At 55.9% G+C, this 541,161-nt stretch overlaps 14 protein-coding genes across 16 annotated transcripts; 3 read left to right on the top strand and 11 right to left on the bottom strand.

Annotated features, from left to right (window-relative positions):
- Window positions 1–136,251: 136,251 nt before the first annotated feature.
- On the bottom strand, window positions 136,252–394,862 carry PIK3R6 (phosphoinositide-3-kinase regulatory subunit 6). Its single transcript, XM_054278961.1, has 20 exons — window positions 394,690–394,862; window positions 392,753–392,836; window positions 392,336–392,427; window positions 391,951–392,019; window positions 391,396–391,528; window positions 390,499–390,568; window positions 389,945–390,128; window positions 389,122–389,263; window positions 388,758–388,844; window positions 387,788–388,208; window positions 387,052–387,184; window positions 386,775–386,891; window positions 386,027–386,128; window positions 384,628–384,718; window positions 383,891–383,961; window positions 383,340–383,430; window positions 382,851–382,921; window positions 382,335–382,447; window positions 380,827–381,752; window positions 136,252–136,262 (listed from the first exon to the last, which is right to left on the bottom strand). The coding sequence occupies exons 1-19, from the start codon at window positions 394,700–394,702 to the stop codon at window positions 381,596–381,598; spliced, it is 2,241 nt and encodes a 746-aa protein (XP_054134936.1). The 5' UTR covers window positions 394,703–394,862; the 3' UTR covers window positions 136,252–136,262; window positions 380,827–381,595.
- Window positions 203,633–218,618, bottom strand: PMP22 (peripheral myelin protein 22). The gene is made up of 5 exons (XM_054278960.1): window positions 218,584–218,618; window positions 217,577–217,676; window positions 216,385–216,475; window positions 207,606–207,746; window positions 203,633–203,859 (listed from the first exon to the last, which is right to left on the bottom strand). Exons 2-5 carry the CDS (start codon window positions 217,652–217,654, stop codon window positions 203,693–203,695), a joined length of 477 nt encoding a protein of 158 aa, XP_054134935.1. The 5' UTR covers window positions 217,655–217,676; window positions 218,584–218,618; the 3' UTR covers window positions 203,633–203,692.
- Window positions 225,771–232,295, bottom strand: TEKT3 (tektin 3). Its single transcript, XM_054278955.1, has 7 exons — window positions 231,720–232,295; window positions 231,129–231,212; window positions 229,837–229,907; window positions 229,493–229,636; window positions 227,943–228,165; window positions 227,284–227,438; window positions 225,771–226,002 (listed from the first exon to the last, which is right to left on the bottom strand). The coding sequence occupies exons 1-7, from the start codon at window positions 232,293–232,295 to the stop codon at window positions 225,771–225,773; spliced, it is 1,485 nt and encodes a 494-aa protein (XP_054134930.1).
- On the bottom strand, window positions 277,919–282,105 carry TVP23C (trans-golgi network vesicle protein 23 homolog C). Its single transcript, XM_054278956.1, has 7 exons — window positions 282,074–282,105; window positions 281,181–281,263; window positions 280,870–281,014; window positions 280,354–280,443; window positions 279,660–279,791; window positions 279,452–279,580; window positions 277,919–278,772 (listed from the first exon to the last, which is right to left on the bottom strand). The coding sequence occupies exons 1-7, from the start codon at window positions 282,074–282,076 to the stop codon at window positions 278,740–278,742; spliced, it is 615 nt and encodes a 204-aa protein (XP_054134931.1). The 5' UTR covers window positions 282,077–282,105; the 3' UTR covers window positions 277,919–278,739.
- Window positions 283,989–291,792, bottom strand: LOC128938379 (F-box/WD repeat-containing protein 10-like). The gene is made up of 10 exons (XM_054278562.1): window positions 291,481–291,792; window positions 290,492–290,620; window positions 289,927–290,039; window positions 289,364–289,561; window positions 289,018–289,139; window positions 288,248–288,396; window positions 287,767–287,909; window positions 286,811–286,969; window positions 285,735–285,943; window positions 283,989–284,836 (listed from the first exon to the last, which is right to left on the bottom strand). The coding sequence occupies exons 1-10, from the start codon at window positions 291,790–291,792 to the stop codon at window positions 283,989–283,991; spliced, it is 2,382 nt and encodes a 793-aa protein (XP_054134537.1).
- On the bottom strand, window positions 294,772–301,280 carry LOC128938378 (cytochrome P450 2C5-like). Its single transcript, XM_054278561.1, has 10 exons — window positions 301,186–301,280; window positions 299,179–299,368; window positions 298,417–298,579; window positions 297,937–298,086; window positions 297,134–297,294; window positions 296,832–297,008; window positions 296,605–296,746; window positions 296,014–296,201; window positions 295,211–295,352; window positions 294,772–294,965 (listed from the first exon to the last, which is right to left on the bottom strand). Exons 1-10 carry the CDS (start codon window positions 301,278–301,280, stop codon window positions 294,772–294,774), a joined length of 1,602 nt encoding a protein of 533 aa, XP_054134536.1.
- Window positions 304,948–325,901, top strand: ARHGAP44 (Rho GTPase activating protein 44). Its single transcript, XM_054278952.1, has 21 exons — window positions 304,948–305,073; window positions 312,958–312,997; window positions 313,166–313,270; window positions 313,388–313,464; window positions 313,546–313,657; window positions 313,934–314,010; window positions 314,677–314,794; window positions 315,379–315,447; window positions 315,522–315,603; window positions 316,280–316,407; window positions 316,852–316,963; window positions 317,432–317,513; window positions 317,827–317,907; window positions 317,990–318,103; window positions 318,934–319,025; window positions 319,228–319,408; window positions 320,091–320,108; window positions 320,409–320,630; window positions 322,462–322,529; window positions 322,621–322,908; window positions 324,541–325,901. Exons 1-21 carry the CDS (start codon window positions 305,021–305,023, stop codon window positions 324,690–324,692), a joined length of 2,271 nt encoding a protein of 756 aa, XP_054134927.1. The 5' UTR covers window positions 304,948–305,020; the 3' UTR covers window positions 324,693–325,901.
- USP43 (ubiquitin specific peptidase 43) lies at window positions 326,344–336,015 on the bottom strand. Its single transcript, XM_054278559.1, has 16 exons — window positions 335,913–336,015; window positions 334,961–335,349; window positions 333,811–333,951; window positions 332,075–332,175; window positions 330,662–330,754; window positions 330,357–330,492; window positions 329,797–329,920; window positions 329,193–329,355; window positions 328,964–329,075; window positions 328,708–328,811; window positions 328,327–328,404; window positions 328,122–328,251; window positions 327,650–327,998; window positions 327,174–327,377; window positions 326,864–327,115; window positions 326,344–326,792 (listed from the first exon to the last, which is right to left on the bottom strand). The coding sequence occupies exons 1-16, from the start codon at window positions 336,013–336,015 to the stop codon at window positions 326,344–326,346; spliced, it is 2,928 nt and encodes a 975-aa protein (XP_054134534.1).
- LOC128938632 (TBC1 domain family member 24-like) lies at window positions 346,765–353,023 on the bottom strand. The gene is made up of 7 exons (XM_054278954.1): window positions 352,921–353,023; window positions 350,698–351,733; window positions 349,918–350,076; window positions 348,453–348,516; window positions 348,027–348,122; window positions 347,620–347,890; window positions 346,765–346,910 (listed from the first exon to the last, which is right to left on the bottom strand). The coding sequence occupies exons 1-7, from the start codon at window positions 353,021–353,023 to the stop codon at window positions 346,765–346,767; spliced, it is 1,875 nt and encodes a 624-aa protein (XP_054134929.1).
- On the top strand, window positions 358,240–361,905 carry CCDC42 (coiled-coil domain containing 42). The gene is made up of 6 exons (XM_054278558.1): window positions 358,240–358,356; window positions 358,461–358,565; window positions 359,196–359,393; window positions 359,684–359,905; window positions 360,460–360,618; window positions 361,837–361,905. The coding sequence occupies exons 1-6, from the start codon at window positions 358,240–358,242 to the stop codon at window positions 361,903–361,905; spliced, it is 870 nt and encodes a 289-aa protein (XP_054134533.1).
- LOC128938635 (bMERB domain-containing protein 1-like) lies at window positions 363,014–375,075 on the bottom strand. 3 transcript variants are annotated; one of them, XM_054278958.1, is made up of 6 exons: window positions 375,039–375,075; window positions 368,587–368,707; window positions 366,673–366,746; window positions 364,764–364,878; window positions 364,558–364,631; window positions 363,014–363,860 (listed from the first exon to the last, which is right to left on the bottom strand). In XM_054278958.1, exons 2-6 carry the CDS (start codon window positions 368,688–368,690, stop codon window positions 363,742–363,744), a joined length of 486 nt encoding a protein of 161 aa, XP_054134933.1. In that variant the 5' UTR covers window positions 368,691–368,707; window positions 375,039–375,075; the 3' UTR covers window positions 363,014–363,741. The 3 variants fall into 3 exon arrangements, with proteins under 3 accessions (XP_054134933.1, XP_054134934.1, XP_054134932.1); XM_054278959.1 differs by lacking the exon at window positions 375,039–375,075 and adding an exon at window positions 373,795–373,820; XM_054278957.1 differs by lacking the exon at window positions 375,039–375,075 and adding an exon at window positions 373,620–373,761.
- MFSD6L (major facilitator superfamily domain containing 6 like) lies at window positions 378,042–380,030 on the bottom strand. The gene has a single exon (XM_054278557.1). It carries the CDS (start codon window positions 380,028–380,030, stop codon window positions 378,042–378,044), a length of 1,989 nt encoding a protein of 662 aa, XP_054134532.1.
- Window positions 394,863–407,127: 12,265 nt separating the features above from the next.
- Window positions 407,128–446,670, bottom strand: PIK3R5 (phosphoinositide-3-kinase regulatory subunit 5). The gene is made up of 19 exons (XM_054278824.1): window positions 446,614–446,670; window positions 426,108–426,217; window positions 421,348–421,448; window positions 420,760–420,828; window positions 419,956–420,094; window positions 417,684–417,753; window positions 416,847–417,021; window positions 416,141–416,294; window positions 415,496–415,579; window positions 414,213–414,945; window positions 413,924–414,098; window positions 413,718–413,843; window positions 413,247–413,372; window positions 412,286–412,379; window positions 410,950–411,026; window positions 410,250–410,343; window positions 408,554–408,636; window positions 408,266–408,375; window positions 407,128–408,008 (listed from the first exon to the last, which is right to left on the bottom strand). Exons 2-19 carry the CDS (start codon window positions 426,202–426,204, stop codon window positions 407,867–407,869), a joined length of 2,649 nt encoding a protein of 882 aa, XP_054134799.1. The 5' UTR covers window positions 426,205–426,217; window positions 446,614–446,670; the 3' UTR covers window positions 407,128–407,866.
- A 13,185-nt stretch (window positions 446,671–459,855) lies between these two features.
- NTN1 (netrin 1) lies at window positions 459,856–535,364 on the top strand. Its single transcript, XM_054278834.1, has 6 exons — window positions 459,856–460,879; window positions 503,361–503,549; window positions 516,366–516,515; window positions 518,664–518,717; window positions 528,894–528,968; window positions 534,970–535,364. Exons 1-6 carry the CDS (start codon window positions 459,856–459,858, stop codon window positions 535,296–535,298), a joined length of 1,821 nt encoding a protein of 606 aa, XP_054134809.1. The 3' UTR covers window positions 535,299–535,364.
- The last annotated feature ends 5,797 nt before the right edge of the window (window positions 535,365–541,161 follow it).

The following is a 541,161-nucleotide window of genomic DNA, read 5'->3' as shown; positions in this document are numbered from 1 at the left end:
AGCTGTGCTCAGCTGTGGTGGGGCCCATTCAGTGTTGTTTCCCAAATGTTTGTTTTACTTTTGCAGCCTCCTCACTCTAGCCTGCCCCTTCCGTCTCTCTGCTGTGGCTGTTGGGTGATGAAAATGTTCCTTAGAGCCTGGGCTGCTCTGTCTGGGTCTCGAGCTAGTCCTGCTCCAGCAGACAGAGCAAAGAGCAGGCTTGGCTCTGGGTCAGCTGCAGGTGCCAGGGAGCTGCCCTTCAGAGTTCTGTATAAACCTGAGGGCTTCTGGCCTGCTCAGCAGTGTCACACCTCCAGAGGGATTTAGGAGCTCGCACCACCATGTGTGGGTTCACCCCTGAGGTGGAGTGCATGTGGGTGACCTCAAGGAAAGGGAGATTTTAAGCATAACAGCATCAGGCTGAGATGCCTACAAAGCTGCTGTGAGCAGGATCCAAATCCCTCCCTGGGGTTTGCCTCCAAACACATCTTCCCACAAACAGGGAAGTTCTCCTTGTCCTGAGCCATTTCTAGTGCAGAAATGACACTTTGGGCCAATGCAGTCTGACTTCAGAGGGTTCAGGTGGGATGAGGGACCTGCTGGGCTCCGTAGGCTGACAGCCCCTGCTTTCCCTCTGTCCTGCAAAATCCAGCTGCAGGCCTGAGCAGCTGGGCAGATCTATGCACTTTTGAGGGGTTTGGCTTCAGCTCCAGCCAGGTCCCTGGCTCTGTTTCCTGCTGCTGGACAGGTGATGAGTGCAGGAGTGTGTCTGCTTTATCCCAGACCCTGCCACTGTTGGGTGACCAAGGGGAAGGAGCTGCAGGCACTAAGAAAATGCTTCCTGGTGGAAAAACAAGTGATTTTTGGTTCTCAAAACCTCAGTCTTCCTTCTAGCAGCTTATGCAATGCATGGAAAGAAGCTTGACCTCTCCACCTGGCCCTTGGTGAGCTCCCACCTCCCTGTGTTTCACTGGTGGAGCCTCCAGGACCTGTGTGCTGGCATGGGCTCCTTTCCAGGCGCTTCCCTCCGGAGTCTCTGCCGGCTGCTCAGTGCCTGAAGAGTTCTGCATCCCCCTGCAAGTCTTCCTTGCTTGTCTGCAAACAAGTTTTTAATATCCCAATGCCTTCCTCAGCTGTACAGCAGAGTGTGGGCTTAATTTGTATAATCAAGCCCTGCTGCGAAGAACTCTTGTGGAGCAAACTTGTTGGAGAGTGGAAATACAGAGAGTGAGGAATAACACTTCTAACCATAAGCAAATTGTCTCAATATCCTTCATAATGAAGTCTGCAGTAGACTTTTAATGTAAAAAAGCCTTACCTAACAAATATGACAATGAAGGTGAATTCTCTGTGGTGTTTATCTGGTTGCTAATTTGGAATCCGTGCATTTTTTTAAAATACCCCCCTTATTTCTTTTAAATTAAGCTTGGAGGTGTGATTAGAAGTTTGATTGGTTGGTTATTTTTTTCACATTGTAACTTTAATTTATGGCTGAGTTTCATTCAGTCCTTTATTCTGAAGTGCAGTATAGCTATCAGTGATGTGTTGCCTGTAACATGGTTCTATAGTCCAGTAGCCAATTTGTAAAAAAAAAAAAAAAAAGTACAAAATAGAAAAGAAAATAAACAAAAAAAGCCACAAAAAAGAAAATATAAAAAAATAGGTTATGGAGTATTTTGTGGTATGTACAACACAAATTAATTTTACACAGAGAAAGATGTTTCTAGGAAAATGAAATTCTGATAATTCATACTATTTGTATGAACAAATAAAAGCTCTATTTTCCGAAGCGACAGGCACGGCTGTGTTCATTCGGGAGGGTTGGATGTGCTGTCCCTGCCAGGACTGTCCGTGCAGCTGGGCTGGCCCAGGGGCCGTGAAGAGCCTGGGGAGGGGGACACGGTGCTGGGCCAGGGCTCCCTGGAGCTGCTCTGGAGCCAGGGGCTGTCCTGGGGCACACAGAGGTGTCCCAGTGCTGCCCAGGCAGGGCTCTGGGGCTGCCCTGCCCTGATGCACACAGCTGCACCCAGTGCCAGCCCAAGTGCTGCCCAGGCAGGGCTCTGGGGCTGTCCTGACCTGGCCCTGCTGGATACACCCATCTGGGCATCCCCTGCTGCACCCAGCGCCAGCTCAGGGTTTCAGGGACTGCCCCTAGCCCCGCTGCGAGCACTGCATGAGCTCAGGGATGCTCCAGGACAAACTCAGTCCTTCACAGCTGCAATGGGGAACCTCTCCAGTGCCAAGTTCCTTTTCCAAAGCTTTACTCTCACTGTAGTGATGCTGATCCAGCCTCTGGGGTCAGTGGTTGCTGCTGCTCCCTCAGCATTTTTTGGCATAAAACTTCATTACCACAAAATTCAGAAGGTCCCAGGCCAGTGCTATACCATGCAGCACCTGAAGAATTAGATTTATATAATGTACCAAATGCCACTAAAAATAAATTTCAATAATTTCATTTTTCTTCGCAAGCCTTGCATCTGGTGCAGAGTAATTGATGATACTCTTTCAGATTGTCCATTTTTCAGAGACCTTCTAGAGAAGGAGTCAGAACAGAGCACAAGATTTAATTTAGCCATTTAGGAAGAATTTAACCTGGAAACCTCCAGCTGGTCCAGGGATGTAATTAGTTGTTCCCAATCTCTGGCAATGCTTAAACTCTATAGGTGTCTCATTTTTAAAATATGTAGATTTTACTTTAACATTCCCATGTAACTCTCAAGCAGCACAGCTGGATGACCTCAGCTTGATGGAGTTGAGCTGTTCCTTACCTCATTCTCACCTCCCCTTGATTTCATTCCAAACCAGGTGTGAATGCCCCAGCAGATGTCAGTCCAGGAGGCAGCCTGGATCTGAGTTCACCCTGATTTTACAGCAGCTCATGGAGCCCTGTCCCTCATTTCTGCATTTTATGCGAGCTGCTCCATTCTGGGTTGGAAAGCATGTGGGTGCCGTTCCTTCACAGGTAGGTTGGTGCTGCAGAGGAAAGGGAAGGGGATTCCTAGAGTCCTTGTGGGGTTCAGCATCTGCCCTGTCCTCTGTATATCCCTGAAAACTGTTCCCAGCTGTACCTGGGCTTGTGGATATTGTGGATTCATTCCCCAGTTTGGTTTGGGGACCATTCTCAGGTGCTGTTTGGCAAGAGCATCCAGAAGACAAGGATAAGGATGTCTGTGGCTCATGGGAGCCTGGATACAGAGAAGGGTTTGCTCTGAAGAAGATGGGCTGAAGGGTCTCCTTGTAGATCTGGAACCTCAGCTGAAGGAGGAAGTTCCTGAAGGCAAATGGATTGATGAAGAGGTAGGTGAGACTGCTGTGACATTGCTGCTAACCATGGTTATAGCCAAAGTGGATTTACTTTTTCTCTTGGCTGATACAAGAAAGGTGAGAAACAATTTCTTTAACATAGAAATCAAACAAGTCTCCAGGTTGTGCAAGTGAACGTGGCATTTCTAGGGGAGATGCTTGGGCTGATGGCAGCATCCCAGAGAAGCATCATCACCTTGCAGGGATGAGAATAGACAGAGCAGAGAGGAATCCACCTGAAAGGGTGCAGGCTGCTGCCAGGAACATCTCTGTGCAGCACTCAGGGAGTGTTGAGACCTCCCTGAGGAAGGTGAGGGAAGGGGGAAATGACAAAGGATAATCTGGAGAGCATGTAAGCAGTAGGGAAAGATCTGGGGAGGATCTGTGAGGGCAACAAGTGCTGGTAAATGTTGGAGTTGAGTCCATGCTAATAAAGACATTGAAAAAGTTGGTAGATTTCATAGGTAGAATCATATTTATTGAGCTTTGGGCCAAAATTATTCATTTTAAAGCACCTTGAAGCTTGAGGTTTTCAGTGGGGGCCATTTTCAGCAAGATATCTTTATTGTATATGTGTATTCTCCTTGTGCCAGTGTTCAAATGTCTGGGAGTTTGTGCTGCTGGCAGTCCCAGATCCCCAACCACCAGGGCATTGCAGTTTTTGTTATTTTTTTCTCCCCTTCAAAAATGTTACCTAGCCACTAAATCTGTCTGTAAATTGCTTTATTTGAAGCTAAACTATTATCCTCCAATTTCTCTCTGTGGTTAAGAATCATGGCGTTAAAACTTTTCCTAATGCATATATTTAGAAAGGTAGTGGCTAGTTGGTTATAAATCATTCAAACATTTCTGTGCAAGGCAATTGTTCAGCACCTTGTTAAATGGCTTTTTTTATTAGAGAGAGGAATATCTGTGTCAAATGTTAGGGCTGGTACCTTCAGCTGGGGTAATAGCATATGACCATTGCAAGTCCTCAGACCTTCCTGTAAATCAGGATATCCCCACCCCTTTGTTTACAGGGGTTAATTAATTAAAATTAATTTATTTAAGACACCTGATTGTTGCAGGGTCCTGCAGCCTAATTCACTGTGAGAGCAGGTAGTCCCAAACACTCAGTAGGTTGGCTGGTATCATTGTCTCTGAGCTCTTCTCACCAAGCTTTTTACTCTCTTTTCCTCCTGCTGCTTTCCCTGATTCTCCAGCAGACCACGATTCAGTCCTGCAGGAATTTTAGATCTTGACTTCTGCTTCTGCAGTTTACTCTTTCCCCCTGAGAAGGGTCTTACAAATAGGATTGCAAGATTCAGCCACTCTCACTGGAGCAATTTGCTTAAGAACTGGAGAGCATCATCCTCCAGGAATGCTATTTGCAACTATTTATACAGTCAGCTTTAAATGTGAGGTTTAATTCATGCTCATTAAGTCCTCTGAGATGCTTGATGAGCAGCACTGCAGCAGTGCTAAGGGTTCCTGGCTATTTGAGCTGCTCACAGCAGCGAAAGCATCACCGTTTTTCTTGCCTTGATCTTTTCCCCATCCCACCAGGGACTGGTAGGGAGAATATTGGTAGCAGCTACCTCAGGAAAAATCTGGATATTGGTCTTTTGCCAGAAATTACAGGCCATATGCTGGTAGCCACCAAAATCCTGAACAAAAGGATGAATTTTCAAAATAAAATGCTCCAAAAATGGCTTGGCAGAGAAGATCCAACTGGCTGCTTTGACATTGAGGTTATTTAGCTAGGAATTGATGTGTCAAAACCTTAAAAGCTACACCAAAGAAAATTTAAGAAAGCGCCATGATTCCAGCTAATTAAGTAATGTCAGCCAAATACAATTTATTTCTCACCATCACTCATGTCTACAACAGAATTATCTCATTTTTGATTTCTAATGACTTACTCTCTGTCATTAATCTGGCCATAAATTATTTTTATATAACTTTTTGGCATTGAAACAAAGAATTTTTTTTCTTTTTAATAAAGAAAGAATCCCTAGATAATTCTGCATCACCCTTGAAAGGGGGCAGGGAGTGTAGCTTAGGTTTCATGGCACAACTCCAGCCTCCCTTCCCAGAAACTCTGGTAGGCTCTAACCCAGGTCTTACCCAGGACTTCAGCTTATCCTTGCTCCCTGTGAAATTCCTTCTAGTATCACGCTGCATATTCAGGCTCTGGTTTGGGCTTTTAGTCTACCAAAAAAGAGGTCTTTTCCTGCACTTCTCAGCTCAGGGAATTTTTTTGAGTGCTTTTCACTGAGCATTACCGGCTTTTCAGTTTCTCCCAGGATCCCTGGCTCTTCTCATAGGTACAGGGGGTTGCTGAGTTTTAAAATTTGGGTCCTTCACTTGGATCATGCACAATTCTGTCCCAGGCATGTGTGTCTTGGTTATTGGAAGTGTTTGTATTCCTGCTTTACTGCTTTGGTTTGCATGTTTGTGTTTCCCAATGGTTTGTTTCTTCAAGTTCAGCTCGTCTCCAAGTCCCTGGAGCAAGCCCCAAGGATGCTCCCAATCAGGACTGGTTTTTTCATCCAGAACCCCACCTCTGATCCCAGATAGCTCCAAGGGCACGGAGATGAACCTTTGTTTCCTGCTGCTCATGGGTGAAGAGGCTGAATCTGAAATGTGGAGGTTTGTGCTTTGCTGGGGTTTCTGTTGCAGTGAAGCCCTTGAGCATAACCTAAAGGCAGTAGCAAATACCCTTCGTGTGAAAGGGCCAGTCCCAGCTACAGAGCAAAGAAACTCAGGTGGTTTAGAAGGGCAAGAAGGTGTTGGATGCTTTACATACATTGGCCTGACCTCCAGAAAAACCCCAATGTTTCCAAGCACTTGCGAAGCAGAGCCTGCTCCCCTCAGCCACCAAGAGCTCTGCATCTCCTGCGGGAGGAGCTGCCTCCTCCAGCCAGCCCGGACTGCTGCGAGGGAACCTGGCGGGCAGGGGACCCAGCAGAGAGCCAGGGAGAGCAGCAGGAACCTGGCGGGCAGGGGACCCAGCAGAGAGCCAGGGAGAGCAGCAGCAGCACGGCCAGGAGTGCCGGGCAGGCAGAGTCCCAGCTGGCAGGGATCTGCTGCCTGCAAAGGGCGAGCTGGGAGGGAGCTGCAGGCAGCGAGCAGACGGCTGGAGGGCAGTGAGGAGGGTGGCAAAGGGAGCACTGCACAGGGACAAACGCGGCTTTGCTGTGTCCGCTGCGTGGGATGGGGCTGCAGCCTGGGCTCACAGCCATGTGGGCAAGGGCGGAATGGCTTCAAAGTGAAGGAGGGCACATTTACACTAAGCATTAGGAAGAAATTCTTCCCCGTGAGAGTGGTGAGGCCCTGGCACACGGTGCCCAGAGAAGCTGTGGCTGCCCCATCCCTGGAAATGTCCAAAGCCAGGCTGGATGGGGCTCTGCACAAGCTGGTCTGGTGGAAAGTGTCTCTGCCCATGGCAGGGAATTTGAAACTAGGTGATCTTGAGGTCCCTTCCAATCCAAACCATTTCATGACTCTACATCCTGCGTCTCCATCTGCAGCATGGGCTGTGGTCAGCTCAGGCGATCCTCAGACAGGGACATGGAACAATACTGTATTATTTTTCAAGCCTTTGTATCAAATTCCAATGTGGAGGGTCCAATCTTCAGTTTGGCATAAATCAGCCCCATTTCACATGCTGTAGCTGAAGTTGCCTGAGTAATTTCAGTGGTTCCTGTGGGGTTTATGGCATCTGGTGGGACCTGCATTTATGGAGCTTCTAAGCTCAAAACACAGCAGCAAAAAATACCTTATCCTGAATTAATTCTGAAGCAGCACTAGGATACTACAGATGGATCCATGTGTATCTTTTTTTGCTGTTCACCACTTTCACTCTCCTGTTTTTAAGTTTAAATAATTATGTAACCTGGGAATAAACAGTAAATTCAGGAACAGCTTACAGTTTAGCAAAGATTGAGTAATTCTTGTCAAGAGCAAGCTGGCATAGCTGTGTTGACTTCAAGGGAGCAGAATTGATTGATGTTAACAATGTGCCTGGCCCTGTTTCTCCAGATGTTCTGGTGAATGCCTGCAGATAATGAATCCTGTCTGGAAATCTGCTGAAATTTATGAATATTTGTGGGATAAAGATGTTGTTACATGGATTACTGTGACCTGCTCCAGGCATGGCTCAGTGCAGGGCAAGAAGCAGCCCTGCTTGCTGAGGCATAAATGCTGCCAGAGACCCCAATTCAGCTGTGGAGGACAAAGCTGTGAAAGTGGATTTATCAAGTGAGTGATCGCAGCTCGCTCTGTGTGTGTGTGTGTGTGTGTGTTTGTGTGACATAAACATCTATTACCTTCATTTGTAAAACTTCTCCTTGGCTTACCTCAGGGCAGATACTTCTGAGAGCTCAATTACAGGCAGTTATAGCTGCTTGACAACACTTCTGGCACAGTGCAGGGCTGTGTCCCTGTCAGGGGCAGATCTCTGTTTATTAATGTGCTGACATCAAGCAGTGCCTGAAGTCAGCTGGGAAACTACTGAGCCTCCCACAGGGATGGAAAGAGACGAAGCCTGGAGTGTGAGGTCCTTGTGGCTGTGCAGGAATTTCCAAGAGGTCTTTGGTCACCTTGAATCCCACTGGGATGGAAGGACAGCTTCCCCGTGGAATGGTCAGTCTCCAAAGGCATTGCCATTCAGGCAGGAGCAATCCCATCCCTGCACCACAAGTGCAAAGGGATTTGCCCAAGCACGGGCAGGGAGCCTGGGGCAGTGCTTGCAGTCAAAGGTGGATTCCTGGCTCTCAGCCCACAGCTCTTTAAAGCATTTAAGCAGATACAAATCCCATCTGAGGATTGGAGCCCTGCTCTTGGACGGATTAGGGAGCAGAAACTGTCCTGGTGTCAGAGCCTCCCACTGAATTGTCCCTGTGGAGCTTGAGGGGGTGATCCCTGTCCTTCACCAGTGTCTCCCCACCTGGAGGGACTCAAAGGTGAGGAAGGATCTCTGGAGGCTTACAGCACCCAAATGATGCCGTTTGAAAGAGCTGTTTAGCAGCCTCCTGCTCTGCTAGCTGGCACAATGAGGGCAGGAAGGGGCTAGGAGTCTCCTGAGAGTGGCCTGGGATCTTTTAAAGGCTTATTTTTAAAAATACGTTCATTCTCCTTCTAAAAGCTGGTGGAAGGGGCTTGCATGGTCAAATGACAGCTCCAGTGATCAATCAGGTCTTTCTAATGACCAATATCCTGCAGCAGTGAAGGTTCACAAGCAACCACAACCTATTATTACATGATCATCATCCATCATTACATGATGAAATTGTAATTATAGGAGGGAAACATGGCATAACACTTCCACATCAGACAACCCAGAGCTTCACACTTTGCTGGCAACTCTGACAAATTCACTGAAGTATTTAATGAAGATGCTTCCTTCCCCTCTTCCCTCCCTGCCAGCCCCCCTGTCCTGACTCAACACAAGTAGCAACTCAGGAGGAAACTAGGAGAGGGAAAAATGTGGGAAGAGTTCATTGCACCAAAACTCCTCAGAGCAAATCCCTTGTGTCCTTACTGCTCCTGTGCACCTTCAAAACATCAATGACAGAGCCAGGTGTAAATGTCTACAGCTGGAGACAGTGGAGTCTCAAACCCACCCGTAGGCTCCCTCAGCAGTCAGCACAACACTGGGAATATCCCAGACTGTGGCTGGGGTGAGCTGTCTGTGGGAGCAGAGCCCTGACACATTCAGGCCAGAGTTAATTATCTCAAAAACAGTAATTCTGTTGGGTGTGATTTACTGTTTCACTTGCATTTGCACGTTGTCTGAGATGATTTGTCAACAATCCTCTGTAATTTGATCTTGATTTAGGCTAATCAGGATATGTCTAACTCAAAGTGTGTATTTAAACCCCATTGAACGCAATAGGGCATAAGTGCATGCTGAGGAAATATTAAATATTTTCACAAAAAGACTGAACTGAAATACTCAGCCATTTGTTGTTTCAATCATTCTTTCCACACGCAAGAAAAAAAAAATCCATTATTCTAATATCATGAGCTGTCTCCAATTATTTTGCCAAGCTGGGAAATTTGTGAAAATTCCACTCTGGAAACTTGAAAGCAAAACACACCAGTACATTAAAGTGTTTTAAAGCCACTGCTGAAAAAGTGGTGACATAGTGGCTTTGTTCCAATTTTCTATCTGTTTTTTGTTTTTCCTTTTGTCCCTACAGAAATTTCAGGACTGAGTCAATTTTGTAAAAGTCACTTGGATTCCACGAGGACTGCATTTGCAGCCTTGCTAATGTAATTAATGTCTATTAAGCGAGCACGTGCCCCAAGCAGCTTAATAGGAAAATCTAATAATGTTTCCTATTGGAATGTTCCCTGTTAAATTGTCAAAGTGCTTTAGTGTATGTTTTCTGTAGGCAGCACTGTATAATGGAAATGTTACACAAATTAGTATTAGGCCCTTGGTGAAATGGGATCTTTTATTTAATTTGATTTTACAGCCAGGATGCAGAGTGATTGCTGCTTTGGCCTCACCAGCACGTGGCCAGGCACAATCAGGCTTTGCAGGGACCACCTTTGGAACGACTCCTGCACAGCCCTTGCCTGAGGAGTGGCTGGGCTTGTTTTTGACCTGATCTCTAAATGGCATCAGTAATGTCCTTGTGGAGCAATAGCATGGCAGGATGGGCTCCATAAAAACAGGAATCCAGCACTGCCTGACCGGTGTTTATTTTTTTTTAGGTGGGTAACAGAAGAAAATGGAGAGCTCGTGCCTTTGTTTCTGTTTGGTGGCAGAGCTGCAGTGTCTGAATGAAGCCCCCTTGTCCCGCAGGGGCTGCTGCCCCGTTTGCTGGAGCCCCACTGGGTTCCCTCAGGGGCTCAGGGGTGGTTAATGGAGCAGGGACGGGCAGAGCCTCGTCCAAGGTCTGTCCCTGGCTCCCCCATGTGCTGGCGTGGCAGAGACCAGCTGGGTCTGCCGCTGGGAAGGGACAGAGGGAGCAGGGGCACTGCTCTGCTCGTGCGGTGCCAGCCACGAGTGCTGGGCACGGGCTCTGAGCTCCCTGTCCTGCTCCTGGGAGAGCTGAGTCGTGAGGAGGGCAGGGCTCCATCCCCTTGAACCTGGGAAACCGTGAAATCCCAAAGGAGCTGCTTCTGTTCTCAGCACCTACACAGTAACCTTGGTCAGTCAGCAGTAAATGCCCACATTAAACTCTTCCCTCCAAAATCAGAGTGGCAAACGTTCCTGCTGCATGAGGGAGATGCTGGGTTGGCTCAGTCTGGGCTGGTGCAGCTCTGAGAATAGAGTCTCAGCAAAATATTAACTGAAAATTAACTGAGATTTGTTCCTCTTTTAGTTGTTTCTGTTCTGGAGAGGGGAAGGGATGAACATCCCCCTGGATTTTAGGGTAACAAAGAGAGCAATTTGTTGAGGAAACTCTCTGAGATGGGCAGTGCATCTGCTGTTAATATGTAAGGGGAAAGGTTTGCCTCTCTCTTCAGGCTGCTGCTTTAACTCACCCCAGGAGGAAACCACCAGGCCAGGGGTTCTTTAATTTTTCATCAGGCAAAGCTGTTTCCTTCCCTAGAATGGAGAATTTCTTCTTCAGAGCAGACCGATTAATTCTGTCGTGTGCACCATCTTGTACTTGGGGCTTGCAGCAGAGCTCCTGCAGCCCCTTCTGCAGCACCAGGCACTTCTCAGACCCCTCTGAAGCCAGGATCTCCTCCAGGAGCAGCTCTGGGCGGAAGCTGGGCTGACTCTGCTTCAGGAATAGCAAATTATGGAAGACTTTGCTGAGCAGCCCCCTTGAGCTCTGCCTCCCTTGGAGCCCCTGGGCTGCCCAGCCAGTGTCCAAGTGTCTCTGAGCCTGAAACAGCCAGCTTTGGTTTGGATTTAATGGCAATTTCCCTCAAAACACCACCCAGCAATTCACACATAAATTTTAGCAACCTGGTCTAGTGGAAGGTGTCCCTGCCCGTGGCAGAGAGTTGGAATGAGATGGTTGTTAAGGTTCCTTCCAACCCAAGCCATGCTGGGATTCTGTGTCTGAGGTTCACTGGGTCTCCCTGTCTTCCAGAAAAGCACCATGATCATGGCAGAAGATTCCCTGGATACAAATCCTGTCCCAGGGGATGAACTGAGAGCTCAGGAGCAGCCCCAGGTTTCCTGGTTTGGCGCACTGTGAGCTGCTGTCCTCATCCAAAAGAAAAGAAAACTGGAATTTCCAAAACCATTGACAGACATCATTCTCACAGACAGAATTTTCCTGCTGTCCTTCAATGGCATTTAAGCAAAGCTAGAGCTGAACTGATAGTGCTGGTGTACAAGGGCTGGGGAGCAGGGAAGGGGGATAGAGAGGGGAAATTGTTTGGGCAGTTCTCAATGGAAAATGATTTTAACAACAACAAACCCATTCTGTCTGCTTGAAAAACAATGAACTTAAAATCCTTGTCCGCTAAGTGAAAAGTCCCTAGGCAGGGACAACTTTGACCAAAATCATTAAACAGGGAAAGTACACTTCTTGTGTGTTCCCATTACCAGCTGCAAGAGCCTGTGAGTGTCTTTATAGATTTCTGCTGTTGCAAAGGAAAAAAAGAGTTCTTGGTTCCTCATACTGATGAGTCTGTAAAACCTTTGCTTGGCTTTTTTGGCTTAGTTTTCTTTTTTGTTTGGGGGAGAGTTTAATGTTGTTGGGGTTTTCTTTTATTTCCTCATGCAAGCAGTTCTCTGAAGTTGGCTGGGTTCACTTTAACTTATATAATTAGAGAAACTGAGGCAAAAATGGGGCTGTACCTTGCCCAAAATCATAAAATGACAACATTTGGGGTAGAACCCTGATTTTTCCTGGTTCCAGCTGGCTGTGCAGAGATGCAAGAGGGCTTCCCTGGAAGCAGGTCAGAACTATTTCCCTCACCTGTGAGCCAGACTCTCTCCTAGCAGCAGAGACATACACCCCATTTTGTACCATTTAGTACTGATTTTTGTCATCACTGGAACGCCTTAGACACAGGCAGAGCTGGCACTAATGGTACTTGACAAAATCCTTCCATTTTCTTGGTTTGGTAACTGCTGTCAGGAGCTCCATGCCTGCATGATGCATCAGCATGAACCATGTGGAAATGATTGATGAGATGTTTGGTCCATGGCAGAAGGAGCAAAAGCTGCCTTTCTCTTGAAGCATTTGGCTTTTATTAGCTACCTGTAAATGCAAACAGTGATATTGGCACTTCCTTGGCCAGGAACCACTTGGTTTAGGTACAGAATAGAGAGAGACCTTTTTTGTGCCTGTGGTGTTGCTGTCTTGGGTCCCCATCCGTTATGATTTTCTTAGTTTAATATTGCTGCTCAGCTAAATTTTAATTAATTTCTATCTTATGGGGCACTGTATTCCCTGAGAGAAAGTTTGCTGGGCGCTGGGTGAAACAGGGATGTGGGTCCAGGGGGAGGGCTGTGGCAGGGTGTGTGTGTGTGTCCTCACTGGGGCCACCTGGGCCCACTTGTCCTGGCCTCACCTCTCCTGAAGGCAAGAGATGGCTACAGAAACATGACCTCTATGAGACCTTGGAGTCTATTCCGTGCATTTGAGAGAAAAACATTGCTGTTCAGAAGGAAAAGTAACAGCAGCTGCTGTCCGGGCTGGTGGGACACAGTGTCCCAGCAGATCCTGGCCGTGGCACATGTTGTGGCCGTGGCTCTCCAGGGAGGTGCTGGTGGGTTTTGTGCTTTAGAGCTGGCAGCTGAACTTCCTGAAGCTTTGGAAGCTTCCATGGTTTGAGTCTTCCTGTGGACAGGGGCAGTGAAACTGAATGTCGTGGAGTGAAAAAGGGAGGTGAAAGGTGGAAAAGGAGAGACAAAGTGGAATGTTGTGCTAGGTTTGTCTGCAGCCAACCCCCAGTCTGTTTGTGCTGTTTGACTTTGTCAGATGTTCTTGTCACAAAGACCATTTTCTGCAGGGACAGTGTCTGGGTGATGCTGATATGAGCAGGAATCTGGGATTTGTGATGGACTATCTGGTTTGAATCAAATAAAGAATGACTCTGAATCCCTGCCCAAAGCACAAATGAAGCCTGCAGCATGTTAACAAGATGACAAAGTCTGGCCAACTCACTTAATCTATTCCAGGCTCCTCTTGGCTTCCAGGTGTTCGTCCTGGATCACAAGCCAAAACATCCTGGGAGAGGCTCTTGCTGTCATATTTCCAGCCCATCTGATAAGGCTCTTGCCTTCAAGCCGGCATGCTGCTGCAGGATTCCCACTCTGCCCTAGCCAGGGATGTCAGCTTAGGGCTTTCAGGCCACATCCAAACTGTAAACAGAAAAATAGAGGATTTATTGTCCAAATGCCTCACCAGCTGCATGCCTTTGACCTCAGAGCTCCCCTCTGGGACATGTGCTTATTTTCTTGTCCAGTGTCCTGTCAAATCCTCATGGCACTTTTCTCTGTTTTAAAGGGTGTGCAAGGGACTGGGCAATGATGGTTGATCTAAAGGAGGTCTAAGCTCACTTCTGTCCCCAGACAAATCTGCTTTGTTGACAGGACATGCTGGCTGTGCCTAGGCTTCCAGATGGGCCAAAGGGAGCAGGGAGAGCCCCGTGCTGATGTGGGAATGGGTTCGGGGCTGGTGATGGTCATGCACTTCATACACATTCACAGTTCACGGCTCTAGACTGGGACTGCCTTGCTCTTCCTTGGCTCCCTGGGCTCTCACTTGCTTTGCAAAGGGCAGGGAAGGTTTTGACAGGACTCAGGGTCCCATGGTGAAGGACAAAGCCCCTGAGCTGTGCCCATGGCCAGCCTCCTCTGAGGAACCTGCTGAGTGCAGGGGGAGCAGGGGAGGAAACAAAGAAAGGGGAAAGACTCATCCCTGATGATTTTCCCAAGCACTTGGTGGGGGTTGGACAAGGCTAAAACTCAACCCAAGGACTTTGCCACAGACCCCTGGCTTTTCCATAGTTATATGAACGATGCTTCAGACTGACTTTTCGGTGTTTCTCTGAATTATCTGTGTATTCTCCTACCAAACATTACAAGTACTTGCAATTTTTTTTCCCCCAAAGAGCTGAATCTAGTCACTTTTTTCCTCTAGGCTTCAGAGGAAATGGAAAGGTACTTAACTTATGTTTTATTCATTGCAGTCACTATCTCTTGTTAATTTACTTACATTATTTACAGAATTTTAAAGTATTTTGTGTGTCAGGCAGCATCCCAGGTCCTATAAAATGCTAATTTGCAAACTGTATCAGAGGCAAACATCTTTCCTGGGCCTCTAGGTAGACAAAGGGTCATCCCCATTCCTAATTTATTTTTTATGATTCTATATTTAAATGCAATAAAGCCTGCTTGAATGGCAGATCTCAGGCAACCCACTTCTCTGTGTGGTTAAATTTTATGAAGATCCATTGTGGTTGTGCTACTGGTACAATAAATTTAATTTTTGATCTAGTGCCCTTAATTAGTAAGGATGACTGAACCTGGTTTAAGTACAGGAATAACTATCTTGGATCTTTGCCCTCAACGAGAATGAACATAAGGTTCCGAAAGTTCAAGCAACTTTCTGAAAAGAAACTAAGTTTTATTTCCACACTTGCTTCTTTGCACTTCCTGATTCCAATGAGAGAGGAAGTGGGGGAAAACTCAAACCCCAGAAGGGCCTTAATGTTTTAGGTTTTAATCTCATGTCTGTGAGCTCTCAGCAAATTGGTCCAGTTCCCAGCCTTGGGGTGTTGGAGTCTTCTGAAGTGCTGGAGCAGTTGACACCATAAAATTGGGCAGCACGTGAAGATTTAGGGACATTTCAAGGTAGTCTAAATCACTGTGACATGCCTGAACTGTGTGTTTCCTGCTGCTCAGCTGCCTCTCAAGGTTTCAGTCCTGAGGAAGTTTTAGGTGTAACTGGTAAAGTTCTCATGAGGCTGGTTGTTGCCCCAATGCAGGTTTTTGGAGGGAGCAGCTGTGGTGTTTCCAGCTGTTATGAGATCTCTTTTGGAAAAATGACAGATACATTTTTTTGGAAATGACTGGTAAACCTTGGAGCTTTTCTGCTGCTGGGAGCCAGGGTCTTGTGTGGCTGTTACACTCTTCCAGTGCTCACTATGAAAAGAAACAACTAAAGAAACACTGTCCATTAGACACTGTGGTCCTGGCCACCCACCCCAAGGGAGCACAAAATCCTTTAGCAGCGTGTGTTCATGATGGACACTCACAGGACAAGCTGTTCCATCCTGCTGGACTCTGAGGGGAGCTGGGTGAAATGCAAGGCTGTGCAAGGCTGAGGAATCTGCTAACCACAGCTAGCTCAGGTTTTGGGTTGTGTCCTTGATGATAGACTTTGTTTTGGGGGAAGTTACTTTCTAAGTCAGCAGCCTGTACACACGGCATTATGCTGCTCAGAATTTCCCTGTGTGTGCACTGTAGCCAGAAGGAATATGCTTAACATACAAAAGCTGTCACTCTACTGAGAGGAAAAAAAAAATCCCATTTACAAGCTTGTTTGAAAGATTTCCTCCCCCCTTCATCTTAACCAAGAAAGTGGCATGTTGATAAATGCAAGCCCCAGGAATCTGAATGCTGCTCAGACACTGTGCACTGTGATGCTCAGCCAGCCCAGCAGCACTCCCTGCCCAGAGCTGGTTCTGCCACCTCCAGTCAAGGCAGGGACACAGCCCTGCCTTGGGGTGTGCTAGATTTATGTGCAAAGCACAGCTGATAGTGTATGAACTTTGATAGGAATTAAGAATATGATAATTTTGCAAGTCATTCTTTATGATGTCCTTATGAAGTGGGGAAAGGCATCAAAAGTTGCCCACTGTAAATTACTGGCAGCTAAATTTAAATATGTTCCTCTTCCATTCACAATCTTGCCCCCAGCTTGCTGCTGTGCTCCAGTGGGCCCATGGGTCTAGATGACCTTCTTTCCACCATGAACAAGACCACAAATTCCTCCAAGCATTCTCTTCAAGTTGACTCGAATATGCATTTCTAAATATTCTTCCTTTTTCCAGACCTTGGTTAGTCTCACTATGAGGTGAGAAATTCCTTCCTGATAGTTTCATAAGTACATATGAGGTGTCATTTACCATCATTGGTTAAATCTAAATAAATCCATTTGTTCCCCAAAAAAACCCATTTCTTCTGTGATGTCAAAGCCTGGCCTTGGTGACATCATTATTCATCACAGGAATTGCTGTGAAGCCCCAGGAAATTACTGGCCACAGCAGTCAGGAGCCAGTTACTGAATGCAGGAAGAAAAATACTCTCTTCAGATAAGAGCATAGGAAAAGAAAGAATGGAAATTTAGGACAGGTTAAGGGATCTTTTGATGTGCAGAATGTAATCTTCCCTTCTGTGTGGCAGAGATTAATTCTTTTTTTGCAAGGTAAAGAACCTCTAAGGAAATACATTCTAAATAGGCTGATGTATCCAGATACAACAGGAAGAGAATGCTACAATTCTAAATCTGTGTACCTGGAGATAAATGAGAAGGGGCCGTTCTTCCTCTGAGGGCTACACCGGAATGCTTCCTGATCTCAGGAGCCTCCTGCATGCACATGACAGCTAAGATATTCCAAGCTGGATCTTCCACTGATAATTTCCAGTGCATTTGCTGCAGTGCATCATACATCCAGGATGTAGTTTGCTTTACTGAAATTGTCGTTTTTAGTCCTAAATAGCTGATGACCAGAGGGCTAAAGACAACTCTCCAGAAGTGACCTTGAAGATCACACACCATTACTGACTCCTTGTTTAAATTGCAGAGAAATGCTGAGGCTGCATAATAAGATGTTGATTGTCAGGCTGAGCAAGCAAACTGAGGGGAAGATTATGTTGGGAAGAACTGCTGCTTTACATCTCTGCCTGCACTGTTCAAAATGCTTTTCTTGATTCTCTGTTCATCCACTATCTTCCTTCAGCAAACTTCCTGGAGATAAGTTTCTGCTCTTCTTGGACAAATATTTTTCAGAATAAACAGGGAGGCAGAGGGAAAGTGTTTGTTTTATACCTTGGTGAAGTGATAAAAAAAAAATCTCCATGTTCTGCAGCCCTTGAACCATTGTTCCTTTGTGCTTTTGGCAGAAATGTTTGGGCTGTATTGATTTCTTGTGAAATGAAATGTTAGCAAATGTGTACAACAATGGAAGTTGTTTCCTTCTCTTTCTTGTGAATTTTCTGAGCCTGGAGGATTTTTTGACCTTTATTCCCTAAGCTCCTGGTTGGAAATTGAATGAGGTTCACGGGAAAACAGTATAACAATTAGTGGTGTGTTCAGCTGGCTTTCTCCCTGTACTGTCTGTGTCACATGAACCTGCCTGAGATGTCAAAAATAACAACAGTTAAATATCTATGAGACACTGGACATGAGGCAGCATACAAGTAATGTTGCTAACTTTTTAAAATTATTATTTCAAAATTTAATAATATTCTCTTGGAGGGGGAAGCTCCTTGTCAAGTAAATCTCATTCCTGGCTTGGCCCGGGGTTTTCTCCAATGCTATGAGCCCATACAAGCTTTTCAGTGCCCTACAAGCTGAGGCAGCTGCTGACAACAGCCTGGCAGCAAAGCTGGTCCCACACCAGCTCCAGAGGTGCCAGGAGCTGTGGGGGAGAAAACCTGAACCTCACTGTACTATTTTCCATCTCTTAGCAGGAAAAAAAAAAAAGGCTACCAAGGGGAAATTAATGGGGATCAGCTCCTCCTGGAACTCCCACTGTACAGTTGGTTTTAAGCCGCAGATCTTATCTAAATCTCGTCAAGGCACATCCAAGCCCTGGGCTTTGTGTAGTAGCACCCTGAGCTGCCGTCCTGCACTGCTGGATGTTCCTGCTCTGATGAATCAATCCCATAACATCCCACTCCTCTGTGTGTGACCTCCCTGCTCTGCAGGGCTGTTTGCAGGGTTATCCAGGTGCACTGCTCCCAGTACAAGCTCCCAACACTCTCTCTCTCCTGTAGTTTATAGCTCTCACTGTTCTGGCAGGGAACAAAAGGATCTGACCTTCCTGAGGGCAAGCAGGGAAGTTACTAAATAACAGAGCTCTCCTTTCCCCAAAAGGCTGTAAATTGTGCTGAAATAGTGGTTTCACGATATGCCAGATGAGGAGCTGCTGTCGGCCACCAAGTGATTTTTAATTGAACATGAAGCAGAGGAAATGCTTTACCCTGGAAAACTCCCACCTTCTCTCCCCTGCAGAGCACACGTGTGCTGCCTGCCCTTGTCTCAACCTGATGGAAGCACTGGCAGCATCCCGTGGGTCAGGGGAGATTCTGGTCTGCCCCCAGAAAGGACACGGAGGTACCACCAGCTCTCAAACCGCTGCTGCTGTCCCCTTGGAGTGCTCAGGGACAGCTCACGGCCTTTGGACTTGCTGAAGGTTTGGACACGTGCTTGTTGTCAGGCAGGGCAGTGCTGGAAAGCCCAGAGCCCTTTGTGGGTTTGGGTTGCTTTGCTTTGGGGACAGCCTGGAAGGGGCATTGAGCAGCCTGGTCTAGTGGGAGGCATCCCCAGCCAAGACAGGGAGATGGAACGAGGTGCTCCTGCAGGCCCCTTCAAACTCAGACTTTTCTGGGATCGTGTGGCAGGTCCACTGTGCCAGAGGGATGAGAAAAAAATAGTGGAAATGGCTCTGCTCTGTTGAGAAAACTTTCATTAATGGTGGAAAACAAGGTCCCAAAACCAGAAGGTGAATGAACTGGATTTGTGCCACCTGTCCTCCAGCTGCAACTTACATTTCTGAAGAAGGCAAGACAACAAGTGCCATAAGACACTTCTTTTTTTACCTGTGCAACTTCTATTGAACACCCCAAAATTATTCCCTTTTTAGAATTTAATCCTTAAAAAATGGCTCTTACACACTTTTTCTCCTCCTCTTGGTTATTTTCTTTCATGCTCTGATGTTATTATTTGAGGGACATTACTGAGCCCCAAAGTGTGGAAGAAATGGTTCAGAGCCAAAAAGTTCTACTGGAAAAAAAAATTAAAAAGTGTTTCCATGGCTCCTCTAAATGCAGCCAACTTGGTTTTCAGTGGCTCCAGTTTTATAGGAGAGATTTCTGAAGTTCTACCCTGAGGTCACCAACTTGTGGGAAAGTACTTGTGATTTCTCCCTCCCCAGCCAATAAGTATCAGTGCTACTTTTCACACTATTGCAGAATGACCCTAATTAGGCTTATTAAAGTTAGTTCTGTGCTAATGTTGTGGCCACGATCCTGCAAACACCTCTGCATATGTACAAACATTATTGATGTTGAGTTCCTGCTAAAGGCAGTGAGGCTGGATCCGTGCTGAAAACTGCATGTCAGGGATGGTGAGAACAAAAGCTGTGGCCAGATACTCACTGTGTTTTGTTCTAAGAGAAGACTTTCTGATCACTGCTGAAATGTTTAAGATAAGTTGTCTACAGATGGAAGCAAGAGTTTTACATAAAATAAGATCTGAACCAATCATTTCCTCAAATTAAAGCAGAATCCTGAGGGTTGGGGTTTTTTCCTGTCAAGGAAAAGATGAGTTTAACATTTTCATGGCATGTTATTGTGACTGAGCACTATACTGGCGTTGTCCTTCCTCCCCACCCGGTGTTGCTGCTGCTGCACCCGTTGCAGTTTCCTCATGAGCATCTTCCTCTCCAGAGCAGGGGCAGCACTGCTCCCAGGGAGCCCCCAAGCCCTGGGAGGGCTGGCTCGTGCCTCATGCAGCGTTACCACCCAGAAATGCTGTTCCTGCCCACCCTGGTACCCCCAAAGTGAGCAGCAGCTGCAGGAGGTGACCAGGGGCTTGAAGCTGTGCCAAGCCTGGGTGCATCCAGCTGACCTGTAATTAATGCTGGCCTTGCACCCTCCAGGGCTGGGTCTCTGTCTTGGCTTGGGGTCACTGTCCCCAGGAATGACAGTAGCCCAGGGATGACAGCAGCCTGTCTCTCACTCATGCTCCAGTAAGACAGAGCACTTTTTTCTCATGCAATTTTGAGCCTTCTCCTTATCAGGTCTCTGCTGCTGGGTTGTGACTTCCAGGAAAGGCCTCCTGGTGTCTGCCTTTGTTTGTTGGGTAATTGATGCCTCAGGAAGGAGATGTACATGGTGGACACGAGCGTGCCCAGGTCTGATTTGTTGCAGCAGGTCCTATTGAGAAGTTCTCAAGCTTCACCACCGCTGTAACTCATTGTGTGTTTTCTCCTCTGGGCTTTGGCTCATTAAGTAATGAAGCAAACTTACTGTGCCTTGGACAGAGGCTACATGAGAACTTCCCATTGAGTTTCTTAAGAATTCTTGGTTTTGGTGATTCTGAGGTATTCAGAAGCCTAGTGTTGAATGTGTTAGAATAGATGGAAAGAGTTCAATTAATTTTGGGGGAAGTTTGCTTTAGCCCATTCACAAAGAAGAAAGGACACCACCTAAAGATGTTCCCTCAAAGTATTTCTTCCTTTCCACCAATTTCCCAAGAGCTGAGGAAGTGGGCAGTCAATTATGCAGAAGAGCTACCGTGGGTCAAGGGAAGCCCTCAGCCCTTGCCCAGACCCAGTGGGCAGCTGCATATGAACAGTGGCTGCTCTCACAAATCCATCGCTACCCTTTGCTGTGGAGATCCCTAATTAGACAGGAGCGCTGGAACCTTTCCAACACGTCTCCCCTGCTGGCTGCCCTCCCATTTGGTCATGCTAAACGAGTAGGTAAATAGGCCTTTCATGAAATCTAACACCCGCCCTACCTAATCCCCCCTGCCTTCAAACTGTGGGCCTAATCAGTTGTTTTGACATAACCGGGATCCAAATTCTATAAGGAATATTGCCAAGAAAAGTTCAAATCCAAGACCAAGATTAATGAGAACTTCAAAGAAATTTGCCACCAAATGTTACTAATTTAGTACACCCTCTGTTTGAAACCAATGACCTAATTGGAAACTATATTCTTTCAAAGCCTTTATGTTCCAGCTCTTTAGTATTCAGGAGGTGACTTCTGAGATCAGAGTGGGTTTATGTCATTTGGTGGGACAGGACTGTTGATTTCCACTCCCACCTCCCTAAAACTGGGATAAAATATCCAGCATTAGGTGATTGCGCTCTTAATGCACAATAAATAACAGGTTTGTAATCAGACAAACAATTTCCTCCTGTTCTCCAATAACTGAGCATAATGTTACAAATCCCTTAAAGCTGGTTAGAGAAATGAAAGGTCTGACTGACTTTGCTCCTTCACATGTTCCCAAAAAATCAGCACATCAAAAAAAATTATACTTAGCGTAATAATGTGCGTTGTTTCACAGAGCTGTTGGTACTACCTCTGCCTTCCCAGAGTTTCACCAGGGTCTAAATGGCTATATACTCTGCACTTGGCTATGGATTTGGGAAGAAAACCTGAGGAGAACATCAGGTCATTGATGCCTTTAGCAAAGATCAATCAACCTGCTGTGGAGATAATGCTGTCATTAGCTCAGGTCTCCTCTGTGTCTTGTGCTCTTCCTAGAGCTCCACAGAGCTGCACGCTCTCCTGACAGGGTCCTGCTGTCACCCGTGATGGGGCTGTTTGTCCTGCATCTGGCTCTGCCGATCCTCACCCCTGGGGCCAGACAGACGCAAACTCATCCTGGAGACCCTGCAGGGTTCTCCCAGCAAATGAACTTCAACAGAATGAGGTCAAGGTGGGACTTGTAGTGCCTGCTGCTGCAGGTGAACGTTTTGTGTAGATGTACATTCTAAATCGCTGCTTTCTGTATATTAGGAGGAGGAAAATTTCTCCAGTTCAGGCCTCTACTTTAGTGTGAAATGCACCATCCTCTGGCACTGGCTGTTTCTCTGCTCTGATGGCAGGGAGACTGCATGACAGCGCAGGGTTGTATCTTCATGTCCTGAGCATCAGTGAATCACAGAATCCCAGATGGTTTGGGTTGGAAGGGACCTCAAAGCCCCTCCAGTGCCACCCTTGCCATGGCAGGGACGCCTCTCACTGTCCCAGGGACGCCTCTCACTATCCCAGGGACACCTTCCCCTGTCCCAGGTGCTCCCAGCCCCAGCCTGGCCTTGGGCACTGCCAGGGATCCAGGGGCAGCCACAGCTGCTCTGGGCACCCTGCCAGGGCCTGCCCACCCTCACAGGGAAAAATGTCTTTCCAAAACCCCATCTAATCCTACTCTCTGTCAGTGTGAAGCCATCCCCCCTGTCCTGGCACTCCTCATAAACAGAATCTCTCCATCTTTCCTGTGGGTTCCCTTCAGGCGCTGGAAGGCCACAATGAGCTCACCCCAAAGCCTTCTCTTCTGCAGGCTGAACAATCCCAATCCTCTCGGCTTTTCCTCCCAGCAGAGCTGCTCCAACCCTCTGTGACAGGAAGCAGCCATAAAGCAAAGCCTCCTTTAAAAAATCCTCATTGGTTTCTGGGCAGAACAACAGCTCTGGAAGGATCTATAGAGAAGATTTCCACACGGCTGAATAACCTGTAAGTGAATTATTTGGGACGTACTGCAGCTCATTTCAGACGCTAGAGGAGCTGGGATACCTAATTTGCCATCACTGCCATCTCCCATGGAGTCTGTACACAGCTTCCATGTGCTGAGGTGACAAACACACTGCAGAGGTAAGGCCATATTTTGACATAAAACCAGGCTTGAGCTTCTTACCTGCCACTGCACAGTGGGGTGAGAACCTTCTCTGGATCCAGGGGACACAGCATTCAGACCTGACACACTCTGAGAATTTTCTAGTAATTTGGACATAAAAGTCATTTTTTAATGAAGGTTACATGATCTCTCAGGCTGAGAGCTGGTGTTTTCCATTCCTAAATCACAGTGGAATTCCCCTTTTCTGCATAAATTAAAATGCAGAGAGTAGTTACCAGTTCAAAAATGAATAGAGGAATAGCGAAAAAGAAAGGGCTGGAGCACTTTGGCTACATTCAACCTTTAAGAAAGATTCCTTGTTTTCACATCAGTGATATTTTGCCAGTAACAGCTTAGTGAACATCAAGGAAGGTTTTTCTTGGGTTGTTTTCAGAAAACAGTTTTAAAAAAAATTAAAAAGCCTAAACCGAATGGGGTCCTTTGCTGGCTGAGGAGCTGATTCCCTCAGGGTGTGTGTTACCTGCTGCAGGCTGGACACTCAGCCTGCTGGTCATGGGTGAGCTGTGAGCAAGGGCAGCTCAGTGATTCTCCCCCACCAGAGGTGTTTCTGTGCATGTCCAGCGCTCCCAAACTAATTTATTGGGTATTTATCAGTTTCTGCTCATGAGGATCCCTCCCACGGCAGTGAGGGCAGCGCTCAGGGCTGTGCTAGCAATCCTGCATCTGCTGAGGGGAGCTGGAAATTGCAGTGATTTCCTCTCCAGCCCTTACAGGCCTTGCGGGGTTCGTGCCACCTCAGGAGTCTGGGCAGAGTTTGAAAGGCTTGAGTGCGGGACAGACCAAATTTCCCAGAAAAGGGAAATTTGTGTTTTATAAACCCCGCAGTACCCATTCTGCTCACATCCATTTTATGATTATAATTACTTAGATCACTTTTTAGATTAAGAAAAACAATAATGAAAGAGTAACTAAATAAAAAAGCTCAGAAAAAAAAGAAGGAAAACACTGTGGTTTCTGTTCAGAAATTTTAACCCTTCAGCAAGCAGGAAGGCTGGATTTTTAGAGGTGAGGGAAAAGGCTGGCTTGTAGCTACATATATTCCACTATTTCAACCGGCTCTTTTCTTTATTCCTGCCCTTAAAGAAAGGTGAATCTCCCATGCTTTTTCTGTGCTTAAATGAGTTGTGACTCTCCAGATGTCTGCAACAAAATTTGGCATTATAAATACATATACATATAATAAATATTAGATATGTGCACACACATGATAAATACAGATGTATAATGCAGTTCAAGTGAGTTTAGAGGGCAGGTCCAAGCTCCAGAAAATCCTTTGTACCTTTACCTTTGTGTTTACCCTTGGGCTCTGTCCCTGTGGCTGCTCCATCCCTGGTGCACATGGTGCTGCTGGGAATGAGCCCCAGGATTTCCTGCCATGGAGGTGAGATTGCCAGAGGAATTGCAGAGACACCCCCTGCGTCCATCCCTGCTGGGTGCACGGAGAGGAGCGCTGAGCTCAGCCCAGGGGAAGGGGCTGGGAAGGGGATGGGGCTGCAGCACGTCAGCTCTGTGGGGTGACAGAGCACTAATGGACCACGCCAGGAGGTGGAGCAGCTGTGTCCACCCCTTGTCTGCATTTCTGCAGGGCTCACTGACCAATGTTCTGTGTGTGGGGCAGCACCAAATATCTGTGACCCCCTGCCAGAGCTCCCTGCTGGGCTCTGGGTCTCAATGAGGCTTTTCAGCCTCAAACAAGTGATTTTATGTGAACTAGGTAAATAATTAAGATAATAATCAGTCTGTTGGTGTTTCAGGCCCCATTTCAGATTCCAGCAGGGAGATTATAATCCTGTAAGTGCTTTGGAGTGTGATGATTTCCAAAATAAGTGAAATTTCAAACCAGGGACTGATGATTGCTGGAGACCCTGTGTCCTCATAAAGACCTCTCATCCCTTTTCCTGTTCTCTCTGGTGGAAGCTGCTCTTCCTTCTTGTGTAATTCCTAAAACCCCACAACATATAGGGAGCTTGTTCTTTCCAGGGGCTTCCACTGCCCTGGGCTGTGCCTGTTTGAGATGCCCAGAGGTCAGAACACCACAGGCATTGCCTGAGTCAGGTTTGCTGAATTTTATTGATTTTTTTCTGGGTGTTTAACCCAAAAAAAGGACGCAGCATCCTTTTCTGGATCATGAGCCCTGGGAAGCAGATGCCATGAACCTTTACACCCACTACAAAGTGCATGGCAGGCTGCAAGGAAAGCAAGCACACGTATTGGTTTCTCTGCAGTGGCAATCAGGAAGGGAATTAAAATTATGACATGTTGCCATGGTAATGAAGTCCCAGGATTTGGCTAGGAGGAAAAGTGAGGTTGTAGTTAGTTGCTCATGAATTCCTCAGTAGGCTTTTCAATACTCTGTTTCCTTTAAATGAAATTGGAGAAAGACTTGCAGTTCATAGTGGGGATAAAAATTTTATGAAGCTAAATCTAGGCAGTGTTTTAGTGTCAGTCAGCATTAACCCACAGCATGAACACATAAATAATTGAAATTTCAAATACCCCTGGATTAGAGCACCGGCAGCACTCGAGGGCCAGCGTTCCATGGGTATCCCAGAACCTCTCCAGCCTCCTCCTCAGCATCCTGGGATGAAGGCACCGCTCCTGCCTCCTGCCCTGCCCCATGTCCTAGCACAGACCCCTGTGCTTGCTCACTCTGCCTGCAATCAATGGTCTGCAGATGCTCAGGGATGCAAAAGGGGGCAAGGGTGCTCAGTTAAAACAGCTTTTCTTTTTACTGCTATGTTTGAATGACTTCTAGAGCTGGTGGGAAACAGAAAATCACTGTGAGGTGATCTGTGATGAGAATCTCCTGTGTAAATCTTTATCTTCTGTAAACCTCCAAATTTGGCTTGTTTTATTTAAATTTAAAAATCATAAATGCCCCCATGAACCTGCTTTCTTTTTTTTTTCCCATTGTTTTTAAATAACATTTCTCAATAACAGCTTAGATACAGTTTCCATTTTCAATACAAACTTGAATATCAGAATAAATTTGAACAGTACAAAGAGAATAAGTTGTGACAGGCAAATTTACAAGGTGCTGATCCTGGACAGAGATGTTTGAAAACTCTTTCATTTGAAAGGTTTGTCATTCAAATGTTGCTAAGCCAAAGCTGACAGTCATAAATCTCTAGAAGCATGTTCAAGAAACGTGTGTTAATAAATCTGAGGTTGGGATTGCCTCCAATTTCCTGCCAGCAACCATGCTGCAGAAACTAAATAAAATAAACAGGGAGAAGTTAAATCTGAGCAGGACTATAGTGTTATTTAAGAGCAATTTTTACTTAGGCATAAGTCTTCCAAAACTTTTAATGGCCTTTTGTGATAAAAGCTCCCATTTAGGTAAGTTTCTCTCAAAGGTTTCTTCAAAACAGTAAAATTACACTGTTAAAACCCCAGAGGTAACAACGTGCCACTTCAGCCAAAACAACTAAAGCTTCCAGCTTAAAAACAAACTGTATTTTACAGGGAGAATGAAAACTTCCAAAGGAAATATGAACAGCTTCTTCAGGAAAAGTGGGAAATGGGAAGACCCCCCACTTACTGAATGTCTTCTTCCAGCAAAAGCACTCTAAAACAAATTCCCATTTCCCACAAGAAATGTGCACATCTCCTATCAGCTGAAAACCATTGTGTTTTGGCATTAAAAGTAGTTGCTAAAGGATCTTAACCAGGAACAGGAGGGGGATTGCATCAAGGGGAGCCTCCATGGGATGTGTGTGGTTTTCCACTTGCTGGAGTGTCCAGAAGGGTCTGGCTGGGGCTGCAGGGCTGCAGTGCTGGGATTGACGAGGAAAGCTGCGACACAAACACAGGTCTCTCATGGCAAGCCTGCAAGTGTCAAATCTTATTACACTGATCTCAGGGGTGCTCATTTCAATCAGAGCCTGGATGGTCAGATTAGGTCTGTTCGCTCTCTTTTGTGGAATCTCTGCAATTCAACATTAGTGCAGGTCTAATTTTAGTGTTATTGTTACAGAAGGTAATACAAGCCCCAGAGTACTGGCAAGGAAATAAACTTTTGAGGTCCATGCCAGTGGTCAGTTTTCTGAACGAGTTGACTTACTAACTGGTAAATGAGATCAAACACAACTTTGACTTTCAGCTCAAACAGAGCCATCACCCATTTCCATGAAGTCTTCCCCAATGCTTCTTAATTATACTTCTGTTCTTCACAGTTCTCTGGCAAGAGAACTTCACTGAAGGGGAAGGACCACAGCTCCTTGTGGGACCATCAGTGCTGATTAGACCTGGGAAGCAACAGAAACTTCAAAATGCCCCATCTCCTACCAGAGGGCTGTAAGGACCTTGAGCCCAGAGCCTTTTTTGACTGTGCTCATTGGAGCTCTCTTTGCTTGTCTTCTGGCAGCCACATTTCCATGGAATCATAGAAAGGCCTGGCTTGGAAAGGACCTTAAAGCACATCTCATTCCAGCCCTGCCATGGCAGGGACACCTTCCATTGCCCCGTGTTCTCCAGGCCCCAAACAACCTGGCCTTGAACCAGGACTGGGACAGCCACCGCTCCTCTGGGGAGCCTGTGCCGAGTCCTTACATCCCTCCTGCCCCAAAATCGTGTGGGATGTGGGCACAGGTCACTGTCCCACTGCTGCTGTCTCCTGCCAAGGCGTCTTTGTCCTGGCTACCCCTGATCCACGTCTGGCTGCACCTGGAGATGGGTGAGCTCTTCCTCAGTTGCGTCTCCATCTTCCCAGGGGCCCTGCCACAGAGTGAATAGGAGGAAAACCTTTCTGCAGCGGGCCCTGCAAAGGTGTCCTGGGGATGGCTGAGCTGGTCCAGGTGAAGGTGGGACTCAGGCTGAGTGCACATCAGGATGGGTGGTGGTAAGTCCTGGGGCTAATGGTGGTGGTTGCCAGCAGAAAGTCCCAACTCCCTTTCTCTTGTGGGGAGTCTGCATTGAAATAGAACAGACATGGCCAATGGTTCTTGAAAATTTTCTTCATGCTGTGCTTACATCTCTTTATTTCTTCTCCAAGTCTGTCCTTATTTTGAGAGGAGGTACCAAGGTGAATCCAGGCATAACACCCTGGGCATCCTGTTTCTCCAGAGCCCACTGTGTGTTTGACTTGGCTAATGTTTCTTTCTCCAGATCGATGAATGCCCATCCTGTTTGCCTTTCTCTGAAGAAAAAACAGATAAAATAACCTCCCTCCCAGTCCTCCTGGGATTAGATTCCAGATCTGGGCAGCCCAGCTGTGACAAAGGACAGGTGTGGGTCTGCAGGCAGGACAGGGCACTGGGGTGTCCCTGCAAGTGCTGCTCTTGCAAGATGAGCTGTCTTCCTGACCATTCCAATTAGGAAGGACCTCTGCTCCCTGTCCTGATCAGCAGGCTCTGTTTGTGGAGAAAAGTTAGAAGAGGGATTGAAAGGCATTACTGTTTGGGGGAAGTGTGGAGGGGAGAGTAATAGATGTGAGGAAGGAGGGGAAAAAGACAAGGAAACATTCCAGGAGTTGCATTAGGAATGGACAAACTGATAGTGTGCAGTGTGAGGCAGGCAGGGTTTCTCATTTTGGTGCTGTGCTTATTTCTCTAAACCCCCTGAGTTCTCTTGCTTGTGTTCAGTCCTGTGCCTGTTGGGAAGAGCCTGGGAAGCAGAGGATGCCCGAGGCTCTGCAGTGTCCCTGGGAAGCTGAGCACAGCTCACTGGGGCTGAGAAAGTGGCAGAGTTACTTACACCCAAGGAGCAGCCATGGGCCAACAGTACAGCCTGACCCTGACCTGGGCTTACCCCTTCACTCATGCAGGCTGAGACAAAGCCCAGCACTGCTTGTTGTAGCCAGGGAAAAATCCAGAGCTGAGCTGGGACCAGCTCTTCTTGCAGCTGTGTGGAGCAGGATGGTCTCCTGCACTCTAATGCCAAAACGAATCTCTGTTCCCGGTGCCAGCACAGAGTCTTGCAACAAGGCTGAGCACAAACCCTACACTGAAAGATTTTGGTGCAGCAGATGTGACTTGTCTTTTCCTGCACTGCTGCTTAGTTTATGTGCCATTATAGATGTCCCTGCTGAGTTCTAACACCAACAACGCTGTGAAGACAAAAAAAAACCCCCCAAAAATGCAAATTCCCTTGACCAGTTATGTTTGGAGGAAGGCAGAGAAAGCAGATAGAAACTGCAGAACTTAACCTAGGTTAACTAAACAGACTCTTAAACTCTGTTTCAACATAAGGCTTCTAACATTACCTGCTTGGCATGTCACAGACAGGAATAAGAGCCACCACCCTGTGCACAGCTAATCACAGAGCCAGCTGCCCCCAGATTCTCAGGGACATGAAGCTGTGAGGCAGAAAGGGGGGAGCTCTTTCTCTGACATCATGACACATGGAGAAAAATGAATAAAGGATGGGAAATCTCACATGACAAGGCAGGCACCAGTCACTGAATGGAGTTGAAGTGCAAATCCTTCTACAAAATGTCTTGTGCCATAAAGTCTGATGGGGATTTTTCCCCCTTTGGTTTTTTTTCTCTGACTTTGTATAGCAGTGTAAAGGGTAGCCATGAACTTGGTTCTTCACTTCTTTCAATTCTGCACAAAATAGGTCCCACTGTCTTTTTAATGTGTCAGTCTTTATTGGGAATGTGGAACTAAACCAGGTGTATCCTGGTGCTACCACTGGCACACCAAAGGCAGATCAATTTTAACTCTTGCATCATCTCATCCTGCCCTACATTTTTCTTGCTTTTATTTCTTGGAGAGTGATGTCTTGACCACCAGTTCCCATTTTTTTCTGTTAATATGGGCACTGAGGAGCAGCTCTGGGGCTGCTTTTCTCGACTGGTGTGTTCTGAGTAGTGGAGTCCAGACTTGCCAGATTGGGTCTCTGCTTTGGGACTCACTTTGGTGAAACTTCCGCTGTTTCTGCCATATCCCTTTCAGAAGTTCCTCTTGGAAACCAAGCCTCTCTGAATGTCTGCACTGATTCCTTACAGCCTCCTTTGCTGGGCATCCCTGCAGGGACCTAAATGAAACGCTGGAGGAAATACAGGCTTTTTTTGGACAGCTTCATGGTTAAAGACACTTGACAGAGACTTGAGAGTGTTTTCTCCCCAGCTCTGTGTCACTGACCTCCAGCAAACCATTTTATCTCCCCATTTCCTATCTGTGACGATGATAGAAATGTTCCCTTTCTTTCTCCCTTTGTCTGTCTTATCTATTTATATTTTAAGGTCTTTGGGGCAAGGACTGTCTCTTGACTGTACAAAGGCTGACAGACAAAGGCATTGACCTTGCTTGGGATCTCTAAGTGTTAATGTGATAACAGTACCAGAGCAATGGATGAATGCTAAATAGCAGCACAGACTATTTTAGAAAAGAAAGCAAAGTATTTTCGCTTCCTTCTAATAGCTTTTCTAATAGCAATAATTAAGGCATCAAATAGAAAGTACATAGGGCTACATGAAAAACTGCACGTTCTTCAAAACACTCTGAATGAAACAGTTTTGTCAACATTGAGGTTATCTTCTTCAGTTTTCTAGGGAGTTTGATTGTTTGTTTGATTTGTTTTGTTTTTTAAAGCAAAATCCACTCTCTGAGAAGGGGAACACTTGTAGCTTGCTGAAGCTTTTAGGTCACTTTGGGCATTGCAGACTCTGAGACAGCAGCTTTGTCACTGAAGGAAGCTTTTGGGAGCCCACAACCCCCTCACTGAGCAGGTGAAGTGTCGTGGCTGTTTGCTGGCACTGCAGAAATGGTTCACACCATTTTCAATCATGTAAACATGTTTTGGAATTTACTCATAGAGGAGGTTTTTCTTCTGTTGCAATGCTGAGAAAAAACTGCCAAATCTTTCTAGAAAATTGAGTTCTTCCCCTAGAGAAGGAAAATGTCTTCTCATCTCCACAGGTAACCTGTATTTTCGTGCCACCAGGAGAAAAGTGTTAATGCACTGCTCATTAGGAATCTAAAATTTCTGCTATCCTCTCCTGCATCCTAATCTAAACACATTTCATCTCTTTCTTAAACAGAGATCCAAACAAAAATTAAAATGTTGGTGTTAAAAATAAACTCAGCAGGAAATCCAGTTTCTCTCTTCAGCTGTAGATGTGGTTTTGACCTCCTAAAATGTGACTTTTTGTGTTAATTTAATACTAAATTCCCATCAGATTAAGCACAATCTGAAGACACAACAGGAGAATGGCAGAGGAGGGGAAGCCAAGCACCACTTAATGTCATCTTTACTTGTGTTTCCTGCTGAAAGATCAGATCAGGTAGTGAATTATTAATGCTGCAGTCTGGCACAATCCTGGGCATGCAGCCTGCCAAAATGTAAAAAGTCCATTGCAAAGGCAGGATATTGGATCCCATCGGTGCAAACAGGCATGCTTCCATGTTTGAAAGTTCACAGTGGGAGAATTCAAATCAAGCTCTGAGGCTGGCTGCAGATTAAACTCCTCTATTTTTAATTAGATGCCATGCAAAGGACCTCAAGTCAGGAAAAAAGTAACACTAAACCCATGGACATATCCATAATAATTGTCCTACAGACTCAGTCATTGTCAGTGGGGTGAAACATTAACATCCTTTTATCGTGCTTAAGCATTTGCTTGGTTTGGGTTTGACTTTTTTCTGCAGTCCAACAACTTTAAAGCCTAATGAGTTAAGAATTGCCCAGGATGATAATGGGGCTGCTCAGAGACTTTAATAATTGGCATGGCTCAGGAAGGGGAGAAACAAAACTGCAGGAGGCTCCCTGGGGAAGGGGGTGAGGCCACAAAGGGTTGAGTGGGCAACGTGGAGAAAAGGGCTATTGCTTTCACACTGCTTGGTGCTTAAAGCAGGACAAACCCTGGCCACAGCTGACTAATTTTAGCTAATTGGAACCTGCCTAGAGGCCTTGCTCCTGTTGGGTCAGGGCAGCATCCATCCCTGGGCTCTCCACAGCCTGTGACAGCAGTCATGAGATGGCAAATGGGTGGAAAATTATTCCTTGAGGAAGATCCTGTTCCACCCATTTGTCTTTGCTTTCCCATCGCTGAGATGGACCAAACTCGTGGGCTGTCCTGGCTTTTACAGGGCCATGCAGTGACAGGATGAGGGGAATGGACTCACACCTGAACTGAGAGCAGGTTTAGATTGGATATTATGGAAAATTCTTCCCTGTGACCATGGGCAGGCACGGGGTGCCCAGAGCAGCTGTGGCTGCCCTGGATCCCTGGCAGTGCCCAAGGGCTGCCTGGATGGGGCTTGGGGCAGCCTGGGGCAGTGAAGGAGTCCCTGCCATGGCAGTGGGTAGAACAAGATGCTGCTAAGGTGCCTTCCAGAGCCATTCAACGATTCCTCCTGCTCAGGGCCAGCAGGTCACTGTGGAGCCTTCCTTCTCTGAGGATTAATCAGTTGCCACTCACCCACTGCTCCTCTGCTGCTGAAATCCTCATTGAAAGCTTTCAGGTGATGCTGGTGGGTTTTGGTCCTTGGCAGGGGTTGCTCCAGCGCAGGGCTTCATCTTGGGAGTGGAGCTGAGTGACTCAATTTGCCTGTTTGCATTTTTGCTTTCAAACTGTGAGTAAAAGAGTAAAAGAGCCTTTCTTATGTAAAAACACTTCCATAAATATGGACTGCCCCTACAAAAGGGTGGAGGCTTGTGTGGGGTCAGCAATGGGGAGAGCTGGGTGCTGGGCATGGGCCTGCTCGCTCCTGCAGTGCGAGGACTGGCCTGGTGTGGGGCAGTGATTTCTGCTCAAATACATTAATCCCAAAATATCTCAGGGGAAAATATAATTTTGATGATATCTCTGCTCAGTCACCTTTTCACTGCCAAAAAATTATCACACTGTGCACTCATATGGTAGAATTCATGTTTCTGGTAAACACAGTGAATTTCTTGGACACCTTAAAGCCTGTTATGTGTTATAATTAATAATAACGTTTTCACTGAGGTGCAAGACAGAGGAGGAAGGATTGTTCAGGTATTTCCAATACAAATTTCATGGTGACCTGAGAATTATGGCTAACAAAGAGCTTCCCTCTGTCTTTTTTTAATGCTACTGAAGTGTTAGTTTAGGGGGATTTTGTCATTGTTAGTAGGGGTTTTGTACTTGTTTTGGTTTTTTAAAGGAAATACCAGATGGACCTGTGAATCTTTCTAACAAACTTTAAATCAAATCCACTTCTGTGCTCCATTTTTTGTATAACTCAAGACAGGGGGGAGGCTGTCAGATAGTCTGGGGTGTCAAAAGAGTAGAGTTTTGAAAAGCCTCTATGTTAATGTTTCCACCAGCCATTTGCTGGCATTCAGTACTTCAAGGGATTGGGCAGTGATACTAAATCAGAGCTTTTCTTCAAAGTAACCTTGAATATGAAGTAAAGCGAGAAGAATTTGGATGGGGGATGTAGAACCATTTCAGATGTTATTGGTCCCTGCTGTTTCCCTTTTCAGCACTCGGTCTCTGCTACAGTGTTGTTGCCCTTTGACATTTGCTCGAACCAGCAAGTGGAGGAAATGGCACTGTGGTATTCATTAACCTGCAGATGCTGAGCAGAGGAGGTTTCCCTGTGAGCAGGATGGAGCTGCCCTGTGAGAAACAGCCCTTTGGAGCTTACCTGGATGGCAAATACAACAGAACAGCCTGGTTATGAACACGGTGCTGGGCTGCACTGGAGCTGTGTTTGCAGCACATTGCAGCAGCTGTCCCTGAGCCCAGCACTGAGGATGTGCCAGCACAGTCCCTGCGTCCCCTGGGCAGCACACGTGGCCAAATTGTACTTTGAACACTCATCTTCTAAAATAGTTCCACAACGAGGCAAAATTAATCCTGTGAGGACCACAGTGTACCTGGAGAAGGTGCTGTAGTAAAATGGGGATGGAAAACTCGCCTTCCATGGCTATGAGCTCAGTTTGGAGAGGAGAATGCTGAAATGCAGTGTGGGAGAGGCCTGCAAGGTGATGAAGGTGGCAAATCAGCAGATTCAGAGGGGCATTTTTAGAAGTCATGCAGGAGTGGTCAGGCTCATTTCTCTGATGAGCATTTCCTGCTGCCACTGTTGGACCAGTGATTGTCCAGGGCAAGGGAGTTTGAGCCAGTACAGCATTTTTTATGTGATATAAAGCAGCTTTAGGAATTGTGGAGTAGTGAAACAAATCTGTGTTTAGGACCTATGCTAAAGGCAAAGATTTGCTGGCAAATCTAGTTTAGCTCAGCCCAAACCCCTTTGCTACAGAGCAGCTCAGAGATGGCAAGTAGATCTCTTTTCCATATGGAAAGCTGGAGGGAAAGGGCAGATGTCAGGCTGGTGTCAAGTGTTTTATACATTTGGAAACATTCAGGTTTTATATTGAATCCCAACTTTAATTGGCTGGGTTTTAATCACACTGAACACTTGGAAAGAAATGCCTTTTTATTAGATTGGCTTTTGTAATTTCTCAGCCCTACTTGAAGCAGGGAAACCTGCAACATTGCTTTAGTCTCTCAAATCCACCAGCTCTCCTTACACAGCCAGAAAATCTGTGCTGTGTATTCACTGATTCAGGAGCTGAAGTAGCTAAAAGAGGAAAGAGTGAAGCAGAACCTTGAGGTTTGTCATTTATCTGAGGAGATGCACATTTCTCTGCTCTCTAGAAGTAGCAGTATTTTAAAAGACTCTAAGCATGAAATGATTAATCAAACAGAAAGAAAAGGGTGTTTCAGAGAATTTTGGCAAGGCATACTTGAGAAACTATTTTCCATCCATTGAAATGTAAATACTCAGAAGCACAGTCCCTTTAAAAGCCCAGCTTTTTTTCCTGGGGATCCTTGTTATGTGATTATTACCCATTTTCTGTGATCACAAGCTAGGTAGGGAGTGTTTCTGTCTAAGCATGGCACAAGAGAATTAAATTAATGTCACACCACCAGGGACACTATGGCTCAATTTAAAAATTATTTGGCTCCTTATCATGAAGGTTTGCATGTTATGTCTCTTTTTGCAGACCCAGCCTTCTGACACCAAAGTGGCAAAATCCATTTCAGATGTGACAGCTGTAAACAGCCCGGAGTCAAAATGATTTCATTTTGCAGACACATTTGGAGAAGCAGAAAGCCTCGGACTGTGCTGTGAGCGTTCACTGCCCAGCCTGGAGCATCCCAGTGCATGGAAAGGCTGGCCCAGGATGCTCTGCAGGCTGGGCCTTGGCAGGAGCCAGAGCGGCTCCAGGGCAGCCCAGGGCCTCTGCAGGGCTGGCACTGCTGCTCTGGGGGTGGGAAAGCGGGAGGGGAGATCAACACCAGCACTGACGGGCCAGCAAGGCTTGTGGAATGAATGCCACCCCCTGTGCAGGCTTTGTGCAAGTTAGCTCAGGGTGAAATCCTGGGACCCCAAAACTTCAAATGTGTTGTGGACCACACGGTTCCAGGGAGAATGGAACCATTCATTCCAATTATTTCTCTCCTATTGCGCCATTGTCTGTGACCCCAGTCTGGGTTCTGGTTTTAGTGGGACTTGCTAAAGCTTAATTGGGTTGGTGTGAACTTTTTTGGGTATGGAAAGAGGGAAATTATTGCAATGAGTTTGATTTTTTCTTTTTCATTTGACCATCTGATTATGAGTAACCCAGTAAATATTCTGCTGGGTTTAAGTTTTCCATTCTTTCAAATTCTTTCTATAAATAAAGATTGTTCTCACTTCAAAAGCAGAGGCACCATTTCAAAAGAAAACTGAAGTATTTTGCTTTACAAACACCAATAATTTTATTTTATGGAATTTTTTTTCCTCAAGCAAGATATATTCCAAATATAAACAATTTGAGTTTGCAGAAAAGTGGGCTTTTTTGATGGATAATACATTCATTGGGAATGCTTGCCCAGCTCCAGATGGCAAATAACACCTCGGGGAGGTAGCAGGGATGATGTACCTTGAAATCCCCCTCAGCTGGCACGGCGGAGTGGGGCACTCAGGGCTGGGCTGCCCAGCCTGGTAACCAGCACTGAGGGCTGACATATGGCCAGGGGCCAGGGGGGCCAGATGTGGGCACACGTGATTTACTGCCTTGCCCGGGGAGATGGGCCCAGCCGGGCTGTGCCTCTGCAGCAGGGGCCACATTAAAATCTTTTGTCATGAGGACTCCGAGTTTGCTGCCAGGCACCAGCAGATCCCCATTTTTGCCTCTGACTCTGAGCTGCTTTTTCCCCCCCCACTGCTGAATTTTGGAGCCTTTCTACATGTGGGCAGGCTTTAGTCCCAAACAAGCCTTTATTTCTCTGGGTAAAAGGCCAAAATTAATACAGGTTTGTAATAATTTACGGTGGCCCAGGGAGGTCCATCATGCCAAAGGCAACATTCACCCAGTAAGCAACCTCAAGTGAGACCCTGGTCCCACTGCTGGGAGTGGCTGTGGTCCTGCAGCTTTATGGGGTCGTGTGTTCACCCTGCTGCTCCATGAATGAAACTGGGGATCAGCAAAGGAGCTCATTCTGGGATTAGCAGTTAGACTTCTGGGTGCTCCTCCCTGTACTGTTTAGGAAGCTTTGATTTGTAAGTTTCTCAATGACTGTTCTTAGCACAAACACAAACTTTGTGTTTTATTGCCAGTTGAAATGGTAGTTGGCCCCTTTATTCTTCCTTTTTTCCCCCCTTTTTTTACTTTTTCTTTCTTCTTAGAAAAAAATGCAACCGTGTAAATTCTGCTTGCTTAGAAATCTTCCTGCAAGCAAAACCCTGAGATGGACTATAGGGTTTTGATCAAGAATAGACAGCATATAAAAAGGCTGGTAATCCAAAGATCTGGGTGACAATGCTAACTCTCTTGTAGGATTTCTGTGAGATATTAGGTAAAGCACTGAAGGACTGTCTCCCTCTCTTTCCACAGCTAAGAAACCGTGATGGATAATGCTCAGCCCGTCCACACAAGGGATCTGAGGCTGGGCTGTACAATGTTCACACGGCTCCTGGGAATCCTTGGGTGTGGGCTGGTCCGTGGGTGCTCCTGTAGCAGAGAGCTGGGCCAGAGCTGTCTCTGGGATGTTCACACTGAGTGCTGCAGGGAGGAGGAGGAGATGGAGGCCAGGGCTTCTCTGGCAGCACGGGGCTGTGAAATTGCAATTTGAGGACTTGTTTCAATGGACTCGTGTTCAGCTTTGTCTGGAGGGGCTTCTGCCTCTTGTCCTGCCCAGCAGCAGCAGGTGCTGCCTTTCCCTGGAGGGAAATGCTTGGAGACGTGACCCTGGCAAATTCTGTGCCCGGTCCTGCTGCGCAGGCACAGAGCTCATGTCCATAGTCTCACTTTCACATCAATGCTGGGTCCTTGCAAACAGAGCTGGGGATGCATTAACAGCAAAACATGCTCCTTTAACCTCCTCAGCACCAGCGTGTGAAATAATACCCCAGACAGGTACCCTGAATGCTTTTATAATTTATTCATTCAACAATTTCTTTTGATGTAGTTAATGTTGTATTTCCCTGGCCAGGGCTGGCACGTGAAGCGTGAGAAATCCTTATGGACAGATTGCTTTGCCTTTCAGAACACAAACTCGTGTTATCTGCCGAGTGGCCTAAATGAGCCCATTCCTCTGGGATGGGCTGCCGGGCCAGGGGAGGCACGGGAGTGCTCAGGCTCACCTTGAGCCAGGGAAGGGGCAAAAGAGACCAGCTTCAGGGAATCCTGATGCGTTTTATCCACTCTGGTCAGCACCTGAGCTGTTTCTTCTCTCCTCCAGAATTTAAAATTTATGTAAATGCCAATAAATGGGAAAAAAGCATAGTCGATGTCCCCAGTGCACCAGCTTCTATCCATGAAAACCTTCCTTTTCTCCCATTTCTTTTCCTCACTAAGAGACTTCCTTGTACAAAACTGCACCTTTATCCTTGTTTTATCCTTCTGTCATGTTTTGTGCTGCCTTGGTCCTCCTGCAGCAGTGAGTGGTTTACTCCACTTGAATCTGAGGAAGTAGATTTCCATGGACTAATCTTTAAAATGCCAAGTCAGAGAAACTAAAGAAGATGAATGTATGTCAATGGTTTTCTTTTAAAGGGAGATTTATTTTTTTTACTTTTCACAGTCTGTCCATCCTAGTCCACTGAATAAACTAGAGGTATTTTTAAACAGAGGGGTCCCTGAAGCTGTATTTTACCCTCAGAGCGAGAACTCCAAGGCTGAGTGTTAATCTCAATCTGATTTCATGTGCAAAACAGCTGCTTGTATCTCTTGCCCTGCATCTGTCTCAGATGAGGCTGGTTTCAACCACTACGGTTAGTGCAGCCAGAAAGTTAATTTAGTGCATATTGGGAAATTCCTCAAACACCAGGAGACTTAACACCATTTTTTCCATCAAACCCTTGAAGTTTGTGTTGATATTTAGAGGTGTGAGGCTGCAGGGCTGGGGAGTGGAATGTTTCACTAATTTATTGGAGGGAGCTGATCTGGGGTGTTATCTCCACAGACCAAGCTGTTATTGTTTCACTTACAGGCTAAGTGCAATATAACTCAAAGTCACAAAGTGTTCCCTGTAACGCAAGCCCTGTAACTCTCCTGTGGCTGACACCTGAGGTAAAGAATGTGTCTGCCAGCCTCTTTGAATAGCTTGCCAGTGTATCCTAATTGGGTTTACACGAGGCCCAAGTTTATTTATAGATGTGCTTTCGAGCGCATTATCCAGTGGTGAGGGTGCTGCTTTGGGAATCGTGAGATGGGAGCCCGTGGGCTGGCTCTGTTCCTGCCTCTGCTGTGGTTTAGGGTGGCTGTTTGGTGGCAGATGTGTCTGTGGGTCCTTCCTGGGTCTCACAGCCAGAGCAGCTGAGCATGACCCAGCGCAGTGCCCAGTGCAGGCAGTGGGAAACGCCAGGAACACAATCAGAGTTACAGAAATGTCCGTGCTCCTTCAAGGGAGAGGCCTGAGAAGGCTGCTCGTGAGAGAAGCACTCTCTTCAGCAAACAAGAGGAAACAAGGGTCAGGAAGCACAGGGCTGCTGCTTTGGAGTTCCCAGGGCTCTGTGCAGGGGAGGTTTCCAGGAGCTTGGCAGAAGGGAGAGGGGACCCATCTGGCTCTGTGTGTGAAAACAAGGCTTGTTTGGAGAGCCTGATAACAGCTCAGTGCAGCACTAGAGCAGAAGCTGGGTCATTTGGTCCCCAACCAGCTCTTCACGGAGGCAGAATTCAAGCTCAGGTCGCTTGTGGCAGTGCCAGGGCTCCCCATGCCAGTCAGTTCCAGGCACTGGCTGGCTCTGTGTGAGGAAGGGCTGCAGAGAACGCGCAGCAGTCCAGGGAGGGGTGGAGGGCACCAGGGCTGGTGGCACATTGGTGTCTCTGCTATGGCTAATCCCCAAACACCATGGTTATTACAGAGAGGAAGGGCATGGCAGGAGGTGGCCTGCAGGAGACAGCAGATGGGAAAGCAGCAGGAGAAGGAGCAGCTGTGCCCCACGAGGGGCTGCTGGACAGGGCAGGCTCTGCTACTGCAGCAGTGCAGGGTGCTCTGCAGTGGGTTCACAGTGATTGGGAAATGTTCCTGTGACAAACAGGCACATCAGGGGTGTGCTTGGGGCATGGCAGAGGGCAGGGATGGCCTGGGAGGTTGTGTACACCTTCCCACCCTGCTGCTGGCCCAGTCAGCAGCTGCACAGTGCCTCATTGTCACCCGGATATCAAACCCATCCAACCACCGTGGGCTGGGGGAAGCCCTGACCTCAGGGTTGTTAGCGAGGATATCTTGTGCCAGCAGCATGACTGCATGTACACATGTGTTGTTATTTGCTCCTTCCCTCTCCACTTCCCTCTCTTCAGGGCAGTTCTGCTTTTGTTTGGAGAAAACCCAAAACCAACCCTGACTTGTTTTCCCATTTTCCAGGCAGCATGGAGCAGGTTTAACACACCCAAAGATGGGTGGGCTTGGGTGTTTCAGGGGCACTTTTACTCCTGCCTGTACAGCACAATCTCAGCTCCCTTTGTCTTGGGACCCAAAAGCTGTTTTGGAGCTCAGTCCTACCAAAACCCTGCTCTGAGGATAGCTGATAGGCTGAGAACAAGCAAGCTGTGGAGACACAAAACGGAGCCTCAGGATCCTGACTTTCATAGTTTATATGCAGGGTTTTTTTAAAAAAAGAAGAAAAAAGCTCAATCCCACTCACAGCTTTTTATGGGGATGGAGGAGGTTATTCAGTAACCCGCATGTTCACAAAGGCACTTTTGTTCCTAATAGGGCCTGAAATGTTACGACCTAATGTGTAACTTCCCCATGTACTCGTGTAGCAGCACCGGGGTTACTCTGTAGGGACACGGAATAGCTGCTCCTGAGGACACTGCAGAGCAGCACTGCCTCGGGACGGGGCTGTGCCACCCTGGGCATGCCAGCAGCAGCTGCCCCAAGCTGGGCAGGCACAGCCATGGCCACCATCATCCTCCTCATCCTCCTCAACGGGGCTGGCTGCTCAAAAACCGGCTCTGAGCACGGGCTGGGGCAGAGGAGCTCAGCACCCAAACAGCTGGGATGGGATGGGAAGCCGCCTGGCCACGCCGGGGAGTTGTGATAAATGGGAACTGGCTCTCCCTGCAGCCAGAGGTGGTGGCTTGCTCAGGAAAATGCTAGATCCTTACACTTCCAAGGTGCTTTAGATTTTTCAGCAGTTGGCTTTAAGGAAAGGTTAGGCATCCCCATTAGAGACAGGAGAAAAGAGCCCAGGATAACTAAAGTGGTCCATTGGAGAAGTGAGTGCAAAACTAATGCTTTATCTCCTTCCCCAGCCCATGCCTGAGCCCTCCTTATTACCTGAAGTTGTGACTGTCACTGAAACAGAGATATTGTTTGCTTTTCTAATCCCAGCAGGGGATTAGTTTGAATCACAGGGACCAGGAGCCTTCATAATATGAGACCTAGGCAGCGAAACTGCAGCTGATGCTGTTATTCAACTCAGTAACTGGGTCTTTGAGGAATTATTCTGCATTATTTGCTTCTCTTGTATCGCATGGCAGGAAGCGCCACAGGATAATTACTCACATTAGAAATGCTTCCTTTGGTCTGTTTTGAGCACTTCATGTCTCATCTTCCCGGGTCCCTGTGTCAGAGAAGGGTTCCAGGGGCTGCAGGGCTCTCCTGGGGTTTCCATGGAGGGGCTGCTGCTCTATTGCTGGATTTTGCACTTGCTTGTATTTTACTGATAATGTCTCATAATAGACACAGCTTTTCACACCTTTATGGGGGAAAATTACTTTGTTAAAGAAAGTGAACTGTGGCAGGAGGGCACAAAACTGCAGAAAAATTAATTTTGGGGGCTTTGTTTTCTGTCTTTTCCTGGGCATACTTTCAGTGGCTTTTATCAGGATGCCTCATCCCTGGAAGTGTCCAAGGCCAGGCTGGATGGGTGTTGGAGTAGCCTGGCCTAGTGGAAGGTGCCCTTGACCACAGCAAGAGGTGGAACTGGATGAGTTTTAAATCCCTTCCTCTAACCCTTCTATGATTCTATCATTTTATTTTATCAAATCCAAGTTTAGAGGAAAAGCAAATTTTCTTAGGTAATTTGTACTGCCCAAGGGCCTGTCAAGGACCTCTGGGGCACCATCTGCAGTGTGTGGTCCCTTCTGTGGCCCTGAGTGTCTGGAGATGTGTCATCAAGTCCACAAAGCCTGCTCATCCCTAAGGCAAATTCCTGAATAGCTGCAAGCATCAACTTGCCCCCAAGTGCAAACTGCAGCCAGTGGGAGAGGTGAACATCCCCTCCTGGCAGCGGTTTCCAGTCCCACATCCATGGATTTGCTTCATACAGACACTCTGACCTTGTTTACTCTTTCTTTATCTGCCTGGCCTTTCTACAAATATTATTGCATTCGTTGGAATAGACCAATTAAGTGGCCAGAGCCCTTAATGAAAACCTTGACTTTTCTTTAACCTTCCTGAGGAATTGCTCATTAGTGGGAAATGTTGCTGCTGGTTTGTACACATGGGCAGAGAACTCTCCAAACCCTTCTCCAGGTGGGATGGTGCCAGCTCCCAGCAGTGGGAATCCCAGTTGTCCCATTCCTATGGATGCTGATAGCTTAGAAAAGGCAAAAATAGACCTTTGGTGCACTGCCAAAGATGTGCACCTGCGAGATCTATGAAAGAAACAGCTGAAATAAGTGCTTTGCAGAATGATGGCATCTCTGGTTTCAGGTCTTTAGCCAAAAATGGTTCCCACTGATGCACAGGGAGGGGAAAAACTATTCTGCTTCTCCCTGTTCTTCCTCCTTTGCACCTCAGAGAGAAAATGGGTCATTTTGTCCTGTGCCAAAAGCAAAATGATAAGAAAAGCTTTTATTTTTTTTTTTATTCTGCCCTAATTTTAGACTCTTGAGTGCTTTGAAATGTTGGACTCCTAACAGAGAGCACAAGTTTCCTTTGCTCACTGTCTCCAGCTGCTCTGATTTCTCATGCAAGCAAAGGACTCCTGCTCTCTACCCCCTCCCCAAACAAAGAATTAGACCCCTGTATGCATATTTCACCAGAGTCCAAGCACCTGTGTGAAGATCCTGAAAAACTTCTGACAGAGAGCTGTTCATAGTAGTAAATTTTTAAAATGAAGCTTCTTTTTTTAAAAAAAATCATTAATCCTTGAGAAAATATTTCTCATCTTCCAACTTGTTGTGATATCACTTGGAATCAACTAGTTTAGCAAGGCTATTAGAGACAGATCTTGGAATAATTAGAATCAGTGCAACTGAAGCACAGTTTCTCAAGGCTGATGTTTTTCTCCTCCTTTCTCTCCTTATGTTCCACACAGGAATTGTTCCAGTGGGAAACAGGTGGAAAGGAAATTGAGGTTTCATTGCATTCATTTCTAATTATTGCTTTTTATCTCTAATGGGAGTGGAATGCTTAATCTTTGAACTACAATGTCAAAATATATTTGCTAGCGAGATCAAATTAAAAGAATCCCTCACCTTATTTCTTCCAGCATGGTAATTGCTCTGTTTTATTTATATGCCATGGACAGATTAACATTTAATCCCTCTTGTTGTATTCATATCCCAAATGACCATGCCCTGGCTAGGAGAGGGGGAAGCGGAGCAGGTGTGCAACAGTTCTGGGATGGGTGATGTTCTCCTGTACCTGCCATGGTGACTGAGTGACACCAGGCCAGGTTACTGTGAGGAGGTGTCAGAATCACAGAATGGATTTGGGTTTGGGTTGGGAGGGTCCCAAAGATCATCTCCTCCCTATCCCCTGCCATGGCAGGGACACCTTCCCATGTCCCAGGGACACCTCCCACTGTCCCAGGTGCTCCCAGCCCCAATGTCCAGCCTGGCCTTGGGCACTGCAGGGATCCAGGGGCAGCCACAGCTGCTCTGGGCACCTGTGCCAGGGCCTGCCCACCCTTATCCCATCTAACCCTACTCTCTGTCAGTGTGAAGCCAACCCCCCTGTCCTGGCACTCCTTATAAACAGTCTCTCTCCATCTTTCCTGTGGGTTCCCTTCACGTGCTGGAAGGCCACAATGAGCTCACCCCAAAGCCTTCCCTTTTGCAGGCTGAACAATCCCAATCCTCTCAGCCTTTCCTCCCAGCAGAGCTGCTCCATCCCTCTGCTCATCCTGGTGCCTTTTCTGGGCTCCCTCCAGCAGCTCCAGCTCCTCCCGTGCTGGAGCCCGTAGATGGAGTGTCCTGAGATCAAGACATTCTCTTGTACTGAGGGATGGAACCAAAACCAGTATGTGGTAACCTCTGAGCCAATTTTATTTGTATATATATCTGGGATCTTGGTTCAAATTTATGGTAATAAACCAAAGTCAAACCTAAATGTGGTCTTGAGCTGGGCCTTGGTTAGACCAAAGTTAGAGAAAAGTGTCTGGATGGGCAACCTGGTCACCCCAGAAGGTGTCCCTGCCAGGGACAGGGCTTTGGGATGAGATGAGCTCCAAGGTCCCTTTGAACCCGAGCCATCCTCTGAGGGCACAGGGCTAAAATGTGGCTCTAGTGAAGGCTGGAGGTTGGAGAGGTTTGTCTGTAGGACAGACACAGTCCTGACCACATGCCCTTCCCAAGAGCCCCGTGGCCAAGGCAGGGCACAGCTGTGGAAATCAAACTATTTATCCATGCAAGATGAGGTCTCTGTTGAGGGATAGTAGATCTCCTTTGACCTTTATTTTCTATCTATAGAGGTGAAGAGCGCCTTTTCCAATTCTGCTTCCTGGAATTTTTTGGGTTTTTGTTTCTACGTCCCCTGGAGGGGGATTGAGGCTGAATTTGGGAAGTCTCCTAGCTGTTTCTCTGAAATTGTTTCTTTTGTTTCCTGATCTAGCCCAAGAGGAAGCATTTGGTCAGTGCACCCAAGCAGTGTCCATCCTTTGTTACTTCTGCCCTCCAAGGCCCCTCAGCAACCACTGCCAGAGAAAGTTGGCCCCCAAGGCTTGAATTACAGTGAAGCCATGGATAGAAAATACACCATGAAATTTTATGGCTCCTGCAAAGGGGCTGCCATCTGCTTTTTCTTCCCCCCCGCCTTTCTTTTTTTATAGCCATTCCACAGTCTATTAAACCATTACTGTCTGCTCCCCCACTTCCCGCCAAGATCTGTGTCCATTTCAAAATACAACACTTTCAAAGTAGCCCTTGGGAATTCCCCAGGTCATTCACACGGAACAGACCTTTACTGATCCTTTATTTAAATTGGAATCTATTTGCTCACATGCATAGGTATATATTGCTCTGAGCCCCTCGCCCCTCCACCTTCTCCTTCTTCACACAAACCAGAAAAAATCTTGCTATGATGAGCCTGAGCAAGAATTGTTGTATCTGGTTTTGCTTTACTGGTTCTGCATGGAGGTGTACTCTGAATTTCCAGCCTGAATGATGCTTGTTAGGCTCCTCCTGTGATGGGAGACAAAGGCTACAGGTATGGGGCTGCTTTGCAAAATTATCTGTAGTCCTACAAGCTGCAGGGCTATGAGTACTTTCTGCCTAAAGACGTATCTGTCTCCAAGCATCAAGCATGATCCCAGGAGCTCTGTCTCCTCTTGTTTTCCTGTGCTGCTCCTATTCCATCCCTTTCCTCACTGTTGTTTTATGAAGAGGGAACTGGATTCCACTTGTTTCTGAAAATCACTTTTGCACGTGGTGAGCTTTGCTATTTCTTGTGATGGGAGGGTTTTCCTTTCCTATAAACAGTTGGGTAGGTTTCATGTCTCCTTCCCCTGAGTTTTTCATTCTGGAAGGTGGAACAAAACGTCTTCAGCTGTGGCAGGTGGGCCTGGAGGGAGCACCCAGACTCTGCAGGGCCCTGGGGAGGTTGGACACTTGTGCAAGGCACTCCTGCCGCTCCCTCCTCAAACTGACTCAGCTCTGCACCAAACCACATTTCCACAGCAAATGTGCCTTCGCAACTTATGCATCTGTTGGAAGGGGATTGCAGGTGCCAGGGGTGTGACATGCCAAATTGCTCCCTTGTGGTCCCTGTGTAAAAAGCACAGGTTTTCCTGAAGGTGATTTTCCACCCCATCCTTGTCTCCTTTCCTGGCTGGTCCTGCACAAGCAGCCCCAGGGACCTGGGCAGCCTGGAACCCCAGGGCAGAGCTGCTGCTGAGGCACAGCCCAGCAATGCCCTGACTCCTCTGTAGAGCACATGGCTCAGATGTGTCAGTGGTTTGTGCTCCACAGCCATGCTGTGGGATGGTTTAGGGCCACCTGCAGCATCCTGGCCAGGAGGAGAATCTCGGTGTTTCCCCAGCCACATGGATACGTTTTCTTTATCTCCAAGCTGTGCAAACAGGGCTCTGGACAGGCAGCTTGGTGCAAACTCTGCTTCCCCTGTGGCTCCTGCTCTCCAGGACGATGCTGCTGCCCAGGCACAGCTGCCTGTGTGCAGCTCAGAGCCCGGCGGGCCCCGGGCAGCTGGGGACCACTAGAGGGAGATGGGAATGACTCCCGATATCTCCAATTCTCATGTTCTCTCTCATAATTAACAATTAACCTTTGCAGCTCCAGTTGCTCTCCAGGACCTTCTGTACCTGGAAGGAGGAGCTCAGCCAGGTCTGCCAGGTCCTTGTTTTGGGAAACGTTTTTGGTTTTCTCCTTAATATAAATCACACAGCCTCACTCTGCGCTTGAGTTCTGAACCCAAAACTTGGTTGGATGCTTCCATTTATGCCAAGTAGGAGTTATTCATGTTCTCTGAGAAGTTTTATGTGGGGCTAATTTGCTCTTCTTCAGTTTTTTTACCTGGGATAAAAAGTGTTTGGGGGCATCTGTAGCTGCAAGCAGAGTACAAGGGTGTGCCTGCATTTCCCCATCCCCGATTTAACTCAGAATACAGGGTTTGTTTTTAAAGCTAAGGTTAGTCCATGCTGCCAGAAGTTCACCAGCAATTTGAAAAAATGAAACTAGAACGTTAAATACTTTCCATCCCAACATGTGGATCTCTCTTGATAATACTTGGAAGCACACAAAAACATTGGATTGAAGTAAGTTCATATGACTAAAATGAAGAAAATAATTGTTTTCAGTGTGTTTCTCTCAAATATGGATTTTCATTTCTTCCCTCTTTTTCATCTTTATACTGTGACTAAAAAAAATTTAAAGAGACAGGAAAAAAACTAAAAGCATCATTGTGTGAGTGTGTGAGAGAGAAAGATCGTTGAAAACTGAGACACAGTTTCTTGGTTTGAAACAATGTGAGAATTTTCATTACTTGCATTTGGAAAAAAACGCAACCAAACCCTGAGCAAACTGAAACCTCATGTGCAAACTGTCAGATTCTTTCAGAAGCTATTTTTCACTTGAAAGCACTTGCTCATAGAAAGCATCTTGCCCAGCCTTATTATGGACACAAAAGCTGCACCTAATTGGTTCATATGTTGACAGGCATCTTATTAGGGAGAATAACAGTGCATGTGCTCCCCCTCGCCACGCGGGATCACGGCTGGACCCCGTCATCCTCCAGCCTGGGGTTTGCTGCTGCAGGGGGAGGCAGCACTTCGGGGCCTTCATTTCTCCCTTTTCCATCCCAAATCAGCTCTGCAAATGTAACCTGGGTGCTGGCAATTGCATGTGTCTGCTGGCTGGTGTGTGGTGTCTGCACCATCAGGGTCCATTGTGCCCCAGCTGGGACACCAGTGTCCTCCTGGGACATCAGATGTTCTTCTGGGACATCAGGTGTTCTTCTGGGATGTCAGTGTCCTCCTGGGACATCAGTGTCCTCCTCAGATGTCAGGTGTCCTGCTGGAACATCAGTGTCCTCCTGGGACATCAGATGTTCTTCTGGGACATCAGGTGTTCTTCTGGGACACCAGTGTCCTCCTGGGACATCAGTGTCCTCCTCAGATGTCAGGTGTCCTGCTGGAACATCAGTGTCCTCCTGGGACATCAGGTGTCCTGAGGGGACATCGGGTGTCCTGCTGGACTCTGGAACTGTTCCATAGGGGAGCTTTGGGGCTGAACTGACCCAGACTGACCCAAACATCAGGTGTCGTGCTGGGACATGTGTCCTCCTGGGACGTCAGTGTCCTGCTGGAACATCAGTGTCCTCCTGGGACGTCAGTGTCCTCCTGGGAGATCGGGTGTCCTGCTGGACTCTGGAACTGTTCCATGGGGGAGCTTTGGGGCTGAACTGGCCCAGACTGGTCCCTGCTCTGTGAATCCATCCCGGAGCTGTGGTGCTGGACCCAGCAGAGCCCAGAGGCACCACACTCTGCCCTGGTTTCCCATCTCTTTATGTGGTCAGAGTTCACAGCTTGGATACTACAATGCTGCAACATAACCCTAAATACAGACAACATGTAATTGTGTTGATTTGCTCTTCAGCTTCTCCACCTGGGGTAAAAAGCAATGGGTGCTTGTCTAGCCACAAGCAGAGTACAAGGCTGTCTTCATTTCCCCGTTTCCCCACCCTGATTTAAGCTGAAATTCAGAGCTTATCTCTCAGGTAAAGGCTAGTCTGTGCTGCCAGTGGCAAACCAGCAATCTGAAATCTGAAATTAGGATGGTAAATACTTCCGAATGACATTGTTATGGCTCCCTGTTTGCTGAGCACTGGCATGTAGTTCACACACTAATTACACACTATGTGGGATTTTCAGAAGTGCCTGCACCAGGAAGGTAGCTGAGACCACAACAGCCTTGGTGTTTTCAAAAGCATCTTTGCCTCTCCAAATTCTTGTTCTCTGCTGGGGACTGGCAACCCCTACCTGGTGGCAACCTGATGGCCCAAAACAACCTCCAGCTCAGAGTAAATTAGAAGCTGTAGTGTAAGCCATGTAACAGGTTAAACTCATCTCCAAGTGGTGCAAAGAGAAGTTCAGAGACTCTTCATTAGCTATAGAGCTAAACAAAAACCACAGGTTACAGTGTTCATTACCTCTCAGGCACCATGGTGAGAATCTTAGGGGTCATGTGCAGTGCCAGGAGCTGGACTCAATGGTCCTTTTGGGGCCTTCCAACTCAGGATACTCTGGGATTCCAGGAATTGGGTGCTTTTAATTCAAATCTACTGCCTGATGTGAGACAAAGTCTTTGCATGGTTGGAGGGGTCGGTGCCTGGCACGGATGGTCAGTGAGGGTGAGTTGGTGACTAGCTGTGCCAGTGCTGCCCACGGGGACAGCCACAAACCCCATGGCTGGGACAGAGCCAGCTGCCAAACACGGGTGAGTTTCTGCACCTCCGTGAAGACTGACACTGCCCCAGGGGCCAAAACCCACCCAGGGACTTGTGAGCCTTCAGCCGCTTTGACTGTCTGCAGCAGAGACTCTGTGCAGAAATCATGTCTTTGCTGTAAAATGGGTGTATTTGCGGGCATATGCTCGACTGCACAATGAAGATGTGCTGTGCTACTTCTGTCTCTCTTCCTTTGAGCCCCTGGGCATGTCCACTGCCATCCCTGAGCAGAGCACATTGAATAAACAATGGATTTCACCCCAGGCTCACAGGCCCTTGCCAGCCTTTCCCCAGGGCTGGAGAACGGGCGCTGCTGGGAATGCCATGTGCTGTTCCCAAGGCTGGGGCATCTTTCAAAATCAGTCAAATGTGGACTTGATATAGCAGCAGCGAAGCTCGCCAAGGATTTGCTGCTGGATGGTTTCAGCATGCCTTCCACAAAACTAGAACTTTGATTAAAAACCAAATTCCCATCAGGAAAAACGTGCCAGTGTCTTCCACTCAGGGTTTGCTGAAATGTTTCATTTCTCAAATGGAATGGAAAAATTTCAGTTCAAGAGTAATTCATGTTTACTGCCTGCAAGCCACCTCCTGACCTGGAATATGTCCCTGAGGACATGTCTGGGCTTTGCTGCTGTGAGAGCAGCTGGCCCATAGCCTGGGCAGGACAACTGACTCCAAGAGGACACGGGCAGGAGGCATCCTTATCTGGGTGCAATTTGGGGCAGAACTGACCAAAACAGGCATTGAAACACAAATTCTAATTTTTGAGCAGACTTGGGTACTGGTAAAGCCACAAACACATTTACAGAATAGTCAGAATTTCAACCTCCCAGGCAGTGAAACTGGGGTTTAAATGTAATTATTTGCTTACAGAGATAGGGGGGAGTGGCATGAGTTTACAGTGAGAAATCCTCAACACAAGGACCTCATGTCTGTGGTAGGATTTCTCATCTAATGCCAGCCTCAGCACTGAAACCAGAGGATGTTTTCCTTCGGGCTGCTAAGGGAAATGCTACCCTGGAAAATTTTTAATTTTAAGTGTTGAAATTCAGCTATTTCCTGTGCTATACATTTATGTGACACATACATGACATAATTGAAATTTCTGGAAACTCTTAGAAAATTAACCCCCTGTCTCGACATCATATAAACTGGAAAGCTGTTTGGAAAGTTGAAATAGTGTGTGGGATGTGAAATTAATGCATGTGTGCAGAAAATCCTCGTTGGTGAAGGGGAAGGGTTTGGTTTTCCTCAGCCTGGCTATTTCTTGTGGTGGCCAAACTCTGCTTTAGGCCGAGGCTCTGTACATGGGGCTGAGATCTTGTGTGGAATTCAGCCATAAAACACTGGTGCAAACAACAATTCTTCTTTGCTCACTCCACTGATAAAATATTCTTGCCTGAGTACATGCCTAACCATGCTCTCCAATTAGCCTGCTAATTAGACCCTCAGTATCTGTTTAGCTTATTAATGGAGCTGAAAGACTTTTTAAAGCAACATTAGATGTAGCTGGGGAGATTGCTGCGGGCGGTGCAGATCCTGCAGTGTGGGTCCTGCTTTTTCTGCTTTGTTGTGCTGAGTCTGGGGGATGTTTTTTCAAACACTGTGGGGTGAAGGGGCTCCCCAAGCCCATGGTACTGATGCTGCTGGGAAGGGTTTTTGATGGGAGGAGTAGTTTCTAAAGGGATCACTCCCGGATTGAAAATAGGTGCATGTGGAAGAAGGAACTTTCCACTATGTTTTTAGAGTGCCATTTTAAAATAGAATATTTCAAGGAACTCCAACAAAATGAAATATCCCTTCTTGGCTTAAGCTTGTCCAAAAGGAAATTTTTCATTTTGATTTGCCCAATGAAATATTAGTTCGGGGGAAAATAAAAAAAAAAAAAAGATTGTTTCTCATGACATAGTTTTACTTTGTAATAATGCAATTTTCTATGAGAAAAAAACAATTCCAGTAGAAAATTCCCTGCTGACTCCTGGTGCAACCTGTCCTGGCTGCTGGAGAGGAACTGGGGCTGACTTTGACAGCCTTCAAGGCTGACCCTTTCCCTTTGATCAGCGCTGATTCACTTCCCAGCAGTGGGTGCTCTGCTGCCCGGAACACTCCATTCTCATTGCTGCTCTTTGTTTGGGAAAGTTGCTATAAGCTTTTAGCATCCCAGTGGGCATGGAGAAAGGACCTTTATACAAGTTCCCACTCGGCCTGAAACAAGCCCAGCTCTTCTTTTACACGGGCTCACCCCAAAGGAAAAGCAGCTTTTTGTGACCTGCTGCCCCAGAGCTACCTTTGTTTGCAGCACAGAGTGTTTTTATCAGTTCTGGCACGCTGGGCCACCTTGCTGGGGCAGCAGGAGGCACGGCCCGTGCTGAGCAAGGACAAGCTGCCCGTTCATCACCAGCACAGAAAGGACCTTGCAGCCCCAGAGACCCCACAGCCAGGCAGGGCTGGGACGTGGCTCCATCCTGGCACAGCTGCCTCGGGGCTGGCGCCTCCTGGGGCTGCCCTGGGGTCAGAGAAAAACAGAATCACGGGAGGATTTGGGTTGGAAGGGACTTTAGAGTCCATCTAACCCCAGCAGGGACACCTCCCACTGTCCCAGGGACACCTCCCACTGTCCCAGGTGCTCCAGTCCCAGTGTCCAGCCTGGCCTTGGGCACTGCCGGGATCCAGGGGCAGCCACAGCTGCTCTGGCCACCTGTGCCAGGGCCTGCCCACCCTCACAGGGGAGAATTTTTCCCCCACATCTAATTTAAACCTACTCTCTGTCAGTTTGGAGCCATTCCCCCTTGTCCTGACACTCCAGTTCCTGGTGAGGAATCCAGCTTCATCCTCTTTGTAATCCCTTCAGGCACTGGAAAGGGCTGTGAGGTCTCCAGGTGGGTTTGGGTGGTGGACACCACGTTCAGAAGCAGAAGAAGAAAGGGGGTGAACATCAGTAGAAATTGTTGGAAAGCTTGACATTTGCTCCTCCCTTGTCTTGTTCTTGTCTCTTGAGCTCGATATGGAGGAGAGCAGCTCTGCCTCAAACCCTGTGGATGCAAAGTTAGCCACATCATCAGGTCTATTGTCCATTTGCACATAAATTATTATAATGTTTTAAATAAATGTACATATTTAGGCACAGGCTGTAAATAGACATATTTAAGGTCTGTAGGGTACATGGGATGGGAATAATGGGGGGAGAGACTCGGGCACAGCTCTGGGCCACCCTTGGCAAACAATCTGTGGCTTTTCAGTGGAGGGTTCCAAACTGTGTGGATGCCATCTGAAGTTTAGCAGCAGAGGAAAATGCAAAATAGACTGGAAAGTTTCAATCCAACCTTGTCGGTTTATTACAGAAAAAACCCCCAAAAATCCCTCAAATCTTATCAATGTGCTGCACATTTTCTTCCCAAACTTACATTTTTTATCTACAGTGATGAGGTTCTGTTAAAACAGAAAGAATCCATTTTTGGTTTGAGGCAATGAAGAACTGGGATTTTTGGGGTTTTCTTTCTTTCTTTGCTTAAAATTGGAATATTCTAGGGCCTTGCTACAAAGCAAGACCCAAATAGCACCAGATACTGACAAGGTTTGGAGAGCTCCAATATGCCTGAGGGAGCACAAAATATTCCAGTGTTCAGATCTGAAGACAATTCCTGCCTTTCCTCCTCAGCCTTTACTTTTATTAGGTCAGTCTTTTTTGTGCTTATAATGAAGAAAAATTGAGCAGGTTTTGAGGTAGGGAGGGGCTGAAGATATTAACAGAAATATGGGTTTGGTGTGGCACAATGTGCTGGAGTCTACTGGCATATTGTGAGCTGTCTTAGGACCTAATAAGAAATAAATTGGTTTTGGGGCTCTGCAGAGGACTCACAGGCAGTCTGGCTGTTTGGGAGATCGATGGCACTGTCCCAAGGGCAGCTTTCATCACCAAGGGGAGGCTGTTACAGCAAACACTGGGCTTCTTGTCAGTCCAGAGTGCACCTCTCTTGCACAAAATGAGGAGTACAAATTGTCCTGGTCATGCATTGAAGGACACTGACCTGGGAGTGGCGTTTGCCGTACCCAGCATCTCCCCAAGGTCTCCCTGATAGGGACGTGGGTCTCCTTCTGTTTGTGACCCACAGGCTTCCTCCTCTCTGAGCCTTTATTGGGGTCCAGCAGTTCACCCTGAAGTCTTCCCTTTGCCTTCATTTTCTCCATTCAGAAATTCATCCCTCTGAGCCTGTTTTATCAGACATGATTTTTCCTCTGTTGTTTGGGTTGGGCAAGAACTGCACAACTCAGCTCTGCATCAGCATGACAGCCAAAACACTGATTTAGAGCCACATGTTTCCAAAACACCCTTTTTGTTTATCTCACTACTGTGTTTGCCTGCGTTGCTCTGCTGTGCACAACTGGAAGGGTTCCTGCCAAAATACCTCGAGCAACTTCTTTACAAAATGTTGCCTTTCAGAAGCCTTTCTTCAGTGATTTGCTGCCTAGCCCTGCCCGATCTCAGGAAATGTTTAGGTTTTACTCTAAGTAGCATGAATAACATCTTGTAATAATAATCATTAATAAATAGCATCTTTGCTATAAATAACATGATTTTAAATTGAAATCAGTTTTGGTAGAAGGTTATTAGCAGCAAATTGAAGGAGATCAAGTTGAGTTTGAAAGAATCTCTGCAGCTGTGTTTGGCAGTGTCTAATCAAACCTGCACTTTGTCCCAGCGCTGCCAGGGCAGCCTGTGGATGGACTTCAACCTGCAAAGAACATCCCATGGGCATCACTGCAAGTTCCTATTTCTTAAACTTGAAAAATAGGAATTCAATTTGCAGAGAACCTGCCAACATTCCAACATTTTCTTCACTTGAAGGTGTGAAAGGTGTTGCTTTTGTCAGCCTTTGGGAGAGTCCAGGCAGTGAATTGCAGTTTCAGTTGATCTCACAGAATCGCAGAGTGATTTAGGTTGGAAGGGACCTTGAAGATCATCTCCTTCCATCCCTCTGCCATGGGCAGGGACACCTCCCACTGTCCCAGGCTGCTCCAAGCCCTGTCCAGCCTGGCCTTGGGCACTGCCAGGGATCCAGGGGCAGCCACAGCTGCTCTGGGCACCCTGTGCCAGGGCCTGCCCACCCTCTGAGTAAATCTATATCTCTTCTCTTTTCATTTAAAGTCATGCTCCCTTGTCCTATCACCATATTCCTATGTAAAAAGTAATTTCTTTGACTCGCCCATGGCTGTGGTGTGATGTGCCACCTTCTCAGGATTGTGTCCCCAGGGCCCCATGTGGAGCAGGAGGGAGCTGTGGCTGATTCCCCAGGCTGAGGCACTGCCCAGGTGCTGGTGCTCACTGCTGCACAGGAGCCTCAGAAGAAGCCAGGGGTGCTGGGGAGAGCTGCCCTCTGTGAGCCGTGAGCACATCAGGCAGCCCTGGAGGTGCCACATAAACCAGCCATGGTTTATCTGGGATCTCCTGGCATCACTGGGCAGGGGACCTGCTCTGAGCTGCCATTCCCATGATGGACAGAGTGTTTGCAACCCTTGGTGGCCATGATCCGATGGAGACCTGGTGGAAAAGTGCAGGCTGCTGTGGTGAGGGCAGTTTGTTTACTGCGAGGCTGAACTCAGCCCTCAGCTGCTTGTTCCTCCTGCTGAACAGGATTGCAAAGCTCTCCCCAAACACTGTACCTGGGTCAGCCTGAGGAGAGGGCTTTGTTCAGCCCTCCAGATGTCTATCTGTCTATTTTTGTTCCCTTGCTGTTTTTAGGTTTTCCAAAGCAGAATCCTTTATTTAAGCTCTCCCCTGAAACCGGGCGAAAACAAAGACCTGGAAGTTTTATAAACCTTTGTCTTTTGCCTAAACACCTTTCAGCCACAAGTATAAAAAGATCACCTCAGTGATTAGGCAGAGGTGTTTCTTTTCAGCATTGCCTTGAGCACAGACACTCCCCAGGTGCTGTGGGTGAGCAGCCTGTACTCCCATACGAGGGGACTGGCATGAGAAACAATTTCTTGCAAGTCGCCATAGATGCAAATGTTCCCTTTGGACGGTTCTTGGGCTCTGAATTTGAGGATGGTCCCCCCATTCCAGCTCTTGTGCCTTCCCTGGAGCTATGCCCAGCTGCTGCCTGGTGAGTGCAAAGGAAATAATTGGAGTGTAGGGACAGAACCACAGTTCAAAACCTGGCTTTGAATACATCTCTAAATGTAACTTCTCTGCCTATTCCCAAATCCCAAGTGCCTCTGGCTGCATGTTCTACCAGTGGGAAAATCCTAAATCCCAGAGAAAGGGCTGACATAGGTGGATGTCAGGGATGGGAACTGGGTGGTGGTGGAGGATGAACAAGGTTGTTATGAAGCATATTCTCAGAGTGTAATCGGGGCAGTGAGAGGGAGAATGAATCAATGTCACCTTGAGTAAGCATGGAGATCAGCCTGGCCACATTCCTGAGATAGCTGTGTGAGATCTGACACTGGTATTCATGTGAGACTTAAAACAGAGGCCAGAACTAAGGGTGTAACCTAACCTTGGGAGCAGTGGGAACATGGAGAAGATCAAGGTAATCTCAGGAGGTTGCAAAAGAGAAGGTCAGATGTGGTTCAGCAAGGGCAGAGGGGCTCAGGTTCAATTCCTCTGTAATATCCATGGCTGTGGAAGGAGCTGCCATGCTCAGCCCTGGCAGCACAGCCCGAACTGCAGAGCAGTGTCCCGTTTTCCCCAGGGATCATCACTGGAAGATGGGCATGAGACAAGCAGGGCCTGCTGCAGTGACTCTGGGAAAAGGGAAGTCTCTCTGTGCTCTTTGCAGAGTGCCAAGTCCTTCCTTTGCACCCAAACCTTCATGGAGCTGTTTTAGAGAGCATTTTGTGCTTTAGTAAAGGGGACAGGGAGCAAAGGTTGGTACCTTCCAGTGCCTTTTGGGAGCTGTGTATTAGACAGCTTTGAGCTGGAGCTCTCATGGCTCTAAAAGGATCAGGATTCACCTCATCCCTAAGAGGCGTCTAGGGAAGCACCAGCTGAATGGCCATGGGGACTGACCACTCTGCAGTTTCCCAAATTTTTAATCTTTCTGCCAGGATGTGGCTGGAGGGAGCTCCCTAAGCAGGGTCCTGGAGCTTCCCTGGAGCTCACAAGAGCTTTGGTCCTGCTTAAGACAGGAAGACTTGGGCAGGAACCTCCTTATGGGTCCCTCACACCACCTCCCATGAGGACAATCAGTTAAAGCTCCTGGCTGAGCTCCAGTTTACCTTTAGTTCTGCTAATACAGCACAATCCTCCCAGCCCTACTGAAGGCTTCCAGGCTCCTTCACTGCTTGTGGGGGCTGGGGGAAATCCATCCCATTTCTAATTGTCACGTTCGAGTCCTGTGCAGGCAGATTCATTCCATATGGCAAAAAGGGATCTGAGCGGCTCAGCTTGGCACAACCAGGCACTTGATGGGAAAATGATACATTTAATTGCATGGACGTCACAGGACTGGGGTTGTTTGCCTAATCCTGGAGCTGGAAATAAATACAGAAATTACTGAATATATCGTTGGCTGGGGATGATTGAGAGCATTCCAGCTTTCCTCATAGTGAGGATTTGGAGGGCATCATGTGAAGGAGATTCCCATTTTCAAGCTGCACAGGACATATCTGAGCTGTTTGTAAGTTTGCTGGGTTTGGCTTGTGGACATTTCAGCCAGCTGTAAATGTGGCCCCATGCTCTGAAATGAGTCAGATGAGAGGCTCTTCTGATTTTCAAGGAAGCAGTTTTTGATGTGTTGAATTGGACTATAAAACCCAAGTGAGGGAGAGCTGCCCTGGACCCAGAGCTGGTCCCTTCTGCTCATGGTCAACATAATGTCCTAAATTTTCCCTGAAAATCCAATGTGTAGATCAGCTCCTCTGCCTGCTGGAAAAAGCCACATAAGAGCCAAAATCTCCCTGTTTTACAATCTTCTCCTCCTGTATATCTGCATTTTCTCTTCTCCCTTTCATTATTTGCTGGTGGTGACAATTCCTGGGGGCAGAGAATGGTAGGGCAAGCTCTCCATGGAGCATCCCAATCTACAGGTGGAAACCAAAGTCCCCACGGTAGGACAGGAATTTCTGTACCATGAAGCAACACTTTGTGAGACCACGGAGAGGGGTTCAGGCATGGGAACAGAGGTGTCAAACCTGGTGTTTTCCCTCTGGCTGCCAGTACCCAGCACTGCTGCTCCTTTGCTGAGGGTTTCTCAGGCAGGTGTGAGCTGTGGGGCTCCTGTCCAGCCCCTCTGCCGGCGGACAGGCACTTGTGGTGAGGCCAGCATTCACCAGAAGTGTGGGATCTACCACATGACACAGCATTTGTGTCTTGCTGGTCATCAGCCTGGCTGGGAACACAGCACATCTGCTCTGACCAGGACACTTGGAAAAGGAGAAACACAGGAGTATCTCTCCCCTCCCTGCTAGAAAATCTCAGAAGGAATATCCAGGAAAACCTGAAAAAAATAAACTTGCTGAAACTGCTGCTTCTGCCAGGCAAAGCTACAGAACGCCTGGAGAAGACAGAACGTGGTTATCAGTGACCCAGAGCAAATTTGCCTTGGTTTCTAATAGCCATTAGTTTGAGCTCTGGAGTGTGAGGTTTAGCTTCACTTCCAAACTGTTTATTCCACTGAATACTCCCGATAGCCATATCAACATCCTACTTGGGCTGCCTTATTCTTGACACAATTAGCAGGCCCAGCTCTTGCCAGCAGAGATAAGGGAAATGGCTTGTTCTGACCTAGGGCTGGTCACTCTCAGGTCACTCCAAAGCATCCTCTCCATCAGGAGTGGATCAGGGTCTCCTGGAGGGATGGGAAGGGAGGCTGAACACACTTCTCAGCCTGTGCTGTTATCGCCATGAGTTGCACTCTTCATTATTCATTTCCAGCTGCAGATCTTGTAGCTCAGGAGGTGCTCTGCTGTGCTCTGCTGTGCCTCCATGAAATTTGGGCTGAATTTGTCTCAGGGAGCAGGGCAGTCACTGCTGGGAGGGATTTATCTCCTCAGTTTGTGAGGGGTCAGGGCTGCTGACAATAATATCAGTGACCCACCTTCGCTTCTGCTCCCAAGCACTTCATATTCATCCACCTGGATTCATTCTGCTCCAGATCCTTGGGGCTGTTTCCTGGGAATAGTGAATGACATGGTTCTCATTCCTTCCCTTCCAGTCCTTCCATTTGGTACCAGCTCTAGTTAATATTTCATTTTGCATTTTCATAGCTAGGCACTTATAGACATAAATTATTTAATGGCCACATTTCTTGTATTAAATGTATAGATCAAGGCAGCTGCTGGTGTTTTCTAAAGAGGGTGTTCACTAATCGGGATATGCTGCTCTTCCAACTTTCAAATAAAAATCTCAAAGGTCCCTTTTTTTGTTCAGCATTTTCAAAGCCTCACTTTCTTGTTCAGTGCTGATGGCACCTTCAAAAGCACTCAGTGTTGTTCTCACCACAGTCCCTAAGAAAACAGGGCTGAGCCATTTCAGAACCCTCTCCTCTCCCCCACCAAATCCAGCACTGTAGCAACATTCCCAAGTTTTTATCTGCAGTTACATCAGGAGTAAGCAAGCAGGAAAGGCTGGCTTTTTAGCCTCATTTCTGCTCTTTGGAGCAATTCCATAGCCTCAGAGGTGTTGCTCTGGAGGCACAAAATGTGTGAGGGCAAGGTGGGATTTTTCCATCTAACTAAAGGTTTTTCTCCCCTGTCCCATCAGCTGGCCAGGGTCAGGTTTGGATGGCTGAGGAGGGAGAGGGTGGTGGGACAAGCCATGAAGGTGTGTGAGGGTCTGGTTTTCTTGTAGATGGAAGATAAGGGAATGGAGGAGATTAACCAGTGGGATGGGAATTCTCAGCATGCCAACATCAAAAGGCAGCTGATCTGAATATTGCTCTCCAACATGAATTCCCCACTCACAGTTTGTGACTGTGTGATGCCTCTGTCTTGGGAGCTCAGTGACATTCGAGGCTCTGTATTGTCCAAGCAGGTGGGCCCTGCATCTCTCACAGTGGGAGCTGCCTGGGTGGGCACAGCACACGGTCTGGCACAGCCCCACAGCCCCAGCTGAGCTGGAAATGCTGAATTTAAACTGTTCTTCTTTGGAGAAGAGAGATTTGCTTCCTCTTGATGACTGATTTGCTCAGAACTTTGTGACTGAGAGGAAGTAAGTGAACCCACTCCTCTCCAACTCAGCCTCCTCCTGCTGATGTTCCTTCTTGGTTCTCCATCCAGCCCCACTGGATTTTGGCTTTGGAACTGTGGAGACCAAGAATGTGCATCTTTTGAGGCAGTAATCCAGTCAGGTCTGGGTAGGGGAGACATCTCCAAAGCCTTCCTGGAATGCCAAGCTCACCATGAGCAGTCAGCCTCCCTTCATTAGTCCCAACATGATGGAGCAGGGTGGATTTGCTCATGGGTGGAGCTGGAAGAGAGTAATAAGCTGCTCTTAATGAAGGCAGCACTCTGGTTTGCCGTGTCTGGCAGGCTGTTTCATCCTCTGCACTTCTGGCAGTTGGCATCAAGGCAGGATGGAGGGCCTGGGCTTTGGGAGGGGTTAGGCATGCATCCGATCTGCTGCCTTCCCCTGGCACGGCATCAAGGCTGGAATTTTCATTACACTTGCTCTGCCTGCCAGAAAGAAGCACTTTGATTTAATTCTGATGGCTTCTTGCTCAGTGCCAAGCCTGGAATGTGATGCTCTGATGTCTTCCAGCTTCTTAAAGCAACCACAATGTCCCACCAAGGAAATTTATATTTATATAACGGAGGAACTGCATTGGAGTGTGGAATCACTTTATTAAGAGTGAGCCATATTAGAGGTGGATCCCATGGTTTGGAATATGAGACTGGCTCCATTTGTAATCCTGTGCACCAGGCTCTGATATGATCAGAGATTCCTGATTGCCCAGTAACTATTCTTGGAAAGCTCATCTTGTTAAAAAGCAGCCGCCGTGTCGCTCTCCCTGGGAGAGGATGAGGGATGTTACAGGGCTGGTGGAATATTTTCTGGCATCAATGTCCTTTGAGAAGGGAAACTGTGCTTTTGACAAGATGACATTTTTCAACACAAAGCATCTGCTCACCTCAAAATGTAGCTTTCATGCCAGAAGAATACCTCAAAACTCAATTGTATTATTTTCTCAACAAAAATTCAAAAGCTTTGGGGTTTTGGCAACAGATTTCAAGGATTCAAATGAAGAAAAAAGTATTTGGTTTTGGAAAACCAAGAGGCCAAAATTTTTTTTCTTTTTAGTTCTATTTAAAAATTTAGGAAAAATGTGAACACATTTTCCATGTGACGGAAGGGATCCTCTTTCAAACCCGCTCTAGATCTTCAAACAAAGTAAGTGTTAGTGGGTACTTCACTACAGCCAAATTCTGTCACAAATCATGACATGGGAGGATGTGTGGGAATCAGTACAACCTGTAAGGTTTTTATTCCTTGTGGCTCTCTCTGAGGTTGTTTAAACTGATCCAAAGTGGGAAGAACAGATGAAATAAGAGGCAGAAACAAATCGTGAAAATGTCTGAGGCCATGAGAAATTTCAGTTTCGTTTGGACTCGCACATTTGGTTGGTGCACTGTTATTTCCATTCATTTTGCATTGACTGTTACATTATCCCACAATATTAATGTATTAATATATTAATAGAATGTCAACATTTATATGTAATACAATTAGTGTTTTAATATAAAACTCAAAATGAAATGAATCAACATGACATTTGAAACAAAATCTTTTAAAATTTCATCTATTGAAATAAAATGGAAAGAATATAGTACCCTGCACCCTATGGTACAGATTCCTACTTCAGAATTTCAGCAGCTGTGAAATCCCATGCCCCAGGCAACCCTTTAGCCCTGCCATGTCTTTCCTTTCTTTTATTTTCTACCCTACTTGGACCATGACCTGAAGTTTGTATTAATTTGTTCTGGTTAATACAAAATTGCATGCAATCCAAACATGATGTTATTTTCAAATGCTACTTTCTGGGAAAAGCAAAACAGGAAAAGATAAAGACATTTATTTATTTTTCTTTCCACCAAGAAGCCAGTATGGGATCTGTTAAAATCTAGTCATGCTGGATTCCCATTCAGCTAGGGAAACAGGCAAGGAATTAAAGAACACTGTTTCACAGCAAATTAATAACACTCAGTTATTGACATATTTATATACGTAAGTTTATGTGTATTTATGAAGAACCCAACTCTCTTTTCATTTGCACTGGCTTTGTTTCACCCCAAGAGCCTGTGGAAGGAATCTAGAGCTACCATGGTGTACAGGAGAAACCCCTGGCACTTATTTATGCTGTCCATCCCATAATTTCAACCATTCTTCAGCTTTCCCTTCACTTATTTAGGGGTCTGGGAGCTGCAGCCCTGTTTGGGGCATGTCACAGTAGGTTTGGGGTTATTACATTTCCACCTGACAGCAAAGAGAACCCACTGTCCCTACAGAGCTGGCAGCTAGGAGAGCCCGTGAGAGCCAGAGCATTGCTCTCACCATTGCTCTCACCCCTGCTCTCACCATTGCCCTCACCCCTGCTCTCACCATTGCTCTCACCATTGCCCTCAGCCCTGTTCTCACCATTGCCCTCACCCCTGCTCTCACCATTGCTCTCACCATTGCCCTCAGCCCTGTTCTCACTATTGCCCTCACCATTGCTCTCACCATTGCTCTCACCCCTGCTCTCACCATTGCTCTCACCACTGCCCTCACCATTGCCCTCACCCTTGATCTCACCACTGCTCTCTTGGTCCCTGTTTGCTTTATTTCCACCAAACCCAGCTCAGCTGGGCCCACACCTCACTGCGCCCTGGCACAGATGGGCAGAGCCTTTCCCATGGAGTGTGAGGGGCAGCCACAGCGCTCCTGGGCGGGCATGGAGCTGTGCCCACCCTGCCAGGCAGCTCTGATGCCAGGCTGGCAATGCAGGGCTGCACCAGCCTCAGCGAGCCCCGGGATTTGGGAGCTGCACCCAACAGTGCCTGACACCTGGCAGGAAACTCTGTGTGTGTGTGTGTGTGTGTGAGAGTGTGAGTGTGTGTATGTGCGCGCGCGTGTGTGTGTGAGAGTGTGTGTATGTATGTGTGTGTGTGTGTGTGCGTGTGTGTGTGTGAGAGTGTGAGTGTGTGTATGTGTGTATGTGTGTGTCTGTGTATGTGTGTATGTGTATGTGTGTGCAAGGATTCCTGCGAGCAGGAAACAATTTACTCCTCATTTCTTGATGGAGAGTTCACTGCCTTCAGCCAGGTTTCCTGCACAGGCCTTTTCTCTGTGTCTGGGAGCACCAGACCTTGGCTTGTGAGGCTCCTGAGCAAAACAGCCACACAGCAGGAGCACCCAGAGCACCCCAGAATGGCTGGGGCTGGGTGGAACCTTACAGCCCATTTCATTCCAACCTGCTGCCGTGGCAGGGACACCTTCCCGTGTCCCAGGTGCTCCCAGCCTGGCCTTGGGCACTGCCAGGGATCCAGGGGCAGCCACAGCTGCTCTGGGCACCCTGTGCCAGGGAAGGATTTCTCCCCAGTTCCCCATCTAATCCTACTCTCTGTCAGTGTGAAGCCTTTCCCCCTTGTCCTGGCAGTCCAGGCCCCTGTAAATTGTCTCTCTCAGTGTTTTTTTGGGGGCTTCTCCCAGTACTGAAATGCCTCAATCAGGTCACCCCAAAGCTTCTCCTTTCCAGACTGAGCAGTGCTGAAGCTCTCCCAGCAGAGCTGCCCCATGCCTCTGCCGATCCCGGAGCCTCCTCTGGGCTCCTGCACCATCCCAAGGTCCCTCCCGAGCCGGGCCCCATCGCGGGGAGGAGCAGCCGGGCTGGGCAGGCCCGGGGCTGCGGCCCTCACTGCCTGCGAGCTGGTGCAGCAGGGCTGGGCTGGGCAGGCCCGGGGCTGCGGCCCTCACTGCCTGCCCGGGGCTGCGGCCCTCACTGCCTGCCAGCTGCAGGTGCGAGCACAGGCATTTCCAGCGGGGGAATCCCAGATAACGCCGAGATAAAAGGGTTTGTCAGCAGCCCTTCTCTGCCCTGCACCGCGAGCAAATCTCCCCTGGCATGGGCAGCTCTCACTGACCTGCCATGTGTGTTTGTTACAGGAGCACAATTTATTTTAAATCAAAGGTAAATGAGTTAGTCCCCAAATTCCTACTGTTCCCCCCACCAAGTGATTATAATTACATTTGCATATATGATATACAGATATAAAGAGATTTAATCAAAATGTAGCTGCCAAGGGGAGACCCAGTGAGTATACATTCATCAGAAAATCAATATTAAAGGCTTTCCAGGTTGGCAAACTTCAGTTCAAAATTAAAAGTGTTTTGTTTTTTTTTCATTCCCCCTTTGAATATTTTCAGTTATTTCAAATGCAAGAGCCAAAAAAAATAAATCAGTGCCATCTTGCAGAAATATGAGTTGATAGAATGGTTATTATTATTATTTATTGGATTGCAGAGAAGCATTTTGGGGGGGATTTCTTGATGGGGGAGTTAGAGGAGTATCAGCTCTGTAATGGGAGGTGCAGGGAAAGGCATTTACATTCATGACACTGCTTTGCTTTGCCCATATCAGATTTAATTTCTGTAGCAGAAATAAGGAAAAAGCCTGAATAGAACTTTGAAATTGCAGCTGTTAACACAGAATTTTGGTTCAAATCACTGGAGGAAGGATGTGAGGAGGAGAAGACAGGCACCTCGACATAATTGTAAAGAGAAAAAGTTTCTTGTGTGTGTTTCTTGCGCCTTCATTTGGTTCAGCTATCTGTAAAACCTGTGACAGTATTTCATGTCCTCACAGCTGGGGACATTTAGGGCAGAGGAGATGTGGTGGTATGGGAGACCTTTGGTGAGACTTAATCAAGACAAATAAAGTTTATGGTTCTACCTAAACCCTTGTCTGCCAAATCCTTCTCACCAGGGCAACACTCAGAGAGAGATGGGAAAGAATCCAGCAAAATGAGTGCAGGTCCCCATGAAGAGGGAGGCAAAGGAGCGAGGTTTGTACGGACTCTGACGTGGGTAAATCCATTTGTTAGAGCTCACTGTGCAGGGCTGAGGCCACAGTGGGGACAGGACAGGTGGACAGCTGCATGGACAGACATTTGTGCCTACCTGAACGTGTTAATGACACAAACTGCACCCACAAACATGGGAGTGGAATTCAGCCATGGGAATGTTTAAACATAACAAATATTATTTCCCAGATGAGATAGGGATGGAGTCTGGAACGGGAGGTTGTTGATCCCCTTTGCAGAAGATAATGAAGGTCACAAGCACAGGAACAGCAGTATAAACAACAAATGTGTACATTTGGCTCCAAATGAGGTTGAGATAAAACTTTTTTCGTACAACAGACCTCACACAACAACCTGAAATGTCTGAGCAGCAAATATCTCTCCCCAGCAGTGGTAAATCTTGCAGCACCAGATATTATGGATATAAGAGGTCCATTCCAAGTAGCTCAGAAAATACCTTTCTGTAGGAAACATTTCAGTGGCACCTTTTATTAAGTGAGATCCAGGAGGAGTTGGACAGGAACAATAGATAGTTGCCCTTCATTAAGAAGTTGTGTGAGCCAAAAGCCATGAAGCTCCTGATTCTCAGTGCCGGGGGCTCTGGAGGGGCTGCTTCACTCTGCTTCTCCCACTGCTTTCCAATTTTCCCATTCCTTTACAATCCTTCCAGGGCCCTGCCTGGCCAACCTGAGACTATCTTGCTTTACTGATCTTAACAGTTGATCTTTAATTAAGGCATGGCCTGTTTTGGTCATTAATTTAATGTATCAGGCAGGGAATTAAACCTCATAAAAACTCCATCCTAGCTCTGATAGATCACACAGAACCTCAGGGGAACCCCAGGGAAAGGGGTGCTCCATGGGAACGCCCATGGGAACAAAATTCCTCTGGAGCCTGACCCACTGCCACGCTGTGGGTTTCCCACATCTCTCCTCAGGGAAGGTTTTCCTAGAGCTGGAGACGGTCAATTTGTGATTATTGGAGGTTTGTTGGGCACGGGCCAAAAGCTGATTGAATAAGAACTGCCTCAGAGGGTTGTGGGGCAGACCCAAAGCTGAATGTAATTATCAGCTTAATTCTAAATTAACATTTTGTTAGGGAGTGGGATAGACTTTGCTTTCCCCCACCCTCCCTCACAGCACACACCACTGATCTGGGTTTGTTGAGCCTTGCAGGGTGCTCCAGGTTATACTGCCTGTGTCTGACATTGTTAAAGCCTGTGAGGGTTGGGACCATTTAAAATCAGAGCAAAAAGAAGGGAGGAAAATAGCTGGGAATGGATGAATGTCATATAAATAGCAGTAAAACTGTTAAATCTATTTGCATTTCACACCCAATAATTTTCAACTCCACCTCGAGAGCGCTGCTTGAAAGTCAGCACTTTTAATTGTCCAGTAAATTTCCTTTCAGGCAGCTGCTGCACAGACTGCCTCTGCCTGCAGTGAGGAAAAGCAGAGAACTGATTTATCTGAGCATGGAGACAAACAGGGCCATGCGTGTGCCATGAGTTCCCCCTCTGTTTCACTTAACCCCGTGCCTGAGTTGTGGCTCTGCCATTTGTCCCCAGGCACCAGCAGCACCAGCCTGCGCCTCTGGGATGTCACCTCAGCCTGGAGCAGCCCCTGAAGGTGCCCAGCCCACCCTGCCCACCCATGCCCCAGAGCTCACTGTGTCCTGCTGCACCAGTGAATCACCCTCTGCCAGGCAGGGAATATCAGGGATTTGAGCAAGCAGCTGCAAAGTCATGGCTTATAATTCAATTAGGGCTCAGGATAATCAGCTGAATTGTGTCACATCTATTTAGTTTGACATTGGTTTCTTGGAGGTCCAAGAACATGGCCACAGGGGAATTGAGCTCCTTATTTTGTTTGGGTGTTTGTTGGCTGGGATTTTGGTGGGGTTTTTTTTTTTGTTTTGTTTTGTTTTGTTTTGGTTGGGGCTTTTTTTTTTTTTTTGAACACTCTTTTTTGTTTAAAAAGAAAAAACTGAAATTCTGACCATACCTTTATATGGGATTATTTCAACAGTTGTGGAATTGTTCAATGTTCTTGGAAACAGGCTCAGAAAGGACCAGACTTGTTTGATTTGTCAAACAGTTTCAAAGAAAGCTTTTGCCCCTGGTATTTCTATGTCCCATCTGGGAGCCTTTATCTGTATCTCTTCATATTTGAAAAGTTAATTTCTGCCTCTTTCACTTCCCCTTCCTTTCCCATTGTCCTGCCCGTCTCTGCCCTTGCTGCCTTTCCTCTGTCCCTGCTGGGGCAGACACTGCCCTGCCAAGCAGCCCAAGGACAGGGGTTTGCCCAGCTTCTCCAGAGCCACTCAGTGATGAGCACTGACAACTGGATAGTCCAGCAGGGTAAAATCAGATCTGGTCAGTAAAGGGAACTGTGATCACACATGGAAAACAACTTTTCAGCTATTTCAGTGGTAGGGGTTCCTTCTGAAATCCATGAATCTCAGGAAGCTCCCTATCTCCAGAATCTAGGGCTGTGTTTAGGCTTCTATGTAATTTTCTCAAACTTTGAAGAAATCCAAACGAACGAACGGAGCAGTAACTTTATATCAGCTGTGGGATATGTTTCCTTGGTGCCAAGCCTTTACTCACCAAATTGGATGGGAAAGGAGGCAGCAGGGGCTGAGGACCCTGCTTGTGCCCCCATCCAGCTGCTCCACCCTCATCTCTTCTCACCCAGCTCCCAACCCAACCACAGCTGCTGGGTTTATTCCAAGCTGTTGTACCTTTGGGTGAGTGTGGGTGAAGGGTAAACCAGGCACAGCAGATGTTTGTACACAGCTGTGAGATGGGGGAATGAGGGAGAGTCAAAGCCAGCATCAGTGGCCTCCAGCACCACTGAGAGTGAGAAGGTGAAGCAACAAAAACCAGTGGGACTGGGAGGCCAAAGGCTGGGGAGGAGATCCTGCAAACATCACAGTGAAGAGAAACTGGCTGGAGAAGGTGGGGAGAGGCCAAAGTGTCCCCGACCAGGTGAGAAAAACACGATTTAGGGATCCTTTCACTACCATGGATGTGCTCAAGGCATTTTGTTGCTTTTTCTTCATTCACTGCAGGTGGGGCAAAAATATACATTAAAGAGAGGAAACCTTTATAGAGCATGATCATCCTGCTTCATCTCAGAGGCTGGTTGGGTGGGAAATCAGTTAAAAAGAAAAAAAGAGTAGAGAAAAAATATCTTGCATGGTCTCCTCTGGCACCTTTCCCTGCTGCTGAAGATAAGACCTTGCTCCCATGTGCACACACATACCTGCACACACCTGGGAGAGGCCAGGGGCTCTGAGCAGGTTTGGAGGCAGCTTGTTTGCAATCTGAGCATCTGACCCACCTCTGCCCTGCAGTCACAGCTGCAACAGCAAAATATGTGTGTGTGCACAGGGTGGTAATGCTGGCAAGCAATTCTTTCTTATATATCTGCTTAATAATTACTGCTTCCTTATTCCTCTTAAAAGGTCCTGTGTGATCACAAATAGATTCAGTTACGAGTTATTGTTTAGAAAGGTACAGTAAAGTAACCACCAGCCTCATCTATTGATGCCTGTGCTTTATCATGCATTTAATGGTCTTATTTCTCCATAATGAATGAGTTGTCCAGTGGGAAATAAATTGAGATGCCAGTCTGGGGATCAGTGAGTGCACACACACAGCCTCTGTAATGGGATGCTCACGATCTGTAGTGAAGGTATTTTTCTGGAATGTCCTAGCTGCTCATGGCAGGGGGGTGGAACTTTGAGGTCCCTCCCAGCCCAAACCATTCTGTAATTTTTTGATCAACAGACCAGAGAGAAATCCAGTGTGACTTCGGATGCTTCTGCCTTCTGTGGGGCAGGGACTTGTCCTTGGAGTAGGTTCATCTCATGGAACTAATATGAGCTTTCCTGGGCTTCCTCTGGAGTCAATCAAGGCAGATGGACAAAAGGAGAGGGCAATTAATCTCCCCATATTACCCTAAATCCCTTCCACTGCCATGGGGGAGCTGCCAGCCCTCATCCAGTACTGTCCTTGCAGCTGGTGAGGAGCAGGGAAGTGTCGGCTGTGCATGTGATCTTAATACAGGGAGGGAAAGAACATGTTAAAAGTTAATTTGCCATAAAATATGTCCACGTCCTTTTTAGCTTTTACAAGGGGTTTTTAAGTGGGTAGGTTGAAGTGGCTTGCAGCAATAGCAGGTCTGTCCTAGGGGTGATAGATTTCATTCACTGATGGGAAAACGATGTGAATCAGCCTTGTCTGGCAGTGCCATCTCCTCGTTCAGGGGAGAGTTCAGCAGGGCCACGGCTGATCAGGAGTCTGGGGCTGATTCCTCTCCTGGCTTTGTCAGTCAGCTCGCAGGGCTGAGGGGAGATGTCAGGGGCTGTGGGAGGAAAGGAGCCGCCCCAGCATGGGCAAGTTGCCCTGCAGGGCTGAGGGAGCGCCCTTGGACAGTGCCTGGGGAAGGGAGGGCAGCACGAGGATGGATGGATGGATGGATGGATGGATGGATGGATGGATGGATGGATGGGCGGGCAGAGCTCTTCCTGCAGCTGCAGTGTTATTGATCTGCTCATTAACAATGGGATGAACCTTAAGTGAATTTCAGGTGTCAGTGCCAAGGCAGGTTATTTCTGTCATAAATGGCATGTCAGGCAATCTGAGAACTCAGCTGTTCAGAGGGATGGAGAGGAGAAGGGGACAAGGACATGCTGCTTCTCGGGAGCCTGTGCTTTGCAGGTGCAGGAGAGCTGCTTTCATCTTGGGCCAGGGGGCCAGGGGAAGTTCAGTGCTTCTCCAAACTGGAGAACTCTCAGTGAAACACCCTAAAAATTCACAAGTGGCCTCATTTTCCCACAAGTAACTGCAGCCTCTCCCAAGGCTGTGCATCTGCCTCTCCCTCCCTTGGACCCAGGCCCTGCCTCATGCAGCCTTCCTCACTCTTTCCATTGTCAATATTTCTCATTTTTAGTGTCATTTTCCTTGACTCCGGGGAGTTCTTTTCAAATACTACAAAATTATGATGTTTTTATTTTTGTCTGAAAAAAATTCAGGCTTCCTCCTCTCTTCAAAAAGAGCTGAACATTTCTTTTAAAAGCAGTACTTTTTGCCAGCATACTTCTCTGTGTCGTAGACTGCTCTGGTCTCACAGTCCTAGATTGCATTTCTGCAGCCAGGAGCCTGAAGGTTCCCTTAAAAAATGGCGACTTCTAAATGGAGATGAGATCTCTGCCTAGGAGGTCTTCAGGTCCTCCAGGTTCTCATGCCTCTTTGGGTCACCAGGTAATGGTGAGTATCTCAGAGTATCCTGGAATAGAGTCAAACTTAGGGCTGTCCAGTGAAAGCCTTAAAGATCTGCTCTCCCTGTGCCTACAAAACACAAATTATCTTTCACTATGTTTCAAATTCCTGTTTTTCAGCTCTTTAATTTTAGGCTTTATTGGTGGAAGGGTGGAAGGTGTGAGAAGTGGACAATGCAATGTGTTATTGTGTCTAACTGCTGTGCTGCAAAATATTTTTGCTGATTTTGGGTGTCTTAAAACAAATTTGTGTAATTCGCAGCCAGTACCCAGCTGGGGATGTGACCTCAGGCTGTGGGATCTTTTCTGCATCTCCCACTAAATTCTCACCAGCCTCCTCAGCATCCTGTTAGAATATTTATTGCCCTTCCCCTGGAAATGGAGCCCTGTTGGTCAGAAGATAAGGAGCTGGGGTGAGCAGCTGGGCAGGTCCAGCACCCCCGAGGATTTGGGCTCTCGGGATCCGCAGGGCAGCGCTGCTTGCTGGAGGCCACCGAAGCCTCTCATGGCATTTTCCTGCTCACTGGAAAACACGTGCAGGTCACTGGCATTCCAGATCTTATGTTTGATCTCTTTTCCCATTGCAATCCTTCCTAAAGACCTTTGCTGTGAAGCGTTTTGTCCTTCTTAAGGTTCTTGGAAGACACGAGAGACCTCTAATATTTCCGATGCCTTAAAAACATGCACTGGACCCTGCAGATTTTAGCCTTAAAATTTCCTTCCTGGAGCAAATTTCTTCTCTTTTAGCATTCAATGAATACTGAGGTTGCTTTTCTGGGGACTCAGGGAAATGCAGATATGTGCTCCAGATTAGATGCTGATACAATGCAAACACACTTCAGAGGAAATCCTGGCAGGGTCAGGTTCCCTCCTCAGATCCTATCTTTGCAGTGGCTTACTCAGTGCAGTAACTCAATCTTATTTAAGAGTCCCCTTCAAACCAGGGTAATGCTGTTTCCCAAAGCATTAAAAAGCTGAAGCCAATTACATCTTTATTTCATTAAATATCCTGAACATTGCCCATATATTTCAGGGAATGGAACCTGATTTACAAACATATCGCCGCATGTGCAGTGTCCATGAAGGCAAATTTATAAACATTCCTTTCTTCTTTCCAGCTTTCTGCCCATTTCCAGTGGGGTTTGGTGGAAAGATCCTTGGTGGAATGAACCTTGGGGTTTCTTTCCTCCAGGAAAGCCAAGCAGTCCTGGACATTCCTCTCCTGGATAATGGGTCACTTTATTAATATATAATGGAGATAATGGAGAGCTTTGAGACCAGCAACCCAGGAGAGGCTGGAGAATGTCTGCCAGCGAGGGGGAATGATCCAGAAAGGAATCATTCCACAGCCAGATGTTGTCCTGTGGGATATGGACAGAGGAGCTGCAGCAATCCCCATGTTATTGTTGGGCAGGAGTAATGTGGAGGTGTGGGAAGAGGTGAGAGCAGGGAGCTCCTCAAAATGAATCTGGTATTCTTGGGCCATCCTGGATAGTGAGAGGGATTTACACTGTGATTTTGGGACTGAAGGTTTTTGAAAAAAAACAAAAAAAAACCCCATCCAATATTACTAGAGTGAGAAAAGTCTGAGCTCATGCAAGTGTAGCAATTTTGCTGTTTTCCTCCAGTCTCCAGCTCCTGGAGTTTTGCCTTTAGGTGAAAGCGCTGATTTTCATGGTTGTACTGAATGTGTTTTTATCACAATGGTGGGGACAAAGAGGATGTTCAGGGTGGGCCAGCTGGTACCACCATCCATGCTAAAGCCTGTTGTCACCACAATCCATCCTGAGCCTGAAGCAAGTTAAACAAGCCAATAACTTATATACTTGCTCAAACTCCCTGCTTAGGAGTTTTTACAGCCTCTTTCACGGGCAGAGTCTGATCACTTTGTGCTCTCAGTCTTGGTCCTACTGCCCTAAACTCTGTGAGTTTCAGATTTGGTGCTGGTGCCCTGGTGGGACCCGGGCAGACACCCGTCACAGCCCTTGCCTTGCCATGGGACAGGGTGCTGGTGAGGTGCATCTGTCTTCTTTCTCCTCATGGCAAGGATCCAGGTGCAGGGAGCTGGGATTGCTCCAAAGTTTCCCTCAGTGTTGCAGTCATTAGCAGTAAAATCTACCCCCCACCAGAAGCAAAACCAAATAAACATTATTCCGCTTCTCCCTCCCAAGCATTTTCTTACAAAAAAGTCATACCCTTTAAAAAAGAAATTAAAAAATCAAATCAGCTGCCTTCTCCAAACAAAGCTGAGTATGACAAAACCGTTCCCTTTTTAATCTGCAAGAAACACGCCCTTGCCCAGCCCACCAGCTCAGCCTCCCACCCATGACAGCCCTTTCCTCTCCCAAACAGGCAACAGATTTCAATTTAGCTTTGAGCAAGGGAAGCTCAATTGGGTTATTAAATTTCACACACTAATTGACACGCCTGCCGTAAAATATAACTTGCACAAACACAATTTATACTAATGACACAGGGAGGGGAAGCTCTCTGCTTCCAGTGCCCCTCTCCTTCCCTCTCCCCTGCTCCCATGGGAATCTGCCTTAATTGCCCCTCCAGCGCAGGGAGGTGAGCAGGGCTGGGAGGTTAAAGAGAAATAAATACTGAAATGCTGATGGGATGTTTCCTGTTTCAGCAGTGCAGGTTTCAGAGCTCACTCCCCTTCCCAAGGCCTCCCCCAGGCTTTGACTTCTTCATCTGTGATGGCAGCAGAACAACCTCAGCCCAAAGCCCTGAAATAATTCGCCAAGGATGTGTCACAGGAGGCTGCTGCAGGCTGCTGAGACCTTCATTCCCCAGGACAGCCAGGCTGGCAGCTCCTGCCATCCACACCCTGTGGCTGCTCGTCCTGCAGCTCCTGCTGCTGCCAGGGAAAACCCTGCAGCAAGCAATTCCCACCCGGGGCTCTTTGTTGCTCCACTGCAGAGCTTTGGACACAAAGCTCACAGCAGGCTTTTGGCCACTCTCCCTCCTGGTCAGCAGCCTGGACAGAGGTAAAGTGACAAAGTACTGGTGTGCTCTGTTCAGGTGGGTGACGACCCCAAAGGATGGGGCAGATGCTGACCAAACTCCCAGGAACGTCTCAGCTGCTTCCTCAAAAATTATTTTCCAAAAAAAGTTAAAGCATAGCCACTTTTCTTCTGGAAGATGTTTCTAAATAGTTGATGACAAAATCTTAGCAGTGCCTGGTAGTTTAGCCAATTCTGTTAGTTAATTGTTACTTTCCCCTGAAATTTAAAATAGGTCCTCTTTGTTAAGAAATAGAGAAATCATTTTTCAATTTCATTTTTTCCAAACATGCACATGTTGTTGCATTTAAAATTCCACTCCCCAAGCCTAGGGTTCTGCGGGACAACAAGGAATGGAGTTGGCATCCTTAGGAAGGGGATATCACCATAGTAAGGGCATTTTCCAGCAAGGCATGGGGCTGCACAGCTGGTGCTGGAGAGCTGTTGGAGATGCATCTTTTGCTGTACCATGAGAGCTTTGCCTAAGTCACAGAATCCTCCTGAAGCAAAAATCAAGTGACTTGCAGAGCCATGATCTAATTTTAGCTGTGTCTGAGTCACAATGCCAGAATTTAAAATTGGTTACAGAGGCAGTGACTAGGGAAAAAAATTGAGTCTGTTTAGCATCTTTCTCCTGCAGGTTTTATTCATGCGAAGATTTTTCTCAGTAGCATGCAGCCATGGAATCCCAGAGAGGTGTGGGCTGCAAGGGACCTCAGAGCCCCTCCAGTGCCCATCCAGGTGTGCCATGGCAGGGACACCTCCCACTGTCCCAGGCTGCTCCAGCCCCAGTGTCCAGCCTGGCCTTGGGCACTGCCAGGGATCCAGGGGCAGCCCCAGCTGCTCTGGGCACCTGTGCCAGGGAACAATTCCTTCTACATACCTAACCTAAATGTCCCCTCTCTCAGAATGAGCCCTTTTCTCCTTTTCCTGTCACTACATCCCTGTCCAACCTCCTGGTGGGTCCCTTCAAATCCTGGAAGGTGCTCTGAGGTCTCTACACAGCTCATATCTACCAGGGAAGGTACAGGCATAACTCTAAACCCTTCATGCCTCCTGGTGTTCAAAGAAAAGGAGCAGGAATTCATGGGGCATAACAAACCCAAAACTCTGGTGGCCACGGAGCGCCCAGCCTGGGTATGGCCCCATTTTCTGAGGGAATGAAGAATTCTTCTAGACTTCACCCCTTTTGCCCACTCTGGCAGAAGGGAAGGCTCAGCCTCTGCTGCCTCGACCCCTCATTAATGCAGAGCATGGATTTCATTACACTGATTGTCCAGTTCTGTTATTAACAAGACATAAATCTCTGCACTGGTCACTCTCAGCCTTCGGGTCACAACCCCTGGGAGAGGTCAGCAGTGCTACCCAGCCCAGGTCATGGCCCTCAGCCCATTGCCTGTCCCATTAGCTGGGGCTGCACTGTGGGCTGGGGGCAAGTACTGGGGCTGGCTGCCCCCTTTATTCCCATTTCCAGCTTTCCCCTGGGCATTACTCTGCTGGAGCCTTTTAGATTTTCCCAGTCATGACTGGGATCTGGGAGTCTGCCATTGCAGACCTGAGCAGAGTCTGAGGGATGACTGCACAGAAATCAGTCTGTCCACCTTCACCAAAACCATGCCTCCCACCCTCATGGCCGTGTCCCAGAAAAAATGGGAATTCATATAAACACAGAGACACCTGCCACCAGCCTCTTTCTTCCTCCTGCTTTTCCTACCATCTTCCTTCCTCCCTGTTGCTAAAAAGCAACTTTCTTCTGCTCTGAACCCAGCCTTGGAGCAAGTTATTTGAGGTTCCCTACAGATTTTGTCATCAGAGCGATCAGCAAGCAGCTACTGAACTTCATGCACTGCTCATATCCCCCCTCCAGCCAGAGGCTGAATGTCCCAGCTCCCTGCACAGCCCATGTCACCTGCAGCCCCCATCCCCTCATGCCCTGCTCGTTCCCTGCATCGGTGTGTGCTTCCCAACCCATGCCCAGGTGGGTGATGCACTGCAGACCTTGGGAGGGGAAGCATTCAGGGCTGGAAGAGATGTCTGTGCTGCTGGAAGAGATGTCTGTGCTGCTGCATTGGCTGGGCATGTCTCTCAGGAGGTAGAGCCAGGTGTGCTGTGCCACTGGCCATGCCCTCAGCTGTCCCAGAGTGCAGGCAGGACAGGGACAGGGACAGGGCAGGGACAGGGACAGGGACAGGGACAGGGACAGGACAGGGACAGGGACAGGGATGGGGACAGGGACAGGGACAGGGACAGGGACAGGGAGAGGGACAGGGAGAGGGAGAGGGACAGGGACAGGGACAAGACAGGGACAGGGACATGGGGAGGGATGGGACAGGGGCTGGGGCAGGGACAGGGACAGGGGCTGGAGCAGAGACAGGGACAGGGACAGAGCCGTGGGGTTGTGGGTCACTGTGAGATCAGAGTCCCCCTCAGCACGGCTGTTTCCACTCGGCACAAAGTCCCACCCTGCAACAATTCTGCTTTGACTTGGCACGTTTTTTGTCACCCAGTGGGGGAGGAAGGGCCGGGGGACCAGGTGGCATCCATCCAAAATGGGCAAGCATTTCATTTTTGTCTTTATGGGCACTTTGTCAGACAGAACTGCAGGCGGTAACTCCACAAACAGTAATTAACCACAAGCTGTGGGCAGTGTTAAAGTGCTTGCCCCCTAAGTTGCTGGTACACAGGAAATCTGAGATGCTGCTAATAGGTTTTCAGCAGCTGAGTCCATTTCTGGCCCAAACCTATTTGATATGGCATTCAGATAACACTGTTGATTATTCTCCTGAACACTCACTGGACCCTTCCTGTGTGAGTCTCGACTGCAAATGCAAACAAACAGAGGTGGCAGGGAGCTGGGCAAACCCACAGCCCAGCCCGTCGGCTGGTGTTAACCACAAATGCAGCTATGCAGCAGCAGCATTAATTCCCTAAAATGCAAGGCAAGCTGACAGCCCTAATTAAGATGGGGACTGACAGTCTGGGGATCCCTGGACTGCCCAGTCCGTTTTCTCAGGGCTTGTGAAATGTGGAGAGATCATCCCTCCTGCCCTCCAGGCGGCCAGATGGGAGAGGACAGCGCTCCCGGGATCAACAGCTCATCCCAGCCATGCCCTGCAGCTGCTCCAGGGAGGCAGAGGAAGGAGAGGCAGGCCTTGGTGGCCACAGCAATAACACCCTCCCTTCCTGCTCCATCCACAGGGAACTTTCCTCCTTCCTCCCCAGGGGCGAACCTTTGCTTCCAAAGCAAGAGCATCCAGCACCAAAGGGGCTGTTGAATGATCCCTCTCCAGCTCTGGCTGCTCCAGTTACTCCTCTGAAGGACCATATGATTTGTTCCACAGTGGTTTGGTCATGCCTTGCAGCAGGGAGCACCACAGGGAAATTATTTCCTGGGGAAATGTTTGACTAACAGTTCACTCTCCAAATTTGGACTCCTGATCCTCTCAGTGCTGGGATGAGCTCTGGAGGGTCACCCCAGGGTGTGGAACACCTTGGCCAGCTGCCCCCCTGTCCGCAGGCAGAGTCTGCTGGTGCCAAAGGGGGATCTGAGCTGGTGCCCTGCCCTTGCCCAAGCCTCTTGTGTCTCACCCTCCTGCCTGATTCTGCCCCACTAACACTGCCCAGAGCGTCCTGCCAGGAGCTCACAGCTGACTCCTCTGGGCACAGGACAATCCCCAGAGGGGCATGCTTGGTGTTCCTTCTGACACTCAGATATGTTGTCTGTGCTGGTCCCGTCTGATGCCTTCCTTTCAAATCCTATTGTTAAGGTGGTGTTTTAGGGGATTACCCTGAGGAGCTGACACACAGACAGGTCTGTCAGTCTGTCTGCTTAGCATGTGAGCCAAGGATTAAATGCACAGAAAGAAACAATTCACTGTGACTTGGCCCGCAAAGTCTTTTGAAAGTGAAGCTCTGGCTGTTAAATGTTAACACCATATAATGCCTGTCTTTATGGTATCTTTGCAATAAAGTGATGACATGGCTCCATTATGAGCCACTCACACAGGAGCTCCCAAGCCTACAGTGTTGAGATGGCATTTAATCTCCTGAGGTTCTCCACAGGCTTTGTGCTCAGCGTTCCTCTGGGCTCACTGACACCACGGCAGAGACATTTTACAGAGAAAGGATGAACTCTGCAGCCACCCCCAGCTGGACAAGGCCTGGGAAACCCCACACTTCCCCTGGACAGCACTGCCTGTCCTCCTCCCAGCCCCAAGGACACTGCAAAGTTGCTTATCAGCCTGTAAATCAGCCGTGGCAATAAAGCCTGGCATCCAGAGCAATGGCTTTTGTACTAATGTACTTCTCTGCAATTGCTGTGCAAATCCAACATATTAACGACACAAATTCATTACAATAAATGAAGACACCACTGGCCGGGGGCCAGAGGTTACTGAAGACCAAAAAAGAAAAAGAAAAAAAAAGTTGGTTTTGCTCCTGGCAGTTGGCAAGTTGGTGTTGTGAAATTGGATGTGTTGGATATGGAGTGCTTTTGGTGATGGGAAGAAGTGGCTGTTACATAAAATAACAACAATAACAATAACACTAACGATAACGATAATAATAATAATAATAATAATAATAATAATAATAATAATAATGGTGTCAGGGATTTGGGGAGTGCAAAGGGAGAGTGCTTCCCATGTGATCAGTGAGAGGAGGTGATTTCCTGGGGAAATGAAAGAGGCAAATGTCTTCATTGCTGGAGTGATGGATTATGTGAACCAGCTCACAATTTTCAGGTAAGAAAAGGTGTTCACTAATGTGAAGGACTCATTGCAGCCTGGAGAGGAGAACTTTGCCAATTAATTGATTTATCTATTGCTCCTCTCATCTTTCTGCTTTTAGATCAATCTCGCTCCATCACAGATCCAGCTATAACCCCATGTGCTGCCTTTTCTATTGGTGGTCTATTGATCTATGTATTGACAGTGGATACAGAAATCATTGGAAATCTCAGATCCTTTATTGTGAGAGATTTGAAAATCTTTATGTTTAGTTTAGCAGAGGAGATGTGGTGCAGTACGTACCACATCAAAGACAAGAGGGCTGTTTAATTTAGTACCAAGAGCAAATGCCTTCTTAATTAAAATTAGAGCTATTCAAAAGAGGAATAAGGCATAAATGTTTAAGGATGAGGAAAATTAGCTATTGGAACAAGTGATCAAGTGAACTGATGTATTCTGTTGTGTGCAAACAAAATCTTCATAATTCTGGAAGTGAAATTATAATCAGCTACATATTACTAGGCTAAAATTTGAAATAATATTATATTTATGACCCTTGTTCTACCAGAGTCTTACCAGCTGATAAAGCTCTTTGGATGTGAGCTCTGCAGTCACGAGCATGGACTGGTGATCCAGGCTGAGAATCCTTCTATCATCAGCATCAGTCCCAGTCATTTATTGGAAACTGAGCAACAGTGCAGGAGAGACTGGTCTGGAAATTACTGTCTGCAGGTAAAACCTGCCCTCCAGAACCTGCTGTGACATCAGCCAAGGGCACTGCAGGATGATGGAAGCACAAAAAAGAATTTGTTAGTAAAGACTGCAGGCAGCCCTGCCAAACTCCATGGCTGTTTTTGCTAGGAAACACCTTTTTTTACCATCCCCTGATTGCAGATTATTTTTTTTTTCCTCCCAGGGTACACAAGTAACACGTTCCAACCAGGGCAGATGCTGTTGAGCTGTTTCCTGACCCAGCTCTGCTGGGGCTCCTCCAGCAGCTCCCAAGCCCCCATTCATTGCAGCAGACAGAAAGTTTCTGTTCAGAGCAGCGAGGCACTGGAAGGCTTTCCCCACATGAAATGCCAGCGTGCATTGGTGCTCCAGAGGATCTCCAGGTTTGCTACAAACACAGAGGCAAATTCAGCCCCAACGCCGCTGATGAAAGCTCCCCGATAGAGACTCGTTCAGCTGCAGAGCGTGTGCTCCAGGAGTGCTGCACAGATTTCCAAAGGCTGGAGAGCCCAGCCAGAGCTGCCAGGGCAGCTGCTGTGCCAAGTGGAGCAGCGCAATGATATCAGTAACAGGAATTGTACCCCAGGGAAGCAAACGCTCAGCCCATACAACTGCAAATCTGCTCCAGCCCCGCGCCGCCGTGCCCCTCTGCCTGTGCCTCCAAAGGGGGCTTGGCTGCGGCTGAATGTACAAGTGGAGGCTTTCTTAGGCTCCTGTGTTTGAGTTTACCCCTCCCTCCTCCCCTGCCCCTCAGTTATTTACAGGAGGGTTTCCTGGTCGTGGTGTGAATGTCTCATTCTGCTGCAGGCAGCGAGGAGCTGCCACGCTGGAGCTGAGCGTCTGCCCACGCTGGGTGTTTGGGAATTAAAGTGCTCCTGTCCATGGGGATGTGAGCCTTGGGATGTGAGCTCTGGAATGTGAGCCCTGGGATGTGATCTCTGGGATGTGAGCTCTGGGATGCTGTTCCTGGGATGTGAGCCCTGGGATGCTGTTCCTGGGGTGTGAGCTCTGGGATGCTGTTCCTGGGATGTGAGCCCTGGGATGCTGTTCCTGGGATGTGAGCCCTGGGATGCTGTTCCTGGGATGCTGTCCCTGGGATGCTGTTCCTGGGGTGTGAGCTCTGGGATGCTGTTCCTGGGATGTGAGCCCTGGGATGCTGTTCCTGGGATGCTGTTCCTGGGATGCTGTTCCTGGGCAGGGGACAGGGCTGGGAGCCTCCTCTGCTCTGCTGAGGCTGCTCTGACCTGGGATCAGGCTCGTGCCAAGTGCTGGGTTAATTAATGAGGGAACAGCCTTTGCTGTGCCCACCACTGTGGGGCTCCTCAGCAAACATTACACAGATCTGGGAGGATGCTGAGGTGCCAGCCAGCACCCAGACCTGCAAGGTGGGCTCAGGCCAAGGTTTCTTGCAGGAGTGAGGTCTGTGCTGGCATTTCAGCTACATCGTGAGGATCTCAGCAAGCAGCAGGTGACTCAGCTTTGTTTGCAGCTCAGGAGGTGTTTTGGCTCCATCTACAACCCAATTTACAGGTATTTTTGAATGGTTTCTGCTGTGAGGTGCCCAGCATCACTTGCACTGTTAGGGCGGTGCCCTCCTAGACCAGCAGCACTCCAACAGCCTCTGTGTGTGCCACAGCTCAGGCTCTGGCTCCCAAATGCTGGGACAAAGAGAGGCCAGCCTGGCTGCTGGCAGCACCCTCCCCCAACAGACCCCAAACACACCCATGGAGCACAGGCAGCCATCCCAAAGGAAGAACTGCCCTGGCACTGTGGGATTAGGGTGGAGCAAGCGTGTTAGGCACCATGTCATTACCTACAATTTCCAGGCCATCACAAATAGCACTTGGGGTCAGTTGTCCCCTATTATTGCGGAGGGGGATGGAGGGGGCTCAGCAGAGCTCAGAGAAGGGCTGACTCTATTAGCACACAAATTGCAGGCTTTCACAAGCTGCCTTCTGAAGGGCTCCTAAATACACTCAACTCTAACTAGGAAGTTAAGAATGTTAATCTAATTGTCACCCAGACATGTTTGTATTATGTGAGTTTGTCTGCTCCTCCAGTCCCTTATTAGCCTAAAACATGAGCACAAGAGTCAGTTTTGACATTGTGTGTTGAGATGAGTGCTGCTATTTCATTTCTCTCCTGTCCCCTACCTCTCCCTCCAAGCCTGACTGATGAGGCCTTTAATGCCCTGCCTGATGCACTGGGATATAAATGTCACTAAAATAAAAAACAGATAAAGATTTTGGTTATAGGAAAATTACATAAATATCAGTACCTGTTAAGATAATTTGTTCCATTAGGTAATTTGCCTCATTCATGGCCCATTATTTTAAGAACAGTGCTTGATGTAAGGGCAAAGTATCCTTTATCTGTGCTACTAAGGTGATGTATTATAAAAATACCTGGGATGAAGCAATGGAGTGAGAACTCAGTGATTTGGGTGTGCAGGGATCAAGTCCGATGCTGAAAGTTTGTCTTTTTTCCCCACAAGGAACTGCGTAGTTTCAGAGCTGAAATTTGTATTTTTTGTAGTGTATTAAAGCTTTCCTGGAGAGTTTCAGCTCCCTTCCTTGGCTCTAGGAGCCTGGCAGAGCTAGCTAAAATTAAACAAAGTATTTTTTTGAGAGCTTCTCTGTTCAAGAAGGGGGCTGCAGTACAGACTGTGAGGAGCTCACAGGGGAAAAGGGAAAGGAGTGCCAGGTGAGCAGAACTTCATTTTCAGCAGTCATTTAATCCAGTTACTGCTGAGCACAAACTTACAGTGTGAATAGGAGATCTTTAATTTGGAAGAGGGGAAAGCCCAGAAAGGGGCAGGAGAGCTGCTGCTATCAACAGAGCCCTGGTTGACTGAACCTCACTAATGACTGGTTTTTCCTTTCCAGAGGTTATTGGAGGCTCCTCAGTGAGGATTCTGTGCTTCCATTGGGCCCAGAGCAAAGGGAGCCTTCCCCTCCTGTAGCGAGTGTTTACCCGGAGATGCTGATACTGCCAGAGTCTGTCACTGCAGGATCAAAACCAGGACTGCACAGGCCCTGATAAAGGGCCAGATGTGCCACTGTAATTAATGCAATTTGCTAAACACTGCAACAATTTAGTGCAAGGCGATAGCACAGCAATCGCTGGGGCCAGGAGGCGCCGTCCCCAGGGCATCCCCAGCTGCTCCAGCTCCCTGCTCCACTCTGCCCTTTCCACTCATTGAGAAACTTAAAGGGTTTGCAGGGGAGCCAGGACATCAAGAAAAGAAGGGAATAGAGGCATGTGGGCAAATATAAATGAGGGTGAGGGACGTGCAGCCATGGGTGGGTTGGCTGGGGACAGTGAGAGCAGGAGACAGCACACACACACATACCCTGTATAAACACAGCCCCAGGAGCACCAGGAGACACAAACAGAGGAGCTGGGACCCCCAGATCCCCCAGGCAGAGCAAACACGTGCCCAGGGTGCTGCACAAACAACATAAACCTAACCTTAAACCATCTAACCCTGCCCCTATACCTAACCTAACCCTAAACCTAACCCTAAACCTAAACCTAACCCAAACCATAACCATAACCCTGACCCTAACCCAAGCCCTAACCCTATCCCAAGCCCTACCCCTACCCCAGGAGGGCACCAGTGCCAGGCTGGGCCCTTGATCCTCCCCTCCCAGACAGGGGCTCGTCCCTCAGGCTCTGCTTCTGGCACTCCCTGTGAGTTCATGCAACACAAGAACTCCAAAGTTTCTGGTTTAGACACTTAATCCTCTGGGATTTTTCTACTTAAGAACTGGAGGAAGCCAAAAAGAAACAATAATGCGGGAAAAATTAAGAAATTTCTCTAAAAGCCCACACATTTTAGGGGAAATGATGGGAAATTAGAAGCCTGTGATAGATGGGCTAATTTCCCTAACTGACAACCCAGACAGCTCCCTGCAAAAAAGCCCCAGTGTTTGGGTTTGATTTGTAAATTTGTGCCGCTTACTTAGAAAAGTACCTACACTTCTTGCTTGTTTCTTTATTTTCTTCATCTTTTTTTTTTTTTTAATCAGCATTTTTAAACATAGGACAATTAAAAGGCAGAGGACAATTAAAGAGTGAAGATGAGCAGGAACATTGCCCTCTCCAATCTCCTCAGAATGGGGAATGCTCTTGCTAACTTAAATAAGTTTGACAACCTTTAAATATAAACAGCTGATGAGAACTGCTGAGAAATCTTTAAAAGAAGAAAATGAGGAAAAAAAATCAGTTTCCGAGAAGCTGAGTGAAGGAATATCAACCCTGTCACCCCTTTCAGCACTGGACAAATGGGGAGGATGAAGGGACATAATCAGGTATTGGGAATAGCGTGGGCATGCAGGGGAGGAAGAGCCAGAGCAGCATCAAGGTAGAACATTTCATGCAACAATCACATAAAAGTGCAAATGTGTCTGGCTGAGCCTCGCCTGCAGCTGCTGCCCGCCTGGGCGTGGGACGAGGGTGGTGCTGGGGTGAGTTTGCTGTGCCAGGCCCTGCCGTGCCCATGAGGACCTGTCACAGCTCCAGGGGTGGCAGCAGCACCTGGGGACTGGTGTGGGGCACAGCTGGCATCACCCTGTGGGCAGACAGGGAATGGTGAAGGTTGTCTTTCACTGGGGAACTGCTGGGCACCAAAGGGCTGGGATGGGTTTCAGCATGGAAATTCCTCTGAGGCACCTCAAGCCTCCTTTGGATGGCTTGAAGCATCTTTGCAAACAGGAGGGAAACTCCTGGACCACTTGCTTACATTTAAAGGCCCTTTTTGGGCCATAATGCTTGTTTTTGTTGCCAGAAATGATGCTGGTGAAGGCAGGACTCTGTGTGTGTGTTTTGCTGCATAACACAGAGTCCAGCCTCCAAGCTATAAAACTTTGAAAGCCCAAATCCACAAATCCTTTCCTACACCGCCACACTGGTTTCAGGAAAATGCTACCTTTCAAGTGGGGATAGGAAATTAAAGGAAATTAATATGTTACTCAACAAGATTAATTAATTAGCTAATGTGAATACATTACTTAGGATCAGTAAAACCCCAGATAACTTTTTATGGCTGGGGAAATATGGCCTAAAGTGGTTTGATTCCAGCCCAGTAAAACCAGCATTCATGAGGGAAGCTGATCCTGAGGGAGGGTGCAGAGGGGCTGGATGCCAGCAGCTACCTGGCAGCCACAGGATGGAACAGGAGGAAGGACTTGAGGTTACAAGATCATAAAACACAGGAGTCCATAAAGTTCCCGAGCTCAGAAGGCAGCCCTTAAAGTTAATATCATGCAGTATCCGAGCCATAACAACAAGTCACCTAGAGCCATTTATTATTCCTTGAGAGTCACCCACACTACACATATTCCCAAAGTCCTTTAATGCCTCAGGAACATTCCTCTTATCTAAAGATTTATGGCAATATTATTGCATCTTAAGGAAATACCAATCAATTACTTTAAGGCTAATTTCTGCCATTTTAATAACTCTCCCAAGGCACAGGCTGACCATATTTGACAGGGTAGCTGTTAAGCTGCAGGAGATGCGGATTCCCCTGGGTAATTGGACATTGTGCCAGTCCTGCTGTCGATAAGGGCTGCATTATACAACCATAGTTATGTGTTAAATTGCCATGTAGTTCATATTATAGCCCTGTGTTATCCTCTAAACATCCTCTGGAAAACTTTTTACACGTTGTTCTGTGCAGAGGAATGGTTTGACACCAAATTCATCGTGTTTGCATCTTAACTAAAGGGAATTAGGTGCTGACATTCCCCTGAAGTACAATAGAAGCCGGGTGCTTCAAAGCATTCAGCTCTCTGAAAAATTACTCTCCTCTTCAGAATGGATATGTAGCCCTCAATGCTTTTAAGGTACAGTTGACTGTTAGCTTGTCTAAAATGGATGGGTTTCATTTTTTTTTTTCCAAGCAAACCAATACATTATATTAAAAACCCTGAAGAAATTACCTTTAGGTGACTTTGAAAATCCAAGCCCAAATACATCACGGTGATTCTTTAGGGGGCACCTTATGTCTGTGAGTTACACTTCACCATTTGAGGCTGAACAGCATCCATCTATCTCTGCATTTCCCTCATGCATCAATGGAACAGCTCTTTCCTTAACGACCCTTCTGCACGCTGCTCCCTCCAGCACCCTCTGCAGCAGGGCCTTTGCTTGTCATTCATTAGCAAATTAATCCTCTTCTCCTGGACTGCTGGATCTCACTGCTGGCACCACTGACCAGATGGAGAGTGACAAGCGGAGTGAATGGTGGCACCTCTCCTTCTCCTAATGCATTAGGTGCCCTTCAGTGAAAATGCTCTTTAGAGCAATGAGCAGCTCCCTGCCCGTGCTGTGGCACTGATCAATGTGGAGCAGGGCACTCAGAGCTCTGTGTGCAGCAATCCCAGGCTGGGACACGGCAGGTGCCAGCCTCAAAAGGAGGAGGGGGCTCACTGATGTGAGAGCCCACCCGGATGATCTCTCTGCCCTCCTTCTCTGGTCCATGCTCCGCTCCCTTCCTGCTTATCCTGGCGCTCTAACCTTGATCCTGGCTGAAATTCAAGGACAGGGCTTTTCCCTTCCACGGCCAGAGCGTTTGAGGACTTGCTACATCTTTTCCGTTATTTTGACACTGCTCTTTCTTGTCCTGCATTAATAACTGCAGACCCTTCTTGCAGCTGAGGATTTCTGGGCTCCTAATTGCATTTCCCTGTTACCTTGAACTGTAATTCTTCCCCCATACCTTAGGTTTGAAATGAAGTCCCCCAAATTGGAGACACCCTGAATAACATGGAAAATAACCTGGAGGAGAGAGGTTGTGTGGAGAATTCAGAGCAGCCTCCCAGAATCTGAAGGGACCTAAAAGGAAGCCAGAGAGGGACTTTTGACTAAATGTGGGGAATGGCTTCACACTGACAGAAATAGATTTTAGGGAGAAATTATTCCCTGTGAGGGTGGGCAGGCCCTGGCACAGGTGCCCAGAGCAGCTGGGGCTGCCCCTGGATCCCTGGCAGTGCCCAAGGCCAGGCTGGACATTGGGAGCACCTGGGACAGTGGGAGGTGTCCCTGGGAGAGGGGAAGGTGTCCCTGCCATGGCCAGAAATAAATAGCGTTTAGTTTCCCTTCCAGCCCAAACCATTCTGTGATTCCATAATTGAGCAGATTGGATGCAGGTACTGACTCTGTCTGTAAGGGATACAGCAGCTGGAATGGATGGGAACTCAGCACGACTCAGAGCTAGCAAACAGCATACAAACCTTTTCTGGTCCTTACCCATGGGATGGAGGGGGTTTATTTCCAGGTCAAGCTTTGCAAACCAGGAGAAATGCCATCAAAACACAGTGTAAAACCTCCCTCACTCTGTGCAGCTGACAGCATTTCACTGATACATTAAATGATTGCAGGAAATGAACCAACAGCTGCTTGCACTATTGTAGATAAGGTGTCACTGCCTCCCTTGGAAAGCAAAAGGTTCTTTTCCTGTGAGTTGTATCTGGGGAATCAAATTGTGTGAACAACCACAAAGAGAGAGAGACACCTGCCTTGGGAAGCTGCAGCTCTCTGGGCTGGCTGCTCTGGGCTGCACAAAGTTCTGCCGCTTCATTAACAACAAAGGAGCAGAGTGGAGTACCTGGTTGGGCTTTGTCCTGGAGCATCCTCAGCGAGCAGGAGCTGCAGGCAGGGATGGGCAGTTTGCTTTCCTGGCTGGGATTTTGCTTTCCTGGCTGGGATTTTTCTTTCCCGGCTGGGATTTTGTTTTCCCAGCTGGGATTTTGCTTTCCCAGCTGAGGTTTCGCAGTCCTTTCAGTCTGAGAGGAATCAAAGATGAACACCAAGGTCTTTCAAGTAAAAGCTGTCTGAGCACAGGTCTGGCAGGGCTTCCCTGTTGCAGCCAGCTTTCCAAGCGTTTTCCTATCTGCACAGCCTTGCACCAACAGCAAAGCCAGGAAGATGCTTCTTCTCTTCAAAGGGCCTTTTTTCTCCTTGATTCAGGACTTTAAAGATGGTGGTTATAGTATATCTCTATAGGCACTTTTTGCAAAATGAGAATTTAATATTCAAAGCAGAAAGGATGCTGCCTCTGTCATCTTAATGCTGGAGAAGGCACTGGTCTTGCAAAACAGAGAAGGTGGAGGAAGGACAAACAGTTTTTGGAAATGCCTCCCTGCTTGCTTTTCTATTCACCCATTCTATATTTTGAAGCTAAAAAATAATAAAATCAGAAGAAAATAATAAAGGATCACTATTCTGGGCAGTGGAGGAGAGGTGTAATATTTACTATCAAAATTTGGACTTTCAAAATTCTGATGTGGTGTAAAATATGTGAGATACCTTCAACCAATTCCTCAAATGGAACAGTAACATTCCTTCTAGAAAATATGCACATTGTGTCTAACAGCTACAGGGACTGTTCTTATTAGTGCCAAAGATTATTGGGATAAGAAGCTTTTCTTAATTTTTCTGGACATAGACTTTTATCACTAGAATCCCAGTTCAAATCATGAACATCCTAAGATGACAAACCAAATGTCCTGAAGAAATAAGAACTGAATTTTGCTTCTGCCTGTCCCCAAGTCTCCATTAAAATGAGCATATCAACTGAAATATCAAACCATCCAGAACCTGCCAAACCAGTGGAAATGTTGCCACTTCCCTCATTTTCAGTGAATTTAGTTATCCTCAGATTTCAGGAAAGCAGGGGACACATCCAAGGCCTTTCAGCTTTATTGTGAAATTTGATCTACCTCTGAAACAATTCCTCTTGTGCCCTGCAAATTGCAATTTGATATCAGGTACTTCCATGTACCTCTCTGTTTATTCCTGGAAAACTGGCAAAGTTCATGGTGTTCTGAAAAGGCATTAAACTGCTGGAATGTTGCCAGGTGGGAGAGGTTCTTCTGGAGTGGGGCGATTCTGCAATGTCCACAGTGAAACTGATGAACAGGCAGATTGACTCTGGGCAAACATTTTTTATTTTCCTTTCACTGTTCCTGGATTTGGAGCCTTTTTTTTTCTTGGTTGGAGTTAGTGCATTGCAGCAAAGCTGTAACTCGGACTAATTACATTTCCATGTGAAGGATGCCCGTCCTTGGAGCCCGTGCTGCTGCTCGGGGAGGGCACAGAGCTGGCAGCACCAAAGCCCTGCCCGCGCTGGCAGAACCAAGGTGCTGCAGCCAGCTGACATTGCAGCCCCTGGGATGCTGATTCACGAGTGTGGGATGTTATTGACTCACCCCAAAGCCTGCAGATCCTCTGGGGAGCTGGGCACAGATCTGGCTTTGGTGAACCAGCACAGCTGGACTGTCAGTGCAGCAGCTTAAACAGGCCCACAGCCCTGTGAATACTGGGAAGGGCCTTGGCCATTTAAAATGCAGATACTGCCTGTAAGCAGCCACATCTCTGCTTTATTTGAAGCATTTTTGCCCCTGTTAGCTCCAAGCTGGCCTTGATTGCCATCAGTGGATTGATCCCATCCTTTCAGGTTCCTGGATGAATGGGGGCAGATATCCTGGAGCAGACACTGGAAAAAGGGGACCCTGCGTGGCCTAACTCTCTTTTTGGCACAGGATGTCCTGTACAGCCCATGAGCCTGGCCTCAGCTGGGCCAGCTGCAGTGCTGGTGTAACTGGGAGCAGAGTGTGGCCAGAGCCAGCAGGGCCAAGGGCATCCTCAGCAGTGACTCTGCTCAGGGAGGCAGCCACAGGTAAGCACCGGCAATGAATCTCCTGATGCTTTAATCAAATTAGTGACAAACAAATTGGGTTTTGGGGGCCCCTCCCAAGGTTTGCTAACCCCCCTCACCTCTGCCCCTGTTTAATACATCAAGGGCAGAAATAGGAGACCCGAAGAACATAACATTTTAACTGCTTGCCCCTTCCCTCACTTTTTCTCTCTTCCCCCAAGGACAGTGTGTGGGACACCCTCCTCCCCAGTGCTGTTTCACCTTCCCCTTTGGCCGTGGGAGGACAGATGCCCTTGGGAAGAATAAACAGGAAGGGCCAGGAAGGGCCAGGCTGCCTCTGCTGGTAGAGCTCTGCCGTTCCCTGGGTTAACACTCACAGATCCTGCCCTGGCTCTGCTCAAGAGCCTTCCAGCCTAAAGCTGGAACACCCTCTGACCAGCCTGGCTGCAGACCAGCAGGAAATACAAGGGGTTTTGCTCTCAGAATGTTTTTCAGCTTTCCTGGGACCATGGGAAAAGGCCATCTCCCTCAGGCCAAACATGGGTGCCTTCTAGAGCCAGGGACCATGAGAATTCATTATTCAGCCTCAGCCTTCACTTTTCCATGATCCAAAACCCAACAAGACAAGAAATGGGCTTCCTTCCCTCTGCCCAAATGCCAAGCGCAGTTCAGGTGAAGAGCACTGAGCAGTGAGACCACGCAGCAGCCAGCCAGGAGAAGGGACCATCCTCTACAGCCAGGATGAGAATTTCACTTTACAGCCTGGCAGCAGTGAGACCTGGGCCCAGAGGTACCAGCTGCTGAGGTCTCTTGTGTAGACACCAGTGTTATGTCAGAAAATTGTTCTGCTTTGCAGTTAGGAATGTTTTCCGATGGATCTAGGGTAGATTGAGGGTTCTGGTGTGAATTGATGTCTCTGAGCCATTTTGAGCAGCAGCTATTTTGGATTTTCCTCCTTGCAGCTCAGCTGGAGGTGTTGGTTGAGCCCTGCTGCACCAGGTGCCATCAAACAAACAGGAAGAGCTGTCTCTTTTTGATATGTGTGATCTGAGCTGAGCAGATCCTGGCTTGAGAGGATTCTGTGACTCACCAGCAGCCCCGGGGGCATGAGACATGTCTTACACCATTCCATGTCCATGTCCACCCACATGGAGCAGCCCTTCCCAGGCTTCTGACAGCTGATCAAACCCCGAGGCCCTTGCAAACACAGGCAGAGCAGCTGCAGAGGCTGAAGCTGGTGTGTGCTCGCCCTGCTGTGAGCTCCAATGACAGCACAGAGACAGCACACCCTCCTGGGGTGTGCCCCAGCTCAGGGAACCAGCTGAGATCAGACCTGTCCGGGCTGAGGGCTGCCCAGCTCTGTTGGGGTTGGACCCCAGTGTCCTGGACACGGTGAGCAGGGGTGGGCAGCAGGGCTGTGGGCAGCAGGGCTGTGAGCAGCAGGGCTGTGGGCAGCAGGGCTGTGGGCAGCAGGGCTGTGGGCAGCAGGGCTGTGAGCAGGGCCCCAAACCTGCGAGGGCTCAGGCTGGGTCTGGGGCTCTCTGCTCTCTCTCACTGCTCCAGCCCGCAGTGAAAGTTACCAGGGCTGTGCCTGCTATTAACATTTAGAGGGTAATCTCCCCTAACACCATCAATGCTAACTGTTCTGGCATGCCCTTGACAGCTGTAATTGTCTGTAGCCCTGTAAAACATAACAACCATCTGGCAGAAAGTGCTGCTGCTGGGGCAGGAAGAGGGGGACAGGCACCAGCAGGAGCCCAAAGCAAATCCCCCAGAACAGGTTACCTCGGGGCTCTCTGATGCCTGACAATCTGCCCTGACCCCCTTTGCAGCTGCTTTCAGTGTCATGGCAGGAGCATCTTCCTGTTTCAGCCTTACAGGCAGCACAAGAGCAATTGGAATTTATGACAGACTAGCAAGCAGAAATACTCCTGCTTCACTGGGACTGACAAACTGATAAAAGGAGCTGGCCTGGTGGAGATCAAATCCATGGGCTACATAAGAAACCTCGCTCAATGTATGAGAGAAATGTATTGCCCTGATAATAGTGTGTTGTAGATCACCTGCACTGGCAAGGAATGACCTGCCTGTTCCTCAGCACCTCTGCCTCTCCTCATCATTACAGCCCTTGGAAAAAATGGCATATTAAGTGCAAAGATCAACAATCCTGGAAAGGAAACAACCTCTATTATTCACAGAGCCAGAGCACCACAGGCAACACTCCAGCAGCATCTCTTGGCTTTAACCTCATCCACAGAGCTCCTTCCTGGGGCAAAGAGACAATCCAGCTCAGGCTGGCTGTTCATTCACTGCCCTTTCTGATAAGGCTGCTGAAAAAGCCTGTGGAAAATGTGGGAGCCAGGAAAGCAGGATCATTTTCCAGCAGGATCATTTTCCAGCAGGGTCCATCCACAGCCTCACCTCTGGCCAGCCTCAGGAGCCCCCCTTAGGGCAGAGCCCTTACCTAGGGATGTGTCCAAGGTGCACTGATCTCCTTCTGCGAGTAAAGTCACACTGGCAGCAGCAAAAATGGAGTTTTCATCCCTTCCTGTCCTTCCAGGGCCCCCACTTGCAGCCCTTGATTTCTTGCAGAAGCTGGTGGCCCATACAGTAATTCCTGGAATGAAAGCACCCAGCCTTTGTGCTCCCCATCACAGCCACTTTCCAAAGTATCTCTCTGCCAGCAAAAGAAACCCTTTAACGTTTGCAATGTGAAGGAACTGCGTATTCTGGTGCTGGGTTTCTCTGGGCTGAGACAGCTCTGGCAGCAGGGAACTGGGGGCTCCATTGTGCCCCTTGCTGGTGTTGCCCACCCCTGGCTGCCCCTGCACCCATGCCACACTCAGGGTCTGGGGGCATGGGCAGAGGGCACAGCCATGAACATTCCCAGGGTCTGGGGGCATGGAACAGCCCCCCACCTACTCTGGGCTGGGCATCACCCACCAGCAGCTGCTTTGGGGACAGCTGTGCATGGACAGGGGCTGAGTGCGTGTCTGTGCGGGGAAGGTAGGGCAGAGGGGAGGAAGGAGGGAAACAAGAGTAAACATGAGTTGGGAGGGTTTTCAAAGCCGGCAGAGGGCCTGGAAAAGGATAGGCTTTGAATCCTGCATGTTCTTTTAACTTGGCCTCTGATTTGAAGAGGCCCCTGAAAGCCTGGTAAGCCTCATTGAACTTGAAAAGCTACAAGCTTCCTTTCTTCCCCATTTGCTTTGTCTTTCTTATCTCATTCATGTGAGACATTGCTCCCACCCTGGCCCTTGCTGGAGAGAGGAGCTGGAGCCCAGTCCCCAGCGCTGCTGAGCAGCAACGTCACATGGAACATCAACAATGTGACATGGAATATCAGCAATGTCCTATGGAGCAGCAGCAGTGTCACATGGAATATCAGCAACGTCACATGGAACATCAGCAATGTCACATGGAACAGCAGCAATGTCCCATGGAATATCACCAATGTCACATGGAATATCACAATGTCACATAGAAAATCAGCAGTGTCCTATGGAGCAGCAGTGTTCTATGGAGCATCAGCAATGTCACATGGAATATGAGCAGTGTCCCATGGAGCAGCAGCAGTGTCCCATCACCCCCAGAGAGCCCCCAGGAAGGGCAGGAGTCATTGCTGAGGTGCTGCAGGCTTTGGATCTGGGCTCATGGGGGCCCAGGGCTCTCCTGCCCCGCCTGGGCACTGGACCTGCTGCCAGGGGCTGCCAAAGCCAGGCTGGGACCCTCCCTGAGCCCCTGTGCAGGGTCAGGCTCTGGGCTTGGCCCCGCAGGGCACAGACACTGCTCCAGGTGCTGAGCCTGGGGCTGCCCCCTCAGTGGGAGCTCCAAAGGCTCCTGGAGGGCAGGGAAAGCCTCACTGGAGCTCCTCCAGCACCGGGGCAGGCTCCAGAGGGCACAGCCATGAACATTGCCAGGGAACAGGCCCAGCTGCCGGGGAATTGCACAGTCACATCCTCTCTGTGCCTCTCCTGTGGGGTTTTGCATAACTTTGCCAGGATATCAAACCCCTGTTCCCACCCTGCTCAAGGCAGCTCCCTGGGCTCTGAGGAGCTCCCTGCAGGCTGTGCCCTGTGCTGAACCACACCAACCCAGGATCCAGGAATGACTGCACTGTATGTCCCTAAATCCTTTAAGGGATTTATCAAGACCAGATCTGATTGTCCTTTTCAGTGAGGAAAAAGGCACACCCACCATTTCACACTGCTTATCTCACTGGGAAGGGGAGATAAACCCCCAAGTGTCCCACCACACCACAGGGAGAACATGACACCACCATTTATAAAGAATCACCCTTGTCCATGCCTGTTCCTCAGCGCCGATTGCTCACAGCAGGTATTTGCAGCCAGATCTTCTCTGCAAGCTGCAAATAACGCTGAGAACTTTCAGCCAGGTGGGCCTTTTCTGGTGAGTATGGAGCTAAAAGGCAGCTGCCTGCAGCACTTCTCCCACTGTGAGTGGGGAGAGCGTTTGGAGACTCTTGATAAACAAGTGAAAGCTCAGATATCATGACAAAGCCTTTTGTGACATAAGGACCTCTGCATGTCGAGTAAATTCATTATACACCAGCCTGACTGGCAATCTCTGAGTGCTGCAATTACTCTGAGATGGGGATTGTACATCTTTGCTTCCCTGCTCACAACACAGAGCCAAAGTCACGAAAAGGGGGTGACAAGAAGCTGAGCCCTTTCACTGGGCAAGGCAGAGCCCGGTAGAGGTGAAGGGTTCATGAACACTTTGATTTGAGAGTTCACAGGGCTCTCAGTGTAGGGAGAGTGCACAAGCTTCTCCTCAGAGCCCTAAACCCATGGGGATTTCTCCTGTCTGCTGTCCCTCCCCTTCCACAGGGATCTATGAAATACACAGAAGGGGACTGCAAAACCCACTCTAACCACAGAAATCAGGGACAACTCTGTAAACTCAGAGTATTTGCCCCAATCAATCAAGCCCAGTGTGTTTTTCCACTTGAGCCTCAGTGCAGGGGACTTTCCTGCTCCCCTCCCATGGCATCACTGCCTGAACATGTGGGACAATCACAAGAGTGGGATAACCACGAGAGTGGGATAAACCACGAGAGTGGGATAACCATGAGAGTGGGATAAACACGCAGGGGATGGTAAATTGCCAAAGCCTGGAGAGAGCAGAGACCCAGGGAAACCCTATAACACACACATATAAATAGCACCCCACAGTATTCTGCGCATATAGGCTCAATTAAAGCAACTCTTCCTTCCTCCAATGGCTGGAAAATGAGTGACAAACTCCCATCCCTGCCCATATCCCAGTGCTGTGGTGCATCTCCACTCCTGGCTGGGCTGGGAGATGGCTGTGAACACCAGCTCAGCCCCAATCCCACCCCAGTTATGGTCTGGGACACCTGGGTCCCACAGCAGCCACCCCAGCTCCTTTTCCAGCCAAGGGAGGGATGGTCCAGACATTACTGCCCACCTTGATGTGAGGATTCCTACCTGTCCAGGCCCTGCAGAGGTCAGTCACCTTTCCTTGCTTCTCTTCCACGTGAGGATTGCCTGTTCCCAGGGTTTGCTTTACACCTGTGCAGTCACACCTGCTCACCAGAGCCAACACCGCAGCCCAGGGCTGGGACATGTGCTCTGCACTCCAGCTTAAACCTTTCCCTTAAACTTTTAGTTTAAGCCTTTTCCAAAGTGACCTGAGATAACCTGAAAGTTATTTTCTGGGAGGAAAGCAACAGCTTCTGCACAGAATTTTAAACTCTCCTTCCCAGGTGAGACAAGGCCTGGGACCTGCACGTGCCTCCCTCTACAGCCCCCAGCCCTGGGCACCAAACGAGGCCTTGCAAGGGAAACTGCACAGGAAAAGACATTTCTGCATGTACAAGTGATCCTCTGTAACAATACCAAGCAGCAGGGTGAAAAGATTGAATCCAAATTGCCTTTTCAGAGTTCCCTGTTAGGACGTTTCACACTAGTAGTGAATGCCTGAAGAGAGGTACATACTGGCATTAAATTTTCCATTATTTTGAATTTTCATTGATTAACTTGGAAAAAGTAGCACCATGTTTTCTATTTACACCCAGCTATTTCTGCTGTATATTAGATTAGATGATAACCTGCTTCTACTGAAGTTATGGCAATAATTTAGAGCTTGTCCAACTCAACAGGAAATTCCAAATGAAAAAAGAAATTTCGTTTTGACTGTGGATGAATAAATTGTGTTTGGCTCTGAAGGATTGACTGTCTTCATTATTTTAGTTTTGGCTGGATTAGATTAAATTAGATTAGACTGAGGGATGGGAATGGAAGGACAATATATTCCCTTTTTAAGAGTAATATGCAAAAAGGCTGGAGCCAGAGGAATTTCACAGGAATATAAGTCAGAATAAACTTAGATAACTGCTGTGGACTCTAACCCTGAAATAGTTAGAGATTTATTGTAAGACATCTGTAATTACTTCTCCACACCATGTACTCCTTTACAATATTTCTATAGCACAAAATAATTTCTAATGAAAGATGTCTCAATGGATCTCTTCCTGAAAAGTTCAAAGATTTTCCAAACAGCAGCATTTGGCAGCAAAACCCTCCTTGGCTCAGGAGATATCACTGCTTCACAGACTTTTTCTTTGCTATGCCTAAATTTCAAATTATTTTTTGCTAACTCAGAAACACATCTGTCTGCTCCTGCACAGAAGGGAAAAGGATTCTCTGCAGTGAGACAGCACCTAGAAGGCAATTCCGAGCTCCACCAAGTGCTTTTCCAGCTCCTCAGAACACAGAGCTTGACTTGGCTGGGAAACCCAGCCAAATAAAATCTCAGAATTCCATTCAGTTGACTACAATTGGGAGTTTATGAAAGAAAATCCATTCCTCTACCAAAACTGAGCAGTTTAGAAGCAGGAAACACCAGCTGGGATTTCAAAGCTTTGATATTTATTTCCTTTTTTTTTTCACTGTGCACACTAGAAAGATCTCCCTCTGTCCACACTCATCTGAAAAACTGTCTGCAATTCAAAAGGTGCTGAAAATTTAGTCCAAACCTGAATTATCAGCACAGGCTCAGCTTCACGATCCTTTTATCTGACATTTAATCATGTCTGAGCACCAAGAGATGCATGCTACTGAAAGAGGAATGGTGTAACTAGTCCCAAGGCAGCCTTGCCTGGGGTTTTTGCCAGGCAGGTATTGTTCAGCAAATGCTGAGCTATTTTCTGTCCCAGTTCAGCTGTTTCCTTTGTTAGTCACCTCTTTGGGTAGATGTAGCCATGGCCTCTCTGCTGTGAGCCAGCAATTCCATAAATCAATTAGAGCTGGGTTTTCTTACCCACCACCCTCCAAATACTTAATACAATACAATACCTAATCTTTCCTTCATTGAATCCTATCTGAAGCCAGAAGATGAGATGGCATAAAACTCTATTCATTGGCTCTGAAGGGGGTTAGATTTTATTTTTAAAGATTATTTAAAAAGCATTTTCTCTAGAAGTGAGTAAACCCAGTTGCAATTGACTTGCAGTGGCTGTGAATGGGTGCCTGGGCACAACTGGGAGCTCAGGAAGCCTTGAGGCCACGGCCAGAGCAAACACAGCCAGGGCAGGGCTGGGAATGGGCAGGGGATGGACTGGGATGGACTGGAATGGGCAGGGATGGGCAGGGGATGGACTGGGATGGACTGGGGTGGGCAGGGGATGGACTGGGAATGGGCTGGGATCGGGCAGGGGATGGACTGCTGGACTGTTGTCTGAACAACATTTCCTTAATCTGAGTTGTATTGGGCAAGGACTCGTCAGAAGTTCATTTTTTGGCAGGACCCTCTGTTTGACAGAGGAAAATCCTGCAGGATTCATGGGAATTTCTGCCGAGCAGATGGAGGGAAATGCAGTGTGGATGGTCCTTAATTAAGATATTTTGTCTACTGTGAGTCAGGCTATCCACAGAAGTGCCCGGGGAGCAGATGTGTGATCTTATCGCACTTGGTTCTGCCACAGCCTTGTTTAAGGCTAATGAATACAAAGATCGATTTCTTGGGATGAAATGAGGGAAGGAGGGATGACTTGAGGGGAAATACTGAGGATTATGACTCAAATACTGAGTTGTATGTGGAGTCATACAACTTGTCACACTACAGAAATAAAATCCATACTTCTTATTTTAATGGGATTTCTGAGACTTTCACACTATTTGGTAGTCATGGAGAAAAAATGAGTTTCAGTGGATAAAGCACCAGCTAGGGTTTGTTTTCTCAGTGCTCAAAACTATGTCTTTAGTGTGATATAATTACATTAAAAAAATCATCCCTGCCCCTGGGAGCTGCATTATCTGGGAAAACCACCAGCACAATTCAGCTGAGTCCTTTTCCATGCCTGGAATCACAGAATCACTGGGGCTGGAAAGCACCTCCAGGATCATCAGTTCCAACCTCTGACCCATCCCCACCTTGTCAACCAGAGCAGAGCACAGCAAACCCATCCAGTGGTTCCTGGGACTCCAACTGCAGCTTCAGGGCGCAGCTGAAGCTCTCATGAGCTCCCTCCTGTGTCCTTGGCACCAAGGAGATGCCACATCTCTGTCCCTTCTCCTGCCCAGCTGAAATGACCTCGGAGGAACCACACTGTTCCACTCTGTGCCTCTCCTGTTCTCGGATCCAATTTTGCACCCTGGCTCAAGAACCCCCTTTAAGCATGCAGGGAACTAAAAAACAAAGCATCTCCTTCTTTTGAAGGAAATTAATTCTGCCGACCTTGCTCTGCTGCTCTCGCTCTGCTTATTAGAATGGCTAAAAAGCTGGAGAAGATTTGGCAAGCAGGAGAGAAGCTCTCAGAGCCCTGTCACGTAGTGAAGCAGGAGGAGAGCATCACAGAGCTGAGCAGTTCACAAACACAGGGGGAGCATGGGGAGAAGGGAGAGAGCCTCTCTCTGGTATTCCATAAGCCTCAGCACCCACAGGAGCATTGGCTTTGCTTTTTCAGCCTTGCAAATTTTATTCTTCAGAGCACAAGACTGTCTGAAGAGGGAGATTTGATTTTTAATCGAATTATTTATCTTCCATGTTTTATTTTTTGGGGTCCAAAGCAGGGAAACCAAACATTAAAACATCTCTGTTCTGCCAGCCCGGTTCTCTGGAGACCCCAAAAAGCTGTGGCTGATGTGTCCACCTTACCAGCAGTTATTTCTGGAAGCCCAGCACGTACATAAAGTGTTGCAGTGTGTATCAGTTAAAGCCGATCATGCAGCCCAAGCCCAATGTGAAACCACACAGGAAATGAAAAGTTAAGCTCCCTAACAGCTCCCACCCGCTCTCCTTTGCTCCGAGCCCCTGGAGCCACAGCTAAAGCAGCCACCACATGCTCCAGAGAGGCTGCCGCAGCTTTATCCCCGATTGTGGAGAGCCTTCAGCACCTCCCACCTCCCCAGAGCTGTGTGGTCTGGAGCCAAAGGGTCTGGGAGTTGTGGGGCTGGGCTTGGAGGTGAGGGGGAGATGGCAAACAGCACCCGTGGGGGTGATTTGCTCTATTGTTTTCATATAAAATCGTTCTGGTTTTGTTTAAAAAGGTGAAATCAAATCTATATGTTTTGGTAGACACACAAACACCCATGTGGATGAAGAGATGGAAAACGTGAAGGGCAACATCTTCAGACCGGAGGAATTTGAAGTAGAAGCTGATGCTGCCAAAGCAGGAAAGGAAATTGGTTCATCCCATGCACCCAGTGCACACACACACCCCTGTTTGCAACAGCCAGGTATGGTAACTGAGGGTTTGGCATCATCTCTCCATCACAGGACACCTGTCACTGTATTTTCCTTCAGGACAAACCCTCCTGTCACAGGTACATGGAGCCAGGCCACGCGTGCCCAACTGTGGAGGGGACCAGAGCTCCCAGCTGTGCCTTCTCCCCCAAGGAGAGACCCTGGCTCCTCCAAAGGGCAGCGAGCGCTGCTCCTCACTGACACCTCCTCGACATCCATGCCCAGCAGGGAAATCCTGGCTTTGCCCTCTGGGCTGGGATCAGCCCCTGCCCAACCCTCCTCAATAAAAACTGAGGTGCAGCTTGTCTGAAATCACCTATGGCTGCCACACAGCCAGCCAAACCTTGGGGAGATGAATTCTTGACTACATTCCAGGGGACTGAAATTGGAAGGCAAGAGGCTGGATCATAGTTTTTCCCCCAGGATTTTCTCTAACACACCCTGCTCTCACTCCATGCCAGGCAGGTCTGCATCCTGCAGCATCATGGGGACAGGGACTGGCTCCTCTTGGCTTTTTACCCACCAAAAATCCCTTTTCTCATCTGGAGTCAGTGGGAAGAGCTGAGGCTCTGATAGGGAACAGTGAAATCCTCTGCTCTGGGAGGTTAAAGAGCCAATTTAGCCTTCAGAGAGTTGCCCATTTCTTCCTGAAATCAGGCAGAGATTTATCAAAATCTCATCAAGATAAAAACCAAACCAAAGTAAACGTCAGGTGCTGAGCAATCCATTTCCTATGAGGGAAACAACTGTTTTTACAGGTATAAGTGAGGCCAGATTTTCTACAGATGAGGGGAAATTCTTCATTTTGTGAGTTGGAATTGGTTCTTTCTTTTCAAGCAGGGAAGGGGGGAGTGAAGGAGGCAGGAAATGTAAAAGATTTTGGAAACATGAAATGAATAGGTCAAGACACATCATTTTGCTGAACCAAAGCAGGAGGCAACAGCTTGAAATTGAAATTAAATAGACCACCTGCAAGAAAAGGAGAGGAAGGAGAGATGGGGAAGAGGGAGGGAGGGTCAGCGCTGGCATGAATATAAACCACACATTTTTAAAAAGCATCTGTCAGTGAATTATTAAAGATGCTTGTTTCAGGTTTGGACATCTTGGCAGTTGTGATGGGAAACATGCCAAGGCACATGAGCAGGGCTTGAATACTTATTTTTGAATTCCTGGCAGGCACCTTTCCTCTACTCTACAACACCAACTCCAGTGAGTGGTTGGAGGAAAAGCTCTCACTCTAGGAGCGGAAAAGAGCTCTGCTCCACCCCCAAGCCTGCAGTGAAGGGCAGGACGTGACAGGGGTGTTTATGCAGAGGGACAGGCGTGGATTTGAAGTGTTATAGACTTTTCTCCCCATTCTCCAGTTTAGCCTGTCCAAATTATCCATTGAAAATTCCCCTTCTTCCCAGAGACACTCCTGCCTCTTGGCTCTCTGAGCTCCCACCATCCACCTCTCCTGACCCACATCTCACCAACCCTTTCTCCTTTGGGCTTCCTCAGCAGCCCTGTCTCCCAGGAGCATCCCCCTGGGAGCGAGCTCCTCCTTCAGCACATCTTGCTGGAGCAGCCCCGTGGTAATTCCTGTCCTCCCTGGGCAGACAGGATAAATCCTGGGGCTCTGAGATAGGCTCAGAGCTGCTGCTGCAAAGCTGTGGCACGTTCCTGGTGGCCTTGGCACTCCTGCCTATCTGTCTGGACCATTGAAGCCCAGGCCTAAGGCTCCACACGCTGCTGTAAATCCCATTTGAGCAAATACCCCTCTCTCATTCCCCCTCCCAATTTGATCAGCGTTTTGCAGTGGGGAATGAAGGAAAGCAGAGCTTGGTGGAGGGTAAATTTGATCCCTCCCTATGACAAAGCAAGGGAAACCACAGACTCTGGCCTGAGAACAGTGTGGAGCAGACAGGAGAAAGTTACAAGCGTGTGGGATAGAACGAATCCAAGAAATTGCCAGAATATTTGTAAATAAAATAATAACCAGTGAAGTGAAATAAGCTGACACGCGAAATGTGCATGTTGATTAAAACAGCCCTGGAGACCATTAAATGACAAAGTCTCTGTTAATGCCAACAAAACCCCAACCTGATGCATATTCATAACATGGGAACAGCTAACGAGGCTGGGCTTGGGAACAGCTCACATGGAGCCACGGGGAGACTGCTCGGTGCCTGACAAATTTGGGAAGCCTACAAGCCTTGAAATCTCTCTTTGTTACTTAACAAACATGGAAGTTGGGGAATGCCATACCTCTTGTTATGGAAATGGCACACAGTGCTGAGGATATATGATAAGTCTAGGGGAGAATTACAAACATTCAGGGCTGATCCCTTTGAAATCTCTGGGAGTTTTGCCATTTATTTCAATGGGGCTTTACCGAGCCCTTACAATGGACGCAGCCATTTATCTGCAGGCATTGATGCAGCTCCCTTGGCCTTGGCAGCCCTGCTCCTCACGGATACCTGGAAAGGGGGTTCATGTCCTGGGGGGTACACACGGAGTGTCACCATCCCCTGAGCAAAGGGCAGTGCAGAGGTGGGTCACAGGGACAGGTGCAGGGAGGGCATCACACCAGCCCCTCCTGCTCTGCCCAGCCAGCCCTTGCCACCTTGGGCAGCTCCTCATGCTCTGCCCTTTCCACCTTGGGCAGCCCCTTCTGCTCAGCCCTTTCCACCTTGGGCAGCTCCCTGGCCTTGCAGCCAGAGCATCCCAGGGCCAGCACAGCCCCCAGGCAGGTGCTGGGTGTCTCCTCCAAAGGGCTCCAGGGCCTGGGTGAATTTCATCCCAAACTAAGCAAAGAGCAGGCAATGGGTTTGAGATCCAGCAGGTTGTGTAAGGGCGGGGGGGTGAGGGTTGAAGAGCTGCAAACAGAGAAGATTCCTGAAGTTGTCCTCTGTATGGACACTTGGTCAGGGCCCCTGTGAGGGCAGGGGGCTGTTGTTGCGGTGTGTCTTGGATTCATACTCCAATAGGCTGTGATCCTTCAGCCCTGGGTTTCTGTTGCAGCTGGCTGAAAATTAAGAAAATTTCTCCCTGCACAGCCTGTGCCAAGGTCCTGGTGCCTCCTATCTGACAGCAAAACCCCAAATGGAGGAAAGTCAGGCTTCGCTCCATGTACTGAGATGTGAAAAGTCAAAAGCTCAACCAGAGCAGCTCTGCTGCCCAGAGCCTTGTCCTCACAACTGCCTTCTCTCAAGGAATGACACCACTGGCCTGTTTTCAGGGGTAACTTCTGGGTCCTCCACAACAACATAACAACCTCACCCAACAACACTGCTGTTTGTCCCCTTGCAAAGCTCAGTCCCTGCTATTTCATTGCCAAATGTGTTATATGACTTCCCTCCAAAGCCCTCATTGCAATGCTTAAATCAAATCTACCTCTGGGATTGCTTGGCTTATTTAAGGTGCCCAGTTATTTACTGAAAACAAAGGGAACCAGTAAATTACAGAATTGTACTGGATATTAAAGGAACTTGTCCTAAAAAACTTGCTCTGTTGTTCAGGTTAAGGTTGGTATCTCCAGCTGTGGAGAAAGGCAGTAGAAGGTTTCTTGGGTATTAATTGCAATTACTACCTCTGACCAACCTGACTATTACCAGGTGATTTGTTCAGCCACATGCTTCTATTTCCCTTTATGACTGATTGAAAGACACCCAGGAAGAGGAAAGAATAAATCATTGGGGATGGAGGGAACAAAAAATATCCATAAATCTGCCCTGTCACTTTAACAAGGAGCAAGTGGGCTGAGAGCATTTAGGGAGTGGATTTATTCTGCCTGTATTTTCCACCTCGGGAAGTCAGAGCTCCCAGTGGGGCAGGCAAGAAGATGGAGAAAAAAGAGCTGAGGACTCACAGCAGAAGCTGCTGATGTGAATGACAGCGTACTGGTGGGAATAAAATGTTTCTTGTTTGTTCCAAGACGGAGATAACAGAGTCAAGGGGTCAAGTGGTGTGGGAATGCAAAAGCCCTGTGGGTAATGTAGCATGATAAAAAATGAGGGATCCAGGCACTGGACGTCACTGCCACAATAGACCAACTGGCAATTCAGAAAGAGCTCAGATCTTGTCTGTATTTAAATATTGACTGATAATCTCACTCCATTACCTCGCTGTCCAAAAGGCATGCAGATACCCCCAGCCCACTGTGGTACCCTGAGGGGCACGTCCTGTGTTTGATGAAGCACTAATTGGGGTGGGGGAGGACTTGTTCTTCCTCATCCATCAATCTTGCAGTCACATGCACAATTAATGGAGCTATTTGGCTGCCCAGGAGTGACCAGCACACAGGAACTGACCCAAAACCTGCAGAGGCAGCAAGGGGAGAGACAGGACAGGGGGAGGGGTGCTCAGGGCTCTCCTGGCGTGGCCTGAGGCTGTGGACATGGGAACCCATGGAGAATCTGTGCCCGTGATGCGGGAACCCATGGAGAATCCATGCCCATGACACGGGAACCCACGGAGAATCCACATCCATAACATGGGAACCCATGGGGAATCCGTGCCCATGACACAGGAACCCACAGAGAATCCATGCTCATGACATCTCTCCCTCCCCTGCTTTTGGGCACGGGGCTCACTTCAGATGCACTGACAGAAAGTGGAGCCAAGCTGGAGCCCAGTCAGAGTGGAGGACGGGGGGAGGAGGGTGAAACCAGCCAGGAGCTGTGGGAACCCATGGCAAGCAGAAAGTTATATAAAAAAATAAATGTTCTTTACTTCCATTGCTCCCTTTTCGCCTGACTCAGTTTGCTTAGCAGGGCTCCACCAAAACTGCCTCCTCCTCCTCCCCATGCCTTTCCAAACACAGGAAATTTCCAGCTCTGGATTATTGCTCTGGCATGGCATGGAGAAGCCCACGAGTCCCAGGCACCCACCAGGAGCAGAAGTGTCTCAGTATAAACTCAACATCTCAGAGCTCCCACACGCCTCTGCTTTAATGTCCTGCAAAGTGCTGCAGCTGCTGGTCAGTATTAATCACCTCAGGTGTCTGGGATGATCTGAATTGCAGCCACAGGATCACTTGATGTGTCTGGGATGATCTGAATTGCAGCCACAGGCTGGCACTGACACTGCATTGAGCCAGCAGGGCAGAGAGAGGCACAGAGAGCTGGGTCCTCCAGGGAGGTGTTAGTGAGTACCATGTCCTTTTCCATGGGACAGCAAGAAGCACCCCTCAGGGAAAGGAGGAGAAAATCTCTTTATGTGGCTGTAGCACAGTGGTGAGGAGGGTGAGCAGCACCTTCACCTGCATGGCTTCCTTCTCATGACATGCTGGATCTGCAGGAGATCACTGCATTTCACAGCAGGGAAACTGAGGCACAGAAGTGTTAAACTGCTGAAGTCCAAGGGCAAATCAGAGGGGAAAACTCAGGAGCTGAGCCTGCCTTCCCTCCTCTTTCTTTTCCAGCTTACATCCCCCATGGCTGTGGATTCATTTGCACTGCTGTCATGGGTCTCAAACTGTGCAGGTTTACTTCATGAGGAAACCAGTTCTCCTGAATGCAGGCACAAAGTCACCTGGAGATGCTCTCAGAAAAGCCACTAGACCCACGCCAATATTTTTCCAGGTGGCTGGCAGTGCTCCCATCACAATGTGTCAGCAATAGAGTGATCAGCTGCCCCATGTAGTTTTTAGTGCTTGCTGTGTTCACCAGAATGGAAAACATGAGGCTGATGCCAAGCCTGGTATTTAAATAAGGTGTCTCCTGCCATCAGACATCTGCCCAGCTGTGGCTGTGCTCTCTGTAAAGTGAAGCAGCTTCCCTGACTTACTGAGGCCAGATTACGAGCATGGGAATGTTACCTGTTTAATTCTCAGTGTATGGAACCAGGAGGGAGTGTGGATCAGGCTAACAAAGGAAACTTGCTCCACAAACCCTGCTCCAACAGCACCTTTTTACTAAAAGAAGTGAGAAGCGCCCTCAGGTGCCTTCCCTGGCCTTTCTCAATAGGAACTACTGGGTAGGAGAGGAAAACCTGCCCAGCCCAGGTGGGCTGAGCTCAGAGCCTCTGGTGATGCACTCCGGTCACTGATGCAGAGCTGCATGTCCTGTAGCAGCCAGAGTGACAACATTACCATGAAATATCTGACCAGCAGAAGTAAACAAACCAAAACCCCCATTATTAACAGAGAACAGCAGGGCTGCGCTTCAATAATTGATGACCAAAAGCATATAAAAGAACCTCCAATGATACATTATTAAAACCAGCTATTTGTAAGGTGCTGTGAAAACAAATGTAGAGAGGGGAGCTGAGAGGGAGCCTGAGGAAAGCGATGGTGAGGCAGAAAGGGAAGGCAAAGCAGCAGAGATGGTGCAGTCTGTCCCACACCCAGCCTGGGCTCTCACCTGAAGGACACCAAACCCACAACCAGGGAATGGGGATGGGCCCTCAACAGGGCACAAACAAAAGCTCTGTCTTGATTCAGCCAAATAAATTTAACCTTCCCACATATTCAGGAAAGGGGGGGGTGATTTCTCCCTCCCCACTGACTGAGGAGGGTACCTGAGGGTTATTTCGCCTTTTACTTTACTTCCTAATTTAAGGGGGGCTGAATTCAGGCTTCTGATCCAGCTTTTGATGAGATTATTTGGTAAGCCCCCAAATTAACACACACCCTTCATAAAGCCACCAAGACCACGAGGGTGTGACACTGGGGACAGCTGGAGGACACACATGGCAAGGCCTGGAGAGAGTCAGGAACATCTGAGGTGCTTCTGGGATTTTCCATTGAAGGATCTCTCTGTCAAAATGCAGATTCATTTATGTCAAAACAATTTGTGGAAAATAGCTGGTTTTGACAAATTTCTTCTTCTCAAGCTTCTTTCAAAGGAAATTTTGCAGTCGTCTTTCTGACATGCACAGGTTAAAACACCTGGCTCTTCAGTGCCAAACCAAGTTTTCCACTCTAACAGAGTTTCCTTTGGACAAGTGATGTCATATGAACCCAGCCACAAAGACCTCGTTCAGGGAACTTTCTGGGCCCGGACAGAGTAATGGGGATAAGGGCACAGAGGGATATTTTGTGTTGACAAAATAAGCACTTTCTTCCTTGAAAGTTGGCTGCATCATTTATTTAAGCATAGTCAATATTTAATGGAGTGCTAACATGCACATTAAATGTATTGTGAGCACTCTTGGCCTGAGCTGCACAGCAGCAGGGGCAGCTCTGGAGTAACCCACGGCAGCAGTTACATCAACTCCGTGCTGCTGCCCTTGGGAAGGCTCTGAGGACCATCCTGAAACACTTGTTATCTGAGAACAGACACTTGGGGCTGGGCAGCAGTGGAGGTGCCAGCAGGGCTGCTGTGCCCAGCGGGCTGAGCCCATGGATGGGGTCCTGTGGGTCAGGATCACCTCGTGCTTCCAGAGCAGCACCTGCTGAGGAGACCTGCCCTGGGCACTCACCTCTGCACCTGGGCACTCCCCTCTGCACCTGGGCACTCCCCTCTGCACCTCTGCACAGCCCTGGGCACCGCCATGGGCTCCCCAGAGCAGGGCTGCTCTGCTGAGAGCATGCTGTGTCAGGTGGGGATGGGTGGGCAGGGGGTTTTGTGAACCCTTGCTTTGACTCCCTGTAACCTCACCTATGGGCAGTCAAGGAGGATCAGGCTAAACCACACCATGGGCTGATCACCAGGAGCTCAACTCCTCGCAGAGCCCTCCTGCCTGCACAGCTCTGTCCTCCCTGCTGTTTCCCAGCACTGCTGGGCTCCCCTGCACTGGCACTCTGTGACAAGGAGCTGGTTTCTTCTCCAGCTGCTTCCTGCTGTGCCAAGGCTGATGCACATCCCTGCTCCGCCTTTGCTGGAACGTTTTTCCTCCTGTCCCTCTTGGAAAGGCTTGTTTTGTTGGCTGAGCAGGAAGCACAGCACTCAGCCTTATGGCTGCCTGCAGGGATGCTCAGGCATCACTATGAGTGATGGGAGTGCTGAGAACTGCTGAGAGTCCAGGAGGGATTTTGGGGATCTTGTGCCACCTATTTCACTCCAAATGCACAGACACGTGCTATGTGCAGCCACCTCCTTTGTGCTTTGTATAAACCCAGCAACAGGACACCACGTTAACACTCAGCCAGCAGGTTTGGAAATATCAGCCAGCAGGTTTGGAAATGTTTGGCCCTTCAGCCGCACTTTGGGCACCTCTCCTTTGAGCAGAGCTGACATCACCCCCTTTATCCCACTCCACCCCAGGAGCCAGCACCTTGCTGCCCTGCAGATGTTTGGATGTCACGGGTATGCCCACAGCTGGGCACTCCCAGGGAGCAGTGTGCTGGGTGCCAGCCTGCAGAAGTCCTGGGGAAGCCAGGGAATCCACCACAGGGATCAGTGAGCCTCAGAGAACATCCCGGCTGCTGCTGGGAACTCCTCTCTCCTCTCATGGCTCAGATCAGTGGAAGGGTCAAGCTCTGCTGACTTCCCTGTGGCCATCCAGCCAGTGACACCTAAATATTTTCCTCCTCCAGGAGACAAAAGGAAGGAGGGCGGCCTGGTTCTTGTCAAGAGTGGGGCTGACAGCTTTACAGCCTCGCTGGGGAGAGGAGCTGAAAGAAAGAGCGTTAGATTTAATCTGTGCTGACAGGGGTGGGTGATGGGTATTTTTATAGTGGAGGAAATGTATCGAACAGGGGAAATTAGACCAGAAGATGATAAGGATCTGAGCCTGACACAGCCAATTAATAGATGTTTACAAATGATTAAAGCCGATAGATCAAAGCAAATGCATTCCTTTTTGCCTCATGCCTCCAGATTGTTTGGAAGTGCCCCAACTGGTGGTGACTGTCCTGTCCCCAAAGCCAGGGACCCCTGCAGCCCATGGCCAGCCTGGAGCAGCTGGGCAGTGCAGGTTTCTGCTGCAGCCAAATGCTTCCAATAACTGCACTGCCTCAGCACAGCATTTTGGGAGGGAAAAATCTGCATGGAAAAATTCTCCATCTCCAAAGGCAGGTCAGGGAGTGGAGCGGGCACAGCACCATGCCCTGCACCTGGGCCCTGCCACGCTCCTCTGCTGTGCTTCCTCCTCTGCCTCTCACACATCCAGCAGGGCCCCAAAAGGCTGGCTGGAGCTCAACAGCTGGAGGGATGTTTGGGATAAAGCCATTTACACAAACTGGCATGGAGGCACCATGGCTCAGCAGCTTCCAGACACAGAGTCCAACACTGAGTTCACTGAGGTGAAGGGAGGAGACTTTGAGGTCATTTTAGGAGACATTATGGTCATTTTAAGGTACTGTCCTGCCAGGGCCACACACTTGGCTCCAGTGTGGCCAAACCCTTTAGCACGTGGCTGCACGAGCACTCGAGGTGTCACCAGTCTCACCCTGGAATTCAGCTCATTCCTCTCTGCCACCTCCTCCTCTGGGTGCAGCCTAGAACCTGCATTGCACTGGGCTGGACATGGACCTTGGGAAAAGTGTGCTCTGAATCCATAGTCTGAGCTTAGCAATACAGCTGGGCTAGTTGGCTTTACAGTGCTAAATTCACTGGAAACTCTATTTCCCATAAGCCCAGGTTGTATTTTCCAGGATGCTCAGTGACTTAACAACTTACATCTCATACGCTAACATTGAAATTTGGGCTTCAGCACCCAAAACCAGCCAGGAACATGTGTGCAGTACTAGTCTGAGCTCCTGACTCCCAGCTAGGACCTGAAGCTTATGGCTGGATCAGGGCTGCAGCATCTAAGTTACTTAGGAAAGTCAGATTTTGGCTCCTAAGTCACCTTGAGGCTTTATTTATATTTAACCCTGACCAGGTCAATGGCCTGCCCATGTAAGAATCCTCAGCAGCACCAACATTTATTTTTTCAATCCAATCACTGGACAAGGCACAAACCCAGAATCCTGAACACTACAAATATTAAGTTCTGCTAACACTTTCCACGGAGGAGAGGTGCTAACCCCAGGATGCTGGTTGGGTTCCAACTCAAGCAATTGCATTCAGCCTCCAACACTTCAAACTCCCTCTCCAGTTTCTCTTTCATTGTATTTTGTCCCTCTTTGCTCTGCCTAAGCCCTATGATTTTATTAAATCTCTCCTATTCATTTACAAACTTGTTCCAGCTCCACCAGTGGCAGAAGCAGCAGGACTTGTGTTGTTCTTCCCCCAGAAAAATCAATACAAAAATATAGTTTTTTCCTGTTCATGTAATCGTTTGATTGGCTCAGGTTTTACTTTTTCATTCAAGGTAGAGTTGATATTAAAATATTATGCAAAAAAATACCAGTTCAGTGGAAGAGATCAGCAAAAAAAAAAGTTTGATGCTTGTGAACCAGTCAAAATCATCAGCAAGAGGAGTTCATGATTTCAGACTCTGCTATGAGCTGTCCACCAAGGCACCAGGAGAATTCTCACTTTATTCTTGCGTGATAATTAATAATAATTGATAATTATAAGAAAAAATGAAATATTCCTGTAAGTAACCCTTTTCTTTTTAAAAGGGGCTTTTTGCCCCTTTGTCTCTGCAGCCGTCTGTCCCTGCAGGACAGAGGACACAGAAATCTGTCCCTGCAGCACAGGACACACAGCCACCCCTCCCCACAGCACACCCCCTGATCTGTCCCTGCTCTCTGCAGGGCACTGACTCTGCTGCCATGCCTGGTGGCTGCTGGTGATGAAGGCTTTGAAGTGAGGTACTTGAGCAGTGTATTTTGACTTCCCCGGGTGACTCATGCTCAGCTCCGTATCTGAGATGCCTTTTCAGCTTCCTTTGACTGCTTTCCAGCGGTTCCCTGTTTGCTCAGCCTGCCCAGAGACTGTAACTTTTCTGTTCAACATCGGCCCTTCTTCCTGAGGGTGCATGAACAGCTTCCTAACTCCAAAGGGGTTCAATGGCTCAGGCAGTGTTTTTCAAGAATAGCGGTGCCTAAAGGCATTTTCCCATCAATGGGGCAGACCCTAACCCTCGGTGAGCCCATGCAGTGCTCAGGGAGGTGGCCTGGAAAGCTCAATGAGAGGCACTTGGCCGTGACCCTGCAGCTGATCACATGGCAGAAAATCATGGCATTTACTCAGAAAATCGGCAGCACGAGGGAGGTCTCTACACTGCTGTTGTGACACTCACCATGAGGATATAATGAGGTGTCAGAAATAACTTACAAAGAACAGCAGAGAAGAGGATTTGTAGGAGTGATTCTAGACTTGTGTCTTTCACCCAAACACCTGAAACACCCCCACAGATGCTCTATTTTTATAGACTCACTCGTTTGAATCTAATCCCATGTGGCTCTGCAGCCTGTCAGGATCCACCCACGGTGCCCCATCCTACAGGAGCAGGGTCTTGACTCTGCCCCAGAGGCATCAGTTGAGGTCCCAAGGTCCAAGCCAAGGAGAAACACACACACATTCACAGATACTTTAATCTGGGTGGTTTCTGCTGCCATCCACACACAGCCCACACGAGACAATCTTCAAGGTCCCTCCAAACAAAACCATCCCACAATTCTGAGATCCCAATGCCTCCTCTCACACCTTATGCTGTGTTTAACTGCTCACAGTGGTTGTTCTGACAGGAGTTATACACCCTTTACACTGTGAAAAACATTCACAGTTCATCATTCAGAGGCATCTCCTCTCTGCTGATGTTACGAGCAAGGAGGAATAGAGGGGATTTTGGTCAGCCTCATGCTCAGAGACAGCCTCAAAGAAAGGTCTCCTCTCCAGGACACCCCAGAAGACTGGCTATGATTCCTGCCCCCATTATCGCAAAGGATCCCCTGGGGCCCTTGTGATGTCCCATCAGATTGTTGCTGTAGCTGTACCCCCAAATCTTCCCTCTCTCTGGCAGCTTGGACATGACATTTCACACAACTGCATGCTGCAGTGATGGTACAGAGCTTTTCCCAGGACAGGCTGATGGCAGAAATTAAATAATCAAACTTATTATAGTGAGATTGGGACATGGGAAAGAAAGGAGCCAGGTATGATTAATGACCTTTATCATAGAGGCCTTAGAAGGAACTCCAGCACTGCCAAACTCATGGCCGAAGTGTTCATCACTTCGTCCATCCACAGCCTGGAGACATCCCAGATGGGCCATTCCCCAAAGCTCTGCAGGCCACACGAAAGCCTCACCCACAGGCTTAGCTTTGGAGGCACATGGCAGCTCTGGGAAGGGAAAGGCGTCATCCCCATGTGCCCAGGGACTCACCAAGCCCTCCCAAAGAGATCCCTCCAGCTCCAGAGCTTCAATCCAGGGCTCACCTTGGCATCCCTCTCTCTTACCCCCTGATCTCCCACTCATCTGCTCCAGGCTTAGCAAGAGGAACATGCACCTCACAAGCAGGAGGCACAGGAAGGAAGGATCCAACCTCAATGGCATTTCTGCATTTCCACATTTCCACATTTTGGGCTCTACATCGAGAGGGTGAACCCTCCTCCCCACCCTGCTCCTGTCCGTGTCCCTTTGGTGCAGGGTGGATTTGTTGCAGGATAATTCTCAGCAACCATCTCCCCCCAACAAAGCTGCCCCCTTTGGATGTGGGCAGATGATACAGAAAATGGGTGGTTCAGGCCGATTTCATGAGGCCTAATAAATCTTCAGTAAATTAAAACTCATCCCCCTTTCCTCCCCTCTCTGGGCCTTTGTCTTGCTAATACACATTAAGCCCTGCCTGGCTACACACTTTGAGGCATTTCGGAGGTGAGGTCTGTACAAAGCTGCAGATGTGGGAGCTTTAAAGGACCTTTGGCCTCGGTGTTACCCATTAACATCAGCCATGCCAACACAAGAATCTCACCATGGTTCTCTCCCCTCAAAAGGGCTCCCAAGGAACAGCCTCGCCTTTTGAGGGGGGGACAGAAATAAAAGAACAGAAGGAATGAGCAAGAAAGAATGAGAGAGGGACCTTCCAAAAGAGGTGTTCCCTGTAAGGCTAATTTTGTCCCTAAATCATTGTCTGGAGCTGGTTGCTATTTAGAAATTGCTTAAGAAATGGGTGCACCTCTTTCAAGGCAGGCAATGCTGACACTCACAGCACTCACTGATATTTGATTCATTTCTCTCGTCTCCACTGACCGTTTCCACTCTGACCTTCCTACTTTCAGACCTTGAAATAAAGAGCACTAATGCAGTCCCATATTCAAAGAGACACTTTTGTCCCATATTCAGGTTTTTATTCCTGTTCAGATTTTCTCTATGCTTTCTGCCTCTCTTTAGAAATCAAAATCAAGCTGCCCCCAGAGCTGGACACAAAGTGGCAGGCCAAAAATGTCTCTGTGAATGCAATGGCCCTTCTGGAGTGTCCCCCTTGCCCTGGTGTCTTCCGTGGTCCTTTCCCTTGGAGCAGGCTGGTGCCCCATGCACTCACATTCCCTACCCCAAACAAGGGAAAACTGCCAGGAAAGGCATGCAGTTAATGAACCTGCCCATTTCCAGTGGGCAAGGATTTGAATAAAAGCTTCAAGGATGTGAACAATCCCCTTCTGTTCGGTGCCCTCACTGAGGTGCATTCAGGTGTGATTTAAACAAGAAGTAACAGCTCCTCTCCCCGGCTTTGCCTTCCATCCCTTCAAGCACTTTGGCTAAAATGTAAAGAGAAACTTTGTGGCCCTATGTGGGTGCTTTAGAAGTTGTAAGGTGTGATGAATGAGCTCTAAAAAACACAGATCAAGAGGAAGATAGCGGGGATGAAAGGACAGGCAGTTAGATCAGACTAGACATCCTGGGATGAAAGGAAAGGCGAATGGGTAGCTAGATTAGACAGTTACCTAAGTGGAAGGCAGGAAATCCAAACTTGTAGGTGTTTATCCTAAACTCCTGATCTGCACCTGTAAAGGCTGCTCCCTCACTTCATTTTCATTCAGCCCTTTCATAAACAAATTTCTCTGCTTAATCAGGGGCCATGGGCATCAAAGAGGGCATGGGCATCAAAGAGGAATGAAACAAACTGACCAACCAACCTCAGTTACAGCTTTTTTTTATTTTAATCTCAAAGGAGAGCTTAGATCTCCGCTCCTTTTACATTTTGGAGCCAAGGCACGGCTCAGTTCTCATTCTATCAGGCTGGCTTTGTGCATCCCAGCGAGAAGGGATGGTGCACTTTGAACAAGTGTCAGGCTGGAGGATTAGGATGGGGTTTATCTCTGGAGTGTGGAGCTTGTTAGCTCTGGCCTGTGGCTGAGGCAGGGCTGGGAGCCCTCCCTGGCAATCCATAACCACCATCACCCCTCACTCAGCTCCTGGGAGTGTCAAACCTGGCAGGGTCACCCTGGATAAAGGAGCATTCCCTCCAAATCCAACCCCAGCACACCCAAACCACTTCAGATGTTTATCTGGCGCTGCTTATCCACCCCAAAAGTGCAATGAGACTGATCATGTTTCTCTGCTCTCCTGGTGAAACTGTTGTACAACAAAGCACTTGTCCCGTGGGGATCACAGCACTGTTTCCATATCCATTTCTCAGTGTTTCCCATCAGCAGCTGCCAGCCCCTCACACAGGCAGCCCTCAGCCAATTCAGGTTGGGAAGCAGCGTGGGGCTCAGAAATCAGGAGAGGAGGCCCTGGGTATTTGCTGCTTCCCTTTGCAGAACAAAACTTCAGGGCAGCAGAGACGTGGATCAGCAGTGATGTAAAATCCACTCACTCGGTGGAATTTCACACCAACAGCTTCAATGGTGTCGTGGTTTTGTGGTGGACCTGACAGTGCTGGGTTAATTGTTGGACTCAATCATCTTAGAAATTTTTTCTAACCTTAATGATTCTGTGATTCCTGGGTAAATTTGTGCATTGTTTTCAATGTTAAACCTTGAATAACAGCTGAAGTTTTGTTTCCTCCTACATGAGGGACGCAGGAAAATCAGCAGAACAGCAGTTTTTTTGCATGAAGACCTTAGTAAAAGTATTTTTCAATAGGTACCTGAAGCATAACAAAAAACGTAATGTTCCGTTTTTTGCCAGTAATTGGGTTGTGTGTCATCCCCCTATGGCTCCATCTACACATCAAAGATTCCTGCATTTATTTCTATGACATCGATTAGTTTTATTCCAAAATCACTACAAAGCCCAAAGTTGCTCAATACGGCTGTTAAGGCATAATAAAAAGTCATAATGAGAAGCAAAGCTGCTTTCCTCTGAAGCTTAATCATTTTAGCCTTGATCAATTAAGGTTTCTGCACAGTGAAAGAAAAGATCCTCCTGAAGTCTAAACACCTCCTGGAAGTACTTCTGCTTGTCACCATAAAGGGGGTGAAAACCAATCAGATTTTGTTCATACTTCAGTTATGTGCCAGGTTTAGGTACAGAAAATCACCTTTAGGCTGTCTAGAATCAGTTACTGCCCTGACAGTGAGCAAACTCTTTTCAGAATTTGGCTCCTCATCTTTGACCTAAAGAGGAAAAATCGTCTTGTTGCCAGTCAATAGTGGTTTTCACTCCATTAAACCAAACCAGGAAAGCATGATCCAGATTATATTTTAAGGGCATACATAAAACCTCTGAGAGTAAAAAAACTGAAAGAGGGGAAAGATGTGTTTCACTGCAAATATTGTAAATCTTGAGGTGTCTACAGAGCAGTGCCTCTTCTCTGAAGGAGGTGCTGAATTTGCTCTGAAAACAGGTGAACTCCATCCCTGACATCCACCTGGCCTGTCCAAAGAGACCCAGGGCCTCATCCTGCTGGAATCTCCCCCTGGTTTGGAGCAGGACACACTTCCTTGGCATGGAAAGCAAACAGCCTTTGAACACCCTGGCACAGCCCTTGGCTGCGGGACGTGCTCCAACCTGCTCCACAAAACTATTACTGACTTCAAAGGCTCTGGGACTCAGCCCCGGGGTGGAAATTAGCTTCAACATTAATTGAATTAAAAGAGGGGGATTCCCTTCAAAGACCTGGCACTTCCTGGGCCATGGGACGAGATCTGTATTGAGCACAGTTCCAACCAGGCCAAACACTGGGAGCAGGTGCTGAATGCAGTGCAGGACACCCCAAGGGGCAGAGCAGGAGAAGGAGCATGTCCAAGAGCTCAGGGCAGAGCTGGGTTTGCCTGGACCAGCACTGCTGTAGGACAGAACCGGGCAGGGACTCCTGGAAAGCTCCACAGCTCCTGGGCTGGGAGTGGAGGCAGGACTTCAGCCCCAGAAGGAAAAGGACATGTGTGGTGGGCTCATTTCTGAGCCTCCAGCGTGGACAGAGAAGGGGAAAAGGGAAAATAAACATCAACTCAGTACAACTGACAGAAACAGCTGGCAAACCACAGCCCCCAGGGCTGGAAATGCCGCTGGACTCAAGGCTTGAAATGCCCCTTTATGAGGTGTCCAAGAGCCCAAAAACCTGAGTTCTGCCTTGTCTGCGTGTGCTTGCCAGCTCCAGGAATGTGTTGGGGCAGGCAGATTTTGAGTAGGACATATTCTGTATTGAACCTTGCCCCTCCAGGATTACAGAGTCCCTGGTATCTCTGAGACATCTCTGCATGTTTGGATGTGAACTCCAGATCTTTGTCACTTTAATCCCCCATCCACACATACCAGCACCTGTGGGTTGGAACATCCTTTCCCATCCCTGAAAAAGCAGAAAATGGATTTGCTTCGACTTCACTCAAAAAATACATAAGAAAAAATTGTTCAAATCAAAAAACTGGAATAATTCCAGCACCAAATGAGCCCCCAAATTCTCAGCACCCTCTGGCCTCAGGAAGGATGGAATTCCTGCAAGAACAATTCCCTTAAAACTAGCAGTAGCCTCCCCTTCTGACTTACAAAAAAAAAAAAGAAAAGAAAAGAAAAGATTGCATTTATGATGAATAATCCCCCTGTCTGAGCAGAGTTCTGCCATTTGCTTCCTCCTGCAGCACATCAGGTGCCTACAGAGACAGCCTGACCTGCTGAAAGCATGGTTCTCCTGTCTCACTGAAACCTCTGTTTCCTCCCCTCCTGGAGAGAAAAAGGGTCAGAAACTGTGATTTGTGGCTCAGGGCAATGCTCAGTGCTGCCTTTCCCAGGCATTTCAGTAGTCCAGGAGGTGAAGGTGTCAGCATCAGATAAAGAGGAATTCACCCAGCTAGCATATCTGATCTCAGCTTAGGTTACCTGCTAAGCCAAGACCAGCAAGATGCCCCAGAGCAGCCAAACCCTGGAAAAGGTGAAGTTTGATGTGGTAAAATGTGTTCTTTGTTAGGTCAGAAAGGGAAGTGGCAAAGGCTTCAGAGAGCTGGGCAAAGCCTCTCCAGACCACAGGCCAGCCTGCTCTGGGGGAGGAGAGCAACCCCAGGGAGCAGCAAACGGGGCCACAGAATTCCAGACGCCTGCTTGTGATACTGGTCTGCTTTAATTTGTGCAGAGAATGGAGCCAAAGAGGGGAAGGGAGTTTCATTCCCAGGAGGATTTGTTGTGTCTCACTGCTGTGTCCCCTTCAGGCCAAGGGCTGGCAGGCCTTGCCCTTATCGTGGTGGCATCTGGGTCCGTTCTCCTTCTGCCTCACACCTTGGATACTCACAGCACTGAGCAAACGCTCTTTAACTGTTGTACAGCTCTTTTCACAGCAGGTGCCTCACAGCCCTGCCCAAAGAGCAAGGTCCCTGCTGCCCTATCCACGTTCCTCATGCAAAGCAGGCGCACCTCACTGGGGCCTTCACCAGGCCAGGGGCAGGAGGAAGCAGCTCCTCCAGGTTTCTGTCACTGCTTTTACAGCACACTTCTGCCAGCCTTCCCTCACAGTGAAGTGAAACAAGTGCTTTTCTGTGATAGAAAGAGTGCTGCATGTGAATGGCCATCAGTCCAAAAGGATGTGCTGTAAGGATGGGCCAGATGTCCAGCTTGGAGAAGAAGGGCAGCAAAGGGCAGGACCCCTGAGCCCCACCAGTGCCTTTGCTACCAGTGCCTTCCCCTCTGACACCCCCTGTGCCCTTTCTCTGGGCTCTTTCCACAGCCAGGGCTGCCAAATCCACAGCAGCTCCTGGGGAAAGGCCACGACTTCAGCTGAGCCACCCTGGCCTGCAGACAGGATCTAAGGCCAAGAGCCTCTGGAGCAGCAGCTCTGGGCCTTTCTGGTTCTGGCTGGGTACCAGAGGTGAATTTTGCCATGTGAAGGAGGCCATGCACTCAGGATCTGCATGGCTGCCCCTGCACGAGGAGCCTGGGTGCTGGTGCTGTGACACCTGAGTGTCCCTAGAGCCCAGTGTCAGGAGCTGCCCTGACCATTTCCATCTCCTCCCCTGCCCTGAGCCCTGCCAGGTCTCTGTTTGTGACACAAGGCAGTGTTCTGGCTGTCTCCTCTGGGTTCCCCATCCTTGTTCCCAGCCTCCCCTGGGTACCTCTGCCCCAGCAGTGAGGAGCATCCCACCCACTCTGAGGCTGACCTCAGAGACTTCTACCAGACAGGATTTCTGTGCTTTCCCAGGAGAACAGAGCCAGGCAGAGGCAAAACTTCAGATATACCCCATGGCTTAAGAATGAGTGAAAGACAAGCTCTGTTATTTCCATCACTCATCCCGCAGCTGTTACCCAACCAGCAGTAGCAGAGCTTCAGGCATCATAAAGAACAAGCACCCAGGTGAATGAACCAACACAGAAGCTCCCTGAGCCAACGTGAGGGAAAAAATCAGGCTTTAAAATTGACACAGACAGAGACAACTTCTGCTCATTTGCTGCTGTGCTCCTGTGTCCCACTCATGTACATCCAGATGTGCAGTGTTCCAGCTCTCCCTCAGCAGCAGCCCAGCTTCCTGCGTGCCTAACTGAGCTCACACTGACCCAAACTGTTCAGCCAACTCCCAGAAGTGTGACAAAAGTTCACCTTTTTCCAGGTATGGGATCATTTAGGAGCACACAGCCCACACTCCATCCCCTGCATCATTCCCAGCATGCTGAGAGATGAAAAGTGAGAAGGGTGCCCATGGATCCACTGGCCCTAATCCCCTCTCGGGATGGTCTTTTAGACAGGAGAGGTTATAAATGTATAAAGCAAAAAGGATCTCCAACCATCACCCACGAACTGGCTCCTTCCCCTTTCCTTTCCCCAGCTCCTGCCCTCCCCTTTCCCAGCCATCCTCTGCATCACTGAGCGGGACCAGAAGGCAGCAAACTTCCACCTCCCCGCTCATGCGGAAAGAAATCACCTTCCAGAGAGGCATGGCTGCCTTTCTTCCAGCCCTGCACATTGTTCTGCCTGGGGAGCAGGGGGAGGAGGCAGGGATGGGGCATTGTTTGCAATTCAAATGGCTGGACCTCAGGAAAAACCAATAAATTTAAGTCACTTGAGAATTTCAACAAGCAGACCCACTTTCTCAAACAGGAAGCCTCCTCCCTCGGTGGGGGCTGTTGAGGAGCCACTAGACAAGAGAATAACTAAGCACTCATGGGGCTGAGGGCTTTTCACGCAATGAACTCCAAACCAAACAAATTCCCCCTTCAGGAGACGCCTTTATCCAAACACTCTGAGCACACAGGGAAAGGCGCTTGGTGTCTCTGGCTCTCCATGCCTGCTAATTCTCTGTGCCTGCTAAGCCAGGCCTGTTTCTCTGTGTTTGTCTGCTAAGCCAGGCCTGTTTCCCTCTCCCCATTCCCTGCCCAAGGCAGGTGTGGGCTGGGGGCTGCAGGAGGTTTGGAAGTGCCCCCTTGGCACGCCGCAGTTTGGAAGCCCCACGGGTGATGCTGGTGGGAAGGGGATGTGAAAATTCACTGGCCATAAATCCCCATCCATGCACCAAGTGTGGTGCAGGAAAAAATTTCAGCAGGACTGGATTTACAGGTGAGGTGGCTTGTACCAGCTTAGTGTTTAATTTTCAGCTCAGGTTTGCTTGCTCTTTCTCAGGAGGACTTGGGGATTCCCATAACTCATTCCAGCTGGTGCCCAATGGTGCAATCCTGTGCCTCCCCTCCCTCACAGAGTTCCCTGGAGCTGGGGCAGATCTCCATGGCATGAGGAAGAGGAAGGTTCCTGCTGCAGAAGGGAATCTGACACATCCTCCGGCACATTATCTAGAGCTGCTCAAGAAATCACTCATGTCCAGCCAGGAGTGCTCTTTGTCCCACACCACGGTTCACACAAGTGGGGCACAGATAAAATCTGTGAACCAAAAGACCTTTGACACCACTCCAGTGCTGGTGCTGAAGCATCTGATAAGCCAGGCAAGGGTGGGAGAGGCTATCAATGGCCTGACTGGGGCAGAGCATTGCTGACACTATGGAGAAGGAAACAAAGAGGCTGTGCTCCTCCCTGTGCCACCATCCCATTTTGGAGATCTCTAATTTGGTGCTGACTGTGAGAGCTGACATGACCAGCCTGAGCCAGGAAAGGGACCCCAAAGCCCCTTCATTTCCCCTAATTCAGGCTCCATCCTAAGCTAGTTGGAGCTACATATTGAGACCCCTGTTTTCCAGCCCTGCCTCATTACTCTTTTTCTTCCTCCTTACTTACTACACAATTTCCTTTTCCCTCTATTTCCACCTCTCAAGAAACTGGTTTTTGTAGCCAAGGCTGCAGGTTCTGCAATGTTGCTGTGAGCAGCCAAAACATGCAACTGCTCCATCCTGCTGCAAGTGAAAGAACCCAAGGCTTGGACACAGCCTGGAGCAGCCCAGTCTGGTGGAACTGTCCCTGCCCATGGCTGGGAGCTGCAATGAGAGGATCTTGAGGTCCCTTCCAACCCAAAGCATTCTGTGATCCTGTGCAGTTCCCTGCTCCCTTAGAGCTGCTCTTCCATCGGACATTTCTTACAGATGCCATATTTTCTCTTTAATTTCTCCTCTGCATTCCTTTGTGCTAACATGCTCTGTGGCATCTTCAAGGAAACCGGACCAAATGTGACCTACCAACAAGCATAGCAAATATTTTTGGCCCTTTTTCAACTCTCTTACACTGACAGAACAATTCTCATCAGCAAGTGAGGAGCTCTCAGAGAGCACAGAGAGCTCTAAGAGTGACCTGCAGAATGTGGTGGATGAAGGCACACAACATCCAGGTTGTTTTCACACCTTTCTCGTGCCCACAATCCCACATCAGGTCATGGGAAGAGCTGTGGAAATCTCCTAGGATGAGCCCTTGCATTGCCTGGCAGGGCTAGCCAGGAGCTCCAGAGCCAGAAATGCAGCTGCAGTGATGCAGCTCCACAAGTGCAGCCAAACCCAGCAGCACCCCGGGGGTTTCATGGCCACTGACAGGAGGAAATGGCCTGAGGGTGAGCTGGGGAGGTTCAGGGTGGATATCAGGAAAGGTTCTTCCCCAGAGGTGCTGGCACTGCCCAGGCTCCCCAGGGAATGGGAACAGCCCCAGAGCTCCAGGAGCCTTTGGACACCCAGGGATGGCCAGGCTGGGGTTGTTGGGGGTCTGGGCAGGGCCAGGGGCTGCCCTGGGTGATCCTGGGGGTCCCTGGCTGTGGTTTCCAGTCTTTGGACACCCAGGGATGCCCAGGGTGAGATTGTTGGGGTCTGGGCAGGGCCAGGGGCTGCACTGGGTGATCCTGGGGGTCCCTGGCTGTGGTTTCCAGTCTTTGGACACCCAGGGATGCCCAGGGTGAGATTGTTGGGGGTCTGGGCAGGGCCAGGGGCTGCACTGGGTGATCCTGGGGGTCCTTTCCAACCAGCACATCCATGTCTTGCACCTCTGCTCCCGTTGTGCCCTCATCAATGTTTCCTGCCCTGGCAGTGCCTCAGGTCCAATTCAGATGCTCTTTTCTACCTGTTCCTCTGGTATCTCCATTCGTGGCAGACGATGAAAAGCTGCCAGGGACTTTACAGTCGGTAATAAAATAGATTTATAGGAGGAATTCGATCTATAGTCATGGAGATGTGTGGTATGCAGCAACCACTTAACACCAAATGCTTAATTCCCCAAGGGTTTATGTATAGAGACAAAAGTTTGTCTGAATTAACTACAGAAGAACATTTAAGGCAAAGATGGTAAACTGAAATCAACTCCTGAGCAGATGCTTTTGTCTGGAAGTTAAATCAATATTATGGCTATAAGTTAATATAGTTTATTCCACATTGGAAACAATCAACCCTGAATAAAAAGCACCTTAGTGATCCTGAAAAAATCCATGAAATAGATCTATATTACATAAAATATGTATGTTATATGAAATATAATACAGGTGTGTATATATATATAATCTGGTTTTCATCCTAACATTTTTATGTGACTGGGGTACTCTGAGGTCCAAAGAGAAAGGCTCTCTCTGAGCAACACTGCCTTTAGCACCAGGCAAGCTGGGCTTATCACCCACCAGCCTTCTCAGGGCTATTCTGCTTCTGTTTCCTTCATTTTGCTGTTCCTGGACCTTATTAATGTAGGTGTGAGGGGGTGGGGGACGACAACTCAGCCCCCATTGTTTATGTCTTGCTGCTAGGATGGGGGACTGAGAAAAAGAAAAGCCAACAATAAAGCAAAGCGTTAGCCCAAAGAATACTTTTATTGCCACCAGGAGTAATTCAAACCTCTTGTGGTGGTTTGGAGACAAACTTTATGGTGGTCAAGTCATACACTGCTGTTTGGATTTAAAAACCAGGCAGGATATTTTATGGCCATTAATAAATGTTTGCAGCCTGCCTACGAACACGGGAGAGGGACTCACACCTCTGGGGCTGATCACCTGCAGTGGTCAGGGAAGGGAATTCCACTCGCAGCTCCTCCCCACAGGAATTCCTGCTGAAGGCATTAAGGAAAGAGCTGCTTTTACTCTTTTTACCCCTTTTCTGAAGGACCTGTGTTTGCTGGTTCAACACATGAGATGCCAGGCTCAGGTGGGCCAGTTTAGGCCAGTCTGGAATCTTGCAGAGCTGCTCAGAATTGCTCTGGCTCCAACCTGCCCTCGCCCTGAGACTCCAGATAGGATGTGCTTAAATGCATGGAAATTACCTTGTCACCCAGTTAAGGCCCCTCACCACATCGCTATAAAATGGGGGCACTGACTCCTAAAGAATTGCACTTATTCATAGATTTTAGGGCCTTTGTGATGCTTTAACTTGACCTGCTCACAGCCCAGGTCAGGGGACCACCCCACGTTGATTCCTGCCTCAAAAGCAAGAGCTGTGGCAGAGGGAGAGCAGAGTAAAACCTCCTGTCCTGAGTCAACAATTCACCGCAATGAGGAAATAAATAATATATCTAGAGGATATATCATTAATATACATCTCCTGATGTACCTCCCAGTGTTGAGGCAGCAGTTCTCCAGAACTGCCACCTCTACCAAAACCAGAATTCTCATTCCCCACTCTTCCCAGGGATTGTTCATGCTTCTGCTGTGTTTGCAGTGGTGAGGTTTGCACCATTCATGTCCCAGAGCATGAATACCCCATCTGATTTTTCCCAAATACAAGACACACATACTGGCTGGATTCCCCTGGTTTCTGTGTATCACCACCCCAAATATAAAGATGTCAAAACCACTGGTAATTTCATATTTTTTTGTTTAAATACTGATGGAAATCACTCCCTTTTTGACACCACCAGCTATGAATTTACTCTGCTATCCTTTTGCTCCCTTCATCAATTTTCCTGTGATTTTCAGTTTCTAATTTATCCAGATTGATAAATGCCTCCCACTCCCTCTCCTCCATATTTCACTCCCTGGGAATGGCCTGCACTCTTCATTCCCCCATCTCCAGCTTTCACCACGGCAAGCACATTGATTTTAATGGGATTTAATGCTCTCACAAAGCACTCCTGACTGCTCCACGCTCCTGCCTGACGTCTCCAGAAACCCCTCTGTCCTTTTCCAGGTCATTGAAGGAAATATTGGCCAGCACCAGCCCAGATCCCTTGGGATGGCAGCAGAGACACTCAGGGCTGGTGACAAACCTCCAGCCTGGTGTCTGTCAGTGCCTAATCAGTCAAATGCCATAGGGAGAATGCCAGGGGGAGAGCCACCCTCTGATTTCAGCTCTGGGAAGGTGGGCTTTGGTCTGACACCCACACCTCAGCAGCAGCAGCAGCAGGAGATTTTCCCCACCACAAAGGAGGTTAAACCTGGAGGAGCTGGAGCTCTGTTCCCTGGCAGGAAAGTGAAGGACGAACACCTGAGCCAGAGGGGGCTGCACTGAGGAGCTCCAGGTCCAGCACACACCTGCCCAGCCTCTGCCAGCCAGCTTGGGAGAGAATGGTGAGGAAAAAGGATCACAGATTCCTTCATCCCTAAGGACCAGGGCCAGGTGAGCACCTGGCAGGGCAAAACAGCCATTCCACAGAGAGACTGGATGGGCTGCTCTTATCACTTCTCCTTTCCTTTCTGAGGGCTGCTGTCCACGTTCCAGACAGATCTCAGGTCAATGGCATCTCCTAGGCCCTCATTAACCCATCAATTGGGTCACTTCCTTAGAGCTGCCAGTGTCTAAAGAACAGACACTGCTATTCCCAGCCCATCTCTATTGCCCACTTTCTATTTCTAAAACAAATAATAATGTGTGATTTTAGCACCTGGGCCTTGTAATTCTCCCCATGACATGTTGGTGTTTCTAAGAAAATTCTGTTTCCCCCATCCTCTTTTCCAGACCCCTGACACTGGGTTAGGAACAAATCAATAGTGCCTCTTCTTCAATACTTAGTGCTGTGATTAATAACAGTGCTGTTGTTGTAGCTGTGCTGGTTTAAGGATGTATTCATTAATTAACCTTGTCTCCTGATTAACTTTGTTCTTGACATCTTGATTTTGTGCTAAATTAATTCTCGTTTATTTCCCCCTTCCACCCTCCCCTTTCATAGATTGTGCTCCTCACTTCTAATCAGGCTCCCCTTAAATTATCTCCCCCTCCAGAGGAGCAGAAATCCCCCAGGCTGCGCAGCCCCTGCATCCCCTCAGGGATGGATTTATGCTCCACAACATCCCCTGCCCACTCCCATCTCCTTTCACCTGGAGCACAGAGGACCCTCAGAACAGATCCCATGGATCTCCCTGGGCTCAGGGATCTTCCCTCCAGCACAGACCAGGACCTTTTGTGTCTTCTCCTTCCACACTGCACACACTGCCTGCCTGGAAACAGGGCCACCCCTCTTCACAAGGTCCCCAGATGCCACCACAGGGCCGCCACCAGCCCTGTCAGCCTGGACTGGGCAATAGAGGCTGAGCCAAAGCCACATCACTTGGAGTCAGGAGCCACGAGCCAAATTCCTGAGGTTTAGCACAGCCAGGTCCCTCTCCAGTGAGCTGCTCCAGCTGAGGGACACTGAGGGCAGTGGCACTTTCCCAGGCAAGCACAGGAGAGCTGTGATGGGGTTTCTGAGTGAGATGTGGGATTTGGGATGCACTCACACAGGAGGCGCTTGCTTTCACCAAAGCTTCCAAACCCTTTCCATCAGCGGCTCTCCTCCTGCCCTGCCCCCAGACAAAACCAGTTAATCGGATGGGGTTTGCTGCTTGGAGGCTGAAGGAGTGGAAATGTATCCCCTGGTCCTGAAAACGAGTGGAAATAGCCTGGTGTAAACTTAATTCTTATGTGTTGCGAATAGCAACACATCCCGGTTATTATAATCACTGTCCATCAGTTCACCATCCACCAAATGCAATGGTTGGTGAATTCCATTTTATGATGCAAATGCAGCCAACCAATACAGGGATTTTGTTTGATCAGAGGCTCTTTTTCCTTTTTTTTCTTGAGAAAAACCCCCTTATTTTGCATGTCCAGCCCCTCAGCTGGAATAGATCCCTATAACTCCACCCATACCAGTGGGCTTTGCTCATTTACACTAGGTGAAAGACTAGCTAAAATAAAAAAGGGAGATATAACTCCCTGTGCAGAAAGAGCAGGACACTCTGTCCAAGTCAAATGGCTAAAGGAGAACTGGGCATAAACCCTGTGGGAAGACAGCAAGAAATCTGGGGTTTGTACATGGTTGGGAATGAGACAGAAAAGTCTATACATTTTTAACCACAAAAGATTTCACTGGACAACATGGTCTAGCAGGAGCTTTAAAGGGGAAAAGCAGTTCACAGACTCTTCTGAATGCATCTCCAGTAGCCGGGTTGTTAAGACATTCAGGGCTGTTAATGTGCACTGTCAGCCCATTGTAACCAAACCTTTAATCCTGGGCCTGTCAGACTTGAAGGAAAACTAAGGGCTGACAGTGCTGCAGCAAATGGATTTTCCTTCTCTGCTCTCATCGCCTCCCCCTCCTCCCATTTAAAGTTAGAATAACACGGAGTCTATTCCTTTCAGGCTTGCAAAGCAACCAGGAAAGAAAGGGGGGGAAGTGCAGGGATGGAGGGATTTGTCCCAGCCTACATGGACAACCCTCCAAATCCCAGTCTCCAAACTGGGAACTCAGCACAGCCTGATCAGAGCCAGGTGTCCGAGACCTTTCCTTCCTTGGCCCTGGTTCTGAAGTTTTCACGTGGATCTGGTGGGTGTTCTCTAGAGCTGGGGTTAATCAGAGACCCCAGGGATTTCAGGGCAGTGTTTAACAGGGGGTGAACAGAAACAGGTGACAGTTTCCTCAGGTGTGGAGCCCTCGGTGAGGAGGGCTGCAAGGGAGGAGTGACTCCATCTCCCCTCTGCTCTCCTGCCCTGCACATGAACCAGCTGAGGCCTAACGGGAGGGAGGGAGCATTTCTGCATGTGTCCAGGTGTGCTGGCATCTCTGGAGTGGCACCGTGATGTCACTGGGTCAGTGAAGGGCTGGTTCCTGCCCTCCTCACACCGAGCGGGGGGCAGCAGTGCCCAGGGGCTCCTGCCTGGTACCTGCCCTGCAGGTGAGCCTGGGACTCATCCCTGGCTGGGAATGGATCCAAGGGGGTGAGACGTAACACTGAGAATATTGTTAAATGGAAATGAGCAAAAGCAGCAAAGTCAATTTGAGAAGATAGTTCACGTTCCAAGGGGAAGAAACACTTCCAGAATAGGGTTAAGCAAAGCCCAACTGAGCCACTTATTGATTTCTTAATGAGCCTGGGGGGAGAAAAGGAAAAGAATAGAGGACAGGGGGGAAAAAGAGATAAAAGAGCAGATTCCAGACAGAAATAGTCATGCAGTTTCCTTGTGGATGTAAAGAACAAGTCAGCAAGACTCCAGAGAGCAGAGCAGCTTCAGAATCCTGTCTGCACAGCAGTGTGGCATCAGAGAGGGGCTCAGGGTCTGGGGAGGGCACAGGGGGGGAAAAGGCCCAGGAGAAGGAGGAGGTTTCACAGAGCAGCACCTTGGGAAGGTGCTCCAAAGGAGCTCAGGTTGGGCACCTTCCCCAGGGGCTGGTTTGTGTGTGCAGGCACCACCAGGGCTGCACTGCTGGCTGCCAACCCTCCTGTGCAGGATGTGCAGACAGGAACCCCCTGGTCTCCTCAGCTCAGGTGAGTTACTCCCGCTGCTGTGGCTGTGTGTAAGGGCAGCTCCAGCTCCAGACAAGGCTCTGGTCAGCACTGGGGCATTGTCACACGGACAAAAGCCTCCAGCATGGTGCTGACCTCGGCCAGAGCCTTTGGCAGCCGCAGGGATGGTCCCACCTCCAGCCTCCAGCAGAGTGCAGGCTATAGGTCAGGGCCAAAGGGAAGGGGTGCCACAGGTGAGAATAGCTCCTCACCTCCCCTGAGCTCTGCAGAGACCAGCAGAGACCCCGGAGAGCAGCCAAGCCCTGCTGGGAGCAGGCACAGCCCTTACAGGCTGCTTAGAGACAGTGTGATGCTCAGGGGCTGCCACTTCAGAGGGGACAGAGGGCTGAAAGGGGACTGCCTGACCCCGCTGCCCAGGGCAGAGTCAGGCACAGGGAATAAAAGGGCTTTATACATGCACAGGGAAAGCAAAATATGAGGCAGCCCCACCACATATTTAACGAAATCCACATGAGGCACTGCAACTGTGCAGCTTTTCCAGGAAAAATAGGGGAAAAGAGAGAAATCTGGCTGCACTGTAAATAGCTGAGGTGGTAAAACATCTCTAGGTTAAGTGACAGGTCAGAGGGGATCAAACAGTGAGACTGGATTCCACCAGAGCTAGGAGAGGGGCTGAGACCCTGGGGCAAGGAGTCAGGAATCCTCTCCCACAGGGCCATTGTCCAGCAGGCACAGAGGGTCCCACAGGCACTTCAATGGTACGGTCAGATACAGTCAGAGGGGAAACAGCAGGGCCTGACTGGCACACCAACACCTTACATCATGGAACAACCTGGAATTCTGCTAAAGCTGCTAAAGCTCTGACATAGCCCAAGTTTGGGATAAGAAAAGAGAGGAGTGGGGAGCACATCTCCAACTCCAGGGGGAAAACTACACTTTTTCAGTGGCCAGGCATTTTTCCAACCAGAACTAACACTTTAGAAAGGAAGTTCAATAGAAATTCACCTTGCATCACACCTAACAAGAGCTGGCCCCCAAAGCAGCTCTTTCCTGAGGGCCTGGAATGCAGCAGTGCCACCCTTGCTGCTCCCCACATGGAATCACAGCGAATCAGCACCAATATCTCTGTGTGCCTGCAAAGCACTGAGTGTAAGGAAATGGCTGAGGGTGTTTGTCCTGTCCAGCTGTCCGTCCCTGACACAGCCAGCAGTGCTCTCCAGAGAGGAGCCATGGCAAGCACAAACGGGAGCAGGTCCCCAGTGCTCCCTGCCTCCAAACCCCACAGAACTGGGCATGGGGGAAGGGACAGAGAGCATCTGTTTCCTTACTGAGTTGTGCTCTTTCTCTTCTCCTAATCCCTGGTAAAATCTGGAGGCAGAGGAGGGCAGAGGGAGCCTTTCCTCGCAGCAGGGGATGTGCCTGCTGCCCGCTGGGATGCTGCGAGTCCCGAGCTTCTCAGGGGGACTCGAACAAGGGCACTCAAACCAGCTGCGGCAAGGCAGGGACACCCGAGGAGCATCTCGAGGTTTAAAATGCAAATTCCTGCACTTTATTTTAGGTGGAGGGGTCAAGGTCTGCCCATTTCTTCCCCCTTCTCCAGTAAGTTTTGTTCAGGAAGGGGCTGTGGATGGGACGGGCTCTTTGTGCTGGCCATTCAGCCCAGTGAAAGGACTGGGCAGCCCCAGCGCAGGGAACAAACTTTGGGGGGTCAGCGCGGTCAGCCCCGATAAATGCGGGGCTTTGTCTGCATTAAGGGCACGATCGCAGCGGGGCGCCCGCAGCCACCGCACAGCCCGGGACTATTGATGCAGCACTGCAGCAGCAGGGCACAGAATGCTGTCCCAGGGAAAGGGAACCGCCGCTGCAAACGCGCCTGCCTGCCCCTTCCTGCAGTGAGACCCGCTGCAGCGGGCAGATAAAGCTCGTTTTATAATGTGCATCATAAATAAGCATGGGTGGCAAGTGAGCTGGGCAAAAACCAATCCTAGTTAGAGGGCAGTGGCAGCGCAGCCAAGTGCCTTGTTATTGTTGCTTCTCTCCAAGAGATGGACAGTTCAGGTCATTAAAGGCCCAAGACAGAGACAGTTTCTCTGCACGCTGTTTGAAAACAGGCTTTGTTTCCACGGAAGTGCCCCAGCCCTTTCTGGGATTGCTGCCTCCACCGCTGAAGTGGCCCTCGGCCTCGGGGTGGAGCTGCTGGGGCGAGGGGAGCCCCCAACAAACCCGTGTGAAATCCAGCTGGAAAAGCAGCACAAGGGGCTGGGGAGAGGCTCCAGAGCCTGCAGGGCCCCTGGGAGGGCTCCACTGCAAGGAGGGGAGCACATCCTCCCAAATGCTCCAAACCCAAAACCCTCATGAAGGGACTTCAGAGCTGCCCCTGGCTGTTAAACGATCCCCCCTCCATCTTCTTCAGTGTTTGCTACAGAGGAGCATGTGTTCCCCCAGAAAATGTCTTTCCTCCCTCCTGATCTCACTCCCTTGTTCACATACAGGAAGGGGGAGTGTGGTTGGGGTGTTCATCCAGACATTGCAAACCAGGGTTTCATTAAATTGAAGGATTTACCCAGAGGAACAGAACCCCTGTGGGTCAATCTCCAGCAAACATGGTTCTATCATGGCCAGCCCACCACAGTGCATGTGGTCCAGGAAGATCAGATACCTAGAGATCCCAAAAAGAAGCAGGTTAATTTAACATATCCATGTGAACTCCAGTGTCCATCACAAATGGCAGCTCCAGCCCAACCTCACTGGCAAAATAAAGGGCAAATAAAAATGAGATTGTGAGAGTGGTGAGGTTTCTGTCACAGGCTGGAGAAGGACGTGGAGAGACAGCACAAGGGATAATAGCCTGGGGACGAATGAGGGTAGATTTAGATTGGATATTGGGAAGCAATTCTTCCATGTGAGGGTGGGCAGGCCCTGGCACAGGGTGCCTAGGAAAGCTGGGGCTGCCCTGGATCCCTGGCAGTGCCCAAGGCCAGGCTGGATGGGGCTGGGAGCACCCTGGGACAGTGGGAGGTGTCCCTGGGACAGTGAGAGGTGTTCCTGCCATGGCAGGGGTGGAGTGGGACTAACTTTAAGGTCTCTCCCAACACAAAGCACTCCATGGTTCTCTGATGAGAAGAAAGGAAAGGTTTTAATCCTGCCAGGAGACCAGCAGAGAAGTGAGAGCCCAGCTGTTTGGGCATGTAAGGTTTGATGCTGAATCTTCCAGGACTCAGCTGACCCGCAGACAGCCACAGCTTCCCGGTGGGGTCCTGTCTAGAGCTGGGGACTCTTCTCTGCCCGTGTAAACCTGATCTCCAAAAAAACGTAATCGTACCTTTAAAAACACAAGCAGCACCACTGAGTGAAAATCTGAAATTGAGACCGGCTCAAACATCCATTTTCACAGAGCCTGCGGAGAATCTCTGCTCGTGGGCCCGGCCCAGCTCTCCTGGCAGTCCCAACGTGGGACACCTTGGCTTCCACCCCATTGTGCCGCTTTTCCTCTCTGTGTCCCCCGCGCTGCCTTTTGTGCCCAAGTGACACAGACTGATGGGGATTATTTCCAGGCTTCCTCGGGGACAGGGGGGTTCCTGCTGCCCTTGTTCGGGGACAATAGACCCATTAAGCGTCTCCCCAAGGCGAGGGGAGCGGGGCATACCTGGCCCCAGAAGTGGGGACGGCCACTGCCCCTGACTGCCATTAGCATCTGAATGAGAGCGGTGCCTGCAGAACAACAGGCAATTATCCCGCTGAAAAGCTTTTAAGTGGCATTAATTGCCGGCCACAGACTCGGGGCTCTCTCAGAGTAAACCGTGTTGACAAACAGGATGAAGTATATTGGATTTCCTGCAGGGGAAGAATTTGTCGGATTGTGCCCGGCTGAGGGCAGGCTGCGCTTTGATGCTGGGCTGTCTCACAGCACCGCGCACCTGCGGGCAGCAGCACGGCCTGGGCTGCCCTGGTTCGGCTCGGGCGGCCGTGCAGAGCCCGTCCGGCTCCGCAGAAGGCTGCCAGGGCCAGGGGCAGCCCCTGCTCGGAGCTCGGAGTGTCCCAGGTGTCTCTCCAAGCCCAGGTGAACCTTTGTGCACTCTTGCTCAGAGATGCAAAGCGGTGGCACAGCCCTGAAACACAATCTCCTGTCAGAAACAGGCGCTGGCTTTATGTCCCACTGCCCTTTGATCGGGATAAATACCCTGCACAGCCCAGGAATGGGGAGATGTGGGAACCTTTCACAGCTGAGAGGGGAAAAGTATTTTGTTAATACATGTTAATCTTTAAAAATCAACAGTGCTGCTAATAAATGCTGTCCTGTCCATTAGGTACTTGCAAGAAGGTCAGAGCTAACACCTAACCGATTCCCTGGAAAATCACGCTCAAATGATCTTCAACTTGTAACGGTAACAAATGAAATTATTTCAAAGCTGATTTTGCCCACGTGCAAGACATTTCTTTCTACAGCTTCTTCCTGCAAACTGCAAGGCCTTAAAAAAGTACTGCAGCACTATTCTTTCCCCAGGAGCATCATCTCCTCTTCACCACCACCGGGATTGTCCTGAGCTGCCCATGGGCACCCAGACACTGATGGCACCGGGCAGAACCACAGGATCATGGAGTGCTTTGTGTTGGAAGGGACTCAAAAGTTAATCTTATTCCACCTTCCTGCCATGGCAGGGACACGTCCCACTGTCCCAGGTGCTCCCAGCCCCAGTGTCCAGCCCGGCCTTGGGCACTGCCAGGGATCCAGGGGCAGCCACAGCTGCTCTGAGCACCCTGTGTCAGGGCTGCCCACCCTTGCAGGGAAGAAATTTTTCCTGATATCCAATCTAACCCTCCCTTCTGATGGTTTGAAGCCATTCCCTCTTGTTCTGGCACTCCATGCCCTTGTAAATTGTCCCTCTCCATTTTCTTGCAGGCTCTGGAAGGCTGCAGTTAGGAACCCCAAAGGCTCCTCCTTTCCCAGCTTTCCCAATCCAGTGTGCTCAGGAATCCCCTTGGGTCTTCAACTATGAACAGCCCCTCTAACTAGAGAAAGGAGAGAGAAAAAAAATGCTCTTCCTGAAGCATTAATTTATACTTATTTCTGATTCTGAAAGCTTTGACAATTGAACCATCACTCATTCACTTCATCCAAGTGAAGATGAGACTTTGCCTGGCACTCCTTTGCATCACAAACCTGGCCATGCTCCCTCTGCAGTGGGGCTCGAGCTCTTTTAGGGGATTTCCAGTAAATATGGGTCATTTTATGGCTCAGAGTGAAAACCATGGGAAAAACTCTGGGTTTTGCTAATTCAGACCTCCAGCTCAGCACACACATGTGGGTGGCCTTTTGAAGTTTGAGCAGCAGATCTTCTGCTCGAGCAGAATGGCTTCGTTCCCCGCAGTCAGTGGCGCAAGGCCAGCCTGCACCATCTGAGGACAAGCCCTCTCACATTTATCCAGCACAAAACTCCGACAGGAACTCAGGAATCATTCAGGCATCTGTGGAGAAAGCTTTGAAAGAGCCTGTGTAAAGTCCAGTCAACTGAGACTGCAGAGCTTTGCCTCCAGTGTGTGGCGTAGAATAGACTGCACAGTCAGAAAGCCAAAATATTAATGCAACCCCCCACAACATGTCTGTCCAAGAGAGACAGTGCTAAAAAAACCCAGCGTGGGCCCCAGCAAACAAAAGACGGACCTCATGTGCTGCTAATAATGCCCAATCATCAGGACCAGGCTAATTTCCTCTCACAGTGCCAGATTCAGACCACAAATAATTAACTTAAGTGCAGAAAAGATGCACTCTTTGTGTAGGTTTGGTTGTTGCTGCTGTTGTTTCAATGAAAGGAAAGAACCCAGCTCCACAGGGCTGGACTCTAGTGGAGAGTCAAGGCCGGTCTCAGTTGTTCCTGCTCAGCATTTGGTCCTCGGTATGTGCTGATATTGGCAGGATGATGACAGGTAAGAAATGCCATGTGTTACATTATGGAAAAGCAAACAACTGAAGGAAAACCTGGGAAATTGAAATGCTGTTGGAGGAAGAAGCATGAAGCAGGTCTGTGTGAAGCAGCATTTCATGAACCACCTGGTGCACACTGATTCTGGGGAATCAGTACCAGGCCCTTGTCCCACCCCTGATCATTTCTCCACTGAGCAGTTGAGTCATAATTCAAACCAGTGTGGATTTGGCACCTGAAACAGCTCAATAAAATTTTACTGTTTCCCAATGCAGCCCCAAGAGCTCGTGTCCAGCTGCTGAGTGCATGATGGGGTGACCCCAACACCTTCACGAGGAGCAGCCCCTCTGGTCCTTGCCCTGCTGGGAAAGCCGAGGGAGCAGCACCTGGACAAAGGCTGGAAAGAGAAATCCTGGCAGGAGCAGTGTCCGAAGGTGCACAAGCACACACAGCTCCATACATAGGTGTGTTCACAAAGCACAGGCCCTTGCAAACCCCACACATCACACCTCTGGGCAGGTCACACGAATATCCCCTGGGATGGAGGGAGAGTTTGCAGCATTGGTTTGGGTACCTGCCTAGGAACTGCCCAGGGCCCCTCCCATGCTGGGCTCCTGCCCAAGGAGGGCCTGAGGATCTGCCCCAGTCCAGGCCATGAACCCCTGCCCATGGCTGTGATTCACAAGCAGAGGAACCCCAGGGATGGGGGCACCCCCAGGTGCACAGACCCAGTTTATAGAGGGGTGAGGGTGGAAGCTAGAGCTGGATGAGGCTGTGCAGGGTGGGCACACATCCCCTGGGAGGCTCCTGCTGGGCACCAGCAGCTGGCAGGTGCTGGTCCCTCTAACAAGCTTTGACAAGCCCCTGGTGTGACCCTTTCAGAGGGGCTTTGGTGTGAACCACAGCCCTGGGGCCCTGGCTCTGCCCCCAGGTGGGTGAATTCTCAGTCTCCTGGGGGAGATGGCACAGGGGCACGGGCAGAGCCCTCAGCCTGGGGAACAGACCCTTTGGGGGGGTTCAGCACACAAAGCTCACAGCTGCCAAACCTCCTGATCCTGCCAGCTGCTCTTGCTTAACGGGGCAACAGGGACTTGCAAGCGGCAGGAAGAGCAAGGGGAAGTAGTGAAGTTGGAATTAATTTGTCACTCCATATTTAACTGACCTCAAAACTATTAAACAAATCTAATAGGAAATATCCCCCAGATTCCAAATTCCTCTGTGCTGCCTGCTGGGGAGCAGCCCCTGTGCACCCAGCAGACTGCTGCAGGTAAGGGGGCTTCCCTCCTCCCACCCCAAAGGCATGGTTCAATTCCTGCAGGACAGTGGATGAAGGGGACACAGAGACGATCCAGCATCCCAGGCTAAGGTGCTGGGGAAGCTGAGGGATCCTGATGCAGGTACGTGGCTGTGGGCTCTCCTGGCTCCTGCTGGGAGGGAGCACAGAGGATGCTCAGCAGTTAGGAGCAGGGTCTGGCTGCTCAGGAGTCGTCAGGGAGTTTTCCATCTCTCAAGCAGAAAAAAAAAAAAAATCCCAACTCCTCGCACATTAGTTGCAATTATTCCCCTCTCTGCATCTGGAATGAGGAGGGACTTGGGAGATTTAAGGCTGCAGACAGAGTGGAACTGGATTTTACTGCCAAAAATTCACAGACTCAGCAGCTATACTGTGGAGAGAAGCTAAGGGCAGAGAGCTGGCATAAAAACAAACAAAAAGCAGCTTTTTCTAACAAATAGGTGAATCCAGGCCAACCCTCCCTCATGGCTTAAAACACTCGGTGGCAGCACATTTCTGGCCGTGGTGTGCTGTCCGTTCTTGCCCCAGGTCTGTGCTCGGCTGCACAGGATGGCACAGCGGGGCTGTCCGCGGCTGAAGTGAGCCAGGAGGGAGCAAAATGACCCAGGAGGGATCCGGGCAGTGCCGGGCTGAGCATGGCGGGGCGACGGGCAGGGCTGCGGGCTGTCCCCGGGGCTGGCCGCGCTCCGAGTGCCCTCTGCCGGCCCGGGAGCGGCTCCGGCCCCGGCACCGATCCGGGGACAGCCGGGACCGCTCCGGGCTGTGCAGGGACCGCTCCGGGGTCAGCAGGGACCGCTCCGGGGACAGCGGGGACCGCTCCGGGCTGTGCAGGGACCGCTCCGGGGACAGCAGGGACCGCTCCGGGCTCGGGGCCGTTCCGGGCTCCGCAGAATCGAATCTAAGTTTACTCTTAATTCTTCTCAAAGGAAAACCCTTGAACCCTAATGAAGCGAATTAAGGGCTATTTAAAGGGGGTACAGCTCCTTTGAAAAAGAATACAATTTCTACGAGCGGATAAATATTGACTTCTCAATTATACTGTGGGCCCTCTGCAGGGTCCCCTCCCGGCACGGTCCCCTCCCGGCTCTGCACCCCCGGCTCCGGGCTCTCCAGGGTCCCTTCCCGGCTATGCAGAGTCCCCTCCCGGCTCTGCAGGGTCCCCTCCCGGCACGGGCTGCTCGCAGAACCCACGGCCGGGCCGGAGCGCCCCTGGGAGCGCCGCCCCGCTCAGGTATCCGGGATGTGTCCGCTGGAATTCCCCGGTGAGGAACCTCCACACCCTCTCTGGACAATCTGTTCAGGGCTCAGCCAATGCCCAGGGAAGAAGTTCTTCCTCCTGTGCAGGGGGAATTGCCGGGGTGAGTCCCTGCCCGGTGCCCTTGTGCTGTTGCTGGGCCCCATGAGCAGCGCCTGGGCTCTGACACCCCCTCCCAGCTGTGTCTGTGCTTTGAGAAGGTCCCCTCCCAGCTGTCTGCTCTCGAGGCTCGCAGCCCCAGCTCTGCAGCCTTTGCTGGGCACGGAGGAGCTCCAGGCCCTTCCCAGCTCCCTTTGCTGGGCACAGAGGAGCTCCAGGCCCTTCCCAGCTCTGCAGCCCCAGGACCCTCCTGCCCCGAGGAGCCCGGAGCTGGACACTGCCCTGCAGGCAGGGGAGGGAGCGCCAGGGCTGCCGGAGCACAGGACAGCTCCGTCCTGCCCCTGCAGCCACGATCCCGCTGCTGTTCGTGCCCCAGGACCCTCGGCTGGCCAGGACAGCTCCCTGTCCCCCAGGAGCCCAGTCCTTGCGCACAGAGCTGCTCCTGCAGGTCACCCCCAGCCCGGGCTGTGCCTGGGCTGATCCTGCCCGGGTGCAGGACCCTGCGTGTGCCTCTGTGGGATTTCAGAGTGTTCCAATCTGCTCATCTGCAGCCTGTTGAGACCCCTCAGAATGGCTGCACAGCACCTGGAGGTTTGGCTTGCATTGCTTCCCAGCTAAACTCAGGTTTGCATGGCTTTTGGAGGCTTCTCCTTGTGGGCTTGGTCAGCAGCACCACAGTGAGTGGGGGGCTGGACTGAACCCAGCAGCCAAATGCCCTTGTACTGACTCTGCCTCCCTTCAAGTGTGTCATTTGACAGAAAATGAATTTAAAACCAGGAAAAGAGGGCAAAGCAGTAATGCTGACATTCCAGAGAGCATTTCCTGCTTGAGAGCTGATCTCGACCATCAGTGCCCTGCCCTGGGGGAGGATGAACATGCTGTTCCCACCCGGGGGAGATCGCAGAGATGAGATGTCTCGATCAAGGTCACTCCTAAAGCACTGGGAAAACAACCCCAGAGCTTTGGCGCACACGGCTTCCTGGGTCAGAAACCCTGCAAAGCCCACGTTCATTTTCTTCCCCAGAAACCCAGAGAGATCCTTTGCACTGAAGGACACTGTCACATCTACGTTTTGAGGAATATGTTTTAAACAAAAGCCTAAATACATTTGAGTTATTCAAACTAAAATTTCACTAATATCATAGGGGGCTTTTGTCCTTTATTTTGTAGGTAGCAAGAATTTATGGAAGTCTCTCCAGATATCCTAAAGAACCCCATGAAGAAGACTGTAGTTACAAGGGAAGTTTGAGAAGAGAGGGCAGATATTCAGTCCAAGAGTTGCAAACCCAGCGTTGGTAATTCCCCTGTACCCAGTAAACAGGTCAGAGCAGAGATGTTTTTGTAAGAGATTCATCCATTGTTGGGAGGTGCTGGGTCTGGGCCAGCTCCCAGTGATGTGAGCAGGCAGATCCCTGCTCTCCATAGCCTGGGATCAGCTCCCAGTGATGTGTGCAGGCAGACTCCCTGCTCTCCATGGCCTGGGATCAGCTCCCAGTGATGTGAGCAGGCAGATCCCTGCTCTCTATGGCCCAGGATCAGCTCCCAGTGATGTGAGCAGGCAGATCCCTGCTCTCCATGGCCTGGGATCAGCTCCCAGTGATGTGAGCAGGCAGATCCCTGCTCTCTATGGCCCAGGATCAGCTCCCAGTGATGTGAGCAGGCAGATCCCTGCTCTCTATGGCCCAGGATCAGCTCTCAGTGATGTGTGCAGGCAGACTCCCTGCTCTCCATGGCCTGGGATCAGCTCCCAGTCCTGCAGGCAGCGCTCTGGCAGGCAGCCAGCCTTCCCCCTGGACAGCAGAGATGCTGCCTCTGCTCTGAGCAGGCAGGTTTGGGCAGGTTTCAAGGTGGGAAAGAAGCTTTCATGTTTCCTTCTTTTTTCTTTAACTGTTAAAAGACACAAGGCCACCGTAGATCTGTCCACACACAGCACTGGAAAGCCAGAGGTGGCTGTTGTTTGAAGGTGACACTGATGCAGAAAGGCCCAGGAGGAAGGGGAACCTCAGTGCAGGAATCCTCATTTAACCTTTCCCAGCTGCCACATGTCAGTCCCTTCCACAGCCACCCCCAGGAATCCCAGACACTCCTGACATCACAAAATGCACATCCTGTCTGCCTCTGTGTCCTGGGACAGTGTGTGTCCATCCCTGTCACCCTGGGGCTGGCATTCAGCAGGAGACACCCACAGCTGCTGGAAACCCTGCTTGTGCCCCGAGAGAGGAGATCAGGTGTGAGTGCCCACGAGGCTGGGGTACAGATTGGATGGAGAAAGCCTCCATTTCATCCTTTTCCTGCACACGCCTCCTGAAGATCACATCTCACCCCTTTCCTCTCCCAGGGCAGAGCTGCAGGCCAGGGCCATTCCAGGCCAGGGCCAAGAGGAATTCAGGAGCTGAGGTCTGGCCAAGCCAGCTCCAGGCTTTTCCCAGCAGGCAGAGGTGAAGGTCAAGGAGTGATGGCCATGAACCAGAACATATTTAATTCCACCTCAACATGAAGAACTTCTTCCCATGGAGGGTGGCAGAGCCCCGGCACAGCTGCCCAGCGAGGGCGTAGAGTCTCCCTGTTTGGAGCCATTCCAGTGCCACCTGGATGTGTTTCTGTGTCCCCTGCTCTGGTGACCCTGCCTGGGCAGGGCTTTGGGCTGGGTGAGGTCCCTGCCAGTGCCAGCTACCAGGGACACACTGACAAGATGGCTTTACACCACGGGATGCTTTGATTTAAGCATCAAGAGGATAAAATACACTTTATATTCACAACTCTTCTACCCCAGGGCTCCCTCACCATCCTGCAGGGCTGGACCAGCTTTAGCATCTCCAAACAGAACCACCCCACAGGAATCACCCTGGGACAGGGCTTGGCACAAACCCTTTTTTACCCAGCCAAAATTCTTTTGTTTTCTCACTTCTTAAGGTTAGTTTGTGGTTTGGTTTTGCCTTTCTTTAGTGTCACAGAAAAATAGGAAATAAAAGAAGGAAAGAGTTTACTAGGGCTTCACATTCTGTGCCAGTGTCTCTGTCCTAATCCTCCAGGAACCCTTGAGAGTTTGGTGTCAAGTGTTTTATCCAGAGCCACAGTCTTTACTTTCATGTCTCTTTTCCAGTTGAGTAGCTCCATATATTCATATAGGGAACACGACAGAAACACACACGCACTCCAGAGATTGCATGGCAGCACCACATTCAGTGTAGACTGATTCCAGCTCAGGATTTGCAGGGAGCCAGGCTGACAGTCTGCTCCAAGGATGTGCTGGTACATTTTTCAGAGGAGAAATTCCTGAGCTCCCCAAGGGCAGAAAGACCCTTTGTGAATATAGGATTTTTCTGAGCTCTTCTCTGAGGATAAACCTCTTCATTGAGCTATTGTCAGATAAGGAATAGCTGGAAGAGGTTTAGAAATGCTTTCCCAAAATCTGGGATTTAACCTGGAGCATGATTTCAGTTAAACAATGCAGGAATTGCCATTGGAGGGAAGAAGACAAATCCATTTCCCTGCAGTCATTTCCCAGAGTAATCCGCAGGAGCTGCCTCGGGACACAGAGCCTGCACGGCAGGACTGGTGCAGGAGCACCCGAGCATCAGCAGCTCCCAGTCAAGCTGTCTCTCATCAATTCACCCTTTCCTTTTTCCTCTTCTTTTTGGCTTTGTCCCCCACAACATCCAGCAGCTGGGACTTCCACAGTTTGATAGCACAGGGAAGAAAAAATTGTTTCTTTATGATCTCAACCTGCTGAGGGATGGTTTCCCCATGCTGAGCTGTAGCAGAAGCTCGGCTGCCTTTGCGGCACATTCAGCCCTGTCCCTTGCCATGGACAGCCCCAAAGTGCCTGTGCTTCCTTCCCTCTGTGTTCTGCACCTTTCCTAAGCCCCCTCCCAGCACAGGGAGCTCTGCCAGGGCTGCCAGGGGCAATATTGAGATGCTGGCAGTACCAGGCACCCCATCCTCACCTGCTGCAGCCCCAGCCCACACCTGGGCCCAGGCCCAGAAGGTGCAGAAAGCCCAAGAAAGCCTTGGAGCGTCTCTGTGTTCCTGTGGGAGTTGGGAAAACGCAGAATAAACAATAAAAACAATTATTCCAGCTGGAAAATATTTTTTCTCCTGGTTTGTTTTCTGCCTGAAAGCTGGTTGGAATTACACAAAGTATGGGTGATTGAGGAAAACAGCTTTTCAACAGGAAAATAACTTCTCTGCAAATGTTTTGAAGTTACTGTTATTGCTTAACACCTAAAATTAAACATTTTCTCTATTTTCTTTTAACTGAATTCCCCATTCCTTTGGTTCTCTGTATTAAAAGAGAAGACTCTCAAAAGAATAATTTGTGTTTCCCTGGCTGGTTCATATCCTTTACAGCAGAAATAAAGAACCCAATGACTACACTGACCTGATGGCTCCAGAGGCTGGAGTTTACTGGGAAAAAGCAGAATTTGGCCCAAGCCACTTGACCTGTCCAGCTCAGGAAACTCAAAGCTGATCTCGCTTCCACTCCACATTTCATGGTGTATTTTCTCCTGGTTTCAAAGAGAAGCAGGGCTTGTGCTGCCTCATAAAGGAAAACAGTTTTGGGATCTAAAAAGGCTCTAAGCTCCTTAGGAAAAGAGGATTAAGGCATCTGCTGGGTGCGGTGGGTACCTGTGCTGGTTTGCTCTGTGGCAGCTGGTGCAGATTACAACAGACTGGGCTTGAACCCAGGCTGGGCTTCAGAGCCCCCAGAGCTCCTGTGCCCTGCTCCCCCAAACCCTAACCCAAACCCTAACCCTAACCCTAACCCTAACCCTAACCCTAACCCTAACCCTAACCCTAACCCTAACCCTCCTGTGCCCTGCTCCCCCAAACCCTAACCCTAACCCTAACCCTACCCCTAATGCTAACCCTAACCCTAACCCAAACCCTAACCCTAACCCAAACCCTAACCCAAACCCTAACCCTAACCCTAACCCAAACCCTAACCCTAACCCTAACCCTAACCCTAACCCTAACCCATCCATTCCCTGCCCCCAGAGCTCCCTGTGCCCTGCTCCCCCAAACCCTCACCCATCCATTCCCTGCCAGGGACCTCCTCCCACCCTAAGAGCCCACAGGTGAAGGTCCAGGCACAGCCCTGGAAGGTTCCCCAGGAATCCCTTCCCAGCTCACGGCTCTGGACGTGCAGGGAGGGGACCAGGGCTGCTCCTGTGTCAGTCCTGGCAGGCTGGGCACTGGCAGATGCCCAGTGCAGCAGCTCTGTCCTGCCTGTGGCTCCCCAGCCCTGTCTGACTGATGGCAGTGGGGCTGCAAGGCCCAGCCCTGCCCACACTCCCACCATGGGGCTCTGATCCATCACCCAGAGCTGGGCAGCGCTGCCTTTCAGGAACAGACACAGACTGGGGGCTTCTAATGGCACAGCAGAGAGAGAGAAAAAGGATTTGTCCATCAAAGCTTGCCCCAGGCAGCACATTTACTGCTGCTCTCCAGAGAGCCTGGCAGATACTAAAGGCACAAACAGGCAAACAGAACAAATGAAAAGATCTTCTGCTCTCTGGGAAACACAAGGGCTTGGCAGACAAGTATTTCATAGCAGGCCCTCCCCTTCCTTTCTGCCTCCCCCTCTGCCCTGTGCTCAGCAGGGATGGGAAGGGCAAGGGAACACACTCCAGCTGTGGCCCCCAGCCCCAGCACTGAGGCCCAGGGCAGCCAGGAACGGGGTGCTGGGGCTCAAAGCCAGCTGGGGACCTGAGGGATGTGAGATAATTTCCAAAAAGGCTTTGGGACAGCTCTGCACCTCTGCCTTGCAGACCTGCATGAGTTCCATGGGCTTTGCCTCCAGGCCATGGATGTGCATTGTGTCTGTTCTTCCCCAGTCCCTGCAGGGAGCCTGGCAGGCAGCTGTGGGAAACCTGCCTGGCAGAGGGGGCTGCAGCTTTGCAGAAGGGGCTTCAGCCTTGCAGAGGGGGCTGCAGCCTGGCAGAGGTGGTTTCAGCATGGCACAGGGGGTTTCAGCCTTGCAGGATGGTTTCAGCCTCGCAGAGGGGTTTCAGCCTGGCACAGGGGATTTCAGCCTGGCAGGGGTGGCTGCCCCCATAGCCAAGCCCCCCAGACATCTCCGTGCACTGGAGAGCAAACCCGAGAAGCCTGAGCTGTTTGGAACAGACCTGGGGCACATGTCCCAAATAAAGAGGAAAAATGCCAGTTTTTGACAAAAGAAATGATTCATGGAAGTGGTGCTTTCAGCTTCATTCTGGGGGCAGGAAAAATGAAGTAACTTGGCGGCAGCTGGGAGGGCTGTGCTTCAGTGGAGCAGGAAGGAAACATCTGACTTTTGGAGGGACTTTCTGCAGTGAAAAGGTTTTGAAGCACTGACCAAGCAGGCTTTCCCCAGGGCCCAGAGGAACATCCCCAGCCCCGGTACATGGCAATGCCTGACACGTGAATGCTGCTGCGGAGGTTTGTGGAGTTTTGGTCTGTTTCCAAGTGCTGCAGAAGGATGCAGCCATGCAGGCACAGAAAGGCCCAGTGCAGCTGTGCTGGCTGCATCCCCAGCCCAGAGAGAAGGAGCATTTCTGCATGGTGGCCATCTGTTCCTCCCGCTGTGCATGGGGATGGAGGGGGCAATTCCAGCAGCCTTGGGGTCTGTCACCCACACCAGCCTGGGGTCACCCCCTGGCCAAAGGCATGGGGAAACTCTGCAGCAGCACAGAGACACGGGGGGACAGGGTAAAGGCTGAACCTGGGGTACCCATGAGGGCCACCAGCGTTCTGGTGAGCCCTGTCCCTCACTGAGAGGAAATCCAGAACTGGAGCTCCTCTCCCAAAGCTCAGGAGTCCCTCTCACCATGCCCAAGACACAGAGAAACCTCCATGGCCCCCAAGTGTGGAGGAAACTCATGCTCTAGGAAAAAGAAAGCAATTTAAAAAATCAAAATAGGCTGAAGCTACAAATCCAGCTCTTCTCTCAGTTAATATTTAATGTTGCAATTGGGTGCTTTTCAGAGGGGGGAAAGCACTGGGACTTCTTTGCTGCAGATTGACCTTGTGAAACTCAGTGTGTCAAGAAAAAATAAAAAAACAAAAGAGAAAAGGAATTTTGGTGAATATTTCAACATCTGGAGCCACTTAGTGGCAGAAAAAAGCAACTTCTTGAGAAGCACTTTTGATCTAAAACAGTGGTTTTAAACCTTTTCCTATTTGCAGACCCATAAAATTTGTCTCTGCATAGTAAATCCACTTCTACTGACACTCCCTTCTGGCATGCCGGTCAATTCTGGAGGTTCCTTAGATGTTCAGGATCAGGAGAGACAAAGCTGTGCTTCCCCAGGCCTGCCCAAGAGTCTCCTGCACCACTTCAGTTCCCAGCATGGGCTGCTGATCACTTCATTCACAGAAAACCTGCAGAAACGTGACCTTGCCTCTCTTGGTGTGGTGTGGTCCTTTCCTAGACCTGAGGCTGATTTTATCTGTGGAACTGGCACCACCAGCTCTGTGTCACCCTGGCAAATCTGCTCACCTCTGCCCACAGAAAATCAGAGTATTTCTGCATGTAAAGGTCTCTTGGAGCTGCTCCACAGCAGAATTAATTCAGGCTGTGTTGCCACCATCTCTCCTGCTTCCAGAGCCTGCTGTGCCTGGATCTCGGGTGCCTTGGGCTCGGGGCAGGTCCTGGGCGCCCATCACCAATCTGCTGCTGGAGCTCCTGCAGCCCAGAGGAGGCAGGGACAGTCCATGGGGACAAGGCTGTGCCTACTGCATTGGGAGCAGAGGATCTGGGCACCATCCTCCACCCTGGGGAGTTTTTCTCATGCTGTGATGTTTGGACATCATCTCTGCCTCCTCACAGCTCAGGTTTTGTGCTACACAAGTCAATTTGACTCGTTTAACTCGTCTGTCCCAAGGTCCATGCACTGCCAAGGAGGAGATGAGTCTGTCCCTGCATGGCACTTCCAAGTGACAGCAGAGGGTGAAAACGCTTTAAGTTATCCCAGGGCAACATTTTTACTCATCCAGCCACAAATCTGCCTTATCCAGCCGCAACCCTGCCTTCACTGGTCAAGGATGTGTTAGCACATCACTGGCAAGTCTGCTGAAAGGACTGCAGGAAATCACATGAAAAACAACTACTGTGCCCAACAAAGAGTTGCATGGATCGGGTCTTTGTTCCCATTGTATTTCTCCTCAGCACATTTGATTAGTTTGGTTAATTGAACATGTAACACACTCCATTATCATGCACCAGCAAAAGAGGGTTTATGACTCAAACAAATATTGCCATTATTAGCTGCTTCTGACATAACAAACAGCACTATTAGCTGTGGAGAGGCAGTGTTTTATGGATGGCTTTTTGCTAAATGGGCTGCTTCATCACTTTTTTTCCTGTAAAACCACTCCTTGGTGCTGCTCCCAGCACTGGGTGCAGGACTGAGAGGGGACACGAGTCACAGCACTGTTACAAGGTCTGTGTGATGCATTTTCCCTCATTTTCTCACACAAGGAGATAAACCTTGTTTGTCCAAGACAAATCCATCACAAATCACTCGAAGCACCTCTGGCAAACATTCACTCTTCATAACACCAGAGACCAGCTCAAACCAGGCCTAGGCTCATTCAGCAAGGGATGAATGAAAACTCATCTTCATCTCAACATGCAAACATGTACAAATAAAATACATCCATACAAATATGGACAAATAAATTGCATCCATACAAATAAAATACATCCATACAAACATGGACAAATAAAATGCATCCATACAAATATCTGCAGGGTGTGTCAGAGGAGGTGCCAGACTCTTCTCTGTGACAGGACAGGGAGCAGTAGCCATGAACCAGAACATATTTAATTCCACCTCAACATGAAGAACTTCTTCCCATGGAGGGTGGCAGAGCCCCGGCACAGCTGCCCAGGGAGGGCGTGGAGTCTCCCTGTTTGGAGCCATTCCAGTGCCACCTGGATGTGTTTCTGTGTCCCCTGCTCCGGGTGACCCTGCCTGGGCAGGGGGCATCCAGAGGTCCCTTCCAACACAAAGGTTCTGGAGTCTGGGATTGGATCCCAATGTGCTCAGGGAGCAGAATCAAACCCAGCCAGCCCCTGCACACACCCCTCTGTCTGTCCTGGCAGCTTTTGGTGCCGTCGCCCCTCGCCTGTGGCCCTGGAACTGCTCTGCTTGTGAGGAGCTGTTTGTAAAAATCCTGTGGGTTCTGCAGTGCCAGGATGGGAACTCTGTGCTGGAATGTTCCCAGCCCTGGGGGACAATGGGGAGCACTGGCTCCACATCCTCTGAGCCCCTCTCAGCTCTCCTGTCCCCATCCCAGCCTGGGTGGAGATCAGGGGAGCCAGGAAAGACCTGCTGGTTTCCTCCAGGAACATCAGCTCTGCTGCTGGCGTGGCACCGACCACCCTGGGGGAGAGAAAATCCTGCCCCAGGCACAGAACAGAGGGTTTGTCACAGCCCTGCCAGCTACAGGGAGAGCAGGAGGCAAAACCTCCACATATTCACCATGGAAGGCACTTCAGAAATAATTACAGTTAATATATATATTTAAGTAGACATAATTTCTTCCTTTTTTCCCCCTCTTTGCTTCAGTCCAAGTGAGAGATGTCAGCCAGAAACCTAAAAAGCTGAAAGTCTCTTTATTTCCTTAAACACAGCAAACCTGTAGTACTTACACATTTGTTTCAAATCACATTTCTCTGGAATCTTCCTGCTTGGCCTTGGGTGTGTGACATATGCAAGTGTTGACCTTGTTTGCCACTAGTTTGTTTTGTTGGTTTGTTTGTTTTTTTATTTGGAAAATGGGGTCAAGAAATTGAACTTTTCATAGGAAATTATGCATTTCACCACCTTTCTTGCTAAATGAGGCTTTGGCCTTTTGAAACAGAAATTCATTTTCAACTCACATTTTCAGTTACAATAGTTCAAAGAATTGAGTGTGAAAACATTTTGTAATAAAATAAAAGTCAAGTACTTGTTTTCAGATGTCTTGCATTGAGATTTCAAACTTCCCATCCAGTTTCAGAATATTGTTTTTGTTTGGTACCAAATATTCATGTAAGAGGACAGGTCACCTCTCTCCAGTCTGTTCATACCAAGGTACCTGAGGAAAATACAGTGGCTGAGGCATCACAAGCGGGATGTAAATGCTTCTCATGGTTTTAGATTCTATGGGTTTGACAATGACTGTGAATCTGCACTACCTAAGAGTGGGCAATACTCCATTACACCATTCATGTGCATGTCAATGGGAAAATGTTTAATTGTTTAATGACCTCCTGTGCTGAGGTCCCTCTGAAATTTAGAGCTGGTGGAGTAATAAACCCTGAAGGAATATCTGCATCTTCAGAGCCCTCCTGAGCTCCACGAGTCATCTCAGAGAGATCCAGAGGAGGCTGATTGTGGATTAAAATGCAATTTACTACAGAGCACCGGGACAATTCTCTGCTCCCCAGCTGTAAAGGGGTTTGATGTTTTCACACTCCTGACTACAGTCACTCCAGTCCAGATTTCTAGTTTTGCTTCTTAAGCAGCTAAAACTGTTTCACAGTATTTTCTAGGCAGAGGAAGATTTTCCACTCAGAGAGATCTCCTGGCAGCTTTTCAATTTTTTACAAAACCTTTCCTTTTCCACATTTGGCCCACAACCAGCATTACCCATGGAGAATAAACTCACTAAGAAATAACAACTTCCATCCTTATTTGCTAAGATTTTGATCAATTCATACCATCCTGTTATGCCAGGTTACCTGATCTCAGACCTTTCAGCTGAGGATGTGTAAAACCTGGGGACAGCTCAATAACAATGTGAGCATCTGATGAAAATGCTGAAATGCAGGGCAAGAAGTGCCTGCCACCCTCATAACATAACTGGGTGATCCCCAAAACATTAAAAATCCCCTGTGGATGCTGGTAACATTTGTGGATGTGACTCCTTATGCTCTCAAGTAAAGGGATCTTGGTGTGAGTAGCTCAAAGTCAGACAAAATACAGGAAAGAGATCATGGAGGTTGGGGTCAGCTGCTATTTCTTGAGAAAATGATGGATCCAGTGGAAGCACAATTTGCAGAGGTACCTGAGAACCAGGGGAATTAGCCAAGCCTGGCATGGAAGCCAGCTGTATCAGCTCTGAGAAAGAATTATTAAAATTGGAGCTGAGGAACCAACTCACTCTGGGGCCATTTTCCTGTCAATGGAGAGAGGAGCCTTCAGAGAGCAATTCAGAGCCAGGAGGGACAGGAATTTGGGGGGACCAGCCCCTGTCCCCTGCAGAAAGACAGCCAGGCAGTCCTGGTCCGAATGGGGAGGTGCCTGTTTCCCTGCACACAGCAGGAACACACCTGAGTGCTGGAGTTACCCCAGCCAGGGGCACAAAGCAGCACAAGCTCTGCAGGACTGAAGGGACCTGCGCTGAGGCCATGTGTACAAAGCACCATGTGAGATTCCAGATGCTTTGAACCATCTTAAAAGGACCCTTTAAAATGTAATGAAACAAACTGACTGAAATTTGTGCAAAGGTTTCGTGAGGAGGTGCCAGGTCATGTTTGTCACCAGAGGAGGTCCCAGGCTGGCACTGCCATTGCTGAGCTGCCCCTGCTCAGCAGTGGGAGGGGGTTTGGCCTCCGTCAGGGGCTCAGGAGCCAGAGGCTGGGAACCTCGAAAGGCAGAGACTTCTCCTGCTCTCACTGTGCTTCTCCACTACTGCACTGAATGTCTTGAACTCCAAAATGAGAGCGAGCCCTGCTGCCCCTCACACCTTCACCCATCACTGCAGGAAGCAGCTGCTGTTTGCTCAGCATTGCTGCTGAGGGGCTCACCAGTGCAGGGTCTGCTCTCTCTGGGTCACACAACACTCCCCCCATCACCAGCCCTTGCACAAACCCCTGACAGACAGAAAACACAGTTATCATAATAAGAACAGAACATCTTCTGCCTGATTCTCTGCCCAGGATCCTCTCTGCTCTGCAGCACAACCCAGCCCAAAGGTTTCACGTATGCCTCAAACTACACACCCTGCCTGCCAAAAAATTAATGCAAGCAATTAGTGCAGCAAAGCACTTCAACAAATAGTTCCATTCATTGCAGTGGTGTCCCACAGTGGAGCTGGCAGTGACCCACACTTCCCGTCTCCTGCACTCGCACTCCCCTGTGCAGACACTCAGTCCTTACTCAGTGGAAATATTGAGCTCACAAATCCCCACTCTGAGCTGTTGGGGAGAGACTTCCAGACTTGCCTAAATGTATTTTCTTCCTTTTTTCTTTTTTTCAATTCAGTGCTTCAGCACTAGTGAGAATTGCCAGCCAGAGACTCTTAAAGCTGAAAGCCTCTATATTTCCTTAAACATAGCAAACCTGTGTTCCACATCCCTGAGCAACACCAGGATCTGGACCCCTGGGTTCCTCCTCCCTCTTGGCTCGATGGAATCACCCCTAAGGACCACAGGGCCAACTCCTGCAGCCCCTCCCACACCCCAGGCTCTCTGCTGACATCTGTGCACCGCAGGGACCCAGGGAGACAGAGCCCCGAACCCTTCCTGACCCCCAAACCCTCCCAGAACCCCGAATCCTTCCTGAGCCCCAAACCCTTCCTGAGCCCCAAACCCTTCCAGAATCCCAAACCCTTCCTGAGCCCTGAACCTTTCCTGAGCCCTGAGCCCTTCCTGAGCCCCTGAACCCTTCCTGAGCCCCAAACCCTTCCTGAGCCCCAAACCCTCCCAGAACCCCGAATCCTTCCTGAGCCCCGAACCCTTCCTGAGCCCCAAACCCTTCCTGAGCCCCAAACCCTTCCAGAACCCTAAACCCTTCCTGAGCCCTGAACCTTTCCTGAGCCCTGAGCCTTTCCTGAGCCCCTGAACCCTTCCTGAGCCCCAAACCCTTCCTGAGCCCCAAACCCTTCCAGAGCCCCGAACCCCTCCAGAGCCCCAAATCCTTCCTAAGCCCCGAACCCTTCCTGAGCCCCAAACCCTTCCAGAGCCCCAAACCTTTCCAGAGCCCCGAACCCCTCCAGAGCCTCGAACCCTTCCTGAGCCCTGAGCCCTCCCAGAGCCCCGAACCCTTCCTGAACCCCGAAGCCTTCCTGAACCCCTAATCCTTCCTGAGCCCCGAACCCCTCCAGAGCCCCGAACCCCTCCTGAGCCCCGAACCTTTTCAGAGCCCCGAACCCTCCCAGAGCCCCGAGCCCTTCCCGAGACCCGAACCCTTCCCGAGCCCTCGGCAGCGACTCTCGGGAACCGCCCCGGCCCCGGCAGCGGCCCCGCGGGCGGCTTCAGCACCACGGACAGAGCGCGGAGCGGTTTACACAGGGTTTGCACGCGTTTTGCACGCTGTCTACGCGCGGTGTACACCCGGTTTGCACGCTCTTTACACGAGGTTTGCACGCAGCTTATAGGCAGTTTACAGGCAGTGTACACGCAGCTTATGCACAGTGTACACATGGTTTACACGTGGTTTACACCTGGTTTGCACGCTGTTTACATGCAGTGTACCCACGGTTTGCACGCTGTTTAGACCCGGCTAGCACACAGTTTACACTCGGTGTACACGTGCTTTGCACACGGGTGACACACTGTTTACATGCTGTGTACACACGGTGTATGTACCCTGAGTGCCAGCACAGAAGTAATCTCTGTAGCTGCCTGGCTAACAGTAAAAAGGAGGACTTGCTTGTCTTAAACAAAACACAATAAAAAATATCCTTGGAAGTATTTTATAACCTGCTTCACCCCCAAAAATATACAGCCCAGAAATGATGGGGTTGGATTAGAAGTGAACAAGTCCCAGCACAGTAAAACAGGGCCCAATAAATGCAAGGTCCTGATGGAGGTCAGAGCCGTGTGAGTGGAGACTTGTTTGGATAAGGGCTGGCCTGAGGATGGGCTGCTGGACAGGCTCTGTAAATTATCTGGAGCCCCCTGTTCTGCCCAGAGGGGCCAGCGAGGTGGCAGGGCTGGGCTCCTCCCTGCCTTGATGCATTTCAGACAATGGGTGGCAGTAACTGGGCTGACTCCACCGGGCAGGGGAAAGGTAAAATAATTCCACAAGATGATAATCCAATTCCTTTGCACAAGAAATAAATCTCCATTACTGCTCCACACCTCTCCTGCAGTTTCCAATCGGCCTCTGTGTCAGAGGAACTGTTTTTATGATGGATCTGGGGCATTTATTATGACAGCAAAAGGCATAAACACTGCCCAGCATCAAACAGCTTGAGAGCTCTGATTTCAAGCTAAATGCAATAAGAGAAGAGAACTTTCCTACACCAGGGAAATGAAGACTGTTTGAGTAGATTATGGTGGGAGCATAATGTTTTCACTACAGAGAATTTCATTCCCCCATCTAGCCCAGGGTTCATGAGGAATACTGTTCCTATTTCAATTACTCTGAGCCTCAATCCCTCTCCCAGAAAACACACGTGTCCTGTCTGTGAAGGAAACACCAGAACACAAAGGCAATAATCTCCCTTTTACAGCACCAGGCTCATCTTTCATGGGAGCAGATTTCAAATGCAAGTAGTGCTGGGTCCTGCTTCCAGAATCCCCAGGTGCTGAGGAGAATGATGCAGATGTGCCAGGACACACACAGGTGGTTACCAGTTTGGCTGGTGCCAGTCAGAGACCATTCCTGGAGCTCCACAGCTCACCCATGGTGGTGCCCAGCCCACCCCTCCTGTTCCAGCAGTGCTGCCAGGCAGAAAAGATGCAAACTCCTCCAGTTTCTGAGTGATCCTGTAAGCAGGGCTCTCCAGCCAGGAGAATTTGCATGGCAGGGTCATGAGTCAGTGTTCTTCCTCAAAACTAACTCTGCCAAATGGGGCCAGGACAAGGTCCTTCTCCTGTTTGCTGTGGTAGAGGATTTTCTTTGCTGTCTCCTTCTTTTCCATGTAAGACTTATTTTCAGCTGGAAAATTTCCCACCAGAAAACCAGCCCAGTCTGAGGCTGAGAGACTCCTGCATCTTCCAAAGGCATTGTGGTCATTTGTTCTTCTCAGCTTAAAAATGAAACTCTGCCTGGAAATGCCCTGAACAACTAATCCAGACCCAGGAATTGTGTGTCCAAGGGCAGGGCTCCCCTGTGCACACCTGCCTTGGAAAAGAAACCCCAGCCACCATTGGGCTCTGCTGTGCAGAGATCTTTTCTCACCAGGCAGGCTGCACAAGTATCTCAGGGATAAAGTCCCTCTGGCAGAGGAATGGGTAATTTGGGGATCCTGGCCCAGTTTTTGGTCATGGCTGCCTTCAGCTGCCTGGCTCCTTCCCACAGGAGTTTTGTGCACGGGCAGGAGCACCTTGGAAACATAATAAAAACCCTGGTTCCTCTAGAGTTTCAGAACCCATGAGGTTGGACTCCACCTAAAAGGGGTTTTCAGGATGGCACTCTTCAATTTAGGAGCCTGAACTCCACCTACTCCTCTTCACACCCAGCCCTCAGCAATAAAATCCAACTACCTAAGGCTGGAGAAAGCGTTTTCACTGGAGCACCATGACCTGCACAGCACAGTCCCCTCCCGGTGACTCCAGGGCACCTCAGCTGCTCCTAAATCACCTGGGGCCAGTGATTTTCTAACCAGGCTGAACCCTGGGTGCTGAACCCTCAGCTGCACACAGTCCTGCTGCTGGCAGTCCCTCAGCCCCCCGTCCCTGGGAACGAGCTGCTCCATCTGAGCGCTAATCGCACTCTGCTGCTCGGGGCACTCCTGAGGTCAGCACGGAGCTTTGGGGCAGGATATCATCACAGCCAGGCTCTGTGCTCCCCCTCCCATGACAAATCGTATTTTTCCTCCTTTTCCTCCTGCAAAAGAAGGTGGAAGATTAAATGTAAGAGATGAGAGAGAAATTGAAAATTGCTAATCTCTAATTTCAGCTTGATAATTTGCTTTGGCCTCTGGGGTATTAAAATTATAACACTTTTAGACTGTATTAAAAAAAGGCATCAACTCTATGATTGACAACTTTCTTAAAGACATTTTTCTTTTCAGAAGGCATTACACTGAGTTAATCTTTAAATATAGTCAATTACCACTTCTATCTATAGGATCAAATGCTCTCTTAATCACACAGGGGAGAAAGAGACACCACTCCTGTGTGCTTTGTGTGGGGGTTTGGGAACCACTGATGTAAACTAGTGAGGAATATGTCACACCTCATCTCGAGGGGATGGGATCAAGCTCCTGGAGTGACCTTTCCTTGAACACCAAACCCCATCCTTCCGATGGGTTTCTCTAATGAAAGACTCCACAAACACAGAACAACCAGCTGTGTTTGTCTCACAAAGTTCCCATTAAATGCCCAGGGGCACAGCCAGGCTGCACTGCCCGACCTGTCTGAAAGGGTTTTCCTGCTGTTGGAGCTGCAGCAAAGCAGGAGAATGGGACACCCCAGTGCTCTGCACAGGTTCTGCCTGCTTTCCATGCAGGACAGGGATTTGTACCAGGGCTGTTGAAGGACTTGCCGAGAGATTATTTTTTCTTCTAAGAAAAGGCTGATTAATGAAATTAGGCCACTTGGCAAGAGTGTAAATTCACTTTGCTTTTTGATGGGAAATCACCAAAACATTTTGTTTTGATAAGCTCAAAATACTTTGCATGGATTTTGATATCACTGTAAGAATTAATTTTTTTTAGAGTAGATCAAAACGAAATGGTTTGGCTGCACTGAAATGAATCCTAGAATCATAGAATCTGCTGAGTTGGAAGAGACCCATCAGGATCATGTCACAGACTCAGCACAGGATGGCATGAGCTGGAAGAAAACTCAGAGCTCCTCTCATTCCACCTTGCTGCCATGGGCAGGGACACCTTCCACTGTCCCAGGTGGCTCAGAGCCCCATCCAGACCACCCTGCACACTTCCAGGGATGGGGCATATCAAAATAATGTCAAAACTCAGTAGCAGAGGAAAATGCTGCCTATTAAAAAAACAAACAAACAAACAGCCCAATTGAGCAAAATCCAGCTTTTTCCCTCTGTTTTGGCCTCAGTAAAATCCTGCTGTCCCCCAGGGAGCTGCCTTGCCGATGCAGAGGTGTCCTGAGGGCTCTGAGCATCAGCAGTGTGGGAAGGGAAGGCAGCAAACTCAATCCTCGGTCCCTGGCTGAGGGCTGGGACCATCAGGGATTTCCAGCCAGGGCCCCTTCCCCAGGCAGCTGAGGGGGCTGAATCCCTGCACCCTGCTGCCGGCAGCTCTGGGTGCTGGGACAGCTTCTCCTGAGAGCTTCCCCAACACACGCTGCTCTAGGGTGGGGTTTGTGCTGCAGGCAGGAGAACCAAACCCCATCTCCTGCCCCCAGAGCTGTGCCACAGCATGGGCACCAGGCCACAGCAAAGTCTTGACCTGCAGCAGCCTCTCCTTTCCCACCCTTCCACCCTTCTCAGCTGCCTCCACACAGGGGCTGGGGCTACCCCTCCCCAGCAGAGCCCAGAGAGCCCAGAGAGCCCAGAGAGCCCAGCAGAGCCCAGAGAGCCCAGAGAGCCCAGCAGGGCCCAGCAGGGCCCAGAGAGCCCAGCAGGGCCCAGCAGAGCCCAGAGAGCCCAGCAGAGCCCAGCAGAGCCCAGAGAGCCCAGCACAGCCCAGCAGAGCCCAGAGAGTCCAGCAGAGCCCAGAGAGCCCAGCAGGGCCCAGCAGAGCCCAGAGAGCCCAGCAGAGCCCAGAGAGTCCAGCAGAGCCCAGCAGGGCCCAGCAGAGCCCAGCAGAGCCCAGCACAGCCCAGCAGAGCCCAGAGAGCCCAGCAGAGCCCAGCAGAGCCCAGAGAGTCCAGCAGAGCCCAGAGAGCCCAGCAGAGCCCAGCAGAGCCCAGAGAGCCCAGCACAGCCCAGCAGAGCCCAGAGAGCCCAGCAGAGCCCAGCAGAGCCCAGAGAGCCCAGCACAGCCCAGCAGAGCCCAGAGAGTCCAGCAGAGCCCAGAGAGCCCAGCAGGGCCCAGCAGAGCCCAGAGAGCCCAGCAGAGCCCAGAGAGCCCAGCAGGGCCCAGCAGAGCCCAGAGAGCCCAGCAGAGCCCAGAGAGTCCAGCAGAGCCCAGCAGGGCCCAGCAGAGCCCAGCAGAGCCCAGCACAGCCCAGCAGAGCCCAGAGAGCCCAGCAGAGCCCAGCAGAGCCCAGAGAGTCCAGCAGAGCCCAGAGAGCCCAGCAGAGCCCAGCAGAGCCCAGCAGAGCCCAGCACAGCCCAGCAGAGCCCAGAGAGTCCAGCAGAGCCCAGAGAGTCCAGCAGAGCCCAGCAGAGCCCAGAGAGCCCAGAGAGTCCAGCAGAACCCAGAGAGCTCAACAGGGCCCAACAGAGCCCAGAGAGCCCAGAGAGTCCAGCAGAGCCCAGAGAGCCCAGAGAGCCCAGAGAGTCCAGCACAGCCCAGCAGAGCCCAGAGAGCCCAGAGAGTCCAGCAGAGCCCAGAGAGTCCAGCAGAGCCCAGAGAGCTCAACAGGGCCCAACAGAGCCCAGAGAGCCCAGCAGAGCCCAGAGAGCCCAGAGAGCCCAGAGAGTCCAGCACAGCCCAGCAGAGCCCAGAGAACCCAGCAGAGCCCAGCAGAGCCCAACAGAGCGCAACAGAGCCCAGCACCATCCAGTGCCCATGTGTCAGTGCCCATGCCATGCAGGGAGGGTCCTGCAGCCAGATCAGTTTGCAGTCAGGGCTCGGGGCAGCCCTCCCCAGGCTTTGCTTGGCTCCCAGTAAGGGAATCTGACTGGTAGCAGGCAGGGCAGCTCCAGCATTAGGGGGCCCATCTGGGCAGCTCCTCCTGCCCCGCTGTCCCAGGGGTTGGAGCAGGTGCCTCTCTCTGCATTCCCAGGGGCTCCTGCCTGGCCCCAGCCAGTCTGAGCTCAGTCCCAGCAGCTGTCCAGGCTGAAGGGAGGGCTGGACATTTGAGTGTGGGGCTATGTGTCACCAGGAAGGACAAACGGCACCACTGCCCTCCTCTAATCTGGGATAATTCCCTCTTAGAAATATGATCAGGTTTACAGACCCCCAGCACCCAGATCCTAGCTAAACCCAGGTGGGGAAGGGCACTTCTTCTCCTGGCTTTGTTAAACTATGATGGGTGGTGAATGTTTTCTTCTCAGCACCACGCTGGTGAGAAAACAGAGGACAGAAGTCCATGAAACACTTCAGCCCATTCTGGTTTCCCAGCACTCCCCTTGGAGAAGCCTGACAGCATCTGAGCAGCTGGGGTGGCACTGGTGTGGTGAAAGGCTGAGCACTGAGCAGAGACCTGGACATGAGAGATGAAACAAAGCCTTTAAGGGCAACTTCTTCAGTTCCACACATGGGGCTTATGTCTGTGGACACTATTTGGAATTTTGCAGCTGATGAGAAGGGACAGGAGAAAACAATCAGATACAAAGTAAAACTATAACCTCTGAAGCTGTCAGAAGCTGATGGGAAAGCATTTAGTGGATGAGAGGTGCAATGTTTTCACACTCAGGGCCTGTGGTGAGAGCAAGTTCTGTCACTGCTGCCCAAGAGCCTTGGGAAGGATTTCACCCTCTCAGACTGCAGTGCTGTTAATAGATGATGTGTGAAATACCTCCTTCATCTAACCACAATCAGGGCCTGATGCAGGAATCAATAGCAAAGATCCTGCTCTGTTAGGAAGAAGGTCAAATTAAACAACCTCAGTGGACTCTTCAGCTTTAAGTTCTATTAGAGCAGGGAAGAGGGAGAACAGTAGCAGCCATCAGAGAGAGCATTTGCCCTACTTTTGCCTCTGCAAATGTGAAGATTTAAAAGTAAATAAAGTCCAGTAGTGCAGTACACCAACCTTTGTGCTACCACGGGAACATTGTTCCCTTTAGGAGACAAACCATCTGTGGTTATACAATTCATCTCAGGTCAAAAGCACATCCTGAGTGAGGACCTGAATCCATCAAAGCTTTTACAGCTGCTCTCCTCTGATGGGGCTGGGAAGAGAGTGCAGGTTAACAACTTAAGGCGGAGGAAACCCAAATTCTGTTTCATTTGGGAAATCCAGGACAAAACAACATCACAAAGGGAGCCTTCAGAACAATTCCAAGCATTACATTAGTTTGGCAGACTCAACAGTTTCTACTTCATCATTTGCAGATCATGTCTGGCCAACAATTTTAAAATAAGAAACACCAAAAGGCAAAGACAGCTGCTTTTCATCTAAGAAACTTCCGTATCTGCTGGCTTCTGTTGTTTGATGGCAGGGGAGGAGGAGGAAATCGTGGAGCTGAGAGCTGTCCCTGAGAAGTTCTCTGCTGAGATGTGCTGAGGATGCTCAATCCAGAAAGAAAGGGGAGGCAGCATCCCTTGTGCACTGCTTCCCTCTGACCCCAAAGGCCATGGAAATCTCTCATTGCTGGTCCAGCCTCCCTCCTCAGAGCAAAACCAAAGCCAGCAGCTCAGCCCAGCCTCATGCAGCCAAAGCTGAGCTCAAACAGGGCTCCAAGGGTGAGCACCCACCCCACCCAGCCTGCAGTCCCCTGGATTTTGGGGTGATTGGATTTTCTCTGAATATCCCTGCACAGCTTCTTTCCCACATCAAGCAGCCTGGGTGCATTATTTAATTTTGCAAGAGCAAAGGAGGGGTTGTGCTGCATGGTGTGGAGCCTGAAAGGCAGCAGTAAAAGAGAAAAAATCAGGATACCATAAAGTTAGTAACATCAACAAAGTGAAGAGTGAAAAACCAGGAGCAATTTCCAGCCTCCTCCAGTGGAATTCATTATGTATTCACTGCACAGAAAATTTCAAAAACTTTCTTTCAAATGGACCTGTTTAAATGTATAAAATGTGTAGCAGATTAGGTGATTCTGTAACCAGGCTCCCAATGGGGCTGACTTAAGTGGAAACAGCTCTTTAGAGGAACATCCTGAAATTTGTTTTGACTTATCTCCTGAGCTGTCTAGAGATTTAAATCGTCACTCAGATGTGGTCTCCTAACTCTGCCTGCAGCTTAAAATAGTGCAGGAAATGGGTTTCTAAAAGGCTGTTAAATAACACAAATGCTGGAAAAGAAAAAATTAAAAGTTAATTTTTCTATTCCTCTCCAAAGAGGGGAAAATGTTATTGACCTGCTCAAGCTCCAAAGAAATTTTCTCCCAAGTTTAAAGAACTTGTTGTTTGAGCAGATTGCATTACCCAAATTGCCTCCTGTGGGAGACTTGATCACTTGCTGCCTTCTCTAAGAGCTGTTCCTTTTCCAGTACATGCTCATGGCACCCTCTTTGAAATGGCAATGGAATAATTAAACCCATTCCAAAAAACTTCTGTTTCCCAGAAAAGTGGGCAAGCTGGGCCAGGGCAGGCTCAGGGTGGGCACAGCAGGAATTTCCCCATGGAAAGGGGGCTCAGGGCAGCTCAGGGTGGGCACAGCAGGAATTTCCCCATGGAAAGGGGGCTCAGGGAATTGCCCAGGGAGGGTTGGAGTGCCCATCCCTGGGGTGCCCAGGGAATCCCTGGAGGTGGCACTGAGAGCTCTGGGCTGGGACAAGGTGGGGACGGAGAGCAGCTGGAGCTCACCTGGAGGCAAACTGGGGATTTGCTTCAGAATTACAACTGTCCTATGAACCCAAACTCACGGGCAATTCACCCATGCACAGGCAAAACCCCAGAGGTCTCACCCAAGGCAGCTGCCAAGGTGCCATTTGGAGTCCCTGGGAAAGACCGCTCAGAGGGTGACATGAAGAAAGCTCACCCTTTAAAAGGGTACTTCAATGCCTCAGCAAAGCTGCCTGCAAGTTTTTTGAAGATTTGATTAGAAAACCCCAATTAATCTGTTTCATCAAAAACAACTTTTCCTGGGAAAGCATCTGTTTTGATGTTGAGGCTTCTTTTCTCTCTCTTTTTTTTTTTAATTTAGAAAAAAAGAGAGACAGAAGTTGTAAGCAAAGAAAGAATCCTGTTTTCTGGTTAAAAATGACTTTGAAATTTAAGCTAATTGCAGTAAAATAAATCTTTTAAAAATAAGAAACATTCAAAACCAAAATGGAGCATGACCTTTCTGGGGATTTGCATCTTCAGAAGGAAGAGTGCACTTTTGGAGATGTCATCCATTTTGTGGGTAAAAGAAAAAAAGGAGCTGTATATATATGTATATATATATGTGTGTATATATATGTGTATATATATATGTATATATGTATTTTAAGCTGTTCTTAGTTAAATCTCAGTAACAATCCACAGACTCCATTTGATGGCACTTTGGCATCTCCAGGCCCCTCTAGGGCAGTGAGGAACCGCCTGGGGCTCTGTTATCTCAGAGGGCCAGGGGATGCCCACACTCACCCTGAACCTGGTGCAGACCCCAACTCCCCAAGTTCCCAGGAGCATCCCAGAGTGCCTCTGCTCGGGTTCAGACACCCAAATAAACAAACAGATAAATAAACAGGGAACGGCCCCACCTCGTGCTGCCTCCCCTTCCCTCAGCCCTCCCAACGCTGCTCCACAGAGATAAGCCCCTGGCATTTTCCCTCCCAGCCTCCAATCAGCCATTATCATAAAAAAGTGCAAAGCATCTATCAGCCGTGCAGCTCAGTGATTTATGTTCAAAGTTAGGATTATCTATTCTGCTCAAATCCCTTCAAACAGCAAACTGGATAAAAGAGAGCCGCGCTCCGCAGATAAAATTGGAATATGGGTTCGTGCAGGAGAATGACAGGCAGGTTTTTATCTCCCACCGCTCCCACCACCTCATTTTGTCAGGAATTGTTCATTATCCGCAGCTGGGGCGCGCAGAGTGACCTCAGTGACATTCCTGCACCTTCTCCTGCTGCTCTGGGCAGGGGCAGGGCTGGAGCAGCTCTGCCCAGGGCTGGGCAATAACCTGGTAATACCCCAGTGGGGCTGGGCAATAACCTGGCAATAACCCAGTGGGGCTGGGCAATAACCTGGTAATACCCCAGTGGGGCTGGGCAATAACCTGGTGATAACCCAGTGGGGCTGGGCAATAACCTAGCATTAACACCAGGCTAAGGCTGAAACCAGCCCTGGGCACAGGACAGGGCAGTGCCAGGGCACCTCTGCACAGAGGGCACCTCTGCCCCTGAGGATGAGCAGCTGATCTCAGCTCTGTCCTGATGCCTCAGTTCACTAAAAGGAGTGAAAAAAATATAAATCTGTTGAGGCAATGCACAGATAAACACTAGCGTGGGCTGAAACAAACACCAACCTGGGCTGAAACAAACAAACATCAACCTGGGCTGAAACAAACACCTACACAAGCTGAAATAAACACCAACATGGGCTGAAACAAACATCAACCCAAGCTGAAATAAACACCAACCCAAGCTGGTCAATTTATCAAACAGAAAAGCAAGTTTCCAGTGTTGGCTCCTTCTGGCTGCACCTCTTCCAGCATCCAGGACTCGGGAGTCAGTAATTTGTTACCTCCCCCTGACAAATAACTTCTCTATCCTGTAACCATCACGCTTCATCTCTCTTTATTCTGCTTAATTAGCCGCTATGATTGCTGGCCTGGTAAGGAGCCCAGAGGAGCAGCAGGGGCCAGGGCAGAGTGCAGAATGCTCTCTGTGTGCAGGGCAGCCCCTCGGTGCCCCCCAGTGCCCCCCAGTGCTCCTCAGGGCTGGGACACACCTGTCTGCAGCTGGGACTGCTTTCATTTACTCCAGGATGAGGAGCCCACCAGCATGAAAGAAGGAAAGGGCCACAAAGACCTTTCCTTACCTTTCCTCATTTACTCAGAGGCTTCACCTAAAGATCCAGAAAGGGCAGGAGATTAATTGTACCAGCTGCCACCTCTGGTGTGTGCAACCACAGACTCAGGACCTTCCTGCTCTTTCTGTCTGGGGCCTGACAGAGCTTTCGACCCAGGCTGGGGGAAAATGTCCTCCTAACACACCTAATCAATGCTTTCATTACAGTAATTTCATTTTTTCTGCTTTACTGGGACATCACAGAAAGCAGAGCCAAAAGGTAGAGTTCAAACCCAGGATCAAATCAGCCCAAACCACTCAAAAAAGGTGATTTGATCTAAAAAAGTTGATTTGATAGATCTGATCTGAAAAATCACAGTTATGCAGATTCTTCTGCCTCCCCCTGTCCCAGCAACCCATCCCACTGACCAAAGTATAAAGAGAAATTTGTGCAGTGGTTTAAAGCCCTTGGGATAAATCCTGCCACATGCAGAAGCAGCCCAGGGAGCAGCAGGAGCAGCATCCCAGCCCTCTGGGGCTCCAGCACCCCGGAATCCCCAAGAGTGGCTCTGCCTTTTCCACATCCCTGTTCGTGGTGTGAGCCCAGAGCACTCAGGGACAGGGTGGGCACAGGCAGCAGGTCCCAAGGTGTGCTGACACAGCTCCACATTTCTGACAGACCCACAGCATTCCTATCCTGCTGTGGCACTACAAAATGGGCTCTAGGGAGCAGCACGTGGGACCGTCCTGAGCCTGCCCTGCACTTTAAGAGAGATTGAGGAGGAAAATTGAAGCCCAGAGCATCCAAAGACATTTTTTGTCCCAAAGGTGGGAAAAATCCTCTTGGTAACAGGGAGCTGCCTCTCCTTGGTACATTTAGGGCTTTAGCTGTTGAGGCTTGGTCCCAGCAGCTGTGGGGAGGCAGGAGGCCAAGGCCCCTGAGCTCTTGTTCTTCACATGGAATGGGGCTTTGGAGCTGCAGGAATTGTTCCTTCTGGGCTCTCTGCTGGGATGTGAACTGTTCCAGTGGGGCAAAGCAGGGCTGCTCAAGAAACACAAACTTCAAAGCCCTTCTCTGCAATGGGCTGAGGTGCTGATTTGAAAATATTTCCCAAACATGTTTTGCATCTGGAGCAGCCCAGCATTAGAGAGAGAAGCTGGAGAGCGCTCCCATGCAGAGGAACATTTGCACATGTGCTAGCAGAGTCCTGGAATCATGGAATTACAGAATATCCTGAGCTGGGAGGGGCCCCCAGGATCACCCAGTGCAGTCCCTGTCCCTGCACAGACCCCCAACAACCCCACCCTGGGTATCCAAAGCTGGAAACCACAGCCAGGGACCCCCAGGACCACCCAGTCCAGATCCTGCCCTGCCCAGACCCCCAACAACCCCATCCTGGGCATCCCTGGCAGCTCCTGGGGCTCTGGCAGCCTCGGGGCCGTGCCCATTCCCTGGGCAGCCTGGGCAGTGCCAGCGCCTCTGGGGCAGGACCTTTCTCTGATCTCAGCCCTTCCCTGCGTGCTGTCTCTGTCACATAGAGAGAACAGATCAGTGCTCCCACTCTCACCGCTTGGTCAGACTTCTTTGGAGACACGAGATTGGAAAAATCCACTGATCTCAATTCTTCAAAAGCCATTTTCAGTAAGGGACAGAAAGGAAATAAAACCCATTTCCCTTCTGCAACATCAAACAGAATTTTGCTGTTACACTTCTTCCCATATTCCAGCCCCTCTTCCTATGGTCTTTTTTCTGTTTATTTGGTTGGTTTTCCCCAGTAAAAAATTATTCATCAATCCCTGAACCCTTATATTTGCCCTTCCAGAGGCAGCAAGGAGCTAGGAAGGCTTTTACAGGTTTTTTGGTCAGAGTCCCTGAAACATTTAGACCACATTTCAGCTCATCCACATCTTCCCCCTGACGTACAGTCCCCAGTATATTTAGAAGCAGTTAATCAAATATCTGAAATGAGAAAGCAGCATTTTACATTTATTGCCACTCTCAGGTGCTGTACAGTTTTTATCCCCTTGGCTATTACCTGATGCATTTGATCTTTCTGTTTAATGCCCACTTCCCCCATTAACTTCTTAACTTCCGCAGGCTCCTGTGCTCCACAGAACAGGGAGCAGCTTTGATAAAAGCTCACATCAGTCAAATTCCCTTCCTTGGAGCTTTCACTTGAAAGGGACACGGCCAAGGTGTTTGCCATAATGTTTAAAGTGCGCTCCCCACCCCATCAATCTGTGTTTGCAAGAAGCCTTTGAAAGCTCCCAACCGGGATCGCTTCCCCCCAGCAAAAACTTCTGCCCCAGCCTGCAGGAGAGAGGCTGGAGCAGGAAACAGCAGGGCCACTGTTCTGCTTTGCATTTGCAGCTCTGCCACACATTGTGCTGAGCCAGCCCTCTCCATCCTCAGCCTCAGCCCCTACCCAGGGCTATCTGATACCCCTGCAGAACCCTCAGGAAGCAGGAATAATTAATAGTTGCAGGATGTTCTGCCAGTCTTGAAAGGCAGAAAAGCAGAATATCTGTCTTCTTGTGGCTAATTCAGTATGACTACCCAGTTTCTTGCAAATGTGTTGGTATTTATTTAATCAGATGGGATAAGATGGGGGAAACCACGGGGGGATATATGCTGTTATTTGCTGTTATTCAGAAATCCCACAGGCTGAAGCAGAAGCCACCAGGAGAGAGCCCACACACCGTAGGCTTACGCTGGGTTAGCCCTGAGCTGGGAGCCCACACGGTGCCCATGGGGGGTTTTGCGTTTTTGTGTCCTCAGCAGCCCCCGATCTCACAGGGCAGCCCCAGAGCCCCCCAGGCTCACTGGGATGGGTGCAGAGGGTGGGAACAGCACCCCAAGGGCACCAGGAGCGACCCTGGGGCTCAGGAGCTCCCTCTGTCCCCTCACAGACCCCTCTGCCCGCTGGGGCCGTGCACTGGGCTGTTAGACACTCTCCAACGGAGATGAGCCCTTGGATTCAGCCATCCCAACCTCCCAGGGGCTGCTGCCCCATCAGTGCCTGCAGCCCACCCTGCAGCCCTGCTCTGTTGTTCCATCCCTCCAGGGCAGGGCGTTCTGGCTGAAAGTGTCTCCTGTATCAGCAACAGCCCCTGTCCTGCCCCAGGGCCTGAGGGACCAGGCTGGGCCCACTGAACTCTCTGCAGCTGCCCAAGCCCCAGTGCTGCAGAGGGGGCAGATCCAGGTACCCCTGGGCAGGCCCCAGCCCACTCCTCCCAGCTCCATCCCCTGCTCAGAGACACCAGCAGTAGCATATTTATTTTTCCCTATAACATGCTATAAGTTCTGCTTTGGAAAGGGGAAACCAAGGCATAAGACACATTTAGCTAATCAAGAAACCTCCTGTATAATAAGGAGAAATTGAGTCTCCCCATCCCAATGGAATCACATTCCATTTATTCCTTTGATGCTTTCTTATGAGTTTGCTTTTGCCCTCCTCTCTCTCTTTCTCCCTTCTCCTTTTTAAGACATTCCTCTAATATTTTCCTGGCTGCTTGAAATTTATGGAGCCTCTCAATGTTGTAAAACCTCTGAGGAGTGGGCTGGGAACTGTTCCATGCATGTTCCCAGACAATACAAGGAAAAGCAAGGTATTTATCCAGTCTGGCCATAATATTCCACCTTGAAAATACCATTTCCCCAGTAAAACTGGGCCCGGGCTCCTACTGCTGCCAGATGATATGGAGGGGAGGTTGTGTTGAGTTATTGGTGTTTATTAAAGGGAGGAAAGTTTTGCATTGGTGCTGGTTAAGATTCATCTGGAAGCAGCAGAAGAGCCTGATGGAGATAAGTCTGTCCATCACCCCAAGTCAGCAACAGAATTTATTAAGACTTCACACCCCCGCATTACACTCAAACTCTGGATCTCGTTGTTATTTTCCTTCTGACCTCCTGTAAATGGGACTAGGTAATAAATTCTTGTGTCATATAAGCTTTTCCTATCTCATCTGGGCACAGCTCCCCCTTCCTCGGTGATTCTGCATCGGATCTGAGCCCCCAAACCTCATTTGGGAACGGGGCAGGCAACAGGAGCAGCATGCCTGACAGGTAATTATTCCCAGCACCGAGATCTTCCAGGGATAACATCACCTGGAGATGGGCTGGGGATCCCTCACTGCTGCAGGGCAGCAGAGCAGGGCTTTCCCAGGAGGGCAGAGATAGTCCTGTTATTAAAACCCCTGAGAAATTGCTGCATTAATGACAAGAGACATCAGCCCATGACCTTGGAGTTCTGCTCCTTCCTCTGCCCCACGAAGCTGATGACAAAAATCCTCCTCTGAAGGATGGCACAAAAATCCCCTCTGAAGGATGGCACAAAAATCCCCCTCTGAAGGATGGCACAAAAATGCCCTCTGAAAGATGGCACAAAAATCCCCCCTGAAGGATGGCACAAAAATCTCCCTCTGAAGGATGCTCTGGACATTTGGGCACTCAAGTGACCCCAGACTGAACGGGAATTACCACAAGGTGTTTGGCACCTGCAGCATCACCACTTCCCAGGGTATTTCTGACAGGAGATGCCCAAGCCAAACTCCAGGTTGCAGGACAGACCCTGCCCCACTTCCCAGGGTATTTCTGGCAGGAGATGCCCAGGCCAGCCCAAACTCCAGGCTGCAGGACAGACCCTGCCCGTGCTGTGTGAAGCACAGGCTGGGCTGGACGTGGGCTCTGCTTCCAGGGTGGTTTTTTTCACAAGCTGCAGCGAGTGAATGAGAGAACCCCAGGTGAGGGCTGGGAGCACCAGGGCTGCTCCCAGGGGCACTGCAGGAACAGCTGCTCTGACCACAGCACATCTCCAAAACCCCACCCTGAACAAAGCCTTCCCTGGGCAGCAGCATCGTGGGGAGAAGAACCTGCTCCCAGCCAGAAGGGCCATTAATTTCAAACAAGATCATCAGGATAAGGATTTTTCATTACAAAAATGTCACAATATTTTGTGAAAGGGAGAGGAGGGATTCAGTGACCCATTTCCAGTGACAGAGGTGCTCAGGGGATCTCTGCAGCCCATTCATGGCCAACCATTGGGTCCTCCCAGTGCCATGGCAGGAAAAACCTCCAAGGGACTCAGCAGAGCCCTGAGGGCACCACGAGCAGGAGCTGATGCTGGGAGGGCACCCGGGATGCTCCTGGGTGAGATCACAACTCCAGCTGAGGGATTTGTGCAGCCTCTGTGCTCGGAGGGCTTTGGGAAGATGCTGACTTCAGGCTGTGGGGGCGAGAGGGGATTGTGGTTGGCATCTCTCCATCTCCTCGTAATTGCTTTTTATAAAATTCTGCACCTGCAGGACGAGGTGATTGATTAACGTGCTTCATAAATCTCAGGCAGTTCAGCAGCTACGACACGGCTACAATTTTCTTCATAAAGTTCTAGCCATGAAAAATAAAAGGGGTTTCCAAGGGAACCCAGGAGTTTCCACAAACGTAGTTGATTTGGTTGAATTCTTTTTCTAATGAAAACTTTTAAAATGAAGGAAAATGATAAATGTTCATTTTGAAAGGTGTCATTTTGGGGTTGGTCTCCAAATCTGGAAGGATTCTGGCTTTTCATTCCTTTCTTCCTCCCTTCTTATTCTTCCTCTTTAAAGTTATCTCTCTTTCAAAGACTGGAAAAATACCCACAGAACAGTTTCCTCTTTTTTCCTTCTTAACTTCCCTCATTCTTGCAAGTGGAATATAAAATGAGAAACAAATTGAAAGGAGTCTAAACACAACTTTAAATAACAACAAAACCTGTCTTCCACGGGATAATTAAACTCATCATCTTCTTTTAAGTATTTCATAAAATAAGCAGCATTTCCCAAGGAGATTTACTTTCTGTGTTTATTCATTATCTGACACTGGATCTCAAAGGGGATTTGGGGGATGGACGTGGCTGTGTTCCTTTCAAAAGGGGCACCATGAATGCACAGAGCTGTGAAATTCTGGTGAGTGGGGATTCCCCATTGCACATCCAGGGGGGAGATCCAAGGTAGACCTGAGCACAAGCACAGGATTCCTGGTGATCTGAGCTGGATCAGCACATCCTGGGGCCCTGGACACAAACACCCCCTGCAGCATCTGAGTCCCACCCTGACTGACCAGAGCTCAGGGAGAAGGCAGGAGCATTAAACAACACAGAGTTAATGTGAGGTTAATGCTGCAAAAGCAAATCAAACCAGCTCCACCAAGAATTTGGGCAGTAGGTGTTACCGCACCAAACAGTCCAAATGGAGAGACAGCCCAGGGCAGTCTCCACACCGTCTCCCTGCTCCTGAAACCCTTGTCCAGCAGGACTTTTGGCTCTGCCCATGTTTGTCTATGGGATTTATTTTAAACATGAAAAATCTGTGCTACAAGAAAAAAAAAATAAACAAAATAATCCTTTCCCCCCCCTTCTTTGGAAGTGTCTCCCTGAAGACATTTTTATTTTAGTTACTCACATTTAAGGGTCCCAAAGAAGCTGCAGTTTAACAATAAATAATACAGTTTATACCTCAATATTAGCTCAATCCTTGCAGAAGGCTTTCAGCAGTGCAAAGGGCTGCCCCAGTGCAGCACTGAGCTGGCACACCTGGGAGGCAGAGGATGCTGCAGGCTGACCCAGCCCTTCCCAGCCCTCAGCAGTGCCTCTCCTCTCTCCACCACTCTGCCCCTTTTGCTGCATCTCCCTCCCAAAACCCCTCTGATCCTCATGGCCCTGCAGGGATGCAGCAGGAAATCCCAGCTGCCAGATGCCACCCAATATTTCTGAGCAGCTGAGTGGATGCAGCTTGGCAGAGAAGTCCCCAGTTTGATCCAATTGGCCCCATCTGTCTGTCCCTTATGGGAACTACAAAGCTGACACTGAAATATTCTCTGTGCACTCGACGATTTTCCCTCTCTCTCCATTTTCATGGGTGCAATTGTGCAATCTCTGCTATTTTTATGTTGCTCTACAAAGGTTTCATGGCCACATCAGAGCCCTAACACTTCATTCCTGGTGCTCACATTCTCCCAGAGCTCTGTGTGAAAGGAAGATCTCGGGGCAGACGATAATTCCAAGCAGCAGGAGCTAAAAGGGAGTTATTAGAGGATTGCACAAGCACATGGTCATGGAGACAGGAAGGGTAAGGTGAAGGCTTTAAAAAAGAGAGAACAATATTATTTTTCCCTTTGCACTGGGGGGAAACATTGATTTCATTCCCTCCTCTGGAACACCTCTTGCTTTTTCCTTCTGCACATAAATTGGATGCGAATTCTTAGCTGAAATGGAAACATCATTCAGGGAGCAATTTCTTCTTCATTATTATTATTATTTGAGGCCAACTCCATGGGCTGTGCAGGACTGCTCATTTCAGAGGGGCAAAGCTCCTTTCTGCAGCGTCTGAGGCTGCAACCTTTCCCTGACCTCTGCTCGGAGGGTTAACGTGAGGTTAACGCTGCCAAAGCAAATCAAAGCCCAACGACGGCAGTTCCCTGTTCCGGTTTGTGTTGCTTTATGGCTCCGGGGACCCCATGGCTGAGCGCCTGCCGTCCCCGGGGGCTCCCCGGGAATAATGGCTCTTTATTTCCTGCCTGGGAGCAGCCCCTGCCCTCAAAAACAACCAAACAAATGTCTCTCTTGCAAGCTTTCATTGTGAGCAGGGCCAATGCAAGTGGAGATGATGATAACCTAATCACTGGGCTCTTTTAGTACCGGGAATTTCCTCTGAAGTAACGGGGTTGAGCATCTGCCAAGCACCAGAGCTCCCACCATGCCCACCAGGCAGCCAGCCAATGCCAGGAAAGCAAATGGAGGAGCTGCTCTGGGTTTGGATATTGTATGAGCTGGTCCCTGAACAGGAGGGTCAGGTTCTCACCCCGTGCTCTCCTGGAAATGGGGTGCTGAGCTTTGGTTTGGATGCTGCATGAGCTGATCCCTGAACAGGAGAGTCAGGCTCTCAACCCGTGCTCTCCTGGAAATGGGGTGCAACTCTCCCAAGGTGCTGAGCCTTGGCTTGGGACAGTGAGATGGGGTTAAAGCCAGGAGCAGGCCAGGGAAAGGAGGAAGATCTGCTGAGGTCATTGTGATGTGCAGCAGGGACATTTCCTCGTGGATGCTGTTTCTGGAGGGGTTATGGGGATGTGCCCAAGGCTGCAGAAGGAATCTGGGCAGAGGAGGGGTTGCTCAGGACCCCTTGAATGCCAGCACTGCCTCTGGCAGCCAGGCACCAGATCGGGTTCCAAACACAAACTGGAGTGCCCTGCTCGGAGCACATTTGATGATCTGGTATAGAATCCCAAAAGAAGAATAATAGGAACCATAGGAAGCTGCTTTCCCGTGCAGCCAAGTCCTTGATCCATTTGCTTTCATCTCAAGCAGAGGAATTTTTCATCTCCTGCTTTATGATGTCTTTTCTCAATAGGTTGGGGCTGGGCAGAGGGGTTGTGTGTTCTCCTTGTAATGAGAACAATCAGAGCTGAGCAGTTATTAATCACCCAGTCATATGATCCATTACAACAAATTCTTATTAACCACAAGACATATGTTTTTCTCCTGAACTCCAGAGATAATGCCTGGAAGCAGATGGAAGAGCTGCTCTCACAAATTAAATTTGATGGAGCTTTTAAAAATAAATTAAGGCTGACAGGCTTGTCCCCGTTTAATTAAGCTGCAATGTAACTTTGAGAACGTACTTGTTGTTTGCTACAGGTGCTGATGAGGGCCTGGGTTCTACCTGATCCTTCCCTGCTGGCTGCTCCAGGGACCAGGGGCTCAATGCAGGGCTGGCGAGCAGCAGGACAGGGCAGCAGGGACAGCCTGGTGAGGCAGGGCAGCTGATCTGACTTCCAGCCAAACATCCCAGAGTTTGATTGGAGCCTGCAGCCTCCAGCAGGATGGATTTCTGCACCCAAGTGTCCCCATGGTTCTCCAGCGAGGGGCTCAGGGTGGCTGCTGTGCAGGGGTGCCAGGCTGGGGAGCATCTCCCTGGCCACACCATCCCAAACAACTGACTTAACAACAAATGCCTCATTTTTGGTAGCTGAAAACTCCGGTGAATGAATTACTTTGCCTGTGTATTGCTCCCTAGATGAGCACAGGAGGGACTCAAACTAGTGTAAAATGTTTCTACAAAGATTCAAATCAATATTCTCTGGTTGGATTGTTTTTTTTTTTTTAATACAGCATTTTCCCCATTTATTCCAAGCTTAACTCAGGAGGAAAGTGTATTTTCATATGGAAAGGCAAGGTAAAGTAATTTTGAAGAGTGTGAATTTAGGAGGTAGATTCACTCACATGCTACAGGGAAACTTAAAGTCAAGACAAGGAGAAGAAAATGCCTCAGGAACAGTGAGTGATATATCAAAGGATTTCTGCACTACCTTTATATCCTCTTTTCATCCCCAGCCCTCGCTAATCGCCATGATTTCCATTACCTAAGAAACCTTCTCTGCCTTTGGAGAGTAGAACATGAATTGCTCAAGTATTTGGGAGGGCTATTTATAGAACATACTAAAATTAGTCAGGCAGGTTTAAATCCAAGGAATCTACCCCTCCTTTAACCCTCGCAGAGCCCCCTGTGCAGAGTGAACCTCGGGTAATGGCATGTTTAATCAGGGGAGTTATTTGAACAGGTTTGTTCAATATGCCTGGAAGTATTTAAGGTGTGTACACAGGCATTTCTCAGGGGTGCTAAACCAGAGCTGGAACAGACACTTACTGCAGTGGAAAGCCCTTGCTTTTTCCCTTGCTCCCAGAAGCTCTGGAGATATCCCCTCTGTCAGCCCAGACAGGAACTACACATTAAAACCTGACTGAGAACCCTTCCCCTGTGATTGTCCATTGTGAGTATCATCTTTATTATGTGGATCTGGGAGGTTTCCTCAGTGGAATGGCACATTGTGAGGAGAGGCACTGGCTCCTGACTGGGCACTGGCTCCTGGCTCTCCCTGGGGCTGACTGGGGATTAAGGACCTGAGTCCCAGCCCTGTGCATGGGGACAGGATGGCAGGAGGTCCCACAGAAAAACAGAGCATTTCCATCCCTACCAGTCAGCATCAAACCTTCCACCAAGCATTTGTGGACACAAAGATAGAGCAGATTTATTAGAAGCTCCCCAACTTTGTAAAGATCCTCTTAATTTCAATCTGAAGCTTTCAGTGGTTTGAGACTAACTGGAGCAGATGACCTGGTGAAAACACTTCACCACTCCACAAAACAAAGAATTCCACCAAACTGTTCCCCAAAGCCCTGCCCAGTGGCAGCTGGCCTGGAGGCAGAGCAGCACAGAAAAGCCAGGAGAAAGCTCAGCAGCCTGCAGGAATGTGCCCAGGCCACACTCTGTGAGCCCCTCTCCTCCCAGAGGGTGCTGCAGCAGCAGGGACCCATCAGGTCACCAAAACAGCACAAATGGCCCCAAATGGATATTGTCATTCCCAGCAGAGACTTCATTTATCACTGAAGAACCACTTTAGGATCAAACCAGAAAGGCACTAATCACTCTCCAAGTACTTTATGCCTGTTTAATAAGCAACCTTCTTGCCCTTCTTTATGGCAGTGCTTGCATTCAGAATGTAATAGAAAGTTTGTATAATAAAACAGGAATTTCCCCAGCTGTGAGGGACAGCACAGCTCCTGAGGCCCCTCGGGGGGCACTGCCTGGCTGGCTGTGTTTGTGTGGTGCCATCCTGCATCTCCTGCACGCTGCAGAGCACTGCAGCAATCCCTGCAGCAATCCCTGCAGCTCTGCCTCCCACCAGCCTTGCTGGGACTCAATAAATGAAATTCATGCTGGTTTTATGAGCTGGGATGACCTTGTCACAAACCAGTCCAAACAAACAACAAAATCCATGAGATTCAGCCCAGACCCTCTCTAAACTTATCCCATGTCTGATATTTACATCCATGAGCAGGGGCTGCAGTGAATGCAAGGCCAAGGTAAACCTGCCCAGGCACAGGTCCTGCTGCCAAGCCAGCAGCAGGCCAGGCTCTGCAGAGGTTTGATTAACACCATACAAAGTGCCAGGCCAGCCTAGTGCCACTGCAATCCAAATGGAGCACTCACACTCACACTGAGCAGGCCTTGGGGGTCTGGCTTGAATGTGCACACCCCGAGCTCTCTGTCAGGAATGCTCTGAACTCTGCCAGGGGTCCTGGCTGGGCTCACAGGGATTTCTGCTCCTGCCTCTGCTGCCTCTTGCTTTCCTGCTGCCTTTGGGGCCTCCTGTCCCTGACAGCCCCCAGGAGCCTCCCATGGCACATTGTGGCACACCCAACAGATAAACCCACTGCAGCAAGAGCAGCAGGAAACTCCTTTGTGGTCACCTGAAGCATTTCCAGTGAGGAGTCATAGCTGCTGCTGGTGTAATGCCAGGGGACACACACACGTGCTGCAATGCCAGGGGACACACACAGGCTGCAATGCCAGGGGACACACACACACAGGCTGCAGTGCCCAGGGACACACACACACTGCAGTGCCAGGGGACACACACAGGCTGAAACGCCAGGGGACACACACACACTGCAATGCCAGGGGACACACACACACACACTGCAGTGCCACGCACTGCAATGCCAGGGGACACACACACAGAGGCTGCAGTGCCAGGGGACACACACACACTGCAATGCCAGGGGACACACACACACTGCAGTGCCAGGGGACACACACACACACACTGCAGTGCCAGGGGACGCACACAGGCTGAAATGCCAGGGGACACACACACACTGCAATGCCAGGACACACACACTGCAGTGCCAGGGGACACACACACACTGCAGTGCCAGGGGACACGCACAGGCTGCAATGCCAGGGGACACACACAGGCTGAAATGCCAGGGGACACACACAGGCTGCAATGCCAGGACACACACACACACACTGCAGTGCCAGGGGACACACACACACACACTGCAATGCCAGGGGACACACACACACACACTGCAATGCCAGGGGACACACACACAGGCTGCAATGCCAGGACACATGCTGCAATGTCACCTGCTCACGCTCCAGGAGCGCCTGCAGCAGCAGAGCCCTGGCACATCCATCCTGTGCCATGCCCCACACACAGCCTGGAGCAGGCTCTGTCCCTGCAGCCATTCCTGGAGCCATCTCCCCTCTCCCAGCCTGCAGGAGCTGCCCCAGCCCAGCTCAGAGAGGCCTGGGGGGTTCCTCACACAGGATCCTGAGGCCAGACTGAGCACTGTGCTCTGCCACCCCCCAGACCCCAGCTGGAAAGCAGCTCCTGCCCTAGCGCTATTTCCACCACAGGAGCCAAAGGGCTGAGCTGCCAGCCAGGCTGAGAAAGCGAGATTAGCAAAGAAATGCACTGTGCAGGAATGTTTTCCCTCTGATTTCACAGCAGACCCAGGGGCAGGCTCCTGCTCCCTGCCAGGGCAGGCAGGACCAGCCCCAGGGGAGCTCCCAGCCCTGGCAGCGCTGCACTGCAGCTCCCAGGAGGAGGAGGAGAACGTGGCAGCTCAGCTCCCAGCCTGCTCCTGAAGCCTCCCTCATTTGTAGCACTTAGCCCCATTGCTGCCTTTGGGAACATCAGAGCTCTTTTTAAATCCATCCTCACATCTTTGTCTATGGCTTCTTTCAAGTTTCCAGCTGGTGGGACCTGCCCTGCTCTTTGTTCAGATTACAATAATTTGTCGTTTGTGTGCAGACGGTTCCTTAACTGCTCCTGTGTTGGAAATAACCTTTGAAGGAATATTGGCTCTTTTATCTCCAGGGCCCTGCAAAGCACAGAGCTATTGAATGCTGAGGCATTAAGGATGCAAAGGAAGCCCCACAAGGCAGCACATTAAACATGAGCTCTCTTCCCTGGAAATGCAAGGGTTGCACAGCACAATTGCTCCAGCCCAGTCTGGGTAAGGAATAAAGCCCTGCTTGAAAAGTTCATGGCACCACTGCTGTTTCATCATCTGCAGCCTTAATTCTGGAGGCTGCAAAAGCACAAGAACAGTTTTATTTTAATGACAATCCAGACACATTCACTCATTGCTCTGCATTTCCTTCCTTCCAGCACAGTCATTCCCAGAGCTGAGCAAGGCAGGAGCAGAGCTGGGCTGGCCTGAGGTGCTGTGGGACAGAGGGGAGGGACAGGGACACCCCAAAGCCACCTCAGACGCACTGTGCAGTCACTCCCATGAGCCCCCACAGAGCTGCTGGGAGCTCTGGGCCTGGGATTTTTATGTGTAACTTATCAAGACTACAGATCCTGAGGGATGAGGTTTGGAGCAGAGGATTAAAACAAAAGGGGGGAACAAAAACCCCAAAGCTGCTACAGATTTCTACTGTCTCCACCAGCATTTCACAAGTTAGGGCTCCTCAGCATTCCTCATTATCACAGCCTGGCTTACAAATAATGGCTTGAGATCACTCCATTACCCTGCCCCCACTTAATGCAGTGTTTAATCCACAGACTCTGTTTTTCCTTTTTACAGTATTTGCCACAACAGCATTCCTATCAACAAATGCAATCTGACACCTCACTTCTGTTCCAATTCAAGCTGAAGATTGACTTAAGTTTTAAAATAAAACTTGCTGATGTTTCAGGACAGTTTGATTGCCTACCCAGTCACTGGGGCAATATGAACCAGCTTTCTCCAGCAAGCAGGAGCTCATAAATGGAATTACAATCACAGGGAAGGAGGAAATTTAAAATGTGGTGGTACAGATTTTCCTTTCAGCCACAGAAACCTTTGCACACAGCATGAACCAAACCTGTACAGCTTTACAGCACGTTTCCCTATGAGCAGCTCTCACTCAGCCAGGTGTTCAATGAGAGCAAAGGAGCACCTGGGGACGCCTCCACCACCTCAAACTCCCCCAGCACTCATGCAAGGAAAAGACTTCAGAGTGAAATAACTGCCAGGAAAGCCCTCATGGATTTCCACGCCTTCCCAGGCAAATCTCCCACATCCACCCCCTCCATGCTCACCCTGCTGCAGGAGCCCCCATGGCTCTTCCCAGCAGCTTTATCCCAGTGCTGCCATAACCCACCTCCCTCCATCCCCAATCCCAGCTGGGGCTGCTCCACCCCATCTCCCCCCAGCACCTCCCAGCTGGAGCCCAGCAGCCAAACTGGTCCCCCCAAAGGGGCTGCAGCCCCTCTTCCATGGCCCGGGGTGGCCAAGGGATGTTCCATGTTGGGACAAGCCAGGTGCCAGCTCCAGAAGCACCCAGACCCCTCCTGCCCGTTCCCCTGGGCCAGTAGTGCTGCTTCAGGCACTGTTAGAGCCTCTCCCCACACACACTCCATCCTCTTCTCCTGTTTTCCTCTTGCTCTATTCACTACCCAGAGGTTTAGCAACCTACATGCAGCTTGGAATGTCTTTCTCCCTCTTGAAGTAAAGGTTGATTTTATTTTTATGCCTGTCATCTGGCTCTTGAGCCCTAAAACCTTCCAGCTGTGCCCCAGGGTGGCTGCTGAACCATCCACAGGAGGTGAGGCTGCTCTGCTCTGCCCTGCTGGGAACAGGCCCAGCACCAGAACCAGCTTCAGCTGCACGGCAGAGATCCAAAGCCTGGGCACAGAGAAACCCCAGGGATTTCCATCCTCAGGTTCATTTCAGGCCACCTCTAGCCCGGAATGTTCCCTGGATCAGTCCCTGCAGGAACAAAATGTGCGAGTGCAGTTCCATAATGAGCATCCCCTGCAGCCCAGAGCAGCCAGAACGCTCCAGTGCTGCTGTTCCCTCCCTGCAGAGCTGAGAGGGCAGGGCTGCAGCTCCTGAGCCCTCTGGGTCTGCTCTGCAGGGCTTTCTGCAGGCTCTACACTCGGCAGAGCAGCATCACAGCCCAAATGAAGTAATCCTTTGATAAAGTGCACTCATTTATTTGAAAAGTGTAGTCTCGCCATTAAAATGCAAATGAAATGAGTGCTAATACATTAAGTGGGGATGGGAGCTGGAATGGCTTATGACATGTGTGCTTTCATGTGGAATAGAGCTGAGTGATAACAGTGTGAGTGAGAGAAGTCATGTTCAGATGTACATGTTTGTTTATTGAAGATATTAATGAAGGGCATTGCCTAAAGAGTGTTATTATTTCCTCATCTTGTCTTTCTTTTGTGCCTGCCTGGTTCAAGTTTCCTGCTGAGGGGACCCTCCCGAGGGGACTCTGATCAAAAGTCACCTTTGATGGATGATCTGAGTCCACGCTAGAGCCAACACAAAAGCTGAAATGTATTTAAAGCTCTGCTTTGAAGAGGAGCAGCAGGTCCCCCCGGTGCAAACCCCATGGGCTGCAGCTGCTGTGACAGCTGATTCAGAAAATACCAGAAAATACCTGCAAAACCAGGCTCCATTCCCTCTCAGGGATAACCCTTGGGAACACAGTTGTGTCAGGGTGGCTCTGGGAAAAGGGAAAAGCCAGACCTGGGATGCAGGGAGAGCCCCAGGGCTGGGGCAGCAGGGCCTTGAGAGGGCAGGGAGCCCATTTGGGGTCTGTCACCTACAGGGGGGTCTGTGGGTGCACAGAGGAGCCCCAAGCAATGCCAGGCTCTGCTCGGGCACTTGTGCTGCTGCAGGAAGGAAAGGGCAAACAGGGAAGTTTCTGCAGTGCTGGTTTTCTTTGCCCGGTGCTGTTCACACTCCCCAGAACTGGCTCTGAAAGGACAGGGTGTTTGGTTCTGTGGCTGTGGGTGACATCAGCCCCTGGCATGGTGTGACATCTCAGCACGTCTGTGCCAGGGCTGCAGCTCCCTCAGGTGCCCAGGCCTGGCAGGAACAGCCTAAACCCAGGTGTTCCATACAGAGAGCACTGCAGGGCCATGGCCAGGGAAGGGCAGAGTTTGGGGCCCTCATTGTCCTGCAGGGACACCAGGCATGCCCTGGCTTCACTGCTACAGCCCCGACAGCTCTCCAAACACTTGGCTTTGTGGCTTTTGCCTTCATCTCACCCTCCTGACCTCCTTGGCCCTTTCCAGAGGCAGAATGAGTAGGGAAAATGCTCCCTGTCTCTCCTTTGTGTGACACAGGCTGTGGGCAGAGAGCTGCAGACTTTGCCTTTCCCCCTGTCACCAGGGCAGGTGTGCCAGCATCTGAAACAACTGTGTGGCACTTTGAAATGAAATCCTGCTGCTGCTCCCCATCCCCTGTGTTTGTGCACACACAGGTTTGTTTTTGTAGGGTTGCTCATAAGCGCTCTGGCTTTGTCTCCATTACACAAAAGGTTTTTCCCATCAAAACAACTAATTGAAGTTCATTCTCTTGTTGTGAGATCATTGTCTAGACAAAGAATTATAGATTTTGCCCAGATATACCTAGGGAAGGAAAAGTCAGCCAGTCCCTTTTAGGTAACACTATCTTATCACGGTTTGCAATGTACACCGAGGTGGATATCTGCAGTAATTATCTGTGTAAAAACACCTCTCCTTTCACAGTGAAGACATAACAAGAGATACACATGCTTGATCTGCCTGCATTTTGTTGTTTTTATAAAGTTGTCATCGCCTCCACGTATGTTCTGTTGGTACTGTACTGCTGTGAGCCAGGACGAGGCTGCCAAAATTATTTGAAGTTCTCAATTTGCATAAAGAAAAGCAAACTTATTCCAGCAGCCCTGGAATCAGCCATCCATGGGGAGGAAATGCTGTCTGCAAGGACATTTTTGGAAATGAGAGTCACACCAGGACGGGGTACTTTGGGAGGTTTCTCCAAACCTGAGCGGGAGCTGGGAGCAGGGAGAGCCTCAGCCTAAAGGAGGGGAGGGAAATCCACAAAAAGCTGCTCCCAGTGACCCTAGCCATCCCCAGCCACAGTGCTGGTTTAACTGGGGATGAGTCTCTGTGCTTCAGGCAGACTGGGGGTCCCAGCCTGGCCAGGCTGCAGTGCTGTTCCACCCCCATCCTTCCCCAAACCTTGGGGATTCGCTGTTCCACCCCCGTCCTTCCTCAAACCAGCTCCAGACCTTGGGGGAGTCACTGTTTCCCTGTCCTTTCCCAAACCTTGGGGGATTCACTGTTTTCCCCTGTCCTTCCCCAAACCAGCCCCAAACCTTGGGGGATTTGCTGTTTTGCCCCCGTCCTTCCCTCCAGCACCTGGGCAGCTCCGCCCGGGCCACTCTGGGGCAGCCCCGCCAGCTGTTCCAGCCATGCCACACACTTGGTAACCTTAGAAATGAGAGAAAATAAACCCAGAGTCCCACAGAGCGGCCTCCAGGGCTCCCATTCATCCCTGAGCAATCACAGAACAGGCTTTACAAAGCTCAGCCCAGCCTGGTCCCTCTGCCCAAGCCGAGCCTTTGGGGGCAATGCTGCCCGGCTGGGCTGTGGCTCTTCTGGGCACTGCCAGGACCGGGCCCTGGCAAAGCTGGCACTTTACAAAGCTCAGCCCAGCTTGGTCCCTGTGCCCAAGCTGAGCCTTTGGGGGCAGCGCTGCTCAGCCGGGCCCTGCCAAAGCTGGCACTTTACAAAGTTCAGTCCCAGTCCCTGCGTCCTGTGCCTTTGGGGCAGTGCTGTTAGGCTGGGCTCTGGCTCCTCTGGGCACTGCCAGGACCAGGCCCTGGCAAAACTGGCACTTTACAAAGCTCAGTTCTGCCCAAGCCGAGCCTTTGGAGGCAGCGCTGCCCAGCCAGGCCCCGGCTCCTGTGGGCGCTGCCAGGACCAGGCCCTGGCAAAGCTGGCACTTTACAAAGCTCAGTTCTGCCCAAGCCGAGCCTTTGGAGGCAGCGCTGCCCAGCCAGGCCCTGGCTCCTGTGGGCGCTGCCAGGACCAGGCCCTGGCAAAGCTGGCACCGGGGACACAAAGGGCAATTGTTCCCCGACACCCGAGGGAGGGAGGGAGCCCCGAGGTCCCGCCGAGCCCCTTGATTTATGGCTTGCAATAATATGTGCTGGAGCCCCGCAACCCAGAGTGCTGTGCGGGTGACCTGGAAAAATAAGTCTATTAACCCTAATCAATCTCCCATTATCCAGCCTGGGCCACGACTGAGCCAGCGAAGGAGTCACCAAGGCCCCTCAAGTGGGCTCGAACTAATCCCATTGTCTTTCCTAATCAGGGGCCATGGGCGAAGAGCGGCTTCTCCAGCACAGAATTATCGCTCCGCGTTCGAGGGGAGAGAACCGGAGGGACCGAGGCTCTTCTCTTTCATCTTTTAATGAGAAAGTGCGGGATTGTTTTCCTTCTGAATCGCTGGGGTCCGAGCAGCCCCGGGCCCGGTGGGTGTCAGTTCCCAGGGTCTGCAGGGCACAGCAGCAGCAGAGCGGCTCTGCCAAAACTGCAGCGCAGTCAGCAAAGCCATGGCTACACATTAGTGCGTCATTAGGGCAGCTAATTGTGGAGTTCATCAGGGCTGGGGTGCGGCTTGGCTCAGCTGTGGCACCCCGTGGAAAGGACAGAGGGGACAAAGGGACCTGGCGTGTCACTTGGGTGGACTTCGGGTAATGGATTCAAAATGTCACTTGAATCTGGACCAGGAAAACCAGGAATACAAAGCCTCTTTCTGACTGAGCCCTTTTCTTTCCTTCCCATCCCTTCCCCCCCCCCAGCCTTTAAAAATATTAAAAAAATAAAATAAAACTGGAAGTCCTATCAACTCGGCAATGCCCAAAATAGCAGTAAATCAGGGAACCCTGCCATGATCCCTGTCAGCATCCTGCAGCAGGGTAGGACTCAGCAATCAAAGGATGCTCCGTGGTGAAACATCCACCAAATTAGTCCAGCAGCAAGCTAATTTTCCTTAGCCCTTTTATGTTAATCAAAAAGAAAAAGAGAAAGCGGGGACATTATCCTGCTAGAAATGAAAACAATCCTTGCAAAATTTCCCCCCTTCGGCATGAATTAGAGCAGAAACAAACACACCACAGGGCTCCAGCAGATCTTCCAGGATTAATTATTATATTCACAGCAGCTCAGCATTTTCTTAGGAAATTAAATTTTTCAAAGCCCTCTCATGTGCACACAAGCCCGTTACCACCTCGCAGTGCTCCTATGCAGCTGAAGAATGAAAATTCCCGTGTTTTTGGGGTGCTTCTCTTTCGAGGGCACATAAAACACCTCGAGTGGCCTTGGAGCAGGGAAGAGAACTTCCCAAATGCCCCAAGTGCCAGCTGAAGGCATCTGCAAGCAGCTGAGCAGCTGGAGTGAGGGCAGAGCCACCCCTGCAGGGACAGGGGACATCAGGGCAGCTGTGGGGACCCAGGACAGGGACAGGGGACATCAGGGCAGGACAGGGGGATGCCCAGCCCCAGGACAGGGACAGGCTCCCAGCCAACATCAGGAGCTGCTAACAGAGCTCTGCAGGCAGGGCTCTCCTGGAGGGACAGAAAATAGCAGGTCTGGCCCACATCTGCCCTGGCCCACTCCCCAGAGCCAAGGAGTGCTTCAGGTGCCTGCACAGACACAGTTTTCTGTCTGTAGGTGTGGATAAATCCACCTGTGCCTGTGCCACACACACCTCAGAGAGAGGGAAAAAGCACTGACAGCCTCGTTAGAAGGAGACTGGAATATCCTGGGTGTTATGGATTGGGCGAGGCATCAGATTTATTTAATGAATTAGGGTCCTGACGTGTTATTTACAGGATGCCTTTGGAGATAGAGCTGTAACTCATGGATTCCATGGGAAATTCTCCACTGAGGCCTTGAGGAGAAAGCATTCACTTTTTTATGGTGTCCATTGGGGAGGGAAATTAATGCTAAGCAGGCAGTGATAATTTGCTGCTTTATAGGATTGAATTATCACCCTGTCAGCACAGAGATGAAAACCCTGAGCCATGAACAAATACACCTTTGCACCTGAAGCTGCCTGGAGCAGCCACCGTGAGCTGCCAGGGCGGCTCTGCTGTTCCAGTAATTAATTCTGAATTTCACCTCGTCCCTTCGATTGCTGGCCGTGCCTTCATTTGGCACTGCAGCACTCCGTGCTCCTTCGCCAGGCTCATAAATCACACACAAACCCTTCCTGAAAGCAGAAAGGGGATCTGTTCTGCTCTCCATGCACAGGCACAACTTCCCAGAGTTAATGCAAGTTTGGCACGTGCGCGGGAGAGGTGGCGGAGCCCCGCGGACCGAGAAGTCACTGGCATGGAAAAATAATTGCAGGAGAAACAGCTGCCTGAAAAGCAGCAATACCATGACTTGGATCACATACACTGTGCTGTATTTTGAAATAGCTTTATTTAGCACTATCTGCTCTGCATTTGCTGGAGGGCAAATCTAGGCCTGTGATCAACCTCTCCTTGCTCCATTTCCTACTGTCCCTACTCCCCACTGCAGCTACTGACACGGGGAGAGGCTGGGTTGTCTCTAATTTTTCCCAGATGTTGAAGAAAGGTCTTTTGTCCTGTATCCAGCCTGGGGCAGAGGAATGTGGAATGAGAGATGAGGTGCTGTGGGCCTCAGTTTCCCCTTCCTCAGCCTGGACAGTCCCTGCTGATGGAGCTGAGGTTGCCAGAGCACTTCTGAGTTCTGCTCCAGATTCCCAGCAGGAGAGGTGTGGATTTATCCCAGGTCCAAAGGACATCCCTCTTTGCTCCAGGAAAAGCCTTGTGTCCAGGTGCAATCCTGCCAGCACCTGGGGTTTTCCAGCTGTGTGCATTGGCCTGAGGCTGTTCCCAGGTAAATTCCAAGGCCAGCAATCAGCCAATCACCCCCTCAACAGCAAAACATTCCCTGCCTTCTACTTACAGCAGCTCTGCTTGTTTTCCAGGGCACAGGGAGCTGTCCCTGTCTCTTCAGCACCCTGTGCAGTCAGCCTGGCCAACAGAGCTGCCAGAACTCATCAGGCACTTTGTGGTGACCTGGGCTGCACCTTTTTCTCATCCCCAAAACACTCACTCATTCCAAGTGCAGGTTTTACTAAACTGCCACAAGCAGACAGTGCTGGATTTTCAAACCGCAGGTACTTCACTCAGCTCAATTTGGGCTCAGACAGCTCTGGCATTTCTACAGCAAAAAAAAACCCAAAAAAGTAGCCTTAAAAATGTCATTAAAATTGAGTTATTTTTCATGTCTCAAGGTCTGAATTATATGTGCCCATTTGGAATTGGAGACTCTCAAGCTCCTGGAAATCCTTGTGTGTGTGGGGAAAAGCCATCTCCCACCAAGCCTAGCAGCATTCCAAACTGGTGGAAGGGCTGCTGGGGATCGGGGAACAACCACCCTTTATTCCTCAGCATTTGCACACCCCCAGCACCCCTGGATGGGTCCTGGGTGAGGGTTTGCACACAAGGAGCCAGTTCAGCCCTGCAGTCACTGAGCTTGGCTGGGAGGTGCTGGGAGGGAGTGTGAAAGCTGATTATCCATCCTGGGCTCCCCTGAGCCCTTCCCATCACTCCCATTTGGCTTTTATCCATTCTGCAGGAGCCTGGCTGTAAATCAGGACCAGCCTGACATGGCTCAGCCGTTTATCCGTGGGGCTGGTGCCCCTGATATCCCGTGCCATGCACAATCATGTTCTCCTTGCACAGGCTCTTGCTTTAGTGGGATTACTGTAAGAATAGGCATCCCATGGCAAAAGCCCATCTCCAGCCCCAGGCAGGGCCCTGGACGCAGGGGACAATCCCCAGATCAGGGCTAATCCACCCTGGCCCCATCCCCATGGAAATCCAGACAGCCAAGAGAGCAGGCACAATGCAGTGCTGCAAACATGAGTGCCCAGCACAGCATCCCCACTTCTGCCTGCAGGTTTTAGTCTCACACAGCAGCAATTGCTGCACCCAGAGCCAGCCAGGGAGGCATTCCTGTAACATCTTGGCCTCAATGCAGTCACTGGTGGGCTTTCTGAGAGTTTCTACAGGGACAGTATTTATCATTATCCCCATTTCACCACAGCACAAAGGAGCCATGGTGCTTGCACAGCTGCATCTGCGAGGCTGAAGGAAAACCCAGCTGGGTCTCAGAGATGCAAGAAAAGCTGGATAAAGCCATGCCACCCCTCCAGCTTGGCTTTTCTGCCCATTATTTATTCCACACACAGATCTCGCTGCACCACAAGACCAAGGGGTTCCTCTGTGTCCCAGCAGAAACTCCAAGGAAAATGGAAAAGCAGTTGCTGCTGCATCCTCGTGTTCCACTCATCTCTCTCTGCCTGGCACAGCAATGCTCATGTTCTCTGTTATATCACCTCTCACTCTGGAGAAAATGCAGCAACGAGGAGGGCAAGGAAACGGTGCTTGGAGGGAGTTCCCAGGGCAGGTAAATTCCAAGGCAGGAATCAGCCAACCACACTTTCAGCACCCAGGGCCACAGCAGGGCCACAGCAGTGTGACAGCCAGGGCCACTCTCCTGCACCTGTGGCACGGTGGCCAAGGCTGGAATCAAGAGTTTCCTTCTCCAGGGTGCAGTGAACCCATTCCTGAGCCAAAACCCCGTTCATGCCCCAAGCCCCAGGCTGGGCCAGCCTTCAGCTGTGTGGAGCAGTGTGTGCAGGGCAGCACCACCTGCCTGTGTGCTCACTTGGATTTACAGGGTGCATTTCAGCACAGAAATGAAAGGCATTTACCATTGGGTCTTCCTGGCTTCTGAGTCCATCAACATTGTCATGCATACATTGATTTTAGGCAGGGATAAGTAGGCCAAAACTTCTCTGCCAGATGCCTGATTGGCATTATTCCTCTATTAAATAATTACATGTTTTAGGATGGGACCCTCTTTATTTACAGTGATTACCACGTGCAGACCCCTCGGGAGGTCAGCACTCAGTGAAGATTCAATTAGAGCACCTCTGTGGGGCTGGGGATTCTCCTGCTGATCTGCCCCACACCACTCTAGTTGTGCCAAAACCTGCACCAGTTCTGCTCATGAGCACAATTAGCACAGCGACTGCACCTCCCACCTTGCTGGGGGGGACAGGGGGCACAGAGACCTCCCAGCCCATTGCACGCACCCTGGAGTGTTGGAGTTGGGCAGTTCTGGGCTGCCACAGCAGCTCCTGACCAAAGCACACGGAGGAAAATGAGAATTCTTCTGGAGATGCCCAGGAGTGACAGCAGCCCCAGAGCAGCCTGGGTGTGCAGGAGCTGCCTGGGGCTCACAGCTGGCAGGGCTCAGCTTGGCCCTGCCTTCTCCTGCACCCTGAGACTCCTTCCTTCCCAAAGCAAACTCCCATTGACAGAACATCCAGGGGCTCTCGAGCTTACCAACAGTCACAAAGCCCAGGACACCTGCACAGACCCCTCAGCACCTGCAATAGCATCCGTATTTTTCAGGAGTGCTGGCACCATCAAAGCTAAAAGAGCAATATTGTTCCTGCTATAAAAGCAACTAAAGGGAAGATTTATGGAGAAAAACCCGAATTAATTGCAATCTAATGATAATAAAGAATTGATTTTCCACATTTCCCTGTGCCATCCATGTGCAGAGCTCTCATGCATGTGTCCCACTGGACAGCACTGCTGCTGAGACCTCGCAGGAGCACACACAGCCTTTGGAATGAAGAGATCTGACCTATCACAAAGGATTTGTTTTCTGTTTTGACAGTCGAAAATGAGAAAAAACATTGCCCCAAATTTACTGGAAACTAGGTCAAAAAAACGTTTCAGGCAAATGCTTGTTTTGCTTATTAGCGTTCTACATCCAGTTATCATTTACAATAGGGGAAAAAAAAGGGAAAAAAGCCAAAGCCTAAATCCCACTCAGTTTCAAAAAAAAAAAAAAAAAAAGAAAATAAAAGTTACTTAATCAGAACTCTCCACCATAAAGTTTCATGCACTTAACAACCCTTAACAACCAACCAGCACTGGAATCACTGGAATCAGGGATAACCTCTCAGATCACCCTAACAGCTTCCACAAACATTCCTGATTTGTGACATTCCCAGTTCCAAGTCCCAGCTCCAAGCCCAGCCTCTCCCCCAGGGCAGCCCCAGCCTGGCACCACCAGCCCAGGGACTGCCAGGGCTCCCCTCTGACGGCTGAAACACAGGGGAGGAGGGGAAGGCTGGGAAGAGGCTGAAAGAATAATTTATAATATGGTGGAGATTGGGGAAAAAAAATACAATTGGTTTAAAACCAGATGAGCTGGGAAGGGGAAATATTAACTGGTTAAAATAGAATATGTGAGGGCTGGAAGTGAGGGGAAGATGTCCCTGCCCAATATTGGAGCTGATTGAAATGAAACAAGAAGGCAGCAGAGGCAGGGAGAGAAAAGCTTCTCTCTGAGCTGGGCCCTTTAAAACCAGCTGCAATTGAAGTGGAAGAATAAAGCACAGCAGCTGAGGGCTGGGATAAGATTGATTTAAGACAAGATACAATTTAAAGGCAAGGCAGAGGTGGAAGCTGAGGCTGCAATGAAATCAATTTACACCAAGATGCGATTTAAACTGATGAACTCGGTTGGGAAAACAGGAGCTGGGGAGGGACAGGGGGATGGGGAGCAGCAGGGTCAGCAGAGATGTGCCCTGAACGTGCTGTGATGGGAGGTGATGGGTTTGGGACAAAGGGCTGGTCCTGGGAACCTGCACAGAGCCAACATTTGATGTGCAGGGGACAAGGAGAGAGCCTGCCCAGGCTGTGTGCCCCGTGAGCTTGGGCACACACCAAGGACGGGGTTTCACTGATCCCAGCCAGCTGGGGATGTCTGCAGTGCTCCTTACCCTGAGCTGTGGCTGTCACTGGAGTTTTCCTTTCTAGTGGCCAAACGGGTTTGGTTTTGGTTATTTTTTTTTGGTTTTGGTTGTTATTTTTGGTTTTGGCTGGGTCTGTGCCAGCTCCAGGGTGGCACAGGGGGAGCTCTGCAGGGCAGAGCAGCCCCAGGGCTCCCCAAGGTCCCTCGGTGCAGCCTGGGTGCAGAGCAGGGAGCACTGAGGGTGTGAGATGTGCAGGAGATGCCCTACAAATAAACCTGGCACTGCCTGGAGGAGGAGCAGCCAACAACAAAGGCAGTGCAGAACACAGAACGCGATGTGTGAAACCTGAAACGCTGCGGGGAAGGGGCTGCATGGGAAGGAAAGCAAAGATAAAGAAAGCTTCATTCCCTTGGGAGGGGAGCTGTTTACACTGCTAAGACATTTATGGGAAGAGAAAACTTTATTTTAAGTCAAGGCAGGAATAATTGCTGGTCCATCCAGTGCTGCCTGGGCGCTCTGGCTGCAGCTCAGGACCAGCAGCGGATGCCGAGTGTTTTTCTTGTCAAGGTACAAATTTATTCCTTTGCACACATTCCAGCCAACAGCGCTGGGTTAAAGGGAGGGTTGGTGGCACTGGGGGACACAGTGGCCTTTCCACAGGGATAACAGGCATTGGTTCAGAGCTTGGCCTCTCCAGGGGCCATGGAAAGGACTCCCAGAGAGCTTCTCCCACGCCTGCCCAGGAGCTGAGACAGAGATCTCTAAAAGGTGCTGCGCCTGGGGCTCCCAAACCATCCCAGGGAGCCCTGCAGGTGAGCCAGGAGGCTGCCCAGGGCTCAGCAGCCAGGCCTGGAGCTCACAGCCATAAATACCCATGGCCAGCCCCAGTAAATCTCTCAGCAGCCCCTGAAGTCGCCGCTCAGTCTAAGAGCCGAGACTAAACAGAAAAACCCGGAGGAGCTCAGCCCAAAGTGCTCCCAAAAGGATCCATTTTCTGCCTCTGCAGGGGCTGGGCTGAGCCGGGGCTGGGCTGAGCTGGGGCTGGAGCTGAGCCAGGGCTGAGCCAGGGCTGGGCTGAGCCAGGGCTGGGCTGAGCTGGGGCTGGGCTGAGCCGGGGCTGGGCTGAGCTGGGGCTGGGCTGAGCCGGGGCTGGGCTGAGCCGGGGCTGGGCTGAGCCAGGGCTGGGCTGAGGCTGGGCTGAGCCGGGGCTGGGCTGAGCCGGGGCTGGGCTGAGCCAGGGCTGGGCTGAGGCTGGGCTGGGCTGAGCCAGGGCTGGGCTGAGCCAGGGCTGGGCTGAGGCTGGGCTGGGCCAGGGCTGAGCCAGGGCTGGGCTGGGGCTGGGCTGGGCTGAGCCGGGGCTGGGCTGAGCTGGGGCTGAGCCAGGGCTGGGCTGAGCCAGGGCTGAGCCAGGGCTGGGCTGAGCCAGGGCTGGGCTGGGGCTGGGCTGGGCTGAGCTGGGGCTGAGCCAGGGCTGGGCTGAGCCAGGGCTGAGCCAGGGCTGAGCCAGGGCTGGGCTGAGCCAGGGCTGGGCTGGGGCTGGGCTGAGCCAGGGCTGGGCTGAGCCAGGGCTGAGCCAGGGCTGGGCTGGGCTGAGCCAGGGCTGAGCCGGCTCTGCAGTGTGGGTTGAACTGGGCTCAGCAAAGCCCTGACAGGAGACAGAGGTCATCCCCCAGCTCTGGGGACATCCCTGTGCCCCGAGGTCTGCACAGGGGACCAGAGTAGGGGTGAACACCCAGCCATGACCTGCAGCTGCTCCCCAGCCCCACGCAGGTGTTTGTTTCCACCTGGAGTCCTGATGAGGAGGTGCCCGCTGTCTGCAGGGAATGTTGGCAGCTGGCAGGGGAATTGAGGTGTTCCCCTTCTGCCCTGGCAATCAGCAGATCAAACATTTAATCCCAGCCTAGAGAGGGAACAATCCCCCAGAACACCTGGGAGAGGGGAGCTCCAGCTGTGGCTCTGTGTGCAGAGGGCACCTGTCTGCTCTGGGGACACTGACCACACCTGGGGTTACTCTGCTCCCTCCAGCACATCCCCTTCTCTTTCAGGACCTGCCTCAAGCTTCAATTCAGCTTTCAAGGCATTTTAACCCACCCTAAACTGAGCACTGCTGTGGAGACCAGTCACAAAACACAGGTCTGATGTGGGAATTAAGCCCCTCTGTCCCCCCCAGGGACCCAATACAGTGGCTCAAGGATTCCTGTCCCCAAAAAAATGTGCATCAGAAATGTGTGAAGGACTCCCTGTGCCTCGTGTCCCCTCTCTCAGCCCATGAATGCAAAGCACTTGCCTTGTCCTTTGCAATTAGCTTGATTTTGAACAGGCTGAGTATGAAAGAAAACCAGACATTTCCAGTACTTTTAAGCCCCATTTGGTCTGATTAAAGAAGTCTTTAAAAAACGAGAAAGGAGGGAGAAAGCAATAACTTTTTAAAACTTGTCCTGAATGCAAAGGAAAATGGAGTGCAGTGTATGAGTAATTCAGGATTAATTGTGGAATTACGTTATGCATGCAATGCTAGTTGAGGGAAAGAACAAGCCCTTCTGAAGTCATTAAAGGAAATCCCAGTAAAATATGACTTAGCTGCTGTGTGCAGGGTCCTGGAGGGAATGTGTGCAGCAGAAATGTCCAATTTATAGCTCTGAGCTGGGGGAACACAGAGACCACAGCCCCCTCTCTTTGTAGGTGCAGGAGGGGGAAATGTTTATCTGTAAGATATTGTGGCTGACCTAAGACAGGAAAACACGGCTGCTCAGGAAAGTATGGGGCACGTCATTAATTCAGAGCCATTGGGACTGAACCCAGGCTTCAGACCACAAGCAGTTCCTTTCTTCTGCAGGGATGGTTTATGTGCCTGCCTGATGTGTGAGTTCAGGCCCAGCTCTTTACACAACAGTGATGTAAAGGTGTCTGGGTGTCAGAGTGAGCTCAGAGTGAGAGCAGCATCCCTGCACTGCCACAGCTCCCTGCTGCACCTTCTGCCTGTGAGAGCTGAGGGCTTTCCTCAGCCAGCTCACACCTCCCAGGGTGGGGAAGGGGGCTCTGACCTGAGGGAAACTGGGAAACCTTTGGCTGTGCCCAGAGTGGGTTTCAGCACAGGCAGGAAGAGCCTGGGCAGGGGGATGCAGGGATGGAGGGAGGCAGATACTCCTGGTGGGATCAGAGAGGGCAGAGCTGGGCTCAGGGGTCAGCAGCTGGGAGATGTGGGGCACGTGGGAAACTTCTGGTGCTTCCCAGTGGGGAACAGCCCATGCCCAGCTTCCATGGGGACTGGCTCCTGCAGGCAGTGTAACAAACGTGGGCATTTCTGCCCGGGCACAGACACAGATGTGAGAGCATCCAGAGAGGGAGCACAGGAACCTGTGCCCAGCAGAGATGGGTACAGGGATGGGCAGAGCTGTCCTGGGTTTGGAGATGGAGACTGGAGCACCAGGCACAGAACTGAGCAGGGTTTTAGGAGTGGGAGTGCTGCCTCCAGGCCTGCAGGGTGCTGAGTGGTTTCATCACCTGCTAAGCCCTTCCCAAAGCCCGTCCCGAGTATTTTAAGGAGCGTTCCAGTTGTGGTGCAGAATCCTCTGTAGAGCACTGGCAGCTGCCCAGGAAGGGAGTGCCTGGAACCCCCTGGCTGTGGGATAATCACTGGGATCATCACCTGCATCATCGCCTGGATATCTCACCTGCATCATCACCTGGATATCTCACCTGGATCATCACCTGGATATCTCCCCTGGATCATCACCTGCATCATCACCTGCATCATCACCTGGATATCTCACCTGCATCCCTCACCTGGATCATCACCTGGATCATCACCTGCATCATCACCTGGATATCTCACCTGCATCCCTCACCTGGATCATCACCTGGATCATCACCTGCATCATCACCTGGATATCTCACCTGCATCACTCACCTGGATCATCACCTGGATCATCACCTGCATCATCACCTGGATATCTCACCTGCATCACTCACCTGGATCATCACCTGGATATCTCACCGGCATCATCACCTGGATATCTCACCTGGATCATCACCTGGATCATCACCTGGATATCTCACCTGGATCATCACCTGGATATCTCACCTGGATCACTCACCTGGATCATCACCTGCATCACTCACCTGGATCACTCACCTGGATCATCACCTGGATCTTCACCTGCATCATCACCTGGGTCACTCACCTGGATCTTCACCTGGATCACTCACCTGCATTCACTCACCTGGATCTTCACCTGCATCATCACCTGGATCACTCACCTGGATCTTCACTTGCATCATCACCTGCATCACTCTCCTGGACACCTCTGACTGCTCCACCGGTGTCATTCAAGGACAATTCACTCATTCACTCCCAGCAAACTCCATTAACTTCCCACAGGAGCCAAGAGGGTTCTGGAGCTCACGGATGCCCCATGAGCCTCTCCATGACACCAGCTAATTATCTCCTCATTAACAACAACATTAGCATTCCATTTGACATATACAAGATAATTTGTTAATTGCACTTTAATTACAAAGTTATTAAGAGCTCAGAGGCATTCAACAGAATACTGCAATTACCACAAGCTGCAAAATCGCTCCCAGCAATTTGGAGATGTTATCAGAAACCGATTCCCTGAGTTCAGCTGAAGATGGAGAGGAGACAGGAGATTTATGGGCTGACAGCACAAATTCCTTCTGCTGCCCCTGAAGATGCCTTCAGTTGTGCCCTGGGAGCAGCAGGAAGGAGCTGCCATGCTGGGGCACTGCAGACATCTCTGATTTCTGGGGTTCCTGCTCCCCAGGCTCCAGCCCCGATGCAGGAGGGAGGGATGGGGGCACGGAGGGGACACCCGGGGCTGAGCGGGCTCAGGAGCTCCCAGGAAGGCTTCGGATATTGGGGAGGAATTGTGCCCTGGCAGGGTGGGCAGGCCTGGCACAGGTGCCCAGAGCAGCCCCTGGGTCCCTGCCCCAGGCTGGGGATGCCCCAGGGCCCCAGACCTGTAAGGGGCACGGGATGGGCTCAGGTGTGTGCCAGGGCACGGGATGGGCTCAGGTGTGTGCCAGGGCACAGGCTGAGCTCAGGTGTGTGCCAGGGCACAGGATGGGCTCAGGTGTGTGCCAGGGCACAGGATGAGCAGGGAGCAGCCCAGGCCCAGCTGATCCTGGGGCTGGAGGAGCTCTGGAGGAACTCGGGGAGCCAAGGACCTGTCAGGCTCTGTCCCAGGGCAGGTTTGCCTGCCCATGGAGCTCCATGAACACCTCCTTGTCTCTCAGTGTGGCTGAGCACACCCCCCTTGCTGGGGATGTGAGGGGCAATCTCCCTTCTGCCCAGGGCTGGCAGCCCCTGGCCTTTCTCAAACAATAACAGACTAAATGGAAAAAGACAGAAGCCCTTATTGGGCTCTGTAACCAGTGCCAAGGAAAATGAATAATTAAGAGCATATTACTTGCAATAAATTCCGACAGATGCTTTTAAGTTAGGACCCACTGAGATAATTTTTGAAATTCATCATTTCCCCTTCATCTTTTGTACAGAGTTTATACTCCAGCCTAATATGTTAGAGCAGCTACTGTTTATATCTGATTTTAAAAGAAGGCAGGCCTTTGGTTTCTGTTGGGAGCCAGAGAAGAGCCTGGGTTAGAGGAATGAGGCAGTTGTTGTGTTCTGTCTGTGCTTTACCTGCCTGCAGCAGCCCAGAGGCACTGGGGATCTCCAGTGCCAGAAGTGTGAGCTAGGCGGGAAAGGCTGGGAACTCCCCTGGGGAAGTTCCTTACCCTGACAGTGCTCTGCCATGTGAAAGAGAGCAGCAGCCAGACTCCCCTGCAGCCTGCACTGCACTGAGCATCTTTGCTCTTCCCACCCCACAAACACCCGGGCATTGTGTGCCCAGGGGGGATGAGCACACCGGCACAGAAAGCCGAGCTCAGCAGGCAGAGTTAACCCTCTCCTCCCCAGAGACAGTGCATCCGTGGATCCTGTCCCTCCCAGGCCAGCAGGGATCCAGGGAGCACAAACCCTTCCCTGCTCAGAGCCCCAAACCTGAGCACAGCTGGGGTTAAACCACCCTGCTCAACCCAACTGCTGCAGATGTCTGTGCCTTCCTTTCCACCCCAAAGCAGCTTCATAATGAGGTTTTAAAGAGAAAAGCTCAGCAGAGGCAGGAGTTTCCAGGGGCACAGGGAGCAGCTCCAGGGCTCCATCCCAGAGGCGTCAGGCACACGCCCTGCACCAGGGCAATTTCACATTTCTGTTTGAATATCCCTGCAAGTGCCACTCCTGAGCTGATTTAACACCGGGGCTGTGGTGTCTAACAGCTCTCCAGTGATTAATAACAGCCATTTGTTCAAAGCTAACAGCCCCAGTGTGACAGTAACAGATAAATTAGCAACATTAAAAATATGCTAAAGAAAACATTTATGTACTGGCTGAGTGTAGTGTGGGATGGGAGCACACATCAGTTGTGCCAATAACAAGCTCTTAATGAGGAGGGCTGGGTGTCTGAGCCATTCTTGCCCTGTTCTCCCATAATCATCCTGACATGGTTCATATTTAGCCTGATGAGCTGGGCCAGTTCCTGTGGACACGAATGTTTTCATGTGCTCGGGCAGGAATATTGCAAGCAGATGGTGGGAGGAGCGAGGGGAAGGTGGAACATTGTTCCCCTCAGCTCCCTTTGTCACGGAGCAGCCAATGTGCCAAGTAATATCTGGGCATCAATTTCAGGGCTGTTTCCCAAATTACATCCCCAGCTCGGATGTCATGCAAAACATTTTAATAATGCCAATTAAAATTCTTCTGCTCAACAGGTCCTGGGATGCTCGTCCTGCCCCCCAGGAGCCTCAGCAGCAGTTCCTGTGCCCAGGAGGGGAGCTGAGCCCTGCCCTGGGTCCCATCCCTGCCCCAGCACAGAGGGAAGCTGCTGGACTGGTGCTTTGGGGGAAGCTGGAGCTGAGTCACATCCCCAGAGCAATCGGACGCATCTCCCCTTGTCCCATGTGGGAATCATCCCAGGGCATCACTGCGCCTCTGACAGAAAACTGCAAACCCAAGTGCAGTCCTTTGTCACAGCCAAACCTCAGGCTGTGGAGTTCTGTTCAGCTGTTGGGGTGGGAAGGTTCTTCTGCTGAAATTCCATGTTGCAGTGCCAAGCCCCCCCGAAACCTGCCTGTTCCTATGGATTGGCTTCTATTCCTTTGTTCTCAGCCCTGATATTCGGGAGCAGGCCGTGGGGCAGGGCCATGAACACCTCCATTGTACAAATGAGCCCCAGCAGGTGAGAGATGCTGGGCCTGCTGCAAGCAGGAATCCTGCAACGCTCTCAGCAAATCCTGCAAGGCAAGCGGAAAACTCCAAATTCAGGACTCGGCAGTGGAAACACTTGAACAGAGTCCAGCCCCTGTTCCCAGCTCTGCACAAACAGCCCCGGGCACTGCTGGGGGAGGCTGAGGGAAAATCCCTGGGCTGAGCTGCTGGGGGGCTCTGGAGAGGGGCTGGGGGGGTCTGGGGGGGTCTGGAGGGGCTCGGGGCGGCTCTGGAGGCTCTGCAGAGTGGCTCTGGGGGCTCTGGAGAGGGGCTGGGGTTGCTCTGGGGGCTCTGGGGATGGGCTGGGGGGCTCTGGGGGCTCTGGAGAGGGGCTGGGGTTGCTCTGGGGGCTCTGCAGAGGGGCTCTGGGGCAGACCCGGCTGTCAGCCCAGCCCAGCCCGTGCAGATGGGAGGGCAGCCCCTGCTGACAGATTCGGAGCTCCCTGAGCTCAGGCTCCCCTGACAGGGATGCTCAGCAGCTCCTCATCTCTCCTGTCAGGAGTAATGGACCAGCGTGATTAGAGCTGTTTCATCGGCCCTAAACGCCACTTCCAAGTTGTGTCTTGCTCTGAGGTGTTTGTTTAAACACTCCCGTGTTCCATTTGGAAATGTTCTTTGAAAAAAACCCAAATGGTTTTCAGCCATAAGCTTCCCATTTTGCTGATAATTACTACCTTAGTTAAAAAAAATAAAAAGTACTACTTTAGGGGGAAATTTCCCCCTCCCCTTTCCCTGGGTGTTGTCCTCCCTGGGTCTCTGGTGGTTTTCAAGGGGGGGGGCTCAGAGCCACCTGCTCCCTCCCCTTCCCTGGGTGAGCTCATGGGCCAGGCATCCCCCAGCATGAGCTCACAGCTCAACACCCCTGGCTCCAGCCTGTGGGAAAATGTGAGCCTTTCCCTCTGCTCCTCTGCTCCTGGCTCCAAAAGCCACAGCTCTGTCCTGCCCAGGAGCCAAAACCACCATGGGACTGGTCCAGGGAGCAGTGAGGGCTGGTGGGCAGGGGATGAAGGCTCTCACCTGCTGTGCTGGGTTTGCTCTCACCTGCTGTGCTGGGTTTGCTCTCACCTGCCCGTGCTGGGTTTGCTCTCACTGCCATTGCTGGGTTTGCTCTCACCTGCTGTGCTGGGTGAAATAAACAGGGCCAGGAGACTTCTTCTCCTTTTTAATGCTTTTATTAAAAGTGATCAGCTCAGGATTGGGCAGCTCGACAGATCTGCAGCACCCATCGTCTCTCCCAGCGCGACCCGGAGGAAAAGGATATGAACAGCTCTGTCTACAAGGGGCAGAGCTGGGGATCACGTCCTCCTGGGAGCCTTTAGGGCCTGCTGATCCCGTCAGATGGTACTTTTGCCGGCTCAGTCGGCCTGGTCTCACCGCCGGGGTCGACTCCCTTGGTCAGGGCGAGAGGCTCCTAAGGTGTTCCGCATCTCTGCAGGCTCAGCACTCGGCTCCTCACGTCCAGACATCACTCCAGTCTCTCAACTCTTATTTGGCTCGTTGTTTTAGGGGTTTCTCCGTGGGTTTGGAGTCGGGGGTCCCACAAAGCATTCTGGTCCTTGGAGTCACTTTGCATAACCCCCCCCTCACCTTCTCAGGTGTCTTCTCCTCACGGTTCGGGAAGGTTCCCACCCTCCACTGTGTCAGAGAAAGGCCATTACCTCGCCCTAGCCAGGGCTTTTACTAATACAAAAACAACCATTAACGACAACGACCCGTAATTACCATAACACAGGCAGCAGCCCAGCAGTAGTGGTCTCACAGAAAAAAATCAACTGAATTTTGGTTCATAACACTGGGTTTGCTGTCACCTGGCTCTGCTGGGGTTACAGGGACCCCCCTAACCCAGCCCTCATTCCTGTCTCTGCAGAGGTTTCATCGCCCAGACCTTGCAGCCTTGCCCTGCATTACACCCGAGGTGTGAGTGGTTGTCAGGCCCTGACAGGGGTGTGACACGGGATTTGTCACCTGAGCCCAGTGCTGAGCTCCTGCTGCCCCACAGCACCAGCCCTGGGCAGCAGTGCCAGGGAGGGGGGCACTGCCCACAGCCCTTCTGGACACCCACACAGGCAGGAAGGTCAGGGATTAAAGGCTCTGATGTGAGGCAGGAAAAGGCCAGGACATGTAATTCCCTGAGGAGAGAGGGCAGTAATGTAATTCCATGAGGAGAGAGGACAGGAGCAGTGACCCCAGCCCGAGTGCCTGAGCTGTGGGGCTGAGCAGCACCAGCCCGAGCACAGCTGGGCAGTTTTCCTTCCTGGTTACAGGATCCCATTCTCTCTGAAGCCAGGGTTCTGAGCCTGCTTTCCACCTGAGGCTGCTGCCCAGCACAGCCCTGCGGCGTGCCAGGCTTTGCCATCCTCCATCATCCCTGCCCCTGTGGTGTGCCAGAGTGATTCAGCAGCTCTGCCCTCTGCTCCCACATTTCCCCCCAGCCCTTTGCCTGCAGGAGAAATGTGTGAAGGGTTTTGGTTGAAGGAGAAATGTGTGAAGGGTTTTGGTTGAAAGCTCTCCCTGGCAGCACAGCCCTGCAGCCTGAAGCTGCTCTGACCCAGCTCCCCAAAACCTTCCACAGATTAACCAGGCACCCAGTGTGGGATGAGGCTGTTTGTGTGCCCTGCAGATTCCTGGGAAGGGCAGCTGTGATCAGAGGGATTTGCAGGGGATGCAGCAGACAGAGAACCCTCTCCAGGCTGGGTGGGCAGCAGGAGCTGTGCTGAGCTTGGCGGCCTGGCTCTGTTTGGAGGCAGGAGCTGTGCTTGCTGCCACACAGGCAGGGCAGATGCAGCTCTGGATGCAGATGATGCATCAATAACCCACTGCTGCTGCTGGCCAGTGTTGGGAAGGAGCCCTGGGAGCCACCACGGTGCAGGTGGGACAGGCAGGGCTCAGGTGAGCACCAAACCTGGCTCTCCTGCCTGGTCCTGCTCTGCCTTTGTTTTGTCTCTGCCCAGAAGCTGGGACTGGCTGTGCTGCTGCTCAGAAGAGAATTCCAGATTTCATTCCTTCAAGCCAAATCTCAACCTGGCCAAGAGAGCAGGAGCAAAGCAGACCAGACCCATCAATGGCTTGGGTTGGCTTTGACATTTCCTACAGGCAGCAAAGCCTTAATAAATATCAACTGCAGGAGCTTCCTGGCATTTCTGGAGAAGCTTTCCAGGTTTCTGGAGGAGCAGAAGTTAACTGGATCCCAGTGCAGATGCTGGAGGAATGGAGAGGGCCACGGGGACCTGAGCCACAGCCAAGTGAGCACAAACCACCCAGAGACTTGGGGTGTGCAGGAGGGAGACCAAAAGGAAGAACTAAAAAGGCTGGAAAAAGCAGCCCAGGGAATTGCTTGGTGGCATTGGAGGACAATAAACCCCAAACTGTGCTGTTCAGACCCAAATTAACTCCTCATTGCAAATGAGATGGAGACAAAATTCCCCTGCCTGTCCTGGAACCCAGAGCCCATCAGAGTAAGTCCCTGTGCACAGCCCATTCCAGCCCCTCTGGAACCCGAGCTCAGGCTCACAGCACATCCCCGTGCATGGGGTTAGGCTGGGCTTAGGCCAGACAGCTCAGGCTGAGGCACATTGGCCAAGACACAAGGGACCTGCGAGGGCTTGCAGAGCCAAGGACACACCTGGACAAAGCTGTGTCCCCAGAGCTGGGCTGGAGGAGCTCTGCTGCAGCATTCCCCCTCTCCTGCTCCTGCAGGAGCTCTGCTGCAGCTCTGCCCCTGCCCCTGCTGCAGCTCTGCCCCTGCCCCTGTCCCTGCTGCAGCTCTGCCCCTGCCCCTGCTGCAGCTCTGCCCTGTCCCTGCTGCAGCTCTGCCCCTGCCCCTGCCCCTGTCCCTGCTGCAGCTCTGCCCTGTCCCTGCTGCAGCTCTGCTCTGCCCCTGCTGCAGCTCTGCCCTGTCCCTGCTGCAGCTCTGCCCCTGTCCCTGCTGCAGCTCTGCTCTGCCCCTGCTGCAGCTCTGCCCCTCTCCTGCTCCTCTCCACAGGCAGGGGTTGGACACGGCTGAGCAGCAAGTGCCCAGGTATTTCCTGGAGCATTTCTAGCAGGAAATCTGCCTCTCAGAGCAGGGCTGCTCATGTTGCAGACCTTTGCCCCCACGGTGTGAGCGCTGCTGTTCCCCTTTCCCCAGCTCCAGCCCCGTGTTCGAGGTGCTTATTCTGGCTTCTTTCAGACCACGACTCATTTGCAAGAGCCCAACTGTCATCACATTTATTTTTCTTCCTCCTGCTTCCCCTGGCCTGGGCAGGGCTGGTATTGGGGCCCCTGGGGGCCCAGATGTGCCTTGGGATGATGTAGCAGCATCAATATTTTCCCTTGGAAGGGATTTGTGTTTGTGCCATGGCCAGCTCCTCGCAGTCCAGGGTGTTCAGGGGCTTGGGGAGAAGGAGAGCCCTGATGGGAGCACAGGAGGGAAGGAATGCTTGGCTGCAGTGGCCAGGGGGAGATGGGTTTGGCAGGGCTGACAGGGATGCAGAAATGGAGCTGGTGGGAACTGGCTGCCCTGGATTGCTGCTGATAAATCTCTGGGAACAGCTCAGGAGCAGATCCAGCCCAGGCACATTCCCTGAGCCACTGCACAGGCACTGCTCCCACAGCCCTGCAGGGATGGGGCTGACCCTGCCCACTCAGGGCCCTGCTGGGCTGGGAGCCCCTCACTGTCACTGCAGGACACCAAACAACACGAGCACACACCGCTGCTCTCAAGGTGAAAAAGGGAAGTTTATTGTCTGACTCCAACATTTATAGCTCTCCAAAAGTGACAGTGGATTGGAGGGTGACAATGCCACCTCTCCAATGACGCGCGACAAACCAACAGTCCATCAAATTTCTCCTCCTCCAGAAAAGATTGTAAAACAATGAGTTATTTACAGAAAGTGTGCGAGAAAGTTCATTACAAGAATGTCAACATCAGAAGGCTTAGAAAATCTTAAAAAATCAGGGTGGCACCTGACCAACCCACAGGCTCTCAGGTCTGAGGCAGAGGGGACACCTTGGAGGGAGGCTTGGGGGAGCTTTGGAATGCAGGCAGCCCAGTAACCACAAGCTTTACAAAGAAGGTGATTGCCTGTGCCAGGATTGGTGGATTGGCCAGAAAAAGGCAGAGAAATCCAGGCCTGGGGAGCCCTCGGGATCACAGGCACAGCACTGCCTGGTTTGAGGTGGCAGCAGCTGGAGCAGCCTGGCACAGCTGTGTGCTCCTGTGAGGGCACACCAGCACCCATCCTGCCATCCAGAGAGAGTCACAGGATCCTGGAATGGGCTGGGAGGGACCCTAAAGATCACCTCATCCAAACCCCAGGCTGCCCAGAGGCACTCTTGCCTCATTTCCCCTTTGGAAAGTGGGAGCAGCAATGCCCTGTACTGGTTTCCAGCAGGTCCCACCATCACATGGGTGATGTTCCTGTGTTTTTGTGCTTGGTGCAGTGTTGGCATCTGCTGGTCCCAGCTGCAGGAAAGCAGCTTTGCTGTGATTATTAAATTTGAGCTCTGAGATCAGGAGCAGCTTTGCTAGGGCTGTGTAACATGTGTGCTCTGGAGAAAGGAATTATACACGTCTGTAAGTTGTGTGTGCTCTGGAGAAAGAAATTACACATGTCTGTAAGATGTGTGTGCTCTGGAGAAAGAAATTACACATGTCTGTAAGTTGTGTGTACTCTGGAGAAAGGAATTACATCTGTAAGTTGTGTGTTCTCGGGAGAGAGGAGTTGGTGTCCGTGTAACCCAGCCCTGCTGGGGCTGCAAGAGGAGCTCCCCTCATTCCCAGCGCTGTCCCAACACCCCAGCTCACCCACAGGAACACATAATACAAGATTTTGATCAACAATGTATTTTTTTCTCTGCCACATCATTTTGCTTAAGTCTAGCTTAACCTTCTGGACCAAAGAAATGGCAATGGGAAAACCAGAGTTTCCCCTTTGAGTGACTCATGCCTGATTCAACAAAAATGTATTGAAATCCAGGAATTTTCATCATGAAACTGCAAGGAGGGAAGTGGGAAGGACTTGGGGCTGCAGCTCCTCAAGCATTTTAACCCAAAACTTCATCTCAGTTCCATGAGAATAAAGTAAACTAGCGACCATTGGAGACTCCCCTTTATAATCAATTCAGAGCTGGGCTTTGAATATTCATTTGTTGGTTCTGCTGCGCACATTTCTGTGCCGGAGTGGAAATGCACAGAGAGGATTTCTGTGCTGGTTGGCAAACCTTCCCCAGGCACCTCCTGGAGCCCTTCAGACAGGAGGCAGCCTGTGACTGTGTTCACAGGGGTCTGAGGATGAGGGAAGAGACCTAGGTCTGACTCCATGTTACAGAAGGCTTGATTTTTTATTTTATGATATATATTACATTAAAACTACACTAAAAGAATAGAAGAGAAAGTTCTTAGAAGGTTAGCTAAGCTAAGAATAGAAAAGAAAGAATGATAACAAAGGCAGCTGTCTTGGACTCTGTCTGAGCCAGCTGAGTGTGATTGGTCATTGATTAGAAACAATCACATGAGACCAATCCCAGATGCACCTGTTGCATTCCACAGCAGCAGATAACCATTGTTTGCATTTTGTTCCTGAGGCCTCTCAGCTTCTCAGGAGGAAAAATCCTGAGGAAAGATTTTTAATGAAAAGATGTCTGTGACAGCAGCCCTGGATGGACAATCCCTGCCCCGGGCTGCTCCCCCTGTCCCAGCCCAGGACTGACCCGGTACAGCCCATTCCTGACCAAGGAGAATAAACCCCCTAGTGCAGAGGCTTTGATCCCAGCTGCTCCTCCAAACACCTCCTTCCACAGGCTGGAACACATCCCAGCAGTTTCTTTTTTGTGTGGCAAGGAAAAAACATCAATTTTTAACTCATGCAAATGAGGAACAAGATCCTTGTATAAAACAAACAGACAACCCATTTTTCACCTGTAATTGTTTCTTTGCCACATTAATAAAAATATGGTGTGTATTATGGTTAATGAATATGTAAATGAGATATGATTAATAACTCATTTGGAGAGAAATGGGAAGATTCATTGGCCTTCTGTAATTTCTCTGTGCCTCCCATCTTCTGTTGGATGCCTGTAAGGTGAGAGGTGCCCAGAGGGGCTGGGGCTCTCCTGGGCCATCTTTGCACCTTCTCACCCTCACAGACATCCCCTCATTGCTGGGGGAGCCCAGACAGGCAGAAACTCAGCGGCAGAGCTGGCTGTGCACTCCCCATCCAAATGGAAATTTGGCTGCAGACGTGTCACTGGAAATTACAATTTTTGCAGGGAAAAAAAAAAACCCAACAAAACTATGATCAATCATTTGTTCCAATTTTCATTAAAAGCAAGAATTTTCATTAAAGTAAATGTTGGTTACAGAAAAGCAGCTGTTTGTTTTGTTTTCTGTAACCAAAACCAGAAGGTTGCTCTTTAAAACGTTTTTGAAAAGCATCTGCTTCGGTCAGCAAAGCAAAAACAAAGGGAAACTGTCGCAACGACTAAAATAAATGTTTTCCTCAGAACTTCCAAGAACATAAAGGGAAGACATGACTCGATTGTGCTGCCCTGGCTCTGCTGCAGATGCTGAGTGTTTGCAGCCCTTTCCTGCTCTGGGAGCGCCCAGCAGGATGGACAGCAGCCCTGCAGGAGCAGAACCCTGCCCGTGGTTATCCCAGAGCAAACCCTGTCTGTGGCTCTCCAGGATCAAGCCCACACCAGGACAGTGCCTGGACAGGGCAGGGATCCATCTGGAGGTGCTTCCCAACCCTCCCTGGAACTGCTGCTGGGCAGGGGGAGCCGTGGGCACAGCCAGGGCAGATCCTGGCCCTGGAGCAGGGCTCTCATCTCCCCTCCCAGCACAGCTCTGCCGGCCCCAGCGTCCATCCAAGGCTGGGGGCTTGGTCAGGTCACCCTGAGAGACGCCTGGCTGTGGCTTGCTGGGAGCATTTCAGGCACTAAGAAAAGGAAAGGGCAAAGAGGAAAGAGGAATAGGGATGGGAGAAAGGCAAAGGAAAAAAATGGAAAGGAGGAAAATGGAAAAATGGAAAAAAAATGGAAAAAGGAGGAGAGGAGAGGAGAGGAGAGGAGAGGAGAGGAGAGGAGAGGAGAGGAGAGGAGAGGAGAGGAGAGGAGAGGAGAGGAGAGGATCGAGATGTCTCTGTGGTTCTCAGGTTATTCATTGATTTTTCAATTTGGACAAACAAAGTGTCATTCAAAACCCAAACTCTTCCTCCTTAATGCGCCTTCACTGAATCAAGTTCTACAGCACTCAATTAACACATCAATAATTAAAACACTTCCAATGAAAAGTTCTGTCCACAAGAAGACCTCAGTGTGTGAAGTGCAGGGCATTAATTCATACCCAGCTTTCTTAATGGAGCTCGACCTTCGGCCTCGTGTCTGGCACAATGAAGTGGGAATTAATCCAGTGTATTTCATGGGCTGTCAACTCATCGCAGCCCCGTGGAGCACAGCCCCCCAGAGGTCACCTGCATCTGTGGGGACAGCAGCTGTGTGTGGTGTCAGCTTTGGGAAGGGCTGGACTCCACTGCATGGGGTGCCCCAAGGCTCCAGGGGCACCAGGCTGAGCCTGGGACCACCTTCCCTGCAGCTGGGGCTTCACCAGCTCGGCTTTGGGCACAGCTTTGGGTTTGGGATGCCCTTGCAGGGGAAGGCTGCAGGGGAAGGTTTCCAGCAGCCTCCCAGTGCTGAGGCAGGAGCTGCCATGGGGTGCAGCCATGGGGTGCAGCCAGGCCAGCCCCAGCCACACCCCATAGGGCTGGGAGGGCAGCAGGGACCCCTCTGCTCTCCACCCAGGCCCTGGGTCTGTGGCCAGGCAGGAGCAGAGCCCCTGAGCCTTCAGCCCCTCATCCCCAGTGTGCAGTACCCCGGGGCTGTGCTCCTCTCCGGGCAGCAGCTCCACCCAGCACAGGCAAAATGCAAATTCTATCACCCATCCCTCAAGGCCTGCTCCATCAAAAATCAGATTTGGGCTTGGAACATGTCTGTGCTCCTGCACTTTGAGATGAGCTTTAATTAAGAGGTAAAATTATTAAAGCTGCAAGTTATTATAGCCCGAGGACCCCGGCCCAGTGATATGAAGCAGATGGTCCCGGGGCAAGCAAAAGCCCTTTAATAAAGAAGCGTTTGCAATTCATGAGCATTAATTATGTCCACTTCTCTCATTTTAAAATGTTCTGCTTGTCAGCCCAGGTATTGTGTGCGGAGCAAGCAGGATGAATTAGGCAAACCCCTTCTGGTTCAAGACATATTCTTTGTGTGGCGAAAATTAAAAGTATTATCTCCCAGAAGATGGGGTGATTGGGATATTTAAGCACTTGGGGACCCCCAGCCCTGCTCCCCAGTGCCCCAGCTCCCTGGGCAGGTGTGGCGGGCACTGCTGGGCTGCAGCCAGGGGAAGCATCACTGCAGCCCTTATGGGGGGATGCAGCAGGCAGAGGGGTCCTGCTGCCCTGGGGCTGCTGCTCTGCCTGAATTCTGCCTGGATGCACCCGGGCGCTGGTCCCTGTTGGACTGGGAGGGCTCAGCCTGCCTGGTGGGATGAGAGGGCTTGGGCAGAGCAGCAGGGTGCTCCACGAGGGCACTGCCCACCCTGCGAAGCTCAAAGCCAAGGCATAAGTGGCTGGAGACCCTGGCACACCAGGAAATCCTGCAAACCCCTGGGAAGGTGCCAGCCACGTTTATTCTTGTCGTTTGCTTCCTCTCCTTGTGTCTCTTTGCTCTGAGCACTTGAAGAATTCGCTTCAAACCACCAATAATTCCTCCCACCACCCCCAGCAAGGGGAAATTCCTTTTGCTGCTCTGATTCACAGCTGAAAGGTTTCTCCTTTCATTCCCTAGGTACAAATCCATGTTTTCCCTGCAGGGGAGTCTCAGACCATGCCTGATGATCCAAGATACCCCCGTGTGACCTGGAGCCAGAGTCACCTGCCCAAAATCCCTTCACCCCCTACACACCTTGGCTGGGGACACCCTTTGCTTTCACAGAGATTTCTTGGCTCTTCCATCTGCCCTGGATTAAACCCCACCATGCACTGCTGCATTAACCCCACCATGGATCCTTCAGAGGAGTCCAGGACAGATGAAATCAGTGCAAGCTCCCCACACAGTCCCAGCAAGGGCTGAGCACCAGGCTCTGGCAGGGCACGAATCCACTGTAAATGAACCAGGTCACCCCAAAAACCAACCCCCCAGGCTGTGCTGGCCAGGCTGAGCACAGGCTGGGCTGCTCTGGGTTGAAGAGAATCCTCAGCCACAAAACTGCTGCTATAAAGTAAAAATGCTCCTGCCTGGGGATCCTTACATGGGCTAAGCAAAACCAAACACCCGGGTTTGGCTTTATTCATCCAGCCCGGGGAAGAAAGGAGGAGGATGCTCTGGGTGCTGGGTCAGTGCAGGGATGACTGGGTTTCTGGCTGTCCCAGAGCCTGGCTCTGCTGTTTCCTGTGTCCGGTCAGGACTGCGGGGCCATCCCGGGCTCTGGGCTCCATCCCGGGCTCTGAGCGGCTCCCGGAGCTCCAGCTCGGCTCTGCGGGTCCCTACCGCCCCCTCTCGCCCAGCTCCGGGCTCGGGGCTGGCTCTGCTCCCCTCTCCGTCCGTGCTGCACGATTTCCTTTGGCCCTGATCGATTTATTTGCAGGCACGCTGACGAAACGTGCAGCCCTTGTGCAGGCTGTGCTCACACCAGCGCCTGCGGGGCGGAAATCGCTGCCTCGGGAGAGCGCCAGGGGACCCTGCCAGGCTGCCCTGGCACTGGGGACACCCTGCCCTGACCAGGGCCCTGCCAGGCTGCCCTGGCACTGGGGACACCCTGCCCTGACCAGGACCCTGCCAGGCTGCTCTGGCACTGGGGACACCCTGCCCTGACCAGGACCCTGCCAGGCTGCCCTGGCACTGGGGACACCCTGCCCTGACCAGGGCCCTGCCAGGCTGCTCTGCGGTGTTACCAGCAGTGTTACTCCTGCAGTGTCACCAGAGAATTTCATGCTCCCGTTCCCATCCCTGCCCTGCCCAGCCCAGCCGTGCTGGTCCCTCGGTGCCACAGCTGAGCCCAGAGCCCTCTGCACACTCTGCCACCGCATGAAGATGTTCCAGCACCGTGACAGCTGTCCCAGGGGTCCCCAGGGTTTGCTCTGAGACCCCTCAGGAAGAGGAGCAGGCGACCCTGCTGTGGCTTGGTGAACCCCAAATGTTGGTGGCGGCTCAGGGGATCCAGGCAGGCCCTCGGGACGGGGCAGGGAAGCATAAATCATTTCTTTCACAGGTGTAATTTGCATATGCAAATATCCCTGGGCTTCCCTTGAGCCTGCCCAACCTGCAAGGGCACCATGTGCTGCTTTCCCAGCCCCACAGGGCCAGAGGACCGTCAGATTCCCCTGGCACACCCCAAATCCCCACCACGAGCTGCCCTGACCAAATAAACCCAGCGCAGCTCAGCCCCGTGGATGCCAAAGGCAGCCTGGCCCTGCAGTGCTGGATGGGGACGCCAGGGGCTGGGAGAGCCTTTGGGGACCTGGGAGAGCCTTTGGGAACCCCCCAGGAGCTGCCACAGTGTCGGGGGCCGGGAACCCACATGAGGAATTGTCACAGTGCCACAGGGCTGGGAGAGCCTTTGGGAACCCCACCCGAGGAGCTGCCCACCTTACAGGGCTGTCACAGCCCGGGGACATCAGGAAAGGCCCCCCGGGTCTGTCACAGGCTGGGGCAGGGCTGGGATGTCCCAAGGCTCTGGGACAGGGCTGGGATGGCTCAGGGGTCTCTCATTAAGGGGGAATAAGAGAGAAGCAGCAGCAGAATGGGACACTGAGCACAAGGAAGGGGAGGTGGGAGGTAATTCATTATCCCGGCCCATTAACCCCCCATCCCCTCGGAGCGGGGATCCTGCCCGGGGCAGATGGGATCCCCCAGGCCACCCCCAGGTGTTTCACGGACAATTAGGGGGGGGAGCAGGGACAGGGGTTAAAGATTGCACCGAGGGCCAGGCCAGGGACACAGCGGGGCTCCGCTGCCCATCCATATCATAGACACTAATTTGGTTTAATTCACTTCAAAGGCGTTCCCGGGGCTGTGGCACACGCCGGGCTGGGATCTGTTCCTCCCCAAAGAGGTTTGAAAGGGGGCAGGGGCCTTTCTCTTGAAAGCAGCCCAGGGACAGAGCTTTGAGGTTTGATTTTCCTTTTTAAAAATTTCTTTTACAAGGGCTGCCTCCGAAGGCAGATAAGAGGGAGCCCTGGGAAATGAAAGCTGAAAAAGTGGATATGAAAGGAGACAGGACTGACAAAGGCTGTAACGAAGCAGTTAAAGGAGTTTAAAATAAAGCCTCTCCCCAGCCAGTGCCTGCAGAGGAGCAATAAAACCATCCTGCAAAGTGCCAGCCAAAGATTCCCCCAGGAAAACCCACCCTTGGGGAAAGCAAAATGTGTTGAATTATCCCCCAGGAAGCAAATAAACCAGGGACAACACGGAGCTTTTATCCTTTCATCAGCCTGGGGGAGTGCCTTGTTAATGCTGGGAGCTCAGGGAGGCTGGAGAGGCAGGAGCAGCCTCGGATCTGTGGGGAGGGAGCAGGGGATGGATCCAGAGCTCAGCCCGGATCTGTGTCTGGGAGCAGGGGATGGATCCCAGAGCTCAGCCCGGATCTGTGGGGTGGGAGCAGGGGATGGATCCAGAGCTCAGCCTGGATCAATGGGGGGAGCAGGGGATGGATCCCAGAGCTCAGCCCGGATCTGTGGGGTGGGAGCAGGGGATGGATCCCAGAGCTCAGCCCGGATCTGTGTCTGGGAGCAGAGGATGGATCCCAGGGCTGGATCGCAGGGCTGGAGCCGCTCTGCCGCTGGGGTCTCACCTGAGGGAGGCTTGGCTGCTGCAGCCCGCACTGAGGCTGAGCCGTGTCCTGCCCCATATCCCGGGTCCCGTGTCCCGTATCGCATGTCCCGGGTCTCTCGGGGCAGGGCTCGGTCCCGCTCGGCTCTGCTCGGCCCGGCCCGGCCCAGTCCGGCCCCGCCGCTGCCCCGCGCTCCCGCAGCGCTCCCGTTCCCGGTCCGGGGCCGCCCCCGTCCGGCCGGAGCGGGGCTGGAGCCGCAGCCGTGCCCGGGCTCCCCCGGCTTCCATTCCCACCGTAATTTTTCAATTTACAAGGCAGTAAATGGAAGACGGAGATGAGATCTGCTGAGCGCATTTTCCAGGAGTATTTACTGCTGAGAACGCCGCAAAAGCCATTTGAACAATTGCTTTTATGGCACAACACACATTAAAGAAACTTCCCGAATTTTTTTTTTCGCCCCTCTGCCGTTCCGTGCCGCGCTGCTGCTGTTGTGCTCCGCTCGCTGCTTTATGGGCTGCTCGGATTTTAATTGGGCTGGAGCCCCAGGGAGCTGAAATTCGGCTCGTTTAGCTCAGGGAGTGCTCTCAGCTGATCGGGCAGCGAGGCTGGTCCTGCCCCAACCCCGCTGTCCCTCCGGCAGCTGCTCTAGCCCTGGGGAGTTGATGGGGATGAGGGGATGAGCCCAGTCCAGTCCCAGCTGGGGTGCCCCATCCCTGGGCGGGTGCTGTGCCCAGCGCAGGCAGCGAGGGCAGGTGAGGCCGGGGGTGTTTGGGAAAGGCTTTTTCCCTCCAGGGGAGCGCTGGGGACTCTCCACACCTGGAGGTCTTCAAGGCTGGTGAAACAAAGCCCAGCCCAGCCTGGAGCTGGTGTTTGTCCCCAAGGCGGGTTCTGTTTGTCCCCAAGCCTGGCCCTGTTTGTCCCCAAGCCTGGCCCTGTTTGTCCCCAGTCCCGGCTCTGTTTGTCCCCAAGCCCGGTTCTGTTTGTCCCCAAGCCTGGCCCTGTTTGTCCCCAGTCCCGGCTCTGTTTGTCCCCAGCCCGATCCTGTTTGTCCCCAGCCCGGCTGTTTTTGTCCCCAAGCCCGGCGGGCCTCGGGGGTCCCACGGCCGCCGCTCCGCCCGCAGCCACCGGAGGGCGCCCGCGCTCCGCGCTCGGCCGGGACCGACGGGAACGGGCTGGGAAATGAATAACGGGGGAATAACGGGATCAATAACGGGGGGAATAACTGGATCAATAACGGGGGGAATAATGGGGAGGATAACGGGGGGATAACGGGGGAATAATGTGGAGAATAATGGGGGATAACAGGGAGAATAACGGGGGAAATAATGGGGATAACTGGGGAATGATGGGGGGAATAATGGAGGGGATAACGGGGGAATAACGGAGGGGATAACGGGGAAATAATGGGGGAATTAGAGGGGGAATTACGGGGGAATAACGGGGAATAACGGGGGAAATAATGGGGGAACAACGGGGGGAATAACAGGAAATAATGGGGGATAACGGGGCGGGGTAACAGGGGAAATGGGCAAAGGAGGTGCAGAAGCACCATGGTGCAGGGGTCACCCAGCAGCTCCCATCCCCACCGAGCTGTGCTGTGTGTTTGCAGCCCCAGAGGAGAGCCAGGGAAACAGGATGGACTTCGGGGTCCCTTCCGACACAAATCACTCTGCGATTCCATGATGCCATGGGATGGCTGTGGGTGACTTGTGTTGCCAAGCAGGCCAGTGGAGCAGAGTCCAGCTCCAACCTCCCAAAACCCCAACAAGCAGAAGCACCTGAGTTATTCTGACTTTTATTTCATTGCTTCTTAGTCCACACAGTCGGTATAAAATCAGAAAAGCAAAGCAAAAAAAAAAAAAAAAAATATAACCCCAAAAAACCCCAAGATTAACCAAAAAAAGCAACAGTGTCTGGAGTCCTCAGAGGCAGCCTGGGGTCTGTGCTGGTGCCTGTTCCATTCATGGCCAGACTCGTTGCTGACAGACAGAGGAATCACATCTCGCTCTGCTGCCGGAGCCCCATGGGCTCCAGCCAGAGCTGCTTCTGTTCCTCTGCACCACGGAGGGGAAAAAGGAATCTTGGTTATAAATGCTTTATTAAAAATAATAGTAAGAGCAAATCTAAGTACAAAAGCAGTTATAGCTCATTTATATTACACAGAATTATTTCTCATTTCTAGCTTGGTTGTTTACCTCAAGGTCGTTAACTGAATTTCCAGTGACTAAGGTTAAATGGCATAGCAGGTAAGGAATGGTAAATAGATAGCACCATTTCATACATCTGGTATTGGATTTCAGGGGACAGGCTGGGCTGGCTGCCTTCTCAGGGCAGCTCAGCTCCATGGCACGGGCTGGGAGCAGCAGTTCCCAGCACAGCTCAGCTCCATGGCAGGGGCAGAGCACGTTCCAGGCTGGGAACAGCAGTTCCCAGCACAGCTCAGCTCCATGGCAGGGGCTGGGAGCAGCAGTTCCCAGCTCAGCTCAGCTCCATGGCAGGGGCAGAGCACGTTCCAGGCTGGGAACAGCAGTTCCCAGCGCTTGGCACAGCCCAGCTCCAGCAGCTAAGCAAAGGAGAAGGGCCCAGGCTGGGCTGCAGGTCGGCCTAAGTGATTTAAAAGCCCCAATTCCCAGCGGGTGTGGTGGCAAGGCAGTGGGACTTAGGCACATAAGTCATTTAGGCACTTGGGGCAATCAAAGCCTTTGCTCCGAAATCCTTCAAACCTTTTGGAAGCGTCTCCCGTCAGATCTGGACGTGCCCTGTGGATCACAGCATGTGGCAGGAGCAGGGCCCAGCCCTGGCTGTGGAACCAGGCGTGGCTGATCCACGCCAGCCTAAAACCAGAGCTGGGGGCTCTGACGGGCCGGGACAGGGCAGGAGAGGTCAGCTCAAAGAGGATTTTGCATGAGAGAGAAATCACTGCGCTCTGTTACACTGTTAGGAGTGAGAGTTCCTTAGGCACTTGCTTTAGGCTTTAAAACAGCGCATGGTCAACAGAAGCAAACAAGACTATGTACATATATGTAAAAAGTGTTATAAATAGGTTTTTAAACCATAGATACTATATACATCTTTAATTAACAAGGAACCCTTTGAGTGTTTCCTCTGGGGGGTCGGTCGGGTTTGGTTTGGATGGGAGGGTTGATTCCTTTTTTGGTTTGGTTTTTTTTTTTTTTTTTTGGTTTTTTGGTTAATTTTCTTTTCCATTTTCTCGTCTATTCTGCCCCGTCCCTGGTGAGGAGGTCACGGTGCCGCAGCCACGTCCCGCGGCGTCACTCGCGCTTCCGCAGGATGACGTAGACGATGCCGCTGGCCAGGGCCAGGGGGAAGGCCAGCCACGCCAGGATGTAGGCGAAGCCGTAGGAGGTGCTTTCCAAGGCTTGGTGCCAGTCCGTGTGCCTCACGGTGTAGATGGCAGCGCCGCTCATCACGCACAGCCCTGCGGGGCAGCACGGGACAGTCAGTGAGGGCACAGAGGGACAGTCCCTGCTGGGACCCGAGCCACACAGGGACAGTCAGTGATGGCACAGAGGGACAGTCCCTGCTGGGACCCGAGCCACACAGGGACAGTCAGTGAGGGCACAGAGGGACAGTCCCTGCTGGGAGCCCCAGTCACACAGGGACAGTCAGTGATGGCACAGAGGGACAGTCCCTGCTGGGAGCCCCAGTCACACAGGGACAGTCAGTGATGGCACAGAGGGACAGTCCCTGCTGGGAGCCCAGTCACACAGGACAGCAGCCAGGGGCAGCATAGGGGCAATCAGTGACAGCATGGGACAGTCCCTGCTGGGAGCCCCAGTCACACAGGGACAGTCAGTGATGGCACAGAGGGACAGTCCCTGCTGGGAGCCCCAGTCACACAGGGACAGTCAGTGATGGCACAGAGGGACAGTCCCTGCTGGGAGCCCAGTCACACAGGACAGCAGCCAGGGGCAGCATGGGGGCAATCAGTGACAGCATGGGACAGTCCCTGCTGGGAGCCCCAGTCACACAGAGACAGTCAGTGACACACGGGACAGTCCCTGCTGGGAGCCCAGTCACACAGGACACCAGCCTGCACCACCACAGGAGCTGGCTCTGCTCTGCCCCCTTGGGTCCTGTCCCCTGGGAGGTTTGGGAGGGGATGCTGCAGGCTCTGGCCTGGCTGGAGGTGAGTAGGGACGTCTCTGCCATGCTTAGCAAGCAAAGCCAGAGGCTCTGGAGCTGACCCATCCCTCAGGCAGACCAGGGATGCTGCTCCAGACCAGTCCCACTCCCCTGGTGCCCCGTGTAAAGCCTGGCCTGCGCCACCTCCCTGCAGTGCTGCAGGAGGGCAGACAGAGCTGGGCATTCAAAGCAAGGCATCTGTGTCACCTCTCTAGGTGATAAAAACTACAACAAACCCAGCTGGGCCTCAGGATGCTCTGGCTGTGATCCCCCATCCTTCACAGCTGTACCAGAAGCTCAACTACAAACCTCATTCCCAGCAAACACTGTTCCTTGAAAACCCTGCTCTTTGAAAACTCTGTTCCCTGAAAACCCTGCTCCTCATAAACCCTGTTCCTTGAAAACCCTACTCCCCACAAACCCCATTCCCAGCAAACCCTGTTCCCTGAAACCCCAGCTCCTTGCAGACCCCTCCATGCCCAGGGCTCATCCCTCATGGCCCCGCTGCCCAACCAGGCCCGTGGGGGTCCCAGGGGTGCCCAGCCCTGGTGGGCAGTGTTTAAGGGTTTGTTGTTGCAAACCCTCCCATCAGGGGTGGGCACCGCCCGGAGCTCACACAAAGCCACCTCTATTCCTGCCCCAAACAAGCTCTTTGAGTCCATCCCAGCAGTTCTATTATCCAGCCGTGGGGCTGTTGTTGGAGCCGAGTCCCACATCCCCTGCCCGGCCCTCAGGACCACCTACATTTCAGCACGGTGATATTTGAGCTGCAATTCCACTCAACACTGCTCCTTTTGTTCAGGGAAAGTGCACAAGTGGGAATTCACTTCATTAAGGAGCAGTTTCCATTCTCTGAGCACGGGAGCCAACTCCCACTGCCTGGCCCAGGCACAGAGAGCACAGCCATTGTCTGGGGACAGGGGACGGGCGTGTGGCCACCAGTCACCTCCAGAGGCCAGATACAGCAGCGATTGTCCTCAGCAGGAGCCTGGCCATGGCTGCAGGGCACTGCCGGGGCACCTGCCCTGCTCTGGGCCCAGCTGCAGCCAGCTGCAAGCAATAATGCACCCAGCATCCCTGCAGAGCCTGGCTTTGGGAGCATGCTGCTCTGGCAGGTCAGGAGGGCAAACGCTTCCCAACATTTGTTCCCAGGGTTTGTTCCTGCCAGAGCAGCCCCGGCCTGCACAGGAACCAGGGCAGTCTCCAGGGCAGGTGTTTGCAAACAGCTGTGGGATGAGGGCAGGCACAGCCCTGCAGGCTGAGCCCCCCTCTGCAGGGCAGCAGCTCTGGGCTGAGAGGGGTGGGAGGGAAGAGATGGAAAGGATGATGAGAAGGATGCAGGACTTGGGTCAGACCCCGAGGGGCCCAAACCCACATCTGTGCCATGCACAAAGATCTACCCATGGATGTGCTGGACCCACCAAGGATGCAGGGGAGCCTTTGAGGGCCTTTTGAAGCCCTTGAGCCCATCAGGACAAATCCAGCCAGGCTTTGGGGGTGATTCCAAGCTGTGTGAAGGTGTTGGGGATGATCCTGCCTGGCTGCTGCACCACAGACCAAAGTGGCCTCACCCTTCTCTTTCTGCCCTATCCTCCCCTCACTGGTGGGTACCAGCCCCTGCCCTCCTCTCTGGTGTCCCTGCAGTGGGTACCAGCCCCTGCCCTGCCCTCCCTGGTGCCCCTGCAGTGGGTACCAGCCCCTGCCCTCCCTGGTGCCCCTGCAGTGGGTACCAGCCCCTGCCCTGCCCTCCCTGGTGCCCCTGCAGTGGGTACCAGCCCCTGCCCTCCCTGGTGCCCCTGCAGTGGGTACCAGCCCCTCTCTCCTCCCTGGCTCCCAGGGCAGCTCTGCCCAGCTCTGGCATCCAGCAGAGCCCAGTGCTCCTGCCCTGGCTCCCTCAGCAGCAGGGAGACCAGAGCTCAGGAGAGAAGCCTTCTGCTCCCAGGTCTACTAGAGAAGCTCTAACAGAGGTAATTGCCGGTGATTGCATTATTAATGCCCATTTCCCCTCCTTGGCTCCAAGGGGTTTCCATACAGGTCTTTTTCCAGAGATGGTGAACTGATCTGAACTCCACCTGCACTATGGCCAAGCAGATCCACTCATCATGGAATTCATGCCAATAAAGCTTAGCTCTGGATTTCACCGGGGTTTGGGAAGGCCAGTTGCTTAGAGGATACCCAGAAAGTTTAAAGTCTAAGCTCAGTGAATGAGTTTTTCCACTGATAAAATAGCAGGGCCTTGGGTGGCTTCTAGTCTAACATCTAAAGCTCGTGGAAAGAATCAATCTCCTCCCCAGACACTCTGTCCTAATGCAGCCAGGACCTCAAAGCACAATTACATTTTTTAGTCTGAACGCTTGAAAATCCTTTCCACTGGTTTCAAGCATGGAAACATAAACAGAGCCAGTGGCTTTACAGCATCAGTACTTGGGGAGCTGCAGCCTAGGATGTGAGGACATGAGCTGTGGCTCCTTTCCAGCACTGAGTTCTCAAAGAGTTAAAAAGAGCAGCTGACAGTCCAAGTCAGAGCTCACCCTGTAGCTCCAGGGCTCTGTGCTCATGGGGAAAGCACCAGGCCCCCTCATGGCAAGGTCATAAATAATCACCCAGCCCTCTTTTGCCAAAACAGGATTGTCACGTCTTTCTCCACCCCGCCAGCAGCTGTGGAAGCCTCACCCAGCCTGGTGAAGGGTCCCAGAGCCAGCACAGCCACCCTGGGCACCCAACATCCCACCCTGGGGCACAGACAGAGCTCTCCTTCCAGCATCCCTGTCATCTACTGCCCCCAGCTCTGCCCCAGTGCTCTGGCACCCTGTCCCTCCAGAGCCTCCCTGGCTGGGGCAGAAACCCTCTGGCACCTTCCCTGTGCAAGGGCAGAAGAGCCTGGATGCACAACGGCCCAAGAGCTGGATCCCATCCCAGGATCCCATCCTCAATACCCCCAAATCATTCATTCCCTTCCCCTTCCCTTTCCCTTCCCTTCCCGTGGCAGTGGCACCAGGAGCCCGTGGCAGTGGCAGTGCCACCCTCAGCCCCGCTCACCTGCCAGGATCTGGAAGACTCCGGTGATGTAGAAGCGGCCGCCCTTGGTGAGTGTGAAGAGCTGGCAGAAGAACAGGAACAACGACAGCACACTGAAGATGACAGAGAGGATCATCATGGCTTGGACAGCCTGCAGCCATTCTGGGGACAGACAGACACACGGGCACCTCAGCATGGGCACATGGAGCCCCTGCTGTGCCCAGGGCCATGCCACCAGCCCAGCCTGGCTCCCGTGGGTTTGGGAGCACCTGGGGGCTGTGCCCAGCCCGGGCACAGTGCTGCAGCATTTCGGGTGCCAGGGGATGCCATGAATCAGCTGCTGGAACACAACAGATCACAGGCCTGGCACTGCCTCGGGAGTGTTTGCCACAAAACAGAGTAGAGACAAAACCCTGACACCAGGCTCTGTTCAGCTGTGCTGCAAACATCAAACCATGGGCACTGAGCTTTGTTCAGCTGCAAACACCAAACCATGGGCACTGAGCTCTACTCAGCTGTGCCTCAAACACCAAACCATGGGCACTGAGCTCTGCTGTGCCTCAAACACCAAACCATGGGCACTGAGCTCTGCTCAGCTGTACTGCAAACACCAAAGCCATGAGTTCTGATACACCACGCTGGCCGAGCTCTGAGGGTAAGTAAACACACAGGAGGGAAAACACCCTGTGCCCCTGTGGAGCTGGACCTTTTGGAAGTCCTCCCCAGCTGCCAAACGCAGCTGTGTCCCAGAGCAGGCCAGCTAAACCAGCCTGTGTGAGTCACTGCTCAGCTATTTCCAGCCTTAGTGGGTGTGTAAACCCCACGTAAAAAATATATAAATAAACAAGCAAAATGCAGCTCCATGCCGAGGGCTGCTGCAGCTTGACAGAAAGAGGCAGTGCTCCCTCTGCCTTCCCCTTCCCTTCTAAGGTTTGAAATCAAAATGCAGGACTCAGTGCAGGTAAACTGAGGCACAAACCACCCAGTGAAAGGCAGAAAAATCCTGCTTGGGGCTGGATCCTTCATGAGGCAGCCCTGAAGCCTCAGACTCAGCCCCATGTCCCTGCCTAAATCCTTGCTCAGATCAGACCTCCAAGTGCTTGGAGGATGTGCAGTGTTGAACTGCATCTGCCTCCATTCCTCAGCACAGACAGGGCTCCCATCCCAGCTCAGAGGGGAAGCTGAGCTCTCCTCTCAGCCCTTCCAGGCACAGACAGCGCTCCCATCCCAGCTCAGAGGGGAAGCTGAGCTCTCCTCTCAGCCCTTCCAGGCACAGACAGCGCTCCCATCCCAGCTCAGAGGGGAAGCTGAGCTCTCCTCTCACCCTCTCCCGGCTCTGGGCACCGGCTGAGCCGCAGCCAAGCCCTGCAGCTCCCTCCAGGACCAGAAAGCCGAGTCCTTTGTGATGCAAAGGCCACGGGATCCGGCCCAGAGGAGCCTTTCTGCTCGAGGTGGATGCTCCCACTGCTGGTTATTTTAGGAGAGGGCTGTCTAGACAGAAAGCCGAGCTGAGCTGAGCTGCCCTTTAATTGCATCCGCCTCCCCTGCCCGGTTTTTGCTTCTGAATGCAAATGATTTACGGGAGCTTTGCAGAATCCCATTGTAATAAAGAGCCCTGTCAGAGGCACAGAAAGGCAGCGTGAGGGGGGAGCCCACCGTGGCCAGAGGGTTTGGGCAGCCAGGCTGGGAGCAGGGAAAGCAGGAGATGATCCCACAGCCCGGAGCTCTGAGCTCACATCCAGCCCTTTGCTGACTTGTGCTGGCCTCCTCTGTGAAAACAAAGGGCAGGATCCCAGCCCAGGGCTGAGACCCACGAGCTCCAGAGCTGCATTAGCTCCAGCTGCCCACAGACTCCAGCTGGATTAGGACAGCTAATTGCCTTTAATACGTTTATAACCACCCCTATAACTGCAGGTGGGGTTTCTGTGGGCTCAGCCCCACGTGCCTTTAACCCTTTGCTGTCGGTGCCGTGTCCAGCCCCAGGATCTCAAACACAGCAAGTTTCCCAGAGCTGCAGCTGGGCTGTCAGCACTGTTTACTCCCAGGCTGTTATTTGTGGTTTCCCCTGGGCAGCGAGCTGGTTATCCCATTTTTCCCCTGCATCTCTTCAGCTCCGTGTTTATATCTGTGTCCTTCAGGAGGAAGGAGGAAAGGAAGCAGCGTGGAAAGGACAGATAACACCCTGCACCCGCTTCCGGAGCAGAGCCAGCAGGAGGGGGCACAGCCCTGTCACAAAGGCAGCCAGACACAAGGCAAGGAGTTCTTACAGGGCAAATTCGAATTTTCCTTTAGGTTCTGCAGGCCCTGATGTGCTCACAGCACTGCTTACAGCAGCAGGGAGAAGACTTCAGCCCTGGGAAGATAAAGACCGTGTTTCACTGCCCTAAAATCCAGCAGGAAAGAAAGAAACCCAGAGCAGCAATTGGAGCCCAGAGCAGGAGTTGCAGCTGAACCTCCCAGAGAGACAGCAGCCAGCCCAGCCCCGGGGAAGCAGAGCCCCAGACCTGCCTGCAGGGAGCTTTTATGCCCTGACACGACTGACAGGGCAGTGAAAACGTGTCCTTGGCCAGAAGCAGAGGCCTTGAAGGACAGGCATCGCCTGCCCAGGGCTTCATTCACACCCCTCACACCCTCTTTGGCCCTGGCCAAGGAGGAAAACCAAAGTGCTCACTGAAGACACTCATTAGAGCTCAGCTTATCCTCTGCTGTAAGAGCTCCCTAAATGAGTGCTGGGCATTAAAACCCCTCCGTGCTGGGATCTGCAGCTGATGGGAACGTTCTGCAGATGGAGTTTTCCCTCTGCCAAGTGTGTACACTGTGCATTTAAAAAGCAACCACTTCTGAGGAAGAAAACATCCATTAAGGAGGCAACTGCAGCACATAACACAGCCAAAGCTGGAGGGAAGGAGGGCAATTCATGCCCCAGCTGAAAAAGTTGCTGCTTCCATGCTGCAAGTTGAGTCTCAGCAGGGTCAGGAACAGCGTGGGTACAAAGGCACCAGCCCAGGCTGCCAGGAAAAGCCAGGGTTTCTGAGCAGAGTTTTTCCAGAGCAACTCTCAGGTGTCACGGCAGGACCAAGATCCTGAGCCCAGCTCACATCCTCCCCTCTGAAGTGGCAGGTTGCAGCAAAAGGCTGGGACTTGCAGTGGTTTTGGTACTCAAACATCCCCAAGAGGCTGGGAAGGGGTCAAATGGAGGTGCAGAAGCACCAGCTCAGCTGCAGCTCTCTGGGCTGCCCTTCATACAGAGCCCCTCAGGACCCCCAGGGCCAGAGAAACTCCAGTGCCTGTGGGGCTGCAGGGAGGCAGAGACTGAACACAGAGCTCCGAGTCCTCCAGGGCCTCCTGCTCCTCTCCTGAGCTCCTGCAGATGGACATGAACCCCTCAAACCTCTGTCTTCTCCTCTCCTCCTCTCTTTCCTTCTCCTTGAAGCTCCATCCAAGCAGCCCACGAGGGCAGGAGATCCAGAGTTCTCCAGAGCTGCCACATCCCACGGAGCTCACATCCTGCAGAGGCACTCCTGATGCAGCTGAGGCAGCAGAAAGCTGCTGGCACCATGAAAACTCCTTCCAGCAGCTCCACAAAGCCCAAGGCAGCTCCTCTCCCTCGTGGTGGTGGTTCTGACCTCCTGCTGGCCTGTGCTGAGGTGGCAGATCCATCACTCCATGCCCAGATCCTCCCAGGGCTCCAGGGATGGCCAGTCCAGCAGCAGAGTGGGCAGCACTGGTGCCTTGTCCCAGGGACCTCGGGCAGGGTCACTCAGCCTGAGCCCATAGGGACATCCAGGGGGCTCACCAAGGCCATTGAAAAGCAGTTGAAGGTTTTTCCAGCACCACACTCTGCAGGGGACACCCCCACCCCTTCTGGCTTGGCAGTCATCCTTTGGCCACATGCTGCCCTCTTCCTCCTGTTCCTCTGTGGGTCACAGCACAAATATAGCAGGGAAGGCTGTCTGAGCCCTCCTCTCACAGAAGAAATGGGAGCCAAAGACATCTGGGGCAGCTGGGAAAAAGCCAGCACCAGCTCCCAACCTCTCCTTAGCAGATGCTCTTCGTAAGAAAAACAAGCAACAATAAAAATTTGGCTTTAAGCAGAGGAAATCCCTTTCCTTCTGAAGGCAAGAAAGTTATAGGACAAACTGACCCGAAATAGAAAATATTCTCTTGGAATGGATGATTTTTAGATTTTAGGAGTAAATTCTTTACTGAGAGGGAGGTGAGGCCCTTCACGGAGTGCCAGAGCAGCTGTGGCTGCCCCTGGATCCCTGGCAGTGCCCAAGGCCAGGGTGGACACTGGGGCTGGGAGCACCTGGGACAGGGGAAGGTGTCCCTGGGATAGTGAGAGGTGTCTCTGGGACAGTGGGAGGTTTCCCTGCCATGGCAGGGGTGGCACTGGATGGGCTTTGAGGTCCCTTCCAACCCAAACCATCTGGGATCCTGTGAGTGCCCCTCAGGTGATTTCAGAACACCAAGGGATGAGTTTCAGTTCCCCGGGGCTGGAGAAGGCTCAGCCCTGCCCGAGTTGAGCTGGTGTCACCCATTATTAACAACATTAATAAAATCTGCTCTGGGAAAGCACCTGGGCTTTGCTTGTGGCCACCACATCAGCAAAGCAGCGTGGGCATCACAGGGCCCCAGCACCCAGTGATCGAGCACTTCCCAAGGTTTAGGGGCTCCTTTTCCCTTTAACACAGCCCCAAACCCCCAGCCTGCCTGTGGACAGGTCAGCCACAGGAGAAGCTGCCTCGGAATATGACCTGAAACAACAAAGCTGCCCCCTACACCCAACTAAAGCATTTACTAGTGCCAGTGTAGGCAATAGAAAAGACACCATTGGCATGACAGAGACTACATACCGTAAGGGAAAATGAAACCATAATGAATAAACTAAGCTATAAACAGCAAAGATCAACCCTTGTACCTTTTGCATCATGGTCTAGCGAGAAAAACCAAGCAAAATGAATTTAAGTTTTGATAAAGTGAATTCAAGGGGGAAGACAACAGGAAGGAGAAACATCTCCTGGCTCTGCAGGAGGGTGGGGGATCCCATGGACGGCCCCATGGCCTCCCCACTTCTACACTCCTGCCACAACCAGAGAGAACACAGCAGAAAAGAGATCTCCCTTCCTGCACAGAGCATCCAGCTGAGGAAAGCAAAGACCATTTTTGGAGGAGAGACCATGGCAGCCTGGGGCTCTGGGCTGGAATCTCCTGGAGAGCCCTGCCGGGCCGGGCTGGCACGGGGCCCTGCGGCCCACAGGCCGTGCTCCGCTGGATTCCTCAGATAAGGCTCCTCCAGGAATGTCTGACGGCGCAAACCAAGCTAAGATTGCTACATTTTTTCCATAGTTCTCGGCCTCTTGAAGAAAAAAAAGCATTATCTAACAGCAGATGCAGAAATCAAAGCGACAAGGAGGCGTTGTATGAGGAGAGGGAGTGGGAATGTGCCCGGGGCTCCTGCGGGGATGGATCAGCCCTCACACACCGAGGGCCACGGGGAAGTGGGGAGGTGAGAGCACTACTCCATCCTCACAGGAGGGTCTGCATGGTGAGGAGCACAGCCCAGAGCCTGCCCAGGGCTGCTGAAGTGCTAGTGCTCACCTGGGCAATGCTGTGCCCAGCCCTGACACTGCTCCATCCACACAGGAGGGTCTGCAGGGTGGGGAGCACAGCTCAGCCTGTGCCCAGGGGGAAACCAGAGCAAATCCTGCTGGCACCTGGATTTAAAAGTTCTGCTTCTCATTGGGCATCCACACCAAGGCCACTACGGAAAGGGTCCCTGTGTGACAGGACAGGGGAGGAGGCTCAGCTGAGACCAAGGGGGCACTACAGCATCACCAGCCCCCAAAATCCCCATCCATGATGAGCACAGGTGACCCAGCACCATCTAATTCCCAGATTCCACTTGCTGAGTCCCACTGCCTTCTGAAAAGGGAAGAACAAATAACCATACCCCAGAGGCCACCGTGATGGCCACAGCAAAACCTGTCCTGTGTGAAGACTGAAATTCTGCCAGAATTCCCAACCAGGATTCCTTGCTGCTCCCCAAAGCACCTTGGCACTGCAGGACTAACCATTCAGTGCCATCCCAGGCACAGGGAAATGAATTCTTATCACTCTCTGGAGCCCAGCACTCACAGCCTGTGTTCTGAGAGCTGTGACCAAGGATGGTTTGTGGTATTTGTATGGGATTGTTCCTGATTGTGAAAATAAGCATATTGCTAGGAAGAGGGTGAGGATGAGCCAGGAGACAAGCCTGAGCCTCGGAGGTGGCTCTGCCACAGTGTCCTTGCCCTGTGACCCCAGTGCTGCTCCAAAGAGTGGCTGACAGCAGCTCCTGCAGCGGTGACAGGGGAGGGAGGACCTGCTGGAAAGGAAACCATGTGGCATTTTTGTTGTTTTTACAAACAGACCTGAAAACTCCTCCATAAACCCAGGAAATACCCTTTGATTTTATGCTCCTACAGCAGGGTGGGCTCTGGACCTGCATCCAGGGTCCCACGAGATGAAGGCAAGTGCTCAGCAGCACTGGTCTCACTCCCTGGCTGCAGGATGAATGGGGCACAAGCTTTTGTCCAAGCAAAACCCCCTTGTCCTGATGCCAGAGTCTTTGGATGAGTGAGAGCTGCCTGAGAGCACAGTGAGCTCCTGCTCACAGGGCAGCTCACGGGGGCACTTTATCCTGGAATCCCAGACTGGTTTGGGTTGGAAGGGACGTTAGAGATGGGCTCATTCCACCCCACCTGCCATGGACCTGCCACTGCATCAGGGCTGTCACCCCAACTCAGCTGCTCGGCTGCATTTCCAACACGATCATCGTGGCCATTGTCCCTTTAACGATGAAACATCAGCGCTGGAAAGGCTCCAGAGGCTCTGGGAACGGGCAGAGGACACTCCCAGCCCGGCAGGACCGCGGGGTGTGCGGAAACCACCCAAGCACAGCTGGGACAGGGCTCTCTCAGCACTGACAGCCCGTCCTGTAAACATCCAGAAAGAGCGGGGCGGGCGTGAAAAGCCAAAAGGATCTGGGGAGGCTTTAGAGCTCCGGGGCTCTAAAGGGGCAGGCGCTGCCTTTCAGCACAATCATCAGGGGCTCAGCACAAGCCGGGGCTCAGCACAACCCAGGGCTCAGCACAAGCCGGGGCTCAGCACTTTCGCAGCCCGCATGACTGCCCTGCAGCGGGGCTGCCGACGCTGCAATAGCCGGCCCGGCCGGCTGCTGATGCGGGCCCGGCTCCAGCGGCTCGGGATGCGATCCAGCCGCTCCCGGCTGGCCCGGACACCAGCAGGCGTCAGCAGAGACCAGTGCGGGGCCGGGACTGCCAAAGGAACCAGAGCGGGGACAGCCTGGACAGCGTGGGGACAGCGTGGGGACAGCAGGGCATCGCCTCCCTGCGAGCGGTGGGTGCGCTCCCGAAGGATGGGGGTTCTGATGGGAACCTCCAAAAACCCTCGCACAGCCTCCCATCACTGAGAGACCCTCCAGGAGCATGGAATGCTCCCCGTGTGACTGTGACCCTCGCCAGGGCCACATGGCATCGCTGTGCCCGTGTCCCAGTGATGGTGCTGACATTCTGGCACTGGGGCTTGCCCTGGGACAATCTATCCTCCCAAGAAAGCACAACCAGGCTAACAAAACAAATGGTGGCCCCAGCACCACTGGCATTAGCTCTGTCTTCCAGGGAAACTGGGGCACGGGCTCACCCAACTCTCTGATGCAGGTTTTGTGTTCCCGGTGCCACGGGTCACCCTGGGAAGTGCGTGTCACGGTGTGTCAGCACACTGTCCTCCCCTGCTGACCTCAGCAAACAGCTCAGGGGTGATGTCACCCGGTGTGACACCCACGTTCACCAGCAGGGTCCCGAGGCAGCCCCCAGCTGCGCAGGTGCAGGGAATGAAGGGTCGGGGTGCTCAGCTCAGCTCGCACAGCAAACCCCGGGGTCAGGGCTGTGCCCAAAGCTCAGCCCGCGCCAGCACAAAACCAGGACAGATCCCCAGGTAGGGGACAGGTGTCCTCTGGATCAGGTGTCCTCAGGGCCCGCGTGCATCCCTCAAACCCCTCACAAGCAGAGCAAGAGGGAGCTGTGCCAAAAGGAGCCCCACAGCCTCCAGCAGAGCGGGCAGGGCCCAGTGGCCTGGCGCACCAAGGAGCACCTCGTGTTTGTGCCATCAAGAACAAAGATGTGCTAATTACAGGAGACCCCCCAACAGGGCTCCAGCCGTCACCACCAGTGCAGCTGAGCGTGTCACCCTGCCCTGGTGCTGCCAGGAGCTGCCCCTCGGCCCGAGGGCAGCCGGGCAGAGCCAGGGCCAGCGGGTCCAGTCCTCGTCCTAGGCCCCATCACAGCTTCAGGGACTGGGAGGGGATGGGGAGCGATCCCCCGCTGCCGGGCCAGCCCCGTGTCCCCACACCGGGACACAGCAGAGCCAGCAGGGGACAGAGCAGGGCAGGCAACGGGATGGGGAAGGGAAAATCCAAGGAGGAATCCCAAACAACCCATATGGGAAATTCCTTGTGAGTCCATAGGCACCGGGGGGAGTAGAACAAACACGGCGGGAGGGAACAGCCCTGATCCCGGAGGGCAGCCGTGATCTATAGGTGCACAGTCCCGATCCATGGGGGCACAGCCGGGATCCATAGGGGCACAGCCCCGATCCATGGGGGCACAGCCCCGATCCATGGGGGGCACAGCCCCGATCCATGGGGGGCACAGCCCCGATCCCAAGGGGACACAGCCCCGATCCCAAGGGGACACAGCCCTGATTCATGGGGGCACAGCCCCGGTCCCGGGGCACTCACCGTTGGAGGAGGATGCCATGCACTGGAAGGGGTCGCCGGTGGTGCAGTTCTGCCACAGGTCTGCCGCGCGCTCGCCGTTCACCAGCCATTGCTGCGGGACAGACACAGCCCGTGAGCGTGTCCCGCACCCCCGGCCGTGTCCCCCCAGCGCCACCGCGTCCCCCCGGCACCGAGCAGCCGCAGCCCCGGGTGCCTGCCCCTCCCAGGGCCGCGCTTTTCCGACCAGAGGGGTTTGGAAAGGCAGCCCCGGTATTTGCTTTTAACCGCTTCGGCCCCGCGGCGCGGGAACAGAAGCTCTTTATGCTCCTTAGCACGGAGCGAGTCCCGTGGGGCCGCGCTTCCCTCCCCGGGCCGGCCTCGCCCGCTGCCTGGCCGGGATATTTGAATGCTTCCACGTGATTCCTAACGGCTCGGAAGATTTTTGTAACGTTTTCCGTGACTGTTACCACAAAAAGAAAAAAAAAAAATCCGGGAAAGAAGCCCCTGGTGAAGCAAGCTTGGAAGCCACCAGCTCCTCAGAGCAGCTGCCTCGAAGCCAACTCCAGCCTCTCCCAGCAGCTGACGTGTTCACTGGGCTGCAGCCCCGGGACAGTGCTGGGAAGCCTCAGGGCTGCATCCAGCCCTCGCTCCTGCCGCTGCTCACAGAGTCAGCCTTGGAAGCTGGGCTAGGAGAAGAGGCTGGGCCTTATTCCCAGCCCCGAGGAGGAGAGCTGGGCAGCAGGACGGCTGTGCTGAGGAGTCAGTGGCCAGCCAGCCCCGTCCAGGGGCTCTGCTCGGCCTGGCTGTTCTGGTCCTGTGCCTGGAGCTCAATAGCAGGTGGAGCTCCCTTATGAAAGGGGAGAGCAGCATCACCCCAAATGAGGGGATTTGGGGGCTCCGAGGCTGCTCCTCGATGTGAACCAGCCTGGGGAGGATGAGGAGATGCTTTCCAACAGCCCTTGTGTCTCTGTACCAACGTGGATGGCCTGAACACCACCACAGAGCACAGACAAGCGTCCCAGCAGCTTCCCCTGGCTGCACAAACTCCCAGGCCCCCAAATGCCATCGTTACTGAGACCAGCACCCAGCCCGTACAGGCTCCCTGCTGACAGCCAGGCTGTAAAAGCAGCCATAAACAAAAATAACCCCTCCTGCCCTTGCCCCGCCACAGCCGTGCCCGGCGTTAGCCCGGGACAGGGAAATCCCAACTCACACTGACGATGGTGGAGACGAAGAGCAGCACCAGCACGGTGACGTGCAGCACGATGATCCCCAGCAGCAGCAGCAGCATCTTGGCGGTGCTGGAGGCAGAGCTGCGGCGGGACAGGGATGATGCTGAGTGCGTGTGTCTGTCTGTCTGTCTGTCTGTCCGTCCCGGGGGCAGCGGGAACGCTCCGCTCTGCCCTGCCCGGCGCGGGGGATGCTGCTGGGGCAGTGCCCGGCGCTCGGGCTCCCTCCGCGGGCCCCACGGACGGAGAGGGGTCCGAGCCCTCTGCCTGCTCCCCGATATCCCCTGGGGCCCCCGAAACCTTCCCCCGAGCCTGCTCTCCCCGTCCCGCCGAGGGCTCCTCCCAGTCCCCTCCCCGGGGACCTTCATAGCGCGGATGTCCCCAAGGGTTCTCCCAGCCCCTCTCCCCGAGAGGGGTCCGGTCCCCCTCTCCTCCCAAGGGAATGTTCGCTCCCCGGCCCGCCGGGCGGGAGATCTCGGGCCCAGCTCATCGTCCCCGAGGGGCTGCCCGGGATCGGGCAGCGGGGAAAGGGGGCCGGGGGGTGCCTCGCCTCGGTGTGGGTAATTCCGCCGGCCCCACCCCTGGGGGAATTTTACCGGGCTCATCTGCCCTGGCGACCCCCGAGGACAGGGCAGGGGCGGGGAGCAGGGGGCGTCAGCCCCGGCCCCTGCCAGCCCCCCGGGCTGCCTCGGCCCCTCTTCTCCTGGGGTGCTCTCAGCCCATCTCCCCTCGGCTCCCCCGGCAGAGCCTCTCCGGGACCCTGTCCCGAGCTGGGGGGGACCTTCCCCAGCCCGCCTGCCCTCGGTGAACAGGGGAGGGGGCTGCCCTGACTGCTCTCCTTGGAGAGCTCCAGAGAGGAGGTGCTGCTGGGGGTGCTGCTGCCCTCCCTCTCGGCTGCGGGCCCCCGGCTGCTCTCCCCAGCCCTGTTCCCGCTGTGCCCGTTCCCCAGCCCTGTTCCCGTTCCCAGCTGGGACGGGCGCTCCGTACTCACATCGCGGCGGAGCGGAGCGCGCTGGCGGCGGCGGAGCGGGCGCGGAGCGGAGCGGGCGGCGGCGCTGTCAAGTTTCTCCTTTAACCGGGGCCGCCGCCCCGCTTGCGTCTGCGGCACGGGGAGGGCTCAGCCGCCGCCCGCCGCCCTCCTATAAACGGGACAGGGCCCGGCCCCGCCGCCTCCCCCCGGGAACCGCACCCGGAGCCCTCGCCTTCCCCGACACGGCTCCCGAGCCGCTCCCACCCCGCAGCGAGGAGATCTGGGGGGACAAGAGACGAGCAGCCCGCTGTCCTGAGCCCCCCTGCCCGGGCAGCCGTGGAGGAAGGCGGGGGCGCGGTGGCCGTGCCCCGGTCTCCGAGCAGCCCCGAGGGTGCGGCTGTCCCGCAGTGGGGGCAGCCCCGGGCAGTGTCAGCAGCCCCTGGCAGTGTGAGCAGCCCCGAGGGTGCGGCTGTCCCTGTCCCGCGGCAGCCCCGCTCTCCAAGCAGCCCCGAGGGTGCGGCTGGCCCGCAGCGGGGGCAGCCCCGGGCTGTGTGAGCAGGACCGGCCGTGCCGGGGAGGACAGAGCTCGGGTTATGCAGCCCCAGACGGGATCCGTGGCACAGGATTTGGGGATCGAGCGTCTGGCTGAGCTGAAGGGATTCTAGCTCTTGGAGTCGATCTTTCTTAGCACTCGAGAGGCAAATTAAGTAGAACTGAGCAACTTTTCACTAAACAGAGGGTGCGATTTTCCGCAGCTCTGGAGAACACTCAGAGTTAGGGCTGTTCTGCCTGGAGAAGGCTCTGGGGAGAGCTCAGAGCCCTTCCAGTACCTAAAGGGGCTCCAGGAGAGCTGGAGGGGGACCTGGGACAAGGGCTGGAGGGACAGGACACTGTCCTGTGGCTTCCCACTGCCAGAGGGCAGGGATAGATAGGATATTGGGAATTAGGAATTGTCCCCTGTGAGGGTGGGCAGGCCCTGACACAGGGTGTCCAGGGCAGCTGTGGCTGCCCCTGGATCCCTGGCAGTGCCCAAAGCCAGGTTGGACAGGGCTTGGAGCAACCTGGGACAGTGGGAGGTGTCCCTGCCATGGCAGGGGTGGCACTGGATGGGCTTTGAGGTCCCTTCCAGCCCAAACCTCTCTGGGATTCCATGACGCCGGCGCTCGGGAGGGAAGGGGTGGCTGTGCTGCCGCCCTCGCTCATTCCTCGAGCACAGCCAATGTGTTCAAACAAACCCCCCCCCAGACACAGAGTTCACCCCCAGCTCCCAGACAATCCCGCCAGGATCCTGCGCTCTCCTGAGCATTCCCACCGACCCCCATCGCTCCCCTCTCCTGCACCAGCTCCAGACTCGTCCCGCATTGTTGCACAAACGAGGGGTTCGGCATCCAGCCACCGGGACTGTAAATGCTGGGAGAAGGGAGCTGGGGAAGCGTGCTTGGCTCCTCTCTCCTGGCAAGCAGAGGCGTGTTCCCCAGCACGGGCTCCTCGCTCACGGAAGGGGTCCCGGCCAGACAGCGGGAGCGGAGCTCCGAGCGGCTGAAACGAGATTCCAAAGGATGCAATTCCCTTCCCGTCCAAAAAATCCCGCCGATTCCTCTGCTGCTGCCGTCCCTGTGCACCCTGTGACGCCTGTCAGTGCCATGCAGAGGGCTGGAACCTCTGCGCTACCATCAGAATATTCCTGGCTAACGACACTGATGGGGGCTGTCCTGCCCCTCTGGGCCGGGTGCCTGGAGGAGCCCCCGCGCTCGGGGCTGAGAGAAAGGTCTCAGAAAGGTCTTGGAAAGGTCTTGTCCGCAGGGCTGCCATCCAGGCTCTGGTACAGACCATTCTCTGACCTGGGTTTGTGGCTCTGAAGGCACAGGGAGTCTGGGGGTCACAGACAGCTCCCGAGCCCCTCCGTAAGCCTGGCACAGCAAACCAGCCCTGCTCTTCTTCTGAAAAAGGTGCCAAAGCAGCTTCTTAGGTGTGAGGAGAAATATCTGACAGTCAGACCAGGGAAAAGAGCAGTCTGTGGGTAACAAAGCCAGTTTTGGGTGAGAGCCGCGGGTTGGAAACGGTGGAGAAAGCCCTGAGAGAAGAGCACAGCACTCCCCTGCTCCTTGGACACTTCTTTTGGGAAGGTGAACTGTTCAAACCGAGCAGGGCTTTGGACAAACATCAGCTGCTGCTGGGAGTGCTGTGACAGAGCTCTGAGGCTGGGGCAGAGCTCCTCTCTACACCTGCCATCAGCCCGAGGTGCTGGAGGGAGCCTGTCCAGGGAGAGGAGGAGAGGAGGGAGTGAGGATGGTCAGTGGAGCCCTCGGGGCAGTGAGGATGGTCCCAGAGCAGTGAGGATGGTCACAGGGCAGTGAGGGGCACTGAGGATGGTCCCAGAGCAGTGAGGGGCAGTGAGGGTGGTCACGGGGAAGTGAGGAAAATTGAATTGGAAAAATATTTTGTGTACAGCCAGGATTCACCACTGGTTGTGCTGGGAATACTGGAAGATTGACAAGTTGTATAAACTCCGGGTTAAACTTGTGGATTTCTCACTTGGAATCTCTTCCATGGGACTGCTTTCATTGTGATGCTTCAACTTGAAATTCCAGGATAAAACTATGAGAACCCAGGAGGAAAAGTGGGGTTTCTGTCCCTTTATGGGGCTCAGATGCTGATCTGACCAGGCAAGGATGGGCCGAAAGGGATCTAATGCTCATGTAGCTGTGACATCCACCGACCCAGCACTTCAGGGCTCTGCTCATCCTTTTCCTCGGGCCAGGTGAAGGAAACCCCTCTTAAGACAAACTGAAACCCCTCTTAAGACAAACCGTTTCCAGCTACACAAAAAGGCAACATTTCCTCTGCATGTCCTTGTGAGGATGAACTCGTTTAACCCCACATTTTGCTCTCTCATCACAATTTTAGGGACTCGCTTCCTGTTCCCTACCCTGGTGGTTATGACCATTCCCGAGGAGGGTTTGAAATGCAAAGGGCAGGGGCCAAATCTGCGCTGCCATCAGCAATCCCCTCCTGGGGGCTGGGGAGGGAACGGGGCGGGGAAAATCCTGTTTTCAAACGACTGTGCCACCAGGAAAAGGAGGAGAGCAAGACTTGGTTTGGCTGCACTTTGGGCAAGATCTATGGTGCTCCCTCAAAGAACACACATGCAGATGTGTATATGTATATATATATACACACACACACATATATATATGTGTATAATATACATATATTGTGTATAATATATAAATAATGTATATATAAACATATATAAATATATGTATATGTACATATGTATATATGTAAATATAAATACATTTACACAGGTGGAATGGGTATTGGCAAAAAATATTTCAACCAGAAAATAAATATAAAGGTAGACTTTATATTCAGCAAACTTCAATTACAAAGGGTGTCTAATGTATCTTGGAGGCACTGACTTATTTTTCCCGATTTTTTTTCTACCAATTCAAGAAGAATTTATAAAATACTTTAGTCACATCTGCATTCATGCCCCCAAACCAACTTCATCCAACTTTTTGCTTTCCACTCCAAGCCAGTGTCAGCACTGATAGAGCCAGGCTGAAATCACAGGAGAAAATCTCACTGACTCCAAGGATACCAACATTTACCCACTGACCCCAAAATCCTCAAAAAATCACCTGAGCTCCCCAGCTGGGACTGGGAACATCCTGAGGTACTTTCTGAGCTACTGCCTCGTGCTCCTCTCCTGCATATTTATAAAATATAAAGTATTTTATAAACAGCACAGAGCAGACCCTACAGAGGGCCCAGGTCTAACCCAGCTTCGAGCCTCACCTTTTCCCAGAGCGCTGCGTTTCACACCTTTGGCCCCAGCAGTGTCAGGGGTGGCCCCTTCTCTGTGCCCTGCAGGGTCCCCAGAGGGCCACGGCTGCCCTGGGCATCCCTGCTGAGGGACACAGCGGAAGCTGCACGAGCTCCCAGAGAACTGGACCAGAGCATGTGAAACGAATCCATGGGGGGATATTAAACCCAAGGACAGCCCTGGCGGCTCAGGAAGTCCTTGGGATTGCTGGAAGCTGGGAAAGTGGGCTGGGAGAATCTCACAGAGCTCTTGCTGCCTTCTGCTGCTTTTATCTCAGCATCTCCTGTTGGCTCTGGCAGGGGCTGCAGCAGAGACTGCGCTGTGCTCTGAGCCAGCACAAGCATTTCTGTGATCCTACACTGCCCAAATTTTCCTTTAGCATTTGGCCAAAGTTTTCGCCCTTTTTTTCCATAATAGCAATGAGTTTAGGGTTGGTTTTTTTTTCTGACTGCTGATGCTGTTTGGGGAATTCTCTCTCCCTTGAGCTCAATAATCTGCACTAGTTATGCAATACATTGTTAACATGGTTTTTGGCAAGCTTTGATTTCATCCAAATTCATATCAGACCCTTCCAGGACATTCAGTGATTTTTGTTTTCTTAAACAACAAAATCTCCTTTCTGAGAAGTTTCTTGCTAGCCCTGCCTGGAGTGTTCACCTGAATCCTAGACTGACACAAAGCAACGGTGTCCTGGGTTTATTAATTTATTGTCTCTCCTCCAGTCAGTAAGCAATTAATTTACACACCCAGCTCTGCAGCAGTGATGCAAATGGAATGATGCAGAAGGGTGGGAATATGGCTGTAAGATGCAAAGGAATTTCCACAGAGTAACTTTCTCAGCACTTGGCTGATAGAGGCAGCAATAAACCAGCAATAAATAGCAATAAAAGCAGACACGTCGTTCTGGTGGAGAAAGGAGCCATCCCCTCAGTACAGAAAGGCAGATGATGGGCCTGGGCCGTGATTTAGAAATGATCTCTGAAAGGAAATCATTTAATGGCACGGCAGCAAAGGCAGCTCAGCCATCAGCAGGAGGAGGCAGGGCTGTTGTTTCATCTCCCCAGCACATCAAAGGCTGCTCAAATCCCAAAGCCAGCCCTGCAGGGATTACATGGAGCAGCTTCCCTCAGCAGCAGCTCTGTCATGGAAAGCAAATCCTCCCTGTGCAGGAGAGCCTGGTGTTCACTGGAACTGCACCCAGACCCGTCCCTGGAGACCCCTCTGGCAGGGCTGTGTGCCAGGGCAGGCTCCCTCGGGGCAACGAGGGGATTCACACTGAAACTCACACTGAAGCACACGTAGAATGCTCTGACCAACGTGTCAGGGGGGCTGGGGGATATCAGCTGCCAGAAGAAGTAACATCAGTTCTGTCAACTTATGGAAAACTGGCGTGGAGAGAACACAACCCCAGAGGGACCTGGGAATTCTCTAACGTCTGGGAAACTGCTGAAGGAAAGTGGAAAGTATTTGTGAAAGAAATTAGACGAGCTGAAGCTGAAATTCCTCTGGTCATGGCTCGAACAGAGGAAAGAAACTCTTTGGCAGTTCTGTGGAAAGGAGCATCGAGAGGCCAGGACAGCAAGAGAAAATGGAGTTGGGTAATTGCAGCACCACATAATTGCTGGCAGTTAGAAGAAAGCTCTAAAGGAGCTGGCCATGGGAAAGATCAGTGTTTGGGGAGCTCTGAGAGCAAACTTGGGGAAAAGTGGAGACTGATCCTGGTGTGCCCTCACCATAACACAGAGCCCAGATATTTCTGACATGACTCAAACCAGAGGTGGAAGTGAAGTGAAGGCAAAGCTGTTGCTGGTGCCAGGACTTGGCTCCAGGTGCTCCAAGGCTGGAGCCTTCCAGGAAAGTGCTGTGGGTGCCTCTGCTGCCCCACACTCAGCTGGGACACAGTCCTGGGGCCCAAAGCCTGGCAGCTCTGCCTGAGAACATCTGGAGTGGGTCTGCAGACGAGGGGAGCAACCAAGGTCAGCGGGGCTGGGGACAGGAGCACAGGCAGGGAACAGCACGGGGCAGCCTGAGGCCAGTGACTGTGCTGACAAAACTGGAGCTCAGCTGGCCCTGGCTCCTTTGAGACCCAGGGGAGTGCAGACAGGGAGGGTGAGGTCAGCTGGGCAGTCTCTCCTGCTCAGGCTGTCTCTTTCCTTTGGAAGGGTGGCTGCTGCCTCCGACGGACTCCGGCCCCAGGACACACACAAAGTAGAGGAAATCTATTTTTAGTCTCGACAAAAGTGCTAGTAAAGAAAAAAAAGGTTGGAAAGACAATTGCTTCCTGTTTAGGGCTGGTGCTGGGAGGGAGATCCTGCCAGGATGGGGAGGCTGGGCAGGGCAGAGGGTCTGCGGGGTGAGGAGGAGCCATCGGGGTGGCAGACAGGGAAAGGGCTCCCAACCCCTGCGAGACCACGCTGGGCTGGGGGTCCCTGCCCTGGATTCCCGAGGGTGCGAGGGACTCGAGATTTGGCCCCTTTGGGATTCCTGGTGCCCACGGGCTTTAGGCTGAGCTCAACAGCTGAGATTAAAAGACTCAAGAGCTGTGATAGCCTAAGGAGAGAAAGTGCAATGTGACTTTCACACTCAGCCTCAGATTGATTGAAGACTTATCCCTCTGGAGATTCCAGTACTTGGTAAATCAGGATTTACAGCAGGAGAAAAGGCTCCATGCAGCCAGAGGGGCTTAAACACGGATTAATCTCTTTATCTTCAAACTGCTTTGGTGCTCCCGCCAAAGAACTGCAAGTGAGAGGTTAAACCAGGAACCCAAAATTAAACCCACAGCATTTTCTTCAATGAACTTTCTCCAAGTCGAATCTACTTCCTCTTTTTAAAACCCCAACACTGACATTTTTTTATGGCATTTAACATTTTTCAAAAGCAAAGCAATTATCATTAGAAATCAGCTTAAAATGCACATTTTTCTATTTTAGGAACAGCACAAACTGCAACTCTTTCCAGGACAGTTTGTGTTTCTTCTGCTGCACCATTAAAAATCCATCCTGGATGTCAGCAGCTCATTATTCTGACAAGTGGCTTTACTTCCCCTTGTGCCTTCTCCACATCACACACACTCAAAAGGAGGAAGATGCAACAGTTTTTCTCCTGAAAGCACAGCCTGGAAGGGTAGGGATGGATCCCCGTGGGTGGCTTTGGTGACATACAGGATATTTTCAGCTCCTTCCTGGCACGCGGTGAAAGAGAAAACACAAAGGAAAAAAGAATCATCCTGGTAACCCAACAAACAAAACATCCGTTTAATTTCCATGCGGAGTTTACAGCGGGAAATGAAACACTACCAAAGTTGTGAAATTGCAACAATATATTTGCAAAGCGGCGGGGGAAAGGGGGGACGCTTCGTGCCGTGGGTGCCGGACGCTCAGGTGAGCCCGGCCGAGACGTAGCCCAGGATCTGCACGGTGCTGGGGTAGCTCTTGCGCATGCCCATGCAGCGCTCCTGGTCGATGAACAGAGAGTTGTTCTTGACCACCAGGTCGTGCTCCAGGACCCCCTTGGAGCGCACCAGCATCTGCAGCATGTCCTCGGAGGCACGCAGGCACTGGTGCAGGTTCCGCAGCGTCTCGTTTATCTCGTTCACCTCCTGGACAAGGCTGGAGAACAGCGGGACCATCAGAGCCCCCGTGGGGTGGTGCCCACCCAGATGGGCCCTCTGGGCATGGGGTTCTCCCATCAGAGCCCCCCGTGGGGTGGTGCCCACCCAGATGGGCCCTCTGGGCACAGGATTCCCCATCAGCACACTCAAGTGATTCCCACCCTCATGCCCTGCTATGGGAGAGCTCCTCCCAACCTCCATGGGGAGGAGTGGAGAAGTTTGTTCCAAAGCTCTGGATATGCTCAGCCACATGTGCCAGAGCAGCTTGTGCCACCAGAACAGGGACGAGCAGCTCTGGTTTCCTATTTCTCTGGGCTTGTGGCTTTGTTGGTTCACCCTCCTGGATTTGCCTGTGCAGGGGTTCTGCACAGGAGACACACTCAGCAGGACAGGGCACTGGGAGAGGTAAAAGGGAACATGGAACAAGTGGAGGATGGGAAAACCAGCAGTGTGTGAGATGCTGAACCAATTCCGGGGCTGGGTTTAAATCACTTTGAAAAGGGAACTGTGCTCAGAGGGCTCCCAGGAGGAGCTGTGAGCTTTGGGTGCCTCCCAGAGCTGCTACTGGGCACTCCCTGAGGCACAATCCCAAAGTCCTTGAAAGGATTTCCAGTGTGCCCACTGAGGGGAGGACAGCTCCGCATGTGCACCCATCCTTGGAGCTACCCAAAAGGAAGGGGCTCTGTGCCCTCAATCTCAGCCTGTCAGAGAGCAGAATCACAGAATCATAGACCAGAATCCCAGATGGTTTGGGTTGGAAGGGACATTAAAGCCCATCCAGTGCCACCCCTGCCATGGCAGGGACAGCTCCCACTGTCCCAGGCTGCTCCAGCCCCAGTGTCCAGCCTGGCCTCGGGTGCTGCCAGGGATCCAGGGGCAGCCACAGCTGCCCTGGGCACCCTGTGCCAGGGCCTGCCCACCCTCCCAGAGAGAAATGCTTTCCCAATATCCCATCTGTCCCTGCCATCTCTGCATTTAAAGCCACAGCCCCTTGCCCTGTCACTCTCTGCCTGTGTAAAAGCCCCTCTCCCTCCTTCTCCTAAGCCCCCTTAGGGTGCTGGGGGGGCACCGCAGGGAGAGCAAGGGGTTTATCCTCCAAAACTGAGCACAAGCAGCCAACTGGGTGAGGCAGGAGAGAAGATGAACCCGAGGGCTGGGACACCTGCTCAGTGCTTTAGGTTTGACCAGGGCACTTATGGAGGGAATATTTAGGGAAAGCAGACATTTTGCCATGCAGAGATGCTCCTGAGTGCCCTGGGGCCCCCGCACCCGGCCTCACCGGATCTGGGCGGCGTCCCGGCACAGCTCCACATTGGGTCTCCTCGAGCGCTCATCCAGCCGGGTCTGGGCCACCTTCAGCTGGACCTCTTTGTCCCTTATGGTCTTCTGGATGACTTGGATCTTGGTCTCGAGCTGGAAGATTTCCTGCCGTGTCTGGGGTGAAACAAACACAGGAATCAGGGAAAAGATATCTTCTCAAGTGATCACATCATTCCCTTCTCTCCTGCTGGTGCAGGAAAAAACCCAAGTTCAATAAACAGCCCCTGGGCTCAGGCCTCTGTTGCTCTGCCACATCAAGGCCCAGATCCAGCAGAGTTTTCAGGGAAAATATCTTTGCTCTCACTGCCGCATCAGAGGAGAGTTAGGAGCAGAAGAGGTTTAGGAGTGGTGATGGAGCTATTGAATTACCAGCTTCCCAAATTTGCTGCTCATAAGAATGGATCATCCATCAGGGAAAGGTTTTAATGGCTCCTCATTTAAGGACATGCCATCAGCCCCTAGTGCTGGAACTTCAAGGGTCTGAGCCCTTCCCAGGAAGCTTCCCACAAGTCCCACAGCCCCGAGCCAGGGCCCATCACTGCTGTCCCCCTGCCAGTGGCAGAGCAGGGCAGGGAGCGCAGGGACAGCCACCGTCCCCGGGAAGGGCGGGGCCGGTACCTTGGCCAGGTGTGTCTGGATCTTGCTCTTGGCGTTGGCGATCTCGGTGATGCGGCTGGTGAAGGCGTCGTTGACCTTGCTGAACTGGCGCCACATCTCGTCGGCTGTGCCCATCAGGAGGCTCTCGGTGCTGGCGCGCAGCTTGGCCGAGGCCGCGCGAGCGCTCTGCGAGCGGAAGATGTTGTTGTCGGTGAACCTGGCCCATGTCTCGGGCACCGAGACCCTGCGGGGAGAGCACAGCCCTTGGAACACACTGCACACTGAGGCAGGAAAATCTGTGCTATGAACTAAATTATGGGGAACTGAAACATCTGGACCCCATCCGTTTGATGACACTTAACAAATGAGGGCTGGACCCCATCCGTTTGATGACACTTATCAAATGAGGGCTGAACTCCATTCATTTGATTATATTTATCAAATGAGGGCTGGACCCCGTTCATTTGGTGATATTTATCAATTGAGATCTAAACCCCACTTGTCTGATTATATTTATCAACTCATGGCTGGACCCTGCTTGTTTGATGATATTTATGAAATGCTCACAAAGATAACCAGAAAAAGTTCAGACAAGCAAAAGATTCTCCCATAAAAAACAGAGATTCCAATCGGAGCTCTGTTTGCACCTTCGAGGCATTGAGTGCCAAGGAACTCCCAGCCTCACAAGGACACACAGATCACAGTTCAGTCAATTCCTTTTGCTCACAGCCCATCTCAGTCTCCCACTAAACCAAACGAGTTTTAGATCCCACTCCATTCCCTCTCTGTGCATTTGGGATTAAGTTCCTGCCTGTGCAGTAGTCCAGAACAAGATCAACAAAAGACTTAAATACCACATAAGCTCCATTTAAAACCTGCTGATTCTCGGCACATTTTACCCCACTCTGAATTTCAGCCTCGATCCTCTGCAATCCAGTTGCCTGTCTAAATATGTCTGAGCTCTACTGTGAATAATTATTCAAACTACTAGAAAAATTGTCTCAATCTGTGCCTCTCCATAAACTTCATGGGTTTGTGTGAGCAGATTTATTCTCTCAGCCCTTTGCCACTTGGGCATCTCTCTGTGAGTGCTGGGTTAGGTCACTGTTCATTTACTGCAAAGCCAAAGCTGAATTCCTGGCACCCAAAAGCAGCAGAACCCTGTCCCGGGACCATGTTCTCATTTCTTGATTTTCTGGGTCATTTCAGCTCCCTGCCAGGCCCTCTCCATACAGGGCTGAGCCTCCAGACTTCCCATCAGTGAGGAGCACTCAGGCAAGCACTGAGACATCACTGAAAACGTGCACGAACTTAATGAGCTGTGCAGAGGTGCTGGACTGAATTCGTTTGCAGGCTGAGCTCTGGGCCCTGATCTAATGTTTAATTAGGGTGGGCTCGCTTTTGCCCGCTGGGTTTTTGGCATCCAGCTGAGAGCAGAGGGTTCCTCTCCCATGGAGAGCCCAGAGGGCAAGCTCCCCTCGGGTGGTGTCTCCAGGAGGGATGGATGTGCCCCCAGAGAGGGCTGGGCAGCCCCAGCCCCTGCTCTGCCCCTGCCGGGCCCCAGAGCTCACGTGGCATCAATCCTCTCCACGCCCTTGAAGAAGTGTATGCCTCTGGAGGTGTTCTTCAGCTGGTAGCACTTGTTGTCGATGTGGTGGCCCAGCTGCTTGTCAGCCAGGTCCTTCTCCAGCTCCTGCCGGGCCTCCTTGTTGCACCTGGAGCACACCAACAGCAGCCTCAGTGGGGATGGAGCCGTGGGATGGCTCTGTGCCCATCCTGTGCCCTCAGCCCCTCTGTGCTCCCAAAGCATCCCAGAGCCTCCCCCAGAGCCTGCAGGGACTGAACCCGCAGGGCTCTGCTGGGGCACAGCTGCAAACACACACCAGCCCTGCAGCAAGGGCCCAGCCCTCCTTACATGATCTGGGCATTCACCGTGTCCAGGCACTTCTGCAGCCTCTCCCGGCAGGACCTGATGATCTTGATTTCCTGGGCAAAGGCAGAACAGCCCCATCAGCATCGTGCTCAGACGCCCTGGGCACTCCTGCCCCGGGGGCACACAGCAGGAATTCCCCTTCTCCCACAGCAAGCACGGGCCAGTGCCCTGGGCCAGTGGTGCCGCACATCCCCATCCCCAGTCCCGGGGCATTTTCCTCCCCACAAGAAATCCCATCCATAGGGGACAAGAGAACTTTGGTGTAAACCCCGTTTAGGCGTTTTCAGTTCTAGGCAGGGTTCAGCTCCCCCGGGGGAAGGCTGATGCTGCTCTCAGTTCCCTTGGTCCAGCACAAGCCTATTGTACCCATAAGGGTTTCCAGACAGGTGATCAGTGCTCCAAACCCAGGGGTTTTCAATCCCTCCTGTCTGCAGAAGCCAGCTGAAAGCACAGCCTAAATGCATCCCAAACATTAAAAAACCCAAATGGCATTATGGAGATACCAGCTCTGATAATTTTCCTAAACCCTCATGACCTTCAAACTAATATTTTAATTTTTCAGGGCCTGACTCATAACAAAATATCTTCTAAGAGAGCAGTGGCTTCACAGGCCCAGGGGCTGCAATTTCCTTCCCAGTTCCGTGAGGCTTTTGCAGTGATTATATTTCACTGTACCCTGCATTAGGATCCCATTTGCTGTGCCATGCTTGCTTTTAATTCATGATTTAAAGCAGCTTAGATAAAGGCAGGCAGGAGTGCAGGTTTTTATGATTTCTATTAAATCCATTGCCTGAGCATGCAGTGACAGTCCTGCTGCAGCCACTCTGCCCTGAGCAAAGCAGAGCTGAGCAGGTGGAGTTAATACCTTTTATTAGCCCAACGAATATAGCTGGGGAAAGCAGACACGCTGTCGGGCACACCCTGCCCTCTCCGTGTGTGTGTGCAATATACAGAATGTGCTGCGGACACAGATCACACAAACAAAGCGAGGTCTGTGCAGGCAGCGCTCAGAAAGGCAGAGCCATCTCACGGGCTCCCCAAAGAGGGTCAGAGGACCCTGATAAACCAAACCCCGCTCCTTTCCAGCTCTTCCTTCCTGTCCCGGGGCCACGCTGCTGGGTGGGAGCACCAGCCCCTCCCCAGCAGGTTTGGGGGTGGAAGAATTCAGCACCTCAGCAGTGCTGAAGAGCCAGTGAGGGAACGGGGCTGCCAGACTTGTTCAGGGGAGTTTAGGTAGAACCAGCTGTGTCACAGGCTGGATGTGCCACACTCACTGTGACAAGCTGTTTCTCCACGTCGTCGTTGACCAGGTCAATGCCCATCCTCTTCTCCCGGTTGAGCAAACACTTGTGAGCGACCTGGTGGGGACAAGGGGTGACATCAGCGCTGGCTGCAGGCACAGGGCTCCCTGCAGGGACTGTGCCCATGGCAGGGGATGCAGGAAGGGAAAGTGCAGGTGGGCACAGGATGGCGGCCTGCAGAAAGCTGCCGAGGCAGCAGGGTTAGCTGACAGCAGCAGCCAAGTGCCACATCAGCAGGGGACCAAAGGGATGGAGCCCTCGTGTCCCCAGCCACCACAGCAAGTTCAGGGACCCCTGTCAGGCCCGGTGAGGACCTCCCCAGAGCCTTGTAGTAAGACAGGCTTTTGTGTCCCAAGCCAGTATTTGGGATACAGAAATATCTGCTAAAACAAACACTGCAGTGATGTGCTCAGCATGTGCTGGAGGAGGATGCAGCAGATGCAGGGGATTTGTTTATCACTGACTCGGCTAATGGGCTCTTCTTGAAACCTTTCCAATGTTACAGGGCTTTATTAGAGGTTTGAGTGGCTGCAGATGTGTGGGCTGGGGATGCAGGGTCCCTACCTGGAAGGGGCCCTCGGTGTCGGCCAGGGCTCTCTCCAGCCGTTTCTGCATGTCCATCAGGGAGTTGGTCTCCCTGATCATGGCGTCCAGCTCGATGCAGAGCTCGGACTTCCAGTACTCGATGTCATTGATGCGCTCGCCCAGGTTCTTGGTGCTCTCCCCCTGCGTCCTCTTGGCCTGCTGGTACACGTCCTTGATGGTGCGCGTGAGGTCGGCGCGCAGGCGCTCCGCGTTGTGCCGTGTCGTCTCCGACTCCTTGTAGTTGGTCATGTTGGACCTGTGCCAGTCGTCCAGCGTGTGCCGGGTGAAGACCCCACTGGGTCTCTCGGAAATGAAAGGAATCATCTTGGTGGGGGGCAGCCCCGGGAAGCTCTCGGTGAGGGGAGATAGGGTGGGGTTGAGGGCAGCTGCTTTGTAGTAGGAGTTGGGCATCCATGGCATGTTGAAGCTCTCGGAGGGGTTGAAGGGAATGCGGTTCTTGTAGCCAGCGGCCGTGTGGGTCGCTGGCAGGACCTTGGGAGGGGGTGGCCGTGGCTGGTTAAACTTGGCTTTCAAGGGATAGCCGTAGAGTTCCATCCTGGAATGCTGCTGGTGCGGGTCCTGCACAAAGGGGGCAGAGGAAAATCTTGCTCAGAAAGTTCCTGTGCTCGTGGTACCTCTTACAGCAACACCCAATGGGTGATGGGACCAGCCCTGCCCAGGGCACCCACAGAGCCCCTAAATCTCCTGAATGCAAATCCCCTCTGACAGCATCCCAGGCATCTGGATAGGGAGGGATTTGAGACCAACTTTGTTGTTGGTATCTCGTGTCAGGTCTTGAAATGAGGAGAGAGACAAATTATGGCTGCTCAGGAGGATGACAGATTTATACCTTTGTTTTCCTTCTTCCTTAATTCCTTATTTCCCATTACTCCTTCATTTTCCCTGTCAATCTAATGACCTCCCCTGGCAAGGTGGGCAGGCCCTGGCACAGGTGCCCAGAGCAGCTGTGGCAGCCCCTGGATCCCTGGCAGTGCCCAAGGCCAGGCTGGACATGGGGGCTGGGAGCACCTGGGACAGTGGGAGGTGTCCCTGGGACAGTGGAAGGTGTCCCTGCCATGGCAGGGATGGTCCCTTCCAACCCAGGCCAGTGAGTCTGATCCCAGGACCCAGCCTGGCCAAAGGCTCTGGGATGGGGCAGTGGGACACTCACACCCCCAAATTCAGCACAAAATCTTTCCAGGTGTGACTGGCTCTGAGTCACCTCGGCAGAACCGAGGAGGAGCGGTCTGTGCTGAGCTCCACCAAAGCCCCTGCATGTGCTGCTCCCACAAACGAGTCACTGCAGCCCTTTGTCCCTGCTGGGGACAGGCCACTGCCATTCCCTGCCTTATTTACCCGGGGAGCAGGTTTTGGACACTGGGGGATGCTTTCCCTGTCTCCCACCCTGCCACCAAATCCTTCCCCTTCAGACACCGACAGACAAGTGTTTGAGAGGGGAAAAGCCTTGGGAATGGGCTGGATTGCTTTCCTAGCATTTCCAGCTGGAATGAACGCTCTTGCATGCCCCTGGGGATGAGCCAGGTTGGGATGGGAGCTGCCAGCACCCCTGGGCACGGGCACACAAAGCTGGGTTTGGGGCTGGGGTTGGGGCTGGGGTCAGTACCAGCCGTGCGGGGCCTCCCTCGGTGAGCACAGCTCCCCCTCAGGCCTGGGGGTGCCCAGGGGGGCTGCTGCTCATCTCTGGCTCTGGGGTGGCGCTGGCACTGCCCGCCTCTGTGTGCCCGTTGCCATGGACGGGGTTCCGTGCCCAGGCTGGGTTCTGGGTGGCTCTGTGATGCTGCCTGGGCTCTGTGACCCGTCCTGGCCATTGACCCGCCCTGCACAGGCTGGCTTGGCCTGGAGCAGGGACAAGAGGGGCTGGGATGGGTGCTGGGTGAGCCCAGGCACCCCAGCTCACCCAGGGGTCTCTGCCCAGCCTCTGGGAACACCAGCTCTGCTGTGGCAGCTTCCACATCTCACCTTCCCCACAGGGGCATCTTCATCTTCTTCATTTCCCAGCTGTGTCCACGGCCCATCGCGGACCCAGGCTGGTGTTTCTGCCCTCTCACAGCCTCAGTTTCTCCTGATTCCCCCAGCTCCTGCAGCTGCAGACTGGCACTGCATCGAGGGCTTTCCCCCCAGGTCCTGGTGACCCCAGGCCACCCTCCTGAGCTGGCTCCCTGTGGCAGCTCTGCCTCTGGCCAAAGAGTGACAGAAAATGGAACACAGAGTGCTTGGTGGACACAAAGTGCAGCACATCTTCATTTCACCCCAAACACACGTCCTGCCTCAGCAGCAATCAGCTCCATCAACCTGAAACAAACCATTCAGCCCATCAGCTGGCTTTTCTGCAGCCTGAGCAGATAAACGATGGCAGTGAAGGCCTGCCAAGCTGTCCCCAGCAGGACACCCACCTGGATCAGCCCAGCTCTGCTCCCTGCACGCTCCCAGCTCAGCCGGGCTCTCACGCCCTGCCCGTGCTAATTCTGTTCAGATGAATCACTGCCCAGTCAGGGACACCACTGATGTGGGAGGCAACCCCAGGGCTCTGGAAGCATTTGCTAAATTAGGCAATAATTATTTGATAACGTTGTAAATGGCCCAGGGGTGCTCTGTGCAGCCGGGCAGGACCGTCTGGGGCAGCACAGGGACAGTAGGGACATCACGGGGGCCAAGCTTGGTCCCACAGAATCACAGAATGCCCCGAGCTGGGAGGGACCCACAAGGATCCCTGGGGACCCCTGGCCCTGCCCAGACCCCCAGCAATCCCCCCTGGGCATCCCAGCCTGTCCAAGCCTGAGCTCTGGCAGCCTCAGGGCTGTGCCCATTCCCTGGGCAGTGCCAGCACCCTCTGGGGAGGAACCTGTTCCTAGTATCCAACAGGATGTGTGCATCCTAAAAGCTGCAAAGAAAAGAATTGGCACAGGTAACACAGACAAATACCACAGTGACTCTCAAACAGCTGCCAAGTGCAGATTCTGTGATCCCAGAATCCCAGATCTCTGAGTACCCCAGGGAATTGGACAGGCTGTTTACACCACCACCATTTATTTGAGTAATTAAACCTTGTTCCTTGATTCTGACTACAGCTCCAACAGCTGCGACATCACTAAAATTACACACTGTCCCCACCCAGTTGTGCTGGGGCACATCCAGTCTGGGTGGACACGTGAGGACACAGCTTGTGCTGAAGCCTCGACCAGTTTAGCACAGAATGAAAGAACAAAACCAGGCTGAGCCCAGGAAGCTGATGGGAAGCAGAGGTGCCAGTTCTCAGCACGGCAGCCCAGGCTGGCCAAACTGGAATTGCAAGGGACACATTTAGGTACCTGAGTACAAAATCTGCTGCCAAGAGCTGTCAATCCTTGTGTCACAGCTCTGCATTCTGCTGTCTATTAATACAGCATTACACTGGGTCAGAAGCTGCCCTGCTGAAAATACCCAGCTGCAGATGCTTTGTACAGCCCTGTGAGCCTGCACGTACCCAGCAGAGCCCAGGCACTCCTTCACTCACTGGAATACTCCCCTGGCTCCCTTCACTCACATTGGAATATTCCCCTGGCTCCCAGGGGTGCTGCACCTGCCTGAAAGGGATCAGCTGCTCATTCACAGAACCCCAGAACCCAGCGTGGCCTGGGATGGATGGGGCTGGAGCAGCCTGGGACAGGGGGTGTCCCTGCCCATGGCAGGGTGGGGTGAGATGGGCCTTAGGTCTCCTCCCAGCCCAAACCATTCCATGATTCCCTGAGATGATTTTCACCTCTGGACACGAGGCTCTTAGAGAGAAAGCAATAAAGAGATCAAAACTAAACCTAGAGTAGACTGGCAGCTGAATTATTCAGTCTAACCAAAGCAGCATTTGAGTGAGCTTTCCAAACAATAAAAGTGGCATGAATAAATCATCACAAATCCCTCCCCAAGCTCTCGTGGTGAGTCACAACCACCAAACCACAGATGCTCAGGGCAGGCTCTGCTCATCCCCAAGGTTAAGCCTGGGATCACTCCTGTAATTACAGCAGTGGTGGCCTCAGAAATGTCATCATTTACTGGTGATGCTCTCAGCAGTGCCCAGGAACCACCAGAAATCAAACACTGGGTTCAGGGAGAGCCTCCCTGCAGCCTGTCAGTGCCTCTGGGCTGGGGGAGCTCTGGCTTTGCTGCCTGCCCTGGGGGCACTGCCAAGGCCAGGGCAGTGGGGATGGTGTGCCCTGCACTGCCCCAGCAGGGCACGGGGCTCTCAGAGCCCAGAACCTCCCAGAACCCCCCAGCCCCTGCAGGGCATGGGGCTCTCACAGCCCCCCAGAACCCCCCAGCTGCCCCATCCAGCAGGGCACGGGGCTCTCACAGCCCCATCAGGGCACGGGGCTCTACAGCCCCCCCTGAGCCTCCCAGCTGCCCCATCCAGCAGGTCTGGGGGCAGGAGGAGCCCCCTGAGGCACACAAGGGGCAGACCTGGCCTGAGAGGGGAAAGGAGCCCGAGCAGGGGGTGCAGGGATCCACCAAAGCTCTGTCCCCATCCCACAGGAGCTCTCCAAGGTCACAGCCTGGGGACACCCCCTTGGCACTCAGAAACCATCCTGAAACCATCCCCAGCTCTGTCCTTGGTACTCCCCACCTCGCTGCAGCCCTGGGCTGTCACACCTTGCCCCCACCCTGGGGCTGACTCCTGCCCAAGAGGGGCAGGCACAAACTGCTCCAAAAACTGATGGAGGGAGAAAGGGAAATTAACCTAGTCTCTCTCCATTTACCTTGAAATATCCCACCTGTGAAAGTGCTTAGCCATGTGCTGTTTATTAACATCAGCCCCATTATTTCAGGGCAGTTTAAACACAGAATTTAAACGTGAGCCCCACATCTGAGGGCTCTGTAGAAGTGGATGGCTCTGGTGATTGATGCTCCACACATGCTTTAGTGCTCAGCTGCAGTGAGTTATTGGTGGCCTCTCCTTGCCTTACACACTCCTCATTTCAGAGCCAGATGTGAAAGCAATTAACACACTGAGAGGACTCTCTCTAGGTCTGTGGGGCTTTTTATAGGTTACTGTTTATTTCTGGCCCTCTTTTCTTGAGGTGAATTTTGGCAGACAGCTCCAGGGCTGGTTTATGTCATGACTGGCCATTGTTTAAAGTTTTTTATTGCTCTGGCAAAGGGCTTGCATTGGAAAGGGGAGGCAGAGTCACTGTATTTTTTTTTGCCTGTCATCGTACTCGGGCTGTGACTCCACAGACAGCAAAAGGATCAAAATGTCTGCAGAGCTGACAGGAGCAGCCTCAGCTCCTGCTCTCAGGAAACAGCAAGGGCTGAACACAGCCCTGGTGTGGAAGGGCCCAGAAAGCTCAGCTGGGAAGATAACAAGCCAGCATTCATGGAAATTGCTTTAAAAAATTAAATAAATAAAAATCACAGAATGGTTTGGGTTGAAAGGGGAAAATCCTCTAGTCCCAACCCCAAATGTCTCTCCTCACTTTTCAGCTCCCCCTGAGCACTGCCAAGGTGCTGCCCCCACCCCAACACCCTTCCCCAGGCCGGGAGGGAGAGGGGGCTGTGCCCTGCGCTCTCCCCTGGCACAAGCTGGGGGTGTCCCCAAGTTGGGGGTGTCCCCAAGTTGGGGGTGTCCCCAGGCTGGGGGTGTCCCACATCCTTTTGGTGCCACTCAGGACGTGAGAAGAGAGGAGCCTTTTCTGCAGGAGTGCCCCTGACTCCTGGCCTGTAGGATCAGGATACAGGAGCTGTGACAATCCCAAATTAACCCCAGCAGCTCCAGATAGCCCTGAGAGCACTGCAGCCCAGAGCTGAATCCCAGCAGCCCAGAATGGTCCCTGCAGCCCTTCCCAGGGCTGGATCCTCCATGGAGTGGGGAAACGGGGCTGGCTCTGCTGCCCAGCCCAGCCCTGAGCTCCAGCACGGATATTTATCCTCCAAACAAAGGGAACCATTCCATGCCCAGCTGAAACGTAATTCAGACAGCTGCCCTCAGATGAGATCCTGCAGATGCCTTGGTGTCCTCTGTCAGGTTTTGCTAGAAAGGCAGATCACATTTCCCAATAAAGGCCCCTTCCTGCCTCTGCCAGGGCTGTTCTGTGCCCTGTCCCTCCCTGTGGCACTGCACAGGAGCAGAGCTCCTCTCTGCCCTGCCCTGCCCCAGCAGGGATCGTTCACATTTCATTACATAAATATTCTGCTGATGCTTTCTCTCATGTTACACGACATTTCTATCCCTGGAGCCCGTGTCCACTCGGCCAGGCTAAGCACACAGTGCTGCCCATGGAATGGCAAGCAGAGTGAGGCCATGGGCTCCTTCCCCTGGAAGTGACAATTATTGTCAAGGAGTTTCAGCAAATGGTGTTTTGTGGCTGTATCCTGAGCTGCCTGCAGGAGAAGGTGAATTTTGGCTTGTTCTGGAGAGATGGATGTCACTCAGAGTGGCAGAAAAGGACGGAAATCACTCAGGGCTTTCTTTCACAGAGCTTTGCTCCAATTCTCACCTGCATCCCCAACAGCCAGGATCTCAGTTCTCCTCTGTCTCCCATGGTTCCTTCCCAAGTTTTGCCTCACACATTGGTAATCCAGGCACAGACACCTGCTCCAGGCTGTGACACAGGGGGTGAGGAGCTCCAAGCTGGGCAAGGAGGGTCCTGCACCCCAAAATTCCTCACCCTGAGGAGCCAGGGTGGGCAGGGAACCTGGAACATGGTGCACCTCCAGCCATGAGCTGGACAGAGCAAAACAACCACCCTGGCTGCACCTTGGAACAATGAGAGCAGATAAAAGCAGATAAAGACAGCGCAGCAAATAATGACCAGAAGACATTTGCAATATATCACAAAAGCAGGAAAAGCACTCCAGGAAATCTGCATTTCCCCACACTTTTCAGAGAAATTATTTCATGATCTGCCTGTCCTGCTCATCTGCAATCACCAACAGTTCTGGAATCATGGAATGGTTTGGAAGGGACCTGAAAGATCATCCAGTGCCACCCCTGCCATGGCAGGGACACCTTCCCCTGTCCCAGGGACACCTCCCACTGTCCCAGGGGCTCCCAGCCCCAGTGTCCAGCCTGGCCTTGGGCACTGCAGGGATCCAGGGGCAGCCACAGCTGCTCTGGGCACCTGTGCCAGGGCTGCCCACCCTGCCAGGGAACAATTCCCAATTCCCAATATCCCATCCAGCCCTGCCCTGTGTCATTCTGAAGCCATTCCCTGTGTCGTGTCCCTCCATCCTTGTCCTCAGTCCCTCTCAGCTCTCCTGGAGCCCCTTTGGGCCCTGCAAGGGCTCAGCACTCACAGGGCTGTGTTTGAGTCCTTATCCCATGGGAAAGGTTTTTCCTCTTGTCTCTGAGGAGGGTTCATCCCTCAGAAAGGGCCAGAGGCAGAAGGACCCAGCCCTTCCCGCAGCCCTGCCCTCCCTGCCACGAACAAACAAACCCCAGAAGGTTTCGGGTTTGCAGCCTGGTGGGGCTCACATTTTCCCACCTGATTGTTTCCCCTCTTTCCAGAGTGTGAGATTCAGCTGCACACAGGTTGGGTGAGGCCTCTTTCAGATTTGGGGGTTGTGGTTTCATTACACCCATCTGGAGATTTATTTGAGAGGCCCCAAAGAACCAAGTGAGTAATTGGCCAAACCCAGTGGGTTTTGCCTGGTTTTACACCAACATTTTTCATCCCACCTGATATATAAATCACCTCAGCTGTAAAGCTGGGCTATAAAACAGAGCCAGCTCATTTGCTTGCTTATACATTTAATATCATCATGGCAAGGGGTGATTCTGCCCCAAAATTTCCTCTTTCTGCCCCCTGAGAGCTGAGGGAATCATCACAAGCAGTTCCCATGGGGGAACTTTCCCTGCAGACATGAACTGGGACAAATGCCACCCTCAAAATGCTGTTCTCAACCTAAAGATGCAATCTGGTAAAGCCAAAGTCAGGATATTTGAGGTCTGGCACACGCTCATGCAAACCTTGGGTTGGTGTTACTGAATCTGAGCATCACCAGAGCGCAGGGAGGGATTTGTGGGGAAGCTCAATGCAGTGGGACACTGAAGCTGCACAGAAAAGCCCCCAAAGGCTCTGGGAGGGATGTCCCAGGAGCAGGTACAACCTGCAGGAGCTGGGGAAGTGCAGTGGAACCTGCAGGAGATGCTGGGCTTGGCTTCTGAGGGTGTTTATAACTTGGGAAATTGCAGTTGCACTGCCAGGAAGGAAATGGGGTGAAGGAGCTGCCTGTGCTGTCAGGTTTTATTGTTCCGTTGCACTGCCATGGAAATTTGGGGTTTTATTAAAGCCACAACTTGGAGGCCATGAAGCTGTTTGAGAAACTCATCTCTCAAAGCAGGACTCCTCTCTGAAGCTCCCACCTGCTCAGAAAAGTGACCCCTGAAGGGGAACATGTGAGTGGAAATGTTCAAATGGTGCAAAACTGCACTTTGTAGGGAATGGGGGTGGGAATGCAAACCCCATCCCTCTGGTCTCTTGTGGAACTCTGTGGAGCCTGCGCTGCTCCAGCACTGGGCTGCTCCAGCACTGGGCCTTTCAGGCTGCAAGAGATGGGAATGAGAGTGGCAATGAGAGTGGGAATGAGAGCCTTCCCTGGCCAGAGCAATCCCTCTGGCAGCTCCTGATCTGGGATAACTCCCCCTGCAAGCAGGGCCACGCTGCCCAGCCCCACCACGCCCAGGGGTGCCTTTGCCTCTCTCCATGGGCACAGGGAGCCTGGCTGGGGCATCCCCTCCCTGCCTGGAGCACGGCCCCACTGCCCCTGCCCAGCAGCCCCCAGCCCAAGGAGCAGCTCTGAGCTGTCCCTGTGGGGCTGGGCGCTCCAATTCCTCCAAGAAACCCCATCCCTTCCCTATCCCAGCACCCCTTCCCTTCCCAGCCCCAGCCAGTCCAGGGACAGCACCCCTGGTTTCCCCCAACCCCTTTTCCTGCTGGCAGCATCCTGCCCTGCCATGGGGAAAGGCTATTCTTAGGGACGTCTATTTTGGGTTGGAATGCTGGAATTAAGATCCTTCCTTCCTTTAAAGAAAATACTCCTGATGATTTTTAAAAGCTTCGCCCCAGCTCGAGCTCAGCCCTGGCTGCTGAGCCAAGCACATTTATTTGTTGGTTTAACATTTACCCGGGGCTGAGATGAGCCCAGCCCCTCCAGGACCACCCAAACACCCTCCAGAGCCCTGGGAGTCTGGGATATTCCCTTTAATGTGCCCAGGAGCAGCTTCAGGGGCTTCACTCCTTCCCTCTGTCTTGGCGCAGCTCTGAATCAGTTGCAAACAGATTTAGTAAAATATTTTCCAACAAAACTCTTTCTGACAGAAAATGGCTTTTGGACACAATGGAAACTTTTGTGGAGAAGAAAAATGAAAATAAAGCCTGCTCAGCTGATGCTGGAGGCCCTTATTAGAAACAGAAAGTTGTTTTCCTCCTTGAAAGCTTTTTGGGAAGGTGCTGCTGCTGCTGCTGTTTTTATCAAGGTGAACACAAGTTTGTCATGGAATGAGCAGAGCAGTTCTCGTGGTGGTGCCATGGAATGACCAGAGAAGTTCTCATGGCGCTCCTGGAGCGGGGATCACAACCAGCCCAGCCCTGGGAGGAGCCCGGGGTGTGAATGGCTCAGGGCAGGGGCGTTTTCCAGCTTCCCTCAGTTATCTCCTGCTCCATCAGACTCCAGGGAATGATTAACAGGGACAGCATCCCGGCTGGGAGCCACTTCCACTGCCGAGGAAATCCTGCCTCGAAGGGAGACATTGACTCTGACTCTGACTCTGACTCTGCACTGAGCGCAGGGATGCTCGTGCTTGCCAAGGCAGAACATTTCCTGCAGCAGCAGCTCAGGGCCATGCCAAGGTGTCACTGCACTCTGTCCATGATCCTGTCCCTGCTGAGCTTTCCTGAATCACTGCATGGGCAGGAGTGACCCCATCTAGAAAGACAATAACATGAAAATTCACATTTTACATGACATGAAATTAATTTAATGACAGAACAGAAACATTCTGCTTCTGCTGGAGCTTCTATACTGTCCAAACAAAATATTTCCACTTTTTTTTTCTGTAAAATGTTGTTGGACTCAGCACATTTCTACTGCATGGCTCAGGTTCAATTAACCTGCTGGTTCATACGGAAAGTTATCCTGAGAATAATTTTTTAGTGACTTTAATATCTGAGATACTCCCATCTACTCATCCCCACAATACCCCCACCCATCTTTTATTTGCTGAGCTAAAATGCTGTGCCACAGGTAAGCAGCAATGACAGAAACTGAGACCGTGTTTTTCCAACTTCTTATTGCTGAAAGTTGGCACGAAAAAAGGTTCAGAGCAATTGCATCCCCTTTTACTTCTCCTCATGATTAAATAAGCCTGGACTTGGGATTTCAGCTGCTGGCACTGGGGTGTTCTGGTGGGGCCTTTATGCAACGCTCTGGAAACACCATTAAAAAACCACATAGGTAAATGAGCAGGGTAAAAGAACCCTACAGAGATAAAGTAAAAATTGTGAGCTTTCTTCTGACTTGACTGTGAGTCACCTGCCTCCAAACAATTTTCATTAAAACACTTTCTAATGGAATAATAGCCACATTTAACTAGCTCTGGTTTTTCTGCAATTAACAATGTTATTCTGAATAGCTGGATCAAACTGTGGCAGTGTCACCCTCCCAGCACACACCACCCATGGGATCAGTGCCCCAAAGCCAGGAGAACTCTCCCAGACAGAACGGGGAGCAGTAATTGCAGTCTTATCTGTTGTTATCAGCCTTGCACAAGTGATTGAGAGGGATAATTGCAGTCAGAGTCTGGGCACGAGTCCCAGCCCCTCCTGTGTCACCAGGACAGTGCTGCTGGATGGTGACACTCCCTGCGTGGTGACACTCCCAGTGCGGTGACACTCCCTGAATGGTGACACGCCTGGCGCGGTGACATTCTGGGTGTAGTGACACCCCCAGTGCAGTGACACTCTTGGTGCAGTGACACCCCTGATGCAGTGACAATGACATTCCCAGCGCAGTGACACCCCTGTCCCTGTCATCCCCAGCCCTGGTGCTGCAGGGCAGGAGTGCAGGAGATCCTGGAATTCCAGCCTGGTTTGGGTTGGGAAGGACCTCAAAGCCCACCCTCAAAGCCCACTGTGTGCCACCCCACCCACACAGGGGCACACACCGAGCCCATGGCACACACAGAGCCAGTGGCACACACACAGTCCCTGCAGTGTCACACACGGTGGCACACCCAGAGCCAGGAGCACACACAGAACCAGTGGCACACACAGAATCAGTGTCACACACAGAGCCAGGGGCACACACGGTGGCACACCCAGAGTCCCTCCAGTGTCACACAGACCCCGCTGCCCGTGCTCCCCTCCCCTCGGAAGGAGCCGGAGCATCCCCCGGCTGCAGTTCCACCGGGGCTATGGGAGGCTGCAGTTCCACCGGGGCTGTGCGGGCCGCAGTTCCACCGGGGTTGTTTATAGCTCCAGCACACGAAGCTCTGTAACGCGAGAAGGTCACGCTGAGGCTGCCAGGGCCACAGCAAACGCTGTCCCCGAGAGCCGCCGAGCACGGAAACGCAGCCCTGCCACCAGCCACTGTGACACAGAGCACGGAAACACGGCCCTGCTGCCACCAGCCACCGTGACACCGAGCACCGAAACACGGCCCTGCCGCCACCAGCCACGGTGACACCGGGGACACGGTGCCAGCAGCCCTGGGGACACAGAGCCATGGCCCTAGGGAAGGACTGGGCTTCCCGCTGATGCCTCATCCATGTGCCAGGGAGGGTCAACCCCATTCATGTGCCAGTGTATCAGAACTCAGTGCATCCCTCCGGGTGTCCAGAGTTACCGAGGACCTCACTGGGGGGCTTGGAAACTCTGGCATGCAGCCCAGAACACCTGGGGATTTGATTTTGACCCCTGAAGCAAGTTGCCAGCTTTGTATGAGGACCTGAAAGTCACATAGGTTTGAATGGTGTAATAACAAAATGATGACAGGGCGAAAATATAGATTTTAGGATTTTTGGTGTGGGGGTTATGGAGACAAGATGGAGGAACCTGGGCATGTCCAGCCTTTCTTCTTCTTCTTCTTCTTGTTCTCCATTTTCTGCAGTGATGTTGGCACTTTGGGATTGGTTTAGAGTAGAAGCTCACTGTCTAATATAGGTGATAGGTATTGGGAATTAAGTGTAAATATGTTATATGTAGTTTGTAGTATAAAAGGACAACACAGAGAGTGCCTGTGGCTGCCCTGCTGAGCAGATCTCGGCTGGACAGAAAGAAAATTTTATAGATAAGAATTAATAAACAACCTCAAGACCAAAATGTGAAGACTCCAGACTCGTTCTTCAGTTGTGTAGGCCGAAGTAGAGACATCCTACACATCTCGGGGCAGCAATCATCAACAGCAACCCGAGACCAGTGAGGCCCAGCCCCATTCATGTGCTGCTCACCAGGAGCCCCGTGCCCAGGTCTGCTGGGCAGCAGTGCAGGGCAGGCCTGGAGTGGCTGCTCCCAAGTGCCAGGCAGGGCTCGGGGCTGCTCCTTCATTTCCACACCACAAAGCTCTTGGAAGGAGTTCTTGGCTCCGTGGCTCTTTACCTTGGATTGCAGAGAGCATATTTGTGCTTGAGTCAATATCAAACTGATTGTTTGGGCAAGGAAAGAATTCAGACCCCAGATTCTGTTCCCCTCGATGCGAGGAAACTTTGGGGGGGAAAAAGCTTGGAACAAAGATTTATCCAAGTTGGTTGGAATCTGCAAGAAAACTGTGGAGGCTCAAGAGCAAAACCTAAAGTGAGAACGGAACTGGATGGATTCTCTGAGCTGTCTGGGAGCAGCTGGGAATGGCAATGCTGAGGGGCTGCAGCGGGGGCTCCAGGGATGTGTGTGCAGCCCACCTGGCTCTCCCTCCCTTTCCAGAGTGCCTGTTCCCAAATCCTGCCCAGACTGCAAAGGGAAACAGGAAAAGCAGCGAGGGCTGAGTGGAGCCTGACTGCAGCAGCACCTTCTGCCACCCACGGGCCCTCTGGGATGTGTCTGGAGCCCCAGGGAATCCTGAGCCACCCCCAGCCTCAGAGACCATCAGGACAGCCCTGGTTTGCCCCAAGGGAAAGGAACAGGAGACACAGCCCCGTGTAACCCCTCAGCCAGGTGATGGGAGAAGCTGCACTCGGTGACCCCAGCCTGTCACCAGCCCAGGAGCACATGGACAGCCCCCCTGAGGGAATGGTGTGGGGCTGGCAGAGGGTCCCAGAGCCCCCAGGAGACCCCCAGAGCTGTGCCAGGGAGGGAGGGATGGGGAGGGGACAGGAGGGGAGGTGGCACACCTGGAATTCAGGCAGTGTGGCCCTTGGGACTGGGGAGCTGTGCTGCTCCAGGGAGGGGGGAGGGAGAGTTTTCCAGGGCAAAAGGGATTATTCATCATCAGAACTCTTCTGGAAATTGTCCAAAACGTGGCTGTTTGAAGAAGTGAAGCCTCTCTTCAGCACATCCCTCCTGTGACATAACCCTGGGAAAGGTTTCTCCTCCCTGCAGGAGCTGGGAGCAGGGCAGAGGCTCCCCTGGCAATGCCTCCCCAGGCAGGGCTCACTCTTGGCTCTTCATCAGGAAATCTGCACCGGTCCCAGCCTGGGCAGCTGCAGGAAAAGAAGCTGAGGTGAGGTCTGTGCAGGTGGGGAAAGTCTCTTCCCCCAGTCCCTGTCGTGGGAGCCCAGGGAGCCCAACACATCACACACAGCCCAGCACAGCCCAGCACAGCCCAGCACAGCCCAGCACAGCACAGCACAGCCCAGCACAGCCCCAGCACAGCACAGCACAGCACAGCACGGCACAGCCCAGCACAGCACGGCACAGCACAGCACAGCCCAGCACAGCACAGCACACACAGCACAGCACAGCACAGCCCAGCACAGCCCAGCACAGCCCAGCACAGCACAGCACACACAGCAGAGCACAGCACAGCACAGCACAGCACAGCACGGCACAGCCCAGCACAGCACGGCACAGCACAGCACAGCCCAGCACAGCACAGCACACACAGCACAGCACAGCACAGCCCAGCACAGCCCAGCACAGCCCAGCACAGCACAGCACACACAGCAGAGCACAGCACAGCACAGCACAGCACGGCACAGCACAGCCCAGCACAGCCCAGCACAGCACAGCACAGCCCAGCACAGCACAGCACGGCACGGCCCAGCACAGCACGGCACAGCCCAGCACAGCCCAGCACAGCCCAGCACAGCATGGCACAGCACAGCCCAGCACAGCACAGCACAGCCCAGCACAGCACAGCACAGCACAGCACATGGCACAGCTCAGAGCTGTCCCAGGCTGCTCCCAGGCTGTCCCCAGCTCCTGCAGCCCCCCAGGAACACAAACAGCACCCTGGGCAGGGCTGGGGTGGGCTGGAGGGATCTGCATGGAAACCAGCCCTGGGATGCCTCTGCTCCCAGAGGAGTGTCTTCCTGGAGCACATCAGCTGGAATGTTTGCCAGCAAACTGAGAGCCTGGAACAACGCCAGGGCAGCCAGGAAAGCCATTTCCACTTTCTGTTTCACCATAACTGATCTTCCTCATTTGCAGCGCTGGAAGCAAAAGGCCTGGCCAGAATCTGCAGGGAAGTTCAGTTCTGGGGGAAGTCTCACTCTGCCTCCTTGGAAATGTCACCTCAGTCTGGAGGAGCAGCAGGAACCTCTGCTCAGCCGTGGCACAGCCAGGGCACACCTGGGCACAGCCGTGGCACAGCCAGGGCACAACCAGGGCACAGCCTGGGCACAGCCAGGGCACAGCCAGGGCACAGCCAGAGCACAGCTCTGGCACACCTGGGCACAGCCAGGGCACAGCCAGGGCACAGCCAGAGCACAGCTCTGGCACACCTGGGCACAGCCAGGGCACAGCCAGGGCACAGCCAGAGCACAGCCAAGGCACAACCAGGGCACAGCCAGGGCACAGCCTGGGCACAGCCTGGTCACCCGGGCCCCCGCAGCTCCTGCCCCACCCAGTGTTACAGCCCAGCCGTCATTCCCCACCCCGGGGCTCCGCAGGGAGGAGAGCCCCGCTGGCAGTGCTCACTCGTGTCTGCCGAGCCCCACGGCCGCCGGGCAGGGCAGGGCAGGGGCAGAGCATCCCCCGGGGGTGAATCACAGCTCTGGCACCCACCCTGGCACAGGGCAGGGGCAGAGCATCCCCCAGGGGTGAATCACAGCTCTGGGGCCGGCTGGCTGCCATCAGCTCCCGCTGCACAGCACCGGAGCTCCTGGGCTGGACTTTGCCATTATTGCAGCCCAGGGAGCCTGGCCAGGTGCCAGAGCCGCCCAGGTTCTGAGCCATTGGGAGCTCCTGCCGCCCTGGTTCTACCCCAGGTTTGCAGCTCCCCGAGAGCTCCCGCAGCCCCGGCTCTCGGCGCAGCCACTCCCAGCTCCAGCGATCGATGCTGATTTAATCGCTGCAGCATCTTCCAGGAAATGTGCTGGGGCTGCTGCAGCCACGCGTGGGCAGAGGGAAGGCACAGCAGGGACCTGCGGGCACCAGGGCAGGGCAGGCCGTGGCTGCCATCCCGTGTGGAGCCCCCAGGGCCACGCACAAACTCCTGGAGGAGAAAAAAGAGTGGGCGGGAGACTGAGGAGGGGATAGTGCCCCTGTGCCCCTGAGCTCAGGTGAGACCTCACCTGCACAGACCCGACCCCACCAGCAGAGAGAGACCCTCACCTGTACAGGTCCACCTGCACTGACCCCACCCCACCTGAACTGACCCCACCCCACCTGCACAGACCCCACCCCACCTGCACTGACCCACCTGTACAGACCCACCTGCAGAGAGAGACCCCCACCTGCACAGACCCCACCTGCACTGACCTCACCTGTACAGACCCCACCTGCACAGACTCACCTGCACAGACAGACCTGTACAGACCCCACCTGCACAGACCCACCTGTACAGACTCCACCTGCACAGACCCCACCCACCTGCACAGACCCCAGCCCACCTGCACAGACCCACCTGCACAGACCTCACCCCACCTGCACTGACCTCACCTGCACAGACCCCACCTGCAGAGCTGCCCCAGCACAGGCCGGAGCTGGAGCTGATGCAGAGCCCAGGGAAGCTCCAGGATGATGCCAGGGATGGAACAGCTCTGCTGGGAGGAGAGGCTGGCATAGCTGGGGTTGCCCACCTGGACAGGAGGAGCTTTGGGGTGAGCTCAGTGTGGCCTCAGAGAGGCTGGCACAGCTGGCACAGCTGGCATTGCTCGCCTGGCCAGGAGGAGGTTTGGGTGAGCTCAGTGTGATCTTTCAGGACCTGAAAGGATCTACAGGAAACGTGGAGAGAGAGAACTGTCAGGGGCTGGGGACAGGACCCAGGGAATGGCTTCAGACTGACCCAGGGCAGGGCTGGATGGGATATTGGGAATGAGGAATTGTCCCTGGCAGGGTGGGCAGGCCCTGGCACAGCTGGGGCTGCCCCTGGATCCCTGGCAGTGCCCAAGGGCAGGCTGGACCCTGGGACAGTGGACGGTGTCCCTGGGACAGTGGGAGGGGTCCCTGCCATGGCAGGGGCTGGAATTGATGTTCCTGAAAATCCCTTCTAACCCAGCCCCTTCTGTGGCTCTCTGGCTCTTTGATCTGCCTTTTCCAGAGGAAGAGTCGCTGCTTTTCAGTGCCATTGTTCCTGAACTCGCCCTTTGTGGCTGCTGCCAGTGCAGGGGAGGACCCAAATGCCAGTGCTGAGGCAGCAGGGGCTGTGGAGCGGGCAGGGGGGCAGCAGGCAGGCCTGGAGCCCGAGCAGCGTGGGGAGCTGAGCTGAGGGCTGGCACAGAGCTGGCCTCTGTGGGGGCATTGTCCTGCTCCAGCAGCCTGGGAACAGGCCAGGGGTCAGCCCAGGGCTCGGGGAAAAGCGCTTTGGGGAGAGGTGGAGAGTTCTGGGCACGCTGAGGAGGCTGCCCCTCGGAGCCAGGCTGTGACCCACTGCTCACCAGGATTATTCTCCCTGCCCTTAAGGGCAAGTGTTAAACCCCCCTGGATCCCAGAATAGTGACCCTGCAGGGCCCTGAGCCCCCTGCAGAGCCTTGCAGCATTATCAGCCTCACCCTCCTGCCCACAGGGCTTTCCCATCACAACCAGCTGGGAGTTCTGCCCCACACGAGTCAGGGTCATCCCTCTGTTAGCTGCTCTCCAAGGTGCCCCAAAACCCCAAACCCAGGTTTCCAAGGCAGCCCCAGCCCCACAGGGGCACCAGAGCAGTGCCCGACCCAGGCAGCAGCCCTGGCCAGGGGCAGCAGCACAGCCCCAGTGAGAGAACAAACCCAAGGCTCTCCGACCTTTGGAATCCCCTCACCTGCCCGAGAACAGATCCCACAGCTCCCCCAAGGCTCTGCAGAGCCACCCTGACCTTTGGAACCCCCTCACCTGCCTGGGAACAGCTCCCAGGGCTTTGCAGAGCCAGCCTCAACCTTTGGAACCCCCTCACCTGCACCCACACCTGAGCTCCCCCTCCGGCTGCAGGGAGAGCAGCACCTGGAGAGCTCCAACCGGTGAGAGCAGCCCCAGAGCTGCTGGCGAGCAGGGTCAGAGCCTGAGAGGGGGCTGGGGTGAAACAACGCCCTGAGAGAGGCTCCCAGCACCTCAGAACTGTGCTGAAGCCCTTTACCCAAATCCCACAGTGAAATGCCGTGACTTGGGCCTTCCACGGCCAGCAAGGAGTGACCTGAGGAGACCTTCCTCACCACCACCCTCCTCATCATCAGAGACCTTCCTCACCACCCTTCTCATCATGCTCCAGAGACCCAGAAATGCAGGCTCAGACCCCAGGTTCCAGGGGATGCAGATCCCTGTGGGATGATGCCAGGGATGGAGCAGGTCCTGCCTGCCTGGGGACCCTGCCCTGGGGATGAGCAGTGTGTGCCAGGGGATGCAGGTCCCTGTGCAGGTGTTCCTGCCTGCCCCGGGATGAGCAGGGCACTGTGTGCCAGGTCCCTGGGCAGAGATCCCTGCCTGCCCTGGGATGAGCAGGGCACTGTGTGCCAGGTCCCTGGGCAGAGATCCCTGCCTGCCCTGGGATGAGCAGGGCACTGTGTGCCAGGGGATGCAGATCCCTGTGGGGTCCCTGCCTGCCGGGGCCCTGCAGCAGGCCCTGCAGAGGCTCCCCCTCCCTGAGCCAGGGCCCAGAGCTGCCTGCACACACCCCGAGGGTCCAGGGCCATGTGCTGGGCTGCAATTGGAAGCAGATTCACAAAGGGGGCCTGTGTTCAGGCACTGAGCTATAAATATTCATTTTTGAAAAGGCATAACTGGAAAAATGTCTAAAAGTCTATTTTTGCCTCCTCTGCTTCACCCACTCAAAACATTGACATCATACCAAGCTCCTACAGGGGCCGAGTCACTGGGAGAGCTGGAGCAGCCCAGCAGCTCCCAGCACGGAGCTGGGACAAGCAGAAAGCACCTTTGTGTGCTGGGGGATGGAGCAGGGCTTGGCGAGGGCAGGAATGGCAGAGTTTAGAGCTCCTGCAGGAATGGCAGCTTCTCCCTGCCCCGTGATGCCACACCAGTGACTCAGCACAGCCCAGCCCGGGCTGGCCCAGCCCTACCCTGGCTCTGCTGAGGGCCAGGGCTCCTCCAGGAGGCTTCCAGCACCCGGGCTCAGCCCTAGAGCTGAACCCCAGCACCGTGGGACAGCCTCAGAGCCCAATCCCAGCACCGTGGGACAGCCCCGGAGCTGAACCCCAGCACCGTGGGACAGCCTCAGAGCCCAATCCCAGCACTGTGGGTCAGCCCCAGAGCTGAACCCCAGCACCGTGGGACAGCCTCAGAGCCCAATCCCAGCACCGTGGGACAGCCCCGGAGCTGAACCCCAGCACCGTGGGACAGCCTCAGAGCCCAATCCCAGCACTGTGGGTCAGCCCCAGAGCTGAACCCCAGCACCCGGGCTCAGCCCCAGAGCCCAATCCCAGCACCCTGGCTCAGCCCCAGAGCCAGACATGAAGGGGTTTTCTCCAGGAAAGTCGTGGCAATGTTTGGGCTGAAGGGACCCTTAAAGCTCCAGCCCCTGCGATGGGCAGGGACAATCTCCCCAATTCTACCCACCCAAAGCTGAGCTCCTCTAGGACAGGACCCCCTTAACCCCCTGTCTGTGGGACAATCCCCTCCATTCCACCCACCCCAAAGCCCCTGAGCTGCCTGTGGGACAGGACCCCCATCTGTGGGACAATATCCTCAGTTCCACCCACCCCAAAGCCAGGACCCCCTGTCTGTGGGACAATCCCAATTCCACCCGCCCCAAAGCCCCCCAAGCTGGGACAGGACCCCGTGTCTGTGGGGCCAGGCAGTCTGAGCAGCAGGGACCCCCAGCACGGGCACAGCTTTGGGGAGGGCTGCAGGGATGGCAGAGCAGCAGCAGCAGCAGCTCCATCCCAGCCTGTGCCTCCTGGGAGGGGGAGCTGGGGCTGATCCTGCCCTGGGCTGGGCACAGCCCCTCTGCAGAAGCCCTGGCACCTGTCCTGGCACTGCTGGCAGCAGGGCAGGGATGCTCCAGCCTGGAGCTGCTGCTGCCAGGGCTGGGGACGATCCCAGCCCAGCCCCAGGCGGTGCCCCAGCCCCTGCTGCCCCCTGGGTTCTGTGCCCCAATAACCCTCCCTGCCCAGCTGGGCCCCAAGGACACCTCTGGGGTATTTTAGGCACTCAGCCTGCCTGGAACACAGAGCTCAGCTGTGTGAGGAGCCCCACGGCATCCACAGAGCTCCCCAGCCCCAGTTCAGGGTTCTGCAAAGCCAGGGAATGTTCCAGAGCAGAGCCCCAGAGCACTGCACCGGTGTGCAAGGGCACGAGTGACACAATCACCACGCTGCCATCTGCACCTCTGGGGAGGCCCCTTTTACCCTCAGCGACAGCAGAACAGCCAACATTTCCCATAAAGCGGAGTTACTGAAAAACTCATTTTGGGAACTGCCAAAGCCAGCAAGTCTGGGGTTTGTTGGGGGTTTGGGTTTTTCTCTCTTTTGCCTTCATTGTGGGTTTTCCCCCTTTGTTCCCACAAGTGCTTTCCAAAACACTTGGTTCCGCCTGCTTCCATTTTACTCTGATTTGTCCTGGAGAAGCAAAGCTTCAGCCTCCACTAAGGACATAATGCATTTCCAACTGCTTTTTAATGATAAAATCAATCCCTGCCTGGGATCCTTCAGAGCCCTGGCCTTTTGCAGTGTTCAGCTGCACTTCCAGAACATTGCCAAGGTGGCTGTAAGGCTCCTGAGCTGCACACAACTGACCTCTGCACATAACTGACCCTGCTGCTCAGAAATGACCCTGCTGCAGGGAAAACGAGACCAAAATCTGCTCCTGGGAGGAAGGGGAGAGCAAGGAGCAGCCCGTGGCACCTCCATCACCCTGGAGCTGGCCAGGACAGGGCTCCCCACCTGCAGGGAACTGTCACAGGTGCCCTGGGACCCCTTCCCACAGAGATGTCCTGGATACCTTCCCCCAGAGCCCAGCATGTGTGCAAACCCTTCCACACGCCCAAGAAAAACGGGAATGTTCTCTCAGCCACCTCAGCTGCCGTTCCTGGCTCTCCAGGGATGATCCCAACCTCTTCCTCCACCGTTTCCTGCCACAGGAGTGCCTGTAAATAGCTCTGGCCATCCACCTGAGGCTGAGGAGGAGCAGTGTGGGAATGGTTTAACACCATTAAGGCAGACCTTGGAAAAGGCTCTGTGCAGCCAGGCCAGGGCAGGAGAGGGGCTGTTTGCCTTCCCCCATCCCTCAGCAAGCACAAACTGCTCCCAGCTGCTCCAGCAGCCTCTGCACGGGCAAGGAGGGCTGGCAGCACCCTGGGGGCAATGGGGAATTGGGGAATTGGGGGAATGGGGAAATGGGGAATTTGGGGAATTGAGGAAATGCGGAAATGGGGAATTTGGGGAATCGAGGAAATGCGGAAATGGGGAATTAGGGAAATGGGCAATTGAGGAAATGCGGAAATGGGGAATTTGGGGAATTGAGGAAATGCGGAAATGGGGAATTTGGGGAATCGAGGAAATGCGGAAATGGGGAATTAGGGAAATGGGCAATTGAGGAAATGCGGAAATGGGGAATTTGGGGAATTGAGGAAATGCGGAAATGGGGAATGGGGGAAATGGGAATTGGGGACTTTGGGAAATGGGGGCCTTCCTGCTCCCTTGGAACGGGGCATGGAGCAGCCAAACCCAGAGCCCTGGCCAGGGGCTCCATCCCATCACCCTGCACACCCTGGGGCTCAGTGGTGCCTCAGCCCCAGCCCTGTCCCCAGGGGTGACAGTGACCCCATCACAGGCAGACACGGCCCCTGGGCCCCCTGGCTCTGTCCCCACCCTCAGCAGGGAGGCAGCACTTGGCCATGTCCCTTTCCAGGATCCCCCAGACAAAGCCCCAGGGAAGGGCTGGAAAGGGAGCTCCATTTATTTATTTACATATTTATTTACTTTTATTTGTTCCCAGCTCCATGGCTCGTGACCAGCCCTGAGGGCCTCTCCTGAGCACGGGGCTCGTGACGTGCTGCAGGCACAGTGAGAGGAACCAGGCTGAAAATAGGACAGGGAACAAATTTATTTATCCAGCCCAGAAAGTGGTAGTTTCTCTCTCTCTCTCTCTCTTTTTTTTTTTTTTTTGCCACATTTTCTCATTCTTCACATTCTTTCCCTGCAGAAGCCAAACACCCTTTCCCAAAGCCCTCAGCAGCCAAGTGGCACCGGTCCCACAGCAGCCAAACTCCCAGGAGCTGCACAGCAGGAACCACACGCTGGATGCAGCAGAAAATACTCAGGACTATCAGAGAAGTTGTTTATAACTCCAGCAGAGTTTTCCAGGATAAAATGGCTTCCTCAAGCAAATTTAATTTTGACAGCAAGAAAAGGGTCCCCACCATCACAAGTTAAATATTTTATTTCAAATGCAGAGCTGTGGTTTGCTCCAGGCAGGAGCAGAGACCAGGATGCATTTCCACCCCCTTCTGCTTCCATTCCAATCAACCTTTTAGGAAAAGGCTCCAAGAGCTCAGTGCTGCTGCAGGGAGGTTTAATGAGTCTGCAGAGCGCTCAGGAGCAGAGTCATAAACTCAGGAGCATCTTCCTCCTCTCCTCGGCCTCAGGGTCACTCCCTGTGGCTGGGGCAGGCAGGGCTGCTCGGGGGCAGGATGCTCCAGGGAGGTTTTCTGGCAGAGATGATCATGTGGTGGTTTTCTGGATAGATGATCCTGTGGAAGTTTCCTGGCAGAGATGATCCTATGTTGGTTTTCTGGCAAAAATGGTCATGCGGCGGTTTTCTGGCAAAGATGGTCATGTGGCAGTTTTCTAGATAGATGGTGCTGTGGAGGTTTTCTGTCAGAGATGATCCTGTGGTGGTTTTCTGGCAAAGAGGATCATGTGGAGGTTTTCTGGCAAGGATGATCATGGGAGGTGTCCTGGCAAAGCTGATCCTGTGCAGGTTTTCTGGTGAAGATGATCACGAGGAGGCTTTCTGGCAAGGATGATCATGGGAGATTTCCTGGCAGAGATGATCCTGTGGGGGTTTTCTGGCAGACATGGTCATGTGGAGGTTTTCTGGAGAGGATGATCATTGGAGGTTTCCTGGCAAAGCTGATCCTGTGTTGGTTTTCTGGCAAGGATGACCATGGGAGGTGTCCTGGCAAAGCTGATCCTGTGCAGGTCTCCTGGCGAAGATGATGGTGTGGCAGAGCGCGGGCGGTGCTGGGGCGCGCCGGTGCCGGGGCGGTGCCGGGAGACCCTTCAGGGCCGGAGCGGGGCCGGGAGCGGGGCCGGGAGCGGGTCTGGGCTCGGAGTGGGGCCGGTACCGGTGCGGGGCCGCGTGCGGGGCCGGGTGCGGGTGCGGCTCCGGGGCGGCCCGGCCCGGCCCGTCCTGCTGCCGCAGCCACCGCACCAGCGGGCCCGTGTGGGTCACGTAGGCGGGCCCGGGCGGCTCCCGGGGGATCAGAGCGCTGGGCAGCCCCACGTTGGGCGAGGGCAGCACATCCTCTGCGGGAAGAACACAAAAACACCGCCTGAGAGCGCTGCCCGGCGCTGCCCGCCCTGGCAGGGGCACCGAGGAGCCCTTGGTGGCACCAGCGACCTGCAGGGGTGGCTTTGCTGTGGCCAAGGGCCAGCACCGAGGGACAGCAGTGCCTGTGGCCACTCTGCATGGAGAGCCAAATGATCCATGGAAGAATGGGCTGCTGGGCATCACAGATGTCCCAGCTCCAGGTGAGGAGGCTGGCTGGGCTCACACATCCAAGACAGCAGGACACGTCCAGGACAGCAGGACAGGCTGCTGCACTGTTTAGTCCTGGATAAACACTGCCACTCACGGACATTCCCGAAGTTTCCAGAGGGCCTCAGGCTCAGCTGCAGAGTCCAACTGCCACAGCATCACCTCACAGGGCAATAAAGGGGTTTAGGAACACTTTCCTAAATGGTAATAAAGCAGTGATGGAGAACATCCCCAGGCTGGGTTTTTGATGGTGTGGGAATTTTGGTGTAGGGGAAAGTTTGTATACCAGCAGCTGAATTTTCCTGTGTGGTTGTGGGTGCTAAGAACCCAGACAAGGTCACAAGATCTCCCAAAGTTCCCATGCTGGAGACCTAAGACAGAGGCGAATGCCAATCCCAGACATTTCTCCTGAGACCTTCGCTCTAACCCTTCCCAAAGCAGAAATGCTGAAGGGAGAGGACACACAGACATTCCCTGCCTGCAGGGACGGGTCCAGCAGCTCTCCCTGTGTCACATCCTGGGGAAGCCCCACAGAAGTGATTCCTTCACACCCTGAGCGTGACAGGAGAGCCCTGGGAGCGAGGACGGGAATGCAAAGCACTGCAGAGAGGATGCCAGGGGAAAGCCCAGAGCTGACAACATCCCAGAGCACAGTGAGCTGGGCTCATCAGCCACACTCGGTTATTTACAGCCTGGGCTTGGCTACTGGCCTGGAAGTGACTCCAGAGGCCGGGGAAAAAGGGCTCCAGGCCATCCCTGGGAATGCTCTGAGCACGAGCTGCTCTCCCTGCAGCACCTACCAGCCAGAGCTGGCCCTGTCCTGCCCGGGGCTCTCCTGGAGCTGCCCACACCAGGGATCAGGGACCAGGAGCTGTTCTGCTGTGGAAGATGAAACAGGAAAGCCTTATCAATATGATTGTCTGGCAAAAGATTTTGAGAATATAGAAACTATAAGCAAGATTGAAATGAAAGCAAGCTTTGAGATCCCTCAGTTACTGAACAATTGGAAAACAATGGTGTGGCCAGCTGCAGGTGATCCCCTTTTGATGGAACAACACCCTCTGCTTGCAGACAGCTCCAAGGGTCAGAGCAGACCCTGCCAGCTTGGCAGAAGGGCCCAAAGAGGAGTTTTTAGGGTTTAAAATGTAACACAGGATGGTAATGTAGTGATTCTTATAGGCTGTATGGAAATGCTATAGGATTTGTATCTTGTGCTGGATTGATTAGTGAGAATTAGAATACTCAGCACAGAAGAAGATTTATTGTATTGTAACGGGAACTTCGCTCTCTTACTCCTTTTACTCTCTTATGCTTTTACTCTCTCACCCTCTCATCCTCTCTCCCCCTCTCTTCTCTCAGCCTGCTCCGAGCTGTGGCTGGCAGCTCCCAGCAGGGTCCTGCACCCAGGCCCTTTGCAATGAACCCCAAATTCCAGACCTGGCTGCAGAGATCTCTCGTCTGCGTCCTGACCGTGCTGCCCCTGACGCCCCTACAGAGATAGTCCCTGCCACGGCAGGGGTGGACAGGGTGAGCTTTAAGGTCCCTTCCAACCCGAACCAGTCCGAGATTCTTTGCCCCAGCCCAAACCTGAAGCAAAAAGGCTCCTTTGTGCTGCCCCCTGCATCCAGCTGTGCTCAGAGCAGAGCCAGCACTCCCCAGGCTGCTCCCCCTGCTCTGGCACAGCAGCCCAGGCTCAGCCCAGCCAGGCTGTAAATCAGCCCCAGGCTGGGGGGATCCACTGGAGCCCCCTTTGCAGAGCAGGGTGTGAGGAGCTCCTGCTCAAACAACGGCCCTTTTGTAATGCTGAGAATGGGCAAACCCAGCGTCTTACAGCTCGTGATGGAATTATGGTTTGTGGGAAAGTGGGGGCACACGTGGCCACTTCAAATCCAAATTAATGCTGCTACAAGTCATTGACAGGCAGAGTCCCCACTATTTTAACACCATCCAAAAAGGTGCCACCAAAGACAGGAGCAGACAGACACACAGAAATACCATCACACAGGGAGCACAGCTCCTCCTAATCAGCCAGAGCTTAAAGCACACGCTGAGATCTGCTCAGGCTTCCCCCAACTTCCAGACATAATTCCCCATGCTCTTCATCAGCAGGCTGTGCTGCATCCCTGCCATTGTGTGGGGCTTCACCTGGCTCATTTGCTCTGCCTTTTCACGAGGGGAATCAAACAAAACCTGAGCCCAAGCCCTGGGCTAAGCCTGGCTCAGTAAAGCTGTGCCTCTTGGTGGCTGAGAAGGGCTCCGAGAGCACAGAGTCCCTGCCTGCCCTGCTGCCATCACCCAGAGCAGGGCTCAGAGAGCACAGAGCCTGCTCTGCTTCCATCATCCAGAGCTGAGGAGGGCTCAGGGCAAAGCAATCTCTGCCCAGGGAAAGAGGGAGGCTTTGCTGAGAGCCACAAAGCACTCACCAGCCCTGTGCCTCACCCAGCCCTGTGCTCCGCCCTCAGAACTGCTGGCACTGGGACAGGTTTCACACCCTTATATTTAGAGAGCCCTGCCTGACAAACAGCCAGAGCTGTCGCCTGTAAATCAGGGGGCTCTGACAGGGCCAGGGCAAGCAGTGAAAGCAAATGGGGGAAATGAAATTACAGCCTGCAGAGGGACCTCTGCAAAGAATAGGCTTTTATTTTCTGTTCCTAAAGTTCACAATCATTACAAATATTCCTCCCTCGGTTCTTTCATTTGTTTTTAGGGCAGCCCCTGATGTCAGGCCCTGGGCCCCCTCAGCTTCCCACATTCCTGGCTGGGGTGGCCTGGCCTGCAGGAGCTGACACATCCAGGGCTGGGCAGGGGATTCCACTGGGGCTCCCCATGGCCAGGGGGGCAGGAGCAGCCTGGGCACTCACAGGGTCCCTGGAGCAGCCTGGGCACTCACAGGTCCCTGCAGCCCCTCCAGGGTGAGGGACAGGGTCCCTGCAGCCCCTCTGGACCCAGGTTTAGGGACAGGGTCCCTGCAGCCCCTCCAGGCCCAAGGTCCTGCCTGGGGTGCAGAGCACAGCACTCAGAGCCCTGGAGAGGAGGTGGCACTGTGGGATCCATGGCTGGAGCCAGCCCTAAAGGCCTTTCCAGCATTAGTGACCCTACAATCTCCCACTGACTCAGGGTTTTCATTGACACTGAAACATCTCAAACAAGCAAGCAGAAGCACAGAAATCCTGGAGCACCCTGTGAGGAAGCACCAGCTGAAGTCTCCCTGCCCCAAAGCCTGGGGGCCAGGAAGGCACTTTGGGAGCATCCTCATGCTGCATTTCACCTGCTGAGCCTGCATGGCTGAGCCTCAGCACAGAATTCCTGCCCCCAGGCTCCATCCAAGGGTTCTCCAGCCTCTGAGCACAGCAAAATGAGCAGAACTAAGTGCTCCTCTGCCAGAATTCAGCCCTTCCTTGTCCTGTACAACCCCACAGCACTCTGCTCCCATCTCCAGCAGGATTTTAATTTGACCCTCAGCACAAAGATGGAACGGCAATTGCAAAATCAACTGCTGGGAACCAAATCAAGCTGATGAAAGGATAAGAGCAACAAAAATGCCCTTTATTCATTCATCTGGTTGTGCTGTTTGAAGCTGTCCATGAGCAGCTCCGAGCCAAGCTCCTCCCTGCGTGTGAGGGGGAGATGGAAAGAGAGGATGAAGGCTCTGAAAGGGGAGGAGCAGGAACACAGCCACACAAGAGGCAGCAGGGCAGATTTGGGAAGTCAGGATCCTGTGACAGATTCCAGGGAAGGTGAAAAACCTTGTCTAGGTGCTGGGGCTGCAGTGAAAAGCCAACAGAGGAACAAATAGCTCAACAAGTATTCTGCTCCTGCTTATCCCAGGACGGGCTCAATCCAACATCAGGGGGAGTGGACAAGGGCCCATCCAGGGCCCTCGGGGAGCTTTGCATGCACTGGGCACCGAGCCAGGGGCTCACTGGGGGGATGATTGGCCACAGTCCCACCCAGGCCAGGGCACCACACTCCCAAACACTTCCCAGTAGGGTCTGAGGTGAGAATGAATCCCTGGGGATCACAGCCCCCTCACCTCTCCAGGGCAGCACTGCCCTCAGCGAGCCCAGGAGCCACGTTCAGATCGTGGGAGCACCCCCAAAAACAGCCCCAAGGCTGGAAAGTGCTGGGGAGGAGGAGGAAGGAGCGTGGGGGATCCCCCAGCAGCAGAAGAGGCAGCAGAGCATCCCCAGCTTGCTGGGACACTGCTGGGACAGGCAGCAGGCAGGGCACAGCTGGGAACCTGAGCAATACCCACAGCAGTGCTGCTGCCCCTCATTTCAGCCCCTAATCAATACCCACAGCAGTGCAATAACCCTGATCAATACCCACAGCAGGGCTGCTGGCTCTCCTGTCAGCCCCTGAGCAACACCCATAGCAGTGCTGCTGCTTTCAGCCCTGATCAATACCCACACCAGTGCAATAACCCTGAGCAACAACCCCAGCAGTGCTGCTGCCTCTGCTGTCAGCCCAGCTCTGCTCTCTGCAGACCATCAGCCCTGTCTGCTCTTCTGCCCTGTTCCTTTCACAGAGAGCAAGAGATCACACACACCCACACCGGGAAGGTGGGCTCAGGACACAGATCCCTGGTGCTACACCCCAAATACTCCAGCACCCCACAAACACCCCCAGGAGGGCAGGGCCCCTCAGCTGCTGCTGCTGCTCCTTGGGCAGGCACCAGGGCAGGGGGAGCCCAGGGCAGGATGGAGGATGCCCGGCACGGGATGGGGGATGCCCGGGGCAGGATGGGGATGCCCCAGCTGGAGCAGCGGCAGCCACTGGGCCAGGCTGGTGTGAGCAGCAGAGCACCAGGCTCTGCTGCTTCAGTCAGCCCAGATCTCTGAGCAAGAGCTCATCCCTGCTGGCAGACAAGCAGCAGAGCCTGGAATTAAACCCTGCTCTCTCTCTGGGCTCCCCAAGCCCAGCTTTGGTCACCTTCCCTGTACTCCCTGGCTGGGAGATGGGCAGCAGGGATGCGTCCATCCCCCAGGAGTCACGGGCTGGGGGAGCCACCAGAGCCCAGAAACCCCAGAAAAAGTGCTTGTTTATGTGAAAGCACAAGGAGGCAAATAGTTGACATTAAGCTTTTGGGGAGGCTGTGGGACTGGGCTGTTCCTTTCAGCCCTCACACAAAGGGCCCCTTTTTGTCTGGCTGTAAAACAGAAACCATATTGAAGGGTCTGTGGAATTTCTGGGCATTTTTCCCCCAGGGAGACACAGTGCCCTGCACTCCAATGCAGATGAGGCAGGATGCAAAGGGCAAGATGCTCAGAAGTGGCTCCACATCCGCCCCCTGCCACCCAGAATCCTGCCCCCCAAAGCCTCAGTGCTCCAGCAGGCTCAGGGCAGAGCCTGGGGGTGCCCCAGGGCTCCCAGAGCTGGAGATGCTGCAGGGAGCCCGTGCTGAGCCCCAGGGACAGGAGCCCTTTGGAAAGGACAGCAGCTCCAGCCTGCACCCGGCCCTGCTGATGCTGTAGAGGGCTGGGACTGCTCCTCCCGAGGTCCCCAGCTGCCCCCAGGGGTGACACCGCCCTCAGCCCCTCCTGTCCCAGCACGGCCCAGGCTGTGCTGCTGCTCCAGCAGGGCTGGGGACACCTCCCGGTTTCACTGGGGCAGTTACACACCACAGCTCTGCCCCCAGAGCTGTTTCTGGGCTGGCCTGAGCCCTGTGGGGCAGCAAACTGCCAGGGATCCCCATCCTCAGGGCAGGATTCCCTCCTGAAGGAGCTCAGAGGATCCAGGTCCCACCAACGCCAAGGCTGCTGTGGCTGTGTACAGAGGTTTCCCCTCCTCAGCACCAGGGGACAAACAGCAGCACTTTTCCTTTCCTGAAGTTTCCTTTCCTTTCCTGAAATTTCATTTCATTTCCTGCAATTTCCTTTCCCTTCTCCTGGAGCCCCGGCCCCACTCCAGGGGCAGGAGGGCAGCTCAGGCCAGCCCTGGTGCCAGGACTGCTGACGCAGAACACAAGGGGGACACAGAGGGGGGACACAGAGCCCCGCTGTCCCCCGTGTGCTCCCCGAGCTGTCCCACCACCCGCCCCTCCGGGCAGCGAGGGCAGCACGGGAATGTCCCCCCATGAGAACGGTGGCGCTCTGGGGAGGCCGGGGATCCCAGAGCACATCCACAGCTCCATCTGATGGAAACCTCTGGAAAGCAGCCGGGCCCAGCCCAACGGGGCTGCCTGGGGCAGGGGGAGCAGCCTCGGCCCCCCAGGGCAGGGGCTGGGAACCACAGACAGGGACCCCCAGACAGGGACCCCCAGGATTACCCAGTGCAGCCCCTGGCCCTGCACAGACCCCAACAATACCCCCGTCCATCCCAGGGTGTCCAAAGGCTGGCAACCACAGCCAGGGAATGGCCTGAGCTGGAGGGACCCCCAGGATCACCCAGCCCAGCCCCTGACCCTGGCCAGACCGCCCAGCAATTCCCCCTGTCCATCCCTGGCTGTCCAAAGGCTGGGAACCACAGCCAGGGACCCCCAGCATTACCCAGTGCAGCCCCCGACCCTGCCCAGACCCCGACAACCCCATCCTGTCCATCCCTGGGTGTCCAAAGGCTCCTGGAGCTCTGGCAGCCTCAGGGCCGTGCCCATTCCCTGCAGTGCCCAGCAGGTTTTCAATGGCAAAATGGAGACTCTTCTGCTTTATGGTTTTTCCTGCTTTCACTAAAATCCTGCTCTCTAAAATGGGAAAAGGATTTCTGTGTGAAGGCACTCATGAGGAGACATCCAACCCCAACAGCTAAAATGAGTGGAGCTGGCTGAAAAGGAGCTGGGAAGAAAGAGCTCCAGCCTGAAAGGATTTTGCTGGAATGAATCTGCTTCTGAGAGCTGCTGACTTCCTGACAAGATGAGAAGCTGGAAAACATCCACTCTGCATCAAAGACGTGTTCAGGCAAGAGAACAGAAAATCTCACTTTTCAGTGAAAACAATCCCTCCAGATGGAAAACTCGCCCTGTTTGTTTTCACCCTGCCATGAAATCCCCCTCAGCACAGGGAAATATTGCCAGGCAGCGCCTGCAGCACGTGGGTGAGAGGAGCAGGGACAGGACAAGTGACACCAGGACATTCCGGACACAGGGCTGGGCTGTTCCTGCTCATCCCGGCCTCACACGCTCCCAGCCTGGCCCCTGCTGGGCTCAGCCCCTGCAGCTGCAGCCGGGAGATGTCACTGCCCAAACATCTCCTGAGCTCTGGGCCAGCAGCATCGCTCCAGGGCACAATTCCCTGCTCCAGGCGGCTCCAGGAGAGAATTCCCTGCTCCAGAACACAATTCCCTGCTCCAGGCGGCTCCAGGAGAGAATTCCCTGCTCCAGGACACAATTTCCTGCTCCAGGCGGCTCCGGGGCACAATTCCCTGCTCCAGGCGGCTCCGGGACAGAATTCCCTGCCCAAGGTGGCTCCAGGGCACAATTCCCTACTCCAGGGCACAATTCCCTGCCCCAGGTGGCTCCAGGACACAATTCTCTGCCCCTGGCAGCTCCAGGCTCCTGACTTTGCTGCACTCAGTGTTTCAAACCCCAGCCCTGACCCTCTGAAATCAAAGATCCATGGAATTCAGCTGGAAAAGCCCCAAGATCACCAGGTCCAGCCATTCCCTCAGCACTGCCAAGGCCACCCACACACGCTGTCCCCAAGTGTCACATCCAGAGCTTCTAAACCAGAGGGATGGGGACACAGCTGGCCTGGGCAGGCTGTTCATGGGGCAGAGAGGGGGCACAAGGCCATGCCCAGCACCCAGCCCCTGTTCATGGAGAGGAGAGGGGGCGCAAGGCCGTGCCCAGCACCCAGCCCCTGTTCATGGAGAGGGGGCACAAGGCCGTGCCCAGCACCCAGCCCCTGTTCATGGAGAGGAGAGGGGGCGCAAGGCCGTGCCCAGCACCCAGCCCTGCCCCACCCCGCGTTCCCAGGAGGGGCCCCTGGACACAAACTGTCCCGGACACCTCGGGCAGGGCAGGGACAGCAGCTGCTCTGAGCAGGGAGATGCTGCAGGGCTGGGACACCTCCCTGCCACGCCAGAAATGTGAGACAGGAACATTCAGTGTCCAACCAGCTCCGGCTCCGTTTGTGCAATTCCCCTTCCCCAGCCAGGAGCCTCCCCTTGCCCAGCCCCTCATTCCTGCACAGCAAACACCAGGGCAGGAAAGGAAACCCTGCCCAGACCCACCAAATATAACCCAGGCAGGGCTGGGGCACAGAGCCTGGCCTGCACACGGGCTATCCCTGGGGCTGTCACATTCATGGTTTCATTAAACGCCCTTCTGCAGTGCTGCAGCTGCACCAGGCCCTCCTTTCTGTTGTGATTTCCCCCTGCCCCACTGCACAGATCCCCTCAGCCCTGGGGTGTCCAGAGCAGCAGCTGCCATGAGGATAAATATAAAATTTACAAAAAATTTTTTGTAAAAATAAAATTTACAGCGAATTTTTTGTAAAAAAAATATTTTTATCGTCATGTGCAGCAGCTGCACAGGAGGATAAAAATAAAACTTTCACATCCAGGGAAGAAATTCCCTGCAGGAGTTGTGGTTGCTGAGTTCTGGTGGGGGCTGTGTGTTTTTGGGAGCCTCCCTGAACGACCTGAGTGATCCGAGGTCAGGATGACATCACTTTCCTACTCCCTGTCCCTGTGGGTGTCACACACCCCAGATCCATCCATTCATATCAGAGAGGGCAGGACAGGCCTGGATTGCTTTGGGAACGTCCCAGGGCAGCAGAGCCCTGCCCTGGCCCAGCCTCTGCCCTGCCATCCCCAGCTGGAGGGCTCTGTGAACAGCTCTGTCATCAGGCAGCGCTCAGAGCACTCTGTCACCACTTGTGTCACCACTCTGTGACCCTTTCTGTATCTGCCACCAGCAGCAGCTTTCTGTCAGCCCCAGCCTCACTGAGCACAGGAAACTCCCCCCATTTCACACCACAGCTCACCAGAAGGGGAACCAGCACTGCCAGGGTCCTGCACACACCCAGACCCTCCCGAGGAGCTTTGTGGTGATTTCTGTGGAGCTGTTCTCCCTGCTGCCCAGAGGAGAGGCTGTGCACAGCCTGCTCCATCAGCCCTGGACACACCAGGAGCTGCTGGGGACAGAGGGGCAGCAGGGCATGGATGGCACATGGAGACCCTCAGGTCAGCCACCCACAGTGAAACCCACACTCTGCTCCTCTACGAGAGCTGTGTTTGCCCTTTCCTGCATCCCTCACACGTTCCTGCACGGAAATTGGATGGGATTTCCAGGAGACACCAACTCCAGAGGAGCCTGGGCACAGAAGCACAGGTGTCTCAGGAACAGGAGTGTCCTCCATGGGACAGTCACCACAGCACTGTCCAGTGTCCTCCCCAGGACAATCCCAGCACTGTCCTCCTTTCCTGAACTGTGCTCAAGGAAATCCCTGCCTGGAGAACAGCTCAGCTCTCCTCTGCTCTCCCCAGCTCAGCCTTTTCTCCATTGCACAGGACATGAAGTGGGAATCATGACGATCTTCCCAGGGGCAAGGAAGGTAAAGTTTGAGCACAGTCACACTGAGTGCCCCCCCTGCCCACCCTGCCCTTCCCTGAGCTGTAGGAAAGGGATGTCTCGGATTAACACTCCATAAAGATTCCATAAAGAATCCCAAAAACAGAGGCACCCTCAAATGAAAGCACAGACCACTACGTCCAAGAGCATCCAGAGATTGTTCCTGCCAAGAGTGACACACCCTTGGCAGGAGTTTCCTCAGCAAAAGGTTAATCCCCTCCAAATGCTGGTTTTCTTTTGCAGAGGAAAGTCCTGCCTGAGCCATCAGGCACAGCCAGGCACTCACCTGTGGGACTGCCCCACACAAGAGCCATTTAACACCCCAAATCACCCACTGGGGCCCACATACTCCACAGCCAGGGGAGCCAGATCAGGGCATTTGGATCCAGTTAGTTTCCCCAATCTGCCCTGAAAGCCGGCCAGGGCTGGGGCTGCTCCAGCTGCACACATGGCCTGGAGCAGGGAAGGCACAAGTCCCTCAGAACATCCTCTCCAGCCTGGATTTCCCAATAGTGCTGCTCCTCTCTCCAAGAGAAAAATCACCCCACTGAAGTGTTCCTGCTCAGCACAACTGATCCCTCCTCCCTGCAGCAACCTCTGTCTGCTCTCCCAGCCCTGAACCACCAAACCCCTTTGGAAACCCTCAAGCAGAGCCTATGGGCGAGACAGAATAAAATTCCTATAAAATTCCTGATGTTCTTTTTTTTGTGCTGCTGAGAGCAGAGAAAGCCCAAGCTGCAGAAAGGCTTCCAGCTCCCCCAGCCACCTCCTGTGCTGCAGGAACTGCTCCTCTGCCACATCCCAGCTGCAAGAGCCAGGGCTGGCAGGAGCAGGAGTGTCTGCAGAGCCTTGAATTGGGATCCCTTCCCATGGGGCAGATACACCAAGCATGAGGTGACACAGAAAGGGCAAAGGAGAAGCAGGAGCACTCCCATTCCCTGGCTGGGGGGATCAGGGAGGTTTGTGAAGCCCATCAGGGTCTTTCTTTGGGAAGGGATGTGAGGCTCTGGCCCAAACCCGTGGGGAAGGGCCCAGATCCCCAGTGCTGCCCCAGAGAAGGAGCAGGGCTGCTCTGGGTGGGCAGGGGGAACTCCAGGGGGTCCCACACCCACCTGCCTGCAGTGGCCACCTAGGGGAATGCAGAGCAGCTCCAGGCTGCCCTAGGAGCAGGGAATGGCAGTGGGAGCACCTCAGCTCCTGATGGTGCCTCAGCCCCTGGCCAATGGACTCCTGGCTGTCCCTGTGCTCTGTGAGTGCCACGAGAGCAGAGAGCAGGCATTGCCTTCACCAGGGCTGCACCAAGAGCACAGAGAAGGCATTCCCCTCAGCCAGGGCTGCACTGAACCCATGAGAGCGGAGAGCAGGCATTGCCCTCAGTCTCAAGCCCCTGTGTAAAGGGACTCCTGGCATTTCCTGTGCTCTGTGAACACCACCAGAGCAGAAAACAGGCATTGCCCTCACCAAGGCTGCACCAAGAGCAGAGAGCAGGCATTGCCCTTGGTCTCAGCCCCTGTATTACGGCACTCCTGGCTGTTCTTGTGCTCTGTGAATGCAGAGAGCTGACATTCCCCTTGGCCAGGGCTGCACTGTACCCACCAGAGCAGAGAGAAGACATTCCCCTCAATCAGGGCTGCACAGAACCACCAGAGCTGACATTTCCCTCACCAGGGCAGAGCACACATTGCCCTCACCAGGGCTGCACTGAACCCCGCAGAACCCCCAGCCCCAGCCCTGGCCACAGAGGCACAGGAGGAAGCGAGGGGCCAGGGCTTCTCCAGCAGGTCCCAGCCCAACATCTGCTTTCCATGTTCCCCTGGCCGTGCTCCAGGTGCACGCAGCACGCTGCTGTCTGTCTGCACACAGCAGGGCCCTCTGTCTGCTCCAGCTCCTCTGTCTGCCCCTGGATCTGCAAACCTGGGAGGGGGCACGGAGCAGCTCCTGAGGGACACACACCCCATCCCCTGGGACACCTGAGGGGGCAGAACAGCTGCTGTGAGCAGGAGGGACCCTGCCAGGGGGCTGGGAACAGCTCAGCCCCACAGGTACAGACCAGCAGGGTCACACAGGGCTGGAAACCCCACAGGTACAGCTCAACAGAGTCACACAGGGCTGGAAACTGCTCAAACCCCACAGGTACAGCCCAGCAGGGCTGGGAACAGCACAAACCCCACAGACACAGCCCAGTAGGGCCATGCAGGGCTGGGAACAGCTCAAACCCCACAGGTACAGCCCAAACCTCACAGGTACAGCCCAGCAGGGTCACACACAGGGCTGGGAACAGCCCAAACCCCACAGGGACATCCACGTGCAGGGAAAATCAAACTGCCCAGGATTAAATCACAGATTCCGTGATCGCTTCACTGTGCCACGGAGTCGCTTCCCACGCGAGGGAAGGCACCGCACACCCTGCAGAGGATGTTCCACACGCCAAATTCAATGTTCGCCACTGAAACACCCTGGAAATCATTTCGGGTTCACCCGGTGCGAGCACAGACTCCCTGCCCGGGCAGCCGAGACAAACGAGGCGCTAATGGCTGCAATTAGCCCCTAATTAACAACAATTACCTGCAATCAGGGAGGGGGAAGTTACACCTGGGGCAGCGAACTGCCACAGGAATTTAGAAGTGAGGATTACTTTAGTGGTGCGCTGCCTGAAACGAAATCCGAGTGCTTCCCGATATTCCAGGGAATATATCCCACATTCACCAAAACCCTGACTCCCCTGGGAGCTGCGGAATTACCGACCCGAGAGCTTCCCGCGGGGCTGGAGACACGCAGGGCAGCAGAACCGAAGGAAACACCGACCCCTCAGCCTGGCACGGCACAAACCATCTCCACCTGCAGCCACGAGCGGAGATACAGCGCGGGGAGATTTAGGGTTATCAGTAAAACCATCTCCACCTGCACCAGGAGCGGAAATTCAGGATTATCAGTAGAATCATCTCCACCTGCAGCCAGGAGCTGAGATTCAGGATTATCAGTGAAATCATCTCCACCTGCAGCCAGGAGCTGAGATTCAGGATTATCAGTAGAATCATCTCCACCTGCAGCCACGAGCGGAGATACACGCGGGGAGATTTAGGGTTATCAGTAAAACCATCTCCACCTGCACCAGGAGCTGAGATTCAGGATTATCAATGAAAACGCCCCAAAGTTTATCAGGAAAGCAGCTGAGGGGAATGCCCAGGCTGGGGGAGGCTCTGCTGTCACCCTGCCCATCTCCCGTGCCCATCGCTGCCCTCACCTGGCTTCAGCCCCTCGAAGATGCTGAGCCGAGGCTTTTCCATCCACGTCAAGTGGTCAAACGCATCCTCCTCGGACGGCTCCAGGATTTTCTTTAAGAAACTCGCCATGTGTCTCGCGGAATCTGCGGTGGGGCACAAAACAGACGAGTCGATGTTGGGCTGTGCGGCCACGAGGTTTTTCCCCTCGGGACAGGTCAGCAGTGTGTGAAAAATCGCCATGAAAGGGCAATGTCCATCGAGGAGATGGAGTCCTCTGCTTTACTGAATTTAAGGGAGAGTCCACTGAGCCCCAACCTGTGAGGTCTCCCCGAGGTTTTGGGGGTGCAGCCTCCTTTTATCCCCAGTTCCCAGCCATGTGTCGCCCTCTTCTGTTCCCGTCGGCCGTGGGAAGGTGCAGCCCTCCTGAACTGCACTCCCCACCCCACATTCTCCCTGGACGCCTGTGGAGAGCTCCCCCAAATCTGGGTAGCCCAGGCTGCCTGGGATGTGCAGTGCCTTTCCACGGGCGCTTCTGTCCCTTGGAGTTCAGAGGGTCAAACTCGCGGGGTCTGTGACCAGCCCTGGCAGTGAGGCCAGCAGGGACACCAGGACCCATCCCAGGGACACCAGAGACACCAAGGGCCCATTTCTCCCAAAGACCCCTGGAGCAGTACAGAACCAGCACCAGCCGTGTTCTGGACCTCGCCTGCCTGGCTCGGGAGCGCAGCTGAGCCCCAGGAAAGCCCTGGAGCTTCCCGTGGGTATTGGATGCTGCACACAGAGCTCGGGGGTCTGCAAAGCACAGCCCGGTGGCAAAGTCACCTCTCTAAAGAAAAGCCAGGGTTGGGGCTGGTGATGGATATTTTAACCCCATCCTCCTTAAACCCAGGCTATGAAGGGAAATTCCCAGTCTGTGCAGTTCAGGAGCCGTGCTGGGAGCCACAGTCGCACCCAGCCTCACTGCAGCAGGGTCTGGGATGCTGCTGGACACGGGACAGCCGGGCTGGGAGCTGGGCAGGGGCCACAGGCTGGGGTGCAGGCACTCCCTGGGGCTCCCTTCTCGTGCCCTCTCTGTCTCTGTACGGGCTCGGCTGCCCAGGCTCGGCTCCCTGCTCCGTTCTCTGGGTGCCAGCCGGTGGCAGACCCCCCAGCCCCGTCCCCCCGGTACCTGGATGCCGCAGCCGAGCGCGGGGCAGGGCAGCGGCCGCTGGAACCCAGGCCCGGGACACGCCCAGGAACGCGGCCGGTGCCGGGCGCCGGTGACAGCACAAAGCGCCCCCAGCCCCGTTACAGGGGGAGGGGACACCCAGCCCAGCCGCTTTTATCTCCCAGAGCCACCCCTCAGTCAGTGGCACCAGCTGAGCCCGGCCCCAGACATCCCCGCACGCCCTAAAAGGGTTTTTAAGGTGTTGGTCTCCTTTGCTGGGCTCCAGCTGGGTCAGCCAGGTGCTCTGGGGGCTCCCAGGGCAGCCGAAAATCAGCCTGGCTGTCTCTGTTGTCCTGTGCACGGCCCCGGTACAGCCTCCTCTGTCTGTCCAAGTGTTTCTGTCCCTCTCCACCAGGATGTGCCGTTCCTGGACAGCTGACACAAACCCTACAGGAATCCCCAGTGTGGGTACCGTGTCCTGGGTCCTATAAAAGCTGCTCCCCGGTCCTAACCATGGAATAACAGCCCAGGTGCTGCTGCTGGCCCGGCTCTGAGCCCGTGCCCGGGGTTCTGTCCCTGCAGAGGGGGCAGAGCCGCCCTGGCACAGCCACAGGCACGGCCCTGGTCAGTGCTGCTGTGTCACCTCACAGGCCCTTCTGAACATTCTGCTTTCATCTCCTCGTGTTGTAAAACCTTCCAGCCCAGCCCCAGGAGTTGCAGCTGGGTTCAGGGCAGATCCCACCCTGCACAGAAGATCCACGGGGGAGAGACTTTGCAAGAGCAGGAACGGGGTGACCTCATGGAGGCTTTCTGCACAAAGCCTTGGGGAGCTTGTGATCCCTCCCAGAGCTCCCAGTTCGCTCCTTAGGAGAAATGGCAGGAGGAGCCCGGTCACCAGGGAGTTCCGGGGATTCCATCCTGTCCCTGATCCTCCTTCTGCAGGGCTCGGGGTGCTCTGCCCGGGGTGCCGTGCTCACCCTGCTGGTGCCCGTGTGGGGCACACGGGGGGACAGGAGGGGACAGCAGTGCACCAGCTCTCCCCGCAGCCCCATCTGTGCCGTCCCTGCAGGCACAGGACAGAGGTTTTCCCACCGAAACCCTCGTGGCAGGAACAGCATTTCACCTGCAGCAGGTGCCGAGGGCTCCCCGCGGGGCCGGGTGAAATTCCTGCTCCGCTCGGATGGGATTTGGCCGCTGGCGGTGTCTGCATTGAGTAACGTCTCTGGCAGCGAGCAGCGAGTCTGGGCAGTGTGCCATGGAGCCTGTGTGTGCCACGGGAGCCTGGGCAGTGTGCCATGGAGCCTGTGTGTGCCACGGGAGCCTGGGCAGTGTGCAATGGAGCGTGTGTGTGCCACGGGAGCCTGGGCAGTGTGCCATGGAGCCTGTGTGTGCCACGGGAGCCTGGGCAGTGTGCCATGGAGCCTGTGTGTGCCACGGGAGCCTGGGCAGTGTGCAATGGAGCCTGTGTGTGCCACGGGAGCCTGGGCAGTGTGCCATGGAGCCTGTGTGTGCCACGGGAGCCTGGGCAGTGTGTAATGGAGCCTGTGTGTGCCACGGGAGCCTGGGCAGTGTGTAATGGAGCCTGTGTGTGCCATGAGAGCCTCCCTCGGGGAGTGCCTGGGGCAGGGAGGGACGGCCGGACCACCCAGGCACGGTCCGCGCCGCTGTGAGCCCGGGGAGAGCCCTGGCAGTGCCAAAGTGGTGTCACTGCCCGGAGCGGTGTCACAGCTCATCCCGGGGACAGGCAGTGACCTCTGAGCCCGGACACAGTGCTGGCAGTGCCAAAGTGGTGTCAGTGCCCAGAGAGGTGTCACTGCTACCCCGTGGGGACAGACTGTGACCCCCGAGTCCGGGGACAGCGCTGGCACTGCCCAAAGCGGTGTCACTGCTCACCCCGTGGGGACAGGAGGTGACCTCTGAGCCCGGGCACAGTGCTGGCAGTGCCAAAGCGGTGTCACTGCCCACACCGGTGTCACTGCCCAAAGCGGTATCACTGCTCACCCCCGGGGACAGGCGGTGACCTCGGAGATCTCTGGGGACAGCGCTGGCAGTGCCCAAAGCGGTGTCACACCCCAGCCCCGGTGACCTCCGAGCCCGGACACAGCGCTGGCAGTGCCCAGAGCGGTGTCACCCCGCGGGGACAGGCGGTGACCCCGCCGTGTCCCCAGGAGAGGAGGCGGAGCCGCACACGGAGGAGGCACAGCACATCTTTATCGGATTTGGGGGCGGATTTTCACAATCGCAATCCTGAGCGCTGCAGTCAGAGAGCAAGAGGGGCCGGGGCAGAGGGTGGAGCTGCAATGGGCCGAGGTGGGACAGCATGGGAGGATGCTCCCGAAAAGGCAGCGGGAGAAACCCACAGATGCAATCGGGCCGAGGAACTCCACCCAAAGCGGCCCCGGGAGCGGGGCTGATCCGTGTCCAGGGCAGCCCCGCACGGGTGGGCAGGGCTGGGGGTCACAGGAGCTGCCACCATCTCCATCCCCACCCCTGGCAGCCCCTGGCACCTCCATCCCTCTTCCCAGGGATGCTCCTGCACAGAGCCCCGCGGATGAAGCAGCTTTGGCTCCCGGTCCTGCCCGGCAGCAGCTCGGGCTGAGCTCACTCCTGCCCCGGCCCCAGCGCGTCCCCGCCCGGAGCTGGAGCTGGGAATGAGGGCTGAGGGTGCAGCCAGTTCCCCCAGATCAGGGACAAGGGGAGAGAAGGGATCAGAGCTGAGCAGGAGGTTATTCCCTCTGGAAAACGGCAGGATTCCTGCTCGGGGGATGCTGCTGGGCCAGCCCAGGGGGATGAGAGCAGCAGGGGCTGAGGGGAGCAGCTCCCAAGGTCCCACAGAGCCCCCAAGGCTGTGCTATGAGAGCAGGGGGTGCAGGTTCAGAACAAGCAAAAGGAGAGGTTTGGTTTGTGGTTTCTCTGTGACAGGCTGGGCACAGGTCCTGTGCTTGTCAGGGAGCTCAGGTAAAAGGCTTCCATGGGGATGAGGTACCTGCACCCAGGGAAACAGCCCTGGCTCCAACAGCCCCAATGGGAAACACCTCAGGGAAGAGGATTCCATGGGGATGAGTTCCCTGTACTCATGGAATCAGCCCTGGCTCCAACAGCCCCAATGGGAAACACCTCAGGGAGGAGATTTCCATGGGGATGAGGTACCTGCACCCAGGGAAACAGCCCTGGCTCCAACAGCCCCAATATGAAACACATCCAGCACTGAGGAGGAGTCCAGGAGCTCCCAGTGCATCAAACATTCCTGGAAATGAATAATCCCTTCCTCTGGGAGCCCCCTGCCCTGGGAAGAGCCTTGCAGGACAGGGAGCCAAGGGCACTCCTGGTGTGACAGGAATCTGGCCGGGCTGGGCCAAGCTCTGTGTCACTTCCACCAAACCTCAGTCCCTGCAGAGCCAGACACTCAGCATGGCCCTCCCCAGCTGGGCTCCTTTCCAGGTGCCTTTGGGATGTGCAGGGAGAGTGGAGCCCCGGGACAGCTCCCACCGCTCCGGGGTGACTCAGATTTCCCGGAGATGCTCTTATCTCTCTTATCTCTCTTATCTCCTCCTGCCCTCTGCCCGTCCCAGCGTGCTGGGCTGTCCTGTGCATCCCACTGAGCAGGGACAGCCCAGGGAGGGCTGGGGCTGGGGTCAGGGCAGGTCTGTACCCCAGCCCGGAGGGCAGGTCTGTACCCCAGCCCGGCTGTCCTGCCAGGAAATGTCACTGTAGGACACGAGAGAACACAAGCACACACCGCTGCTCTCAAGGTGAAGAAAAAAAGGAAGCTTAATTTCTGACTCCAACATTTATAGTTCTCCAAAAGTGACAGTGGATTGGAGGGTGACAGTGCCACCTCTCCAATGACACTGGACAAACCAACAGTCCATCAATTTTCTCCTCCTCCATAAACGAATGCAAAACAATGAGTTATTTACAGAAAGTGTGTGAGAAAGTTCATTACAGGAACATAAACATCAGAAGGCTTAGAAAATCTTAAAAAATCAGGGTGACAAGGAAAGGCCACGTGGAGCTGGGCATGGCTGAGCAATCCCACCCAAGAACCCTGGGAACCCCCCCAGAGCTCAGCCCAGCCCTGAGGGTTGGACTCACCAGGCACGGGAGGAGGAATGTGTGTGTCATACTGCATGGAAAGGGAATTTTGGGACTCTGGTGAGACCTCTTGGATGTGATCCCAGGCAAGGAATGACTCGGAGGTGGCCCCACAGGCATTTCCCTGTGTGTCCCTCCCAGAACGTCGCTGAGCGACACTGTTCAGCTCCCAGCAAATACCAGTCAGGAATGGCAATGAATTTCCATAAATTGCACATCTCGCAGTGTCCCGGCAGTGCTCCCACAGCTTGGATCCCTGTCCATGCTTCCAATTCCCTCCAGACTGTGAGACTGTCACCGTTTCCCCTCGCAGCTGTGACTTCTGCACACTTCCAAGGTCCCAGCCCTGGAGCTGGGCTCGTTTTTTATTCCCTTTCCTTGAAGGCCCCGGCTCATCCCCGGCGGCTCCCGCTGGACGCGTTGGGCGTTGCTCAATCACATTTTAGGAAAACAGCTCCGAGCATCCCCACGGGCCCAGCGCCTGCCAGGGCTGTGAGCTGCAGCCGGAGTTTGGCTTTCTACTCGGAATGACACAGGGAAGACGGAATGTCTCCCCTCCGACCCCGGCAAGGGTCACACAGATGGCGTCCAGCCCCGGCACACGGGACAATTCCCATGCACATGAGCTGTGCTGCTTCCTCTTGTGTAACTGCAGGACTTTTGCAGCTGGAACTCAGAGGTCCTGCGGCTCTAACCGCGAGAGGAGAGCTGAGAGCTCTGCCAAGAGGGGCCAGGACCGGAATTTCCTCCTGGTACATATTTAGAGCAGGAGAGACCTGAGCTGTGGGTTCACATCTGGGGCTGAGCATGCTCCTGGCCAGAGGAGGATGCTCAGGAGGCAGAGGTGGGAGTTATTCCCTGAGGGAATTGCAAGGCTCCCGCTGCTTCCACACCCTGGGTGGTGTTGAGCCTAAGTTAGGCAGGCACTGAAGTTCAAAAATGCGTGTAATCCATCCCAAGTCAGCCCATGGATCAGCCCATGGACCAATCCATGGATCAGCCCAGGGATCAGCCCATGATCAGCCCATGGATCAGCCCAGGGATCAGCCCATGGATCAATCCATGGATTAGCCCATGGATCAGCCCATGGATCAGCCCAGGGAACAGCCTAGGGAACAGCCCATGGATCAGCCCATGGATCAGCCCATGGATCAGCCCAGGGAACAGCCTAGGGAACAGCCCATGGATCAGCCCATGGATCAGCCCATGGATCAGCCCAGGGAACAGCCTAGGGAACAGCCCATGGATCAGCCCATGGATCAGCCCAGGGATCAGCCCAGGGAACAGCCCATGGACCAGCCCATTCCCACCCCACTCCCATTTGTCATTCCCTGCCTGGACTTTCTCTTTTTTTGCAGAAATCCTTGCAGAATGACAGCTCTTCCTGCAAATGCCTGTGTTTTACTTGCAGACTTGGATGCAGATGGCAAATCCTCCTTTGGCCACTTGGACTCTGATTTTTAATTTCCACCTGAGGCCCTGGGCCGAATCCTTTCCCAGGGAGCATTTATTAAATCACAGTTTATTCCCCCAAATCAGGGTGGGCCCGAGGGCCGTTTGAGCAGCCAGCTCAGGCAGCCGGTCCCACACACACAGGGCTGGCAGCAAATTCACTTTCTGCTGCCTTTTTCCAGCTGCAGGGCTGCTCCCAGCCCTGTGAGCAGAGCGGTGAATCATGTTCCCGTTATATTCCTCACATCCCTCTCTGGCCCTGCCCGGTCCCGGCCCTGGTGCCCGTCCCCCTCTTTGTCACCCCTCTGCATGGCCGCGGTGGCACCGTGCCCAGGGCAGTGCCATGCCCGCAGGTGGCTCTGGCACCGCTCAGGGCTCAGGATTGATCCCGGGACTCGTTCCCAGCAAACCTGACCTGGAAACGTTCTCGGCTCTGTTTTAAATGATTATTTATTTAATTGTTCTTTAAAGCACAGCCTAAGGGCTCCCTCTGCTGCCGTGCGGATCTGGAGAGGAGAGGGCTGGGGAGATCAGGGTCCGAGCCCAGGGGGCTCCAGATGTTCACTGTGAGGCTCCAGATGTTCGCTGCTGCTGCTACTGCTGCCCTGATAGCAGGGCCCTGATATCCCCCAAATGGCCCTGATGTCCCTGTTGTCCCCGATGTCTCTGATATCCCCCAAATGGCCCTGATGTCCCTGTTGTCCCCGATGTCTCTGATGTCCCCCAAATGGCCCTGATGTCCCTGTTGTCCCCGATGCCCCTGATGTCCCCTGAGGCTGCCCAGCCGGATCACTGCCCAGGGGCTGCTGCCCTCCCCGTCCTGCTGCAAACCAGAGGAATATCCCCCAGGCCGTTCCAGATCCTGCCCTTTCTCACCGTGCTGGGCCTCCGGGCTGTCCCGGGTGATGCAGCTGCCCAGGGGCAGGGGGAGGTCGGGCTGAACCCCACAGGTGCCAGGGGATGCCTGGGGAGGCTCCCCATCCCAGAACTCCACCTGCACCCAGCCCTGCCCTAGCTCCCACCAGGGATGGAGCAGGACCCAGGCAAAGTCCTTGCCCCATCTCCATCCAATCCAGTCCTAACTAAACCACACTCTTGGGCACAACCCTGCAACTTCAAACATGAGAAATGAAGGGCCCACAAAAGGCCAGGGAATCGTTTTTTCCTCATCCAAGGAGATTTTAGATGAGGGTTTGGGTTGGGACCTCTGCCCACAGCTGGACCAGAGGGCTCTCAGGTGCTGGGAAGGAGGTGTGGAGTTCCCAAGAGCAGAGGTGACACAAATTCCTTCCACAGCAGGGTCTGGGTGTGAGGGAGGACTCCAACAAAAACAAAACATAATCCAGGTACTGGTGGAAGAAACTGAGGCAAGTTAAACCTTGGAGGAGAGGGCACAGGTGACACACACAGAAGGTCACAAGCCATAGAACATAGACAGAAGTGACACCAGCCATAAAACAGGGCCGGGCCAGCAGGGCTGCCCTCGGGAGGGATGGGTGAGTCAGAGCTGAGCCCTCCCCTGCCCTGGATCACACAGAACAGCTGGGTGAGTCAGGCTCCGGGGTCACCATGGAGCTGTTTACACAGGGCTCAGGACTGAGGAAAAAAGGAGGAGAAAACTACAGAGCTCACCCAAAGTGAACTAAAGGGAAGGAGCGTGGTGACACAGAGAGGGATAACCCAGAGGAACGACTCCAGGGGCCCTGGGGATCTCCAGGAGGAGCCCAGAGGGCTCAGGGATGAACTCAGAGAGCAAATAATCCCCAGACTAATGGTTCCCCCAGTCCCAGATGGGTGGGACGAGGCAAGTGTGGTCCTGGTGGTTTTTGAGGATTCTTGGAGGAATGTGAGGAACAACAGAGCAGAAAGTGCAACTCCCATGTGAGCAGTGTTGGGATTTGTACAGAGCAGGGTTCAGGGAGAGAACACTCAGCTGAAGAGCCTCAGCGTGGCTGTAGCAAATATTCTGGGGAGTATCACAGCTTCCAGCTGTGCTTGCACCATCCCAGCCAGATTTCACTATTTCAGAGCAAAGAGGACTTCATTAATATTATTATTATTATTATTATTATTATCATTATTATTATTATTATCATCATCATCATCATTATCATTATCATTATTATCATTATTATCATTACTACTACTACTCTACTACTACTACTACTACTACTACTACTACTACTACTACTACTACTGGAGTATTTCTGCTCTCCAAACCCAGGTCTGAGGTGAGGCCAGCATTAATCACCCAGTTGATGCTGAAGAAGCTGGCTCCCTCGGTGTGGAGTCCTGGGGCTTGTGGCAAAAAGCACATTCAGAGAATTTCTCTACTCCGAGGCAACTCCCACTTCCTGCTCCCCAGGAAACCCCAGCACTCAGCGAGTGAGAATCAAACCAGACTCACACCCAGCTGCAGCAGAGATAAGAAATTTGGTTCTGATCCATGACAGGAATGCAATGAACTGCCAGTTTCTCAGAAGCCAAAAGCCTGAATGTTTGCCAAGAGCTAAAAATAATCCAAAGAAAGCTCTATTTAAAGGCATCTACTAAGAAATGCCTCTGTCCTTGGTTAAATAAACTGTAACTTCCAGAAAAGCCCTGTTTTCCACGAGTCTGGGGGGAGCTTTGGCAGCAGGTGAATAAACACCGGGTACAAAGCTTTTAACACATTTTAGAAACAGCAGCAGCTGGTGGCTGGAGCTGTGCCAGCAGCAAATGGGCTGGCTGGGCTGGAGCAGGGAGGATTCCCACTCCTCCCTGCAGGACCTGCTGAAGGTTCTTCCCTTGGGGGTTGGACTGAATTTGGCCTCCTCACAGTGATTCCCCAGAAATGCCTGGTCCCTTGGATGGAAATGGGCACTGGAGCTCCTCTGTGTGTGTGGGACTGAGCAAGGGGCACCTCTGAGTGCCCTCCAAAGGAGAGGAGCCCTGGGGACACAACGACTTCAGCTCTGTGTGCTGACAGCTCCAGCAGCTGGGGCAGAGTTTGCCCAGGGAAAACTGCAGAGCCTCAGCTGACAGAACTGTGCCAGAGCTGCAGGAACAGTTTAAATGGACATTAAACTCCTGCTAGAGGTGCCTGACAAGGACATGGGGCAGAAATGAAGCTGAGCCATGAACCACAGGAGGGAGGTCTGGGCTGGTTAAACAAAGCAGCATTTTATTTTCAAGATTTAATAAATACATATTTACAAAAGGAAGGTATCAATCAGAATTAAACAAATGTACAGCTGCCAGTACTGCAGAGCACAGGGACAGGAACCAGGGCCATGCAACCCCACAATCCACAGCACACAGGAGCCAGAGAGAAACCATCATGTAAATTCTTCAGTCACAATCCTGACCCAGAACGTTCAGCACCTGCTGCTGTGGAAGCACAGGCTCCAGGGCAGAGTCCAGAGAGGGAGCTGAGCTGGTCCCAGTGCAGGGATGAGCTCAGACACAGCAGTGCCATCCCTGTCAGCACTGCCCCCAGCCAGGGCTGTCCCCAGCTCAGGGACAGCACAGAGTGCTCTGCAGGAGGGTGACACCCGGCCAGTGCCACCCTGTGCCAGGAACCCCCATCCCCACACCCTGCTGGCCTCAGGAGCAGCCCCATGGCCCCAGGGTCCCCTCCAGGACAGGCCATGGCCTCAGGGTGACAGGCCAGGCACACAAGGCTGCTCTCACAGCCCTGCAGTCTTCCCTGGAAATTCTTCTGCTCTTCCACTCTCCAGACAGGCCCAGCCCTGCAGGGATACCCCAGATCCAGGGATTTGGAATGTTCTCCAGGTCTATGAAGGCTTCAGAAACCTGGTCACAGGTCACCTTCTGCAGCTGCCATGGGACCTCAGGGATCTTCCAGCAGCTCAATTTCCTTCAGATGCCCCTCACTGCAGCCCTCAGAGCCATTCCAGTCACACCGTCAGGGATGCAGGGCCAAAAATTCACAACTTAAACTGTACCAACAACCTCCAAGAGCCAAAGCTGAGAGCCCACAGCTGAAAGCACCCAGGCACCAAGTGCTGAAGGAGCAGGAGAGCTCCCAAGGCTTGGCTTGTACATGGCTTTTCTGAAGAATCTCCAGCAAATTTTTTTTAACTCATCTAGTAGCTCTAAACCTCTATGAAACCCACTCAGGTTATCTTTTGATTTAAAGTTTAAGCAAATTAATTCTTGTTAATCAAACTAAAGAGAAGACCTAAACACAAACTGCTAGTGGAAAAGGGAATATAAGTTGCCAGGAGTGTTAACCTCAAGTCTTGCACAATTTATTTACTTCTTTTGATTCACACCTTGTGTGCAGCTCCCGAATTGGTCAGAGCAAGTTCTCTGCTGGTCACTGCTGGGAATGCAGCCTGGCTGGAGGCTCCCACCACACTCAGGATGCTGCCTGGTCCTCTGTAGCCATGGTCTGCAGGAGGCAAGATCAAAGAGGGCAGGAGAACTCTGTGAGCCACTGCTGGGATTCTGGGGCAAAACATTCATTTCTGCCAGAGCCTGAGACTGGCCTGGGCACCGGGGTAACCCCTGCCAGGGCACAGGAATTCAGGAGAAACCAAGAAGGGGATGGGCCCAGCAGAGAGTGCCAAGAGAGGTCATCAGTGTTTGAGCTTCTGACCACACTGATGGCAGCAAATACAGCAAATATCTGTGAACCCATGACAGCCAAAACACCTCTGCCAGGGTCATCAACACAGCCAGAAAAGGCAGCAGTGGGGTGAACTGGGGTGGCTGTTCCTGCTGGAACATTGGTTCCCTTTCCTGCAAGGAGCAAACCCAGAGCTGGGGGAGAACAGGAGCTGCTGAAGAGCTGGGTGGGGGTGGGAGAGAGCACAGAGGGCAGGGGCAGCCCTTTCAGCCTGGTGTTACTCCCAGCACAGCAGACACATCCCAGTGATTCCTACGGCACGGACCCACAGCACCAGCCAATACCTCAGCACTGGGTGACAGCAATTAGCAGTGCTCTGAGCCTTAATTAACGGGGCTGAGGCTCCCCAACAGCAGCGTGGGCAGGGTCCCAGTGCACAGCTCAGAACACCAACGAGCCCCTCGTGCTTTCCCCAGGGATCCCAGACCCCTGGGGGCCTCACCTGCCGCAGGAACTGCTTGCCCAGGTAGCTGGTGGCCATGCTGGTCAGGTTCTTCCTGCTGCCAACTTTACATCTGATGTAGCCGTAGAGGTTGGCTCCCTGCAGCACCACCCCCATCACCACCACTGCCTGCGACAGGAAAAGCATCAGCAGCTGCAGCCCCTGGCTCAGACAGGGCAGAGCCAGCACGCAGCTCAGGGGCACTCACCAACCACTTCACTTTGAAGGAGAACAGAGCACTGAAGGCAAAGATCACCCAGATCATGGGGCAGGTGATCAGGCCTAGCCAGAAAATTCGGGACTCTGCTTCAGATGAGGTCTTACCCCCTTGTGCTGGCACCTGAAACAGAAAGGAAATGGCAGTGACCAGGTGCTCCATCCTACAGATCCCATGTCCTTACAACCAGGGCAGAATCCCCACACTCCCTGGGATTTCCCTCCACACTGCAGCACTGGGTGCTTCCAGGACTGATTTCCACATCACACAAAGACATCTCTGCAATAGGAAGTGTTTCTACTTAAGGGAATCTTTTCAGTTTTCTCTCAGAATCACTGGAGGCAGCAGCATCAAAACCTCTTGGAATGCTCGGGGCTAGAAGGGTAATTTGGGAAAAATGACATTTTCTGCAAGGTTCAGTTACAAAGCTTAGAAACAGCCACAGAAGTAATTTCCTACCTCCAAAACTACAGACTTACAGTACTTATATTAAACCACATCAGAACATCATGAGAACTTTTTAATAACTCAACAATGAAAAAGCTCATTCCCCCCAAAGCAGCCTGCACAGATCTGTGGGTGCCAGCAGAAGTTCCCTGTGCAATCTCCCCTCTCCAGCAGCACCATCCAATACCAGGGGTTCATAAAGCAGACAGGAGTACAAGGTCAGAGCCAAATCACCAACCTTCCTGGCCTCAAACACCCAGTGGCTCCTGCCATCATCATCCACCTGGTTCCACCAGCGAAGGCCAACCATGAGCCGCCCTGTGACGTTCTGGAAGAGAGCAGAACCTGTGAGCTCTGGGTGCTCTCACAAAGAACCCTCCTGCCACAGCTCAGGGCTGGGCTGCTGCTTTCCACAGTGCCTGTCTGCCTCACACGGGCAGAATGAGAGCCACAGCAAGCCATTCCTCAGAGCCCCAGCAGATCTGTGGTGCTTCTGAGCTGGTAACAAAGCCTGTGCTGCCTCAGAAGGGAGCCTAACAAATGCTCTCCACTGGACCTTCCAAAGGAGCCAAGTGCACAGAGATGTCAGAGTTTATTTCATAAAGCTCTGCAATCCCCCCAGCACTTAAGAGTATTTTGAGGTATCATTTTGTGGGAGAGGCACAAATAAATGACTTTTCTGAGACATGAGCATCACTGTCAGTTATTTTTACACAGCAAGACAAAGACAACAAAAAGCGCAAGGGGAACTCACCTTCACAGCCCAGAAGTCACAGGACAGGAGGAGGATGATGGTCACCATGCAGGCAATGAAGCTGCTGGTTAGGAGCTCACAGAGCACGTAAACAACGATGGCACTGACTCGGAAGAACAGGTGGAAAAATGATGCCACTGGGTGCCTGGAATGAAGGACAGGACAGTCACAGCTCCTGCAGACAAGTGACATTGCCAGGGTACAGGTCAGCATTGTAACATGAACCCAGTGTTCTGAAAATACATGAAATAACTGCCTGGGAGCTGACACAATGCAGAGACATTCCAGAAACTCCCTCTGTCACCACCAACCTTATTTTTGACTTTTTGGATCTCCTGGATGCATCATCATCTGCGTCAAAGAGAGACACATCTTCAATGTCATCACTGCTGTCCTGAGGTGGGGAGCAGAGGCAAAGGATTACAGGAGAAAAATGAAACAGTTTTCAACATCAGCCTGGGACAGTGTTCATCACCCAGAAAACCACAGAGGGACCTTGGGATCAGAATTCATTTGGGAAGAAGGTGAAGATTTAACCACAAACAAGCCTACAGTGTGATCTCAGAAATGATCATTGGGGCTCAGGTTGGTGAGCTGCAGCTGGGCTGATCACAAACCCCACTGCTCCCAGGCGTGGAAAGAGCACATCTGGCTCTGGCACACAGCATCTGACACCTGCTCTCCTTGCCTCGCAACTCCAGCTGGGGCAGTGGTTTTGTTCCTGAGCCTTCCAGGACAGTCACTGCCCGGGACTGCGGCCAGGACGGAGAACTGAGAGAAGCCGCTCTGCTGTGAGCCCCAGAGGTGCGAAGCGAGCCCCGAGGTGTGGGTGCCAGCAGCTCCGCCCGTGTCACACAGCGCCGGGCACGCTCCGTGTCACTCACCGCCGGTCACGGCCGCGGAGCCCGCAGGGCCCTTGGTACGGACGGGCGGGCCTGTCAGGGCAGGAAGCGCCTCCGAGCCCCTCAGCTCGCCCGGGGCCTGTGGGAAGGGGGATCCCGCTCCGGGATCCTATGATCCGTGCCCAGGCCCCTGCTCCGGCCCCGGTCCCGAGATCCCGGTCCCGTGTCCCATGGCCAAGTCCCTGATCCCAGCCCGAATGCCGCTCCCGGTCCCGTGTCCCATGGCCAAGCCCCTGATCCCAGCCCGAATGCCGCTCCCGGTCCCGTGTCCCATGGCCAAGCCCCCTGTCCCGGTCCCGCACCATGGTCGGAGCCGCCACTTCCGCCCCGCCGTCGCGTCACAGCCGCGGACCAATCGCGGTGCGTCCAGTGACCCCGCTCGGCCGCTCCGCCCCCTGCGCGTGCGCGCTAGCGGGAGCCGGACCCGAGACGTGGCTGGGGCGGGCCCCGCTCCCGCCAACGGCCCTGAGGGGAGCGGGGGGGGCAGGGGGGACCCTGAGGGGCCCTGAGGGGAGCAGGGGCATCCCGGGATCCGGCACCACCTGAGGGGGCCGGGGGGACCCTGAGGGACCGGCACCGGCTGAGGGGATCCGGGGAATCCTGAGGGGATCCCGGGGAACCGGCACGGCCTGAAGGGAGTGGGGAGATCCCGGGGAACCGGCACCGCCGGAAGGTCCCGGGGGGATCCGGGGTGCTAGCGCCTGAGCGCCCACAGCTGCAGGGAGGTGCTGATGTACGGACTCCCAGTTGAACACAACCCTGTGGCCATAAAGGAACCAGCCCTTCCATGGTGTTTTTCCAGCGGGCTTTATTGAGGGACGCGTTTCCCGCGGGCTGTGGCGCGGTTCCTTGGCCGCAGCCGAGTGGGTTTATCCTCGTTCCCTGGGAGGAGCTGCCATCATCCATCGCTCCGTCCTGCCCGGCATGGCCGCCCCGTGGCACGGTCCCTGTGCCGCGGCAGGGTGGGTTTATCCCCGTTCCTTGGGAGGAACTGCCGTCATCCATCTCTCCATGCTGCCCGGCACGGCCGCCCCGCGGCTCGGTCCCTGTGCCGCGCCAGCTGCAACCTCCCCGCGGTCACTTTCGCTGGCTTCATCCCAGCGTTTGCGAGTCCAAGGTGGCATTGAATTAAACAAACCAACGCTAATCACAGCCCCACTGTGGGGACAGTTTCAGAGAGTTTAATTTCAAACCAGAACAGCTGCTGAAAGCCCCTTTGGCATGACCATGGGCAGAACTGGCCTCTCTCAAACCTCTGATACAACAGATTTTTGGTACGCCCAGACACTCAAGGCTAGATAAATAGCGTTTTTCAAATACTAGAAAGGCTTTTGTCATCCTGTTAAGTTCTCGGCATTATTGGAAACCACAAAATGATGGAGTAGTTGGGGTTGGAAGAAACCCTAAAGACCATCCAGTTCCACCCCCCTGCCATGGACAGGAAACCTTCCGCAATCAAGTACATGTAGGCATTTATCCACAGAAATGGGGAGATTGACCCCCTTACCCTGTTTTGCATTTCATAGAAATGAAGTCTAAGCTGCTTCCCACAGCTCCTGGGGCTGGAGCTGTTCCTCCCCAGGGCAGCACTGGAGCTTCCCTGTGGAACCTCCCCAGGGTTCCCTCAGATCTGTCCAGCCTGGCCGGGTCCCTCTGGATGGCAGTGCCTCTCTGGGGTCAGTGACACCTCAGGGCACCCTGCCCGTGGTCCGGGGCATTAATTAATGGTGATGTTAAACAAAATCAGACCCAGATCAATCCCAGTTATTGGCCTCCAAGCAGACTTTGTGCCACTGATCCATCGGATTTCAGTCCACACACCTTCAGCTTCTACACCGTAATCAATCCACAGAAGTTCTGATAAGAAGTTTTTATTATTGTTCTCACAGGATTGAGCCCATCCTGAGCTGTGTTGGTGTCAGACAGTGCCATGTTGGTAACAACAGCAGGTTTAGGGAGTTAAATCCAGGAGAGGGCTCAGTCCATTCACTGCCTCGACAAATGGCTGAATATACCAACAATATTACTTAGGAAAACTTACAGTGGAGCAGTGTTTTATACTGGTTTTTAAAACCACAGGGAGTACACTTAAATAAACTAAATATACTTAAATGTATATAAATGAATATATCTGTATTTTATACTTAAAGCCACATGGCAGACTCAGCTGGACACCAGACCCCAGGTCGTGGCTGTTGGCTAGACCTGAGGATCACCTCAGATAAATGTGTTATGCCCAAGTTCTGGAGCAGGTGTTTTCCTCTCCCCAGTAAAAGAATCCACAGGTAGGCCTTTAATTTTCCTCAGCCAGGCTTTCCTTCTGGCTCTGTCTTTGTGTTCTGTGGGCTTTGCCTGCTGTGCCTGGTGCTGAGCTGCCACAGCTGCCTCACGCAGCTCCTGCTCCGCTGTCAGGAGCCTGAGCCCACTGTTCCTGCGGGAAGTGTAGGCACAGGAGGGCTTTATTCTCCTGGGACCTCCATTCCTCATCTCTGCAGCCGTGCCAGGCGTTGGTTGGATCAGCTCTGAAGAAGCTGCGCAGAGATTGATGAGCTGATGCCTGTCTTTGGGACCAGGAGTGTCTTTCCCACGGCCACTGGGAGTTCTCCATTTTCCCAGAGAGCCACAGAGCTTGGGACGTACAACACGGGGAGCAGGGATGGAGGATTTTACAGCGGGGCTGTGCAGAGAGTTCTCCAGCCTGAGCAGCAGCAGTTTGGTTTCAAAGGGAGTTGAGGTTTTTGTCACAGCCCGCGAATGGCTGTGCAGCCTGGCGCGCCGGAGCTGGGCTGCCCGCTCCTCCTGGTGCTGCAGGGCCGTCCTGGGCACCGGCAGCTGCCCGGGGCGCCGCTGCTGCTGCTGCTGGGCTGCCCTGGCCCTGGCAGAGAGCAGGCTGGGGCTGCGGCTGCCACCGCCGGCCCTGCAGGAGCTCTGCAGCGTGCCGATGGTCAGCAGGAACTTGTCGGGGGACATGGGACTCCTTGGGTCTCTCTGGGGCAGCTCGCACTCCACAGTGGCCTCTGCCTCCTCAGCTGCAGGGGAAGCAGAGCCATGTTCAGCTTCATCACCTGTAGCCAGAAACAAAGCAACACATTTGGGGTTGAGAGGCTTTCCCACACACTGCAGAGCACAGAGTCAGAGAATCACAGAATAACTGAGATGGGAAGGACCCACTGGGATCATCCAGTGCAGCCCCTGGCCCTGCCCAGCAATCCCACCCTGGGCATCCCCGGCAGCGCTGTCCAAAGGCCCCTGGAGCTCTGGCAGCCTCAGGGCTGTGCCCATCCACTGGGCAGCCTGGGCAGTGCCAGCACCCCTGGGGAATAACCTTTCCTGATCTCAGCCTGACCCTCCCTGGCCCAGCTCCAGCCATTCCCTGGGTCCTGTCTTTTACCAAGCAGAGCATCAGTTGGCATCTGCTGGCCTGGACAGCGGGAACCTTTTCCCAGCCCATCACTTCATCTGCAATACTCAGTTTGTGGCTGGAGGATTTGTCATCACACTGCATTGGATAGCTCTGACTAAAAACAAAATAACATCACTGTGTTACAATTGAAAAGGTGGCTGTTTCTGGGCAGTTGCCTTTCCCAGTGATGGCAGACCCTGAATGTAGGTGTTCTCTCTCTCACTTTCCCGGGTGTTTGCAATGAATAATTCAAGCCCTGAATCAGCAGCGTGTTTCCAAGCCCACCAGCTGTGCAAATATGAATACTACTACTGATTTCTGTCTTACTCATTTGGAAAATGACAGTGCCTGTCTTGAAAAATGTGTTGAAGTTACACCAAACCGTTGTAAAAAGGCGGAAAGGTTCCACAGAAGCCTAGAAAATGACAGAACCATTGAAATGGAGCAGCACATCTGCTCTTGACAACAGCAGTCTGAATATTGGCTGGGCTGGAGGCAGTGGCTGCTTGGTTTGTTACTCAGTTTAGAAAAGCCAGAGAAGAAGAAGCTCAGTGTGATACTTTTGGGTTTTCCAAGGCTCTTTGGTCTCTGGCGAGATTTTGGGGACTTGTCTGGAGCTCGCTGCGGCTCTGCACTGGTGCCCTGGCGCTTCCCTTTCTGGGACCTCCTGTCCTGCTTCGGCACCTCTCTGTCAGCGGGCAGGGAATAGTCCCACACCACCTCCTCGAACTGGAGCAGCAGCAGCCTGCTGGGGGAGTTGGTCACCACCCTGCAGGAGGGAGGAGAGAGCCATAAAAGCACAGCAATCACAGACACAGCAGGTCCTGCCTGAGGGGCTCCTGTACAACACAAACCCCAGGGCCTCCAGCAGATCCGAGATCAGCATCTGTCCTGGAAGGAGCAGCAGCAATTGACCCCATCAATCAGACACTGCACAGTTTAACTTGTGCTCTGTGTGAGTCTCTGGTGCTCTTTTCATTCAGCTCCATGGCAAAATTAATTTTAAAATAATTGGGATGAAAATTTCCAGCAGTGGACAGAGCTAGATCAGAGTAGTGCTGAAGGATGGAAGTACCTAACTACAAATACCATATTGTCAGGGACATCTAAGTGTGGATTGAAGGGCTGTGCTGGTCTGGTTGGGGTGGCAATAATTTCTTCATAGCTGCCCATTTATTGCTGTGTTTTACAGTGTGGCCAACCCAGCCCTCAAACCACAGCAATGTTTTACCCATTGCTTCCACAGTAACTGGGAGCCACCTTTAGTTAGAGGTGCAAAAGTGAATGAACCTGGAAGGATTTCTCATTATTGGCCTTTACAAAAAGGCTGTAGTTCAGGGAACAGGCAGGGACTGTCAGGTATTGCCTTGATTCTCCAACCTCCTAAGAATTTCTGAATTCAGCTTTACAGTTGGTCTGTATCTTCAGCTGTAGAGAAATAGGAAATTGTACATTGCTGAAGAGACTAAGGAATTCTTTTCAGCCACTGTGAACTAAAGCAGGTTATTGAAGCAGTTAATAAATAGTGGAGCCCTTTAAAAATTATTTGTGAGAAGGAAAAAACACACAGTTCCTTAAATTTCAGTGTAATCCATAAAATCTGGGCCAGAGCCTGCTGGCAGCAGCTGTCACCCACCTGTTTCCTGCGACACAGAGAGCAGACACGGGGTCCCCGCTGCCGCCGGGCTCCAGCACTCGGAGGCAGGTGCCAGTCAGGAAGTTGAATATCCGAATGCATCCATCAGCACAGCCACTGATGACTCGGAGGTACAGGAACTCCAGGGACAGCACTTCCCTGAAAACACACCAGGCCAGTTGGCACTTCCACGGTGCTTGCACGGGGAGAAATGGTCAGCGAGCTCCTTCAGCCTGCAGGGGAAGCAGAGCTCTGGCTGCAGCATCAGCCTGCACTGAGGAGCTGATCAGGGCATTGCAAAGGTCTGACAGAGACCTCCCGGATCACTCCATGTCCAAACCAACAGCCCAGTGCATCCCCCACTGGAAGGTGTCCCTGCCATGGCAGGGGGTTGGAATGAGGTGATCTTTAAGGTCCCTTCCAACCCAAACCATCCTGGGATTCTGTGATTCCATGCTCCCCATAGCAACCATATGGCCGTGGCCATCTGCTGCATTTGAAATTTCAGTTTTATGTCCAGGAAAATCAATGAAAACCGTACGATTCTTCAGTTTTCACAGTTCTAGATACAATTCAAGTCCGAGAGGATGGCGTAACACGCAGTTGGTCAGCATGAAACTGGGCCACCTCTATTCCTGCCCAGGTGATGTGACGCCCTGTGGCACACAGCAAGGGATCCTTGCAATACTGGGCTGTGCTCTGTCTGCCTTTAGTCATCCCTGGTTGTGATAAAGGGTTGTGGGTTTGCATTTCAGCTTGTTCCAGGTCTTAACTGAAAATGCTGCTTGTGACCACAGGGTGCCTGACAGAGCCTTTGAGATAAAGATGGGTGCTAGTGGGGATATTTCAAATCCTCAGAATGGTAATTAAGGCATTTTCTGGTCCTGTAAGGGGCACTTTTTCTTTACAGTTTCAGTCCACTGTTGAATACAACTTGAAACACATCTGATTCCTACTTGGGATGGAAGAAAGCCATCAGGCATCTCCTGAATTTTCCCAGCATGCTCCATCCCAGGGCATATCCATCACTGCCCCCTGTGACGAGGTGCCACTGGTCAAAGGACAAGCAGAGAACTGGGCCTTGGTGCCTCTCTAATGTCTGCAAAGTAAAAACAGAAGGTGCAACACATCAGTAATGGGGATGTAAATCTGTCTGAGGTGTCCCATGGCTTTCAGGACACCAGCCTGACATGGTTTTACAGTGGTGTTGTACCAGTGCCCCCCATGGATAACTGTGATTGTTTTATAGTCACTGAAATGTTCTGGGCTTGGTGCTGCTGCTGAGCTCCTGGCATGGAATTACATCCCTTTCCCATCTTTATTACATGGGATTATTTTCTTTTTTAGAAAGTCTTTGGCAAATGCAAAAAACCGTGATGAACTAGCAGAGAGTTGTGACCATTTAGCACAGAATTATCCACCCCAGAGGAAACTCACCTTGATCAGAGCCCCTGTCTCAGCACTCCAGACCTTCACCAGCCCTCGGTGGCCCCCACTGACCACGTGGGTCCCGTCCATCCTCACTGCCTCCACAGGGCTGCTGTGCATCAGGGTCCTGAGGCATTTCCCACTCTCCAGGCTCCACACTGCTGGGGCAGCAAGGAGAATTAAAAATGCATCTGCCCCAGTGATGAGTTTTGGGAGTACAACATCCATTAAAAATACTATTGGATTACAGTCACACCTTGTACCTGCAGCTCTGTGAGGAGCTGAGTGTTGGCTTAAAAACCATAATTGCATGGCAAACAATTTAAATGTGAAGTCCAGAAAAAGCGCATCTTTTCCACCTTTATTCTATAAGGAAACATCTGGCAAAGCTGAAAGGTGATGCCACTTGCCCAAGAGTTGGGATGGCATTACAGCCACAAAGCCATTAATTCTGAATAAAAGCAGAAATAATGAGAATTTAGTCCCTGACACAATCAGAGACTGTGTGTGCACATGTCTCCGGTGTGCCACTCTCCCCAGCCCCCTGCCCATGGTTCTGCAGTGATTCCCTGTGGCTGGAGGGTCCCAGTGCTCCTGTCCCTCCCCCTTCACCATGCCATCCCCAGCTCCCAGTTCTCCTTTCCCCATGCCATCCCCAGCTCCCAGTGCTCTCACCTTTCCCCATACCATCCCCAGCTCCCAGAGCTCTCACCTTTCACACCATCCCCAGCTCCCAGTTCTCCTATCACCATGCCATCCCCATCTCCCAGTGCTCTCACCTTTCACCATACCATCCCCAGCTCCTGACACCAGGTGCTCCTGGTGGGAATGCAGGCAGCTGATGGTCGCATAGTGACCCGTGAAGGTTCTCACACAGGCCCCACTGTGAATATTCCAGCACCTACAGAGAGGAGAACTTTAGGTTGCTTCCATGTTATTCCATTATTATTTCCTATTTAACGTGCCCAACTCTGCTCCCCACACCAGGTTAAAATCAGGAGCTGTTCCACTGAGGTGTCAGAGCAGTTGCAGCGGTCAGGTCAGGCTCAGCATTAACGTTTGCCCCTGTCCTTCCCTCTCCCATCAGTGTGGCAGGCTGGGTGTCCTGGCACAGTCCCAGCTCACCTGATGCTGAGCTCCAGGCTGGCGCTGCTGAGCAGGATCCCTCTGTCCTCGCGCAGGCACAGGGCTCTGATGAGCCCGGCGTGGCTGTGCAGCAGCAGCTCCTCCTTCCCTCCCGGCACTCGGAGCAGCCTCAGCCTCCTGCTGCCAGCAGCCACCCAGTGCCCACCGCTGTAGTGGGCTCTCCTTGTGCTGTCACACCTGCCAGGGACAGTGCCTGGGTGAGCTTTAGCACTGCCCTGCCTTCAGCTGAGCATGTGGGCAGAGCTCTGCTGGTGAATCCTTTGCAGGGCACCGCCACAGCCCCTAAATCTGCACATCCCCCTTTGTATCAGGGTGGGCAGAGCGGGGAGGGCTCCTCCCAGCCCCATATCCCTTGGGATACACCATGGATCACCAACACTTATTCCTTTGAAAACAGCTTATCTTGGCACCTTTATTGAAAAAATGAAGATTTCTTAATACTGATGCAGAGGGACCCTTCAGCCGTCCAGGAGGAGGATCACAGGGAATGGAACAGCTTTCCTAGAGCTGCTCTTGGCCCTGCAGCTGGGCACTCTACTCACTGCTCCATGAGGACACGGGTCTTGTAGGGGCCACAGAAGACATTCCTCTCTTCCAGCTCGATCTTGTCAGTTTTCAGTTCCCGATAGGCTTCCTGCAGACCCAAATCCTCTGTCTGATGGCAAGGGAAATAAGGAAAAGTAACTCAGAGAGGCAGGAATGCAGCATTATTCCATAGTATTGAACCTAGCAGCTCTAGGGATGAGCCCAGAGTAAGGAAAACCAGAGTGCAGCAAGACCTGCTCAGTCCAGAGTTGTTCCCAGGCCGTGTTCTGTGGCATAAATGGAAGCCCTGAGAGCTGCACCCTTTATTCTGAGGGAAGAGAGCCCTGGCCCCAGGATTGTGCCATGGCTGGGGACACACAGGGATGAGGCAGAAGTTTGGGAATGTCTCCCCAACTCCCTCCCATGTGGGAAGGTGCTGAGTGAGCCCTGGTCCCTATGAACTGCTCAGGATGGGGCAATCCAAAGGCAGGAGTGGGGAAGAACAAAGCAATTCCAAATTCACTGTGCTGTCTCCCACGAGCTCTCTCCTCCCCAAACACTGACATGCAGCATCCAACAAACCTTGGATTTACGCCTCTTCTTCTGCTCCTTGTCCTTCACTTCAGTGACCTCACCCTCATCGTTCAGCTGGGGAATTTGCACATCGACTCTTTTAGCATAGTTTGGCATGGTTTTTCTAGGACACAACTCCTGGAATAAACCAACAGAGGCAGGAGTCACTGCAGAGCCCACGCTGGCAGGGTGTGCTGCTCCTCTCCTCGGATGCTGGGGCTCCCTGCAAGGCTGAGCTGCACACTCTGCCTTCTCATTGAGACCTGGCTTACATTTAGCACTCTATCCACCTCAGGTTTAACTTCCGGTGAAAAATAATTGCGTTTTATTATTTTTTTCCACAGTCTAGTCTTAAGGTTTTAACAGGCAGCAAAATTTTGAGCTCATCTCATCTTTGGCAGGCACTCAGTTGATTCAGAATCCAAACCCACTGAGATGGGAGGCTCTCAAAACACCTCAGTCAACACTCGAGATTCGTTTTTAGCCTGTGAAACCTTCCCTGAAGCCTTTTGTGAAGGCCAGCACAGAGCTGAGCCCAGAGCTCCTTCACACCTCACTCTGTGGCAGGTCCTGCTGGCCGGGCCAGGCCTGTCCCAGAGTTCTGCATTGCTGTGTTCCAGCCATGGCCCCCAGCTCCTCCAGACCCCTTGCATTTCCCTTGCCCTGTGTGGAGCATGTGGAGCTCAATCCTGAGCTGCCCTGGGAGCTGTTGTAGCTCTGCCCAACCTCCCCCACCTCTGGAAATTTTCATTGTGACCAAAGTCTGCTGTCCTGAAGAATGCTTGGATGCATTTTTAGAGTCTCAGGCTCTCTAAAGGAGACTGAAAGCTGTTCTTGTGACACTGTGAAGTGTCACCTGACTTTGCTCTGGAGTGGAAGGGCCATGGCAGAGTTGGGTTGCAGCCTCTGGTACAGGAGTTCCCATTTAACAGCTTGGGCAGCACAAAACCCCTCTGGTTTTAAAGTGCATAATGATGGCAGGAGCACAGGTGTCTCACCTGCATCTGCAGGAGGTTCTTCTGGACTGTGTTCTGACACGCCTTGTCCTCCCGGGCCCGCCTGACCAGGAACGCCCAGTGACCATTCACAGCAGAGCAGGCATCCAGGGATTTCTGATCCAAAAGCCCTGGGAAGTTAAAGGACAGGTTGGCTGATCCCCTCTGGAAACCTTTCCTTCCCCTTAGGGGAAAGCCCTGGAAAATCAGAGCAGCTTTACCCAGGATGGCCATGGACAGCTGGAATGGCAGGGCACGGGTGAAGTCCTTGTGCTGGCTGCCATCAGAGCCTGGTGGGAGCGACGCGGGAGCCATGGTGACATCTGCACCAGCTGGGGACAAAGGTGAGCTGGCCCCTGCATCGGGACCTTCCTGGCAGGGCACTCAGTGCCTTGGGGTCAAAGGCACGTTCTGGTGCTCGGCCACCTGGAAAACAGGGAATTTACAGTGCTGAAGAGCTCGAGTTTTGGTGGCACGGACAGCACCGCTGCCAGCAGTGCCCTGGGAGGGCTGCGTGGTTTTTAACTCCTCACTCTGGCTCTGTGCAAGTGACAGAAAAGGGCTGGGAGCACTCCTGCTCAGCAGGACAGGACAGAGGCAGCCCCCAGGGGATGGGCACGGGAGGTGACAGCCCCAGGATCAGCACGGGAGGTGACAGCCCCAGGGGATGGACACAACACGGGAAGGTGACAGCCCCAGGGGACGGGCACGGGAGGTGACAGTCCCCAGGGGATGGACACAACACGGGAAGGTGACAGCCCCAGGGATCAGCACGGGAGGTGACAGTCCCCAGGGGATGGACACGGGAAGGTGACAGCCCCAGGGGACGGGCACGGGAGGTGACAGCCCCAGGGGACGGGCACGGGAGGTGACAGTCCCCAGGGGATGGACACGGGAAGGTGACAGCCCCAGGGATCAGCACGGGAGGTGACAGTCCCCAGGGGATGGACACGGGAAGGTGACAGCCCCAGGGGACGGGCACGGGAGGTGACAGCCCCAGGGATCAGCACGGGAGGTGACAGCCCCGGGATCAGCACGGGAGGTGACAGCCCCAGGGATCAGCACGGGAGGTGACAGCCCCGGGATCAGCACGGGAGGTGACAGTCCCAGGGGACACAGCAGGGCCACTCGTGCCAAGGACATGGCACCGCTTTGCTGAGAGCAGGGGGAAGCCTCTGCCTTCAGCCGCTCCATTTCCGGCAGCACGAGTACGGCCGGAGCTGTGAATTCAGAAGGAAAGGAAGGGATTCCTCACCCTCCTCACCCTCACCTGCCCGGGGCTCCCCTCCACCGGCACCGGCCCCGCCGCGGCAGTTACCGGAACCTCCAACCGCCCCGTGAGGCTGCCGGGAGCCCGCGGGCACAGCCCCGCAGCGGGCACAGCCGGGCACGGGCGGGGACGGGGCATGTCGAGGGATGGTGGGTGATGGGGGATGTTGAGGGATAGTGGGGTGCCAGGGGATGTCGGGGTGATGGGCATGTCAGGGTGAAGGCAGGTGCCAGAGGATATTGGGGTGCCAGGGGATGTCAGGGTGAAGGCAGGTGCCAGGGGATATTGGGGTGCCAGGGGTTATTTGGGTTCCAGGGGATGTTGGGGGATGTCAGAGTGCCAGGGGATGCCAGCAGCCCCCCGGGATGGGCACCTGCGCCGAGAGCAGGGCACCGTGCCAGCCCCGAGCACAGCTGGGCCGGGCAGTGGCACAAGTGGCTTGGAACACCCCGGGAAGCAGAGCACGGGTGGCCTTTGGACGCCTGTTTGGCTTTACACACAGGAGCCCAGAGGTCACCCAGCTCACAGCACAGTGCTGACCCAGGGCTCCAGCAGAGGGTGAGCCAAGGCTTTGGTCACACACGTTTTTGGCAGGCGGCTCTGCCTGAGCTTCCCCAGATTAATAAAAGAGCTGATTTAGTCATGCAAAGGTCACAAACGCACTCAGAGTCAGAGTAAAGGCTGGCTTGTGCATCATTTGGGACAAGGCACCCAGAATTAACTGGGCCCTGATGCCACCTCCCTGCAGCAGGGCACAGCCACCCCACCCAGGGCAGGGTCCCTGCTGTCCCCCCTCCATGCTTGCAGGAGCACCCCAGCAAGGCAAATCCCACCAAAACCAGCTCTGAGACCCCTGGGAACCCCAATTTCCCCCATACCCTGAAATCCCAGGCTTTGCAGGGTCCCCAAGCCCCAGTGCTGACACAACACCTCTCAGCACCCTCACCCCAGGCAGGGGGGACAGGAGGGCTGGGAGCACAGCCCACCCTGCCTGCTCCCCTCAGGACCCCCAGGGTGACCCCAGAGCTGCACACGGAGCTTGGCTGGCTCCTGAGGGCAATTCCAATATTGGTGTGCAGGAATCAGAGAAGCACAGCCCAGCAATGAGATAGCAAGGGTGTGTTTTTGGAAGGTGAGAGAATTGGAATTGTTCAGCCTGGAGAAGAGACTCCAGGGAGACCTTAGAGCCCTCTCCAGAACCTCAAGGGGCTCCAAGAGAGCTGAGAGGGACTTGGGACAAAGAACTGAAGTGACAGGTCAAAGGGAGTGACTTCCAACTGCTACAGGGCAGGATTAGATGGGACACTGGGCAGAAATTTCTCTGTGAGGGTGCCCAGAGCAGCTGTGGCTGCCCCTGGATCCCTGGCAGTGCCCAAGGCCAGGCTGGACACTGGGGCTGGAGCAGCCTGGGACAGTGGGAGGTGTCCGTACCATGGCAGGGACATTGGATTGATGCCTGGGTGATTTTCTGGCTCGAGCTGTTCTGGGAAAGGTGAAGGCACCCCAGGAAGAGCCATGGAGCTGAAATCCTGTGTCTGGGAGGCTTGTGCTGGGAAGAACCAGATGCAAGAGGCACCACAAGTGTTCTTGTAAACACCTGCATCCTGTTGTGATGGTGATTTTTATTGCTCTGAATCCTTCACCAAACTGAGGGAGCCCCTGCCTGGCCAGGAGCCCCAGACAGCCCTGCCACGAGGAGCTCAAACAGGGGGATGGGATGGGATGGGATGGGATGGGATGGGATGGGATGGGATGGGGATGGGATGGGATGGGATGGGATGGGATGGGATGGGGATGGGGAGGAGAAGCACTGCCACCTTCCTCGTGTTCCTGGCATGGGGAGGGAAGGGCTGGGAGCAGGCAGCTTGTGGAGCTGGTGGCACAGGTGCCTGACAATTCTCACAGGTGAAGCTCCAAGCCCAAAGTGTCCCTGCTGTGGTGGCTGTGCCCTTGTAGCCACAGGGCTCGCTGCGGGGCAGGGGTGGAGGCACCTGGAGAGCCTTCCCTGGTCCTGCTCTCCCAGCTTAGGGGGACACTGGGCGTGGGAGAGCGAAGAACTTGCCCGGGATCGCCCTGCTCTCGATCTCGAGCCACAGGGAGAACAGATCCAGCTCCCTGTGCTCCGTGGCCAGCTGGAAGGTGAAGCTCTGCAGCAGCGTGGTGAGGAACAGGAAGAGCTCGATGCGGGCCAGCGCCTCCCCCGGGCACATCCTCTTCCCTGGGCACGAGAGAGGGGTGACCAGGGGGAACGGGGGCACAGCGGGGTGGGCAGGTACCCATGGGGACCTGGGGACAGCAGGGTGGGCAGGCACCCATGGGGACCTGGGGACAGCAGGGTGGGCAGGCACCCATGGGGAGTGAGGGGACAGCAGGGTGGGCAGGTACCCATGGGGACTGTGGTGCCACTGGGTGCCCGTGCTGGCACTCCTGGGCACGGAGCTGGCAGGGTGGGGCAGTGCTGACCTGCTGAGAACGCCATGAAGGCCTCGCGCTTCCTGAACTCGCCCTTCTCATCCAGGAAGTGTGCGGGGTCCACTTTCTTGGGGTTCTCCCACTGGGTTGGGTCCGAATGCACAGAGGAAAGGACTGGAATGACAGGAGTGCCCTGTGGGAGAGGGATGGGGCAGGGATGGGACATCAGTGCCATGCCTGGGCTCTGCTGGGGTGGATTAGTCAGGGGGGAGCATCCAGGGAACACGGGGGAGGCTGGGTGTGCACCCCAGTACCCAAGCAGGTTCCCATTGGTGGCTCTGTGCCACTGGGACAAATGACATGGGGCTCTGGTGTCCCCATGGTCCCCATGGTCCTGCCAGCCTCTGTGCAGCTCATGGGACACAAATTGCTGAGTTATTCCTGTGGATTTCTGTTAAAGCCTCTCTCACTGCCCCAAACCCAAAGGCAGGAGCTGTTCCCTCAGGGTGGGTTTTGTGCACAGTGCTCGTGGTCAGACAGGAGGGGTAGCCGTCCCCACCTCTGCCGAGAGCTGGGGGCTCTGGCCTGGCCCCTCCCCAGGCTGGGCTCCTGCTCCAGCCCCGCAGCCCTGCACGGCTCCATGGGGAGAAGAGCTGTGTTCCAGGATGGGCAAGGAAGGGCCCCGGGCTGTGGGCAGGACAGGCCCACTCACGTACCTCTACTCCCCTCTGAGAGGTCATTGCTACCGGGATTGGGAAACACCCGGGGCCTCCAGACGTGAGCAAACAGTGCAAGGACAAAGGCAAATGGCCCTGAAGCCCCGCTGCCACCTCTCCCCAGGGCCAGCCTGGTACCTTGGGGATGGTGTAGCCCCTGAACAGCACGTCCTGCGTTGCCATGCGCGGGAAGTTCTCGATGCGGGTCTTGTGGAAGCGCTGCAGCTCGTGGATCACGGCGTTGGTGTAGGGCATCCTCAGCTTGTCCTCCGTGCTGGGGGCACGGCCAGAGCCCACCACGGCATCGATCTCCTCCTGGACCTTGGCTGGGGACAGCAGGGGGCTGGGTGCCTGCTCTGCAACTTCCCCAGGGTTTCTTATTGGCCTCCACGGGCACTTTCCCTAAACCCAGGGGTGGGCTAGAGGGGGAGCAGCCTGCCCTAATCCCTTGTAAAGCCCAGAACAGTCGCTGCCCTCATCCCTCCCTGCACCAGGCAAGCTCAGAGCATCTCCCACATGGTCCAGGGCCATCTGCACGGGCAGGGATGGAGCACAGGAGGAGCGCCAGGATCCCCTGGCCTGTGGGAGTCTGGGTCTAACAGCTCCCACCCTCGGGTGATCCACAGGATGATTTGGGTCCTGTCTGCCCCCAAACAGGACCCTCCAGGGCTGGGACCCTCTGCCCCATGAGCACCCCAGGCACAGGAGCAGCTGTGTTTGCTGCTGTACCTTGGATGTGGGGGTGCTTTGCCAGCATCAGCAGGAAGAACACCAGGGTGTTGCTGGTTGTCACCGTCCCGGCCCCGAAGAGGCTGAACACTGACATGATCAGGTCTTCGTGGCTGTACATGGTCTCTGGGCTGCCCTTCTCCTGGAAGGTGTGGTGGGGAGGGGCTCAGGGTTGTCTGGGTGATCCTGCAGGCTGCAGCCAGGCTGGAGGGCAGCCCCCCCTCTACCTTCTCTGCTCTGATCAGGAAACAGTCGATGTAGTCCCGGGGGCAGCTGGAGTCCAGAGTCAGCTGGTGGAACTGCACCTTCTCCTGGATGTGGTCCTTCAGCTTCTGGCAGTCAGCCAGAACCTTCTTGTGCGGCCCCGGAAGCCGGTCCATGATGCTGGGGAAGGTGTTGTACACCTGTGGGCACAGCACAGCTCAGGTTCCCCACCCGTCCCTCACAGCCATGCTGTCCCCCCAAGGCAGGGATCACCCTCAGCCCCTGGGGCAGCAGGCAGAGGGTGCTGAGCACAGCGGGCTCCCACCTTGGCCACGGGGGACAGGAAGAAGCTGACGTAGTTCCCCACGGCGTTGAGCAGCTCCAGGAACGCCGCATCGCTGTAGCTGTAGCGGCTCCCGAACACCACGGAGCAGATCACGTTGGACACGGCGTGTCTGAACAAGGTCATGGGCTCAAAGGCATTTCCTGCAGCCACCAGGGGTGAGAAAAGCACCAAAAGTCACCAGTTATTTATTTGCTTCAAGACAGAAAACACCCCTTCCCCCCGCTCTGAGCCCCTGCTTTTGGACCTTGGCTGATCTGTGGGGCCTGGTAGGCACAGAAAAGAGCCCTCCTGAGCTGGGGGCTCCTCCATCCATCCATCCATCCATCCATCCATCCATCCATCCATCCATCCATCCACCTCCCCTGCCACAGCTTGGACTGAGGGAGGCACAGGCACCTGCAGGAAGCCCCAGGAGATGTGTTGGCAGGAGCTGGGTGTTGCTGGAGAGGAGGAGATCACCCTGATAAGCCTGAGGGCAGTGTCCTAGCCGGGCGTCCCCAGCCCACACAGGTCTGTTCCCTATTCCTGCTCTTCCAGCAGGGAATGCTCCTCGGTTTGGGCCCTCCCTGCACCGGTTCAGAGCAGATCTCCCTCCTGGCCCCTCAGCCGTGCCTGTAGCACGTCTCTGCAGCTCCTGTGTGGGGCGGGGCTGGATCTCAGCCCTCCCCTGCATGGATCACCCACACCAGGCCCTGCAAACAGCCTGGGGCCCCACATGTCCCATGGGGCTCTAGTGTGTCCTCTGCCTGCCACAAGGCCAGCAGGGCCAGGAGCCACGTCACCTTTGAGCTTTGCCAGCAGCTCCACCAGGTGCTGAGCCTCCTGCTGCACCTTCTGGGACATGGAGCTCTTCCCCATGCCAAAGTCCCGCAGGGTGCTGAGCGTGAACCTCCGCAGCTCCCGCCACTTCTTCTCATTGTCAGAGACAAATCCTGGGGGGACAGGGAGGAGATCAGCCCCTGCCCTCCCTGCTGCTCCCCAGGAGTGGGAACCCTGCTCTGAGGAGCAGCAGAGCAATGAGCCAGGGGATGATATGGGTGTGCACAGTGTCCATGAAAGGATGAGGATCTCTGCAGCAGCTCAGAATAGAGCTGGAACTGCCTAGCTGGAGTTAATATTGTCCTTGCCCTTGTCATAGGAATTTAAGGGTCTTGTGGAGCAGGAAATGGGTGTTTGAGCTCTTGGGTGCTGAGCCCTTCCCTGGGCTAGAGGTGTGGCCATCTGCTCACCCAGATGGATCCAGGAGAGGCCCAGGCACTCACCATAGTTTTTGGAGAGCTGCATCAGGAGGGGGATGGAGGGTCTGCCCCCAAACTCCTCAGAGTGTCCCACCAGGGCGTCCTTCACCACCTCGTACCCGCAGAGCACCACCACCGGCTTCAGCCCCAGCCACACGGTGAAGATGGGGCCGTAGGTGCTGCTGAGCTGGGGATGGGCATCTCTGTCAGCCATGGTCCCACACCAGTTCATTGACTTCATTTCAAACTGGGACTGGAGCCCACAGCACTGGTGAATGCCCAGCAGGGAGGGGAAATGCCTCCCTCAAAGATGTGACTTTATCCCACTCCCAGCCCTGTCCGTGTCCCTGTCCCTGTCCTGTCCCTGTCCCTGTCCCTGTCCCTGTCCCTGTCCCTGTCCCAGCCCTGTTCTGTCCCTGTCCCTGTCCCTGTCCCTGTCCCTGTCCCTGTGGGTTTTATCCCAGTGCCCCTTTGGGGGTTCAGAGCATCATCTCCAGGAGCAGCTCTGGACAGCAGCAGCACTGCAGCCCTCGAGGGGCATTGTCACCACGTGAATGCCTTACAGGAGAAAGGCTTCAATAACAGGGCTGATTCTGCCACAGCGGAAGGGATTTAGGCAATTCTGGTAGAGCAGGAGATGAGGAAGGGAAGAAGAGAAAAGAAAGGTAGGAAGAGTCACTCGTGGGACTCCCCTTTTATTTTGGCATGGGACTTTCCCGCTGTCTGTCCTGCTGTCCTGCAGATGGGTCCAGCACGGCCACTCGTCCCTTGTCCCTTGTCCCTTACCTTCTCGTAGTGCCTGTAGAGGGGCAGCACATCCTTCTGCCACAGGTTGCCCAGGATGGGCCACGGGGCTGGGCCAGGAGGCAGCTGGCTCCTCCTGGGGTCACTCCGCCAGACCAGGAGCCACAGGACGGAGAGGAGGAGGAGGAGGAAGAGCGGAGTGACGAGCAGCTCGGCGTCCATCCTCACCGCGCTGCCGAGCAGGGAAAGAAACGAAGGAATTCCGGGGAGGAAAGTGCACAGAGAGCGGAGCAGAGGCGGCTGTGTGTGCCCTCCCTGCTCGGTGCAGCACGGCCGTGCAGAGCTCCGGGGGCTCGGCGCTGCTCGGGACCCGAGGCGCTGCTGTGTCCCGGCCACGCCTGTCCCCGCCGGGCTGTGACACGGGCTCGGAGCCGTCCTGGGCACCGGGAGCTCGGTGACCCCGCGGAGCCCTGGGGCGGCAGGACTGTCCCTGCCCGTGCCGCTGAGTCACCTTTGCCCGGTGCTCCCGTGCTGCAGCACGCGGCAGGAGAAGATGTCACTGTCACTGTCCTGGCCCAGCCTTTCATGTCCCGGGCTGTCGCTGCCCTGTGGGTCACTGCCCTGCTCACCAGGGCAATGACCCAGGAGAGGCTGTTCTGGTAAAGCGAGTGGCAGAGGGGACGCTGTGCCTGGCCACACACCTGGGGGTTACAGTGTTCCATCAAACTCCTTCCTGGTGGAAAATGGATCAGAAAATAGAAAAAAACATTTTTTTCTGATATCTTTTGGGGCTCCTCTTGGGCTTTGGAGGAACATCAGCCCAAGGTGGTGTGGTTATTGGAGGTGTGGGTTAACTCCTCCCTGCGCATCTTGCTCTGAGCAGCTGCACATCTGGCTGCACATGAGCACATCTGGCACAGGCACAGTCACCCCACGGCTGGGCTGAGCTAGCTGGGCACAGAGCAGCTCCCAGGAAGGGATGGCATTCCTCCTAGGGGAGAACAGGGAGGAGGTTCAGGTCCATGCTGGTCCCTGCTGAGGAAGGAGCCCCTCAGCAGAGGGAATTCTGTGGTGCTGGCAGAGAGGAGCCTGACCTGGGGCACTCCCCTGGAGCAGCCAGGCCCAGAGGTGACAATGACACCAAGGCAAAGGATGTTGTCCTAGTGCCACTTTTCCAAGGGCATCCCAAACCCTCCGAGGTGCTCTGCTCACCTCTGTGGGATGGAGGATGTGTGAACACCTCCAGCACATTCCAGGCGGTCCCCTCTGCCAGCCCAGGCTGAGGCAGCCCTGGCAGCCGCTCACCATGAGGCCCAGACCCCGTAATGTCTGAGCTGGGAGTATTTTTGGTTGCTCTCAATAATGCAGCAGCGCTGGCTGAGCACAGCCTGGCTGTAATTGCAGGCCCAGTGTCATTTGTCATCAGTGTCACCCTGCTGGCTGCCAGGGAGCTGCAGGGCAGCGTGGTGCCAGCGTCCCTGTCACAGCCCTGGGGCTGTCATCCCACTGATGTCCCAGCTCTGGTGACAGCCCTGGGCACTGAGTGGGGCTCTGGGCTCTGGTACCTGCGGGTCCAGCCCTGCACCCTCTGGGGCTCAGCACAGGAGTGCTGTCCCTTCCTTCCTCCAGCTCCACATCCCAACTAAACCAGCACATTTCTCCCGGTCCATGAAACATCTCAGGGGGCTCTGGGAGCCCTGTGGGACACCAGGGGTGGGACCTGCTGTGGGTGTGAGGCAGCCAGGAAGTTCTGTGTCCGCTCTTCCCAAGCAGGAAGACATAATTCAAGAGGAAGATGAAGCAATCCTCACTTTCCCTCAATAAATATCATCAAACACCGGCTGCTGGTTTTAATGTGATGGAGCAGCAGCAGCAGTGATGTGTACAGGGGTGGCACAGCATAGCAGAGCACGATCCTGGCATTGGGGACAGGCATGGGAAGAGTAATGGTTAATCAGGGACAGGCAGCCGGGATCCCTCCCCACCCAGTGCCTGCGGGATCCCTCCCCAGTTCCCGTGGGATCCCTCACCCCCCGGAGCCGTGCCCACCAAGGCAGGATGCCCGGGGTCACTGACTCGGTGCGAGGCCAGCGGGATGCCAGGGATGTGCTCACATTCGGGAATGCCCCGCTGGAGCGGGTCATGCCCGCGGGCACAGCCCCTCTGCCCCCGGGCAGAAATCCAGCCCGGGCAGGGAGCGATCCATCCCCAGCGCCGCGCCCGGGGTGACAAGTGATGGAGATAATTAAACCTCCCGACAGCATTTCAATTTCCGACCCCCCCCCCCCGCTTCCCCTGCTGCCCATCCGAGGGGTCACGGGTGTGAGGAGGGAAGGGCGGCTCTGGGAGCTTTGCAGCTGCACCAGGCACTGCCCACAGAGCAGGCAGTAATTAATTGCTTAATTAGCCAGCATTCATTCATTTATCCCTGCTGTAATTCCCCGGAGAGCAAGGCTGGCTGCAGCAGGGGCTTGTGGTGGGTCTGGATGATGGGTGCAATTCCAGGAAAGGAGCCTGCAGCTCTCCCTGAGCCCTCGCTCCTCGCAGGACCCGGGCCCTGCTCCCACGTCTCCAGAAACACGGCTCTATTCCTAAGCCATGTTTGGAGAGGGCAAAGTTTGCCCTGTGCTCATGGAAATGAGCCGAGCCTTGCCACGCTCCCGTGTCCCTGGGGATGAGATGGATCCCAGCCCATGTCAGGGAGCTGCTGGGAAATCACCCAAGGATGTGGAATACAGAGGATTCCTTAGAGCAGCTGCCCTGCCCTGAAACCTTCCTGTCCTGCTGCTCACCTTCCTGCAATAATTACAGAGAGGACAAGAAATCCCCCCTTCTCTCTGCTGCCTGGCAAACACCCTGGGTCCTTGTCCGGGACACAGAGCTCCTCTGCTCCCCGTTTGTGTATTTATCGCATCCATAAACCTCATTGAAATGCGTCCATTCAATGAGGGGAAATCAGCACTCCACGCTGGTGGGGGTGATGCTCTCACCCTCCCATCAGCTCCGGGAGAAAGGCAGCACCGGGGGAGCCGGGCTGGGCACCGGGCTGGGCACCGGGCACGGCCCCGCGTCCCTGCCGGTGGCACCAGGAGCTGCTCCAGGGCCGGGAATGCCAGAACCTTCCTCATTTCTGTGCCCGGTGCCAGCTCTGGGGGCTGGGCCGGGAGCCCCGGCGGGCAGGGTGAGCCTCGGTGTGCGACCCTACAAACCTGTAGGAAGGACTTCAGGGGGGTTCGGTGTGCCCTGTGCGACCCCACAAACCACTCACAGGACTGCGGGGGGACGAGAGGCTCTGCCGGCTCTGCCGCTGCTCTCACGGGCCGGGTCCGCCCTCCCAGAGGATGGAGCCCTGGGGACAGGGCAGGGAGCGTTGGGGAAGGCAGGGAGCCATGGGGACAGGGCAGGGAGCCCTGGGGCAGGCAGGGACCAGGCACAGCCCCGGGCCGAGCGGGGCAGCTCCGGTGCCATCTGTCACCGGTGCCACGGGCACGGCTGGGCCAGGTGGCAGATGGCAGCTCCAGCCGGGAGAGGGGAGCAGGGGATGCTGCAGCACGGGCAGGGAGCCGTGCTGCCAGGGAATCCACTCCTGCCTGGTGCGGGGCAATTCACAGTGTACAGGGACTGAAACACGGAGTGCACAGCCTGGTGCCCCCTGGGATGGGATCCATGGGATGGGATGGGATGGGATGGGATGGGATGGGATGGGATCCTGCAGAGGTTGAAGGCTCGTGCTCCAGCACAGCTCAGCCAGGACAGAGCAGGGGTTTGCTGGTGGTCTCTTGTCCCCCACCAGGGATAAGGGGTGGGAGCAGCTCCCCAGCTGCACCCGCTGCTCCCCTCCTCCCTTTCCCCGTTTTCCTGATGCAGGGATTGCACAGACACCGCTTCCATCCCACCCTTCATTATCTCTGTCTCCTGGAGCAACAAACAGGGAAATGTGATTAAAGCCTCTCTCAGGGAGCTTATCAGCCTGTGGGAAGGCCATGAGCTCCCTTGTGCTGGGAGAACACCCTGGGCTGCTGGGGTGGCAGCAGCACGGCTGAGCTGAGGTTCCTGCTGCCTGCACCCCACGGTGCCCAGCCTGAGGAGAGGCCGGGGGGCTGGGACAGCAGCTGGTGGCTGTCCGGGGAGCAGGAGGGGCAGGACGGAGGGTGCGGGACAGGAGGGAGGGTGAGGACAAGAGGGAGGGTGAGCACAAGAGGGAGGGTGAGGGCAGGAGTGATGGATGGTGCGGGACAGGAGGGGGGAATGCAGGGCAGGAGGAGCAGGAGGGAGCAGGAGGAGCAGGAGGGAGCGGGAGGAGCAGGAGGGAAGCTGCGGGGCGGGAGGGATGCTGCGGGCAGGAGGAGCCTGCTCTGCCCCCGCGGCTGGGCCAGCGCTGCTCTCGCCGGCGCTGCTCTGCCACACGCTTTGCGCTGAAATTCGCTGCCCTGACGTTAATTGGCTTTGACCCATCTGGGCCGCCGCGATCGCATCTTGGAGGTTCAGCGGCCCCGAGATGCTGGGATGGACGGGAGGGGACAGCCCTGTCACCGTGCGAGGGAGCCAGAGGCGCTCGGACTGACCTTATTGGCAGCGCGGCGCTGCGGAGGGCGGAGAGGATCCGCCCTGACGGGGATTTGGAGCTGCCTCCGGGCCAGGGGCAGCTGGGCAGAGTTTCTGTGTCCCTGTGTCCTACGGGGATTTGCTCGGTGCTGTCCGTGAGTGTCACCCTTCCTGTGCCCGTGCAAGGAACATCTTGGTGGCACCGTGCTGGGAACCACGGCTCCGAGCCGTGCTGCTCCCCGTCCCTCCTCAAAGCAGCCAGAACTCCCTTCCCACCCCCGGACACCGTAAAATATCTGCCTTTTCCATCCCGCAGTCATGGTGCAATTTAGAATGGAAAATCGGGGAGAGGAGTGCTGAGCCTGCAGCAGCTGGTGCCAGGGGAGATGCCAGGAGTGCCTGGCTCTCAAACATTCCCAGATCGTGAGAGCCGTGTGGGGCAGCAGCGGCATCCCAGGGAAGGAAGGGCCCCCTGGACACCGTCCCAGGGAGGGAAGGGCCCACACTGGGCATCAGCAGAGGCTTCGGGTTCCTGCAGCAGGAGCCCGGCTCTCTCAGCCCCATGCCCCTGCACAGGGGTGCCCCGGCTGTGACCGGCTCCTGCTGCCCTGCCCGGGGCTCCTGGGCTGCTCTGCGGCTCTCTCAGTGCCGCGGGTGCGAGCCCCAGGGGCTGGGACAGCGGGGATGGGGGTGCGGGGGGGAGCGGGGGCTGCAAGGGCTGTCCGAGGAGATGCCAGGAGATGCCGGGGGCTGCAAGGGCTACGGGAGCTCGGGAAGCTGCCCCAGGACATGCCGGGGGTTGCCGGGGATGCGGGGCCGTGCCGAGGGACACCGAGGTGATGTCGGGCGGATGCGGGGGATGCTGGAGCGGCGCTGGGGCCGCGTCACGGGACCCGGGGGGATGCCAGGTGACGCTGGGCGTGCCAGGGGGATGCCGGGGCCACGCCAGGTGAGGCCGAGGCCATGTCGGGGGAGGCTGAGGGATGCCGGGGGTATGCGGGGCCACGCCCAGGGATGCCGGGGGGAAGTCGGGGGGTGCCGGGGGGGATGCCCGGCTCCGGGCTCGCTCCGAGACCCTCCCCCGGCCCCGAGAGCCCGGCGGGGCGGGCGGCCCCGGACTACATTTCCCATGTCCGCCGCGGCCGGGGGCGGTGCGGGGCGGCGCGGGGGGCGCGGAGCGCAGGCGGAGGCGCGGAGAGGCGCAGGGGCGGCGGGGCCCGCTCGGCCCGGCTCGGCTCGGCTCGGCCCGGCCCGGCTCGGCGCCGGGCGGGGATGCGGGAGGGGCGGCCCGCTGCCCCCGGCCCCGCTGCCCGCCCGCACCGCCCGCACCGCCGCCACCATGAAGAAGCAATTCAACCGCATGCGCCAGCTCGCCAACCAGACCGTGGGCAGGTGGGGACGGGATGGGGTGGGATGGGATGGGATCCATGGAATGGGATGGGATCCATGGAATGGGATGGGGTGGGATGGGATGGGATCCATGGAATGGGATGGGATCCATGGAATGGGATGGGGTGGGATGGGATGGGATCCATGGAATGGGATGGGATCCATGGAATGGGATGGGGTGGGATGGGATGGGATCCATGGAATGGGATGGGGTGGGATGGGATGCGATCCATGGAATGGGATGGGGTGGGATGGGATGGGGACGGACCCAGCCCTACTCACAGCCCCATCCCGCGCCCTGCCTGCTCCCGCCCGCCCCGCCGCACCCGCACCTGCCCGTTCCCAGCTCCCTGCCCGCTCCGTGCCGGCCCCACCGCCCCGATGCCATGTGTCCTGCCTGCCCCCGTGCCCTGATTCTGCCCCCTCCCCGCGTCCTGCCTGCCCCACTAACCTGATTCTGCCCCCTCGCTGCCTGCCCCACTGTTCCTACTCCCTGTCTGCTCTCTGGCAGCCTCACTGCCCTCATCCCACACTCATCCCACTCCCTGCCCGCCCCTCCTCCCTTCCTGCCCCAGTGCCCTGATGCTGTACCTGTGCCACTGCCGCACTGCCTGCCCCACTGCTCCTGCTCCATGCCTGGGTCCTGCTTGCCCCACTGGCCCTAATCCCACTCCCTGCCTGCTCCCTGCCTGCCCCACAGCCTTCCTGCTCCCTGTGTGCCCCTTGCCCTGCTCCCTGTCGGACACCCTCTGTCCTCACTGTGCTCCACTCCCTGCCCTGGCCCTGCTCCCTGCCCCTCTGCCTGTCCCTCTGCCTGTCTCTCTGCCTGTCCCTCTGTCTGTTCTCTGCCTGCCCCACTGCCCCCGTAACCACCCCTTACATCCTTCTTGCCCATTCCCTGCCAGTTAACCCCTGCCTGCCCGCCTACACCTGCCCTGCCCCACTCCGTGTCCTCTTTACCCACTGCTCCCTGCCTGTCCCCCTGTCCTGCCATCCCATCTGTCCCAGGGCTGTGGGGACACAGCTCCGATGCTGTGGGGTGCCCCACTGCCCTGCCCCCCCAGCACCCCAGGACGGCCCTACTGGCCGAGGGGCTGGGGGCACTCGGGGGCTCTGGAGCTGGAGCCGTGCCCACGGGAATGCCCACGGGAATGCCGTGTGTGCCATGCACGGCCAGGCCTGGGTTTGGCAGTGGCTGTTGTGTAATTCCTGGAGATTTTGTACCGGAGGGCAGGGGGACGGGAAGAGGATTTATTTATGTCCCTTTTCGTGGCGGCACTGGGGCACTGGCACAGCTGGAGCGGTGGCTCCGCAGCCCCGCGGCATCACCAGAGCTCCGGCTGCCACCGCCCATGCCCCCGTGTGCCCCGCGGCATCGCCAGGGCTCCGGCTGGCACCGCCCGTGGCCCCGTGTGCCCCCGACACCGGCGGCGCTGCCCCGCGGCCCTGAGCGGCCACGGCCCGGCTGGCAGCGGCTGCGGGAGCGCCGGGAGGCGCGGGAATGTGGGAGCAGTGCCGGGCAGGGAGCACGGGACAGGTACGGGAGTGCCGGGCAGGTACAGCAGTGCAGGCAGGTGCGGGAATGTGGGCAGGTGCGGGAATGTGGGCAGGTACAGCAGTGCAGGCAGGTGCGGGAGTGCCGGGAAGTGCGGGAGTGTCGGGCAGGGAGCGCAGCTCGGGAGCTCCAGGCTCTGAAGGGAGTGCGGGCATGGGAGTGGTGTGGGAGCACCGTGCAGGTGCAGTGTGGGAATGTACAGTGGGAATGTGGAGCGGGAATGTGGCACAGGGAATGTGGCACAGGGAGTGTGGCACAGAGGGTGTGGCACAGGGAACGTGGCACTGGGAGTGTGGCACAGGTAGTGTGGCACAGGGAACGTGGCACAGGGAACGTGGCACTGGAGCATGGCACAGGAATGTGGCACAGAGAGTGTGGCACAGGGAACGTGGCACTGGGAGTGTGGCACAGGGAGCGTGGCACAGGGAATGTGGCACTGGGAGTGTGGCACAGAGGGTGTGGCACAGGGAACGTGGCACTGGGAGTGTGGCACAGGGAGCGTGGCACAGGGAATGTGGCACAGGGAGTGTGGCCCTGGGATCGTGCGGTGGGACCGTGGTGCGGGAGCGCCGGGAGCCCGGCAGTGCCTCCGGTGGCGAGCGCCAGGGGGAGGCTGTTCCAGGACTCGCTGCTCCGTGTCCCGGCTCCACTTGGATGCTGGGAGCCAGCACGGAGCCCCTGTTCGCACTGGGGAGAGCAGCAGCTCCACAGGAGTTGGAGGGGGAGACTGGAACCTCTGCTGGGCCCTGAGCATGGCGTTTATTTTATTGTATTTTGTTTTGTATTTATTTATTTAATTTACTTTGGGTTTGGGTGCGTTTTTTTGTCATTTCGCTTGACAGAAAGAACTGGGGATGCTCAGCCCAGCCCAGACCTGGTACCCAACCTTGGGAAGAATTCCTGTGCCAGTCTGTAAAAGGCAGGGATGTTTATGTCCATGAGGTGGAAAAAGGAGGAGAAGCCAAAGAGTGGCTGTAGATCATTCTGAGGATGTTTCCAGCAAAGTGCTTTTACCTCTATTTGTGTTTGTCCGTCCCATCGGGACAGTGGCACCAGGATGTCACCTCAGTCACTCCAGCAGCCCTGGGAATTTCCCAGGATGGGCTCCGTGGGGATTTTTTCCCATGGGGATTAAATCGAGCACCTGCAGGGTGGCACTTTGGGCTCCCCAGCGGCACCGAGGGGATGCAGCTCACCAGGAACGGTGCTGGAAGCTCGGAGGGGTTGTGTTTTTCCTCCTCGACTTTTCTGAGCATCTCACGCTGTGTCCCCCATCCCGGGGGCAGTGGTGGCCTTTGGGGCTGGATGTCACCTCGCTGGCTCGCAGGGAGATGCTCCTCCAAGCCCCAGGATGGCCGCGCCTCCAGACAAAGCCTTTAAACACCGCGGGTTTATTCCTGGTGCTGCAGGAATGCCCGGCAAGAAGGAAGGACATTTTCTGCTTGCACGGAATAAGGGCAGAGGGAATAAAAGCACCGCCTGGGATTTTCCCAGCGGGGTTTGTGGGAGGGAACAGCACCCTGTAAATAGCCGGGCTCCCCATCTGCACCTCGGGGTGCCCATGACTGCTGCCAGCAGAACCCCCGGGGCTTTCGGCTCCAGAGCCGGCGGATCCCGGCAGCCCCGGGGATATTTTTATCCTCCTCGCAAAGAGACAGCGCTGGCAGCCTGGAATACTCATGGAGCGAGCGGGCTGAGGGTTCTGTCCCTGCTCCAGCTGCCTCGGGGCTCTGCGCCCTGCAGGGGCTCCTCCAGGGCTGCTAAATCGGGATGGAAGCGAGCTGGGGATGCGGCCCCGGGGAGGCAAGCGCCGGGAGCAGAGGGCTCCGAGCATCCCATGCCAAAGTGATGCCAGCACCGAGCTGGCCGCGAGAAGGCAGCGGGAAATGAGGACAGGAGGCTTTTCTGCTTTGCAGACTCTGTCTCCCATTTTGCTTTGCTTCCCTCGCTTTGCCCAGCTGTGGGCAGGATGGAGGGAAGCGGCTGCAGCCCTCCCTGCCTGCTCCTGCTGCTGCTGCAGCCTGGAAGAGCCAGCCCTGGCCCCGGGTGGGCAGCGCTCCCCAGGCTGTGCCCCCGGGCTTTGATCACCGGGCTGTGTCCCCGGGCTGTGTCCCCCGGCTGTGATCCCCGCGCTGTGTCCCCGGGCTGTGCCCTCCAAGCTATGATATCCCCGAGCTGTGCTCCCGGCCTGTGATCACCGGCTGTGCCCTCCAAGCTGTGATTCCCGGGCTGTGCCCCCAGGCTGTGATCACTGGGCTGTGCCTCTGGACTCTGCCCCCCGGGCTCTGTCCCCCAGGCTGTATCCCCCGGCTGTGCCCCCGGGCTGTGATCACCGGGCTGTGATCCCCCCACTGTGTCCCCAGGCTGTCGCACCATGTCACCCGCGCCCAAGAAGCGCCAGCCGGGCCATGTCCCCGCTTCACGCTGGATGTTGCAGTCGGAGCTGTTTCCCGGGGGAGCTGAGCAGCGATTTGAGGATATCAATATTTGATGTTTTGCTTCTTGCCTGCTGAAAAGACACCGGGAAAAACCCGCAGCTCCGCCGGGGCTCGGTGGGTGCTGGGTTGAGCCGGGATCTGTGTACCCAGGGAACCAGTGGCCACGAGAGCTCATGTGGTGGCAGAAGATGGAGACGGCGCGGCCTTGGGGCAGATCCAGCCTGGATGAGGAGCCCGGTGCTTCCAGGGCTGGTGCTGACACCGAGGGAGGGCTCCCTCCTCTCTCTGGCAAACGCAGAGGATGCCCAGTGCCTTCCCCAGGGGCTGGGGATGAACCTCACTGCCCAGCCTCCCCTCTGGGCTCTGGGGACTCCAGCGCCTGGAATGTTCTCACAGGAGGGGATGGAGCTGGGCCTGTCCCCATGTCCGGGATGTGGGACAGGAGGGGATGGAGCCGGGCCTGTCCCTGTGTCCTTGTGGGACAGGAGGGGACAGGAGGGGATGGAGCTGGGCCTGTCCCCGTGTCCGGGATGTGGGACAGGAGGGGATGGAGCTGGGCCTGCTCCCATGTCTGGGATGTGGGACAGGAGGGGATGGAGCCGGGCCTGTCCCCATGTCCATGTGGGACAGGAGGGGATGGAGTCGGGCCTGTCCCTGTGTCCATGTGGGACAGGAGGGGATGGAGCCAGGCCTGTCCCTGTGTCCATGTGGGACAGGAGGGGATGGAGCCGGGCCTGTCCCTGTGTCCGTGTGGGACAGGAGGGGATGGAGCTGGGGATGGAGCCAGGCCTGTCCTTGTGTCCATGTGGGACAGGAGGAGATGGAGCCGGGCCTGTCCCTGTGTCCATGTGGGACAGGAGGAGATGGAGCCGGGCCTGTCCCTGTGTCCATGTGGGACAGGAGGAGATGGAGCCGGGCCTGTCCCTGTGTCCATGTGGGACAGGAGGGGATGGAGCCGGGCCTGTCCCTGTGTCTGGGCGGGATGTGGGACAGGAGGGGATGGAGCCAGGCCTGTCCCTGTGTCCATGTGGGATATGGGACCCACCCAGCCCCGGGAACTGGCACGGCACCGCCTCGGCTGGGTGTTTGTGCCTCCTCTCCGCCGGTGGAGCTATTTTAGGCTAGAGCAAGGAGAAATCAGGGAATCAGCACTGGTAATTAAATAGTGATTAAATATTTCTGGGCAGGCTGCAGCGAGGGCCAAAGGGGTGTTTGGGCAGGAGATGGAGGTGAGGGGCTTTGTGGGGCACCGTGGACATGCTCTGGCAATGGAGATGGTTCATCCCTGGCCCTGCTGCAGATTCATGTCTGCTCCTGCTGTCCCCACACCAGGGGTGATGCTTTCCCTTTCAGGGATTAATTGCCATGAAATCCTTGGAGTTCTGCAGGCTCAGGGTCAAATCCAAGGCCAGCAGCTCCCTGTTGTGGGTGGCTGAGGCACCAGAGTGGGACAGTGGCAGGGGACAGTGCTGGGTGGTCCAGTCAGGAGAGTTGGCTGGCACCAGGAGATGCTCCAGGGAAGCAGCGGCTCTGCTGCACCTCCCCAGGCCAAGGCTTTGGAAACTCATGTATTTATTTGGGAATCAACAGAATTTTCTTGATTGGGGTTGATTTCTGCTGGCAGCAGTGAACTTGTGCAGCAGCAAAGCCCAAGCATACCATGGCTGTGTCCCCTCTCGCTGGCTTTGGCTCCCCATGGTCACTGTCCCTTTCCCCAGCTGCCTGCAGGGACAGGGCCCGGGGTTGTGCTGGGAAAAATGGCTCGGGTGGAGGGGGAGGAGCAGGATTTTATTTGCCAAAAGGAAAGAGGAAAAGTTGGGAGTTGGGGATGCTGGCTGTGTCCCCAGGGGTGCTCCTTCAGGATGATTGTAACTCATATGGAATGAAGTTTTGCGGAATTAGGGACCAGACAGGGAAACTGGCGGGTCCCTGCCCTCTCTCTTGGGCGGCAGAGGGACCATCACCCATCCTTAAATGGGATTGATTGGAGCCCCTTTACTTATCCCAATCCATAAAGTGCTGCAGCCTGGCTGTTCGCCCTCTTCAAAGCCCAGTTCCTCCCTGGCAGGGAGCAGGGCTGTCTGTGTAGGGCTGGCACAGGGGATGCTCTCCACCGGGGTTTCTCACACTGAGGATGTCCTTTAAAACACATCAAGGCCAGGTTTTTGTTATTCTCTTTGAAATGTTGTTTTCTGCTGCCCAAACACACCTCAGGGCATAGCCTGGGCTGGGATGTGGCTGCTGGGAGAGAGAGCTGCCCGTGGGACCTGGGATGTGCAAATCCCACCCACCTCCTGCCTGGGAGAGGAGAAAACAGGAAAAAATCCCTTCTTCTGCTCAAGTGAGGAAGTGATTCCTGGGGAGTGAGCAGCAGGGACGTGCCAGCGGTGCCTCACTCCCTGCCACCTCCCACTCCTTCAGGAGGCTAAAAATATCCCGAGCTGGGACGGACGTGTGGCTGTGCCTGTGGATATTTGCTGCTTTTTTCCCTGTTTGTGCTAATTCTGTGTCACTTCCAATCCTGTCTAAATGAGAGTGAAGGTGATTCCCAGAGGAGGAGGAGGAGAAGCTGCTCAGCTCTTGCTCCCAGGTGGGCAGTGCTCCTTAGAGAGGATCTAATCTGTTCATTTCAACAACTAATCTTTAAAATTAACATAAACAGGATTCAATTTAATTTAATTTATTTTTAAACCACCTTAAATCAGGTGCTGGGACATCTTTCATGGCCAAGGCAGATTTAAGGCAGTTGATTTGGGCAGCCCTGGCACAGGTGGCCAGAGCAGCTGTGGCTGCCCCTGGATCCCTGGCAGTGCCCAAGGCCGGGCTGGACACTGGGGCTGGAGCAGCCTGGGACAGTGGGAGGTGTCCCTGGGACAGTGGGACGTGTCCCTGCCACGGCAGGGGTGGCACTGGATGGACTTTAAGGTCCCTTCCAACCCAAACCACTCTATGATTCTGTGATTTGCACTTTTTGCAAGGCTTTGGCTGAGATGGACTTGTGTGTGAGCCTCTCCCATGTTGTGCTCACTGTCTGACCCTTTCTCTGTGTTTGCTCCTTATTTCCACTGCTCCAACACTTCCCTCCCTGTCTCCAAGCTGAGAATCCAGCTCGGAGGGCAGGAAGGGCCCAGGCTCAGGAAATGAAGGTGCTGTTTGCAAGATGGCAGCACCAAACTCTCTCTGTCCCCTGAGGAACCTTTAGGGACCGATTGGCTGAGTGACAGCTCTGCCCCAGCTCAAACTGACAGAGCTCGTTTTTCCAAGTGAAAGGATGCACTGAAGTTGTTAAAAACCCTGGAAAAAGAACAAATGATCCGGATGTGATGGTTCAACTGAGCCTGAACAGCTGTGGTGCAGGGCCCCGGGCTCTGGTTGCTGCGGGTCCAGGGGCCGAGGACGGCGGGTTTGTGTCTCCAGCATCCCGGCGCTGCTCCCTCGGGAAGGCAGCGGCTCTGGAGCGGTAAATCCGTCGGCAGTGAGCAGCAAAGGGTCTGGCGGGCCCGGGCAGCAGCTGCCGCCTCCCATCCCGTGGCTGCCCCCGTGCGAGGAGGCTCAGCCGTGCGGGGAGCCCGGGGAGCCGCAGCCACAGCGCCTCTCTGGGAGCACTGCCCGCTTCCTTCTGGGAATCTGCATCTCTGCTTTCCTGGCAATAGCGGGAAAACAAGGCAGAGATGGGTGGCAGGCCCTGGATTGGTGTGGTGCCTGGCAGTGACCGTGGAGATGCTCCATCAGTTCCTTACTTAGGGGATGAGGCATGGCTGGTGGGAGCAGAGAGCCTTGAATCCCCCCTGCATCCCAGAGGAAAAGCACATCCCGGGCTCTGTGGTGTGCAGGGGGTGCTGCTGTGTGTCCCACACCCTTCACCAATGGCTCCTGTCCTCTCTTGTCCTGCAGAGCCGAGAAGACCGAGGTGTTGAGCGAGGATTTGCTGCAGGTGAGGCTCCCTCGGAGCCATCCTGGGGTGTCCATGGGGGCCTGGGCACCTCCCGAGGGGGCTGCACCCCTCAGCAGCTCGCTGGTGGTGCCACAGCACTCCAGCCACCCCAGGGGTGGGATCCCTGGGTAATGGGATCCCCAGTGATGGGCTCTCTCTCTCCCACAGGTGGAGAAGCGGCTGGAGCTGGTGAAGCAGGTGTCCCACAGCACCCACAAGAAGCTGACGGCCTGTCTGCAGGGCCAGCAGGGCCTGGACGCCGACAAGCGCTCGGTGAGGGCAGCAGGATCCAGGGATTTAGGGATCTTGGGGGTTTGGGGATCCAGGGGGATCTGGGGATCCAGAGGGACTTAGGGATCTAGTGGGAACACAGCCCGTCTCTCTCTGCAGAAGAAGCTGCCGCTGACGACGCTGGCGCAGTGTCTGATGGAGGGATCGGCCGTGCTGGGGGATGATTCCCTGCTGGGGTAAGGGGGGCTGGGGCTGCAATGGGTCTGCACTGCCCTGGGATGTGCTGGGAGTGTCCCCAGCTGTGCCTGTCCCTGCAGGAAGATGCTGCGGCTGTGCGGGGAGGCCGAGGACAAGCTGGCACAGGAGCTGATCCACTTTGAGCTGCAGGTGGAGCGGGACGTCATCGAGCCGCTCTTTGTGCTGGCTGAGGTGAGCTGTGGGTTCTGGAGTGCCCTTTGTGCTGGCTGAGGTGAGCCTGGGGTGCCCTTTGTGCTGGCTGAGGTGAGCCTGGGGACCCTGGGGTGCCCTTTGTGCTGGCTGAGGTGAGCTGTGAGTCTTGGGGTGTTCTTTGTGCTGGCTGAGGTGAGCCTGGGGTGCCCGCCCTATCCCTGAGGATGTGACATTAGGGAGGTGCATCCTCACCCACCCAGCCCTGGACACCTCTCCAGGGCTGTCACCTCCTCCTGTTCCCTTGTGCTGCCGCAGGTGGAAATCCCAAATATCCAAAAGCAGAGGAAGCACTTGGCCAAGCTTGTGCTGGACATGGACTCCTCCAGGACGAGGTAAGAAGTGCCTTCAAGGGTTTTATGAGAAATAAACATTGCCAAGGCATGGGTGGCTCCAGGAGAGCAGCTCCTGAGCCCTGGCACCACAGTTCCGCTGGGACAGGGAGCCCTGGCTGTGCCTCTGGGGGCTTGAGCCCAGCTCTGCAAGGAGCCACCATTTCTGCTCCTGTCTGCAGAACCCATGGATTCCTTTTCCTTGCCTGTTCTCTGCAGCAGAAGTGTATTTTTTTTCTGGCAGAAAGGGTTATTTTGTACTTTTTTCCTTGTCTTGGTGAGTTCTGATGCAGAGCCGGGTGCTCCTGTCCCTGCAGTGACACGGAGAGGAGTAGGGATGACTCAGGATTGTCCCATGGCACCCCTGAGTCGTCCAAACCCCCACTCCAGAGTGTCCTGGGAGAGATCTGAGAGCTGTCCACAGTCCCCAGCATCATGCCCAGGCTCTCCCATGCCCTTCCCCTCTCTTCTCACCTGGATGTGTCTCCTTATCCTGCTGAAGGGAATTCCCTCCCTGCTGTGTGCAGTGCTGTGGGGCTGGGGTTGGGAGTGGGGCTCAGTCCCAGCTGGACTGGGATTGTCTCCGTGCTGCTCAGCCCTGGGGACCATGGTGGCCCTGCAGGGCCCTGGGACATGGTCAGGCCCCGACTGTCCCTGTCCCTCCCGCAGGTGGCAGCAGTCGGTGAAGTCCTCGGGTCTGGCCGGCAACCTGCAGCCCTCGGGGGCCAAAGCCGACGCTCTCAGGGAGGAGATGGAGGAGGCGGCCAACAGAGTGGAGATCTGCAGGGTAGGGGGCTGCCCCTGGCCGACGGGTCTGCGGGCTCCCAGACCCTGGGGAAAGCTGCAGCCTCTCCTCTCAGCCCGCTCTGCACCTTCCTTCCCCTGCCTGTGCTGCCCCTCCTCTGGGCCCTAAACACACCTCAGAGGCTGGGGGTGATGCTTCCCAGCCAGGCAGGACATCCCCACTGCTCCATCCCCGTCCTCCACATCCTGGAGCTGGAGGGGCTCCCATTCCCTGGCAGAGCTCAGCACTGGGTTCATCCAACCTTGGGAGAGATGTTTCTCCACCTTCTCTGTGCTGGGTCATTGATTTCTGCCATTTTCAAGCACTCAGAGGGACTTTCCCCCCTTCCCTGGCACAACAGGGAGTCCAGTCTCCCCTCTTTGTGCACTTTGGGGGGAGCTGGGCCCTGCTCAGGCTGTAGTGGGGGAGGCTCCTGAGCTCCCCTGACACACCAGCGTTAACCCTGTGCCACCCTGGCTCCTGCTGGACCGAGCTGCTCCCTGCTGGTGGCTGGGGAAGGGCCCTCCTGGTGGCACCAGGGCTGCAGGGCAGGGACAGTGACAGTGACATAACCTCTGCCCCCGCAGGACCAGCTCTCGGCTGACATGTACAATTTTGTGGCCAAAGAAGTCGACTATGCAAACTATTTTCAAACTGTAAGTGCCACCACCCCGGGCTGTCCCTGTCCCTGTCCCAGCAGTGCAGTGACCCTGGTGCTGTGTCCCCACAGCTGATCGAGGTGCAGGCCGAGTACCACCGCAAATCCCTGGCGCTCCTGCAGAACTTCCTGCCACAGATCAAAGCCCAGCAGGGTGAGTGCCCACAGGTCTGTCCCTGCCTGTGGCACCGAGGGGCTGTGACTGTACAGGGACAGCTGAGCACCTGCCCTTTGCTTGTCCTGCCTGCATCCCACCTGCCCCAGAGCTGGGAGGGGATCCTATCCCCTTCCCCATCCCCATCTCCATCCCCATCCCCATCCCCACCCCATGCCCATCCGCATCCCCATCCCATTATCCCATCCCATCCCATCCCATCCCATCCCATCCCCATCCCATCCCATCCCATCCCATCCCATCCCATCCCATTATCCCATCCCATCCCCATCCCATCCCATCCCATCCCATCCCATCCCATCCCATCCCCATCCCATCCCATCCCATCCCATTATCCCATCCCATCCCATCCCATCCCATGCGCATCCCCATCCCCATCCCATCCCCATCCCATCCCATCCCCATCCCCATCCCTATTCCCATCCCCATCCCATCCCATCCCATCCCATCCCATCCCCATCCCATCCCATCCCCATCCCCATCCCCATCCCTATTCCCATCCCCATCCCCATCCCATCCCCATCCCCATCCCCATCCCATCCCATCCCATCCCATCCCATCCCCATCCCCATCCCCATCCCATCCCACCCCAAGGGCCTTTTGGGGAGGGGCTGCTGGATCTGGCACCACCCTCCCTCTCCTCTGCCCATCACAGAGGCATGGGTGGAGAAGCCCTCCTTTGGGAAGCCCCTGGAGGAGCACCTGGCTGTCAGCGGGAGGGAGATCGCCTTCCCCGTGGAGGCCTGTGTCACCATGCTGCTGGAATGTGGCATGCAGGAGGAGGTGGGCACTGCTGGTATGGGGATGCAGGAGGAGGTGGGCACTGCTGGTATGGGGATGCAGGAGGAGGTGGGCACTGCTGGGATGGGGATGCAGGAGGAGGTGGGTGCTGCTGGAATGGGGATGCAGGAGGAGGTGGGTGCTGCTGGGATGGGGGATGCAGGAGGAGGTGGGTGCTGCTGGATTTGGGGCATGCAGGAGGAGGTGGGCACTGCTGGGATGGGGATGCAGGAGGAGGTGGGTGCTGCTGGAATGGGGATGCAGGAGGAGGTGGGTGCTGCTGGGATGGGGGATGCAGGAGGAGGTGGGTGCTGCTGGATTTGGGGCATGCAGGAGGAGGTGGGTCCCTGTGGGATGGGGATGCAGGAGGAAGTGGGTCCCATGTCCAACCCTTGCTGGGCACAATGGATGGGGTCACAGGTGTTCCCAACCCTCTCCTCTGGCCAGGGTCTCTTCCGAGTGGCTCCCTCGGCCTCCAAGCTGAAGAAGCTCAAGGCTGCCCTGGACTGCTGCGTGGTGGACGTGCAGGAGTACTCAGCTGACCCCCATGCCATCGCAGGTGGGGCTCCTTGGGGCGGGGGGACCCCTCCAGGCACCCCCCAAGGGCACTCAGAGGGGGATCGGTGGCACCAAGTCCAGCTGGAGACCAGGAACCAGTGGTGCCATCCAGGGGTTGATGCTGGCTCTGATTTTGTTCAATTAATTTTGTCATTAATTAATGGCCTGGCTAATGGGCCAGGGTGTCCCCTCAGTGAGCAGGCAGGTGACACAAACTGGGACAGTGGCTGCCCCAGAGAGGTGCTGCCATGCAGAGGGAAGGTGCTCAGAGGGGCTGCAGGGTGGCAAGGTGGGCACTGGGTTGGGGGTGCCACAGGCTGCTCCAAGTTGGGGACACCAGTGGGTGCTCAGGGGGTGGTGGAGGGAAGACTGGGGGGATGTGGGTCCAAATGCCCAGGAGGAAAACCACTTGATGCCCAACAGCCAGTGCCACCTGCAGTGCCAATGCTGTGTCCCCTGTGTGCCACAGGAGCCCTCAAGTCCTACCTGCGGGAGCTGCCCGAGCCCCTGATGACCTTCGAGCTGTACGAGGAGTGGATCCAGGCCTCCAAGTGAGTCTGGGCTGTCCCCCCATTCCTCAGTGGCATGGGCAGGGACAGCCTGGGTCCCCAGGGATGCTCTGGGCTTTTCCTGGCACAGTCACAGCATTTGGGATCTTTCCTCTGGGCTCTGAGAGCCATGGAGCGCTAAGAGGAAATCCAAAGGGATTCCTTCTCCTTTGGACAGGTTTTGGGACTTTATTTACTTCCATAATGTTGGTGGCAGCCTGGGGGTCTCACAGGGTCGCCAGGGGTGGGGCTGGCAGGGTCCTCAGCCCCAGGGCAGGGTGGGGATGGGGGATAAGGCCCTGTCCCCTCCCTGCAGCATCCCAGAGCAGGAGAAACGGCTCCAGGCTCTCTGGAACGCCTGTGAGAAGCTGCCCAAAGCCAACTACAACAACATCAGGTGAGCCTGGGCCAGAAGGACACGGGGAGGGGACACAGAGGGTGTGGCCCATGCACTGACCCCTTTGGGATCTGCTCTCCAGGTACGTGATTAAGTTCCTGGCCAAGCTGACCGAATACCAGGATATCAACAAAATGACCCCGAGCAATGTGGCCATCGTGCTGGGACCCAACCTGCTGTGGCCACAGGCTGAGGGGTGAGTGCTGGGGGAGGGATGGGGGCAGATCCTGCTGGGAACACTGCTGGGAAAACTGCTGGGAATCCCACTGGGAGCCCTGCTGGGAAAACTGCTGGAGGAGATCTGAGGGGCAGATCCTGCTGGGAATCCTGCTGAGAACCCTGCTGGAAACCCTGCTGGGAACCCTGCTGGGAATCCTGCTGGGAATCCTGCTGGGAACCCTGCTGGGAATCCTGCTGGGAATCCTGCTGGGAAAACTGCTGGGAATCCTGCTGGGAATCCTGCTGAGAACCCTGCTGGGAAATCTGCTGGGAATCCTGCTGGGAATCCTGCTGGGAGTCCTGCTGGGAATCCTGCTGGGAATCCTGCTGAGAACCCTGCTGGGAAATCTGCTGGGAACACTGCTGGGAATCCTGCTGGGAAAACTACTTGGGGAGGGCTGAGGGGCAGATCCTGCTGGGAATCCTGCTGGGAACACTGCTGGGAACCCTGCTGGGAACACTGCTGGGAATCCTGCTGGGAGCCCTGCTGGGAATCCTGCTGGGAAAACTGCTGGGGGAGGGCTGAGGGGCAGATCCCGCTGGGAATCCTGCTGGGAATCCTGCTGGGAATCCTGCTGGGAGCCCTGCTGGGAATCCTGCTGGGAAAACTGCTGGGAGCCCTGCTGGGAATCCTGCTGGGAAAACTGCTGGGGGAGGGCTGAGGGGCAGATCCCGCTGGGAATCCTGCTGGGAATCCTGCTGGGGATCCTGCTGGGAATCCTGCTGGGAACACTGCTGGGAACACTGCTGGGAACGCTGCTGGTGCCCTGCTGGCCTGGGGGGTTGCTGAGCTGCCGTCCCCTGCAGGAACATGACGGAGATGATGACGACGCTGTCGCTGCAGATCGTGGGCATCATAGAGCCACTCATCCAGCACGCCGACTGGTTCTTCCCGGGAGGTAGGGCGTGCCCGAGGCCCCAGGCACAGCTGGCACTCCTGGGGAGAGGCTCAGAGCCCCCAGGTTTGGTTTGCCAGCCCCTGCTGCTGCTGGAGCTCAGGCTGGGCTCTGGCACAGCACCGAGCCCATCCCTGCAGTGGCAGCACGCCCAGTCCCTCCCCTCCCTGAGCATCCCCCTCCCACCATCCTCTGTGCCCCCCAGAGATCGAGTTCAACGTGACAGGGAACTACGGCAGCCCCCTGCACGTGAACCACAACGCCAACTACAGCTCCATGCCCTCGCCCGACATGGAGCACGGCGAGCGCCGGCAGCACGAGACAGCGCGGCGCCCGCTCAGCGTGGCCACCGACAACATGATGCTGGAGTTCTGCAAGAAGGACGGGTAGGACAGACAGCAGGACACTGGGGTTCTGCAAGGATGGGTAGGACAGACAGCAGGATGCTGGAGTTCTGCAGGAAGGACAGTAGGGACACTGGGGACAGGATGGGGCGTCTCTGACATCACCCCGAGGGCAGCAGGAGAGGATGCTCAGCATCACTTTGGGGTGGGTGGCACTGAGCTGGTGGAGGTTGGGTGGTCCTAGGGTGCAGGGACCCCCTGATTTCCATGCCAGGCTCTTGAGGGGCTCAGGTGAACCCAGGGCTCCATGCCTGCCTCCAGCCCACTGCAGATGGGAGTGCGGTGGCCCGTGGGGTGACACTGGGGCTGTGCCATGGCAGAGACAGGTGTCCTGCTGTCCTCAAGGCCTGCAGCATTTGCTCCAGGGGAAAGCTGCCCATTCCCAGCCTGTGCATGTCCCCCCTCCATCACACCTCACAGGGACCTCAAAGAGTCGAGTGGGCTCCAGAAAACACCCCAGGACTCTGCCCATCCCAAAATGTCCCCATTTCCAGAGGGTATCCCAAGCTGTCCCACCACTGGCACAGCCTGGTCCCTGCTCAGCCCCCTCTCTCACAGCCCCTCGGCCTCACAGCCCCTTTGCCCAGCAATGACCTCAGTCCCTGTGTACTCTGCAGTTTTAGAGGGTTTTCACTTTAATAATCGTTTGTTTCTGCCCATGCAGCCTTAGGAAAATCCAAAGGTACCGTATCTTCTGCAGGGTGCTGGCAGGGTGCTGGCAGGGTGCTGGCAGGGTGCTGGGAGGGTGCTGGGTGAGTGCTAGGTGGGTGCTGGGAGGGTGCTGGTTCTCGGGGAAGGGAGAGGTTGCTGGGGGTGACACAAACCCATCCCATGCTGCCCCCCCTGCCCCATTGCCCTGTAGTTTCATTCCCAGAGTTTCCCGGTGCAAGAGGTGTTTTTAGGGACCCCAAAGGAGTGGCGGGGGTGTGCTGACCATGCCCTCCCACCAGGCAGGTGCTGACCCCCTTGTCTGTGTCCCCAGCATGGGCGTCAGGGTGATGGACACGTCATGGGTGGCTCGCCGCGGCACCTCCGCGGGGCGCAAGGCGAGCTCGGCGCCCCCGGCCGCGCAGCCCCCGGCGCCGCCCGCCGAGCTGCCCCCCACGCCCCACTCGCCCATTCCCGAGCAGCCCCCAGAGATTTCAGCAGCGCCCTCCCCGCCTCCCACCAGCTTCGGCTTCCCCCCGGCAGCCGAGCGGACAAGGTAAGGACACCTAAGGACAGTGGCAGCTCCTCCTGTCCCTGAGCCGGGCACCGTCCCCACGAGTGAGGCCAGCAGGAAACAACCTCAGCAGGGGAGGGTGCTCTGCATCCCCGGAGAGGAGCAGAGACCCAGGGCAGCAGGACAGGACAGAACAGGACAGGACAGGATGCTCAGCATCCTGGAGAGGAGCAGGGTCCTGGGACAGGACAGGATGCTCAGCATGCCCAGTGAGGAGCAGAGTCCCGGGGCAGCAGGACAGGATGCTCAATATCCCCACAGCCACCAGCACAACTCCACCCTGCCACTCCCATGAGAACCATGCTGCCTTCAGGGATATTCCTGAGGGCCCCTTGCCCGGGTGTCACTGGGCTCTAGTGGAATTCGGGCTGGAGTTGCTACAGGAAGGTGCAGAGAAAGCCCTTGGGGAACCCAGAGCCCTCTGAGACCTTCCTCTGCCCAGGGTCTGAGCCCGAGTTCAATCTGCACAGCCCATGTGGGAGAAAGTGTTTAAATTTCACTTTTCTGCCCCAAAAGTGAAGCAGAGCTGGGCCGGGGTGCTCACACCTGGCGAGGGGCAGCCCCGCGAGGGTCATGCCATGGGACGAGCGGGGGTACTCAGCACCACGAGGGCTCCCACGCCGCTGCCTGCGCCCACCAAGGCTTCTGCTCTTCGACGAATTTCCCCTCGCTTTGGTGTCACTTCTGCCGGTTTTTATGGTGCTTCTGTACCTTTGCAGCAGGGCTGACCCAGCAGCCGCCTGGCGCAGCGGCGGCCCCGGGGACCCCCGGCTTGGGGACCCCCCGAGCCCCCGGGCGCGCTGCCCGCCCTGGGCGCCGCCGCTGGGGCCGGGCTGTGGCCGCAGCCCCCCCGCGCCCGCCCCGCTCTGCTCCCTGCGCTGTCCCCCGCTGTCCCCGTGGCCCTGTGCCCCCCTGTCCCCCTGGCACTGTCCCCCCCTGTCCCCCTGGCCCTGCCTCCCCCTGCCCCGGGGCAGCCGCCCGCCCGCCCCCGCCGCCGGACCCGGCCCTCCGAGGTAACCGTGGGGCCCTGGGGGGGCTGGGGGTGTCACCGCCGCCCGGGGGGACCCTGGGTCTGGTGGGGAGGGGACACAAGCGCCGGGGGCTGAGGAACCCGGGGGGCGGGAGGGGGACAGCGGGTGCGGAGTGCTGGGTGCGGGAAGGAGCTCACGGCTCTCCTTCTTCTTCTTCTTTTTGTTCTTGTTCTTCCACTGTTTGTTTTCAATTTTCTTTTTTATTCGTATGGCTCATCTTTTGCGTTTTCCTTTTATTGATTTTTTGGTTTATTTTTGTTTTATTTTTTAATAATATTTTCATTATTTTTGAGTTTTCTTTACTTTGTTAATTTTTCCGCTTAACTTTATCATTTAATTCTCTTGTATTTTCTGGTTTTAATTTTATTTCCAATTCTTTGAATGTTTAATCTTTGTTTTCCATTGTTTTAATTCTACTTTTAATTTATTTTTATTTTATTTAATTTTTTAACTTTACTTTTACTTTTTATTCTTTGCCTTTACATGCTTGAAACCTTTCCTTTCCTTTCCTTTCCTTTCCTTTCCTTTCCTTTCCTTTCCTTTCCTTTCCTTTCCTTTCCTTTCCTTCTTCCTTTTATTGAGGTTCTTTCCCCCCCTTTTTCTTCCTTTTTCTTCCGTTTCTTTTTTTCCCCCTTTTCTTTCCCTTTCCCTCTTTCCTTTTTCCCATTTTGTGAGGTTTTTTTCTCTTTTTTCCCCGTTTTCTGTCCATCTCTCTTTTGGCTGTTCTTTCCCGTTCGCTCTGTCTCTCCCCGTGCCCGTTCCGTGCCCCGTGCCCGCCCCAGCACTTTCAGGCCCCCGGAGCTGTCCCCGGGGCCGCCCCCCGAGCAGAGCCCGCACTCGCTGCGCAAAGGTAGGACCGGACCGGGCCGGGCCGGGGGGACCCGGGGGTGCCCGCGGTGGCGCGGCCCTGACCCGCCGCTGTCGCTGTGTCTGTCCCGCAGGGGCCAAGAAGCTGGCGCCCATCCCGTCCCCGGCCAGCCTGTCCCCGACGCCCCCCAGCACCCCGTCCCCGTACGGCCCCCCCGGAGCCCCCCCGGGCGCGGGGCCGCCCCCGCTGCTGCCGTCCCCCGCCGCCGCCGCCGCCCCCCGCGCCCGGGCCGCCCCCAAGGCGCGGCCGCGCCCCGCGCTGCCCCCCCCGCCGCAGCCGCCCCCGGCCGCCCCCGCGCCCCCCCAGCCCCCGGAGCCGCCCCGCACAGACAGCGCGGCGCCCGGGGACGGCGCCATCACAGGTAACCCCGGGGGAGGGTCCCGGGAGGGGGGCAGAGACCCCCGGCACGGGGACAGTGGCCCTGAGGAGGCAGCAGTGTGCCCTGGAAGGTGGGCATGTCCCCTGGGAGGTGGCACCCTCCCCGCAGAGGTGGAACTGTCCCTGGAAAGGCAAAAATGTGCCCGGGAAGGTGGCGGTGTTCCCCAGGAAGGTGACAATGTCCCTGGAAAGGCAGAACCGTCCCCAGGAAGATGGTGATGTCCTCAGGAAGGTGACAATGTCCCCGGAAAGGCAGAACTGTCCCCAGAAAGGTGGTGATGTCCCCAGGAAGTTGGTGACAATAGCCATGCACTCGGGAGGGTGGTGATGCCCCTGGAAAGGCAGAACTGTCCCCAGGAAGTTGGTGATGTCCCCAGGAAGGTGACAATGTCCCCGGAAAGGCAGAACTTTCCCCAGGAAGTTGGTGATGTCCCCAGGAAGGTGACAATGTCCCCGGAAAGGCAGAACTGTCCCCAGGAAGGTGGTGATGTCCCCAGGAATAGTAATGTACTCAGGAGGGTGGTGATGCCCCTGGAAAGGTGGAACTGTCCCCAAGACGGTGGTGATGAGCCCAGGGAGGTGCCAAGGCATCGGGAAGCTGGCAGGGTCCCCTGGGAGGCGGCAGTGTCACCAGGAATGTGGCATCCCCGGAGCTGTGCTGCTGTCCCTGCTGCTCTCCCTGGGCCCTGGTGGTGCTGTGTCCCCCCGGGGTCCCTGCGCTGCTGCAGGGGACAGCCAGGGGCGTGCTTGGGAAGTGCAGGTGGCATTGGGGACCACGGAGAACAGAGAGGCTGGGGGAGTGTCCCAGTGTCCCTTCTGTGGGGTCTGGCAGGACTCAGGGTTCTGTCCCTGCGTGCCTGCCCTGCCTGTGAGGGGTGGGCAGGCACGAGTGGCAGAGAGGGAGTGGTCACTCTGTCCCCAGGGGCTGTGTCCTGCCTTTGGGTGGCACTGGCACCGGTGTGGCTCTGCCTACACATTGCTGTGGGCCTGGCAGGGCACCCTGGCATGGATGCAGCCCTGACATCACACCTGGCATCGCCCCTGGCTTGGGTGCAGCTCCCCTGTGCCATTGTGGGACAAGATCCCTGAGCCACATCCCTGAGAAATATCCCTGGGCAATATCCCTGAAAAATGTCCCTGGGCAATGTCCCTAAGAAATGTCCCTTGTGTAATGTCCCTGGGCAATGTCCCTGAGCAACATCTCTGAGAAATGTCCCTGAGCAACGTCCTTGAGCTGGGCAGGGGTGGCAGAGGTGCTTCTTCTGTCTGAGGGGGTTGCTCTGCTCTCAGCAAGGGACACGGTGACACTGCCTGCTGTGGCTATGGTCACCCTGTCACTTCACACGTGCGGCCTCACCCTGCGGGTCCCCTGGGAGAGGGGACAGAGGTGTCACCTGTGCTCGGTGGGACACGGGCAGTGTGTGGGGACAGCTGGTGTCACCTGCCCTCGGTGGGACAGGGCTTCACGGGACACGGGCAGTGTGTGGGGACAGCTGGTGTCACTGCCCTGACTCGGGTGGGATCCACAGAGCAGAGGGCGGTGGTGCCACCCCCGGTGGTGACAGTGACACGGTGCCAGGCCGGTGGGTGTCCCCATCTCTGTGCCCTCCCGCAGGTCTGCTCCGTTTTGAGGTCCCCTCCCTCCACGTGTCCCCGGACGCCGCCCTGTGCCGGGACCCGCCCGAGGCAGCTCAGAGACTCTCGGGGCCGAGCCTGACCCCGCGGCAGGAGGAGGAGGAGGAGGAATCGGAGAGCACAGCCCTATGACAGTGTCCCTGTCCCCAAGCTCCTCCGTGCGGCACCCAGGGCCAGCCCCGGCCACCGGCACCCAGGGCCACGGGGCCATTTTGGGTGGCAAAGCGCCCGGTTTGGGGGCGGCCGCCGTTCTTTAGTTCATTTTTGTTCGCCTTATCCAGACTTTGCCTTGGAACCGGGTGCCTGCCCCCCTGCCCCGCAGCACCCACGACCCTGGGGCGGTGCCACCACGTCCCCCATGCCCCGAGGCGGGTGCCACTGGGTGCTGGCCAGGTGACAAGGAGCTCGCCGGCGCTTTGCAGTGGCATTTCCTTTCTTCGGCTTCTTCCCCCTCCGCTTGTTTGGGAGCAGGATGGGACCTGACCAGCAATAACCTGGGGATGCAGGATGTGTCCCCCCGGCTCTCGGGGCGCTGGCGGGGGAGGCGCACGTCCCTCGGCACCCGCTGTCCCCGGGGCTTGGTGGCTTTGGTCGTGCATGCACAGACAAATTAACCTTTATCCTTTCCAGAGAGAGAAGAGCTGTATATATATATCGGCAGAGATATATATATATTCTATATTTGTATAGAGAGAGAGAAACTATAGAGAGATTTGTTTTATGTGGAGCCATTCCCGCCCGGCCGGGGCGAGAGGGAGGATGGAAATGGCAGCGCTTTGCCCCCACCCCGCTCGCGCCGTGCCCCCCGCCCCAGGTGGGCACCGGGGGGCACCAGCACCCCAAAGCAATCAATAAATCCAATAAATTCGTGTGCCACTCGCTGAGAACCGCCCGGCGGCGCTGGCCCTTCCTTCCTGCCCCCGCCTTGGGGGGAGGACTGGGAGGTGGAGAGCGTTTGGGGGATAAAATGGTGGTTTGGTGTTTTATAGGGAACTTTACGGGTCTGGTGCCATGGGATGGGGCAGGGTCCCCCTCCCCCAGAAACAGCCACCCCACATGGCAGGGTCCAGCCAGGAGTGACCCCTGATCCCGGGCTGATCCCCACTGCAGGACCAGGACCAGCCCTAAGGGACTCAGAGCCCTTTTCCCCTGGGACGGACACTGGGTTTGTTTCACGTGTCTTTAATAGAAACCGCCGGCGGTGGGGCAGAGCCCCATACAAAAGCTGGCTGCAGGAATCGGGGATTGCATAGACCGAGGTGTGGGGGACCCCCCACCCTCATATAGTCGCCTTTTAGAAAACAAAAAGCGTCTCTGAATAAAACTCTCCTGGTACAATAAATACTCTGGTGGTGCAGAGCTGGGGACCATGCACCCGCCTGCCCTGTTTGGGATGGCCCCGAGCTGGGAGATCCCCGGGTTCAGAGTCACCACTTTGGGATGAACCCAGGTCTGAACCCCCCAGCTAGGGATGGTCCTGGTTTGGAATGCTTCTGGATCGGGACCCGGGGTGCCCTGGGTCAGGCAGGAGACCCCATGTCAGGATTCCATTTGGGAGCCTCTGGGTCAGGGTAGCCTGGTTTGGTTTTCCCCCAGCTCAAAGTCCCTGGGCTGGGAGCCCCCAGATCGGGATGTTCCTGGTTTGGGATCCCTGGTTCAGGCACCCTTGCGGTTTGAGATCCCTGGTTCAGGCACCCTTGTGGTGAGACACCCCTGTTGGGGAGCTCCCCGATCCGTTCAGGACCTGCTGTACAGCTGCTGGGGTGGTGCTCCCACCCACGGCTCAGAAGCTGGACTCGGGCACGGCCGAGGGCCGCAGGGGCCCGGGGGGCTGCCGGCCCCGCTGCAGGGTGGCCCCGGGGGGACCGCGGGCCAGGGGCGGCCCCGCCGCGGCCCTGCCCAGCGAGGCGGATCTGCGCAGCGCCCCCTCGGCCCGGGGAGGCAGGCTGGCCGAGCTCCGCGACCGCCCCAGCGCCGAGGGGCCGGGGGGGCAGCGGCCCGGGGGCACATTCGCGTCCCCCCGCGGCCCCGCGGCCCCGGGGCTGCTGCCGGCTCCTGGCGGCGGCCGGCGCGGGGTCCCCTCGGCGCTGGCGGCCCGGCGGAGCCGGCGAGGGGCGCGGGGGGCGCCCGGCTCCCCCTGTCCCGCGGGTCCGGCGGGGACGGTCCGGACGCTGAGGCTGCGACCGTGCAGTCCCTGCAGACCCCGCACCGAGGGCCGCGCCTCGAACCCGCCTGCGGGGAAAGCACGGTCAGGGCGGGCGGGGGGCGCGGAGGGCACCGGGGCCCGGCATCCTGAGCCTCACCGTTCTCCGGGGCGGCGACGGAGCCCGAGGGGTCGGGGTCGGTGCGGGGGTCGGCGCGGGGCTCGGAGGCGGCCAGGCGGAACACCCAGTGCCCTCTGGCGGAGCCTGCGGGGAGCGGCGGGCGTGGGCCGGGGGGACCCAGCGCGGGGAGCGGGGCGTGGGACAGGGTAGGACAGGATGGGCTGGGGGTGAGCTGGGGGTGGGACAGGGTGGGCTGAGGGTGCACACACATGTAGGGATGGTGCAGCAGGTCTGTGTGCACACGTGTGCAGGGGGCAGAGGCAGTCGTGTGCACACGGGTGTGGGTCACACGTGGGGCTGTGTGTGAGCACGCGGCAGTGCCAGGGTGTGGGAGCAGGGATCTGGGGCTCACCCGTGCCGGAGCCGGCGGCGCGGCGGCGCTGGTAGAACAGGATGTAGGCGCTGCGGGTGCTCACCTCGGCCTCGCGCACCCACTCCACCCGGCTGTCGTCGTAGCTGTACCAGCGCCCGTCCAGGGCGTTGCAGCAGAACGCTGGGGGCGAGGGGACACGGGGTGAGCGGGGACAGGGGCTCTGTCCCTGGATGCCCCCAGCCCCAGGATGCGGAGGGCACCAGGAGCCCCATGGTGCAGGGACACACCAAGGGAGTGACGGTGCTGGGGGACACATCCCGGTGCCATGGGGTGGCTGGAATGCCATCCTGAATGTCCCCTGCCCCCCGGTTCCCCTCTGCCCTGCCCCATGGCACCCCCACAGCACCCCCAGGCACTCCCATTATACCCCCTGTCCCAGTGTCCCCGCTCACCGGTGTAGTGGCCACCCTGCATGCTGCCGTGGTGGTTGCAGACGGCGTACAGGTCGTACAGGTGGTCGCGGGGGCAGCCCGGGGGCAGGCACAGGGTGGGCTGCCAGGGCACCCAGCGCCCCAGGAGCTGCCCCCCGGGCTGGCCCCGCTGTGCCACATGCGGGGCCATGTCCAGCCCCCGCAGCGGGAACCTCACCAGCGTGGTGAGCTTGTGCCGCTGCTCGGCCACCTGCCGGAAGCGCTTCAGGTGGATGATGAGGATGTCGGGCAGCGTCCACAGGCTGAGCTTCACCGTGCCCTGCTGGGGCACCTTGCAGTGCGGGCAGCGCCAGGCATCATCCGGGGCCAGCTGGGGACACCACGTCATGGCCACCTCCCTCCCAGTCACCCCCGGCAGCTCCACAGCCACCCCCAACACTGCAGCCCCTGTGCCAGTGTGGGCAGGGCATGGGCTTGCCGGGGGTGCCCGTACCTGCTCCTCCTTGGTGTAGAGCTGGAAGCATTCATCCAGGGTGCAGCTGTGCTGCTGCCCGTGCGCCTGCTGCTGCCGCCTCACGCTCTCTGCATCCTGCACCACCTCCTCCTGGATGCTCCCAAACAGCCTGGGGGGGGCACGTCACCATTGAGGGTGACTCCAATACCAGGGTGTCCCCTCAGCCTGGGCACAGGGGACTTACCGCTCTTTGGTGCTCATGTCCCACTCCACCGTCAGCTTCACGTGGGGAGGGCCCCCGGCCCCGCACAGCTGCAGGGCCCTGAGGGGAGGACAGGGTGAGATGTCCCCAGAACCCCTGTCCCCATGGGGACACCTCCTTGCCAGCCCGTGGTGGCAGGCAGGGACAGCCAGCACCTCCCACACTGGGAACACTGGGCTGGGGACCCAGTGCTGGGGCAGCAGAGTGACCACACTGTGGCCACCCAAGGTGTCACCACTGGCCACCCATGGTGACAACACAGCCATGCACAGGGACCCTGTGCCCACTCATGGTGATGCCACTAACCACCCCCAGGGGTTGAGGGGACATCCTGGGGACAGTCCTATCCCTGCAGCCCCTTACCTGTCGATGGCAGGGTGGCAGAGAGGACGGGGATCCTGAGGGGACAGGTAGGTGCAGGGGGCCGAGCCCCCGGCCAGGCGGATTCGGAAAAGGGCTCCTGTGCCCTGTGAGGGGAGAGGGGGCTGTGGGGCCACCAGGGGACAGGGATCCCTTGCCCAGCAGCAGCACCTGGCCAAGCCAGGCCTTGGGACACAGGGCAAACACAGCCCCCAAATTTGGATGGCTTTGAGGGCACAGGGCTGTTCCCTGGGCTCACCTGTGGCCGGACCTCTCCCCGCAGGACCCCCCTCAGCTGGGCCAGGATGTTCTGCTGCAGCTGCTCCCAGGAGATGCCGCGCTCCTCCCGCAGCACCAGCGGTGGCCCGAACCTGGGCAAAGGCAGCAGGGACACAGGGCTGGGTGTCACACGGGCGGGGAGGGGGGGGGACAGGGTGGCAGGCAGGTGGCAGGCAGGGGGCAGGTGGGTGGCAGGCAGGTGGGGGTACCTGGCGAGCTGCGGCCCCGTGCCCGCCGTGTTGCAGAGCAGCAGCAGGATGCGGCCACCGGGCGCGCGGTGCAGGCAGTCGGAGGAGCGGGCAGCGCTGGACAGCAAGCGCGGCCCGTCCGGCCGTGGCACTGCGGGGGATGTGGGGAGGCTGCGTGGACACCCTGCGGAATGAGGGAAACGAGGGGCTCTTGTTAGCAGTGGGTTAATTATTGCCACAGCCCTGCCCAGCACCGCCTTTCCCACCAATCCCAGCAGAGAGGACACAGCTCCCACCAATCCCAGCCAAAGAGATCCATTTCCCACTAATTCTGACAGAAACTTCTTCCCCTATTCCCGGTGGGGTGCAGCTGCCTCTGACCAATCACAGCAGGGAGAATCCACTGCCCCACCAATCCCAATGAGGGGATCCATCACCTCCCACCAATCACAGTGAGGGATCCACTCCCTCCCACCAATCACAGTGAGGGATCGACGGCCTCCCGCCAATCACAGGATCGCTCCCGCCCCCCGCCCAGCGCCAATCCCAGCACAGCCCTGGAGCTCCCAGCCAATCGGCGCGGGGCGGGCCGGCAGCCGCAGCCAATGGCAGCGCGCGGCGGTACCTGCGCGGCGGGCGGGCGGCGGCTGGAAAGCGTAGACGGGCGCGGCCTCGCCGGCCGCCCGCAGCGCCTCGGCGTCGGACAGCGAGCGCAGGAGGCCCCGCGGGGACACCTCGGCCAGGATCACCTGCGGGACGGGCGCTCAGCAGCACCGCGCGGGCCGGCCCCAAGCCCCGCAGCCCGCTCCCCGTGCCCCCTCCTCCTCTGCTCCCCGCTCCCCGCTCTGCTCCCCGCTCCCCGCGCCCCTCTCACCGCTCCCTGCGCCCCTCTCACCGCTCCCTGCGCCGCTCCGCTCCCGGCACCCCGTGCCCCGCTCCCCGCCCCGCTTCCCGCTCCTCGCTCCCCGCGCTCCGCTCTGCTCCCCACTCCCCGTGCCCGGCTCCCCGCCCCGCGCCCCGTTCCGCTCCCTGTGCCCCGCTCCTCCCCCGCCCCGCTCCCCGTACCCCGCTCCGCTCCCCGCCCCGCTCCCGCCCCACTCCCCGCCCCGCTCCCCGTTCCCCGCTCCCCGTTCCCCGCTCCCCGTTCCCCGTTCCCCGGGCCCCGCTCCCCGCCCGCCCCGTTACCTGCTCGGCGGGGACGCGGCCCTCCCGCGCCACCATCTCCCGCAGATCGGCCACGGTGCCCAGCAGCGGCACGGCCAGGCCCACCCGCACGAAGCGCCAGCGCTCGCACTGCAGCACCAGGGTGACGTTCAGAGCCCTGGGGACACGGCGGGGACACGGCTCAGCACCGCCGGGGCAGCACCGCATGGCACACACCCACCGGGCACCGCTGCCGCCTGCCCCGGGGCTGCCGCCGCCTCCGCGTTCGTTATTTACCCCCAACAATGCAAATTGCTGTGCTCGGAACAGCCGTCCTGCGGGCTCACCTGGTCTGGCGCAGCGGGATGGGCAGCGAGATGCACAGGAAGGGGTCGAAGGTGTTGCTCTGCTTCAGGCAGTGAGGGCACGTCAGGGAGGACCTGGCAGATGGATGGGCAGCGTCAGCACAGCGGGCACGGCCCCCGAGAGCCCACCCTGGGGCTGATCCCAGGTACCACAGCCCAAATGCACCGTCCCAGGTACCACACCCCAAATCCATCATCCCAGGCATCACACCCCAAATCCACCCTCCCAGCAACCACACCCCAAATCCACCATCCCTGGTACCACACTCCAAATCCATCGTCCGAGGTACCACCCCCAAATCCACCATCCCTGGTACCACAGCCCAAATCCACTATTCCTGGTACCACACACCAAATCCATCATCCCAGGTACCACACCCCAAATCCACCATCCCAGCAACCACACCCCAAATCCATCATCCCAGGTACCACACACCACATCCATCATCCCTGGTACCAACAACCACCTACTGCTGATTCTTCTTAATTTGTTTGTTTTGTTGTTTTTTGTTTGGTTTAGTTTTATTTTTGGGGGGGTTGTTTTGTTTGTTTGTTTCTAATTTCTTTTTCCCCCTGCCTTTTTGTTCAACAGAAAGGGGAAAAATGAATTAAAATCCAAAGCAAAATCCCAAGTCCTCTTTATTTGTCACCTTGAAGAGCCACTGAGCTCCCTGGGAAACAGCCACAGAAATTAATAATCCTTTAGTGCACAGACGGCTCTGGCACGTGGAACAGGGATAATTAAAGTGCCTTTTGCATATATAGGACGAGGGATTAATTGAGAGAGGAGGCAGGGCTTGTGATGCCAGATGTGTGCCCTGCTGCCTGCGGTGTCGAGGCTTGGGGACAGGGTGGCCTGAGCATCCCACGAGTGCCAGGCTGGTGAAGGTGTGGGGTGTCCCACAGCGGGGCACCCTCGTGCTGGGGCTCTGGGATAATCCCAAGTCCTGTGGCAGAGGCGCAGCTGTGGGCAGGAAAACGCCATGGGCAGGGACACCATCATGGGCAGGGACACTGCCATTGGAGCAGGCCACTCCAGCCCTGTCCAGCCTGGCCTTGGACACTTTCACCTGCTTGTAGGGGAAGTAGCTGCCATGGCTGGGGTGGGTGGGATGGATGGATGGATGGATGGATGGATGGATGGATGGATGGATGGATGATGGATGGATGGATGGATGGATGGATGGATGGATGGTGGATGGATGGAGGGAGGGACAGAGGGAGGGATGGATGGATGATGGATGGATGGATGGATGGATGGATGGATGGATGGATGGATGGATGGATGGATGGATGGAGATCCTCCCCATTTCATACCTTCCCTGGGCTCACAGTGCCCACCCAGGGCTCACAGAAGGCCAAAGCCTCCTGTGGCAGGATCTGTGCCCCACTGACCTGTACTGGGCCTGGAAGTGGCTCTGCACAAAGCTCTGCCCAGGGGGGTGCTGGGTGCCAGGGGGGGACCTGCTGGCACCGCTGCTTCCGTCCTTGCCAGGCTGCAGGGGCAAGAGACAAGTGATGAGTGAGGTGACAGGGTGAGGGCATGTCCTTCAGGGGTCAGGGACATGTCCTAGGGAACCAAGCCCAGCTTTGGTGTCCCTATGGCACGAGGATGGGCTGAAGGTGATGCCAAAGAGACTCTGGCACCTCCCTGCCTGGCCCTGCTGCACCCTCCAGGCAGTGTCAGTAAAAACCCTGGGCTGTTCTGGGGTAAGACAGTGACTTTCTGGTGTCTCAATGAGTAAGATTGAAAATCACTGAGGATTTTGGTTGAGAGGTGGATTTTCCTCAATGCCATCTGCTGGCACCAGGTCCTGCTGAGGCTGACGTGTCCTGACAGTCTGCCTGGCACTGGAGTCCATCTGGTGTGGCTGAGAGGGGACCTGGATGGTGTCTGGGCTCTACAGGGCCCTCAGAATTCCCCAAAAACCCAAGGGGTGCCTCCTCCTCCTGCCTTCCTGGCAGCCAAGCCTTGGTGCCCACTTTGGTCCCCCCTCACCCCAGACACTTATTGGGGGTCCCACCCCTGCCAGGCATCCCTCCCCAAGGACAGGGGCATGTGGGTGACACTCGGGTGGCATCACCAAAAGGAGCCAAAACTGGGGGATGGCAGGCAAAACCACAGGTGCTGAGGGACACACCAAGGGTCCCCTCCCGAGAGCCAGGTGGCACAGCCTCCACGTGGCACAGCCTCCAGGTGGCACAGCCGATGTCACACCACAGCTCATGGCACACGTGGGCACCTGACATTTAACGGGAGCTGCCAGGCTTTCCCAAAAAGCCTGAGGTGTCCAAATGTGCCAGGGAAGGTGGCAGGGTTGAGGGCAGCTCAGGTCAGGGCAGGGATGGTTGCAGGGCCCTGGCCAGGCAGCAAAGGCTCTCCAGAGACGCTGGAGATGGGCACCACAGCCAGGCTGTCCCTGAGCTACAGAGCTGGGCTGGAGGCTGGGCTGGGGGTCACCCCAAAGCAGGGACAGCTCAGTGCTGGGCCAGGTGTCACCCCCAGAGCAGGGACAGCTCAGTGCTGGGCCAGGTGTCACCCCAGAGTGGGGACAGCTCAGTGCTGGGCCAGGTGTCACCCCCAGAGCAGGGACAGCTCAGTGCTGGGCTGAGCTCACGGGTCAAACAGCAACAGCTCAAATCCATCTCCTGCAACAGGCGGCACCCGGCGGGCAGCAGCAGGCGGGGAAGGAGCCGGGAAGGAGCAGGGAAGGAGTGGGAAGGAGGCGGCAGGAGGAGGCAGAGAGGACCAGGACCAGGGCCAGGGCCAGGGCAATGCCTGAGCGCAGATGGATTGAGGAAGCCTTAATTACTCATTTTGCCAGCAGCAAAGCCGCCGAGCTGTAATTACAGCGGGCTTAGCTGGAGGCAGGGAGAGACGGGGGGGGCTGCATCTCCTCCTCATCCAAGGACCAGGATGCTCCCAGAACCGGGATGCTCAGCTGGCTCCTGCCGACATCCCCCATTCTCCTAGCACTCCAACCCCTGCCAGTCTCGGCTCCCACCTCGAACCACAGCATCCCTGTCCCCTCCAGGGCGGGGCCCAGCTCCATCCACCGCCTGGCACCGCACCCCGGTGTCCTCGGTCCCAACCCAGGCCCGAACGCCCCTCCCGAGCCGGGGGCACCCACCTGCGCGGGGCCGCGGCTCTGCTGGGCCGGGGAGGCGGCGCCCAGGTCCTCGTGCATTCGGTCCAGCAGCCAGAGCAGGAACTCGAGCGCGTCGTGCTGAGCATTGCCCCGGAACTGCGAGCTGTGCTTGGAGACGATGTTCTGCAGGACACGGGCGGGGCGGGCGCTGATCAACGGGTTCATGCTCAGCACCCACTCCAAAACCACCCCTGCTCCATCCCTGCAACAGCCGCTGCCCTGTCCTGCCTCTGCAGGGACATCTCGGCCACCCCGGGGCCAGCAGAGCAGTGGGGACAGAGACAGAGGCTCTGTGGTGCCCCAGCTTCCAGCGGCCAGGAGGGGACACAGGGTAAACCGCAATAAGGTCTAGGTGGGCAGGTTCAGTCATGGGGACCCTCGGGTCCCACCTGCCCTGAGCGCTCCGATGGCGCCAACCTCGAGTAGCCCATGCCAGGGCGGGGCTCGGCTGCCCGGGAGCTCCCCCGGGCACTTTGCAAAGTTCAGTTTCTTGGCAGCACCGAGGAAATGTCACTCGGGCAGGAGACACGTGTCTCTGAGCGCGGGGAGCTGTGATGCCAGGCTGGCCATGCTGCGATGCCCGTGGCACCCTGTCCCCTGGATGCCCCTGACACCCTGTCCCCTGGCACACTGGCAGAGGTGTGACACACCCAGGGACAGAGCCCGAGGCCACTGAATTTGGCTCCTGGCACAACATCCTGCCTTCCCCGTGATCCCAGCCGGCTCCAGCTCAGCCTCAGGGCTCTGGGCACGGCCGGGGCTGGCAGCTCACCCACCCCGGGGGCTCCGGGGACCGGGGCCAGGCCAGAGGGAGGTGACAGCAACAGGGCCGGGGGTGTCCGGCAAGGCAGGGTCCACAGGGAGGCTGAGGCAGGGGAGCAGCTGATGTGAGCTGGGAGGGGTGGCAGGGGTTTGGGGGGTGGTTAGGAAGGGTGTCAGTGGGTTCCGGGGACTGGGAAGGGTGTCAGGGGGTTCAGGGGGTTAGAAATGGTGTCAGTGGGTTCGGGGGACTGGAGGAAGCTGTGAGCGGGCTGTGCGGGAGCTGTGAGCGGCGGTGCCGATGCTGTGAGCGGCGGTGGATGCCGCTGGGGCCGGGGTGAGCCGGGGCCGCGGGGCGGGGGCCGCTCGGTACCTTGAACTCGGCGGAGAGCTGCGGGGTGTACTCGCGGGTCCAGAGCGCCCGGACCAGGGCCGCCAGCCGGTGCGTGACCTCTCCGCGGGCGCGGTACCGGCCCAGCGCCAGGCGCTCGGCCAGCGGCGCCGTGTTGCTCAGGCACTGCACCACGGCGTTCATGAAGCAGGTGTTGCCGTGGTTCCGCAGCCCCTGCGCGCCCGGCGGCCGCTCCCCGCCGCCCGCTCCCGCCTCGCCCGCTCCCGCCTCGCCCCCCGGGGCCGCCGCCGGGGCCGCCCCGCCGAGCCGCCGCCGCGAGCCCCCCCGGAACCCGCCCTCGTCATCCTCGGGGGCGGCGCGGCGGCCCCCGCGGCCCCCGGCCAGGCGCGCCCAGGTGCGGAGCAGCCGCCCTGCCAGGCAGCCCAGCGAGCGCAGCGCCCGCCGCCGCCGCCCGCCCCCCGCCCGCGGCCGCACCGCCGGGCTCGCCCCGCCGCCCCCCGCCCGCCGCCGCCGCCCGGGGCCGCCGCCCTGCCCCGGCCCCGGCCCCGCCGCGCTCATGGCCGCGGGCGGCCGCCCTGCCCCTGCCCCGGCCCCGCCGGCCCCGGCCCCGCCGCGGCGCGCATGGCCCCGGGCGGGCGCTGGGCGCTGGGCGCCGCCGGTGCCGGAGCCGCTGCGGGGCCCGGAGGGGCCGGGCGGGAGGTTTTGTGCGCGGCCGGCTCCTCCCCCGGCCGGGCTGGCTCGGGAGAGGGAGACGGCAGGAGGAGGAGGAGGAGGAGGAGGAGGAAGAGGGAGCGGAGCGGAGGCGGGGGGAGAGGGGAGGTGCCGCCGGCGGCACGGGCGGCCGTGCCCCGCCCGCCCCGGTGTCCCCAGCGTCACCCCGGCACCGCCCGGTGCCAGCCGGGTGAGCCGTGCCTCTGTCCCCTTTGCCGGCAGTCCCGTCCCTGCTGCCCTGAGCATCGCCTCAGGGTGTCACAGCGGCACTCGGGGATGCCCCAGTTCTGCTCCCGCTGGGCGCTCTGAGCTGATAGTGGCACCATGGTCACCTCCGCATCCTCCACACTGAGCCTTGGGGACATAGTGACAGTTCCTGTGCACAGAGGAGTCACAAAACGGGGGTTTCCAACCCAGGGCTGGCAGAGTCCAGAGCCTTTGGCCGCCTCCTGCCACCCTTCACTGTCTGGCACCACACCCTGGTGTCGGTTTGGGGTTCGGGAGGTGTGGCAGGGTAGCAGAGGAAGGGTCAGGCGGTGCTGTTGGGTGTAACGGTCCCTCCCCCCGCAGAGCAGGTGTCCCAGGGCCGGGCTGTGAGCTCGGGGTGGTGACAGGACGGTGACCTCCCCGGGGGGATGCCAGGCTGGCAGCCAGCAGTGTGGTGCACACTGATCGGGCACAGGGCCGGGCGCCGGCCCTGGAGCGAGCTCAGGCTAAATGCAGCTGCCGATGCTGAGCAGATGGAGCGCGATCAGCCGCCCGTGCATCCCCAGGGACGGCTCTGCCGCGAGTGGCCCCGGGCTCAGGAGCTGCTGATCCAGACGGGAGAGAGGATTGAGCCCGGCCGGAGCTTCCTCCCGCCCGCAGCCAGCCCTGGTTGGCACGGGATGTCCCTGAGAGCCCGGCTGGGGTCACCCGTGTCCCCTGAGAGCCCGGCTGGGGTCAGCCCTGCCCCTGAGAGCCCAGCTGGGGTCACCCGTGTCCCCTGAGAGCCCGGCTGGGGTCAGCCCTGTCCCCTGAGAGCCCGGCTGGGGTCACCCGTGTCCCCTGAGAGCCCGGCTGGGATCAGCCCTGCCCCTGAGAGCCCCCCGAGGGAGCAGCTGCCTTGTGGGGACTGCAGCTCCCACCCTGGGGCCACCCCAGGCCCTCAGCCTTTCCTCCGGGGCAGATGGGAATGGGGATGGACGGGCCCTGCCGGGGGTGGTCCCTGTGCCCGGGGAGCTGCTCTGGGCTGGGGATGCAGGGCAGGGGCTCAGGGCAGTCCCTGGCCCCCAGGGTCCCACCAGCACCGTGGGGCTCCCAGCTCCCAGCCTGCCCGAGGAAAGCTGCTGGCACTGCCGGGGCTCTCGCTGGCCCATGCACTCTGGGCTGAGCTGAAATTCCATCTACAAAGCCCCCAGGATCAAAGGTTTGACTCCTGGGCTGACTCTGCATCCACTGCTGGAGCTCATTTCTCAGCATCCTCCTGGCCAGAGCTGTGAAATCCATCATTACAAAGCCAAAGGATTAAATTCCTCCCTGCTCCTATCCGAAGGTGACAATCCATACACAGAGTGTTCCCTGGGATGCCTGGCAGGCTCCTGGCCCTGCTGCAGCACTCCCCAGTGCAAACTCTGCTGCAGACCCCGGAGATGGGAACTGGGATCTGCCAGAGCACTCGTGTGGGGCTGCAGGGCCTTTCCTGGCTGAATTCTCTAACAAGGGCAGGTTGTGCCTCATGCAGCGTGGGAAGAATGGGTTTATCTAGAGCAGCTCCCGGCTCACTGAGGAGAAAAGCACTTGTTGTTTCTCTCTGGCCGCTTTTGGCTGCACGCTGGAGCCCCGAGCATCCCACGCAAGCCAGGGAGGAGAGGCAGCCCAGGCAGGGCTCCTGCCGAGCTCAGGGCAGCCAGAAACACAAAGCAACTCCTCAAGGAAGGTGAGGAAAAGCCTAAAGGAGAGCAAGGGGAGGGGAGAGTCCAGAGGCAGGAGCTGAACTCTGGCTGGGTCAGAACCTGGTGTTTGTTAGGGTGGGATGGATGGGGAGGGAGAGCTGACAAACACAGCCAAGGGAAATGGCTTTAAAATGAGAGAGTGAACTCAGTCATGCACAAAACCCCAGTCCTGCCAGGATTAGGAAGTTTGGGTAGTGAAAGCATTTATCCTGGGGTCCTGTCAGCCCCCCCAGCTGCTCCCCTGATGTCAGTGCAGGAATCCTGACAGCACACATCAGCCAACGACTGAAAACTGAATCGGAGCCTTTCCAAGCACAGGAGAGGCATCCCCTGGCTGTCAGTGCCTCCCCCCCAGCCTGGAGCAGGCAGAGGTGCCTGCCCCACAGGTAACTCCAGTGCATTCCAATCCAAGGCAGTTTGCACACCGGAGTGAGCCTCAGGAATGCTCACCGTGTGAATCTGCCTTTCAGTGGCACTGTACTTGTCATCTTCCCTCTTTTTCAGGTCATTCTGAACGTGATGCCTTCCTATTCAGGCTGAATCAAATATTTATCAACGCTGCAGCATCCGGCCCTGCTGGGTTGCGTCAGCACTTTCTCCCTAAAATGCCTTTTTTGGGATCTCCTGCCTCTCTCCAGCTCCTGCCTCTCAAGCTGCCATTTCCTGCTTCGGCTTCAGAGCAAATGTGGGGTGGGCAAAATCCAAGTGTCAAACACCAGGGAAGGATGGAAACGCTTGGTCCCTGTGCTGGAAAATTCCTTGTTGTTATGGCATGAACTGCCCGGGACAGCAGACAGCCAGGATGGGTATGAAAACACAGAGGGGTTGGGTTGGATTAGGGAGACACGGGGACAGGACAGCCCTGGGCATGGACAGGAGTCCCTGTGCCAGGGAGGCACTTGGATTTCAGGATAAAATCCCGAATAGATCTGAGCTGGACTGACTCAGGCCCCAGAGAAATCCATTTCCATGCTGCCAAATCATCGTGATAATAATAACAGCAAAAAAAAAAAGAGAAACCTTCCTCCCTGCTCGCTGTGCTCTGCCCTGGGACAATGTTTGCTTTCTTTGAGCCTCTCCCGCTCTCTTGGCACGGGCTGGGAACATCTGTGCTGTGGAGTGGAAATGTGCTTTCAACAGCCCTGTCCCCTCCGAGCCTGGGGGCAGCTGGGGGAGCCCGGGAGGGGCTGGGGGAGCGGCCTGGGCTGGCACTGCCCCCTCCCTGCCCCCTCCCTGCCCTTCCTGCCCATCCCTGCCCCATCCCTGCCCCTCCCTGCCCATCCCTGCCCATCCCTGCCCCATCCCTGCCCCTCCCTGCCCATCCCTGCCCATCCCTGCCCCATCCCTGCCCATCCCGGCCCCCTCCCTGCCTGCAGCCGTTTTTGGGCCCAAGGCAGGGAAATCTCCCCCCTGGACCCCCTCCCTCCCCAGCCTCTGCAGCTCGGATTGAATTATAGATAGCAGAGTGAGTTATTCCGTGCCCCATGAAAGATGCATGGGGCCTGCCTTTTTTGGGAGCCTCTGAGGAGGGACAGCATCGAGGCAGGGAAATGCTGCTTGTGCAGGGCTCAGGCTGATGAATGGAGCTGGCCATGCTCCGCTGGTTCCCAATGAAAGCCGCAGATAACCCCGGGCTGCAGGAGCTCCTGCACTTTATTCACAGCAATTCCCCTCGGGTTTAATGCATCTGCTCCATCCCTGGTGCTTCACTGAGCAGGTGTCTCCAGGCTCTTTCCACCCATTATCCTGTGAGCTGGGACTGTGATCCCGCAGCAGGAGCTGAGCTGGGATCCAGCAGGGCTGAGCGGGGATTGTGCCTGGACACTGTCCCGGGCTCTGCGGGGCTCAGCGCGGCTGGGGGAGCTCGGAAACCTCACCCCGGGGGTGTCCCAGGGGTAAATGAGCACCGTGCAGAGGCGTGAGCGGCGGGAGGGATGTGATGGGAGGGAGAGGGGTGTGCCCGCAGGGACAGGGATGTGCCCGCAGGGACAGGGGTGAGCCTACAGGAACAGGGGTGTGCCCACAGGGACAGGGATGTGCCCGCAGGGACAGGGATGTGCAGGGAGAGACAGGATGTGCCCGCAGGGATGTGCCCCCAGGGACAGGGATATGATGGGAGGAACAGGGATATTATGGGAGGGACAGGGGAACAGGTCTTGCCAAGCTGAGCACAAGCCTGAAAGGTGACAGAGGCACCCAGAGCAGCAGCCTGGGAGGGAATGGCCTCTGTTTCCTGTCGGAATGTGGCTCTGGGAGCAGCCACACCAACACAGGACTCTGGCTCTACAGTGGGTTCTCCCCTTCCTGCAGTGACAGGTTTGGGTGACCCATGGGGACAGCATGGCTCTGCTGAGGTAGAACAGAGCCCTGATCTCCAAACCTGACCCTTCTCCACACTCTGCCCCAGGGGAGCCGCAGTGCCAGGGCTCCTGGCACCCCTGGGTGGCTCTCACAGGCCCCTGCTCTTTCCCCCACACAGGCACAGAGGTTTTCCAGCCTGTCCCACATTCCAGGGCTGGCCCTGGATCCCCAGCACTGCTGCAGAGCCTGTGGAACCTGCTGGAGGGTTTGTGGCTCACAGCACCAGGGGCTGCAGAGGAGGAGAGGACTCTGCCTGGATTCCTGGGCTGAAGGCTCCATTGGTGAGAGCAGGGGTTTCAGGCAGAAGGAAGAGGATTTGCTCAGGGTTTGATGGAGAGCAGAGGGGCACAGGCTGAGAGGATCCCCCTGTGCTGTGCTGTGAGCAGGAAATGCTGTCAGTGGCACGTGAGGAAAACCAAGCAATGACACCTTTAAATGCCAGTCCCCAGTGCCTTCCAGAGCTGTCAGTGCAGGTGTGGAGATAAATCATCGCCATTAACTGAAACATCTGAGATCCTCAGCATTAAGGGCTGCAGCGTTCTGTTCTGCTGCATTCTAATTGATGACAGAATTCTCCCAGGTCTCCAATGCCTGCAAGAGAAATCCTTCCCTTGCATCACTTCCCAGGCACTGATCTTTACACAAACAGCACTCGAGAGCTACTGCTTTTAATCCTAGATGTGATACTGAGTTAGTAATAAGCACTTCTGCTGTGCGAATTTGGAGCCTGTTTGAGGAATCAGGCCAAGCGTGCCAGGCTGGAAATACCCAGGCATTTCAGCAGTGGCTGCACTCTCCAGAACCAGGAGCTTTAAACTGGACACTGCAAAGGAACAGCCCCAGCATCCCTGAGTGCCTTTGGGAACGTGGGGTTAAAAGCTTGGCTTGAAAGAGCTTCCCAGTGAATGCCAGGAGTTGGAGCTGAATTTTTTCCTTAATCAGGAGCAGACAAATTAAAATAAACACAGAAGACTGAATTTACACAACAAGTCATTCATTAAAGGCAGGGCAGGAGGGGGGAGGGAAAAGAGAGGGAGTGGAAGAGAGAGGGAGTGAAAGCAAGATATCATCCAACAGGAGCAGATCCTCAAACAGGGAGCAGATCCTCCAAAATGGAACAGATCCCCAAAAGGGAGCAGATCCTCAAACAGGGAACAGATCCTCAAACAGGGAGCAGAGCCTCCAAAAGGGTGCAGATCCCCCAAAAGGGAGCAGATGCCCCAAAGGGGAGCAGATCCCAGCCAGGCTGTGCCAGGAGCCTCTGGGAAAGGTGGCAGTGACAATAGGGAAGTGTTGAACAGCAGCCAAGGTGATTCTCAGAAGCAGGGAATCCTTCACACCAATCTGAAGGGAGCACAAGCCCCTGCTCCCCCTGAACCAGTCAGACCCATTTGTTCAGTGCTGTGGGGGCTCTTGGGGGGATCTGGTAAATGCAGGACAGGAAATACAAAAATGGACTCTCCTCTAATTGTAAAAGTGCTCTAAATTTGCCTCAGCTGTAAGGAAAAGGATCTCCTGAGCGGCTGAGGAAGCAGCAGCCCCACAGCTCCTGCTCCAGCTGCTTGTGCAAACCTGGGGAATTCCAGACCAGGCTGGCAGCACCTGGAATCTGAGAATCCCACAATGGTTTGGGCTGGAAATTACCTTAGAGCTCGCCCAGGGCCACCCCTGCCATGGCAGGGTTACCTTGCAGTGTCCCAGGCTGCTCCCAGCCCTGTCCAGCCTGGCCTGGGACATTCACAGGGGTGTCCAGTCCACAGCCTCTCTGTAGCAGGACCTCCTCAGCCCTGGAGTAAAATATTTCCTCCTAATTTCTCATCTAAACCTTCCCTGCTCTGCCTGAGCCTGTTCCTGCTTTCCCCACAGGCAGGGAGCACTCAGATGTCCCTTTGATTTCGGCAGGTGGGACAATCACTGCAGGAATTGGGACAATTGCTCCTTTTCAGCTGAAGCAGAGTCGGTGCCCAGCCAAGTTCAGGGCCTGCAGCAGCAGCTCCTGGGGAGCTGTGCCCAGAAATTGGGCCAGGGACACAAAGGGCCTTCAAAGGGCTCTGAACCAGCATCCCTGACCCAGGGTAAGGAAAAGAGACACAGCAAACCCATGGAGTGAGCTGCAGGCAATGCCCACGGTGATGGCATGGCTCTCTGGGGAGCTCCTGAGGAGATGGCACACGAGTGGCACATGGGAGCCCGAGGAGATGGCACACGAGTGGCACCACGAGAGCCCGGAGCTGGCTGCAGAAGAGCCTGCCAGGGTTCTGGGGGAGGCACCTGAACACAGCCCTGAGTGCAGGAGAGCAGAGCTAAACCAGGAGGAGGCTGGGGGAAGACGGTTCCCTGTGTTCCCTCTGTTCCCTCTGTCCCCTGTTACCCCTCTATTCCCTGTGTCTCCTATGTCCCCTCCATTCCCTCTGTCCCCTGTGTCCCCTGTGTTCCCCTGTGTTCCATGTTCCCTGTGTCCCCTGGTCCCCTGTGTTCCTGTGTCTCCTGTGTCCCCTCTATTCCCTGTGTCCCCTCTACCCCCTGTGTTTCCTGTGATCCCTGTGTTCTTTCTGTTTCCTGTGTCCCCTGTGTCCCCTGTGTCCCCTCTGTCCCCTGTGTTCCATGTTCCCTATGTCCCCTCCATTCCCTCTGTCCCCTGTGTCCCCTCTGTTCCCCTGTGTTCCATGTTCCCTGTGTCCCCTGTGTTCCTGTGTCTCCTGTGTCCCCTCTATTCCCTGTGTCTCCTCTGCCCCCTGTGTTCCCTGTGATCCCTGTGTTCTCTGTGTCCCCTGTGTCCCCTCTGTTTCCCAAGTGCCTTCTGGAGCCCCTCCAGGCCCTCCCAAGTGTTCTGAGCTCTCCCTGGAGGTGAGCACCCCCAGCTCTCCTCAGAGCTCCCCAGGGTTTGATTTCCACTTTAACCCCATCATTGTCCCTCTGTCCTGCCCAGGCTGTGCTCTGGGTCCCCCAGAGCAAACGGGGACCTTTGGGTGGCTCTGGTGTCCCCAGCAGCCAGGCAGCCCCACCAGGGCTCTGTCTGCTGCCATCCTCTCGTGGATGAAACCCAGAGGCTGTGTAGGAGGTTAAAAATATCTCCATTCATTATTTACTCCTTGCAGCAAGAACCCGCTGCTTTGAAGTGTGATTATAAATACAAACACCATCAGAAACCCCGCCTGCCCACCCTTCCCCTGCAGGAATATTTGCTCTTTGTCCTGCTCTGCTCTCCTGTGAACCCTTCCAGCTCACCTCCTTTAAATACATATCTGAATTTTCTTTGAGTGAAAACCAGCCCTTTCTGGAAATGCATTTCAGGGGTGCATCCCCCTTTGCCTTGGCAGCCTGAGAGCTGCTCAGCTGTGATGGGGACCAAAATCAATTCTGCTGTTTACCCCAGTATTTATGGAGCTCACAGAAATGGGGACCAAACCCAACCCTGCTGTTTATCCCAGCATTTATGGAGCTCACAGAAATGGGGACCAAACCCAATCCTGCTGTTTATCCCAGCATTTATGGAGCTCACAGAAATGGGGACCAAACCGAATTCTGCTGTTTATCCCAGCATTTATAGAGCTCACAGAAATGCACGTACAGATAATCCCATGTAGGTGGAAAACAAGGAGCATCATCATCACCCACTGAAGGGTTCTGCCACTCCTTCTCAAAACACAAACAAAGGAATCTTCAGATCAGCCCGAGGGAATAAACACGTTCTCGTCTATCTGAAGGCAGAGTTCCTTTAAGGTTGACCCGACTTTATTTTCAATAAACATCTTTCCCTCCCCCAGCACATCTAAACCCTTTCTTTAGAGATAAACTCCCTGTGGGGTGGGGGGCTGTGCATGCCAGGTTTGGAGTTTCGTGGGGAGCCAGGGGCCCATAATTCCCAGTGGGAGCAAGGTTTTGGGGATAAAGGGTGATGTTTGCTCACTAAAACACATCATGGAATGCCCCATCCCTGGCAGGGTGGACACTGGGGCTGGGAGCAGCCTGGGACAGGGGAAGGTGTCCCTGGGACAGGGGAAGGTGTCTCTGGGACAGGGGAAGGTGTCCCTGGGACAGAGAAGGTGTCCCTTCCATGGCAGGGGTGGCACTGGATAAGCTTTGAGGTCCCCTCCAGCTCAAACCATTCTGGGATTGTATTTTTCAGAAAAATTACAACAAAGTGCTGAAAACAATCCCCCAGGGAGGGAGGGAGGGAGGGACAGTCCCAGGGTGGGACTGCAGGGCCAGCTCCCCTCCAGAGAGGGAAGTTCCCCCTTGGGAGGGCAGTGTCCATCCCCAGACCCTGCTGAGCCCAGGGCAGCTCTGCTCTGCAGGCACCACAGGGGGATTCTCCACACCAGTACCTGCTGCATTTCCAAGGAAAAGTCCAGAGATGCCTTGAGGAATCACCCAGCTCTGCAGGGGGGAAACAAGACCAGCCCTTGGCCCAGGGTTAGCCATTCCAGGGACTAAATTGTGTGGAAACAGGGATGGAAATATGTTTGTTTTGATAAATGCTGTGGGTTTGACTGCAAGAAAACATCTGCAAAACCCCTCCTGTGGCACTGAAGGCTCTGCTCCAGCTGGAAATTTCTGCCGTGGGACATTAAACGTGGTTCCACGGGGAGCTGGTGGCAGTGCAGTGACAGGGAATTGTTGGTGTGAGCAGCAGGTGGGTGGGATGGGAGGGGAATCACTGCACGGGGCTGGGAGAGGAAAATGGGAAGGATGCAAATGGATCTGACAGTGGTGGGGGATAAAAACACACCAGGACCTTCTCCCCAGCTGCAAGGACAGGAGGGCCTGTGGGTTTCCCATTTCAAGGCTCTGGAAGTTGCATTTGGTGAGAGTGAGTGAAGAGGGCAGGGAAGAAGGAAGGAGAGGAGAAGGAAGGAAAGGTGAGCGCTTGTGTCCTCCACAATCCTGGCTTTGAACAGAAACGTCTGCTGTGGGCAGCAGGGGAAGGAGGAGGCTGGAGGCACTGCCTGTCACTCCCATCCCACGCATCTCCTCTTCTCCCCCTTCACCCCAATCATCAGTGGGCATTCCTCTCCCAAGACAGACCCGTGGGAGTCAGTGCTGGGGTGAGACAGGGGTGCTTGGGACACTTTGGGCCGTTTCTGTCACAGTGTAACTGCCCAGGGAGCACACACGGCCCCTCGGCGCTGCCCCCATCGTGTGCCAGTGTGGGAACTGCTGAGCCCGGCCCTCCGGAGGAGCAGTGCATCCACACCCCGCAGATCTGCAGGGAAATCAGCTCAGAGCATCACAAACCGTGCTTTTTGTAGCCATTTGTGGAATTGCTGAGCCCGTCCCTCCAGAGGAGTAGGGCATCCACAGCCCCCAGATCTCCCCAGCTTCACAAAATGTGCTTTTTGTAGCCATTTGTGGTACAAGGCAGTGTCCAATAGTCCCTCACCTCGGGGGGGGAGCAGGGGATGACCCAGACCTGCAGGGAGGGATTGTCCCTCCGTTAATTCCCCCTTGTTCAGAGCCACCCTGGGCTGCTCCATTTGTGCCAAGGCTGGCAGGAGCCCAGAATGCGGCTCAGGGAGCAGAGGTGAGCCAGGCAGGTCCCTGCGCTGCTCTGAGACACCTCTGTGGGGACAAGGAGCAGAAACGCCCCAAAGGGATGAGCTGATGGATATTCCAGCTCCTTCCAGAGCACACGGGGGCTGAAGTTTCCTTTTTACTGAATATTTCAGTAAAGACCCAAAGTCAAGGGAAATGGGCAGGGGGTGGCAGGGCTGGGGGGCTCTGGGGCTGCAGGGTGAGGGGCTGTGGGGCCATGGGGTGAGAGGCTGGGGTGCTGTGGGGCCATGGGGTGAGGGGCTGGGCTGCTGTGGGGCCATGGGTGAGGGATTGGGGTGCTGTGGGGACAGAGTGAGGGATTGGGGTGCTGACCCTCTCCAGGGAGGTGAGAGCAGGCCCCAGATCTCTTTATTCCCCGTCATATGTCCCCTCTGCCTCCCAGCCCTGCTGCTCCCCCACCGGGTCTTTGTGCTGGAATTTTTTTGAATTCTCCAAGAGTTTGGAACTTTATTCAGCAATGGAATAAGAGGCAGGAAGGAAGGAGCCCTTTCAGGGTCTCTTTCAGCACAGCAAAGGCTCAGCAGAGCTCGGGCACCCCCCAAACCCCAGGCAGGGCTTTGCCACCCCTGGCAGCACTTCCAGCCAGGGACAGGGGGAGTCTCTGCCGGTGCTGGTGGGTGCTGGGCAGTCCTGGGTACCCACGGAGGCTGCAGAACCCCCTGGGTGCCTGAGGGGCTGTGCTGGGCTGGAGGCTGGGAGGGAAGCGGATCTGAGAATGTTTCTGGTGAGCTCTGGAGCTCGGCGTTGGAGCCTGGCCTCAGAATTCCCACAAAATCTGCCCGTGCTGTCCCTGTTTGCTGAGCCCCACGCTGCAGACAGGCCAGGGAGGTGTGAGAATCCAGCCTGGCTGCCCTCCCCTCCAGCGCCCCAAACTGGGCCAGACTGGGTGGAGTGAGCTGGGGCTAAACTGCGGGAGGGGACCTCCAATGTCCCCGGGGACAGTGCCTGGAGTTCTGGCCCTGGCACTGCCTCGGCCTCTCTCCACAGCACCACGAGGGCTGATCTGGTCTGATCTGATCCGATCTGTTCCAGTCTGATCCATTCTGCTCTGCTCCGATCCATTCTGCTCTGCTCTGATCCATTCTGCTCTGCTCTGATCCAGTCTGCTCTGCTCTGCTCTGCTCCGTTCTGGCCGTGGAGGGGCCCAGGGGACCGGAGCAGCCGCCCAGGTGGCCCCAGCCCGGCCGGGGCTGCCAGCGCAGGGAGGGTCCCGGTGCCCGGTGCCCGTGCCCGCGGGTGGCACTCGGGGTGTCCCCAGGGCCCCTAGGCGCTCTGGAAGCCCCACACCTCGAGGAGTTGCACCTGGAAGTTCTCCCGGCAGAGCGGGGGGTTGTCGAAGGTCTCGCAGCGCTCCGTGTGTCCCCGCAGCAGGCTGGCGTCCAGGGACAGCGCTTGGCCTCCCCCTCCGCCTGCAAGGGCAGCGCGGGCTGGGCTGGGCCGGGCCGGGCTGGGGCCGCCCTCGGAGCGAGGGAAGGGCCGGGCAGGGCCGCTCCGGGCCCGGGCAGCGAACCCCGGCAGGGTTTGGGCTCTGCGGTCCCCCTGGGGCTCTGGGAGGAGCTCCCGGGCTGGGGAAGGGGAGCTGCCCTCGCCTGCCCGGACTTCAACCCGATATCCCCAGCTGGAGCTCCAGGGAGCTGATAGGGATCCCCCCCTTACTGATAAGGATCCCCTCTTATCCATAGGAATCCCCCCTCACTGATAGGGATCCTCCCTTACTGACAGGGATCCCCCCTTATTGATAGGGATCCCTCCCTCACTGATAGGGATCCCCCTTTATTGATAGGGATCCCCCCACTCTGATAGGGATCCCTCCTTACCGATAGGGATCCCCCGTTATTGATAGGTGCCTCCCGTTATCGATAGGGATCTTCCCTTATTGATATCGATCCCCCCTCACTGATAGGGATCCCTCCTTAACAATATCGATTTCCCCTTACTGATAACGATCCCCCCCCTTTATTGATATCAATTCTCCCCTTACCAATATCGATCTCCCCTTACCGATATCAATCCCTCCTTATCGATACTGCCCCCCCCCTTACCGATACCGACCCCCCTTACCGATACCGACCCCCCTTACCGATATTGATCCCCCATACAGACATCATCCCCCCTTACCGATAACGATGCCGTCCCGGGAGCCGGACATGAACATGGAGGCCGTTTTGGAGGGCAGCAGGAAGTGCCTGGTGGCCAGGAACGGGGACAGGCGGCCTCTGCCCTGCGCCGAGGGCACGGCCAGGTGCTGGGGGCTGGAGCTGTCCCGGGAGGAGCCGAGCAGGGACTCGGGAGCGGGGGAAGGCGAGCGCTGCCGGGAGCGCGGCACGGCCTTGGCCAGCTCCGGCCTCTGGATGAGCACCCACTCGTACCTCTCTGCCTCGGGGCGCACCTGGGCACGGGACACACCTGGTGACCTGGGGGAAGGTGCTGCTGCTGCTCCGGGTGGGGCCTGGGGCAGGGAAGGGACGCCGTGTCCTGGCAGGACAGCAACGAGGGGACAGAGCCGGACACAAACCGTGACTTACAGTGAACACAAAGCACTCCCCTGTCCCAAAAAAGCCCGAGGTGGCTCCGCTCTTCTTCCTTTCGGCCCAGTCGGAGGAGAGAAAGGCCCCACACACCTGGGAGAGAGCACAGGGAGCTCAGGGATGGGTCAGTCTCACTGGTGGCCTCTCCCCGTCACCCTCCCCTCCTGGTTCCCCAGCACCCCGGCTGAGGTGTGTCCTGGTGGCAGAGGGGCAGTTTGTGCTGCCCTGGGAGCTGGGACAGACCCAACCCGGGGCACGACAGGGAGCTCACAGCCCATGGGTGCTCCCAGCAGTGCCAGGGGGGTCACCCAGCCCGGGCAGGACAGGGAGCTCACAGCCCTCACAGCCCATGGGGGCTCCCAGCAGTGCCAGGGGGGGTCACCCAGCCCATCCCCTTCCCCAGCCCTGCCTGGCAGCGCTCACCTCCCCCTCGGTGGTTTTGATGAGCAGCACCGTGGGTTCGTAGCCTTCACAGCACGTGTAGAACCTGCAGGGATTGACAAGGCTGGGCTGGGGGAGCTGGAGCCCCAGCAGGGTGTGCTGGCTGTGCCTGGGCACGGTGTGCTGGCTGTCCCTGGGCACGCTGTGCTGGCTGTGCCTGGGCAGGGTGTGCTGGCTGTCCCTGGGCACGCTGTGCTGGCTGTCCCTGGGCACGGTGTGCTGGCTGTGCCTGGGCACGGTGTGCTGGCTGTCCCTGGGCACGCTGTGCTGGCTGTGCCTGGGCACGGTGTGCTGGCTGACCCTGGGCACGCTGTGCTGGCTGTCCCTGGGCAGGGTGTGCTGGCTGTCCCTGGGCACGGTGTGCTGGCTGTCCCTGGGCATGGTGTGCTGGCAGATCCTGGGCACGCTGTGCTGGCTGTCCCTGGGCAGGGTGTGCTGGCTGTCCCAGGGCACGGTGTGCTGGCTGTCCCCGGGCACGCTGTGCTGGCTGTCCCTGGGCACGCTGTGCTGGCTGTCCCAGGGCACGGTGTGCTAGCTGATCCTGGGCAGGGTGTGCTGGCTGACCCTGGGCACGCTGTGCTGGCTGTCCCCGGGCATGCTGTGCTGGCTGTCCCTTGGCATGCTGTGCTGGCTGTCCTTGGGCACGCTGTGCTGGCTGTCCCCGGGCATGCTGTGCTGGCTGTCCCTTGGCATGCTGTGCTGGCTGTCCTTGGGCACGCTGTGCTGGCTGTCCCTGGGCAGGGTGTGCTGGCTGTCCCCGGGCATGCTGTGCTGGCTGTCCCTGGGCAGGGTGTGCTGGCTGTCCCTGGGCACGCTGTGCTGGCTGTCCCTGGGCAGGGTGTGCTGGCTGTCCCTGGGCACGCTGTGCTGGCTGTCCCTGGGCACGCTGTGCTGGCTGTCCCAGGGCACGGTGTGCTAGCTGATCCTGGGCAGGGTGTGCTGGCTGACCCTGGGCACGCTGTGCTGGCTGTCCTTGGGCACGGTGTGCTGGCAGATCCTGGGCACGCTGTGCTGGCTGTCCCTGGGCACGCTGTGCTGGCTGTGCCTGGGCACGCTGTGCTGGCTGATCCTGGGCAGGGTGTGCTGGCTGTCCCTGGGCACGCTGTGCTGGCTGTCCCTGGGCAGGGTGTGCTAGCTGTCCCCGGGCACGCTGTGCTGGCTGTCCCTGGCCGCTCACAGCGTGCTGGCACAGGGTGGCACAGGGGACATCCCTGCCTGGCACAGCCACAGGGCTCCCTGTGCCCCGGGCGGTGCCCAGGTGTCGGTGCCCATCTGGGCCAGCCTCTGCCCTCTGCCCTCAGCCACCCTCGGGACCCCGAATCCAGCCCAGGAGGGTCCCCAGCAGCCCCAGAGGTGCCCAGGTCCCTTGTGCTGCTCCTCCCTCCAGCACCAAGCCCTGCCCAGGTGTCCCCGGGCCCGCCCAGCCCCGGGGCAGGTGAGGCTTCACCTCTGCAGGCTGCAGCCGTCCTGGGAGGTGGAGAAGAGCAGCAGCGGGGGGAAGAGCGAGAAGCGCTCGGGCAGCCAGGACCAGACGAGGCGCATCTCCTGTGCCGTGACCGTGCTGGAGCTGAACTTCTGCATGTCCACGGCCAGGTGGAAGGACGGCCTGGGGGGAGGGACATCAGGGGGCTGGGGGCCTCTGCTTGATGGGGCACAGCCCCTGCAGCAGGTTCTGCCCTGCCCTGAGCACCGTGAGCTCCCTGCCAGCACCCCCAGCTGGGCTATGTCCCCTGACAGGGTCCCCAGCTCTGCTGTGCTGTGTCCCCTGACAGGGTCACTGGCTGTGGCTGTGCCGTGTCCCCTGACAGGGTCCCCAGCTCTGCTGTGCCGTGTCCCCTGACAGGGTCACTATCTCTGGCTGTGCTGTGTCCCCTGACAGGGTCCCCAGCTCTGGCTGTGCCATGTCCCCTGACAGGGTCACTATCTCTGGCTGTGCCGTGTCCCCTGACAGGGTCCCCAGCTCTGGCTGTGCTATGTCCCCTGACAGGGTCCCCAGCTCTGCTGTGCCATGTCCCCTGAGAGGGTCCCCAGCTCTGGCTGGGCCATGTCCCCTGACAGGGTCCTCAGCTCTGGCTGGGCCGTGTCCCCTGACAAGGTCCCCCAGAGGCTGTGAGGGCCCAGCACAGCCACAGCTGCGGGAGTTTCCCGCAGCTCCCCCAGAGCTCTCCACAGGAGCTCCCATTTTGCCGGCTCAGCCGCAGAGCTGGGAGCGCAGAGCTCTCCTCACCTCCTCTGCACCACGGTGATGCCCCTCTCCACCAAGGCCTTCCTGTTGGCCATGTGCAGCAGCCAGATCTCCTTGCGGGAGAAGAGGCGGATGCCGAAGGCTCTCTCCAGGAGTTTGTCCACGCTGACGTGCTGGGCGATGTTCCTGACGAAGGCCTGCAGCTCGGCCTTGACGTCGGAGCCCTGCGGCCCGGCCGGGGCCGCCGAGAGCCGGAACTGCTTGAGCAGGGCCAGGCCGATGCGGTACAGCACCTTCTGGCCCTCCAGCAGGAACACGTCCAGCACGCGCACGGCGTAGGCCAAGGGCAGCCCGGGGAAGAGCCACGACAGCCACTCCGAGTAGACCTCGAGCACGTTGTCGGCGGCGCCGGCGATGAGCTTGTGGGCCGCGGGGCAGTGCTTGCTGGCCAGGTCCCCGAAGGTCATGCAGGAGGCCTGGTGCGCCAGGAAGGACTGGTCGATGTAGGCGGCGTGGGGAGCGTTGCTGGCGATGAGGCGCGAGAGGCTCTCGAAGCACCGGGCCTCGTCCTCGCTGTAGTGCAGCAGCAGCGCCGCCAGCGCCGGCAGCAGCGGGCTGTGCGTGATGTCGGGGAACAGGGCGCCCACGCAGATGAGGATCTTCCTCAGGGCCGTGACCCCGCGCGGGCTGAGGCAGTAGGTGGGCACGGGGCAGCCCTCCAGGAACTCGGGCAGGGGGTGCGAGCTCACGCTGCGCTGCCCGAAGAGCCGGCCGGCCACGTCCCGGTACACGAGCGCGTCGGGGGTGACGAGGCGGCAGGAGACGCGCTGGATGAGCCGGGGGTAGAGCCGGGCCCGGCCCGCGTGGCTCCCGGCCCAGCAGCCTTCCCTCGCCAGCCGCTTCAGCTCCTTCGGGGGCCGGCCCAGCACGTCCGGCGGGATCCGCGCCGGGCCCTGCGCCTCCGGCATCTGGGCCCAGTCCACGAAGGGCCCGCAGCCCCGGCCCGGGGAGGTGTCGATGTCCCACGTGTCGGCCTCGGACGTGACCACGATGGTGACCGGGGATGAGCCCAGCGCCTCTGCGGGACACAGAGCTTTTATTGATCGCCTCTCCCCGCCCCACCAGCGACGTTCCGCCCCGGCTCAGGGCGCTCTGAAGCCTCACAGCCGCGTCCTGCATTTCTTTGCTCTGCCCCGCCAAGGGAAGCGTTTCAGGCTTTGCCCTCTCCCGCTCCCATCAGCTCCAGGCCCCGGAGAAGCTGGGGCCAGGTCCCAGCTGGGTGTCAGGGCTGCTTCTCACACCGCGAGGGGCTTTTCCCCCTCCCAAAGCTCCCGGCCCCGATGAGGGCTCGGGCAGCCTCCGGCGCTGGGCAGAGCGGGCTCCGAGCTCCGCCCGGATACACGGGAGCGGCATTTCCCCGGGGCTGGACACACGGGAGCGGCATTTCCCCGGGACTGGACAGACGGGAGCGGCATTTCCCCGGGACTGGACAGACGGGAGCGGCATTTCCCCGGGGCTCGGGAGAGCTGAGCCGAGCCCTGCAGGGGCTGGGGGCTGTCCCCGCGTCGGTGAGCTCTGCTGGGCGATCATCAACGGCCGAGACACCGCAATTAGCGCACTCATTAACTCTCGGGTGTTTGTACCGTGCCTGTGCTCGGCTGCTGGGGGTCAGGGATGGATTGGCACCGAGACAAGGGGACACGGGGACAGCCGGTGGTGGCACATCGGGACGGTCCCGGGCCAGGTCCGGCTCCGGCTCTCGCTCTCCAGCTCAGTTTGGCGCCTGCCCAAGGCCAGCGGGAGCAGCGGGTCGGGCTCAGCCTGGTTCAGGGCAGGAGCTGCTGGATCCGGAGCCGCTCGGGCCAGCTCCAGTCCCGGACACAGCCTGACCCCGGCACATCACGGGGGCTCCTGGCCATAGAAACCAGGCTGAGACATCACCGGGGGGCGATCAGGGGCTGTTTGCACCCTAAATTCCTCTCTCAGGGCGCTGCCCTGCCCGGGTCCCGAGGAGCATCAGCCCGAGCCCACCCGACCGCCGGTGCCCCGGGTGCTGAACGGAGGCTGCGGCTGTGCCCGGCCCGGGACGAGCCGGGGGCTGGGGGCAGGACCCGGCCGTGCCCCAGCCCCTGCGGCTGCGCCCGGCCGTGCCCCAGCCCCTGCGGCTGCGCCCGGCCGTGCCCCAGCCCCTGCGCTCCCGCTCGGTCCCGCACTCACCCGGCCCGGTGCCCGGCACGGGCGGGTCCCGCTCGGTCCCGCACTCACCCGGCCCCGTGCCCGGCTCCTCGCCCGTGCCCGGCTCGGCCATGGGGCAGGCGGCGGCCGCGCCCCCGGGGCAGCGGGGCACGCTGAGCCCCAGCTGCAGCATCTGCCAGCTCGACCACCCCTGCCGGGTCCGCTCTGCCCCGCACCTGCCGCGCTTTTAAGGTGCGGGCCGGCCCCGGCCCCGCGGTTTGTTTGGGGTAAACACAGCGAGGGGTGGAGCGGCCCCGCGCCCGCATCGCCCCTTCCTGCCCCGATTCCGCGCCGGGCCCGGCCGGGGGCTGTAAACACCCCGCGGGCCGAGATAGCATCCAACAGCAACACGGGCAGCAAATGAACCCTTTCTTTTCCCCAGGATACCCTTCGTGCTCCGCTCGGGCTGCGGCTGCTGCGGCCCGGCCGCGGGGCTCCGGCGTTCCCGGTGTGCCCCCGGGAAATGCTCGGTACCGATCGGTGCCAGCCCCAGAACGCGCTGCAGAGCTGCACAATGAGCGGGAAATGCTCGGTACCGATCGGTGCCAGCCCCAGAACGCGCTGCAGAGCTGCACAATGAGCGCTCTGCTCACCGACAGAGGAGCTGGGCTGGAGGAAAAGCGGCCTCCAGCAGCTGGGAGAGGCTCCCGGGACACCGCCCCGGTCTCACAGCGCTGCTCTCAGCTCGGGCTGCACTTAGCGGGCACTTTTATAGGCATCCCAGCCTTTTAAAGGATCTTTATTTGCCTTTAAAAATTGATTGTTTCTGCTGTGATGACAGAAGCTGCAGGTTGTTCCTGACCAGGTCCGGCTGCACCTGCAGCACCTCCTGGAGCATCTCCTGGCCCCGCGGCCCCTCCCGAGCACAGCTCCCTGCTCCTCTCCTTCCCTCACCTTCCCCGTGCTGTGCCGAATCCCTCGGGAGCAGCTCGGCTGTCCCGTTACCCCTCCCTGCCTCTGCCCCTGACGAACGAGAGCCCCGGGAGGGTCAGCAAAGGTCCCCGGGCTGTGCCGGGTGCCAGGGGTATGAGGGGATCTTCCAGTGGAGTTGTCCTTATCCTCATCTCCCTCTCCCGGTCCTCCCCAGAGCCTGCCCAGGCTCCTGATGGGCGGTTCTGCTCCACAGGCCGCTCCCAAAGGGGCAGTGCCGGCCCCGGCCCCGCTCCCGGGGATCCCCACTCTGCACCCCGCGCTCTGCCCGGTGCCGCGGGGCCGCTGGTTCCCTCTGCAGCCCCAGCCCCGCTCCCGGGGTCCCCGCTCTGTTCCCAGGGCCGAGGGGCCGCTGGTTCCCTCTGCAGCCCCAGCCCTGCCCAGCTCCGGCAGCAGCGCCTCCTTCCCGCTGCCTGCCCCGGACCCTTGGGCCGCTTTATCCTCATTTCATCCTCGTTTGCCTTTCCCGGGACAGCGGCCGCCCCTCCTGCCAGCCCCCCGCCGCTCTGACACCTCCGGCAGCCGCTCCGGAGATGAAGAGGGAAGTGAATCAGGGACAGGGCGAGAGGAAATGTCGCTTCATGCGTTTTTAATGGCGAAATATGAAATATGTAGAGGCCGCGGGGCTCGGGCTGAGCAGCGCAGCCCAAGGCCATGAATGTTTGATGCCGCGGCTGCGGGAGCATCTCCGGCTGTGCGGGGACCGCGCCAGGGCACAGAACCCACCCCGTTATCAGCATCGTTATCATTGTTGTCATTGTGCCCCGGGCAGGGAGGGGTTCAGCGGGGTTTGAGGCTGGGGTTTTGGATGGGAGATCTCAGAAACCCCAAATAAGTGGGGTTTGAGCAGTATTTTCTCTGCCTTTGGAGAGTTTGGAGGTGCAGATTAAATTCCTGCTTTCAGCATGGTGAAGTGTCAGAATTGCAGAGAGACACTTCAACAAGAGCAGAGCAATAAAAGATTGCTGCTCAATGTGTCTGTATTTATAGAGGGCAAAGTCCTCTCCTGCCATCAGTGCCACCCCTGAGGAGCCCAAAGCCCAGGGAAACGTGGGGCTGGTGCTGTTTGGAGCCTTTGTGGGGCTGGAACTCTCCGGGCTTGTGTTTTATGGAAACATTGCAGGGGTGACTGACTTCTCTATAAAATCATTTGTCCCGTGCCCTGTGTTTTCCAGCTTCCTTTAATCCATTAACAGGTAAAGGGGAATATTTGGCAGCGTTTGATTCTACTCTAAACAAGGTTCCCACAAGGAGAGAGGTGTTTCCATAACAGAAATGCTTGTTGAGAAACCCACGGCTGAGCAGTCGCGTGCCCTGTGCCTGCTGAGGGCTGAAATGCAGGGAAATGTCTGTGTACAGAACTGGCCTTTCAGGGAGAATGTAAACAGGGGTTATTTCTGTAGTATTTTGCAATTAGCACGGCTGAAAAATTTCTTCCCTGTTGCTGAGCCAAAAATAGAGCACAAAATCTAAAATAGAACAAAAAAACCTGTAGGGTAAGATTAGAATCCAGCACTTGCCATCTGTGAACTCTGCTCCATTGAGCTGGTCTCAAAGCTTCCACTGGATCCTTTTTTTCCCCTGAAATGGAAATGAACTCTTTTGTGCTCCCTGCAGCGGGAGGCAGCAGTGGGGTCTGTGCTCAGTGACTTTCCGGGCTGTGTCCCCTTTGTGCTGCTCTGGGGCAGTTCAGCGCAGTGTTCTCCACGTTTTTGGGATTGGTGGGAGCCACACAGACTCTGTGTCCATAACACACAAACCACGATGGGCACGGACTTGGAATAATTCTCTTTTTCCTTCCACGTGTTTAAAGCACCCAATGAGTCAATTCCTGGAGAAGACAGAGGATGAAAGGGATATTAAAACCCCAGCCTTGTTCCTCAGCTGGTAGCCAGCCATGGACAGCAAAGTGACTCTGCCATTTCCTCCTGCAGGGTGAATTCCCACCTGGAATTCCCTGGTCTTCAGGGGTACAGGCAGAGACACCTCAGGGCCTGGATCTTGTGCCAGGAAATCCAACTTTGCTCTCTTGCCTGAGCCTGGGCTGGGACTGGGTCTGTAGGGAAGGGGCTTGGGGAGAGCTTGGAAGGAATTTGGAGGGATCTTGGAGAGATCTCAGAAGAACCTTGGCAGGATCTCAGAAGGATCTTAGAAGGATCTTGGAAGGATCCTGGCAGGATCCTGGCAGGTGCTGGCAGGAGCTGGTGCCAGGCATGGAGCCCCCAGGCTCTGCAGGGCTCAGCTGCCATTCCCAGCTCAGGGTCCCTCTGCAATCCTGGGGGATCCTGGCCCAGCTTTGGGCTCCTGGAGGTGGCAGAGCCCCCCTGGAATGTGCCTGGGGCTGACACTCAGCTCTGCCCTGCATTAGAACAATCAGCACCTGGGGTTTGATGGGGCTGAGCGCTGACACTTGCCTGGCTGGTGCTGCTTTTCCACATCTAATCCAGGCCTGATGTGACAGCCCACGGTGCCCAGGCCCTGCTCTTGCCAGCAGCCCTTCCTTTCATTAACCTTCCTGCACCACTGATCACATGTTTGCTGGCCAAGCCTGGGGCTGGAGCTTTGCCCTGGAATTAAGCTGCTTTACTGTGCTCAGCACTCAGGGAGCTCCACATCCTGTGAAAGCTGCTCTGAAGCTGTTTCTGGGCTGCAGGGCTGGGCTTTAATGCTCCCGGGGCTGATCCCAAGTGACAACTGCTGCAGGACTCTCTCTGCCTGGGGACAGCATTCCTGCCCCTCCAGCCCTAATTAAGGAGCCCCTGGAATGCCCAGGGCAAGGTTGGGCTGTTTGTGTGCCCCCCTCGAGCAGGGCCAGCTCCATTTCCTTTAGTGGGGATTTAATGAAAATTTCAGTGGCTTCTGCCCCTGTTTCTCCTTGGGAGGGTCTGTGCAGGCTGTTGGAGCAGGGGCTGCAGTGGGGCAGAATCCCCAGGGTGTCACTGCATTCCCAAGGCAGGCTGGGGAGAGCAGCCAGCAATGGGGACTCTCTGGGTGCCACTCCCATTTGTAGGGAATCTTGCACAGAAACAGGGAGAGGCGTGGAAAGAAGAGCCTGGTGTTTGACAGAAGGGCTAATCACCTGGAAATCTGAGTGTGGGCTGTGTTTTGAGGGGGTCAAGAGGAAAGTCAGACTTGAAATGAAATATGAAATTAAATGTGCCCAGGAGCAGCAGGCAGGCTCTGCTTTCGTGCTCGGGGTGGTTAAGGGAGATGTTGTGATTTAAAACAAGTGTGGTTTAGTCACTTTTAGCCAAAAAGGGGCTTTTTTCCTATTTTTCTTTCAGACAAGCCGGAGCGCAGTGCCCGCGCTGCCGCGGCCGGGCAGAGGAGCTGCGGGCTCTGCTCGGGTGGTTTTCCAGCAGCGCTGCTCCATCGCACGGCCAGGAGATGTCCCCAGCTGCCCGGGATTGCTGCGGGAGCCTCGGCCGGGCTGGGCTGGGCTCGGAGCCCTTCGGTGCCAGCGGGACCCGGAGCCCCTGTGTCCCCGGTGTCCCCCCAGTGACGCCCCAGTGCCCCCCTGTCCCCCCTGGGCAGGGCAGTGCTCGGCCCTCCCTGGGCTGCAGCTGGGCTTTGGGAAAGGGGCTGCCAGGACCCTGAGAGACGCCCAGGGCAGCACAGGGCACAAGGGCCAAATCTGGGCAGAGGAAGAAGCAGAAAAGATGAGTGAAGAAGAGAAGGGAATGAAAAAATTCCAGGTCCTGGATACAGTGGTCAGTTCCCCTGATTCACAGGAGCTGTCACAATGGGCAGAGGAGCCCCTGGAGCTGTCACAAAGGGTGCAGGTGCCCCTGAAGCTGTCACAGTGCCCAGAGTAGCACTGGAGCTCTCACAATGGTTGCAGGAGCCCCAGTGGCTCTCTCTGGGACTGAGTAGCCACAGGGCTTGTCCTGGTGCCCTGGAGCAGCCCCAGGGCCCGAGCAGTGCACAGCAGCCCCCGGGCTGCCCCGAGGCCGGGCCAGAAGCAGGACCTGCAGCAGGACCAGGACGTGCAGTGGCCACAGCCATGGCCCACGAGGACCTGAGCTATTACCGGGGGCAGTACAAGGACAGGCTCCTGTCCCTGCTCAGGTCAGGGCTCCTCCAGCCTCCCGCCGTGTCTCCATGGCTCCTTCCCTGCCTTGCCAAGCTCCATCCCTTCCCTGCTCCCATCCCTTCCCTGCCTTGCCAAGCTCCATCCCTTCCCTGCTCCCATCCCTTCCCTGCTCCCATCCCTCACCTGCTCCTGTCCCCGCCCCATCACCCCCTGCCTTGCCCCGGCTGTTCTGGGGGTCCCTGCAGGGGAGGGCTGGGGGTCCCGAGGTGGGGCTGGAGGTTCTGAGGTGGGGCTGGGGGTCCCGAGGTGGGGCTGGGGTCCTGCCTGCCCCCAGGACACAGCCCAGCTCCGGAGCAGCCTGCCAGGACGCCGTGTGAGCTGGGGACATGCGTGGCAGGGAGCTGCAGGCGGCCGAGGAGGACTCCACCAACTCCTTCATCTGCGTGCTGAAGAAGATGAAGGAGGTGCGGCAGATGGAGAGGGTTGTGGAGGAGACAGAGGAGGTGAGGAGGCTGGGGCGTGCCTGGGGGGCTTTGCAGGGTGGCAGGACAGGCGGGGGGTGGCTCTGGCTGTGGCAGCAGTGTCACCCCAGCTCTGGTGCTGCCAGGCCTTCGCGGAGAGGATGGAGACCCTCGCTGAGCAGTGGAGGGACCTGCACGCCAGGAGAGCCCAGCTGAAAGCCCACGTGGTGACATCTGGGGCCACTGTGAAGGTACAACTGGCACACCTGGCACCCCTGGCACTCCTGGCACACCTGGCACACCTGATACACCTGATACACCTGGCACACCTGGCATACCTCATGCTCCTGGCACATCTCATACACCTGGAACATGTAGCACACCTGATACACCTGACACACCTGGAATACGTGGAATATGTAGCACACCTGGCACACCTGATACTACTGGCACAGCTGGCACAGCTGGCACAGCTGGCACACTGCCCCTGCTCACTGACTCCTCTCCCCTGGGAGGAGCCTTGGCTCAGCACTCCCCGCCAACGCCAAGGCTCCCCTGAGCTGTGGGGATCAGGGATTTGTGCCCTGGTGGGAGAGGGATTGTCTGGAAGGCACAGCCCGGTCCAGGTGCTGCCCCGGGCCAAAGGGACAGTGCCAGGGGGTGGCCCAGGGACAGGGAGGAGAGTGGCCCAGGGACAGTGCCAGGGGGTGGCCCAGGGACAGGGAGGAGAGTGGCCCAGGGACAGTGCCAGGGGGTGGCACAGGGACAGGGAGGGGAGTGCTCCCCAGTGCTGGGCTCTCCTCCCTGGAGGCTCTCCTGAGTGACCCAGCTCCTCCATCCCGTGCCTCCCTCCCCCTCTGGCTGTGGGTGCTGCTCCCCAGGAGAATGAAAGGCTGAGAACCCAGGCTCTGAAGAAAGCCAAACAAGAGAAAGCGGAGAATTCGAAAAAGGAGAGTGAGCTCCTGAGGGCAAGGAGGGAACTGGATGACCTGAGAAAAAAGCACCAGAAACTCTCCAAAAAACTGCTGAAGTACTCTCGGTTCAAGAGGTACCTGGAGGATGTGGTAGAGAATTCACAGGTGAGCTTGGATGTGGCTCAGGGTTTGAGCCAGAGGGAGGAGGCAAGGCCAGGGAAATCAACCCCTGTCCAAACCCAGAGACTCCAGGTGGGCTGGGAGGGGCTCCCGGGAAACCAAGGTGGGCCACAGGGAGCAGGGTCAGGAGAGGAGAAGCAGGACAGGTGAAGGCAGGGCAGGGTGTCCCTGACCCCAGGGATGGCGGGACAGGATGTCACTGATCCTAAGCAGGTCTGGGCAGGGTGTCACTGACCCCGGGCAGGGAGTCCCTGACCCCAGGACCTGTGCTGCAGTTCCGTGACATCGATGACATCATCAGCTACTACAAGGCCCTGCTGAGGACCCGCAAGGACCTGCTGCAGTCCCAGTGGTGGCACCGGCAGCTGATGGAGCAGGGCAAGGCCCTGCAGCAGCAGCTCAGGGCAGAGAAGGAGGCTGAGATGCTCCAGTGCAGGAACGACCTGGTACAGCTCAAGGAATCCTTTGACCAGGCTCAGAGTGACATCCAGCAGTGGGTAAGGAGCTGAGGGGTGCCCAGGGGGGGCTGGGGGGGCAGGGCTGGCTCCTCCTGCAGCCAGGGGCTCGTGGCAGGGCCAGCAGTAGTTTGGGGTGGGAGGAGGTGCCCCGTCCCATCCCATGGATCCCATCCCATGGATTGCATCCCATCCACATCCATTCCATCCTATCCCCATCCCATCCCATCCCCATCCATCCCATCCCATCCCATCCCCATCCATCCCATCCCATCCCATCCCATCCCATGGATCCCATCCCATCCCATCCCAGGGCTGCAGGAGGAGCATGACAGCCCGGGTGGGGGCAGGTTTGTCACGAAGGGAGGTGACAGTGGCAGTGCTGAAGGGCTGGCAGGGAGGGCGTGCCAGGGTGGGCAGTGCAGGGTGGGCAGCACAGCCAGGCTGGCTCCTGGCTCTGCTCTGCTCCCAGCACACTGGGCTGCACCAGCCCCAGCCCACCAGGTCCTTCCCAGCCTGGATGAGGCTGAATTTGGGGTCCCCAGCGGGGTCCTGGGGCTGAGGCCGCCCTGCTGGGACGTGTCTCGTGTCCCCAGGAGGAGCGCTGGGCCAAGGTGCAGGACAGGCAAGCCAGGAAGGCCGTGGAGCTGAGGTCCCTCACCATGGCCATCCACGGCCTGTTCCACACCGCCAGCACCCGGCTGCAGCCGCAGGGCAGGGTGGCAGCTGGGGACAGCCACCGGCAGCTGGACATGGTAACGTGGGACAGACCCAGGGACAGCCCCAGCACAGCCCCAGCACAGCCCAGCCCCAGCACAGCCCAGCACAGCCCCAGCACAGCACAGCCCCAGCACAGCCCAGCACAGCCCCAGCACAGCCCAGCACAGCCCCAGCACAGCACAGCCCCAGCACAGCACAGCCCCAGCACAGCCCCAGCACAGCCCAGCACAGCTCCATCCTGGCCAGGACACGCAGCATAAATGGCTCCCCAGGGCGAGGGGAGCCCCCAGGCCCAGCACAGCCCAGCACAGCCCTAGCACAGCCCCAGCACAGCCCAGCACAGCCCCAGCACAGCCCAGCACAGCACAGCCCAGCACAGCCCAGCACAGCACGGCACAGCCCCAGCACAGCCCAGCACAGCCCAGCACAGCCCCAGCACAGCCCAGCACAGCCCAGCACAGCCCCAGCACAGCCCAGCACAGCACAGCCCAGCACAGCCCCAGCACAGCCCCAGCACAGCACAGCACAGCACAGCACAGCCCAGCACAGCCCAGCACAGCTCCATCCTGGCCAGGACATGCACCATAAATGGCTCTCTCAGGGCGAGGGGAGCCCGCAGGCCCAGCACAGTCCCCTCCTTCCCTGGGGACCCTGGCAGGAATGGTGGGGACTGCAGGCAAACCTGTCCCTCTGAGCAGGGGAGTGGGGACCAGGCATGGATAGGGGTGCAGGGGTGCAGAGATACTGGGGTGCAGGGATATGGGGGTGCAGGGATGTGGGGATGCAGGTATAGGGGATACAGGAATGCAGGGATGTGGGGATACAGGGCTATGGGGATGCTGGGGTGCAAGGGTTCATGGGTGCAGGGATGTGGGGATGAGGGATATGGGGGTGCAGGTACAGGGGATGCAGGAATGCAGGGATATGGGGATAGAGTGTTTTGGGGATGCAGGGACAGGGGATGCAGGAATGCAGGGATGTGGGGATATGGGGATGTGGGGATACAGGGTTCAGGGGTGCAGGGGTTCAGGGATGCAAGGATTTGAAGGTGCATGGGTTCAGGGGTGCAGGGATGCAGGTCCAGCCATGGCCAGGGTTTGGTTCCATTCCCCCACAGAGGCACACTCTGGTGCTTTCCTGTCCTGTCACTTAGCTCTGTGACACCTGCCCTGCAGGAGGGACAGGCTCCCTTCTGCCTCCTGCCCCCACTGCTGCCTGACCCTGCCCCTGTCCCTGTCCCTCTCCCACCCCAGATCCGGCAGTTCATCCACGACCTCCAGGACTTTACGGAGGACATGAAGGAGCGTGGCCGAGCTCTGTGAGAGCCTGCCCTGCCAGCGAGGCAGCAGCAGGGCGGGCAGGGACAGGAGAGGACGAGAGAACCTGCAGAAATTGCAGACTAAAGAAATAGCAAATATTTAAAGCATCTCTTCATTTCCTGCTGATCTTCCCTGCTTTTCTGTGAGCCCAGATACTCAGCAGCAGAAGAGAGAAAAGCAGGAGGGAGTGAGCCCTGCGTGGCTCTCAGGGTCCCAGAGGCCTCACAGACACTGGCAGTGCCACCAGGAGCTGCTCCTGCTCTGGAAAATCAGCTCCTGACTCATCCCGGAGCACAGAGCATGCAGGGCCTTTGTGTCTGTCCATCTCATCTCAGCTGTGACATTTCCAGAGGGACAGGGCCATCCACACCCCCCCGAGAGGTGACTCAGCTGTCCCCAGCCACGGCCACCCTGTCACCCACGGGGGTGCCACCCTCTGGGTGGTGGCAGGAGCTCATGGGACAGGAGCAGCTCTGCCCTGTGACGGATGGATGGGGACAGGGCTGTCCCTGCCCTGTGAGGGATGGATGGGGACAGGGCTGTCCCCTCCTGTGAGGGATGGATGGATGGATGGATGGATGGATGGATGGATGGATGGATGGATGGATGGGGACAGGGCTGTCCCCAGGGGCTGGTGAGGACACTGAGGGATCAAAAGTGAAGTGTGAGTCAGAGCCAGCAATGGGAGGGTTGGGCTCTTGCTGCAGCAGCAGGAGCTGCTCTGGGCATTCCAGGAGCTCCCAAGTGCAGCCCAGCTGTTCAGGGTCAGGTTCTGCTCCTCTCTGCCCACCCTGCTGGGCACACACCCCTTGCCCACCCTGCTGGGCACACACTTTTTGCCCACCCTGCTGTGCCCCAGCTGAGCCATCTCCTGAGGTGGTGCCAGGAGGGAAAACACCCACAGAGCTTCCAGCAGACATTTATTGGTTGGGGTTGAGGTGGATGCACGTGAAGCTGTGTCCCTCCATGGGCTGGGCTCCTCTTCCAGCCCTCCCAGCAGTTCTGTGTGCCCAGGGAGCAGCCTCAGGGCCATGGGGGGACACACAGACACAGCCTGCCCATCCTCAGGGGACACACAGACACAGCCTGCCCATCCTCAGGGGACACACAGACACAGCCTGCCCATCCTCAGGGGACATACAGACACAGCCTGCCCATCCTCAGGGGACACACAGACAGACCTGCCCATCCTCCAGCACTGCCTCCATCCCAGGCTGCCTCCAGAGGGGCAGGTTTGGAACCCAGGGCTCTCCTGGCCTCTGGCTGCCCTCAGCCCAACCAAACTCTCTGGCTGGGTCACTCACTGTCCCAATGAGGCCTGGGAGGGCAGGACAGACTGGAGCCTTTGGTGTGTGTGGAACAAAGCAAATCCCTGTGGGCCAAGCACAGCAGCCGTGGAGAGTCTCTGGAGCAGCCCAGGATGGGATTGGCTCAAGGCTGGGATCAGCCCCAGGACAGGATCAGCTCCAGGGCAGGATCAGCTCCAGGATGGGATCAGCTCCAGGGCAGGATCAGCTCCAAGACAGGATCAGCTCCAGGATGGGATCAGCTCCAGGCTGGGATCAGCTCCAGGCTGGGATCAGCCCCAGGGCAGGATCAGCTCCAGGACAGGATCAGCTCCAAGACAGGATCAGCTCCAGGGCAGGATCAGCTCCAGGCTGGGATCAGCTCCAGGACGGGATCAGCTCCAGGATGGGATCAGCCCCAGGACAGGATCAGCTCCAGGACAGGATCAGCTCCAGGACAGGATCAGCTCCAAGGAAGCCCCTCCTGCCCGTCCCGTGTCCCCAGGACGTGCCCCTACCACGGCCGTGTCCTGTGCCAGGCGCTGGCAGTGCCCTACATGATGGAGCAGGTGAAGCCACAGCACCCCCTGAGCAGGGCCAGCCCCGTCTTGGTCACGTAGGGAGCCGAGGTTTGCTGTCCCCTTGATGTCATCTTCTTCTCTGGGACAGGAGCTGCAGGAACAGGAACCCAGCTGTGTCTGGGGACAGGGACAGGGACAGCAGGGGCTGCTGCTGGGCACAGGGACAGCCCAGGGCCACTGCTCTGCCTGGGGTCAGGGACAGGGACAGTCCAGGGCTGCTGCTTGGCACAGGGACAGAGACAGGGCTCAGCCCAGGGCCAGTGCTGTGCCTGGGGACAGGGACAGGGACAGGGCACAGCAGGGGCTGCTGCTCACAGCTGCTCTGAGGCTGCTGCTGACCCCGAGGCAGGAGCTCCTGCACCTCCATGGCCCTTCCCTGGGGCTCTGGGTGTCCCCTGGGGCTCTGGGTGTCCCCAGGGCTGGGAGTGCCTCCCATCACCCTGGGGAGGTGGCAGAGCACAGGGAAGGGGTGGCTGTCATCAGAGGAGTGGTGTCCATCTGCACCCACCCGAGGTGGAGCCGGTGTTCCAGGGGAGATGAGGGCTGGCAGCTCCAAGAGATCCCCCCAGCCCCGTTCTCGGGGGCCATGGGGGAAATGCCAGGAGGGAAATCAGTCCCCACCATCTGCTCCAGTTCCAGGCGCTCCCACACTGGGACCTCAATCAGCAGCACCCCCGTGCCCCTTGCCCACCCTCCCCCAGGTGAGGGAAACCTTGGGGGCAGAGTGCCTGGGAAGGGGACAGACCCCAGGGAGGGTCAGTGCAGGCAATGAACACATCAGCACTCACTCGCTCTCTGGAGGCAGCTTTTGGAGAGCTTGCTGTGCAGGAACTCGGCCATTTCCTTGTCCTCTTCCCTTTCCCTGTGTGCGGCAAAGAACTCGGTTACTGCTGGGAAAGGAGCAGCAGGGCCCCAGGAGCCCTGGGAAGGCAGGACCCAGCTCAGGGGATGGATTGCAGAGTCCCCAGCACGAGCAGCAGGTGACAGCAGCTACCTGAGCCTCTCAAACTCCACGTCATCCACCAGGAAATCCCGCGTCTCCACCAGCTTGTGGATCTGCTGCACCAGCTCCTCTTCCCTCTGCTTCTCCTCGTTGGATTTCTGGTTCTCTGCAGCACGGGGAGCACACTCACAGCCACGGGGAGCACATTTCACATCCCATGGGGAGCACATTTCACTCCCCACAGGGGCCATCCCACCCTCCAAGGCCAGTCCTGCTCTGCTCAGCTCCAAGCATGGGGGCAAAGCCAACCCAAGGGAGCAGCTGGATCCAGGCTTGGGCTGCTCAACGAGAGGAATCTCGTCCCAGCTGCCCTGGCTGGATGTGGCAGCTCTCCTGGGGCTCTCCTGGGGCTCTCCCTGGGCTCTCCTGAGCTCTCCCACCGCCTGAATCAGTGCAGAGTCACCTGGGCGCTGTCTCTGAGCATCCCACACTGCCGGCTGGGACAGGGCCACCCCCAGGGCATCAGGCCCAAGCACCGCTGTTTGGGGTTCATTAACACCGCTATTTGGGTTCATTAACACCGGTTTTGGGGTTCATTAACACCGCTATTTGGGGTCACTAACACCGGTTTTGGGGTTCATTAACACCGCTATTTGGGTTCATTAACACCGGCTATTCGGGGTTCAATAATATCGGCTCCTTGGTGTCATTAACACCAGTATTTGGCGTTCATTAACACCGGTATTCAGGGTTCACTAACACCGGTATTTGGAGTTTATTATACCGGCAATTTGGTGTTCATTAACACCGGTATTTGGAGTTCATTACACCGGCAATTTGGGGTTCATTAACACCAGTATTTGGAGTTCACTAACACCGGTGTTCGGGGTTCATTAACACCGGCTATTCGCTGTTAATTAACAAACTGCAGTCTGAGGCAGAACCTGTCAGGGTTAAGGTCCCCCCAGACAGAAGCTGCCCCTTCCCGCTGCTGGCAGAGCCCATCACGGTGACATCTGAGTCACTAAAGACGCAGTGGCCCTGGCTGGGCTCTGAGCAGCACTGACGTGTTCCTGTCTTTATTCAAAGTTCAGCTGCCGGGGCTGTCTCACCAGAACAGGCGTGTGCAGGCTTTTTCCAGCACACACTGCTCTGAGTCAACTCATAAAGACAACAAAAAGCAGAATTTCTGCTCTCAGCTGAGTCTGGGAGCACTGAAAAGACAAGAAACGAAAGCCCAAAGGAGATGAAGGAAAGCCAGGCTCATTTCTCCAGCTGCAAAAAAACCCCAATTTATCTCTGCTCTGAGCCGTGGTTTAGGGAAAGGCTTGGTTTAGGGAAACGCTTGGTTTATGGACTGGAAGGAGTTGGGATTAAAGCCCCCATGAGATGTGGAGCAAGAAGCTCCTGTTTTCCTGGCAGGATGCTCCCCTCCCCTCTGAGCCCCCACCCACACACCAAGCCAGGTTTACTGGGGGGAGCAGCACCTGAATCTTGAGCAGCACCTGAATCTCGAGCAGCACCTGGACTCTGCCTGTGTGCACTCTGTGGCTGCCAGGCCCAGCCAGCACCGTGGCACTGTGGCACCTGGCAGGGCCAGCCCGGCCTCTGGGGTGGGCTGGGCACGGCACAGAGGAGGTGCTGGGGACACAGCTGGGCACAGCTGGGCCCTGCCTGAGCCCAGCACCCCTGTAACACCTGCCCTGGGACGAGGAGTGCAAAACCCTGGGGAGAGCAGCATCCTCAGGGATCCCAGCATTGTCAGGGATCCCATAACCCCAGGGATCCCAGCACCCTGGGGATCCCATCACACTGGGGATTTCAGCACCCTCGGGAGAGCAGCACCCTCAGGAATCCCAGCACTGTCAGGGATCCCAGCACTGTCAGGGATCCCATCACCCCAGTGATTGCAGTACCCCAGGGATCCCAGCACCCTCGGGGAGCACCCCCAGAGCCTCACCTGGCAGGTCCAGCAGTTTCTGGAGCTCTGTTTTCAGCCGGCTGATCTCCTGGCAGAGCTGGATGTCGTCCATCCTGCAGGGACACGAACGGGACCTCTGAGGGGGAAAGCTGGGACAGGAGAGGCTCAAACCCCCAGAGCAGCACCCAGGCAGTGCCTGTGGTGGGATCCCAGATTTCCCTGCCTTCCTGTGGGAAATGCAGCCCACTTCACCCCAGATTTTTGTTGGGGCTCTTGTTGTTGGCAGACAGAAAGTTAAATATGCTAATGATAACAAAGCCTTATCCAAACCTGGCCCATCCACCAGGCAAGGGCTGCTGTGTTTCTCCTGGTCCCAGAAAATAATCCCCAAAGAGCAAATTCAAAAAGAATTGGAAGCTGCTGCCATAAAAAAAAAGATCTTTTCTTATCCCACCTTCCTGCAGAATTAAATAAAGGTAGAAACATGAAATGTAACAGAGGGGGTGTGCAGAGCACCAGGGGGCCACAGGGACAGCAGAGATTGCTGGGGACACACTGATTGAAATGAAAATTACACTCAGATGAGAGCTGGATGATTGTTGCATTAAAATGGAAATTAATTCTGTAGACACTGATAGGGAGAATAAAAGATAATAAATTCTGGTTTCAATTAAAATCAGGAGGGGTTGCAGGGACAAGCAGCCAGGAGGCTCCTCTGGGGCTGGGATTGGTTCCACCCCTGCTGGTGACACCTGTGGCAGCATCACCAGAGCCAGGTGTCCCAGGGAGTCTCAGAGAGCCTCAGGGACCAGGGGAGCTGCAGCTCCCACAGAATCCCAGCCGTTTCCTTCTGCCCTGGGAAGGAGAAGCGTTTGGTGCCCCGTTGTTCCCAGAGCAGGGACACCCAGGAGTGCTGGCATGGCTCATCTGATTGCCCACAAGAGCAGACTCTGGTTATTACGGGGGTCCCTGCCCTGTTCAGCTGCTCACCCTGCTAGTTCTCCATCTCCCTGAGCCCTGCAGTCCATCCACCCACCCTGAGCATCACCTTCTGTCCCGCTGGGGACCAGAAAGGGCCTTGGAGCCCCTGCGTCCCACCCCTCTGAGGCTGTGCTGCAGAGCCCAGCTCTGGGCTCCCCCTCTCCAGCAGCAGCGCCCCAGGAACTCCTCAGCCTTCCCTGGCTCATCCTGGGCCCTGCAGAGCTGAGCCTGAGCTCCCACAGCTCCCCCAGGGCTCCCACAGATCTCCCACAGCTCCCACAGAGTTCCCACACATCTCCCACAGCTCCCACAGCTCCCACAGAGTTCCCACAGCTCCCACAGCTCCCGCAGAGCTCCCACAGCTCCCACACATCTCCCACATCTCCCACAGCTCCCCCAGGTCCCAGCCAGGCACTCCTGGCCTGTCCCAGCCCCACGGGGTCGCTGTGGCAGCCAAGCCCACCAGGAGGTTTCTGCAGCAGATTTCCCTTTGCTTTCCAAGGGAGAAACCAAACGAAGGTTAAGGAAACACCGGAGCTGGAGCTCTGGCAGCACCTGAGAGCATCAGGTGCTGCTGCCATGGAAAGCCTTTGGGAGCTGCACTTTTGGTGTTTCCACAACTCCTTTTCAAACTCGAAAAGGGGGAGCTGGGGAAGTTCAGGGGCAGCTGTGCCCCAAAGAGGCTCCAAATCTGAGCCTGAAAGCAGCTCAAAGCTTCCACTGCCCAGATTGACCTGACACTTATGTAGCGCCGGGGGACAGACACACAGCACTGATGGACAGATGCAGCACAGAGGGACAGACACTCACATGTAGTGCAGATGGACAGACACACAGCACACAGATGGACAGACACTCACAGGTAGCACACAGGACAGACACACAGCACAGAGGGACAGATACACAGCACACAGAGGGACAGACACAGCACACAGAGGGACAGACACACAGCACAGAGGGACAGACACTCACATGTAGCGCAGCTCCGACTCCCGGCGCACCAGGATCTCCCGGATCCGCTCGATCCTGAAGAGCTCCCCCTCTATGTCATCCATGGTGGTGGTGGAGTCGGCCATGGACACGATCTCGTCCTCTGGACAAGGAGCAGGGAACAGGAGCGCCTGAGGCAGCAGGAGAGCAGCGAGGCCCTGGGGCAGCCTCGGGAACAGCAGCAGCAGCAGCAGCGCTTCCCTGCTCCCGGCCCGTGCCAGACTCTGTGCTGGGACGCAGCCCCACATTCCCTGAGCAGCAGCAGCCCAAGGGAGCTGCAACCTGCTGGATGGGAGGGCAGGAATGTCCCTTTCCTTTTGCAGAGGCACAGAAACCTCCAGCACGTCCACCGCAGAGAATTGAGCCTGCCCTGCACCGTCCTGCTGACCAGGAGCAAACCGGGGCACACAAAGCTCAGAGCTGAGAGCCACGGGGTGAATTCCTGCTGCTGCTCCCCTCATCACAGGCTGGCTGAACACCCCCATCCCTCCCAGCCACTGGGGTGAGCCCCCATCCAGCTCCCCACCCTCTGCAGGGCTGAGCTCACATCCAGCCCCCACCTGGGGAAACTGAGGCAGGGAAGGGGGGGTCACCGGCTCAGGGTGAGGCAGGAGCTTCACAGCAAGACGTGGGATAAAGGGGCTGTGATTTGTGTTTGAGAGGATGCACAGGGTGAAAGCCCATCCACCTCTGGCCGTGGCTCTGACCAGCAGCTCTGCCTCCCCCGCTGTGACTCACACACAAATCCCACTCACTGCTCCTGCCTGGCCCATGGATTCCTCTGGATGCTGTGGGGATCCCACAGGGACTCCCAGCCGGGTTTGGGGAGCAGCTGAGGATTTGGGAATAGCTGAGGATCTGGGAACAGCTGAAGATTTGGGAATTGCTGAGGATTTGGGAACAGCTGAGGATTTGGGAATTGCTGAGGATTTGCTGCAAGCCAGCTCCCAGCCTGGGCTGGCTCAGACACGACTCTGAGCCTGTCACCTGAGCCTGTCACCAGTGCCAGCAGCAGCACCTTTGTCACATCCCAGCCAGCCCCACATTCCCGGGGGTGCTGGGGACAGGGGCAGAGCCAGGCTGGGGGACAACATTCCAAACAACATTCCAAAAACTCCTGCAGGGCTGGGTCTGCTTCCTCTGACCCTTACAGGACACAGCTCCCCTCTGAGGCTCTGCCTTCCTGCAGCCCTGGGACTTTCCCTGTGCAGGAAGAGGGGAAAGCACAGAAATCCAGCTGCTCCAGGAGGAGGGGAAAGCACAGAAATCCAGCTGCTCCAGGAAGAGGGGAAAGAACAGAAATAAAGCTGTTCCCAGGAAGAGGGGAAAGCACAGAAGGTGCAGCTGCTCCAGGAGCAGGATTGCCCAGCAGGGATGCTGGGAGATGCCAGGCTGTGTGGTCTGGGCATCCCAACCCTGAGGGTTACAGGGCACGAAGAATCAAACTCCAAGGCACAGGAGCAAACTCTCTGCACTCTCTGTCCTCTCCCCATCACAAAACACTGCTCAGGAAATCATTCCCAGAGTGGGACACATTTCCAAAACTTCCAGCAGGGAAGGTTTCTTGTGGAAATCCGATGGTTTGGATCCATGTGTGTGGTTTGGGGAAGACTTTTCTGCTGTTTCTGGCTTGGAAACCCATGAGGGTTCTTGGAGGTTGTGTCCCTGCCCCCAGGCAGGAAGGGCAGGGTGAGGCTGATGCCAGGGCGTGACTCTTCCCTTGGTCCCTGTTGGGGCTCAGGGTGAGGCTGGATGAGCCCCCAGCAGCTCCTGTTGGGGTTCAGGGCAGGGTGCGGCTGGATGAGCAGCTCCCGTTGGGGCACAGGGTGAGGCTGGCTGAGCCCCCAGCAGCTCCTGCCCAGCTCTGCTCTCCCTTTTCTCCCCTCCTGACGGTTGCCAAGGGACCGGCCTGTGCCTGCTACAGCATCACCGTGCGGTTGCTAAGGGACCAGAGTGCGGTTGCTAGGGGACCGGGATGCTGAGGTCCTTCATCCCGAGCACTCTGGGGCTCTGCTACCCCACAGCCCCTCTGGCCTGGGATGTTTTGCTGCAGCTGCACCCAGCTGAGCAGCTGGGGACGGCCCCAGGGACGCGCTGCAGATGCTGCCAGATGTGCAGGGACCAGCACAGCTGGAGGGGCAGGTGGCACAGCTGGCACCAAAAACCGTGCTGCTGTGTCCCCTCTGTGTCAATAAACACAGAGATACACAAACCCGGGGTTCCTGCAGCCTCTGTGCCCAGGGACATGCCAAGGACACCCCAGGGACAGCCCAACCTGCCCGGGGGCACACTGGGGATACACTGGGGACACCTCAGCTTGCCTGGGGCACGGGGCGGGGCTCGGGACAGGGACGGTCCCTCCTGGCCTGGGAATGACCCGGGACGTTCTGATCCCTGCTGGAACGATCACTGCGCTGAGGTTCCCAGCAGGAATTTCCCGGCGGCAGCGCCAGGGCTGGAGCAGCTCCAGAATCCCAGAATGGCATCGGCACAGCCATGCCAGCTGCGAGAGGGGAATCCTCGGCAGGAGAGGCAAAGGGAGGAGGCGGTTGGGATGGGACAGGAGGAGGTGACAGGGATGGGAGGGGAGGAGGTGACAGGGCTGGGACGGGAGGAGGTGACAGGGATGGGACAGGAGGAGGTGACAGGGATGGGACAGGACGAGGTGACAATGGTGGGATGGGAGAAGGAGGCAGGGCTGAACTGCTTTCCCCCACCTGCAGCAGGAGGCTGGGGTGTAATTCCAGCCCCTGGGCAGAGCCCACAAGGGCAGGAAAGCTCCTGGCTGGGCTCTGGGTTGGTTCTGGCACCACCGGGCGTGGCTGGCACCGCCCTGCCCTCCCACGCTGCTCCCAAGTCGCCTTTCTGCTGGGCACTGAGCAGGTCAGAGTGTGCTGTGACAGGGGCACAGTGGGAAGGTCACAGCACAGCCCAGCCAAGGCTGCAGGGCTCAGCTGGAGTGGGCCAGCCCTTGGCTGAGCCTTCAGGAGCTGTGGTCAGTCCTGGCACTCTGCAGCCCCCAGGAATTCCAAGGAACTGCTCCCCAAGCAGGCGGTGCTGGACAAGGAGCTCTGACAGGACCTTTGTGTGCCTGGAGCTGCCGAATTCAGGGCAGAAGCAGAGGGAGGGCAGTGCCAGGAGAGAACTGCTGGAAAATTAACCCACAAACCCTGGGATGGAGCACGTGGAGAAGGGGACACCCATGGCAGGTCACTAAAGCTGGGATCAAGCCCATAATCCAAATATCCCTTTGGGGACAGACAGGATGGCCCCAAGTGTGGCCACACTGCCCAGGGGTCCCTGTGCTCCCACAGCTCTCCCAGAGCAGCACAGCCACACACAGGAAACCTTATACAAACCCTACACACAGAAACCCCAGAGCCTGAGCCAAAGGGATCCTACCTGGCACCACTTCAGGCTGGCAAAGCAAGGACAGAAATTTGGAGATGCTCTGATCATCCCAGCCATCCCAGGGAGGGGCCTAAGCTAACGAGGAGTGTAACAGCCAGAGACTTCCATTGCAGATGGTTCGGGGACAGCATTTGGGCAGGCAGCAGCCAGCTGGGATGAGTCACAGCAGCCAACAGTGCACGGTGAGCTTTGGGCAATTCTCTTCAGGATTAGAGCTGGGAAATCGATTGTCAGCCCCTGTGGAGGGTCAGAGCCCTTCATGGGGGCACCATCCCGAGAAGCCTCAGCTCAGCCTTGTGTTCCCTCTGCCCCAGCCAGCAGCAGGGACAGGGCACACTCAGCCTGTCCCAGCCAGGTCCTGCTTCTGCCAGCAGGGACAGGGCACACTCAGCCTGCCCCAGCCAGCAGCAGGGACAGGGCACACTCAGCCTGACTCCAGCAGGACGAGAGGCTCCAAGGGCTCAGTGCAGCACAGGCTCAGTCTGAGCTGTCCTGGTGGGGAGCAGGCAGCAGAGCAGCACCCAAATAGCAGACAGGGATTGCTGTTCTTACCTGTCCCAAGGTTCTCACCCACCCCAAGGTCCCCAGGAGCTGGGAGCTCACGGAACTGCTCTGAATCAGCAGAATCACAGCCACCATAGCCCTGCTCACAGGCACCCGTGGGGAGTGTCCTGCCCATACCCAGCACCCTGAGTCCAGTCCCTGGCCCACCGCGATGTCACCCAGCTGCTGGAGCAGAGGACGGGCGGCTGAACCCCTCAGAGCCCCACGGGAGGTGTAGGGGAGGACACACACTGCCAGGAAAGGCACAAAGGGAAAGGACCCAAGCTTCCCACAGCTCCCTCAGGAGCTGAGCAGCTTCACGGGCACCTCACAGCCCCCAGGCAGTACCAGCAGGATGCTGGAGCTGGTGATCCCTCCGGCCCTGCCCCTCCAGCTGTCTGTCCGAGCCCGCTGGGTGCAGGGGGCTGAGGGGGAGCAGACAGGGGCAGGGAAGGGGAGGGCTCGGAGGGGCGGCGGAGCAGAGGGATCGCAGGCGCCTCCCTCGGCCCAGCCCAGCGCTGCGACCCTTCCTCCAGCCCAAGGTCGAGGGCTCTGCCCAAGGCGATTCCCCCCCTTGGCGTCCCCGCTCTTCTCACCTCGGTCCTGCTGCAGGGACCGGTCTGAGAGGGGCAAAGGCGGTGAAGGACAGGGCGAGCCCCCCTGTGCCCGCTCACAGCCGTGCCCAGGGCCGCGCAAGCAGCGAGATGTGACAGAGTTGCCCCGGTGTGTCCCTGCAGACACCCCCTGCACCCACCCTTCCTCCCCTCCAGCCCCCCTTCCTCCCGTTCTTACTGTCCCCCAGGCACTCCATCCATCCATCCATCCATCCATCCATCCATCCATCCATCCATCCATCCATCCACCCACCCACCCATCCATCCATCATCCATCCATCCCCGCTCCCGATGGCCGCTCGGGGACCCGGGCCGGGCTCCGTTTGCTGGAAGCCGCCGGTTCCCCGCCAGCTACCGGGGCTCGGCTGCCCGGATTGTCCCGGACCCGGGCCGGGGGAAGTTGGGCTCGGGCGGTGCCGGTGCCGGTGCCGGTGCCGCGGCGCTCACCTGGCCCCGCGCCGGCCGGCGGCCAGCGGGTGGATTCCATGGATCCGTAGCGGGGAGAAGCGCGGCTGCCCTCCATCCGCAGCCAGCGCGCCGCCGGGCCGGGGGCTCCCGCTGCTTGCACCGCTCCCTCCGCGCTGCTCCCGCCGCTCCGCTCCGCCCGGGCGGGGGCTCTCACCGATCCCACTGCACCGACCCACGGCTCCGCTCCGCCGGGCCGGGGGCTCCCGCTGCTCCCTCCGCGCTGCTCTCTCGGCTCCCGCCGCTCTCAGCCCTCCTCTCTCTCTGCTCTGCTCTCTCCGCTCCGCCGGGGCGGGGGCTCCCGCCGCTCCCGCCACTCCCTCCGCTCCGAGCCCCCCGCCTGCAGCCCCCGGCCCCCGCAGCTTCACCCGGGTCTCGTCCCGGCCCCTTTCAGCCCCAAAAGCGCAGCATCCGCACCGACCGAGCGGGGCCCGGGCACTGAGGGCGCCCAGGCTCCGTGGGGCACGGGGGTGGGACACGGAGTGCCGGGGGTGAGGCTCAGCACCCAACAACCCCCTACAACCCGCTGAGCCAGGGCAGCCGTGGTTCCTGGTAGAAGCAACTTTTGGCCATGGAAAAACCCAAGAGCGAGAGTTTGAGCCAAGCCCCAAGGGCTGGAGTGCAGCAGGAACCTCAGCAGGACCTGGGGCTCCCTCCTGTCTCGGCCAGGACAGCAATGCCCGGGGGCACTGCCCTAGGCTGGGCACAGCAAACGGCCAGGGGGGCTGGGTGTGGGGGCAAACCCTGCTCTGACAGGGGTTTGTACCCCTAGAGCACCTGGCTGAGGAGTCACGGCCCTGCAGGGACACATCTCAACACCCCTTCCCCCAAAACACAGCGAGGGACACACCTCGGCATCCCTCCCCAAAACACACCGAGGGGACACACTGCAACACCTCCTCCCCAAAACACTGAGGGGACACACCTCAGCATCCCTCCCCAAAACACACCGAGGGGACACACCTCAGCATCCCTCCCCAAAACACACCGAGGGGACACACCTCAACACCCCCTCCCCAAAACACAGCGAGGGACACACTGCAACACCTCCTCCCCAAAACACTGAGGGGACACACCTCAGCATCCCTCCCCAAAACACACCGAGAGGACACACCTCAGCATCCCTCCCCAAAACACAGCGAGGGGACACACAGAGTCCTCTGCTGGGACAGCTCTCGGCCAGGATGTGCCTGAGAGTGACACTGATGTCCCCATGCACAGCTCCAAGGGCTCAGGCACACCCCAGCTCGGTGAGGGGCTCAGGGACACTTTGGGAAGTGCCCCTGGCTGGAGAACAGAGACACGGTGACACTGGGGGGGTCTGGGGGATCCAACCCCACCCAGAAGCAGCCCGTGGGCTCTGCTCACAACAGCCTCAGCTCCAGCCAGTGCAACACAAACCTGAGCAAAATCCTGGAATTCCCACCTCCAACAGCCAAAGAGGAGCTCCCGGCTCTTGATCCAGCCGAAGGATTTGAAGCAAACACATGCCAGAGATGGTGCTTCATTCTTTGAGGATAACTATGGAATATAAACACAACAAGGCAAAAATTAAGAGTCTCTGTCTAAAAGCGGGGGGAAAGGATATGGGAGCTGTTGCTCTGGGATGGAAATGCAGCAGCAGCACCTCTGGAAATGCAGGAGCACTCTCCCAGGAGCAACACAAAGCCAGGGGGCAGTGGAGGTGGGCTGGGAGCTGGAAGGGCGACCCTTGTCAAACGAGGAGCTCCAGCATTCCAGGGAATCGCTCAGGAATGCCCTGGGGCTGTAAGGAACTGCTGGTTCCCAGCCCAGGGACAGGACAGGGCTGCCCGGGCTGGTTTGGGCGTGCAGGGGCTGCTTTGGGGGTTCGGGGATGCAGGAGCTGCTTTGGGTGTTGGTGTTGGGGTGTGCGGGGGCTGGTTCGGGTGTGCAGGGGCTGCTTTGGGGATTTGGCTGTACAGGGAAGGAGAGCCATGAAGCTGCTGCCTCTCAGCCGATGAAAGGATCAGCGCCCCCAGCCCTGGAGCCAGCAGGGCTGCAGTGACTCACCTTGTTTTGGTCGCTCGGAAGCGCAGAGAAAATGAACCTGTAAATATTTTAATCAATTCTTCAGGCAAGCACTCTCCAGGATGACTTTCACTGCGAGCAGCCCGATCTGCTGGGGGCTGAACCGGAGTTTAATGCATTTTATACACTCAATTTATCGGGAGTGAATCAGGCAGCCCAGAGCCACCCAGAGCCAGGATACAATTCACCACTGGAGCTGCTGGATTGGATGGAATCCTCGGGGCAGAGGGGAGTGCAAATGAGGCACAGGAGCAGCTGGGCTTCCTCCCCAACCCAGGTCCTGGAACTCTGAGGCTGAGGAGTTTCAATGGGACCTTCCCTGCTCCTCCTCAGAGAGATGTGCTTGTGCTGTGGACGGGAGGATTTAAGGGAATGCCCAAAGCTGAACGTCAGTGTGATAATCTTGCACAATGAGGTGTTTTTTTAAAGATCATCAATCCATTAAACACATTCGGTGCAGATTCAGGGGAGTCACCCCTCTGCACAGCTCCAGGATGGACAGGCACGGCAAGGTTTCTCCCCGTGAATCTGGAATCCAGCAGCCGCTGCTGTGCTGAGAATGATGAGAAGGGCACGGTTCACCCAGGTAATCGGCTTCTAACGAGGGCAGCTGAAGCAGCAGCTGCATTTCAAAGCGTTCCAGCTCTTTCTGTGCCGCTCACAAAGGCTCGGGATGCTCTGCGTGCAGGGATGAGCCTGACTGCAGGCAGATCCCCCATTAACACGCTTTGTTCCTCAGTTATTACACGACAATAAGACCGGGAGAAATTCTTGACATCAAAATTGCTCCGCTCGTGTTTGAATTCCCGGGAGATGATAGCATCTTAATAAAAAGTTCCAGCTATTCTCGGCACGGGGACAGCTCTATCTATGGAGCCACTCCAGCGCAGCATTGTGCAGGCACCCAGGATCGCTGCCAGGAGAGCGGGAGCTAATTACCCTGAAAACATCTGATTCACACATAATGCGGGATCGATGCCTACAGAGGGAGGAATTATCGCCCGGAGCCCTTTCCTTGTCTCCAGCGCTTCCTGCCGAGCCCACAGCGCGGCACGGTGACACACTGCCAGGCCATTTGCATATGCCACAATAAATGTGCATCTCCATAAATATTCTGCTTTCTGCAGCTGCCTGGCTCGGGGCTTGTGAGCCACTCATGCAGATGTTACTGAAATCCATCCCTGTGCACAGGAATGATGCGATTTCCTGACCGAGGAATACCTGATAACTGATAGCAGCCTTTGCTGTGCCTTAAGGGATTCCAAGGCTCATTTAAGAGGTTCATTTAAACCCCATTTAAGATCTTCTGATGACAGCAGACCGCCGATTTTCCATTGAGAAGCAGAACTTACCTCCTGGAGAGGGGCTGGAATCTGTGCCTTGGAGGTGAAGGCAGGGCAGGTGAGGAGACTTCAGCCAGGAATGGGTTAAAAGAGGAAGGCTGGGAACCAGTGACTTCGAGCTGGGAACAAACAACCCGGGATAACTCAGTGTGAAGGAGATCCTCTGGCATGGAGCGAGCGCTGCTCTCTGTGTGCACCTGTGCCCAGGTGTTGCTTTGTTAGTGAGGGTTAATAAGGGACATAATTTCCCCTTCTCTTTCTGCGGTTGTGCTGTCCCTGCCTGGCTGTTTCAGCAGCCGCAGGAGCCCTGCTCAGGATGCGGCTGAGCCAGGGCAGGTGTCCCATCCCAACCCCGGAAATCCCAGCCCGGGAGCCCAGGCCCCTTCCTGCCACCTGGAACGCCGGGCACGCCTTAAATCAGCACCGGGAAGTGCCCAGGAGGGCCGGGCCAGGCGCGGGCTCTGAGCACACTGGAGGGCTCTCCCAGCAGATTCCCAGCAGGACACACGGAAATCACAAAGCACGACACGAGGGCGGTCTGTGGAAAAACCTTCTCTTACAAATGAACCGGGTTTTTATTCACATCCCTTATAAAGTGCAGAGAGTTCACCGCCACCCCGGAAGGGTTCTGGTGCTGTCAACTTGGCAATAATTTCCATTTGGTGGTGTCGCAGCCCAGGTCACAGCTGTCACTCAGCCTCAGCAGCAGCTCTGGCAGCAACAATCCAAGCTTGATTTGTGACTGAAAACTCAGCTACATTCATTTAGCCAATGTACACCTGAAATACCCTTTTGGGATTTTGGAAGCAAAATCATCAAGTTAAAAAGGAAAAATTACAAAAAATATAGAATGCTATAAAGTAAGAAAATAAGATTTATAACAGTTTTTTTTTAAAATAAAAATCTCTCCTGTCAGATATAGCAGTATATATTCTGCAGTTCAGAATTGATGGTGATTTGTGGACATTATCATTGCCAGGTTCCCACTCCACCCCACAGATTTAGGTACGGACTAGTTGATGCCATGCTGCTGTATCCAATTCCTGTTAAAGCTCTCATCCTTCATCGCCTTTACCAGCCAGTCCTTCTCGCTCTCCTCCTCAGAGTCACTCATTTCACTGGAATCCGCAGCCAGCAGCCGGGAATAATTAATTTTCCTCTGCCGGGGCAATCTGGATCTGACAATTAGGGAGAAGATGATCCAGATCCCGAGCCCCACGCAGCTGGCCCGGAGCAGCACGGGCAGCCCGAGGCGCTGCACCACAAACCCTGCCCCGAGGCTGCCCAGGCCGGCCCCAGCCGTGCCCAGCGCCCGCAGCAGGGCGAGCAGGGCGCGCTCGGTGCCCGGCGTGGCCACGTCCCGCACTGTCGCCTGCGTGTGGCACCGCAGGGCCCCGCTGCCGAGGCCGGACAGGGCCTGCAGGGGCAGCGCTGCCCAGGGCACCCGGAGCAGGGAATAGCTCAGGAGCTGCGCTGCCAGCGCGCCCAGGCCCAGCGCCTCTGCCCCGCCGCCCGGCAGCGCCCGCAGCAGCCGCGGCCCCAGCGGGTGAAGCGCCAGCTCTGCCAGCGGCCCCAGCGCCACCCAGAGCCCCACGAGCAGCTCGCTGCCGCCCTGGTCCTGCAGCTGCCACGGGAGGAAGTTGTGGCTGGCAGAGCTGGCGGCGCCCACGAGGACCAGGGTGCCCGCAAAGAGTAGCGCCCGGCCGTGCCCCCGCAGCAGGGACAGCGCCTTAGGCAGCCCGGGAGCGCGGGGGCTCCGCCTGGGAATGGAGCTGGGAAAGGAGATGCTGACCGTCACGGAGAGCACGGCCAGCACAGCGTAGGCGTAGAAGTGCACGGCCAGGCGGGGGATGGAGCCGCCCAGGGAGCAGGGCAGCCGATCCACCAGCACGGACACGCCGCACGCCCCGGCGGCTGCACCCACACAGCCCCACGGCCACAGCCCCCCGTGCCTGTCCGTGGCGTCCACAAAGTCCAGGTACTCATACACACTCTCATCCATGGCCCGTTCCAGGGACGTGGCCAGCAGCTCCCAAAGCACCACGGCGCCCAGGACCATGAGAAAAACCCGGTACTGTCTGTCCTGGGAGATGCTCTGCACTGCCTCCAAGCTGGCATCTCCAGAGTCTGAAAGGTTTTCAGGCACATGGGTATCTCCAACGGCGGGAGGAGCTGTTTTAAACAAAGCTGGCTCTTTACCCTCAGTGGCATTTAGGCTTTCCTCAGCATTATCAGCAGGATCGGTATCAGTAGAACCCGGAGTTTCCTCCTGGAGCCCAGGGAAGGGAGGGCTGTAGGACGCCGGCCCTCCTGGTTCCGGTGTCTGCGGATCGATGCCTTTCACCGTCCGGCCAGAGCGACCATCCGAGGAGCCTTTTCCCTTTGGATCACCTTCCCCAGCCCCTCTGCCGCGTTCCTGAAGCGCACCTGCTGTGCCCAACAGCCCCTGGGAGGCTGAACTGCCCAGAGCGGGTTCCCTGCTCGCTGCCACCACGTCAGCAGCCCTGGTCCCGGCTCGCCCTGGCACAGCTCTGGTGTGCGGCACAGCGCTCGGGTTCAGCGCGCTGTCACTGCTCCTGCCGGGGCTGGGCACTGCGGTGGGCACCGGGCTGGGCACCGGGCTGGGCAGAGCGGAGGGGAGCCCGGAGGGCAGCGGGGCGGGCAGGGAGCCGGGCAGGCCGAGCTGCAGGCTGCAGCCCGTGTGCGCCGTGTCCCCCGCGGGCGGGATGAGGGTGAGCGCCAGGCTGGCCCCGGCCGAGCCCAGCGCCGTGCCCAGCAGCAGCAGGGGCCGCCCGGCGCGGCCCCGCGGGCAGCACAGCGGCACGGCCAGCGCCGCCAGCAGCCGCGCCCCGGCCGCGGCCCCCACCAGCGGCGCGGGCAGCCCGAGCAGCCGCAGGTAGAGCGGCAGGAAGGGCTCGGCGCAGCCGCGGCCCGCGCCCTGCAGCCCCCGGAACAGCGCGGCCAGCGCCAGCGCCCGGCCCACGTCCCAGCGCTCGCTCATGGCCCCCGCAGCATGGCCTCACCCGCCGGCAGCGCCGCCGCTCCCCGCCGGGCCCGATCCCGGCAGGGCGGAGCCGCCGCACCTGCGGCACCGGGGCGCCACCGGCCCGGCAGCACCTGCCCCGCCACGGCACCGGCGGGGGCGCAGCGCCGTCTGCGGGCCGGGCCGGGAATGGGCCGGGACCGGAACGGGAACGGCCCGGGACCAGCACGGGAACGGCCCGGGAACAGCACGGGAATGGTCTGGAACCGACACGGGAATGGCCCAGCACCGGTACAGGAGCGGCCCAGGACTGATACGGGAACAGCCCGGTACTGACAGGGAATGGCCCCGTACTGGCACAGGGATGGCCCGGTATCAGCACGGGGATGGCCCAGGACCGGCACGAGGATGTCCCGGTACTGGCACGGGGGTGTCCCGGCGCGTCCCCTCCCGCAGGTCCCGGGATGCTCGGGCTGGAGCGGCCACAGCGCTCATCCGGCCCCGGGGCCCCGCACAGGCCGGGGAGCGGCGGCCGCGGTTCCGCTGGGCTCGGAGGGGCCCTGCCCGGGGCTCGCCCTTCTCCCCGCCCGCCGGGGCGCGGGGGACACGGATGGGAGCCACAGGAGCCATGTGCATCCCAGCCATGTGCAAACACACAACAACCACCAACGGCAGCTTCAGCTGGGGTTTGTCCTTATTTCTTTCAATTGGCACTAAAAGGATTGCACCCTCCGGTTTAAGTCATCCATGACACCTATACAAATAATTTATCATCCATCTACATAAATTACAGCTATACAGAACAAATTCTGACCCCAGCCTAGCTCCAAGCCTTTTGGCTTTCTGAGCCTTTTCTCTGTGTGTGCAAACCCCACAGGGAAGCCCTGAGGAGGCAGAGGGGTGCAGAGGGGTCACCCCTTAAAGCTCACACGATCCCAAAAACAGCAGCTGCTCGTGCAGAGGTTTCCTGAGGTGCCCGAGAGCTCCTGCTGCTCCTCAGCTTCCATCGAGGCACAATGTTTGATGCCCCAGTCTGGCACAGAGCTTGTGAGGTGAAAACCTGAGCCCTGCTGGGCTGTGAGACATCTCCAAAGGGAACATTGCTGCTGCCAGCTGCCCTGGGCTCCCCAGGACAGGCAACACCACCTCCCACGGATCTGCCTTGTTCTTCCTGAATGGAGAGCTCAAAGCTTTTCCCTGACCTATGCAAAAGGTGAAAAGCTCAGTCCTGTGGCATGGCTGTGCCCTTGGCATGGTCACACATGTCACAGGGCAAGGTTGTTCCTTTGGCAGAGGCATGGGGCCAGTGCCACACTGTCACAGGGCAGGGCTGTGCTCTTGGCAGGGGCATGGGGCCATTGTCACACTGTCACACTGTCACCAGCAGGGCTGTGCCCTTGGCAGGGGTTGTCAGCAATTGTCACATATGTCACAGGGCAGGGCTGTGCCCTCTGAGCCCATCCACCTCTGCTCTCCCCACCATTGCCATGTAGAGTCCCCACTGGTGGCTTTCAGAGTTTTCTCTCCCCGTGTGCTCTGTGCTGGCCCCACATCGTAACCCACAGCACCTCTTCCTGTCCCCTTCAGGGGATGACTCCTGCGAAAGTGTTGATGGGCAGCAGCAGAGACTTGGGCAGGTATTTCACCAGCCCCACGTCCTCTGTTTCCTCAGGGCTGCATTTCGTGGTCCTCGTCTTCTGCAGGCAGTAGCTGGGCTCGAGGCAGGGAGACACCTCCAGGCTGGAAGGGCACAGAGCACATTTCCTGTGATGGGATCTGTGAGCAAAGCCCAGCTCTGCCCCTGCCAGCCACAGCTGCATTTGTGCTCTCTGCAGCTGGGGCTGACTGCAGAGATGGGCTGCTGGGTGCCAGTGTCTGACACACCCCGAGCTCAGTGAGACTCAGGCATTCACAGTTTGTGTTGGCTGGGCCCTGAACCCTGAGCACATCCCGTGTCCCTGCAGCTCCCCAGGCCCATCAGCCCAGCCATGGCCGCAGGGCTGGGTGCTCTGCCCCCCTGCCCCTGCTGGAGAGCCCCGGGGGATGCAGGCAGTGCAGAGAGCATCAGCATCCTGATACATTCATAGCTCAGGAGATCTGAGCTCTGCTTGGCCCTGGCGGTGCCTGCTTTTCTCCTGCCTCAACGACAGCACCTTTTGTGTAAAGGACACATTATTTCTCACACCACCTCCCAAAATACAAATGTAGGAGAGCCCCTGCGTCCCTGCTGTCCCTGGAGAAGGAATGGGGCTTTGTCAGGGGTGAGGACCAGGGCTCCCTGTCCGAGGGGAGGCAGGAGATGTTCAGAGCCAGGATTCTCACCCGATCACGTCCCTGTAGGTTCTCCTGCTGTCCTTGTCCAGCCGCACAGTGAAGGGTCTCTGCTCTGGGCTCCTGACCTTGATGCTGCGAGTTCTGAACCTGTGTGCCACAGCCTGCATGGGGACAGCAGGGACAGCCTGTGAGGGTGTCCCTGCCCTCCCTGGGCTGCGTGCTGTGGTGACAGGGACAGACAATGCCATTGCTCTGGTTTTCTTTTTTAACCTCAGATGTGACACAGAGAGAATCCTTTGTCTGGATTCAGAACCTGGCCCTGACCAGCAGGGATAGCAGTGACCAGCAGGGATAGCAGTGACCAGCAGGGATGAGAGTGACCAGCAGGGATGGCACTGACCAGCAGAGATGGCACCCAGGGTGTCTGGAGTTTTGGCTTAAACATCCAGACTTTTCCACAGAATACAATTGCAGGGTGGCCCCAAAGCCCTCTCCTCCCCACAGGGTTGCCCCTTTCCCTGCTGTTGAGGGGAGTCTGACCCTGAGGATCCCACAGGTACTCACTGAGAACGAGCGTCCTGCCAAGTTGCTGGTCCTGATGATTTCAGTGATGGTCACAGTGAGGCAGCCCTGGCCTGGGACAGAAGCAGAGGTTGGGCTGAGGCCAGGGCACAGCCTCAGCTCAGCTCTGGGGCCAGGGCACAGCCTCAGCTCAGCTCTGGGGGCCCTGCCCCACATTTGGGTGCACTATGGACACACAGGACTGCAGCAGGCTCCAAGGACATGGGAATTGTGTGGGATCATGCTCGGGGTGGAAAGCTGGCCCAGTGCTAAGGGGCAGCTGGAAGAGGAAGACTGGAGCAGAGGGAAGATGCTGGAATCCTGTCTGAGCCTCAGACACGTCATTCCTGAGAAAACCCCAACCAGACCGTGGGGACAGCAATATTCCTGTCACTGGTTCCACCCCAGAGCCCAGACACAGCTGGCACCAAGGGCCATGGGCAGATTCACTGCCCTGAGCACCAGGAACCCCAGGAAGGAGGAAGAACCCACCTGCAGCCTCCTCTGCAGGGATGGCTTTCATCAGCAGGCCCGTGGAGCGCAGGGACAGCGCCAGCTCCTTCTGCCGCCCACTGAGCACGACCTGCGGGCAAGGGGAGAGCCCTGGCAGTGCCCTGACAAAGTCCTGACAATGCCCTGGCAGTGCCCTGGCAGTGCCCTGGCAATCAGTGCCCTGGCAATGCCCTGACAATCAATGCCCTGGCAGTGCCCTGGCCATCCATGCCCTGGCAATCACTGCTCTGGCAATCAATGCCCTGGCAGTGCCCTGGCAATGTCCTGACAATGCCCTGGCAGTGCTCTGGCAATGCCCTGGCAGTGCCCTGGCAGTGCCCTGGCAATCAGTGCCCTGGCAATCAATGCCCTGGCAGTGCCCCGGCAGGGCTGGGCACAGCCTGTCACAAGCACAGGGGAGCTCACAGGTCCAGCACAGCCCCCTGTCCTTGCCTGACAGCAGTTCCAGAGGAAGGAGGGAGGGTCAGTGCCCTTTTAGGAGATGTGTGCCCTGCTGGGGCAGAGATTGGGGGTGCAGGGGCCCCACTCACCCTCCTGCAGGTCACTGTGAGGTCCATGCCAGGCCCATCCAGGGTGCTTTTCCTCTTGGTCGTGCTCAGCTCTGCCAGGAGGGAACCAGGTGGGGTTGGATCTCCCTCCTCTCACCTGTCTGTGCTCAGCAGAGAGGGATCCCCATTGGGCTGAGCCCCTCAGTGTCTCACCATGGCCTCCTGTCACACTCTGTCCCTTCTGTCCCTGTCTTGGCGGCTGGGGCTCTGTGCCAGTGGGACAGGCTCACTGCAGGCTCTGTGCCAGCCTCAGTGACAAACATCCCCTGGATTGGGCACCAGAGTGCACTGACAGGGGCTGGGTGACAAACATCCCCTGGATTGGGCACTGACAGAGGGGCTGGATGGCACTGCTGGAACTCAGTGTGGCACTGCTGCCACAGCCTCCAAGGACTCCTGCTCCATCCCTGGCAGCTGGAGGAGCTGGGTTTCTAACAGGAAAACATCTGGCTGTGAATCCCAGCTTGTTTCCTCAACTGAATCAGGGCTCAGGTCCCGCTCCTGAGTGCCCTGGAGCCGACCAGAGGCTCAGACTGCAAACCCTGGCTGGGCCAGGAGCCAGCGGCCACCAGGGCTCACATCAGCCTGATCTCCTGGTGGAGGTGGTCAGGGAGGCCTGGCCAGGAACAAGGAGCGCTGCCCAGAGCCTGGAGCTCTGCGGGCTGAGGGGGGCCCTGGGCATGGCAGGAGCCCTGTCCGGGCTGGTGGGACACACACACCTCTGTGGGAGGGGCTGTCCTGCACCTGGGTCAGCAGCTCCGTCAGGAACACGTCCTCAGCTGGCTCCTGGGCTGGGTCCTGGAACAGCACCTGGAAGAGAGGGACAGCCCTGAGAGACACACTCCTAGGAGGAACATCCCTGACAGGAACAGCCCTGGGAGGTACAGCCCTGAGAGGAACAGCCCTGAGAGGAGCTCTGGGAGTAACATCCCTGGGAGCAACAGCCCTGAGAGGATGCTCACGAACATCTCAGGGATGTTCCTCCACATCCCTTACAGGAACAGCCCTGAGGGACACATCCCTGACAGGAACAGCCCTGAGAGACACAGCCCTGACAGGAACACCCCTGGCGACATCTCCTCTGTCACCCTGAGGTGTCACACGAGGCTTGTACCCTGGACAGCCTCTCCAGAGCAGCCCCAGGGGGCTGGGAGCTGACCCTGGCTCTCAGGGTCCCTGTGGGGTGAGGAGCTGCCCTGGCTCCATTTCCTGAGCTCCAGGAGGGTGGGGAGCCTTGCCAGAGGCACGGGGACCTGGCCAGCCCAGCCACGGGCAGTGTCCCCTGCCACTGGATGTCACTGTGCCCTCGGAGATGAGTCACTCCCATTGCCCAGGCCAGGCTGAGCCGCTGCTGAGCTTCAGGGGACGCTGTTCCTCTCTGACCCAACCTCAGTGCCAGCTCACCCAAACCCTGGGGATTATTTCCCTTTCACGGGCCTGAAGTGGGCAGGATGTGCAGAGCAGGTCCTGGAGATCCCGTCCCAGCCACTCTGCAATAGGTGCCACAGTGAGCAGATAAAAGGAGCTCTGTGCCTGAGCTTTGGAGGGGCTGCCAGAGGAGCAGGGAGGGAAGGGTTAATGTTGTATGCTCAAATTTAGCACTTTGCTCTCCTATCAAATGCCAGCCCTTGCTCTGATAGCACCTCAGAGTGCTATCAGAGTGCAGAGTGCAGGAAATCCATCAAAGGGTGCCGCAGGAAGCCCTGCAAAGCCCCTGCAGGTACAGGGGGTGCTGGCACAGCAGAGCCCTGCTCCCTGCCAGCATTCAGAGCAGCAGGAACTGGGCTCCTGAGCACCCCGAGCCCTGGGGGGGATTTCAAGGCTCCCTTTGCTGGGCTGAGATCCCCAAATGGCCCTGCCAGGGGCACTGGCTCAGCTGAGCTCCAGGGTCACGGGCTGGGGAACAGGGATCAGGCTGGGATCAGCTGAGCTGAGCTCCAGGATCATGGGCTGGGGAATGGGGATCAATCTGGGATCAGCTGAGCTGAGCTCCAGGGTCACGGGCTGGGGAATGGGGACCCAGGCTGGGATCTGCTGGGAGCCCCCTCTGGCTCTGCCCAGCTCTGCCAGCCCCTGCAGGGCTGCTGGAGGCTGGCCCGTGCCAGCTGTGCCACCCACCTTGACAGAGTGCACCTGGAAGCAGACGGGCTGCGTGCCCATGCGGGCGTAGTAGGCGATGACGTCGGTGAGGAACGGGTCGGTCACCAGGGCCCTGCTGGGCTGGGGGACAAACCACAGGCTGGCTCAGCCCTGCCACTTCTCAGAAACCCTGCCACGAGGCCTCACACCCTCCTGGGCACCGAGGGAGGGATGAGCTGTCCTCTGGCCCTGCCACTCACAGGGAGTGGGAGCTGCGCCCCCCTCGCAGCCCTTTCTGTGTGGGCTGGCAGAGGTGTCTCAAACTGCCAGGAAATGACAGCTGGGGGGATTTCAGCACAAGGTTTCTTTCTTGAAATCTGCCATTTCCTGTCCTCTGATCAAAAAACCCCACCACAGCAAATGGCTTTTGTGGGCTGGGGCAGTGTCAGACACGGGCACCTCCTGGGGAGGGTTTGGAGGGGAAATCTCTGCCTGGGGCGAAGAGCCCTGCAGGGCCTGGGGAGGGTCTGGAAGGGAAATGTCTGGGGATGGAGAGCCCTGCAGGGCCTGGGGAGGGTTTGGAAAATATCTGGGGATGGAGAGCCCCGCAGGGCCTGGGGAGGGTTTGGAGAGGAAATCTCTCTGGGGATGGAGAGGCCTGCAGGGCACAGAGCCCTCCTCAGGGTTTGCAGGGTTAATCTCCCTGGGGATGGAGAGCCCTGCAGGGCACAGAGCCCTCCCCAGGGGCTGCAGGTGTTTTCAGGACGTGGGAAGGTTTTCCTCCTACCATGGTGGCCAGCTTGGGGATCATGTGGCCCAGGGTGTTGATGTTGCTCTCGTACCAGGGGTCAGCCCTGCCCAGGTACCCGGCCACCTCACACAGCTCCTCAGGGTCAGTGTGTTCCTGGGGGAAATGCAGCTCACAGCCACAGCTCACAGCCACAGCCTGGGACCGCGGACAGACAGGAATTCCCAATTCCATCCCCCGACAGACAGGAATTCCCGATCCCTGCTCTCCCCATCCCCGGACAGACAGGAATTCCCGATCCCATCCCCGGACAGACAGGAATTCCCGATCCCTGCTCTCCCCCGGCACTCACAGCCGCCGAGGGCTGGGGCTGCCCCGGCACCACGGGGATGTGGTAGAACTGCAGGTCCAGCCGGGGCGTCAGGAACACTCTGCGGGCTTCTCGCTTCCTGAAACGCGAACGGAGATGTCCCGAGGGCGGGGGCAGAAGGGGGCACCCGGGCACGGCTGGGCAGTGCCAGGACACGGTGGCTGCTCTGCCACCTGTGCCCCTCGCTGCCTCCTTTCCCGGGATGTGCCCTGGGCTCCCAGATCAAGCAAAGGGAGGTGATGGGGAGGAGTTTTTATCAGGGCCTGGTGTCCCTGTGCACCCAGCTCTGCTCCCAGGCTGCCCACACGGTCACCCACCCCAGCCGGGGACAGCCAGCTGGGAAACAGCTTCTCGGTGGGATTTTTCCCTTGGCACAGAAAAACACCTTGTCTCGTTTGTTTCTTGTTTAACCCAGCCCCCGGACAGAGGGGAGGACACGCTGTGTGCATCACCTGGGCCCCGAGAGCCGCCGGTGCCAGCCGGGTGCGTTTGGGAGCCGCACACGGGATCAGAGCCTGCCCCGGGCACCGCCGAGCCCCAGGCCCAGCCCGCCCCCAGCCCCCCGGCTGCTCCCACAGCCCCAGCCCCAGCCCCAGCCCCAGCCCGCCCTCAGCCCCAGCCCCCCGGCTGCTCCCACAGCCCAAAGCCCCGCTGCGCTGCCGTCCCCCCGAGCCCGCAGTACCTGAGCGAGAGGAAGGCTTGTGCCAGGCGGCCCAGGACGCGATCGTCGCCCAGCAGCACCACGCGGGCGGTGTGCAGCCTCTGCAGCGGGGCCGCGGGCTCGGGGGGCACCCCCGCCCTCCCGGGGGGCTTCCCGGGGGCCTTCCCGCCGCCGGCCTGCAGCAGGGCCACGCTGTCCAGCGGGGACGGCTTCTTCTTGATGCCGCCCTTCCTGTGCAGCCGGGAGCGCTCGCACGGCTCCTCCGGCGCGGGCAGGTCCCGCTCGATGCCGCTGTCCGTGGACAGCACCGAGAAGCGGCTCTGGCCGCAGCAGCCGCAGCCCGGCAGCGGGTCCGGCATCTCCAGGGGCTCCGGCTCCTGCCCCGGGCACTCGGGCTCGCAGCTCTGCGACAGCGGCCGCAGGAACAGCACCAGCTCCTTCCCTGCGGGCACGGGGAGCCTGAGCGGGGACAGGGGCACAGGGGGGCACAGAGGGGCACAGAGGGGCACAGCTTCCCTCCCCTCAGAGAACCCGCAGAGCAGAGGGCTCCGAGGGCAGCCAGTCCTCAGCCCCACCTCCCATTGGGAAATCTTGGTGCTGCTCCAGCCCCAGAACCCCAGACTGGTTCGGGTTGGAGGGGACCTTGGGGATCATCCTCATTCCCAACCTTGCCATGACAGGGACCCCTTCCACCAGAGCAGGCTGCTCACAGCTCCATCCAGCCTGGCCTTGGGCACTGCCAGGGGCACCCACAGGCGCTCTGAGCACTGCCAGGGGCACCCACAGGTGCTCTTGGCACCTCCTGCAGCAGCCTCAGCTCCTTCCCCCTCCTCCTCACCCAGAAGGAGGCCAGGGGCAGTCAGACCCATCTCCACGAGCCTGGCTCCGGCACAGTGGTGCCCAAACTCCCTGCCCAAGGGTCAGGGCTCAGTGACCCCTCTGGGACAGGACCCCCAGGCTCAGACACCCCCTGCACCCCCGGGGCACTCACAGAGCTGCTCATCCTCTGTCCACAGGTGGAAGCTGATGTTGGGGCTGGGCAGAGGAGTGCCCTGCAGCCCTTCCTGGGGATCATTCCCTGGGAAAACAAGGATGCTTGGGGCATTTCCCCACACAGGAGCACGAGCCCCAGTGCTGAGCACTGGCTGGGGCAGCCCTGGGGCTCTCGCAGCCCAGAGCTCCTGGGGTGAGGCCAGATGTGAGACTAGAGGGCCCCTGCTCTCACAGAGCCATCACTGAGTGTCTGCAGCAATGCTGGGAGGGAGAAATGGAAACTGGGCCACGGGCAGGAGTGACACAGGGACACAGGGGACACCAGGGCTCCCTGTCCCTTGGGAATATCTGCCTGGGCTCACCTGCAGGAGAGGAGCCCATAAGGCCGTGGTAGATCCTCTCCAGCCGCGCCGTGTGCTGGCCCCGCTCTGAGCCCCCCTCGCTGCCCTCCACGGCCGCCACCACCTGCTGGAACCAGTGCTCCAGGTCCCCCGGGGGCAGGGCCTGTGGGGACAGGGGCTGTGAGCGCCTGGAAACAGGAATGGTCCTCGGCCAGGGCAGCGGGAGGGACAGGGAGAGCAAACGGGTCCTGCAGAGAGTGATCCCTGCAGGGAGAACAAGTCCTGCAGAAAGTGATTCTTGGGGACACCAATGTCCTCCTGTCCCCAGCAGAGACGCTGGCTGTGCTGGCTGCTCACAGCTCCTTTGGGCGCAGCTTGGCAGCTGAAGGGCACCTGGGGCATCCTCAGCAGTGCTGGCACCTGGGTGACCCTCGGGACATGGGGACAGCAGGCACACGGAGGTGACCTTGGAGGGGAAATTGCTGAGAGCCCCTGCAGTTTCTGAGGCAGACTTTGGTGCCACTGCAGCCCCACAGCTCCTTCCAGGAGGGTTTGCAGAAGATTGACTGAAACCTTTCCCCTGAGATGTTCCTGCAGTGCCCAGGGCTCCCAGAGGAGCTGACAGAGTCTCTGTCTCAGCCTTGCTGGGCAAAACCAGCACTGAGACTGAAGGTTCCACCTCTGGCTCTGCTGCTTTCCATCCGAAGGGTGTCTGAGCTCAGCTCTGGGGCTGCCACCAGCACTGGGGAGCTGGGGGTTTCTCCACTTGCCAAAACACCTTTTGCATCTCCAGAGTGTGCAGAGCAGGAGCAGGGGAGCAGGGGAGGAGGAGCTGCTGCAGTACCTGGAGGCGGGCCCGGAGGCCGGGGGTGTCGCAGGTGTCCCCCAGGGCCGCCTGCAGGGCGTGGGTGACCACGCAGCTCATGCAGCCCCGCGGGCTCTGCGACACCTGGGCAGCCTCGGTGTCCACGGCCAGAGCCCTGCAGATGGCTTCGGGCAGCAGCTCAGGGTCAGCAAAGATGAAAATCCTGCGCGGGAAAGGGGGAGATGCAGCCTCACATCAGAGACCCCAGGCTGGCAGGAGCAGCTCCCATCTCACATCTCACATCTCACTTTTTCCATTGTTGCTGTTCCCCTTCTCCACCCTGTGTGCCCCCCGAGGGCAGCTCCCTGCCTCCCAGAATAATCGGGACACAGCAGAATGTGTCCCCCTGATGCAATCCCAGTGTCCCCAAGGCCACAAGGCTCAGCCCCAGGGTGGCTGTTCCAACCAAGAGTGCTGGGAAAGGACGGGGTTCCCTGAGAGACCCCGAAATGACAGCACAGCCCCTTCCAAGGGGCAGCACTCACCTCTCCAGGCAGGGGAAGGGGCACAGCCCACCCCAGGGCAGCACTCACCTCTCCTGGCAGGGGAAGGCGGCGCTGTGCAGGCTCTGCTCGGAGATGACCATCCTTTGGTACAGGGTCCCTGCGAAGCACAGACACACTCGGTAGGAGCAGCACAGCCTTGGGGCAGCCAGCCCGGGCTGCTCCCGGCTCCGCAGCCTGAGGAGGCTCTGCCAAGGCGGGGAACACCCGCTGAGCTCAGCTCAAACAGCCAAGAGCTGGGCCAGAGATAAAAACAGCCCGGGACAAAGATAGCCCAGGCTCCCGAAAAAGAAACCCCCGTGTGTTCCGGGTGATTTCCTGTGTTTCCCTTCCTTTGTTTGGGGCATTAGAAGCAGCGGAGATGCAGGCAGGAGGGAGAGCTCTGTCCCCAGGGCCACGTGGGGACGGTGTCTGGGGACATGTGAGGAGCACCAGGGGATTCTGGATTAGGAGAGAGGCCCTGCCCTGCCCTGGCTGAGGCTCCATCCCTGCCCTGGCTCAGGGACAATCCCCCTGGGATCCCCGTGCTGCCCCAGGGGAGCCCTGCTGGAGATTCCCCTTGTGCACCCTGAGCCACCCCTGCACCCAAGCTCAGGGGACACAAAGGTGCCCTTTGGAGCCAAAGCAGTGCTGGGGAGGAGAGCTGGGGCTGCTGGGGGGGGCTGAGGCTCCCCAGAAGGACATCAAAACTCCCCAGCAGGTTTGTCCTGCTTCCCCTGCCCCTCACAGGGTGTCTGCACCCTGCTCTGCTCTAAAGGATTGTTTGAAAGGCTCCTATAAAAGAAAACCTGAACTGGAGGATCTTTAATGAGAGCAGAGCAAAAGAACACAGAGAAAAAAGAAGCCAGGTGTTCCCTGCAGCCCCAGTGACACCTCAGTGCCCACGGGGCTGCTTTAGAGCTGATCAGCCCTGCCAGCCCCCCTTACCTGGGGCTGCCCTCTCCAGCTGCAGCCTGCTGGCATAGTCCAGCCCGATGGTGCAGAAGGGCTTGGGCAGGGTCAGCAGCCTCTTGCAGAAGTCATAAACCCTGGCACAGAGCTCGTCAGGGATGCAGGGAGCCTGCAGGGGCACAGGGAGGTGACAGGGAGGCGACAGGCAGTGACCCCTGAATCTGCCCCAGTACAGCCCCCGGGCTGGGAGGGCACCAAACTCACTGCACAGCATTCACTCTGGATTTAAATGCAAAATGTGGGGCAGAATCAGGCCCTGCAGGGGTTTGGGAGCCTCCAGCAATGCCCACTGGAGCCTGGGCACACATTTGCTTTTCCAGGTTGTGGCTTCCTGCAGGCACTGAAAGGCAGAGTCTGGCACTCCGTGTGCCACAGGGACATGGGAGTGCCCTCCCTGTGCCACAGGGACACGGGAGATGCCCAGCTGAGCCCGCCCAGGGCCGTCCCAGGGCTCTGCTGGCTCTGAGTGGCTCCAGGTGGCCTCTCCTGTGCCCTGCTGTCCCCGGGTGCTGCCCCAGGCTGTTCCCTCACCTGGATCAAGGTGTACATCAGCGTGTGCAGCAGGGGGATGATGTAGTGCCGCAGGTCCCCTCGCTCTGCCTGTGGGAGCAGAGGCAGGGTGGGCACAGTCAGCTCACTGCGCTGGGCACAGCAGCCCCAGAGCCCCCAGCGTGGGCCAGGCTCTCTGGGGTGGCACCGTCCCCTCCCTGGGGTGGCACTGTCCCCTCTGTAGGGTGGCACTGTCCCCTCCCCGGGGTGGCACTGTCCCCTCCCTGGGGTGGCACTGTCCCCTCTCTAGGGTGGCACTGTCACCTCTCGAGGTGGCACTGTCCCCTCCCCGCGGTGGCTGTCCCCTCCTGGGGTGGCACTGTCCCCTCCCCGGGGTGGCACTGTCCCCTCCTGGGGTGGCACTCACCCTCTCCAGCTCCTTCACCAGGATGCTGACCAGGACACAGCTGGTTCTGGGGTTCTGGTCCATTCTCTTGTGCAGGGTCCAGCGCAGCATTCCTGAGGGGGGACAGACGGGGTGGGGCTGCAGGGGTGACGGTCACACAGGGTGACACAGGGTGACAGACACTGCTGGGGCACGGATGCAGCTGATGAAGAATGAGCGGAGCTGCCGTGTCCCGCTGTCAGGGAAGAAGGGAGGAGCGGGGCCGGGGCAGGAGCGGGGCCGGGGCAGGAGCGGGGCCGGGGCAGGCGGGGCCGGGGCAGGAGCGGGGCCGGGGCAGGAGCGGGGCTGGGGCAGGCGGGGCTGGGGCAGGAGCGGGGCCGGGGCAGGCGGGGCTGGGGCAGGCGGTGCCCGCTGTGCCCGGGCAGGGGCAGTGCTCACCTCGGTCGCTCTGGCAGGACGGGTGGTGCCCGTCCAGCTCCCGCAGCAGCGCCCGCACCCGCCGCAGGATGTCCGACTCCAGCTCTGCAAGGGACAGCGACACCTGAGCAGGGACAGCACCCCCGGGGGTGGGGGGGGGACAGCCCAGACAGAGCCCGGGGACAGCCCAGACAGAGCCCGGACAGAGCCCGGACAGAGCCCTCCCCACAGCATCAGAGCCCTCCGAGCCCTCAGAGCTGTGATGGAAACTGCAGAGCTGTGCCCAGGGCTGCTGGAGCGGGTCGGGAGGTGCCACAGAGTGACATAGACTGACACAGAGTGACCCAGAGTGACACAGAGTGACACAGAACTCCAGAAGTGCCATCCAACCTGGGAGGTTCTGCCTGCCTGTCTCACTCCAGCCTGTCTCACCCCCTGCCTTCCAGAGCTTCTCCTGGCAGCCTGCTCCTCTTTACAGGTGTGCAGAGGATAAAAAGCTGAACTTTCTCTTCATTATATCACCTTAAACGTGATATCATTGCCTCGTGGATGTGGTTAATGAAATAACTGATTTCTTCATCCCTTTCTGTGAGCAAGCACAGGCCCAGCCTGCCGCTCCCAGCTGGGCTGGCTGTGCTGAACTTGATGCCTCAAATTCTTGCAGGCTCTCTGTTAGATCCCTCAGCCATCTTTTGAAGCAGAGAGAGTTAAACATTTGGCCATAATCTCACTTTTGGCTCACAGATAAGTGTGAACTGTTCAGAAATGCCCCTTTGGATGCAGGCTCTGCTGCCTTTCCAGCAGCAGAGCCTGGGAATGACTTTGGGGCTGTGTTGCAGAACAGACCCAGGCTCAGGGCCAGCAGTGCTGCCCTGCTGAGGTCTGTGTGTGCACAGGGAGCCCCATCCCTGCCACGGCACAAAAACACCCCCAGGACTCTCGTTTAGGAGGTGTTATTGGAGAAATGTCTCAGAAACTGCTCTTTCCTCACCCTTGGTTTCCCCTCAGGGATTTTGGGAAGCTCCCCATGTCCCTCTCCTGTTTATTGGTTTGGGAATTCCGCCTCAAAGGGCTGTTTGAAATGTGCTGCTCTTTTCCTTTGTGAGTGTTTGTAACCAGGGGAGGCTTTTCCTGAGCTTCGCTCTCAGCCCTGGCTTCTCCTGCTCATCAAAGCAGCCCCAGCGCCGAGGGTCCCTCACGGGGCACAGCAAAGAGTCCGACCCAGCACAAACAAGAGGCACTTTGATCTAAAAACAGCGAAAAATAAACCCAGCAACAAAGAGCAGGGGCTTGGAAATGGAATAAAACCTTTCAGCATTGACCCTGAGAGATCAACAGCACCTCTGAAACAGCGTGAAAATGAAACATGGGGGGAATGGACTGGAATAAACACACACACACACACACACACACAGAATAGTACTATAAAATAAAAAATAAAATATACTACTATAAAATAAAAAACCCTAAAATATACTACTATAAAATTAAATAATAATAATAATTTTAAAATTTACTACTATAAAATAAAAAATAAATTATAATAACATATATTACTATAAAATAAAAAAGAATAATAATAGTAAAATATAATACTATAAAATAAAAATAATAAAATCTACTGCTATAAAATAAAAAATATATTATAATAAAATATACTACTATAAAATATAAAATAAAAATCATAATAAAATATACCACTATAAAATAAAAAATTACTACTATCAAATAAAAAATTAAAATAAAATATACTACTATTAAATGAACTACTTTAAAACTCAAATGTTTTGTCAGCTGTGAGTGCCCCTGCACTGCTCTGTGCTCATTTCCCACCTTCCAGCAGCACCCGGCAGCACCTTGGGCAGCACCCGGTGTTTGAACAGAGGGCAGGGGTGTAAGGGGTGGCTGAGGGGGATTCCCCAGCTCCCCCTCCCCGCACGGGGCTCAGCATCACGCACCTGAGCTGTCCATGGCCGGGCCGGGCTGCAGCTCCTGGGGCACCAGCGCGGGGCCGCTCACGGCGCTGGGGCATGGCCCTGCAGGGAACGGGAACAGCGGGCTCAGGTGGGTGCAGAGCGGGCTCAGGGTGAGCCGGGGGAGCACGAAGGGGCCGGGACCCCCTGGGACCCCGTGGAAACCCCTGGGACACCCTGGGACCCCATGGGACCCCGTGGGACCAGGACAGAGCCCGAGGGGAGCACGGGCGGTGTTTGGGGGAGAATGCCCAGCTCGGGGCTGCTGGCACTGCCAGTCCCGGGGCTGGAGCTGCTGGGTGAGCACGGCGCTCCCCGGAGCTGTGAGACCCCCGGAGCTCGGAGCCCCCCGGAGCTCGGAGCCCCCCGGAACTCAGAGCCCCCCAGAGCTGTGAGACCCCCGGAGCTGTGAGACCCCCGGAGCTGTGAGACCTCCGGAGCTCGGAGACCCCGGAGCTGTGAGACCCCTGGAGCTGTGAGACCCTCGGAGCTGTGAGACCCCTGGAGCTCGGAGACCCCCGGAGCTCGGCGCTCCCCGGAGCACGGACACCCCCGGAGCCCGGAGCCCCCCGGCCCGGGCCGGCTGCTCTGGGCGCTGCCGGAGGAAGCAGCCGCTCGCTGAGTGCGGCCCAAGGTGTCGGTGGCTCCCCACATCCGCATCCTCCTGGCGCTGCGGGGGCGGGCGCTGCCGGCCTCCCACAGCTTCCAAATTTAGCCAAGAGCAACGTGAGCCCGAGAAACGCCGCTCCCCGCTTCACCTGCCTGCCCCAAAGGGCTCCTTCTGCTCCCCGGCAGCAGAGAGCAGCTGAGGCTGAGCCCTCAGTGCACGGCTTGCTCCCAGTGCTTGGGTGTCCCGGGAAAATCCAACAAAAAGAGATCAAACAGGTCCCCAGCAGGCTCAGAACCAGTCACACTGTCCGGGGGACAGGCAGGAGTTGTGGGAGGGGAGGAGGAGAGGACACAACAGGAACAGGCTCTGAGGAACTCTGGGGTCAGGCAGGGTCCGGCCAGCTCCAGCCACTGCTTCTCCCTGGCCAGGACCTGCACAGGAACCCAAACAAGCAGAAATTCCCCCGTTTCATGGGGATGTTCCTGACCAACACAGGAACCCAAAGGAGCAGAAATTCCCTCTTTTCCCTGGGAATGTTCCTGACCAGCACAGGAATCCAAACGAGCAGAAATTTCCCCTTTTCCCTGTGAATGTTTCTGACCAGCACAGGAACACGAACGAGCAGAAATTGCCCCTTTCATGGGGATGTTTCTGACCAGCACAGGAACCCAAACAAGCAGAAATTCCCCTTTTCCCTGGGAACGTTTCTGACCAGCAGAAGAACCCAAAGGAGCAGAAATTCCCCTTTTCATGCGGATGTTCCTGACCAGCACAGGAACCCAAACTAGCAGAAATTCCCCCTTTTCCCTGGATGTTCTCTGCCTGCTGCGCTCCCCAGGGTGGGGGCACAGCCCCTCAGCCCTGCTGTGCCCATTGCAGACCCAGAAGGGCAGCAGGGATGATGCCAGCCCACACGAAGGGCTCTGGGCACCTGAGCTCCCCTCCAGGCAGCCTCTCTGTGTGCCTCAGCCCTCCTGAGAGCATCTCTGACCCCAGGAATGGGAGCTGTCCCCAATTCTGGGCATGGACCCTGAGCTGGTCCCAGCCCCTGCTGGACTCAGCCCCTTTCCCTGGAGCCCCTCCCTGCTCCAGGAAGGCTGGGAAGGTTCCCTGGCCCACACCAGGAGGGCTCTGTGCCCTCTGTCCCCTCATTCCCCTCATCCCCTGCAGCAGGCATGAGGCACAACTCATCCATCCCCGGGTGTTCTGCTGTCTGCCAGCTCAGCAAGACCGGAGCCTTCTCTGCATTCATCCCACTTCTCTGCAGAGCTGCAAATCTCTGCTTCCTCCCTGCAATTCTTAAAATACCCATGGCATCAGCTGGATTTTATTCCTTTTGCAGGGAAAAAAAATGAAAAAGGAAGGGCAAGAAGAAGAAGAGTTTCAATTCTGCTTTCAGGCCTCAATAATCCTGAGATTCGTGGGACAAAAATCCCAAATTACCCCAAAGCCACCTCCCCTAAGAGTTTGGGGCAGTTTTGGGGAACACCTGGCTCTAGTCTTAAAAATGCAGGACATGGCAGTGAAAGTGCAGCTCTCCTTGGATCCTGGCAGATAAATTCATGAATTAAAGGGAATTGCAGGGTTAAAGGGAACTCTCCTGTTCCAAACTGACCTGGCTGAGCACAGGGTACTGAGCACCCCACAAAGCCTCCTCAGCCTCTCCTCTGCAGGGCAGCAGCCTGGGGGCCCAGGGTCAGAGCAGTTTGTACCAGAGCTCCACCTCAGCCCAGCCAATCCCAGGTGAAGCTCTGTCCCATTGTGGGATCCTTCAGCCTCTGCCTCCTCTCACCTCTCCATCCTCCCCCTGCTCGTCCCACTGAGGCTCCTTCCTCCCAAGCAGGGATCCCATTTACCGGGCCCAGGAGCGCACAAGGAAATTGTCACCTCCTCCAGGGCTGTCCCTTCCCTAATCCTTATGGGCAGGGGGGAACACTGAGACATGAGACACCACCCTGAATGGTGGGGACACCACCCCAGGGCTGGGGACACCCCCAGCTCTCTCTCCCTTCTCTTGGGCTGATCACGAGCACCAAAGGCGCTGTCACCAGGTGAGTTCCACAGCTCAAACATCGCCCTGGTGGCCTTTGGGCGTTTCTGCGGAGTCCTGGGCAGCAACAGGGACAGCCAGCAGGTCACTGTCCCCACGGGGTCATGCTCTGTGTCCTGCAGGGAGGAGGATCCCCGTCCACCCAGCCCTGGGCTCATCCCTGCAGGAGAGCACAGCCCTGTCCCCCTAAGGGACATCTCCAACCATGGCAGGGGCTGGAGCTCAGCCTTGGGGAGCCCTCGGGGTGGGACTGAAACCCCCCCTGAGGGATGGGGACCTGTCCATGCAGGGGAGCCACTCCAGCCCCACGTGGTGACTCAGGCTGCCCCCTGGAAATGTGCGCTGGCTCCCAAAAACCTCTTTCTCTGTGTCACCATCAACACTCGGAAATCACTAAACCCCAACCACCCCCGGCCAGGTGAAACACAGAAATAGAGAGGCACAGAAATAGCTGAAGAGAAGCAGAAATAGCTGAAGCCACGGAAGAAAACCCAACCCCAAACCCCTGGGTGCTGGGAGCTGGGCTGGCAGCAAACGAGGCTGCCCTGGGAAGCTCCAGCACGTCCGGGATCCTGTCCCCGCTCCCGGCACACCCCAAATGCCGTACCTGGAGCCGGGCTGGTCCCTGTCGCCCTCCCCGCCTGCCCAGGGCCAGCGCAGCCCCAGCAGGACGCGGAGCGCACCCCGAGCTCTGTCCCGTTCTATTTATCCGCTCCAAAGGCGCCTCCCCACGCCTCCCGCAGCCCGTGTTTAGTTACCAACTCACCGCCCGGGCACGCTGAGCTTTATCCTGGGGCTGTTTGGCAGCGCAGGGGCAGTGACAGAGAAAGCCCCGCCTCGCACGGGCACAGAGCGGCTCTGCCACCCCGCCTCAGCCCTCTCCTAGCCCAGCTCAGCCCCCTCCCAGGGCACCTCAGCCCCTTCTGAGCCCACCTCAGCCCTGCCCACCGCCCCGGCCCCAGCCGGGGGGATCGCACCGGTACCATCGGCAGCGACTCCAGCTCCGGAGCGTCCCGCGGGGGCGGCGGGCAGCGCTCAGCCCGATCCGACCGGACCCGCGTGGGCTCGGTGGCGTCGCGGCACGGCAGCTGGGCTGGGACAGCCCCGGCCCGTCCCCCGTGCCGCCCTCCCGCGCTCCTGCGGGCGAGGCTGGCTCTGAGAGCGGCGGCACAGCCTGGCACGGCCCCGGTACCGCCCAGCCCGGGATGGCTCCGGGAACCGGCACGGCTGGAGCGGGGTGGGGAGGGATGGGATGGGATGGGATGGGATGGGATGGGATGGGATGGGATGGGGATGGGGATGGGATGGGGATGGGATGGGATGGGATGGGATGGGGATGAGGATGGGGATGAGGATGGGGATGGGATGGCATGAGGATAGGGATGGGATGGGATGGGGATGGGGATGGGATGTGATGGGATGGGGATGAGGATAGGGATGGGATGGGATGGGATGGGGATGGGGATGGGGATGGGATGGCATGAGGATGGGGATGGGGATGGGAATGGGGATGGGGATGGGGATGGGAATGGGGATGGGATGGGATCAGGAGGGGGATGTGGCAGCTGAAGGGCCGTGTCCCCCAAGCCGCCCTGGGGATCTGACATCGCATCCTCTGAGCTGCACCAAACTGCAGCTGGCAGCTCCTGAACGCTGAGAAACGGCTCCAGCAGCATCCTTGATCCCTTAACCCCTTACATCCCTCACACCCTCAGCCCTGGAGCTGCAGGGGACCCCAGCAGAGGCAGATGTCCCATTTGTCCCCTCCTCTCAAAGCCTGTCTGTGCAGCATGTTCTGCTTCTGGGCAAAACTTTGGCTACGAAACCCAAGCCCCATAGAAAGATGCCCTGGCCCCTTCCTGGCCCCCTTGGTCTCGCTGCTGGAGTGGACAGAGCTGCAGGAGAGCTGGCAGTGCCACGTGGGGCACTGGGGCCCAGCCTGAGCCCCTGCTGCTCTCATTGCCAGATTTAACTGCAGCCCTGCTCCCACCAGCTCGGAGATGGAAGCAGATGCTCTCCCTCGGGCTCTCACTGCCAAGGAGGAGAATCTGGAGCCCAGACTCGGCTTTCCAGCACCTCCTTAGGGCTCCATTTGCCTGCTGGCTGCTGGGGGAAGGCTCAGCCCTGCCAGGGGGTCCTGCCCGTGCAGGGGGGAGCACGGATGGATCCTGGGGCCAGCTCAGGGATGAAACTGCAGTGCACTGGCCCTGCAGTGAGTGCTCACCAGCCATGGCTCTGCATGGCCCCCAGCCTTTGCTGGAGCTGTGCAAGTCCAGCAGCTTCCTGGACACCAGCGGCTGTTTGGAGACTTCCTTGCCAACGTCACATTTCATTCTTCCCAAGGAAAGGAAAGAGTTTTCCGGAAACAGCAGCTTTTTAGATTTAGCATCTCTTTCCATCCCCGGAGTCGGCTTTGGAAAAACAATCACAGGGAAAAAATAGGTGTGATCTGAGAGCCACTGCCAGGACTGTGCTCACAAACAGCCCAGCAAGCACCTGAGGGGGAATTAAAGGCAGGGAGGGCTCAGGGTACCAATCGCGGCCCACCTGAGAGGGGCCAGGCTGCTTTCCCGGGCTGGGAGGGGCTGTGGGTGGCGCAGCTGATCCCAGCCTGCCTCAGAGTCATTCCCTGGGCATTCCCTCCTTTGGACAGGGCTGACACCAGCCCTGGGACAGCCCTGCCCTGTCACACTCTCTGCGCAGGGTCCCAGTGCCCCGCTCCGTGCAGGGTCACAGCACTGCCCTCTCCATTCCCCAGCCCCTGCTGGCAGCTGCCCTCAGGTGGCCACGGTGGAGGTGACCTGGGAGGGTACAGAGGAACGGCCTGGGGTGACCAGAGTGACTCCAGCATGCTGTCCATGGCACCCAGCCCCGTGTGCCCGGCCTGGGGGGGCTGACCTGGCACCCTGGGGACACAGAGGGATGTGACAGCTGCGGGCAGGGAGGGCACAGAGAAACCCTTAGCAAGGAAGGGATGAGGGTTTAGGGTTGCACCAGGATAACGAGGTCAAAAAGGGGATTTAATTACAGGGCACGGGCACCAACAGCCCCCTCTGCTTTCAACTCCAGCCTGTCCTGAAGAACCACAGTACCCTGCCCCTCAATCACACCTGGCTCAGAACAGATCCTGGAGCAGCTCCCCGCCCCTCAATCATCCCCGGCCCCTCAATCACCCCCGGCCCAGCACAGACCCCGCAGCATCTCTCTGCTTGCACAGCTCCTGTGGAAAGGAGCAGCATCCCGAGCAGGTGGCTGGCCGCGGGATCTGGCTCTGAGCAGCGCGGGGATGCCGAGGGTGCACTCGGCAGAGCACAGAGCCCTGCGCGCCGCAGACTTGGCTCACGTGCGTTTGTTCGCAGCTCGGCCCGAGCCCGCAGATTTTTGTTTCCTTTCTGGCCGGGGCCGCGCTCTGTGCTCGTTATCGCCGCTGCCATCGCTCTTTATTGCCCTGTCACCGCTGCTCGGCCCCCGGGGACAGCCCAGGCGCCGGGCCGAGGCCAGGGCAGCCACGGGACTGCGCACACAGCCAGTGCCAGCACGGGCATCACCCCCGGGCAGCCGTGCCAACACAGCCAGCACAGCCCCGGGCACGGGCAGTGGGCACAGGGAGCCCGGGGGTGGCACTGGGCAGGGGACTGTCCCTTACAGCAGAGCAGAACAAAGCTGAGCAGCGCGGGCTGGCGCCGCAGCAGCCCCCGGCATGGGGTGGAGCTCACACAGACACACACACACTCACACAGACACTCACTCACACACACACACGCACACACACACTCTCACACACACGCACTCACACACTCACACACACTCACTCACACACACACTCACACACTCACACACACACGCTCACTCACACATACACACTCACACACACACACACTCACACACACACACTCACACACTCACTCACACACACACACACACACACACACACACACTCACTCATTCACTCACTCACCCAGCCAGGCCGAGCCGGGCCAGGCCGTGCGGGGCTGTCCCGGGGCCGGAGCAGCGACCCCAAACCAAACCCGCCCAGTGCCCGCTCCGGGCCAGGGGCAGCAAAGACCCCGCGCTCCTGCCCGGGCCAGGCTCCAGTGCCCAGCAGGATGCCCCCGGCTGGCAGGGCAGCTGGCACCCCTGTTCCTCCAGCAGCACCGCCCTCATCTCCCGCCGCACCGCGGCTGCCTCCCCTCGTCCTTCCCGAGAAAACGAACGGCTCTGCCCCAGCCGTGCCCTCCAGGTCTGGCAGCCCTGGCATCCAGCGCTTGGTGCCAGTCCCAAGAACGCAGTTCTGGTGCCAGTCCCCAAACATCCAGCGCTGGGTCCCAGTTCCCAGACAAACATCCAGCGCTTGGTGCCAGTCCCAGGCACCCAGCACTCAGTACCAGTCCCAGACATCCAGTGCTGGTGCCAGTCCCCAAACACTCAGCGCTCAGTTCCAATCCCCAAACACCCAGCGCTGGTGCCAGTCCCAGACAGAGCCCTCGGCAGTGCCGGAGCAGCCCCGAGCGCAGCGGGGCACGGCCGAGGCTGAGCCCCAGTGTTCCCCGGGGCACCGCTCCCTCCCTCCGGGGCTCTCACCTTGCTCAGGCCGGGCTCGGGGGGCGCAGGGAGCCGCAGCCCCCCCTCAATCCAGCTCCGGGGGCACAGCGGGGTCCCGCAGGGGACATCGGGCAGGGGCGCGGGGGGCGGCGGAGCCCCGGCGGCTCCCGGGCTCGGCAGCCGCTTCAAAGCGTGCGGGGCCGGGGGGGAAGCGCGGAGTTATTTCGAGACAACTTCCTCTTTGGCGGAGCGCTGCCGCGGTGACGGAGCTGTCCCCGAGCGCCCCTCGCTGCCCCGGCGCTCCCCGGGCGGGCGGCAGCAGCGAGCGGGGCTCAGCCCTGCCCTGGGCGCGGTCCGCTCACAGCACGTGGGGCTGCCCGGGGATGAGTCTGAGAGCCTGGCACCGCCCCTGGCAGCCGCCCCGGGCCTGGCACCGCCCCTGGCACCGCCCCTGGCAGCGGACCCGGGCCTGGCACCGTCCCTGGCAGCGGCCCCGGGCCTGGCATAGTCCCCGCTGTGCTGCCAGCCGTGCCAGACAGGGACAGTCCCGGCGCTGCTGCCGCCCAGGGAGGCAGGGGGAGCCTGGATACCCACAGATCCCAACAAACAGCGTCGCCCCGGGACACCGGCAGTCCCTCCAAGGACTCCCCGTTCCAGGCACGGTGTTTGTGCCCCTGGCAGCGCCTCCCGCCCGCAGCATCTCCCACATCTGCTTTTGCTCAGAGCCCGCTGCCAGCTCGGGCCACAGCCTGGGCAGGGTTGGAATGCGCTCTCGGAGCAGCCTGACTGTCCTGACCGAGCCTGGAGCGGGTCTGTGCCCGGCACGGCGTCATTGTCACCCCAATGGGACTCAGGGGCAGCAGAGCAGGGCTGAGCCCCGGGCCCAGGTGAGGCTGCTCAGGGCCGGGGCTCCAGCGGTGCCCTGGCACTGCCTGCACAGCGGGACCTGTTTGCAGGCTGGCACAGCCCCGGGCTGGCACACGGGACACGGCAGGGCTGCGGGGACACGGCAGGGCTGTGTAGACATGGCAGGGCACACGGCAGGGCGGGATGAGCCCCCAGCTGTACCTACAGCAGGGTCTGAGGTACCCAGCTTTGCTGGAGGAATGGTTTGGGTAATAAAATGTTTCTGGAGCGAGCGTGGGAGCCGCAGCTGACGCTGCCTCACTTCCCATACCGTTTGCACGAGGAAAGCCTTAGGTACCGCTCCATACCTGGGGCCAGGTTTAAAAATAACCTCCTTCCTTCCTGAGCAGGCAGAAAGGCAGCAGGAGGCAGGGAGGGCCAGCTCCTCTCGCTGCGCTGGTGCCAAACCCTGCATCCCTTCCCCAGCCCCGCCCTGAGCTGCCCAAGGGCGGGCAGGAAAGCTCCGGGAGCGGCAGCAGCGGTGGGAACATCCTCGTTCCCCTGCCCTGCGCTCCTTCCTGGCGCTGCCGTGCACCAGGGGCACGGACACGGGGCCCTCGGGCAGGCGGGCACGGCCCGGGCACACGCGGGATGCTGTTTGTCCCTGCCTGGGTCACATCACACACGGGACACTGTCTGTCCCTGCCACTGTGAAACACAGATGCTGTCTGTCCCTCCTGGGGTCATACACGGGACTCTGTGTGTCCCTTCCAGGGTCACAATTAGCACCTTCAAGAGCCCAGGGGTCAGTGGAGCGCTGTCCTGTGCCTGTCCCCATGTCCTGATGCCGCTTCTGTCTGTCCCTCCACAGCAGGAGTTTCCCAGCATACAGGAGCTGTGGCACGGGCAGGAGCTCCTGCTCTCCCCTGTTTTCCATGCAAATTCCAGAGGGAAGAGGCTCAGGAGCTGCCTCTCTGTCCCCTGTTTTCTATTCAAATTCCAGAGGGAAGAGGCTCAGGAGCTGCCTCTCTGTCCCCTGTTTTCCATGCAAATTCCAGAGGGAAGAGGCTCGGGCAGGGCAGGGCAGGGCTGGGCTGGCCCCACACTTGGCACAGGACAGGAGGAAGGGCTGAGCTCCGGCTTTGCTGCATCCCTCACTTGCCCCCAGAGGTCTGCACTCCTCCCCTCCCCGCTGGGCACTGCAGGCCCCAAACCTTCACCATCCCCTATTTGACCCCAGAACTGGGCTCTGTCTCCTGCACAGAGAATGGGGAGGCCAGAGAGCTCCTCAGACACTGCCCACAGCACACGCCCAGCACCTGCTCATTGCCACCAAATTTGGGAACCAAACCCAAAAATCCATTGCACTGAAGGGTCCTGCTGGGACCCCTTCCCCTCCTGCCTTTTCCATCTGTCACAGCACCCTGAACCCTCCTCCTGCTGTAGGGCCCCATCCTCGTGGCAGCCCATGGAAGGGGCACCAAGAGCTTGGTTCCCCACATTTTCTGATGTCGTTAAACACCAAAACACAGCAGGCAGAAACCCTCAGAGCAGCACAGGGAACTGCCAAATTCCCCCAGATAACATCAGCTCCCGGCCACAGAGAGAGGAAGGGCCAGGTGTGACCCTGCTCACACAAAGCCCTCAGTCAGAGGACTAGGGAAAAAAAGGGAAGGACCAAAGTGAAGCAGAGAAAGAACCTCTTGTGTGGCAGTTGAGGGACAAAGCAGCCCTTTGTCCCTGTGGGCTGGGCTCTGGGGTTTACAGGTATTTTGAGCCCTACCTGGTCAGTTCAGTGTGTGTGGGGGGTGCAGGGAGGTTGTGAAGCAGCTGGAATCTTCCTCCTATGGAAAAACTGTCTCCTGAAGGGATCTCCAGATACCCCGAGGGCTGGAGCCCCTCTGGAGCAGGCTGGGAGAGCTGGGGGTGCTCAGCTGGAGAGGAGAAGGCTCCAGGGAGAGCTCAGAGCCCCTGCCAGGGCGTGAAGGGGCTCCAGGAGAGCTGCAGAGGGACTGGGGACAGGGGATGGAGGGACAGGACACAGGGAATGGCTCCCACTGCCACAGGGCAGGGATGGATGGGATATTGGGAATTGTTCCCTGGCAGGGTGGGCAGGCCCTGGCACAGGGTGCCCAGAGCAGCTGGGGCAGTGCCAGGGGGGCAGCAAGCAGGGCCAGCGGGGCCAGGGCTATTCCTCCAGCTCCAGCCCCATCCCAACCCTATCCCCATCCCAAACCCCAGCCCAAATGCCAGTCCCAATCCCAGCCCCAACCCCATCCCAAACCCCAGCCCAAATGCCAGTCCCAATCCCAGCCCCAGGGGATTTCCATACATTTTGCAAGGAACAGGTCACAAACCAAACACTTCTCATGCTGTGGCTCTATTTTCTACCCTGGCCTTCAGCCCAGTTCTATTCCTAGTCCAGCTCCAGCAAATATAGAAGGTGAGGGGATCTGGGGAGAGGGAAAGCCAAGCTGGCAGCATGGTGGCATTAAAGCTGCCTTTTCCATTTCTCTAAACTGACTCATCACCAATACTTTTCTCTCTCTCTCTCTCTTTTTTTTTTTTTTTTTTTGTCTTGAACAAAATCATATTAAGGGGATAAAAATATGGTAATAATGAACCATGAAGTGTTGAAGTCTGGGCAGCACCTCAGGCTGTCCTGTGAGGGTGGCAAACACCATTTCACTGATAAAGACTGTGCAGGTTCTACCTGCAGGTTAATCCCAGGTCACCCACCTGAGCAGGACACTCTGGAGCACCTGAAGGAAAAACCCTGGTGGCTGTCATGGGTTCTGGAATTGTCTCTGCCAGTGACTCGGAGTCTTTTCCTGCTCCCAGGTCAGCTCTTCGGGGGAGTTTTGGAGCCTCCTCCCCTGCCTCCCTCCCACCCAGGAATTTCTTCACCCAAACACTGCTCCTGTACTGGAAATAAATCAACTTTTAATATTTTACAATTACTTTAAAAGTTCTCTGCACAGTATTTTACAGATCAGCACAGAATTTACACAGATTTGCTGAGGCTACACAAAATGTACAAAAACCACCCCGAAGAGCCCTGGAATTCTCTCATTTCCAGGAAGCATCAGAGGTCAGAACCTTTGCCAGGATTGTGAGCCCTGGAGTTTGGGCTTGGTTTTCCGGATGGGAATTCTGTTCTCCAGGACTGCAGTAGGGCCAGCTGAGCCCAGAGGGATTCGTGTCCTGGCATGGATCCCTGGCATGGAATTTGCCACAGATCCCACTGAGCAGTGTTTGACAGGACAAGGTGCTGGTTTAGAGCCCTGAACAAGAACAACCCCCTACCAAATTCCAGCCCCAATGGGGAGAACACACCTCAAACCTGCCTGGGGAGGGCAAAGGCAGAGAGAAAACCCTTTGGGGACCTCGGTGCTCAGCCCTGGGCCAGGCCAGGCTGTCCCCAGCCATGGCACAGTGGGACAGAAGGTGTCCAGCAGCCAGCAGAGCTGGGAGCAGAGCTGGGAGCAGAGCCAGGGCACAGGAGGGGTCCCACAGGGCTGGCGGAGTCCAGCAGACACACCTGACCCCACTCCTTGGAGCCCCAGGAGCTCTGGCCCCTTCCCTGGCAGGCTGAACCCCAGGTGACGCTGCTGCTGTGCCACCAGGCTTGGGGACAGCGCCAGGAGCTCACCAGGTCCTGCTCCCTGCAGGATCCCCCTGCATCGACCCCACTGTGGCTGAGCCCTGCAGCCCCCAGCAGTGCCAGGGGTCCCTCCAGACACATCCAGGGGACACAGGACACTGGCATCAGCTCCTCAGAGCCTGCAGGAGCCCTTGTGCTGCCAGCACCGCTACAATCCCCAAAAACTACCCAAAACCAGAACATTGGGATCAGCTCCTTGGATTCTGCAGCAGCTCTTGTGCTGCCAACACTGCTACGATCCCCCAAAACCACCCAGAAACAACCTGAGGCTTTTCCAGTCTTATTTCTTCACTGATAGCATCAGGTTACCCCTAAATATCCTCAAATATTGCACCTTTCTGTACCTGAAGCCTCGCAGAGAGGGGGAAGAGGTTGGAATGCTCATGGGGGGGAGGATCTCAGATCCTGCTGTCACTGGCAGGTGTCACTCGCTGGGTTTGGAGCTGGGTGTCTCTCCAGCAAAGGTCCCCCTGCAGTGGCCCTAAGGCTGTCCTGGTGCTTTCCCCAGTCCTCCCCTCCCTGCTGGGAGTCCAGCACAGATCCTGATGGATTCCAGCAGCTGCTGAGGGCTCAGCCCTGGGCTGGCTCTGGCACACTGTGTGCCACACAGTGCTGGGGGCGGGATGCACAACCAGGGGCTGGACTGGGAGTACGGCTCAGTGCTGGAACCCTGCAGGAATTGGGAATTCCTCTCCTGGCACACAGTGCTGGGAGCAGGATGCACGACCAGAGGAGTACAGCTCAGCGCTGGAACCCTGCAGGAACTGGGAATTCCTCTCCTGGGGGCACAGGAAACACATGGACCCACCAGCAGCTGTCCTTGCCCTGGCATGACCTGTTGCACTCAGTTCCCTGGGATCCCACACTGCAGGATCCCTGCTCTGCGTCCCTGCAGGACACCCCACCTCCAGACGGGAAGGGAAGCCTTGAGAAACCTGTCCCCATCCCAGGAAACTGTCCTGAGCATCCTCGCCGTGTGACAGGTGAAACACCAGCAGGACAGGGGTCATTTCACCAATACCAGGGCTCTGTAATTGCCCTGCACTGACGGACACCCGACACCACTGAGCTGAGGATGTTCCTCTCCCCAAATATCCCCATGAGCTCACCCTTCCCCACACCCCACCTGGCAGGGAATATCCCTGTCCTTGCCCTGCCCTCCCAGCAGGTGCTGGATCTGCTGACCCACAGGAACCTCCTGAGGAACCCCCAGGGACAGCAGAGCACAAGGATTGATCCAATTTCCCGAGGAGGGGCTGAGCCTGGAGCAGCAGCTCAGCCCCCACGGCGACACCACAGTGACAGCACTGCAGGAGCCTGGAGCAGCAGCTCAGCCCCCTCAGCGACTCTGCAGCTGCAGCAGCTTGGGGACCAGCTGGGCTGGGTGTCCTTTCCTTCTCCTGAGCCTGGGCTGGTGTGGCACAGTCTGCCCTGCAGGGACACGGCTCCTCTAGGGCAGTGCCCCGCTGAAGGTGGCAATGGGCAAACACAGCAGGGACTGGAACTCAGAGGGGTCCTGGGGAGCCTCGGGGGAGCCCCTCGGTGCCAGGGGGTCGCAGTCCCTGGGCTTGTAGCACACGGAGATCTCACACCTGCAGGGGAACAGCAGAAAACAAACCCTGAGTGAGATGGGGGCTGAGAAACCCTCAGGGACAGCAGGAATGGGGCTGAGAAATGAGCAGGAATGGGGCTGAGTGCCCAGCAGGAACAGGAACAGGGCTGAGAGCCCAGCAGGAACAGAGCTGCTGGCATCTGAGCAGGAGCCTCCATCCCAGCTGGGCTCAGAGCCTGGGGCTCCCATGGGTGGGTCAGGCTGCCCCATGGCAGCAGCTCTGGCTGCAGCTCCCACCTGGTGACGCTCTGCAGGATCTTCTGCTCGTCCTGGTCCAGGCACACGGCAAAGGAGGACTGCACCCCGATGATCTGGACCTTGTCCACTTTGATCTGGGACACGCTGATCTGCTGAGAGGAAAGGCTGGAGTGAGGGAGCTGAGAGGAAAGGCTGGAGTGCCTGGGCTGGGCAGGGCAGCTGGGGGCAGGAGTGGGGCAGCACCAAAGGGATGTCCCAAGAGCTGCTCCCTCCAGCCCTGCTCCCCTCCCATCTCCCCAGCTGTAAAACCTCCAGGGCTGCAGTTACCTGATTGAAACTCTTCTTGGATTTGGAGTTCTGCCTCTTGACCACCTCAGTCACGGTGAGGTTGAGACATTCTGTCTTGGAGGCTGCAACAGAAGGAAGCTGCCATGGGGCTCTGCTGGGACCCAGGAGGTCCCTGCACCTCCCAGAGCATCCCAGAACTGGAGTTCCAGCAGGATCCCAGTGCTGGGGGAGGCAGAGCAGTCCCAGCTTTCCTCCCCTGCTGCTGAGTGTGCTCTGCAATTCCAGCTGCTTTCCAAACACAGCCGGACAGAACATTTAACCACCCTGGGCTGCAAACAGGAGAAAATCCATCACCCATCACTGTGAGGAAAGGCTGTCTGTCCCTCCACAGCCTCTCCTGAGCCCATCCGGACATAAATCAAAAGTTTTGAGAAAGATTCTTCTTTTGAATGTGGATGAAAATATTTAAATGTAATGCAGAAGTCTGCAGTTTAAATATCTTCAGTTAGACATCTATATTTTAATATATTTATGCTATAAGGTGATTTTATGAGTACCTAGCTTGTTATTTCTTCTTGAAATAATTTAAGTGCCTTTAGGATTTTTGAATGTATTAGAAATGTTCTTAAAGAAAATATTTCAGTATGGGTGTAGTTTAAACAATTACAACTATATTCCTGTTACTTGAACAAGCTGCTCAGGGTGGGCAGGGGCCGCTGCTCCGGGTGGGCTGCAGCAGCTCTGGTGCCTGGGGTGACAGTGACATCCCGTGGCCAAACTGCGGAACGGGAGAGCCACAGGGCCAGGGGGATGGGGTTCCTCTTGGAGGGACGGAGATTCACAGAGAGGGCTCTCCAGAGAGGAGCTGAGGGCGCCCCTGATGCCAGCCCTGAGCCAGAGCAGGAACATCCAACGCAGCATTCACAGGGGGTGAGAGATCCATTCCTGATGCTTTTCTCTCAGGATTGGCTCCAGGGATGGGCAGGGGCAGGAGGGACAGTGGGGAACTTCATGGAGCATCAGGGATGTCTCCTGGTTGGTACAACACCCTGATTATCCCACTGACAAACACCTGCCAGGCACAGGCACGAGAGGAAAAAGGACCAAACCCCCTCAGCTGTCCCAGAACTGGACATGTCTGATGGCCAAAGCAGCTGCTCTTAAACAAGAACCACCCAAATACACCATGGACCCAGAGCCTTGGAGCTTTTCAAATGGATTAATTGTAAACCTGATTAGAGCAAAGGTTCTGAGGGCAGGCCAGGTGCTGGGAGCTGTGTGTGAGCCGCAGGAAGGGCAGCAGGCTGCAGCAGCAGCTCAGCAAGGTGTGCTGAGGGGAGCATGTGGGGCAGGCTGCTGTGGATGCAGGAGCAGCACCTGGCCCTGGTCCTGCCTCACCTGGAGAGTTTTACCTGCTGCTCCTCTTTGATAAGTGCTGCTCTGGAGAACACCACTGCCCAGTGACCAGCCTGTGTCTGTGCCATCCCAGCCCCATTCCTATGGATGCTTTTCCAGCTGGCAGCTTTGGGACAGTGGCACAGGACATGTCCTTTGTCCCTGAGTTGATGCTGAGGACTGGCACACACCCAAGGACCACAGCAGAGCTGAGGGAACACCAGAGACTCCCACGTGTCTCCTGCATTCTCACCTCCCTCATTTTCCACCAGGAGATCCACAGGGTTCCCTGCCCCCCCGGTGCCCCCAGCCTCCCCTGGCACTGCCCCCCCGTACCCACCGAGCTCCTCGTGCCTCCTGCAGGCCTTGCTGAGGTTGACAGATGTGCAGACCTTCTCCACATCGTTCCAGTGACTCCTGCCACTGGCAGCTGTCTGCAGGGAGCAGCCAGAGCCCAGCAGAGAGAAGCACACAGCTTAGAAAAGCCTTTCAGGTCACATCCAACCCTAAATCTAACCCTGCCAAGTCCTTAAGCACTAACCCCACATCTTTTAACATCCCCAGGGACGGTGACTCCACCACTGCCCTGTGCACCTGTGCCAAGGCTGGAAAGCCCTTTCAGTGAAGAAATATTCTCTAAAGTCCAATATAAACTCCCTGTGGTGCAGCTTGAGGCTGTTCCCTCTCCTCCTGTCCCTGTTCCATGGGAGCAGAGCCTGACACCTCCTCCCTGGCTGTCCCCTCCTGTCAGGAGCTGTGCAGAGCCACAAGGTCCCCCCTGAGCCTCCTTTGCTCCAGGCTGAGCCCCTTCCCAGCTCCCTCAGCCCCTCCTGGGGCTCCAGCCCCTTCCCGAGCCCCGTTCCCTGCCCTGGACATGCTCCAGCCCCTTCCCCAGCTCTGTTCCCTGCCCTGGACACGCTCCAGCCCCTTCCCCAGCTCTGTTCCCTGCCCTGGACACGCTCCAGCCACTCCATGTCCTTGTCATGAGTGTCCCAGAGCCGTCCCCATCCCTGGAGGTGCCCAGCAGTGCCAGCACTGACCTTGCTGTATGCAATCTGTAGTGTCAGTGGGATTGCTTCCCTATCTCCATCTATTCCCAGCCTCTTGCTGCCTGGACCTGCAGGAACAAGGAGCAAACATCACACAGGGGTTTTCACCCCCAGCCCTCCCTGGCACACCCAGGACTGCAGGAAGGGGAAAAGGGCCTGCTGAGCACAGCTGAGGGCCAAAAGGGCAAAACAGAGAAAAGGAGGCTTAAAAGCTGCAGAAAGCGAAGAATCCAGAGAGGAATTACAACACAAAACCACTCAGCAGAACTGAAAGTGGCTCTGGCTGAGCCGGGGCAGAGGGGTCAGAGCTCAGGGAAGACACAGAGCAGCAAAGGCCGCAGTGCTCTCCCTGCTCCTGTCTGCTCAGGCAGGTTCCTGCCCATTTTACATTAGCCTGGAACACTGGGGTGACACTCCCTAACTGTTCTTTTCTCCTTGGATAAGTTTTTGCAAGTGTGAAGGAGTGCCAGACAAGCCAAGGGGAAGCATTGGAATCAGCACTGATGGTGTTTCATGGTTTGGGGGGAAGAGCTCTTTGCTCCAGCCTGGTTTTGGGGAGCAGGGGGGCACACGGCATAGAGGGGAATTTTATGGGCTCTGCTCCGAAGGACAAGCAGAGCTCACACCAAACCAGCTGGTTGAAGCCCTGAGGAACGCGTTCGGGTGCAGTGCTGGGGCTGGCCATGAGGTGTCTGTGTGAGCTGCATCTCACCAGAGCATCCCGGGCTGGGTGCCCGAGGAACTGCAGCCAGATGTCCCTGCCGCTGCTTCTGCTCTCTTAACAGCACCAACGTTACAAATTTGTGACATAAAACCACAGAAGGCTCCAAGCACACACACACAAACCTAGCTTTGCCCAGTAAAACAAGGAGATGAAAAATGGGATTTTATCAGTGACACTTCTGGACAGTGCACAAAGAGCAAGCATAACAAGAAAAGATAAAGAGCTGCATTTGGCAGGTGCTGAGGAGAGGAAGGAAACGGGCTTGGAGGTGTTTTATTGTAAATCCATTCTAGAGTTCAGAGCAGCACAAACAATCAGGCATTGCCATGGTTGCACTCCTGGAGGGAATACAAACTGGGATGTTTCTCTCCCAAAACCTGTCTGGATCCTTGCTCAGCCGGGCTCGGATACTCCCTTCCCTTCCCCTTCCCTTCCCTTCCCTTCCCTTCCCTTCCCGAACCTTCCCTTCCCTGAACCTTCCCTTCCCTGAACCTTCCCGAACCTTCCCGAACCTTCCCTTCCCTGAACCTTCCCTTCCCTGAACCTTCCCTTGCCAGGTTTCAGCCCCCCAGGGCAGCTGGGGGTGCAGGAGCAGTCACAGACCTGAGGCCTTGATGGCCCTGGTGGCTGCTGAGTGCCCCAGCTCCAGGGAGTGGATGAAGACCTCGGTCCTCTTCTCGCCCCCGATGAAGGTGAGCTGCCAGGGGACAAGAGGGGACACGTGGGGGTGAGGGGACCACGCCCGGCCAGGCAGCCCTCACCCCTCTCAGTCCTCGGGAAATGGGTCAGTTTGGGAAAATCGTTCCCTGTTCCCAAAGCACCTTCCAGCTGCAGCCTGGGGTGGTGCCTGCCTTTAGCTGGACCCCAAAACAACCCAAACCCCTCGATTTCACTTAAAACTCCACTGCAAAAAACCCCAATGAGCCACCAGCAGGGTCTGGGAGCTGCTTTGGGAGCACAATTCCCGTGTGGCTCTGCTCACCAAGCCCTGTTTTGTTCCCAAAGCAGGGGCTGCACCCCAAATTCAGCCTTCTCCACCACAGCTGCCCCAGGCACACAGCAAGGTGGGGAGAAGTCACCTCAGGGAGGGGCTTGGTTTGGGAAGCAGAGCTCTGGAGAGATTCCAGCGACCTGGAAAAGCTGGCAGCAGTGCCAGGCACTGCTTTGTGCATGGGGAAACGTGCTGGGCAGGAAAACTGCTCATGGTCAGGGCAGGAGCTGCTCTGAGTCTTGAGCCAGGAGCATCAGGCAGGGCACCAGGGACAGCCAGGGGACTCAGAGGGGACAGAGCTCTGTGTCAGCAACACGTGGTGGCCGTGCCACACCCCCAGAGCTCCACAGGCAGCTCCTGGGCCGTGGCACAGCCAGAGCCCCCCTCCTTTCCCTGTGCCCACCTCGGTGGCACAGCCAGAGCCCCCTCCTTTCCCTGTGCCCACCTCGGTAGCACAGCCAGAGCCCCCCTCCTTTCCCTGTGCCCACCTCGGTGGCACAGCCAGAGCCCCCCTCCTTTCCCTGTGCCCACCTCGGTGGCACAGCCAGAGCCTCCTCCTTTCCCCGTGCCCACCTCGGTCTGGTAGAGCTGCAGCAGCACGGGGCGCGAGGCAAAGCGGCAGTAGTAGAGGATCATGTCTGCCAGGATAGGCAGCTGCTCCTGGGCATCCTCCTGGGGCTCAGCCTCGGGCTTGGCACACTGGGGTGGCACAACGGGTCAGAGAGGTGATGGGGCAGGTGGCACAATGGGTCAGAGAGGTGATGGGGCAGGTGGCACAGTGGCTCAGAGGGGTAATGGGTAGGTGGCACAATGGGTCAGAGGGGTGACGGGGTAGGTGGCACAGTGGCTCAGAGGGGTGATGGGGTGGGCGGCACCTCCAGCCACATCTGCCCACCCACCCCGCTGGGGACGGGAACCTCCTGCTGACCACCAGGAGCCCCCCCTCCATCCCATGTCCATATGGCACAGCAGAAGGTTCTCCAGACAGCTCCCCAGCTCCCTGGAGAAGGGGCACACCCTACCCCGCCCCTGGCACACACGCACCTGGCACAGGACGCCCATGGGCAGGCTCATCAGCCCCAGCACGTTGCGCTCGTACCAGGGGTCCAGCAGGCCGAGGTAGTGGGAGATATCGTTGGTGCTGCTCTCTGTCCCGGCTGAGGAGGGGTCCTGGAACCGACACTGGGGTCACCCCAGGGCCCCCAGCCTGCCCCAGCTCCCACAGCACCCCCGGGAATGGGCTCACCCACCTGTGCCCGGGGCGGGGGCTCCCCCGGGGACGCCGAGAGGTGGTGATGAGGATGAGGATGATGATGAGGATGCATCTGCGGGGTCGATGGAGCCGCGCAGCTCCTCTTGACGGGCACGTAGAAGAACTGCAGCCTGAAGTACCGTGTGAGGGAGGGGCAGGAGCTCTCCTGGAGCCTGACGAGGAGCAGGGGCTGGGCTGAGCCAAGGGGCCGGGCCGGGCCGGGCAGGGCGGGCACCGCGGCCCCCTGGCTCACCTGGGGCGGGGGCCCACCTGGGGAGGGTGCTCACCTGAGGCGGCTGTAGGCGCGGGCCACCTTGCCCGAGATGCGGTCCGAGCCGAACACCACCACGCGCAGCGTGCCCGCCTTGCTCTCCTCCTCGTCGCAGCTGAGGAAGGGGCGGCGGGGCAGCCCCAGGGGCCGGGCCCCGAGCGGGGCGGGGCCGTGCCGGGCCGGGCCGTGCTGCGGCAGCGAGAGCGCGCGGCGGGAGCGCGCGGGGACGCGCGGCTGCGCCGGGGGCGCGCACAGGCTCTCGGCGCGGCGCAGCGGGAGCGAGCACGGCCCCGGGCACTCCCGGCGCTGCACCAGCTGCTGGCCCTTGCTCTTGAGCAGTCTGTAGAGCCGGTTGGTCAGCGACTGCCGCTGCTTGGGCAGCTCGGGCCGGCCCGCCGCCTCCACGGAGCTCTCGTCGCTGTCCTCGGCGTAGCCGCTGTCCATGCAGTCCTTCAGGCTGGACACGAAGGACTTGAGGGACTTCCTGGAGACCACGGTCAGCTCCGAGAGGGACTCCTTGGGGGAGGCGAACAGGGACACCCGCGGGGGCCTGGAGCCCTCCTCGGCCAGCACGGAGTACACGGAGTCACCGGGGAGGGCACAGAGCGGCGCCAGCAGCGAGTCCTGCCCCGGGGAGCCGCCGTCCGTCTCCACATCCTCCTCCTCCTCGTCCTCATCCTCCTCCTCGTTCTCCGAGGCCAGGGGCTCGGCAATGCTGCACTCCTTGCTGAGGACATCGTTGAGGATGTCTGAAAGCGACCGGAGGGAGGAGGTGTCAGCCACGGGCTCCAGCAGAGCCCCTGCAAAGGTGGTGAGCCCAGACACCACTGCCACTCCCCCTGGCCAAAGCTCTCCTGCACCCTGGTGTCAGGCAAGGAACTGGAAACCTTCTCCCCAGTGGTTTTACATTTCCAATAAAGGCTCAGATGTAATGCAAAGAAAATTGTGTTTCTCTCCTCGAGGTTCTGGCTGGGTTCTCAAAAGGCAAACTCCAGCTTGGCTTTTGCTTCTTCCCACCCAGCTTCCAGCAGATCCTCACGTCTGATCCAGGTTTAATGTCAGCCAAGCCAAGCCTTAGGCTGACCAAACCCCCCTGACCCACCCTGGCTCCCTGTCAGGGCTGGCCCTGAGCTCTGCTCCCCCTCGCTGGGGCCAGCAGGGAAGGGCACGGAGCCTTCCCAAGAACTGGCAAGCTCCTTCCAGGAATGGGGAAGCACCAGCTCCGCACAAGGGGAACTTTCCACTTCTCCAAAACTGCCCCGGGGCCCGGCTGGGAGCTGGGCCAGGGCCCTGACTCACCGAAGTTGTCCTGGTCCCAGCTGTAGGTGTAGCAGCGGGCGGGGGGAATGGGGAAGGGCTGCAGCTTGCGGGGCTGGGCCTCGCCTGCAGAGAGAGGAGGGACAGCAGCTGGTTGGCAGGGTCCCCAGGGCCACCCTGCCAGCTCCCCTGGCTTGGGAGGTGCCACCCACCCACCCCCGTGTGCTTTGGGCAGCCCAGGGCACAGGGGCTGCTGTCCTTAGCTCAGGACACGGGGACACTTCACACCTCCACGGCCGCCAGATGTCACAGCTAGAGCCAGGTTCTGATTTAACGCTCTCATCTCATCCCTCAATGTTCAAATGCTGGACAACTCATTTGGTTGCTGTTTAAATGACACCACTTGTGCCTCAGGTGTGGTTATTGAACAGGACCTGGGGCGGTGCTTTTCTATCGCAATCCTTGCACTGGGCTGAGACTCTGCAAAACTCTGCAGCTCCCGGCTGCTGCAGGGGCTGAGCCGGCAGAAAGCCCCGGGGAGGAGAGGCAGAGTGAGGGATGCTCACCTGCGATATCAGGGAGGGAGGCAGGGTGGAGGATGCTCGGCAGAAAGCCCCAGGGAGGGAGGCAGGGTGGGGGATGCTCACCTGCGGTATCAGGGAGGGAGGCAGGGTGGGGGATGCTCACCTGCAATATCAGGGAGGGAGGCGGCCCCGGCGAGGTCGCGCAGCACGGCCTGGAGCCGCTCCCGGGCCAGCGCGGGGTCGGGACTGGCGGCCGCCGCCTCCTGAGCATCGGCAGCGCTGGCGTAGAGCTCCGAGAGCTCCTCCAGGGGCTTGGACTGCAGAGCACAGCCAGGGGACACGGTCAGGGGGTCCCTCCAGCGAGCAGCATCATAACGGGGGACTCTGTCCCCACCTCCCTCAAGTCCCCCCAAACTTTTCCAATGAAAATAAAAATTACTTTGAAAACACCCCAGGGGGTTCCTTCATGGTTTTTTGCCTCTCCCCCAAGTGTTTCTCTGGTCAAACAAACACTTTTGCTGATTTTCAAATCTGGGGCCCTTCCTCTCTCCACTATGGGATGGGAAAGGAGTGGCAGAGTGAAAGGGCAGAGAGCCCTCTGCACACACCTCACAAACACTTCAGACCTCAGGTCTAACCGGAGAAGGGGAAAACGCGCATTTTTCCTGCAAGAAGCGTTACCCAAATTCTTTTCCCTTGCCAAGCCAGTGGTGCTTTGTGTAGGAAATGAATGCAGCAGCCCCTGCATGGAGCTGGCTCCTGTGGCAGCCCAGGGTGGGCACTGCCCTGCCCACCTTGAGCACCTGGTGCTGTCCCTGCCCACCTGAAGCAGCTGCCCCAGCCCACCCAGAGCAGCTCCCCCAGCCCACCTTGAGCAGCCGGCCCAGCCCGTCCAGGTCGCAGCGGGTGCCGAAGGTGGCCTGGTAGAGGTGCTGGAGCAGCAGCAGCAGCGTGGAGTGCTGGGCGGGCTCGCTGGAGCTCAGCCTGCGGGCGATGGACACGAACTCGCTCTGCACCTCTGAGTGGTTCAGCAGCAGCACCGTCCTGGGGACAGGGACACGGCTCAGGCCGGGCTGTGGCACACAGACAGCCCTGGAGCCCAGCCCGGCCCAGCCCAGCCCAGCCCGGGCCCAGCCCAGCCCCGGAGCCCATCCCATCCCATCCCATCCCACCCCACCCCATCCTATCCCACCCCACCCCATCCCATCCCAGTCAGCCCAGCCCAGCCCGGCCCATCCCCACGGGACACAAGGGAGCCCGGAACATCTCCCTCCTGAAGCTGCAGTTCTGAGGAGAAGCTCTAAGGACAGCCCAGGTCTGTTCCCAGGCTCATTTTCCTCCTTGCAGATGAGGGCGGCAGGGAAAGGCTCAGCCCCGAATAAGGATCTGAGTCTGCCTGCTCAGAGCTGCAGGGCTGGGAGGGGCTCCCTCTGGCTCCTGTTGGGGTGGTGGCTCCCAAAATCATGGATCACAGCCTGTCCCACTGCTCTCCAACACGTGCAGCTCCCAGGGGAGGGGACTTTGCCTTCCCGACATCTGCAGGGTCACTGGTGGGGAGCTCACAGACCCTGTCCCAGCCTCTGGAAATGCCCCAGGAGCTCCCCTCACCCCTCCCACGGCTCAGCCCAGCCCCTGGAGATGCTGCAGCAGTGCCAGCCCCAGGGGATGCCCCAGGGAGCCCCAGCAGTGCCCATGGCCACACTTACACCGTGGAGCTCTGGTAGTTCTTCACAGGCAGCCCCTGCTCCGTCCTCACCAGCCTCTGGAAGGTGATCCCTGGGGAGGGAGCAGAGCAGTGAGGCACAGAACCCCTGCAGGATGCCCTGCCTCTGCCCCAGGGCACTGCTGAGCTGGCAGAGCCCCTGCCTGGAGCAGGAACAGGAACAGCAGCACCGAGAGTCCCCATGGGGACACGGCACAGCCTCTGTGTGAGGGACCAGTGCAGGGGCAAGGGAACCCAGGGTGTGAAGGGTAAAACCCAGACAGCAGCTGAGCATCAGGGGACACACCCTGAAAAAAAAACCAACCCCAGCCCTGCCCCGGCCCCAGCCCTGCCCCGGGGTTTGTCCCCTGCTGCTCCTGTCCCACTCCCCCCTCGCCTCCTGAGCCTGGGAGCGCACTGTCCATCCCAAAGCTCAGCTTCTCCAGGGGTCAGGACCCTGCTCCCCTCCTCAGGATGGTGCTCCCGGGTGGTCCAGCACAAGGTGGGCCCGTTCCTCTGGAGGAGCAGGACAGGCTGCTGGTTTGGTGTGTGCAAGGAGCATGCCCAGCTGTCATCAGTGTAATTAGCCACATGGCTAACGATGTCCTGGCTGGGTTTCTGGAGGGTCCTTCGCCCCCAGAGCCTGTGCTGCTCCCCCAGGCTGCCCTTTGTGTGAGGGACAGGGGGGGACGGCAGCAGGGCTATTCAGGGTGGCTGGAGCCTCCGAGGCTGCTCTTCCACGGGGATTTGCACAGGGCTGAGGCACTCCCTGCATTGTTCTATCCTGCCCAGACACCCCTTGTGACCCAGCTCTGGGCAGGGCACGGGCAGCACCAGTGCTCCTCTTAATTAAGGGCTCCTTGTGGATGTCCTGTGGTTCCCAGTGGAGCAGCTCTTCCAATTATTTCTCAAAGCCTTCTTGCCTGATCCCCCTGCCTTTTGAAGGGCTGTTATCACACAGAGCACATTGCAGCCCTGTTTAATCCTGGGCAGTCTTTGGGAGGCCTGGCAGGGGATGTGTGCCTGTGGCTGGGGGTATTCCCACCCCTCAAACTGGGAAGGTGCTCTGGGGGCCCTGGGGGTGGGAAATGCAGGGTCTCTGTCAGGGCAGCAGCTCCTGTGAGATGGGAGTTTGGGGAGGGGATTAAAGGTGCTTCCAAAGGAACAAAAAGATTAAAAAATCCCAACCTAGACTGGCTGCTTGACCCCCAGCACAGCTGGCCATGGCCACCAGGCAGGGTCTGGCTGTGTCCAGCCTTGTCTCAGAGCTGCAGGGCCACAGGGACACGGGGACACCTGTGGGGCTGTGCCCAGGCCAGGGCTGAGCTTTGCCCACCTCTGGAGGGCTCTGGTGCCAGGTGGGGGTTGCTGTCCCCTTCCTGTGCCACCCCCAGTGCCCCAGTGCCCTGAGTGGGGACCTTGTCAGGGGATGCCCTCCCCTCCCTGCACAGTGTGTTTGCTCCCTGCCAGGGGTGCTGCATGGCAGGGCTGCCTTAGGAGCCCTCAGTGAGGTGTGTGCCCCCTGCTCAGCTGCCAGGACCTTCCAGCCTGTTCCAGCCTTGCCTCACATCCCCCTGACCCGCTGGGGACCAAGGGCAAAGCTCTTTATTGTGATGAGGGCAAAGATTAACAGAGGATGAGCCGCTGTCAATATTTGCCAGGAGCACAGAGGCTTTGACCTGCACCCTGGGCTGGTGGCCCTGCAGGAGGGTCAGTGCTGTGTGATGTGTGGGGGTCGGGGTGGTTCCTCCCGTGCCTGCTGGGCTGGGGGATGTGGCTCCCTGCAGAGATAAGGGCTGCATCCTGCTGATGCCATAAGGGCTCCTGTCCTGCTGAGGGGGTGACAGGGCTCTGCTGATGTCACCCGGTGTCCCGGGCTGTGGCTGCCCACAGCAGCCTGTCCTGCATCAGAGTGGGCTCTGTCCCTGCAGGAGGGGAGGTGGCAGTGACCTGCTGGCCCTGTGTGACAGTCTGGGGGCTGGGGCAGGTGGGAGCAGGTGGCAAATGCCATCCTGGAGTCCCCATCCCATACGGGCAGTGGAGCAGCAGGGGCTGGGGCTGGGGCAGCTCTCCTGCCCCATCCTGTAGGGCAGGGCTGGGTTTGGTGCTGGATTTGGTGCTGGGGCAGGGCTGGGGTTGGTGCTGGGGCAGGGGTAGGTTCGGTGCCAGTTTTGGAGCTGCCAGGGCTGGGTTGGGTGCTGGGTTTGATGCCATGTTTGGAGCTGGCAGACCCCGGTTCGGCGCTGGCAGAGCCCAGGGCAGGGCGGGGCGCTCACCTGGCGCCTTGAGCTCGTTGCTGATGAAGGTGAGCAGCTCCCGGGAGGTGTCGCAGTAGGGCACGGGCCAGGTCAGGAAGCCGTGGTAGACACTGGCGGCTTTCAGCAGCAGCTCAGAGCCGGGGGGGAGGTGAGGAGCCTGCGGGAAAGGGACGGGACAGGGGTGAGGGCAGAGACACCCCGCGTGCTGCTCCAGGCTTTGGGCTGGCAGAGGCAGGAGGAGAAGCAGAGCAGAGGGTGCCCTGTGCCTCCGCACCTCCTGCCAAGGACGGGCACAGGATCCCCGGCCGCAGCTCCAAGGAGCTCCTTCCCCACCGCCCCAAGCCGGGCTCACGTGCCCAAGCCTAAATATAAATTCCTTTTTAAGCCCCACAAGCCGCACAGATGAATTCCACACAGGCTGTGCTTGTGCAGGACCTGGCAGCAATGACTTCCTTGGGATAATGATGCATTGTGCTGGGAATAATAATCATAAAAAACAGTATTTCCTGGGAAGGCTCTGCTCCTTTTCATTCACGTTGCCCGTGTGTTTTGCCCAGCTATAAAGGGTAAAGAAAAGAATTCCCCTTTATTGTCCATCTCCCTTTCTGATTAGCCCAGCCTTAAAAAAACAGCTTCCAAACCCCTGAAGCTCATTGTCTCTCAGCTTGTGCAATGGTTGCTCGATCCTGATCCCTCTGGATTCATACAGACCCTTTCTTTTGGGAGGAACTGATGAGAGCAGGCTGGGAAGGTCCAGCCAAAGCCCCCCTGATTTTGGAGCCTGCCCCGGGCTGGGACGGGTGCAGCAGCCTCAGCACTTACACAGAGCACGGCCGAGTAGAAGAGCAGGGCCAGGGGCGTCACCAGGTCGTAGTCACACCTGTCCTGCACCTGCGGGAACAGCCCGAGGGCACAGGGATGAGCTATGGCCACCAGCACCGCCCAAAATGTCACTGGAGGTGCCGGGAGACTCCAGCCCTGCCATCCCATCACCACACCCAGAAGATTCCCTCATCCCTGTGGGAAAACCGCCCCCAAAGCCCCAGAAACCAGAGTGAGACAGGCAGAGCCTCCTGCTCTGTCTTCTCCTGGCCAGGCACCCAACCCTCTGGGGTTCCTGATGCCTGAAATTCCATGGAAGTGGCTCTGAGCAGGCAGTCCAGGCACTGCAGGCAGACTGGGGAGCTGGGCAGGATGGAGGAATCCAGGGGTGGAATCCGGGGGTGGAATCCAGGGGTGGAATCAATGCAGGGGTGGAATCAGTCCAGGGGGTGCAATCCATCCAGCGGTGATGCCCAACAATATGTAATGACCCCAATCCCCAGGCAGCTTTGCCCAAGCCCATCCTGAGCAAGCCACGGAGCTGCCGGTGCCTCAGAGCCCACGGCTCCCCCACCAGCCCCCGCTCACCTCCTTGGTCTTGCCCAGGATCTTCTCCACCAGGATGAGGTAGTTACCAGCGTCCCGGCTCACCAGCTCCTGCAGGCTCCAGCAGTTCAGGCACAGCCCGGCTGTGGGGACAGAGGCACGGACACCCATATTCCCACGGTCACTCATGGCCCCGTGGTCACTCACAGAGGCACGGTCACTCCCAGAGCCACGGTCACTCATGGCCCCATGGTCATTCACAGAACCATGGTCACTCGTGGCCCCATGGTCACTCACAGAGGCACGGTCACTCCCAGCGCAGATGTGGGGATAGAGCCACAGTCACTCCCAGCCCCACGGTCACTCATGACCCCATGGTCACTCCCGGAGTCATGGTCACTCCCAGAGCCCAGAGCCATGGTCACTCCCGGCCCCAGCCAGCAGCACAGGCAGCCCAGGGCACACCCTGTCCCCACCTGGGGCTGGGGCAAAGGCAGAACTAAGCTGGGCTTAATCCAGGGCACACGGCAATGCCCAGAGCAGGCACGGCACATGGCAGCACCGAGAGTGGGCACAGCACATGGCAGTGCCAAGTGGCACATGGCAATGCCAAAAGGCACACGGCAGGCACAGCACACAGCAGTGCCAAGAGTGGGCACACGGCAGTGCCAAGAATGGGCACAGCACACAGCAGCACCGTGGGCGGCCTCGGAAGGATGAGTCTTTGCCATTTCTGTTCTGAGAAGTGCCCCGAGTGCCCTCTTCCTCCCCCGTCTCCCAGAGCAGCTCCTTCCTGGCCCAGGGGGTGGCATTTCCCCTCAGAGCGGGCACTGGGCAGGTTGGAAATCCAGAAGCACCAAAGCAGAAATGGCACACCCTGAGCTGCCCTCACCCACGGTGCTGGGCACAGGCCCTGGTGCCCTCACAAGTGACACCCACGGCGTAGGGGGAAAGCAGAAGGCTCAGTTTCCTCCTCCCCCAGAGCCACTGGCACCATCTCCTCATCAGAGGGAGGTGGTTTCTCCTGGGGACTGCCCCAAGGAAGGGCCAGCTCGGGGCAGCTGGGTCAGGGAGGTGCCCAAGGACTGGCACAGCCTCAGCACTCCTTGGGGAGGGCAGCAAGGCAGCCTGCAGCTGCTGAGACACAGGAGGTGAACATGAATGTCCAGCACAGGGCACCCCCTGGCACTGCCACCCAGCCTGGGCAGAGATTTCCACAGGAAAACCCAGTACAAACCAGGAGAAATCATCAAAGGGTAAAATCTGCCAGGTCCCCAGCACCACCAGAGCCAAGCCCAGGGCTCTGCTTCACCAAAAACTCCTTTTTTTGTTTTTTTTTTCTGCTCACCAGCAAGCAATCAAACATTTTTCTTGCTCTTCACACTCTAATTTGACCATGGTGTCTCCTGCAGCACAAAGCAAGGCCAGCCCTGAAGAGGTTCCTCCACAAGGAAAAGGTTTTGCTCCCAAGGACTTTTCTAACGGGGATTTTCATGAGTCACACACGATTCATTTTTATTTGGTTTCTGCAATAAGTTCTGCAGAAAGATCTTCTGTTCACACCATCCACGGGCTCATCCAGGCTGTAAATCTGGGATGGCCAAAGCTTCACAACTCTCCTTGCTGACTTCACAGCCCTCAGCTCCTCACCCCTTACTCAGGGGGAACGACATGTTGGAAACAATTACTCACCCTCTCTGGAGCAACCTTGTGCGAAAGTTAGCACAGAAAAATAAAGCTTTAAGTGATTTACAAAATTCAGCAAGATCTCAGCCAGAAAGCTGTGACATCATGTGTGTTATTTTGGTGGATGGAAAGGGTAAAAAAAGAGGGGAAAGCAAAGGAAGTGGGAAATAGAAGTGAGAAATGAGGAAGGTGAAGGTTCCAGCCCAGCCAAGAGCAAGATTAAAGGATTCACTGACTTGTGAGGATCAACCCTGCCACAAACTACGGCCTGGACAGGACAGCAATAATGAAACTGTCATTTGTAGCTTGGGGAAGGATGTGACAGCATCTCTGGCCTGGCTCTGGAAGGCAACAGGGGACAGCTCTGGGCTGAGGGCTCTGCTCTCTGCTTCCCCTGAACCCTTCCTGCCAGCAGGGACCAAACCCTTCAGCCCTGCATGCTGGGATGGGACAGCAGCTCCTCGGGGGCAGCAGGGACAGGGACGGGCAGCCCCTCAGGAGGGATCTGGGGGGTCCTGGGGGTCCCCAAGCAGCAGCACCAGGGCTGGGGCACAGCAGAACCACCAACACCCATCCAGGGCATGCTGCAGGTTCCTGGCAGAGCAGGAACGATGAGAGGGAAGTTTCTGAGGTGTAAAATGTCCAAAATTCTCCCAGGAATGTCAGCTCCTTCTGCAAAAGCCAGGAGAGGCACAGGAAGGGCCTGGGAGCCAGGGGACATCACTAGGGTGGGATTCACGGGGAGTCAGCACAGCTGCCCCCAGCACAGCTCCCAGCCCCAACCTCTGCCCTGCACACCCCAAACTTTGCTGATGAGCTGCAGAAACAATGGAGGGGAGGGACTGGGGTTGGAGCTGTGAGTGACACAGGAGCTGACTGATGTAATCACAGCAGAGGTGGGCTCTGGGCACACACTGCCCTGCTCTGGGCACACACTGCCCTGCTCCATGGGCACACGCTGCCCTGCTCCATGGGCACACGCTGCCCTGCTCTGGGCACACACTGCCCTGCTCTGGGGGCACACACTGCCCTGCTCTGGGGGCACACACTGCCCTGCTCCATGGGCACACACTGCCCTGCTCCTGGCACACACTGCCCTGCTCCATGGGCACACGCTGCCCTGCTCTGAGGGCACACACTGCCCTGCTCCATGGGCACACACTGCCCTGCTCTGGGGGCACACACTGCCCTGCTCCAGGGGCACACACTGCCCTGCTCCGGGGGCACACACTGCCCTGCTCCGGGGGCACACACTGCCCTGCTCTGAGGGCACACGCTGCCCTGCTCCATGGGCACACGCTGCCCTGCTCTGGGCACACGCTGCCCTGCTCCATGGGCACACGCTGCCCTGCTCCTGGCACACACTGCCCTGCTCCTGGCACACACTGCCCTGCTCCATGGGCACACGCTGCCCTGCTCTGAGGGCACACACTGCCCTGCTCCATGGGCACACACTGCCCTGCTCTGGGGGCACACACTGCCCTGCTCCAGGGGCACACACTGCCCTGCTCCGGGGGCACACACTGCCCTGCTCTGAGGGCACACGCTGCCCTGCTCCATGGGCACACGCTGCCCTGCTCTGGGCACACACTGCCCTGCTCCATGGGCACACGCTGCCCTGCTCCATGGGCACACACTGCCCTGCTCCATGGGCACACACTGCCCTGCTCCATGGGCACACGCTGCCCTGCTTTGGGGGCACACACTGCCCTGCTCTGGGCACACGCTGCCCTGCTCCATGGGCACACACTGCCCTGCTCCGGGGGCACACACTGCCCTGCTCCGGGGGCACACACTGCCCTGCTCCCTCGGCACACACTGCCCTGCTCCATGGGCACACACTGCCCTGCTTTGGGGGCACACACTGCCCTGCTCTGAGGGCACACACTGCCCTGCTCTGGGCACACACTGCCCTGCTCCATGGGCACACACTGCCCTGCTCTGGGCACACACTGCCCTGCTCCATGGGCACACACTGCCCTGCTCTGGGCACACACTGCCCTGCTCTGGGGGCACACAGGGCTGCTCTGAGGGCACATAGGGTTGCTCTGGCCATGCTCTGTCACCGTGCCAAGCACGAGGCTGTGCTTCCAGGAACCAGCAATGTGGGTCACACTGCAGGGCCTGCCTCCCAGAGCAGGGGAAAGACAAGGACACAGGAATCTTGTGCAGAACTGCCCCAACCCAGTCCCCAGCTGATGCTGCAGCATGGAAGTGCCAAGGCTCCAGTGGCTGTGAGAGGTGGCAAAGGGATTCCTCTGGGAGCAGGCAGCAGGTAGGATCCTGTCTGCACCTCTTTGTTGGTCTTGTAGGGGAAAAGAAAAGTAGAAAGGGTTGAAAGAACTTCACAGACAAGAAGGAATCAGAATCTGACAGCCCCCAGATTTCATCCACGAGAGGGTTTGGCAGTGATTTTATCACAGCTCACGGACAGCTATGAGGCAGAAAGGTCAGAATGACTTTCAGGAATTATTTCTGCTCGTTGCTGCTCTGCCCTCACCACACCAGCCCAAATCCCTTCACAGCCCCCTGAGCAAGGCTCAGCTCTTTATAGGCACCACCATCACAGTATCTGAGCCAGGGCTGGGCTGATAACAACATCCCTATGTTGATAACAACATCCCCCGTGCTGTGTGTGACAATGCAGCACAATCACAGCCCTGCCTTGGGGGCAGCAGCACCGGCAGGGCTGGCTGATTGCACAGAGGAGCATTCCTGGGCTGGACAAAGCCCTATCCTCTGCCCAGCTCACTCAGGGACAGCTGACACCCCACACCACTGTCCTGCTCATCCTTACATGGCCAGATCTGTTCAGGGCCCTGGAACACCCTCCTGTTCCAGCAAAATGCCCAGGAGCACTGGCCAGGCTGGATGCCACCTCTGACTGACCACTGGGAGGGGAAAGGCCTCCAGCAGCTCCCTGTGACCCAGAGAGAGCCCTGGGTGAGACCCCAGCAGGGACAGCACCAGCAGGGACAGCACCAGCAGGGACAGCACCAGCAGGGACAGCACCAGCAGCTCCCCTAACCCAGAGCCCTGGGTGAGACACCCCAGCAGGAGCCCAGGGGACCCCAGAGAGGGAAGGCCATGGTTGGCCATGGTTAAGGTTCACCTACCAGCCCATCTGCTGGCCACAGCGTCCCTGCCCAGCCCATGCAGGCACCGCTCCAGCGCGTGGTGGATCCTGTCCTCTGTGCACGTGGTATGCTGCATTTTAACTCATCTCCTGCATTGAGGGGGAAAGAAGGAGGAGAGTTAATAAAGGGCTGCCCTCAGTGGCTCCAGTGGTCACTGGCCATGGTCACAAACCCACCCCAAGTGGCAGGGAAGGCCCCAGAGCTGTCCCCTTGCTGTCACACAGCCACCGTGAAGGAAATTCCACGTGCCCTTGAGGCAACGGTGGAAAACACCAAGGGGATGTGAGCCCAGCACAGAGGACATTGTGAAATTGTGCCTGCAGCCCTGCCACATCCCACCCCTGCTCTGGGGCCCTTGGCTTGCAGAGCCTGTGCTGCCCAGGAAGGTTTATCCCAGCCAATCCCCATCGTGTCTGGGACACCAGGAGCAGTACAGGGGATGCTCCTGACCTGAGCAATCAGAGGTGCCCAGGTGGCCATTCCCTCTTGCCCTGCAGCCCAGAGGGACCCTGAGGCAGCTGTCCCCCTCTCCCAAGGCACTGAGATGGATCCAGCCCACACATTCTCTGCCTCTTGTTTAGAAGCAACACAAATGCACAAAAATAATCGAGCAAGAAGAAATAAAAGCTGTGAGTGCTAAAAAACCACCTGCAAGGCAGCCCTTGCTTTGAGCCTGGACAGCACCCATGCCACACAGCCACGTCATTCCCAGAGAAGCTAAAACACTCAATTCTCCCATTTGGCCAGAATTTGGGGCCAGCACCCAGCAGTGGCTGTGCCCACCACAGCCCCACCCAGCCTGTCCCAGAGCCACTGTGACCTGGCAGAGGCTCCAGAGCCCTCCCTGCCCCATGTCTCCAGCACGGCCATCTCCACCCAGCCTCCATTGCCAGCAGCTCCCTGGAAGGGCTCAGCTGAGCCTGGCTGCTGGAGCTCACTGAGAATGCAGGGAGCCACCTCCAGCCCTGCCCCAGAGAGGAGCCACCAGCAGCTCCCCAGAGGTGACAGCAAACACCCCAAGCACCCCTGACCTGCCCAGTACCCACACTCCCCTCACCCCAGAGGGGCTGCTGGGCTCCTCCTCGCTGCCAGAGGCTGAGCTGGGCCCTGCAGCAGATCCTTTACCTGTGCCCAGTGCCAGGAGCACCAAGGAGCGCCACAGCGCGAGGGAGCACAGAGAGCGAGCCCAGCCCTCGGCCAGGCTGGAGGCAGGAGAAAGGCAGTGAGTAAGAGCCCAGGGTGACTCACAGACACCCCTACACCAGCCAGCTCAAAACCCAGCTCAGTCCTCAGGGGGAACGGGCTCCTCACCCCGCACCAACCCCAGCATCCCTTCCTGCCTGCTTTGGCACACAACGGGAGGGAATGAGAGATAAAACCCACCCTGATATTGCTGTCACTGTCAAACCACAGAATGCAATCTTCCTGCTGTGCCATGGACCACACAGGAGCCTGAGCCTCCTCCCAGGGCAGTGCTTATGGAAGCACTTCCCGTGGGAAAGGCCTAGCTTCAGCCACCACAACGGAGCAGAAACTTCCCTGCTGTCCCCTCCTTGCCACCCACGCTGAGCACGGTGACAGGGGACAGCTCTGGAGAACACAATCTGACTTTCAGGAGCCCTGTTAAGCATCTTAACACGAAGAAAAACAAGTGCTGAGGTCAAGGCTTTGGAAAATGCTTTGCTTTTTGTGAGGGTGTTGAGCAGCTCCACGTGGCACCACCCCAGGGATGGCCCAGCCCTCTCCATACAGCAGGGACAGCACCTGGGTTTAAGAGCTCCAAGTCCTCAGAGAAACCCACCTGCCCCAAGGTTTTGCCCCATTGTCAGCAGATGCCAAACAATTCCCAGCATCAGGGCTCAGGGCAAGGCTGAACCCATCCCCCCTGAAGGTGTGAGCATCCTAAAGGGTAATTTATAATAATTAATTATTATTAAATATTTATTTTTTAAATTATTAGTTATTATAATGAATTTCTAACAAATTACTTTCTTAAAAACCACTTTTTAAAGTGAGTGAGAGAAGGCCCAGCACACCAAAGCTCAGCTTGGGAAGTATCCCAAGATTATCTGTGAAGCTGTCCTTGCATGGGTGCCAGACCCTTGGGGAATTTTCAGCCAGGATTGCTTGGTTAAGAGGCTTCATTCATCTCTGTGGGACACAAAGGTGAGCAGACAAATTAAATATTTCTGTTAATTAACACCAACCGAGTAAGCATTTACCCTGTGGTGGGAAGTGGGAACCTGCTGACCTACTGGTTTTAGATTTTCCCTTGTCCTGCTTGAGGCAACGAATTTGTAAAAATGAAAAAAAAAATAGTTTTGAAACAGCATGAGAAAGAATTATCAACAAAACCCATCTTTTGCTGCTGAGCTGTGAAGCCACCAGAGGTCACGGGAAAGCCTTGGGGCATCACAGCTCCCTGATGAGGACTTTCCACTCAGCTGGGACCCGCTGGGGTTCCCCACTTGCCTCCACACCCTGGGACCTTTCCAGGGCTTTCCTGGTGCTCAGGATCTGCTCAGGATCTGCTCCATGCCCAACAGCAGACGGTCCCTTGGGAGCCAAGGTGACACCAGCAGCTCTGCAGGGCTGGGACAGGGCACAGAGCTGCCTTTCCAGCAAGGACAATCCCTTCTCTTGGGTTGGGGTCCACCTGAGCCCCATCTCCAACACCCAGGGGACTCTTCTGAGCTCCATCTGCAGTGGTGGAGCCCAGGACCAGGGGGAAGAGCTCAAAGAGCCAAAATGAAGCAGTGGAGAGGATCAGACCCCCTTGCAGGACCCCTCTCACCCCCCAGCAGAGCAATCCCCGGAGCCTGGGGCCTCCACCAGCCCAGGAAAAGGCTCCAAGGGCAGGAGAACGGGGCCAGGTACACACGGGGTGAGCTGAGATCTTGAGATCCCAGAAACATCTCCTCGGACAGAAAGGATCTGCCAAGGACCTGCCCAGGACCTTCCAGAGGGGATCCTACAGCTCCACCGGCACCTGGAAACCCGCAGGTACCCTCGGGCCGGGACAACGCCCTTTCCTGCCCCAATTGTTCTGGGGCTGAGCATCCTGGGCAGGAAATGGGAGAGGAAAAACAAAGCCCTTGGGCCGGGGGAGCAGCTCTGAGCGCACTGCACAAGTTTGGGGACAGTGGCAGCGGGTGCAGGGACACAGACCCCTCCCCTGGGTGGGTGCCAGGACGTGGCTCAGCAGCCAGAGGGGTTTGGGCACCAGGGGAACCAGAACAAGGAGCTCGATGACGCTGAAGGAAGCAGGAGCTTGGGCTGATGCTGCAGAAGGAAAATAATTTGGTCTAAAGCAAAGGGATCCTACCCAGAGCTGTTTTCAAGGTGAGATCCTCAGAAAAGAGGATCATTGACTCCTCTGAGCTCCACCTCAGCTCTCTGCCTCCTTCAGCTCATCCTGCGGGGAAAGAACAGGAGCTCTGGGAGATCCCCACTGCAGAGGAAGGGCTGGACACCGAGCTGGGCCCCAGACACGGAGATGTGCCCCAGACACCGAGCCGGGCCCTGGACACTGAGCCGGGCCCCTGGACACCGAGCCAGGCCCTGGACACCGAGCCGGGCCCTGGACACTGAGCCGGGCCCTGGACACCGAGCCGGGCCCAGCAGTGCAGCTGCACGTGCCTGGTGCCTGCTCCTCCAGTGAAACTGTTTTTCTTAGATTACAGAAGAAAACCTTGGGTTTCAGCTGTTTGCTTGCAGGGTTTTGCTGCCTGCCCTCCACCTCGCAGAGCAGCCACAGATAGAAAGCCGAAGCGAGGGAGGGAGGGAGCAGCTGGAGGAAGCCTTTGTGGGGCACGGGGCAGTGCGGGGAGAAAGCTGCGATTTTCAAGAAAAGCTTCACCTCAGTGTTTGTCAGCGAGCGAGAGCGCTGCATGCAGCAGGAGATGAGGCTGATAAGATGCTCACTCAAACCACAGCAAGGCAGGGTACCAGGGGATCCGGGAGGCAGCTGGGGTGACAAACATCCTCCCAGGGTGCCTGCAGAGGAGGCTGTGCCAGCCAAGGCCCAGCTCAAACAGGGCTGGGGCACAGGCTGCTGTGACACTGAGGGTGAGCACACACAGCAGGGACCTGAGGGACATTCAGTGCTGGGCTGTGAACCCTCACTCCAGCGAGTCCCCACTCCCTGAGCCAACGGAGGCAGAGGCAGCAGAGGAGGAACACAGAGAATCGCTCCCCAAGAGCTCCTGAGGCAGTGATTTCATCTCAAAGCAGAAGATAAAACTCCTGGCATAAGAAGAAAATCTACTTCTGGAATAACGAAAGTGTCTGTGCCTGCAGGATAATGGTACTGAAGGGCAGGAATGACATGGGACATCCCACTGCTCACAGGAGGAAACAAATCCTGAGTTATGAGTGGGAGAGAAATGGTGTTTTGGGAAGAGGAGAGGTACCAGCCTTGGGAGAAAGAACAGGAGCAAGCCTTGCCCACGCCGCCTTTCTGAACTGCAACGCCTCATTTACAGCAGAGATGTGAGAACTGGGGAGCTCTCAGAGAGCCCCAACTGCAGAGCTGCCCCAGAGCCAGAGATCAGCGCTCTCTGTCTCTGAGAGCTGGGCTGCAGGAGAGGCTCCCACCGCGGACCAGGGAAAGCACCTAACGTGCAAAGCGGTTTCGGAGTGCTCCGAGTGTCAAACAGCACTCACAGAACGAGTGTCAAACAGCACTTACAGAACGTGACACAACAGGGGCACAGCAGCACGGGTGTCACACCCAGGGCTGGCTCCCTGCTCCCCCTGTACCAACAGCAGGGTTTTACACCCAGGGCTGGCTGTGTGCTCCCCCTGTACCAGCAGCAGGATTTTACACCCAGGGCTCGCTGCCTGCTCCCCCCTGTGCCAGCAGCATCACCCAGCATCCTGTAACCCCAAGCAACAGCACCCAGCAAGCCCCAAATCCCCAGCAGGGCAGGGCTGACCCTGCTGTGGGACCCGCAGGGAGCAGAGGAGAAGCTCAGGCCCAGGCCCAGCCCCAGCCCACAGAGGCAGCGCTGTGCCCGCTCAGCACCCGCGGTTTCATCGCCGGCCCCTCCCGGCCCCGGGATCGGAGCAGGAAACCCACAGGGGGCTCAGAACAGCCTAAGACGAGTCAGCCCCGTTCAGAGCCCTCCATCCCAGCCCTGGGTGTCGCTGCCAAGGGGTTATTCAATGGGATTTCCCAAATCCCAGCCCCAGGATTACCTGCGTTACAGCACAGCTTAAGGCTGGGCTCGGGAGGTGAAGGATCTGTGAACGCCAAAAAATAAACCCGAGAGTGAAAACAAACAACAACGGCTCCAAAGTGCAACCGCCTTTGTTGGGGAGTTTTGGAGATAAAGGCTCCACTGAAAGAAAGGAAAAAATCCAAAATATCGGGAGCAGGGTCCCAGCACTGCCCTCGGCTTTGGGATGTGCTGTCCCCCAGCTGATGAAGGCACAGAGAGGCTGCTGCAGCATCAGGAGCAGGACTCAGCACTCCCAGGGTGAAACAAGCCCGTGGGGGCTCTCAGCATCACCAACAGCTGCCAAGGGGCACCTCTGCCCCATCCCTCCACTGGAACAGCCCGGGTGATAATGGAGATGTGTGACCTCAAATTCAGGATTGAGCTGTCCCAAGGGTGTGCAACCAAAGCTGCAAACTGAACCACAGGAGGAGCAAAACCAGGGCTGCAAGAGGCTCAGCAAAAAGAACAAAATAATCCAAGAAACTGTTCTGAGGTGAGATAATTCCTCAGTGAATGGAGAGGACGCCAAATAAATCAACCTGCCCAGAGGGTGCACAAGGAGAGACTCAAAGAGTCAGAACAAAACCATGCAACTCATCATTTCAAAACAGTGTTTGCCCTCATCTGCCTGTGATTCAAAAAGCAAAAACTGAGCCAGAAAAAAATGAAACTTCTCACTCCTGACCAACACAGACGTTTTGCTCCACAACCAGTTTAGATTCACACAGCAAAGAGCAAGCCCCCAGGAGGCCAGCCCTCCCTGGGAGCAGTGGGACCCACCCAGGTGTTTCACCTGCCCCCAAGGAGGGTTCCTGTCCTCCTGCAGCATCCCTGAGACATCCCAAACCTGGAGCTCCGGCTGCTCCTGTGTCCCCAGGGCTCCCAGTCCTCAGTTCCACTCCCTGTGGAAACACTGGTGGCTCGCTGGGACCAGGGACAGCTTTAACCCTGTGTGAGGGCAGGTGAAACACCTGGATCAGAGTGGGGAACCCCAGCAAGCCCCGCACATCAGGCAGACTTCCTGCCCTGGGCAGAGACCACAGAGGGGCTGGGGTCTCCTCCCTGAGGTGTTCCAGAGGTGCCTGGACACAGCCCTAGCCCTGAGCTCTGGCCCTGGAGATGAGCCCCTGGGATCCCTTCCAGTCTGGCCCACCCTGGATTCTGGGATCCAGGGCACCTTAAACTCCCTCTGAGCTGCTATAAAATCCATCACCAGAACGATCCCGTGCTTGTCTCAGCTTTTCCACCTTCTCTATTTTAACCGCAGCACTCACAGCTCAGGTCTCACCTGGGCACTGGGGACTGGCTCTGTGAAGTGCCTGGATGAGCTTTTTTAAACATTTCATAATTTTAAAATAGAAACACCCCAGGCTGAGCCGAGGGAGGTCCCTGCCAGCCCAGCGGGGCTCAGGGCACATCCCGACCTCCCACCTCAGCCGCAGCAGCTCATCCCTCTTCTCACTCACCTCCGGGGAGACCGCGCGTTATTTCTGCGCTTTTTAACCTCAAAACGCCGACTCAAAGTAGCTACAAGGTTATTTTACCGGAGCTCAGGCTGGTGGCTGCAGCCGCAGCTCCCGGCAGGGATCAAAGGACACCGGAGCTGATGGGGGTCCAGTCCCAGCCCCCTCGGGAATGCCCGCAGTCTCCAAATTAACACGGAGGCTGTAAAGACACAGCTAATTAGCCGGCCTGGCCCCTGCGCGATTAGGGGCAGCCAATTAGCGGCAATTCGCTGTCCCGGCACTGGATGAACACTCGCTGCTGCTCTGGAGGGCAGCTCCCACGGGGAGAAAGGCAAAGTGCCCTCGGTCCCTGCTCTGGGACACCTCCCGGTATTTGTGCTCTCCTCCCCCGTTCTGGGACACCTCTCCGCTGTTTTGCTCTCCTCCCCAGAGGACAGCTGAAAATATTTTTCTCTGTGTCCCCAAATCTCGTTCCTGGAGCCGCGGCAGCTCTGTCAGCACACCCGGGGGCAGCGCTGGAGCTCCTCCTGTGCCGGGCACTTCGCTCCTTGGCACAAACATCCAACACTGAAACCAGTGACCTGCCCGCGGTGTTGCGGGGCTGAGGAGCTTGGGGGCCATGCTAAGCTCCGTGTTTAGAGTTGTTGGGTTTTTCCCTGCCCCAGCTCCACCTGTGACTGAGCAGCACAGGGAGCGTCCCCCGGGCTCCCCGGGTGTCCCAGTGCCCAACAAGGGGGGACAAGGACCCAGCACGCGTCACCTCCCGGGCTGCTCACCCCTAAAGCAATACAGCACACGCTGCTGCTGTCCAGAGCTCCAAGAGGGTCCCGCAGGTCCATGATCAAAGCCCAGAGTAATGTGAGACCTCTCTGTGCCTCAGTTTCCCCTCCAGCAGGAGCAGCAGAAGTTCCTGCTCAGCAAAGTCCCTCAACTGCAAAGGTGAACCAGAACTTTCTTACATCCTCTCATTTTTATCCCCTACTGCAACCTTCTCAATCCCATTTATAAACCTGGCAGAGCAGAACATGCCAGAAAAGCATTTTTATAATAAAACATCCTAATTCTCCACCGAGGTTATTTCTAACCCACAAGAACCACTTGCCTTAACCAAGACATCCTGCCATGGGCACCCAGCCTCCCATCCTCCAAGTCTGAGCAGCAAAACAATGACACAGAGCCAGAAGTACCCATGCAGCAGCAAATTGCAGAAATAAAGCTGCACACGAGAACACCACATGTTCTCAGCAGCACTGCAAGCAGGAGAGCTGTGGATTCGACCAATGGGACCAGAACTACCCTGGAACTGCTTTGTTTTGTTGTTTTTTGTTTTTTTTTTTTAATCCCAAATTTCTCAGAAACAAAATACAGAACTGCCTTGTCCAGAGCCCTGCTGCTGCAGCAAGCGCTCAGCTCAGTAAATCTAATTAATGAGCCAGGAAAAGTGTCACTCGTTTGCTAACTACTGCACCCAGGGCTGCCAAACAGACAGATAAAGGATTTAGCTGGGGCCCATTCCAGCCAGAGGAGCTGGGAACCTGGCAGGGAGAGCAGGAGATTAGAGGGGGCTGAAAAGAAAAGGAGAGGAGGGGGAAAGGAAAAAACATCCTGCTAGATTAGCACTTTGTAAATGCAGGCATGTAAATCAGCTTAGGTTGGCCATAATGCCACCCTTGTGAGCATCTGGGCACAGCAGCAGGCAGGGCCTGCCCTGAGTGGGGCTCAGGGCCCCAGAGAGCATCTCCATCACAAACAGCAGCTCCATCACAAACAGCAGCTCCCCCAGAAAGCAGCAGCTCCATCACAGAACCAGCAGCTCCCTCAAACACCAGCAGCCCCCTCTCACAACCAGCAGCCCTGCTCTCACCAGCTCTCAAGTTTGCACAGGAAGCCAATTAGGGGAGACCTGGGAACAGAGGAAGATTCAAACTTGCAATTAAAGCTTCAAAGGGCTGGTCATAAGCGTGGCTGTTACAGATGCAGCTGGGGGAGGGAAAATCCCAACAAACTCTTAGAAACACAGAGCTTTAGGATCCCCCCAAGCTGGAAGAGCTGCTCACCCCCAGAACAAGGCATCACCTGGCAAAGAAGGACTCAGCCCTGAGGGGCCCAGGCAGGACCAAGAGATTTGGGGTTAAATCTGCATCAAAGGGGTCCAGCATTTGTCCCTTGCTGCTGCTACTTCACCCCATCCCATCCCAGAGGTGCTCGTGGCTCTGGCCCCAACCCTGGATCTGCTGCTCCCCTGTGCCCCTGGCAGGAGAAAGGGCTGAGAAGAGCTGAGAGGAAAGGAAACTCACCCGAGGTGCCAGGGCCACCCCTGGGGATGTGGGCAGAGCACAGAGAGGCTGCAGCAGCAGCCCTTGTGCCACTCAGGACGGCTCCACTGTGCCCGTGCCCGCTGCCAGCCCTCACTGGCACTTCCCTGTGCTGGCACCTCCTCTCCTTACACACTCCCAGCTTCCCTGCAGCCCCTCCCAGCACCTCTGAGCAGCTGGAGAACACCTGGCAGAGCTGGGGAAGGGCGGGGGCAGGAACACCTGGCTGGGGCTGGGACAGAGCTGGGGGCTGGGGCTGCTCCCCTCACTGGGGATGCTCCTTCCCCCAGGCCCCCAGAGCCCCGGCAGCTGCAGCAGGAGCCCCAGCCCAGCCCAGGCTCAGGCAAGTGCTGCTGTGGGACCCCGGAGCCCACAGGGACAAGGTGACCCCACAGTCACCCACAGCATGTCCCAAAGTGCTGCTGCTCTCCCCCACAGGTCCAACTCCTCCTCCTCACCCCCCTCGGAGTTGTTCCCAGGCTCAGAATCTGGGGTGTGACCTTGGAAAGTCCTTTGTGGCTCTGGAAATGCTCTGGCTCTGGGTGGTTTTGCATAAGCTCCTTTCCCTGGGATGTTTTGCCCTAGTGCTGAGCATGTAGGGCTGGGTAACCAAATGAGGTCAAAGAAATTTCCAGCCAAAAGCCCGGCAGCCTCGGGGAGCGGCCAAGAGCATCCCCAGGAGGGCTCTGCCTCCCCAGCAGCACCAGAGAATCATCCCAAGGTGGGAATATCCCTGTGGAAACCAGCAGCACTGCACAAGATCCAAAACAACCCACGGGTGAGCAGGGACAAGGGATGGTGCCTCCCAAGGGTGGAAAAATGGGAGAAGGGAACTCCTCAGAGCCCTCAAAGCCTGCAGCCCCCCATGCTGGGGTCTCCTGCCATTCCAACACTTCCTAGCTGAGCAGGAAGCCCCGGGCCAGGAGCTGAATCCCAAATCCATCCCCACACAGATCCCAAATCCATCCCCACACAGATCCCCCTCCCCAGCCATGGCTGGACACAGTTTCCAAGGACAACCCACACTTCTGCAATTTCAGAGATCTTCTTACCCCACCTTCCGTGTGCTGCCCCAAAAGGAGAAGTGCTCGGGGCCAGGGGGAAGTTGTGGCGCCCTTTCCTATCCTGGAGAGGATTTCAGGCTCCTGCCACATCCGAGGGGCAGCTCTGGCCACACTGCAGGGCTGGCAGTGCACAGGGCCCCACTCTGGGGCGAGCAGTTCCAGGAACATCAACAGTCCAGAGCAAGAAAACCCAGAAATAAAGCCCAGACACAAATGATGGGGCAGAAATGACCAGGCTGCCCCTGAAATAAAGCCCAGACATAAATGGTGGGGCAGAAACGACCAGGCTGCCCCTGAAATAAAGCCCAGACAAAAATGGTGGGGCAGAAATGACCAGGCTGCCCCTGGCACTCACCAGATACCCCAGCAGGGCACGTGGGCATGGAGGGCTGGGCACGGAGGGGCAGGAAAGCAGCTCCAGAGCCAAGCCAGGATTTGGGCTCCCCTAAGAGATGGCACAGGTGGGCAAACTGGGCAGTTCTGGGCCTTCCCCTCTGGTTTGAGGGGTCAGTTCCCCCCAGGCAGCAGCAGCAGAGCCAAGAGAGCCCCTCTTCCCTCCCTCCCTGTGTGTGCCCACACGGGCTGAAAGAGCAGCTCCATCCTCAGCTGCTGCCAGATCCAAGGAAAGGCTCTTCCCACCATCATCCCCAGAGCCTGCTCCCCTTGTTCAGCACAGGGCTCTGCTCTCCACTCTGAGCAGACTCAGCCATCACTCCTGCCCTGCTCTCCACTCTGAAGGGGACTCGGCCATCACTCCTGTCCCTGCAGCCACCAAACCTGGATTTCTGGTGGAAATTCCACGATGGAAATTCCATCCCCGTGTGGAGGGAAAGGTCTCCTGCATCCCTTCCCCAGGGGGTCAGGTCCCGTTAGCAGATTTCTCCAGCACACCCAGAAGTGGCTCAGGCCCCATTCACTCTTTACAAGTTCCTTCTGGAACTATTCACAAGTTCCTTCCGTAGCTCATCCCCAGAGAGGCACCCGAGGTGATTTCAGAGGGACTGAAATTACAGAACACTAATTAGCAGGGAGAGCGTCCCAGCAGCCACAGGGTCAGAACACAACACCCAGAATTCACACCTCGTTGGGAGTTACTGGGGGAGCAGCACACAAGATCTGCCACTGCAAGGGCTCCCATCCCCCTGAACAAGGGGGAAAATCGACTTTCTCAGAGGGACCAGGTCCTCAGGGCTTGCAGAGGAGTGCGTTCAGCAGGAAAACCCAGTTCCCCTCAAAAACTCCCAGAGCACAGCTGCTCAGAGGGAGAAACCGCTGGGGGATTGAAGTCCTCACTCAGCACCAGCTAAAGAAGGGAACTGCCACTGCTGCCCCACAGAATATTGATCTCCACAGGGATGCAGCTGAATGTGGCTGCCCAGGTGCTCCCTGAGAGTTCATTCATGGCACGGCTGGGGCTGGCAGGGACCCTGTCCAGCCTGAAATCCTTGTGAACTTCTGCGCAGCCAACACTGCTGGTGTCCTGTTCCTCACAGCACCAGAAGCTCCAGGGTTATCATCCCGAGCCCCCAAAAATGATGGAGTCCAAGCAAGAAGAAAACCAATAAACCATGCAGTGACTTTGGAGCGCCCCATCATCTCTGTGCTCTGCTGTGGAGCCCCGTGGGGACTCTGGGTCTGTCCAGGAACAGGAGCCATTGCCTCCAACAGCCAGCCTGGATGGGGATGGAGAGACCACCCAGGACATCACCAACAACCAGCCTGGATGGGGATGGAGAGGCCACCCAGGACATCACCAGCCCCAGCCTGGATGGGGATGGAGAGGCCACCCAGATCATCACCATTCCCAGCCTGGATGGGGACGAAGAGACCACTCAGATCATCACCATTCCCAGCCTGGATGGGGATGGAGAGGCCCCCAGGACATCACCAACAACCAGCCTGGATGGGGATGAAGAGACCACCCAGGACATCACCAGCCCCAGCCTGGATGGGGATGAAGAGACCACCCAGGACATCAACAACCAGCCTGGATGGGGATGGAGAGGCCCCCACGACATCACCAGCCCATCCCCACCCCTGCCCCCAAACTGGGCTCTGGGAGTTTGGCAGAACTCAGCCAGCTCTGTTCTACTCCTCAAAAACCCCAAGGCCAACAGAAATGACACAGATCTGATGTGAGTAAGAGCTGCCCAGTTTTATAGCTCGGTTTTCAGAGAGGAAATGCTCTTGTTCCTGGCAGCAATTCTGAAAACCCCTGGCCACATGATGCAAGAGTTAATTTTAGCCTCTACCAGTCATTGTCAGCTCAGGGGAGGCTGAAGTTCCACCCCACATCACCAGCAGTTCTGCTCCAGGTGAGATCCCAGGAGTGAGCCTGGGGACAGCCTGGAGTGGGCACAGCCTGACAGGAGCTGGGGGTCCCCAGCAGGGTGGGATGGGAGCCCCAGGGCTCCTCTCCAGGGCAAGTGGGAGCTCAGCACAGGAGTTCCTCTGTGTCACAGGGGGAAAGACAGAAAATCCAGCAAGTGCATCATTCAGAGAGGGAAAAAGGTGTTTCCCAAAGTGCAACAGCAGCATCAGCCTGAGCTGTTTGTGCTGAGGAGGAGCTGAAGGACTCAGCAGAGGCCAGTGACCCCTCCCAGCACTCCAGGGACAGGCACAAGGGCAATCCCTGCTGGGGGGGGTCTGTGCCCACTCATGGGGCAGAGCTGGTGAAACCCTGTGTGTGTCCAGGCTCAGCCGGAGACCCCCCCAAAAGCCTGTGGGACACCTGGGGTCCATGGCCACACAGAGCAGGCACTGAGCTCCTCCCATGAGCCCCTGAAGGTGCCCCAAGGAAGGGTCTGGATCAGGAGGGTGCCAGCACAGCCCCATGTCCCACATCCCCACAGCAGCTGCCCCACACAGGGCCCTTCTGTGGCCACCCCTGGGAAAATCCCTTCTCACTGTGCAAGGCCACGTGTGGGTGGCACTGTCACCTCCAGAGCACAGGGAAACACCAGAGCTGCCACACCAGGAGAGCTGCTCCTCACCATCCTGCATTCCCCTGAGCCATCCCTGCCCCTCCAAACCCTTCCCAGGGTTCCTGTCCCATTCTGTGTCCCTGAGCCTGCCCTGCCCCTCCAAACCCTTCCCACGGTTCCTGTGCCCACAAATGTCCTGTGGCTCCTCACTCTGCCCCCCTGGGTCACAGGACAGGGCAGGGTTGGGTCTGGTGGGTTTTTTCTATAGAATAAACATCTCCCAGCCTGGACGGGGTAGGGACAATCCCAGGGACAGGGTTGGGTCTGGTGGGTTTTTCTATAGAATAAACATCTCCCAGCCTGGATGGGGCCAGGGACCCTCCCAGGTGGCACAGGGGTCCCTCCCAGAGGGGACCCCAATCCCTGCCCGCTGCCTGCCCCTGGCAGCTCCCTCCTGTGCAGGAGCTGATCCCAATTCCTCCTGGCTGTTTGGAAAAACAAGTTTACACGTGAGCTTTCAATTGGCGCTGGCTCTGCTGAACTCCTCCAGCTGTGACACAAAGTGAGAGACAAACCTACAAACAAGCAGCGTGACCATTTCTGAGGGCTTTTTGTGAGCTCTAATGCCAAACCCACTAAACAGATTAACTTCCAGCACAAACAAGCAAGTAAATCTTTCCCCCAAGGCCTGTGTATCCAAAGGAAGCTTTAGAAGCTGCTTCCTGCCATTGTGGAGGCCCTGCTGGGAACCCAGGAGCCTTTTCAGTCCCTGGCTTGGTTGCCCAAACCCTGCGGATTGCTCCCAGCACCGCTGGCTGCAGCACAGCGAGGACAGACAGTGACAGGGATGTTTCTGTGCCCATTGCCCTCGTGCCAGGGGTAAGAGGGGCTGGATGTCACAGATGGTGACAGGGACATTTCTGTCCCCATTGCCCTCAGGCAGGGCAGGCAGGGCTGGAAGTTACAGATGATGGCAGGGACGTTGTCCCCATCACCCTTGGGCCAGGGGGGCTGGATGTCACAGATCTTGGCAGGGGGTTTTTGTGCCCATCACTCTCAGGACAGAGGCAAGCAGGGCTGAAGTCACAGACCTGCCAGGCAGGTGTGAGCCCCACCTGGGGGGGGTACAGCCACAGCTCCCCTGTGCCAGCAAGGGCAAGGAAGGAAGGAAGGAAGGAGATCTCCAAAGGGGTGACAGCCCAAGGACACGGGCACCCATCCAGCAGCGGCCAAGGCCAGCAAGCTTCACCCCCTGAGCATCCTCAAACAGCCAGGGCAGCATCCACCCCTCCTTGGGATGGAGAGCAACAAACCCAGAGCCTGAGACATTTCCAAAGCCATGTTCACCCTGGGAGGCTGCAGGCTCAGCCCTGGAGGCCATTCCCGTGTCCCAGAGGTGCAGGGGACAGCACACAAAGGGAAGGTGCTGGCACTGGGGACATTGAGGCAGCCCCACCACAGTGACCCAGCTCCAAGCCAAAAATCCATGGAGAGCACGAGGCAAGAGGTGCCCCGTTCTCCACACAAAGAACCCGTCCATAACTCTCTGTCCCCTCTCCCCAGCTCAGGGACTGATCTGGAGGTGACACCACAGCCACAGGTGACACCAAGAGCAGCCCAGCCCTGAAGAGCCTCCAGCCAGGCTGGCACAGCCCTGACCTCAGAGCAAGCTCCCAAATCCCCGAGGCACCCACCACAGGAGCAGGGAGCTCAGCACAGGAACTTCCAGCCCCAGATCCTCCCAGGATGGGCTGGGGCTTCCTGGCCCAGGGGCTTTTCTCCAAAAGGGGCAGAAAAAGGGCACCTTCATCCCAGCCCTGCTGCTGAGGGATGAGCAGGCCCTCATCCCAGCCCTGCTCCATCCCAGCCCTGCTTCATCCCTCCTGGGAGCAGCCCCTTCATCCCAGCCCTGCTCCTGGAGCTCAGCTGACACTGACTGTGGACACCCCATCTCCAAAGGCTGCTCCTTAATCCTAAAGCAGCATCCTCATGGCGATCCCTGCTTGGAGCCCACCTGGAGCAGGTGGGATGGGGTTAACTCTCACCTGGAGCAGGTGGGACCATGTTTAACTCTCACCTGGGGCAGGTGGGATGAGTTTAACTCTCACCTGGGGCAGGTGGGATGGGGTTTAATGCTCATGTTTAATGCTCACCTGGAGCAGGTCCAACCGTGTTTAATGCTCACCTGGGGCAGGTGGGATGGGGTTAACTCTCACCTGGAGCAGGTGGAATCTTGTTTAACCCTCAATATCCTCCATCACTTCTAAACCAGCACCGGGATCTGGCAGCTCAGGACCAGGGGGTTCCCAGGCTTTGGGCCATAAAAGTGGAGTTTGGGTTTGCAGCCATTCCTCCACACCCTGGAATTCCCTAAGGGAACAGCCCCTGGCATGGAGACCAGACCAGCCTGGGGACAATTCCCAGTTAATGAGCAGCCCTCGGGGAACACTGACCTTGATGGCTTTGATTGCAAGCCAGCTAATTGATCCAGGGAGGCCTCAGGCAGGAAGGATCCCCATAGCTGCATGAGGAGCAGCAGGGATCTCCCACAGCTGGATGAGGAGCAGCAGGGATCTCTCCCCCAGCTGCATGAGGAGCAGCAGGGATCTCCCACAGCCTGGAATTCCCTCATTCCCACTGCAAAGCCCCCACACCTGAGAGATGCTGTGAGTCCCCTGGGCAGCTGCATGCCGTGTGTACCCATTTAGGAGCTCTATCAACACAAAGACACCGAGAATGAAGAAACATTGGCGGGGTTTCACATGCACAGACTGCCAGAAACAATGAGAAAAGGGAAATGCCACCTGAAAGGATGGGAGCTTGTTTGCCGAGAAGCCTCTGGGCTGAGGGTTTAAATAGAGCAGAGCACGGGGGAAGCAGCTGAAAGGGGAAGCGTTTCATCCTAATTTGAGACAACAAAGAATAGGCCTTTGTGGAAGGGATGAAAACACTTCTGCAGGCCCGGAGCAAGGCGCCTTTCCCAAAGTGTGCAGCAGCAGCCGTGCCCCATCTGCACAGCCCCGCCTGGAACGGGCAAACACGGCAGGGAAAGCACCCGGAGCAGCCACACAAACCCTGCAGAGAGCTCACAGCCGTGGCAAATCCCTCCCTCGGCAGCGCTGGGGCAGTCACAGGGTCGGGCTGAGCCGAGCCCTTCCTGCTCAGACGCAGCAGCTGCCAGCGGCGTGACCGGGACCGTGTCCTCTGTCCCCTGGCACCCCGCACATGGGCTGCTCCTGCCAGCTCTGCTCATTCTGCTTCAACCCACCCCAAAAACAGCGTGCCCGTGTCCTCTGTCCTGGCACCCCTCACACGGGCTGTTTGTGCCAGCTCTGCTCATTCTGCTTCAACCTGCCCTAAAATGAGCACCTGCAGAGGGACCGTGCCCGTGTCCTCTGTGCTGACACCCCTCGCATGGGCTGCTCTTGCCAGCTCTGCTCACTTCTGCTTCAGCCACCCCAAAAACAGCTCCTGCAGCGTTTTGGGGGCACCCAAGCTGCTCCCAGCCCAAGCACTGCGGGGATTTTGAGCAATGAAACAGGGCATTCGAAGGGGAGCCAAGGCCCAGCCCCACCTCCGGTACAAGTACAGAGAGATCCCCTGCGGGACCCAGTCCTTGACAGTTGTCACCGAGAATTGTCACCGATCACTGTCCCAGCGCCACGGCAGTGCCCCACGCAGCCAGGGAGCGCTCTCCTATCCCCTCCTCGCCCTGCCAGCGGCTCCCATCTGCCGGGCAGAGCCACCTGCGGCCCTTCCCCAGCTGGCACAGGTGGGGAGGCAGCCCTGGGCACCCCGAGGGCTCCAGCCCCGTTCCGGGAAGGAGCAGCCCAGGTGGGAGCGCTCAGCCACAGCTGCCCGGGCAGGTCCGGCCTCCAGGCTCGGCTTTACCAATGCAGAGACTGAGTCTGGGTGAGCTCTCAGCGCTGCAGGTTCAACGCAGCTGAAGTGAAACCAGCCCACCCGCGGGCTGCAAACCCTGCCAGGCTCCCGGAGCATCGCTGCGCTGCGGCATCCCGGCCCCAGCTCCCATCCAGCCGCACATCCCTGCTGGCCCTTCCCGCTGTGCCAGCCGCCGGGAGCCCAGCAGCCACAAGCTGAAGCTGCTTTATTTTTCTTTTTTCTTTCCTTTTTTTTTTTTTCCCCCAGTGGCAGAGCTTGAAATCAGAGATGAACAAGCCTGAAGGAGCTCCCGCCTGGCCCCTCATGTATTCCAGATGCACATGCTCCAATCGCCGCTTGCCAAACAGGATACGAGGCGCAAGGAAATAAAGCATTTTATCTTCAAGCTTTTCCAAGAGGGTATTAGAAACAATGGGGAGGAAATACAAAATTAACACTAGAGAAGAGCAATTGGCAGTGCCCTCGCGAGGCTGTTCTTCATCACAAGGCTGCCTATTCAGCGGCTTTCATTAGGAAAATCACATCGCAGAGCCATTCCCAATAGTGTCCCTATTTCCTAATTAGGCTTCGCCAAAGAGCTGCATCTCTCAGTTCCCGCCCGGCGCACAATCACAACAATTACCATTTCATTGCACCCGGCCGCCGAAAACACCGCAATTAAAGCATCTGAGGAGTCACACGGGCGCGTCAGCAGCGAGACAAGTTCTCACGTCGTGCTAATTGGCGGCCAGAGAGGGATCAGCAGGACGGGAACGGCGGGGTTCGGTCTCCGTGCTGGGAAAGGCGCTCGGGAGCTGCGGCCGCTCCCCCCGGGAGCCGCGGACGGGGCTCGGTGCCAGCGAGGAGCGCTGGGGACGGCTCCTGTCCCCCTCCGGGCTGCGGCACCGGGAAAGGCTGTACGGACCCCCGGGAATGTCCTTGGGTCACAGCCCGTCACCAAAGGGCCCTGACCCAGCCCCGGGTGAGGCAGCCCTGGGTGGGGTGCAGGTGTCACCTGGAGCGCCCCGCGATGGCTTTGGGTGGGTGGGACCTGTACTCACACCGGATATGAGGGACGGGACAGGGATGGGGAGTCCTGAGCCTCGGAGGGAAGGGGTGCAAAGGAAAGAGGAGGGAAAGAGCTGCAGGGCCTGGATTGCACCCACAGCTCCCATTTCCTCCAGGCAGCGACATTTCCAGCCCGAAGCAGCAAAGCACAGAGCTGCAATGTGGGCAGCAGGGCGATGCCCAGGGAGCTGGGGGGCAGTTTCCGTATAAACCTCATCCTCCCTCCCCATCCCCTCACCTGGAAGCTCAAACCGCTGCTAGGAGCAGAGCTCGGACACAAAAGGAGCCTCTCGCTGCTCACAAGAACCTGGGGCACTCACCTGAGTGACACCCTCAGGCACAGTTCTCCCCTTGCAGAATAAAAATGCAAAACTGGGCAGCCCGACTGCTCAGCGGGCACCCAAGAAAGAGAAGTGGAAACTGCTCCAGGGTGAGCAGCAGCATGGCAGGGTCCCCACGCCGAGCTGGGCTGTCCCTGGTGCCCAGCAGAGGCAGAGCAGTGACGCTGGCAGCCCTCAGCCCCGCGGCTGCTGCAGCACGGGCAGCTCGCCCTGCCAGAGCAGCTCATCCCGCTGGAGCAGCCGCTGCTCCTCTGTGCCAGCACTTCCCACTGCTCTCAGTTCTTCCTTCTCAGTGCTAAACCCACATCTTCATTTCCACATTCAGCGAGAGGGCACTCGGGGCCACTCCTGGTTGGTTTCTGTCCCAGCTGGATGCCCTGATCTCCATGGAGGAGGGAGAAGCCAGCGGCACCATCCCACAGCCCGAGGTGTGGGGCTGCCCCTCACCCAGCCGAGGCACAGCAAACTGCACTTTCTCCCTCTGAAGGGGCACCTCGAACACATCTCCTGCCCTTTCCTCTGCCCTGAGCGGCTGCAGAGCTGCGGGAGCCGGACGGGGGTGCCCACACAGGGCCGGGAAAGGCAGAGCACTGAGCTCACATCCCAGCCCCTGCCACAGCACACCTGGAAAGCTGCAGAGCACCCTCAGCATCACCTGAGCCCTCCAGCCTCACACAGTCACCGTGACTGAGGGGCAGAACCACTGCCACCACCACAGCCAGGCTCTGCCTCTTTATCTTCTCACCTTTCTATGTTTGAGCTCTAATCTGAGCAGCGCCCAGAGCTCCAAACCGCTTTGCAACCAGGTTTCGGAAACACTTCACAACTCCATCCGTGCGTGTGCTTTGAACAAGAGAAAAACCCAAACACCAAATCAAGAAACCTTTCTGAGAGCAGGAAATCAAAGCCTTGACATCCTGCATAATCCCTGGAGTTTGCAGCGGACCGAGATTTAGAAAACTGACCTGAATGGGAGAACAGAGCAAATTGCAGCTGTGCAGCAGCAGGGCAGCAGCAGGAGCAGCCCCAGCCCGCAGCTGCCTGAGCAGTTTCGCTGCCCCGGGAGCAGCACGGCCCGAAACCAGCCCTGAGCACAGCACACGGTGCTGGGGACAGCAGCCAGCTTGTCACAAACATCAAAACAAAGCGCTGAAAGCTCTTTTCTCCCGCTTTCGTTAGTGATTTGAATCAGCGGAGCCTTTTTCTCCCTCAGGGCTCACACCTCCCAAGCAGCTCTGAGGGAGCTGGGCCGGGCACTGCCCGGGTGGCACTGGGAGGCCACAGGAGCAGCACCTGATGGGAGGGAGATGCTCTGGGCAGACACAGCGAGCAGCACGGGCTGCTTGAGAGGCAGCGCGGGCACGGCCCGGGGCTGGCGCGTCTCCAGCCCCCGGTGCTGGAGGGCGACGCTGCTGAGCTGCTCACATCCCAAACCACATCCTGTTGCCAAAGCAGCGCCTTCCCGGGGCTGCTCCTCAGCCCCCCGGGCAGCCCGAACCCGGCTGAGGGAGCGGCCGGTGACCTTTGGGTCCCTTCAGGGAGGGCTCCTGTGCAGTGCCCGGGTGAGTCACCGCCTGCAGCCCTGCCAAAGCCCCGGAGGGGAGCGGAGAGCCCCCGGCATTTCCCGGGGACCCCGCCGCGGCACGGGGGTCCCCTGGGGCGGGCAGGGCCCCACACCTGGCCCCGAGCGGTAGCTCCGTGGGGCCACGCGGAGGAAAACAAACACAGAGTCCCGAAATGAGTCACAGCAGCCGGGCCGTCCCCACCCGGGCTGACACCGGCTCCTCCTGGTCAGGTACGGGCTGCAGGGGCACCCTCCAAGGTGCCAGAGAAACCCCAGCCCTGGCAGTGACACCCCGCTGGGGGGTTTGAGAAGTGCCCCCAGTTACACACGAGCCCCGCACGCCGCCGCTTTCTGTCCCGCTCCTGTCCCCCCATTTACAGCGAGCCCCCGCCAGCGACACTGCCCTCTCCGGGCACGGCCGTGCCCAGCGCACCAAGCCCCAAGCCGCGGCTTCCACGGACACCCGGGAACACAAGAGAGCCCTTCCTCCACGTACACGGGGTGCACGGTCCCCCCGCCCCGGTCACAGGAACACCCGGGCTCGGTGCGTGCACGGTCACCCTGTCCCGGTCACGGGGACACCCCTGGCTCGGTTCATGCACGGTCCCCCCGCCCCGGTTCTCCCCCCGGCTCTCTCACCTGCGGGGCGGCTGCCGCCGGGGCTCCGTGCCCATCCTCGCCGGCCCCGCCGGGCTCCGCTCCGCGCCGGGCGGCACCGGCGGCACCGGGGCGGGCGGGGCTGGCGGCGGGCCCGCCCCGTACATGTGCGCGCCCGCCCCGCCCCGGCCCTGCCCCGGCACCTGCCCCCCGCCCCCCGCTTCCTCCGCCCGCCCAGCCCTCCGTGCTTCCCTCCCTCCATCCATCCATCCATCCATCCATCCATCCATCCATCCATCCATCCATCCATCCAGCCAGCCAGCCAGCCAGCCAGCCAGCCACCCCTCTGCTCCTGCCTCCCTGCCTGCACCCTGCCCTTCACCCAGCCAGTCATCCATGGATACCCTCTTCCATCCATGGATCCCCTCTTCTGTCCATCCATGGATCCCCTCGTCCATCCATCCATGGACCCATCTATTGTGGTACCATCACCACTTTCCCTTCCACCCTTCACTCTTCCCTTCATCCACCCCTCCTTCTGTCCCTTGCTCCTGCCATTCTGCCCCTGATCCCTCTGTGCATCCACCCACCATCCTGCTATCCATCCATCCATCCTTTCTTCCATCAATCTCTCCCTCTTTCCATCCATCCATCCATCCATCCATCCATCCATCCATCCATCCATCCATCCATCCATCCATCCATCTCTCCATGTCTCCCTCCCTCTCTCCATTCCTCCATCCTGTGTGTGCTGTTTTCCTTCCCTCCCCACACTGCCCTGTGTCACCTTTGCAGGACAAGCCCCCAGCCCCTCTGTGCCAGCACCAAGCCCGGGCTGGTGACACCAGGCTGGGACGTGCTCCTCTGGTGGCACCTGGGAATGGCCTTTTCCTGTTGCCCTGGAGGCTGCTCCTGAGCAGAGGCTGGTCCCAGCCTGGTTTCTGCCCCATACCTGTCCCCTGTGCTCGGGGCTGGGTCCCGCCCAGCCGGCGCTGGGGCAGGAACCCGGGCAGGTTCCTCTGCGGATTTTGGTTTGTCGAGGAGAGTGACCGCTGCGTCTGCTGCTCTGAGAGTCGAAACCTGCTCGGGGGCCAAAATAGCTGTGGGTTCAGCAGTGAAATTCCAGTGAATTTTAAAAAAAGCAAGCGCAGTCAGAGCCGAAATCCCCTTTCGTTGGTGGCCCACGGAGACAAACGCCGCTGCGCAAAGCACACACAGTGCCTGCGTCACCTGCGCCAGGTGAAACCCCAGGGAGGGACATGGACCCGGCCTCCACCAGCTGAGCGGCCACCAGCAGTTCAGAAGAAATCCTGGGGCAGCAAAAATAGCGGGACAGGGAAGGTCAGGTGGCGATGTCACGATGTCACGATGTCACGGTGCCACCTGCCCCAGGGCGCTGAGCTGGGAAACAGCCAAGGGCTCCGGCAGAGCTCTGTGTCCCAGCTCCTCCTGGCCACAGCTCTTCACTGGGCGCCAGCCTGGGATGCCACTCTGACCTTTCCCACCCCTCCTGCCCATTCCCACCTCCTCATTTCAGAGCCAGCTGCTCAGGCTGAGAACTGAACCCCTCCCTGAACTGAAGAGCTGGGAAGTGTCTGAAGGGCCAAAGCTGCAGAGGCCAAACTGCTCTGGCTGCTGGGGCTGCAGCGTGTCCCCACCTGAGGCCCGGGCAGCTCCTTGTTTTGCTCCTGGGGGCCCGGGGCAGCTGAGGAAGTTACCAAACATGGCCTGGGGGGGCTCGTGGCGGCGGAAGGAAGCGGAGGAGGGCAGGGAGGGGCCGTGCCAGGGCTGCAGCAGTGACAAACAGCGCGTGGGGCCACCAGGCTGCCGCAGCCAGCTCGGGGAAAGGGCTCTGGAGCAGGGCCGCCTCCAGGAGATGTCAGCATCAGCATGTTCCCGGGAGCTCCTGGAGCAGGGAGCTGTGTTCCTCCTTATTGCTGGCTGCTCTGAGCTCAGGGGAACCTGGGGGTGGTGGTGCCACAGCAGGCAGCAGGAAGTGATCCCAGGTGGCTTTTAGGGTCACACAGAGAGCAGGAATGGTATCCCCAGTGGTCACCCCCAGGAGAAGGGGTAGCACTGAGTGTGGCAGTGGTGACACCAGCAATGATGAAGCTGTTGGAGCTCCAGCCAGAGCAGGCCATGGAGCACCAGCAGGTCTGGCACATCCCAGCTCAGCTCCTGCCCCTGGAGCTGCCACCCAGCCCCCTCCTCCTGCAGGAGGAGGAAGCTGAGGCTGTCCTCTGATGAGCTCATTTAGACCTCTGGGTTCTCTGTGAACACCCCAGAGACAAAGAATGGGTTGGTTGGAAAGGACCTTAAGGTTCTCTTGTCCCAAACCACGGCAGGTGAAGAGACACCTTGAACTGAACCAGGTGCTCCAAGTCCCATCCAGCCTGGCCTTGGACACTGAAATTCACCTTGCACTGAATTCAGTTCATCACAGCCTTGTTCCCATTCCTCTCTGCCCCACACCCAGACACACTCCCTGAAATAGCACCTCCACCCCAGCCCCACACTGGGAATGGAGCATTTCAGCCCCCCAAAAATGCTAGCACATCTCCCCGGGATGCTGCTGCTGGTGCCCAGAGCAGGGATTTCCAGCGGCTCTGGGATGCTGAGCTGTCCTTCCACAGCCCCGGGGTGCTGCTGGGGCCGCGCAGATCCAGGTGAGCCCGCTGCTCCCCCGGCCCTGAGCTCCCCAGGAATGGGATCCCAGCCCTGCAGGGCCACTCTCAGCCTCCTCCTCCTCCTGTCCTCGGAGGGAAGGGGAAGCAGCGTCACTGAAAAGGGAACCTTCTTGCTCTGGTTTTCCCCACAACTTGTGTTTTTCATTTCTCAGAGCACACTCAGAGGATCCTGACAGGTTCTTCCGCAGCTCTTGAGAAATGAAACTGGGGCAGAGCCCTCGCTGTGGGCAGCGCTGACCCCAGACCTTCCCCTTCCACCTGCCGTGGAGGAGGAGACGGCAGAACTTTGCATGACCCAGTCTGCTGAGGTGTGGAGGGTTTTGTGGCCGGTTCTGGGCTGGGAGGGCTCCAGAGCTGTCCCAGTTTGGGCAGATGAGTCTGATCTGATCTGATCTGATCTGATCTGATCTGCCCTGGGGCTGCCGGCACTCCCAGCTCTGCGCTCAGCCCCGGCTCCGGGGGACAGACACTCAGCCGAGGCTGGAGCGCTCTGCTCACTGCTCAGCACGGCATTCCTGCCCAGATCCGTGTCCGGCGGAGCCCCGGCAGGGGCAGAGCGCTGGCAACAGCCGGGCCGGGAGCGGCTTTCCCGCGGGCTGAGGTTTCCACCCCGTGTCCTGCCGGAGAACTGCACCGATGGAGCGGGCTCAGCATCCCCCGGCTGCAGCTCAGCCGGACACTGAATCCCTGGAAAACCCTCTCCAGGAGTGCTCTGCCTCTGGCAGCCCCCCGGGTCAGCCCAGGGGAGCAGGGACGATGTGAGCGCTGAAATTCCGCGGGTACCGTGCTGTCTGTGGCTGCCCTCTGATTCGGACACCTCAGAGCCTCCGCAACCAGCAGCACCTTCACTTCCCAAAGCAGCACAGCTCCTGTGAGCTCCTCAGCAATCCAACCGGGCTCTGGGAGCTCGCTCTGGGCACTGCCAGCTCGGCTGTGCCCAATGGAGCTCAGTCTGGTCACTGCCAGCTCAGCTGTGCCCACACCAGGACTCGCTACAGCTCCTGATGGCACTGAATAAATCTGGGCAAAAAATGAATAAATCTGGGCAGTGCCTGGAGCTGGCTGCACGCTGGGCCTGTGCGGGGCTCCCCCAGGCCTGGGGACAGCTGGAAATGTCCCAAGACAGCCCCACACACCCAGAGGTGGAGCTGGCAGCGCTCAGGGCTGAGACCAGGGCAGTTTGTTGTCCTTCCCCTGACACAGTCCTGTCACCCAGCACAGCCACAGGGCACCGAGGCAGCACCGCCCAGCCGTGTCCCACCCCTCACTGCCACCGCCCCTCCGCCTCTGGGTGCACATTTTATCATGGCCAGGGTGTAAATCAGGTGTAAATCTGAGTATAAACCAGAGTCCTGCACCCTCAGGAGCTGGGTTCTGCCTTCCCAAATGCAGGGGCTGAAATACTTCAGCGAGGGACATCCCAAAGTCTCACTGTGATATTTTATGAGAATCCTTTCACTACGAATTTCTCCTGAGAAGCTGAGAAGCCTCAGAAAAGAAATATAAACAACAGGTGTCTGATAAGGCTGTGTGGAATGTGGTCTGGAGATGGTTTACCAACAGGTGCATGTTTGATTGAGCTCATGTGAATTAAATGTACTTGATGACCAATCAGGCTCCAGCTGTGTCGAGGCTCTGAGCAGTCACGAGTTTTTATTATTCATTCTTTTCTAGCCTCCTGATGTCTCGTTTCTTTAGTATAGTTTTAGTATATCATTTTCCTATGATATGATATGATATGATATGATATGATATGATATGATATATAATGTAACATAATGTAACATAACATAACATAACATAACATAACGTAATATAACGTAATGTAATGTAATATCACATAATATACTATACTATACTATACTATACGATAATATAATATAATATAATATAATATAATATAATATAATATAATATAATATAATATAATATAATATAATATAATATAATATATCAGTCTTCTGAAACATGGAGTCAAGATCCTCATCTGTTCCCTGGTCCTGGGGACCCTCAAACACTGCCACTCCAGAGGAGCAAGGGACAGCCAGGATCCTCAGCCGAACACTTGGGGCTGTTTGGGGTTTTGCTCCCACACGAGGCCGCAGCGGGAGAGGGTCGGGACCACAAGAACAAGGCCGGGGATCCCGTGCCCTTCCCCTTGCAGCCCCCTGGAGGGTCGCTGCCCCGTATAGGACCCGTCCCGTCCCATCCCAGCCCGGCGCTGGGACCCCAGCAGATGGCAGCAGGGCCTCAGGCTGAGCTCCCTCCTGTGGATCGCCTCTTCCCGCGAATTTCCTTTTTCCCGGCTCGCTTTAAGTGAGAGTAATCACTCCGTGCAAATCCACTGCAGATGCTCCTTGGGATAAGCTGGATGGGAGAGGGACATTTTACTTTACCCTGGTGACAAACTCGGTGTCCTCTGCGGGCACCCGAATGCTGTGCCCACATCAGCCGTGAGGAGAACACGGGGTTTGTGACAAGGTTTATCTCACCCTCAGGCAAATGGGAAGAATGGGACAAAGTCTCACCCAAGCCCAGCAAAAGAGGCTGGAATCAGGACAGAGCCGGGCTGGAGCAGCCGTCCTCAATCCTCCTGTGGGGGCAGCAGGGCGGGCAGGACACGGGGACGTGCCCAGGTGGGCACAGGTGAGACCCGCAGCCACCCCAGCTGAGGTTCGGAGCTGCCTTTCCTGCCTCCTGAGCTTTCCCAAGGCTGCGAGCAGCGCTCTCTGCTCCATGTCCGGGGAAACTGAGGCTGACCCGGAGCGCTCCATTCGCCTTCTCCCACCGCCGCTCCATCCCCGCCCCTTCGTGCTTCCCGTGCGCTCTGCTCCGGCATTGCGGGGCTCGGGCACGCCGGGATCGGCTTCCAGGCAGGGAACGGTGCCGCTGAGCAGCAGGGGACAGCGAGGGATTCTGCCGGGGAGCGAGCGCTGCCCTGCCCGCGGCTCCAGCCAGCCGAGAGCAGCCGCGGGGCCGGGCCGGAGTGGGCCGGGGGTCCTGGCTGGGCTGGGGGCGGTGCGGACCCCCCGGCACACAGGGGATGGGCCGGGCCGGGGTTCTGGGCTCTGCTCGCTCAGGTCCAGCCGTGCCCCCTGGCCTGGCACGGGCACCACGCCGGTTAATGAATGGCGTTGGTGACGGCTGGAAGGACGGACAGCGCCGGGACAGAACCTCGGAGCTCAGCCCAGCACCGGCAGGGATGGCTCTGAGTGAGCCCAGGGGTGGCTCCGAGGTAGCCCAGCATTGGCAGGAATGGTTCTGAGTAAGCCCAGCTCTGGCACGGGCGGAATGAGGGCTCCGTGTCTCGGGAGGGTGCACGGGAAGGTTCCTCCATGGAGCTGCGGCCCCATCCCCAAAGCCCGGCCGGAGCCGCTCCCGCCGCCTCTCCCCGAGCTCCTTTAGAGGGTTAGAGCCACTCGAGGGCCACTTCATCCCCGCTTAATGCATCCTTCATTATAATTAGGTTAGGATGGCTGCCAAAAGGAGCCCAAACGCAGCGCAGCGCCCTGCGGAAAGATGGTAGGGCTCTGCCTAGGCCTGGGCCGGGGCTCACTCCCAGCACCCTGATTTTGGGGTGCCAGGAAGGCCCCAGCACAAGCCGTGCCCCCTCTGATTCCAGAGGACACTTCCCTTAAGGAAGATACAAACCCAAAACCTGGAGGGGGCCGTGCATGACCCCCTTTGCCCTGCCCCAGCTCTGCTGGCTCAAGCTCTGCAAATCCCCACTCCTTCCCTCAGGGAACAGGATGCTTTCTGGAATATATTTCTTTTTATTACTTCTAAGCAAAGAAAGCAACAAAACGGCTCCTTCATCTGCAATGCTGAGGCAGAGCCTGCCCGGGACTGCCCCAGCTGCAGTCGGAGCCCGCTTGTCACTGCGGAGGGGATGCTGGAGAAGAGTTAGTTGTGAGGCAAAGGGAGTTCCCGAGAGCTGGCCCTCCAGAGGCTCTGGGGATCCGTGTTTCAATAATCCTGCTCCTTTGGTAGCTGAAATCCGCCCAGCCCTGCCCGCCCCGGTCCGAGCCTCTGCCACGCTCCCTCCCTCTCCCCTGGAAGCCCAGCCCAGGTTCCACCTTTACCTCACACCAACTTAAGGAGATCGAATTCCTTTTCACAGGGCAGGAACATTCCCGCTGAGATCAGGGTCTGAGCTCCACGACCTTCCACAGGTCCCGTATAAATCTGTGATCCAGACAGAAAATCTCTGCATGGGCCAGTTTCTTATGCCAGAACAAAAAATCTCCCACACGGAGTTACACCAGTGGACACAGTGGACACAACTGGGCAGCAGAGCCAGGCAGGTGCTTTGATAATCTAAAAAAAAAATCTGCCGAGTGGCACCAAAACCTCAGTGAGGTCTCTCTGAATTAAATATTTTGCTGAATAAACTGGATGTCCCCATCCCTCCTCTCCACACAGATCCTCAGCAATATTTATACAGAAATCTGCCTCCTCCAACCCCAAACCCGTTTCCTTCACCCCACATCTCCCACACCTCAGCCTGGCAGCAGAGTCCTGCAGATCTCTGAAATTAGGGCTGCAGAAACACGCGGGGATGTTCCCTCCAGCAGTGCAGGGGGTCCCCCAGGCCTCCATCAATTCAGAGCAGGGAGGTTTCTCCAGCTGTCCCGGGGCATTCCCCGTGCCTGAGTTCCCTGTTCGTTCGGGTATTTCTTTCCCCTGGAGCTCAGGACATTGCTGTGAGGTCACCGAGTCCCTCTTGTCCCATCCCTGTCATGTATTGCTCAGAACAGTGATTTGGACTTGGAAACAGCTTCCAAATGTAGAAGCCTGTTTTAAAAGCCAAATGGCTTCGGGTGCTGTTATTTGGGGTGCAGGAGGAGCTGGGCAGGAGGGTCTGCTCTGGTCCTGGACCCGTTTTTCCCTGGATTTGGTGCTTCCCGGCAGCATTTCCCAGCCCAAGCTGCCTGGTTTGTGTTGTGCTCCATCTGCACCCACCAAACGAAGCCGTTGTTTCTGTAGGGAAGCACACAAATAAATCAAAGGGTTTGACGTCGTTGCCACCCAGGAGCATCCCTGTTTTCCTGGAATATATGAGAGCTGCAGCGGCTGGATCCACCTGCGAGCTCCCGGCAGTGCCTGAGCCGCTCCGGACAATCCTGGCTCCTCTTGGGGCCAGCCGGGATCTGGATGTCCCTCAGCTCCACTGAAAATAAATCAAATATTACTCACTGAGCTTCCCAGCCTGCCCGCCCTAAAGAAAACATTTTGCAAGAGGAAATATAGTATTCCGGAGGCTTATCTCACTTGGTGGCAATTGTGGGTGTATAATTGAAAACCGAGTTGATCATTAGAGGTTCACAGAGATGCTGAATAGCCCAGTGTTCAGTGGTCTCCGCCAGCCACGGCCAATTTACATTAAAGGCTTGATTCCTTCTCCAGCGCACTTCCCAGCCCCTGGGAAATCTCCTCCGTGCTTATTCCTCGTTTGCAGGGACTGTCTAGTGCGAGGAGAAGTCTTGCCTGGCTGTTCTGCCCAGGCTGAGCCGGGATGTCCCTCGCTGACCGTGGGCGATTGCAGGGATTCAGCATCAGCCCCATGTCCAAAACTAAATCAGCATCAGGCCCATGTCCAAAACGGAGTCAGGCTTGACTCGCCGTTTCCTAAACGGTTACTTTTTAATGAAAAATTCCTTCCATTCTTTTTTTTTTTCCTCCCCATGAATGAGAGGAGCCAGAGGTGTGGTCTCCCGGGAACTGAAGGGAAAACTGGATTAGGGGCCAAGGAGCTACAAAGCGATCAGGGAAATTACACTTGTTTGGGAGCAAAGCGTAAATATTAGAGCGACAATAATAACAATAACTGCCTGCCGGGAGCCACAGAGCTTTAGGGTAGAGGATTAAATGTCATGTGCAAATGTTGTCATCTGCGCTGGCAGAGAGACATCAGCCCGGGAAGAGCCAGCGGTGCCTTTTTCCCTAATTCCCTTGCAACCGGTCCTTCTCCCCTTTCTCCTCGGCGTTTCTGTGACCCTCCAATCCAAGCAACGCGAACCGAGTTATGGATCAGCATCCCTGCGCAATCCCTCACCCTCCCCTTCCCTCTCTCATGGCAAAGACGCGACCGGCTGATCATTTTCCCGTCCCCGAGCCGGCCCTTCGGAGCTGCGGGAATTCGGGAATGCCCCGGGCTGACTCCGCGGCGGCTCGGCTGCGGATAAACCTCTGCTAACGGCTCTGGGACAGCGGGGCCGCTGCTCCCTGCGCTGCGGGACCGGCGCGGGGGTGGCGGAGAGTCCCCGGGATGGGGAGCGGGGAGAGCCGGGCAGTACCGGAGCGGCCGCCGGGCCGGCGCCGTGAGCGGGACAAGCGGCCTCGGCCCCGGTTCGGTTCCGGTTCAGCCCCGGTTCGGCCCCGGTTCAGCCCCGGTTCGGCCCCGGTTCAGCCCCAGTTCAGCCTCGGTTCGGCCCCGGTTCAGCCCCGGTTCAGCCCCAGTTCAGCCTCGGTTCGGCCCCAGTTCAGCCCCGGTTCGGCCCCGGTTCAGCCCCGGTTCAGCCCCAGTTCAGCCTCGGTTCGGCCCCGGTTCAGCCCCGGTTCAGCCCCGCCGGAGGTGACGGCAGCGGCGGGGCCGTGCCGAAGCCGGGCCAGGGGAACAGGAGCGGGACCCGCGGCCTCCCCTCGGTGTCTCCGCCCGGCTCCGGCCGCCGCTGCCCCCGAGCGAAGTTTGGGGGGTTCGAAGCGAGCAGCCCGGGCCGCCCGCCGTGCCCGTGTTTAAAAGATTGCGGAGATATTTTCACACCTCAATCTGCCGCCCCCCTCTCCCCTCCAGCCCCCATCGCCTTGATTTAGCCCTTGGTAATTAATTTGGCATTTCAGAATAGCTACTGGGCTGGATAATGGCCTCATTCATCTCCCCAGCCTAATCTGAACAGAATCTGGAAGAAAAGCTTTCAGAAAGACAGAAACTGCCATTCGGCAACTGCTCAAAAGAACTGTCACTCCAGGGGAATAAATCGCTCCTGATTATTTCAACCCGGGTCTTCTCTGCCTTTCCAGCCGCTCCCGGTCCCGCCGGGGAACGGCCCCCCGAGAGCCGGGGAGCAGAGGAGCCGCTCTGCTCTCCCCCTCCCTTCCCCGAGCCCGGGCGGTGCAGGGGGAGGTGGGCGAGCAGCAGCGCATTGTTCCCGGCGAGGAGGACGAGCTCCGGCGCCCGAAGCCATTTGACTTTTAAAACGGGCTCCGAGCGCCGGGGCCGCCTTTCCCGCCGTTCCCGGTGCGGCTGGAATCAAATCCTTCCCGGTTCTGCGGCCGCGGGGCTTCTCCCGGGCCAAACGGGGACGCTCCGCTCTGCCCCGGCCCTGACGCTCAGCCCCCGGGCGCGCACCTGGGGCCGGGGCCGGGGGACAGGGGATGATGCCCCGGTGCGGTCTCAGCGCTGTTTCGTTCCCGGTGTAGGCGCCGCATATGTTCCGGTGCTGGTCCCAGCAGTGTTCCGGCCCCGGTGCTGGTACCGGAGATGTTTCGGCATCTCACCGGGGCTGACTTGGACGAGGATCCGTCGCCTCCCGAGGCAGGAAAGGGCCGGGGCTGGCTGGCGCTTTGTGACAGGAGAATCAAATTCGAGCTGGGGGGCGATCCCCGGAGGGCACAGCCTGGTTCCCCGAGCATCCCCCGTTCCATCCTCCCGGGACAGCCCCGGGCACCGGCCCCGAAGGGCCCGGCAGAGTCGGGCCCGGGCCTGCCGAGCTGCGCCTCGGTCCTCGCCGAGCTGCTTACGTGCATTTAATAGCTCGAGGGCGAGGTAATTAGAGAAGAAAGCCTCAGTAAATCACGTTAATGACCGCAAGAGCCATTACAAACCCCGGGGGTTGTGAAACGACGAATAAACCCAGCGAGAAGGGCAGGACGGAGGCGAGAGCCGCAGCCCCGGGAGCGCCGGCGGGCAGCGCGGAGCCCCGCGCTCGGCAGCGCAGGAAGGTTGTTAAATTAACACCCTGCTAATGGGATTAGGCAGCACCTCGGCTTTGCGGGGCAGTTCCGCGGGGGCAGCTTTCCTTACATTCACCCCAAGTTTTTCTGTGAGGCGGGGAAGGACCGTGCGGGCTTTGAGGGGCGGCTGGGCGGCCTTTAGAAACCCTCCGGATTTTAAAGAAACGCTGAGATTTCAGCCCTGCCCTGCACCCTGGGGGCACTCCCGGGCCGCGGCCGGGCCGGCGAGAGGGTCCGGGAGAGTCCGGAGCAGCCGGGGCCAAATCCGCACCTTTCCCCGAGGGCCCCGGCAGCGGCACCTGCTGCGTGCCCAGCGGGCCCCGCGAGTCCCTCCGGGCACAGGAGCTGTCCTCTGTCCCTGTCCCTCCCGGCACGGCCCGGACACGGCCGGACAGGGAACACGCGGCGGCCGCTGCTCCCGGACGCGCGGGGCCTAAGGAAAAACGCCGGCCGAGTAAAGCGGGGGATCGCAAACGCCGAGAGAGATGCTGATGGGGGGCACCTGCAGGGTCTGTGGCCCGAACTTGGGGCTCCGGGCAGGGGATTCCCATCCCCGGTGTCTCCCAGCTCCCGCACGGCCGGAGATGTCCCGGGGCTTCCCCAGGCCCCTATCCCGGCCTGGCTCCCAAGGCCCGGGATAATCCCAAATTATCCCCTCCCTCCTTGAGGTGCCCTCCCAGAGCTGGACGGGAGCACACACCTCCCATCCCAATTCTGTGAACAGGCCCCCATTCAGGAGTGGGATTAAAGCTTTCTCCGGGGCTGGGGGATCCCGGGACTGTCCGTGAGTGTCCAGGGTGTGCCGGACTGCGGCTGAGTCCCTGGGTGGCTCGGGGGGGACCAGAGGGACCGGAGCTCCCCCTGCCCCGGCCCATCCCCATCCCCATCCCCATCCCCATCCCCATTCCCATCCCCATCCCCATCCCTATCCCCGCACTCCTCTCCTCTTCCCCCGGCGATGGAGGCGCCGGGAGCGGGACGGAGGGGCCGTTTCCCGGGAAGAGTTAACAAATCCCGGGGTCGGCGGGGCTGGGGGGGCGGCTGGGGGGGTCCGGGGGGAGCGGTGGGGGCAGGGAGTCTGCGGAGCTCCGCTGCCCTGCAGGGAAGGCGGTTGCATTGCCAAAGACGCCCCGCTGGGCTAGCAGGCCCGGGAGCAGATTAATCAGGCACTAATTCAATTTACAACAACCACTTTTATTCAGCTCGGTGGCAAGGAATTCAAAGCGAGAGAGGGGCGGGCGGAGGGGAGGGGGCGGAGGCCGGCCGGGGCTCGCCTCTGCCCGGGCAGCCCCCGGCCCCTCGGGCCGCCCCGCCGCCGCTCTCCGGGGAGGGACCCGCGCCGCCGTGCCAGGCCCGGCCGCTTGAGTGACACGGCGTGGGCAGCGCTCCGAGAGAGGGCACCTCCGTTGGAAAAATAAAAGTGCCCTTTTAATCAAAGAGGGAGGGAAGGGGGGCGAGCAGTGCGGCCGGGAGCCGGGAGCCGAGGCGGGGAAGCTCCGCTCCCTCCCGGGGCTCTCTCCGGGGTGTCGGTACCGTTCCCCGGGCTGCGCCTCCGGCCGGGATCGCAGCGGAGCCCCAGCGGGGCCGGGGGCAGCGGCCGTCGGGGGCGGCCCCTCAGCAACGGGGGTCCAGGTGGGTGGGAAGGGCAGAGCGGGGCTGGGCACGGCCCGGTGCGGGACAAGTGCCGCCCTTTAACCCCTTCCTTGCCTTAACGGGAGAGCCGACAAACTGCAGAGCGAGGTGGGGGGCGGCAAGAGGCGCCGCGCAGCCCCTCGTGTCCGGTCTGTCCCGGGGCTGTGACAGAGAGACTGCTCCTCTTCCCCGAGACCAGCCCCCTAAAACACCTGCCGGCGGGTCGCCAGGCCCAGCAGTTCCCGTGCTCTGTTCCCCCGTTAAACTGTCCCGGCACCGGCTTTCCTGTCCCAGGGCTGCGGGAGCCCACTCGGGTCGGTTCCCTTCCGATCCAACTCAGGGACCAGTCCCCGTCTGGCCCGGTGGGACACGTCCCCGTCCCGATCCCCCCGGCGTCCCCAGAGGTGGGCGTGGGGCTCCTCCGGGCCGCTTCCCCCCTTCCCGCCCCCGGAGCATCCCCAGCTGCAGGGCGCGGGCGGCCCCGGCTCCCCCAGCCCCGTTGGGGGCACGGGGGACAGGGGCAGAGCAGGGACCCTCGCCCGGCTCCTCGGGGCGGCTCGGGAGCTCCGCGCCCATCGCCGCGATGTCGAGGCGGGCTCCGTCCCACTCCCATCCCCCCCGCCCTCCCCGAGGCCTGTGCGCGTCTCTGGCTGAGCCGCCAGTGGATGTCGTTGTTCTGTTCCTTGAGCGCGATGTCACTCCTTTAGCATGACCTCAAACGCGGCGGGGGCTGGGACCGCCAGTCATTCTCCGTGCGAGGGCCGGGGCGGGAGGCAGGCGGGACCCAGCCCCGCCGCCAGCCCCACTTTTGTGGTGCCGCCGCCGTCGCGGTCTCCCCTTTCTCCGCGGGGCTGGCCGCGGGGCGGGCGATGCTCCGGGCTCCCTGAGCCGCCGCACCGCGTCCCCGGCCGAGGTGCCCCGCGGAGCGGAGCGGCGCGGTCAGGCGGCGGCTCCCGGCGCGCCCCGTGTCCCCCGGCCCCGCCGTCCCCGCGCCGCGCGGAGGTCGCGCAGGATGCCGCGGAGGGGAGCGGAGGCGCCGCTGGCCCTGCTGCTGGCGGCGGCGTGGCTGGCGCAGCCCCTGCGCGGCGGCTACCACGGCGTGAGCATGTTCGCAGTGCAGAGCGCCCAGCCCGACCCCTGCTACGACGAGCACGGGCTGCCCCGCCGCTGCATCCCCGACTTCGTCAACTCGGCCTTCGGCAAGGAGGTGAAGGTGTCCAGCACCTGCGGGAAGCCGCCGTCGCGGTACTGCGTGGTGACGGAGAAGGGCGAGGAGCAGGTCCGCACCTGCCACCTCTGCAACGCCTCCGACCCCAAGCGCGCCCACCCGCCCTCCTTCCTCACCGACCTCAACAACCCGCACAACCTGACCTGCTGGCAGTCCGACAGCTACGTCCAGTATCCCCACAACGTCACCCTCACCCTGTCCCTCGGCAAGAAATTCGAGGTGACCTACGTCAGCCTGCAGTTCTGCTCGCCGCGCCCCGAGTCCATGGCCATCCACAAGTCCATGGACTACGGCAAGACCTGGGTGCCTTTCCAGTTCTACTCCACGCAGTGCCGCAAGATGTACAACAAGCCGAGCCGCGCCGCCATCACGAAGCAGAACGAGCAGGAGGCGGTGTGCACCGACTCGCACACCGACGTGCGGCCCCTCTCCGGCGGCCTCATCGCCTTCAGCACCCTGGACGGCCGCCCCACCGCCCACGACTTCGACAACTCGCCCGTGCTGCAGGACTGGGTGACGGCCACCGACATCAGGGTGACCTTCAGCCGCCTGCACACCTTCGGCGACGAGAGCGAGGACGACTCCGAGCTGGCCCGCGACTCCTACTTCTACGCCGTGTCCGACCTGCAGGTCGGCGGGCGCTGCAAGTGCAACGGGCACGCGTCGCGCTGCGTCCGGGACCGCGACGACAGCTTGGTGTGCGACTGCAAGCACAACACGGCCGGCCCCGAGTGCGACCGCTGCAAGCCCTTCCACTACGACCGGCCCTGGCAGCGAGCGACGGCCCGGGAGGCCAACGAATGCGTGGGTGAGTCCCGGCCGCGGGCGCGGACACGGCGGGAGGAGGACGGGCCCGGGACGCGGAGGTCCCCGGAGGGGAGGCAAAGGGAGGGCAGAGCGAAGGAGCCGCGAGGGACGGCCGAGAAAGGCACGGGGACATCCAGGGACGCGCCGAGCAGCGCGGGGACAAGCAGGGACACTGAGAACGGGAGAGGAGGAGGACGCTGAGGTACCGGGGAGCGTAAGGGTGAGGACGGGACACCGAGGGACCTCGGAGCGCAGAGCGGGGATGTGAAGGCGCTCGGGAGCACAGGGGATGGGGCACTGAGGTGCCCGGCAGCTCAAGGCAGGGGACACTGAGGTACTCGGGAGCCCGCTGGTGACAACAGCGAGGGACCTCCAGGTGCGAAACGGCGGGCACGGGGAGCCTGGGACCGCCGGGCAGGGCACAGCAATTTGGGGTAGGGGATACCGAGAGCCGCGGGACCGCGGGACGGGGACACCGGAGGCAGCCGGCGGCGCAGGACGGGGTTAGCGGGGTGACTCCGATGAGCAGAGCTAGGGGAAGCTCGGAAACGCGAGGCAGGAAAAAGCAAGGAGCTCAGGAGAGGGGATAAGGAGCCTTCAGGATTCCGGGAAAACGCCGTTCATGTCTGCAAGAGCGGGAAATGGCCCTGGCTGGCCGGGCAGGGGCTCCCGTCCCGCACAGGTCCCGGCCGGGGGGCCCGCAGAGTGCGGCTCGGCTCCGGCCCGGGGATCCCGGGGCTCGCAGCAGCCCCGCTCTCCTCCCCGGGACAGGGCTCGGAGCCGCCCCAAGCCCGAGAGGCTGCGCGCCCGGGCGGGACCGGGACCGGCACCGGGACGGGCTCTGGCCCCTTCCGGAGAGCGAAGGCGGCCGGGAGCAGGGCAGGGAAGCCGGGCAAAGCCCGCAGCTCCGGTCCCGGCATCCCCGGGAGGTGCGGGCGGCCCTGGGAGGCGGCGGCGGGGACTTGAAGGAGCCCCAGGGCCAAATGAGAAGCGGGCAGCAGCCGGTTCGTTCCGTCTGGAGCGAGAAACGCGCGCCGTGCTGGCTGTCCCGGGCGGAACGGAGTGTCCCTCGCCTCTGCCGAGGTGCACAAGGGTTAAGGGCTTGGGCAGTTCTCCCCCGTGAGTCCCGCACATCCCGCCGAACGTTCCCTCCGATCTTCCACCGCCGCTTGCCGGCGGGATCCCCGAGCGCTGCCGCTCCTCTCCTCGCGGTTTCGGGGCCGGTGCTCAGCCGTGTGCCCGTGGGGACCCGGCCCCGTGTCAGGATGGCCGGACTGGGCTCCGCTGCCCGCACCGGGACCCCCCGGCCCCGCGGAGCGCAGCCCCGGCCCCGCCGCCACCGCCGCCTTGTTTACACGGAAAACACGGCCCCGGCTTCCAAAATATTTGCAGCTTCGAATATAGGAAAAATCCCTCGCCGAGCGGCCGGGGTTGGCCGCCTTTTTTCCTTTTTTATTTTTTTCCTTTTATTTTGTTTTCTTTTTCATTTTTAATTTTTGCCCCAAATCACAATCAGATGTGTGCCTTGCAGAGAGCGCAATTTCTTCCCCGGCGTCTTCAGCAGGAAGGCACGGCCAAGCCGGGTTATTTGGCAGGGAGAGGGGCCCGGTGGCACCGGGCACACGCGGTGGCGTCTCCGGGATCCCGGCAGCCTCGGGGCGATGCTCGGATCCCCTCGGGACGGGGGAAGCGGCCGGGAAATGCCGCGTCCCGATGCCTGAGGCTGCCGGGGTCAGCTCCGGGTTCGCTTTTCCGCCGTCCCGCGGATCCCGCTGCCCGGCAGCGCTCGGGTTCGGAGCTCCGCGTCTCGCTCCCATCCCAGCGCTTTGTCCTGCCCAGCAGCGAGGCCGGGGACAGGAGGGGTCCGGCTCTCCCAGCCACAGCCCCGCTCCGTGCCTGCAGAGTCACCGCTATCAGCGATGCCGTACATTTCAGTGCGGTCTCGAGGTGCTATCGGACCCCCGGTCTCCTCTGCAGGATTCCCAAACTCTCCTGAAAACGCTTCTGTTCAGTAATTGTGCTGGCGCCGTGCTCCTACCATCCTTCTCCCTTCCAATGTACTTCCAATAAAAGGGAAGCGAGTTCCCAGTTTCCAGTAAAATATGTCACTTTTATGCCAGGCTTTGCATTTCAGACCATGTGCGCTCCTGGCCGCGTCAGACTTCTGCAAACGAAAATCGCTCTGTTTTTTCCTTTTCCATCGGCTTTGCTGGGAAGAGAATGTTTTGCAAGGACGAAGCTACCGTAAAACAATTTTCCGCAGCCCAGTCCCGCCGCTCCTTCCCCGGGGCCGCACCTATCAGTCTGTAAAACCAGGCACGGCCAAAACCCCGCGCTGCCCTGCCAAGCCCACATCGCCTGGAATAATCCCCCCAGATAAAGATCACAATAACCCCATTCAATTCCCACCCACTCGCTCATGACCGTCGGCCCATCCTGGTTTCTGTCCCAAATCCCGAGAGAAAGTCAGGCCCCGGGTCAGGAGCCGCCTGCGGGGCAGAGCCGGGAACGAGCGGGAGCTGCAGCCGGAGCCGCTCGCTGCGGCTCCTTCCAGAGCTCCGGGCACCAGGGCGGCCGTGCTGAGCGAAAGGGGCATCAGCCAGATCAGCTGAGCTCGCATCGAGGAGTGGGAGAACTGGTTGCGTTTTTTGTTTTGGTTTATTTTGTTTTGGTTTTTTTTTTTCACTGAATTTGCTTTTTTCCTTTCTGGAAAATCGTTGGGAGTTTTCTTTTTCTATTAGTCTAAAGAGAAAAATGATAGAATGTGTCCGCTTTGCTTAAAAATTTGGGAGTTTTCTTTAGCAAGCCGGTTCCCCCTGCCAAAACTGAATCTTTGTTCCTATTCATTCTTATTTGGGGCTGAGAAAGAAATGCTCTGGAGTTTCTGACAGAAAGTCAAAATTTCCCATGGGAACACTTTTTGCCAGCCAGATCGAATTTTTCCTTAGAGCTCCTTGCGAGACCCCAGCACTGCACGTGGAGAGGACAAGGCTTGTCCCAAGGGGATGTTCTCCAGGGATCCTGCAGAGCTTTCGCAGCCTCAGGTTCCCATCAGCTTTACCTGGCAAGTAACTGCTCCACGCAGCTCTTGGCCTTGCAGTCTGGCTCTGGCGGGGCGCCTGCGAGGGCTCCAGGGAGGGCTCGGCTTGGAGAAGAGCTCGGAGGTCTGTTCTCCATCCTGCCTCTCCCCAGCGCCGCTGGGTTGCCTCTTTGCTCAGCGCTGGTCCGGCCCAAGCCCCTTTCTCCAGCCCAGCCCGTCCTGATGCAGCTTCCAGCTCCCCCAGGAGAGGAATCGCAGTTGGGAAAGGTCTGAGGTGAAATGCTGTCAGAGCTCAGCAGCTGGTGAGTTCGTGTGGACGCAGGAAGACGCAGGCAGGGTCATTGATCAGATTTAACATCACTAAAATACAACGCGCACCATTCCGGAAATAAACCCCACTAGAACACAACGTGCACAATTCCTTCAGAACCCCGGTGTGGGTCAGAGTGCTGGGAATGAGCGGGACCAGCACCCTCCCTTCGCTTTGCACCTTTGCCTCTGCCTGGATGAGGCCCTGCCGGCCCAGCCCGGGCTGATCCCGCTGACAGGCGCTTGGAGAGCTCCAGACTCCATTCCAGGGCAGGCTCTGCAGCCCCAGCCCGTTCCCCCCGGAGCCAGGGATGCTCCGGCGCCTGCAGGTGTTCCTGACGTCAGCCTGGCCGCAGGTGCCGGGCCCCGCTCGGCTTTGGCCCTCGAGAGCGTTTAACAAAGCCGGGAGCGAGCGCAGAGGGAGAAAGGAAACGCATTGTGCTCCCAGATAGGGGATTTGGCACGGGCAGCGCCGGAGCCTGGCGCTGGGCAGGCTCTGCCGCGCTGCCCGAGGGTTCCCAGGCTGGGATGTGTCCCGTGTCACAGCGATTTCCCAGCGAGTTCTTGTTCGGCGGAAAGGAAACTTCACCTCCGACAAGGAGCTGACCAGGAGCTCTGACAGGAGCGCCCACCAAACGCTCCCAGTGCAAAACTTCCTTCGGCCAAACCTGGGCCCTCGGCAGCTCCGTGCTGCTCCAGGGAGGCATTTGCAGGGCAGTGCTTGCTGAAATAGCAAACGGGCCCCTCCACCCTCACCACAGCCAGGAAATCAGATCCTCCCACACAGCCCTGCTCCCTCAGAGGGACGGGAGGGGTTTCATGCAGGGAGTTCCTGGTGTCCCTTTTGAAATTCAGGTTATCCCTTTCCTTTACCGTGCATTAATCACCTCCACCTCCAAAGCTCTCTCGGTTCCTGTCCTGTCTGTGACCATTTTCCCCAGGCTGGCACAGTGGGGTACTGGGGAGCCTCATGAGAGGATTCCTTCCCGTTCTCCTTGGCCTCCAAGTGGAAGAAGGAGTCAAGCTGGTGGTGGCTTTGTCTCTGTCCCTGCAGGAATCACTTGTGAGCCAGTGCCTGTCTGCAGGGTCCAGGCATCCCCGAGTGGGCAGAGCAGGGAGCCAGGGCCAGGCCTGGGCCACCAGGGGCTCCCAGGGGCTCCCAGTGGCCAGGAAGGGCTCACACCCAGCCAGGAGGGGCTGGGCTGGTGGGAGATGTCCTTTCCGCCTGCTCCTCTCCCCGGTGGTTCAGGGCTTTGCCAATGGTTTATCCTGAGGGGCACAGAGGGACAGAGGGACAGAGGGACAGACGGACAGAGACTGGCTGCAGCACTGGGAAGGGGAGTGTGCATGGGGCTGGCAGGGCTGGCAGGGACCTGGTGACACAGGGGCACATCCACTGATTCCTCAGTTCCCTGGTGGGATGGGAGTCGGGCAGAGGAACAAAGTGGCTTTGCAGTCCTTCTGTGAGGAGAAAAGGAGTCTGGGTGTCCCCATGCCCACCCTGCTCATGGCCACAGCTGCTCCAGAGGGATGGGGAAGGTTGCAAACATCCATCCCTTCCTGCTTGGAGACAGCCACACTCCCAGCCTGGGCAGAGAGGCTCTGGGCAAGACCCCAGGCTGCTCCTGCAGGGTCCCCAGGGTGCCATAGAGGATCCCCAGGGTCCCACAGAGGATCCCCACAGTGTAACCTCCTTTGTCCACCCAAGGCAGATTCTGGTGCCTGGATCTGGCAGCAAACTCAGCTCTGGCTGTGGCTGGGTGAAGCCAGGGTTCTCAGCTGGTTCTCGGGGTTCTCAGGTGCATTTTGGAGTTGCTCTGTGCTGGTGTTGCCTGTTGCCTGTTGATGATAACAGCAATGCCCATCATGTCTGATGTCAGGTTTGCCTTGGGCCTCAATTTCCCCACGTCTAGGGAGCAAAGGGGGGCTCTGTAAAACCCTTTGGGTCTGGGTTCAGAAGGACACGAAGCATTACTGCAGCACCATTTTACTCAGGAAACTGCAGCTGGGGCAGCTCCACCAGCAGCTGGAGCAGACCCTGTGGGGGCTGCACTCCATCCAAGGAGCCCCAGGCCCTTTCCAGCCCCTCCTGGTGCAGTTCCCATGGACTGTGCTGCATGGAGAAGCACAGAGCAGGGCTGGCTGTGTTGCTGAGCAGATGGGTGCTGTAGCCATAGAAATTCGGGCCCAGGAGCTGCTGAGGCTCCCATTGTAGCCTCCCAAGGGAGCCTCGCATGGGCAGAGCTTTCTCACAGGCTTTTATTCTCAGGAAGCTTAAAGTTAAACTGATTTCCAACAGAAAGGTTTTTACACCAACAAACAAACAAACAAAAAAGCGCAGTTAAGGCTAAAACAAAACGAGGCTTGGCACTCCGGGTTGGACACTTGCCTTCCCTTGAGCTTGTCCACGGCTAATCTCTGCCCTCCTCTTTCTGGGCCAAATCTTGTCATCCTTATTCAGCCTCTGCTGTCCTCGCCTCGCAAACCCCCTGTGCCTGCCCGGGGGGACGTGCGGCTCTCCAGGGATGGAGCAAAAAGCACCCGAGGGCTCTGGAATCCCCCCTGCCTGTAAAAGCACTCCCAGGATTCTGGGATTTCTGTCTGGGAGCAGGTGGGAACACGAATTTGTCTCTATATTCTTAATTTATCTCCCCTTCACGCTCAGGGATGGGAGATGGATTTTTGTGGCCACGGAGGTGTGATGCCTTTTTGGCCCTTGGTCTCTCCTGCCTCCCTTTTGTGACATCCAGCTTTTTGGCAGTGGTTTTGGAGGCCCTTGTGCTTTTTATGGGACTGCAGGATTTCGTTCCAGGGAGTTCCTGGTGTCTCTTATTAAATTTAGGTGATTCCATTTCTCTACCCTGATTGATCACCCACCCCAAGCGCCTTCACAGCTCCCATCCTGTCTGTGACCCTTCTGTGGTAGGGCTGTGCAAGCAGAGTTTTATTGAGGAATTCCTGGAGGATTTCAGGGCTCTGTGTTGAGTTTTTCCCCACCGGTTTTATCCAGGGCAGAGGAGATCGTGGGTGAGGATGGCTGGAGCAGCCTGGGTGCCTGCCTGGCATCTCAGGGGCTGTGGGGCATTGGGCCACTTGTTGCTGTCAAACAGCAAAAAAAAAAAAAAAACCCAGAACAGCCCCAGAACCCATCTAATGCAACATCCTCCTTTTCCTGGAGAGCTGTGGCACAGGAGCCCAGGCAGGGCTGCATCCCCAGCACAGGGGGCTTCACAGGATGCTTTAACAGCACGTTCATGGTGGCACCGAACAGATCCCCCCGTTTTTGAGGAGAGCAGGGAGAGGATTCGCTGCAGGATCAGCCGGTGCCGAGGGCTCAGGGCCGGGGCTGGGCGGTGGCACAGCCACATCTGCTCCGTGCCCAGGGCGCCTCGGGAGCCGCGGCTGCCGCTTGGCCTCTGCCGCTGCGAGCAGCAGGGAGCGTTTGCTTGGCATGGGCCGAGCTCCCGTGCCGAGCGGCCCTGCCAGATCCCCGCTGCTCCGCACGGAGCGGGCACGGCCCGGGCTGGCACGGAGCGGGCACGGCTCAGGCTGGCACGGAGCGGGCACGGCCCGGGCTAGCACACACAGAGCGGGCACGGCCCGGGCTAGCACGGAGCGGGCACGGCCCGGGCTAGCACACACAGAGCGGGCACGGCCCGGGCTAGCACGGAGCGGGCACGGCTCGGGCTGGCACGGAGCGGGCTGGCACGGCTTGGGGTGGCACGGTTCGGGCTGGCTCTGCTGCCCGGCGGGACGGGGAGACGGGGACAGGCGCCGTGTCTGAGCAGGGATCAGGGACAGGGACGGGACAGGGGATACGGACACGGCAGGGGACAGGGACAGGGATGGGACAGGGAGGGCACAGGAACGGGGACAGGGACAGAAACACGGACACAGACAGGAACACGGATACGGACAGGGACAGGGACACGGACAGGGACACGCCGGACCCACAGCCGGGGCAATCCCGGCTCTGCCCGCGCAGACTCATCGCTGCTGACCACGCTCCAAAGAGCCCGGAGAGCCGGGACGGGGCTGGCTGGAGTGACAGGCCGGCTTTTAAAAAGATATCAGTGTAATGGATTGCGTTTATGAGGGGATTAGGATGCCCTGGGGACTGATAAGGAGACGGGGAGGCTTTTCCTGCTCTCAGCCAGGGCAGCGCGGAGCTCTGGGAGGGAACGGAACGGGGACTCCGCTCCCGATCCAGCGCGGGCAGCAGCAGACGGACCTGGTGGCACGGAGGGGCTCAACCCCACAGGGTGAGAGTTTGATTTGGGCTCAGCAGAAACCAGGGAATCAATGGTGGGGACGGGAAAATCCCGTACTCTTTTGGGAGGTACCAAATAAACATTCTGACCCGGGAGAGCACGGGAATGGAGGAGACACAGCTCTGCTGGGAGATGAGTTTATGGGAGTGTTTTGAGCACCGCTGGTTTCAGTGCAGACTGGAGTTTAAAAAGTGATGGAGGGATGTGGGCACAGAGATTGTTTTGTTCTGGGGCTCAGCTGGCGCAGGGGGCACTGACAGCACAAACTGGGCACAGAGCTGCTGCCCACAACGGGCACAGAGCTGCTGCCCACAACGGGCACCTCCTGCACCGCTGGGATGGCAGAGGGCAGAGGAAGGAACAGGCAGGGAAAGAGCCTGAGTTCATGTCCCACACACAGCTCTGAGACTGTGGAAGAAACCTTTCTGGGCAGAAATTTCCACAGGCAGAAATTTTCCTTTCAAAGCGTCTCGTGAGTGACGGGAGGGCTGAAAATCGTGTCTGCATCCCTCACCTGGACACAGGGCTGGAGAGCAGGGAGGGAGCAAACCTTGATTTCACTCTCTCCTGGAAGTACAGGGGTTTTCTGAAGTGTTCCACAGAAGGGCTGGAAGGGGCCTCTGGCTTTGCCCAACTCTGTTGTCACCCAGGCTGTGGTTGCTGGTGGAGAAGGGTCCCCTCAGGCTGAGACAGGACTTTGGGGGCGCTGCACTGGCAATCCCAGCCCCCAGGCCGAGTCCTGCTCCCCTGGGGACGGAGGGGCTGCTAATGGATGAGCCCAGCAGCCCTTGGCCTCTTCTGCCAAAAATAACCAGCAAAAAGGATTGTGTGGGCAGGTGAGTGGGAATTCCAGCTCAGGCAGGGGGGAGCAGCCTTGGGAACCTCTGCTTGAGGATCAAAGCTGCTGCATCTCCCGTTTGGGGAGAGGACGGAGAGCCCAGACCTAGACCCAGTACCCCAAATTTCCCCTGGGAAAGGGCAAAAATGCCATGAGGGGCAGGAACAGGCAGTGCATGACACAGGCTGGGAGCAGCCCTGCTCTGTGGGACTGTTTCACAGCAGATTTATCTTTTCAGATGTGCTGGGGTGGGAAACTCTCTGAGCCAGCGAGAAATAGGCCTGGATTTGTTGATGGCACCTCATGGAGAGGGGCCAGCGCTCCCAGGTTGTCATGGCACGGGGGAAGGAGGGAAGGGAGGGTCCTCCCCGTGTCCCAGGTGGGAATTGGAGGCGGAGCACGGCAGGAACGCAGCTGGCTCGGCCGGCCCCGCTCCGGGCTCGCTGCCACGTCCGCGCGGGGTCAGTGCGGCTCCGTGCGGGTCCGTGCGGGTCCGTGCGGGGTCCGTGCGGGGTCCGTGCGCTCCCAGCCCAGCTGCTCCCCCCGAGCCGAGCCCATCCTCGCAGCCGCTGCGCTCCGAGCTCGGGCCCGGCACGGAAAGATGGATGAGGCGTCCACGTCACCCTCCCTGCGGTATTTGGGGGCCATCCATCACCCCGATCCCTGCCAGGCTGCGCGGGGTGGGTCACTGCGAGCCGTGCTTAGCTTTGACCGAGGCAGCAATCTTCATTGGAATTACCATTAATTATCCTAGGGGAACAATTAACGCCCCTTAATGGCAGCTCTGTGGGGATTTAGGGTGCAGGCTCAGGCAGCCAGAGCGCACTGGATGAGGAGAGAAAGGACAGCATGTCTGATAGGAAAAGGGAGTTTAACACTCACGGGGGACTGTCCCAGCACTGGCTTTGCTCTCACAGCCCAAAAGGACTTCTAGGCCTCCTTCAGGGTCTAGAGTGTAATTCCTGCCTGGTCAGGAGATGCTCTGGGGAGAGCTGAGCCCTGCGTGCAGGGAGGGGAGCAGAGGGAGGGAGGGGCAGTGCAGGCAGGTGAGACCTAAATCCCCTGTCCGCAGCCTCCTCTTTACGAAAACCTTCCCCGGAGGGCTGGCCCTGCTCTTCCTGCCCGCTGGCTGCCCCAGCAGGGAGCGATGCCCGAGCAGAAGGAGCAGTTCCAGCAGAAGCGAGCCCGGGGAGCGCCGCAGAGGCACCAGGACGCTGGAAATGGAGCGGGGAGAGGGAAGGTAAAGGACGGGAAAGGCCATGGACAGGAGGAAAATGTCTGGGTGTGAAAATCTGGGTTTGTGGTGCACGAGAGCCCCGAAAAGCGTCCTCGGGGTGGGTAAAGCCGCTCCCTCCTGGCGCTGCCTGTTGTTTCCCGCCCCATCTGATACGCAGCACAGAATCAGCCCCGCGTTCTGCCTGCCTCCATCGGCGCGGCCCGTCCCGAGCCGCGGCTGCTCACGGGCTCATCCTCCCCCCTGTGCGAGAGGGAGTCAGTTCTGGTTAATGTTGGAGATCGGAACGTGATTACCGAGAGCCTCATGAAATTAAATCCCTTCTCTTCAAAGCGGCCGGGCAGGGAGCGGGGGAGGGAGGGGAGCGTCCCTCCGGCAGCGGCGGTGGCCGGGCGGATATTGAGAGCAGCCCGGTGGCCACGATCGGGCTCTGACAGAGGCACGGCACATACAAACAGCAGCTTGTGTTTGCACACAAAGGCTCCGTGCCCCGCCATCCCCGGCCCGGGCTCTGCACCCTCGGCTCTCGGGCACAAAGTCCCGGGAGGGTTGGAGGGAAGGGCGGCTGAATATTCAGGGATGAATTGAAGTGTGCAAAGAGCCTTTGGGAAGCTCGCGGTGCAACGCCTTGGATCAGCTGCCCGCCGGGGCTGGAACGCAACCGCTGCGCTTGAAAGGGCGACTTTCACGCTGAAGCAAAACGGGACAAAGGAAGATAAATGAAACGGGCTCCCGGCAGGGTTTGGTTTGTTTGTTTTTGTAACTCGGCTAATATTCCCGCATTGTTCAGCCCAGCGGCCCAGTGTCTGTCCTTCACACGCTGCTCGTAAATCGGGTCTGGGCGGGCGGCGCAGGCAGCGGGCGGTGCGGGAGGGACCAGCGGGACGGGAACGGGACCAGCAGGGACAGGGACAGGACCAGCGGGACAGGAACGGGACCAGCGGCACAGGGATGTGATCAGCGGGACAGGGACGGGACCAGCGGGACAGGGATGTGACCAGCGGGACAGGGATGTGACCAGCGGGACAGGAACGGGACCAGCGGGACAGGGATGTGATCAGCGGGACAGGGATGGGATCAGCTGGACAGGGACGGGACCAGCGGGACAGGGATGGGACCAGCGGGACAGGGACAGGGACAGGATGCACGGACAGGGGCGGGACGAGCGGGACAGGGACAGAGCTCTGCCAGGGGGGTCTGTGCACCACCAGAGCCCTGCTCTCAGTTCATTCCTCAGCTGAGCGGGGCATGTCCTGGTGACCTTTCACGGAGCAGGCAGCAAATCTGCCGGGATTTGTCCAAAAGTGGGGACACCCCGAGCAAACGGTGGGGACACCCCAGCAAACGGTGGTTACCAGCGCTGATGTGTTAGCCCTCTCCATCCCATTCCATCCTATCCCATCCCATCCCATCCCATCCCTCATTCCCGCCGTGCCGGGGATGGATCCCTGCAGAGCTCAGAGCCTGCCCAGGGCTGATCCCGTGGGATGGATCCCGACGTGAATTCGGGATTAAGGATCACGGGGTGGACACAGAGAGGTTGATACAGGCGCTCGTTTTATTGCAAGGATTAGAAGACCCCCGGTGTAAGCCTCTTGAAAATTCCTTTTCCCTCCGGATTTTAGGCAAAGCAGGTTTAACGCCGCAACATTTCTCTAGTGTGAGCTGGGTAAGCAAAATTTAATATTCAGCTGCATGATAGTTTAGCTCAAATCAAAGAGCAAGAGCAGCGTCGCCTTTAAAACATTTGAATAACATTTAATATCCTCTGTAGAATTTACTTTTCACAAGCCTCTGCAAAACCACCAAATGCTCACAGAAATTTGGCAAACTGACTTCTGCACAAATCCAACCTCCCAGATGAGCTGTTTCTTAGTCTCCACAAAGTTTCACCCAATCAACAACAACAAAAAAATTCCAACAAAACCCCAGACAGCGCCTCACGTGCTGGGGGCACCAAAGAAATCCCCCGGTTTGGGTGACCAATGAATGTCCCCAGCAATGAAAAGCGAACAATTTGTCGGCAGCCCCTGCACTTGAAAACGAATGATCCAAATTATTCAGCGAGTCTCCCTGGATAGTGAATCCATTGAAAGGGGATCGAGACGGAGTCATAAATTATTCATTACCCCGAAGAGAATGAAATGCATATAATCATAACAATAATAATAACAACAACAATCGTTACACTAATAATAGCAACCAGAGCCCGGGCAGCTCTGCCCGGAGAGCCAGGGAGCCATGAAACCTCCCAGACTTTATTTTCCATTTATCCCAGCCCCTGTTTAGAGCGGCTGCGTTAAATAAAGGAATGTAAAGTGGGTGGACATTTGGAATAAATGTATTTATCGCCGATAATTGGACTCGCTTGCCTTGGCTGGGGGTGATGGACTTTGTGCTCCGGTCCTTGGCAGGGAGCAGCTCCATGAACTCCCACCCATCCCTGTAATCGCTCCATGGAAGTGATTGCTCCGTGTCCCGGCTGCTTTTAAGGAGCCTTTGGCAGTGGCTGCAGCGAGGCACGTCCTGTCCCCGTGTCCTGGAAAATTTATCGGTGTCCTCGGGCTGAAAGGGAATGGGAAGTGCTGGCCTGAGACACATCCCTGGGCTCTGACTGCTCCTGGCTTCGATGGGACCTGGATTGCGGAGCCATTGAGCGGCCAGGGCCTTGTCACCCACTTGTCACCCAGCCCGAATTCCCTGCTGTCGCTGTCCCGGCAGGGTCCGGAGCCTTTCAGCCCCCGGCAATTCCCGGCGATTCCGCTGCCCTCAGGAGCCGAGGTTCCCTTTGGGCATCCTTGGCTCGGGAGCTCCTTCCAGCAGCCCGCGGGGGATTTTCTGCCCGGAGAGCTCTCTGCTGGGCCATACTGAACGTTCGAACGCATTTCCATGCCTGCACGGCGGTGGAAGGAGCCCGGCTACCCCTCCGGCATGCAAATGAACCCGGGCCGTTCGCAGCGCGGGGGCTCGGCCGTGGCACCGGGCCATCCCCGAGTTTCCCACAGGTCACAGGGAGGGCTCGGAGGGGCCCGAGGGTCCTTCCTGAGGCTGCCTCGGAGCTTCCTCCACCTGCTGCTCTCCAGAAGGAGCGGGGAGGGCTCCTGCTGTTCCCTGCACGCCGGGGAAAATGGCATTTTTAAAGCCGGGGAGCAGCAGGCTGGGACGGGAAGGGTTAAAGCGCTGGTGGGTCCGGCTCCAGCAGCGTTGAGGCTGCAGAGGGGTCTCAGAACCCACGGGACTGGGTTTGGGGAGGTCAGTGCTGCAGAACAGCACCCCCAGGGCTGGGCTGGGGTGCTCAGTGCTGCAGAGGGGGCTCAGAACTCACAGGGCTGGGCTGGGGTGCTCAGTGCTGCAGAGGGGGCTCAGAACTCACAGGGCTGGGCTGGGGTGCTCAGTGCTGCAGAGGGGGCTCAGAACTCACAGGGCTGGGCTGGGGGGCTCAGCACCCACAGGGCTGGGTTTGGGGGGCTCAGCACCCTCAGGGCTGGGCTGGGGGCTCAGTGCTGCAGAGGGGGCTCAGAACTCACAGGGCTGGGCTGGAGAGTTCAGCACAGCAGCCCCTGGAGGCAGTTTGGACCCCAGTGCTGCAATAGCCTCACAGAGCTGGGTTTTCTTTGGTTTTTGTTTGGTTGCCGAGTTAATCTGCAGCTCAGGCTGAGCCTGCCTCGGTGGGGAAGGGGTGCGAGGATGGGGGAGATGAGGCAGGGCAGGGTCGGGGGCTGGGGCTGAGCCTGGTGCCACCAGCCGGGCTCGGGGACACGCGGGACATGCGGCGCCCTCCCCGTGGCACGGCAGGAGGGCTGAGCCCGCACATCCTCTGCTGCCGGGCAGCTGCGACGCAGGGAGCAGAAGAAAGAGTTCCTGCTGGCATTTTTGTTGGAAGTCGCCTGAGTATTAAGTGGAACACGGTTTTCATTACCAGCTCCGCTTTGGTGCAATAAATCACGAACTAGAAACACACTTCTGGCCTGGATTCTGCCCTCAGCTCTGAGTGGCAGTAACCAGAGGCAAAATCCAGCCTGGGCTTCAGCCTTGCAGCCCATATGGTCACCTTTTGGAATTCATTTTTTCTGGTAATTTCTGTGTAATTACACAGCACTGAAGGCTGCTTCCTCTCCCGGGCAATGAATGGCTCCGACCTCGTGCCAAAGGTGCACTTGGCCCCCCAAAACCCGTGAGGAGAGACCAGCCCAGCCTCCAGGAGACAATCGGGACCCTCGGCAAGGGGACCCCCGACACCCCCGGAGTGCTGGGAGGGGATGGGGGCACCGAGCAGCAATGTAGCACAGAGCCAGCCCTTCCTCTGGGCTGTTCAGAGAGCTCGGAGCGTTTGTGCGGGCTCCAGCTGCTGCTGGAATATCTGGGAGGTCATCCCGCCGAGCAGGAACCTGTAATTGCAGCGGATGCTCTCCGACCCGCGGGGGAGCAGCGCCGCTCATCCCCCGGGCAGCAATCTAATTTATATCTCATAAGACAGTTTTATTTTCGGGATTACCGACGGGTTCCGTGCCAGAGAGCCCCCCGGGCTCCGGCGGCTGCCGCAGCAGGGGGAGTGCGGCGTTGGGAAGGAGCCTCCTCGTGCTGGGTTATGGGGCCGTAAAATTATCCCTGCTAGGAGCCGGCCGCCCTTCCAGAGGAGCCATTAAAGGGAAAACAAAGGCAGCCCCTGGCCCCCCTCGCGGCTTCTGCTCCAGCGCCGAGCGTGGACAGGAGGAGAGCGGTAGAGGGTTTGGTGGAGCCGGGCTCTGTGCTGGAGCCAGGCTCAGATGGGGTTTGTTGGAACCAGGCTCTATGTGCTCGGATGCTGCTGCTGCTGTTTGATCCTTTCCGAACGAACGGCTCCAGCTCCGAGAGACAGGGGGAGAGCCGGGGAGGGTTTGTTGGAGCCGGGCTGGGTGCTGGAGCCAGGCTCCGATGGGCTTTGCTGTAGCCGAGCTCTGTGTGCTCCGCTGGGGTGTGTTGGAGCCCAGCTCTGTGTGCTCGGATGCTGCTGCTGCTGTTTGATCCTTTCTGAGCAATCGGCTCCAGCTCCGAGGGACGGTGAGAGCGAGAGGAAGAGGAGGAGAAGCCATTTCTCATTGCCTCAGCGCTGCTCTCCGCGGGCGGGGATGGAGCCCTGCATCCTCTGGGTGTTCGGATGGAGGAGCGGCCCACCCCGGGGTGGATGCTGGGGAGGCAGCCGCAGCCTCTAAACAGCTCCCCAGGCTCCCAGCCTCCTGAGAGTTTAATTTTTGGGAAGCTTTAACATCCCCAGCTTAGCAAGCTCTGAAAGAAAGGTCAGCTAATCCCTCAGAGCGTCTGAATGAATTCAGGCCCAGGAGTGAGATTACTGAGCAGGGGAGGGGAGGCCAGGGAACTGCATGGATACAGGGACCCTTCCCAGGGGCAGGCCTGGCTTGCTGAAGAAATGAGAAATGCATCTTTTATTGCAGTTCTCAGCCCCTGGCAGGAGGGAGGGGTGGGCAAAGCCCCCAGCTCCCACCCAGCAGCACAGGGTGGTGGAGGGGGGCCCTGAGAGAGACCTGAGGGTCACCTGAACTCCTGCTGCTGGGGAGGGATCTGTGTGAGGAGGGGTTTTGGCTCAGCCATGGGCACAGCATCCAGATGTGTTCTAGAGACACCTGTACTGCTGTGAAATCCAAATTTGAGTTCCACGAGAACCTGGACTCTGGGTAAATGCCCAAATTTCCGTGAGGAAAGCCTGAAGCCAGTCCCCAAGGTGGCTTTCCCTGGCACGATCAGGGCGGGGCAGGAAGGGGCCCTGCGGGCTCTGGGATGTGCTGGAGCCGCCAGACAGGAGCAGCCTTCCCTCGTGTGACACCTGTGACAGCAGCAGGGACAGCCCGGTGCCACCAGACGCAGCTTGGGAGCAGCCTGGGGGCATCAGTGAGAGGAGAAGGACCGGCTCACACAGACAGAGAGGTGCAGGACATCCACGAGCTGCAGGGCTGGAAGCAGCCCCGTGTGCCTTTTGGAGAGATGCTTTTCACTCACTTTGTGTGGGGGTTTCGAGCACCACACCTGGTGTGACATGAGTGCCTGTCCTGGGGAAACTGAGGCAATGAGCAAGGCAGCGGCCACCAGAGAGGCTCCCTGTCCTAATTCCCTCCCTTTGCCCAGCCCGGCACTGGTTTTACTCCAATTGTTTTACTGGAGGAAAGAGAGGAGGCAGATCCTCGCTGTGCTGGGGAGCCTTTACCTGTGGGCTTTGGGGGATTCTCACTTGGCTCGGCCTGATTCAGGCTGGGCTGGTTTCAGGAGTACCCGAACATCTCCTCTGGCTCGGCTGGCCTGAACAGGGACAAAACCAGCGGTGCCCTGGCCTGGCAGGACCTGCAGAGGGCTGTGCCAGCGCTGAGGAGCAGGGCACAGCGCTGTCATTGGCAGGGTGACAGGGTCCATCCCGTGTCCCAGCCCTGGCTGAGCCCCCCTGAGCCTCCCCAGCCGCCCCCTCCTCAGCCCTGCCCCTCCAGACGCTGCCCTCGGCCATTCAGCCTCTCTCCGGATCATTAAACATATTGAGCAACACCAGTCCTGTGACTGGTTAATTAGTAAAGACCTGACTAATTAGTTAATCGTGTTTACCGAGCGCTTTGAGAGCGCTCAGTGTCATTATTCGGCGTTCTGAGTGGCCGCGGGTGCCCCTCCCGTGCAGGGCTCCTTTGTCTGTGCTCCCCCGGCCCGGGGCTGGGATGGGAGCTCGGCCCTTCTCCCCCGGTCACAGGGGTCCCAAACAGCCTCTGGGGGTTGGAAAAGCCCCTCACAGATTTCCCTGCACCCTGGCACACTGAGCTGCTCTCCCAAAGCTGTCCCTGGAGCAGGCAGCGCTGGCTCTGTGTGCTCCCCTCATCCCTCATCCCCCTAAGGGAAGATCAGCCACATCCAGCCCTGTTCTCCCTCCCCAGTCCCAAGTTCCAAATCCCAAATCCAGCCCCCAGCGCTCGGAGCTGGGAGCCTCCTGTTCTTTATGAGAGAGATCAGATTCGCAGCAGAAAGCAAGGCAGGTCATTCCAGGAGAGGAGAGGAGAGGAGAGGAGAGGAGAGGAGAGGAGAGGAGAGGAGAGGAGAGGAGAGGAGAGGAGAGGAGAGGAGAGGAGAGGAGAGGAGAGGAGAGGAGAGGAGAGGAGAGGAGAGGAGAGGAGAGGAGAGGAGAGGAGAGGAGAGGAGAGGAGAGGATCTCATCTGCCCACAGGAATGGGAATGGGATTTGTTAGTCAGGGAGGGTCTTGGCATCCCTGAAGAATCACCAAGTCTGATCTCCTTGGGACTGTCTTAATTCATAAAAATGTCATCAGCTCCTTAAGCACCCTCATAAAGAGCCCCAGTCCCCCCCTATCACTGTGGGATCTGCAGGGGAGGCTGCCATCACCAGCTGCAGAGGACAGCCAGCTCCAGGGAGCACCTCCAGGAGAGGGGAAATCTGCCTCTGGAGCTGACCCAGAGCTATGAAAGCCACCCAGGGCTGCCACAGGAGCAGAGTTTGGAATATTTCAGTCCCTGGGAGTTGGTTGGGGTGCACATGGCCAGTGACAGTGACTCTGCTACTGCCTTCACCCTGCTGTCCTGGGCTGCAGCTGGGAGATCCTGGTTCTGCTCTTCCAGAATTCCTCAGAGGTGAGGTCAGGGCCTGCCACGCCCAGGTGACACTCACCTGAGTGGGGATGATGCTGCAGGACCGCGGAGATGCTGGCTGGGAAAGAGGGGGGAGGAGTTTCCATTTGCACCCCAAATTTCCTCCTGGAAATCCTCCCTGCCCTTGGGGCTGCCAGCGAGGGCAGAGCAGCCCGAAAGGGACACCGAGCAGAATGTCAGTGACAACGGGGCTGGAGCCCACCTCAGGCTCAGGAACTGTTCCTGGCACTGGCCATGCTGGTGCAGAGAAGGCACCTGTGGGTGCAGGGTCCTGCTTCCAATGTGAGCATCACCAGATTGCCTGGGGGGTGCTTGAGTGGGGTTTCTCTGTCATTTGGGGTTTCTCTGTAATTTGGGGGTTTCTCTGTAATTTAGGGGATCTGAACCACAGATGGGATCCTTGCAGTTCATTTTAGGCATATATCAGTGGTAAGAGTGGTTTGGTGGCTCTCACTTCCACAGGTCACACATCCAGGACATCTCCAGTGGTTTATATGGATTAACTGCTACGGGAGAAGGGCTTAGAGGAGGGTGGGACCGTTTGGAGTCTGGGAATTCGATTCCCAGCTGTGCTGCATTGGTGTCCCCATGTGTAAAGGTCAGAAGGGCGAGGGCTGTGGCCCCAGCCTGTTGTCACCCCCAGGAGGGAGCCCAGGGGTTACTGGTGCCTGCAGGAAGGGCAGCAGCACCAGAGCTCAGTTTGGTTCCTTGCACAAGACAAACTTTCCTCCTTGTCCGACCTCCTCCCCACCATCCTCCTGTCAGAAGCTGTTTCTTTGCTCCTCCTGCAGGCAGGGAGCACCAGGAGCCCTTCCCCATCCTCCCATGGCTGGGCTGAGGGAAACTCCTTTCCTGCCAAGTGCCCCTGGGACAGGCAGGACCCGAGCCCTGCTCTCAGCCTGGAGGCTGGCAGGGTGGCACGGTGTCCCTTGGTGTCCCTCGGTGTCCCTGGGTGCCAGAGCTGTCCCTGTGCCCCAGCATTCCCAGGCAGGAGGAGAGGAGAGGCTGCTCCATGAGATAGGAGCAAGGCAGGGAGGGAAGGAGGCAAACAGGGCTGCACCTGGGGGATGTCAGGGTTGGTTTTGCAGCCCCACACGGGCAGTGACAGCAGCTCCGTGGGGGCGAGAGCAGGCGCAGCAGGGCAGATTTATGGCCGTGGGTCACGCCCGGGCTGAGCCAAACCTCCTGCCTAGCATCAGTTTCATGGACAAGATGAAGTGCAGAGCCTGCAGTGCGGGCGCCCTGCGAGAGGGGAAACGCTGGAGAGCGGGAGCAGGGGGTTCTGTGAGGGGCCATGCTGCTCCTCCCTGTTCTGCTCGGGGCTCTCCTTCCCAGCCTGGGCTTGGGGTGCAGAGAGCAGCACTGAGCAGCCCCAGCAGCTGCTGGGTCTGGTCCCACAGCCCCAGAGAGCTCGCGGGCTGGGAGCCGTGAGCAGAGCAGCTGGAGGCTGCAGGAAGCAGCAGGCAAGGGCTCCCCTCTTTTAAAACAAAATAAAATTCACAGCAATTCCCAGCCCTGCAGAAGGGAGCAAGGCCAGGCAGGGAACTGAAACCTCGGAGACAATTCCAAATCCGAATTCATCCCCCTTTGAGCACGGGGCAGCCAGGCCAGGGAGATGCTGTGGGATTGTCACAGTACCACAGGACACCAGGGCCAGGCCAGGGCTTCCCTTCCTGGCCAGACACCCAGACTAAAACTCTTGTAAACTCAGAACCTCATGGAAAAGATGAAGCGAAATTCCTGGAGGCTCCCGGCTCTGCCTGAGATCGGCGTGGGACAGACCTTTGTCCCAGATGTGGTGAGATTGTCACTTCATCACCGTCTGGTACTGAAAGCTGCGTTTCAGCTGGGCTTTGACGGGTAATTGATGGATGATGCAATGGCTGTTGTGCCTGCAGCGTCTCCACATTGTCCTCTTTGGCAATGCCTTTTGATGTCCCTCTTCAAAGGACACATCCTGCCCTTTCCCTGCCAAGGGTGACCAGGAAAGCCTTGGCAAACACCAGGAAAGTGCCTGTGGTGTTGAGGCTGCTGCTCCTTCATCCCATCCCGAGGCAGGCGAGGTGAATTTTATTCCTGACACCTTTGCTCCACTGGGGCAGATTCCAGGTGAACTGGGGGGGTCAGTGCAGTTCTTTGCCAGGGGATGCTGGGTACGCACACAATGCCCTGGGCAAACAAAGGGCACGGCTCAGTTTGTTGTTGCCAAACAGCGCGTTTGCCGCTCAGCAGAGCCCGGAGCGGGGTTGCCGTTCAGCAGAGGGAAGCCGTGTCAAAGCAGGATCTAAAGGCAGATTACAGGAATTCCCGGGGCGGCATTGAGCTGCCCCAGCCCGGCATTGACATTCACTGTGCCGCCCGCTGCCCCGGGCTGTCCGTGCTGCAGCCCCGGTGCTGTCTCACAGTCAGTGACACGCTGCCCTTTCACGCACACACACCAGGGCTCCCCAGGAGCCTTTCCCGAGCATTCTGATGCCGCAGCTTGTCAGGGATGCCCGGAAAGGGCCGGGCTGTGCCGCGGGGTGCCCGGGCTCCGGCAGAGCTGGGTTCAGCACAAGAATAACCCAGCCAGCAGGTGGGACACGGCAACCCCTAATCCCAAATCATTTTTCTTGCCGGCATCCGTTTTGTGTTGGGAATGGTGATGGTTGTGGGCAGCAGCCCCTGGGGGAGCGATATTATTCCCCTCCTTTTGTGCCCGGGCCGTGTTTGAATTGGGAAACAAAGCTGAGCAGCTTGTGCCTCCTGTTGGAAGCCTTCCTATCCCGCTGGGGATCCGGGACCTTTTCATCTCAGCCCTGCACTCCAGAGGCTTCTGCCTCTCCCCATCTTTAAGTCTTTAGTAAATATCAGAAAAGAGAAAATAAAGGCGATCCCCCGGGCTCGGCAACGTTACCTTCCCTGCATGAAACAGAGGGGGGGAAAGGAAAACAGATATTTATCCTCATTTTAGCATTTTTCATGTGGAGCGTGAAGAGAGTAAATAATGCTTAGTCTGATTTTGCAAGCTGGGGACACTGTGGAGCAGGGTGGATTTTACTCTTTGTGCGAGTGCCCAGATTTTGGGGGGATCCAGACCCTGAGCCACAGAAAGGGAACAAAGCACTGGCAGGCAAATGCCAGCTCAGATGGATGCCCAGTGCCATGGATTCCGGAGCCAGGGGCAGGACAGGCAGAGCTCAGCCCCCCAGAGCCATCTGGGCACAGCCCAGCTGCAAACCAGGCTCCCTAAACTAGCCCAGGGTCAGGAGGGGCAGAAGCAGGGCAGGGAGGCTGTGTCCTCTAGGGAGGAAGGGACATTGCTGCTGGGAAAGAAATGGCTCAAAACCATCCAGCTCCTCCTCATTTACTGTCTCAGGTTTGATGTGAATGCTTGGAGGAAACTCTTCCCTTTCTGTGAAGTTTTTCATTATCTGATGGAAGGCAATTCAAAACAGGACAGGAATATTTCCCTTTTTTCTTTGTTTGAAACTCAAACTTTTGGCTTGGCTTTCAAAACCCCAAATGAAAGAAATGAAATCTGAAATACATCCAAACATGTTTCTATTACATTTCGATGTTTTTCCTTGGCAAAATGAAAATTTCGCTGCCCCAGCCTCCAAGCCCCTGTGATTTCTGTCTGAGGCTCTCACTTTACTCCAGGTCTGACACCCAGGTTGGCAGGCTGGCAGAGGCCAAGCTCAGCTCCTCAGCCCGGGCTCAGTGCTCTGAGCAGTTGCACAATCGCTGTGACTCCTCCTGCAGAGGAACTCCGCAGGAAGAGATTCCTAGCACACATTTGGGGGTGGCACTGCTTCCTCTGGCTAACCATGCTCACATGTGGTTGTTGTTCATTCCTTGCTCTTTAGTGCCTCCTTTTCCTCCAAAGCCCTTTCAGGCCAGGTTTGCAGCTGGGCTCATCAGGGCAGCTGCTGTCCCTGGTTCTGCTGTCCCCAGAGGCTCTGCAGGGCCTGGGTGGCTCCAGGGTGGCTCAGGGGACATTCAGAGTGTCCCTTGCCCCCTGTGCTGTGTCCCCTCTGCAGAGAGCTCAGGAGCATTCCTCCCTGCCCAGCAATGCCAGCAGCGTGGGGACAGTCCCCAGAGCCAGGACAGGAGATGTGAGTGAGGCAGCTCAGGGCTAGGGATCACAGAGAGCACCAAAATCTGCTCCTGCCAGCCTTGGAGCAGTGGGGAGGCACAGGAGGGGACAGAGTCACAATCCCACCCCTCCCAGTGGAGCAGGCACTGGAGCATGAGCCAGATCCCAAATTTACCCCACAAACAGGAGTGTGATTGGAAAAGCAGCCCCTTCCCGAGGCATCTCTGAGGAGCTGCAGGGCCTGAGCTGCCCCAGCCCTGACTTTCTGCTCCCTGGTCAGTGGGGTTGGGCCAGGACCCCTGGTGCAAATACAGGTGCACAAATAATGAGTTTGCTGCCTTGGTGGCTCAGAAGAGCTCCCAGAGCCACCCCTGGCCTGGAGGAGCACAGGAAGCATCAGGGGCTGTCTCCATCCCCTGTCCTGGGCTGGCAGTGACAAACATCCCCAGCAGCCCGAGGGGACCTGCAGCCCGTGGCACTGCTGGTGACAGAGGGATGCTCTGACTCTGGAGCTGTTCCTGGTGTGGTAGGGCTCATTTAGGGCTTTTCTCTGGGCTGTGTGGGCGAGGGCTGCAGTCAGGAATGCAGCTCCCTGCTCCCTGCAGCCCTGCACCTTCCCCCAGGGCTCTATCATTGCTCCATTTGCTCATTTGCTTTGCTGGGCCTCATTATTTCCAAGTTTTCCCTCCCTAACACCCAAGGAGGCTGTATTCGATGTAATTATTACCCAAAACTTTGAAAACTGAAAGGAGGGAAAATAGGCCATTAATGAAGCAAGGAGCAGAGCAACAAGTGTGAATGAATGATGGCCCTGCCCTGTGGTTTGCCTGTGAGGGGTTTGTTCCACCCCTGGAGATGCTGGAGCAGGGAAGCTGAGTGGGTTGTTTGTTAATCTCTGTGCTGTCAGAGGGGCAGTCCCCTGAGAGTGCAGATCCCCAGAGAAATGTGCCTCCCCTTTGAAAGGCAGTGCACATGCCCAGCTCCCAGCAAAGGACTTTTGTTCTGCTCTGATTTATACAATTCTCTGGGGCCAGCAGAAGTGGCTGTCATGGTTGCAGGGATTACTGGCCACTGGAGGCCAGGGTGGGCTGTGCACAATGATTTGTTCTCTTGGCTGGGCACAGAGATCCCTCTCCCCTTGTGCAGACTCCAGCTCTCACCCATGGGGGTGCTGACCCCCAGGAACAGGCTGCCCTGCCGTGAGGGGTCCCTGTGCCCCCACAGAGCCAGTGACAACCTGGGGACACTCACAGGGCTGGAAGGGGACACTGAGAGTCTCACCCAGAGCAGGGGATGCTGCCAGCATCTCCCTGCACACCTCAGAACCTGTCCAGGGCAGCACCAAGAGGTGCCAGCTGCTCCCCTGTGGCTCTGGAAGGGAACTGGGGTGTCTGGCTCGAGGGTGGCCCAGAACAAATAATTCTGCTACTGAAGCGGCCTGTGGCTTCCCCCATGGTCACGGTCTGCTCATCCTGTGAGTGCCCCTTGTGCAAGCTCTGTCTGATGTCCATGGGGAGCATCCCCTGCACACCCCGGCCCTGGCACAGCCTGGGTGAGGTTCCTGAGGAGGGGAAAGCCTCTGAGCCTGCTCCTGGTGTCCAGGGCTGTCCCCGGGGCTCCTGAGGAGCTGAGCACAGGGTGGTGGGCCTGTCCTGTAGAGCCCAGAGGCTCCGTTTGTCCATCCCTACCACCACCAGCAGCACCTCAGTCACTCCAGCAAGGACAGACAGACGTGCCTTCACTTATCTGCTCCCGGAATTTCTCAGTTTGTTTGTTTTGTTTCCGTCCCCTGGGGAGGAGGAGGAGGAGGAGGAGGGTGGTGCCTCACACATCCGGGGCTGGCCACCTCTGAACCCCAGTGCCAGAAGCCCTTTCCATGCTTTATAAATTTTATTGGAAGATGTGTTTCTCTTGGGGGAGGGGGTGCTGCTGGTGCATTTCTTTGCTCTGCTCAGGCACGGTGAAAGGGCTCGTTAAACACCAGCTCCTCCAGGCAGGCAGAGGTGACACAGACTGATGGCATTTCCAGCCGGACTGTCCCCCGGGATGGAGCAGACAGCTTGGACGGGACCGAGGTTGCTCTTGGCTCTGGGGCTCGTTTGTGGTGGAGGAATGCCTGAGGAGCCAGGCAAGGGCTGTGTCCCCGGCAGGACAGGCAGGGCTGGCTCTCCTGGGCTGTGTCCCTGCAGGACGGGCAGGGCTGGCTCTCCTGGGCAGGACAGGCAGGGTTGGCTCTCCTGGGCATGCTCCGGGCTGTGTCCCAGGGTCACCAGCTGCTCGCAGGCTGTGGGAGGGCAGGGAAGGTGAGGGGGCACATCCCAGGTGCTCGCACAGATCCTGTGCAATGGGGCAGTGCTGGCTGAGGGCTCCTCCCAGAGCTCCTGCCTGCACCAGGCTGTTTTGCTAACCTCAGGCTGCAGCCTGGCCCTGCCAAGGCTCTGATGTTCTTGGACAGCCCTGGGCTGAGGAGGGAGACACCTTCCCAAACAAGAGCTGATTAAGGGACTGGCCGTGCCTTGGCTCAGCAGGCACAGCTCCCAGCACACAGCACAGAGGTGGAGATCCCTGGATCTCCCTCTCCCTGTCCCCAGCACCAATGTGGATCACCTGGATCTGCCACCCCCTGTCCCCAGCACTGTCTGGGTTCAGCACTGCAAACTCCACCTTGTGACGGTGCTCACAGGGGTCTGAGGATGAGGAAAGAGATGAGGATCTGACTCCATGTTTCAGAAGGCTGATTTGTTATTTTATGATATATATTATATTAAAACTATACTAAAAGAATAGAAGAAAGGATTTCATCAGAAGGCCAGCTAAGAATAGAAAAAGAAAGAAAGATAACAAAGGTTTGTGGCTCGGACAGAGAGTGCAAGCCAGCTGGGCTGTAATTGGCCATTAATCAGAAACAACCACATGAGACCAATCCCAGATGCACCTGTTGCATTCCACAGCAGCAGATAATCAATGTTTACATTTTGTTCCTGAGGCCTCACAGCTTCTCAGGAGGAAAAATCCTAAGGAAAGGATTTTCATAAAAGATGTCTGTGACACCACCTTTTCTAGACCCTTCCCCACCTCTCCTGACAAGCCAGCTCTGCCTTGTGGTGCAGGTGCTGGGGTGCAGCAGCAGCACTTTAAGAGCTCTAAGAGCCCCAAAATAGAAACCCTGTCCTGCCCCATGCTGTAGGACAGCCCCAGCAGTGCAGCGGGAGGCAGGAGCAGCAGGGCTGTTCCCAGGCTGGTCAGGGACGTGCCTGGGGCCACCCAAGGTGTGCAGGATGGAAAGCAGACCCCGCTGAGGAGGTGCCAGGGTGACTGAGCAGTGCTGATGTGTCTGTGCTCACATCCAGCTCTGCGGTGACACCAGGCAGAGATCCAGCAGCACAAATGCAGAAATTCCCTGGCCCTGGCAGCTGCCCCTGCCCTCAGCAAACATCCAGCCCCTCCTCAGGCAGGCTCTCACCTCAGCCTGGCCTGGCACCAGCGAGGTGTGCCCGGCCCTGGCTCCATCTTTGCTCCAAGGGTCTCACTGTGGTGGCCAAAAATCATAAATGCTTGTAATGCTTTGTTGGGCCAGGAATAAAGGGAGTCTGTGGCAAGAAGGTTCCCATGTTATACAAGCAAGGCAGGGAGAGCTGTGTTTGCACTGGCATAGGGCAGCTGTTTTCACTCTAGCAGAGCCCAGCTCAGGGTTGCTTCCTCCCTGAGCTCTTGTTCATCTTGGCCTGAGCAGCTCCAGGTCAGGGAGGCAAAGCTGTGGCTCCTCCATGGGATGGGAGAGGTACAAAGGGCAGCACAGGGCAGCCCATGTCCTGCCTGGATTGGGAATTGGGGTCAGGAACATCCCCTGCCAGCCCTGAGCTCCAGAACAGGGTCAGCTCCCAGCCAGGGTGGGTCCAGCAGCTGCCCCGAGCTACATCCCAGTCCCTGTCCCTGTCCCTGTCCCTGTCCCAGTCCCAGTCCCTGTCCCAGTCCCAGTCCCTGTCCCTGTCCCTGTCCCTGTCCCTGTCCCTGTCCCAGTCCCAGTCCCTGTCCCTGTCCCTGTCCCAGTCCCAGTCCCAGTCCCAGTCCCTGTCCCTGTCCCTGTCCCAGTCCCAGTCCCAGTCCCTGTCCCTGTCCCAGTCCCTGTCCCTGTCCCTGTCCCTGTCCCAGTCACTCCCAGCTTGGGAGCTCTCTGAGCAGTGTCAGGGCAGCCTCTGGGCACCAATCCCATCCCTCTGGGCATGGCAGGGGTCAGGGAGTAGAGCAGCACATCCACAAGCTGCACCAGCCAAGGATTATCCAGAGTTTCCTGTCCTCAGTCTTTGTGGCAGACCTGAAGCTGACCTGAAGGAACGAGACAGAAATGTGATGCTTGGCACAGGGAAGGTTTTGCAGTCCCTGCTGGGTGAACTCTTTCAAGAGGTTCATCATTGACCTCAGGATTGCAGAGATGTCTCAGGGGTCAGCTGAGCCCACGGGCTGATGTCTTTCAGCTGAACCTGTGCCTCCCATTTCAGCTGAACCTGTGCCTCCCATCTATAGCCACGATGCCCTAAAAGGAGCTTTTCTGGTCAAATGAAGAGCCTCATAAGGCTGCAGAAAAAATCAGATCGAGCTTTGCCAACAATGCAGTGAAAGGCACAAGCTGTGGCAGGATATGGGCCAGGAGAATTTTTTCCTTGATGTAGTCAAAACAGGGTGGCAGGAGCAGCATCAGCTCTGCCAAGAACCCAGGGCAGGGCCTGGTGAACCTTTCCTACCCCTTCCTGAGGGTGCTGGCGCAGGGAGCTGGGGCTCTTCACCTGCTTTATGATCTCGATGTTGGATCAGGACATCCTAGTGGTGCAGCCGCTACTAAGGGTTCGTTTGTTCAACGATTAACAGTCCTACGTGATCTGAGTTCAGAGTGGAGCAATCCAGGTCGGTTTCTCTCTATGATGAATTCCTCCCAGTACGAAAGGATAGGAAAAGTGAGGCGAATACCACAAGCAAGCCTTCGCCTTAAGTAATGAAAACAACTAAATTACAAAAGGCTATCACACCACACCACGTCCAAGAAAAGGACCAGCTAGCGTGGCAGAGCTTGGGTGGCTGCAGCAGCCCGTGCTAAAGGGATGAACAGAGCACAGCAGAGCAGCCTGTGCTAAAGCCGAGCAGAGCTGAGCCGAGCTTGGCCCCTGAGGGACAGAGCACCCACCACCTCTGGGGGCACATCTGGGGGTCCCCAGGAGCTGCTGCTGTCCTGCAGAGCAGCTGGGCTGCAAATCCAGCCAGGAAAGCTTCTGTGGGAGAGGTTTTGCGCATCAGCCCCACTGCAGCCAGGAGCTCACAGCCTGGCCTCTCCCAGAGCTGCAGGTTGGTTTGGGGGCCAGCAAAGGAGCAGCAGGGCTGCTCCAGGCAGCTCTGGGTGGGCAGAGGGGCGTGGGGTGGTTGTCTCCAGTCTGGAGGTGTCTCCCATCCCCAGACACAGCTCGGTGGCCCCAGGGGAGCCAGGAGTGGGCGAGTGCTGGTGGCTCTGGCCAAGCTGGGAACTGCAAAAGCTTTTCTGTCCGGAGGTGGGCTGGAGCTCAAGCCTGCTTCCCATTCCCTGCCAAAGCATCTGCTGTCCTGCACTCTTCCCTTCCCCCTTCCCTGCAGCCTTTCAGGCCATGGAAATGTTTGATGTGATCCCCCCAGCACAGCTCCCTGCAGTTGGATTCTCTGTGGTTTGACATCCCTCCTCTGGCTGCCTGGAGGTGACCTTGGCTTTGCCGTGCCCTTTCACACCGGAAAACCGAAATATTGCATTTCAGCATTGGCCAGCCGGGTATTTCCAATGAGCTAACAGGAAAAGGAGTGGTTCTGCACAGCCCCACTACCCCAGCTCTGTCAGCAGCTCCAGCTGCTCCCAAGCTGCTCTAATGATCAATAATTTATTGGGCTGGAAGTGTCCCCAGCCAGGTTTGGATCCTGCAGTCCTGGGGCCACTGGGTCTGGGTCCTGGGGTGATCCCTGTGGGCCAGCTGTGGTCCCTGATGTCCAGCTGTGGTCCCTGTGGTCCAGCTGTGATCCTGTGGTCCAGCTGTGCAGCATCACAAATGTGACAATGGGGTGTTAGAGCTGTGAATGTGCAGTGTCCAGAGAGGAGCCCCTGAACTGCTCCAGGCACAGCAGATCCCAAGGGCAGGACCTGAGGTGCCACCACAGCAGGTGGCTGTGAGGGAACCATCTGTGCTGGCCACCTGACCACTGCAGGGTGGTCCCTGAGGGAGCTGGGGACGGAATTGGAAGATGATGCCCCTTGCCAGGTCAGACTGGGTATAAATGCTGCTCTGTGTCTGCACTGTCCCGTTGAACCTCTGCCAAGGTGGGTGGCGCAGTCTGCATCAGGGTGAGGGGCTCCCCTTCCCTTTGACACCCCTCAAACCCCTCCTGGATCTGCACAGGGATCAGGAGGTGCCTCCTGCTGCTCCTGCCATGCATAGCTGGCTCTCAGCCCACAGCAGAAACCCCTGTGGCCCTCCAGGACAAGGGACCAGCAGGGATGTCCTCCTGGCTGGAGACGTGGAATGAGGAGCACCAGGGGAACCACGGGAACAACCAGTGCTGGGGTGTGTGTCTGAGCTGCTCAGCACCCTCATCCAGCAAAGCCAAGGTCCCATGTGCCAGATCAGGCCCTTCCCTGAGCAGGCATTGTGATGGAAAAGCTCCTGAAGGGCCTGTGAAGTCACTGAGCCTCGCTCTGTGGCCACGCTGGAATGCACTAACCAGGAGTTGTTTTGAGGTCAGAAAGGAATAAGTTGTTTGCAGACAATTGATGTTGTTATTAAAAACATCCACAGCGCAGAGGAGGGGGAGGGAGGTCCTCTTTCCTGTTTGGGAAATAGTTTCTCACTGCATCCATCAAACAAAAGAATTCTGTATGAAAAATTAATTTAGAAAAAAAAAAGTTTCTGGGGCACACGCGCCTGAAAATGAGCCACAGCAGGATCAGAGGTTTGGCTCAGAGCTACATCCCAGACTCAAAAGCCAGATGAAAACCCAGGACTGCTCCCAGGCTGTTGCTGGAACTGGAGGAAATGCAGTTTCCTTCAGAGAAATGCAATCTCCTCTCTGTGACTTTTGGGCAAAATTCAGGAACTGCAGCTGAAGCCCCGAGCAGTGTCCTACTGAGACAGACCCCGTGTGAGCCTGGAGCAGCAGCTGGGCTGCAGGAGAGGGGGGATCACCTACAGAGAGCAGGAAAAACCTCTGGGATGGAGGGATTGGGCTGTCACCCTGCCCCACGTGGGGAATGTCCCAGCAGCTTGTCCAGCCCTGTCCTGCAGCAGGGAGATGTCACCTGAGGTGTGACCTGAGCAGCAGCCACGTCTCATGGAAGTGTCCCACGAGAGCCATGCCACACTTTCAGCATCCTTGGCACCACGTGGGCGCTGGCACAGGGCAGGCCTGGCCCAACTGTCCCTGCTCACAGCCACCCTGCAGGGTCACACAGACCATGGGAGGGACAGGAGGAGGACGCTCTGGACAGGAGTCCGTTCCTGCAGTGTGCCTGGCAGGTCAGATTTGAGCTTTGGGTGTATTTTGGGATGGGAATCTGTTCATGGTGTCCTGGTTTAGGGGCCCTAGGACACATGGCTGGTGCCAGGATTGGTGGGCACACGGCTCAGGTCCTGCCCATGCCCAGGCGATGCCATGGCCCTGCAAGCCCCAGCCTGATCCCTCGTGCAGGGTGGCCAGGGACAGCACCACGGCCCCAGGACAGGGTGAAGCCTCCCCTCATGGTGGTGGGACTGCCCAGGGCAGTTCTGGGACACGGTGGCACAGCCCAGGGTCTGAGTGGCGCGAGCACATCTCTGAGCATCCTCCTCACCGTGGCTAGCGCTGTGCTCCCACCCTGATTCTCGGGAATGTCTGCAGCTCTGCAGGCCCCTTTGAAACAGCCAGGTCTGCAGCCTGTGCCGGCAGCCAGCGCTAATTGCCCGTGATCAGCTCATTAAAGGGTCCCCATAAAATCTGCCCGGCAGGCACAGGAGCTGCGGTGGCCCCGGTGTCCCCAGGGCGAGGGAGAAGGTGGCGCTGGGACACCGAGGGCTCCATCACAGCTTCCTCCTCCCCTGCCCTCAGGGGCTGTCAGCACCTTTGCTTGGGGCTGGGCTGTCTCTCTGCTCAGGTGGGTGCTGGCATTGACCCTGGGGACAGCTGGGACCTGGGTTGGTGGCAGTGGCTGCAGGGCCACAGCACCGTGGAGAACAAGGGGCTCGGAACATGTGATGGGTGATGGGGTGTTCGGAAAGGGGGCATAGAATCCTCCTCTCCCCCAGGGAACTCACTCCAGGGCTTTCCCATTCCTCAAGTTTGGCCAAAATGAAAAGTAAGGACTTGCCACAGCTGAAGCAGCCTTTGCTGCCTTGCTGAATGTGCAGCTTTATGTCTCTGGATGTTCCTGCCAAGCTCCTCTCCAAAGGCCTGCCCAGTTTCCAGGAATGCTGCCCCATCCAGGGATTTCCATCCTGCTCTCCCCTGGCCTCCCTGCCTGGGAGGAAAGAGCAGCGAGGGCCAGGCTGGCCAGGGCAGTGTCGCAGGCATGTGCAGGAGGCTGATCCCAGCAGAAAAGCTGGGAAATCCCTGTGTTTGACCAGCTTTGATCTGGATTAAATCCCTCAGAGACAAACAGCCACAGCCTTCCTGGGGCTGTGTTTTTTGACTTGAAACCATCAAAGTTTGCCCTGAGCGACTCTGAAAAGTGAGCAGGCAGCTGCAGGTCCTGTCTGGGCAGGGACGAGCTGCTGCAGCTCCAGGTGTGTCAGCCTTGCCCGAGGGAGGCTCTGGGTCAGATTTGCACTCAGGATTGAGTAGGTGTCTGCCTGTTTCATCCTGGGTCAGTGCCCCACAGCACCTCGGGGCTGGAGGCAGGAGCTGTGTCCTTCACTGTGTCCTTGCTGCTGGCAGTGTGTCCATACCCACCCACTCCCCTTGGCCTGCCACACCAGGCATTTCTCCATCCAAACACTCCCTTAAGGCAGCCTCGACTCCAAGTCCCTGCCCTACAACAGTCCCATGACCCCAAAGAGATTTGTGTTTCCAGCCCAGAATTCTTTCTGTAGGAGCCTCACACCTCAGCTATCCACAGCCTTGGGTGCAGGAGCAGGGAGGGATGAGAACACACGGGGAGGGATGGGCACACACATGGAAGGATGAGTACACAGAGAAAAGGATGAGCACACACACACATGGAGGGATGAGCACACACACAGAGGGATGAGCACACACACATGGAGGGATGAGCACACACACACATGGAGGGATGAGCACACACACACATGGAGGGATGAGCACACACACACGGAGGGATGAGCACACACACATGGAGGGATGAGCACACACACATGGAGGGATGAGCACACACACACAGAGGGATGAGCACACACACACATGGAGGGATGAGCACACACATGGAGGGATGAGCACACACATGGAGGGATGAGCACACACGGACCATGAGCTCCTGGAGTGATTCATGTGAGGAGCACAGAGCTGCTGAACCAGCCTGTCACCTCCAGCAGCCCAGAGCCATCCCAGGGGAGCCTCCAGCCAGCATAGGCCATATGGCTGCTCACTGGGAAGCAGCAGAACAGAGAAATGAGGTGGAACAGAGGAATCCCATGGCAGTTCCAGGGAAAGTGAGGAGGGGAAGTGCCCTGTTCCATATGAGTGTGGGACTCCGGGATGGCAGCTGCTCCCTCCGGGGGAGAATTTGGCCTCAGATGTTCTGGTGTTGGGGTCAGGATGTTGAACATGGGCAGTGCAGGATGTGCCATTCCTGCATGGGCTCGTGGTGCTGCATTCCAGGGAGACCCCACAGGGGATGCTGAGCCCAGCCCGGCCTCCCGGAGCTCCCGAGCCCAGCACAGCCACAATCCACATTGCCGCCCAGAGCCTGTTACAGAAAACCATTTACAGTAGCACAGCTGCCCTGATAAGGCAGGATAAGCCTGTCAGCTTTTGATAAAACCCCAATCTCCAGGAAAACAAAACGCACCAGTGCCTTGTCGGGGTGCCAGGACCGCCCAGCCTGGCGTGGGGGCAGTGGGGCAGCCAGCTCGGCCCAACACCTCCCTGGAACACCCGATAACAACGGGATGTCAGGCTCATCAGCCCGAGCTTTCCTTCCCTCTCGGATGCCCCGATAGTGTCCCGGAGATAAGATAGTTCTGTTTACCCGGGGCACGCAGCAGAGCTTTGTGCACAGCCCTGAAGGTGCGAATATCCATGAGCAAACACAGCTCTTCACACCTGTGGGGCTTTCCCGAATCCAGCCTCGGTCCAGGTGGCTGCGGGATGGGAGCTGGATGCTCACCCTGTCCTCCACCATGGCCCGAGCTTGGACCGGGCTGCAGGATTAGCTCAGGTTTAGGAAAGCTGGAAGCAGACCTAAAATCCATCTCTGCTGAGCTGTCCCAGCTGGAGCTGAGTTTTTATGTCATCCAACATCACTCTGCAGATGCACAGACAATGCTCCTGTAAGCCAGAGCTCTCCGCCTTTGCCACAACAAAACCCTCCCAGGGTCCCTCTCCCTACTTCCAGAAAGGGAAACTGAGGCACAGGGCCTGTCCTGCATCCTTGGATCTTCTCCTCTCCAAGGACAGAGCAGCAGCGGCTGAGCCCAGGCCAGGGGGCTCCCGGGGCAGCCCAGGGCTGAGATCTCCACCCCAGGAACGTGCTGAGCTGCCAACAGCTCCCCTGGGCCAGCTGGGCTCGGACAGAAACCAAAACCCTTCCCGAGAGCCCTCATCTGTCAAGCCTGGCTTAGTGCTGGCACCTCGAGTGGACAGACTGAGGTTTGTCACTCAGGAGAGCAGCAGTGCTCCCAAAGCCACCGGGAGCTCCTCATCCTGGGGAGAGGCATGGGCAGGAGCAGCTCCTGCAGGCACAGGAGGAGCAGATCCTGCAGGCAGGGACAGGAGCAGATCCTGCAGGCACGGGATGGAGCAGCTCCCAGAAACATGTCACAAACCGAGGGGACCGTCCCCTTGGAGCCTCCTCTTTTGTCCATGGGGGCATAAGGGCTTTTGTCCATGATGGGATTTCTGGGATCTGCCTGAAGGATGAGGTGCTTGCCCAGCTCCAGGGGATGCTCTCCAAGGAGGTGTCCTCTGGCTGGGGATTCCTGCTGCCACAGGATGTGGGGTCTGGGGCTCTGGATCCACAGCTGCACTGCCTGGGAGGATGAGGCCGTGGGGTCCTGCAGAAAGGGGGGAGGGCAGCACCAAACCAGGGCTGGGGACAGGACAAAAGGAGAGGGATGCAGGCTCCAGAGGGAAATCTGCAGGGGGTGGCCCTCAGAGAGGTGGTTTTGGAGCAGTGGCACCGTGGTGGGGATGCTGCTGGGTTTGGGGAGGGATGATGAGCTCTGGGCTGTGCCCAGCTCCGTGCTGGGCTCTGGCAGCAGCCACAGGGTCCCTTCGGAAGTGGGGCTGGCTGGGGCTGGTTTAACAATTACCCTGGTCCTGCTCCAGAGGAGATTGGGAAATGGTCTGGGGTTAAAACAACACATCACGTTCCTGAAGGCTGCTTGTGAGGAGGAGCCCAGCACAGCCCTACCACACAGAGGCTGAATTGGCAGGGACCGGGCACGGGAGCAGCAGCACTTGGAGCTGCTCTGGGGGAAGCACAGCCTGAGCTGGTTTAAAACTGCCTGCCTTTGCTCTCACCCCTGCCTGTGGGGAAGCACGGCCAAGTGTCCTGGCTCCCTGGGGCACCGATGGAGGCAGAGCTGAGGCTGTTTGTGTCCCTGTCCTTCCCCCGATGGAAGCAGAGCTGAGGCTGTTCGTGTCCCTCGACCTTCTGGGCTGAACAGTTTTAATCCAGATTTGAAAAGCCTTTGACTCTTCCCCAGGCTGGTTGCGTTATCAGCCTTGTGCATTTTGGGCAACCTTTGCTCCGAATGAGCAAATTCTTTCAGGATCTGCTTCTGCTGTGGCTTTAACACTGAGATGGCTGATCCCTCCTGAGGCACAAATGTACGAGAGCTTACAGGAGAATGTCCTGGAGGATCACCTGCAGTTTTGGGGCGCTCAGCCCCACCGCTGCCCTCCTTTTGAGATGCAGGGCTCTGGTTTTACAGAAACACAAAGGTACTGACGAGAGCAAGCACTTGGGGACTGGGATGAGGATTTGATGATGTGAAAAGCACTCCCTCAATCTACAGCAGCTCAGCTGCCCAGGGGTCTTGAGGCTGGACACAAACACCAAGGTGTGGGACAGAGAGAGGATAAATGTCCTGGAAAGCCCCAAGCAGCTGAGGGAATCTGCTGCTGCTGCTGAGATCGGGACCAGATAACAGGGAAACCACAAGGGCAGAGTCTAAGTGGGTAAATTGTTCCCAAGTGGATTCCCCTCCACTCCAAATAAACACTGAGGCTTCAGGAGCACCTTGGAGCTGGGCTGGGGGCAGAGCAGGGGCTGGGGGCTCCGTGCTGTCCCTGGTAACCCAGGGACTGCAGGGTGAGCTCTGCCATCAGCTCCTGCCTTTGAATGGCATCTGGGTGAGTTACGGGATGCAAACAATTCATTTCAAAGGATTGACAATCTCAGGAGACTGGGCTTGGATGGTGAAATCAAACAAAGCAAGCTGATGACAGGCTGGTATCATCTCCCAGAGTGAAATAAAGAGTTCACTTCTTGACTTTTCCCTTCTTTAAAAAATGAAGGAAAAAAAAAAGTATTAAACTCTTTCCAATTCGAGGTTTATCTGCAAACTTTCTGCACAACACCTGGTTTGCAGAGAAAGTCTCCTGGTCAAATCTAAATCAAATCCTGGTCAAAGCTTTTGCTGCATGTTTTAAGCTGCACCAGGGGAAGTTTAGGTGAAACATTGGAGAAACTTTGTTGTGAGAAGGGTGGTTGGGCATTGGACTGGGCTGCACATGGAAGTGGTGGAGTCACACCCTGGAGGTTAAAGAAGCCTGGATGTGGCCCTCAGTGCTGTGGTGTAGTGACAAGGTGATGGTGTTGGGTCATAGCTTGGACTCGATGATCTCCAAGGTCTTTTCCAGCCTCGTTGGTTCTGGAAAACCTTCTCTCACTGTCCCAGCAGGACCTGGCTGTGGGAGGGGCTGGCAGGAGAGACAGAGGACAGGGTCTGTCCACGGCACAGAGCAGCCTGCAGGTGAGGTCCCCTGGAACTCCAACCCAGCACTCAGAGCTGGCTCCTGTTTAGGCTGGCTCCTGGTGGCTGTTGGTGAGGAAGACTCCTGGTGATGCTGGATCCTGGTCAGGCTGGCTCCTGGTGATGCTGGTTCCTGGTGACACTGGCTCCTGGTGTGGATGGCTCCTGGCGACATTCACTCCTGGTGAGGCAGACTGGCTCCTGGTGAGGCTGAAGGCTCCTGGTCAGGCTGGCTCCTTGTCAGGCTCCTGGTGAGGCAGGCTCTTGGTCAGGCTGGCTCCTGGTGAGGCTGAAGGCTGATCCTGAGACAGCCCCAGAGCAGCTCCGACCGGGAGAGGGCTCCGCTCCATTCTCAGGGCAGCGCTGTCCCATCGCAGCGCTCCGGAGGAAGCGAGGGCAATTCACAGCCCATTTCCAGGCACTTGGAGTCCAACCGTGTGCGCTGCACCAGGGCAAGGCCGGCTTTGTGCTCCCATCCTGTATTGAGTAAGAGCGCTTTTGTCTTGGGAGAAAACGCCTTGGGTGAGAGGCTGCCGCAAATCCCAGCATTGCAATGCAGCACAACGGGCCCGTGGGTTCCTCGTCCACCCCACGGGCTGCTGATGGACCCTCAGCTGCATGGTGGCTTTGGAGGAGCCGCTGCAGGTCACTGGACATGTCCCCAGGGCTCCAGCAGGGAACACAGAGCTCAGCTGGACCTCGAGGGCTGCCAGCAGCTGTTTGCCACGTGTGCTGCCTGGCACTGGGGAGAGCCTCCCTGCCCAGAGATTGTTCAAATCTGGCTCAAAACCCGAATATCTGGGAGCTGTAAATCTCCCAGGAACAAGTCTTGCTCTTGCCCCTCTGATGCTTCCTGTGGGGCCAGAAACTCCACGAGTCCAGGCAGGAAACAGCTCGGGAGGCACTGGTGCTCCAGTCCAGGCTGGAACCAGCACATGTGGGAACAGTTGTTGAGATCTCTCCCTCCATGAAATGAATCCAAACCCAGGTCAGACCCCAGGTCAAGCTCCCACCGGTGTCCATGGCTTCAGGATCAGGTCAAGCTCCCAGTGGCGTCCATGGCTTTGGGATCAGCTCCCATGGCTGGTGGGGTGGAGGATGGAGGGGCAGCCTCAGTGCCTGCTGGGCAGAGGCTGCTGGGTGCTCTCGAAAGGCATCTGGTGTTGTTGGAAAGAGTTTTGGTCTCACCATGCTGCAGAAAGTTGATAATTGTGAATGTTGATGATTAACCCTCAGAAGCTGAACTGGCAGGACTGGTTCTTTCCTCCTTGGGGCCTGCTCTGTGAGCAGCTCTGGACTTTCTCCCTGGACCTGCTCTGAAAAGCAGACACCACATTTTGGGATGCGGCTGTGCCAAGCTGTCCATCTGCTGCCCGCTTTGGATGGGCACTGTTTGATCTGGCTCTGGGTGCTGATGGCAGCTGGTTCACCAGGACATGCCTGGTTTGCCTCTATTGTCACTGGGGTGAGGGCAATCCCAAAACATTCACGGGTTCAAGCTGCCACGCTCTGCTGTTCAGAACTTCTCCTCCCCACTCCCAGCCTCTGCTGCAGTTCTCCTCTCCTGCTGATGGGCCTGGCAATGGCCAGGGCAGGGCAGGGCTCCTGGGATGGAGGGAACCTCAGGCAGGAGGGATCAGGGTGGCCCTGCCACACTCAGCACTTGAGAACCCACTAGCAGCACAGCAATCCCTGCCCCATCTCCACAGGCCTGGTGTGGGGCTTGGTTTGGGCACTGAAAATCAGATTTTCAGGGAATTCAGCTGCAGAACTCCATCAGTCCCCCCATTTTTTAGTGATTGAGAAGTGCAGCCAAGCTTGAGCAGCTCATCCTAGAGACAGCAACAGACACATCCCTAGCAGAGAGCAGTGTTTTTCTTTTTAAGCCTTGGCTTCGGACATAAGGGCAATAGATTTTCTTTAAGGAAATAAATCCCAAAATTTGTTAGGGTTGGCATGGCACAGGATTTTTCACTCGCCTTGTTTCCAGCTGAATCATTTTAGCAGGGACTTTTCTAGAAACGCTCAGCCTGACTCAGACACCCAGTCTCAAACACTTCAACCCAAACACTGAGTCTGGCTTTTTTAATGGAAAAGAGAATGAGGGTCTTATCCTTGGCAATCCCAGGCGGGTGTCAATGCTCTGTTACCAGTGTCAGTGTCACAGGGAGCTGTTACACTTTGCAGAAGCAGCACTGACAGTGGGACATGTCCAGGGCCCCTGTCCCTAAGGCATGTGGGATTTGGGAACTGCCAAAGTGGGAAGTGAAGGGCACTTGGGCTGTGCAGCTTCCCCAGGGAGGCTCTGAGTCACTCTGATGACATCTCCTCCAGAGCTTTTCCACAGAAACGCCATTCCTGAGGATTTGCAGGCACGCAGAAGAGTTCTGGTCCTCAGGCTCTTTCTGTGCCGAGGGGGAGATGTCCTCAGAGTGTCCCTCTCCAGGCTCCTGCTCCCTTTCTGTGCTGCACTGGCAGTTTGGCTGTTCCTGCTCTCAAGTGGAGCAGAGTCAGGGGCATTTGGGCTGATGAGGGGTGATCAGAGTGTGAGCGGCTCCCGCACCCTAATGGGGGTCCTAGCAGGGCTGTGGCTCTGCCTTTCCTGCCCTCCCCCATCCCCATGGCTGTTCTGCAGGCCAGCCCTGTGGCTCTGGCCCTGGGGGGTGCTGCTGGCCACAGCTGCATTCTTTGTGGTGCGTACACACACTTCCCTCCATCCCTGAGCTCTGACTGGCAGGAAAACCTGGGTCTGGCACAGCCCTGGTGTCTGCCCCTGGCAGCCACAACACCCCCTCGGATTTCCCCTCTCCTGAGCCAACCCAACCAACTCCCAGCCTCCTCTTACTCACACCCAGCTGCTCACCCAGATGGGTTTTCCTGAGCAAACCTTTTTGTTTGGTGCTGGCCAGCTGGGGCTGCGGTGGGTGGGAGGGCATGGGGACGCCTGTCCTGTGAGCAGAGCTGGATCTGACCCCTCAATCCCTGTGGTTCCAACCTCCTGGGGCCACATGTGGTGACTCTACTCTGCAGGATTTCACCAGTGGTGTTCATGATTGCTTGGCCATTCTGCTGCAGCAGGCATGGACAGAAACCCCCTCCCAGCCATGGATCACCCAAACCAACAGGAGAAATCCCTGTGGGGTGACACCAGGCATGGACAGAAACCCTCTCCCACCCAAGCCCCAGGAGAGATCCCTGCAGGGCCACATCTGGAATCACTCCTGGGCACAGCCCTGGTGGTCTGTGCGGGACTGGTGGGGCCTGGTGACCTGTGGTGCTGGGAGAGCTCATCCATCACTTCCAGGTTTGTGCCCAGCTGCTCCAAAACCCCAAACCAGCTGGCAGTGGCTTGAAGGGACAGTGTAGGGGCACCCTCGTGCTGAGGACACCTGAAGGGACACTGCAGGGACATCCACCTGCTGTCTCCATGGATTTCTCTCTACCTCCACTGGCTCTGGCTGCTTCACCTCTGTTGTCCCCGTGGCTGTTCCCTTGACCATTGTGTACCCCAGAAACACCACCCCTGAAGGTATCTCTAGGGATTGTCTGGGAGCAAAGCCCCCCCAAGATGGGCACGGGCAGGGGGTCCCTCTCAGGGACCCTGCATGTCAGGATTTCTCCTGCAAAAGAGAAATAGTGGCTCAGGCTGAGCTAGCAATTTTCTGGGAAAAGAAAACTAGTTTGGGAAAAGGATAATTTTAAGAGGACTGAGACTGTTCATAAATTCAAATCAAATTTAGAGATTACTTTCAGTCTCTGGATTCTTCCATCCTCCCCTTTTCCTTCCCCCTCCCCCGAATTATTGTTTGCAAAAATTAAAACAAAATGTTTTGGGGTTTTCGTTTGTTTAAAAAGCAATTTGCATTTTAAAAATTGCCAAAATATAAGCTTTGGGAGGGTGGGGTCTTTTGAAAGGGCAGCATTGTCATTGCTGAATGAAAGCCACGGAGAGGAATTCGTCCTGGGAGACGCAGGGCGCTGGGGATGTGGTGGCAGCACAAAGACCACAACCACAGCTCCCAGAGCACAGCCCCAGCCTGTGCCTCCATTCATGGTCCTCCTTTCCTGCTCCCACATGGAAAATCCTGCCCACCTTGACCTCCTGGAGGGATTCATTTGACCAAAATGAATTTGGATTTAACACAGAGAAGATCCCGCGGTGTTTTCTCTGCCTGACTACAAAGCGCAGCTTTCCTCTTTCCCTCCTCATCCTTCCCAGGTATTGGAACATCTGTTTAAATGAAGTCTGCTTATTCAGAGCCGGGCCTGGCAGCTCAGGTAGAGATGCTCTGATGGAGCTCTGCACATCTGTGCACAGTAAAGTCAGGGAACAAAAGGCTTGTGAGGTCCTTGGCAGAGTAAGGGAAGGGAGAGCGGGAGACAGCAGGACTGGGCTCAGTGGAGCAACTGGAGCCAAAACCTTTCCTCACAAAGCCCTCAGCACCTGGCCAGGGTTTGCTCATAGATGGGCCTGCAGGGGTGCAGGGGTGTTGTCTCCACCAGGTGCAAAGCAAAGCTTGAGGAACGGAAACGATTCCAGTCCTGGGAGGTGATTTCTATTACAGCCCTCAAAGGCGTTCATAGAAAGAAAAAATGGGTTGCTAAAGAGCCACTTGAATTCAGGGAAATTCAAACCGAGAAGCAGTGGCAGAAAATTAAAGCCAGGCCAAGTCGTGTTAGGAACAAGGCAAAAGGCTCCAGCACAGCGGGGGACTAACCTCGGGCCGGGCAGAGGGAGGGCGGGAGCTGCTTCCTGAGCGCCTCTGTCCAGGGAAAACGTGCGGGGAGCCACACGCCCCAGGGCATGCACGGAGCTGGAGCGGCATCCAAAACCTCCCCGACCTGCTGCTGGGGCCAGCTGTGTGCCCAGGCAGTGCCCACGCTCTGCACCTCCAGGGAGATCCCACAGAGCATGTCCCAGCCCTGTCCCCACCAGGGCTTTGTGACGCCTGCCTGGGACATTTCTGGCATTGCCCCAGTTCCTGTGTCCCTGTGTGCCACTGTCAGGAGAAATGGGATGGGGATTTTCCCTCAGCCCCTCCATCCCTGTGTGCCATTGTCAGGAGAAATGGGATGTGAGGGAGGCTATGCTAGTCATGGAGCAGGGCTGGAGTAGACCACACCATCCCCAACTCACCCTGGAGGGTTCATCCCCCAAGGCATCCACAGTATTTAGGTCGTTGGCACTGGATGAGGACAGGGTTGGCTGTTTTCAGAAGCTCCTTGCAGTTTCTTGTGAGGTTCAGCTTCTTCCCTTCGTCAGGATTTTCCTGTCCCTGGGACACCAATGGAGAAGTGATCCTGGGAGCAGAGCCGGGAGGAGCTCTGTGCACTCCACATTCCTGTGCAGCTCTGCTCTGGTGGCACCAGTGGAAATGTTAGCAAAGAACTCGAGAAAATCCCCAGAGTTCTGTTTGCCTGGCTTTGCAAAAACATTTCTGCTTATCAAGCAACCCAAAGAAATGTGAAGATTTTCACTCACTCTTCGTGTGGGCTCTGCTTTGAATTTTAAAAAGAGATTTGCCAATGCAATCTTGCAAAATACTCTAGTGCCAAGTCCAGCTCTCCTAAAATACAAGTTTTAGGAGGAGGTGAGCTTTCATTCTCCTGGGAAAACATGCATTTCTGACAGATTTGAGGGAGAACTGAGGCTTCTGTGAGGCCATGCCACTCCCTGGAGAAATGCCCTTTCATGTTGATCAGCAGGGACCAAATCCTGTGGTTTGTGGCACCAAAGGCAGAGCTGCTTGTGAGCCTCGAGGCTTTGAACGATGGAGATGTGAAGCTACAAGAGCCCTCAGGCTGAGGGATTTAAATATTTTTCCTCTGTTTGAGCCTGCCCAGAGGCTGTGCCATGGGTAAAGGTGCTGCCTTAGGGGTTAGGTGTAACCAGGAGATCATACCTGTGTCCCAGCCCTGTGCTTTTGGGAAGGCTCTGCCCTGAGGGCAAGAACCAGCCCTGAGTCCTGCACCTCCTGGAAAAGGGTTCAGCCTCATTTGGTCACCTCTGTAAAACAAGGGCTGGGAATTTCAAACCCCCATGTGCTTCCCAAAAGCTTTGCCAGTGCATTCTGCAGGGCAGGAATCACCTCCAAACCCTTTGTTGGTGGATCCGTGGTGCAGGCAGAGGCTGCTCAGCACGTGTGGGATGAGGAGAAAGCAGAGCAGAGCAGCTGCTCCAGTAGGGCACAGCAGGCTGCTCTTCCTGAGCTTTCCATGGAGGGGGAAGCCTCGAGGGGGACACACAAGTGCCTGATGCATGCTCCCATGCTGCTTTGGCTGCTAGAAGCGCAGCTTCAGCACATGTAGAACCTGACCCAGCCATTCCCTCTGGAAGCAGGAGCGCTGTCTCTGGCTCCCTCAAGGTTGGGTCCTGGTGGGGAGATGACAAAAGCTCCTGCAGGCTGCTGGGCTCATCCCAGGAGCGCCAAACCGCAGCTCACAGCCTGGCCCAGCTCCGTGGCAGGAATCTCTGTCCCTCATGCCTGGCAGAGAGCTTCTGGGCCACTCCTGTCACCATGAGCACGTCGGTGGCCACTGCTCCTGCTCTGCCAGCCCCGCTGGGGACGTGAGGCTGGGTCTGTCCGTGTCAGAGGGAGAATTGTGATGGCAGAGCACGGAGACAGCGGCTCCATCCTGCTGGGAGCACGGGGATGGGGGTGCTGCTCTCCCCTGAGCTGTCACGGCATGCCTCAGCCGGGGATTGCTCCTGAGAAACACTGAGGGGCTGCAGTGGCCCTCCCTGGGCTGAAATTTGATAATTAAGCAAATACAGCGTGGCTTTGTGTTGGGAGAGCACCATAAGGTAAACAGGAAGGAATGAGGGATTAAGACGTCTCTGCTCCGAGGGAAGGTGACGAGGCCGGAGCTGTGACACCTCCGTGCCGGGGCGAGGGGCCCAGCTGCGGGCTGGCATGGCACAGCTGCATTGTTCAGGGGTGAAGAGCAAATAAAAGCTGCGGGAAAAGAAAACAAGCTATAAAATTCTCAGCAAAGCACAGAGCCCCGGCAACTGCGTCCTGATGGCCCCGTGACAGCTCCGGGGAGAGGCGGGCGAGGGGTCGAGCGTTTGAAGTCCTGAAGTTGTCCTTTGCAAAGGCCCCCTGCTAAAACAGGCCCAGTGTTGACTTTAGGCTGCATATGGTGGAGGAATTGGACAGCTCAGTCACAGCAATCAAAGCAGGGGGGCACCTTTCGGAACTCAGCTAACTGGGTGTCATCCCAGCTGGGATGGGGGATGCAGGGGCAGAAATGAGGATTATCAGCATGGTCAGGGCTGCAGGTGAGTGACAGAGCCTGTGCTGTGGAAAGCTGAGGGAGAAAGCAGCTAGGAAGGTCTTGGAATGGTATCCAGAGTTCAAAGATGTGTGTGTGTGTCAAAGATGGTGAGAGTGGGAAACTGGGAAGGTTGGGCAGGTGATGATGGAAATTCCTTCCCACAGGGACTGAGGGGGCTCCTGAGGTGCTGGGAAATGGGGGTCCCTCAGTTTTTTGGGGACCTTTGCACTGAGCAGTAACAACACAAAGTGAGAGTGGATGAGAAGGGAAATGAGCGGCGCTTCCATGGGGAAAGTGCTTGTGACAAAGCTGAAGGTGCCACAGGGGTTTGTGTGTCCTGACCATGGATGGTCCCCCAACCTCACAGTCCCCTGTAACACCCACAGCCAGCAGGGAGAGGCAAAGCCGTAGTTAATGCAAGTCAGGACAGTGAAACCTGGCCTTGGCAGCCTCATTTTGCCATCCAAAGAGCTGGGAAGGCAATGGCCCACAGCGATGGGCTCACAGGTCAGGATGTGGGTGAGCAGCTGGCTTCCCACAGCCAGGGTGCCACCAGGTCCTCCCACCCGTGACAGGGCACACACAGAGGGGTTGGCAGCAGCTCCCTGGGGTTGGCACCTCCCTGCTGGGGCACAGATGGTGACAATGTCCCCTCTCTGCCTCTCCCAGCCTGCAACTGCAACCTGCACGCGCGGCGCTGCCGCTTCAACATGGAGCTGTTCAAGCTGTCGGGGCGCAAGAGCGGCGGCGTGTGCCTCAACTGCCGGCACAACACGGCAGGCAGGCACTGCCACTACTGCAAGGAGGGCTTCTACCGCGACCTCAGCAAGCCCATCTCCCACCGCAAGGCCTGCAAAGGTATGGGATCACAGGTGGGATGGTGGGAATGCCCTGCTCCTCCTTCCCCAGCCCTTCCTGCGGCCCCGCTCCCACAGCTCTGCCCATCTCCCACCGTAAGGCCTGCAAAGGTACAGGGTCACAGGTGGGGTAGGGGGAATACCCTGTTCCTCCTTCTCCAGCCCCTCTTGCAGCCCCGCTCCCACAGCTCTCCCAGCTCCTCCTGCTCCCCCCTCTCCCAAACCCGGTTGAAATTGCTTTTTTTGCCATTTGGAATGGCTTCCCATGCCCCCACGTTCCCTGCTGTCACCTCTGCAGCCTCCTGGTGAGGACAAGGCCACCCACGTCCCCTGCCATCACCTCTCCCTGCTCTCTCCATCCTCCTGCTGAGGATGAGCCCATGGAAATAGAGGCCCTTACTGCTGAGGAGGACTTTGGATTATTTCAGAGTTTATCACTTAGAAATGGTGCTTCATCTGCTCCTACCTGGTCATCACCCTGCAAGGGCAGAGGGGCACAGAACCCCAGGTATGGGTGAGATGTAGAATTTAAATCAGCCTCCCCCAAGCTCCGTCTCCAGCTCCCACCCTTCAGGCAGAGCTGAGCCCACGCACAGAACTTGTCACTCCTCTGGACGAGGAGAGAACAGAAAAAGGAGAAACGAGTTTATTTTGAGCTCGGAGTATTTTGAGGTTTCCTCATGTGGCCATGGAGGCGAGCTGGGATTCAGCTGGGGCGGGAGCAGCAAGAAGAGCAAATCCTGCAAATGAACCCTTTTTACTCTCAGCTGCTGCTGGAGGAGATGGAAATCCTGAACCTGAGGTGCAGTGAAAGGAATCAAGCAAACATTCAAACGCCAGATTAGAAAATGCTGGGGTTTCCCACAGGAATGCTCAGCTCTTTTCTCTTTAAAGACTCATTTCAACAAGAAATGGAAAGTTTTATGGCTTCAGCATCCCTTTGAAAACTCCTTTTCCCGAGCTCTGTTTTTCACACAGAGGGGTTTAGGTTCCCTCTGCTTTTCCCTCCTGACTTGGGGCTTGTGCAGAGATCATTGTTGCAAATGAGCAGGTTTAAACCCAACCCTGCCATTTAACAGCTCCAGCCACCTCTCCACTGATAACAACATTCATTTACCATCTCCTCAAACCAGCACTCCCAGAGCCTCATCTCCACTGCATGTGGTTAAATTTAAGGAATTAATTATCCTGAGCTCCTGCCACCTCCTTCACCACTGCCTGCACCCAGCAGAAACAGATTTTCTCTATATTTTCCTCTATAAAACCTGATTCTTTAATCCATCACATCACTCTGATCATGTCCCACACATAATAAATTTAAATATAAGCATCTCAGAGAGCCCTGGTGCCTTGGGAGCTGCTGAGGAGCTTGTGGCTCTCACCCACCCCAGCAAGGTCTCGGTGATCTCACAGCAAAGGCTCCATGAAAGAGCTGCCAGAGACATTTTTTCATTAATTCAACCCCATTTATTCAGTCTAAGTGACACATCCAGCTAAGCTGCTTCTCCTGTGCCTTGCATTCCTCATCTCCCACTCCATCCCATGCACGAGGTGCCTCCACTCACAACACATCTAACATCAGCAAATTAGAGAGGCTGCAGTTGCATTGTTTGAAATGGTTGGTTTGAGTAATTATGCAAAATATGACATTGCATAAATGCTTGCACAATGTCTCCTTCTTTTTAACTCAGAGAAAAGGAGAATTCCACAAACTTTTGCACGTGTTGCAGGGCAGGGGTGAGGCTCAGACAACAAAAGGTGAGCAGAAATCAGAGCTGGGCAACAGCCCCTGCTCAGGGCTGCTTGTGTTTCCAACAGCCAAATCTTTTATAATTGATAAATAAAAGACTATTCTAATGGTCTGAAGTTGAGATGAGCAGTGCAGGTGAAGGCACAAGGAGCTGAGTGTAAAGATGCTTTTCCCTGATGGCTAACAGGGATCCAGCCATGCCAGGTGCTTTGCTCTGTTTGCTTCCAGTGGTTTTCCTTCCATAAATGATAAAAGCCTGGGAGTTGTCAGTGGCCACAGATGCCCTGGGACAGAGCCACGCCAGGCAGGCCGTGGCAAGGAGGCTGCAAACCACAGGAAAAGGAATTGATGACAGATGGAGCAGGGATATTGCACGGAGCAGCAATGCTGGGTGTGTGCCAGAGCCTGCCAGGCTGGAGCTGGGCATGGAGCTGGGCATGGAGGATGTGGCTGCTCTGGGTGAGTGGTCAGACACCCCTGGGACACCAAGCCAGGGTTCCCCTGGCATTCTGGGGTCACACTGCAGCTGATCCCAACCCTGGACCCTGGGCTGGAGGAGCCCGATGGTGCCACTGCTCCTCCTCCAGAGGGTGGGGTGGGCTCATCCTGGCAGGAGGGGAGCAGGATGCCCTTTGTCCTGGCACACACATCCCACCCTGTCCTGGCCACACCCCTGGTGTGGGGCTGGCCTGAGAAGCAACAAAACTCGGGGTGTAAGAAATTTCCATGTTCATTTTTCAGACTCGGACAAGGATGAATTGTTCCTCTTTTCTCCCTGGTTTTTGAGAAATCACCAAGAGCTCCCAGCACACTGAAACCCTGCTTCCAGCTCCTTCTGCTTTCCCTCTGCTCCAAATGATGTTGCAAGTGAAATTCCACATCTGGGTCCTGCAAACCTTGTCCACCCCGCTCTGTCATGGGCCGCTGTAAATCAGGGCCCTGCTGTTGGTTCTTTTGATTAAACTCCCTCCTGATATTTGCCAGATTATTGGCACTAATGTAATTCCATTGGAGTGGAGAGTCTGCAGGGTTTTATAGCCTGGCTGTAAAACAGCTCTGCGCTTTGGGGAGAGGCTTTGCACACTTTTTGATGAAAAGATGACAAACGAGACGTGCTCTGAATGCACTTGTGCTGAGGCTGCCAGCACAAACCCCTCATGCAGGGGCAGGATTTGGCACCTGGAGAGGTCACATCCATCAGGGCTCAGTCTTTCGGGAGGAAATGGGATTGTCTGTGTGCCTGGTGCTGCTGTAGCCTGGGGAGCTTTCCAGCTGTGCTGCAGGGTTTCATGCCTTGTGCAAAGCTCAAAAAGCACTCCCAGCCTCCCTGCCTGTCCTGGCCTGCACCCACCAAGGGTCAAGAGTTGACATTTCCATTTGGAGGCAGTTTGGGCTGGAGCAGAGGGAGATGAGAGCTGTCCCCACGGGCTCAGCCTCCTGTCCTTGATGTCATGGGTGCACATAAAGGCTTTTTCCCCACCCAGTCACGGGCATTGAGTGAGGCAGGACCCGAAGCCCTTTGGCTTTGGGAGAGCCGAGCAGAGCCCCCGGTGACAGGGACAGTGGCACAAGTCCCCGTCTCTCTCCAGTGACTATAGAGGGAGCTGCGTGACCAGCTTAGAGCTGACAGCTCATTCCCTGGAGGCTGGGCCAGGGGAGATGGATCCTCTCTGTTCCTGCTGCTGGGTCCTGCTGGGAGCCTGGGGCACAGGATGCGCCAGGGCCAGCACCCACGGCAGATATCAGGGTCTGAGAAGGGTGGCACTGCCACCAGAGCACGGTCTGAGAATGATGGCAGTGCCACCAAAGGTGTCCCACTGCTGGTGTCCTGGTGTAGCACAGGGACACCAGTCTGTCCATGGTTCTAGCTGTGGTCAGCATCTCTCCAGCCTTGGAGATGTCCCCTGCCACCATAGTCCCCAATTCACACCTGGGTGGGGCAGACAAGCTCACAGCTGAAGGGTGCCAGAGACACTGGGATGGCCTGGCTGGATCCCTGCACCAGGGCTCCAGGGCTCCAGGGCCAGCAGGGCCAGCAAGGCCAGCAGGGCCAGCAGTGGTGGCTCCTGCAGGGCTCTGTCCCCAGCCTGAGGGAGATGTTCCCCTCTCCAGAGCTGCCTCATTTTGATGCCCATCTCTCTTCCAGCTCAGTTGTGGTTTTAAGGTGAACTCCAAGGCAATACTTTCCAGGAATTCAGCCCTGGGAGTTGTCCTTAATGGTCAAACCTGCTTTCCTTCCTTTCCTCCTTTTGCTCCTGCAGGATTCCAGCTGGAGCTGCTGTTGAGGAGAGAGGAGCCAGCCCGTGGTGCTGGCAGGGCTTGGGCTGGGCTCCTGTGTCAGGGCTTGGTCACCTCTGAGGAATCACATCCCTGGAGAAATTCCAAACTTTCCAGGCATTGATCTGCCAAGCACAGACTTCAATTTCTCCCCAGGACTGTGGAGATTCTCTTCCACTGCCACAAGAACGATTTTCTAGTTGTATTTCCATCCTGCATTTGTCAGTGGCTGTGCCTGAGTCACCCTTCCCCACAGTCCCATAATTCCTGATATTGATATTATTGCAAGCCCTGAGAGCTGATTTATGGCTCCTGCATCTAAAACTTGTCACCACAGCCCCAGACACGCACAGACCATCAGAGAAGGTTCGGGAAATGCAGCTTTGAGCTGTCCATGCTCACAGGTCACTGTGGGAGTGTCCTGGGGAAGCAGGGGAGGCTCGAGTGCCACACCAAGTGTCACCTCTTCCATGGCATTGCCATGACCCAGGGCAGAGCTGCACCGTTCATCCCCCTGGGCTGGAAGGATCCCAGAGAAAAGAAGGGACACCAGCAGTACTGAAACTCTTACACTGTTCTGAGTTTGTAGAATGAAACCATGGAAAAGCAGTGATTTTTTGTTCAAGTAAGACTCAAGCTCAACACAAGGCATCTCCCAGCCCATGCCAGCTTTTATAAATCCATTAAAGTGCACATTTTAACGATGGATGAGCAGACACATCAGTTTAGGCAGCTGCGTCTCTGTGAGGCAGAGTGGGCAGAGTTTGCTGAGCTGTGGAATTCAGGGCAGGACACTGCTGGATCCATGAGGAGATGGAGCAGGCTGCTCAGAAGGATCCGGAATCTCCATTGCCACCTGGAAACCACCTCAGTACCTCCAGAGGAGAGACACAGCTCACAGCTGAGTCCCAAATCCATGGCAGACATGTGGAGGGCCCAGCTCAAGAGGAAAATGTAGACAGCGTTGATTCCCGGACCAGAGCCGGCTCTGCATTCCCGAAAAATCACATCCTGGCAATGCTGGTGCCCAGCAGGGGTTTGCTGGATGAACTGGGGGCCGGCCACCTTCCAACCCGGGGTTTGGGTTTGAGTTTCCAGCAGGGAAACATCCAGGAGCAATCCTGGAGGGCAGGTTGGGATGCGGTTTGTCAGAAGTGGTGACACAATAGAGGGGAATTTGCACCCTATTAAGAAAATAAAAACAGACTAAACCCCAGCTCTCCATTGCTGCTCTCAGACTCAGGACAAAAGTTGCTAAATTCACTTGCAAAGCCAGACCTTTGCATATCCACGAGACAGAGGGAAGAAAAGGAATAATTTGCCTTCCCCATGAATGTTTTCCAATAATGGAGATAATTTCCTGCTTCAGAGCAGTTCTCAGGAGTGGAAAGTGCTTCAGGCTCTCAGATCCTGAGAATTCAACCCAAGCTCAGCCCTGCTCATCCCCACACTCTGGTTTTCAGTGTACTAAAGTGAAAAGGGTTTTTTTTTCTGGTAGGAAAGGATTTCTTTTCCACTTAAACAGATGCTTCTCAGAGCATCACAAACGAAGGGCTGGCATTTGTGCCCCGGGAGCTCTCACTGGGATTTCTCCCTTCTCTTGGGGTGCTGGGGGCTCTCCCCACTGTGGATGCTGTGGTGTCCCACGGGGGCTGTGCACACCAAAAGGATCCTTTTCTGCAGAGCTGCTCCAGCTTCTCCCTCACATTCCCCACTGCCTCCTTTCCTGAGCCTTGTGGCAACCTCATTAGCGCTGAAATTTCTGCTCTGCTGCCAGATTTGATTTTTATTATTAGAGGGAGAATGAGCTTGTAGGAACCTCGTTTCCTCCAGAGCCAGGCTAAAAACGCATCAGGAAGAGAAAAACTTTTCCTCTCTTTTTTTTTTTTTTCCCTTCAATAACAGCATTCCCAACCTACTGTTCCTCGTGCAACATCTCCCAGGAGGGCAGGGGGAGCTGAGCTTGGCTTTAGGTCCATGAGGCCACCGTGCCCCACTGAGCTGCTGCTCTTGGCCCCTGCAGCTCTGACATTTTTGATGGAAAAATCAAAGGGATCACATCCTCCACGACAAAACCCAAATCTTCCCAGCAAAATGGGGTGAAGGAAACCCCAAAGCTTCATCTCAGCATCCCTGGCAGCTTCTCCAGCCCTGCTGGAATCACATGGGAAGGGGAGCTCTCAGTGAACAGGGGAAGTTTTAACAATTTTGGAACAAGGGAATTTTCCAGCATTTGGGGGAGTGCTGCCATAATTGTCCCATTGTCTGTGTCACTAATGCCTGCCCACAGTGCCCCTGCCCAAAAAGTGGATTTACAGCCGGGGTTCCAAGGCCCCTCCGGATTAGCGGCGACTCCAGCTCAGTGGAGGCTTTGTGGCCCCGTCTGTTCCTTGTTATGGAGAAGACAAAGCCAAGGTCTGATCTGTGAAATTTGGCCCAAAGTGCAGGGCACCAAAGCCCTTGGCTCCCCCGAGTGCCAACGCAGGAGGGGAAACGGGAGAGCCCTGAGAAGGGGCGCGGGAGGAGGGACAGCAGGAGACACCCAGAGATTGTTTGGCTCTGCCCAATAAAAGGAGGAATTCATGTTCTGCTGGCAAGAAACCTTTAAATCTCCAGGGGAATGTGCTGAGGGACACTGAGCACGAACACGATCCTCTGGAGGGCTAAATGCAGCTCCCAGTGTGCAGGCAGACTGAGCAGCTCACGGCAGAGCAGTTAGTGGTTAATATTTAAAGTCATTATTGGTATTCAGAGTTGGCACAGAGACATTTCCACCCCTGCTTGCCCTCTGCAAACCAGCTGGGGCCAGACTGGGTGGATGCACACCCAATTGCAGCTCCTCTTCCCCATAAATCCGGGGGATTTGCAGGACGTGCTGCCCGTGCTGGAGATGCTCTGGCAGTGCCAGGGCTCTCCCATCCCTATGGGAGGTGCCCAGAGCCAGCACAAACCTCTCCTCAGCGCTCAGGTGCACAGGTTCTATTCAGACCTCCCTCATCCATGGACAAATGACCGGGATAGGTACCCAAAAGAAGGAGCTCTGCTTGTTTTGAATTGATTTCCCAAAGCCAGGAGGCAAAGAAAAGCTGTGAAAACATCCTGTCCTCCTTGGGACCACTTCAAGGTCACCTCTGGGATGGATTCCAGCTACGGGGGACACTCCAGCAATTCTCACACCTTGAGTTCCCTGGGAAGATGTGTTCAGAGGGAGCAGGATTTAAAGTACCTGAGCTCCTAAAGGCAGTGGAGCAGGAAAAAAACAACTCTACGGCAAAAAACCTCCCTTAAGCAATAATGCCAGAACCACCCCTCTAAATGCTAAACCACAAGGTTGAGTGAGACGTGTTTGCTGCATCAGGATGCGTTGTTGAGGCAACAGGAGAATTTAAATTGAATTTGTTTTGACATTTTGACAACAAACCTGGGTTTGTTGCAATTTTTTCCAGCAGAAGTTTTCTGTAGCCACAATTTTTTCTCCCCTTGAAGTCTTTGGAGGAAAGAAGGGAAACAACCAAAGGGAAGCAGTTTTTGGCCATGATTCTGGAAAAGCATTTTAAAGCCTGGTTAAATATAAATGTGCACCTAAGGCACATTGGCTACCTGGGATTGAATTTGTACTTCAGACTGAGTGGGATTCCTGAATACGGGAGCCTTCATCACTGATTATTGAAAATTAAGGTTTTTTGGTTTTTTTTTTTTTTCCCAGTTGAATGCATTGTTGTGTTCCTGCTCAGTCCAGGGGCTGGAGCCCTGCGAGGTTTGTGATCCTGGCACATCCAGGGTGACAAGAGGAAATCTGGACACCCTGGCAAGTCCAGCCTTTTTTCTTGTCCTGGCAAAAGGTTTTTCATCACTCTGAAAAGCTCCCAAGGAAGCAACTTCCCCGAAAACAGGAAGATGCTAATTCTCCAAAAATGCAGATCTTTTCAGGCACCTTCTCCATAAAGGTCACACTTGAGGGGAGCTGAGCCTGGGGATTTATCCCTGTGTTTACCTTTCCCCACACGTGTGCGGGGCAGGATTAGCGGCTGGGAATACCTCCGCCCGAACACCGGGGGTGCGAAAATATTTGCGGTTTTTTCTTGCTATTTGTCAACCTTCAGCGGGGCAGAACCACCTCAGCAAGTTCAACCACCTGAACTGAAAACCGTGGGGTTTTTTATCCCAAGCACGGCCCCAGGATCCTTCCAGGTGTTTTTTAGCCCCAAACCTGAGCTGAAGCACAGAACGGCGTCGCTGGCTGGTCCGGGGCGGGCGATGCTCTGCCTCAGCAGCTTTGTACAGAAAATCGGGGCTGATTTGGGAGCTCCAGACACAGCTACAAAAGCACACGGCAGCCGGTTGGGCAGAGCCTGGCCCCGGGGGAAATCTCTGGCTGCAGGCGGTGAGGAGCTGCCTGGCAGTGCTTATATCCGTATATATATTAATCCCAGCTAATGTAACTACAGATGTTCTCATTCAGAGCCCTATCTAATCCTGTTGGGCCCTTGCCATGGTGTCTCGTAGCAGGAGTTCTACGAGTTAATTACGTGCGGTGCAAAGCAGCGTTCCCTTTTATCGCTGAGAAGGTTGCCTTTTCAAGGCCCTCAATGTCCCTTTGTTGCTGGCTTTGAGGACCAGTGAAGAGGAGCACCTGTCTGACCTTCCCGGCGCTGCGCATTGCTTGGCAGCGCTCCACCGTCTCTTGGCAAGGCATTCCGAATCTTTTCCGTGGGTGCTCTCCGTGCCTTTCACCGCAGCTCCCAGCTGAGGACGTGCTATTGATTTCTGTAGTGCCCCGATATGAATTCAGAGTTTTTCTCTCCCCCTTTCACAGCGCAGCCTCGCATCTCGTGGCTCTTCTGAGCTCCGCTGCAATCAGCCAGATGTTTCATTGAGTCCCAGATCTTTTCCTGGAGTGGCTGCGGTTAATTGGGACCCTTCAGCGTGGATGAGCCATCCTGTTCCCTCCTTGCAATTATGCCTCCTTCTGCACTCCGGATTTTGGCTGCTGTCCCCTCATCCACTCGGCCGCTGCGGGTCTGTCTCGCACAGAGCGCCGTGGTCTCCTCACATCTGGAGCAGCCAGGCTGGAGGTGCTCACCTGGGAGTGCTCTCAGCTCCCTGCTTTCCTGATTTCATAGGGAATTCAGCTTCTGGGAGCAGAGGCACCCCCACTGCTGCCCCCCATTGCCTGTTAAAGCCTCCCCACAGATTTCTGCTCCTTGTTTTCTCCTCCACAGCCATGTTTTCAACCAAAAATTAACTTTTTCACTAGGAATTCCCGGTCATCTCTGCCACAGACACTCAGCATAAATTTTTCTTAAAGGTTTTCTGAAAAACCGAAATCCTGAGAGTTATTTGCCTTTCCCCGATGCTCTGTGGGCATTTCTCTTGTTCAGCATCATCCTCGTTTGCTTCTCTCCCATCTCACCGTACCCTCTGTGGGGTGATCCTTTCAAGCAAGGCATGAGGGAAACCCCGCGTTATCCTCCTCATCATCTCCGGGGTGTCCCGGACACTTTCCTGTCGTGCTCACAGAGCTGCCCTCAGCCCCGGCGCCCCGAGGGCTCTGCTGAATTTCCGCACCTCGGTGGCGGATGGACAAATCCACAAATCCCTGCACCCAGGGAAGGTCAGGGATGGAAGCCAGGCAAGTTCAGGAATGCAAACGCGTTCTGCGAGTGCCAGGGTGCCCATCGGAGATGCCAAAGGGGAGTTTGCAGAGATCACACCCCCCCCCTCCCCCCCCGCTGGTATCCTGGTGCACGCTTCCCTCAGTTTGGGGCTACAGCCCAAAGGAATTTGAACCGGATTGGGAAAATCAGCACCAAGCACCAGCAGCCCGGCCCTCCATGGCTGGGGAAGGAGAAGAGCCTATAATTGCTGGCTGCGAGTGTTTGCACTGGCCGGGGAACTGTAAATTACCTTTAATTGCTCCTAATTGCTGGCGCTGGTTCAGTTTCTCGAGGACAGGGACAGCAAATCCCCATCTGCAGGCACGGGGAGAGCCCCTCCTGCCTCCGCTGAGCTGCCCTGCTTCCCGCAGCTTGGGAACAGACCTGGCACGACGGGCTGGGCCCAGGGGGACGCTGGGGACAGGTGACACATGTGGCACAGGTGACACAGGTGACACAGAGCCCGTCCGTCACCCTGAGAGGACGATTTCCCCTCGGTGTGGCAGAGATCGCCGGGGTCTCATCCCGGTGAAATCCTGGTCCCCGACCCTCTGCCACTCGTGCCCCCTGCAGCCCTGGGCACATCACATCACACGTGGGGACATCAGAGCCCTCACAGAGCCAGGCCTGGAGGGACAGAAGACAACCTCAGAGAGATTCGGCTCTGAAAATAACCCGGCAGCTCTGGGCGAGCTGGCCGAGCCACTGCCTCATGAGGGAAGGAAGCAGCAGCATTCGATTATTGATTGATTTCTGTGCTGTCCAAAGAGTGCTCTGTGCTCTCACTGTGGCCTCAAGAGCCTGAGGATCTCACTCATCACCAGGGTTTTTTTCCCCTCTTTTCCCTCGTTTCCCTCTTTTCCCCGATCGGTCCCACTGAAATGAGGGCGATCCCCTCACCCAGGGGCTCCTCACAGGATGGGCTCTGTCTGGAGCAGCCCCGAGGGAATGCCTGAAACACGAGGCTGCTCTCCCCATCTCCTGTCCTTTGCCTCTCCTTGGGTAACCCTTCCCTTATTGTTCTGTTATCTCCTGACTCTCTGCTCTTCTTTAACTCTTTTCTCTCCTGTTCCTCCTTCAGGCCTTCTCTTAACGTGTGTTTATTTCCTCTCCCCCAGCATTACCTGAGCCATCCCTTGGGGCTGCAGTTTTCGCACCTAAGCATCCCTCTGCTCATCACCAGCCACGCTGATTTCCCGTTAAAACGTTTCCAATCTAAATTAGCTTTAGAAAAGGAGATTTCTGCTGTGGACAGGTTTGCAAGGAGTCATTTCCCAGGGAGAGCTCAGGGCAGGGGGGAGAGAGAGACTTTTAATAAAAAAATTCTAAATCAGAAGTGTCGGGAAAAGAGGAGAAAGGAGCAAAAGCTTTGTCGGTTTCTTGAGGAGTTTCTTTCCTTTCCAAATGAAAAATCATCGGGTTTTGGCAAGGCTCTGTCTCTTCCCACCCAGCACCTGTGGGGTCAGGGCTGGTGGCACTTTGGAGCCCTGCATGTCCCCAGGGAGAAATTGGACATCCCAGGGCAGGCGTGCTCCAGGCACCATCCCAATCCTGCTGGGCAGGGATCAGCCAGGAGCTGCTGCCCAGTGGGGTCAGACTGGTGCTGCTGTGCAGAACCACACTGGGCTGGCCTGGAGGGAGCCTGCAGCCAAGCACCAACGCTTGGAAACCCAAACCAACGTGGGATGTGCTCTGCTGTCTCCAAATAAGGTACATTTAGGGTGTTTGAGAGACAGGGGTGTGCAGAACAAACCAAGCAGCACTGGAGGTCCAGGAAAAGCCCTCTTGGAAGTGCTGTGCCCAGTTTGGAGGCTTGGGGGATTTGAACACTGTGCCCTGGGGACACTCACCCTGCCCTGACCCCAGTGCAGCCCCTCCAGGGCCCAGCAGTGGGACAGGCTCCCCCAGCCCTGTTCCTGGCAGGCAGCTCCCCTGAGGGGCAGGAGGAGAGAGGAATCAGCGCTCCCCAGGGAGGGATTTGGCTGGCTCCTTCCCGGGATGCTGCAGAAGAAAAGGAAAGTTTCCTGCCTGCCTGCCTGTCCCTGCCACGGCTCAGCAGGGGCAGCCCAAAGTCTGGCACGGCGCTTGCAGCTCTTAGAAATCAGGGCTGTTAACAAATGTGCGAGGTCCTAATCCTTTTGGAGCAGTGATGATAACAAGCCCTGATGCTTTTTCTTTTTTTTTTTTTCTTTTTGGCTTTTCTTCTTTTTGCCTTTTAAAATTTTTTTATCCCCCAAACAGCTGTGCCGGTGAAGTCCCACTGTGGGAAATGAGCTGGTGAATGTTTGAATGTTTTCAAGTGCAGTATTTACATCTCCTGCCAAACCCTTCACATCTGCCCGGTTCTGCCGGCAAGGTTGCATCCATCTGGCCGGGAACAGCAGGTCCTCAGCCCCCATCCATCCCAGAAGGGCATTTCCTTCCTGTGCCCGCAGTGCCAGCTGCCAGGGATGCTGCTCAGCGGGGAGGGCTCTGAAAGGACCGCTTTGATTTTTCCTGGAGTGCACGTGGGATGAATTCCCGAGCGATTGCTTCCTGCTGAACTGAGGGGTGGTGGAGTCCTGCTGGGTTTGTACCCCTGCACCACCCTGATGGGTTTGTACCTCTGTACCACCCTGCTGGGTTTGTACCCCTGTACCACCCTGCTGGGTTTGTACCTCTGTACCACCCTGCTGGGTTTGTACCAGCCCTGCTGGGTTTGTATCCCTGTACCACCCTGCTGGGTTTGTACCCCTGTACCAGCCCTGCTGGGTTTGTACCTCTGTACCACCCAGCTGGGTTTTACAACTGTACCAGCCCTGCACCAGTCCCGGGGGTTTGGGGCTGCTGGATGGCGGCAGTGGTCGATACTCCCCTGCCTTTAAATCCTGCAAATTCCTGATCTCAGCACCGATGGGGTGAGCAGTTGTGTCCTTTAACCCTAAACCCTAACCTTGTCCCCGCAGTGGTGCTGTGACAGGGCCACCCCCTGTCCAGCGCTGTCCCCAGCCCTGTGCCCAACGCCAGCTCTGTTCCAGCTCATTCCGGGGGTTTCTCGGAGTGCAGAGAGGATGGAGCGGTGCCAGGGGAGCTGCCCCGCTCCCGCCGATGCCACACCGCCCTGCCCTGACCCCGCTGCCGTGTGTCCCCGCAGAGTGCGACTGTCACCCTGTGGGTGCGGCCGGCCAGACCTGCAACCAGACCACGGGCCAGTGTCCCTGCAAGGACGGCGTCACCGGCATCACCTGCAACCGCTGCGCCAAGGGCTACCAGCAGAGCCGCTCCCCCATCGCCCCCTGCATAAGTAGGTGGATCTTCTTCCTTTCTGTGGAGTGGGAATTTTAACCCTTAAAACCCTGCCGGAGCCGCTGCCCAGGCTGGGGGTGCTGAACCCCACAGCGCTCGGGGTGTGGGGCTGTTTGGGGACCCCTCTGCTCTGCCCAAACGGGGTCCTGAACCCACGGCAGCTTCCAGCATCTCTCCTGCCTCCTTGGGGTGTTCTGTGAGTGCATCTACAGCCAGGTTTGCTGGGAATTCCATTTTGCTTCAGGGAACAGAGGTGCTCCAAAATCACATTTTTTGTGCTTAGGGGGATCGCTACAGATCACTAGAAACACGTTCTTCTCTCCAAAATCAGGCTGTGCTGCACTGGCACAGAGCTCAGACCACAGGAGCTGCTATTTTGATGCAGTTTCCACCACATCTGAGACCCCCTGGGTTGCTGCAGGGGCTCTTGCACTCACACAGCCCTGCCATGGGAGGGTTTACCCTTGGCTTCCTTGGGTTTGCTTTTCAATTTGCCTTCCCAAGGCAGGTACAGCTCCCAAAATGCCTCCATTGCAGCCTCTGCTCTGCAAACACCTGGATACCCTCTCTCTCCCTGCCTGGGAAGGTGGGGTTCAGTCCTGTGCCCCTCTCTGCTGCCTGTGGAGTTTGCTGCTGTTGGACCTTCCAGTGGCTCATGCTCCTTGTGGGACATCATCTGCCCTAACAAAACAAAACATCAAAATTAGTGTGCCTGGGATGGGATGGAATGGGATGGGATGGGAAGGAGGAACTACTCCCCTAAGGGGGGATTCCCTGCGGCTAAAAGGAGAAAAAGGCCCAGCAAGAAAAGTGAAGGTTAAAAGATTCCAGCCTTTGCTGGAGACCCACAGTCTGTTCCCACACCATTGACCCCCCAGCACAGCCATTGCCAAATTCTGGGGCAGAGACCCTTTCTCCACCTTCTCCTGCTGAAGAAAACACACATTCCAGAGTGGTTTGAGGTCACTTGGGATTCATTTTTGCCCGTGTTGCAATGGGACAGCAAGAGCCCAAAGCAGAGGCTTGCTGTCCCCAGGACCTCCAGCCATGGCTCCAGTCTGCTCTGCAGCAAGTGTGCACAAAGGTTTATCATGAATCATTCCCCAGGGCCAGGGGAAATCAGAGAGCAGATTGTTCCTTGCATCAGCTCCCTCAGGATTCATGGCATTTATAAAGACAGGCCCAGGATTTCAACATGGCCCATCCAGGGTATGGGGCTGGGCACAGCCACTCTCTGGTTTACCACTGCTGGTAATTCCCTGTTCCCAGGGACTTGTAGCCATGAAAAGAACACCTTGGGTCTGTGTCAGGCCTGGCTGAGCACCCCCAGCCCAGCTGTGGGATGGCTGTGCTGGCTCCCAGTGCTGCCTGGCCATGCACCGTGGCTTGTGCTGGGTTTAGTTGCATGAGAGTGAGGCATCCCAAGAATCACCTGATGCCCTATGAGCTGCTGCCACACCCCCAGCAAACCCTGCCTTGGTCGGTGTTCCCCCCCAGGATTCCCAGGAATGCAGAGGAATGCCAGCACCATGCCCTGAATGCAGGAAGGACATCCAAGGGGAGCATCCTGCACAGCTGGGACCGTGCAGCTCCCTCCCTCCATCCATCCACAGTCCATTCTCCCAACAAACACACCAGGCCTAGGAACGAGTCTCCAGAGCATGATGTGGTTCCAGCTCTGCAAAGCTGGCCCCAAATCAGAGTCAGGGACCAGGGAATTGGCACCAGATGTGTTTGTGTTTCCTTTAAACGTGGGAGGCACCCCTTGCACCCCAACAGTGCTGAACCTGCACCCTGCCTCTCACCAGGGGAGCGCCAGCACTGCCTCGGATCTGGTGACAGCAGCTGCAGGGGACAGCCCAGGGACAGCAGTGACAGCCCAGGGACAGCAGTGACAGCAGCCACAGGGGCTGGGCACAGTGCAGCACGCAGCCAAAAGCCAGATTTTTTTGTAAAAACCCCCTTTGTGACAGCTTTGAGGGATGCCCCGTTCCCCAGTCCCCGCTGTACTGGTTTGGGGGCTCTCGCTGGCACACGCGGCTGGGAGGGGAGCCTGCAGCGTGGGCAGGGGCAGCTCTGGGCTTTGCAATAACCTCTCCTCCCTCCTTTGTCCCCTGTGTGTCCCGGGTGCGCCGCTGTCCCGCAGAGATCCCGGCTGCTCCGCCCACCACGGCCGCCAGCAGCGCCGAGGAGCCCGCAGGTACGTGTACGTTGTGTTCCCTTCTTCTGGAGCATCTCGGTGCTCAACGTCTCCTCAGCAATCGCGTCCCTCGAGATAAACTGCACCAAAGCCATAAATCCTGCTGCTCGTACCGGGACGAGGGGTTTCCTTTGATGCCAAACGTGCTGGAAACACGCGGGCAGCATCCTGAGAGCCTGCTGTTCCCCGGTGCGCAGGGAAGGTGCAGGAGGATTTCCTGCTCAACCTGTGAGCACAGGGGCGTTACCCAGTGCTGGATCCGAGAGGAACCACCTCTGTCCCCCCGTGTCACCGAGGGACCCCGATGGTGCTGACCAGGGCATGGCAGCAGAAGCCAGAGTGTCCCTCAAAGGGTGACTTGTCCTGTGCTGCTGCTGCCTGCAGCTTCCCGGAGTGTTTGAGCCCCAGCTCTGAAGGACAGGATGTGTAAAAGCTGTTTACTGTTGTCTCAGTGGTTCATAAATTAAGGAGTTTGTACTGAAAATGGCAGATGTCACCTTGGATTGATCCCTGAGCCGAGTGCTGTGGCAGGGATTGTCACCCAGGCTCAGGAGCAGGGGACAGCCCTGGGATCTTCAGTCCCCAGTGTTGATATCCCAGGGGGTGTGTGGGACTGATTGAGGGACAGGTTTTACCGTGTGCCACACAGCAGCAGCCTGCCATGGGAGAGGGGCTGCTCAGGGGTCTAAAGCCCAGCTGATAACTGAGAACATAAAGCTGCATGAAGCTGATAACTGAGCACATCCCAGCAGGGTCAGAGCCCTTCCTTAGCTCAGAGCCCTGGCTGGAGGCTGGGGTGGGTTATCCATGCTCTGGGAGGGATGGGAAGTGAAGTGCTGGCACAGTGCCTTGTGGATCCCTGTGTCCTTGGAGGGACAGATGTCCCCATTCCCTGCCCCATGGGGTGACCAGGGACCCGGGCATCCCACCAGGAGCCTTCTCCCAGTGGAAGCCCAGCAAAGGCTGAGCCAAGCTGAGCAATCCATCAGGCCCAGAATCCCATCATAATTCTTCTCACTGGGATTTTGTTTTGGAGATTTAAGCACTGCTTCATCCAAGGAGCTTGAACCCTCCATATTTCATCCCTTTTCCTCAACGGGGAGCATCCAGCAGTGCTGTGTTTTGGCATCTCTCAGCTCCCATCCCCACCCTGCTGAAATCTGTGGGGTTTTTCACAAATCCCTAAATCAGTGCCTGCCAGGCAGAGCTCCCATGCTATGGGAGAAAAAGAGGTTGGAAACAAGATGGGAAAAGCAATTATGGGAGACTTTGAGTGCAGGCAGTTGTGGGAGAGATGCTGCCCCATTTCCTGTGCTCATGGCCATGTGGGATAGAAAGTGGCCAAGAGCTGAGGGAGCATCACCCCAACCTGAGCCATTGCAAGGACCACGGGCCAAGCTGGTCTTGGAATGAGGGGTGGGATGTGTCAGCTCTGGTGTGGGGGGTCCTGCCTGGCTCTGCTTTACTCTCAGGGGTCCCAATCAGTTTGGGAAAACCAGCCAAAATGAATTGTTTAGATGAAATGCATCTATGCTCTCCATGCTGGGAGGTTGGAGGAAGAGGAGGGGCTGCTCCTCATTTCTGCTGCCAGGCAAGAGGAGCTTTTCTGGTGCTTTTTTGGTCCCTCCCAGACAGAAGAGACCACAGTGAAAGGGCAAACAAAAATAGCAGTGGGGGGGTTTACAAAGGTTTACAAACCTGCCAGTCAGTCCTTGTCTTATCTGAATCAAATCCAGATTTTCTGGGGAATGATTATCTGAAATGGATGATTTCAGCCAGGGGCCTTAAATAAAACCAGGTGATTGGATTGATGCAGCTCCCCATGGTTTTCCCCTGGAAATCAACCTCTGCAGTTACAAAACCAGATCTGGCCCTTCCAAATGTCATTTTGGGTGCTTTTGTTCCTGGCTGGTGGGGAAGAGGCTGGATGAAAGTGCAGGAAAGGGAAAAGTCAGCTCTGAGGGATGCCTGGCCCTCCCAGACCCAGAGCAGCTCTGGCTGCAGTTGCAGCTTTCCCAGAGGGCAGAGGAGACCCGGGGCAGAGCTGGCTGCAGGCTGTGGTACCCAAATCTTAGCCTGAATCCTCCCCCAGGAACCAGGAACGGGAAATCTGCCCTCCCTGCTGAGCTGGGGCTCCAGTTTCAGCACCGGCAGGGAGAAAAGCCCGAGCCCTTGGCTGCGGGGAAGTGTCAGCCCTCGGAGAGCCCTGAGCATCCCGAGCCTGGGAACAAAGCCCTGCCCCGCTCCCTGCGGGCAGGCGGGAGAGGAAATCCTCATTTCATTCACCCCGGCGTAAATCCGGGCTCGGCCTGGGAGGCTTCAGCTTTGTGCCCATCCAAAGGAGGAATTCATTCAGCCCTGCCCGGGCTTTCTCTGCCTTGTCCCAGCTGTAAGCGAGGTGATGGATTGGCTGCGTGATTGATTGAGTGATTGATTGATCAGCAGCATCCAGCTCCCTCTCCCTCTGAACGGTTTCTCATGGTGATCCCGGTGAATGGCTGGGAGCACAATGGGGGAGAGGGACTTCCCGTGAGGGAGCTCCTGGTCACTTGGTCACTTCAAAACAGCTCAGAAAGTCTGAAGGAAAAAAACTAAAACGACCTCCAAAACTGCTGAAATACAGATAAACTTCATGCACAACGGCACTGTGCTCTCATCATCCCAGTGCCGGGCTTCCTGCATCCCTGCATCCCTCCAGCCCCACATCCCTGCATCCCTGCATCCCTCCAGCCCCACATCCCTGCACCCCACTCCCTTCACCCCAAACCCCTCCCTTCCTGCATCCCCTTATTCTTTCATCCCCACATCCCTTTACCCCTGCAACCCTTTATCCCCACATCCCACCACAGGCAAGCCTCGAGCTTCCGAGTCGGGACTGACGAATTCCCTTTCCCCATCCTGGGCCATTTCCAGAGGCTCATTCCCCCTGGAATGAGAGCTCTTGTCCCAGCACCAGCTCCTTGTTTCTGCATCTCTCCTGAACAGAAAACTCTTATTTTCCCCCAGGGCTGGGAGCTGCTGTCAGGCAGGGATTGATGGGATGCTCAGATCCCGAGGACAGGTGTTTTCCTAGGAATGTATTTCAGTGCTGGCAGTGGCTCTTGGCAGGGCACCCCTGGATCTGTACCCCACATCCCTGGCGTGTCCTGGGGCTCAGCACTGGGTAAATCCCACGGGAACGGATAGGAAATGTGCAGCTCAACACTGGATAAATCCCGCGGGAAGGGATAGGAAATGTGCAGCTCAACACTGGATAAATCCTGCGGGAGGGGATAAGAAATGTGCAGCCAGCCCTGGGAGGGGGCAGAGTGGTGTGGAAGAGCTGTAATGGTGGGGAGTTTTCCAGTGAGGTGTTTCCCAGTTCAGTGCTGGTTTTCCAGTGCAGTGTTCCCAGTGCAGGCTTTTCCAGTGCAGCGTTTCCAGTGGGTGTCTGGCACAGCTGGACTGTCCCCAGCAGCCATCTCCTGCTCCCGTTGGACCCGGGAATATTGCGATGTGCTGCTGAGGCCACGACTGTTCTGGGCCACCAAAAACCCCTCGGGCCGTTCATCCCCATCCCCAAACCGGCCCAGGCAGCTCCGGGAGCGGGCAGGGAACTCCCCTCGAGCTGCATTGGTGCTGGGGGGTGCCTGCGGTGATACCCGTGCCCAGAGCTGCCAGGGAGGGACCAAAGGCACCCCAGCCGGGACAGGAACGGCCGAGGGGCCTGCGAGGGCATTGCCGGGATGTGAGGGGACAGCCCGGTCACATCCTGGAGCTGCTGGTCCTGCTGGACCACCGGGGCTGGGGCTGCGGAGGTGGGAAGGGGCTGAGGAGGTGGGAAGGGGCTGAGGAGGTGGAAGGTGGAAGGGGCTGCGGAGGTGGGAAGAAGGGGATACGGAGGTGGGACAGGGCCGAGAAGGTGGAAGGGGCTGCGGAGGTAAGAAGGGGATGCGGAGGTGGGAAGGGGCTGAGGAGGTGGGAAGGGGCTGAGGAGGTGGGAAGAAGTGGCTGCGGAGGTGGAAGGGTCTGCGGGCTCCGGGAATCCCTCGCTGCCGCTTTCCAGCCGCTCCAGGCGAGAGGCTTTAATCTAATTACATGCTTTATTTGCGCCAATTTGTTTTTCAATCAATCTTGCTCAGCCAGAAGAAAGGAGGCTGCTGTGGGCTCATTTGCACCTTCTTGTTCCAAGGGAGAGGTTAATGGCCGTTATCCGCTGGGATCGGCGCTCCCGGCTCTGCCTGCCCGGGATCCTCCCGCAGCACGGGCAGCGAGCTCCAGCCTGGCACGGGGCACTGGGCAGCATCCTGGGGACACGCTGGCTGTGAGGAGCCGCTGCAGGCAGGGCTCGGGATGCTCCCGAGGTGCCATCCCGCAGGAAAGGTTTTGTGCGTCCATTGCCAGGGATGGCAGCGGGGTCCCACGGGAAGGCTTGGGTCTGCAAAGCACCGAAAAAAACGAATGAATTCGAGTGGAAATTACTCCTCCCGCTTGCCCTGCCCTGCCCTGCCGGGGAGTGGCACGGCTCAGTGCCGCGGGGGCTGTGCCCGGCACAGCGCAGGGCTGCCCTCGGTGCTCCCACACTCCTGGGCTGTGCCAAGGGCTCCTCAGCCCGCTCTGCACAGCAGAGGATGCTCTGGTGCCCAGCAGGTGCCTCTGCCTTGGCACACTGGTCACAGCCCCCCTCAGCCTGTGGGACAGATCCCTGCCAGCTCCTGGGACTGCTGCTCCCAGCTGGGAGGGGACCAAGGACAGTCCACGGCCACTTGGTTAAACACCACCAGTGCCAGAGGCCTGCTGGGCACCGCGGCTTGGCACAGACCCTCTGGGGGCAGATCCAGGGCCCTGGAATCCCTGCCCTGGAATGGCCCTGAAATCCCTGCCCACAGGCTGAGACTGCTTCATACCTGGGGACCATCCCCAGAGAGGACAGCAGGCACGGCTGGAGCACCCAATCCCAGCTGTTCCCAGGTCCATGGCCTGGAAGGGATGTGGCTCCCTGCTCCAGCCCCTGGCCATGCGGCAGGGACGGCCAAGGCCACCCTGCTGGGGACACCAGCTGTCCTGCAGCTGCTCAGGCATGAAGGGCACTGATTTGTGCATGAGAATTGCAAAGGGCATTGTCAGGACAGCTGGAGCATGGCCAGGTGAGAGGAGAAGAGCCAAGTAGTGATAACAGACCCGGTTTAGTGATAACAGACCCAGTTTACTGATAACAGACCCAGTTTAGTGATAACAGACCCAGTTTAGAGATAACAGGCCCCTGTCCATTCAGTGGCCAGACAAGGGTGCAGCAAAGCACAGGACAAACGATGCCACTGCTGAAATGAATAACCTGGGGAGGATTCTCTGCCTTAGCTTTGCTATTTTATTAAAGCTTCTTTACATTAAAGCAGCCAGCTCCGAGACAAAGACTCCCAGTGGAGTCCTGCACAAATTAAATGACAGCAGTGATCCCTCAGGGTCACTGTGAGCCAGAGGCTGCAGTCCCTGAGCTTGTCCCATGGGGATGAGCCCATCCCTGCTCCCTGGGAGAGCAAGGGGCTCCTGCAGAGCACCCCCTCCTTCCCTAGAGCTCAGCACAGGCCCAGAGCCAGCAGCCTGGGGAAAGCAGGGCTGGAGCTCTCCAAATGACTCCAGCAGTCATCCCTGGGACTGATGGGGGACATGGTAAAGAAATTCTTTGGGATGGAAGCAAGGGGCAGCCTCAGTGCTGTGGGAAGTGAAGCAGGAGCTTGTGGTCATCTGGGGAAATCTCCAGAGCTCTGAGAGCCAAAGGCATCCCTGCCACCACTGCTACAGGGCCATCCTCTCCTGTCCGAGGGCTGGATTGCATTTTATCCCGTGTCCCTTGGGAGTGTGGCTCCCAGCTGCCTTTGGGCTGCTCTGGGTAGCTCACAGAAAGGTTTTCATGCCCAGAGGAACACTCTGAGCATCCAGCTCTGAGCCCACACTCAGCCCCAGAGCAGACACACAACATTGCTGCCCCTGCCCTCCCCGAGGTCAGCCCCTCAGGCACTCCCCTTTTGCTCCAGGAGCTTTTCCTCCAGCCCCTCAGGCACCCCTTTTTTGCCCCATGAGCTTTTCCTCCAGGCCCCAGCCACAGCTGAGGATGCAGCCCTGTGCAGGTTCAGGGCCTCCTCTGGAGAGGTTTAGCTCAGATTTGGCCAGAGCCAGAGGGGAGCTGGAAGCTGCTGTGTCCCCATGGTCACTGCTGCTCACCCCCATGGTGAGGGGCAGCTCATGCACAGAGGATTTCTGACCAGGAACTCTGGGGAGGTAGAGAAAAGGGCAGGAACCCAAAAGCTGTTCAGCACAGCCTTCCCTTGCATTGCAGCAAACCAAGCCAGCCCTGCTGGTCTGCCCTGCCCCACTCTGGGAGTGTCTGGGACCCAAGGCAGACCCCACTCCCGTGTTCTCAGTCCTGCTCTCTCTGGTAAGGGAATAACGGATTTAGGATTTGCTGTTTGGGGCTGCACCTTCCTTTAGTGGCTCAGTCTGGCTGCACATCCCCACCAGTGACAGCAGGAGATGTGGGCACCCAGAGCCCACCTGCAGAGCCTCAGAGAGCACAGGCCTGGCAGGGAGGGCAGGACAATGCCCCTCACCCCAGTGCTGGGCTCAGGCTGTCAGGGCCGGGGCTCCCTCCTAAGCCACAACACCTCCACCTTGGATCACAGCCCACAAAGGCATTTAGGGCCCTACCTGGGGGAAATCAATAGGAATTTAGCTGCATAAATTCGGATTAGGAATCTGAATCCCCTTGGGGATCTAAACCTTATATCTGCATTTCCAGTTAGGTACCCAGGCCAAGAAATGTGGCTTTAATCGCTCTATCATGTCAGAATCAAGGGGCCTTTAATTTCCGTTCCCGACATGTGGCTTTTGCAGCGGCTCAGAGCTGAGCTTGGGGCTGAGAGTGCAGCAAGAGGCGCCTGGTGCATGCAGGGTTTCCCTTCCCTGCAGCAACACTCAGCACCCGCAGCTCTGCTGCCAGCACCTCCCTCCTGCCCAGCCCCGGCAGCATCGGCGCTCCGGGAGAGCAAGATCCACTAACAAATCACGGGATGGGCACTCAGCACCCTGCAGCTCTCAGCCTCATCACAGCAACCCCAGACAACCCCCAAACCAAAGATGTTTAAACAGAAAAAAAAATCAACTTTCTGCAAAAGAAAAAAGAAAAAAAGAAATTAAGGAAAACAAAGAAGGTGTTTAGCTGTGAAAAGTCTCTGCCCAGCCAGAGAATTAGCTCTATCAAGGGGATGGGCTGAGCTGCAAAGTTGCTGAAGGCTGTGCTGACACGTTTTACTGAGCTGCGAGCGACACGAAGCAGCCGCCCGCCACCTGCTCCCTCTGCGAGCCAGAGGCTCCAGCGCCTCTCCCATCCCGGTCCCTCTGCTCTGCTCATGGCTGGGAGCTGCTGCTCCCATCCCTCCTGCTCTGCTCATCCTGGGGAGCTGCTGCTCCCATCCCTCCTGCTCTGCTCATGGCTGGGAGCTGCTGCTCCCATCCCTCCTGCTCTGCTCATCCTGGGGAGCTGCTGCTCCCATCCCTCCTGCTCTGCTCATGGCTGGGAGCTGCTGCTCCCCCAGCTCGGGGCATGCAGGGCTGACCCAAAAACCACCAGGGGCTGGCTGTGTTTGGGCTCGTGGCTCTGGAACTGGGATTTGCACTGGAATATTTGCGCAGCTGAGCAAACCTGGAGGAAAGGCTGGGATGTCACCATGGGTTTGTCCTGCACCAGGGGCGAGTGCTTCACAAGGGTGGCTGGGCTGGACACGGGCTGAGAGGGGCTCAGGGAAGTCCTGGGTCAGCAAGACAGGCAGGACAGCAGCAGGGTGAGCACCAAGCCCTGCTCTGCCCCCTGAGCAGGGGACACTTGTGCAGCACAGTGGGACAGGGAGCTGGGCCCATCCTGCTGCCCCCTCATCACTCCTGCAGGAGAGGAGCTGGACACTGACTCCCCATAGCAGAAGGGTGTCCCTCAGGCAGCTCTGGGAATTCTCAGCCTCCTTGTGGCTGGACTCTGGCATCACCTCCCATGGGCAGGATGTCCCAGGCTGATCCTCTGCAGTCTCATGGAGAGGGACGTGCAGGACAAGGAGCCTCTGGCACAGCCAGGCAGCACAGGCCTTGGGACTCCTGAGGTTTGTCACATAAACATTTGGGGACAAATGGTGCAGGAGTCTCACATCATGTGTCTCCTGTCAGATGAGAAAAACAAATGGGAGGCACAAGTGGCTGGAAAACCTCAGCCATCAGGGCTTGGAGGGGCCTTGGCCAGGCTGTAGCTGGGCACAGATCTCAGCTGGGGCTCTGGCAGGAGGAAGATCACAGGGTTTGGGTTTGGGTTTGGTTTGGATTTGGGTTTGGGCCTGGCTGGGTCATGCTGGAAGAGCAGGAAGCCTGGTTTGCCTGAGGGTGTCTCCTGAGGAGCAGGAGCAGCAGGGAGCCTGGGGGACTCTGCATGGCCACATGAGAGGGGCTAGAGCACACAGGGGTCACAGGCCTTGGTGCTGAGGGGGTTCCTCATGGTCTTAGCACCCAGTGTGAGCTGGTCATGGCATGCCAGCAGCATTGCCACCTTCCCCACAGCTTCCTGGGGCTCTTCAGCAGTGCTGCTGGCACCTATGCCCCAGCAATGGCTGGGGAAGGATGATGCTGGGAGAGATGGAGGCCTCCAGGGCTGTGACAGTGCTGAGGCCTCCAAGGGCTGTGAGTGTGCCAAGGCCTCCTGCTGCAGGCAGCCCTGTCCCTTCTCCCTGGATCAGGCCATTCTATGGGTGCTGAGGAGCCGTGGATGGGCACAGGCAGCACGTCCACGAGCCCACCCCGGGCCTGGCAGCTGGCATGGCCCAGCCCCTCTGCAGCCACACTGGCACGGGCCTGGTGCCATGGGGCTGTGCTCAGCAGTGTATGGAGGGCATTGCCCACCCACTGCAGGGCCATCAGCACCCAGAGCAGCGCTCAGTGTCCCTGCAGGCTCCAGTGCAGGGCTCAGTGTCCCTGCAGGCTCCAGTGCAGGGCTCAGTGCCCCTGCAGGTTCCAGTGCAGGGCTCGGTGTCCTTGCAGGCTCCAGTGCAGGGCTCAGTGCCCCTGCAGGCTCCAGTGCAGGGCTCAGTGCCCCTGCAGGCTCCAGGGCAGGGCTCGGTGTCCCTGCAGGCTCCAGTGCAGGGCTCGGTGTCCCTGCAGGCTCCAGGGCAGGGCTCAGTGTCCCTGGAGGCTCCCAGGGCAGGGCTCAGTGCCCCTGCAGGCTCCAGGGCAGGGCTCGGTGTCCCTGCAGGCTCCAGTGCAGGGCTCGGTGTCCCTGCAGGCTCCAGGGCAGGGCTCGGTGTCCCTGCAGGCTCCAGGGCAGGGCTCAGTGCCCCTGCAGGCTCCAGTGCAGGGCTCAGTGTCCCTGGAGGCTCCCAGGGCAGGGCTCAGTGTCCCTGCAGGCTCCAGTGCAGGGCTCGGTGTCCCTGGAGGCTCCCAGGGCAGGGCTCAGTGTCCCTGCAGGCTCCAGGGCAGGGCTCGGTGTCCCTGCAGGCCCCAGGGCCGTGCCCATGGCCCGTGGCCCATGGCCAGCAGCGGTGGCAGTGCCATGGGGCCGTGCCAGGCTCCCGCCGGCCGCCGGGCCAGGCCAGCGTGTCCCAGCAGTGGGGGCCCATTAGAAATGAAATGTTCCCCCTGGGGTATTTTATTTGCACACTTCAGTAGAGTGGACACCAAAAGGCTTTGCTAATGCTTCATGGGCTGCTAATTTCCTCCGTGACCCGCATTGTGGCGGGCTGACCCCGGCCCGAATCTGCCGGCAATGAATGCCAAAGGCTGACACCGGCCCGGGTTAGGGGTGACAATGGGGCCTCTGTGGGCTCCGGGCAGGCTCCAGTGGGAGCTGCAGAACAGCGGGAATTTGTGTGGCTCTCAAAAGCCCTGGGTGGCACAATAAGGGAGGCCCCCGGGTCTCCCAGGAAGACAGAGGCGGCCGGGGAAGACGGGCCGGGGGAGGCGGAGGAGGCCGGGCTCCTTTGTGAGCAGCTTTCTTTAGAAAGGAAGGGTTTCTCAATGGCCCCATCCCGGCAGATGGATATCACAGGCACGCTGCTTATTCACGGCAGCCCGCGCCTCGGAGCCGCTCCCCTTCCCCCAGCGCTTTCTGCATTTGCAGGCTGATTTGTTTTGTTAATGTTTTCTTGCCCTCCCCCTCTCCCCGCGCAGATTGTGACTCGTACTGCAAAGCCTCCAAGGGGAAGCTGAAGATCAACATGAAGAAGTACTGTAAGAAGGACTATGGTGAGTGTCCCCTGTGCAGGGACGAGCCACGGGGATGCGGGGCAGGAGTGTCCCCACGGGGGTGTCCCCAGGGCCCCCCGGCCACAGCCGTGCTGGCTGTGTGCAGGTTTGGGAGTGCCAGACCTGCCAGGTGTGGAGGGACAGCGATGCCCTGTGTCACTTGGGATGAGCACACCCAAGTCTGGACCCTCATTTGGGGGCTATCCCAGCATCTGCAGGAGACTCACATTTTCCAAGTGTTTTCCAGTGTCTTCTGGTTATGATGACACCAGGTCCCCTCTCACTATGCCGTTATCTGCCGCAGCTTTTGAATATTTTAAAATATTTAAAATATTTTTTGCTGTGGGGATGAGCAGCAAGCAGTTCCCTGTCACCTGCATCCAGTCCCCCATAATTCCCGGGAGACTTCAGAGGGTGGTGCAGCCCTGGGGCAGCTCACACTCGGTTCTGTTGGAGGTTTGGGTGATGGAAGTTTGGGTGACATTCACGCCCAGTTCTGTTGGAATTTTGGGTGGCACTCACACCTGAATCTGTTGGAATTTTGGGTGACACTCACACCCGGATCTATTAGAGGTTTGGGAGCCACTCACACTTAGTTCTGTTGGAATTTTGGCTGACATTCACACCCAGATCTGTTAAAAATTTGGGTGACACTCAGTTCTATTGGAATTTTGGGTGACACTTTCACTCAATACTATTTGAATTTTGGGTGACACTCACACCCGATTCTGTTGGAATTTTGGGTGACACTCACACCTGGTCCTGTTGGAATTTTGGGTGACACTCACACCTGGTTCTGTTGGAATTTTGGGTGACACTCTCACTCAGTTCTATCGGAATTCTGGGTGACACTCACACACGGATCTGTTGGGGGTTTGGGTGACACTCACACCTGGATCTGTTGAAATTTTGGGTGACACTCACTCAGTTCTATTGGAATTTTGGGTGACACACCCGGTTCTGTGTAGGGCTGCCCTGTGGGCTGCAGCAGACCCTAGGAAGGTGTGGGTGGCCCAAGAGGTGTCTCAGGCAGGAGATCCCAGTGAATAGGGACGAGGTGCCCCTGGAGCAGGGATTAGGGGAGCTGGAATGAGCTTCTCCCTTCTCTTTTCTCACTCAGCATCGCTCCTGCAGCTTCACAGTGAGCCAGAGCCGTGCGCTGGGGCTGGTTCAGGTGTGGAGACACTGTCCCAGTGCTGGCACTGGGGTGCTCCCACCTGACCCTCCTGGCCATGGAAGGGTCCCCCACAGCCCCACCAGCCCCATAGCCACGGCAATTTGTTTTTTGAGAACAAACCGTGCTGGAGAGGCAGCGGGGTGAGCGATGCCGGGGCAGCCCAGGCTTTCAGCAGGGCCAGGGAGGGAAGAAAGGGTTGAAAAGGTGCAGGGAGGGATAATAAAGACTTTGGGACTGACACCCCAGCAGGAAGCCAATTAGGAGGCTCTTTTCCTCACCGTTCTGCTGGCATCGCCGGGCTGAATGTCCTAAAAGGCCCTAATTAGCTTGAACAGAGTTCCTTCTCCCGCGGGCTCAATCGGAGCTATCATCCGCCCGCTCCTCAATGGGGCTTTTTAGCTCCCCGCTTCATTCAGCCTTTCAAAGGGGATATTTTCCCTTATTTATTTTTCCTATCTGTTTGTTTTTGTCGGGTTTGTGGTTTTTCTCCTTTTTATTTTAATTTGGGCTTTTTCCCCGCGAGATGGGTTTGGGTGCAAATATTTGGAGTTCAACAGGACGGGGGGAGGGCGGGCGGGAGATTCGGGGAGGGGGAGGCAGGAGCAGAGGCAGAAAAGCTTTTTCTGGGATTTTTGGGCTGCGTGGGGAAGCGCAGGGTCGCTCAGCTCCCAGAAAAGCGGGGAGAGAGGAGGGGTTTGCTGGGGTGGGGGCACCTAAATCCCGGGGAAGCAGAAGGGATTCTAGCTGAACCCACCGAGGATGGAGATTCCCAGAAGGAGGGGGGGTTATCTGATGAGAGCAGGTGATGCTGATCCAGGTGAGATGTGGACATCCTGTACTCCCTCAGTGCCACGTTTTCTTATTTTCTGCCCGATTTTGGGGATGTTCCCTCTCTCTGTGGGTGTGACTGTGGTAAAGGAAACCTGGAGCTTTTAAATCTCCATTTAGCCCCCGGTGCTGAGCTGCCTGTGCTGCAGCAGGGCTGGTCCTGCACGGGTGATGCTGGACTGGTTCTGTACCAGCACTGTGGTCCCATCCTGGCCCTGCATCCCCATCCCAGTGCTGGGCAGGGAATGGGGCTGAGGAACAGAATCCTCATCCGAAAGGTGAGATCATTTGCTCACTTTGCCCTTTCTTGGAAAAAAAAAAGTAAAAAAATCCTTCCTTCACCGGAGCCTTCTCTTAGTCACCCCCTTTGTCGAGAGGAGCTTGGCAGGGGCTTCTGGAAAAAAGCAAAATGTGTTTTCAAAAGGCAGCTTGAAAAGAGGGAGGGAGGGGGAGAAAAACCCGAATCCCAAAAAAAACCCAGGGCAGGGGGAAGCACCAGCCCCGCGCTCAGAGCCCCTTGCACTGCTGGGAAGGTGGAGAAATCCCATTCCTGGGGCTGAGCAGTCCCTGCTGGAGCCACATGCTGAGGGAGTGAAGGTCCCCCAGCAGCAGGACACACCCAGGGATTAGGGATCATAAATCTCCAATATTAAACCAGTAGGAAATTGGCAACCTGAGTGAGGCAAAGCCGCCGCCAGATAAATTAAAAACTGGAAAAAGGGGGGAAAAAATCCCCATTTTAACACTTTGCTCCAGTGAGGAGCCAGCCCTTTACATTCCCAAACCCAGATGGTGTCGGGGTCACCTTTTGCTGCTGGTTGGAATAGAATCCACATGGACTCCGCTGCACTTGTGCAGTGAGAGGGGAGCCAAGCCTTTGGAGACCCTGCCCTGGACTGGGACATCTGGGCCTGCCAGGGCTGTCCCCAGCATGCCCTCCCACCTGGCCATGTTCAATAACACCCCCCAGGTGCTGTGTCCCACTGCCCTCCTTGGGACCTTCCGGGGCCAGCCCAGCCGTGGTGCCCAAGCTCCCACAGACAGGTCTGTGCAGGGGATGTGTGGGATGTTCCAGGATTCCACCACAGGATGCACAGGTTTGGCCCTGCAGTCCAGCCCTGAGTCAGCCTCAGCAGGGGAAGCCTTGAACTCAGGAGATTTTTCACAAACAAACCCCAAATGTAAATTTAAAAAGTAATTAAATAATTCAGTTTTCTCCAGCCTTGCTGTTTTCATGGCAGCCTAAGGAGTTTGAGGCCCTGACTCATGATGATCTCTGAATGCTGCAAGGCACTGCTGTGCTTTCAGCCTCCAGCAGCTGCCCTCAAACGCTGTTTTGAGGCTTTGGGCTGCGTTTTGTTTTTATTAACATCAAACCATCCACCCCTGGGCTTTCATCTCCTGCTTCCAGCCTTTGGGGCTTTCTTGTGGCTGGAGGCTCCCAGCCAGGCCTTGGGGAGCTGGGAGCATCCCTGACCTCTGGGGATGCAGGAGGAGGGGACGAGGGACCCTCCCTCCCCTTCCCCAGCCTGGGGACCACTCTGTCCCCTTCTTCTGGCAAAGTACAAAATGTGGCGAGGGCTGGAAGGCCCCATCCAGGTGGGATTTGTGCTTCAGGAGTGTCAGTGTCAAGCGAGATGGGGCTCCTGAGGCAGCCCCTGCCCTCACCAGGACCCAGCTGTGCCCCTGCTGTCCCCCTGCTGTCCCCCTGCTCCCCAGGCCCCTCTGCTGCCTGGGAGCTCCCTGGAGAGCAGAGCAGGCTGCAGGGAAATGAGCCTGGAGAAAAATCTCTGCATCTCTGGGAGTGCCTGGGATGCAGGAGCCTCAGATTCCCCCCAGGGCTCAGCTGCCCAGAGTTTGGAAAGGTCATAGAGAAGCAGGCACAAGGCACAGGTGGGATCAGGAGCTGGACTGGATTCCCTCTTTGCTGAAACCAGCCTGGAGCAGAGCCCATCCTCACTGAAACCAGTGTGACCAGTCTGAACCAGAGCCCATCACTGAAACCAGTGTCACTAGCCCCAGCTGGAGCTGCGGAAGCTGCAGCTCCTCTGATTTTGTTCTCCTGCTCCCAGGGGACCACAGCAAGGGGAGCACCATCCCCAGAAGGAACAATCACCCCCTATCACCTTCCATCTGCTGCCCCAGGGGTTTTGCCAGGGATGTTTCTCCAGGGATGCTTTTCCAGGGATGCAGAGACGGGGACAGGCCTGAGCAGGGGTTCAATGGAACATCAGCCAGGGGAGAGCAGTTAGTTCAGCACAAAGCCCAGCTCTGTCCCAGGAGAGGGCAGCTGAAGGGCAGCCCCAAGCCCCAAAGCCAGCTTTGAACTGGGAGGCACAGATGAGCCAGAGCTCCAAATCAGGATGGGACTGAAACCTCCTTCATGGGAAGGGAGCCTTTAAACCCAGCTTAGGTGCTTCATCCTGGCCCATTTCTGCCTCTCTGCATGTCCAGTGTCCCCTGGGAGATGCTGGTCCCAGCTCAGCACTGAAACAGCCAGGCAAACACCCCTGGAGCTCAGGAGGAACTGAGCGTCCTGGACGTGAGGCTGTGGGCAGAAATCCGGCTGCGCCTGCCCCAGCCAAGCCTTCCTCAAAGATTTCACTCCTTCCACTTCATTAATAAAAAGGGAAAAAATAAGAGACAGGGGCCTTGACATAAAAAAAAAAAATACAGACTGTATGTTTTAGAGCAGAGTTTCCTGTAACCACCTCTCTCCAGTTCCTTTTCATTCATTTTCTCCATTTTGTCAGTGTGGACCCAGGCGGGTCAAAGGTTTAAGATTTTTTGGAAAGATTTGTTTCCAAAAAATAAAAATTGGCTACTCTTCACATTTTGTTACCTTCACACCAGACAGGGAAATACATGGTCAGAGCTTAGGGTTGTTTTTTTTCCTTTTTTTCCCTTTTTCCTTTTTTTTTTTTAATGAAAGCATCTGGCCTCCATGACACGCTCTGAAAAAAATACCCCATATATTTTGCAACGTGTTAAAAAGCTGTGCTGGGCTGCAGAGCTCTGCTTCCTCCCAGAGCCCAGAATCACCTGGTTTCAGAGACAGGGGGATGCTCCTCCATCCAGGGGGAAAACTGGACTGTTACAAGGCAAGGGGCATAGTTTCTCTGAGGTTTCTGGGAGCTCCTTCTTCCTCTGTTAATTTATACAAACAGGATTGGTCCCACTGGGGCAGCTGAGACAGGCAGGTGAGTAGGCAGGGGTTTACAGCTCCCAGGGCATGGAGGGAGCTGTGGGGAAAAGGGAAAAGCACAGTGATTTGGCTAAAAAAGCTCTTTGTGGTGGTGCTGTGCCAGCCTGTGCAGGGCCTGGCCCCTGCCTGCTCTCCCAGCCAGACCACCCTCACCTGGGGCTTCCCTGGGTCCCTCCTGCTGGGGAACCTCACCCGCAGCTGGCAAACCAACCCAGGAGGGCTGGGCAGGCCCTGCCTGGGGAAGGCATTTCCTGGGAGCTGATTTTTAGCCCTGCCCCAGGAAAGAGCAAGGGCTGAGGTTTCCTCAGTCCATGGCTGCAGAGGAGGTTACACAGCATCGGTCATGGGCTTGGAAAACATCATCATCATCATCACCATCATGATCATCACCAGCACCTTGTGCAGGGATCAGGGCTGTTCTCCCACCTCCCTCTGGCTGTGGGAGCTGGAGGTCTCCCAGTGCTCTGCCAGGACACCAGAGGTGGAGTCCAGAGCTGCCATCCATGCTTGCAGAGATGTTTCAGTGACTCTGCCAGGCACAGAGCTGGAGAGCATCTCCCAAGCCTGTGGTGCCCTTGGAAGCTCTGCTGGACCCTCAGATGCAGCAGTGGCTGCTCCTGTTCTTGGGGTGTGGCCTGGGGACAGTATTTTGGGGTCTCCACATTCCCTGGCTGCTGCAAAATCCCTCCTCCTCACACAGCCCATTAGGTAAGGCTTGAAGCTCATTGTCTGCTCACCAGCCCAAGCAGTAACACCTTTTCCTCTCTTGCCTGTGTGTTGTTTTTCTCCAGCTGTCCAGATCCACGTGCTGAAGGCAGAGAAGAATGCGGACTGGTGGAAGTTCACGGTGAACATCATCTCCGTCTACAAGCAGGGCAGCAACCGCATCCGGCGCGGCGACCAGATCCTGTGGATCCACTCCAAGGACATCGCCTGCAAGTGCCCCAAAATCAAGCCCATGAAGAAGTATTTGCTGCTGGGCAACAACGAGGACTCTCCCGACCAGAGCGGCATCATTGCGGACAAAACCAGCCTGGTGATCCAGTGGCGGGACACGTGGGCCCGGCGGCTCCGGAAGTTCCAGCAGCGGGAGAAGAAGGGGAAGTGTAAGAAAGCCTAAAGGAGGAGGAGGAGAGGGAGAGACTGACTGTGCATGCTGCTTTGTGTAGAGCTCGGGCGGGCAGGGACCGGCTGCCAGGGCGGGCTGGGGGGACGGGGGGCAGCGACCACGGCTGGGGGTGCTGGGCTTGCACCTCATATTCCAGGGGGGACAGAACCCAACAGGACCAAACAGAATCCAACAGGAGTCAACAGAACCCAACAGGACCCAACAGAACCCAACAGGACCAAACAGAATCCAACAGGACTCAACAGAACCCAACAGGGCCCAACAGGACCCAACAGAACTCAACAGAGCTCAACAAAACCCATCAACACCCAAGAGAAACCCAACAAGACCCAACAAGACCCAACAAGACCCAACAAAACCCAACAGACCCCCAAAGGACCCAACAGGACTCAACAGGACCCAACAGAACTCAACAGAGCTCAACAAAACCCATCAACACCCAACAGAACCCAACAGGGTCCAACAGAACCCAAGAAAACTCAACTGCACACACAGACAGAGCCCACAAGTGGGGTGCAGGCATGCAGCACCTGGGGGCCCCCAGCTCCCTTCTGCCCCATTGCTGAAGAACTCAGAGACACCAAACTGCCTTCCAGCTGCCAACATCTGCTGCCTCCAAAGCACGGCACGGGCACATCCACCCTGTAAGAAACTAATCAACAGCACTGCTGGAAATTAACTCCCCATCCCCAAAACACGTACTTGCAACTTAGGCTGACTGAGAGAGCTATTGTAGAGGAAACTAAACTGAGACTTTTGCTGAGGACAGACCCTAGGATCAGCCCACAGGGTCCTGGGGGGCTGAGGAATCCCACAGCCCTGGCCACCACCTGGGGTGCCTGGGGCTGTGATGGTGCTCTGGGTCCACTGTAGGCACAGCCAAGAGGGGACACTGCTGGTGGGTGAGTTCCTGCTGTGCATAACTCTGGGAATGGCTCCGTGCTCAGCCCCCGGCCCTGAGGATGCTGCCCCAACACACTGAAGGAGTGAGAGCCCACAGGGTGCCCTGTCCTTCTCCAGCCACCCACTTACAAGGAGTCAATAACCAAGATCCCCAAGGAAACACCCAGACCTGACAAAAAATGAGTTGGCATCCAGTTCCCACAAAGTGCCGTGAAGATCCTGCCAGTCTCAGTCCCTCAATCTCCACTGTGGCCGCCCCTGAACCTCCTCCATGGGCTCGGTCCCCTCTGCTGCTGTCAGCACACCAGGAACCCTCAGCTGGCAGAATATCCCTGCAGGGGACACCAGGGTCCTGGCTGGTCACTGGTTTCACTCCCAAACCCAGAGCAGCTCTGCCCTCGCTCCCTCTGGAGCTGCAGTCCCTGACATCCCTGTGAAGGTCTTGGAGACAAAGAGGGGAGCAGAGAGTGCCAGGGACTGTCCCCATGGGCATGGGGCCAGTGCAGAGCCCACCCAGGGAAGGGGTGTCAGCCAGGAGCCAGGTGTGACCCACCTGGAGCTCTCCTCCCTCTGCTGGGGGGGTAACCAGCCAATTTAAAATTCCCAATTTCCAGTCATTAATGCACTGAGCCCAGTGGAGACTGCCTCATCTCAGACTGGAGCATCCTCCCCTGGGGCACCCTGTGGGCAGGACTGGATTGGGAGCTGTGAGCCCCATGCGAGGCTGCTATCCCCATGCCAGGCTGCTGCCCCATGCCAGGCTGCTCCCCTGGCACAGCAGCCCCTGGGCAATGGGGATTTTCAATTCCACCTCCTCCAGGCAGAGCAGGAATGGCTGGGCAGGAAGGCAGGGAGGGCAGGACGGTACCTGGAGGAGAAGTAAACATTAGTCGCTATGAAAAGCAAAACCTCCCTGCTATTTTTCCTTTTAGGAAACTTGGAAACATCTATTTTATGACATTTTCCAGTGGTTTTGCCTTGTTTTATAGCAATTGACAATATTTATATAATGACATAAACCACCATAAAGCAGGGCAGCCATGTAAATAGGTGCAAAGAGGAGGCTCCTGGGGCTGCTGGAAACACCACCCGGAGGGACCCAGCTCTGCTGAGCTTCCCCTGACACCACAAGGCCCCAAAATTAATCTGGGTATTAGGAGAAAAATCCCACCCTGGACATCAAGCAGCTCCCCCCACCAAGTCTGTGTTTTCTCCCCTTTTCCACGCTGGACCTGGTTTTCCTTATCTCAGACCTCAAGGAGAGCTGAGGGTTTTGCAGCCAAGGAAAGTGAAGCCACCAGGTTCTGAGGGATAAAATCTGACCTCAAGTGTCCAAATGGAGGCTTAAAGCCCCAAAACAGGGCTTGGATGCTCTCCTGCAGTCACCATCAGCTGCTGCCAGGGTGGGACAGCACATCCTCAGGCAGCTGGGATGTCCCCAAACCTCAAACGGTGCCTAAAGGTAACAGAATCCAACCCAAAGCCAGTTCTCCATGTGGAGAGCAGGAAGGAAAGGCCAGGGGACCTGGGGACTCAGGAACTGCCCATAGCACACCTGGACACCCAGGGCTCACTCCCAGTTTCCACCCTTGTCAAGCACAGCACCCTCCCAGCACAGCCTGGACACCCCAACCCCCCAGGGACACCCTCCAGCCCCTTCCCTGCTCCCACTGCTCCTGGAAGGCCCCCAGCGCCTGACCCCACAGCCCTGTCACAGCCTGGGGGCTCAGAGGGAAATGAGCTGGCACAGCAGCCTGGACGCTGGCACAGGAGGGAAGCCCCCAGGCTTGTCCCCAGGCCTGTCTCTCCATCCCTGCTGGAGTTTTGTGCTTTCCATCAGCCCAGGCAAACCAACACCTCACTCCATCCACGGTCCCAGTGCCCTTCATGTGCTCCCAGTAATCCTGACCTGCTGGAACTGGTGCAACTGGAGCAGCCTCAGCTGGGAGGGCACAGCAGCCCCATTTTGGGGTCCAGAGGAGCAGCTCCTCCTGCAGCCCCCCTGCATCAGGACATCTCCATGAGGACATCTCCATGAGGACACCCCCAGGAGGACCCCTCTGCTGCTCCCCCAGAGGGACAGGATGCCCCCTCAGCACCTGCCTGGCCAGGGGCAGCTCTGGGGCACCAATCCCCTTCTGACCAGCACGGACCCAGCCAGGGCCACCCAGCGCCCTGGGGACAGGAGTGGCACCCCCGGGGCAGCGGGGAAGGGGCTGTGGTGCCTTCAGGGAGGCTTTGGAGAGCAGCTGAAATGCCAAAACAATCATCACTGACCGTAGCACCCCACAGACGTGGCTTGGTCTCGTTTCTGTTTGTCCGTGTGTCCGTGCCCCTCCCGCCCCGCCTCACCCCCTCACAAACCTGTGTTCCTTTTGGGGTTGTTTTATTTTGGTTTTGTTTTTTTTTTTTTTTTTATTATTTCTGTTAATATCTTGAACTGTAAATGTTGTTTAGTTATGACCATGGCAGACTGCTTTGGGCGATGTTTCTTTACAATGCATACTAATATATTATGGTTATTATATATGAATATATTTAATGACACGTGAAGAAGTTGTGGATTTTCTTATTGTTTTCCAAGTTGTTTCTTTTTTTTCCCTTTTTTTTTCCCTTTTGTTTGTTTGTTTGTTAGATTGGCTGTAATTGACCTGAAGGAGCTTGTAACTGTTCAGCACCCCCTCGGTAGAACTAAAGTCAGAAACCAGTTGAATAAACTCTTGTAAACTGTAAAAATCTTCAGGAATTTCTGCTTTTTCCCACCCCATGGTTCAGTGAGTCTGTGGGACAAGGACGCGGGCAGGGAAATGATGGTGTCCCCTCCACCCCTGGCTCTGTCAGTGTCCCCAGGCAGGCCTGAGGTGGCACAGCTGTTTTGGACTGGCAGTCCCTGCCCTGTCCCTGCCCAGCACCCCCAGACTGGGGCCACTGGCCTTGGGGACAGCGGGGTCACCGTGGGTGCGTGGCAGGGGGTCCCCAGCAGCCCCTGTGGGCTCAGCTGTGCCCTGCAGAGGGACAGAGCCAAAACCTCTGGGACCCTGCCTGGAGCTGGGGTCAGGTGGGGACAGCCAAAGCCTGGAGTCAGGACAGCTGCCAGCCCCGCTCTGGCCCCATTTCTGTCCCATCCAGGGGCTGCAGAGCAGTGCTGGCCCTTCCTGCCCACTCTGCAGGGTTCTGGCAGCTCCCCCAGCTCCATCCAGGGGCTGCTGAGCACTGCTGGCCCCTCCTGCCCACCCTGCAGGGCTCAGGGCTCCCTCAGCTCCCCCAGCCCCATCCAGGATCAGCGGGACCAGCACTGGTGCAAGGCAAGGGCTGGTGGCACTGACAGCACAGAGAGCTGGAGGTGGGGGGAACTGAGGCACCAAAACCCTTCCAGGGACAAAACTCCAGGCAAAAGGTGCTGCCAAGTGCTGGGGTCAGCCCAGCTGACCTGAGCCTTCAGCAGGGCTGGGAATTTATGAACCCAAAACCGTGACAGAGGCGGAAATGTCAGATCTTTATTGCAGAGACAAACGGGTCACAAGTGCCAGCCCTCTGCTCCCAGGGGCAAATGGGCTCCCAGACTGCAGGTGGCCACTTGTGCAGAGGTGACACAGTGCCTCTGGAAAGGGGGGGATGAGGCCTTTCCCACGGAGGGCTGGACCTGGAGTGATTTTCCCAGCCTGGTCCCAGCAGGCAGAGTGGGACAGGAGCCATCCACACACCCAGCTCAGCCCAGGATCCAGGGAAGGGGAAAATGCCCAGCAGCATTCCAGGATGATCCCTGCAGGAGGTGGGGATCTCTCCCAGGGCATTGGGACATCCAGGTGCCTGGGGCACACACCAGAGCTGCCCCCAGCATTGGGATTGTTGGTCTGGAAGCTGCTGAACCCCTGAGCACTCCAGGAGAGAGATGAGGAGGTGGCAGGGAAGGCCAAGGCTGGGATGTCTCTGGGCACATTCCAGGAAGATCTTTGCCTGGGAAGCCACTCCAGGTTGGCTCCTCCACTGCTGCTGGGAGCCAAACCCTGGTGTCTGTCGTATTTTAACTTTGCTTTTTCTTTAGTGAGGCAGGGAGACAGAAAAGCTTCCCTGCACACAGCAGAGTGCTGCCAAACCCACCGCTTTTTAATCAAATTCCTCACCCACAAGACACGTTAAATGCTACCTAAAGGGCAAGGCTGAGAACCCCTTTGTGGCCAGCACAGTGAGCAGCTCCTGCTGTTTCCACACTTCCCTGGAGCTCACAGAAAAATGTGCTGGAGGACCCAGTGGGTCAGAAAAGCTTTGAAAGCCTGGGTCAGAACAAAGTGCTGTGGAACACTGACCAGGGTGAGTTCCACGTCCATCCTGCGTGTCCTGGGAACTCAAACAAAGCCCTAATTCCCTCCAGAAGTGGCAGTTTTAATTAGCAGCCCAGAAGTGACAGTTTTAATTAGCAGCCCAGAAGTGGCAGCTTTAATTAGCATCCCAGGCCCATGGTCTCCTCTGAACAAAGCCCACGTTGCTCTCTGGCTGTCACTGAAGGTCCACGGGGCTGCTCCAGAGCTGGCACTGAAATCCTGCTCCAGGTCTGGAGGCTGCTGCTGAGGAACAGCTCCAGGAGCATTCCCAGTGTCCACAGAGCTGTAGGAATGCAGGGATTTGGAACTCCTCTCCAAAACCTTTCCTTGCTTCCAGCTGGAGCAGCCCTGCCCAAAGCTCCATTGCTAATCTGACCTCAGCAATAACTCATGAAACCCCTGCCTGTCCTCTGGAAAACCAGAGCACATCAAACCAGCCCTGCCTGCCCCTGCCCTCGCTGACAGCCCCGAGGTGAAACATCCCTCCAAGAAAGCTGAGCAGGCACAGCCTGGGCTGCACTTGGAAAGGCTCCAAGGGTTTCTGCAGCAGAGCACAGACAGCCCCAGAGGAGCTCCAGCCTCCAGCTCTGAGGGTTGAGGATGGGCACAGAGCCCTGGCTGAAGCTGCA

This window comes from Melozone crissalis, unplaced genomic scaffold, assembly GCF_028551555.1.
Source record: "Melozone crissalis strain CALT ecotype California unplaced genomic scaffold, PUWL_Pcris_2 ptg000026l_1, whole genome shotgun sequence".
NCBI lineage: Eukaryota > Metazoa > Chordata > Aves > Passeriformes > Passerellidae > Melozone > Melozone crissalis.
Note: the sequence above shows the minus strand (reverse complement) of the source record. Positions and strands in the feature narration are given on the sequence as shown.

Bases quoted from the DNA above. Each gene is read 5' to 3' on its own strand.
- PMP22 (XM_054278960.1), bottom strand. From the start codon at position 217,654: ATGCTGCTGCTGCTGCTGGGGATCATCGTGCTGCACGTCACCGTGCTG. The intron at 216,476-217,576 runs GTGAGTTGGGAT...TCTGTCCCGCAG, and splicing joins TCGTCTCCACCATCGTCAGT to CAATGGCTGGTGAACGGCGA. The intron at 207,747-216,384 runs GTGAGTGCCCCG...GTCTGTCCCCAG, and splicing joins CATGGCATCCTCCTCCAACG to AATGGCTGCAGGCTGTCCAA.
- TEKT3 (XM_054278955.1), bottom strand. From the start codon at position 232,295: ATGGAACTCTACGGCTATCCCTTGAAAGCCAAGTTTAACCAGCCACGG. The intron at 231,213-231,719 runs GTAGGGACCCTG...TGTCCCCACCAG, and splicing joins ACACCGAGGGCCCCTTCCAG to GTCGCTCACAAGTGTTTGCT. The intron at 226,003-227,283 runs GTGAGGCCGGGT...GCTGTTCTCCAG, and splicing joins CGGGACGCCGCCCAGATCCG to CCTTGTCCAGGAGGTGAACG.
- TVP23C (XM_054278956.1), bottom strand. The intron at 280,444-280,869 runs GTGAGTTCCCCT...GCTCTCTTCCAG, and splicing joins GTGACTTCTGGGCTGTGAAG to AACGTCACAGGGCGGCTCAT. The intron at 279,581-279,659 runs GTGAGTGCCCCT...TTCCTGTCGCAG, and splicing joins CCTTCAAAGTGAAGTGGTTG to GCAGTGGTGGTGATGGGGGT.
- LOC128938379 (XM_054278562.1), bottom strand. From the start codon at position 291,792: ATGGCTCCCGCGTCGCTCCCACCAGGCTCTGATGGCAGCCAGCACAAG. The intron at 289,562-289,926 runs GTGAGTAGAGTG...TGTCCCTGGCAG, and splicing joins ACCCGTGTCCTCATGGAGCA to GTGTGACAGCACAAGGAGAG. The intron at 287,910-288,247 runs GTGAGTTTCCTC...TTTACTTTGCAG, and splicing joins AGACAGGGGCTCTGATCAAG to ACATTAGAGAGGCACCAAGG.
- LOC128938378 (XM_054278561.1), bottom strand. From the start codon at position 301,280: ATGACCCGCTCCAGCGGGGCATTCCCGAATGTGAGCACATCCCTGGCA. The intron at 299,369-301,185 runs GTGGGCACGGCT...CCTGCTCGGCAG, and splicing joins ACCCCGGGCATCCTGCCTTG to CGCGGTGAGGATGGACGCCG. The intron at 298,087-298,416 runs GTGAGTGCCTGG...CTGTCCCCCCAG, and splicing joins GCAGCTCTCCAAAAACTATG to GATTTGTCTCTGACAATGAG.
- ARHGAP44 (XM_054278952.1), top strand. From the start codon at position 305,021: ATGAAGAAGCAATTCAACCGCATGCGCCAGCTCGCCAACCAGACCGTG. The intron at 313,271-313,387 runs GTGAGGGCAGCA...CTCTCTCTGCAG, and splicing joins TGGACGCCGACAAGCGCTCG to AAGAAGCTGCCGCTGACGAC. The intron at 315,448-315,521 runs GTAAGTGCCACC...GTGTCCCCACAG, and splicing joins ATGCAAACTATTTTCAAACT to CTGATCGAGGTGCAGGCCGA.
- USP43 (XM_054278559.1), bottom strand. From the start codon at position 336,015: ATGTCCCCAAGGCTCAGTGTGGAGGATGCGGAGGTGACCATGGTGCCA. The intron at 328,812-328,963 runs GTGAGCCCAGGG...CTCCCCTCACAG, and splicing joins GGGGAGAGGTCCGGCCACAG to GGCACAGGAGCCCTTTTCCG. The intron at 326,793-326,863 runs GTGAGGCTCAGG...CTTTCCCCGCAG, and splicing joins CGTCGCCGCCCCGGAGAACG to GCGGGTTCGAGGCGCGGCCC.
- LOC128938632 (XM_054278954.1), bottom strand. From the start codon at position 353,023: ATGCTGCAGCTGGGGCTCAGCGTGCCCCGCTGCCCCGGGGGCGCGGCC. The intron at 351,734-352,920 runs GTGAGTGCGGGA...TGTGTCCCGCAG, and splicing joins GGAGCCGGGCACGGGGCCGG to AGGCGCTGGGCTCATCCCCG. The intron at 347,891-348,026 runs GTAAGTCACGGT...TCCCGTGCCCAG, and splicing joins GGGAGTGCTTTGTGTTCACT to GTGCGCCCCGAGGCAGAGAG.
- CCDC42 (XM_054278558.1), top strand. From the start codon at position 358,240: ATGCGTGGCAGGGAGCTGCAGGCGGCCGAGGAGGACTCCACCAACTCC. The intron at 358,357-358,460 runs GTGAGGAGGCTG...TGGTGCTGCCAG, and splicing joins TTGTGGAGGAGACAGAGGAG to GCCTTCGCGGAGAGGATGGA. The intron at 358,566-359,195 runs GTACAACTGGCA...GCTGCTCCCCAG, and splicing joins CATCTGGGGCCACTGTGAAG to GAGAATGAAAGGCTGAGAAC.
- LOC128938635 (XM_054278957.1), bottom strand. From the start codon at position 373,695: ATGGAGGGCAGCCGCGCTTCTCCCCGCTACGGATCCATGGAATCCACC. The intron at 364,879-366,672 runs GTGAGGCTCTGG...CCCGTGCTGCAG, and splicing joins GAAACTGCTGGACCTGCCAG to AGAACCAGAAATCCAACGAG. The intron at 363,861-364,557 runs GTGAGTGCTGAT...CTGTTCCTGCAG, and splicing joins AAGCTGCCTCCAGAGAGCGA to CTCCTGTCCCAGAGAAGAAG.
- MFSD6L (XM_054278557.1), bottom strand. From the start codon at position 380,030: ATGAGCGAGCGCTGGGACGTGGGCCGGGCGCTGGCGCTGGCCGCGCTG.
- PIK3R6 (XM_054278961.1), bottom strand. The intron at 392,020-392,335 runs GTGAGTGCCACC...CTGCTCCCACAG, and splicing joins TGGTGAAGGAGCTGGAGAGG to GCAGAGCGAGGGGACCTGCG. The intron at 387,185-387,787 runs GTACTGCGGGCT...TTCGCGTTTCAG, and splicing joins CAAGCCTTCCTCTCGCTCAG to GAAGCGAGAAGCCCGCAGAG.
- PIK3R5 (XM_054278824.1), bottom strand. From the start codon at position 426,204: ATGCAGCATACCACGTGCACAGAGGACAGGATCCACCACGCGCTGGAG. The intron at 412,380-413,246 runs GTGGGCACGGGG...GTCCCCTGGCAG, and splicing joins TGCAGCTCTACCAGACCGAG to CTCACCTTCATCGGGGGCGA. The intron at 408,637-410,249 runs GTGGGTACGGGG...CTTCTGTTGCAG, and splicing joins CAGGAGGCACGAGGAGCTCG to CCTCCAAGACAGAATGTCTC.
- NTN1 (XM_054278834.1), top strand. From the start codon at position 459,856: ATGCCGCGGAGGGGAGCGGAGGCGCCGCTGGCCCTGCTGCTGGCGGCG. The intron at 503,550-516,365 runs GTATGGGATCAC...GTGTCCCCGCAG, and splicing joins CCACCGCAAGGCCTGCAAAG to AGTGCGACTGTCACCCTGTG. The intron at 516,516-518,663 runs GTAGGTGGATCT...GCTGTCCCGCAG, and splicing joins CCCCATCGCCCCCTGCATAA to AGATCCCGGCTGCTCCGCCC.